At 38.1% G+C, this 576,716-nt stretch overlaps 9 protein-coding genes and 1 long non-coding RNA gene across 22 annotated transcripts; 3 read left to right on the forward strand and 7 right to left on the reverse strand.

Moving 5' to 3' along the window:
• Positions 1-7,670: 7,670 nt before the first annotated feature.
• On the reverse strand, positions 7,671-437,590 carry LOC5576263 (maternal protein pumilio). 6 transcript variants are annotated; one of them, XM_021849990.1, is made up of 15 exons: positions 437,410-437,590; positions 428,506-429,585; positions 420,886-421,106; positions 404,454-404,657; positions 395,047-395,538; positions 376,823-377,055; positions 376,620-376,755; positions 362,195-362,316; positions 361,764-362,130; positions 361,606-361,695; positions 59,109-59,465; positions 39,402-39,621; positions 17,291-18,415; positions 17,045-17,213; positions 7,671-11,612 (listed from the first exon to the last, which is right to left on the reverse strand). In XM_021849990.1, the coding sequence occupies exons 3-15, from the start codon at positions 420,886-420,888 to the stop codon at positions 11,129-11,131; spliced, it is 4,002 nt and encodes a 1,333-aa protein (XP_021705682.1). In that variant the 5' UTR covers positions 420,889-421,106; positions 428,506-429,585; positions 437,410-437,590; the 3' UTR covers positions 7,671-11,128. The 6 variants fall into 6 exon arrangements, with proteins under 6 accessions (XP_021705682.1, XP_021705683.1, XP_021705686.1 ...); XM_021849991.1 differs by lacking the exon at positions 437,410-437,590 and adding an exon at positions 429,685-430,114; XM_021849994.1 differs by lacking the exon at positions 437,410-437,590 and having other exon boundaries at positions 420,911-421,106; positions 428,506-430,114.
• An 8,081-nt stretch (positions 437,591-445,671) lies between these two features.
• Positions 445,672-452,865, forward strand: LOC5576262 (N-alpha-acetyltransferase 30). The gene is made up of 2 exons (XM_001655984.2): positions 445,672-446,850; positions 452,066-452,865. Exons 1-2 carry the CDS (start codon positions 446,011-446,013, stop codon positions 452,228-452,230), a joined length of 1,005 nt encoding a protein of 334 aa, XP_001656034.2. The 5' UTR covers positions 445,672-446,010; the 3' UTR covers positions 452,231-452,865.
• A 4,481-nt stretch (positions 452,866-457,346) lies between these two features.
• LOC110679284 lies at positions 457,347-457,919 on the reverse strand. The gene is made up of 2 exons (XR_002502361.1): positions 457,638-457,919; positions 457,347-457,539 (listed from the first exon to the last, which is right to left on the reverse strand). It is a non-coding gene; the product is annotated as an uncharacterized LOC110679284 (long non-coding RNA).
• A 12,266-nt stretch (positions 457,920-470,185) lies between these two features.
• On the reverse strand, positions 470,186-473,940 carry LOC5576266 (26S proteasome non-ATPase regulatory subunit 11). Its single transcript, XM_011495366.2, has 4 exons — positions 473,786-473,940; positions 472,202-472,809; positions 471,847-472,116; positions 470,186-471,146 (listed from the first exon to the last, which is right to left on the reverse strand). Exons 2-4 carry the CDS (start codon positions 472,736-472,738, stop codon positions 470,703-470,705), a joined length of 1,251 nt encoding a protein of 416 aa, XP_011493668.1. The 5' UTR covers positions 472,739-472,809; positions 473,786-473,940; the 3' UTR covers positions 470,186-470,702.
• A 1,342-nt stretch (positions 473,941-475,282) lies between these two features.
• Positions 475,283-532,437, forward strand: LOC5575364 (protein HGH1 homolog). Of its 7 annotated transcripts, XM_021853862.1 has the most exons (4): positions 475,289-475,408; positions 530,960-531,248; positions 531,534-532,258; positions 532,321-532,437. In XM_021853862.1, the coding sequence occupies exons 2-4, from the start codon at positions 530,994-530,996 to the stop codon at positions 532,418-532,420; spliced, it is 1,080 nt and encodes a 359-aa protein (XP_021709554.1). In that variant the 5' UTR covers positions 475,289-475,408; positions 530,960-530,993; the 3' UTR covers positions 532,421-532,437. The 7 variants fall into 7 exon arrangements, with proteins under 7 accessions (XP_021709558.1, XP_021709554.1, XP_021709556.1 ...); XM_021853866.1 differs by lacking the exons at positions 530,960-531,248; positions 531,534-532,258; positions 532,321-532,437 and adding exons at positions 498,492-498,929; positions 498,988-499,478 and having other exon boundaries at positions 475,283-475,408; XM_021853864.1 differs by lacking the exons at positions 530,960-531,248; positions 531,534-532,258; positions 532,321-532,437 and adding exons at positions 498,446-498,929; positions 498,988-499,478 and having other exon boundaries at positions 475,324-475,408.
• LOC5576260 (transmembrane protein 68) lies at positions 475,326-508,515 on the forward strand. 2 transcript variants are annotated; one of them, XM_021853867.1, is made up of 4 exons: positions 475,326-475,408; positions 506,785-506,923; positions 507,573-507,676; positions 507,736-508,510. In XM_021853867.1, the coding sequence occupies exons 2-4, from the start codon at positions 506,841-506,843 to the stop codon at positions 508,404-508,406; spliced, it is 858 nt and encodes a 285-aa protein (XP_021709559.1). In that variant the 5' UTR covers positions 475,326-475,408; positions 506,785-506,840; the 3' UTR covers positions 508,407-508,510. The 2 variants fall into 2 exon arrangements, with proteins under 2 accessions (XP_021709559.1, XP_001656028.1); XM_001655978.2 differs by lacking the exon at positions 475,326-475,408 and adding an exon at positions 505,023-505,646 and having other exon boundaries at positions 507,736-508,515.
• On the reverse strand, positions 486,358-486,675 carry LOC110679387 (uncharacterized protein K02A2.6-like; the record flags this gene model as incomplete). Its single annotated transcript, XM_021853868.1, has 1 exon — positions 486,358-486,675. A coding segment is annotated over one exon (318 nt), but the record flags the coding sequence as incomplete, so codon positions are not given.
• Positions 499,460-500,845, reverse strand: LOC5576264 (plancitoxin-1). The gene is made up of 2 exons (XM_001655980.2): positions 500,606-500,845; positions 499,460-500,532 (listed from the first exon to the last, which is right to left on the reverse strand). Exons 1-2 carry the CDS (start codon positions 500,719-500,721, stop codon positions 499,566-499,568), a joined length of 1,083 nt encoding a protein of 360 aa, XP_001656030.2. The 5' UTR covers positions 500,722-500,845; the 3' UTR covers positions 499,460-499,565.
• A 6,175-nt stretch (positions 532,438-538,612) lies between the features above and the next one.
• On the reverse strand, positions 538,613-540,447 carry LOC5575358 (cytochrome P450 4C1). Its single transcript, XM_001661845.2, has 2 exons — positions 539,887-540,447; positions 538,613-539,816 (listed from the first exon to the last, which is right to left on the reverse strand). The coding sequence occupies exons 1-2, from the start codon at positions 540,425-540,427 to the stop codon at positions 538,885-538,887; spliced, it is 1,473 nt and encodes a 490-aa protein (XP_001661895.1). The 5' UTR covers positions 540,428-540,447; the 3' UTR covers positions 538,613-538,884.
• A 7,589-nt stretch (positions 540,448-548,036) lies between these two features.
• LOC5575367 (cytochrome P450 4c3) lies at positions 548,037-549,568 on the reverse strand. Its single transcript, XM_021850709.1, has 4 exons — positions 549,379-549,568; positions 549,124-549,309; positions 548,433-549,065; positions 548,037-548,377 (listed from the first exon to the last, which is right to left on the reverse strand). The coding sequence occupies exons 1-4, from the start codon at positions 549,509-549,511 to the stop codon at positions 548,037-548,039; spliced, it is 1,293 nt and encodes a 430-aa protein (XP_021706401.1). The 5' UTR covers positions 549,512-549,568.
• Positions 549,569-576,716: the final 27,148 nt, after the last annotated feature.

Raw genomic sequence — 576,716 nt, forward strand, 5'->3', positions numbered from 1 at the left:
CCCTGTCTTAATTTTAGTACCAAACAATTAAGTTTAGGCCAGAAACACATATTTACTCAATTTTTGAATGATTTTCGGTGGTTTAAGGCCAAAATACAATTTATTTCTGATTTTTTAGATTTTGTCACACCCCTTGGTTTAAACTCAAATTTTGGGTGTATTTTGTTTTCCGTGTCCCTTCCGAAATGTCAAATATGAACAACCCCAGTGTTAAAAAGATGAGCCCCTGTGGCGTTTTTGCCGACTTAGTGAATGTCAAACATGATCTATAAAGTGTCAAGGTACACATTTGAACCTATTTTTAAAATTAAATTTTAAATGTGATATAACCGTTATTTTAACAGGAAAAATTGCTAAAGTGGTTGCAAGAACATGCTCTTTCGTCTCATTAAATAAAAACAAGATTCCATTAAACATTTTAGGACCTTATTGTCACCTCACACCACTCGTAGAAAAAGCCCAATTGGCTTGTTTAGTTTAGTTGTTTAGTATGGAAACCGCGTTTGAATCACCCCTCGGCAAATTTTACTTTGGGACGAGCTGTCATTATGTAAATTGAAATGTCATTGATTCGATGGAATGAAATCTTATTTAATCATTTACTATATCAAAATTAGGATATTAAAACGCAATAAACTCGTGTTACACTTAGAAAAATGCGCTCTTTCGATCAAGCTACAAAAAACTGGGAATTTTTTATCACTAAACAACCCAATTATTTTACTCTTTATTTACAAGATATAAAAATTAGAGATGGTCGTGTTTCACATTATTCAAACCCGAACCCGACCCATACCCGACTTATTTTATTTCTTCAAACCCGGACCCGACCCGAACCCGAGACAATAATTGAAAAGCAAACCCGGACTCGACCCGAACCCGAAAAATTTTCGCTGTTCAAACCCGAACCCGACCCAAAACCCAAAAAGTTTTCCAAGATAAACCCGAATAAAACCCGAGCTCAAAAAGATAATAAATTCATTGTTTCCTATGCATAGAAACGCTTTCAGTTTGTCTGTGCTTTCAGGTTGTTACTCTGTTCACAATTCTCATCGAACCCGACCCAAACCCGACTTTTTTCAAGCCCGGACCCGACCCGTACCCGATTTTTTTGTAGCCTCCAAACCCAACCCGAACCCGAAAATTTTTAAATTTTCAAACCCGGACCCAACCCGAACCCGTCGGGTTCGGGTCGGGTTTCGGGTTTGAAAACCCGTGACCCGACCATCTCTAGTAAAAATAGCTTGATTATTTCTAGGTGCATGGAACAAATTTACACTCAAAATTCTTCACCTGAGTGGAATTAGGATAGTGCAACATGTATTTGACTGAGGCACTCAGACATTTGGGTTTATTCTACGAGTAGCGTGAGGTGAGAATTGTCGGTCTCGTATAGCGAGGTGACAACTCTCGACTCGAGTGAAGTGACTCGCTGTGCAAATCAAATGGAGAGTTGGGTGAATTCTACGAGTGGCGTGAGGTGACAATTGTCGGTGTCGTATAGCTTGGTGACAATTCTCGACTCGAGTGAAGTGACTCTCCATTTGATTTGCACGGCGAGTCACTTCACTCGAGTCGAGAATTGTCACCTCGCTTTACGACACCGACAATTGTCACCTCACGCCACTAGTAGAATTAACCCAAGTAACTTCACTAGAGTCGAGAATTGTTACCTCGCTATCCGAGACCGACAATTCTCTCCTCACGCCACTCGTAGAATAACCTCAATTAATTTGCCAACTCCCAAAACAGAACTGAAAAGTATTACATTTCAGTACCGTTATGGAGCAGTGCTGAAAATTAGCACATTGGAGTACTGCTTGGTACTGTTGGTGGGGCTAATATGCAATGGAATGGAATTCCACTCTAATATAATACATTTCGGTATGCTTTGGTTATGAAAAATTAGTTTCGTTTTTTTTTTAAATAATGAGCGATGTATATGCCATCCTTACGCTAAAACACATTTTGAAATTCACCCTTCAGAATAATTTATTCAGTCAGCCGTTTATAAGGATTTCCCGTAATACAAGCTGCTAGGGGGGTCTGTAGCCTTGAGGTTACGCTTTCGCTTCATAAGCGGTAGGTCATGGGTTCGATTCCCAGCCCCTCCACAAAAAATCCACAAAAAAAAAACCCGTCCAGCCACCAGAAGACGCCTCACGGAGGACCGTGCTTTGGGGAGCATCCATCCTCCGTCAGTATCAGATGGTGACTGAGACAAACTGACCCTCTTCGCAGGCAGCTAGCCTCACTAATAGCAGAGCTCTCTCCTACCTGCTCGGTGTGAGAGTAAAAAAATAGGAGAGAGTGAAACTAGATGTAAATATAGATAAGTTAAAAATAGATCTGTATCGGTAAAGAAGCTACAAGATCAACTGAGTCCGGCACAGTAGTGGCCAAAAGCACGGAGTGCCTTAAAAAAAATACAAGCTGCTACAACTTATCAGGCTAAAGGATATTTCGGATAAGATTGAACTATTACAATATATTATTCATTCAATATTACAGAAAATTTATATTTACTTGAATAGTATAATATTTATAGTTGCTTCATTAGCAATATTAGTTTTCATATATATAATGCATTATTTATAGGGCTTTTCACTTCAAAGTATTTCTCCAAAAATTATACATATAGCATTCGTGTATTTTCATTATCTTCACTTCTGTACTTCATTTTATATACTTTTTTTCAGATACATTGAAAGTGTTCCAACGATAGTTTCGAAACGAAAAAATAAATTAACTAAACAGCTGTATGCAGCTGTCCGTACAAATAGAAGAAACATTATATTTTAATAGTTTTATGAGAATGCAGTTACAACATGAAATGTAATTGAGGAGAACGAATGACAAAATACACAGAAACATACAAAATGAAGAATTGATGAGCAATCCATATGCATGGACGAACGAAGTCTATTTACTCTGTTTGATTTATTGCTATTAGCTATATGTGTTCGCCTAACGGTGCTAAACTCGACTTCTTTGCGAGTCGTTCTGAGGGTAGAAAAATAAACTTAAAGACAAAAATACACAAACTAAATACTACCGGGAAAATCTCAATGTTTTTCCTCACAATGCGTTCTGTTCTTCCGTTATTCTCCTCTTGTTTTTTTTCTAAATGTTTGCTCAAGGATCTAGCCATCGCCTCACTTTGTTCGTGATATATCTATCATTGTGTATATCTTCTTGCTGATGTTTTTCGCATGTTTGGTTCCATCCGTTTAGTAAAAAAAAATCGCACTTCTTTGCTATTTAGTTTAATCCTATAAACGATGATTCTCCGAAGCAAAAATGCAAACTGTTGGAAATTGGAAATTATGCTGCTTCACTGTGGAAACTAAACTGCGGCATATCCTATTGCTGCTAGTTGTTGCTGAGTGCGATAATGCACATTCGATTGGCTAACGTTAATTATCCGGCTTCACTGAAATCCTCTTTTTGCTGTTATACAATTAACTGTTGCAAATGGTGGCAGTTTTTTTACGTGTGTGTACACTAGTTCCATTCTAGAAAACGTTGATGTTATTTTTTTTTTGTTTCGCTATAGTATGTACATCGCTGAATTATTTGCAGTTTTGTTCAGTAGTGTTTGTCACTTTGCATATGCCTAAATAACGAAAAATGGGAAATTCACAAAATTGTACAAGATGAGTATGTGTTTCGGCGGCAAAGCAGGAAGGCGCAAATTTGCCAGCTCGCATTCGACATGTCCGAAGGCGAAATGAAAATCAAAAATATTGTCATTGATTTTGTTCAATTGAATCCTGCAGGTTGGTTGGGTGTTACCTTCAAAGGATTTCGTTTAGTTTTTTGCTAGAGTGTTTCTTTGTACAAGATGATATTTTTTTCACAAAATGTACAGATCTTCTCCCACGCGCTGATTAGATAGGTCTTGGTTTGTTCAGTTCGTTCTGGTTTTTCCGTATAATTACAAATCATTTAAGACTGTAAAACAAAATTTACACGTTTATTGTACAAAGTAAAATTCTCGAGGCCGAACCGTGTGTATGATTTTCCATATAAAAAGTGCTGCCTTCTGTACAAAAATAGTTTCTCTCACACATTTTCGAAAATCTTGTTTTTCGGCTGTTGACCAACGTCGATGTCCATACAAAAAGCATCCATAGTACATGAAGTTTCGTATTAAAATGCGGTTCCATTCTCATTATAGCTCTCAGTTCTCGTTTGACAGAACTTTGAAGGCGGAAATGTTGTCAAGGTTTTTGTACGTCCAAATTTTAAAAATAGCCTATTTATAGAATTGTACACATTTTACAGCGGTCTTTCGGTCGCACTATGTTCAAAGTTAGTATTTCCTCCTTTTTCCTATAAAATACGCAACGCAATATAAAAATGTTCACGAAAGAAAAAGAAGAATGTAATCACAGATCGTTTAGTTTTCCCTCCTTTTAAAAAATCGGTTTACAGCATTTACGACAAAAACTTCTTACTTCTTCAATGTTGATGTGGGTTTGTATTTGTGTTTGTTTAACTATGTTTTACGTCCAAAGCGGGTTTATCTCGGTTAATGTGTGTCGGCTGATGAAACTTGATTCTTTTGTATGTATGGTTGATCGGGTTAGTAAAAAAAGTTTTCTCTGTACATATCACGATTTTGGCTTGTCTTAACACTGGATGATAATTTTTCACTTTTTTTGATGACTTTACAGATTCACGTGGCTTTGTTTCGTTTAAAATATATTTATAGAAAATTCCGATTTACAAACATATTACAATTATTTTCATTACAATTTTTACACATTCGACTATCTCACAGGTTGTTCACGAACTGCGTTTTCTCCATTGAGAATTATTCATCTATCATCAGCTAGGTGATGAAGAGAGAGAGTGCTGTTTTCTTGTTTCAATGACAATATTTAAGTTTTATTTCAGTGTACGGTTTCTATTGATGGTTTCCGACGCGTACAGGTTTTATAGAGAAAAAACAAAATAACAAGTTGCGTTCTACAGTTACACGAGTTTAGGTTTAACAGATTTATATATCTCACAATTAGCAAAAATCCGGGAGAAACATTGGCTCGGTTTCTCCCTTCCAAAAGACACACTTGGGAGAGTTGGTTTGAAATTCTTCAAGATACCACTGGAATTACGTCGTGTTTTGGCTAATACTACTCTGGTTATTTACAGTCATCTCAAACGATCTCACGGACCAAGCACGGTTGGCCCGGAAACCGTTTCCGAAAAAGTACGCGTGTTTTTACATGAAATTTTACAGATCCCCAATGCTCAGTATAACTGCTTTTATTACAAACGGCGGAGGAGGCGATGTTGCGTAACGCTTATTATTTCCAATTTCTACAGATGTTCTAATGTACAATTACCGTTATTTTTAGTTGGGTTTTTGTTTCAGTTTTTGCTGCATTGCTAAAACTTGTTTTTACGTAGTTTGCTTTGTGTCAATATAAAATAACTATATAAATTTTGTACAGCGATATACAACATTTCTTTCTGTCACATTTTGCCATCCAAAGTAACCTTCTCGCTACACGATTCACTGTCTTAGTGTTTCAGCTGTAGTTTTAGTTAAATGTTTAGAAAATTCTACTCCATTATTTTTTTCTACCAAAAATACTCTAACTTTCGAATGAAAAAGTTTTATGATTCAATAGATTACTCATAATTTAATCATTTTAAAACATACTATCCAGAGGAAAATTAATCTAAACTAAATCAATCAATCAATCAAAGGATGAGAACTAATTCCAATAAAATCGCCATTCCTAATTATCGCTCCTACCGAACACACCCAGCACGCCATACGCTCGATGGGTGCTATGTAAAATATTGTCCACCGGAAAGAAACATAGTGCCTGATAAGTTTTTGCTATCCTTAGATTATCCAAATTTACTAACCCTCAAAGCTCAGTTATTGTATGGACTCAGTCAAAAGAGATTCCAATTTTCACGCGCGTGGTTTTTGCCGATTTCTGTTTTTTTTTCGGAGAAGGCACTCATGTCCCATCGAGCGTTTCGTGCACTGAGCCGATCGATTTTGTTTCGTTTCTAACACTAACCTATATGTTATAATAATGAGATATATTTAATTTATGAAAGGAAAATAACTGACCTACTGATTATCCTAATGTTTGACCTACGCAAAATAAACGTTCAGAAGCAATGGTCTTCCGGTGATAACTGGAAAATGTGAAGGCAGGCAATTTGAACTACTAGTATCAGTAAGTAGGAGATACAAATCAATGAGCGATTTGGGTGCTAAGATCAAAGTGAGAGTCACTCCTTTAAAATCTACCGATATCCGATCATAATTAATCGAATGTGAGTTTTTCGATGTTTGAACTTAATTGAAAAAAAAACACTTTAAACGTAATACTCATAGAAATAAAAAAAAATCTGAACTGTTTTTACAATGCAATTGAAAAAATCATTAACCCTCTAATACCCAAATTTTTATTTTCGATTTAAGTATTATTTTTCGTTATCTAAAATCGTTCTAAACACGTTTTGGGCAATTATTTATTTTTATTCGCAAATTTTTAAATTTTGGTTTTTGATTTTTAAAATTTTTATTTTTGAACATCCCTACCTTTTTTCAGTTTTTCTTGAAGCCTTTTCTAGTTGTTGATTTTTGGCAATAATAAAAATTTATTTTTTTTTACGGTACTTTTAAAAACATTAAATTTTTAATTTTTTTTCGGAGCGTATTTTATTTTCCGTGTAATTAACGGAAAAACAGGTTTGAAATTATATTAACACCACCAGGCTCTTCTTTTGTGATAGGTTGATCGTAGAAAAATATAAAAGGTACGATTTTTTATATTACACGTTAAATGAACTCCAGGCATTTGTAGGTTATATAAGAATGTAATTTTTCAAACAATTTCTAAAAATACAAAAAAGTTTCAAAAGTCATAAAAAACTTTTCTAATATACCTGTTACGAGTCAAGGTATAAGCCAAAAATAAAACCATTTTGATTTCCGAGCTACGAATAAATACACAAAATTCCAAAGTGTACCCCGTCTAAAGGCGGGGTTGGGTATTAGAGGGTTAATATCACCAACATATTTCTAACAAAAGAATATTTCAAATCATTAATCGTTTTTATGTTTTATACTACTACCTACCAAAACATGGGTGCTATTCAAAGTGTCTGCCTTCAAACACTTGCAGTTTCCATCAGAACGTTCAAAATGTTAAATTTTAGCTCATCCAGAAAAGTAGGCCTAAAATATTTCCCGCCTCTTCTAACCTTCTATCCTCTTCTAAGTTTGTGTAGATTTTTAGCAGTGTGTTTTATGTGAGTGGCTACGTGGGCATTCATATTGTGTATGTGTGTGTCCATGGTGTAAAACATCCATTCAGTACACCTAAAACAGCAGATTCATGACGTTCGCCCTACCGGCTCCGATTTTCCGGCGGAGTTTTTGTTTCTACACAGTTACATGAAAAATTGACAAGAAATTAATACGCTGCATTAAAAACGGGGGGGGGGGGGGGGGGGGGTGACACGGAATTTCCACCACACTACTACTAGTCTACTTGGGTAGTTGCTACTAACCGCGAAGAAGAGCGTTTCCATTTGCCCATGCTTCTTCTTCTGTTTAGCTTCTATTGTTTCCTTCATTACCGCATAGTTTTTTTTCACAAATGTTTCATTTTTTAGTATTTTTTAGATTTTTCTTCTTTAAACGCTACTTTCGATTATAATTATAAGTATTTAAGAGGAGAACATTTTTATGTTTCTTGTTTACGTGTTTTATAATAAATGCTATCATGTTTTGTTTGTTTAACTATTAAACGTTACACAGTTATCATGATTCCTGTTCGAAGTTGCAGTTTAAGAAACGCAATTACTATTTGCCTCGCGGATTATGTCCTGTTGCTCATTTAAATGCTATAAGTAGTTAGTTGAGGAAAGTGTTTGCTCATAGCTACTACACAACTTTTTGTTTCATTGTTGTTGCGTAGGAACCGAAGTAGTTGATATTCCGTATTCATGACCAACTGTTTGTAGTATGAACGATTTCTAGTATCATTTAGCGTTAAAGGAGTCCATTTTTTAATCGGTAAGTGTAATTCTAGCAATGGTTTACTTTTGTGTCAACTTAACTAAAACGATCCGGTTGCGAAATCACAACCGAGTCAGGAAACGACAGAGAGCTTTTTTCTATTACCGATGGGTGAGGGTGTCAATCGATTGCATGAAGGCGAGCTTATAAACGATTTTGTTCAGAGTGTGTTCGTGCGCCGCCATCTTAAAAATCCAACTGTCTCACCCACACGAAAAGAAAGTAAACCATTCAGAAGTGTTAAACTTAAGAAACAAGACATTGCAACGGAAATGCGTCTTAAGAAGCGATACCATTTAAACTCGTAACGACGAATTGTTCCGTGATACGCTGTCCGAGTGATACATTGACTCGGTTTTACTTTTGCACGCCACATTTATAACGTTCCGTTTTATGCGTGTTTGTGAATGCGTTGTTCCACAGTGTGTGTGTATGTCTGTACTTATTCAAATTCATTGTTTGTTTTCTTCGAAAAAATGATCCCTATGCCAGCTTGTTTCTATTAATAAAATAACTAATTGATACTTGGTTGCCTCATTATTTTGCTTTTTGCTTTCAGTTTTAACATCTTCTATGTTTGCGTCATTGTTTCTTTTTAGAAATGTTAAAATGTTATTTTCCGTTAGTTTCTTTCTCATTTTTTTATTTTAATCAGAGTTTTCTAAATCTTAAAAACGAATGCTCCATTCGATTCGGTTTCATTTACGACGACGATACATTAATGCTCTAGTTTTAGTCAAATTGTTTTAAAACATTTTTTTTTATTAATCACTGGCGCCTACTAACATAAGCGGGTGGATCTCGTAAGAGAACCAACGCGAAAAGAGGAACTCGTACTTCCCGGCGCAGCCTCTCGTACCTACCAACGATGAAAATAAGTTTTACGATAAATTGACAATATTCTCGTATTTCCTGCCCATTACCCGTTGTTTGGTCATGGTGTTAAAGAAATATGAGAACGGTGCCGATTCCATACCACAGTCGATGGAAGTGGTGTTCATTTGAAGAAGGAATTCCATGGTTTCGCCTCCCACGCATAGTCATCGAATGGGCAAACGAAATCATCCAATTTGAATTCACATATCTTGCCAAAATGTCACCAGCTAAATAGCACATTTTTCGACAACCCGTTTCCATGCAATGTAGCTTGACACAAATCTGGCCCGCAGTGGTATAAAAGAATGATATTGGCATCTCTTCTGATTAGGAATTGATAATTATAGGAGAAGAAGTAATTATAAGTTCCGAACATTCTATGACATAATGCGATGCACTAGTGTGCACTTTCTGGACCACTGTGCACCACCCAACCACGGAACAGAAAAACGATGAAGCTGTGTGCGGAAATATCAGCTATGCGTAGGTCTGATGCAGGCCACGAAAAGCCACCAGATGAAAAATCATGATAAATGAACCTTGATTGCTACCCTTTGAGCCGCCGACATATCTCTATCATTTAACGCGATAAAGAGATGCCTGCACGAATTCAGTTGTTATTCATTCGCTTTTGAAAGCTGATAGAAGTATTTGCGTGTGTGTTCGTGTAGATTTCGCGATAGGGAAATAAAATTTTCCAGCAGCTTCCGTTTGTGGTGCGGTTCATATTTTCATTGTTTTCTTCCGGGAAAAAATATTACAAAAAAGAAAAGGATCATATACACATCTCATCTTTAAGCTTATCCTACAGTAATGGGGGTGTCTTAATCGAATTCCTATACATCGCGAGCGCTGCAAACATCGTGTCACATGCTAAAGCTCCACTAACCAACAAAAAAGCTGCGCCTAAAGTCGAGTTCTTCTAGTCATTATCTACTATTTATAAGTGATTTACACACATTCAAAAGTCTTCTGCGTTCTACTACAAATTCATCAACCTACGATAGCGTTAAGACTTTGATTACAATACAAGATACACCTAAAATATTACCAATTTATATATGTATATTTTCTGCTTCCTGCTGTCGTTCGCGATCTCTTTGCTCTTGCTCAATAATTTATATGTATATATTGCAAAAATACTACAACAAAGAGAGTTTCCATTCTGCTTAATCGTACACTTTTCTCAATCTCCACCATCGAGAGTTTCCTGCCATTCAAATCGAAAAGTTTGAAGCGCTTTGTGGTTGCATTCTTCCTCTGCTCATAAAAGATCGACAAAACAATAAAAATTGGACTTCATTATGAGTGAATTGTTGTACTGCCAAAGCTAATCTGAACGCTTTGTTTCCTGAACTTCTGCTTGTTAAACTATGGATTAAAATTTTCTTGTCACGATAATCTCTGATTTGAAGTTGCAAATCCTGTTTTGTATATACCTTTGAGTGATTTCTATGGCGTTTAACGGGTAAATGAGGATACTATTCTGAAAATGCCTCGCAGCTGAAGTTAATCTCTTGGAATGCGCTTCTATCGCGGAGAAGAATATTTTCTTCAATAATTATATATATAAAAACAAATATAATTATCCCCTTAATAAAACATACACGGGAACTGTCTCCGAACAGTTTATATATAGTCTTGCACGTTTTAAACTTATAAATTGGGCTGAGATCCGTGTCTTCTTCTGCATCTTCTTATAAACGAATAACTTATTACAGCTGATGAGGGGAAGATTGTATACATCCGAACTGCGCAGAACAGTTTTTATACTATCACGTCACGTCGTTTCTAGTATTTCTAATCGAAAGTCTTTCTCGGTTTGATCCTGCCACTTTTAAAACAAATCCTACTAACATATGATTCGACAGAGAAAAATCTCCGAATGTAAAAAAAAAACAGGGAAAATATTTACAGATGGTTTCTTTACAAAATAAAAGTTGCGCCACCACACAATTTCCCGCCTGTGTGTGTGTTTGTGGGTGGCCGTTTTTCCTCCGGCGATCGAAGGCACATTCCCGTGCATCTTTTTTGTTCATTTTGCTGTTTGAGTTCGTTCGTATGGTGTTTTTTTGGTGTACATCATCCGGACTATTGACCAAGCGCGCGCATTCTAACTTTTCTCACCTTTCAAGAGAAACTCCCAATACAGTACAATCATTAATCATCGACCGACCGCTGTCTTCGTACAGCTTACATTACCACCCCGTTGGTGGGTGGTGGCCCGATGGGACCCAGATTCGTCACTCCACCGTTCCCGGCGCTATTGACAACGACCACGCTGTTTCCATTACTGGCTGGCCCGTTTCCATTTGAACTCGGCACCAACTGTTGGCCAGCACCGTTAGTTCCATTAGTGCCAACGACGTCCCCGTTGCCACTGCTGTTTCCGCTACTGGACGACCCGGTGCTGCCATTGCCACCGACGACGCCTCCACTTGGCACGCCGCCAGCACCCGTGGGTCCACCGCTGCCGCCACCGATCGAGTTCGGCGTTTTCAACGAGAACTTGTCCAGCTTGGCAATGATGTGCTTGCCGTAGGTGTACTTCTTCAGCGAGTTCATGTGCGGGCGAATCTTGTGCAGCAGCACCTTGCGCTGCGTCGGTTCCGACACGTCGATCATCTTCTGGACCACATAGTTGGCGTACTGGTCCTTCATCATCACGTGGAGACCCCTGAGGAATGCAAAGGGAAGATAAAGGTTTAGGAAATTGTTTCATAACTAAGCAACTTATCCTGAAAGCCCATTTAAGGACTGGTGCTAGAATTTTTATCATATTCTTAGCGGCAATAAATCATAGCCATACTGAAGGTGTCGTGGTTAGACTTTCGGACGGTCCAAATTCTTTTCGTAATGGAATTTAATTGACTTCTCTGAACAAAAATTCATCCAGTAGTAAAAGGTTGAGGAGAATGATCAATATAGGCATATAATAGTGGTCACGGTCGCCATGTAATATACTATCAAGACTTTTTTTTTGATTCTGGTTTATTGTTTACCGAAAAACTAAACATTAAATATACTTTGCAATTGGATTGGTTAAATTGAAGTGAAATTTGCGAAATCGCGTTCTCTGGGTGAGAATTGAGAATCGAGAACTCACGAACCTAATTCGCTAAATCTCGAAAACTTAGTCAAACCGACTCAAGTCAAAAAAGTATACAAACTTACTTTATCGATTCTACGTGTTTCGCAAACGAAATTCTACACATTTCGTTCTAAACCAACTCGATTTTTCACTTTTAGAGCGTTTACTTTCCGGATTTACAAAACGACGAAAGTAAGATTTTAAACTTTCCCTACCTAACCACAACTTTCGCCGCTCCTCTGTATGGAGAGACAAAGTGACTTATCCACGAATCAAAACAAAACACTACTTGAGCCGATTTTACACTGATACAAAAACGTCGAAAGTAACTGAATAATTCGGCTTATCATTTTGTAATAAAATTGTTGTAGGAAATAACAGGAACTCCCTAGTTTTTTTATCGCGAGCTTATTATATGAAAAATTTAAGCAATGTACACGGCGAAAAAATGTTAAAAAGGTGATTCATTTTAAAACAGTTTTAGAAGACAGGTTGTGATTCTTCTGAATTAATTTTCTTAAAACCGTACACGCAAAAAAATTGTGCGGTAAAAACTACCATTTTAGGGGGTTAACTTAAGGACATTATAAAAAGCAGCCAAAAATGGCTACCAGTATGGTGCTTACTGTACCTCCTCTCACTTCTTCCCCCTCTGCCTTGTGTTTGGTTGGAGCAGAATTATACAGGCATATTGATCAAATTTTAGTCACTCTTACCTCTTAGTTGCAATGCAGAACTGCTACTGTTTACTGTTTACTATAAAAGTATTCACCAAAACTCAATTATACCCTCAAATATGTCTCCAAAAGCTCAAATACTGCAACTTTCTCACGCACTTGAAGTGGCATTTCTTCCAGCTTCTTCTTCCAATCTTCTTCAACACATTTTGGAAACTTTCTTTGAACTTCGTTATTTGACATTTTCACACACAAAAATTCTTATAAAAATGTTATCACTGTGATAATTGATCACCATATTATTCACCATCATTAGCAAAATCACGGAAAAGCATCGGAAATCGCGTTTAACTGCAAGAAAAACCCAGATCAGATTTCACTTTTGCGATATGTAAACAACCACGACGGTGACTAAACGCAATCGTGTTGAGAAGTAATATTGGTGACTTTCGTTTCAGTGTTGCCATACAATTTAGTGCGGATAATTCATGTAAATTTATGATTTATAGTGTTTTATGTAATATAGAAAACAACGAATATATGTTTCCATTTTTAAATACTCGTCCGAAATGTTGGTTCATCATTGAAAACGCATTGTACAATAACTTTTCAATTACTAGGAATATTCAATATACAACATCGGCAGCACTGTTGTGTTAGCTGGGACGGATGTTGTTGTAACATGATTTTTGTCACACAAATATTATCATTGTGTGTAAAATGCACATTCGACTAATACCTATGCAGTCATTTTACATGGCTTTGCTTTATAATGTCCTTAAGCGCTCGCACCGGCAATTTTCAGCAGACCAGAAATGCGCTTGATTTTACCGTGTCTTTTGTCGAAATCCGATTGTTGTAAATTATTTCTGTCAATTGTACCAGTAATGCGGTGGAATGTACCGTAAACGTAGTAAATTGGTCTGAAATTCCATGGTAGTTTCAAGAATGGGCGTAGTCAGCTAAAATAGTAACTTTTACCACAGAATTTTTTCCCGTGTATGGAAGTTACTTACGTCGATTTGAAAAAGTAATCGAGAAATATCGCGCGTTACCGTTTCGACACGAGGACCAGGCATTGAAGCCATGAGCGAGCTTGATGAGCATGAACATTGAACAATCAAAGCGACCTTATGCTGTGATCGAACTGTGCTACTCAGTAAGACGGCAGTCAGCGCTCACTGTACGGATAAACAATGAGCTTGGAATTTCACTAGGCAACCCTAAAGTGCATGACTATCACAACTGCTGTGCAGGAATTTGAAATCAAAGCAAACCAAATTGATTTCTAAACGTCAATGGATTTGCAAAGACTGGTTTGGACGAAGATCTAGTTTTGGAGAACTGCAATTATTTCGATTAAATTAAATCTAACGAGCCACAAAACTATACATCAATGCTGTTGAAGTCCATCCGCGCACGAGCGAGCGTATTCCTACATCATAATAAGCTGCAAATTGTAACAGTTATGTTTTAAGGCATCGTCCATTTATTAATTATCGCAAAATAAACCATTTCAAATCCCTGCCCTATAATGTTCCCTATAATGTTATTTGTATGAAATTCTTTAAATTTTTGATTAGCAATAATGCTGAAGCCTACATCTTTTTTTAACCTGAAGCGTTTCGACGGCGGCGCTTGGGCTTCAATTTCAAAACATCAATATTGGGTAAATCTGGAAATGGAATTCGTGCGCTGTTAAACATTTCTACTAAAAACAAATACAAACGAATCTCGAATTATCACGAATTATTGTTAAAACTTCCATGTGGAGAAAAACAAACTCATCAACATGTTGCCTTTATCCCTTATAGAACTGAAAGTGCCCTGCATTCATCAAAAACTTTATAAATATCTTCAATTTGATCGATGGACTTCTATGCTCAGTTGGGTTTTATTGCTGAACTGTGTTGATCAAGCAGAGAGATGTTGACGATCGTCAAAACTCAACAAACTTGATAACTCATGACCTACTCCTTAGCTGAGCATCAAGATACCCTAACATCAACTGATATCTGCTCATGAGCTGAGCATTTTCAATGCCTGACGAGGACACATGGACGCAAAAGTTTATCGGTAGCTGTTAAAACTTCCACTCGTCTGGTTATGGGTTAGTTAAAGAGTATTTATCGAGCTACGGATTCATGTTGTGTAACCATTCGTTTGAAAACGTCGCGACCCATTGGGAGTCACGCACTACACAAATGGAATGCAAATGAAAAAAATATGTTTAATGGATTATTGAAAATTCAAGAATCTTATGTAGGCGATTTTCCAGGATTTATTCTTAATGGTAGTTTCCTTGACATCCCATAGAGCGTCATCGTACACTAAGGATTTTTTACGTCGGTCAACGTCCCGCGTAAAAAACATTTTCAAAAAAAAAAAACAACGTTAAACCGTGTCGTTTCAAAAACAAAGTGTAAAAATCTTTATGTTTCTCGTCGTTTCACGATCATACGAATCATGATGTAGAACATTGTTTTGTATGGAAAAAAAATGCTGATATTTTTACGTCGTTTTCTTCGTCGGTTTTCGAAATAACGCAGTACCGCGTAACAAAACTATAATGTATATGCCATACGATATACGAGTTCAAAAATGGCAACTCTGGCAAAAAAGCTCTGGCTTAATAACCATGAAAGTGCTAATAAAAACACTAATCTGAGAAGCAGTTTCTTTCCCAGTGAGGATGTAATGTCAAGAAGAAGAGTTGAAGTAGATGAAGTTGGTTCGATTCGCGGACGGTCCAGAATCTTCACATAAAAGCAGCCTCTAGACGATTGACGTAACTCTTCAATATATTGATGTCGTAGAGGTTTGACATCAATATATTGAGGTGAAATCAGAAAAGTTTGATATGCGTGCGTTTCAATATTTCCCATCATTTCCCCTCTCAGTTTGATCTTGATAGCCGATAGCAGCCGAAGTGAAGCATGTTTCGTGTTTGTCGGGTGATTTGTTTGAATCGGAATCACGAATAACGAAAGTAATTCTTTTTTTTTTTTGTGCGGAGCAACCCAACATGGCTGACCCGACTTGAACGCGGTGAAAGTATTGAGGAAAAGTATTGAAAATAAAAATATTGTCGATATTTCAGCCTGTTTGGCGCGCGGAGCACCTTTCTAATATATTTTTTGTGCGGAGCATCTGCTCTTCATCACTATTCCGTTTGAAATCTGGATTTTTTAAACGCCTGATATTGACCCTGAAATTCTAACGATAAACGTGAAGTACGATTTGTCTTGGTCAATCTAACATTAATTTTGATGTTTTTTTTTTTATTTTTTGTTGAAAGGATTAGAAGCAAAAAGGTGTAAGTGACAAAAATTTGCTGCTGAAGTTTTTTCAGCAATTTTTGTACCGATACAAACTGTATGGGAACCAAGAAAAAACTCCTACAAATTATACATAAAAAATACTACAAGAAAGCTAGGAAACAGAGATTTGTTCAGTATACTTAACTCAAAACAAAAAAAATGTCGCTTACACCCCTTTCATTTTGGGCCCTAAATTCTTATCTTTAAAAAAATGATCTATTTGATTGAGTCATCTTTTTTAATTCTAGGTTAAACTATGACAATTACAAATTTAAATGAAATTATAATAGTTTTTTTTTTGGTCAAATATTTCAAAATTCATGGCTTGAACACGGCAGAATTGCTTTTGTTAGGAAATTTTCCCCACTTTTGTTATTAGATCGAACAACTGAGCGAATTTGTCTAAAACTTTCACACCCTGAAAGTTGCAAAATTTTCTATCGGGGAAAATTTGATTTTTGCAAGCTTAAGAGTTGTTCTTCATATCAAATTCAAGAAAACTTTATTTTTCAGCTGAGACTGTCACATACAAAATGAATCGGACATTTTCATCGACAAAAATATTTTCAATCTTCCAATTACGAAATTTAAGCCCAAATAAAAGTTCACCAATGATTTAGATTTTGACACCGAGTGTATAAGATTCGTAAAAATTGTATTCCATCATCCAGTGGCGCAACCAAGGGGGGGTTTTGGGAGTCAGTGAGAGTTTGTGTCTTCGGCAAAGTAGTTGAGCAGATCATGTACGATCTAGCAGTAACAAAACTAATTAGGAACTGTGGAAGTGCTCATAGGACACTAAGCTGAGAATTAGACTGAATCAGAAGAAAAAAAACAGAAGAATATGAAGAAGAAATAGAACATGTGAAATGCAAAGTGACTGTTGTCTTGTTCACAATCGTAAAAGTTCCAAATTTATGCTGTGGTTGATTCTCGAATGATCTTTGAGAAACTTATTTTGAAATCTAAAACATCTCACAAATCAACCTTGAATCCCTGAGAGCAAACCCCAAATACTTACGCATCATTGAAGGAGCACACTTCTTCGATCAGCAGTGCACGCTCGGCTCTCGTTGCATGCGTGACGCACTTTTCCACCACATTGGAAGCGAACTTGTGCTGCGACAGAATCAGAACCTTTCCCCGCACAGCGGCAATCAGCACCGATTTGTCCTCCGGTTTACCATGCTCTGTGGATCAGAATAAAAAAAGAAAGCAAACATTATTTCCTGAACTTCCCAGCAGATCCCCGAGTTGTCACACATACCCAATACATGCTGGATGACGTAGTTGCCGTACTGGTCCTGGATTAACTGCTCGGTATTAGCATGGAGCTCGGCCAGAATCGGCGAAGTCTGCTCCGGCGTGCAGTGTTCCAGTATCCGTTGAATGACTCGGCACCCGTACGGGTGGGTGCTCAGCGAGTACACCTGATTGCGGAATGCATCGATGATGAACTGCAGTGCCGTCGGTTCGACGCATTCGATGCACTTTTGCACCACGTGGTTTCCGTTCTGATCCTTGACGCACTTCAACACATGGCCGTCCAGTTCCCGAACGATTTCCTGCTGCTGTTCGGTCGGAATGCTCTCCAAGGCCTTCTGGATGACCCGGCAGCCGTACATCTGTAGGGCGAGCGGCAGTACGTGTCCCTTGACTTGCTGAGCAAGGGCTTGCTTCTGTTCCGGTGATCCATACTCGAAGAACTTTTGAATGACATAGTTACCGAAGACATCAGTCATTAAGCTATATGCCGCTCCGAGAATTTCGTTGAACACCAACTGCTTCTCGGCAGCTGTCGCTCGCTCGAGTTTTTGCTGAATGAACCGCGAACCGTGCTGATCTTGTGAGAATTCTACGATATGATTGGTAAGATCACGCAACTGAAGATTCGGATAGCGTTGGTTTCGGAAGTCTTCCAACAGTCTCGACCGTCCAGGTGGACGATCCAATCCAGGGGCACCTCCGGCAACGGCTGCAACTACGGCAGTTGCTGCCGCTGTGGGTCTCACTGCCGATCCGGATAGTTTGGAGAAGAGGGAGTTACTGGATCCGAACATGGCATTCGCCGAAATACCTGGCGCCAGCTGATTGATTTGTCGGTACTTGGTTTCAGCACCTGGCGCACGGCTTGTGACCAGAGCTCCCAGTCCGGAAACTGGAGGAGGCGTGATCGAGGCACCAAGTGGACTGGCCGACGCGGTAATCGCGCTTAATCCGCCGTAACTGCCGGCCCCGACAGGCCACTTCCGGGCGACGGCCGCAGCCGCAGCATTGTTCACGACGGCATTAGTCGACGCCGAAGAGTAGTCCAACGAAGGACTGAAGGCCGATGTGTTACGGTCGAAGGAGTCCCTACGTGCAGTCAGGGACGATGTGCTTAGCGCCAGACCTGCAAAAGGTTTTGGGATGAAGAAAGTAGATGGATTAGAAGAAGTGTTGCGTAAAGTTGGAGTGAATATTGTTTCGCAGCAAAACACAGAACCGATTAACCATATAAATCAATTTTCACGGTTGGTCGATTCCTAACTGTGTCTCTTACTGTGAACCGATTTTACATAACTCTATACAGTCTTCGAAACATTGGAAAAGCTGCTACAGTTAGGGCGCCGGTTACGCGGGACATCGATCGGATGCAAAAGCTTGACTAATTGATTTGGAAAAACGACAGCGTTAACAAATAGCGGTGGGTAGGTGGTTTGCTATTGAATTGCTTCATTTCACAGTTTGTGGGTGCAGAAATGACGTGCAATTGTAGCTTTACGATACAGTGGTTTCAGAAACGGTAACCTGCTAAGACAATCGAGTGACTGCTTTGGCGATTATGTATTGCAATTGCATAAAGGAGAAAATGGAAAACAGAAAATTTGCAACGGTGCCGTTTTTATGAAGACAATTAAAATTAATGGACACCCACACTGATTTCCTTTAAAGGGTAAAAACTTCATCCAAGGTTCAGTTCATAGTTTGTCTTATTTGAAAAATGAAACAAGTTGTTACAAAAAAATAGGTCTACCCTTCGCGATTTCTAATTATTTTCTATCATAGCTAAAAATTGTGTCTCGCATAAAGCCAGACAGCTTTCTTTTCAGTTCTTGTTCCGCAGAAACAAGTACAGGTGAGCGTTATACCCCGATAGGGACGACGCGACGACCATATTGAATTACTCACTGTCTCATAAATTAGATAGCGCTGTTATCAATCATCTGCAATTTGTGTGTTTGTGTCTGAGCTGGGCTGATAAACTGACTTTCATCTCAATTATAGTCATATGCTTCGCTCGACGGTGCACTGCACAAAGCAGACAACCGGATTTCTGCATTTATGTCCCACTCCAACCAACAAGGGAATGGATACGTACCCAGTCGGATGGCCACCATGCATCTATTCATGTTCAATGTGTGCATTAGGGTGGTTTATATTGAAAAAAAAAAAAAAAATCGAAAATCCCATCTCCCATATCTTTACTGCAAATTTTTATTCTAAAAATTAATGATTTACATGTGGCTCAGAGACAAAATAGGTTTATATAGAAATTACTAAGGAGAAATTTTGAAAAATGTTCCTACCACGTTAGTGCTATAATGTTAGTACAAATTTATCATCTCAAATAGAAAAATTCATTGTTCAAACCATAATAAAGCAAGTTATTAAAAAGAGCAACTAAATTCGACAGATGAAACAAGAGATAAATATCAATTTGTTTGTTATTATTTCGTTTTTTGTTAGATTATAGTCAAACATTTGCAAAATTAGCCCAAAATGAATTTATTTCTTTAGGAACTTTTTTCATCATAGTTTGAGTCATAAGGTTCAATAATTCATACTAGCATCAACATGATTATGATAGTTTTACGTTAAGGTGAATATGCATCGAAGCGAAACCTCAAATTTTCAAGACCACAAATCTAGAGAACCAGATAGCAGTTCGAGCTGAAAACTTAATCGATTGGTCACACGCTGGTTCATACGAACCTTCAACGTTTTTGAGAACCTTTGAAACTTCACCGAGACGGCTGAAAATATCGCTCCATTTTCATCACTAGAATTGTAATGAAGCTATGAGAGATGAGATTTTCAAACGTTATTATACGTTTATAATTTCACCCACCCTAATTAGTGTGCATCTCTCTGACGCGAGGAGAAATCAACGTCACCTTGATTCGTCTGCTGCACGCTGCACCCGTCCTTTCATAGTTCGATTAGAAGGTAATAAGGGCATCAATTACTTGATTACCGGTTTCCTACGTACGGGTAAGGTTGCTCCCTTTCTTTCTCTCGTATGCGTTCTACATTTCTATACTGGATACAATTGGAGCAAACGAAGCACGAAGGAGGTTGACAGCAGTTTTTTCTTACTTCGAGTAGATAGCATCTCGATTTTTGTTGTATGTACACATGAGTCGCTCGCTAGAGCTCTTCCCGGGCTTGGGTTCGTGTTCATGTGTGTTGTGTTAGTCTGACTACTGAATATGAATATGAATCGAAGAAACTGGAGCATTTTAGATACGCTCGAAGTGTAACTAACGAATGGAAAGAATGCAGAAATCAAGATTATTGGATGCTTGCTTGTATGAAGGTATGCTATTTGCAACGGTATCATGTTACACCGATCATTGCGCTCGATGCATACTCTCATGGAGTCAGTTTCAAGCAATGGAAATGGTGACACATTAACTGGCATCATAAATTGCTTGGTTTATATTTTAAGGCTGTTATTAGTGCCAAACACAAAGTAGTTCCTGCAGCAACTGAAGTGTTCCGTATCAAATGGCTGAGATTGTCTTCAGTTTTTAAGTACCTGGAAACATTTATACCAGTGTTGTCGCTCGTTGGACATTTTGAACGACCTGCGTCTTCATTTTGAGCGACCCATTAAGTTTCAAAGCTTTAGTTTTATCTGGCCCGTAAACTGTTCTGTCAATTGTGAATTATTTTTTTCAACTTTTAATTTTAACTTTAACCTTAGTTAGATACTGGGGTCATAATGACCCAAAATCGAATTTCAACCTGCAATATCTCTGTTGATATCAAACGGATCTTTCTGAAATTCCCTGACTTTTAATATTTTGTGGAAACGAAGCGCAAGACCAAAAAATTTTTTTCTTAAGGTGATTCTAAGATGGCGCCACAAAAAAACAACTTAATAAGATACTGGGGTCATTATGACCCAGAAATGTATACCCCTATAAATCAGCGAAATATCAACCGAATAATGAAATTTATGCCGCATTCGAAAGATATACTCCTCAAGATTCTGATCACTACCTGGAATACCAGTTCCGGATCCAGTGGCCACCGGGAATCGGCTACGAAGGGGACCATGTTGGCCACGTGAAATTTCAGTACACTCAGTCCAGAAATCTGCAGTCATCACCAAATTGTATAAGATGCAGGCCATATAGGAATGTACTGTCTTCAGCAAACTTGCTTCGGGGACCAAGAACTTCCACATGGGATACAATTTAGTTCAGAACTTGACCACCGCGTGGCGCTAGCGTCGATATGAACTTCCGGTAGGGGCTAATTATGCGATAACTCGAGATTACGAGCACATAGAAGGATGCTGTCTTCGGCAAAGTTGCTCAGAAGGATTAGGACTTCCACATGAGATACAATTTAGTTTAGAACTCGACCACCGCGTGGCGCTAGCGTCGATACGAACTTCCGGTAAGGGCTAATTATGCGATAACTCGAGATTGCGAGCACATAGAAGGATGCTGTCTTCGGCAAAGTTGCTCAGGAGGATAAGGACTTCCACATAAGATACAATTTAGTTCAGAACTCGACCACCGCGTGGCGCTAGCGTCGATACGAACTTCCGGTAGAGGCTAATTATGCGATAACTCGAGATTGCGAGCACATAGAAGGATGCTGTCTTCGGCAAAGTTGCTCAGGAGGATAAGGACTTCCACATAAGATACAATTTAGTTCAGAACTCGACCACCGCGTGGCGCTAGCGTCGATACGAACTTCCGGTAAGGGCTAATTATGCGATAACTCGAGATTGCGAGCACATAGAAGGATGCTGTCTTCGGCAAAGTTGCTCAGGAGGATAAGGATTTCCACATAAGATACAATTTATTTCAGAACTCGACCACCGCGTGGCGCTAGCGTCGATACGAACTTCCGGTAGAGGCTAATTATGCGATAACTCGAGATTGCGAACACATAGAAGGATGCTGTCTTCGGCAAAGTTACTCAGGAGTATAAGGATTTCCACATAAGATACAATTTAGTTCAGAACTCGACCGCTGCGTGGCGCTAGCGTCGATACGAACTTCCGGTAGAGGCTAATTATGCGATAACTCGAGATTGCGAGCACATAGAAAGATGCAGTCTACGGCATAGTTGTTCAGGAGGATAAGGACTTCCACATGAGATACAATTTAGTTTAGAACTCGACCACCGCGTGGCGCTAGCGTCGATACGAACTTCCGGTAAGGGCTAATTATGCGATAACTCGAGATTGCGAGCACATAGAAGGATGCTGTCTTCGGCAAAGTTGCTCAGGAGGATAAGGACTTCCACATAAGATACAATTTAGTTCAGAACTCGACCACCGCGTGGCGCTAGCGTCGATACGAACTTCCGGTAGAGGCTAATTATGCGATAACTCGAGATTGCGAGCACATAGAAGGATGCTGTCTTCGGCAAAGTTGCTCAGGAGGATAAGGACTTCCACATAAGATACAATTTAGTTCAGAACTCGACCACCGCGTGGCGCTAGCGTCGATACGAACTTTCGGTAGAGGCTAATTATGCGATAACTCGAGATTGCGAGCACATAGAAGGATGCTGTCTTCGGCAAAGTTGCTCAGGAGGATAAGGACTTCCACATAAGATACAATTTAGTTCAGAACTCGACCACCGCGTGGCACTAGCGTCGATACGAACTTCCGGTAGAGGCTAATTATGCGATAACTCGAGATTGCGAACACATAGAAGGATGCTGTCTTCGGCAAAGTTACTCAGGAGTATAAGGATTTCCGCATAAGATACAATTTAGTTCAGAACTCGACCACCGCGTGGCGCTAGCGTCGATACGAACTTCCGGTAGAGGCTAATTATGCGATAACTCGAGATTGCGAGCACATAGAAGGATGCTGTCTTCGGCAAAGTTGCTCAGGAGGATAAGGACTTCCACATAAGATACAATTTAGTTCAGAACTCAACCCCCGCGTGGCGCTAGCGTCGATACGAACTTCCGGTAGGTACTAATTATGCGATAACTCGAGATTGCGAGCACATAGAAGGATGCAGTCTTCGGCAAAGTTGCTCAGGAGGATAAGAACTTCCACATGAGATACAATTTAGTTCAGAACTCGACCGCTGCGTTGCGCTAGCGTCGATATAAACTTCCGGTAGGAGCTAATTATGCGATAACTCGAGATTGCGAACACATAGAAGGATGCTGTCTTCGGCAAAGTTGCTCAGGAGGATAAGGACTTCCACATAAGATACAATTTAGTTCAGAACTCAACCCCCGCGTGGCGCTAGCGTCGATACGAACTTCCGGTAGAGGCTAATCATGCGATAACTCGAGATTGCGAACACATAGAAGGATGCTGTCTTCGGCAAAGTTGCTCAGGAGGATAAGAACTTCTACATGAAATACAATTTAGTTCAGAACTCGACCGCTGCGTGGCGCTAGCGTCGATATAATCTTCCGGTAGGAGCTAATTATGCGATAACTCGAGATTGCGAGCACATAGAAGGATGCTGTCTTCGGCAAAGTTACTCAGAAGGATATTGACTTCCACATAAGATACAATTTAGTTTAGAACTCGACCACCGCGTGGCGCTAGCGTCGATACGAACTTCCGGTAGGTACTAATTATGCGATAACTCGAGATTGCGAGCACATAGAAGGATGCAGTCTTCGGCAAAGTTGCTCAGGAGGATAAGAACTTCCACATGAGATACAATTTAGTTCAGAACTCGACCGCTGCGTTGCGCTAGCGTCGATATAAACTTCCGGTAGGAGCTAATTATGCGAAAACTCGAGATTGCGAACACATAGAAGGATGCTGTCTTCGGCAAAGTTGCTCAGGAGGATAAGGACTTCCACATGAGATACAATTTAGTTCAGAACTCGACCACCGCGTGGCGCTAGCGTCGATACGAACTTCCGGTAGAGGCTAATTATGCGATAACTCGAGATTGCGAGCACATAGAAGGATGCTGTCTTCGGCAAAGTTACTCAGAAGGATATTGACTTCCACATAAGATACAATTTAGTTCAGAACTCGACCACCGCGTGGCGCTAGCGTCGATACGAACTTCCGGTAGAGGCTAATTATGCGAAAACTCGAGATTGCGAACACATAGAAGGATGCTGTCTTCGGCAAAGTTGCTCAGGAGGATAAGGACTTCCACATGAGATACAATTTAGTTCAGAACTCGACCACCGCGTGGCGCTAGCCTCGATACGAAGTTCCGGTAGAGACTAATTATGCGATAACTCGAGATTGCGAACACATAGAAGGATGCTGTCTTCAGCAAAATTGCTCAGGAGGATAAGAACTTCCACATGAAATACAATTTCGTTCAGAACTCGACCACTGCGTGTCGCTAACGTTGATAAGGCCTTCCGGTAGGGGCTAATTGTGCGATAATACAAGAATGCGAACACATAGAAAGATGCAGTCTTCAGCAAAGTTGCTCAGGAGGATAAGGACTTCCACATAAGATACAATTTAGTTCAGAACTCGACCACCGCGTGGCACTAGCGTCGATACGAACTTCCGGTAGAGGCTAATTATGCGATAACTCGAGATTGCGAACACATAGAAGGATGCTGTCTTCGGCAAAGTTGCTCAGGAGGATAAGGACTTCCACATGAGATACAATTTAGTTCAGAACTCGACCACCGCGTGGCGCTAGCCTCGATACGAAGTTCCGGTAGAGACTAATTATGCGATAACTCGAGATTGCGAACACATAGAAGGATGCTGTCTTCAGCAAAATTGCTCAGGAGGATAAGAACTTCCACATGAAATACAATTTCGTTCAGAACTCGACCACTGCGTGTCGCTAACGTTGATAAGGCCTTCCGGTAGGGGCTAATTGTGCGATAATACAAGAATGCGAACACATAGAAAGATGCAGTCTTCAGCAAAGTTGCTCAGGAGGATAAGGACTTCCACATAAGATACAATTTAGTTCAGAACTCGACCACCGCGTGGCGCTAGCTTCGATATGGACTTTCGGTAAGGGCTAATTATGCGATAACATGAGATTGCGAGCACATAGAAGGATGCTGTCGTCGGCAAAGTTGCTCAGAAGGATGAGGACTTCCACATAAGAAACAATTTGGTTTAGAACTCGACTACCACGTGGCTAATTTTAAATGAAAACAAATAAACAAATTGCTGAAAGCAATTCGTTAGAAATTCCAAAAAGACCTAAACAGTAGTTTAAGGAGAAATTTTTAAAATCATTGGATAAATAAATAAATTGACAAACTTACGCCTTGAGGAGTACTAGGGGTGTCTCTCCTAGGAGATAATTTATAAGGATGTCCCTGAAAAAAATTCTGGGCGTATCCCTAGAAGAAATAAGAAATAGAATTCCGAAAGAAACTCTTGAGCACATTTCATAAGAAACTTCCTACATTTTTTTACCCCTACTTAAAAAAGTGCACGTCATAAACTTCAATTTGAACGTAATCCTCTGCTTGAGTTGTGATTATCACCTACACTATTCTTCGCAAGTTAGAGTAAGTAGATTTGCGAGCATGACTTGAAGTATAAAGATGTGAATGTGTTCGGATAGTGATAATTTTCAATATTATTATTAAGATAAATAAAGTTTATAGTACAGTGAAACCTCCATGAGTTGATATTGAAGGGACCATCGACTCATGGAAATATCGAGTCATGGAACAGCATTCCTTTGGATAGCTGCTTCTAGGGACCATGCAAGTTTGTTTTTACTATGATTCCATGAGTCGATATCGAGTCATGGAACATCGACTCATGAAGGTATCACTGTAAAATCAATAGAGTGTGTGAATTTGATTTAACGTAAAATTTAGTGCTGAAGTAGTTGATTTGATTCAGAATCAATTAGTTTTGCGTAAGTAAAAATAATTAACAGTATAGTAACGACAACATAAAACATTCTTCTTCGTTAACTTCTGGACATTTCTTTAGAATCAGCTTCTGCAGAAATTTCAACAAATCTTGCGTACAAGAATTTGCATAAAGGTTTTGTATTAAAACAATAGGAAGAACTCAAAAAACTTCGTCAGATTATCTTGAAAAAAGATTTGTAAAAAAAAAAAATTAAGCGATTTCGCAAACACCAATGAAAAAATCCCAAAAATCCAAATTTCTCGTAGAATTCCATAATAAAGTATTAGAAGAATCAAATTAGACTCATGTAGAACTTCGAGGAGACCTTCAGTAGATTTCTGGAACAATTGAATAAATGACCGTGGAGGAATTCATACATTAACTCGAACGAATGTTGGAAATATTTTATGGACTAAAACTAGAAAGAACAGCTGGAGGAATCCCAGAAATAGCTTCATTGGGACGCATTATCAAAAAGTACTCTGAAGTGTTTTAAAAAAATCCTCTTGAGAAAATTCAAAATTATCCATTAGAAAAAAAAATCAGACTATTATTCCGTCAAATCCAAAAATAATAACTTGAGAAATACCGAAAACAATTTTTATATCAGATCGTAGAAGAATTCAATAAAAAAAAAGACATGTGAGGGAATTGCAAAAACTCTGAAGAATTCACTCCTGATAGATTTTTCTGGGAATCAATCCATCCTCAGGGAACTTTTCCAGGAATTATTGCATAGATTACTTCAAGCACTTCTCCAGCGATTCTTCCAAAAATTCTTCAAGCGATTTCTCCTGACATTCCTCTAATAAAAAATAAGAGATTCCCCTAAGGATTCCTTCAAGAAGATCTCTACAGAGATTTTTGCAGAATGTCAGAGGTTTCTCTAAGGATTACTTAAAATATTTCCACAGTGAATTCTCCAGACATTCCACTGGTAGTCCTCTGAAGATTCCTCTAGGATTTATTCCTAAAATTTCCTCCAGGGATCGCTCCAGGAATTCTATAACGAATTATCCCAGAGATTCTACCATTCAATTGGGGATTTTACAAGAAATTATCGCTGGAGAAATTTTTGCAAGAGCCCAAGAAGAGATTCTCGAGGAAAGCTCTGGAGGAATTCCTTACAAAAATCCCCGAAAAATCATATATGCTTTTCAGTTACGCAGTCTTTATTTTTTTCAACGTTCTATTTATAATGAAGACTGCGTAGACGAAACTCATATTTCATTTATATATACAGTCAAATCTCTACCAGTTCATTCCTGAAACGATATCTACAGCAAACCATGTAGAAATTTTTCTGAAGCGATCCTTGGAGAAATTCCTGAAGAAAAAGCTGGAGAAATCTCTGCAGGAATTCCTGTAAAGATTTGCCTAGAGACATCTCTGTAGGAGTCTTTGAATAGACTCCTGTACTGCCCATAACTGCATATTTGTAACATTCGACAAAAGTAGGCATTGAGTAAATGGAATACCAAGTGTACTTTTCATAGCAGTATGGGGGGAAACTGAAATTTCTAAAAATTACCAAGAACTCAAAAGTGCTTATTTGATGCTGATATTTTGTACGACTCATATCGCATACTAGGTGAATAGTCAGAAAATAATTCTGGTAGAAATTTCATTGCTGTTACTTTACGAGGCTCATTTATAATCTCAATGTTACTGTTATGCGGTATAATTACCAATGTGACAAAACAACTTGGTATTTTTTTTTTCAAATTTTCTAGAACAATCCCACAGATTTCAGTAAGTTGGTCGAAAGTATTTATCATTTGATGACTCTCCATGGTATTAACTCCAATTTGTCAAAAATGTCGAATGTGACTGTTATGCAGTTATGGGCAGTGTAGGCATCCATGAAGGACTCTTGGAGACATCTTTGGAGGAATCACTGATGAATCCTTGGAGGTATCCCAGGAAGAATCGATGTTGAAATTTTGCTGGTGGAATCGCTAGAGAAATCCCTGGAAAAACCTTTGTAGATTTTTTGCTGGAAATTATTATTAAAGCTTTATTAAGGAGATTTTCAGCCCTAGGCTGGTTCATCTGCGTTTTTGCTGGAAAAAAACCTTTGTAGATTTTTGTTGGATAAATCCTTATAGGAATATTTAAATGGAAAAATTCTCGAAACATCTAAGGAGAAATAGCTAAACAAATGCATGAATACATTTTCAAAAAAAAAAAAAAAATTATGGAGATTTTATAAAAGGATATGTAGAGATTTTTTTAATGAAAACCATGGAGAAATTTTAGCATAAGTTCTGATAATATTCTAGCAGGAATTAATGGGAGAATCTCTAGAGAAATTTCAAGAAGAACTCTTGGGGGAATCCATGGAGTATTATTGGAGACCCAGTACGAATCCCTGGAGAAATTCTTGGGGAATCCCTGGAAGATTATCTTGAGAAATTCTTGAGGCGTTTCATGGAATTTCCTTGAGGACTTCGTGAGTTTCAGAACACCTGCAGAAATTCCTTGTGGAATCCTTGTAGAATTTTCTCGTAGATCATCCCTGGAGGAATCCCGGAATAATTTCTGAACGAATCTCGAGAGAACTGCTTGGGGAAATCTTTGTACGTATCGGTGGAGGAATCCTCAAAAGAAATTCTGAAGATATCACTAGAGAAACATCTTTAGTAATCTTTGAAGAAATTGTTTTAAGTGTTTCTCCAAGAGGAATTCCTGGAGATTGCCTTGAGGATATCTGTGCAAGAATCCTTGTAGACACTTTCCTGGAGGAATCCTTGCAAAAGTCTGTGGAAAATTTTATAGAGGAATACCAGAAGAAATAACTTAAAAAATCCCTGGAGAAATTTCGAAGTATTCCTGAAACGAATCCTGGAGGAATCCTTGGAAAAAATCCTGAAAGAATCCCAATAAAGATTTTTCTGGAGGAATCCATGAAGGAATCAGTAATGACATTTCTGCTGGAAACCTTTGCAAAATCTCTAAAGAAATCCTTACACATATTTTTTCTTGTAGGAATCCTTGCAAAAATTCGATGTCAACTCCCTGGAGGAAGATATTCCATGCATGGCGAACAAAAGTTCTTCCTGAAAGAATCTCTGGCAAAAGTCCTAGGGAACCCCAGAGGAAATCATTGTAGACCTTAAGGTAAAGAATAGCTTGGATTATTTTCTGGTAAAATCCTTGGAGGAATCTTCCAAAGATTTCCCGGAGAAATCTCTGAGGGAGTCTCTGGAGATATTTCGAGAGGATGAGGACAGAAGGGCATGGGTTTGTATTCCATCGGATGAGCTCTCGGTAAATAACTGTTGAATCCATCATACACATCATTTAAGGTTACTGGACTTTATCCTTTGAATACCTCCGATGTGAACTACGACTTGAGATCCAGATAACTTTTTGGAGGAAATCCAGAAGGAAATACTGGTATAAAGTCATAAGATTCCTCCGGATCCAATTAAAAACTAAAGTGCACATATACTGCAACAACTTCTAAAAAAACTAGAAGTAATTTTTTTTTTGCATCTTCATGACGTTATCTGTATCTGAACTCTTGTTGGAATTTTAGAAGTGACTACAATATAGTTCATATCATATGATAGAGCTCATTTTATATTATATACAATCGACTCTCCACAACTCGATATTCTATAACCCGATATACTATATAACTAGACGGATTTTCCAGTTCCTTCAAATTTCCATACATTGTGCTTTCCATAAGTCGATACTTCTGTAATTCGATATCTCCACAAGTTGATGTTACGTGAGATGTGAATTTCTCTCTTCTTTTTTTTTATTTTTTGGGGAAACGTGATCTAATTTTTGTTTGAAGGTGAATAAATACTTACAAGTTGTAATAACATGAAAATGATAAAAACTATTGTCAGTAAAAATAACGTGATTTTTTTAGCACTTCGAATAATGTTTTCAAATAATAGTTTGTAAAGAAATATCAACAAAATAATATTGCTTTCTTACAAAAATGATAATAAAAATATTGGAAATACAGAAATTTGTTCCTTCGATTTTGTGATGGTATATTCTATTATTCGATAATTCTATAAGTCGATGATCCCTTGAATATCGAGTTATGGAGAGTCAACTGTAGTTTATATCGTAACATATATTTCATGTCGAGCAATATAATGACGAGTGTCACAAGGAATTTACTACGCAGAATTAAAAAAAACTGAACAACTTTGCCGAAGATAAAACCTTCAAAAAAGAGTTCCTTCTGGAAATACATATAGACGCCAGCACCAAATGCTGGTTAAATTTTGAACGTATGTTCATGACTAATTCCTTATTCTCTCGAAAAATTTTACCGCAGACAGCATCCTTCTATAAGTCGGGTCTCGGGTTTTCAAACCCAAACTCGAATGGTTCGGGTTGGATTTGAAGGCTAGAAATTTTTTTTCGAGTATGTCGGAATCGGGCTTGTAAAAATTCGGATTAAGGTGGACTTTGGTAAGAGTTATGATAAGAGTAACAATCGGAAAGCTTCCTTATGTATCAGAAACGATGAATTTATCTATTTTTAAAACTCGGTCTTTTCTTACAAAAAATGTTTAGGTTTCGAGTCAGATTCGGATTTGAACAGTGGATTTTTTTTTCAGGTTCGGGTCAGGTCTGAGTACGGGTCGGGTCCGGGTTTAAAAAAATTAAGTAAGTTGGGTACGGGTCGTGTTTGAGCTCAAAAAATGTGGAACCGCCCTCTAATAATTAACCTCTATCGGAAATACAAATCGACGTCAAATCCACCGGGTGGTCGAATTCTAAACTGAAATACCTTATTCTTTTGTGAGACGGACCCTAATATTGTGGTTGGTTCACAAACCTCTCACGCTGAAGACCAGGAATCACATACCCTTGATGGTCACTTTTGATCTCAAAGCCGTTGGTCTTGAGATAAACTTGCTATGGGTTAAAAATCTCATTATAAGAGACAAAAAAATATCCTCTTGGGCAACTTTGCCAAAGACAGCATCCTTCTATATGCACGCAATCTCCAGTAATCGCATAACTAGCCCTTACCGGAAGTTCATACTTACGCCAGCGCTACGCGGTAGTCAAGTTCTTAACTAAATTATAACCAATGTGGAAGTCCTTATCCTCCTGAGCAACTTTGTGGAAGACAGCATCCTTCTAAATGACCCATAACGCGGGTACGTCACATTTTCGTGGTGCGTTATGGAGAAAAGATATACCAATGAACCCTAGTCCTGACTGCTTCAAACGAAGAAAACAGGATGTTCGAGTAATGAAAGGAACACTTATTAGTCCTTATTACATTTTAAACCTTGTTGAAAGTGACAAGTCTCGGTTTTCTCAGTTGCCGAGAATGATCTGACAATGATCGAGACAAGGAAACAAATGAAGTCGAATTGAACAATTTGTTTCATAATTCTTCATTCATTTGATTCTCTAGTTTGAAGAAGTAGGGACTATAATTCTGATGCACGGACAATATCTATGTAATTTCTACCGGAAGTTTATATCGACGCTAGCGCCACGCGGTGGTCGAGTTCTGAACTAAATTGTATCTCATAAGGAAGTCCTTATCCTCCTGAGCAACCTTGCCGAAGACAGCATCCTTCTATGTGTTCGCAATCTCGAGTTATCGCATAATCAGCCCCTACCGGAAGTTCATATCGACGCTAGCGCCACGCGGTAGTCGAGTTCTGAACTAAATTGTATCTCATGAGGAAGTCCTTATCCTCCTGAGCAACCTTGCCGAAAACAGCATCCTTCTATGTGTTCTCAATCTCAAGTTATCGCATAATTAGCTCCTACTGGAAGTTCATATCGACGCTAGCGCCACGCAGCGGTCGAGTTCTGAACTAAATTGTATCTCATAAGGAAGTCCTTATCCTCCTGAGCAACCTTGCCGAAGACAGCATCCTTCTATGTGTTCGCAATCTCGAGTTATCGCATAATCAGCCCCTACCGGAAGTTCATATCGACGCTAGCGCCACGCGGTAGTCGAGTTCTGAACTAAATTGTATCTCATGAGGAAGTCCTTATCCTCCTGAGCAACCTTGCCGAAGACAGCATCCTTCTACGTGTTCGCAATCTTGTGTTATCGCATAATTAGCCTCTACCGAAAGTCCCAATCGACGCTAGCGCCACGCGGTGGTCGAGTTCTGAACTAAATTGTATCTTATGTGGAAATGCTTAATCTTCTGAGCAACTTTGCCGAAGACAGCATCCTTCTATGTGCTCGCAATCTCGAGTTATCGCATAATTAGCCCCTACCGGAAGCTCATATCGACGCTAGCGCCACGCAGCGGTCGAGTTCTGAACTAAATTGTATCTCATGTGGAAGTTCTTATCCTCCTGAGCAACTTTGCTGAAGATTGCATCCTTCTATGTGCTCGCAATCTCGAGTTATCGCATAATTAGCTCCTACCGGAAGTTCATATCGATGCTAGCGCCACGCGGTGGTCGAGTTCTGAACTAAATTGTATCTTATGTGGAAGTCCTTATCCTCCTGAGCAACTTTGTCGAAGACAGCATCCTTCTATGTGCTCGCAATCTCGAGTTATCGCATAATTAGCCCCTACCGGAAGTTCATGTCGACGCTAGCGCCACGCGGTGGTCGAGTTCTGAACTAAATTTCATCTTATGTGGAAGTCCTTATCCTCCTGAGCAACTTTGTCGAAGACAGCATCCTTCTATGTGCTCGCAATCTCGAGTTATCGCATAATTAGCCTCTACCGGAAGTTCGTATCGACGCTAGCGCCACGCGGTGGTCGAGTTCTGAACTAAATTGTATCTTATGTGGAAGTCCTTATCCTCCTGAGCAACTTTGTCGAAGACAGCATCCTTCTATGTGCTCGCAATCTCGTGTTATCGCATAATTAGCCTCTACCGAAAGTCCATATCGACGCTAGCGCCACGCAATGGTCGAGTTCTGAACTAAATTGTATCTCATGTGGAAGTCCTTATCCTTCTGAGCAACTTTGCCGAAGACAGCATCCTTCTATGTGCTCGCAATCTCGAGTTATCGCATAATTAGCCTCTACCGGAAGTTCGTATCGACGCTAGCGCCACGCGGTGGTCGAGTTCTGAACTAAATTGTATCTTATGTGGAAGTCCTTATCCTCCTGAGCAACTTTGTCGAAGACAGCATCCTTCTATGTGCTCGCAATCTCGTGTTATCGCATAATTAGCCTCTACCGAAAGTCCATATCGACGCTAGCGCCACGTAATGGTCGAGTTCTAAACTAAATTGTATCTCATGTGGAAGTCCTTATCCTTCTGAGCAACTTTGTCGAAGACAGCATCCTTCTATGTGCTCGCAATCTCGAGTTATTGCATAATTAGCTCCTACCGGAAGTTCATATCGATGCTAGCGCCACGCGGTGGTCGAGTTCTGAACTAAATTGTATCTTATGTGGAAGTCCTTATCCTCCTGAGCAACTTTGTCGAAGACAGCATCCTTCTATGTGCTCGCAATCTCGAGTTATCGCATAATTAGCCTCTACCGGAAGTTCATATCGACGCTAGCGCCACGCGGTGGTCGAGTTCTGAACTAAATTGTATCTTATGTGGAAGTCCTTATCCTCCTGAGCAACTTTGTCGAAGACAGCATCCTTCTATGTGCTCGCAATCTCGAGTTATCGCATAATTAGCTCCTACCGGAAGTTCATATCGATGCTAGCGCCACGCGGTGGTCGAGTTCTGAACTAAATTGTATCTTATGTGGAAGTCCTTATCCTCCTGAGCAACTTTGTCGAAGACAGCATCCTTCTATGTGCTCGCAATCTCGTGTTATCGCATAATTAGCCTCTACCGAAAGTCCATATCGACGCTAGCGCCACGCAATGGTCGAGTTCTAAACTAAATTGTATTTCATGTGGAAGTCCTTATCCTTCTGAGCAACTTTGCCGAAGACAGCATCCTTCAATGTGCTCGCAATCTCGAGTTATCGCATAATTAGCCCCTACCGGAAATTCATATCGACGCTAGCGCCACGCAGCGGTCGAGTTCTGAACTAAATTGTATCTCATGTGGAAGTCCTAATCCTTCTGAGCAACTTTGCCGAAGACAGCATCCTTCTATGTGCTCGTAATCTCGAGTTATCGCATAATTAGCCTCTACCGGAAGTTCGTATCGACGCTAACGCCACGCGGTGGTCGAGTTCTGAACTAAATTGTATCTTATGTGCAAGTCCTTATCCTCCTGAGCAACTTTGCCGAAGACAGCATCCTTCTATGTGCTCGTAATCTCGAGTTATCGCATAATTAGCCTCTACCGGAAGTTCGTATCGACGCTAGCGCCACGCGGTGGTCGAGTTCTGAACTAAATTGTATCTTATGTGCAAGTCCTTATCCTCCTGAGCAACTTTGCCGAAGACAGCATCCTTCTATGTGCTCGCAATCTCGTGTTATCGCATAATTAGCCTCTACCGAAAGTCCATATCGACGCTAGCGCCACGCAATGGTCGAGTTCTAAACTAAATTGTATCTCATGTGGAAGTCCTTATCCTCCTGAGCAACTTTGCCGAAGACAGCATCCTTCAATGTGCTCACAATCTCGAGTTATCGCATAATAAGCCCCTACCGGAAGTTCATATCGACGCTAGCGCCACGCAGCGGTCGAGTTCTGAACTAAATTGTATCTCATGTGGAAGTCCTTATCCTCCTGAGCAACTTTGCCGAAGACAGCATCCTTCAATGTGCTCGCAATCTCAAGTTATCGCATAATTAGCCCCTACCGGAAGTTCATATCGACGCTAGCGCCACGCAGCGGTCGAGTTCTGAACTAAATTGTATCTCATGTGGAAGTCCTAATCCTTCTGAGCAACTTTGCCGAAGACAGCATCCTTCTATGTGCTCGTAATCTCGAGTTATCGCATAATTAGCCTCTACCGGAAGTTCGTATCGACGCTAGCGCCACGCGGTGGTCGAGTTCTGAACTAAATTGTATCTTATGTGCAAGTCCTTATCCTCCTGAGCAACCTTGCCGAAGACAGCATCCTTCTATGTGCTCGCAATCTCGAGTTATCGCATAATTAGACCCTACCGGAAGTTCGTATCGACGCTAGCGCCACGCAGCGGTCGAGAACTGAACTAAATTGTATCTCATGTGGAAGTCCTAATCCTTCTGAGCAACTTTGCCGAAGACAGCATCCTTCAATGTGCTCGCAATCTCGAGTTATCGCATAATTAGACCCTACCGGAAGTTCATATCGACGCTAGCGCCACGCAGCGGTCGAGTTCTGAACTAAATTGTATCTCATGTGGAAGTCCTAATCCTTCTGAGCAACTTTGCCGAAGACAGCATCCTTCTATGTGCTCGTAATCTCGAGTTATCGCATAATTAGCCTCTACCGGATGTTCGTATCGACGCTAGCGCCACGCGGTGGTCGAGTTCTGAACTAAATTGTATCTTATGTGCAAGTCCTTATCCTCCTGAGCAACTTTGCCGAAGACAGCATCCTTCTATGTGCTCGCAATCTCGAGTTATTGCATAATTAGCCCCTACCGGAAGTTCATATCGACGCTAGCGCCACGCGGTGGTCAAGTTCTGAACTAAATTGTATCCCATGTGGAAGTTCTTGGTCCCCGAAGCAAGTTTGCTGAAGACAGTACATTCCTATATGGCCTGCATCTTACACAATTTGGTGATGACTGCAGATTTCTGGACTGAGTGTACTGAAATTTCACGTGGCCAACATGGTCCCCTTCGTAGCCGATTCCCGGTGGCCACTGGATCCGGAACCGGTATTCCAGGTAGTGATCAGAATCTTGAGGAGTATATCTTTCGAATGCGGCATAAATTTCATTATTCGGTTGATATTTCGCTGATTTATAGGGGTATACATTTCTGGGTCATAATGACCCCAGTATCTTATTAAGTTGTTTTTCTTAACATCCGCGGAAGGTTAAGTTAGCTGATTTCTGCATTATACTTATAAATTTACATTAATTCATAATAAATTGAAGAAAGTTTAATTTTTATTTTTCAACACGTGATGCTCAATAGCTATATCTACTCTTTTGGTGTTTGATTTACATGAATCTAACGTAAGATAATCGCCTTGAGTGTATAATAGAAACACAAGGTTATTTAATTCTATTATGATACAAGAACCAACATGACTTTCTCTAACCCAACATAAATTAAATCTTTTCAATTGTTAGGAAAATATGAATAAGCCATTATAGGGATTCTCACAAAACTTTCACATAATCCTAGGTAACATTCGGACAGAATCCCGAGAAGGATTCTCAATTCTCAAAACATTCTGGACAGCATTGTCACAGACTCTATTGTAGTATTTCTACAACTAATTGTATGCGACCTTCTGACGGGATACTAGGCACAATTCTCCTGCAATCTTGCACGGGATTGTTATTTTTCACGTACAGACCACAAAGTGCCCTAGTTCAGCGCATTCGTAAGTAAAATTATTAGTAGCTGAACAACCGATTATTCAATTAAAATATTGTTTATACTATCTCTTTTCAACTAAATAAATGTTATTCAGCTACCAATGTAACCTGAGTTACCTAATTGTGCGCATTTGGTCCAAAATTTTACTTTCAAAATTTGTACATACTGCTATCTGTATATGATAGTAATACATCACAATTACGCAATAGATTTTGTATCAAATTTTAAAGCAATTTTCGAAAATTCGGAGAATAAGGGTCATAGCTGTGGTGAATTACTGCACTTTACGATTATTGTCACAGAATCATTTGCCGCATTTTATGAAAAGCTGGGTTTCATTTTTACAGAGTCCATGGTAGGATATTCTAAAAAGGTCTGGGCTAATTTCTGAAGTTAGCACAATTCGCACAGAATTTTGGACAAGATTATCACAGATTCTTGGGAAGGAATTTACAGAATGCCAAACAGGGTGCCATACCGGATTGCTTTAAAAGTGAATTGGTAAAAGTGGTAAAAATGAATCGGTGCAAGTGTTTTTGAGTAATGGGAATTTATGTTTCTTGTACCACTCAAGCCTTGTAAAAACTCGAAAACTTCAGAAAACTGCTGGGGTACGTCAGGAACTAATCATCAATATTAACCTCCTTTTTCCGACCAGCCTAGATAGCCGCGTAGTTTCGGTAGCGGTTGTTTCAATTGGCTAAGAATTAACACTACGGACTGCCTGTTCCGGTGGTAAAAGTCCACCTCACAGGTGACCCCTAATTTATGGTGTGATGCGTACCGTGCCTAGGAATGAATGATTAGGGGGTCTAACCGCTAACGGAGCCTGTTGAGTATCAGAATTCTGCAGTATTGATCCCTTCCTGTGCTATCCGGAGCAATGGCGCAGGTGACCTTGTGTTTCTCCGAGATAATCGGCTGCCCTTCTTCAGTCTCTAATTCGAGGCTAAATATGTAATGGTGGGATTATGAATATGTTGCTTTTTAATTCAAATTATTACTTATATGCATTCGTATTATGCGTTTTACACAGTGTATTCTGTTCTTTTTTTTGCCTTTGGCGACTTTCAATAGATACCGATCTGGTTTTTTCGCTGCTGGTCTTTTTTGTGCTGAGATTGCAAAAAGCTTAATCCTGCCTAGTTCGGGTAGTGGCTACGGTTAGGATAGCTCAGATCAATCTTCAACATACAAAAACAGCAACGATCAATCTTTGCAGACCAATGCAAAATGGTACAGCCCAAGTGACGCTAGTTTAAGAACCTTACTTTCGTAAGAGAAACTTATATGTAGGTAACCTTGTGGACCCAGTTTTTGCTTGACATTTTTTTTTTCAATAACCTTGTTTCGCTATTCAAATCAAAAGGCGTGAGAGCCATGATTTCGGGGGAGAATGTGGATTTTTATGTTATGAGAATACACCATGACTAAAAGTCATGAAATCATGAATCATTTTACCGTAACGTCAGCAATGCGTTACTTTTTATTTTTTTTAGCGATTAAAAGTGTCAATTTAAATCATGAGATCATGAAGCATGTATGCATGTATTTTTATGCTGAAAAGTGACAAATTGAGTCATGAAGTCATTAAGCAGGATCATGGAATCATGAACTCAGTTCATGAAAACAATCATAATACGTCATATAGGTTCCAGTTTATATTTGTTATAGGTAAACATGAAAGAAGGTTGTAATCGTTTCGGCCTTTGCGTCAGTAGTTTCGGAAAAAAAATCGTGTCGGATTAGTCTTTAGGCCACCGGGTATTACCCGCGTTACTGAAGAAGAATAAAACGTGAAAAACATTTTAAAAATGTCAACCGTAACGAGTTCCACCAAGAATGCCACATATCTAGCAGGAACGCGAACATCCATGCTTAGGTTTGTACGCAAAATGTTCTTTCAAACATCAATTTAAAAAAATGCTGAACGATTGTTTGGTGATGGGACACTTCTTCACTCTACGGAGGTAGAAAGTGGAACTGGAGCATCCTGCTTGTGTGATCCGTTCTATTGTAAAACGTTGGGGAACGTATCATATCCGAACAGTTATAATCTGCGACAAGCTTGTCAAGCAACACATTCGCTTAATGATGAAAGCATCCAAGTAAATTTTGGAACATCCAATAGCACCGATAGATTATTTGGGTTGTGAAACAATTTGGAATCCTTTTCACACAAACAAAAAAGGTTTTTTTTATTTCGCTCGTAAACTTCACCGAACGCAAAAGACGCTTTGACTAAGATGAAAAAAGTGACAGATAGATTTGTGTAACGCCTGGAGCACACAAATTCTTGAAAAATATACATGCTTTCATAACTTGTAATCATGAAATCATAAAACATAAAAATTTTTGTTCATGAATCCGGCAACGGTTTTTTTCCGTGTATGAGCATTTACATGGTGTGTACGTTATTCTTTTCTGAGGAAATATATTCTACAAATATTAATCCATAAAATCCCAAGAATATTCTTCCGTAATGTGTACATTTAGACTAAGGTGCCAAGGCTCAATTTTCGCTTAAGAAAGTCATTTAATGTTCTTGCTCTGTAGTCAATGAGATATTTGCACTACTAGTCACAAGTATAAAATCGCTTCACCGATTATCGCAGCACTCATTTAGTGTTCTATAGGTTGATGGGTTAAATTAAGTTTATCCACAATAAATACAAAATTTCACACAAATTTAGAAATACACATTTTTATACATTATTTGCAGTGCAATGAGTCCATTATGTATGCATCAACATCAAAATTGTATTCACATTGCGTGGGTGTGTTATCGGTCTTCTCAGTTCAATCACCGAACGAGATTGGTCATCGAGTTCACAGACATCCTCGTAGGAGACAAAACTATACAAATTAACTGCTGTAATGAGGGGGTGGGGGATCATAATTAGGGTTCTAATTCATCGTTACCTCCAATGTTGGATCCATTCTGTGCGGCAGCGGCGGCGGAGTACATGCTCTGTTGGGCGGTCTGCGGCGGGTAGATCGCTGGCGGGGCTTGCGGAGCGCGGGGACCGGCCGCACTAGGCGGAACCAGCACCGGGGGTGCCGGACTGACCAGCCGCATCGGCGTTCCGGTGCGAGGTCCCATCACCAGCGAACCGCTCTGATCGTAGAAGGCCGATATCACCTGATGGACGACACCCCAAAACGGCAGCCGATGGCGCGATTGTGATAGAATTTTTACATGGTTTGGTTGATTGATTGGTAACATTGGTTTTTTGGGGGGATGGTTACGTGTTTTGATGTGAATGTGATATGAGTTTGTTTTTTTTTCGGAATAAGAAGAAAAAGAGAAAGAAAATAATATACAAACATACATTAGGAAATAATTGACATTATGTACAGTTCTTATCCTAGAGCTAGAGTAGTAGTATCAAACATATGGTACATCGAGGCAAATGGGTCCCACTCGAATGCGAGTGTTAATTTCAGCTTTACAACATTTAAATTTTGTTATTCAAATCTTAAAATAACATAAAGATTCTTTATTTATAAATATTTTACTGAATAGCATTTTAGGTGATCCCTCTTGCCTCTGGTACTTGTTCCGACTTATTCCGTCGGTCCCTTAAGGTATCATTGTTACCATAATTGTTACATCAGTTTATTATACAACCAAAATTCAGGGAGCTTTTTTTAATTGGAAAGGATAGGAACGGGAAAACACCTGATCTCAGCTGCATCGGATAAGATGAACATGATTTTCAAACAAGGCGTAACAGTCGAAGAGGAGGGCCTATCGCCCAATGGAGCAGACAACATTTTAAACGGCAGCCAAATAAACAGGCATTTGAAGAAGGCAAATATAACGTATTTTATTAACCATTTGAAGCGCATGGTGTTGTAGAGCACCATAAATTTTCGACGAATTCGTTTATGTTGAATTCGTCGAAAATTGATTCAGTTTAAACTGTAAAGTAGTTATTGGAATGATTTTGTAGCTCATTAGAATACTCAAATGGTCTACTTATTGATCCAATTGGTCTAACAAAGCCCTTTGTTGCAAGCTTGGTGGATTATATCACTACAACGTTTGAATAATACCTTTAAAGGCGGAGTTTGATATTAGAGGGTTAAATGCTGATTTCCATTTTCATTGCTGTTTTAGCGATTTTTTACGCAGACATATATTCTTAAGTGATACATCGAAGCTTGAAATTGTAAATTCATACCGAGTTCTTGCTTATTTCAAATTATGTCATTGTCTGCTTTTGGATAAGCTATACTGATGGTTATCCTTTTCCTAGGGCATATAAGTATTTTCCTGTTTTTAACAGCAAACGGAACCATACCGTTCCGCGGTCCCACCAGAACGATTCTCAATGGTGCGTAGGATTTGCCTGGCGGCAGCCAAGTGGCAAGGCGTTGCGGCTCATTACCGGGAAAATAGAACGAGAAATAATTTCTTACTCGTTACTTGAATCGCCGGGCATCAACAGGGCCCTGGGGCTGGGGCACGTTACAGCATTTAATTAGAGTGAGGCGCGCAAGTGCCAACAGTTGGCACGCTTCGCGCAAAAAATATTACAACCATGCAACCCAAAGTGAGAGTGTAGTGCAAGAAGCACTTGAGCCGTAAGCAAATACTGAACGGAGAAACGAACGTGGAGGTGCAATATATTAATAATAATCGCGTATGCCTAGTGGCAGGGGGGTTTGCTGTCCGCTAGCGAAACTGATTTGCTTCGAGCATATGATGGTCGATAGGTTTCTAGCAATTAAAATGTAGACAATTGTACTTGGAGAGAGGAAAGGTTATGGTTTTCGTATATGGTTAAGTGCAACATTCTGTGCCATAATTGGCTGTGCCGCTGCCTGCAGTTGGCATGCGATTCCAGAAAGCAAAATATTCGCGCACTTTTATTTGATGGAAATGCATAATTGACTGAACGTTTGACTGAATGTTTTCTTGGAAAAACAGATAAGAACACGTAACGCACAGCGAAGCGTGAATAGGGTGTTTGTTTTGATAGGAGCAGAAGCGGAAGCGACGAAAGGTTGTAGATTTTTAATCATGAATCTAACTTATATTTGGAATATTTTCCAAATTAGTCTTTCTGTTTATTTATTTATTTTTTTTTTGACAGAATAGATCAATCGTTAAGTCAGTAAGTTTTTAGGTATCAGCTTTAACTATCACTAGGCTATTCGGGTACGTGATTAAACTAAAAATAAAAGCAGAATCAAATGTTGACTACAAAAAAATGTTATAATTTTTTGAAAATTAGTCAACTATTTTTCTGTAATTTTTTAAGAATTTGAAACATTATAAGTCTTTTTTTGGAGAAATTTAGTTCAAATTTTAACCAATAATTAACTCATACGAAATAACTTTTAAAATTTAAGCAATATCAGAGAACAATTTATTGCTGCTTTTTTGTACTTTTTCACACCAGGTTTCATTGTTGCCATCCATCTGAAGCAAACAAGGCAAGGTTGGAAATTCTTAATAAGATTTGTTATGATTTAAGCCTTATTTTTGGCCAAACATTTTGTTGCTAAAAATTGTGACGTGCTGGAACATTTCTGAAAAGCATCAGATTCACAAACCTCAAATCGACTAGAGACACATAAATTGATTCGTGGGACGTTGGAACTAAATAAGGTGGGAGCTCAGGCAACATAACTCCTTGAGGTAAAATATCCTGGGCGTCCATGTAAAACCACCCTCGGCGAGCAGCGGCGCTTGAACCAAGCTATTAAGCACTGTAATTGGAGGAAATGCCAATGCAGAACCCAAAGCTTCCGTAAATGAAAGCAAACCCAGTGGAGCAATGGAGACACGCTCAATGAGGAATAGAAGAATGCGATCGCCCGAGGAGGGAGCCCCTACTGAAGCTGGTCCTGGGACGGGGGAAACAGCGAGCGGCCAGCGGCGGGAAGAAGATAATGTGCAAGAGCGGCCTTCCAGTCAACAGGCACAGACCGTACCGCGAACGCGAAACAGAAACGGCAGCAACAGAAATCACCAAGACCATGCTGCACCTACCGATGTTGCTGTGGCTGATAGACGTCAGTCACTCACGTTGGCAGGCGGCCGACGGCAGCGGATCATGTGGACAAGGAAGATGAATATGTATGTGATTCGCTGCTACTATATCTGCACAAGGATGGAGACGGACATGTCTGGCAGATCAGGGATGCTGGAGATGTTCAACGAGCGATTCCCTTGCTTTGCGCGCCAGGTTGACTTGCTCACCGCTGCAGAAGTGGAGTACATCAAGCTGGAAGTGCAGAGGGAAATAGGAGAGGAGGAGACAAGATCGAGCGAGTACAAGCAGGAGAATCGATCAACGAGGCTAGTTCGTCATGTTGCTGAAATTGTTAGGCCCGCACAGCTCCGAGATCTCAGAGAAGTCGACATTACTGAGATCCTCGACACCCAGTACAGCAGTTGAGTGCTCTTGCGAAACGAGTGCGACGTTATGGAGAATGTTCGAAGCGGAAGGAATAAAATGTTCAACATAAACGGACGGCTGCACCAGGACTTGATTTTGTGCACAATTTTTGGTATAAAAAACTCATAACGATCAATGGGCGAATGGCGAAATGTTTCAATACGGTACTACGGTAGACCCCACGCAGCTACCGGAATTCATCACCAGGGGTGTCACATTTCTTCTGCCAAAGGACCAACTCACAGCTGACCCAGCGAAGTACAGACCAATAACGTGCCTTTCAAGTATCTATAAAGTGCTATCGTCGGTAATAGCGAGGAGGGTGCTAGCCCATTGCGACGCCAACAACGTAATGAGCGAGGAACAGAAAGCGTGTCGCAGAAACATGCAAGGCTGCAAAGATCAAGCCATCATAGATGCAGTCATTGTAGGGCAAGCTACCCAAAAGCAAAGGAATCTGAGTATGGCGTACATCGACTACAAAAAGGCATATGAGTCAGTACCTCACTCGTATCTTCTCAAGGTACTGCAGTTGTATAAGTTAGACGAGAACGTCATCACGCTGATGCTACACGCGATGGGGATGTGGAGCACATCCCTACACATTACCGACGGTACAGTTGTGTTACGGTCTAGGACTCTCAGCATCAGGAGGGGGATTTTTCGACAGTTACGACATTCAGTAACGACATCCGGATGGAGTTTGGTATTGACAAATGCCGGTCAATTCATCTACGTCGGGGTCAAGTTATGGATGCCAGCTGTTTCCGCGTCAACGAGCAGGAGGAGATTCGGAATATGGTTGACGGCGAAACGTATAAATACCTCGGATTCCTGCAACATAGAGGTATTCGCAACACGATGATCAAGAAGGATCTGCAGGAAAAGTTCTTGTCTCGTGTCAACTGTATTTTGAAGAGCTTTCTGTCTGCCGGCAACAAGGTGAAGGCGATCAACACGTTTGCTGTGTCCCTGTTGACGTATAGTTTCGGGGTGGTAAAGTGGACCAAGAATAACTTGGAGGCGATAGAACGAGCAGTACGAGTAGCGTTAACCAAGCACCGAATGCGCCACCCAAAATCGTCCATTGAGAGAGTCACCCTGCCACGTGTAGCAGGAGGAAGAGGCGTCACCAATATCCAGGCACTATGTGTCTCCTAGATCCAGCAGCTGTGGGCATATTTCGTAGAAAGCCAGAACCGCCACGAAATTTACCGCACTGTATGCGAAGCTGACCACGGCTTCAGCGCCCTGCATCTGGCGCAGGAGGATTACCAGCTGAACTGCGACATCAAAACCGTCGATGAGATGATCGCATCGTGGAAGCAGAAGGTGTTGCATGGAACGCACCCCCATCAACTGGAGGTCGAGCACATCGATAAGGTGGCGTCAAACACGTGGCTGGTGCGGGGTGACCTCTTCTCAGAAACAGAAGGTTTCATGGTAGCCATCCAGGACCGGGTAATTGCGACGAAAAACTATTGGCACTACATATTGCACAAAGACGTGGAGGACCGCTGTAGGAAGTGCAATTCAGTAGGGGAAACTATCGAGCATGTCGTTGCCAGCTGTTCAGTACTAGCTGGATCAGCCTACCTCGATCGTCACAACGAAGATGCCAAGATTGTGTACCAACAGCTTGCCCTTAAGGCTAAGTAGCCCGTCATTCGTTTTGCAAATTTTCAAAACCAGTTTTTTTGCTCAAAATTCAAGCAATGCTCATTAAAATCTATCATTACATTACACTTACTATCTGAAATGCGATGATAGATTTTCATAAGGATTGTTATAAATTTGAACGAAAAACTGGTTTTTAAGTTTTGATGATTGCTGATGACTGAATGATGGATTCTTGAGCCTTAAGCACAACTTGGTGGATCGATTTGTGCCCTACTAAAAGTACCTACCTGACAGTGTTCTGGAAAATAGTTAAAGCTGTACTGGGATCGTGAGATCATAACGGACGTACTCATCCGTGCCAACTGCCCCGACATTGTAGTCTACGACAAAAGGATGAAACGAGTTACACTCAATGTCCAATCAACGTTCTCAAACAAGATAGCGAAGTACCACGACTTGGCGAAGGAGTTGAAGCAGATGTGGCACCTAGAGGACGTCCGCATAGTTCCGGTAGTCCTCTCAGCGACCGGAATTGTCCCGAAATCTCTCCTAAGGTCCCTAGACGAGCTGGAATTGAAGAAGGACCTACACAGCATCCAAAAAGCGGTGATTCATGGAACCTGCAGCATAGTCAGACGGTTCCTGAACCACCACAACTGAGAAGCTCATCCAGCAGACTCATTAGGATAAGTAAACCGATAAATGAGATCCACAGAGCCTTATCCCCTTTGGCATACAGATTGCCCGGGGTAGGTGAATGTTTCTAGCCAAGAATCAGTTGGGTTTATTGTACAAGTGCCGTGAGGAGAGAATTGATGGTCTCGTATAGCGAGGTGACAGTACTCGATTCGAGCGACTTTCCATTTGATTTACACGGCTAGTCACTTCATTCGAGTCGAGAATTGTTATCTCGCTATACAAGACCGGTAATTCTCACCTCACGCCACACGTAGAATAAACCCAAGAATCTAGAATCTTCTAAAAATCTTATAAGCAATCTATTTTTTAGTAGTCTCTTAGAAAGAACATTCTAAAATCCAGTCAAATACAGGCTCAATTTCTGTTAGGATTCCAGCAAATATCTCTTTAAAAATTTGCCATGAATATAAATGGAATTCTAACTAGCATCAGCTGTGCACTTCCTGGAAAACAAATCTAGTTTTGCCCATAAAGCTTGAAATGATGTGTTCTTTAAATCCCCGGATAGTTCCCGTATTTTCCCGGTCGTTTGTAGTTCTCGGGTTGTCATGCATTTCCTGGATGGATGGACACCCTGGGAACCGCTAAAGAAGAAATGTTAGAAATAAAGCTTTGCTCGAACAGCATCCGCCACGAGTTGACGAAAACGAATGTACCAGATAAATAATAATCGCTACATCTCCTTTGAACACTTGAATACATATTTTGCGATTTAGGAATCCTTTTTCAACAAAGTGAGAGCTCTATATTCAATTGGTTGCGATCAAACTTCATGGATACTTTGCGTCTATTGAAAATCCAAGAGACTTGGATAATGCCGTTATGGAATGGAAACTTTTGAAACAAAAACTTGTCCTCTGCGGTCTGTCCCTCATACAGTCTTAACAGACCGCCGATGGTTGAACTCTAAACTGGATAGACTCAGGAAACATTGTAGGAGTTGGAACAGACGCAACTAAATAAGAGTCGTTCAAGTCGCAAGACTTACAAGAAAGCCCTACGTCCTACTTTTGAAGAAAAAGTTTCAGAATGTTTATACAATACACACTTCTTCGGTTGTGTGGACATAGTATCTACGCATGAACTAAATGTCTTTTCATGTAGTTACAAGTCTCTGGATTCGACTACTAGTACAGAATCGCTTTTGCTATGTTCAAAGCTCCAGGAGCAGATGGGGTTTATCCTGTTTTGCTCCAGCAAGGTTATCAAACATGTCATAAGAACACTACTTGTAAGCAATTTGCTATCGTGTATACTTTCAGATCCTGGCGTGATATTCCTGTAAAGTTTATCCCAAAAGAAGCACGTTCGTCGTATTGAGAAACAAAGAGTTTCAAACCATCAGTCTGACCGCTTTGCTTCTGAAAAATCTTATCTTCCAAACGGTGTGCCTCTAGAGCCGGACATCTGATTTCTGTATGTCTGACTACCCTCCTCAATTTGTAAAAAAATAATAGTATTTAATAATTAAAACTAGATCCATTTTTTACGCACCAATACGTTCGCACCAAACATATTTTGATGTCATTAAAAATTCAAACAACAGGACAGGACACACACAACATAGTTTTGCGGCGAGTTCGAAAATGAACTGTCTGTGGTTGCAACAGTGCGGTCGGTTAGCAAATCGAAAGCAATTAAACCGTTCGTTTACATTACTGATTAATGTTTATTAAAATTATAATTAGGTCCACTTGAATGTTCAATTCACTCTGTTTGAGTTCGTACACACCTTCGGAAATGGAGTTATTAATTGCAATTTACTATTGGGTGTGGGAAAAAGCAAAACAGATTCAAATAAGTCATAAGCCTCTATATATGATTGTGGTGATAGGAATGTGAATTGAGTTGTATTGCATATTGTAATGGTTCGAACCATAACTCATCAAATACTGCCATATTTCCATAAATAGACCATTTAATGTGTTCACAAATAGAGCTATCAGCATGACCAGACAAATCCCATCCCACCGGGGCCATACATTCTGATTATGATAAATGGAACGTTCAACCTGTTCCTCTGGAAATAGGGTGCGAGAAAATTGGAGAGCACTGGCCGAAGCTAATAATTTCTCTACCGCAACCACTTCATTATGCCTGCGCCAGAGGTCGAGTATGCGATTGCGAACATCTTGAGCGGAGCAAGATTTCACCGGAGATTTGAGCGGATGAAATTATTTTGCAATAATTACCACCATAATAGCTGCCGTGGAGTGACCTGCTGAGCTTTTCCCTAGACAAAGGGTATGCAGTGGAAAACCACCACCGACCGTCTGGCGTTCCTTCGAGGAAACCAAACCATCCCAACTCACCTGGTGGCTCGCCAGACGTTTTCGTATGATGGGGAAGGTTTGCAAAGTGTGCATTAAGCGGTCACTGAGCTACTTGCAGTGTACTGATCCATCGTATACAACACAACCGAGTTCGGGCAGCTCGCAAAGATAATAACTAAATTCGGAGGGTTGGTTGGACTGGTTCAAAAATCAACTTTTAGTTAACTTTCTAATACTGTTATTTTTTTTTCGATCTAATTTTCATTTTCCGTTAGCTAAAATTGATCTTAACACGTTTTGGGCAATAATTTCTTCTTCTTCTTGGTATTACGTCCTTACTGGGACAAATTCTGCTTCTCAGCTGTGTTCAATGAGCAATTCCATTCCAGAAGTGTATTATTCCAGATAAGTATTACTGCTTTTATTACTCCATGTTGTTTTATGACCCTCTCCGAGGATTTAATCAGAAATCAATTGAGGTAGTTGTCCAAAGTTTCTTTCGGATATTACTCTGATTTTTTTTTCAAGTGTTCCCTTGGTTATTTTTCACTGACTTCCAATGATTTCGCTTTTTTCCTAAAGATAATCACAGAAATTACTTTAGACCATAGATTCCATCAAAAATTCCTCTTAGGATTCTTCAAGATGTTTTTCAATAAAATCCTAAAACATCCAGTAATTTATACAGTGATTTTTCCACCGATTTCCTTAGGATTGCTGTTTATAACATCTCCAAAAAATCCACCAGATTTCTTCAGAAGTGCCTCCACGGATTTCTTAATGTTTCCAACAAAAATGCCGTTCAGATTTTTTTTAATATAGCAACCAAAAATCTCTCTAAAATAGCTTCATGAGTTACTCCAGAGTTTACTCCTAAGATTTTTTAACGTATTCTACGGTGACATAACGTTGAAAAACGAAGCGTCGAATTCCAAAAAGGCCAGGAAAGAAAATTTCTTGGAAGAATGATTCTCATCAGAAAGAATTTGATCCTTTCGATGTTTTGACCCTTTCAACGTTTTGGCATTCGACATTTTGCCCCAACACCTTCTTCCATAGATGTCTGCAGGGAAATATGTATGAAGTAAATTCTACAGAAAGTATTCGAAAAAATCTGGGAGGTATTTGCAAAGAAATCCCAAAAGTAACCTCTGATATGTAAGTTCTAAGTAATCCTTGATGAAAAACAACATCAATTCACCAAAATTGTGGATTTGACCATATAAATGAAGCAGTCTACCCGACAACATACCATGCTTACAAGAGAGAGCTAACGCCACGGCTTGAGAGAAGAGATGCACTGTCACGGTCATAACCTTCCCTACCTCGTGTGGAACATATGTGTTATGACCTGTATTATCAACGTAGACATCGTATGTAGCTAGCTGCCTTCCTGCAAGACGACACACAACAGACACCATAGATAGGGCTGGAGTGGTTGGAAGCAATGGAAGTTGTTAATTACCTATGTTTCCACCACCTCTAGGGTCACAACCGGAAAGCTTGGGCTTGCTACCCACGTACTCCTTTCGCAGGCAACTCGCTTGTAAAATGGTCAACGTCCCGTGACCGGGCTGTTGTGTGCGTTATCGGGTTATCGTTCCGGGTACCGACCGGGCATCCCGGCCACACGCGTTCGCGGAACTTGTTGAATTTGGCAAACTGATGCTCGCGAGTTACGACGCACTGTGGGTCAGAATGCTACTTTGGTTGACCATAACCTCTCTAGCGATCTGGGGATGCTTACTAAAGAATTCTCGCGTAACTTTTCGAAAGGACCTATTTAGCGATGAGATATTCCTCTTTCGATTATAACAGTGCATTACTAAAGCTTTTGGGAAGTTTTTCACAATGGATCGAAAGACAATGTCCTTGGTTAGCGTTCCATACAAAAATGTGGCTCACTTATTGATTGAAGAGAAAGTATTCAAAGAGAGCATCTTAATGTTAGTTAGGTCTTTTCGTTACGCGCAAATTTTCTTCTGCAGCGATTTTGGCCAACCAAAGTAGATTTCTGCCCCACAGTGCGACGGTGCGTCAACAAGTGGCTAATTGAGAACAATTTTATGCTAAAAGTTACCTCGCTGCTTCGGTCCGGTGTCGACCAAATGGCCAACAACCGGTCGTCGTGCTGGGGCGATTGGGAAATCCAGTAGCAGCAGTGCAGTTTGAAAATGGCGAAAAAAGGTACGGCATTTGAGCGGAAAATTGCTGCTGTGAATAGGTGACGTTTAATTAGCATGTGATTTGGAAATTTTTTCTCCCTGCCTGGCGGCGCGCGATGGATGAGGAGAGTGTGAAGTGGGTATCGTCGTCTCGTCTGGCTGCTAATTCACGGGATGATGAAAATCAAAAGTTAAACAAGTTGATGAGGTGCTATTTCTGTGGGGAGATGGCACAAAGTTTTGCTGATGCATTTTCGAGGTTTTGTTGAAGTTAACTTGCTGCGGCGAGTGTTTCTCTTCGCCTAGTTTAAAGCCACAATCCCTATTCATTTGTGAGATACGTGCCAGTTAATTTGTATTATTAATATAAGAAAATAATTGTTGGCTCCATTGATGCTGATAATGATGATAATTTCGGAAGCCTCGGTTACAGCCAAAAGCATTCGTTATTAACGAAATAGATGAAGGGAAATTGCTCACTGAAGATATGCTGTTATAGTGCTGAACGTGATACATGTTTTTGTAATTCAGTTTTCACATTGATATTGACGGAGTTAGTGGACTAATGGCTTCCGCTTCTGCTTCCTAAGCAGAATGTCATGGGTTCAATCCCAGGCCCGTCTTTTTTACTCGTACTTTGTTGTTGTATCTTTCACTTGCTTCTATCTTCCGCTCTTAATCTGTCATAGTTGATTTATCACAGTTCATAGCATTTGCTAGAACCCGAGCGGAAAAAAATACAACCGCTTCCCTATGCTTCCATTCTTCTTCATTATAGCACGCCTTTCCTTACGCGGGATACATTGGCAGTCTGCTAATCTAACAGCAAGCCTCTCTGCCATAAAATTTACCACCCCTATACCTTCCCGCATGAACTGGCATAGACGCAGTGGTATATACGGTCTACTGTGGGAGCCAGTATAATGCATCATCAATTCCTCCCCTTCCCCTCATTGGTGTGCATTCTGACGTGGCAGGCGCCATTGTTGCCAAAGAATTAATCCCAAAACATTCATCCAGTTGGTTCCTTGTGTGAGTGCAGCTGATCTGGCGATACTGGAGTAGCAACCACGGGCGGCCAATCAAGCTCAAGCTCAGTTTTTCACATTGATATTATTATAGATTTTTAAATTTTGTACATTTATCAAGCATCATAGGGAAACTGACTGAATTTCACACCTTAGGGACAGCTAATTAATTTGCCTGAGAAACTAATGTTTCTTTAAGTATTGCAGTTTCTGTTTGTTTGTTACATTTTTGTTGATGCCATCAATAATCGTTTTGCTAAGAATATTTGTTGTAGATTTTTCTAAAATTCTCTTTTAAACGTAGGTAAAAGGAAAAAGAAAATTAGTATAAGCGCAATAATTTCAAACGGTTCAACTTCCATAAAAAAACAATCTTCAGTATTGAGTTAAAGTTTTTGAAAATATTAAGCTCTGATTTTATAAACTAAATCATATAAGTAGTTATTTATGCATTATTTTTCGAATTAAGAAAGAAATATCAGTTTTGGCTTCCGAATTTATACATAATGGTATTTCTTCGGTTTCTTTAAATACCGAAAATGCTGGTTAAATTGACCATTAGGATGAATTTGATCACCGTGACACACGATTTTATTTCTTACTAATAGAGCACCAATTATTGCGCGTTATTCTTCAAGTTTAATTATTGAAAATGTTCATAAATATTTTATTGTTAAGAACTAAGACAGCATAATCGTACGGACTCCAAATAAGTTGCATTGACAAGTGTTTAATTTAACCCCGAAACGGGATCTCACGATTTTTCATATTAGACATGATTTTTATAAGCCAATGAGGTTCACTGTCGTACTTGTTTTCCTGCATTCAGTTATTCGGCATAGACAACATTCCTAGAAAACATACCTGAACAACCGAGAATAATGATCAATTTCACCCGAAATTACGGTAAGAAGTAAAACCGAATGCTGTTTTTTTATGGAATTTTCTGAATAATTTTTTTTTGTCCTACACTGAAAACAAAAGATATTCAAAATTTCAAGTCGATTGAAAACAAAAGGCCATTTTTTATTTTAATGAAATTTTGTCTCAAGATAGGCAATTGTTTACTAACAACCATCCACACATCGCGAGATGGGGACTTTAAGGAAAACAAATTTCCAACAAAAACTTTTCTTGTCTCATTTTTTGCGTGTTATTTTCAAACAAAATTAAACAAGTGACAGTCACAATTATCTCAGAATTCATAGAAGGTACTAGACAAAACCATGAATAAATAATATTTTCGATAAGGTCTCATATATTTTTTTTTTAATTCTAAGAGAGTGGTGTCAACTTCGTGGCAAGAAACGCGTCATGAGCCCTTATTACCGTGCACCCCCGCTAATTTGAACGGTACCTCAGGCAAACCATCGGGGTTCATTTTTCATTTGAACTTCTAGTTCTATGTACAACTGAAAAATGTGTGTCTGTTTACCCTTTTGGATGTTTTGTTTTGATTTTACGTTTTGTTCCACAAAGTTCCATTTCGCTTTACTCCGTTCCATAAGGTAAATGACGTTTGAACCAGGGACGAAAATACTCAATCTACCCTCGCCTACATTGATACTATCTGGGTAGAATCTTCGTTGATTTTTATTTGTTTTTATCCTCACCTTGACAACACAACAAAGATTGGCAAAGCGCTTGCGCAAGAATTCAGTTTCCTTTTAACCTGCTGCTACTCAACCGCTTTGTGATAATCGGAAACAAAAAATGATATTCATTCTAACTAGCTTGACTTTTTTAACATTCCGCTTCGGGAAATTGTAATTTTTACCCGAGGCACACTAAAGACGCGTCAATATAATCGATTACGTGCATCGGATCGTTCATTACCCGTACAGCAGCATATTTTTTAATTAATATGAACCTCATTGATAATCAATTTTCTAAAACTGACACTCTTCTGCTTCTGATAATCAAAAACACCAACGACATACGGGTATCGTTGTTTGTTTTGCCAATCTATTTTTGCGCCATCTTCATTGGTACAATCATATTGGTGGTAGTGCGGTTACTTTGATGGCGGCATAAATGTCGATGAATTGAGTGTAGTGAGCATGATTTTTTTCGTCCCTGGTTTGAACCATTTTTAATCTGAACGAAGTGCAGATTAGCGTGGTGCAAATTAAAAAGTGTTCAGATTAAATGTGATCATATCAACAGGGAATTCTCGAAATTTAAAGTACACTGATTAGACAAAATTTACTCGCTTATTGAGCTTTATTGAATTCTGAGATGATTGTGACTTTCACTTGTTTGGTTTTGTTTGAAAATCACTTGCAAAATAAGGGTTAAGACAAGAAAAAGTTTTGAAAAGAGTAAACACAATATCTTGAGAAACAAATTAATCCAAATAAACCATGAACATTTTTTAAAATCAATTTTAAACTTAGAAAATCTTTTTTCTAAATTTCGAAAATTTCAAAATTTTAAGCTACAAATACTACAGTTTTTATATAGAATACTCGATAGTTTAAAGTCAATTGATCAGACCAAATTGATAGGCTTATTAAGCTTCATTGAATTCTGATATAATTGTAACTTGAAAATGATATAATTGTAACTTGAAAATGATACGCAAAAAATATATTTAAGACAAGAAAATGTTTTCGTTATAAAACATGTTTTCCCTAAAAGTGCCTATCTCGCGATGCATGGACTGTTTATAGTTAACATAATTAACCATCATGAGACAAAATTACAGCAAAATAAAAAAATTATCGAAACGACTTTAAATTTTGAAAATATTTTTTTTTCAGTGCGTGTTACATATTAGATTTTTTTCAGTATAGTGCCTGTTCGATTTTGGCAACTTTACCGTTCGGTTTCAGGGCGGTTCGCTTTTGGCAATACGGAAATACATATACAAAACAATGGATCACTGGTCAGTGAGCATTTTTGAGGCTTACCATGTTCAAAACAGGTAAATTTAACTCGTGGTCATTATTATGGTGATAAAAGTTGTAATAAAATCAACCGTTCGATTTTGGCATGTTTCGTTTTAGGCGACATTAAATTTTTTGTCCTGTGCCCAATATCGCCAAATTATTCAGAAATTTAGGCAATTATCTACAAGTCATCCATACGACACTTTTTTGTAGGAGTTTCCATAGCCAATGCCATAAAAAATTTTAGCGCTTCCCGAAAGATAATCCAGATAAATTTTGGAAAAACTAGGTATGCAAAGTGGTTTACTTATTGAAGGTCTACATTTCTAGAAAGTTTCATTGATATCTGAGAGGGTGCTGACAACATCTATTCAAGTTGACATGAAATGCGTCAGCAAAAACAAGCAATAAAAAATATTCAAAATAAAAGACACTCTAATATATGACAATTTGTACATTTTTTAATATTCTCTCTTAGACTGGCAAATCCGAGAACAGTGACTGAAGTGTAGCGTGATTGAGATATAATCTCAACATTTTTTTCCTTAACGGATTTGACCGTTTCACAATAGTAGGACAATTTATCTGAATATATAAAACTTCTTTTGTACAACAAACTTTTACTGAACATCCCCCATGAAGATATATGATTGAGAAACCTGCCTATAATATTTGTATATGTTGAAAGAAACCTGTGCACCTAAAATAAGATCTAATACGAAAATTGTGTACCTAATATCGTATACATATCGCATAAGTACATACAGTCAGAAATAACAAAATAATCACCAAATTACCGTGAATTCGGGTGAAATTGATCATCGTGTCACGCAATTTTATTTCTTCCCAATTATTCGTCGTAATCCAATTGTCCAATTGTATGTTGTTAGGATTTTTTTTTGCGTTAAAGTATGTTTTTTTGTATGAAAATAATGTAAAATACCAGTAAAATCATGTACGGTGTAGTTTTGAAGTAAAACCAGTTAAACTTTTAGTTCTAGACAAGGATTTGAACATGAAAATAACCGGAAAGTTTGTGAGGATGCTCAACATCTGAGTGAGAGAGGAGATAGCTTGCTTAGATTGCGAGGTCCTGAAAGCCAAGGGAAACTGTCACCAACTGTCACTGGAAAGTACTGAAAAAATTAAATTTGCTAGAAAATTACGGCACATGAGCCAATGTAGCTCACCGTTGTATTTGTTTTCCTGAATTAATTTGTTTGGAATTGTCAACATAATAGAAAACAGGCATGAACAATCGTGAAAAGTAAATTTCATCCGAAATTGCGGTACTAAAGTTTATGGTACTAGGTACCCCAACAACCTTGGACCTTTGGACCTAAGTCCCAAATCATCGCCGAATTCGAAAGTTTCAATGCGTTAATAAAATATATAAGGTACCGTGGGGTAAGTGGATACAGAAAAATCAATCATTGACTTCATTGTTATGTACAACTAACGTGAATAATGTAATTCAAACTTTTTTCTGTGGATAACAAATGAGGGACTATTATACTTCAAATCATCATTTATTTTTATTTTTCTGATTGTTATGTATTGAGTATGAGAGACTTAAAAATTTGCACCAAATGATCCACTTGTACCACCATGGTGGGGTAAGTGGATCACCAATTAAAAAAATCTGTTCTCGAAACAAATGTGGTGTGATTATGTATGATAAAAATGATATTACTCTCGTTCTTGTTATTAGTGCTAGTAATGTTACATTATAATACTTTAAAATTAAAAAAAGTTCCTTTATTTAATCAAAATATAATAGAAAGTATGTATATATTAGTTCATACTATATCTAACAAAAAAAAAACATTGACTCTAGAAAAATTTGGAGAAAATTCATCCATTTATACGCATAAGTTATACAGAAGTATTGTTGGATTATTCCTAACGATATTTTCGAAAAACACTCTTAGTTGAAAAATATTAGTTACTTTTACTTTGGAATAACAAACTGAAATACTTCTATTTTATTTATAAACATATGTGTATCATCTGTCTAGAACAATTTCTATGGTCAAATAAGGTACGATACTAAGCGTTCAATTGGAAAATTAGTATATTTTGCTCTTTTACAACTCAACTTAGATAAAACACGAAAAGTTTCGTGTACATTTTGAAATTATTATTCTTTTAATTTTTTATATGCCAGAAAGGTTAAAAAAACTTTTAGGTGGATTAATTCAAATTTTCTATGATCAATTTGACAAATTCAAGCTGGGAATGGAAGAAAATAAAGGAAAACAACATTTGCGGATATTAAAGCTTAATAAAATTCTCGTAAGCAGTCTGCCAATAAATGATAATAATTCTTGATCCACTTACCCCACCCCATTAAAAAGTAGGGGTAAGTGTACCATGTCCAAATCCATGTGATTCATTCAATTAGAACTGAAGTGCTCACCATGTGTCGAAAAAAATAATAGAATTCGATTTAAGACAGAGATACAATGGATTTTTGATTGATGGAAAACAATTTCGAAATTAATTACTTTTTGCAGCTAACAGGTTTGCTTGTGTTGGTGTACGTGTAGTACAAGTTTTGCAATAGTATCAGTGCGGGCATAAGAATATAACCTAAAACTAAGCAATGGTGCGAAAACATTCAACATATTCAAGCATTTATGCTTTATATTGACAAATGATCCACTTACCCCACTGATACACTTCCCCCACTGTACCTTAACTCATTTGTGATTTTTACTGAAAATATCATCGAAATCGACGAACGATTGCGAAGTACCAGAGTTTTGAGATTTCGATGTCGACACCCAGTACTGTAAAGGTTAACTGTGTTTGCTTAGAATGGTGCACAACATTCGGCCTCGGCAAAGGTGAACATTTAAGTGCAAAACGTCGAAGGACATCTTCCCGAACGTATTATGAAATTATAGACACGAGGGCACGCGACGAAGTGAGTGATGTTTTAATCAAATTACCCTGGCAATTAGTATTTAATATTTAATAAATACCAAGCAGTTCTCCTCCTCTGGGTCAATATCATGTTGGTGCGCCTCCTATCACTCTTTCCACATAAGTAAAAGTCATAAAGCAGTCCATAAGTGAAACGTAGTGTCACGCACATGTGGAATGGCCAATAACTCGTTCAAGTCCAACGATGGAAGATTTTTGTCGTTATACAAGGACTGTTCATAGTTTATAGAAGAAAATGATCATTCTTATTTAAAAAGTAATCTATCTAATAGTTCATTGAGGAAAAATGAAAATTGGTTCCGTTTGCCTCAAATGCTTTAATTTAAACTGGATCTGATCTTGCACTCCATTTTCCTCGATTTCTTGAGTTCCACCTCCATATTTGGATAGGAATTCCATTAGAAAAAAATGCACGCAAAATGCATTGGCCTCACCTTACGCGAATTCTCTGACATAGAAACATGTCACACAATCCGAATTGAGCTGCTGCTGAGAGCGGGGTGCCTTACCCTTTGCAGGAGGAAAAAGGAGGTTGGTGAAAACGGGATTAAACTATTCTGTTTTTGCTGCTGCTGCCACTCGCTGTACAACATACACACAGTAGTTGAATAATGTATACTACAAGTTGGGGGGATTGCGCGGGGTCGACAATAGGTATTGCACTGTTCAATTATGCATAAATGAAAACATCACAAAAATGTAAATGCGCATATGACATGACAGAGACAGGTTAGAATCGGTTTGGTGGACAAGGGAGGTAAGGGAGAGTTTTCGGGGCTGAAGTTATAAGTAAACTAAAATAGCGTTGGAAAATGGATTGCCTCGGGTTACATGCTCGGGGACAAGTCTGCATATCACAAATACGATTATTCTATTTAGGTCCGTCCGAGGGACATTTGCAGCGGAAATGGGACGTTTAACAACTGGACCGTAGGGTAGGGCTTATTTCCAGAAAACTTTCGTAGTCAAAATAAGGAAAGTTAAAGTTATTATCAGTCCCAACATCTCCTGCAAAAAATTAAAATTTTTGGTGGAGGTTTACAGGTTTCGCGATTTTAATGAACTCCCCATATTTTCTTTTGAATACCGTAATTTCGGGTGAAATTGATCATTTTTCACTTTTTTTCTAGTCTGTTTTCTATAATGTTAACAAAGCCAAACAACTTAATGCAGGAAAACAAGTACGAAGGTGAGCCTCATCGACTCATGCACCGAAATTTTCTAACAAATGTCATTTTAATGTCAACAAATATCTCGAAAATAAAAAATCAGGGGATCTCATTTCGGGGTGAAATTGATCACTTCTCAATGCCATTATTGTTAGTTTTCAAAACAACTATACATGATAAATTTGAGCTCCCTGAATCCAAATATGCTTGTCAAATTCTGAACAATGCAATATTTATATAAATAACGAATAGTTAAATTTCAAGAATTACGCGGAAAACGCCTAAATGTATGCAATTTCTTAAGGAATTCAATGATATCTAACAGAAATTCAATTATTTCAACCATATGAGCTAATTGGTACGAGTTTTGGTGATGAAATCTGGTTTGGGAATATATCTCAAGCATCCTCACAAACTTTCAGGTTTATACCATGTTCAAATCCTTGCTTAGAAATAGAAATTCATAGGTGTTTATCAATACTGCACCGCGCATGATTTTGAAATTTTACATTATTTTCATAGTAATAAACATTCTTTAACGCAAAAAACTTCACAACACACAATTTGGCAATAGTTACGACAAACAACGTTCATTCACTGCAGCTTACATTGATATTTATGCTCCATTACGAATAAATAAAATCGTGTTATACGATGATCAATTTCACCCTTCTGATCAATTACACCCGATTTTACGGTACCTAATAATGTGCTCTCGCCTAGACATTGCATATACATTAGGAAGCGTTGTGTTTGGACAGGCATCTAATACTTTCGAAAGAGAATCACGTGATTATCGATTTGTAATTGAATCCAGGTTAACTTCTAAGTTCATGGGTCCTCTCGTGGCGTATGGGTAACGTGCCCTATCTAGCGTATTGGGAGTCGTGAGTTCGGCTCTCACCGAGAAGACATGTAACTTTTTTTGCTAATTTCATTTCAATTTGTCCATTTAATCCAAATACAAAGAATATTTAATGTTTAGTTTATGATAGCCGTTAAAACCAAAATTATAAAAAGTTCACTAAAATTCAATAAATGCACCTACAACCTTTGCGACTCTTCAGACCTTCACCAAAAATTCATTTTTTTTTTCACAGTGTGTTATTTTGGGACCGATGATCATTTCCCACTTTGTAAATTTTAATTACGAAAGGCTTCTGGAAATAAGCCCCACCCTACAGGAGAGCTGTAGAGTTCCGGCGAACGTGAACTCGGAGCGAATGTGTGGAGGCAGCAAAATAGAAGGTGACTGAAATTGCTTAATTGGAATAAATGGATAATCGTCGGCCGGTGGTGCCAAAGTGTAACACAGTCGACCCGGCAGGGATTTCAGGATTTTCTGCGGGGATAAGGGGAACGGGGGTACAACCACGTGCTTGGGGTGTCAGAGATTCTCTGGTCGTCCTGGTTGGTACTAACCTGGTAGGGTTGATTTTCGGCACCTTGCTGGGAGGGTGTCAATGGCCTCCGGGGCTGTGACTGCTGCTGGGGGATCAAGGTGGGAGGGTACACTCCCCATGGGGCGGCCACTCCGTAGTACTGAGGTACACCGGCCGTGATGAGGGCCCCCATGTAAGGGGACGGGTCCTGGCCCGGATTGATGACGTAGGGTTGCGCCTGTTGCGCTGCATAGGCTGCATTGTGTTGCGCTAGAAACTGTTGCTGTTGTTGGGCCGCCGATAGCGAGAGGGCTGACTGTGGCAGTGGTTGTCCGTTTGGTGCACCCGGGACCGCCGAATTGGCAGCTGTTAGACCGGGATTTGATCGGAATAGTTGCTGTAACGAGAGATAGAGGGAGACATGAAATTTTAATTAGAAACTGTGATTGTGCTTTATCTAACTATGTGCTTTATCTGACGTTGGATTGATTAGACTGCCATATGCAAACAAAAGAAACTTTTTTGCATTTCGCAATTGAGTTTCAGTTGCATCAGTAGGCGGTTCCACGAAAGACATATTGTTTTTTTTTTCTTATTGCATAGTGAAAAGTCAGCTCGCAGCCGCATCTCAACTGAACTGACCTGCCGTTCCAGTAATAACCACAGAAAGATTGCCATTGCTGGAAATTTCTTCTATACTCAGACAAGTTTTTCTGTCAGTTGAGTTTTCGGTACAAATTTCTAATGTATTCCACCAATACAGGCCGCTTTCTCATCCAGCTCTCCTCATACAAAAATGGACTGTTGTGGATAGCATATCCTCTACGGTTCAAATTCGTAGAATTTTGCACTGAAACAGGACTCAATCGAAAAGTGCATTTGAATCTAATGGAATCGATAGAGAAGGAAACATAGTGCGAAAAGGAAGCTGATACTGTTACTGTTGCTGATTGATATCACATCGATTTACCTCCTTTGTCGTTCGATGCTGCAACTACATTGTTGCCACTTTCCCAAGCGTCATTTGAAGGAGAAACCACAGAATTGCTTATGTCCATTCTATGCTTTTCCTGGACTTTAAAACGACATTTTCCGCATACAAAGTGTTGCAACGGTATGTTGTCACGATACATTGTGTACAATTTATGATGCTTGTTCGAATGTAGATTACCACAAATTGGACATGTTGAAGTAAATTGAAACCATTGAATAATTGGGTAATTGCGGCGAAGAATGAACATCAATAACACAGCGCAACAAAAATCACATTTTTGCGTGTCTCAAGGATCAAATAATGTGTCTCTGGTAGATTTGGGGTGGCTCAATCTAATACCGTTTTCAGAAATATTCCAGCACGTCAGGATTTTTAGCTACAGGTCGTCAAAGTTGTTTAAAACACTGGTTTAATTGATGTGTACATGAAATTTAAAGTATGATTTATCAAAATTTTTCGTAATCTAATCCATCAAGCATGCAAAATAGACCTTTAACTTTCATTTCAGATATAATTTGGTTGAAATCGCATGATTAAATTTCGATTAAATCGATTTTTTCAAAATACTAACAATCTCCAAACAAAACTTTTCGTTTCTCTTATATGGCAATATACAATACTTTTCTAATCCATCAAAAAATAACTTTTAAGCGTCAAAAATATTATAAACTTTGTTAATAAGTATTGTGATACACATGAAGTATGAGTTCTGAGGCAAATTAAGCAATTAAATTACCATACAAGCTGGCAAACTTGCATGCAAGTTGACTGAAATAGACAATTTTAGTATTTTCAACATCCAATATCTCAAAACCTAGACGTGCTATGATGTTTCTGAAAGCGGCAATGAATTCAGCTATCTTTAATTAAGTAAAAAGCGGTATTTTGATGCTTGAGACAAAACCGTGTTCCGCAGTGTAATTTGACCGTATATCTTATCTAATTGGAAAACACAAGTAACCGGCAATTAACAATAGTACATTAAGTTGCATTTCTACCGGCTCTGCGCAACTTTCTATTTTTAAGATTTGTCTTATGTTGGTCTAGAATTTTTAATATACTTATCATCAATGGCTGATGACTGTGCGTGAATCAATTTTTTTTTTCACTGGCAGAAGTAAAGTTCTTTAAGGCCGCACGGGACGTCATTATAATCATCCTATCCATTTGAAGAAGCAGATCTCAAGTACCACTCCATATATGGATGTGAAAAATTTATCACTATATTCTATATATGTGGTGCACAATCGATTAAATTTTCAGCTTCATCGGTTCACTAAAACTCGAGATTTGCTTCGGCAAAGTTTTGATGATAATTGTTAGAGTGAGACAAAAGATAGGGAAAATAACACGGTCTCCCGTGTCCCCTTAAGCGTCTTTTTAAACATGATAAAGTTGGTTCAAAATTTTGAAACATCTCATCAGTATATTTACTCTGAAAAACGTTCTCCTGTAATTTTGCTGTGTTTTGATTTACTTAAAGACATCATCCATTCGCTTGATTCTCCAGTAAATCTTCCAAAATGATCACCTTGTCACCTTAGCGTGAAAAATTGCTGTCCCCTTTCCGTTTCTAATAAATAGAACATGGTGCACTATGGCTTTCCCTTTTTTTCTTCTCCAAAGTACTATCGCCATCCCATCAAATCCAAAGTCCTTCACATCAAAAGCCCGCAACCATTCGTAGAATTCCTGCAACAAAACGAACCTTTGATAGATTATGTCCCACCAGAAACCAACCCGCAGGCCTACCGGAATGCTCCCGTCTACTGACGACGGTCTACAGTAATACACTACCTCTCGTAATGCTACACAAGAGAATCCTTTCCACGTCACCACACAAAAGTACAACTTTCTAGACAAACCATGGAATCAATAGCGTGCTTTGTTCGGTGTCTGCAACAGCCAAGCGCCGTAAGGCTGATAAGAATCGAGCCCATCCTTGCAGCCGCCCTTACTGTTCCATCATCTGAATCTGCAAGCAGCGACTTCTTCTTATTTTTTGGCATTACCTCCTCACTAGGACTGAGCCTGCTTTTCAGCGTTATGTACTAAGAGAGCTTTCCATTTTCGCATTCGTGTATCATATGGCAGTTACTATGATACTCTATGCTCAGGGAAGCCGAAAAAATTTCCATCACGAAAAGATCTTGGACCGGCCGCAAATCGAACCCAGACACCTTCAGCATGGCGTTGCTTTGTAGCTGCGGACTAGACTACGAAAGGCCCAAATCAGAGTGTCTATGGAACGAGAAAATGGCTTCGATCCTTTCCAAACGTGGAAGTCCGAATCCCTGCGGAAGCAAGGAAGCAAGAATCAAATCACATTATCGTTTTGTTCTACGTGACGGTGATAGGATTTTGCCGCACTGACGATGCTTTGCCATACTCCCCACGGTACTAAAGCTCCGTCTTTCACATCGAGTCATCTTCAAGGAAGGATTGCGCCACTTCCGCACCACCATTACCATCCACCAGTCCATTGTGTCTCGCCTTCCCGCAATCGTCACGTCGTCATCGCCATCATCATCGCGTGCATGCTGAAGAGACCGGAAACGGGACTACCTTGTGGTGGCGGAAGACTTGAGAACCACATACAGACAGTGGTGGTATCGAACAGGAGTGCACGCAATTTGTAACTAGCTTTATAAGTACGACGTCTCTAGTAGGGGAACTTGGCCCAATATGCACTGATTGGGTAAAATGGTTCGACTTTTTGAATCATTTCTGGAACGTTTCAATTTGGATTCTTTGTCAAACGGTGTTAAAATATGTTTACCCAAGCCTTGGGGATAAACACATAGATTTTTCTTTAATTTCCCGGTGATGTTCAACAATTGTTGATTTTTTTCCTAAGTCGTAAGCATTTCCGATGATTTTATTAACGAATAAGCGTTCACATGCAACAGAGCAAACTAATGGAGGAGCTTGGTTGCTGGTAGGGTTTCCAATTTCGGGATATACGATTTCTAGAATTTATTGCTGCTCTGGAATTTCTATTTCAATAGAGAATTGACCATCTCTATTCAATGCATTTTGATCTTCATATTATGGTTTCAACTACAGTCAACTTTTTCTTACTCTCAATATCGAGTAAGAAAAAAGCGACCATCGAATTGGGGAGGTCGAGTTATAGAACACAAACCAGTACATATAGGATTCAAGGAAGATCGAGGTAGCCAAGAAACCCTAGAAACTATGGTTCTCTAACTCGATATCGAGACACCGAAAATCGAGTAAGGGAGAGTTGACTGTAATATATTTTAGATGTTATTTGGTTTTATCGCACAGTGTGTTGTGAAATAGAGCAGAGTTGGGAAAAGTAATAAGATTAACACTACAGTAGCCTTAAAAGTAACAATACACCCGTTGCTAAGGGCAATCCAAAACTACTGTAAAAGAATGCTCTATTTCTCGCTGCATTTCCCGCATTTACAGCTATTGACCCAACATAAGCTACATGATGAAATTCATGTTTTTAAACTACTGTAGTGAGGAGAGCCACGTGAGTTTCACGAAATTCAAGGCTACGACTATTACTAGTCCCAGCCCTGAAATAGAGGTCACAACCATAAAATTTTCAACAAAATGTTTAGCTTTGTGAATAATTCTAAAATAAAACTGACAATATCCTTAGAATTTCATTTTGAACCATTTTACCCTACAATACACGGTCAGCTGTGTGAAAGGATTTACGGAAATCGTCGTTGCAATGACTGAAATGACTGACTTTCACTTTGTTGCCGTTATCTCTAGTAATTTGTGGAGCAGATGGTTCTTCCAATCATCTATTCGGTGGCGCACTAGTGTTGGCAGAAAATGGAAGCACTTTGTTCTTGAGTGTCGCATTATCGGATGGTAAATTGAATTTTGCTTTTTTGAATTTGATGTGATTTATTGTAAGTGCGTTGGCTAGTTGATTTTCACACATGAAGAGTGGCAACATGGAGGGTACGATAGTATGCGCTCTCGAACCCCAAAGTGCAGGTCAATGCCCAATTTCAAGCCTGTTTGTATAATATTGGTGACTCTATCATCGACTGCAATGCCGACTAGCTCGACACCCATGTCATCCGGTTTATGTGCAATTGTTTCACCGTCACCGCTTAAAAGTCACAAAAACGACGGAAATATTATCGTGATGTGGCTGTTGTCCTGAAACGCATCTTGTTTCGACGACTGAGCTACTTTTCCTCGAATGTCGTTTCCCAAAACGCGTTTTCCCGAACGCCGAATGACTTTTTTCCCCGGATAACCTGTTTCTCCGGATAGGTGATGCAGATTCCAAAAGTCTTTAGTGGCAGAATGGTCTACAAAGAACAGTAAGCAATCAAAAAAGGAGGTATTTAATCATTCTCGACTATAGATATAGTGCCTTCCCGATTTCGACAATACCTGTTTTTGTCTACCTCGAATTTTAGCAACATCCGTTTTTTGGAAATTTATTCCTGATTTTGGCAACAATTGATTATTAGGTACTGAAACCAAACATATTTGAAAACAACAAAGAGAATATAAATCAAAATTAAAATGGTGGTGAACATTGCTAGCAAATGATATGTGGAAAGTGCTTATAAGTACAAGTCACATCTTTCAAAGTTATTGCTTAACCCTTAACGTATTCTCCTATGATTGGGAAAATCTTATAAAATAGGAAACCTGTATAATTTCCTAAATTAATGCTACACAGTTTGGTAGGCCTCATAAGTTGGTGAGATTACATGATAATAGAGAGTAAAATCAAGTATAGAAAGCATCACAAGCAAAGATAATTAGTTAAACTGTGTTTATCACCAACGTTTTTGATGCGCTTGTGAGAATTTTTTATTGTATCAAAGTATCAAATTAGTTTGACGGTTTGAAAATTTTATTAAATTATTGGATAGTAAATTCTTTTGGGTATTTCAGGAGGAAATTCAGTAAGATTAATTGGAGAAAATATTGAGAAACTCTGTGCATAACTTTAGATGGAAATTTCAACAGAGTGTTTATAAGTAGTCATTGAATGACGTTTATAGAAGAATTCTTTTGTCATTGCAGATTTTTTTTTGGGTCCTCCTTTACGTCGCATTTAACCAATAAATAAAAATAAAAATAAGGAATGTGGGAATAATCTTTAACAATCTTGACCAGATTAACACGTCCCCAACAATTAAGAGTTTTTCTGACCACATCCTTATTACAGCTGGAGAATGGAACAGGAGAATAGTTGAATGCCTACTGAAGATATTAGCAGGGACCTCTACAATCCAATATTTCACCAACAAATTAAACTTTACTCAAAAATAAAAGTTAAATTCCCCACTTTATATAGTAAAAAAAAAGAAAATCATTACTAAAATTTTCACCAGCACCATTCATGTGTTCATCGCAGTGCTGCTTCCACCTTTCGATCACTTTACGATTGTCCTTCAAGATTTCCCATCCTTATCCCTCTACCTCTCGGATCGCGACACTAAGCCTTTGCGGAATGCGTTTGTCACTATATAAGCAAATATCATGACGAAAATTTGTACTGAAGGAAGCGATCTACAGTCAGTCACAAAAGTTAGTAACCAAATGCTGTTTGTTTATACAAAATGCCCAAAGTTCAGGCTCTGTTTTTCAGCTTTTGGTAGTCCGATTTGGCTGAAATTTGATTGACTGGCTAAAAATAACTTATAGTTTTGTCTGTATTGAATTCGTTTTATTTTAGTCATTTTTCAAATACAGGGTGTCTAATCATTTACAGAAATGAAATTCCCTGAAATTTCCAGGTTTTTCCAGGTCATAAAAAAATCCAGGTTAAAAAAATTCACCCAAATATAGAAATGATAGATGATTTTTTTTGTTTTAGATATAACTATAAATTTATTTCCAAAGATATGAGTTCGGCTTTGAAACACTTAAAAAAATGAAATGATAAATTTCGAAGTATTTTTCACTTTTAGTGACTGATCGTCTTGAAAACAACTTTATAGGTCTCTTACCTAAAAAAACAACAAACAAAATGAAAGCTACCAGGAATCACGACATGAAAGTTCAATTCGTCATTTGAACAAACGTTTTTTGAAGAATATTTTCAAGACTTTTATTTGGCATTCCTCGTAACATTACGACAAGTATAACTGATCATTTTGCTGTAGATTTTTTCCACGTATTACTTCAAAGATCTCTTCAGGAGTTTGATTTGTGATTTTTCAAGAACATTCTAAGATATTCTTCCAAGAATTTTAGTCATCTTCTTGAATCCAAACTGGTTTATTTTCAAAGGATCAGGAATTCCTCCGAAGATTGTTCCAATTTTCAAGGAATTTTGAAGTTTGCCAGAAATTTATCCATTGATTCCCCTATGACTTTCTGCAGCATTTCACGAATTTTCAATTATTTAAAATTCCTTTAGAAATTCCTCCTTATTTTTGTAATTTTTCAGGGAAGTCTTCATATAATTTTTTCCTTCATTCATCAATAGATGTCTCCAAGGGAAGTTTTAAGATTTTTTTGAGAAAAAATCGAGAGGAATTTGTGAAGAAAACCTAGTGTAATCCCTGATGAAACTTGTTTGAGTTCTTACTATGAAAGAACTCCTGGATTCTTGATGAAATACATTCTTGGATTTTTTCTAATTAATTGCCAAGATAACTAAAAACATTCAAATATCTGAATAATGTCCTACAAGACTTTTTGAAGAAATTTCTTGAAGAATCCTTGAATGATAACAATGAACAATAACTATAATAATTTCTGTAGTAATAACATGGAGATTTGGAAATCTTGTTTATTTATTCTTAATTATTCGAGAAATGTGTGAACCGCTGCAATAATATTTTGATAAAATGCTGGAGAAATTCCGAAAAAAAAATCTGGAAAACCTCATGAGGAATACCAGGTAGATTTTTTTAAGGAATTCTTGGAGAAAATTATAGATTTCAGCGAATAATGACTGAAAGAATTATTGAAGCAATTCTTGAAAGTAATCGTCGGTATAGTTTTAAAATAATTCTTATGAAAATGTCTGATTTATTGAAAATATACCGGACCGATGTTTTTTTTTTCAAAAACTCTGGAATCAATCTTTGTGGAAGAACTTCTGTAGCATATGTGGGAAATCTTCCAGAAGTAACAACTGGAAAAAAAAACATTTGGAGGATTTCCGCTTGGATTTTTTCAGAGTAATCGTTGTGAAAATTACTGGAGATAGTAGCGTTGATGTGCTTTAGCATTTTCTGGATCAAATTCTGAAGAAATTTCTCTGAGCGTCCCTAAAAGAGTGATCACTAAAATTTTTGAAGCACTCCTCGAAATCTAAGAAAAATATCATTAAGAACTTGTGGAAAGTCGAGTAATAGTCTTTGAAACCTCTAGAATTTTGCACCAGCATTCAAAGCGGAAATGGACAAAGAAGTGACTTTAGAGACCATTTTGATTAAAATAGTGAAATGTACTATTTTTGCTCTTCAAATTTATTATTGTTGTAATATAGACAAAAAAACCAATCGAAATGTTTTCAATCGTGTTTAATATGCTCATGAACCCTAGTGGAACAGAGAACTGTACTTATGTTTTGCTTCTTTGTCTCAACATGTTTTTTGCTGAATAAATAAAAATGACTTTAAAATTGAAGGACTTAACACCGCAAGTAGTGTTAGTTAGTTAGCGTTAGTTACGCAAATTTGCAAAACACACCAATTTCCAAAACTTACGTTTTTGAATTGAATTTAATAGTCTCTTATTTACCAACTTTTGTCTTTGAACAACCCTCTGCAACTCTTTAGAAAATTACTACTATTTAAAAAAATTAAATACAGACACAAGTTATTTTTAGTTCGTTAAACTTCAGCCAAATCGCCAGAAGCTCAAACTTAAGCATTTTGTATGAGAAACCAGCATTTGATTTTTAAATTTTGTCACTGACTGTATATTACATGAACAACATTCTAAATCAAACATCTGGGATTTCGTAACACGAACCCTGCTCATAAATCACACAGGTAACCCAGAATTAGAGAAATTTCGGTCAAATTTCCCTGCAGACCAGCTGCTGTCGACAAACGATGACCGACATTTTTCGATGATACTCGTCCCTTTGCTGACTGACCATTTTATCGAAACTCATTTCGCATTCATGCAAGTTAGAATTTGTCGTTAATCCTAATAGAATTTAGGTAAAATTCCTTTGATTTCCGTTGACCTGACGAGCACAACGACTGAGGCAAATGCTGCTTTTCAGAGAACCACTGGCCAATTCTGCTCTATTGCTACAATGTTGTACGTGTACAAATCTTCGTCAGACGTTAATAAATTGATTGTATCATGATTTTGTTAGTAAAACATTTTTCCCGAAGGTTGTTAATCATTTCACCCCAGATTCGCAAATTTTTAAGTGTTTTCCCTTACCGTCAACATCCCAGGTAAATGAATCCGACACTTGTGCAATCCCAACCTGCTCTACTAGGGACTGCCGAAACTGGCTCAGGAAAAAAACGGAAACTATTCCGAATCGGAGCAATTTCGTTGCATTCTTTTCGATCAGAGACGACGACGGAGACGACGAAGGCGGTGGTCGGTAACTGTCGTTTGACGATAATTAAAATTCCGGCCTTTTCCACTAGGTACCGTCCCATGTCTAGGTTATGTCTACCCTTTTTCCTAGATATATGACCGCTATGGGGTTGTTCAATAACCACGTAACGTTAATTTGAGATCCCTTTCCTGAGTAGATTTGTCCGCGCGAAATTCGTTTGAAACGTAGATTCCGATCAGTCTTGTATCACCCACCAGAGCGAACCCAAAGTCAATTCATGGAAAAGGTTCGGTAATTTGGGGGCTGTGCAGAGATGCCCGAAATCAAAATATAATTACCACAAGCGGACGGACTGCGAAGAAGTAAAATTTTCGGGTGGAACCAAACCAAGAAGGGGGATCCAAATGACGCGAATATGTACAGAATCGAATGTACTCGAATCGTACGTACTTCAAAGTGGTGTACGTGCAATAAAATTTGATTGAATTTAGGACGAATCGAAATGCGCGATTAAATTATTAATGGCATTGGCGCTCAGGGAAGGCTGGAATTTTCCCGTTTTGCCTCAAACGAAACGGGAGGAATGTTGAGCGAGTGCTGAGAATGGGGGTAATATTGAACAACATGCTGAAAACGACCGTAATGACGGCAATTAAATGTTCGTTTACGTGGGATTTACGGCCTGCAGGGAAAGCGATAAAAATTGAGATATTCGTGGAAGGGTTCTGTTTGAGATGGTGGTGGAGGAAGGGTAATGGTGTTTTAAGAGCATAATGATTGAGCTTAAGGTGTTTTGAATAGGTTCGAAGTTTTTAGTATTATAGGATAGGCGACAGGTTAATATATCTTGAATTCAGTGACTTCAGATTAAGGTGAAGTTGAAACGATGAAGCACATCGATATTTCATGAGCACCAATCTGGAGAACCAAACATTCGTTAATGCTGAAACTTTGATAAATTGGTAATCAACAGCGAGTAAGAAATCGATCAGGTTTTCACCGTAAGAGATCGCTGGGATCTTACTTAGGTTGGTTGATGATCCTAGAATTGTTCAATCGAAGTTCAGAGATGAGCTGGCATGACAATTGCCATTGCCGGCAACGGCTAAATTCAATTGATGGAACTTTTACGGATTGTTCAACAACAGCGAGTAACAAATCGATCAGGTTTTCACCCTAAACCAATAACGTATGATTCTTCGGATCTGTGTTATTGAGAATTCGTGACTTCATCGCCATCGTAAATATTGTTAAAGAAGTCAATTGTAGTTTGATGAGATTTTATTTATATTGGTTGGTAATCGTAGAGCTCTACTGATGAAAAGACATGACCACTACCATTGTCGGCCATGGCCAAGTTTAATGAATGATTGATCGGGTTTTCAGCCTAAATGAATGTTTCGTTCTCCAGATTTGTTTGCTTTGAAATTATAGGTGTGGCTTAAGTTGATCTCAACCTTAATTATTGTTAGGTTAGAATTTAATACGAGTTTAGAGATGAACGGCATGACAACTTCCATTGCTGGCTACGCTCAAGTTCAATTAAGACTTTTCTAATTTATTTGATTTTTGTTACAATAAAAACATCCTACTTATTTCAGCATGAGCACTACTGATTCACACAATCTATTTAGACAGTGCCGCCATAGCAGTGAACCATATCAGTCGCAGTCAATCGCAAATAACGTAGTTTGCTGACACCGACCGAAGATAGATATTGATTAGCACTGTTGATGACAGCCACTGATGTTTGATAGCTCCGGTAACTGTTTATACGACGAGAAGCGATCAAATCACCTGAATTGCAGCAAATGCTGACCTGTTTATCTTCTGGGGATGAAAGCCAAACATCGTTTACGTTCACACCTTGCCGGGGACTCGATGGTCCGTGAATTTGCTTCGAATACAATTAACTCGTATCCATGGACTCTGCCATAAAATGCACAGCGACAAATCAATATCCTGGGTAAATTCATTAAAAGCAACATGACGTATCCAGAGCAAGCAACTGTGCCGAGAATGTCCTCGGGCGCAAGGAAGCACTTCGTTATTCTCAATTATGCAACGAAGCTTCCTTCGGGTTTAAAACGGGACTAAATTGATATCCGATCAATCTAAGCAACGTCAATATTATCACCGACGCTGCTATATTTAGTTGAATTAGGTGTAAAATTGCACCTAGGTCTTAGAGAACTGGTGAACTGCCGCACCAAATGCCATATAATGTGTACTAAATAGAGCGTTAGGCGAATAAAATCCAACATCCTTCCAACCAATCAATTAGGATTTGTCTTTCGCTTGAACTCCGTCGAAAGAAAAATTCGATTGACGAAAATAAACAGAAAGTGTCATCTTTTGACGAATCTCCGGAATGATGAAAAGGTGACGACGACGACGACGACGACGACGACGAGACACGTTTGCCATGATTTAATCACCTGTCGGGTTCGATAAACAGGCACAGCAGAGCACACCATCACCAAACAGTGAGGCAACTCACTCCTTAACAACCTTTCCCGATCAAAAATTCATAACAGAATAATAGATCATTTATATCGAAAGTTGCTCTTTATATCCACGTTATATTTAGATAATTTGAAAACAAAATGGTATGAGAACATTTTACTAGTATATCATAATTATAACAAGATTAGTAATAACTATGAGAAATACATGCGATATAATATTGAAATTATAAACAACATTTTTAATCATCTTTGTTATAACGAATCATTTCTATCTCGATTTTTATATCCTATTTAGTTATAATTTAGATACAATTATATCAAAGCCTGTTAAAATTGTGATATAATTTCATGAGTTCGAGATACGTTTTTTGGTTTAATACCTTATCAGCTATAACTCATAGCACACTCTGTTAAAAACATGCCTTAAAGATTATGATAATGGTATTATTCAATTCTAATCGGGTTTCCAGACAGAAGACACAGCCACGAACAATGATTGGCAGAATAGTATGTTGGGCGTGGGTTGAATTCCAATTTGGCAAACTGAAGAACTTTTTCTCACTTTATTTCGCTGGCATCGCGTCGATGATCGCCAGCTCTGTTTACTTTCCCAACAAATCGTTCGATGGGTGGCACAGACCACACCTGACTCCGACTTTGCCTAAAAAACGGACTACGTTTATGAAATGTTAGCCCTTTCGCCCGCGCATAGTTCGAGGAAAGTACAATTTCCAAAATTAAGTCTATCCATTTCCCAATTTCACCGTCACCAGCACTAACGATATGGGCGTGGAACTGTGCCGCGGCTGGCGGAATACTTCCGGTGTGGGTGGTGATAAATAATGGCTTTCCCATCCAGCTATGGGAGGAAATAAAATAGAGCACGAATACCGCCGCTGCTGGGGATTACAATAATGGAGCCCCCAAGTGGTTAACGCGCGCTGTTGGCACCAATTGCCGGTGCCATAAGCCACTCCCGATAGTGGAGGGCTAACGAATCGAATCAATTGCGGTGTAGGTTTATCGGAGGAAATCGCCTAGCTTCCCGAACTAGAATTTGTGTTGTGAGAAGGGTTTTTTCAAGAACGATGCGTATTAAAGGTACAAGGTCATTTTTATGAGGTAAGAAAATGAGTGGAATTGGTCTATAAATCAAAGCCTTATGAGCCGCTTCACTAATGTTAAAAGGGTATTAGACTCTTTCCAAGTGAGACAAGCTGTTCATCAACAACGGCAATAGTCTTATTCAAAATTCAACAACTTCATTTATTTTCACAAATGTACAAAATAGTCATCATATGTTTAGATACACTGCCCGATTTTGCAAACTAACCCTAAATTGACTTCTCTTTTCAGTCCCGAAGAGTAGCAGTGAAGGGCTGGTATGCTCAACATGCCTAAAAACGAAAAAAATAAAAAAATAAATCCATGCACTTTGAAGCACTTTGAAAACATACAAAAAACGTGCAAACTGAGTAACAACATCTGTTGCACTTCTGTTGTAATTCACTGGTCGGGATCAAATTTTCAGCTTGTACAGCGTCTGGTTCTTTAGGTTTGTACTATTGAAAATTATAAAATTCCTTTAGCACAAATCAGATGAAAAAAAGATGATCTTTTCTAAGTATTCCGCTGAAACTGTTAGGCAGTGTTTGTGGCGAGTTCGTGAGCAAATAGTTGAACTTTCTGCATTGGAAATCTTCTGCATGAATATTTGTGCTTAGAAAACAATGCGTCCATTGTTACAATCCTTTATATAAAAACCCAGAGTGGTCTGGCTGTCAGTAACGGGAAATATTTCAAGCAGGAGGAAGAATACAAAAGCCAGCGTTGCCAACCTTCCAGATTTTCTAGAATATTCCAGATTTTTGAGTCTTCATTTTACAAAAATCTGGGAATCCATATTGAAATTTGCAGCGAATTTGTAAAGTTCTTCATATACAAAATAGGAGATACAGACTATTCGTCTCATTTTTTTAAAAATCATCCAGGTTTTCGAAAAAACAACCTGGCATCATTGACAAAAGCAGTTCAAGTTTAAGAACACTACAAAAGCATTATAAAGGCGTCATTTTGTTTAGAATAGAACAGTGCAACAGTATACTCCAAGAAGGCATATGTTTAGGCGATTTTGCAGGCATCGTACGTCGTACGTCGCATTAAATTAACAAAATGATAATGATAGATGAATTTAGCCAACGAATGCATTTTTGTATGCGTTCATCGTGTGGCAAGAACCATTTAAATTCACGCTCAGGGAAGTCAAGGAAATTACCAGAATGAAGAGATCCTGGACTGCACTAGGAATTCAACACATACACCATTCATCTTTGAAAGATCATGGATAGTTTTTCACATCGGAAATTCAGCTGGAACGTGGCTAGCCACGTTGGGTAATCTAGTAAATAAATTTAAAAAAATAAGACAAATACTTGTCGGATTTACAGATAACAACCACAGAACACTTATTTACGTTTGTAACGTTCCCTCTACCACTTGACTAGGAAACACTTTGGGCCCTGCGGGATGACAAGGTTTTATATCAAATATTTGGGCCTAAAATCAAGCCCTTAAATACTTGTATTTTTTTTTTTTAGAATGGAAGGCTTTTAATCTACAGCTTATTCGTCACTGTCTTCATAGCTGACATTTGGTTTGTGATTTTCATCTCCTACAACGCATCTCGATACTGAACCGACCCCTCTGAATTTAACAATTTGATGTTTGGTGTTAAAAAGCATTAAAATGCACAAACATATATTGGCATAAATTAATTAGGTCTTAAATTGATTGCTTACTTTTAGGCGATTTGGCCATGTACTTAAGAATATACTCATCATCAAGCATTGCGGAATACGCTCTCATTTGAATTTGATGCACGATCAAAGCAAGCGAAGAAAAACATCCCATCTGTTGCGGTTCATGATCGGCAATGTATCGCAAGTTGTAACAAGTATCATAAATAGGAGCAGCAAACAAGAGCCCCAAAAATAGAGCGGTGAGAAAATCAATTTTTCTCTCTTGTTTACCGTTGGGGTAGGTGTAGGGTTGTTAAATGTCATGAATTTCACGTGACTTTGACATTTGAATATTGCTAATATCATCGCTCCTAGTGGAAATTGTCATCGGAAAATGCTTTTCCCGGTGACCTTTTCCGAATTACTATTGGTTGCCAATATTTGCTGATGCAATATTGCGCATGCAAGGAAGCTATAAGCATTTTAATTTTTCCACAATTTTGACATTTAACAGCACTGGGTAGGTGTTTTACTTCACTGGCACGATAAACAATCCCCGAACTTCCGATAGCAATAGTGCCCCCCAGGTTTGGAGCTTTTTAGAGGGGTTTTATCATGCACTGCTATCCCCCCGATCTGATCAAAGTTGTAGCAGTATACGATAAACAATCTCTCATAATGTGCTGCATATTATGATAGTACAGAGAGCTCTCAATTTTCTCAGGATTAAATCCCTGCTCATCATTATTGATGACAAATTGCTACATCTCCGCTTAACTTACACCAACAAGAGACAGAGAGTACCAGAGAAAATCCTCGTATTTTTGCACTCTCACTCGAGTCGCTTAAGGATCTGTGTTGAAAATTTTGAGTTCAGCTTTTACTCCTCAGAAAAACGGCAAAATCGCCTCCTCTTTTTATCGTAGAGGAGTTTTCATCAGGCCTGATAAACACTAACCTATTTATAAAAGCGTTATCAACACCTGCGATTTTTTTTTGGGCGCTATGTTACAATAAATAAATAAAATAAATTAGCCCTCTAATACCCAACCCCGCCTTTAGACGGGGTACACTTTGGAATTTTGTGTATTTTTTCGTAGCTCGGAAATCAAAAAGATTTTATTTGTGGCTTGACTCATAAAACGCATATGAGAAAAGTTTTTTATGACTTTTGAAACTTTTTTGTGTATTTGATAATTGTTTGAAAAATTGTATTCTTATATAACCTACAAATGCCTGGGATTTATTCAACGTGTAATATAAAAAAATGTACCTCTTATATTTTTCTACTACCAACCTATAACAGAGGAAGAGCTTAGTGGTATTAACATAATTTCAAACCTGTTTTTCCGTTAATTACACGGAAAATAAAAATATTTCCAGAAAAATATCGAAAATTTATTATTTTTAAAAGTACCGTAAAAACTTGAATTTTTATTATTGCCAAAAATCAGTAACTAGAAGTAACTTCAAGAAAAAATGAAATAGTTCAGGGATGTTCAAAAATAAAAATTATAAAAATCAAAAACCAAAATCCATAGATTTGCGAATAAAAATAAATCATTGCCCAAAAAATTGCGATTTTAGATAACTAAAAATGATATTTAGATCAAAAATAAAAATTTGGGTATTAGAGGGTTAAGACAAATACTTATGATAACCATAGAACACATTTACCTCTTGAGTAGTGAACGTCACTCTTTGAGCCCTACGGGGTGTTTGGGCCATAACATAAAATACTTATGTTTTATTATAATGGGTAGCTTTAGGCCTATAAGTTGTTGCATACAATTTATTTGAAACTGTTGATTTAAGAAAAAAAATGTTCTATGAAGAAGTTGTAGTGAACCATTTGGAAGACAAGAAAAAAATAAACAATGAAATAAAAAATATTTGTTTTCATGAAAAATTCAAATATAAAACTAATATTTTAAATTACACCAAGATCTCATTTTGATTTTTTTTTTTTGATTTTCACCATAGATAGGAAACAGTTGTTTGAAACAATGGGTCATGATAGAAAAATGTTTAATAAAAAAGAGTTTTATAACTTTTTGTCGATTTTGAAAATTAAGATTTTTTTCAAAATAAATGCATTCTGATGATACAATAAAAATCTTGAAATTGAAAATGGTTATCATGATCACTACTCTGGAATTAGCAATTTTCGAATTATATCAAGTTTAATGCAAAAAATATTATTTAAAGAATAAAATATGCCATTTTCATTAGTTATTCGCGATTCTTATAGGCCATTATTCTTGAGGTAAAATGATCGATTTTTCTTTGAAAAAAACTTATTCTACCACACATTCTGGATGGAATTTGACATAAATCAAGTTAAGACCTCAAAACTGATTGCCTACTTTCTCGTGATTTGACCAAGGGCTGTGAAAATATCTCCAGGTTTTTCCATAATTTTCCATAGATAAGTACCTTTTGTGATTTTTAAAAGATTTTGGTAAAATCCTCGTGATGTTATTAACAGATGTCTTGCTACAAATTTTAAGCCAGATTTTCAAGGAGAATTGAGATGTTTGGATAATATTTGTAGTAATGAGTCTCCGTTGATTAATGGATGGATTTTTGGAAGAATTTCAGTATCGGAGAGTCCTTTCTGATATTCGTAAGCCTTGTAACATTATTGGCGAGGTTATATCGAGTTAATTGATGTAGAAACGAAATTGATGCATAACTGGTGACTTGTTGGTAGCTTTTTCCAGGATTTAGGTGGACTTCAGAGAATGGGCGTGTGGGCTTCAAACGTGTCGTTTGTATGTTATCGAAATCTTCATTTCGAACTTTTATGAACCTTGTAGGGTGGCTGATTCAGTGGTAGTGTGTGTCCCTATAATAGTGGTAGTGCCGTTTTAAGCGTGTTATAGGCAATTTATATTTTTATGTGTATTTTTCTAACATGGCCCTTGTTGAAATAATATGAATGTGTATAAAAATATCTTGGATATCAGTAAGGAAAAAGTAGAAAACAATTAAAAACCTTAACTTTTTTGCTCCCTTGCACCAGTAACAGTGGGTCGTTCCTATAATAGTGAGTCTCAATGGGAAATGAATGTAAACCACTATTATAGGAACACAAGTTAGCAAATACCACTATTACTGGAACATGTTCCAGTAATGGAGCAAATGGTTTTTTAGAAGATTCCATGATTTTATCATTCTAAGTTTATTTTTACATGAAATAGAATAGAATAGCTTTTGAATGACGTATTCGAATATGAAAAAACGACCTTCCGTTATTTTCTGACGATTTTTTATTCCTCAGTCATTGGTACAGACGCCCTACATGTTTTAGAAATCTTTTAGCAATTTCACGATTGAAAGGAAAAAAAAGACTGTTGGCTACCACATTTTCCTTACATTTAGAAAGATTTTGCTTCAAAATTGACTTGTCACGAATCTAATATGAAAAAATGCATAAATTTCGCATAAATTAGCATAACGCCCTGAAAGCCATTGGTAGACATATGTGCAACCCTTCGTTTCTGAGTTTATGAATACACCAATGTTGCTGAACAACGATCGGAAACGCGAGGCACGATGAATTTTCGTAGGCATCAAAACAGAATCTGCGAATAAACACAAACAACCGTTCGGGCGCTTCATTCGTTCGTGTTTCATTTTCGGATCGCTGTTTCTACCGACTCTATCATCGGGTGATTTTCCATCGCTCGATAATGTGAACGGTACGATCCACGCTGCCTGGCTCTTCGCGAAGAACAGGAAAATATTCATTTCGAACATCTTCATGCCGTCTTGCAACAATCACGCTAAACTTGCTCCGCTCAAAAATGAGTGCCGAGCGCACAAAATTGGCCTCTTTTCGTGCAGCACAGATTCTGTGCAAAGGGGCTGTACACAGTTTTGTGCAAACGGTGGTAAACAAAACTGAATGAGTGAATTGCGCACAGAGGAGGAACGCTTGGAATGTGGAATTCGTTTCCATTTTTGTTTTGCTTCTGAAAACATTAAAAAAAACATTCCAATTTTAAAGTTTTTTAGAGATTTTTTTCATTTGAATAGCCGAAGCGGAAGCAAATGGGGAAAAAAAAATTGCGACCATCTCCCGGCTTTTCGCTAGAAAACATCTCAGAAAACTCCCCATCTTACCAACGCCCAACTGTTTGCTGCCGCGCGGGATATCATTGATAGTTCCGTATTCATCGATCCCGGACAACCGAAGGCCAAAACGTCGGCAACTCACAGAATAAGTGCGACCTACTCAGAATTTTCACTCAGTCAGCCAGTTCTGCTTTCTGTTTTGGTTGCCTCATTCTGTGTAGTTTTAACACATGCGCTGCGTGGAGCTTGCTTAGCGTGGAGTGTTTGCTTGACTTTACGAGAAGATGCAACCTTGCAATGAATCACGAGAATGAACAGCGCGTGGATAAATGAATCCTACGAGTGGAAAGGCTTCGCGAACCACTTATTGGTGTGTTAATTTTGCTTCTTCGGCGTTGCATCCGTTCGCTTTTTGCGATGCTCTTCGTAACGCAAAAATGAAAAATGAATTTTGGCGAATGTTGGATCGCGAAGATGCGTCGATCATTGTTCACGAAGAAGATCCATCGCAACACTGGAATACACACATAAATTATTCTACAGGAATCCGTGAATTTCACCGTAAGCTCAACAGTAGGCCGTCCCTTATTTTTCGAAAATGCGAAATGTTATAAGTTCGTCATTGTAAAGTGCTCGTTTTGGTAAGAAAAAAATCAGGTAAAAATTTGAAGTCCGTACGTGGACACCAAGTGGTCCCCCAACGGCCCTGAAGGTATTAGGAGTAGATGACCCCGTGCGCAAAATCGAGCTCGCTGCTCTAGTGCACCCAGCATGAGTACGAAAAGCCACCAGTAACAATCAACTTAGTAAGATCATTGGCGCTTCTGTCTAAGATCCTTATTGGATTATTTGGAGAATTTTCACGTATGTCTGGCGAAATAAGTTAGTATTTTCAGTCAATTCAATTCGTTTTTTAAATATGTTTTGAATTTATTCAACTTAATGTTTTAAATTCAGGTGAATTTTTTGTCTCCATGAAAGTTGAATTCAAGAAATTAAATTTCCACGAGTTCGCCTGATTACTGTTACCATAAAATGACCCGCTACCAGCCCTGCTGCAGTGCATTTTCCGCCACCGGATCCGAAAGCACCGAGCTCTGTTCCGATTCCAACCCAATCGTACAACCATAAATCTATCCGACCGTCGCCATCGCGAATCGCCATTGTTTGCCCTTTGTCTTTGTCAATGGATGGGGGGTGAGTCCGGAGGGTGGGGTTTCACCCAGCAGAGCAAACACATGCCCCCCCCAACTCTTATCGCCGCTTTAATCGAATTAATTTTCCCGAATAGATGCGCCGCCAAATGCTCTTTCTATGACGAAGCCATCCAAAGACACGACGGGGAGCATTGATCTTCGACAGCATGAGTTGATGGTTTTTATCAATTTCCGAAGCGGCTGTGGAGCTGCTCTTTTGTTTTTGACGTAAATTCAGACGAACTTTGCTGCTGACGCTGGTCGTCGTCTTCATGATGGGAGCGAGCGCGATAAGGTCGGGAATGGGGAAAATTTCGAAGATCTATTTTAAGGTTCGGAGCTAAGGCCGACACTTTATGCACATTTCGGCTTCCTAACCCCCCCTGGACCAAGGGAGGGAGGGCAAATTTTGTTATCTCATCTGTTTTTCGGTTCTTTATGGGTCACCGCCGCCGTCCTACCAAGTGTGTATGATGCGGAACTAACGAGCAGTCTAGAGAGCTACTAATGAACCAAGTCAGCTAATGAAAATGTCGTGTAAATCAGACGTTTGAAATATGGGTTTTTCATGGCCCAAGCCGGAGCTGGAAATTCATATGATAGCATTTCAATAACGTCATCTTTTTGATCGTGATTTGCCGGAACTGTGTGTTTTTCTAAATTGGAAAAATCGATTACGCAAGTTCCTATCTAACGGCTAGTAAACACGACAACAAGCCTGTCGGATTCAGGGTCGCACATTTTCGACTCTGCTGATAACTGGGTAAAACAGACGCAAAAAAATACGCTGCCGCAAAATGACACCGTACTGATTGCTTTCCTAGTGCCGATAGCTCTAGAGAGATCCACGGTCGTTTCCATCTTAGAGTGTCCAATTTTCTTGCACAGGTCTTGACCGACTCACAGTGGCGCGTTTTCATGCACCAACTTTACTTGATGCTCACAGTAATCTTTGAAGAAATTCAAATTTTGATGTATTTATTGTAAATGACAAGAAAAATATTAACAGGCAATTTTAATACCTTCAAATCTGAGGTTTTCTCCGGTCATGCGCCACTGTGCACCTCGGTAACGATGACCTAGACTGGGACGTACGCAGGGTTGAGGGGTCTTGTAAAGGTTTCATCCGTCGAAAACCTCGACACGGCCATGTTGGAGAAGGAAATGAGGACGGCAAACTCTGGCATGTCCATCAAAGTGCTGTCGATACTGACGAAGAACGATGCGTTGTCGTTCTTACCTTGGTTGGGTACGATTTTTTGCTCGACTTTCCGTCGTCCATCCGTCCATCACCGTCGGATTTCGAATATTTGTGCGTCGTTACCTTCCACCCGGGGGTAGCGTCATCACCTTTTACCGAAGACGTCGTCGACGTCGTGACCGGCAATGGGCGGCCGGATGATGGATAATGTACAAATTTGCTTTACTTAGCATTGGAAATTGAATCATCTGCTTTTTCGGTCGAAAAAATAGCAAAAAATAGCACTGCAAGATGAGGCACCACAGTCGGGCACGTGTATCTCGACTCCAACGAGGTAAATGGCAATGTAATCGCTCCGATAACAAAATAATGGGAGGTGTAGGATTTCTGTAAACAACAACGGACTCAGACGGGAAGATGGGAAGAAGATGGGACGTTTTTCGATTTCGATTCCACTGCTCTGAAGAACGCCTCTCTTTAAGGCTTCTATTGTCAATAAGTACGTATACAGTGTTGAACAATGCATTTTTAACATTTTCAATTTTTCTAAATGGTCGAATTTGGTGTGATAAATCTCAGTTGATTATGAAATAACTTGAATTTTCACATATATTTTTAGTAATTTCTCCAATCAAGAATTCAAAATTAATAACGATTTGACTTAACTGACATTTTTCGTCGGAAAACTATAGAAAATATGAAAACCTCAAACATGAACAAAGGTCTTCAACAATCCCGTTCATCTCATTTAAATGTACTATGAAGATATTTCTTAAATTTTTTAAAGTTATTTTAATTATCAAAATTTGTCTAACAATTCACTTGGGTTAAACCGATGTTACTTTTAAATTCGTGGATGAAAAAAACAGTGAAAAATATATGTTGACAATCAAGTTGAAGTGCTGTGAAAAATTCATTCAAATCGGTTATTCAAACACTTAGATTCAATCCTCCAAAAGTGACCATTTTGTATACAAAATACAAAAAAGTTCCAAATGCGTTGACCAACACTGTAGCTATTGGTGCTATGGTCCAGTTGAATGGAAACAATCCCATCTGTATGTTTAGTCGCATCATCGCTCCATCCTCTTACTTGGGAAACAGCTCCAGCATCATTGTATTTGCTTTCCCCCGATAGGAAACGCCAAAAAGGAAACAGCAGCAGTTCCGGTTCCTTCTTTTTCAATTGCCATTTTGTGGCGATTGGACTGATGGTCGGATAACCGGAATGGCATCCACGTGGAAAACGTGACGGTGTTTCGCTTCGAAAATCTGTAGGAGACAAAAATCGTTTGTCGAAGCGTCAAAGGCCGGATCAAAATGGACCACAGGGGACGAATCAAACACTTTTCCTTCGAATTTTTCTTGTCAGCATCTCTGAGAAAATGTCGCTTTCGAAATAATTCTGCCGAATGTCGTCACATTGTTCAATCGTCGTCAGATACTTTTTTAAAGATTTTAAAGTGAGGAAATAAGCATGAGACTTCTGTTTTGTGAATTTGAAGTGAAATACCTATTTAACTTTTGCCTACAGAAAAGTCAAGATGTTGGCTCTTCTGAACAGTGAGATATCATAGCACTACAGTCAACCGTCTATAAGATGATATTGGAGGGGTCATCGTCTCATGGAAAGAACAAACTATAGAACAGAAATCTTACGGAAAATGGTCTTCATAATATTTCATTTATTAGTCAAAAATTATCAGAACTTGAACAAATCTTGCATAGCTTGTGATCTCGCCCTAAAAGCCATTGGTAACCAAGTGTGTAGCTCATTGTATTTAAGCAAATGAATGGATCAAGCTAAAAACTATTTCAACTGGGAGATAGAGGAGGGTCTTTTCTGTATCGTATCATTGCCAAAAACGTATAAATCCATTCGTTTACTCAATAACAGCTTCGTGGTTACCAATGGCTTATAAGGCGAGATCACAAGTTATGCGAGAAATGTCAATTCCTTATAATTCCCGCTACAATCTCTTTGATAAATGTCTTTAGTAATTGCACTATTGAGAGGATTATTTCTCAGCGCTTTTCAGCTGAGATTGGAGTTTTAACTTCCACCGGTTGAGGATCTGAAGATTGAATTTTGTTTCATAAGTAGTCCAGAAAAATTCTAGGAAGAGTCCTTAAGAATCTCAGAAGGAGTCCGGAAGAATTACAGAGGGAGACCCAAGGCAGGAATCTCAGATGAAGTCCGGAAGAATTCTCCGAACAGTCCAGTAGAATCCCAGAAGGAGTATGGAGAAATTCCAGAGGGAATCCGGAAGAATTTCAGAGGGAGTTCGGAAGAATGAAGTCCGAAAAAAACTTGAAACACCCCGGAAGAATCTCAGGAGTCTGGACGAATTCCATAGGGAAACCGCTGGGACAAAGAATCCCAGAGAAAATCCCGAAGAATCTCAAAAGGACTCCGCTCCGGAAAATTCCAGATTGGTGGAATTCCAGAGGAAGTACGGAACAATCATTAAAAAAGCCCGGAAGAATTCCAGGGAAGTACGCAAGAAGTTCCAGAATGAGTTCTGAAACATCGCAGATGTAGTCCAGAAGAGTCCTTGAAAGAGTCCGGATGAATATCAGAGGGAGTTCGGAAAAATTTCAAAGAGAGTACAAAAGCATTCCAGAGGAAGTTTCGAAGAATCTTATCCTTGAAAGTATTCCAGATGGAGTCCAAAAGTATCCCAGAGGAAGTCCGGTAAGCATTCCAGAGGTTGTACGAAAGAATACTAGAAAAAAAAACAACATCACTTAAGGAGTCCGAAATTATTATAGGGGAGCGCGGAGGAATCCCAGAAGAAGTTCGAAAGAACTACAGAGGGAGATCGGAAGAAATCATAGATGGAGTTCGGAAGAATCCTTGAAAGAGCCTGGAAGTAATCAAATATCCTCGAAGGAGCCCGAAAGAATCCCATAAAAAGCTCGGAATAAGCCAAGAAGAAGTTTGGAAGAATCCAAGATGGAGTATTCCAGATAGAGCCCGAAAAAACCACATAGAGAGAATCCGGAAGTATCCCAGATGGAGTTCAGAAGAGTCATGGGAAGAGTCCGGGAGAATCCCAAAGGGAGCTCGGAATAAGCCCATAAGAGGTCCAGGCGAGTTCCAGGAGGAATCTGAAAGAAACCCAGAGTGAGTCTGAATGAACTCCAGAGGGATATCGGAAGAAATCATAGATGAAGTTCAGAAGAATCCTTGAAAGAGTCCGTAATTATCTCAAATTGAGTTCCGAAGATTCCTTGAAGGAGCCCGGAAGAATCCCATAAAAAGTTCGGAACAAGACCAGAAGGAATTCTGAAGAATCCCAAATGGAGTCCGAAAGAATCCCAAAAGGATTTCGAAAGAATACCAGAAGGAGTTTAAAAGAATCCCAAAAGGAGTTCAAGGGATTTCCAAATCGAGTCCGAAAGAATCACATAAGGAATCCGATAGAATCCTAATGGAGTTCGAAAATATCCCAGATAAAGTCCGGAAGAATTACAGAAAGAGTCCGGAAGTATCCCAGAGGTGGTTCGAAAGAATATCAGAAGAGTAAGGAAGTATCCCAAATGAAGTTCAGAAGAGTCGTTGAGTTTGAAAAAATCCCATAGGGAGCTCGGAATTAGTCCATAAGAAGTCCTGAAGAATCCCAGAGCGAATCCGAAAGAATCTTAGAGTGAGTTCGATACAATTCCAGAGGGAATTCGAAAGTATTCCGGAGGGAATTCGAAAGATTCACAGAGTTCAGAAAAATTCTTGAAAGAGTCCGGAAGAATAGTATAGGGAGCTCGGAATAATTTCAGGGGAAATCCGAAGGCATCCCAGAGGGAGTTCGAAAGTATTCCCGATGAATTCCAAAATAATCCCAGAAGAAGTCCGAAAGTATCCCAGGGGTGATCCGAAAGAATCACAGAAGAATTCCAGGAAGAGGCTGCAAGTATTCCAGATGGGGCTCAGAAGAGTTTTTGAAAGATTCCGGAAGAATCCCATAGCGAGCTCGGAATAAGCCCATAAGGAGTCCGGAAGAATCCTAGAGGGAATTCGAAATAATCCTAAATATTCCAGACTGAGTCCTTAAAAATCTTATAGGAAGTTCGGAAGTATCCCAGAAGTTGTCCGAAAAAATATCCCAAATGAATTCCAGAAAGAGTCCGGAAGTATCCCAGATGAAGTTCAGAAGGGTACTGAAAGAGTCCGGAAGAATCACATAGGGAGCTCGAAATAAGCCCATAAGAAATCCGAAAGTATCCCAGAGGGAATCCAAAAAAATCCCAGCGGGAATACGAAAGAATCACAGAAGGAATCTGAAAGAATCACAAAAGAAGTTCGAAACTATTCCAGAGAGAATACGAAAGAATCACAGAAAGAGTCCGGAAGTATGCCAGAGGTAGTCTGAAAGAATCACAGAAGAATTCTAGAAACAGTCTGGAAGTACATATCCCAGATGGAGTTCAGAAGAGTCGTGCAAAGAGTCCGGAAGAATCCCACAATAAGTTCGGAAGAATCCCATAGGGAATCCGGAAGAATCCCAGAGGGAGTTCGAAAGTATTCCATATAGAGTCCGAAAGATTCACAGAAAGAGTCCGTAAGTATCCCAGAGGCAGTCCGAAGAATTCCAGAAAGAGTCCGGAAGTATCCCAGATGGAGTTCAGAGAAGTCCTTGAACGAGTTCGGAAAGATTCAATAGGGAACCTGGATTAAGTCCATAAGAATTCCGGAAAAATCCCAGGGGTACCCTAAAGAATCTTAGAGGGAGTTCAAAAAATCCCAGGGGGCATCACGGAGAGAGTGCGGAAGAATTCTAAAGGTAGTCCGGAAGAATCCCAGAGGTAGTCCCGAAGAGACAGGAAGGAATTAATAATCCTTGAGGGCACCCGTGAACCGGAAGTAACTCTCTTCACCAAATCAAAAGGACTAACCTCGATATCTACCCAGATTGCATCGATTCGGAAAATCGCCATCGGCGTCGGGCACGTTTATGTATCCACCGGTGATAGGAAGAATCGTCAGACAACCATTGTCATAAGAGAAATCGAGTAAAACTCTGCATTTTCTATACTCACTTTGAACAATGGAGTTCTTAACAAAAAATAAATGCTCACTAGCCCCGCCGAGTGGCAAAATCTCGAAACATTTGGCTCAAATAATGTTAGCCCTTGTGATACTGAACAACTTTGCCGAAGACGTCATTTAAGTGGTCAGGCTACTGAGCTATTCGCAAAACAAAAATTCGATGCTCACTAGCGCCACCTGGTGGCGTCATCCGTATCAGAATGACCACCGCACGTCAGTCCTTGAGTTACTGAACAACTCTTCCGATGACACCAACCTTCCAAAACATCAGGATCTAGAGATATCATATGTTACAAAATGTGCATTCCTATTCCTCAATTTCCAATTCCTTCATATAGTGCAAGTCAGAAAAAGTGCCCCTACCGGTCAAGTTCTCAATTAAAAGGATGATCTTCAACTCTTAAAGGGGCAGGATCTGCCATTGATTTCGGAATTTTCAGAAGCAGTTTTTTCATTCAAATTCAATAAAATTTACAGGAAAATTTGTTCACTGTATCCTATTCTCCAACCGAAACACAGTGAACACATTTTCATCGCATAATTTTTAGTTTTGAACAGAAAAACTGCTTTTGAAGTTGCGATGATGACGATGATTACGATGACAGAGCGTTGAACGTTAAAGGTAGATCGTACTGAGTGCTGAAACTCCGCCAAAGTCAGTACTGTGCTATCTCTTAACGCATACGAGATATTCAACAACACCCTCAAATCATTAGGATGAATGTTTTCTTCATCATGAAGGATGATAGAGAAAAAAGATTACTACAGAAAGTCAAAAAAATAAGAGAAAGGAACGGACCGAGGATTGACTCCATCAGTCTTGCCTCTTGTCTCAAACGGGAACTGCAAACGTTAAAAAATCTGCTTACTCATATTGCAAGGTTGCATTTCTTGTAAGAGAAAGCCCTATGCTATCATTTAGAACTTAAACCCTCAGAACTTCTTACTTATGTTTTTACGACCACAATTCATTCCATAAATCATAATTTCCAAGCGTTCTTCAGTCGGTGCTGCATCAAATCCAGAAAAAAAAGTTGAACTTGACGCTTTCCAGCTGTAGTGACGTTGCTCTCACACTCATCATAAGAAATCCGTGCGCCATATGCTATCAAATTTACGCTAAGAACGCGCTCGCGACCATTATCCAACCAACCATCCAAAATTGGAAAATTTATGTCCATATTTTCAACGACTTTTCGCTAGGAAAGCAATTTACCACCGCAACGATAAATGATAGCTGTGAAAAACTGCTTCACTACCGCCGAGGAGCACTTCTGCTGCTGCTGGATGATGACGCGCGTTGGAAGAAAAATCAATCCGTCCATTATCCCGCAGAATCATGCACAGCAATATGTCATCATCCACCCATCATCATCGACTAACGTGTGACCTAGAGAGCGAACGACGTCTACGTTTCGAGCTAGCTGATGCTAGCTGCTGTCGATGGGCTTCTATTCATTATTCATTTATTCAACCACCAATCAAGAGCGAGAGACGAACGACGCCAACGCCCGCTTAAGCTCGATTAGGCAAAAGAAGCACAGAGAATTAAATGCAGTCATAAATTGACGCGATTTTCTTGTGGGCCACTGGCGTCAGTTAATAGGGGCACCGAAAAACCTAGTTCAGTGTTTCTAAATTTGAAATATTTCTCAGATTGAAATATTTCCTAGAATTTTCTGAAATGAGTTAACGCGTTTTCAAAAGAATTTTGTTTAATTTTGAAATGATTCTTGAATTTTGAACTGTATTCGGATGACTCTAGGAAGGTCATAAGCAAATTTCAGGAATGATACTGAAAAATACCTACTTACAAAAAAAGGTGGATTAAGGTGTATCTTTCAGAAATTTATTAAAGAATATATAGTGGCATTCCTGAAGGAACCTGATTAGATGAATCTATTTAATATGTTGGTCAAAGTATCCTGAATGAAAGTCAAGGAGGAATTCTTTGGAAAATGTGTGGAAGAATCACTTTATGAACTTCTGAAGAAATCTTCTAAAAAACTGAGCTAATACTATATTGAAAATCTGATGAATCGTCTGGAGAAAATTATAAAAAATGGGAGAAATTTTTTTAAATACTACTGAGGGATTTCTCAGCTCCGCAATCACCAAACAGTCAATTATTACTTTTTTTGCTTCTAACGTTTCGGTGTTTATTATATCTTCCTCAGGAAATTAGAACTTATAAAGGCTGTCATCCCCTTTCTCACAGTTTACCCTAGTTACGTCAATGGCGAAAACTGCCCTCTTTATTCCACACCTGCGACACCATCGAGCGAGAGGCGAACGCCATCGTCGAATCAAGATCCTGTCTGGTTTTTCAATGCATTATGTTCGCTTTCACTTAATGATGGCACGCCCTTATGAAAATGTACGGATTTTGATTATATTCATATTTATGCTCAACTTTGCTGCTAGGCGACGCGACGCCTCTAGCTGAAGTTGATAAAGCATTAAGGCACCCAACAAATAAAGTTGGAGCAAATCGAGCCATTCATTTGGAATGGCGCGAGCTGGAATTTGTCGTAAATTTATTAAAACAATGTCTGGTTGAGTAACTAGAAATTAGCATTTTGGTGCTGAGATCACATTCTCTACGCAAAGGTTTTGCATACCTCTTAGTTTATCGGACTCTCAATTAATAAAGATTGTTAACTATATTCCTAGAAGCTGATTATTCGAATTTTCAAGGCAGGGTGAACAACACTACAGTTATGAATTGATAATACTTCTATGTGATAAGAAACTCCCAAACTGATGCTACAACTTTTCCCTACACATCGGAGAAATTCGAAACAAAAGGTTTTGAAAGGATACTTGTACTGGAAATGGATGTTTTTGGGTGGAACTTTGCACTAACCTAGGGTTCATAATTGGATTTATCTGTAATCCGTCAATTGAAATTGAACTATGCCGAGGCACTATGCAATCAATTCTGGGAAAGTACTCAACAACGAGCTTTCATTTAGTGCTGAACCAATTGCAGCGCATCCCTGTCGTAGAACATGCCGTCACAAATCTAGCCCAACAAATCCAACGACCTCCCAACACTCCATATCCATTAGATTAACCAAAGTTGTGACAACAAGAGTTATGGCGCTGCTACTGCTCCGTGACATTTCCACATCGACGCCTAGCGCCACAACAAATCAAGTATTTTCATCACCGCGTATAAATGTATGCACATATTAAATTACTTGAGTGCGGACGAGGCCCTTGAAGGGAACAACACTACACAGGGCATGGGAAGACTGGTGCCTGTCGCTGCTAAGCCACAGCAATTGTTTGACAAAAGGACGCGTTAAGGTCGCCGTCGTCTTAATAATATCGCCATCATCGACAGCGCAAGCAAACCCAAGGCAGATTGATTACAAGTTTGGCCTATGATGGTGGCGTCTGCCTTTATGACTGCCCGGTACACAGTGAAAAATATATATTTTCCAACAATATTTCGCTCTAAATGTAAACCAATTCGGTCGATGGAAATGCTGACAAACTTTTTTCGAAAGACAACACACAACTTGTTTCAAATTTATCGTCCCTACCTCTGTCAAATGGGACGACCGAGAAGTAACGATCGTGGATCTCACTCGCAAGGTCAGGGTTCGAATCCCGCTGGGATTTTTACATATTTTTGTCAATAGGTTAATATTTTTTTCATGAAATTTGGCTTAACTCAACAGCATTTTCTTGCAACTACTTTGACAATGTTTAAAGCTCAAAAAACAGTTTATTCACAATTGAATACTTTGACATTTCGGAAAATACATGGAAAACATAATTTACCCAAAATCTGAGTTAAAATCTGGGGATGTGTCAGAAATTCAAAAAAATAAAAGAATTTGTTTTTTGGACCGATATAAAACTTTACAAAGTTGAATTATCTTGTATTTTGTACGTAAACTGAAGCGTTTGGTACTAACATTCAGATAATGATTTGTGACCCTATTGCTCAACTTGGTTCTAGCGCGATTAATAGAACAATTTTCAGCTGCCATCTGCTGTTTTTTGTATGTTAGAAAAATGTAATTATACACCATACATGCAACGAGCAATTATTATTTTTTTAATGTGTAGTCAGAAACTAAGGTCGCGGCCCGCCAATAATGTGGACTTCAGTTGCCACCCCCATCATCGGAAAGAAATGAGAATGAAAACTTCGGTGGGTTGTGTCGTGTCGTCTAGGGCGGCGCTCGTTAAGGAAGTTATGAAATTCCCACGCGTCTCACACGATACGCAAGCAAAGCTCCGGAGGCGCCGATTGGAATCTATTAAGGATCTATTTGAATATTTCGGCCTGAGAAAGATGGGTAAACCGGAGTGAGGGGTTCCGCAGGAAATCTGAATTTGATTGTATCGAGGATTTAATAGAGTGCTCTTCTGAGTAGAATGGCATGGCGGCGCGCAATGGTGGGCTGCGATTAGGCACTTGGATTTTCGGTATCGGACAATCTAATGGGTCTAATGGTGGTTTATTGTAATAGATTTTCGGAACAAACGAAACAGAATTTTGATTGAGAATGGAAATTTGATGGGAATCAATAAAGGAAACACTAACTTAGAAAATATCTGGCACCACATTGAGGTACTGGTCTTAAAAGCTTCACAAGATTAAACATTGAAATTTTGAAACATTAAAAAGTTTTGATTTACAGAAGATATTATCAAAACTTTTTCTAATGTTCATAAAACTTCTTATGATATATACAGTATCGGACATATAAAATGCACCAATTCCGTTTTCCCATACAAAATGACTTCAGAGAGCTATATCTCCGCCGTTTCTCAACCGATTCTTTTCATTTTTTCTGTGACGAACTACAAATTTCCTCAATTTTCTTAAACTGTTGTAAAAGTTGTGTGAAAACTATCAATTCAAAAGTTACAGTAGGTTGAATTTTGACATAAAAAATGCACCAAGATGAAAAGTGATTTATCAGACAAACTATGCGTCGTATCCTTTTGGTGTCTTCAGCGCATTTGGCCCTAATTACTCAATGAGCAAATGCATTGAAGACACCAGTTGACCATTTTGTATGGGAAAACGGCTTTGGTGCATTTTATATGTACTTAAACGCCCATCGACACCTCGAAAATCTTCATTCAGCAACTTTTGGCAGTCTATCTATTCTACTTACTCAAAGCCAAAATATTCTGGAGCAAATTTTACCTGAAAAGATAAGAAAAGTATATTTAATAAAAATAGTAGTGCACATACAACAAAAAATGATTTAGATAAATATTTGGATTGCGGATGATCTATAAGATAATCAGAATTGTAAATAACCGTTAATGCCTAATAGACGACTTTGTTGCTTTTTTTTTTGCTCATAGACAATAGACAAATTCTCCAAATTTCAAAAGTTCTGTGCAGGGGATGCAGAGACCATAGTGGCTCTCTATTTCGCCAAATGAAAAATTTCGAACATTTTCACATTTTGAAACTTTTTGAATGTCATAACATCAAGATTTAATTGATCTCTTATTTCTTGAACACACAAAGTAATTTAAAATGTTAAAACAATTAAATTATCCCGAATGGCGAAACAAAGAACCACTTTGTCCATATCTGGTACATCTACCCTAGTTGCACCACTTAATGCACCCACGAAGTACTGGACACCGGTGGCCATATTGAAGAAAAAGTTTGGACATTTTGCACGCATTTAAGGTTTTTTCCAGAGCTCCTATATTTGATTCTGGTAAAATTCATTTCAAGGAATAAAAGTCTCATCATAACAAATATGAAATCCTTCTGTTTCGTAAAGGTACAATAATCGGGAGTTAAATTGGCAGTTTTTGGATAGATTGATAATTATGCCGGAACTCTCATTTAGTAACAAAGTTTACTTCTTGCATTCGGAAAATCAATGCATTATTTGTAAAATTCTAATTCTAATCAGAACCCTAGAAAATTTTAATGAAAGTTTTCGATAAATTCTCTCAGAAATCTCTATAATCCACTCTGGATTCGCATCAGCATCTTCTCTAGATCATAATCAGAATCCTCTGTGAATTTTAATTAAAATCTCTCTTCAGAAATCTCATCAGAATCAACTCTGGATTCTCATCAGAATGTTTCAGGATTCTCATCTGAATTTTCTCATGATTGTCCAGTATCTTACCAGAATTCTCATAGAAAGTATCTCAGATTTCAGGGTTATCAGCAGAACTCTTTCAAATTTCTCATCAGAATCGTTCCAGGTTTCTCATCAGATTTGTTCCCGCATTCTCATCAGAATATTCTCAGGATTCTCCGGATTTTCCTAGAATGCTCTCTGACTTCTCTTTAAAAAAAAATCTCAGGATTCTTATCTGAATCTTACTATGATTCAAAACAGAATATCCCCAGGATTCTCATCAGAATCCTCAGCACAATCCTTCCAGAACTCTCATCAGATTGCTTCCAGAATTGTCATCAGAATCCTTCCAGAATTCCTTTCATCCTTTTCAAGATTCTCATCGGATTCCTTCCAGGACTCTCATCAGAGTCTTTCCATGTATCTCATCGAAATCCTCCCAGGATTTTCATCAGAAACTTTCCAGGATACTTATCAAAATTCTTCCACAATTCTAATCAGCAACCGTTCAGGATTCTTGTTGGAATCTCTCTAGAGTTCACATCGAAATCCTTCCAAAATCTCATCAGAAATCGGGATTTTCATCAAAATTCTTCCAAGATTCTCATTAAAGTTCTACCAAGATTACAAACTGAATACTTACAGGATTTTTTTTAAATCGTTCTTGAATATTCATAAGGATTATTGTAGGATTCTCATCGGAAACCTTCTATTAATATTGCCAGGAACGTTCCAGGATTTATATCAGAAACTTTCCAGGAGTCTCATCACGAACTCAGGAATCCTCTCTAAATTATCATCAGAAGCCTCTCTGGATTCTCATCAGAATCCTTTCTGGATTCTCATCAGAATCTCGAATCATAATCAAAACCCTTTGTAGATTTTCATTTCAATCTCTTTTCAGAAGTCTCATCATAATTCTCATTAGATTCATCTCTGGATTCTCATCAGAATTATCTCTGGATTCTCATCAGACAATTCTCAGTATTCTCATCAGAATGTACAATGTCAATCAGATTGCTTCCAGAATTGTCATCAGAATCCTTACAAAATTGTCATCAAAATCCTTTCAAAATTCTTATCAGAATCGTCCCAGAATTCTCATTAGCATCCTTACGGATTTTTTTTTTTAATTCTTGTCATCCCTTTCAGGATGCTCATCAGAATCATACCATGTATCTCATAGAAATCCTTCCAGGGTTTTCATCAAAAACATTCCAGGATACTTATCGAAATCCTTCTAGAATTCTCATCGAAATCCTTCCAAAATCTCATCAGAAACCAGGATTTTCATCAAAATTCTTCCAAGATTCTCATTTAAGTTCCATCAGGATCATCAACTGAATACTTACAGGATTCTCTTCAAAATCGTTCTTGAATTATGAATGGATTATTCTAGGATTCTCAACGATAACCTTCTGGAATTATTGTCAGGAACCTTCCACAATGTTTATCAGAAACTTTCCAGGATTCTAATCAGGAACTCAGGAATTCTCTGTACATTATTATCAGAATCCTCTCTGGATTCTCAACAGAATCTCGAATCATAATCAGAATCCTCCGTAGATTTTCATTTAATTCTCTTTTCAGAAGTCTCATCAGATTCATCTATGGATTCTCATCAGAATTATCTCTGGATTCTCATCAGACAATTCTCAGTATTCTCATCAGAATCTTTCGTGGATAGGAAGTCTCTCAGATTTCTGAATTCTTAACATAATCTTTCCAGGGTTCTCATCAGATTTGTTCCAGAATTCTCATCAGAATATTCTCAGGATTATCAACATAATCATCTCCGGATTTTCCTTGAATGCTGGCTGAACTCTCATCAGAATTTTGTCTGGATCAGAAATCAGAAATCCTTTTAGAATTCTCGTCAGAATCCTTCCAGAATTATTATCAAAATTCTTCCAGAATTCGCATCAGAATCCTTTCAAAATTATTATCAGCTTCGTTCCATACTACTCATCAGAATCCTCCCAGAATTCTTTTCGAAGGTTTATCATAATTATCGACCGTTGAAAAAATTCCAATTTAACCATCGGTAGTTCTACCTTTACGAAACAGTTGGATTTATATTTCCCACAATGAGTATTGCTTTAAAACTGGCATTGAAAAACACGGGATTATTGATCCTAAAACATGTGAGTTTAATTTCACAAGCTACTGAACAAAACCTGAAATGTTTTTTTATTTGCTAAACAGTACTGTAGGGTGATTCTTATAATGGGTGTTTTTTTATAATAAAACTGGGTCTTTTTGCATCAAGACCAGCGTTGTGAAACTGGACTACTAAAAAAATATGCCAAGAATAACTTCATATCTTCGACATTTTTTCTCTCAATAGATCTAGATATCCGTGAGGAACAAGATTCAAATTTTTATCCTACGATAAATGCACAGTAAATATTGGAAATACCGCCGTGCGGGGTGACTTTGGCCGCCCTATTAAATGCATCTCATGGCTAGTACAAAAATCATAAAACTAATCCATGACTTTCCAGTGACTATTTATAACGTATTCTTAAAGCTTGCCACATTGTTTTCGTTACTCTGCTTTTAGATTGCTGTAAAAATCTTGGCCCAAAGTCACCTTATGGCCCAATGTCACCCCGCACGACGGTATTATATAGATGTACAATCTGTCAATTGATTTCAAGATGGTTTACAGCGAAAGAAAGATTCATGACAGATCATAAGAGTACATGGTTTTCCGACGAAAATCATTGGAATAACCCCTTTAACGCACCATTACTTTTCGACGAATCCATCATAAACTGAATCAGTTCGATATTGTAACGTAGATATTGGAATAAGATTATAAGCTTATTAGAACACTCATACATCCTACCTGTTGATCATACAGTGTAACTTTTTTTTTATTATTTCGATAAATTTCGACAATTTCCAGCAACGTTTGTTCAAAATGCTATATATTTTTCATCCAAAACACTAAAAAAATTCTGATTCTGGTAAAATTCATTTCAAGGAATAAAAGTCTCATCATAACAAATATGAAATCCTTCTGTTTCGTAAAGGTACAATAATCGGGAGTTAAATTGGCAGTTTTTGGATAGATTGATAATTATGCCGGAACTCTCATTTAGTAACAAAGTTTACTTCTTGCATTCGGAAAATCAATGCATTATTTGTAAAATTCTAATTCTAATCAGAACCCTAGAAAATTTTAATGAAAGTTTTCGATAAATTCTCTCAGAAATCTCTATAATCCACTCTGGATTCGCATCAGCATCTTCTCTAGATCATAATCAGAATCCTCTGTGAATTTTAATTAAAATCTCTCTTCAGAAATCTCATCAGAATCAACTCTGGATTCTCATCAGAATGTTTCAGGATTCTCATCTGAATTTTCTCATGATTGTCCAGTATCTTACCAGAATTCTCATAGAAAGTATCTCAGATTTCAGGGTTATCAGCAGAACTCTTTCAAATTTCTCATCAGAATCGTTCCAGGTTTCTCATCAGATTTGTTCCCGCATTCTCATCAGAATATTCTCAGGATTCTCCGGATTTTCCTAGAATGCTCTCTGACTTCTCTTTAAAAAAAATCTCAGGATTCTTATCTGAATCTTACTATGATTCAAAACAGAATATCCCCAGGATTCTCATCAGAATCCTCAGCACAATCCTTCCAGAACTCTCATCAGATTGCTTCCAGAATTGTCATCAGAATCCTTCCAGAATTCCTTTCATCCTTTTCAAGATTCTCATCGGATTCCTTCCAGGACTCTCATCAGAGTCTTTCCATGTATCTCATCGAAATCCTCCCAGGATTTTCATCAGAAACTTTCCAGGATACTTATCAAAATTCTTCCACAATTCTAATCAGCAACCGTTCAGGATTCTTGTTGGAATCTCTCTAGAGTTCACATCGAAATCCTTCCAAAATCTCATCAGAAATCGGGATTTTCATCAAAATTCTTCCAAGATTCTCATTAAAGTTCTACCAAGATTACAAACTGAATACTTACAGGATTTTTTTTAAATCGTTCTTGAATATTCATAAGGATTATTGTAGGATTCTCATCGGAAACCTTCTATTAATATTGCCAGGAACGTTCCAGGATTTATATCAGAAACTTTCCAGGAGTCTCATCACGAACTCAGGAATCCTCTCTAAATTATCATCAGAAGCCTCTCTGGATTCTCATCAGAATCCTTTCTGGATTCTCATCAGAATCTCGAATCATAATCAAAACCCTTTGTAGATTTTCATTTAAATCTCTTTTCAGAAGTCTCATCATAATTCTCATTAGATTCATCTCTGGATTCTCATCAGAATTATCTCTGGATTCTCATCAGACAATTCTCAGTATTCTCATCAGAATGTACAATGTCAATCAGATTGCTTCCAGAATTGTCATCAGAATCCTTACAAAATTGTCATCAAAATCCTTTCAAAATTCTTATCAGAATCGTCCCAGAATTCTCATTAGCATCCTTACGGATTTTTTTTTTTAATTCTTGTCATCCCTTTCAGGATGCTCATCAGAATCATACCATGTATCTCATAGAAATCCTTCCAGGGTTTTCATCAAAAACATTCCAGGATACTTATCGAAATCCTTCTAGAATTCTCATCGAAATCCTTCCAAAATCTCATCAGAAACCAGGATTTTCATCAAAATTCTTCCAAGATTCTCATTTAAGTTCCATCAGGATCATCAACTGAATACTTACAGGATTCTCTTCAAAATCGTTCTTGAATTATGAATGGATTATTCTAGGATTCTCAACGATAACCTTCTGGAATTATTGTCAGGAACCTTCCACAATGTTTATCAGAAACTTTCCAGGATTCTAATCAGGAACTCAGGAATTCTCTGTACATTATTATCAGAATCCTCTCTGGATTCTCAACAGAATCTCGAATCATAATCAGAATCCTCCGTAGATTTTCATTTAATTCTCTTTTCAGAAGTCTCATCAGATTCATCTATGGATTCTCATCAGAATTATCTCTGGATTCTCATCAGACAATTCTCAGTATTCTCATCAGAATCTTTCGTGGATAGGAAGTCTCTCAGATTTCTGAATTCTTAACATAATCTTTCCAGGGTTCTCATCAGATTTGTTCCAGAATTCTCATCAGAATATTCTCAGGATTATCAACATAATCATCTCCGGATTTTCCTTGAATGCTGGCTGAACTCTCATCAGAATTTTGTCTGGATCAGAAATCAGAAATCCTTTTAGAATTCTCGTCAGAATCCTTCCAGAATTATTATCAAAATTCTTCCAGAATTCGCATCAGAATCCTTTCAAAATTATTATCAGCTTCGTTCCATACTACTCATCAGAATCCTCCCAGAATTCTTTTCGAAGGTTTATCATAATTATCGACCGTTGAAAAAATTCCAATTTAACCATCGGTAGTTCTACCTTTACGAAACAGTTGGATTTATATTTCCCACAATGAGTATTGCTTTAAAACTGGCATTGAAAAACACGGGATTATTGATCCTAAAACATGTGAGTTTAATTTCACAAGCTACTGAACAAAACCTGAAATGTTTTTTTATTTGCTAAACAGTACTGTAGGGTGATTCTTATAATGGGTGTTTTTTTTATAATAAAACTGGGTCTTTTTGCATCAAGACCAGCGTTGTGAAACTGGACTACTAAAAAAATATGCCAAGAATAACTTCATATCTTCGACATTTTTTCTCTCAATAGATCTAGATATCCGTGAGGAACAAGATTCAAATTTTTATCCTACGATAAATGCACAGTAAATATTGGAAATACCGCCGTGCGGGGTGACATTGGGCCTAGGGGGTGACTTTGGCCGCCCTATTAAATGCATCTCATGGCTAGTACAAAAATCATAAAACTAATCCATGACTTTCCAGTGACTATTTATAACGTATTCTTAAAGCTTGCCACATTGTTTTCGTTACTCTGCTTTTAGATTGCTGTAAAAATCTTGGCCCAAAGTCACCTTATGGCCCAATGTCACCCCGCACGACGGTATTATATAGATGTACAATCTGTCAATTGATTTCAAGATGGTTTACAGCGAAAGAAAGATTCATGACAGATCATAAGAGTACATGGTTTTCCGACGAAAATCATTGGAATAACCCCTTTAACGCACCATTACTTTTCGACGAATCCATCATAAACTGAATCAGTTCGATATTGTAACGTAGATATTGGAATAAGATTATAAGCTTATTAGAACACTCATACATCCTACCTGTTGATCATACAGTGTAACTTTTTTTTTATTATTTCGATAAATTTCGACAATTTCCAGCAACGTTTGTTCAAAATGCTATATATTTTTCATCCAAAACACTAAAAAAAATCGTGGACGAGAAGAGGTTACAACGCTGGGTTGCGAATAAGATTTGGACTTTCTTCGGAACCTAAAATAGAAAAAGCAAACTGTTGCGCTTTTGAAGATTGACTGACAATCAATACCTACAATGGAGTGATTCTGAATGGTCAAGTAATAGTTATAAAAGTTGTACATCGCAACACTTTAGTGATTTGAGATGAAGACGTTAACCCGTTACCCAAGTAGTCAAAAGACGTTTCTGCTGCAAATAGAACTTTTCAAGTTATGTCACAAACTTAACACTCATAGTTTGCATACAGAAAACAATATTCATGAACAAAAAGTCATTAAACCATGGAAGTTTAAGTTTCATGACTTCATGATTACAAGTCATTAATCAAAATAAACAAATTTGGCACTTGACAGTTAACACTTTGAGAACAAACCTAAGCACCGGATAACAGCACAAGTTCAAAGTGGTCATAATTTCAAAACAGATGGATCATGATTTCATAATTCATTTTAATTGCCAAATTCGAAATCATAAATGGCAGGTATCTAAAGTCATGAATAGTACTTACGTTTCATGAACCGATGATGACAAATCATATGCTTCATGAATTCATAACTGATATTTCTACTTGCATGAATGCATGACTGGGTACTGCTTATGAATTAATGAATTTCATGGTTCATGGTTTTAAGAATCAAAGGTGCTTTTTATGACTATAAATTGGAAATTAAATGTAAACTAATGTCATGGTGGAATGATTCATGATTTCATAACTTCTGTTCATAGTGTATTTTTATAACATAAAAACACACGTTCGTTTTGAAATGATGACTCTTTTTGCTTGTGTAGAGTGGTGCATTTTTCCCGATCAGATAAAGTTAGGTGTAAAATTTTCATAGTCATTGTCCATGCTGAAATATTGCTTAACATTTAGCAAACATGATTTGAGTTTTAAATTGAAATTGAACAATTAGATTTCCAGTTAGTGAGTCCAATTTACTTTGGCATTATACTGAAGTACTGCTGTAATGAAAACTATTGATACAGCCAACGCTGGATTACCATCCTAATATTGATTCGCTAGATTCAAACCACTCGATCCACCAATTGAATCACACGTCCATCATCATACCCATCAACAGCTAATTTCCGTCAACAACCGAACCGAGCTTCAGCATCCACTTGGGGCAGTGCAATTGAAACAATCATACCATTCAACCGAATGAGGATACTTATCATTATGTACCACCAAAGCTGGACAACGCGCCGGCCCTCGAGCTGATTCCTCGATGCTCGGCACAGAAAGTTCAATGACTTGCACAATCAACCGTCGACGTCGTCGTGTCCTCACAGCAACATTACAACCATCATCATCATCAGCCAACATCTGGGAAGGAACCGTTAGCTTAACTGCCACCACCGCTGGCGTGCGACCAGTATTTAGTCCACGTTCTGAACCATCCGTACCATTTGAGAACCATAACCTGACTCTGAGAAGACATTTCTCGATTACTTTTTCGAATTGACGTAAGTGATTTTATAAAGAAAAATACCCTTTTGTAATTTTGTTCGTCTTGTACATCGCTTTCACTTTGCATGTAATCAGCTCGCGCTCAAACATAAGGGATTTTCTATAATTATCCCACAAAAACTTGAAGACGAAATGATACACCGTTTTATTCAATTACATACGACGTTTTTGTTCCAGTGTAAAATCGACGCAAGTAGTGTTCTGTTTAACGTCGCTTTGTCTCTTCAAATAAAAGAGGGTGTAAATCTGGAAATTAAACGTTTTAAAAGTGAAAACCGAGTACACTCAGAGTGGAATGTGTATAATTTCGTCTGCGTAACGCGATGAATCCGATAATCCAAGTTTGTTTACTTTTCCGGGATAAGTCTGCCTAAATACTTTGTCGAGATTTATCCTGCGCTCGGCTTCCCATCGTTCGTTACGTCCATCTATTGGTACATTTTCCCGCTCGATTGCATTCAAATTGGCTCATTGGCTTCGATCGTTCGATTGAAACGGGTTTGGTTCGCTGGCTGCCCGCCCATCATCGACCGAAGTCACATCCAGAAGCACCCGTGTTTTGTGCATTGCGGGCACCACGAACAATCTTCATAATGTCATAATGAGAGAGAGAAAGCGAGCGAGCTTGCAACAGTAACGGTGTTCTGCTTCTGGTTCCAGGCTGTTCTTGAAGCTGCAATTTGAAGTCAGGGCGCAGTGGTTCGAGCTAGAATAAGTGTCGTCCTAAACCTCTAACATTCAAACTCTAAACAAAAGTTATCAACGTCATGGCGATGTTATTAAAATAGAAGATTCGTACTTTGAAAATAAATAATAAAAAAAATCATGGCTATTTGTTGTTTTCTGACGTGAAATTTTTCATTTTACGATCTTAATTCTATCACACGGAACGAAATAAATAACAATTTGTTTTGATTTTTATGTAAGGGCGTAATTAGGTCTATCGTATGAGGACGCTTTGAGTTTTTTGGTTTATGCCAATATTATTTGGAAATATATTTTGACCCATAGTATGGCAAAAGATCGAATTGGCGAGGCGTAAGTTCGAGCTTTAAGTTAACTTACGTAGAAGGTTGAAAACTGCCTGAATACATTCAGATGGCCAATATTGATATGGCAAAAATTTACCTGTCAAAATCTTAAGTTACACCCCCTGATTTGTTTATTTGGATCCCCACAAACTTATATGAAAAGCGGAATTATCGGGGCTAAAAGTAGTTGTAGGAGAAAATCAATCATATGAGAAAAATGGTTAGAACTATATTTTCGACTATAGGGTGCGCTATAATCTATGATATTCTTCCGTTAGTGACTGGAAGATTTTCCGATCAATAGAAAACGAATTGCAACTAACTCCGGTTTTCCTCAGGGTAGAACGGGCAGAAAAAAATAGTTTTTGGACCACACAAAAAAATGTTTTAAGTTTTCAATAGTATGTAAAATGAAGGCTGCTAAGCAAATTTGATTGGAAAATACAGGACTGACAATTGAAATTTCCGATTACTTCGATGTAGCATATGTGCAAAAAAAAAAAATAACTTAAATTGCACTTTTTTTTTATTTGTCTTAACCGAAACGAAGGCACCTTTTTGTCAAAATAAAAAAATACGAATCTGATACTTTTGAATAATGATGACGATGATGTGTTCTTAAACGTTACAAGGAAAAAACAACTGCATGTAAATTTCAGGGAAAAATCATGCACATAAAGGGTATGTCAGATATGCCGGAAATTTACACTACACATCATGTAAAATTACATTAACATCGACTATACATCGTAAAATCCACCATGGACTAACCGAACTACACGACATTTGGCATAAATTTACATAATGTTGATATAGTTTAACACTGATTTCCCACTGAAATTTACATGGATTTTATTTCTGTATAAGATTAAGTAAAATATGTATGCTCACTCGAAAACAACCATCAAAATTTCATGTTTTAGTTCAGGTTTGTGAAAAACAGCTATTTTTCGGTATACTACAATGTAGACCATTTCTTATCAACTTTTGATTAATATTAACCGTTGTTTGAGTTTATGGATGTTTTGCCCGTTTATGACCATCGTTTGATTGTTTCTGATCATTTTTTCATCAATTTTGGTAATTTGATTTGATCGAATTTTGGTCATTTCAACCCGTTGTATTGTTTTTGGTCGTTTTTAATCGTTTTCGATTGTTTTTGATCAATCTCGTAACTCAAAGAACTTCACATGAAACATTCTACAACGAATACCTAAAACACTATTTAGTGATTCTAAATCTTTTTCAATCACTTGAACGATGGTTGTAGATGGTTTGTGATGTTTTGAGGACTCCTGGAATCATTATGTGATATTTTTGATTGTTTTAGATCATTTTGGATAGTTTTTGATCGACGTTTGATTGATTTTGGAAGTTTTGGACCATTGTCAGGCAGTTAAGGATCATACATCGATCGTTTTGAGTAGTTTATGATCGTTTTTCGATGCTTTGACCGTTGTTTGATTGATTTTAGTAATTTTGGACAGTTTTCGATTATTTTCGATCGTTTTTAATTGTTTCCGATCATTTTGAATTAATTTATATCCTTTTTTTGTATTTGACCGTAGATTGATATTTTTTGGCAGTTTTCGACCATCGTCAGGCCGTTTATGGTAATATATCGATAATTGTTTATGGCCTTTGATCGTCTTTGAATGTTTGCGATCGTCGTTTGTTCGTTTTTGACCATCGTCAGGCCGTTTATGATCATTTATTGATCGTTTTGAGTACTTTTTATAGTTTTTGGCAGTTTTTGATCATCACTAGGCCGTTTTTGGTCATATTTTGATCGTATTGATTACCGTCGTTTGGATGTTTTGGGGTTAGGTGACAAAATGTTGAAAGACTCTATTCCCGCGGGTTTCGAGCAAGTGTTTCTGCTTACGGGTCCGCCACCCCCTTTTGGCCCTTCATACAGCAGTATGTTGAAATCAGGTTGGTAATGAAATTTGACCTTACTGTTGTGTGGAACCGCAAGCAGAGCAAGACTCAAGCAAGGATGGTGGCTACCTACATAGGTGACAAAATGTTGAAAGACAAAACGTCGAATGCCATAGCTTCGAAGGGACAAAACGTCGAAAAAAAGAATTTGAAGGAAACGAACGTTTTGTGAAAGAATGATTCTCTCACGAAAGAATAAATAATTCACTATGTGAGAAACGTTATGCGTTGCGTATTCAACCGAACGCGATGTGAAAAAAGAAATCTAAAAAACAATATTGAAAATTTATCGCTTTCGACGTTTTGTCCTTTTCGACGTTTTGGAAATCGGCGTTTTGTCTTTCGACATTTTGTCCATAAACAGTTTTTGATCATCACCAGGCCGTTTTTGATCATATATTAAGCGTATTGGTTAGTTTTTTTTACCGTCGATTGGATGTTTTGGATGTTTCAACCAATGTTTGGTGATTATTGAATGTTTTGATCATCGTTTGATAGATTTTGATTATTTCTTCATCGTTTCAGGCAGTTTTATGATTATCGTTAGTCCGATTTTGATCAAATTTCGATAGTTTTGGGCGATTTTTTATTTTGTATCGTCTTTGATCGTTATTGATCATTTTAATCGTTCTCGATCGTTTTTGATCATATTTTTATTGAAGTTAATCGATTTCGATCAGTTTTGCACAGTCTTTGGATCGTTTTTTATGGGTCTTGCCAGTTTTTGACCATCGCCAGGCCGTTTTCGATCATATTATAATCGTTTTGGGCAATTTTTTAACGTTTTTTTGGTCATTTTGTACTTATTAACTTTGATTATGGTCTTTCTTTACTTATCAACTTTGATCCTCTTTTAGTGTCATTTCTGTTTTTGGATGGTTTTTTGACCATCGCACATTATAAAACAGGATCGAAATTTTTTTGACCTTGAAAACACGATTTAGTACCATAGGGTCTTCAGTGAAGTTAGCAAATCTTTTGATTTTCATGTGCATTTGCGGAGTTTTTTCGTGGAATGCCCCTTAGAATCACTTTTTTATCATAACTTGGTTGTATGGTTTCCCAAAATTTTCAATTGTTTGTGTAATTTGTAACTTGCAAAAAACGCATAATTTTCTCGAAGAGAAAAGTCTAAAGTTTAAAACTTCCTTACATGTGATTTAAAACTAATACTATGAAATGTAGGGAAGAGTTGCCCATAGATAGTCGGATCCTTTTCTTAGCACATTTAATTCTCTTCGACAGGGAGGGTTGCTGAAAGCTATTGTGCTCATATTTGGCCACATTATGCGCGATATTGAAGCGCTTCTTATAGCAAAGTTTTAGTTCTTAGTACACAGCGTCAGTAAACGTCGCGCGGATTTGTTTCCTAGTGATACATTAAAGTTAACAGTGAAATAATTCAGCGACATCGTTTTGACGATCAGTTCCAAAATACTACACAAGGACAAAAACGGAGAGATCTTTTCATGATGGATTATTTTATTTTATTATATTTCATATATCATATGTATTGCGGGTTGGATAGCACCATCAGGGCACCCGATTGAAGAGAGAAGGATAGAAAGAGTGAAACCGTCAACTTTCTATCTTGTTAGTGTTCTTGGGAAAAGGGCAGCTCTTCTTCACGTTTATTGAGTCTTTCTGACAAGTCTTTCTGAAAGGCTTGATTGTACGACTGTTTGTGTAAACTTACTTTTGAAAAGAGATTATTTTTCCTTTGCAGATTTCGCGTAAGTTTCTCTGCTTACGGGTCCGCCATTCATTTTTGGCCCTTCAGACAGAAGTATGATTCAACATAGTACCATTCAACAAATTGTTTTGTTAGAACATGCCATTTCTACTGGCGGTAGATACTTTGCTACAATAGAATCATCATCATCATCACGACAATTAATTCAATTTCAGTCAGCGAACTTTAACCACCTATTTGGAACTTTTGCACCACCGGTAGGGTCTAATTTCGTTTTAAACAAAGGAGCTCAAAAAGCGTTATAACCTAAAACGGTTAGATAATCACGAGCTGGTAGTTTGCTAACTTTGAAATTTTGAAGAAATATAAAAAAGCGATCAATTCTACCCCGGATTACGGCATTTTCGTACGACCACCTCCAAAAACTGAGATTATTTCTATTATTGTAATGTATTAATTTAGCTACAATTTAAATTTAACATAAATGTATTATTAATTTTTATGAACTTCCAAAACAACACAAATACTTCATCTTCAATAGAACATAAGAAGAAGCCTTGTGGAGGTTCACGTTCTTACCATGTTGGTAAAATTTCAATTTTATTTTCAACCAAGCTTTCGTAAGCAGAAGAAAATTAATTATTTTCTTTGATTTAAGCTATCTTTAATTTTATAAATAGCGGTAGAAAAATAATTTTTATTAAAAAAAATCATGTCATTGGTTCACTACGAGTTATATAAAAATCAAAATCCAATGAATTTGCTTCGAATTTCGGATTGTGCCCCTACTCACGTTTTCAAAGCCATTAAACTGGAGAAATAGTTGGAAAACGTTTCTGATCTTCTTATTTTAAGCTTTCTGCTAGTGCACAAAGCCAAAATAAAAAGGGTAACATTGTTGGATGCTTTTTTCGCTAGATTTGTGCCTTTGAAGTTTTAGTGCAATCTTAGAAGTTGATTCCAAACTGTTTCATCTTAAACAAGCTGAGAAAAATATTACCGTTCGCAGAAACCTACTTTGACTTTTAAGGTTTTGACCATGGTTCTGACCCTCTTGGAACCACTGTATGCAGCACCTGACGGTGGAAACAAGGAGCAACAATGCGATGAATGATAATGACATGTATCGAGACGAGGGTATTGATTGAATCTGCCTGAGCTTGTGGACGATGCCCGCTGTCCACATCGCCAGTGCAAACTTCGTGTTGGCTCCGATTTCCCACGGTTACGCGCTGATGGTAACGTTAGAATATGCTGCAGCCAATTTTGGGACCTCGATGATAAATTCCAAATTACCACGTAGGGACCGGTCAATCAGCGAAGAAACAGCCCAGAACCGGCCCGTCAAGGCACGCATTTTTGCGGATGACTTTCTCATTAATCTTCCTCCATGTCAACCGATCGATAGTGTCATTGTGGTTACCAGAAGCAGATGATACCGACGAATGTTACGGATGAGCAAGGTTCGAATTCGGCAGATTTCTTCGACCTCTTCTTTCAGGTTATCTTTGATAGATGCTATTTTTGATAGCCTCGTCGTCCTAGAGTCAACTTTCTGGAAAATCGACACGATTCCCCTCTGACACGCAGCCAGCGAATAGGTATGCGAATCCGATAATCGGCAAGAGTGATGACAATGTGAAAAAATGTGCTGTCTCCGCCACACATAAAGTCTCGCTACCGAGGAATGGAATGGGAATAATTGAATCGAAGAAGACGAAAAAAGTGCTCCGTCATCTACTCAATTGGTTTGCCTAGGGAGATGAAGCACTGCATACATGTAGGCGTGATTGGGGTTTCACAAATAGATGGCGTTCAATGATAACGATTATAAGTTCTGATAGAATTATAAGGTTTTGTTAACAGATGAATGCCATAAAAAGCATCCATACCATATATTGAGCTATTGCCGAGAAGCATCTGAGGTCAACGCGATAACACTTTTTTTTTTTTTTTTTTTTTTTTTTTTTTTTTTTTTTTTTTTTTTTTTTTTTTTTTTTTTTTTTTAATTTCTTTATTAGTATTATTCCAAACATTACATTCATTTCTTATATCTAGGTGTTCTGTGTTATTTGACAACACTATCATCCTAATTTGGTAAAACAAATTTAAGATTTAATTAACATTTTGTTAACAACATATTACATTTCATTTGCCGTTGCAGTTCAGTTTTTTTACAGGTGAGTTGATTTCACCTGCTTATAAGAGAAAAAAAACGTTTTTAATATACTTAACCTAACTTAACCTAAACATATAACGCATTAATCGTGGCAATAGAAGATTGTAACGATTTTTGCCTGAAATTATTAATGATTGTATTTGACATTTGTTCCAATGTTTCAACATTGGATATTCTATGTAACTCATTGGTACTATACCAGGGAGGAAGCCTCAGAATCATTTTCAAAATTTTATTTTGAATTCTCTGCAGAGCTTTCTTCCTGGTATTACAACAGCTAGTCCATATTGGTACAGCATACAACATGGCTGGCCTGAAAATTTGTTTGAATATCAACAGCTTGTTCTTAAGACAAAGTTTTGATTTTCTATTAATAAGGGGATAGAGACATTTTACATATTTATTACATTTGCAACGCGATAACACTCATCAATACTACCTTAAAGCCTACGTCTTGCTCGGATTGTAGATCCATCAATTTCATCGCGCTACCGGAATGCTGCATACAAAAAAGAGATCCGGACACGCGAATCAACGGGAAAACTGAACCCCCGACAGCGTGAAACATCGAGGTGACCCTCTGGCATTGGCCAAGCAAAAGTACGAAGAAAGGGATTCCGGGTGCAGATTTGATCGATCTATCACGGGGGCATCCCCGGTGATGCAGATGCTCGGTTTGCTTTTTCTGTTCCGATACGATAGATGAGTTTCATTCAGGAGAAAAAAACTGGAGTTGAAAGAAAAACATTAACCTCTGAACAATCAACAAGGCATTGGGGCTCTGTTAGAGGAATATGGCGACAGTGTGCTGTATCATGATGGATGTCCATCGATATGATAGTACGTTTTTTCAGCAAGTTGTTAATAATAGGATACATTTATTTTGCAGTTGCACCACACGATGGAGAGTCCATTCGAAAATATAAAACTGGAGAATAGATATTTCTGATAGAATTATTAGCAGGATGCTTTGAAGAAAATTCCTGGAGATTTTTTCTGATGATATTGATGTTAGAATCTCTGAAGGCATACCTGAACAAAAAAACAATTAAGGTGAAGATGAATCGAAGCCAAACCTCAATTTTTCAAGAGCACGGTTCTGGAGAACCGAACACCCGTTTGAGCTGAAAACTTAATCGATTGGTCACCACCAGCGAGTGAAACGGATGTTTGGTTCTTCAGATCCGTGCTCTTGAAAATTTGTGGTTTGGCTTCGATTAATCTTCACCTTAAACACAACCAACACAGTTTTTTAAAAGATTTTTTGTGAGAATTTCAAATAAATGACAAATTTTGGCGTAAAAATCTTGGATGATTACTAAGAGATGTTTCATCATTTGAGTCATAGTATAAAACGAGCTCACCAATTTCAACATTATTATCTTCGTCGGCTTCACGGTTATAAAAACTAACACAGTAGACGTGTATTTTTTTAACTAAAAATAATTCGTTGTAAATTTTGGAAATGATTACTGACCTGGATAGTGGGATAAAAGCGACTTAAAACGACCATATTTTATAGAAAACCCATCAAGCAACTAACTCATGATAGTTCAATTAAATTGCAATCGTTTTGAAGTAAATGTCTTGCTCTAAAACTCAAGTTTGTGAATTTTTAAGAACATTCACAACTGATATCGACAGTCCAAATGTTATTTTTTTGATTTATAACCAATCGTATAATACGGTACAATTCAATTGGTGTTTGTGACTAGAAGAATTTTGCCCTATTTTTCCCTCAAAATTCTATTTGTTTTATTTTTAGGGCAAAATGGGTCAAAACTGTCGCTTATACAAGATGTCGGAATTTCAAATTATATGCGTTAATTAGCAGTCTGATCATCCTACTTACGAATTTCGTTAATCACAAACTCTAGGATCATCCAAATCAGTACGTACCTAAAAAGAGAGAAAAAAACAAACATTAATTAAAGCTCTCAATGACAAGCAGGGCAGCCGAAATCATTGTTCACTAATAGCGCACCTCTGGCGCCAATATTTCGACAGATTGAAAGCTTTCCGTTCGCAGAACAGTCACCATTGACGGCAACGCCACGCCGCCGTCATCAAGAGAACAAAACTTGTACAATTAATCAACAGAACCGGTATGAAAGCGAATTTTCCGACAAAGTTGGTTCCAAAAATGTCTGTCCCACCGTCCCAAAACGCCAATTAATCCATGCTCCAGGATTCTGCTCGCAGAGCCCCCGGTAGACGTCTAGGAGAAGATCCAAACGACAATGCTGCTGCCGCTGTTACTAGGGCGCGAAAACTTCTTTCATCTTCTCGGGAATGCAATTCGATAACCGCTCTTTCCGCTCTTGCAGGGCTGGTAAGACCTGACTGTCTAAGGGACTTTAGAGATCACTTGATTGACAAAAGGATTATCTGGAAGAGTTCTTGTGAGAAACTTTGACATAAATGAAGAAATCGATAGCATATTCTTGGAGCAATATCTATAGGAAATCGTTAGAGATACTTTAAAAGAATTTTCGCAAAAACCTGTGGAAATTACTGTAGGAATTGTTGAATGATTTGTAGCTGTTGAATGATTTTTCGATTATTCAGCACTTTTCAAGGAAACTTCCGAGATTTTTTTGTAAGAATCATTTAGAAAATTGCTACCGCAATGTCTTGGATTGTCCATGAATATGTTTTTGGAGGAATCTCTGGTAGAATCACTGAAAAAATTTCATAAGCGAAATATTGAAAAGGGTTTTCCTTAAACAAGACTCTGTAGACCATTGGAAATAGAGACTTTTAGATTCGCTTTAAAATAGAGAATCAGGCTCTAGAAAAAAAATTGCTACCAGCCCTGCTCTAGCGATGCGACTGCCAACGACCAAGCGCGTGGGATACAAAGCTCCGCAGTGGGAGTTTTGGTAACGCGCCAGTCAGACAGCTGGGAGCCAACTTTGCGACCCGAGACAAAACCAAGAAACCCTTTCGGTTTCGGCGCGGCACTGCACTTCTCTTCCCGATCAGGAAAGCATAGCAAAATTAAACATAATTTTAAAATAATAACATAATAATACAGCCATTCCATGAAAAACCAGATCAGATTTTTCAATTTTGTCTGAATAGTTGAAATTTTAAGCTTTCATTCCATAAAAAAAGATTGGAAATCGGTTGAGCTGTTCAAAAGTTATAATTTTTTTTAAACATTACAAATCTAATGCGCTGAGATCTACAGTGTGTGCCGATGAAAAATGACTGATTTTTTATTTTCAAAAAAATATATCTCAAAAACTAAAAAACATACATCGCAGAAAATTTGACAGTTAACGTAAAATTTTCTGAACTTTTAAGAAAAAATGAGAGCATCAATAGCCCCTTTGGTCCCGAGTCCTTCAAAACACGAAAAAACGGAAACTATTGAGTTTTTTTCATGTAAAAAACACAATTTTTGTGAAATTTTATATTTTTCCCGAAAAGTCAAAATCTTTAGCCTTCATTTCGTCTAAAAAGATTAAAAATCGGTCGAACGGTTCAAAAGTTATATTTTTTTTTAAATAAAAATTTTGCAAAATCGCGATTTTTCTAGTCACCCTATTTCGGAAATGGTCACCCTAATCAAAAAATCCAAAAATACGTGTATCCTTATTTCGGATAAGGAACAAAATAGCAAATTTGCACGGAATTCGGAGACCCACTAGATCGGTTTTTCATGGAATGGCTGAATAATAAAACAAATAATAATTTATTTTCATTATAATAAACAGAAAAGCTCCTCCTGTAGCTGAACAGTTTACATAAGATGGATTTAACTCGACTTTGACTCGCCATCGATCCAATAACATCTTTACAGACCCGACGGGTCAGTGACTTTAACCCAATGTCAACCTGACATTGGTTCGACATCGGGTCAATTTAACCCGACTCGGGCCCGACATATGGCAGACATATCAGTTCGGGATCAGCCCATATGTTTTCTTTGATAGCTTATCGACCCCTACCCATCAGCGTACGATTGTTCTAAATCTTAACTAAATGTGTTATAATCTATATAAATGTAAATGAAATGATGTTTGTATGACATGAGTTCGCTTCCGAACGGGTCAACAGATTTGCATATTTCTTTCACTGTTGCGTTCGTCCAGAGCTCCGACGTGTTAATGTAAAGGAAAAGTTTAGGAAAATCTGGATAGTCGAGAAAACAGGAGAATGTGTAATTATTGTGTATCATCTGTTATTTTGTAAGGAAGATTTCATGACATTTTACAACAGCCTACTTGATGGCCGGACGAAGTTCGCCGGGACGACTAGTTTTGAAATATTCGCATCAACATTTGTTTTAATGTAGTTACAGTCAGTCTTTATCTTATTTTATTTTTGTTTCTTCTGATCGGGTTTGCATCCTAGCTCAACACACACAGGAGTTCGGAGGCGCAATCTGAATCCTTCGCTTCCGGGGAAAAGTTTTTCCTGCAATTTCGCGAAAGCAATAAGTTTTTGGTTTCGTGCGATTTGACGTCCAGGAATGGGAAGGGGGCAAATGGCGGAGAGAGGTTTCTGTATCTACTATTTTCGAATCATTGGATTTGGCATTGCTCTGGATAGTTGTCGAAGGTTAGGGTGACCAGCGAGTATTAAAATAGAACTATTAGAATAGCTCTTTAGGGATTCTGACGCACGAAAATCAGAATTTTATTTCAGATATGAAGAGATTTCATTCGTAGATATATCATACTAGGTAGTGTAATTCATTGGTTTTTCTGTTGCTGTTTTTTTTTGTTTCTTCAAATATCACTCCAAAGATTTCCTTTCATTACTAAAATTGTTGTCCATGTACTATCACGGTCGCCATATCTTGAACTTTCATGGTCGCCATGTCGTGCTTCACTACACGCTATGTCTGAGTCAGCAGAATATAAAAGTCAAATGCATGTCGATTTTTTTCTCGCTTGAGTTTAGTATTTGAATTATACTTTTATAATCGGAAAAATTTAAAATATTCCATCGGTAAAATATAGTTTTTTCCACTTTTTAGCTATTCTTCACACTAAAATCCATGAAATTTTGTTTGTTTTTCTCACTTTTAAGCTACCTTCTATACTAAAATCCATGAAAAACAATCAGTAATTCTTACAAATATTCCAAAAAAGTTTTCTTAGGATTTCCTATAAAATTGTCGTTCAAGATATCCTGGAGATTTCCACCATGAATTTTTCAAAGGATAACTCTATGAAATAATTTAGAGATTCGTTGAGATATTTCCGAAGAATTCTTCAGGGATTTCTACAGAAGTATTCTAAGGAAAATCTTATATAAACCTCTAAAGAAACTTAAGAAAGTTCTAAAGTAACCCTTGATGAACTCCTACAAGGTTCTCTGAAATAAAAACTCCAAGAATCTTGATAAAGTTTGAGATTTCTAAAATCGAATCTCTAGATCAAATATAGCAGGATTTTCTAAAGGAAAGGCTGAAAACATCAAAAGATATCCTTGAAGAAACTTTTGTAATCAGAATTATTGCAAAAATTGCTGTAACATTAATTGGTGAGAAATTTTCTAGAATCCTCAGAATTCTTGAGAAAATTACTCGCGAAATGGTTGGAAGAACTACATTAGTTGTAATAGTAATTCTTGGATGAAGTGCTGGGGAAATTTCTAAAGATACTTCAGAATCCCAGATCAAATTTACTGAGAAATGTTTGGGATTTTTAGAGCATTTCCAGAAAGTAACCGTGATTGAATTCTGGGAGGAAAACATATGAAATTGCTTGGAACAAGAATTGAAATTTTAGAAGTTTGTTAGAAAACCCACATTTTTTCAAAAACTTTGCAATAAACTATTGTTGAGCCTATAGCATTTTGAATTAGGTTTACTGCAAGCAGAATAAGGAAAAATGAGCGACTTTAGATCTCAATTTTGGTTGAAATAGAGCCTTTGAAGGCCTTTCAATGAAAAAAAAAGATAATTTTTCGATATTTGCATTAAATATTGACCAAATCACCAAAATAGAAACCCGCTACTAACTCTGTAGCCGATAAAAATCTATTGCTAATGTAAAATTTAGCTGCCAACTAAGTTAATCATCCTATAATACTAGATCTTCTGCTCTAAAAAAACACAATTCAATCAATGTTGTATTAATGCCTGAAATTTTATATGAAGGGCCAAAATGGGTATGTGCACTTACGCGAAATCCGTTCGTTCCGCTTGAAAGACAATGAATCAATATTACGTCTTTCGAAAAACGGAATTAAAATCATTTGAAACAAATACAGATGCACAATTCTGGTCACTCTATCACATCAAATAAAACTTGTAAGACACAACAGAGCTTCGTTCCGTATCGTGTTCATCCAACCGTTCCCGGAAGGTGGCGGAAATGCAATCTCCAACCTGGAAAAAGTTATTTCTGTGAAATATGAAGCAAATCTACGCGAGCTGCACTGGAAAATAAAGCAACGAACGAAGGAATCCCACACCTCGCGCACACTGCCAATCCTTGGAAGATCAAAACAAAGCTTATTTCAAAAATAGTTTCCTCCCGGACACCATCCGAAGGAAGCCAGCCAGCCAGCCATTTAGTAACCAACCCGGAGAGGTGTTGTGCCACCCGCCGTGCCAGCTTTTCCACCCAGACGGGCACGGATAAATCGTAAAAGATACTCCGCCGCCAATTTGATCGAAGATTTCTGCTCCCGAACAATACCCCGCAGAAGAACGCCTACACGGATGAGACGGTGAGGTCATAAATTCCTTCGGTCAGGTTTTCCATGCTCCAGCGGGAGGCACTGACCCAGATTCGGGCTGCTCACCCTTTGTTGGACGGCCCAACGCCAACGACGACGACGACGGAGACCACACCAGGTTTGTGTCTATTTATTTTTATGTGAAAGCTCGGCATTATCCTTGTAAGGTCTCTCTGGTTTCTGCTGTCCGTATCTGTCTTGGATTCCCATTTTTTACCTTGCAAAGTGTTCCCCGACTGCTACAACATCAGGGAACAGCTTGTGTCATAAGAGACAAGACTTGTTTCTTTGTTCAACTGATTAGGTCAACCTGCTGTGTTGACTTGATGGTATCATTTATCACCGGAAATAGCAAACACACACATACAGATACACATCTGTGATCATCACGTTGTGCAAGGACATTCGAAAGGACGAATGAGGATATGTTTCGAAAAAATAGCATTGCGGAAAAGATATGACATCTGGCCAAGCCACTCGTGTTGGCCAATGTGGGACTATCAATCGTAAATTGTTTCTGATAAAAAAGGGGGCACATAAAAGCGGAGAGTATCCGTCTTAAGCTGGTAATGGTTATCGATTCGGTGCTAGGCAATTTGTTACTTTAGGAATAGATTTGGGTACATGGAAGTATATTTTGTTAGGAAATAGACAATGAAGCAATCTATTTCACTCACACACCGAGCGAATATCTTCAGTAAGAATACCTGTAATTTACAAAAAAAAATGTAAGAAGCTTAAAATAGAGTTTTATCAGAGCTGTAATAGAATCTTGAAAGGTCATGCACTATCACGGTCGCCTTGAACTGTCATGGTCGCCATGTTATACGTAATTAGAGTGACTTCAAACAAACCTCAAACCGAATCGAAAACTAATCAAAATCGAATTGAAATAAAATCGAAATCCAATGAAATCGAATCGAAATCGAAATCAAAATTGAAATCGAATCGAAATTGAATCGAAATCAAATCGAAATCGAAATCGAATCGAAATCGAATCGAAATTTAATCGAAATCTAATCGGAATCGAAATCTAATTGAAATCGAATCGAAATCGAAAAGAAACTGAATCGAAATCGAATTAAAATCACGGTCGCCATGTTTTGAGTAGTTATGGTCGTCATGCCATACGTCATTAAAGTGACATCAAACACTAGAGTAAAGTGGGGCAAAAGTTCAAGTGGGGTAAGAGTTTCTTTTCAGGATTTCTAGCTCAATTCTAATCAAATCTTATAAATGTCATGGTGGTTCGAATGCTATTCAAGTAAGAGACTTATTGTTTTTCGACGTGATTATTGTAATTTTTGGTCAAGCTTTCGTTGCATGGAACCAATTTAAGATTAAATATTTTTCAATATTTTATGTAAGGGCGTTTCTTGGCCTATCATAAGGTTGCTTTGAGGTGTATTAGTTTTTGCATAAATGCTTGAAAACAATTATTGGCCCATAGTGGGGCAAAAGTTCGAATCAGCGGGGCAAAAGTTCGACCCATGTATAGAATCACGGAAAAATTTGCAAATTGCCTAAAATCCACATATTATCTTCAAATTTAGTTAAATTTGTCTGATCGTGTGAAAACTGTCACCAAAATTTTACATTTCCATTTAGTTTTGCGAAAAACTGCTATTTTCAAGTATATTCCAATTAACCCGGTTCTGGGTGATTTTTGATGAACATTTAGTGTGTATTTTTCGGCAAACTTATGTTTACGGCTGGTGAAAAGTATGGCTGTCATAAAAGAATCGATATTTTGTGTTTTAGCCAGCGAACTTTTGCCCCACACTAGATTCGAACTCTTGCCCCACCGGTGGTGGGCAAAAGTTCGTTTAAGACAATCAATTTTAAAACTGTTATAACTAAAAGTGGGTAAATATTTTGACACAAGTTTGTTCAACAAAATTATAGCCAATATGTTGAAGGTTCACTGTATGGTATTTGTTTTGTTTTAACTGGTATTGTTTTCGTGGAAACTTTGATTATACCACTAAGGTCGAACTTTTTCCCCACCTTACTCTACCCCAAATCGAATCGAATCGAAACCAAGTCGTATTTCAATCAGGTATTTCCACTTGAAAAGACATTGAAATGCGTCATCCAAAGTTCTACAAAGCCACGTGAATCCTTCTCCATAGCAATTACAACTTATGGTTTGTCTTGAAATAAAAAACCCACCTCTCTCCATCCAGACAAAATCACGCACGGATTCACCGCAGGCATTAAGCTCGTCCACAAGCAGGCACAGAGGTGGATACGAAGCCGCCGATCTCATTTTCTACAGAAGCTCAATTTCATACAACGACAACACGGTGAGCACGTGCCTTCGGCAGAGGTCCACATAATCTCGGCGTCGTAACCTTTTTTCCCGTCGCACTTACACCGTTCGAGTTTCAATTTTGTGCCATCGTGCACAAAGCTGGGTCCGAATCAACCCTTGACTAAAGATAATAATCCCCTAGGACAGGAAGGATGCGCGTCCCCGGGTTGCTTTTCTCCCACCCGGTCAGTTCCCTTCGAAGGCTTAGGTATTCAGAAGCAAACTGTGGCGAACAAGTGGAGCAATGTGATTACTTGTTAATTTGTTTCGAACCATCGTCGCGCCGCATTGTGCCGGTGGTTTTGCTCAGGATCGGGATAGATAGTTACCCCAGCAAAAGGAAGAAACAAGATTATAACAGTTACCCTATATGATTTTTTATATCACTAGTTGTTACCAAAACATGTGCCGTTGACAATAATAAAAAAAATCTAACAAAATTTGCACCAGGTCAAACAAATTCTATTATAATTATAAAAAAATATTACAGAATGCTTTTTCTAACAAAATAACAAACAAAAAATATGACGAAATTATTACAAATTACTGTTAACAAATTCTAATGTTATTTACAACAAAAAAAACAAAAGGAAATGTAAAAAATATAACAAATGTGTAAAAATATGTAACAAGTTAAGAACCGTGATTACAAAATTTATCAACTTCTGTTGAAAGAAATGTGTTATAATCATGTAATGTGATTCTGGTCGGGTTGGATTGTCAGCTGAAATCAATTATGTTGCATGTAGTGAGTGCCAAGAAGGAAACGCAAGGCCCTCTAGGGAGCAGGATCTTCTATTCAGTATATGATTAGAAAATGAGAAAAGATCGTGTGCTTGGATAATTTAGACTACAAATTCTAACCTAAATTTCTATTTTCTACTGAACATTTTTTCACAAAAATGAACATTTTTTCAAGAGAATAAACATTTTAAATAGAAGTTAGTTGAGAATATCTTTATTTTGAAAAAATTGAATCAAAACACCTGATATCAATTAGGGGGAGATCCCCCAGTGCCGGACAGCACCCAATACCGGACAAAGTCGGAACATTGAGAAATCATAGTCCAATCAAGATGGTGTATTAGCAGAAAAGAAAGCTATTATGTAGACTAATGTTTGCGTAGAATAACACATCCTTGAAATATGCATGCCTTTTTAAAAAAGTAGTAAAGTTTGAAAATCTTTAAAAAATTGACGTATTCTCTTAATTTTGAGCCTATTTAGTAATTATTTCGAATATGAAAAAATACTTTGGATCACGCAAGCATGATCGAACATAATCCTAATTTGATAGTATGAATGTATTTTGTACCATAATTGAACTAAATATGGACAAATTACAATTTTCGTTCAGCACCCCCTGTCCCTCAGATTCGGACAGCTTGATTTGTTATATGATATCTTTGTAATTATTGCGTCAGTGTCTCAAAATACTTTCATTTTTCATGGGTTCCGTCGATCATGGTATCAAACATGCAATAAAATAAAAAAGAATGAACATTCAGAACAACATCGTAAAATGTGCTATTTTCCATCATATATGGAAGAGGTTTTTAATAGGCATCTTGCAAACTAAGAAAAACTCAAATTATTCATGTAAATGTTGCAAATGCATTGAATTGGTAATTGTAAACTATTCCTATAGTATTCACATTCAATGATGTTCGAATTTGCAGAATTCGAGGCATTTCCAGATCGTGTCCGGTATTGGGTGCCACCTTTCAAGATCGATCAATTCGGTACTAAAATACATCATCAAAATGCATTGTCAAAATTCATATTTATATTTTCAAATTTATTTTTGTACACTATAAAAATGATAATATACATCATAAATGGGTAACACGAGCCAATAAAATCAATAGTTTTCGAATTATGAATTTAGTGGCTTAAGTGTCCGGTACTGGGGGATCTCCCCCTAATATCGACGTAGTAAAACCGACATCACTTAAACGGAAACCCGAGGTTCAACATGCAGCAGCAGCAGATCTAACCTAGTACGAAATCACGTGCACGGATTTCTCCCCTATATTTTCCAGCAGTGGTCTCACGTAACCGCGAGTGCACGTTTCTGGAATTGATTCCATCGACACAAATTGAACTCGATATCCATCGAAGCAGGAATCCATCCACGTGAGCTTATCAACCGGAGAGTACCTACATTCGAATGAACCCATCCGTGTGACCTCTTTCGGATTTTAAAAACCTATTATCTTTTTTTTCTGTTGCTTTTGGGACAAGAGACTTTCCCATGAGGTAATCGAATGGTGATTACCGAAAGTAAAGCTGACGAGAACACAGATTAAATGTTTGTCCCTCGCTTTTGCTGGCAAAATGACAAGGTGTACCATGTATCACTAGCTTAATTGGCGATTTACTGAAAACCGGGAGGGATTCGTTGTCGTTGAAACAGTCCCCGTTGGATAGTGCTGATAAAATCGGAAATCAGTCAGGTCAGTCGGAAAAACGTGGATCCAACAAGATTACAATGCAAGGCTGTCATTACTAAAATTGTTGTCCATGTTCTATCACGGTCGTCATATCTTGAACTGTCATGGTCGCCATGTCATGTCTTCACTAGAGAGACATCAAACAAGAAATCGAATTGAAATCGAATCGAAAATGAATCGAATTATCACCCTCATTCTTGTTTACTGCGTATTCAACTTTCGATCGAATCCTATTCGTTCGAATCCACGGCCCACTTGAATTTGCTGGCGTAAACGAGAATGCAAAACGGTTTTCGATCGAAAGAGCATTCAAACGTAAACAAGAATAGGGGTGTATTATCGAATCGAAGTCAAAATCGAATCGAAATCAATATCGAATCGAAATCAATATCGAATCGAAATCAAAATTGAATCGAAATCAAAAGCGAATCGAAATCAAATCTAAATCAAATCTAAATCGAATCTAAATCGAATCGAAATCAAATCGAAATCGAATCAAAATCAAATCGAATTGAATCGAAATCGAAATCGAATCGAAATCGAAATCGAAATCGAATCGAAATCGAATCGAAATCGAATCGAAATCGAATCGAAATCGAATCGAAATCGAATCGAAATCGAATCGAAATCGAATCGAAATCGAATCGAAATCGAATCGAAATCGAATCGAAATCGAATCGATATCGAATCGAAATCGAATCGAAATCGAATCGAAATCGAATCGAAATCGAATCGAAATCGAATCGAAATCGAATCGAAATCGAATCGAAATCGAATCGAAATCGAATCGAAATCGAATCGAAATCGAATCGAAATCGAATCGAAATCGAATCGAAATCGAATCGAAATCGAATCAAAATCGAATCGAAATCGAATCGAAATCGAATCGAAATCGAATCGAAATCGAATCAAAATCGAATCGAAATCGAATCAAATTTCTGATGTATGGAATGCACATTGGTATCAACATTCAACCTTGACCTGTATCACTCCTTGCTTCCGAAATTCCCAGAAGCACAGTTGTCGTCATTCCTTGGAAGCGATCTTCTTTCCCTTCAGGTGAAATTAATTCCACCAATCCAATGTTCCATATTGGGTGGACGAAACCTTCTTCGAAACAGAAGGGAACGAACGATTCTTGGGAAAAGTTCCACCTTTCATGCAGCATTTTCAGTGCAAATAAAAACTCGAAGAAAACTTTCCTGTCCCTACTCAAAAACATACTCGAAGCGATTTACCTTTTCCCTTTCGGTGTCGTGACGTCCCGAAAATAGACAGACATGGACCGAGCTACAATGCATCGAATATAGTTCTAAGTTCATCTCCACGGAGAAACTTCTCCGGGAAAAATTGAGAAGAATGTTCCAAATCGATTGCTACACTTTTTTCGCCTTTCGAGTCTAGTAATTTCAAGTATGTCTTGATTATGTTTTTGACGTTGGATAACGTCTTACGGCAACATACTGGGGTACAATTTCGAAAAACGAAAAATCGCTCGCGTCACGAAAAGTGGTTAGATTTTAACTCTTAATAACTTACTAAAGCCCGCATAGATTTTCAAGATTCTTGCACCAATAGATTGGAAATCTTTCTACAAATCTACTCGAATAATGAAAACTATTGATTGCCATGACTAAACTATTGAAAAATTGGTAAATATTGAGGCATGTCTTATTTTCAATAGAAAAGCACATTTTTCTTGCTTTTATAAGGTTTTGACGTTTTGAAGATTACATGTACCGTAATTCGAAATTGATAATTTTTCATAATTTTTTTTGTCTGTTTCAAACTACTCTACATGAGGAATATGAGCTCCCTGAATCCGAATATGCTTGCTAAATTCTTAATAATGCAATTTTTAAAGAAATAATGAATAGTTAATTTCATTTTTGAAAACGCCTAAATGTAGGCAATTTCCTAAGGAAATCCCTGATATCTAACATAAATTTAATTATTTCAACCGTATGAACTAATTGGTACGAGTTAAGAAGATGAAATTGGGCTCGGGGATATATTTTAAGCATCCTTACAAACTTTACTTACTTTGAATAATGCCGTTGTTGTCATCCCCGACCAGGAGCACATAACAAGATTATAACACATTCCTATCAGCAGCAGTTAAAAATAACAGAAGTTGATAAAATGTTGTTATCAAGATGGCTTTGTTCTCAACTTGTTATATTTTAAGTAACACATTTATAACAACATTTGTTATATTTTTGACATTGCATTTAAAAGTTTGTTGCAAATAACATCCGATGTCATAAACAGTAACACAGTTTGCAATAATTTTGTTATTTTGTAACATGCTTGCAACACATTCTGTAATAATTTTGATATAATTGCAACAGGGTTTGTAATATTTTAGTTTAATTTGATGAAATTTTTGTTAGATTTTTTGTTATTTTAACTACTAACGGTACATGTTTTATAACAACTGGTGATATAAAAAAATCCTATCAGGGGAACACATTCTGTTATAATCTTGTTTCTTACATCTGGTCGGATCGCTATCTACACGTAAATGCATGCTAGACCGATCAGAGTATCAACTTGTCAAACAAAGAGCTAAAACTATTCAGCAACAGCCTTCTTGATGTTTTGATTTGGTAAGAAATTGTCGATCGAATCGAAATACGCACACAGAGAAGACTGCAAAAATGCTATCGCCGCCCGACACGAGTAAGGGGAACCTAGAACCAGTAGAACTTTGTTTGCCATATCTCTCCGTTGAAAACTAATCAACCAAAATTATAATTGATAAATAAATAAATTAATTAATAAATTAATAGTAATAGATGAAATGTCTCTGGTTGTAACTCTTTTACGACGAATGCATTGTTGTGGCCCTAAAGAGGGCCGTTTTGTTCGAAATTGTGCTGAACTTGCGCATTCTCCACGGATACGACGAGTCAGCTGGATGTCCTTCGGTATGATGCTGACACGTTTGGCTTGGATCGTGCACAGGTAGGTATCCTCAAACAAACCGATTAGTTAGGCCAATCGCTTCTTCCAGGACCATGACGGCCGAGCTCTGGAATCGCAGGTTTGCCTCTACATTTCCCCGGATACCACGACGAAGCAGAAGAAGTTCTTCAGGATACGGAACTTCTTCGAGTATCAAAAGGAGATCATGCCAATCATCGTGACTGGCAAGTTTAACATCGATTTGAGCAAAGAGGAAAACATGGAGCTCACGGGCTTCATGGAGCAGTACCTCAACCTCAAACTGGCTTCGAAACCCATTAAAGCAACCAATATTAGTGGATCATGCGTGGATCTAATGTTCGACCGGAGCACGAGTTACCGCTTCTACCATCGAACGATTCTATCGGTGTTGAAGTGTTAGCCGAACCAACCAAATAATAACACACAATGTCCATAATAGGTCAGAATTGACATGCTACAAATAGTATGAAAATTGATCGGATTTATATTAGTAGAAATCTTTCATAAGTTCGTGACGGTCTCAAGCTAGGAAATAGAAGAAGCTAACGTTATCGAACGTCAACTTGGCGGTTGTATCTGGGAAACAACCTCTTACTCTTTTTTAATGATAAATCGAAAAGTAGTTAACCCTCTAAACCCATCTTTAGCAGCATCACAAATCGTATTGATATTTAAAAAAAATGGTTTTTATTTTCGATACTCAAAATTTGATAGATTTATAACTCTAAATTGTCTTATTTTTTAAGTAGAACATGAAAGCGTATACTATTTGATATTTTATTATTTCTAACTTAGTTCACTAAACATAACATTTTCACAAAAATGTTTCAATTTATTTCTATTTTATTGCTTAACATTTTTTGTAAAGCCATAGTGCAAGATTTTTGACAAACGATTGTCGAGACAAATAGCTGTACACAAGATCGTAATCGTAAAAATCAGACTCTAGCGATCACAACATTCAAATTTCGCATGGTAATTTAAACCACCCTCACTTCGTTGTTTCATAGCCGTCTAAGTACCTAAAAATTTGCATATAATAAAATGAAGATGTGGGCTCCTCGGTGGCGAAGCCAGCTGATGGACGATGCCAATGACAACATCAACGATACGCCGAAAAGTGAAAATCACAACAATAACAAATCTCTCCGTCGTCGTCGTCGTCATCGTGCTCGTCTTCTCTTATCTTTGCATCATTGCACGATGTTTTCACAACAACAACGAACACATGTGAGTGAGCACAATATGTTTTGAACCTTTCCACCCTCAACGAAACGCACATAACTCGGAAAGCTTTCCACTTTGGCTCTAGCAGTGCTTCGTATTCCAGTTTTTGGTTTCGATTCCCGAACATTGGACTAGAACAATATTGAATCTCGATTATCTCAAAATTTGTTACAATTAACAAATTTTGTTACATTTTTGTTAGAAGCCCTCTGAATTGGTGATAAAAAATACATCACAATTGAAATGAATTCAGTTATTGAAACTAAGTAAACAGGCAATCGATTTTGTTTGTATTAATTGATAATATTATTATAACAAAATTTGTTAAGAATAATCCGAAAAAAATGTGTACACATAAACCGATTTAATTTATGTAAGGATTTTTAATAATGGTAACGAGTCATATTTTTATATATATTGTGACGTTTTCTGTTTCAACTAATATAAACAAAACCTCGGTATAAAACTTTTCAGCTACTAAAAAATTAGAACTATAAAAAAATTTGTTAGAAAAAAAAAATGAAACTTGCAACAAAATTTGTTAAAACATTGTTGTAATCCACTGAACGGGTCAGCATTTCGAGCTGGTCCATGGTAGCCACTTTATGCAGATTAGAACAAATTCGTATTTTTTTCGACCATGGAAGAAATTTGTTGGCAAAACAAAGTTTAGTAGTAGAGGAAGATTTTAGTGTTGCTTTCTCCTCTGCATCTCTCTGTCTCTCCCGCACACACTCAAATGGATGAGTTTAGTTTCGTTTGAAATGCTTTAAACAGAGCTTCGCAGTTTGCATAAATCGGAGAAAGTGTCCGGACTCTAAATTTATGCTTCTGCAGCCCTGGAGCTCGTGTGGAAAGTCATAAATTTGAAATGGCTCTTGAAGTCGTCGGAGTACGATACGAGTTTGTGCTTCGGTTTGTTTCTTTGGTTACTGTATTGCTAATTTGTGTAAGAAACGCATTGTATGCTTCTATGTAAATGCAAAGAACATTACATTAGCTGATTATGGTTGCACATGTCGTTGGATACGATGTTTTGCAATTACATATGAATGAGATTGTCAAGTAAATTAGAAAAAAGATGGAATTTTCGATACAATCTTCTTGGAAATGCTTCAGAAATCAGAGTTAGATTGATGCTGGATTTCATGGTGAATATTATGGAGCGACTCCTTTTTAATAACCTTTGAGAAATCACTGGAAGATTTTTGGACGAATTGCTGCAAGAATCTTTGCAAAAACTTCAGGAGGGGTGTTCCTGAAGATATATTTGGAAGAATTACTGAAAAAATCCGAAACCCTTGAAAATTTATTTGAGAAATTACTCGAGGATCCTTTGGAAAAATCTGCTGGAGTAATGCTGGGGAATCCCCTACAAAAAACTAGAGTAGTCGGTGGAACATTCTTGGAAAATCGGAGAAGAAATCTTTCAAGATTTTCTAGTAAAAATCATCAAGCGAATTATTGATATGTGCTAAGTTATTTCTTCTTAAATTGGTTTACTTCACAGATATTACAAACCATGCCGGTCTGTTTTTTTAAAGGAATTCTTTCAAGGATGTTCTCCAGGATTTCAAAAAGATTTTTCTATAAATTCTCCAAGGAATTACTTCTAGGATCCCATCACATTTTTTACATTTTTGTTTTCTTTTGTAACAAAAATTCCTTCATTAATTACTTCAGAAATTCTTCTTCCTTTCATGCAGCGATGCTTTAATACCTTCCGCGGATTTTTCCAAAAATTTCAAAGTCTTCCAGTGATTTCTCTAGGAAGTTCTTTAAACATTTGTTTCGGCGCTGCAGTCTTGGGTAATCAAAACGACTGTTTTAGATCTTTACCGACGTTTCGGGTTCAAATCGGGTTTATGCATTCCTCTAAGGAGTTTCAAAAAAAAAAACAGGGATTCGACCATGGATTCCTCTTAGGTTTAGGGTATGTCCTTTGAATTGATCTCAGAACTTCTTCAGTTTTCCTGGATCACCAGAAGTTCTTACAAGGAATTCTTTATGAGGCTTCTTCATATTCCTCCATTTTTCTAGGTGATTCTTAAGTTTATACAGAATTATATCGAGAAATTTTTCGAAAATTAGTGTACGGATTCTATTGGGGAGTCCTGCAAACAATTACACAGTGTAACGAAAATAATATGTTTATGCGTCACAAGTGTCAAACCACGTGTCTTCAGTAAATTTCAGGTTGCTGAATCAGACGCTGCTCTCAGATATGTTCCAGCACGTCAAAGTTTTGAGCTACTGATCGCCAAATATTGTATAAAATACTAATTGTATTGATGTTCACAAGAGATTTAAACTGTGATTTTCGAAACTTTTTAATGTGGTAATTCATTAATCATGCAGGTCAACACTTAAACTTTTAGGTGGAATAAAGTAAGTTTTAAAAAACATGATTAAATTTCGATTAAATCGAACTTTGCAACAATCCTGCAGTCTCTACACAAATTTCTTCGCTTCTCTAATATAGTTAGATACAATTCTTTGCTAAAGCATAAAATATTTTACTATTTTTCTTCTCGCCATTACGTATCTCATGGGACAGGGCCTGTATCTCAGCTTAGTGTTCAATTCCACAGTTATTAACTGCGAGCTTTCTTTGCCAAACTTGCCATTCTCGTATTCTTATATCGTGGGGCAGATACGATGATACTCTATGCCCACGGAAGTCAAGGAAATTTCCATTAAGAAAAGATTCTGGGCTGACCGGGAATCGAACCCAGACATATTCAGCATGTCTTCAAATATCTTAGAGATCTTCCATTAACAATCGAGAGTTTTTAGAGACTATTATCTTTAAAGAGACTGCTAACATCCTTTGAAATTCATATAAACGTAGATTTAATTGCACCATCGAAAATTGAAGACATTTCCAGACATTTCAATGAATTCGTATACTTATATACTAGGTATTATTATTATAGAGTTTTGGCACTTCTCAGCAAAAAATGCTGGAAACTTTCACCTACCCCGGGCAATCTGTATGCCAAAGGGGATTAGGCTCTGTGGATCTCATTGGTCGGTTCAACTTATCCTAATGAGTCTGCTGGATGAGCTTCTCAGTTGTGGTGGTTCAGGAACCGTCTAACTATGCTGCAGGTTCCAAGAATCACCGCTTTTTGGATGCTGTGTAGGTCCTTCTTCAATTCCAGCTCGTCTAGGGACCTTAGGAGAGATTTCGGGACAATTCCGCTCGCTGAGAGGACTACCGGAACTATACGGACGTCCTCTAGGTGCCACATCTGCTTCAACTCCTCCGCCAAGTCGTGGTACTTCGCTATCTTGTTAGAGAACGTTGATTGGACATTGTGGTCCAGCGGTACAGCGATGTCGATGAGTGTAACTCGTTTCATCCTTTTGTCGTAGACTACAATGTCGGGGCGGTTGGCACGGATGAGGACGTCCGTTATGATCTCGCGATCCCAGTACAGCTTTATGCAACTATTTTCCAGAACACTGTCAGGCAGGTACCTGTAGGAGGGCACAAATCGATCCACCAAGTTGTGCTTAAGGGCAAGCTGTTGATGCACAATCTTGGCAACTTCGTTGTGACGATCGAGGTAGGCTGATCCAGCTAGTACTGAACAGCTGGCAACGACATGCTCGATAGTCTCCCCTACTGAATTGCACTTCCTACAGCGGTCCTCCACGTCTTCGTGCAATATGTAGTGCCGATAGTTCTTCGTCGCAATTACCCGATCCTGGATGGCTACCATGAAACCTTCTGTTTCTGAGAAGAGGTCACCCCGCACCAGCCACGTGTTTGACGCCACCTTATCGATGTGCTCGAGCTCCAGTTGATGGGGGTGCGTTCCATGCAACTCCTTCTGCTTCCACATTGCGATCATCTCATCGACGGTTTTGATGTCGCAGTTCAGCTGGTAATCCTCCTGCGCCAGATGCAGGGCGCTGAAGCCGTGGTCAGCTTCGCATACAGTGCGGTAAATTTCGTGGCGGTTCTGGCTTTCTACGAAATATGCCCGCAGCTGCTGGATCTGGGAGACACATAGTGCCTGGATATCGGTGACGCCTCTTCCTCCTGCTGCACGTGGTAGGGTGACTCTCTCAATGGACGATTTTGGGTGGCGCATTCGGTGCTTAGTAAACGCCACTCGTACTGCTCGTTCTATCGCCTCCAAGTCAGTCTTGGTCCACTTTACCACCCCGAAACTATACGTCAACAGGGGCACAGCAAACGTATTGATCGCCTTCACCTTGTTGCCGGCAGACAGAAAGCTCTTCAGAATACAGTTGACACGTGACAAAAACTTTTCCTGCAGCTCCTTCTTGATCATCGTGTGGCGAATACCTCTAAGTTGCAGGAATCCAAGGTATTTATACGTTTCGCCTTCAACCATATTCCGAATCTCCTCCTGCTCGTTGACGCGGAAACAGCTGGCATCCATAACTTGACCTCGACGTAGATGAATTGACCTGCATTTGTCAATACCAAACTCCATCCGGATGTCGTTACTGAATGTCGTAACTAGCTGCAACAGCTGATGCAGCCTCTGCACTGATTCCGCAAATAGCTTCAGGTCGTCCATATAGAAGGTGTGGGTAACTCTTGTGCTCCTTTCCCCACTTTTCAGTTGGTAGCCATAGTTGCATTGGTTGAGTGCTTTGCTGAGGGGGTTCATGGCCAGGCAAAACCACAGCGGACTAAAGGTATCGCCTTGAAAAATCCCCCTCCTGATGCTGAGAGTCCTGGACCGTAACACAGCTGTACCGTCGGTAATGTGTAGGGATGTGCTCCACATCCCCATCGCGTGTTGCATCAGCCTGATGACGTTCCCGTCTACCTTATACAACTGCAGTACCTTGAGAAGGTACGAGTGCGGTACTGAGTCGTATGCCTTTTTGTAGTCGATGTACGCCATACTCAGGTTCCTTTGCTTTTGGGTAGCTTGCCCTACAATGACTGCATCTACGATGACCTGATCTTTGCAGCCTTGCGTGTTTCTGCGACACCCTTTCTGTTCCTCGGTCATCACGTTGTTGGCGTCGCAATGGGCTTGCACCCTCCTCGCTATTACCGACGATAGCACTTTATACAGACTTGAAAGGCACGTTATTGGTCTGTACTTCGCTGGGTCAGCTGCGTGTTGGTCCTTTGGCAGAAGAAATGTGACACCCCTGGTGATGAATTCCGGTAGCTGCGTGGGGTCTCCTAGTACCGTATTGAAGCATTCCGCCATCCGCCCATGGATCGTTGTGAGTTTTTTTTATTTATTTATTATTATTATTATTATTATTATTATTATTATTATTATTATTATTATTATTATTATTATTATTATTATTATTATTATTATTATTATTATTATTATTATTATTATTATTATTATTATTATTATTATTATTATTATTATTATTATTATTATTATTATTATTATTATTATTATTATTATTATTATTATTATTATTATTATTATTATTATTATCATTTATCTTTATTAACTTGGCTTTTGGAGATCGTCACTTTTATTGGCAAAGGTATTTGATGACAATAAAAAAAAAACACTCTCAAACAATCCTTAAATGCCTCGAATCCAGTTATTTCCTTTTATGCCACAGCACAAATGAGTACCGAAAGTTTCTCGAGCACATAACTGGTCGTGGAACTCACAGGGCCATAATAGCCCATTTTCTAACACTTTCCGCAAGCAGGCAGGCAGGCGGTCAATGCCTGCCGACAAAAAACGACAACCAGAATCCATAAAAGATGAAATCTTCTTGACAACGGCACGAAAAGCTGTTCCCTCATTATAATCGTTATGTGGTGGTTGATAGTTCATTTTTATATTTCCCCCAACGTTCGTTCGGCTTCCTTGGGATAATCCCGTTCGACGACGACAACAAGAAGCGGAAGCGACGACGCTCCCATTATTTTTGCTTCCACAGTTTTCCGAAGAATGACACCCATTGAGAGAGACACACACAGCGGGACTCGGGACGACTCCTCATTTAAATTAAAGCACCCATTAACCGCACAGAATAACTGTACACTGGGCACGAAGAAGAGCTCTGTCGTGTCGAGTCGAGCTTTTCCCCTTTGTGTTCAACCTGTGCTCCCATTCGTTCGTGCGTCCGGGCCGTGGAACAAACGAACGCGAAAACCGCAAGAAGACGTCGCTCTTGAGGTTCACAAAGTGCCAAGGGAGGAGAAGAGCGGGAGTGGGAAACCGCAGTTCGTCTCACGGTTACGGTAAGATGATGAGGATGCTGTTCGCTATTGAAGTTGTCAATTCCTCCCCATCCACCTATGAAGATGAAGCGCAAAAATCAGCGGTAGTTTTTCCAACCCTCACCCGGTCCACAGCTGAGAGCCGAGAGTTTTTCATTCGATTCTCTTTCCCCTCTCATTCTCACGCCGAATGCAAGAGAATGAGTGACACGATCGCACGCGATCTTTTCGGGTTCGTCATACTTCGGTGGTTCGCTGAGAATCTGTTCTCTGAGATATAACATCTGTTCAGCCGACCGGGCATCGCCGCGATCAGACGCCGGCCGATCTTGGCAATAATGCTCGAAGAAAACCGTTGTTTGTCCAGGGAACTCGTTCTGAATGATTGGAATCGGTCGCGGTTCGGCGGTCGCTGTGCGGCAAGGTAGGAAAGGCTGTACTTGTACATAAGCGCGATCGGTTTGATGGGTCAACAGCTGGGATGAGGATGAAGGGCGGTAATTGTTTGGCAAACGCACACAATCATGGGCCATTAGTGGGCCACGGAAGATCACAGGTTTGATACACGATCAAATTAGGAAGAACGACGAATAACTGGCGGCGGTGAAGCAAGCAAACATTAAATTCGAAGTATACAGAGTTGGTTTGAGATCGTTTGGCAGAACTGGTTTTCGTGCCCGGTTATTTGGCTGATGTAATTGGAAGGGGACCGCTGTAACGGGGATTCGTCATTCCACCAGATACATCCGATACATAGTTAATTTGATGCAAGATTGATAAAGAGAGGAGGCCGATTACCTCTGCGAATCTCTGATGAGAAATTGATGAGATGAACACAAGTAATACCTGAACAATAAGTATTTTGTACGATTATGCTACTTTTCTCTGATATATTTTACTCTGAAGTTTATACCTCTGACTGCAATACTAGTAGTACAGATCATGGATTACATAATACAAGAAATCGTCTAAGCTTCATGGTATCCGCTAGAGAATAAGTGTTAGGCATAACACTGCTCGAACAGAATTATTTTTTGAACATTCGAATGTAACGTTGCAGACTTTGAGTTTCTGGAATCCCGGTCATTAAACTGGTTACTATTAACTATATTGAATTAGGTGCGACCAAATTTCATGGATACTCTCCGTCCATCAAAAATCCAAGTGATTTGGATGACGCCGTTGATACTACAACATCCTACATTATGGAAGTTTTTGAAGAAGCATGTCCTCTGCGGTCTGTGAAGACTACAAGAGGGACCTCATGGTGGAATTCCAATCTGACTAGACTCAGAAAACAAAGTAGAAGGAGTTTCAACAGACGCCGTTCAACTGGATCAGAGTGGTTCAAGTCGACTCGCAAGGCTTACAAGAAGACTCTTCGTTCTGCTGAATGATCCAACTGGGAAAACCTTTGAACAAATGTTTCCGGTTTGAGTGAAGTCAGTAGGTTGAACAAAATCCTTGCAAAATCTAAGCATTTCCAAGTGAAATAAATTCGCTACCCAATGGTGACTGTACATTTTCTGATGAAGAAGTTTTAGAATGTTTATCCAATACAGTGGCCTTCCTTATTTGATTGGCAAACCTGCTGAAGGTGCCTGGGTTCGATTTCCGGTCGGTCCAGGATCTTTTCGTAATGGAAATTTCCTTGACTTCCCTGGGCATAGAGTATCGTCTTACCTGTCACCCGATATACGAATGCGAAACTGGCAACTTTGGCAAAGAAAGCTTTCAGTTAATAACTGTGGAGGTGCTCATAAGAACACTAAGCCGAGAAGCAGGCTTTGTCCCAGTGCCAAGAGAAAAAGAAGATCCAATACACAATTCCCCAGATGTGTGGGCATAGCATGGATGAACCAAATGTTTTTTTTTTTTTTTTTTTTCAAGTAGTTACGAGTCACGGACTTCTACTCGCAGTATCGTAACTACTGTATGGATTCAATGGGCACCTTATAGGTTTGCTCCTTGAAAATCTGCAGGAGCAGATGGGGCTTATCCTGTTCTGCTCCAGAAGGGATTTGAATTTATTAGAAAATATTTTGTAAACGCTACTTGTAAGCAGTTTTTCTACCTGGTATATTCCCAGATCCTGTGAAGTTTGCTCCGAAAGGAGGATGTGCGTCGTATGAAGAAGCGAAGAGTTTTAGACCAATCAGTCTGACCTCTTTTGTTCTGAGAAATGTCTGGAACGCATTATCGATCATCCCATCCGTGATGTTTATTTGACAAGCATGCCTCTTCATGTGAACCAACATGCTTACCAATCTGGAAAGTCCACAGTGTCTGTTTTAAAAAGTTGTATATGATACCGAGAAAACATTTGCTCAGAAGCAATCATGCTTGGGTGTTTTCTTGGATATTGAGCGTGGTGCCTTTGATGACGTGTCTTTCGATGATGACGATGGAAGCTGCACGAAACCATGGGCTACCTACTATGATTACCAATTGGAGTCATCAAATGCTCGAAAACCGACACCTCTTCGCGATATTGCGTTAAGCAGCGATTCGAAAATTGAATGATTGCGGATGACCCCAAGGGGGAGTCTTGTCACCACTTTTGTGGAATCTCGTAGCAGATACGCTATTGAAGCAACTCAGTAATCGCGGTTTTCCAACTTATGGATTTGCCGACGACAATCTAGTTTTGGTAGTTGGTATGTGCATAAGCACCCTGTTCGACCTGATGCAAAGTGCTCTTCAGGTAGTCGAGATTTGGTGTCACCAGGCCATATTGGTTAACCCGAATAAAACATCTACTCTTCTTTTTTACAAAAAGATGAATTCACGATAGAATACAGCCTTTACGCCTTTTCGGCTCTGAGATTAATGTGACTGATCAGGTAAAGTACGTCGGAGTCATTCTAGATTCCAAACTTTCCTGGACACTTCACATTGATTTCAGAGTCAAGAAAGAAGGCATGGCCTTCGGTCAATACCGACGAATCTTTGGTAAAACTTGGCGCCTCAAATCCAAGTAAATCAAATGGATTTACACAACAGTTGTTCGACCAATATTGGTATAAGGATGTCTTGTGTGGTGGCGAAAGGGCGAAGTGAGAACAATCTAATCAAAATTGGGCCATCTCCAAAGGATGTGCTTTATGGCGATGTCTGGTGCGTTCTCTACAACTCCCATAGCAGCGCTCGAGGCTCTTTCCGACGTTGTGCCACTATTGGATCTATTGGAAGAATTGGATCTACTGGAAAAAAAAATCCAGTGAATCGTAGATCTACAAACACTTCGTTGTTTCCACTTTTGGTAAATTGGGACAGAATTGTCATTGCTCCAAGTGATTTCACAATTGCTTGTCACTTCCCTTACAGGACATTTGCCACACAACTCCCTTCACGGGAAGAGTGGACGTCTGGCTATCTGGAGAGAAGTATTTCAAACAAGTGTAACATACTATACACTGATGGCTCCCTTCTTGAAGGTAGAGCTAGTGCAGGTGTATATTCTCGTGAGCTGAATCAGTTTTACTCACTTGATAGACACTGCACCGTTTTTCAGGCGGAAATATTTGCTCTCATGTGTGGAGTGCAATCAGTACTTCAACAGCGCGTAATGTGTAAAGTCATATACCTACTTCTGTGTAGATAGTTAGTCCGCTATAAAGGCTCTTGCTTCGGCCAACTCAAGGTCGAAACTTGTTATCGCATGTCGAACTCAAATTGAGGAACTGAATATAGCCAACTTTGGTACCAACTGGGTACCTGGCCATTCTTCCATCGATGGAAATGAATTGGCTGATGAGCTAGCTCGCAATGGAGCATCACATGACTTCATTGGCCCTAAGCCAGCTGTTCTAATTTCGAAGTGCTGGGTGAAGCTTCAGATAAATTCTTGGGCGGCAACTCAGCACCAGCAATATTGGAATAGTTTGGAGTCGTCTCGCCAACCAAAATTGTACATTACTGAGCCATTTTCAAGGGCGGCGAAGTATTTAACAAATCTGTCAGAGCAGAATTGCAGTCTCAAAGCTCTGACAGGCCACTGCCGACTTAACTATCACATGGGAAATATTCAGCGTACTGACTTATTTGTGTGTGATAGTTGTGACTCCGATTATGGAACTTCGTATCATCTGAACTGTCCAGTTTTTACGCAAATGCGATTCCAATTACAGTGAGAGGCAAAATAAAGTGCCCACCTTACCAGTTTTCGAATTTCTCTCATTGATTTGGTTCAAATTAAAGTTAACACACCTAAATCTTTTGTGATATTTTATTTTTGATGCTCTTTTAAAGTTGCACTTACGAAATTTTGATAAAAAAAAGAATTTTACTTAAAGAAAAAGAAAATCAATTTGTATTGAAAAAAAAGTAGTGACAAAAATAAGTGCCCACTTCCTTCTTGGCCCCAGAAAAGATGATTTAAGAAAAATAAAAAGCAATTTAATAGTTAATGTGTCCTCCTTTGGCCTTAAGGACTTGCTGGAGGCTCTTCGGCATGCTTTTCACCAGGTTTTGTAGGTGTTGTGGATCTAGTTCTTCCCAGGCGCGCTCCAAGGCTTCAAAATAATTATTTTTGTTGGTAACACCAGTTTTTTCAACCCTGGCATCGAGAATCGCCCACAAATTCTCGATGGGGTTGAGGTCTGGCCTTTGTGGAGGCCATTCCAGCGGTTTAATCCGACAAGACCGGAAAAAAGACTTGGTCTTCTTTCCAGTATGCTTCGGGTCGTTGTTCTAGAGAAATATGAATTTCTCTTCAAGGCCCGTCTGGATCAGCGAAACCTCCAGATTTTCCAGCAAGATGTTAATGTAGGAATCTGCCATCATTATTCCGTCGATTTTCACGAGGTTTTCTACTCCACTCCATGAAAAACACCCCCAGACCATCACATTTCCTCCTCCATGCTTCACCGTTCCTTGGATGTGGTGCTCTGCATCACACACGAGCCCGCCGCTCTCGGTTAGACAGCTCGAGCTTCAGGAGCGCCACATCCAAGGAACGGTGACGCATGGAAGTGTGATGTGATGAAATGTGATGGTCTGGGGGTGTTTTTCATGGAGTGGAGTAGGAAGCGTCGTGAAAATCGACGGAATAATGACGGCAGATTCCTACATTAACATCTTGCTGGAAAATCTGGAGGTTTCGCTGATCCAGACGGGCCTTGAAGAGAAATTCATATTTCTCTAGAACAACGACCCGAAGCATACTGGAAAGAAGACCAAGTCTTTCTTCCGGTCTTGTCGGATTAAACCGCTGGAATGGCCTCCACAAAGCCCAGACCTCAACCCCATCGAGAATTTGTGGGCGATTCTCGATGCTAGGGTTGAAAAAACTGGTGTTACCAACAAAAATAATTATTTTGAAGCCTTGGAGCGCGCCTGGGAAGAACTAGATCCACAACACCTACAAAACCTGGTGAAAAGCATGCCGAAGAGCCTCCAGCAAGTCCTTAAGGCCAAAGGAGGACACATTAACTATTAAATTGCTTTTTATTTTTCTTAAATCATCTTTTCTGGGGCCAAGAAGGAAGTGGGCACTTATTTTTGTCACTACTTTTTTTTCAATACAAATTGATTTTCTTTTTCTTTAAGTAAAATTCTTTTTTTAATCAAAATTTCGTAAGTGCAACTTTAAAAGAACATCAAAAATAAAATATCACAAAAGATTTAGGTGTGTTAACTTTAATTTGAACCAAATCAATGAGAGAAATTCGAAAACTGGTAAGGTGGGCACTTTATTTTGCCTCTCACTGTACTACAATTATTAAGTGAAACTTAATTCAGAAGCCTGAATCTTCAGGATATTCTGTTATTCTTAACCCGCTGTGGTAATGAGCTATAGGCTCTCTTTACGCTCATGCGTTTTGTTGCTGTTCGATCCCAATGTGGTGTGGAGCTACATGCTCTTATTTAGCTCATACGATCTTCCCTCTTCAAAGGACCCCTCTCCTATTTCCTCCCATATTTCCCTTCCCTTTCCTCTCCCATCGGGTAGATGATGAAATAGGCCCAAATATGGCGATGGCACAAATCTCACAACTGGTGGGGACGTGGCTTTGGAGCCGGCCTTCTGATACCTGATAACTTCATTGAACCTGAGTCATCTAAAGGTCAAAACTTTGATAGGAAATTTACTGTATGGTGAAACGGGGTATACAAGGAACCGATGTTCGGGGAAACGACATTCGACGAAGGGTGAAGTAATGCATTACGATCGGATTATAGATATTTCGTAGACTAACTTCTGCCAGCAAACATTGAAACATCTGGTTGAAATCGGTAGAAACATTTCTTCCCAATCCTAAGAAAAATGGGATGCTTTGCATTTCAAATTTGGGATACAATCAAATCGAAGCACCGCACGTAGCAAACTCTCCTTCGGAATTAATAATTCATCGAATTTCCTCGCATCCTAAAGCAATTCCGCAACTTGTCTTCGTTTCCCGTTTTCCGAGCAAATCTTAAACGTTCCCAGAAGACTAGACACAAGCACAAAATATCTGTCGAACAGAAAGCACCGGTTTTTCCGTCTGCTCTCCGTCAACTCTTCGCCAGCTAGTGTGGACACGGAAAAACACATTTATCATAATATTTAATTTTAAACATCCGGAACTACCCCTACTCACCGGAGCCGGACGTCGGGGAGCATCCTTTGTGGCAGACCAACAGACCCAATCCAGTCCGAGTTCCCCGGATTACGGTGGGAAATTTCTCCACGACTCCATTCCAACACACAGCCATCAGTTCAGTGTACGTGACTCCAATTTCGGAAAAAAGGGACAACAAAATTTCACGCCACAGCGGAAAACGTGCGGAAAGGACTGCTTCCGGGGCCACAACAGGGACAATAATTGCTTCGCTGTATTCTTTGCTCAAGTATTCGTTTACGTCATGGGAAAAAGTGTCCGGACCGGTGAATTTAGGATTATTTTATCGATTTCCCTATCGTGGGTCGGAAGGGAAATGAGTTAAATATCTTTTTTGAGGGAAGAACGGCAGAGATTAGAGCGACCGCATCAAATGTCACTTCAGATTGTTTATGTAGGGTGTTTATCAAGTAGTCGAGGTCGTTCTACCGGCAGAGCTAACCGCAGCACAACCGAGAACGAAAGTTTTTGGGGTTAAGCCTTAATCTGCCATCATCGGTATGTTGTACCCGGTGTGGTAAGGTTGAGTTGGAGACATATGATTTATGACAAGGTCAATAAGCGTTGGAGAATTTTGTGGTTCCCTTTGTTTGAGGAAGATGAGTAATCGTAAAGATGGAAAATGAGTCATTGAAGGGTAGGCAGATTTCATTGCGATTAGATTCCGATGTTATTTGATATGGATTTCAATATTTCAATCAAGATTTACAGCTCTACAGATCTTTAGTTTATTAGCTTGTAAAACGAATAATATTTTGTTTTAAGTTTTTGTTTGCCTATCTGCACCTTGTATAAAAGTGTGTTCAAACTGAAAGTAATCCTATTGAAAATTCAAGAGACTAACAGGTTAAACTAACTGTCATCAAATTATGAAATTTATAATTTATGTCATGATAGAGATCCACTTTGAAAACGGCCATCCATTACCAGCCAATTAGTATGTATACCATATTAAAATATTATTTCACCAATCTGAACGGAAAACAGCTCCGGCCGAAATCCAATAACGAAAGCTTATTTATGACTCCATCGAAACTAATTATGAATTTTATATCATTCCACCCTCGCTTGTTCCGGCGAGCTGGCCAGTTGCAGCAAAGGCGAGAAATAATCCGCTTAAATCCGTATATTCCGCGACGAACAAGTTTCATAAAAACAGAAACATTAAACTGACTACTACCAAAGATGGTGCAAACGAATTCAATGCATCAACAGCAAAAACCGAACGGGATCATCAACGAGTTTGACCTCGTTTCAGTCTTTCTCTTTGAACGAGTGCTTCCTCAACTCAACTCGTGGTCCCGCGATCACACCTACAAACAGAGTGCGTACCGTTCGGCATTAAGCCAGCAGCGGGCCAGAAGAAATTAGATCAACGCAAGAAAGGAAAAGAAAGTGCACAAAAGCAAAGCGCAGCATGTCGCGGAAAAGCTGAGCCACAGCGGAGCAGCGAGGTGGTAATCCGGAATTTCGGGTAGCGAACGACAACACGCGAACGAACATCGCGGTCAAAAGAGAAAGGCCGATGAGTCCCCGGAGTTCTGCTGCAACTCCGATTCGACGCTGCAATCCAGTGGGACACCAGCACAACCACCACCCAAAGAAGGAAGCATAATTTCTGGTGCAAGAGAAAGAGTTTGTGTACTCTGCGTGTCGTCAGTCAGTACACACTACCGTTATATAATCGGTCAAAGTAACGGTATTCTTGTTCTCAGCCCGACCGAGCGACCGAAGATGAAGGTGAAGCGAACGCTGATCAACCACAAAAAGGCTCACGAGCGTTCTTTCTACACGATGCACAGAGGAGTATTTAAACCAATTTTTGGCAATAAGTCAATATATATATATTTTTTTGATTTTTATGTAACATTTATTTTTTGAGATAGTAAAAAACATGCTACATAACGTTGCGATATTACATCTGAACAGATTGTTTTCCTGGAACAGATGCACAAAAATAAGGTTTTTATAACTATATTTTTTTCAATTTACAATTTACAATACAGTACAAACAAAACAAAACAGAAAATAATAATTGCACAAATATGAATAATGCGGAAATTTGTAAATTTGTATGAGGCTCCATGTCAACATTATTGAAAACAGTCGCGATTTTTACAGGTTTTTCATCATTTTCGGTATTGAAAAAAATTAAGCATTCTGCTACATTGCGCTATCCGATTGGAAGCAGAGTTTGGATTTAGATCCGGATAAGCCGATAGAACTAGATTCAGAGAGTGTAACAGTTCGCGAATCATATCAGTTCGTGGCACATCGTATTTGGAGAGCCCTGTGAATGCTGATATTCGCTCGAGAGAGCGTTCATGAGCAATTACTCTCATATACGACAACAATATCGAGTCATTCTGGCGATTTGTGTTCTGCTTAAACAATACAAGGACTAAATAGATTGGTAACTACAAGAAAACAATTGTAATACAGCCCCAAGCAACTTGAGTTTAATCTATTGGGTAATATAATAACCCTTCGGCCACAAATATGTATGGAAAATACAAATCGGTATTCTCTTTCTTCATCACGAATATTGTCAAAAATAGAGAGAGCTGCAGCTACTTTGGCCCAATAAGCCAGATGTGGGTAACTTTTCTTATGTTTGGGTTGAAAGAACTCAATATTGCGTTAAATCCACCAAAACTTGAGTATATTTTTCTAATGGAATTAAAGGCAAACTACCTAGTGGGGACCTGAGAAATTTAGCCAAAATTGAATAATTGGGCTCAACTACGAAATTGCGATGAAACGACCCAAAATTGAGTTGAATCCTGTCCCTGACTCCATGTGTCATGTCGTTTTTCTTCATCGTGTCTCATCACCTTCCACGAACGTTAAAAGTTATGAGTGTTGTGTTAATGTGGGCGCCTGATTGAAACGATAAGAAACTATATATCATATCAAGCATCGATCCTCTCTTCTGTGAATAAAGTTGACTTGGAACAAGTTTGCTCGCATTTTTTCACTTTAGAAACCTTGTCAACGAGATAGCTGCAAAATTGAACACCTTTTTGTAATGGTGTATTTTCATTTTCCACGTTATTCGTTATTCCACGTTAGTCGTGATTCATTCGCAAGAGCGGGAGAGAGATAGACAAGAGCGGCCGATGCTGTTCAAACATCAGCATCGGCCGCTCTTGTTCTTAATTTCCTCTCAGTTTTCTGTAAATGAGAGAAATTACCACGCTCACTTTCAAGAGCAAACGATGATTTGGAATATCGCTTGGTGAGGTCTCTCGCGAATACGACACTCAGTATCTGTCAGTTCTCATACCGTGGAACTGAAAGCGAATACCGCAGCCGTTCAGTTTCAGCTTGAAATTTGGGTACTGAGATAGAAACTTGTCAGCCCTGGTCAGCGATGCAATCTTGCGTCCGTTTTGAGGTGAAAATGGAGAGCAACCGATCATGTTACTTATTGTAGCATACACTTGATATAATCTTAACCGTCATCCGCACAGTCAATGGACAAAAGTTCAAGATGATACCATTTTGGATGTTTTCGACGGCCTTTGTGACAGCTTTAATGGAATCGTATGGATGTCTTGATTTTTCTCGCATATTTTAGGATAACGCTTTAAAAGTCATTGGTAACCATGAGTGGAGTTGTATTTTTTTCTGTGCAAATAAATGAATTAGAATCCAAACCACCACTACTGGGAGAAAGAGATAGATCTTCTCTTCCTCATAGCGTTACTGAATAGCATCTAAACCCAATCATTTGCTCAGAAACAACAATCTACACATTCCAGAACGTTATCTTAAATTATGCAAGTTTTTCGAAGGTCGAATTTTTGGAAAAGTCTATCGATCCGGAACAATTTCGATGGGTCAGATAGGGTACAAATAACCTAAACTTCTTTTTTCGCAAACATTTACCCAACTAATCAGAGTAAATCTGACTTCGACTTAATGTCATGTAAAACTCAGGGTATCTATTTACAGGGTGGCCATCGAATTTCGATTTTTAAATTCCCGCTTTTTTCCCAGGTTTTCCCGGAATATTTTACTTAATTTTCCAGGTTTTTATTCCATTCTTTCCAACGACTTTAATAGACTTTTTCTATATCGTTTCTATGAAAAGTACTGCAATATTTTTTTAAAACGATTCAAAAATTATTTTTTTTCTTAGTAATTTGATTGTTTATCAATAGTTTCACAATTGGAACAATAAGTTAACTATTAGATTGTTCTAATCTATATAGAATCTTATCCTGAAAACTATTACATGGTATAGTATTCATCTGAATCGATTTGTCTCGTGTTCGTCGAAAATCAATGAAGCCCTGGAGCTATCTATCATGGGAAAGAGATGGTTAATTGTGCTAATAATATAGATCCTACTCTTGACACGACAGGAGTTTAATTTGAATGCTATTTGAACCATATTTACCAACAGCCCTTTAAGCCAAATTTAAAATTTTCAACTTCAAGTTTGAGGATCTAGAGAACCTGACAACCGTTCGCGTTGAATATTTGATGGATTGGTTGCATTCTGGTGATGATAAAACGATCAAAATTTCAGCTCAGAGCTCTGTTGAGAACCAAATAGACTCGTGCTCTTGAAATTTCATGGTTTGGCTTTGGTATATAATCACCTTAAGCGCATCTTAATGCTGAATTTCAGATAATATGGCCGCCAAAAGCCACAGGTGTCTAAGTAAATCATCAAGATGCCCAAGTAGTTCTTTAACGTAATGTAAATTATTTCAATTCTTAAACCTTTGAATTTTCTTCTCTTAAGCAAATAAGTTCAACGTATGGATGAAACAAATCCACACATGCAGAAGCACTTACATAGGGCACACTCACAAATTTAATAACACCGAAAATTATCATTTTTGACATCCATCCACCTTCTCGTAATGCTTTTTGTATGGATATTCTACACATTGTATATGCGCTGTAACAGCTTGATCGTTATTAAAATCGTAAATGCGCCCTTATTCAAAACTTTTGTCGACTAGATAACAAGTGACATATTCAAAAACTTTTATAAATAAAGGCTTGTTTTCAAGATTAGTTGTGGTATCCAACAATTACAAATTCCAGAAGAGTGCTAATCAATCTGCAATAAGTAATTAAACTTTGATTCAAAACGTCAAGTAAAAAAATAGAGAAAAGTTCAAAAACTATTAGCACTGACAGTGCGAAAACAAAAATTCAAAAACATATTTTGAAACGTTGCTTAGAAAAGAGTGAAGCAGTTTTAAGAAATATGATGTAGCATAGTAGAAATTAAATAATTAATGTTTGAAATAATTTCGAAATTGCAGATGCCATGAGAATGTCATTAAACATAACTACTTTCTATTATTTATTTTGGAGGTAATTTTGTAGATTACAGCTTGAAGATGTTCGTTCAAAACGATTTTCCCGGTGAGCTTCTCAAATTCCCGGTTTTTCCCGTCTTTTTCCCGATGGATTCATATTCCCGTCTTTTTCCCGCTTTTCCCGTTTTTCCCGGTTCGGTGGCCACCCTGTCATTTAAAATCAGTTTTTCAATTTCAGAATTTTTCCCGGATGCCTAAACAATTGAAAACGGGTGGCAACATGATTCTACAAGCTGATATTTTCGATTTTTCAATTTGTTTAAATACCTCAAAGACCATTTACCCCCTAGAATTCATAGGAAGTTCAGAGAGAATTTCGAATTATAATAACAAATTTCTGCTCTACGTAGGGTGCCGGTACCAATGGTTGTAATGTACCAGTAGATTGGACTATGGAATAAAACGTAAATTTTTCGATAAAAACGGCATGTGCTTTTTAGGGGGATAGATCGTCTCTACTTTAGTCTGTTTGCCAAATTTCAGCTTTTTATTTTATCAAAATAATTAAGTTTATGCAAAAAATTTGCTCCCTTGCACCAGTAGTTGCCGTCGTGTTCCAGTAGTGGATCAACGGGTAGAAGCAGTTTTTAAAATGGATGTAGAAATCTTTATGCCTCATTCGGAAGATATTAGTTGCTGTTCCGAGGGAAAAATGTTAAATCTATATAAAAATTTACTATTTTGTTTAAAATTCCTTGTATCATTCCCGAACGTCTACTACTGGAGCACTAGCGCAACTACTGGAACGCGTGTACCAATAGTGGCTCAAGCGATTTTGTGTTTAAAAAAATAGTTTTATCACTCTTTTTATATTTCTTCCACATACAGTGAAACCTCCATGAGTCGATATTGAAGGGACCATCGACTCATGGCAATATCGAGTCATGGAACAGCAATCCTTTGGGAAGCTGTTTCAAGGGACCATCATAATAACCATGAAATTTTGTTTCTAGTATGGTTCCATGAGTCGATATCGAGTCAAGGAACATCGACTCATGGAGTTTTAACTGTAGTAGAGGATGAAATCTTTCTGTTGACGCTAACAGATCTCTGTTAAGGCATTTCGTTATTTTGTTAAGATTTTTTAGCTATATAGGTAGTCCACTAATGGCACCGGAACCCTATCTGAATTTAGATTATTTTTTCACCAAAGTTCAAAGTTCCATAGCCTGGTTTTTGGAGAAATTTTTGATATGCTGAAACTCTTGTTGGATTCAAGCAGAGATCTTTTTCACAGAAACGATATCTTCTCAGACAAAGCTTCACCAAGAATAAGTATCATCAGTGACTCCAAAAATCCACCGAAAAGTTGGATAAATTTGTCCTGGAATAGATCTTCTAAGAAGGACTCAAGGACTACTAAAAATCATATTAAAAATCTATTAATTACATTTCCAGTGAAAACAGATCAATTATCATCTCGATTCCTGTTAGTATTTCTGCAAAGATCTCTTAAAAGTAAATCTTTCAAGCATCTCTACAAGAACTTAGCCAGGAATCCCTAATTATATCCTTCTACATAATGACCTCTTTTGAGTTTACAAGTGTTTTTCGTTTAACAGAAAAAATAACACAATTGCAGTACTGCCCATAACTGCAAGATAGTCACATTCGACATTTTTGACAAATTGGAGTTAATACCATGGAGAGTCATTAAATGCTAAATAATTTCGATCAACACAGATTTCATTTGTGATATTGTTCTAGAAAATTCGATAAAAATACCAAGTTGTTTTGTCACATTGGTAGCTATAACCGCATAACAGTCACATTGAGATTATAAATGTGCCTCTTAATGTAATAGCAATGAAATTTCTAGCAGAATTATTTGATGATTATTCACCTAGTATATGATATGAGTTGAACAAAACATCAGCCTCAAATAAGCACTTTTGAGTTCCTGGTAATTTTTTGAAATTTTAGTTTCCTCCCATACTGCAATGAAATGCACACTTGATGTTGCATTTACTCAGTGCCTACTTTTGTCGAATGTTAAAAATATGCAGTTATGGGCAGAGTAGATTGGCTCAATTTTCTGTTATTATACAATTTTAATAAAATGGAACATTGCTTTGAAAACATCAAAATCGATTTTCTAAAAACTAGGTTTTTGTCACTTACACCCCTTTGATTTTTACCTTCTCAAATGTTAAAAAAATTACCGAACAACTTCCAAGGAAACCAACGATTTTTACACGATTTGGAGTAGAAATTGTTAACGATCTTATTAAAAACTCGCCAAAAGTTAATCGTGCCTCCTATCAGGGTTTTGCCCATAGTACTATAATTTGAAACAAACCGATAAACTTAAGTTTAAAATACATATTTTCCCGGTGTGTTCTTTAAATTCCCGGGTATTTCCCGTATTTTTCCCAGTCAATTGTAGTTTTCGGGATTTTTCCGCTTTTCCCGGATGGATGGACCCCCTGGAAAACTATATTAGGCATTTTTACTAACTTTGGTTCTGAGTTATGTTTTTATCGGACTTCTCCTACAACGATTCTAGATAGATCAATTTTTTTTAGTAAACTGGTAGGTTTGGATATCAAACTTTATCGTTTTCAAAAAATCAGCTCAACATGATCGGGTAAAATTATTCCAAGGAAATTGTCCACCCATGAATCGGAAAATAATCGTAAGTATGCTTCCGTTTGGTAATAACGTGATTAACCCTCATTTCGACTAACGTACATATTTTGCAAATACATGAAGTATGATACGTCACAAGATAGGTTTCGTACATTATTGCAAATTGTCCACTCTCCTAAGGGCCCAAAGCGTCCATGGCAGTGACCCATATTGTCAAAAAGTCACCAAATGATGTCCAACATACATATTTCGTAAAAACATAAGGATGGATATATCACTAGATAGGTTTCATACCATGCCCACACAGTTACGGATCACCCACAGTGACGGATCACTTTGACGTTCAACATAACTCGCTCAAAACATAAACGTTGACGTAAAACATATTTTTCCCATGTTATACTATTTGTCTTTTACCATTTGTAATGCTAAGCACAACATTCAACCGCTAAATAACTGTTTATTTGACAAATGTTTAGTTGGTAGCACACAGCTATCATTATATGGTCGTTTTCTGTAAGAAGTGCCGTCAGCATTCTTAAGCTCCCACAGGTGGTAAAATTCAAATGTTATAGCATGTTTTTTGCTCGTTCGCTTCGATTTAGTATGAATTCATCTCTGGAAAACATTTTACTTGATTTTTTATTCAAAATACCGAATAATAGCAGTCCTAACTAGTGATCCATAATATGGACCAGGAAATGATTGTTTACCACGGATATGGATCACTTTAAAAAAATGTAGATTTCTGCTATTTTATGCATTGGATTCAACATTTTCAGACAAAAGCAGTAAGGATAAAACTAATAAAACATCAAGGTTTGTAAATTTCATGTTTTAGCAGACAAAAATGGGTGTAAAACTTGGTGTGGAGTGAAAACAGTTCATGTCTCAGTTACTACAATGCAGTATCACAATCAAAAGGGCATTTTACCCTTGTTTCCAGCTCTAACACTGCTATTTTTTACAGTAATATATGACACATTGTTAACTTTCGCCATACCATGCAATACAGATGCATTGAGTTGAAAATCTCTTGATTTTGCGCACTGATCCGTAATATGTCACAATTTGATCCATAATATGAAAATTGATCCATAATATGTTTTTCAGGAACCGACACAATTTTTAATTTTTATGCAATTCTATGTATATATTACACTCAAAACAGTTTACTAACCGAAGTTCCAATTTGAAACAATTCGATTCGTGCTTTTAAATTACAATTTTACGTTTCCCATGTCGTTTGATTGAATTTTATAGGTTGGACTCCACACTATTTGATCCATAACTGTGGGGTCATGGTATATTCTTGCAAATTGTTCACTTCCTCGAGGGCACTAGGTTCCCGGAGTGTCTTTAATAGTGGCCAATATGATAAAATCTTGAAATGATTCCCAACGTACATATTTCGCAAAAACATGAAGATTGATATTTCACAAGATAGGTTTCATACATTTTTGCAAATGGTCCACTTACTCGAGGGCCCCAGGTTCCCGGAAAATTCATAGTGGTGGCCAATATTGTCAAAAAGTCTTATAACTATCCCAAGATATTTAACTTGCAGATTTATGAAGTTTGATGTGTCAAGTGATGGGATTTTAGATGCGATCAAAAAGTGGCCAACTCATGGGAATGGAGGTTACCACAGTACTCCCCTGAATATATCCACAACTTCGGTCATTATTTGGAATTCGTCCACAATTCCAAAAACTTGAATAGTTTTGTGATCGATCAATGAAAAAAGCTTAAAAATCCGTTGGAAAACGACTGAGAGCAATCCATTTGAATTATAAAATTTTAGTCGGAATGGAGAATGGAAATCTTTCGACAGCAATTTACTTGAAATGATTTTGCAGGACCATAAGCATTACAAAATAACGATTTTTTTGAATAAAAGTTTGACTTATCTGGGACTGGTTCCAATGATATGGAATAAAGAACCAAAAAAGATTACCAAAGATCAATTCTGCGCTCATTGTCTGACATACGTAGTCGAGACTAAGTAAAAGTTGACGAAAATAGAAGCTGGTGTCATGTTTACCCAATCTGACCAAATGTACAGTGGCCTTTTACAAAAATTCCAATGGTTCTCGGAAAAAAAAAACGGATAGCCTGTCGAAATTCACCAAAATTGCAACATTAGGAAATTTTGTCTATTTACGAAAATGTTTGATAGGTTTTACAAGATATGTTTGCATTATTTAGTTTATGATACTTTGAAGATATTTATAATAATTATTTCGACAACTGACGACCAAAGGTAAAATACAGTTGTTATTTACCGAAATTGTTTACTATATTATACTAGAGACCATCTTCAGACAGTTTGTCAAAGTGTTCTATAACACAGAATAGATTTTTTTTAAATAAATAAAACGAAGACAGAGATTTTTGATGAACAAATAAAATAAATTCAGAATGAAAATGTTTCATTTGTGCCAACAAATTGTACTAGAACATTTTTATAGCATTGTAGAAACTCGTACTTTAGTTGGATTATTTTTTAAAGCTGCGATAGGACGTTAATGCCAAGAAGAAGAAGAAGAAGAACCTATAAACAAATTTGAAATGTTTTATCAAAATAATTTAAAAAAATGTATTAGCCACTTGACATTTATGCTACAATGGCGATTTCCTTTGGAAAGAGAATAAAACTGTTGATGAACTAGCCAAGAGCTAAAAATTCTGGATTTCCAATAAAATATGTGTTAAAACTATGAAATCTAAGTGTTTACAGTTTATAAATATCAACATATTTAAGAATTTTGGCCATGAAATTGGTCTTGTTACTCCTACGTGCGACAGCAGCACGGGATGTGGAACGACACCATGACCGACCACGCGAAAGAAACGGGTTTTGCGTTCTTCCATTGCCATCTTCGTCGCCTTTCCAGATGATTGGATCGCTCACGACCTTATCCGTAGGCGGGGGCTGGCTGGCTAGGAAGGGGAGCAGTGGGGGATAAATTGCAGCGGTGACGTCGATTCTTGCACATCTTGACGACGGTGATGTTGCACCAAAGTAGTTCGGTTCGCGATGAAGAACCTTTTGAGGTTTGCTGTTTGTTGCAAAGCGGACAGAGAAATAATGAGGGAGGCAAACAAACCTGATTGCAGAGACTTCTTGGGCTTCAATTGAGGAAATTCACGAGATGGAGAACGGCGGGCAATTGAAGAAGAGGGGAAAAAGTATGTAAGAAAGAACATGCTTGAAAAATCAAAGAGAATCGGGTCGCGATGTAAAGGTACATAGGAAGGCCGATCAAATGGTTTCGAAACTGATCGATCGAAGGGTTTTCTTCGCATTTGAAGATCCCCTTTGGAGTAATGGGAGATCTTACGGGTAATGCACTGAGTTGGTTGAACGCGAATTGCTTTTCTGATCTAGAAATCAAGAAAATAACTTCCTGATTGAATTGTACTTCCTCTCTATCATGATTGATCGGAACAACGTTGAAAACGTACCTGAAATGAGAGAAACAAAAATGGCTCATTAGATATCAATAGTAAGATAAGGTCGATAAAAGTAAGAAGAAATATCTATGCGGTATGGAATAATTACAATTGCACAATAGACAAACACTAATGTTTCTGCTGTAATTCAAAATTAGGGTCTTTATTAGAATTTTGAGCAGTTTATAATGTAGCGATTCTAATTGACAGCTCAAATTTTGTTCGAGCTCATATAACCGTTGAAATTCAATGTCGGGTGAGTGATTTAGTTGAAACAACTCATACGTATAGATCAGATATTCGAGAAAGACAAAGTAGTTGTCCGTAAAGTTTATGGCTCTTAATTAGAAGGTTCTGGGTTTGAATCCCGTTTTTGTTTTAATTTTGTCGGGTTGACGATTAGAACTGTAAATGGTCTTACGTTTTGTCTAACTGTAACTTTCTTGTAAACTGATTGTTGGTAAAATACTTGGATGGTTTCTCTAAACTTATAACGGATTATCGGCAAATGGCCAATTGCTGTGCAAAAAAAAAACTTGTAGAATTCGCATCCGAGTAGAAGCCTTATCTCAATATAAGAAACATATACTAATAGCTGAATTCAAACTTTCCACAATCTTCAATATGTCAATCCTGTAGTAAAATGATCATTTCTTCCGGGAGCAGCATCTCCCGTTAGATTCAACCAAACCTGTCTTTTCTAGTATTACGACCCCGTTTGCGGTTTGCTGACCACCGTCGCCATTCTTCGAGCCCATCCTCGATCGGCCCCCCATAGAAATGACACAAAACAGAGAGCCATTCGGTTCGCATTTTGTTCACCTCAAGCCACAACATAAAGCAGCAAAGGGAACCCATGATGATAAATGATAACCGCAGTCCAAAATAGGGAATTTTCAGCCGAAAACGGAAGTTATTCTGACAAACGAAAGATGAGTAACGTTGGAGAAAAAGGAAAGAAAAAAAAATGTGGGACGCTATAATATGACAACAAAGTAGATATTTTCTCGACGAAAAGACCTCGGATCTCGGAATCGGATACGGTGAAAATGGGATGGGAAAAGTGCAGAAGAAATTGCTGAGCAAAATTCCACCATCGGTGAAGACGTCGACAGATTTAGGTTGTCTGACCCGATCAGAAAGGCGTAACAGGAAAGTAACTTAATTATACCAGAATTTGTTATTCATACAAAGCGTTTGATATAGGTATACATTTCGCTAAGTATCGATCTGAAAACACTTTACCATTATAACTATACTACCATTGAATTTTGTTATAATGTTTGTTATGTTAACCTTCCAGTCGTCGCGTGGTTGGCCACCGTCAAAACCACCACGCTGCTGTTATGAACGAAAAGCGAGGTTTTTTCTCCGGTGTTGTACAAAATACAACAGCGCGACGACTGAAACGTTAACGCCTAACTAGCTATGATTAATACCATATTCTGTTATGAACCCTTTTAAAAGAATATTTCCGGCCGATATAATTTTGATATTCCTTGCAGATCGGAGAGTTGGGAAGGTTCCCGCCTGCACCGCTATCAACACCAGCAGCAACATCAGCAGTTGTTGTGCCATAAAGGTTTCACAGAGCCGATCCACTGTCTTGGGAAAGACCGAAAACCAGTTTTCTCGCGACGACATGCTTTGCCCGTACTCGGGAAAAAGACCTAACGGTTAAGGGCGAATAAAGATTGAGCTCGCGTACTAACGGTGCTCGCTCGGTGGGATGAGCATCTTCCCAGCTGGTCGCCGCCGATCTTGGCTGAGCTGAGCCGAAGCAACCATCATCAGCAGAAGCGAAACAATTTTGTCGAGTCACTCAAGTGTAGGTATGCGTAGCGGAGAGTGAAAAAATAAAGGTTTTACGGTTGTTTTGAATAATACATTCGCGTGACGACGACGATAGACTCTCTTTCACCACCACCACCGCCGCGGCACCGAAGAATGGGGCTGAGAGGGAAATGGAATTACAGAGCATCTTTTTTTCGGGGATCGCTTCTATTGCGAATTTGGAGTTTTTACTGGAGCGTCGACTGTAGAGGAATTGAAGAATCGAATTGGTTTGCATAATGAGAGTGGCGAGGTAACAGTCGAATCCATGTTAGACTATTTCCTGTCGCAGTTTTCAGGTGTTCTTATTCTACCTGTTTGATTATAGAAGACACGCAATTAACTTAAGGTATCGAATAAATTAGACAATATCAAGGCTGATAGCTATTGAGTGTCTCAAAAATAAAACCTTTAGATATTAGACCTATGAAAAAAAAGACCTAAAACAAGACATTAAAAAGAAACCAAAATAATACCAAAAGACGAAAACAAAACCATCAATAATCCAAAGGTTAATAATGAAATTTCTTGGAGAACTTCTTAGTTGACCAGGAATAATAACAATACTTTATTAATGAATTCACAAGGATTTTCTCGCTTCAAAAATATTTAAAGACGTCCTTTGGATAACCTCCAAAATTTTCGTTCGGATTGTTTCAACGTGAACTAGGAAGTTCTCTAACGATACCCTCAGTAGTTATCATAGAGATCCCCTCCTGTCATAAAATGGCTTGAAAATGAGTTAACGGATTTACCTGATTCTTTCACATTTAGGATTTTCAACAGTTCCCACATGTTTGTGTGTACAAACATTCGAAGAACTTCACGGGACTATTAAAAAAACAGGGGAAGAAAACTGACCCTTGTTAGTAGAATTTTGTTTCGCATTTTCTAACAGCCTACTATGGGACAAATCAAGGTTTGGCGTGTTAACTAGTTGTTCATAAAGATTGTCAAGTATGATAGTTTAGTTTTTCCGATTAATGGTTGATCGCATTTCGGGTAATGGTATAGAATTCTGATAAATCTTGAAGCGTTACTTTGATAAATTACTAGTATAATTATTGGAGAAATTACCAAACGGTACCCTGGATGATGTTCTGAAGGAATTCCTTGAATGCTCGGGTACAATCTTGGATGATATTTACAAATGAACTTTTAGAAGATTTCGTGGAAATTTAACATGAAATATATTATACTTTTGGATGAGTCTAATAAATAAAATATCAGCTAATCTCAAAGGTAATCTATGTAAGACATTCCTAAAGGAGCTGCATTCTGAATACTACATGAATCATTTGGAAAAATCTTGGAATGGTTCCTGGAGGATTTCTTGATAAAATTAGTGAATAGTTTTTGAGAGGCCCGTGTGGAAATAGGTTGAACTGCAGAGCGAACTTTCGTAGGATCTTTTGGTGTTTTTTTTTTTTGCGGAAGAATTACTGTCAATTGGAGACGTCGATACCGGAAGAATATCAGGAGAAAATCGTCGGGAAATCCCTGATACAATTTTTGCAACAATACATGCGGAAACTGCTGAATGTATAAGCGTTGGTTAGCTTTATTTGCAATAACCATGTGCCGGAACATTCAGAACGTAAATGAGTAATCGGTTTTAACCATTGATAATTATACCCTTTTCCGATTTCGAAAAAAAAGAACGATCGTTTCAGGAATGTGCAGCAACAATTTATCGCTCGACCAAGAAGCTCCATTCTTGCCCAATAAATTGCAACCCGTTGCTAATAATAATTCCAGCCGAACTGGCATAAACGGCCACCCAAAACCATTCGCCCTTCCACATTTGATGTAACGCCTGGTAATGACCCAGAAATAGATCTCTCGCCCGCTCGAGGCAAAACTCGTACATCAATCATTTGGTTCGTTCGTAATGATCTCTTCAAAATATACAAAATTGCGCGCGAGTAATGTGCCTCCTCTCCGTTCAATCGGAAATAAACTTCGCACGCCAATCCAGACACTGACGACGCTCGGAGATGACCAATGGGGATGAGCCGAAGGAACTGCCATGCCCCAGACGGTCGGGAGCTAGGAAAACAGTCGACCGAGTTGAACTGGATTCATACCCGACTGGCGAATCATGTCAAAATTATACCATAAATGTATCATATTCAGATATAATCATATATCGTTGCTATAAGTTATATCTATCGTTGCTATAATTGCTATAACAAATCTCGCGTAACTTTTCAAAAGGACCTATCGAACATTGTGATGTTTTCTTTGTTTACTTTATCTTCAATCTATAACTGAGCCACGTTAAATTCTTCTGTTGTGTTTTTGTATGAAACGCTAGCAAAGGACACTGTCTTCCGAACTATAGTGAGAATCGTCCCAAAAGCTCTAGTATAGCAGTGTTACAAGCGAAAAAGAGCAAGAGGTTGTTACATAGGTCCTTTTGTAAAGTTCAGCGTAAAATCTTGAATTCGATTGTAATATTGTGTAAAGCGTATAAAGTTTTTTTCCTAATTGATCGTTACCCAAAGCATTATTTGTAACAAATTTTGTTATAAGTCTGATATGCTGTAGTGCAAAATTGTAGTTGTTTTAACAACATCCTGCATCTAATTAGCAACAACCTTAAAAACAATTCTAACCAAATAACTCAAGTTATAATATTGTTCGATTCAACTAGTCAGGTACTTCTCTCCGGATCAACATAGCACAAATGAATTCCAAACACAAGAAAAACACATTCCCGGCATCCCGTCATAAGCCGATTTCCTTGCATCAGCGAAAAAATTTGCTTCCCAGCAGCTGTGCCGTACCAGAAATCCTACAGGCATCATCATCATCAGCGCGTCCGTCCGTCGTCGCCCTCGTCATCGTCAACAGCGTAAACGAGTGTGAAAACTTATTTATTTATTTATAAAAACATAAAATATAGAAAAATTCCCTTGTCAGTTTCTTGCCCGGCATCGATTCATTGCACGGAGGTGCTGCCGAAGCGGATAATGGGCGAACAAATCTTCCATATCGGAAAGAGGGCCAGGGGGCAGGGATTGGAAAAGTGTTGGAAAAGTAGTTCCATAACCATACGCTTATCGGTTCACGTGAGCTCATACATCGGCAGCGTTTTCGCATTCATATCATCTGCACAACTTTTGAATGATTTGTGAATAAGCTGGTTTCTAGACTAACATGTGATAAGAACGTTTTGAAAACCAAAGCATTCCATTTGACTAATTTTCGAGAAAACTCATTCAAATAGTCGTACCTCAGAAAAATAAAAACTTTGTTTATTATTTGATTTCGGAATTAAATAAACGACATATGTGACATGTTCAACTTTCGAAACTAATTACACCGCTCTGTTACATGGAGAGACAAAGCGACGTAGCTACGAATCAAAATGAATCACTACTTGCATATAAAGTTTGCATCCTTAAAACGAAGAAAATTATTTAAATGTGGATTATTTTTAATCGATTTATAAATTCTTCTTAAATTATGTTCACGAAACTGTAGAAAAGTGATTTACGTCGATTTGAAAAATTAATCGACTAATTCAATAGCATGTAGAAAAGAATGAACTCTACTAAATTAATTATGAAATTCTCAAAATGTATCCAATAGTGTACATAAAAAGCTTACATTCGCAAAGGCTAATCCTCCCTTTTCACATATTACTCTAGATTTCTCCATTCCTTTAAAACCCTGAACGATGATGGAAACAGAGCGAGAAACTGATGACGTTTGAAAATTCACAGCAGACCACTATAATGCTAGCAAATTTGGAATCATTCAGCGCAAGTGTGGCGAGGCTCGGGAGAGGAAGGGACCGACCAAAATAAACAAAGTAACCATCCGAGGTCGATGGAGAAAACGAAATGGGAGCAAACATCTTCCGGAAGCTGAACAAGTCCGGTGTTGAATGTATAGGTTGTTCGCAGTTTTCGTTGTTTTGAGTGATTGTTTTTGTTTAGGTGATGCGATGCGCAGTCGATGGGAACAGATTTCTGCGATCATAATGAGCTGGAGGAAGTATCGGTGATAAAAAAAAAGATCATGAAATCCCTTGACCAGGGCCGCATTTACGGGGGGTCCAATCGGGCCATGGCCCCCGGGCCCCTACATTTTTAGTTTTCCACAAATCACAGTTAGAAATATTTCATCGTCGGCTGTGTTTACTGTGTATTTTACAGAAAACGATGAAATGGTAACACATTTTTAAAACCACTTTTATAGTTTTGAAAAAAGTCACTAAGCAAGACTAACACAAATCAAAATACTAAAGCAAAATATTCAAATTTTCATGAATAGGCTTGAGTTGCTTTTACAAGACTGATTAAGATTTAGAAAAACTCAACAACTATGTGAGTCAAACAATTAGAGTGTTATACTTTTGTTTGAAATCTAAAAGATTTTTAGTCATATTTATTGAATCTTTACCATATTTGTTGAACCTTTTCTATGAATTGTAAAACAAAATATTCATCGAATAGTTAAAAGTTATGTAATAACAAATGACGACTATGAACAGAACACTCCAATATTTTTACGTGTTACGAAGATTAACTTTAGTATGCTTGAGGGGCTTAAGTATTTTAGAACACAACTTATTTCAATATCGCTTTAGCGGTCATAAGCAAATAATTACGATGTTTTTTTTTTAATTGAACAAATAGAAAGAACAGCAAACAAAAATATCGAATCAATGTTACTGATGACGAAAAGGCCAAAAAATTTCGATGTTTAATTAAAAAAAATCAACTTTTACATGGAAATTTCCATGAACGTATTACCATACTCGAAAGAATACTTCAAATCAAATTACAAGAGTTGTCCTACTATTTTAACTCCAGTACACGGTAACCCATAATTGAAATTACTTTGTGGTACGTTTATGAGGCTTAAGGTAGTTAGATGTTGATTGGTAGTTAGAACCTAGCCTATCATAAGCTTTTAATGAAATTATCTCGTAGTCCATTCCAAAGATCATATTAAAAAAGTTTTCTGATAAAAAGGCCCCCACAAATCTGTGGCCCCGGGCCTCCACATTTGTAAATCCGGCCCTGCCCTTGACCAACAAACCCTGGGGGTCCATTGGACCTCAGATGTTTTTCAGATGATACTGTCGATTAAATATCATCATTTATAAGACGAAGGTGCAAATCTGTCATCAGACTGAGTCCAGAGAGCGAGCTCATTATATTAACAGCTTCGTCGCAAATTTCGTCAAAAACTGTGAGATTATCTAAATGACTGTATCAGGAGTTCCCTCACCAATTTTGTCAGAAAAGCCTACAACAATTGTTTTTCCTCATTACTTGGCGAAAAATATTTCAGAAAGCTTCACAGAAAATTTGTCCAGTAAATCATCGGTATTTTTCTTAACTACCCATGATTTGTGTTACGGTCGTTGGGCAAAGGAAGAAATATTGTTGATGTCCACTATTATTGACCGGGTATACCTCTGCATTTTCGTGATTTTCACAGGAAAAGCCTTCTGTTAGTAATAAAGGTTCACCATGTATTGGTGAGATCCCATTTATTTGAACCTTCTTTACTTACAGAAGCATTTTCCTGTGATACTCACGAAGATGCAGAGGTATACTCGGTCTAAAATAGTAGATATCACAAACATTTCTTCCTTTGCCCAACGACCTATTTCTGTATTATAGCACAAGAAACTTAATGGTTTAGTGATGAAAAATTTACAGATTTTCGAATCTTTAAGGTGAAGATGAATCGAAGCCAAACCTAAAATTTTCAAGAGCACGAATCTGAAGAACCAGACATTTGTTTGAACAGAAAATTTAATCGATTGGTCACTAGCTGGTGGTGACCGATCGATTAAGTTTTCAGATTTATGCCTATGAAAATTTGAGTTTTGGCTTCTATTCATTTTCACCTAAAGATTGAAGACGAATTCCATCCAGAATGAGTCGAAAAAACTAAAAATCGAGCTCGATAATCTTCGATTTGCATTATATTTTGCACATGTTTTTGGTACAGTAGAATAAGTATTTTCCGTAGAAAAATCGATCATTTTGATTCGAGAATAACTTTCAAAAATGGCCTATACATTTTTGCATGCAACTTATTTGAAAAATTTTAACTCGTTGGTTTTAGAGAAAACTGTTCAATGAAGATGTTGTAGCGACCCGTTTGGACTATAAGAAAAAAATATACACTGAAAAAATATTTTATTTATTTTCATTAAAAATTCGAAAATTAAATTTAAATTTTAAATTACAAAAAAATCCCATTTTAAATTTTTTTAAATGTTCATCATAGAATCTTGATAGTCTACAGATGTTTGTGACAAAGTTTCATGATGGAGAAATTTTAATAAAAAAGTTTTTCTAATATCCACTTTTAGCTGGGTAACTTTTCTAGAAGTAACTATTTTCGAATTATATCAAGTTAATGCAAAAAATATTATTTAAATGTATGGTCTTTACTCTCGAAAACGTAATGTTATTGATGGAAAATCACAATTATTCTTTTATTTTCTTGCAATAAACTTAATAGAATTCGAAAATGGTTACTTTTAGAGAAGTTATCCAGATTATCATTTTAAGATTCTTATTGTATCATAAAAACGTATTTATTTTGATAAAAATCTAAAATTTTGAAAATCGACCACAAGTTGTTTTTAGAAAAACTGTTTTATTACAAATTTATCCGTCGTGAAATTTTGTACCAAACATCAGTTTACTATCAAAATTCTACGGTGTAAATTAAAAAAAAAAAGTTTGATTAAAATTGATTTTTTTATGAAAAAACGTAGGGAGAGGTCCCCCAGTACCGGACACTTAAACCACTATATTCATAATTCGAAAAATATTGATTTTATGGGCCCGTGTTACCCATTCATGATAAATATTATTATTTTTATGGTGTACAAAAATAAATTTGAAAATACAAATATGAATTTTGACATTGCATTTTGATGATGTATTTTAGTACCAAATTGATCGATCTTGAAAGGTGGCACCCAATACCGGACACGATCTGGAAATGCTTCGAATTCTGCAAATTTGAACATCATTGAATGTGTACACTATAGGAATAGTTTATAATTACCAATTCAATGCATTTGCAACATTTACAAGAATAATTTGAGTTTTTCTTAGTTTGCAGTTTGCCTATCAAAAACCTCTTCCATATATGATGAAAAATAGCACATTTTACGATGTTGTGAATGTTCATTTTTCTTAATTTTATTGCATGTTTGATACCATGATCGACAGAACCCATGAAAAATGAAAGTATTTTGAGACACTGACGCAATCATTACAAAGATATTATATAACAAATCAAGCTGTCCGAAACTGAGGGACAGGAGGTGCTTAACGAAAATTGTAATTTGTCCATATTTAGTTCAATTATGGGACAAAATACATTCATACTATCAAATTAGGATTATGTTCGATCATGCTTGCGTGATCCAAAGTATTTTTTCATATTCAAAATAATTACTAAATAGGCTCAAAATTAAGGGGATACGTCAATTTTTTAAAGATTTTCGAACTATTCCACTTTTTTAAAAAAGAATGCATATTTCAAGGATGTGTTATTCTACGCAAACATTAGTCTACATAATAGCTTTCTTTTCTACTAATACACCATCTTGATTGAACCATGAATTCTCAATGTTTCGACTTTGTCCGGTATTGGGTGCTGTCCGGCACTGGGGGATCTCCCCCTAAATTATTTTTTCAGTGTATTTTTCTTTGTAGCCCAAACGGTTATTTTTAACTTCTTCATTGAACATTTTTCTCTTATATCGACAGTTTCGGTGTTAGAATTTTTCAAATAAATTGCATGCAACAAATTATAGGCCATTTTCAAAATTTATTCTCGAGTCAAAATTATCGAATTTTTCTATGGATAACACTTATTGAGCTTTACCAAAAACATGTGCAAAATTCTAGGCATCGCCCAAAGAAGAAAACTGAAAAACTATTGCATTGAATAATAGTACCAAATCATGTTCAACATTCTTCGATATATCAAATCGTAAAACTGTGCTCCATCCCAGATTTCCAGTTCCGTTAGGCGAGAGTCGTTTCATCCATGGGCAGTCACGAACAGACCCAGCTTGGCCAACATAGGAAACATAAACCAAAACGCAAAGGCCACACATTCTCGGCACTAGTTCTGCGCCAGCGGCAATCATTGCCAAATAGTCGGTTTGGCGTGAAGAAGCCAAAGAAGACCAGAACTCAGTCAGTCATCCATCAGTCCATCATTTCTCGCGGGAGTACATTCATCTTTGGATACATCTATCCCCCCCCTTTCGGTAGCAAGTGAACTGTCGAAAGCAGCGAGAATTGAAGGAAAACACTACGCGCCGCAGGCCTGCCACTATGGTCAACCAGAAGGTCAAAAATCGACAAAAAGACTGGTTCTGAGAAGTTCTCGTTCTCAAGCCATTTCGTGACATACAAACACATTTTTATTTGAAAATATAGTTTTGAATTCATAATACCGCTGTTTGAAGGGCCAAATAGGGTTGTGGTTATCAGAGACACTTACGCGAAATTCGCAGAAAAAAGAGAATCTCGTGCCAAATGTATAATTTATAATGCATTATTAATAACAGAACTCATTATTTCGCTATAGACCCTTTTCAAAAGTTTGTCTTGAAAACAAGACAAAAAATTTGTATCGAAAACGTCATAAATGTCGTAAAAATACCTCCAACATTGTTTTGACCGTCAGGCTACATTAAAATTGCCCATAGTGACCTTTGCTACCATACAGTACCAGGCAGGAGGGCAGAAACCCCATTTTCACCTTTTCGCTTCACGCTCGTCGTTCAATCTCCGCCACGTATTTTTTTCCTTTTCGCGAGTGTCTACGTTGTCTTCTCGTGTGATTCGGAACCTTTTTGCGGCCCATATATGCGATCTAGCCTGGGACGGATGTTACTCCATATTTCGACGTTTGCACACATTCATATGCATCCATATAGCTACACGCGGCGTTCAGCAAGGTGGAATATGAGTTTTGGTTCGGGACTCGTTGTTTTAAAAATAAAATACTGCGTCAAATGGAAATCATGTATGTACAGTATTGGACAATAAATTATTTATAAATTATTTAATTCATTACGCGTGGTATAGATGGACAATTTACGAGTGAAATTATTTTAAAAAATATCCACGTGCTCAGGTGGGATTCGAACCCACGACTCTTGTATGCTAGGCGAGTGCTTTGCCAACTATGCTACCGAGACACTTGATGATCTAATAACTCAGAAGGTTACCTAGGTTTCGAATTCAAATCTCTACCCCCAAGTAATTGTGTCATCAAGTGGCTTGGTAGCTTAGTTGGTAAAGCACTTGTCTAGCATACAAGAGTTGTGGGTTCGAATCCCACCCGAGAACGTGATTTTATCTCATAAGTTATCCATATTTACCACGCGTGATGACTTCTTCTAACATTGATCATTATGTATTTAAAAGTTCCAAATATTCTGTCCAATACTGTATGTAGAACAACATACAGCTATACCCACATCGCGGGACCAACAAACTCGGTAATCGTTTCCAAAGAATTTCCCATTGCGACCGAGAATGGAATGGAAACGACGAAATGGATGAATGTCGTGACGGGTTGACTTTCTCTACACGAGCGCCGTTCCATCTGCTTTGCTGTCACCTACCTTATGAATACCTACTTATCTGAGCGGATTACGCGATTAGATTTAATGGTGGGGGTCTCTGTGCCTATTCGGTGGTGCCCTCGGAATTTTTCGCCAAAACCAGAAAGAGGACGATGCCACGCCAAGTGTGGCAGTCAAACGAGCAAAGCACACTTCATTAACTCCAACGAGGCGCCTTATCCGGAAAAACGGTATACCTTGGATGGAATAGGGTGTTCCGAAATTTCCGTTTGTCGGAAAACTTGGTGGCTGTACCTTAAAGCTGGTAGCGATTGAATGTCTTAAAAATAGGGAGATTTTATCAGGAAATTCTCCAAAGATTGTTCAAGAAATTTTTCAAGAAAGTCTTAAGTTCTTCACGTATTTATCCAGTGATTTTTCCATCGATTTCCCTATAAGATTTCCTTCTTTAGAATTTATCCTTTAAGATCAACGTTTCAGAGAATTCATTTATAGATGCTTTTAGGGATTTCTTAGCTTCCCTACAAAATAGTCAATGAAAGTAGTTCTAGTGAAATTTATTCAGCTAGAAATTCCATTATAACTACTTTTTGGAATTAGTACAAAGATTCCTTCAGGAATTCATCCAGATTTTTTTTTCGAAAAAATCTCTGGTTTTCCAGATGTGTATTCAGGGAAATGACAAGTTCCGTAAAATCTTCAAGTTCTGCATTTTCATTTAAAAAAATTAGAAGTGCTATGTTATTTTTGAAAATGACAATGGATTAGGTAAACAGTGATATTTTGGTTTTTGAAACAAAAACGCGTAATGGATGCCACAAAATATTGCCCAACTAGGAATATTTTTATGGTATCAGACACAAATATTGGTCTTTTTATGGATTTGGGACACCCTAACGGGGAAGCTACTGTTCAGGAGGTGAAACGGAACAACAACGGTACCGCCGCAAACACTTGCTTGACACGGAAACTTAACAGGTTGTACCCGCTGCTGCTCTACTACTGGAAGGAACGTAATTTACGGCGATCGTAAAGTTTTAACTTCGAACCGAATTCGATTCGAAGTCAACAGGGAAAACAAATCACACCAATTCGACGAAGATTAGTAAGCCAGTGAGTCAGGCCATCAGTTTCGTAGATTGATGGGCGCCGAGAGGGGGAAATTTGGAGGAATTAGAATGTCGTCGCGACGGTCTGTAATTCTCCGGACGACTTTTCTGATGAGGCGAGCAGACTGAATTTTTTATTGGATAGCGTGGAGAAAATCGTCAGACGAGGATTCCATAAAGGTGCGCACGTGGACGTTTAAAATCGTAACAATATTGTGAATAATTAATTGTTCCATAGAATGTTATTGAGTCTACCCAACGTCCAAAGACGCAAATGTTGTTCTGGAATGTTAATAAATCACGTGTACCGTTTACGGGGAAACATAACACAGGAGAGTCAGCACAAGAAAAATATCTACGAGCTTTTATGCTATCAAAACTTTAGAAAAAAAGGTCTACAAATAAAATGACCTAGTTGGGATTCGAACCCACGATTCTTGTGTGCTAGACGAGCGCTTTATCAACTAAGCTACCGAGCCACTAGGTAACTCTAGTGCAAGTTTCGATCCCAAATCTTTTTTTCTTTTCAAAACGGGTAGGATGTTACGAAATGTCAATCCGAAATATAAATCCATGTTCGTCTAATACATCTACCACAAGAACGCACGCAGAATAGTTGAATATGTCATTTTCTTTCATACACAAAAGTTCCTCAATGTGTTTCATTGAATCTTGAATTCAGTTTTTTTTTCAAAGAAATAATTTCGGACAAAAACTACCAAGAAACCGCCTAGAAACTCGTTGCCAGCACAGCTCAAACATCCGACCATCCGACCATCAAAGTCGATAAAATGACGATCAATCGGGTGAAACTTTTGGAACAAACTTGCCATTGCTCCCCCAGTTTGTCTTCCTATCCCGAAGTCAATCTTCTCGCCGCAATTTTTCCGGCGTCAAGTGCACTTAAAAATGGATCCAATTTCCAACTTTCCTCTCTCGCGAGGCCCTCGCTTTCCTATGCAGTAGGTACAATTTTTACGGCTCCCACATCTTTTGGTACAAGCAAAAGAAACCCGATTTCAATTTTTCCAAGTCAATTCCACACACTTTTGGAAAGTTTTCCGGTACCTAATCCTTGCGCTTGTAACACGGTTGACTCTGGCTACAACTTTTCCATACACATCCCGCCCGAATTTACCCGGCTAATCATTCTCAGGACTCGGCAAAAGTTGTCCGATTAAATATTGTTGCTTATTTTTGGGTGTCCGACTCGTTTTCCTTTCTAAGTGTGATTCAACGAACAGTTTTTCTTCGGTTTTTCACACATTTTAGCGTCTGGTGGTGAAGTGGTTGCCAAGCACGCTGCTTTTGATCCGTCAGACGAGCGGAAAAGGGCGTGATAATGGGGTTTTAGAAAATTTCACTCACGCGATTCTGGAAACGGATTTTTTTTTTTTCGAGAGAGGCTTGATGGAAATGGAAATGCACTTTGGGACGGATGATGGGTTTGATTTTTATGGGAAGGCGTGATGTTCGGAATCAACATCGTTAAGCATAATAATTTTGTTGGAATTAAAGAACAGTTTGTAAACGAGCAACGAGTTAGGCAACGAAGCCTATGCAGCTGAGTGTAACTTGAGGTATGCGGTCTCCTTCTAGGAGAAGTGGAGTGTGAAGAGATGGAGCAGCTATTCCGTTTTCAAGAAACTCGCAACTTCTATCAAAAGCTCAATGCATGCCTCAAATGCTTTGTAGTGTTTGAATGGCGGAAGGAGTAATACGAAGAACACCTGAATGACGCAAAACGAAACTCTTCTAACGGAAAAAGAATTTCTACCGCGTTTCTAGCAGCGTAGCCGGAAGGACATTACAGGATTTTTGTAAACGTAGCTATTAACGATGCAGCTGAGTGTAACTTGAAGTATGCGGTCTCCTTCTGGAAGAAGTGGAGTGTGAAGAGATGGAGCAGCTATTCCGTTTTCAAAAATTCGCAACTTCTATCAGAAGCTCAATCCATTCCATAAATGCTTCGTAATGTTTGAATAGTGGAAGGAGCAATACGACGAACATCTGAATGACGCTGGGAATATATTCAGTGACGATTAAGACAACACAATAAATGAGTACATTTATTCAACGGACAATCGTAACCAGCTAAATTCCACTTTATGGAATACGAAAGTTCAACTACAGTGATGCAGATAGTAAAGATGACTTTAAAAATCGATTCAAGTCTTGCCCACAGTTCAACAAAAAGTTCAATTTACCCCTCAATTGCATCGCAAACCATATCAGAGTAGTCTTCCGCTCCTCGTCATAAACCGCAAACACAGGTATATTGAAAGCAACATCGGTATCCTTTTCCCGGTAGCCAATCTATGTTGGGTATCATGTCACGAACGAGTTCACAGCCGGCATAGGCATCGGCCTAACTTTTCCGAGCAAGTAGCGGATGTTAACAGCACGTGTTTCCCCCGCTCCATCTAAAACCCGGTTTCGTTCGATTTCGACCGAAGTCGACGAAGCTGTTCTTCGTCGTCGTCGTTGTCGTCGTCGTCGTGTAATGGAATGGAAATATAGTTTACCCCGAAGCCACTTGACGCGACGAATATTGCCCCTGGACGAGGGCGTTGGAACTTTTGACGATGATGATGCTGATAAAAAAAGGGTATGAGATATGGTCACGTTCACGTACCCTTACTCCTGGCTTTTCCATCCTTTCGGCAAAAGGACCGAGCGTGTGTGCCGAGCGGCTCAAAGTTATTACGTTTCTAGGATCTGGAACCGAAAATGTCAACGAGTGGAAATGAATTCGATTCTGTGCGATTTGAATTCCGATATCGCAAATCCCACAGCCACAAGGGCTGATGCTGGGAGGGGGGTGCACAAACTCACACAATTCCTATAGGGGGAGGGAAACGGAATATGGTCGGACGACAAAAAATCTGGGTCAAGTAGTGCTTCGAGGAATGGTTACGATCCGATGGATGACAATGGAGGAACGGGTGCCATTGACATGGCTATTGAAGCACTTTTTTTTCCTGAAGAGTGGAATTCATAGATGGGAATGATGTTCGGATGGATGCTATTTTGTTTTTGAGTAGGGAGAGAGTCGAAAAGTCGAAGGTTGATGGCCTTGTGCGAATGCGGTGACGGGACGCGACCAACCAAAGAGTTTCCCTAGACAGGGAAAAGCTCATGAAGATGTCATTGGCATATCCCAGCATCGGGTGGTAGAGACAGACGATGATGGCGACGTTGTTAGAATACAAAAGAGACTGAAGGACACGGTCTTGGTGAGTCTGTTGGCAAATAGTTGGAGCTGGTAGTTATCCATGGCAAACGGTGGCCACGAAGGATTAGGAAGGATGATGGTTTTATCTGGTTTTATGATTTTTCTGCGGTCCGGATCGGATTGAATATAAGCATCGTCATCAGTTCTGTTTGCTTATTCAATATGGCCGGAAAAGTTCTGTCAAGCTTTGAAGAAGAGCGCTACGGATATTGAATATCTGAGTTATGCGGTTCGGTGACAAAACATCGAATCCCAAAACGTCGAAAGGACAAAACGTCGAAAAGAAAAAAAAAACATCGAAAAGAAAAAAAATGTAGAAAAATAAGTTTAGTGGTTCGACACTATAAGTGTAGACTTGCAAATGTTCGAATGGGTGGTGAAGTTGGCTTTATTTTTATTAACACGTGCACTTGTTCTGTGCTGTGTTTAGCCATTTGTGCAACAAACTTTGAATGATTCGTCACTTCCGGTGTCGACCTTGTTTTCTTTCTAGTTATATATAAACTTCTAATCATGGTCTAATCGCTTATCAAAGTGAATCCTGTGACCCAACGAACCTCCCCATTAACAAACATCCCTCACAGTAACCTTTGTGGAGATGCAGAGGCAAACACGGTTTCCAAATAGCAAATCCAACATTCCTTCCCCCAATCCTACCTGACTGCAAGGACGTGGCCGGCGCCGTTATTGACCCTGTATAGATAGAGGCACTGAATTATGCACACTGAAGAAGATTATGGCCAATCCCAGCCTAACTTCTAGTTGATTCTTTGTGCATTTTCACTGACCTCGGTCAATCACGGAATAGCAACCATTGATATGTGTAGTCAGTCTAAGCTAAGCTAAATTTTTAGACTTCACTTATTTCTAGCCCGCATGTCTTGTGATGATTAAGAGTTTAAAATGTAGGAAATTTAAAGACCACAAGCCTGAAAAGAGAGGCCAAAGGACCAAAAATAAACAAAAAAGAGATTAAAAAAGGAACCAAAACAGGGTCAGAAAGGATCCAAAATAGACCAAGCAGAACATAGAAAATAAAGGCACTTCTAAGGATTTGATTGGGAAATTTCGTAAAAGAATCACTGGATCAATTCCTGAACAAATCATGGAAAGTAAAACCGGAAAAACCCTTCAAGATTCTCGTTTAGGGTACCTTTAATCATAAAACCAGGGCCTTCATTTTCAAATGTATTCATTGATTACTCTACAGATTTCACCAAAGATTCACCACGAGGGAATACATCCAATAAACCTTCCAAAGAACGTCCTAGGGATTTCTCAAGAATTTCTTTATGCATTTTTCTGAAACTTCGTTAGCGTTTCCTTCGAAGTTTTTGTTCAACATTTTTCAAAATTTTAGCCGGGAAGTTCTCTAATGATACCCTTAGGAAGTATCTCAGAACATTGTTTAGTACTTCCAGACCTTTTCAAAGGAATTTATCCAGGAATTTTTCAATTGCCGATGAAGTTTGTCGAAATTTATAAAAAAAAGATCAGGAATAATCCTGAAGGAAAACTTCATTCCAGATGAAACTGATTAAACATTGGAATTAATTGGAAGGCATCCATGAAAAGTGAACTTTTGAGATTATTCTAGGAATCTTTGGACAAGACAACTGCATTAGTACAGTTTGAACGAAATGCTGGAAAATATTTAGAATAAGCTCTGTAAAAGATTCCAGGAGGAATATGCGGAGAGCTCAGGAAAATCTCTTGTGATAATTACTATTGGAATCGGCTGAAAAATTAATTAATTAATAGTTTCTTATGTCTTTCTCGATATACGGCAGAGAGGGGAGGGTGGAGGAACCCTTCTGGACATAGTTTGAAAAATTACTGACAAGTCTGCGTAAGAACTCTTGAGAGACTTCTTGTAAGTTGTTTAGGTTTATATGAAAGAATTTCTGTAGGGAAATTGGTTGAAAAATTTCTGGAGGACTCAGTGAACCACGTATCGTATAAGAATGTGCATCCAAAATCACATATTCGTACGTCAATAATCAGAATCGCACAAGATGCCAAATGAAGCGATATCAATGTCAACAAAACTTGTCGTAAATAGTGCAACACAGAATCGTGTCAAGCTGTAAAATTTTCAGTATATATCAATTCAGAAAGCATCTTATGAAATCGCAATAACTTATCAAAAATTTACACCCAAACCTGGTAACTGCTGACGATGCACAGTGGTCCAGATAGCAAGTTTTCGCGGACATGAACTTTTCGACGACATTTTGTGGTTTTAGAGTATAGGTTGCTTCCCAAAAGTGTCTCGAAATTAGTTGTACTACAATTCGTACGAAAGGGATTTTTTTTCTGCACTAATCGCAATAATGTCCTATACGCTAACTTTTTAATGTTAATAGATAGCAAGTTGGTATATTCAGCAAAGTTGTAGCATATTTTAATACAAAAATCTTTGTAGAACAAACTTTTTCTCTATCTCTTATACTTTCTGAGATAATTGACTTTTTATATGAATAAAAAATGAAGAAAATCATTTTTTCACTCATAAGTCATTTATTTACAAATTTTAGCAGCCTACTATGTTCTACAAAGTTTTTGGTACTATTATATTCTACAACTTTGGTGAATATACCACAGTCAGGGATTGAATCCTGAGAAAATTGAGAGAATCTCTCACGTATCGCTCTCTGTAACTATCATAACATGCTGCACATTATGAGAGACTGTTTATCGTATACTGCTACAAGTTTGATCAGATTGGGGGGATAGTAGTGCATGATAAAACCCCTCTAAACATGCTCCAAGCCTGGGGGACACTGTTGTTATTGGAAGTTCGTGGATTGTTTATCGTGCCAGTAAAGAAAAACACCTATCCCCAACGGTAAACTAGCGAGAAAAATGGATTTTATCATCGCTCTCTCGTTGGGGCTCTCGCTCGCTGCTTCCATCTATCAGACTTGTTACACCTTGCGATACAATGACGATCGTGGACCGCAACAGATGGGATGTTTTTCTTTGCTTGCTTTGATCGTGCTTCATTCTCAAATGAGAGCGAATTCTGCAACGCCTGACCACAGTTGTGTTTCATCTGGTTTTCTTACTGTAGGAGATATTAATTCAAAATCATGCCGTATTACAGGCCAAATAACTCGCAAAGATACACTTGAAAATGAACCAACCTGTCACACCGTAGGTTCTACACCCCTTAAATATTATTTGAGTGAAATTTGGTGAATATATTATGTTTATATATATTTTTAAGACTATTTTCAATGACGGGTGATTTGCAATTAAAACACATTAATTAGTCCTCTTTTCTATAAAACACACAAAAGTCATGGCCGCCGCGATTCAGCATGAAATAATCAACACCTGTTTAGATTTTGTAGAGTGTACTATAATTGTTAAAAGCATAATTTTCAAAACTTTTTCAATAATTCTTGCGCTTCTTCGTACAATTTCGAATGCTTCTGTGCGATTCGACCAAAGACAAATTAAAGGCCCCCATGTCTCTTGCAGTTGCCCAAAATTTTATGGCTCATAAAGTAATCTAGAGTGCCGCGAAAAATGTACTGCGATCTGTCAGACTTGGGTACCTTTTGCACTACCGAGGGACCAAATGCATTACTAGAAGTGGTACCCAATCTGAGCCCGAGTGGGACGGACCTGATTCGACGATTTGTCAGTGAGATCACTGGATCTGATGCGAGTAGCAATCGCAATTGTATTTTTATGACATGGTTACTATGACTGATTTCAATACGACTTTAACTACTGTAATAATTACTGCTATACATAAATCAAAGACTCAAGATAAATAAATTGAATACCTCTCAACTCTTGCAACAAATTACCATTTATGACTTTTAATACGGCATGATTTTAAATTAAAATCTTCTTAGAGACGTTACGTCAGGAAGAAGAAGAAGAAGAAGAAGACAATAAGAAAACAAGAAGAAATACAACTGTGGTATATTCACCAAAGTTGTAGAATATACCAGTACCAAAAACTTTGTAGAACATAGTAGGCTGCTAAAATTTGTAAATAAATGACTTATGAGTAAAAAAATGATTTTCTTCATTTTTCATATAAAAAGTCAATTATCTCAGAAAGTATAAGAGATAGAGAAAAAGTTTGTTCTACAAAGATTTTTGTATTAAAAAATGCTACAACTTTGCTGAACATACCAACTTGCTATCTATTAACATAAAAAAGTTGGCGTATAGGACACTATTGCGATTAGTGCAGAAAAAAAACCCTTTCGTACGAATTGTAGTACAACTAATTTCGAGACACTTCTGGGAAGCAACCTATACTCTAAAACCACAAAATGACGTCGAAAAGTTCATGTCCGCCTAAACTTGCTATCTGGACCATTGTGCGATGGGCCCCAAAGAAAAATAAAGTAAGCGTGGCAGTACATGAGACATGCATTAATATTGGCATATTTTCTGCTATGTGTCACTTGGTGGTACAGTGGTAAGATGTCAGATTTATAATCCAGAGATCCCGCGCTCGTGGCTTGGTTGGAACTTTTTTTTTATTTTCCTTCAAATTTTGTGGCATCGAATTTCTGGTCGCAGAAAGTCTGAAAAAGTCATGTGAAGTGCTTATATGGCCTCCACTTTGGTATGCATTTGGTAGCCTTTCCCTGCATTCATCGATTGAATTGATTCATATAGAATGATGTATAACAAAAATTATACCAACCAAAATGTTGACTGCGGAAATTCTGATAGAATCTATGGAAGAAATTTTGCAACACTGCTTATACAATTCTTGCAGGTATCAGCGTTAGACTGCTGAAAGATTTGCTGACTAAAATTCTAGGAGAATTATAGTAAGCCTTCTTTCAGACTTATACACTCCAGTAGACTTCTACACAAATAATCGCGAAACTTTTTAGAATATTTGGTGGGCTCCTGAATGTATTTCTGGAGCAATATCTCAAGTGAGCTCTAAAAAAAATTTGAACCATTTCCTATAGGAATCTGTGCAAGAATTTCTGCAGAATCTATAAAAGGGTTACGTATGTTACACCTAAATTCTTAACAAGGACTCTTACTCGAATTTTAGGAAATTACATTTTGATTAGTCAAAGGTTTTTTTTTAATTCTTTATGTTCTGGAACTTTTGAAATGTTTCATAGCATAAGAAACACTACAACAGCGTTTAAGGTTATAATTTGGTATAAGAACTTAATAACAGCATAAAAACAGTATGCTTATAGAAGCATAGCTAGAGCATTAATTTTAGCCGATTTTTCAGACAGAACATAATGTACACCGGAGCAAATTAAAGCGGGTGAAGAGAGATGAAATGCAAAGATTCGAATTTTAAATTGTTACGTTTGTTCGAATTTTCAAAGTGCAAAGTTGATTTTGGGCTTCCAAATTCTTTTGGAACGTGGCTAGCCACGTAGGGTAAGCTAGTCATATATAGTAACATAGTCCCAGAGTTGTCTGTCTGTCAGTAACGATTTGATATGTTTCATCGAGTTTCACTAAGTGCTACAACAGAAATTTAAAAACAATACGACAGTCAATTTTGATGTTATAACATTACAATTGAACACGTTGGAGCACTACAACAATTGTTTGACAGAATATTCTAGAGTTTTCTGCAACATTGTTGTTTTTGTTTTGAGGAACTTGATTGGTGATCGAAACGTAACGTAATCCAATTGTAAGCTAATTGTGGTATCGGTTTGGGGGTTGAGAACGGGCCAGTTTCAACCTTCAAAAACGAATTCGACATGTAAAAAAGCAAGGTAAAAATGAATGTGCGTCAAATATTTAAATTTACAGTGAAACTTCCATGAGTCGATGTTCCATGAATCGATGTCGACTCATGGAAGCATACTAAAAACAAAATTTCATGGTTACTACTATGGTCTTCTGAAACAGCTTTCCAAAGTCGATGGTCCCTTCATTACAACTGTGATTTCGAAAGATGAAAATAAATTATTGAGCGTCGTAGTGCAGAATATTCGAAAATTTTCTATATTATTTTTCTTCTGTTCATAGAATCTTCAGGATTTACTAAAATGTTTCACAACAAAAGAAGCACTACAACAGCATTTCCGGCTGTAATTATTTCAGATTAGAACATAACAACAGCATTGAGACCGAGTGCTTGATGTATAAATTTAGGCGATTTTAGGATCATGCGCGTTGATGTCGAATCATGTTGATCATTTTATAATCATTATCCTCTACTTCTTGGTGACAATTCAAATATGACGTCCATCGTTCTGACATGCTTTTTCCAATACATAATACATGTACAATCACACTTCGGTAGACACCCCAACCCCTCCCTCAAATGTTAGACGTCATTATTGAATTACTCCTTGACTGGGGCGGAGTCTGCTTCTTGAGCTTGAGCTTGATTGGCCGCCTGTGGTGGCTACTCCAGTATCGCCAGATCAGCTGCACTTACACAAGGAACCAATCGAATGACTGCTTGGGACTAACAGACACCCTCAGTGTATGAGTGCTGGTGATGTTCTATTTCTAGGCAACAATGGCGCCTGCCACGTCAAAATGCAGACCAATTAGGGAAAGGGGGAGGGATTGATGATGCATTAAACTGGCTCCCACGTAGACCGTATATTCCACTACGTCTATGCCAGTTCAAGCGAAAATTAAAATTTCCTATCTTTTTCGTAAATTTAATAAGTTTTGTTTCGCTCGTTTTCTCATTATGCAGATTTTTCGTAGCTCGTTACTTATTCCTAGTTCTCGATGACTGCGTTGTATATGACTGGCATGATGCCAATACGTGATGAGTGCGAGATATAGGAGACATACTTTATAGTGTTACTTTTAATACAAAAATTCATATGAACGCTTCTGGGGTTAAGAAAAGAGGTTGTTTAGAGATTCGTGAAAAAATCCTTTGATGTTATTTAGTCTACTAAAAGAAGTGACCAGAGACCATTTTGCGTAAAACAAACTTTAAAGACCTTCCATTGAAAATAGAGGTTAGTACGAGTAGTACGTTATATCCCGGATACGTTGCATCGAAGATTCACTATATAAGATTACAAGAATATTTGTTTTCCTCTTTCGCTAAGTATTCGATGGAATAAAAAAACTGAATCCCTCTTAAGCTTGTACAAAAGTTGTTGCAAAAAGACAAAATTGGCAAAACAAAAACTGACTGAAACCTGGATATGTTGTGGTGAACCTAGAGAGGATTTTACGCAAAGTTCATACAAAAATCATGTGTATTTCTTACAAGATCTTGAGTGGGATTCTCATAGAATTCTGGACATGGTTGAAACGATAAAAAATGGACATGATTCCAAAAAAAAACGACAGGTTGTCATTACATAGAGCTTTTAGTAGAATTCCATAGTTTTCATGCCAGGATTATCACCAATTTCAGACACAATTTGCATAAATTACTCATATTTTCTATATAATGTATTGCTTGAAGAATTCTGTACATTATTCTTTTAACATCCTGGATAGCTTTTCAACGTATTCTAAAGCAAAATTTAAAATAACAGTAGGACAAGCTTTTGACAGTATATTGCTATTCTTTATACCTTTATTGGACGGGATTCTAGCAAAACTCGTTACATGGTTTTAACAGAAAAACTGGACAAGACTTCTACAATATCTTTAGACGGATTCTCACATAACCGTGGGCCGGATATTTTAATAAAATATGCCTAATGGCTTCATTAGATTTAATCCTGGCAAAACCTCATCCGGATTTCTGGAAGAATTCTGAGTAAGATTATTCTAAAATTCAACACATAACTCTTACAGAATCTAGTGCCAGATTTTTAACCCGCAAAGTGCCGGGACAAACCTAAAATTTTCAAAATGCTCGTTCTCAGTAATGCTCCAACCGATTTTCGAGATTTTTGGCTTTTAGTGAAGGGGAATAGTTGTACTAACTTTCTGCGTTGGTGCCGCCCCGCCAAAACCCTCCCCGTTTTTTGGAGATGCAAATATGTCTGTGTTTTTTTCCGTTTTTCACGCTGAGATGACCAAATAGCTCTGGTTCATAAATGGATTTGTCGCCCAGTTACCTAAATCTTATCAGAGAGGCGCCGTTCAGTGAGGGGATGGTTACACACATCTCGGGAATAACTTGGCTCCGATGGTAAGTAACCTGGTTCTCCGGAAAATCCGGAATATTCGTGAAGATGGTCAATTCGTAAAAGTCGTCCTAAACAGCTGCGATTGTTTGCCAAATCATCAGATTTCATTATCAAAGAATGTAATAGATGATCAGAATTGCTTATCGACATGAGTGGCCACTATAACGGCCTCCGGAAGATCCGGAACATCCGTAAAAATGGTCATTTCGTGAAAACTATCCTAGACCACCGGGATTTTTTCCAATGATATCAGAATTGATAATTATGGAATATAATGGACGATTTGGATTGTTCATGGACATAGGTGGCCAATATAATGGCCTCCGGAAAATCCTGGGAAATACTGGGTTGAATTCTGACATAATGCTGAGGAGAATTCTCACCAAATCGACCAAAGAACACTCTACAGCAATATTATTTTCAATTTCTGTAAAAGAGAAACTTTCTCACTCCAATACTTTTTGACCTTGTTAATCAATTTTCGAAATGTTGGATATGCTTGGGCATTCTAAAAACTTTGGGTCGCTGCTATTATTTCTGAGATTTGGCCCGCAGTTCAATGTTGCAGAGCTTCAAGACATTCTGTAACACTTTAACAGGTTAAAATTTCACTGTCGAATGCGTCAAGCAAAAAATTAAACTGTAAATACTTCAAGACTCAAGAAACTTCGATCAATATCCATTTGTATAAACGGATTATCTTTCCCATCGCCATTTCCTTTCAATATTCATGAACAGCCACTGGCACCGGCGATCAGAAATCTAGGATTGTGCTCTTTTACTCTTGAAAAACCGCACCCTCTTCCCACACTCGGTTTTGAACAGAACTTGCAATACTTTCCTGCTTATACATCACCGAGTAAAAACTTCCGAATGAGAAGGAAATAAATGAACGCTTCCGATAGAGACCAATTCTTCGTTCCGAATCGACTCTCGTTTTTGTACCAAAATAACAACTGGCTTCAGGCAGTTTGCTACACGGTTCGTTTCTTATCGATTCGTCCACAGTCTACACAGTACGTATTTACGGGACAATACGTTTTGTGGAAGATACTTATCAATCGGTCTCGCATAAGCTTGTCCGTTATTGATGATTTCATTGGCCATACAGACCCACTTCAGGGCTGCAATCAAACTGATAACAAAAACCACTAGCCATGCTGCTGTAGTTGGCAATCAAAAGCTGTAAAGGCAATTTCCACGTGACAATCGTTACCGCAGGTGAACAGAAGTGGCAGCAATTTCTTCCAATAAAGCCACCGTAATTAAAATCAAACCAATTCCGACTTCCGACTCATGAACGACACAAAAGGTCAATGGGTGTCCGAATCGATCAATCGTCCACCACCTCTTGCATCATCAACAACAACCTAGCAGAGGCGCATACTTCTTCATCAAAAGTCCTGTGATGAATTTTTACCTTTCTGTTATTCCATTAACCATTCCATTTTTTATTTCGCTCCACTCGATTACTGGTGGGTGGTAGCCACCATTCGACCGCCATTCACAATACCCAAAGGTATGAAAAAAATCCATTTTTTTCCGCAGCACTAGACACTCACTCTCCAGTTGGACACCGAAGTCCTGAGTGCAATCAATAATCCATTACTGAACAGCGACGTGAAGCAAACTGAGCATTTGCAGCAGTATCCTTTTTTCATGATTGTTTCCAACAACTCGACATCGCTAACAACCCCGCCATTGTAAACAGGGAGAAAATAGAACGGCACGTCATTCGTAGGAAATGCTACATCGGCGAGTCATCACTTGCCCGAGTTTTCAATCAACGGAACTTGTTAACATTTATCAAATGGTGATCTGATTTCATATTTGATGCGGGGATCGAAGCACGTGTGGCTACTCAACTCACCCGTTCGTGTGTAATGTAATGTGTGTAATGTAATTTCGATATTCTGGACTTCTATCCAGCGGAAAGGTCGCGTTAATGTTGCGAAGATTCCGCAAACTGGAAGAAGGTCAAACCTCGGCGCGCGCGCGTGTCATAAGTCAGTGACAAATAGCTTCGGCGGTGACCTGCCACGAAATAGCCGCTCCATGGTTTTTGTACATATGCGTCTATTTTGGTATAGTTGTGGGGTTGGGGGTGGCCAAAGGTCAAAGGGCTTGGCATTATGCCGAAAATGGAACACCGACCGATGACGACTACCGCCTACCGGCAACAATAAACTTGGACACGTAGTGACGAATGGTACCGAGAAACGAGAACATGGACACTGCAGCAGTAAAATTGTGCGCGGCTTGGACTCGGAAGGATAGACTCGATGGAAGATTATGGTTGCAGGACGTGAGAAGGGTATTTGTCATTATCGACGAGGAAGAATCATTCGGAGAAGGCAGCGGAAATTGATTCTTCAAATGTTATTTTCTCCAGACGATTCCCACATTCACAAGACTTCCAATGTTTTTTAAACGTTTTGGTTACTATTTACGCCAGGGCTGCCCAACGTACGGCCCGCGGGCCGCATCCGGCCCGCGACCTCATTTTGTGCGGCCCGAGGAGAGTTCGAAGAATTGTCTCATATTTGGCCCAATCCGAAGTTAGAACTTAGCAAGATTATGATGAAGCTTTCAATTTAGTTTTGACCTAATATTTGACCCCGGTAAATATTTTAATTGTTTCATTTTATTAATCTTCTTTTTATTTATGAATGATTTAAATCTACATATCTAATTCTGGGCATTCCAAGAATGATTTGACCATGACTTCCTTCGACATTCGAAACATGAAGTCTGTACAAAACTTATTGACAAAAGGCTAAATTTCCACTGAATCATATGCTAATATTCTCACGGAATCCTGGGAAAATTACATTGGTGTGATCCACGCAGAATCCTTGGCAGAATAGCCAGAATAACTAAAAGACAGGCTTTTCTAGAACACGATTTTTTATGAATTCTGGATACAACTTTCACGGATAACATTGGCAAGAATTTCCACTAGGATACCATAGATTTCTAACCAAGATTTTGAACGAGTTTAGTACGTTATTTTCTAAAATCCTGGGCAAGATTTTCAAACTATTGTGTAAATTTTTTACAGAATCGTAAGCGAATTAGTAATAGAATTTTGAACAGGTTTTTTTTTGAAATACTGGCTAGCATTCTCAAACATATAAAGGTAGCATTTCGAAATGATTATTTGGTGAGATTTTGAAAGAATTGTAGGTAGGCACGATTCTTGTCAGAGCCTGGACATTCTGACCAAGATTTTTGTTAAAACTTTAACAGGATTTCAGACATTCCGAGTCATTCTAATAATACTAGGTTGGATTCTGTTCTGACATAATTCGGAGTAAGTTTTTTATAAATCCTAGGAATTATCCAAAATTTCTGGGATAGAATCTTCAAAATGTTCTGGACTAGATTATCACACCATCAGAATAATTAGCAGCAGTTACCTGTATTTCGATTTCTTCAAAAGAAATTTGCTTCATTCGATGATTTTTCGTCAGATTCCACGAACTTCATTTTCTTCATGCGAATGTTGGTGCATTTAAAAATGTGGCCCGTGGCACAAAATTGTTCCTGCCATTTGGCCCGCGGTTCAAATAGGTTGGGCAGGCCTGATTTACGCAGAGTTTTTACAACATTTGCATAGTATTTCAACATAACTCTCACAGGATTCCTAGAGAATTGAAAGACCATTATTCTCACAGGAATCCTAAGATTTCCCACTGGAATGCCAGAAGCGTCAATGAAATCTCAAAATCCGCACTAGAAATCCATGATTCAAACTGTAATCTCAGGATACACACTGGAATCCAAGAATCCACACTGAAGATTTGAATCCCCAGTGGTAACCCAATATCTATACTGAAATCCTAGAATTCACACTGGAAATCCAGAACCTATACTGTTATCCCTGCATTTACACTGGATCCAAGAATTCAGACCGCAATCGTAGCATCCGTACTGGAATCGAGAGATTCAACTTGGAAATCAACGATTCATGTTCCAAGCCCAGAATCCACACTGAAATATCAGGTTCCACACTGGAATTCCACAACCCACGTTACAATCTTAAGATCCAAACTGGAATACCAGGGTTCACACTGGAACCCTAATAGCCGCACTGCAATCTCAAGATCCACATTGATCAATAACGATCCACGGTACACACCCCACTGGAATCCTAATATCCCAGAATCCTAGATGAGAATGGGAATCCCAGATTCCCAGGTTCTATACTGAATACCGAGGATCCACACTGACATCCGAAGCTTCATACTGGAACCTCATAATTCACACTGGAATCCCAGGAATCACACTGTTATCCCAGGAACTACACCGAAATAACAGGATCTACAATGCTTTCCCAGGATACTCACTGAAATACCTGAATCCACACTGGCAACCCAGGATCCACACTGAAGTCACATGAGTTATACTTAAATTCAAAATTCCATACTGGAATCCCAATATCAATAGCCAGGATGCCAGGATGGAAAGCCAGGATCATTCAAATACCAAAATCCACACTAGAATCCCAGGATCCATACTGAAGTCTCGGGATGCACATCAGAATCATAGGATCCACACTGGAATCCCAAGACAAACACTGGAACCCGAAGTATCTACTCTGAAATCCTACGATCTACTCTACAATCCCAGAGTTTCACTAGAATAACGGGATCCACACTGAAATACCAGAATCCACGTGCGAGTTCTGGGATCCCCATTGGTATCCCATGATCCACATTAAAATCATGCGATCTATACTACACTGGTGTTCCAGGATTTACACTAGAACCCTAGAAACCACATTGAAATACCAAGTTACACATTGAAATTCTGTGATCCACATTAAAACCCTAGGATACACAATGGAATGAAAAGATCCACTCTAGAATAGCAAGATCCTCAATGAAGTTCTAAGATCCACACTGAATTTTCAGGATCAATAATGGAATCCCAGGATCGACACTGAAACTCTGCGATCCAATCCCAGGGTCCACACTGATGTCCTACAATGCACACTACAATTCCAGGATCCCAAATGGAATCTAAAAAAATCACACTGAAATACCAGCATCCTAATTGAAATCCCAGAATCCACACTGGCTGCCAAGATCCATTCTACAATCTATCGAGAATCTCTCATTTGGAAACCACGCTTCTTGTAACATTGGACTAGCGTGTGATGCCGACAAGAGCTGCTAATAAAACTGCTAGACAAAATAAATATTTTATACTTACAGCGCAACCTAGTTGAAAAAATCTGAATTTAAAAAAACCTCTCATTAGATTGTCCTTGGGCACTATCACAACTTTGCCGAACATACCATCCACTCTTTTTTCGTAAAAAATAAATGTATTTATAAAAGTTACTGATCTCAAAATAGATCACTGCGCGTTCGAGGCTTCTGATCTCTAACTAGATCACCGGGCGTTAATGGGTTAAGGTATTCCGTCATGAGTTCCTCTAGGAATACCTTTAAAAGTTCTTCCAGGGATTCCATCTGTAGAACTTCAAAAGTTCCCATCAGATTTCACCAGGAATTGCTTCAGAGATTCCACCAGGAACTCCATCAAAATTTCCTCTAGGGATGCCATCAAGAGTTTCATCAGTAGTTCCCCAGGAGTTATTCTGGTGATTTAAACACGAGTTCGTCCAGGAATTCCATCAGGAGGACTTCTAGAAATTCTATCATTAATTCCACGAAGGATTCCATCAGGAGTCCTTCTAGGGTTTCCATCGGAAGTTCCTCTAGAGATTTCATCGGAAGTTCCTCTAGGGATTTTATTGGAAGTGGGATTTCATCTGAAGTTCCGCTAGGGATTCATGAGAAGTTTCTCTAAGGATTTCATCAGAAGCTCTTCTAGGGATTCCATCGAGAGTTTCTTTAGGGATTTCATATGAAAATTCTCCAGGGATTCCATCAGGAGTTCATACAGGAATTTCACCAGGTACTTCTCTAAGGATTCCATCAGGAGTTCCTTTATAAATTCCATGAAGTTTCTCCAGGGATTCCATCAGGAGTTCTGTCAAAAGTTCCTCTAGAGATCGGGAGTTATTGTGGGGATTTAAATACGAATTCTACCAGAAATTCCATCAGCAGTATTTCTGAAAATTTCATCGGAAGTTCACCTAGGGATTTCATCAGAAGTTTCTCTAGGGTTTCCATCAAGAGTTCTTCTGGGGATTTCATCAGAAGCTCTTCTAGGGATTCCATCAGGAGTTCATTCAGGGATTCCACCTGGAACTCCTCTAGGGATTCCATCAGGAGTTTCTCTAACAAATCCACCAGGTTTGTCCCCAGAGATGTCGACATATTTGTTCAGAAGCATAGAGTAGAAAAAGACGATATTAATAGATAAATTTTTAAATTGAGGTTTAACGAATCGCATCACTTACCAAAATGAATACAGGTTAAGTAGCTTCTGAATCCTCCCCACTAACAAAAAGTCCTTCCTGTGACAACCATGAAAATGCAGAGGTATACTCGGTCTTTAGCTGGGAGTGCGAACTGGATATCACTAAGCAGCCGGACTGTTAAACTTCGTCTCATATGTGTTTTTTTAGCCTTTTGTAAATTATAATTTCTACTAATGTACGATCAAAAATTACTTGAATCAGACGATTTATTGTCCTTATTGCTTGCATTGAACTGCAAAAGATTTGTGTGAAGTATTTTAAATGTGCACCTTGAAAATGGTTCCCTACACGACAAGCAAACAGACAACGGTAAACACTGGTAGAAAACATTGTGTTCAAATTAAATTACTGAAATGTTCGAGTTTGCACTCCCCAGGTTTTTAGAATAACGGATGTCACACTAACATTCCTTCACTTCCGCGATGACCGTAAGGACGTGGCCGGCGCCGTTATAGACTTTATAATTTTTCGGAATTCTCGAAATAATACATTGTAGATGGTAAACTACTCCCAAGCTCCGTCTGTTGGTTCCTTGTCAATTTTTGATTATTATGATCAATCATGGAGCAGCACGAATTGTATGGTCATCAATGGTCATGCTCACAAAATGGGTAAGTGTGGAGCTTTGGATCTCAGCTTTAACTACTCCTATTTACCTGACATTTTTGGGGAAAATTCAGGATACATGGAATCGTTGGAAGAATAAATACAGCCGGAATCTCTTGTTGATTTTCAAATCAATTTCTGGAAACGAAGCTTTGCAATATTCCTTGATACGTTTCTGGACATAGATAACTCCTGCAGAATCTGAATCAGCTCTGAATTTCTTACATAATTTCTGTAGAATTCATAACTGCTGAGGCTCTTAGCTGAATTAACGAAATAATTGCTTGAAATGTTCATTTTTTAATCTAAATTAAGTGAATAAATGAAAGAGTTTCCGTGTTATTTATAAATAAACCCTTCAAAAATGACTAGTTTCTTTGGTATCTGGATTCGAATCTCGGTAAGGTTCAGGTACATTTTCTTGACCTTCCTGAGATAAAAGTACCTAGCATCGTCTTGTCTTACCCACGGTTTTTGATGTGAACATTTTGAACGAATTTATGCCAAGAGGTATGCACACTATATATCAGAAGAGAATCGTGATACATTCCTAGCAAGAGATCCAAAGAATTCGATTTCATGCGAGATATAAATGAAATAATGGCATGACTGCTGATTAAAAAGATCCTTGAATAAAAAATTGAAGGTGATTCATACTTAAGAAACCCACCTTGAAAGATTAGTTTTATCGTCATAAGTTAAAATTCATACCTCTTCTCTTCAAGATGTTTGAGAAGTAGTTCGGATCTTCGAATGGTCCCCTTTCTTTGCGATTTAGAAGGAAACCTTGCTTCCCCTAATGGAGCGCAAGGCCTCCTGCCTAAATACTCCATATTCGGAAATACTCACCATGATTGTCGGTACTCTTAGCTTCTTTCCTCCAATCTGGTCTGGGCTAGAGACTGTTTCGGTTTCCTGCTCGGAAAATTTGTCTAAAGCATCGAACTGATTGCTCATTTTGATACAATTTTCAACAGTATTCAATTTTCCATTGGAATAAAACGCACATTCCGTGGAATTTTTTTTTTTTTTTTCATTTGGCCACGATTAGAAACAGTTTCAAAACCTTTTTCGGAAGGAAACGGGTCTGACGGAAAATTGAAAGCACGGATCCTAAGGATCGATACACTCAGGCAAATGGACTATCGATAAACATAGGAACCCCTTATGAAAATTCGCCACAAGGAATCGGGTTGAAATTCATAAATTTGCCTTATGAAACCGAAATTTGAAAACAAAAATAGTTTTCGTGGCAACCTGGAATCGAACCAAGGATCTTGCGATCGATAGGGTCGTGCGTACACCCCGAGTCTATCTATAATATGCCTATCGACGTCTTGGTGTGGAGTGATGCTAAAACGATACATAAAGCGCTCGTATTGCGATAATCGTTCCATCTTTCATAAGGTAAAATGTATGAATTTCGATAGTCCAGTTCACTGCGTGTATTTATGAAAATACTGCTGCACTGAGAACTACTGTTTTAGGTATTAGGTAGTCTGAGAACTTCTGTTGGCGAAAATATTTTTAGTACGCACAGCACGAGAATATGATCCGTACTGACCTCACATGAATGATTTTCATAATTGTTTTACTACGTACTTCTTCTCTTTTCTGGCGTTACGTCCCAATTGAGAAAGTTTGCTTCTCATCTTAATGAGTAAGCGACGAAGAACTTTCTTTGCCAATTGAGATAGAAATTGTATATCGTATATATGATAATCCCAATGATGCTCTGCATGCCCTAGGAAGTCGAGAAACTTTTTAATACCAAAAAATGCTCGACCGGCGGAATTTGAATTAACCACCTTCAGCATAGTCTTGCTGAATAGAATGCAACGTGTCAAATTAAATTCATGTATGTCGCTTCACTATCCAATCCGGTTATGCCATTAGACGGTAACCGTGTGACATCTCTTTCTTTTGTTTTTATTATCAACGTCATGATGTGACATTTTAGATACGGTGGTGGACCTGCATATGCTGATGATCTGCGAAGTTATGCTTCGTCTAGGTTAGACAATATACTGAAGAGAGCCAAACCTCAATCGTTAAAAACGACTGTCGTAAAACAGTCAGTAGGCTGTTCTTCGTCGCACTCACTAAAGTAGATTGCATCAATCTAGAACCATTACCAGTCCTATTCTTAGATTGATTCTAGTCGACACCATTGTATGATTGCGTGCGAATTCTCAAATGCCAACCAACGGTGATTAAACTTCATTTTTTTAGCGTTGATTAAACTTACAACATTAGCAAAAATACAAAAAAAAAACTCGCAAGTTTTTGGGGTAATTATGAGGAGGTTGATTTTATAATTACAAAGAATATGCTAATAAAAGACCAAATCGCATCGCCAAAGTGCTTTAAGGTGAAGGTAAATTAAATCTACATCTGTTAATTTCAAAAGCCAAGAGGATTAAATAGCCTATCTCATTAAAAATTTTGATCTAGGGTAAGTGTACCAGTTATGGCTATAGTGGTTCCCTACTTCACCATACGTGATAACTTGAATGTCCAAACATTTTGAAAAGTTTTGTGTGTTTTAGCAATAAGATATAGGATATATCTTAATGTTAAAACATGCAAAAAGATTAAAAATGTGAAAGTCACTGAAATTTCACATATGGTCAAATAGGGAACCACTATGGCCATAACTGGTACACTTTCCCTATTCGTCACTTATCAACTAATCAATACAATTTTCAGCGTGACCGTTTGCTTTTGAAACCTTGAATTTCCAAAAAAAATTTACAATATCAGAACAAGTCTAGCCACAAAACTTAACCGACATATCAAGTCTTACCTTTCTATCTATTGTATCATTCCATACCGCACGAAACAACAAAGTGGGCCCAATTTTGACGCAACACTTACCTAGAAAGAGAAAAAGAAAACAGAAAACACATTAACAACAATATTCTCCTGGTTAATTAGAACAACAATAGCTTGTTAGGTCGTCCATAACCCACAGAGCCCAGCACAACCAGCAGTAATCAAAGTTTATGATATCGCAGGGTTCACCACCACAACTGACCAACCACCACCTACCCAACTAGGGGGCCCTCCGATAAAGGTTTTGCGGTATTGTGGTCGGTTCTCTACCATTGAACTAACGAATGGACTTATTTTTTTTGCTCTGATTGTGTGTTGAAATATTACACCCTTTTTCGCCATCGCTGTCCACTAGGGCGGTTCAGATCATAGAAACGTTTGATTCACAGCTTTCCAGATTCACAGATTTAGAGGTGGCCCAAATACGGTTTATGTTTATATGGAAATTACTACGGAGAAATTTAGAAAAATGTACTTAACATGGCATGACTTTTATGTAAGTACATCGGTTCCATATAGTTATAGTATAGTAAAGTTCACCGAAAACATGATTCGAAACGATTATGTTTTTTCAGCAACATGTTTCATAAAAACATGAATAATAAGGTTGTTATATGTGTTTTAACCCTTTAAAACCTTTGAATTCTTGCCGAAACGGCTGAAAATTTTAAAGAACTCAATTTGTATCATGAAGATTGTAAGAAGATTTTTGGTTTTCGGACCACCTTACTGTCCACAGTGGCAAACACGAAAAATCAGAGGTTAACGAGTGCCACATTCGGAATCGGACTTTCGCGAAATCGGTTCGGTGATTATTGTTGAAGTTACGGAAAAATACGGGATGCCAGTTCGGTGGCCAGCGAAAAGTTGAGCGCGCGCAAATATGGTGTTATTGGGGAAAAACACACACAGGAAGAGTAAAAAGCTTTCCGTCGGTAAAATGCTGATGGGAAATTTGCGCTTTCATGTGAAAAGGAAACTCTTCTCTTGAATGAAGCGCGCGGTTGAAGTAACTATGTACATCGTTGATTCGGGCTGGAAACTGATTGAGTGTGCAGAAAAATAAATTTTCGCTCCATGAAGCGATGACGACGACGGTGGAATTTGTCGGAAATCCTTCATTGGATAGGATTGTTTCCAAAGGGAAAAACAATTCCGTTCGATAAACAAAGTTTATTTTGATACTCCAAGAGCCGGTTTTAGGTGGCGGATACACGTGTTTGAGAAAGGTGCGAATCCTATGAAGTAGAGTTGAAATCTACCATCATGATGGTGTCGATACAAGGGATTGAATCCAGACGTTGGAGGTAAGAGAAAGAGAGAGAGAGTGTGTATCAAACAAACAACATATGGAAATCAATAATAAAAATAGCCATAAAATTCATATCGACATGCATATGTGAAAAGTTTGGAGACACACATGTGGAAAGCACGCAAGCTTTCTTCGGCAGAAATGGTTCATCAACAAAATATACAGTAATAGACAAAACATTTGCAACCTTTTTTTCTCACAAATATGATACCTTTTATTTCGTGTTATTTATCGAGCAATCTGAGTGAAACTTTTATTGCACTACAGATTTCTCAAGTTTTTCGAGAATTCATCCAGGGAATTGTTCCAGGAATTTTTCAGATATTATTGACAAAAAATCTTGAAACCAGGAGGTATTTTTCAAGAAATACTAAAGTAATCTAATGGTAACTAATGGCACTCTCTGAAGGATAGCAATCTAAACGGGTAGGATTTCTTGGACAATATTGGAAGATTTTCTTGATAAATTGCAAGAATAATTATTGACAAAAATAGCAGATGAAATTTTACAAATATTCTGGCAAATGGACTAAGAAATTTCACTAAAAGAGTTGAAATCATAATCTATGGAATCATTTACTAGATGAAATTGTCAGGAGATCTCCATCAAAATCTGTGACGGAAAATCCTCAATCTATGAAGATGTACATGATTTTCGAGATGTTCATTGTGAATGAGCATGAGTATGAGCATGATTGACCGCCCGCAGTTGCTACTCCGTTATTGCAAGAACAGCTGTACTTACACAGGGAACCAACAGATGCTATTCAGGATCAGTAGCATCTTCAATGTGTAAGTACTGGTGCTCTTATTATTATAACAAACAATACCGGCGCTGGCTGCATCTGAATGCAGGTCAATTTGGGAATGGGAATGAATGTTGACGTATTACTTGCTTTATGGAAGCCGAGGAGTCCTCTGCACTTCCACAAGAAAACACTGACAGTTTGGATATGGGAAAGGATTCGTTTTGGTAAAAGATAAAGATATAATATTAAATGTATACGTGAAATTATACACGGATGATCGATACCCATAGATCGGTTACTATGCGAACCGGACACGATCCGAATTCCGTCGCTCGCCCACAAAGAAGTAGCATGCAACAGATTCAACGGATCAAACACTAGTGACGCGTCGTTGCTTTTTTTTCACACGCACACTTGTTTTCGTTTTTTTTTTTCGGGATGTTCATTCTGAATTCGAAAAAGTAGAATAAATTGATGTTAAATTCATAAATCAGTTTAACAAGAGTCAGTGAATATGACATTTGCAATTGCATAACACTTGTTTCTATTGTTATCACCTGCGTCACATTAGGTCAAAAAGCTTAACAAGCAGAAACCTTCAAATATACCCCCCCATTCCTTCCACTTCAACTCACAGCAATCAATGTAACACATCATGAATAAATGTCACAAAATGACATTAAACTCCGAGCGCATGTCTTTGTCAGCTGGTTCCTTTCGTTTCGGCCTGTGGAAGAAGCCACATTTCAATAACATGTCGATCACAGCCATTCTTCCCACCTTAGTGTGCAAATTTTATGCACAGGGATTGACTGTGGTTGTCACGACCAATGGATGGCTGGGAAGAAAAAAAAACCGAACGACTGAAGCGACACCTACTCCTATTTCGCTTATCTATCAAAACATTTGGAGCTGTTGTTGGCTGGTACTGGCAGGCACCGGAACCCGAGCAGGAATGTATGACTAGTACATGTCTATGGCATAGCATATTTTGGCATTATACCAAAATTTTTGTTCGTAGCCATGGTATTGTTCATACCTAAACTTGGTACTATTATGGTTGTAAAATAATTATGTAAAACAATCAAATATGCTTCAGAGATTTATTGAAAAATTGTTGAGGACTGCTTGAGGTATTAAACAACTATTGAAAAATTTAAATTTCATATGAAAATTCATCATTAGGATATTGCAATACCCAACCCAATTGTCAATTTGGTGTTTCTACAATATGTAAGGGATATTTTTAGAACTAATTTAACTCTTATGCAGAGCCCTTCAATAGCTGATATAGGTGTGAAGTATAAGAAGTTATCTGCGTTTGATATCAACAATTATCCTCTGCTCGGGAACCTCTTCACAATTCAGTATACCATCGAGCACATCAACGACGGGCTCAGGTTTGAAAACCGATATCGTTAGACTTCCTTCGACGACAACAACGACTACTACGACAATAGAGAGGTGTCATCAAAACCGAGTGCGATGCTTGCGTCGTCTCTTCCAAAAAGAAGTACACCACATGTGTGCTAGCTCATCAACGTCTCGGTACCTACTTCATGGTAATGTCGTCCGGAGATAGTGCGCATTCGAACGGGGAGACATTTTTCGCTGATGCAAGAATAACACCTCACCAGGCTAATAATAACAAAATACATATCGGATGGATGGGTTTTGAGTGGCCTGCAGGGAGCAGCACCTTCGCAGCGCGATTCAGCCCTTCTTCGACTTTGGCAGGTAGATTCCCTAGTTTGTTATGGCGCAAAACGATCGAACGGGACGCCCATCATTGCGGTAACGGTGGCACATCTTCGATTCGATGGTGTTTCTCGTGCTTACGGTTATGTTGTTTGCAGTTTTGACGTCAAACTGGGGTGTGAGAAGTGCAATGTCGATGTCTTCTTAGGCAGCGATAATTTGTAAACGAATTGTGTTTTAAAGTAATTTGTCTCTTCTCGTCTACCGGAGTTTATCTGTCTTGTCAACTGGACTTAATCATTATCAATTACTTATTTACTTGGTATTACTTCAATTAACTTGGTAAATCTGCGGTAACGATATTTCTCCTATTTGCTCGATACATAATTGTGTATATTCAACGTTTGACCAAGATCTCCAATACTAGATTCGCCGTAGATTCAAGCGAGCTCATGGTTGATTCTGCGTTATCACACATCATTCTCATGCACACCGCCATAGATGATCTTGAGCATAAGTTGCTCGAACACTCAAAGTGCATGCAAGTTTTCTTCCAGCATGGTCTATGCTTCATGTCCATAGAGAACCACAGGCCTTTGAACGTGTTGTGCAAAGATGCATCTTTTTAGACCGCAGTTTCCCAGAGTAGACTGACAATGTGCCACTGTCATCCGCGAAGCAAACAATTTGACTGGATCTTTGATAATAATATCTATGCATGAAACCTTCTAAGTCAGTGGTTCCCAACCTTTTCAAAGTTACGACCCCATTTGAAACTTGACACATATCCAGAGCTAAGAGAGAGAGAAGACAGCTAACTATGACTGCGAGACACCAAAAGTCATCGCGAACCTGTCATCAACTGTCATTGAAAACCGCACATTGATTGGGCAGAGTGTAAAAACTTGGCCAACCTAAAAGTAGATCTTATTGAAAATTCCGATTGTTTTCCTATGCTCTTGCATATAAAATATTAGAATAATCAATAATTGTTGAATAGACTCAAATTGCTATTGGAATGTTTCAAGTTTATGATCTTTTTAAAAACAAATGGTATGTGAAAATGGTTTTGATCTAGTTTGGGTTTTCCAAACCATTGTGCACAACCCAAGAAACCAAGCCAGCTGTCTGTGAACTGTCTCCTCTCTCTCAGATTCCGAGGACCCCTAAAGATGCATGTCCTAGGAATGAACATTTATGGAAGCCTTCTGAAGATCTCATTATAATAAAAACAACTGATATTTTTGGCAGACATACTCTTATGTCACGTATCCCGAACAGGCTTATCTTGATTGACATAAGAAAAAACAGATCTGAAGATAATATCAAAATTTTATTCTTGGCACTTTTTAACCATAGCAAAATTTGAAGTTCAAATGATATATAATTTGAAGCAAAAATGATATCTAAAATTTACTCCTATTCCATTAGCATATCATATTTTGTGATAAACAAACAAAAGCAACAAGCTATTCATCAGATCTGCTTTTGTTTAGATATTACAAAGTAAAATATGATATGCTAATGGTATTCCAGGAGTAAATTTTAGATGTCATTTTCAGATCTTTTATTTCTTATTTAAGTTAATATCATATATGCTCACATCAAGATTTGCTATTACTAAGCTTTTTTCGCCTTCTCGGGATGTGATCCACGACAAATAAAGCAAGAATTCTGTTAAGACCACATGGAGTTCACTAAATACACTAAGAATCTTATCAGGAGTCCAACCAGCATTCTTTAAAGAGTACGATATGACTAAATAAAACCTAACCGCAAACGGAGCCTGTGGGGTACCAGGGCGCCCTCCACAGTATTGAGTCCTTCCTGTGCTACCCGGAGCAATGGTGCAGGTGACCTTGTGTTTCTCCGAGATAATCGGCTGCCCTTCTTCAGTCTCTATCTTGAGGCTTAATAAGGGTGGGATTATGAATATGTTGACATTTAATTTAAATTATCACCTATATGGATTCGCATTATGCGTTTTACACAGTGTATTCTGTGCTCTTTCGCCTTTGGCGACTTTAAATAGATACCGATCTGGTTTTTTTCGTTGCTGGTCTTTTTCGTGCTGAGATTGCAAAAAGCTTAATCCTGCCTAGTTTGGGTAGTGGCTACGGTTAGGTTAGCTCAGATCAATCTTCAGCATAAAAGAACAGCAACGATCAATCTTTGCAGACTCATGCAAAATGGTGCAGCCCAAGTGGCGCTAGTTCAAGAACCCTACTTTCGTAGAGGGAACTTCTATCTAGGTAACCTTGTGGACCCAGTTTTTGCTACTTTTAGCAAGCTTGAAATGGCAAACTCGCGCTCCATGCCCCGCGCATGCGTGCTCGTTAATAAAGCAATCGTTGCTACACTCATTTCTGAGTTAACTACCAGAGATGTATGTGCTGTCACAATCGATGTTTCTGTTGGTGACCTCAACAGGAAATACGTCTATTGTTCGGTATATTTACCACATGATGAACCATCCCCAACGGATGACTTCAAACGAGTTGTCGTACACTGCGTAACAAAAGGCCTTCCGCTGATTGTGGGCAGTGATGCCAATGCTCATCACATCATCTGGGGCAGCTCGGATATCAATTTGAGAGGCTCCAGTCTGATGGAATACTTAAGTAGTACAGACCTTGGATTACTTAACATAGGCAATCGCCCAACCTTCATGGTTTCTAATAGAGAAGAAGTGTTAGACATAACGCTCTGCTCGAATAGAATCAGTCACGAGTTGACGAATTGGCATGTATCAGATGAGGAATCATTATCTGATCATCGCTACATCTTCTTTGAACATTCAAATGTAACTGCGCAGACTTTGCGTTTTAGGAATCCCCGGTCAACAAACTGGGAACTCTACATTGAATTGGTTGCGACCAAATTTCATGGATATTCTCCGTCCATTGAAAATCCAAGTGATCTGGATGATGCCGTTGATACTACAACATCCTACATTATGGAAGCTTTTGAAGAAGCATGTCCTCTGCGGTCTGTAAAGACTACAAGAGGGACCCCATGGTGGAATTCCGATCTGACTAGACTCAGGAAACAATGTAGAAGGAGTTGGAACAGACGCCGTTCAGCTGGATCAGAGTCGTTCAAGTCAGCTCGCAAGGCTTACAAGAAGGCTCTTCGTTCTGCTGAACGATCCGGCTGGAAAAACCTTTGTACAAATGTTTCCAGTTTGAGTGAAGTCAGTCGGTTGAACAAAATTCTTGCAAAATCTAAGGATTTCCAAGTGAACGAAATTCGCTTACCTAATGGTGACTTTACTTCTTCCGATGAAGAAGTTTTAGAATGTTTATTCAATACACACTTCCCCGGATGTGTGGACATAGCATCTACGGATGAATCAAATGTCTTTTCATGTAGTTACGAGTCTCTGGCCTCGGCTCGCAGTATCGTAACTACTGAATCGATTCAATGGGCACTTAATAGTTTTGCTCCTTTCAAATCTCCAGGAGCGGATGGGATTTATCCTGTTCTGCTCCAAAAGGGATTTGAGTTTATCAAACATGTTTTGAAAAAGCTACTTGTAAGCAGTTTTGCTACCGGGTACATTCCCAAATCCTGGCGTGATATTACTGTAAAGTTTATCCCAAAAGGAGGACGTGCGTCGTATGAGGAAGCGAAGAGTTTTAGACCAATCAGTCTGACCTCTTTTCTTCTGAAATGTCTGGAACGGATTATCGATCATCACATCCGTGATGTTTATTTGGCAAACATGCCTCTTCATGTGAATCAACATGCTTACCAATCTGGAAAGTCCACTGTGACTCTTTTACACAAAGTTGTATACGATATCGAGAAAGCATTCGCTCAGAAGCAATCGTGCTTGGGTGTTTTCTTGGATATTGAGGGTGCCTTTGATAACGTGTCTTTCGATGCCATATTGGAAGCCGCACGAAACCATGGGCTACCTACAATGATTACCAATTGGATTCATCAAATGCTCAAAAACCGACATCTCTTCTCGACATTGCGTCAATCAGCGATTCGAAAATTGAGTGTTTGCGGATGCCCCCAAGGGGGAGTCTTGTCACCACTTTTGTGGAATCTCGTAGCAGATACGCTATTGAGGCAACTCAATAATTGCGGTTTTCCAACTTATGGATTTGCCGACGACTATCTAGCTCTGATAGTTGGTATGTGCATAAGCACCCTATTCGACCTGATGCAAAGTGCTCTTCAGGTAGTCGAGAGTTGGTGTCGCCAATATGGCCTTTCGGTTAACCCGAATAAAACATCTATTGTTCTTTTTACGGAAAGACGAAACCGCGATGGAATTCGACCTTTACGTCTTTTTGGCACTGAGATTAATGTGACTGATCAAGTAAAGTATGTCGGAGTCATTCTAGATTCCAAACTTTCATGGACACCTCACATTGATTTCAGAGTCAAAAAAGCTTGCATGGCCTTCGGTCAATGCCGGCGAACCTTTGGTAAAACTTGGGGCCTCAAACCCAAATATATCAAATGGATTTACACAACAGTTGTTCGACCAATATTGGCATATGGATGTCTTGTGTGGTGGCAAAAGGGCGAAGTGAGAACAATCCAATCAAAATTGGGCCATCTCCAAAGGATGTGCTTGATGGCGATGTCTGGTGCGTTCTCTACAACTCCCACAGCAGCGCTCGAGGCCCTTTTCGACGTTGCGCCACTACACATATATCTTAAACAAGAAGCACTTTCTTGCTCTTACCGTTTATGGGTACTGGATCTACTGGAGAAAAATCCAGTGAATCGTAGATCTACACACACTTCGTTGTTTCCACTTTTGGTGAATTGGGACAAAATTGTCCTTGCTCCAAGTGATCTCACAATTGCTTGTAACTTTCCTTACAGGACATTTACCACACAATTCCCTTCACGGGAAGAGTGGACGTCTGGCTATTTGGAAAGAAGTATATCAAACAATATAGTATGTTACACTGATGGCTCCCTTCTTGAAGGTAGAGCTGGTGCAGGAGTATATTCTCGTGAGCTAAGGCTGAATCAGTTTTACTCACTTGGTAGAAACTGCACCGTTTTTCAGGCGGAAATATTTGCTCTTATGTGTGGAGTGCAATCAGCACTTCAACAGCGCGTAATGGGTAAAGTCATATACTTCTGTTCAGATAGTCAGGCTGCTATAAAAGCTCTCGCTTCGGCCAACTCAAGGTCGAAGCTTGTTATCGCATGTCGAACTCAAATTGAGGAACTGAATTCAGTCAACTCTGTAAACCTTGTATGGGTACCTGGCCATTCTTCCATCGCTGGAAATGAATTGGCTGATGAGCTAGCTCGCGATGGAGCATCGCATGACTTCATTGGCCCTGAGCCGGCTATTCCAATTTCGAAGTGCTGGGTGAAGCTTCAGATAAACTCTTGGGCGGCAACTCAGCACAAGCAATATTGGAATAGTTTGGAGTCGTGTCGTCAAACAAAATTGTATATTACTGAGCCATCTCCAAAGGTGGCGAAGTATTTAACAAATCTGTCAAAGCAGAATTGCAGTCTCTTGGTCAGAGCGTTGACAGGCCACTGCCGACTCAACTATCACATGGCAAATATTCAGCGTGCTGACTCATTTGTGTGTGATAGTTGTGACTCCGATTATGGAACTTCGTATCACCTGATATGTAACTGTCCAGTTTTTGCGCAAATGCGATTCCAATTACTTGGTAAACACTTATTAAGTGAAACTGAATACAGAAGCCTGAATCTTCAGGACATCCTGTTATTCTTAACCCGCTGTGGTAATGAGCTATAGGCTCTCTTTACGCTCACGCGTTTTGCAGTGCCCTTTTTAGGGCGCTGTTCGAACCCATTGTGGTACGGAGCTACATGCTCTCATTTCGCTTATGCGATCTTCCCTCTTCAAGGGACCCACTCCTATTTCCTCCCATCTTTCCCTTCCCTTTCCTCTCCCATCGGGTAGATGATGAAATAGGCTCAAATATGGCGATGGCACAAATCTCCCAACTGGTGGGGAACGTGCCTTTGGAGCCGGCCTTCTGATACCTGATACAACCCAAGAAACCAAGCCAGCTGTCTGTGAACTGTCTCCTCTCTCTCAGATTCCGAGGACCCCTAAAGATGCATGTCCTAGGAATGAACATTTATGGAAGCCTTCTGAAGATCTCATTATAATAAAAACAACTGATATTTTTGGCAGACATACTCTTATGTCACGTATCCCGAACAGGCTTATCTTGATTGACATAAGAAAAAACAGATCTGAAGATAATATCAAAATTTTATTCTTGGCACTTTTTAACCATAGCAAAATTTGAAGTTCAAATGATATATAATTTGAAGCAAAAATGATATCTAAAATTTACTCCTATTCCATTAGCATATCATATTTTGTGATAAACAAACAAAAGCAACAAGCTATTCATCAGATCTGCTTTTGTTTAGATATTACAAAGTAAAATATGATATGCTAATGGTATTCCAGGAGTAAATTTTAGATGTCATTTTCAGATCTTTTATTTCTTATTTAAGTTAATATCATATATGCTCACATCAAGATTTGCTATTACTAAGCTTTTTTCGCCTTCTCGGGATGTGATCCACGACAAATAAAGCAAGAATTCTGTTAAGACCACATGGAGTTCACTAAATACACTAAGAATCTTATCAGGAGTCCAACCAGCATTCTTTAAAGAGTACGATATGGAATTTCTAAAAAGGATCGTGCTAAAATCCTCCAAAAAAATGAGGTTATTGTGAGGATTTCTACAATATTTTTTGCAAGCGATTTATCAACAGTATCCTCAAAAGTTTGTTCGAGAACTTGAGCTTGAGCTTGATTGGCCGTCCGTGGTTGCTACTCCAGTATCGCCAGATCAGCTGCACTTACACAAGGAACCAACCAGATGACTGCTAGGGATTAACAGACACCCTCACGCATACCGATGATCTTCTATTTTTAGGCAACAATGGTGCCTGCCACTTCAGAATGCAGACCAATGAGGGGATGAGGAAGGAGTTGATGATACATTCAACTGGCTCCCACGGTAGACCGTATATACCACTGCGTCTACGCCAGTTCATGCGGGAAGAGTGAATGGGTGGGGTAATTTTTATGGCAGAGAGGCTTGCTGGTTTGGTTAGCAGACTACCTATGTATCAGGCGTAAGGAAAGGCGTGCTATAATGATGAAAGAATGGAAGCGTAGGGGAACGGTTTATTTCTGTCCGTCTCGGGTTCTAGCAAATGCTTTTAACTGTGATAGATCAACTGTGATATATTAAGAGTGGTAGATAGAAGTTGAAGTTGCAAATGAAAGATGCAACTACAAAGTACGAGGAAAGGGACGAGGCTTTCGTACCTTTCAAGAGATATACAGCGAGGATAGGTCTGGCCATTAGTTCTACCAAAACGAAGAACATGCTTGTAGGTAGAGATAGAGGTAGGCCTAGTAGTGTTAGATGAGAATGTGTTTGAAGTTTTTGAAGAGTTTGTTTAACTTGGAACACTTGTGACATGTGACAATGACGTTTCCCGCGAAATGAAATAACGTGTTGCTGCTACGAATTGGACATTTTACGGATAACGTAACCAGATTAGGGCCCGCAACTTGCAAACGGAAACAAAATTCGCCCTGTATAAAACATTGAATCTTCTGGTGGCTCTCTACGGGCATGAAGCGTGGACGTTGAAAGAAGCAGAACCTTCGATATTTTCGAGCGTGAAGTGCTGCAGATAATAGTCGGAGGGAAACTAGAAAATGGTGGGTTGCTCAAACACACGAATCAAGAGTTGTATCATGTGTACAACGATGCGAATATTGTTAAGCGTGTGAAGTACGGCAGCTTTCAGTGGGCTGGTCACTTAGTGCGAATGTCGGAAGAAAGAATTGCGAAAATGATATTTAGCAGGGATGCAGGTAGAGGCCGGCGACTTCGTGGAAGACCACGAATACGCTGACTGTACACAGTGGAGGAGGACATGGCGATCCGTTCGGGGCAACTGGAAAAGTATCGCCTAAGACCGACAAAATGGAGCTCTGCAATACGTCCAGCAATGGCATGACGCTACGTTCTAGCCGTCAAACTATAAGTTAAGGTAGGTATAAATGTCCTGGTACCAGTGAAGACATAACGCCAGAAAGAAGAAAACATGCCAGTGTCTTGTATAACTATGGTCAATCGGGATATATTGGAGTAGCAACTATGACCCTTATTTTTTTTTCGGTGTTAATGTGGTTTCGTAGATAAATCTTCGTTTTTAAGTCGCTTCTAAAACCGTGGCAAAACCTGTGGTAGGACAGAACCGTAGATTGTATGCCAATAGGTTTGATAGTTGTAGCATAACTATGGCAATTCTGGGGATATTAGATTAGCAACTATGACTGTAGACCAAACAATAGATTTGGTTCTAACGTGGTTTTGGTAATGTAACTTTTGGTGTTCAGTCGATTTTAAAACCGTGACAAATCCTATAGTATGACATAACTTTAAATTGTGTTCCTATTAGTGTTGTAGTGCTGGAAAATTACAAACTGCTAGAGAATATGCAAGCAAGTTCGAGAAAGGTTTTACAAATCTTCAAAATGATACTGAAGAAATATGCTTTACCATTATTCAGTCATAATTTAGAAATATGAATAACGACAAGCCAAGTCATCCAACACTTCGTTCCCACCACCTGCAAACTGTGCGCTGTGTGCCTTATAGCAAGTCGCGAAGTCTTCGAATCGATATCTCTCTCTCGGAACTCAAACATTACGACAAGTGCCGGTTTCATGGTCCGCTCTACACTATACAATATTTCAAGTCAACCATCTTCTAACGTCTAACGATAGTAGCGCTGCTCCCTTATTGCCGGTGTGTATGCCAGTTTGGCTCCTAAGTTGTTTGCACAATACCTAATGGATGGCCTGGCCAAGCCACGCCACGCCACATCCGAACCGAAACGGCGACCGACGACGAGGCGATATAACCCATGATGGCGTTGGTACTGATCATGATAGTACCGTAAAACGGGGTAGATTTGACAATGTGGGATGCACAACATCCTAAACGAAATAACATAATTTATGTTAATAAGTCAAGCAAAACGTATACTTGAGCTTGAGCTTGATTGGCCGTCCGTGGTTACTACTCCAGTATCGCCAGATCTGCTACACTTACTAAAGGAACTAACCAGATGACTGCTTGGGACTAACATACACAATCAGTGTGTATAGGTGCGGGTGATCTTTTATTTTATGGCAACAATGGCGCCTGCCACGTCAGAATACTGACCAATGAGGGGAAGGAGGAGGAATTGATGATTCATTTAAACCTGGCCCATGGTAGACCGGATATACCCCTGCATCTACGCCAGTTCATGCGTTATGAATATTGGAGGTAAGGTCATTTTTATGGCAGAGAAGCTTGCTTTTGATTAGCAGACTGCAAGTATTAGGCGTAAGGAAAAGCGTGCATGATGGAAGAATTGAAGCGTAGGGTAACGGTTGTTCTGTCCGTCTTTGGTTCTAGCAAATGCTATGAACTGTAATGGATTAAGAGTGGAAGATAGGAGCAAGTGAAAGATACAACTACAAAGTACGAGAAAAGGAACGTGCCTGGGATTATGAAGCAAAAGCCCGTCTGCTTATGAAGCAAAAGCAATAGCTATTAGACCACCAACCCCGACTTCAAAATTGGTTATACCAGAATACAGAAAAAAAAAAGTTTTCTTCAAAAAGGAAAACTTTAAAAGTTACTCCCGTTTCACGGTACAATAGTTTGTTCTGTACGGGGACGACGGCCGGGGACGGTGTACTTAGGTCGACAGGGTGGCTGTTTGCAGCAGAAACGATACGATGATGTGACGAAACTCTTTCAAGTAAACACCCCGCGTTCGCGTCGCGTCTTAGCAGGCAGCTTATTGATGGCGGTACACTTAGCGGCCACAGGGCCGTAGAATCGACACGAAATCCATTATTGTGGGGCTCTGCTAAGTATTGTTGCTGGTGTGGTGTGATTGCGGTCCGACCCGGGGCAGAGTGAAAATTGGGTGTTCCATTTATCACTTACAAGCTGTTTGCCGGCACGGCGCAGCAGAGGACAGATAAGACCATAACTTGCTTGTTTGCTGCTGCTGATGATGTGGCCCATTTCGATGTGATTCGATCATTTCTCATGTTCTGATTTTGATACACAGACGAATGAAGTATCAGTACTCTCTGTATCGAATCTTGAACAATTTTCATTCTTCAATTAACGATCGCTTGATTAAGAATCAATTTAAGGTAACATGTATGCCTCGGATTTTGATTTCTTAACCGAACAATTGCAACAACACAGAACACCTAGATATAAGAAATTAATGTAATGTTTGAAATTAATCAATACTCTCTGTAAAAACACGAACCATGAGGCGACATCATTAGCTTTGGCGGCACGGCTCTAATGACACCTTCCCACATTAAGTGAAAGCTTCCTCCTATCATGGCTGCAAAGTATGCATCGCAGCACTACACCTTATCTAGAAATCGATGAAGCACTCTCGAAGCGGCAGACGGGAGCAGCGCCAGCACCAGCTATAAAAAGGATGCCAACATCCTGATTCTTTCCAACTTCCTTCGGCGCTGGGTGCCACCCCTCCTCCTCCTAGCTCCCAGTACCGTTCTTGAACATAACCTCAATTATACGACCACGTCGCCAACCGCGTACAAAGTGAGACATTTAAGCGCGGATTTCGGTTTCAGGGTGCCATACAGTTTGACGACAACGACGACAGCCTCTGAGCGAAATGGTTGCTGGAGCTTACCACCGATCAACAGTGGTCCAGATTTTAAGAACCATGGGAAAAAATTACGCATTCTTCATATCTCCACGGAGAGCGACGTCGAGCGATTTGAACGATATGCAGAAGCTGTTCTATCATTATATGATATTCCTACAATAACAGTGTGTAGCGGCTTATAAAAATAAATGTTTATCCCGAAATGCTGATTCTAGGTAAAAATGAGTAACCCACCAGAAAACATAGGCTGTAAACTTCATTGTCACGAGTTTTGAAGGTGAGCACTTCTTCCCATCTATTGGGTCTTTCTGATAAGCAAGGGCTTGATTGATTTACAAACAGTCGTTGTATGAACTTTAGAACTTCTGGAAGGAGATACTTTTTCTTTTGCGAGTTTCGCGTAAGTATATTTGCTCACGGATCCGCCATTCATTTTTGGCCCTTCATATAGGAGGTATGATTGCATACAAATAGTCATGCAGTCTCGGAGAATTTGTTTTCTTAGAACTGACCAGTTGGATACCTTGCTACATTAGAAGTCACCATCAAATTTAGTTTTGAAGCAAAAAATAGGTTTGTGGACATGAGCATATATTTAGGGTCGAAACAGAAATATCGACAATTTTAATTTGATATTTTTGTATGCTTTCCTAATCATCTGATATTGTAGATGAATGTTTGATTTTGTCTTTTAACTAAAAAATCATGTTTGGAAATTGAGTTTTTATCAGCTTTCTAGAAAACTGGACCTCTGTGACGACCGCAGTTTATGATCGCGCAAACTGCAGCTCACGGAAGGCGGGTAACTGGCAGTGCCATTGCCAAAGCGTTCGATGGCGTTGAGGAGGCGTCATTAGAGATAAGGTTTATACACGCTTTTCCACGCTGAGCAGCACAAGAAAGTATCGCACCAGAGCGCTTCGTCGATGTCACCCCATATAGTCTCGATATCTAACTTTAGGTTGGGATTCGTTTTGGAATGGGAGGAGGGAAAAGAGATGTGAAATTCGTTATTTTTTATGTCCGGAAAAGTTCTTTCGGAAGAGAAGCTAAGGGTTGGATCCTTCCTTCCTTTAAATGAGCTACTGCACGGGTTACGGCTCTCGGTTGAAGGGATGTCACCAGAAAGCTTACTGGGGTGCTGAAGATGATGGATGGTTTCGTCGCCACCAAAACAACTTGAGCTAATGATTCCTTTGTATGGTGTCAACACTAAGTCCACTCTTCACGAGCTGTGTAAAATTGGAAAACGTTATAGGTCATTGGAATCGTGGCAAGACTTAGTGTTTTTTTTTTTTCATATTGAGCAGTTGAACGGTTGATGGTAACTACGGAGAATCGACTGAATTTGTCAGTTCAAAAGTTTGTCTGAGCTCCCCTTTTTTGAGTTTTTCTCAAACCAACTAGTCGACATCTCTCCGGATAGGCTTTTGAAGCGTATTTTTCCAGTTCAGAAGGCCTCAGAACATCATCCTAGCTTAAAAGATACAATATTTGATCCAGTGTTTTTTTTTTGTGGAAGTGCAGAGGACTCCTCGGCTTCCATAAAGCAAGTAACACATCAACATTGCCCTCTCGTCCCCAAATTGACCTGCATTCGGACGCAGCTGGCGCTGTTCTTGTTTGTTAATAATGAGAGTATCAGTACTTACACATTGAGCATGCTACTGATCCTAAGTAGCGTTAGAATTCATAAGCTTCTGTTTACAAATCAAACGCAATATCCATTAGACTACCAATCCTATTCAAATGCTTCCTGTTAAAGGCGGTATTCAAGCTCAAGAGATCCTACTATAAACTGTAGTCATTTTCCTAAAACAAAACATCAATTTGTTTCATACGTTCCACATGATCCACAACGAATTTCAATTTCTTCACCTTCTCATCAAGCATACACTTTGTATTCCAATAAAAAATAGCCCGACGTCATACATACCAAATCGAAGGAAGCACTTTTCTAACTCAATTACGTGTCGACTTTCCCGGCGCTGACCATGTCCAGGGTGCTGCCACCAAACGAGCAAAAAAGCTTTCATTAATTTATGCATATGCATTCTCGGAGATGACTTTGTATCATCATTTCGTGTGCAACACACACTACCATCTGTAGTAGAACATCATAATGCAATCACCGCGCGTTTCATGCACACACCTTCTTTTGTCAAGGAGATCCCCCTGGGTTTTTCAACAGCCTGCCTGCCAGAAGACTCCCGACGATAACGAATGCCACCACGGTCCAAGTAGTTTCCGTTTGGTTTTTGCTTCCGACATCGTCAGCGATGATGTCACATCAAAGGTCAAGCAGGACTTTTGAATAAAATGTCAATAAAAATGATTTTGCTACAGATGGATGTGGCTGTGTGCCGGCCTTCATAGAAATGTCGGTTTCTGTCAGGGGATCTTCACTTTTATCGTGGCGGGAAAAAGCTTCCGCCTTTCGGTTTGCTGTTTAAAGCGTTGGGCACATTTATGTGAATATGACGCAATTTTGAAGTTTGATCATCAATTATTATTTCAGATTTGCGAATTATTTTCAAAATTGTGATACGCTAAATAGAATCACTCTTAAGCTGAGTAGTGAGTATCCTCGGAGACTGTTCTAGATTTCTTCCCAAAGAAAAGTCCATTTCACTGCTTCCTAATTCCACCCACGAAATCATCAACTGGAATTAATTCCCTGACCAACAAAAAAAAAATGAGAGCTCGTGTCGTTTATCAAGGGTCAAACAGACAGCGAAACAAACAAAAAGTGAAATTAGTAGAAGTGTAGATGAACCCGCCGAGGACGTAATGTAGTCCAAACTCATCCTCGAAACTGGGCGCAAGTCCTCTCCCCATGCTGGGATTCGTTTCCTACGCCAAGCACTGGCGGGGCGAGAATCCATTTCCATCAAAAATCCAGCACATTAGTAACGCAAACATTAAACAATCATAAACGTCAACAAAGAAATGCAAAAAGAATCAAAGTGCGAAACGGGCGCGGAGGGTCCAAAGTGTGGCGTATGAGCAGTGCGGAAGGATGCGAGTATTCCGTCGTTCCGTCATTCATAAAGTTTGACTTTAGTGGGATTGTTTCTATAGCAAGGGATTGTTACCCTACTTTTTTTTACGGTGTTGACTATCACATTGAAGTAAACTGTTCTATACAATGGAGCTAGAATGCTTTTTTTTTCTCTTGCGTCGGTGCAAGTTTGTGTATACAGTTTTACGGGGAAAACTAGCGATGACGACTATCACGGTGAGTAAAACGGCGGAAGTTGGTGTAATTCGAAGGGGGGTATTTAGCCCAAAGTACTATCAGACATGGGACGTAACAATCCTTTCGTGAATTATAAGTTTTTCTAAGTTGTGACCTTTTATATATTTCAGTGAATTTTTGCTTCGCAAGATTTGATAGATAGTATGGAGTCGACAGGTACAATATGAGCCACTTGTCTTGAAGTCTTGAAAAGCAGAGAGAAACAACACAAATCAATCGTCCTATTAGTTTAATGCATAGTTTGATATGTTGTAAGCTGTGTTTGTAAAAGGTGATTTCGACTAAATGTTGGAAATTCTAAATTGAAATAATAGTAACTTTACTCTAAAATGAGATTCTAACCAGACATTCATAGCGTAACATTTGAAAAGGACCTAACTGCAATATAGCTTAGCTTGCACTGACTACACATATCAATGGTTGCTATTCCGTGATTGGCCGAAGTCAGTGAAGATGCACAAAGAATCAACTAGAAGTTCGGCTGGGATTGGCCATAATCTTCTTCAGTGTGAATAATTCAGTGCCTCTATTCATACATGGTCAATAACAGCGCCGGCCACGTCCTTGCAGTCAGATGGGATTGGGGGAAGGAATGTTAGTGTCCGCAAAGGTTACTGGGAGGGATGTTTGTTAGTGGGGAGGATCGTTGGGTCACAGGATTCACTTTGATAAGCGATTAGACCATGTATTTGAAAAGGGCCTAACTGCAAGGTAAACAAATTAGATTTTTAATATTCTTATTAATTTCCATGTATATTAACCCTACATACTTTCACGAGCATCAAAACGTATTCTAAGAAATGATTTTATTTCAATTTTCAAAGCGTCTATCTGATGATGATACATCTAAATTGCAAAATTCCCTAACTGGAACTATGTTTAATCAAAAAGCCAAACTAGAGGGGCCTCTGAAACCATGTTCAATTAATGAGCTAAACTGAATGGACTTAACTGGTTTGAAGACTCGTTAAAGGACCAATATGCAGATGATGTTTGATTTCAACCAATGCACAGTGGCGGGCCATTTTCATCCATTCGAATAAAAAGGCTATTACAAAAAAAAATGTTGTAATGCAGAAACTTGTGCATAATCCTGAACTAGAGATACATATTTATGTTCCTTTTAGTAAATTCAGTAAATTTTTAAACGGGTTATGGCTTATACTCATTTGAATGATGAAATAGATAAATTATTATGAAACAGGAAAATGGAATTTTTACCTCTAGGGGCAAGGAGGGGCAAGAAAAACTGTTGCAGCTCAGAAAGTGTGGATGATTTGCTGCTTCGTAGGGAGTGACTAATTTTTCCGAAACACTTCACATAAAACGAACAAAGCTTGAAAATTTATCAAATTTTTGGAAAAAAGATTGCGATAACCATGTTTTGCTACAAATAACAACGAAATGTGTTGAATATTATGTAATTATAGTCAAATCAAAAGTTTAAGACTACGCTTTCAAATAAAACCTATTGAGCTTAAATCGGTTATAATTTCGTTGAGATACAGCTGTTTGATTTCTAATAGGTAAACCATAGTTGTTGAATTTTAAGCAGACAAATTTTGCTGACTTTCCCGAACTTACGATGCTTCCAAACATCGAAAACGAAACAGATCATTCTCAAATTTTGCAAAACTGTCACTGAATGATATAGAAGTCTATGAAAATATTAACAAGTGATTTTAAGAAAATGATTTTTTGAGGTTTTGTAAGGACATGCGCCACTGTGCAGTGCTGTAAACATTCGACACTTTGCGTCGCGCGTTTCGTTGCCATGGTCAGCAGCACGAGCTGTAGAATGAACATCGAGAAACACAAAAAACCGTGAATTTTATGTCGTCTGACACGATGACATTTGCATAAATCATAAGTTTTGCATAGAATTCAGACATGTTGGAACATGAAAAACAAGAATAGTTTGATCTTGCTTGTTATGTCGAATGTGACACACATACAGTGAAAGCAGCGCCTATTACAAAAAAAAATGACAGAAACAAACAAAATCGTAACGTTTCCTAGTGAAGTTATCGTGGTCAGAGGCATTCAATTGACATTTTTCTTTCCGACATTCGTTTGATCGCTTGTGCTGTGAATGTTTGAGGGAAGCGCTGCCGAATATTAGCGAAAATGCTTTATCTACCGTGATTGCTTACATCTCTTATTTCAACCATTTTCTCGAGTTCTTGTGTTATTTGAGATCTTAAACGTTATTTATTTATTTATTTATTTATATAGATTACATGTCTTCGAACAAGTCGCACAGACTGATACTTATGAACTAATACTTCTTTTGAATGTTAACTTAGACATATTAAAATCAAATCTGTCAGATACTTCGTTAAAACGACGACAACAAACATAGCACGGATTGTTCTGTCCAAACAAAGTACGATGCACAGGGAATTGGAGAAAATCAGCTTGTCGAGTAGTTCTAGCGGGCACATTTAAATTGATGTTGGTCAACAGCACTGAGCAGTCTACGTTGTTACTTAAGATGTCAAACACGAACAAGCGTTGAAGCAAAACCCTCCTGCAAGCCAAAGTTTCTAGATGAACCAAGGCGCATCGATGCTCGTACGGTGGAAGTCGAACTGGATCAGTCCATGGTAGCCGACGGAGCGCGTAACGAATAAAGTTGCCACGCAATAGACTATAATTAGTGTCAAGCAAAAGTATCAAACTAGTAAAAAGTGAATGAGTTTGAAATAGAGATAATCAATATGATACTGAATCTTCAATATAGAATTTCTCATTTTAACGTTTTACAGATCAGCCTTTTTCCAATGTTTCGCTTGATTTCTCAGAAATCTCTTCAAATATTTTTTCGAGAATCCACTTGACCATAGCTGCAAAATGCAATTATCTTGACCATAGCTAGTCAAATTCAAAAGACTTACAGATTGCACTGTAATAACCGGAAGAGAGCAACAAGAGAGGAGAGAATGTTTCAATGTGTGGTCACTCACGAATACGGCACTCAATTTCTGTCAGTTCTAACACTGTAGAACTGTATTGCAGAATGTCGTAATCGTTCATCTTGACATTGTGCCATATTGTATTCTAGCTATTAAAGTACTTTTTTTTTTCAAATTTTCGGTAAAAATTGGTTCAGGCATTTGACAAAAGTTTTCGTCGGATATTAGTCTAAAAAATATTTCGTAGATTCATTTTCTTAGAATATCCTCCAAAACTTCTTGAAAAATTTCTAGAGGATACCCCGAATTCATCTCTGATTTTTCTAGGGAATCAATGTGATGTATGTCAATCACTGTACAAATATCTAGAGGAATCAGCGTTAGGAAGACTGCTGAAGGATTTTCTGAAGGAAATCCAGAAGCATTTCTCTTTACAATCCCTTGAGGAATCACTGAAAAGATCCTTGATAATGATTCGGAAAAGTTCCTGGTGAATTCCTGAAAAATTGCCTAAGAAATCACTGGAAGAATTCCTGAAGGTCTTCGTCGCGAAATCTGTGGAGGAGTTCTAGAAGAATCTGAAGAGCAGGAATCTCTGAATCCTCTAGGATTTATACAATCATTTTCCGCAAAAAAAAATCATTTCTTGCATAAATTCCATCTTGATTACTCGAAGATTTTTTCTACCAATTTAATAAACAAAAAAAACTACAGTGATGTTTCCAGTTACCAGAAATGATGAAAGATATTCCACATTCCTTCAATGATATTAGCAGAGTTTGGAACATTTTATTCTCCGATTTTTTTAATGCTTATTCTTAAACTAATAGCAGTAAGTTTGCTAGTTCTTCACATTAGAATTCTGTTGATGTTAGACTGACCAGAAGTTTCTCCTAGAATTCCACGAATACGAGTGATGATCTCAGATAAATTTCCACAAATTCTGCTTCGTATATTCGTTCAGGTTTATGAATTGTAAGAATATTCGTTCGTGAATTTTAAGAATATCCTCCAGAAAATCGGTGATAATTTGTACAAGAGCTTCTAAAGGGTTTTTTTGTATAAAAAAATAGCTCAAATTTTTGTACACGTGAGTAATTCCAATTAAAGTCTTTCACTCCAAAAAACTCTAAATATAATGCTTTCTAGCTTCTTAAATGTCATTGTTAGGAATGAGAGTAATGCTTCGAAATTTTGTGAAACGGTATTTTCTCTACCAAATATCAGACGACAAATAAATTGCTTTGCTGAAATTTTAGTATGGTTTGCTAAAAATTTCAGCTCTTTTTTTGCATTTGTATATCGTGCGGCAAGTCCTGTACAATTTTTTTTTCACCGATATCTGATTTTTTTCTGAACTTTTCCAGGCTGATTTTTTTTAGGATTTTTTGCTGAAACTCTTAGTAAATTTTGCTGACCAGCACCAGCAACGTTTTGCTGAAATTCAGCAAACCGTGCTGAAATTGGATATGGAAAACCGTGCTGGAATTGAATAAGGAAAAAAAATTGGACATAAATTCTAAAGACATTTGTGGAATAATCGGAGGAATTATTGTAAAAATTGCTGTAGTATGAAGTGGTGTGAAGACTTATATGAACTTTTGTAGATTGCATTGGGATTTTTTTAGAAACTTTTTTATGAAATGTTTGGTAAACTAAGGAGTAATACCGTTTTGATTCGAATCCCGGACAGCTTCAAATTTCGGACACTCTACTTTGTATGAGAAAGATTTCAGTCGAAATGTTTCATAATTTGCCGTTGAAAAGATCCCAATTTGAAAGATGATTTTAATAAACATTCTATATAGCAATCAATGGAAATTTACAATGCTCAAATAGTTTTGACGTCTTTCTAACAGCTTAGTTCGTTTATATAATAATTTAACTATTCTAATTGTGTTTTTCAAGAGCTGTCCGGAATTCGAATCAAAGTGTCCGGAATATGAAGCAAAAGTGTAGTTGTGCCCAGAATTAAAATCACGAAGACACCGAACATTTCTATTTATAAAAGTGAATTCAAGATGTGGAATCCGAATCTTCGCCCACCGTTCGAAATTTATGTGTTTGCAATGCCAAATTACGCTAAAGTTTCGTACAGAACGATTCAATTTATATGTGTTTTGATTAGTTGTATTTCACTGAAGCCTTAAGGTGAAACAGCTTTGAATCAACTTCTAAGATTGCACTAAAACTTTAAAGGCACAAATCTCGCGAATAAAGCATCCAACAACAGTGAACTTTTTATTTTGGCTTTGTACACTAGCAGAAAGCTTAAAATAAGAAGATCAGAAACGTTCTTCAACTATTTCTCTGGTTTAGTGCCTTTGAAAACGTGAGTAGGGGCACAAGTCGGCCATTGTGCCAGCCATCTTTGGATTCTGAGATGTTTCACCTTAAGTGTCCGTAATATGAATCAAAACGGTACTTGGATGAAATGCTGGAAAAATTCCTAGAAATAAAATAGATTTGTTCGAAGAACCTCTCAAGGAATTTTGTATTTCAGGAAGGAAACATGGATAAATTCTTGAAGGAATCCACATGAACAGGTGGAGATATTCTTCAGGATGTCTTAAAGACTAGCAAGTGGATAATTTGGTTGAAGGATTAATAAAAAATGTCTGGAGGAAATTCTAGGATAGTTTTAGAAAAAAATCTAAGGAATATCTGAGAAAATTACTGGAGGTGGTAGCTTTGGAGTTCTCAAGAATTTCCTGGAACAAATTATGGAGAAATTCTTCTAAGCATCCTTTGAAAAATCGCTGAAAGAATTTTTGGGAGAAATGATAGAGAAATCTCTAGAAAATCTTCTGGAAACAACCACGTGAAAGACCCTGACATAATTTTAAATAAAAGCATTATGATAATTCCTGAAACTTTTCCTCGGGAAATCTGAGACGAAATTCTTGAAGAGCCTGTTGAACCCATTATAGTATCTGAACGTTTATTTGGAGATTTACAGTTCTGCATCAGGATTCGATGCAAGCAACCATTTTGGTTGAAATATTTACTCTAAAATCCTTCCGTTAAAAGAAGAGACTTCTTGCCTTTACTACCAGTGTGGTTGTTCTAATTTTCTCATTTATTTCTGAACAGCAGAAATTGTGTACATCCGAGCAGTTTTTTTTTTTTGCACCAAAGAGACCCGGCTATTTGCAAAAGATATCAGGAGAAACTGAAGATGCTTGAAAAATGTTTCATCGCGCAGAAACTCCAACAAATATTTCGCCGGAATTTCTTAAACAATTCTGCAAAACAAAAATCTTTCAAAAAATCGTCATAATCTGCTTTGAATATTTCTATGAACGATGTTACAAAATACCAGTAGGAATTCGATCAAATATTTTTTAATGAATGAACAAGAATTACTTCCAGAAATTTATACGGCAATTCTGAATCAATCAAGAACTTCTAGACAGTGTGCTGCGGGAATTCATTAGGAATTGCTCTGAAAATTGACAAAAGATTCAGATTACATCAAGAGAGATGACACTTTAAGAAATCGCTAGCACTACCACACTCGTGCTGTTTATAACACGATGCGACTGGTATTAGAACAATCCATTATTTCATCCGAAGATTCTTCAATAATCTTCTTCTAGTTATCTATGGATGTTCCAGAAATTTCTCAGGAATGCTCATGGCAATTTGTCCCAGAACATATTCAGGGTTGGCCGTAAATATATTTAAGAAACCATTTATTGATTCAGAAAAGCCATAGAGGATTGCTCCATTTGTTTTTCTAATGGTTAAACAAGTTTCTTGTAGCAATTATTACAGTTAGTTTCCCATGATTTTCATTACAAATATTCTCAATTATTCTTCTCAAGAGCCAGATCTTTTTGGGGTCATGTACAAACCACGTCATACTTTACTGGGCATGAGAATACAGTGAAAAACCTAACGACGTTGATCGTGTTTCTTCTGGTCTAATGTTTTGTTTAGTTTAATCGTGGGTAGGACAATCCTTAGACTGTCCTACCCAGGTGTTTTCGTGTATCCTTTGACAGATACGCGTATTTCAACCTCAACTGTAAGGCCGTCTTCAGTGTCGTTTACTAGACTTGACTGAAGACTCGACACTGAAGAAAGCCTTACAGTTGAGGTCGAAATACGCATATCTGTCTAAGGATACAAACTCTAGTGGCATTAAATGTTATAGTACTAAATTCGGTTTTTCATTTACTTGTATGTATTTTACTAATCAGCTCGAAGATTTTTTATCATTCTATTGAGATGTTTAACTATTCTTCTATAGGATTCTTTCCTCAGATAAAATCTGAGAATAAATATAGTAGAACTCAGATCACATCAACTAAAACTGCCTCTACATAGAACGAAACATCAAAATATAATCAAAAAAGCACAATCTTACCCAAGCATTGACGAGTTCCTTCATGTCCTTGCCGGCGCACATCGGACTGAGCCACTGGTGCAGCCCGACGAACCGTTTTGGCATCACTTTGAGGGCCGGAGCCCCCTGCGCGTAAGGGCCACCCAGTAGAGCGGTCGTCATTGCGGTCGGTTCCAGCACTACCATCGTATCACGAGGAGACGAGAACAAGTGCGCTGCCGCTAGCTACTGCCTTTCACAGTAGGGCACGGAAGTGTTTCAGCTGTTGTAGTGTAGATTCCCGCTTCTCCGTCCCGCAAATCGTCGGAATCACTGCCCAAACCGAAAACAACAACACCACCGCACTTGGAAATGATTTTTCGGCACGGATGCCTTTATTACACTCTTGTTGTGGAAAACAGGTTTCTCCCGTTATTTGCTCTCAAACACACTACTGCCCGAAACCCCGAAAAGTGCAACAGCAGGAAACGAACCGAGTGGGTCGTCGGGATTATAATTGAATTTTACTAGCACTTATTTCTTCATTTATTTTATGCGATTTTTATTATCGACCTGCTCCGCACAGGAACTATCCACTATCACACGACCACACAACTGAACACAGCTGATCCTTTTCGCTCTTTTGTTGAATTTTCCACCGATAAAACTAAAATATCAAATTTTCCGCCCGTCGTTTTCTTTTGTTTTACGATGCGCTCTGATTGCAGCACCTTTTACCGTAGTAGTACACTAAACATCATCATCACCATCGGCAAGCAGCAACGTTCGCCGTTTTCCATTCACCGTGCGCTCAAGTGAGGATGGGTGAAACTTGGAAGAAAGTGTGTTTCGTCAACCGTGACAAAATTTCACGCTTGTTACTATTCTGGTGCGCCCGCTTCTTCTTCGGGCTGATGGGCGGCAGCAGTGACGACCCTGAAGTCTCTTCTGGTTGTCAAAAACACAGCCCAACACACAAAGAGGCGAAGCCTTGCCTGCTCACTGGGAGTGCCGTCAGGCTCTTCTGAAGTGAGGGGGTCACCGAGGCGGCGTCTAGGCTCTGGTAGAGGCACGTGGTTTGAGGGGGGAGGGACCGTACACTCCCCTATAGCACACTTATTATTTTGATTATTTCTCCGTTCATTATCTTTTATTAGTTTCGTCACAGGGCGCGCATCATTCTGGCGTCCCGAAGTCGTCGTCGATGCCCTTCAATGCCTGATGGCAGATGGATACAATTCCCGCCCACTCTCTGTCGCACAATCACTGCTATCAACGGTTCAGTCGCCGGTGGGTGGGGGTTGTACAAACGCAAAAAATATGCTTTTCGCTCTTCCCTTTCCGGTTGTTAGGTTGGTCCTCTGGTGATATCTGTGCGCGCCTTTCGTCGTCGCTCGTTATCGTAAATTATACATACTTTGCATAGAGAGCAGATATCTCCCAATAACACTCATAACAACAAACACCATGAATATGTATTATACCCGTTCTGCTTTCACTCCGTATGCTCGCGCTGCCGATTCCAAACTACTCCACCACCGAATCGTGGCGATCGCTGTTGGCTCTGTTGTGGATGGCGTTGCGCGCTGCCTCCTCTTCTCTCTAACTCTCTCTCAATCGCTCACGCTCGCTGTTCTGATAGCGCCGAAGTACATATCGGAGTAATGATATCACTTCAATTACCGTCAGAGCCGTATCCTGGCTAACTGGCTGAGTCTCGCTTGCCGTCGAGAGTTCGTGCGATTCGGCCCACTCTACTAAGGCTTCCGGATAAATACAAGCTCTTCTGCTAGTTAGACTATGTAATATAATATCTCGCTCCGCTATGGTCCGGATACATCTATGGTCGCATTATGCTGCTATCTCTCTGCTAAGAAGTTATCTACTAGAAGGAGGCCACTGGTGTTTTGTTTTCGTCCGTTTTTTAACAATTATCCACATGCATGAACGTCAATACTTCTTTCTCTAAAACTAGACAAAACGATTAAAGCCTCAAGGTTGTATGTTTGTGTACGTGTGTGACTGGTCCAAACGCGAAAGCTCGCTTTCCGTGTAGTAAATTGATGCGTTATTGCTGTTAGACGATAACGGTTGTCGCCGCCATTGACGTGTTTTACCTATATTCGATACCTTTTTAATTGGCTAGCAGTATGTGGGGGTTATCGATGCAGCAGCGAACGCCTCTTATCGTCCTCGTCGATTGCCTCACACTTTTGTTGATGTAGAATCGACCTGGATTTTCTCTTTCCCCCAAAGTGCTCGTGTAATTTGTTTTGATTGATAAGATGGCTACTTGAAGCGGTGCTTCGTCTTGTGCTGACACGTGTGGACACCTGATTAGGAAGGGGGGAATAGTAAAAACGATGGGTTTTGATTAGGAATGAACGATATGGGGGGAGGATTCCGGAGCCTTGGGGTGAGGGGCAGCCGTGTTTTATACCTTCCAAATCATATACCACTTCTCGCGTTTTGTTTGGTGAATGCTTGACGAATTTCGGATGGCGTAGGGACGGATTTTTGACATTCTTTGAAGATTTCCTTTCATTACTGTTATTTGAGGATATTGCTTAGCTAAAGGAGATGTGACACCTCAAGTGAAATCTTGGGTAATAAATTGTTTTGACATTCATTTCATTTCATAGCATAGCCTTCGACATTCATTTCATTTCATACATTAAAAATTGAAATATTTATTATCAGTGTTCCAGCTATGGCTATAGTGGTTCTCTATATGACCAAATAATGTAAATTTTTAGACATTTTCAATTTTTGAATATGTAATTTTGAATGGAGCAACGAGTAGTAACGAGATCTACAGTAGTTACAGTATCATGGGTTACCCACTATTATGGGTCATCTGCATTTGAATCACATGTGGAATAGAGTAACTAATGATCGTGCCTAGGTGAGTAGTGTACTTGATATCTTGATAATAAAATAAACAAAACTATCAAATTATCACGCATGGGGCATTCAAGAAATGATGGATGGAGTAAATGTTATACCTTGTACACCTACTCTATTTGTCTGTTGTTGTAACTAACAGAACCACTAGTTTTTACTGTATTAACGATGTTGAGAAAGAGCAGAATCCGTCATCATTTTCATAATTTTCAAAAGCAGTTTTCTCATTAAAAATGAATAAATGAAAATGTTTTCACTGTATACCGTCAGCATGCTTTTAGCGAATTAATTTTAGTTTTGAGCAGAAAAGCTGCTTTTGAAGTTTTGATGATTGCGATGACGAACTCCTTAAGAACGTTAAGTTGCAAGTGAGTTTCAAAATCTCACACACACATAGCACTCGGTTTATCTGTGTGTTCACAGCAATAGATCTATTGACGTTTACAAAACAAAGGAAAAAGAACGTGTAGAAACAACATCAATATCGACATTGTAATTGCGCATTTCTTGCACCACTTGACTATCGCAGAAGTTTTTACAACGATGCGGAAACGCTAATAAAAGTGCGCAATCGCGTACGTGTCTTCGAGGGACTTATTCTTCTCAAATCAAAGAATAAATGCTTCGCAGAGACCAACATGATTGCTATTGCTGTGAACACAAGCACACTTTGAAAACTTCAATTGGAGCTACAATGGTCAGGGTCTTACTTTTTTGTAGTTTTAATTTTTTCTAGAATTCATGTTCTTCTTTAAACCAGGCCTACCCAGTGAATCAGATTGTCATCGAAACAGACGCAAAACAAAGCAAACGTGCTCACAATCGTTTGTCCTATTTTTTACGGATTGGGATACAATCTCAAGAAAAATTATCATGACAAATACAGGTTGTCAAACTTGTTGCAACCTTTTCAACTAATGGTTAATCAGTCATATTAAACACAAAACCCAATATTCGTATGGTTGTTATAATAATGTTGTAATACATACAAACACGGAGAAAGTTCTCGAAAATTGTAATGCAAGCCTAGAAAATCGCTACGCATGCGGTGAGCAATCATTGTCATATTCTGATCAAGTTGTGATAAACTGTTGTTGCGGAATAAATTTATTGCAAAAAAAAACAACACAGTAAAATATCTTTGTTGTTTTGTTGTGTGTTGGTTAGCAATTGATTCACAGGGCCTGCCCAATCTTCTTGAGTCGTAGGTCGATTCTCAGTAATAGTATTGTGCGGCAGACCAAATTTTTAAAGAAGCGCAGGTAATTGCAATATTATTGTGAAATCTACACAAGCCAGCCGGTATGAAAAGTTTCTGTTTGAGATGATTGTTGCTCAGTATCCTACTCGGTGTTCTGTTGAAATGAAGATAGACAAGATCCGTGTTGTCAGCAATCTGGTGAGCTCGATGAAAATGGCAAAGGGGAGTGACTTCATAATGGAAGAACAGTCAACAGGCCAAATATGAGTAAAGTCTACAAACTCTATGCGAGTCGCACGCAATGAAGTTGCGGGTCGAAAGTTACACAGCCTAGCTGTGATCTTTTGAGATTCACAATGATCCAATCAAAAATTTCCACTTACAAATTGATATGTCTCCCAAAGCACTGAGCATGTCAAAAGGAACAGGAAATCGAATATGAGTCGTAAATCAATTCTTGCGTAACTTTTTAAAAGAACCTATGTTACAATCAAAGACTCTCTCCTCTGTCGCTATCTTTCGATCTTGGGAAGTTTTACACTATAGATCGAAAGACAAATTGTATTTTTCAATTACCTTGGCAAAAATTTCATACAAACAAAAACGCAAAAGAAGGATAATGTGGCTTAGTGATTGATTAAAGAGAAAGTAAACAAAGAAAGCCTTTCAATGTTAGATAGGTCCTTATGAAAAGTTACACGAGAATCAGTTTGAGAGCAGGCTTCTTCCTTACTCTTGACTTAACCTCTTTCTCCCTCTTTTAACGATCAACTACGGAAAAGAAGCGATTTTCCCTGCCCACAAACTGAGCGTACGTGCTCTGCGGGATGAAAAGTTTACACGTCTATTTTTGCTAATTATCATTCGCACAGTTATAAAGATTTTGGATCTGACACCCTAAGCGCTTCAAAGAGATAGAGACATTTTTTTCTCTCTTTCAGTTCTGCGGAGAATATTTCCAGACAGCTTCGTTGCCTCTTTGCAGCTGTTTGTCCCAAAGGATTTATGGACAAAAGGTCGAAAGACAAAAGGTCGAAAGGACAAAAGGTCGAAAGACAAAAGATCGAAAGGACAAAAGGTCGAAAACAATTTGCATGGTGGGAAATTTTTCCTTTGAAAAAAGATTTTCGACCTTTTGTCCCTTCCTTTTTGTTCTTCGACCTTTTGTCCTTTCGACCTTTTGTCTTTCGACCTTTTGTCATATATTCCGCTTCTCGCCACTCTCTTAGCCAGGGATTATCGAATGATCATCAATTCATAATTGTTGTGTGTGTAAGAGTTTACTCTCTCTATCAGATTGAGATGAGTAAAATAAAGCCTGTTTGAGAGTGAATCGAGACTCTGGAAAATCCAATGTCAACTCTATACTTGTCATATGTTTTAAATAGTTTGAAGCAATAGGTATTGATCAGGCAAATCCAATGTGATAATTTTTACAACATCATACAAAAAAAGCTCGAACCATTAGCGTTAGCGTTAGCGTAGCTACGGTATACTTCGTAGATTGGATACTAGCAACATTCATGTCATACAAAAAAAAAAGAAAAAAAAAAAAGCTCGAACCATTGATCAGAAACTCGTTATGAATCATGAATTGAATCTCCAACTCTATCACACGTAAACAATACTGCTTGTACCAAATAGTTACAACCCCACTTCAGCTCCATCGGAATGGTGTCACCATTCCTCAACCAGTAGTATGTGTGCAGGTGTGCTAGTGACGAACCTTACGCCCGAAGGCTGTTCTTCCTGAACATCCTCGACCTATTCCACTACACCAGGGATCATCAAACTGCGGTCCACGAACAATCCGTTCAATATAACATGTTATAATTTGTGTACAGGGTGTCCGCAAATTATCCGAACAGCAAAATATTGGAATGATGATCTCGTATTGAAAACAATAAAAATCAATGTTGACTGGACATTTCTATTCCGTCATAAAGCTCGAAAAACAGCTCCCTTTAAGACATCTCAATACATTTGGGTTGGTTTTGCAATTATATGAAATCGGAAATGTATCAAACTTACTTCTTAAGAATATGATAAGCCAATGTTTAAAACCATGCAAGAATATTGAATTTATTATGCTTGATTGTACAGAGCCATGTCTTCAAAGTTTGTACGGATAATTTGCGGACACCCTGTATAACAGGGTTCTCTTGAACCATGTTCATGAAAAGTCGATCATTGAAATCATGTCTGTGTTTCTTCAAGTTGGACAATGAAAATAGAGTTACGATTGCAATATCTCAGAATAGAAAACAAAAAGAAATAGAGACGCAAAATCTCTTTGGATAGGATAATTTGTTTATTTGTATAGGCTTTAAATCAAATTCCCTAATTTAGTTAACCCGTATAGGCCTGAGTGAAGGCAAAAATACTAAAACCCTCACCGCTCAGCAAATTCTTGACGGATTCAAACAATTTTTTGTCAGTTCACTGGCCCACATATTTAGTTTCTAGAAGTGGTCAGAGAAACTCGAAAATATTCCTGTGGCCAGAGTTATTCCGGTAGGTCACTGGGTCAAGCCGGGGAAAAAACGGCTATTTTTAGGGGACATGCCAAGTTACCTTTATTTATTTGCAATGACAATAATTTTAATTTGCATAAATCATTAAGATTTGATATTCAACATTATAAATTAAGAGTTTTGCATCGTTTAACATATACCGGATGAGGAAATTCGGACGAAATGCCCGGAAGAACCGGCTATAGATTTGTTGGATACTAAACCGTTTCAATTCCCGAAAAGTAGAAATCAAACATAAATGTGCACTAAAATACGTTCCCATAAGCTTGGCACAGATGTTCAGATACAAATTGGCCACTTTATCGTTAGTTTGAGGTGCCATGGACCCGAAAATGGTCATTTGTAGGTTCAATCAAATGCATAACTCATAGTTATCCAACTCAATACTTTCTCAAAAGGTTTACAATGATGCAATTTTCTTAAAATTCCGTCATATCCGGAAATTATCTGTGCCTTGAAATTTGCCTACATCCAGGGGCACAAACGCACAGCGACCTTTTCACCCGATCTGACCCACTGACCCACCGGAATAACTCCGGACACTGGAATAATTCGGCGTTTCTCTGTTCACTTCTAGAAACTAGATATGTGTGCCAGTATACTGACAAAAAATCATTTGAATCCATTAAGAATTCGCTGAGCGGTGAGGGTTTTAGTATTTCTGCTTTCACTCAGGCCTATACGGGTTAATGAGTCCGAAAACCTCAGGAATTTTCCCAATGCTCACTATTTATTTTCTTCTAATTTTGATTTTTTTAATTATATTGAATGTTTCTCCAAGTTCAAGTACCCTACAAAACTTATATTGATCCATAGATTAACGAATCCTTGATCTTGTTAACCCCTTGATGGGTTGTTCTAATCATAATGTTCTTCAGCTTTAAACTTGGCCTCGAAGGACTACGAGATCTCGTCTTCGTGTTCAAAGAAAAGCGAAGCTGACATGACCCGCATAATTAACAAGGTTGAGGACCACTGCACAACTCAACCATCGGAATGCGTGACTAGGGCAGCGGCGTTAGAGACGGTAGCTAGAAGCTTGAAAATAAATGATTTTCTGCAACAACTTTGCCTCCCATCAGGAAAGGTAGTCCTCAACGAACGGGAGGGTTTGTTTGCATGACGATGAGGTGAATCCTGAAGGCGCGCGGCAGAAATATTATATATGGGTTTGTTACCTACTTAAGCGAGACAGCACGCCCCCTCCCATCCGGACGACGTGTAAGGACGAGAGTCCACCCAAAGTGGAGCCTTGTCTATTCATAATGCGACACCGAGTGGGTCGAAAGGGGGGAGGCGGGAGGTAACCAACCCTTCAGGGAAGTTAGTCAGAATATGATGGATCCTTCTGTTATGCTTGGCGCAACTTTGCGGCTTTGTGTGACTGACTATGCCATCATCAGCGCCACACCGAAATAGAGCGCGTATTAAAAATAAACATTCTGATGACGATATAATGATGATGTGACAGGTACATCACGTCTTTGTAGCACCGCGGCACAGACGTTCAGATGTCTGAAAAGTTGGCGAAAAACAATGTTCCAAACATGTTATTGTCAAAAAGACAAAGTCAAACAATCATCTTCAATATCAGATAGTTAATAACTGTGGAATTACTCTAAGGATACTTAGCTGAGAAGCAGACTCTGTCCCAGTGGAGATGCAATGTCAAGAACTAGTTATAATATATTTTACATTTCTTACTGATCTCAAAATAGTACAGCCTTAAATGACGTTGTTGTACTTCTTGTGCTATGAAACCTTCAAAAGTTTCAGAACATTCTACGAATTAGAGAGTAGAATGTTACCGAACTTTCTCGAATATTCTAGTGATCTATTTTGATTTTCGTCTTTCAAAATCACACTTGTAATACCCGACATTTTGTTAAACTGTTGTAGTGTTCTAAAATTCATGTCAATTGTTGCAAAAAAAAAATAAATCTGGACTACTACGCGCGCCGAAAAACACACGGAAAGAGAGAAAGCGCAAGCAAAGAATCGCAAGGAAGTACGGCACATGACAAGATACGGCACGGGAAGACTGATTGGTGGACAGCAAATAGTTTAAATGGCAGTGTTTCGGGGGGCAGGGGTGTACAGAGACGGAAGAGAACTTTGTGACAGAGCAGTTCCAAATTGTTGACAACGGCGGCGTCGTCCCGTAAATATTTTGAATGTCTCCACATCGGTGCGAGGGGCTGTGATGGTGGTGGGGAACCGTAGCGGTTTTCGAATCCATATGTTGGGCGATTTTTATTTACGCTGACAATGTACGTCAGAGACAGAGAGCCCTCGCGCGCGCACCACCAATTCGGTGAGTTTATGTTTACGGGAAAAGCAAAACCCGTATCCGTATGCGAATTTGCCGTCACCAAGCGGACGGGAACGCTACATTTTAGAATTATTATTCTTTCATATGTGAAAAGCTGCCTTCGGGATACCGGCCGGCATCATGCAAGCAAACAGTTTGATTTGTTTGCTTTGGTAACGCATGAAATAAAGCTTGCATTAGCATTTGACATTGTATCATGAAACTCCATTCTGGTAAGGATCTTCTTACATCATTTTTTGAACTCAAGTTATTGCAACGAATATCACAATTCCGCAGATTGTCTAGCATAGCTTATCTAGAATACCCTTAAAAACAGGGTTGGTGGGCTAATGGTTACCGGTTCTGCTTCAAAAGCGGAAGGTCATGGGTGCAATCCCAGGCCCATTCCTTTTCGCGTACTTTTTTAATTGTACCTACCATATGTTTCTATCTTTCACACTTAATCTATCACACTTGCTTTATTCGTTCAAAGCATTTGCTAGAACAAGAGATAAAAAACCCGTTACCCTATGCTTCCATTCCCTATGCAGTCTGCTAACCAAGAAGCTCTAGCTTAAAATTACCTTACCCCTATACCTCTCGCATAACTGGCGTAGATGCAGGAGTATATCCGGTCTACTTGTGGGTCAGTTTTAAATGCAACATCAATTCCTCCTCCTTCCACTCATTGGTTTGAATTCTGGCGTGACAATTTTGTTTGTAAAATAAAACAACTTCACTAGTCCATCAAGAATTTGTAATGAGATTGTTAATTCAGAAATGTTTGCATTGTTTCATTTAAGCAATCCTTCAGCAGTGATTAAGAGTGTCGAACATGTCTGCTGAATCGGAACAAACACAAAACAAAATACTCGCGAGTATCAAAGTGCTGATTTACTCGCAGCTCGCGAGTAAACGAAGCTCAAGTGATTCGTGAACGTGTTCGGAACTGTTCAGAGTTATTACGCTTTTGAAAAATAAAGCTATTTCCCGTCCGAGACTTCTGGTTTTCGTAGATTTTCGACTAAAAACAGAAAATTTGCTATCGATTTGATGGATATACAATTGATTTGTCTATCAAAATCGTAATCACACCTTGATTGGTTACTCGCGAGTAATAGTTCGTGAAATTTTTGATATTTCTTTTGGTATGTTCTCCCGAGCAGGCGGGTGCGAACTTAATCACACAAAGCCTGTTCGCGAATCTGTCATGCTGGTTTTGAGTTGGTTTACACTCGTAATGTGCTTCGTGATGCGAACATTTCCACCACTGTCCTACAGGGAACTCATAAGTGATATAGACAATCAATCAAGGAATTCGTCCAGGAACGATTTCAAAGAAATCATGTTAACCATTATCAATTTAAAAGAGGACATCCCAGACCAACCCCTAAGTAATTCATAGAGGCAGTTTCTAGCCATACAGTTGAGGTCGAAAAATGCCTAACTGTCAATAGATACACACTCTAGTGGAATTAATTGATATAGTATAGAACTCGGATTTCATTTATTTATAAAATATAGGTATCAAATGCCAAGGTTTTTCAAGACGATGTATCCAAAGATACATGTACGATTCATTGAGGGAATACAGGCAATACGGAGCAGGCTTGCAACAGGTCCTAGACAGGATTTCAAGAAACAATGGCCACCTTCTAGCAGGTTCAGCGTGCTTCAAAGAATATGGCCAATTTCGAACCATATTAATATGAAGATCAACACATACATATAGATTTTTTGAGGTTATAACCCCAAATTAGAAAAGGTTTATTCAATCTATTTAGCAATGCAAACCATAATGTTAGGAGTATTGTCTTTATTTTTTATTTTTATTTTTTTTTGTAATTTAATCTACTCTCATTCAACACTAGAGTAGAACACGTTTGACGTATTCTGTTTAGCTAAAACTTCGAAAGTAAACTGTTTTCCGACATCTTTTGTTCGAATAAAAGCGATTTCCTTCCATTTCTCACCTCGCACTATCATCAATCCGCCCCAAACAGAAAGAACCAATAATTTGCATTCCCAAGTCGAAATGTTTCCTCAAAACTTCCCGTGTTGATTAAATCTCCCCCGTCGATGTTCAATAATTTACGCTAATCCACCAATAAATGCGCTTCCGTTTATCTTCAGTTAGCCTCGAAGCGTAGCGCACCAATCGCTTCGATCTGGCTGAGAGTGTTCCCTTGTAGGTACCTCGGGAGAAATTCCCCACCCGAGACGGACAAAGTTCTTCCGTAATGGGGCCAATGTGCCCTTTGGGAGCCCCGTTTGGAAATCGCCTCATCCATCTAGCTACTGCTACGCCATCTGTGCGTAGCTGCTGTTGCCCATCATCAATAAATCCACCTTTGCCGTGTTATTTTCCTAACGTTGCACTGAACTAAGTAGTCATGTCAGATTTATTTGAAATCACGTATAGTTTTTCCCATGCAATTTTACGCATAGCGTTTATCTGTTTATGAAATGAACATATGCAAATCAATTTTGATTAGATTCATCGGAAAAAACACATACATTCGTTGAGAAAAACATGGGAGTTATTGAATTTTGTCTATGAAATCTATGAAAAATTCGAATAACATTTATGGCCTTTGTAGTGCAATTGATACGAGAGGGTCAGGTAATGAGTTTTATGTACTTTTTACTTCAATGGACACACAAATTTTGGATGGGAATTCTATTATTCTAAATCTGTATCACATTTTTAATACTTTCTATGACATTTCTTAGTTCAGTGTACAGCTCAACCTGATTTCGATTTGGTTCGTCTATTAAGCTTTTATTGTACCTTCGGCACCAGGCTGATGCTGACTGACTGACTGACTCACTCACTGTGGGGATATGCGTGAAACCTTGATTCAAGCTCCGACCAAAAGTATACCGCGAAATGAGAAGTTCAATGGACTCTCCGCCAGCTCGGTGGCATGGTAGCAAAGTGGAGGGCGAAGAGGTGGACTAACTTTGCGCTTTCTTGACCACAAGGCTCGCATGGAGCGAAGCGCGGTCGCAAGCAGTCTTCCACGGATCGGGCACACGGCTGCTCGCTCGCTTGAGAATGTATAATTGCCATAGATTTTCGATGATACTGGAGGAGCTCTTCCATCAGGTATCTGACTAGCCACGAAGTTGGACCAGAAAGCGGAATGTGGAACAATTCGCTACCGTGGGCAATTCAAAATTGCTCTGTTGAGAGATGCTTGCTTAGATAGTGTGCGGTTCGGAGCGATCCATCTTTCTTGATAGTGCGGAGTTTACGATGCGCGTCTCATGCTGGATGTTCAGTAATTGGACGAGCAAAAGTTAAGGTTCCTGAATGTATTCGGTAGTCTACGGGTGGACAACGGCGCAAATTATGTCATCGCGAACAAGTCGTTGATCGACGAGGGAGCAACAAACACATCAATCACGTCCAATTTCTCGCAATTTGCTTAGTTATCCGAGGGGCCATTCAGTTTAACCGTTAACCGAGGAGCAGTGCACGATGAAAACAAACAGATGAAATATGCCGGTCCTAGGTCGGAACTGACCTCAAAGACATACTACTCGTGGAGGCGACGGTGGTTTCCGCGGACGAAACAGGTTTCTATTTATCCATGTTGTCCGATGTTGCGCGCGAGAGGTTATTAGCCGCATGACCCAATTGTGGAGTTGTGGAATTAGAAACCTGTCCCTCGGTTTGTGGCGAATTATGCAAAGTTGGAAGAAAAAATGTAGGTCGGATGAGCTCATCCAGGCAGCCTGTACAGCATCACCGGTTGTGGTTATCATTATCTGCTCGTCACGAAGACTGTCGTCCGCAAGGGACATTACACTAGGCGAAAAAAAAACTTTCTGGAACTTTGACCATCTACCATTATAGGTTCAATAGAGTTTGGACCACTGATTTAGAATTTGTCCTCAGAACTTTCGTGCAACTTAGTGTAGAAGCACCGGTTTTGGCGGAAAGGCCTGTGTCATCCGCAAATAAAGATTTTTGATATCCCTGAGGTAACTAAGGTAGGGATCCAGATAGCCGTAGCGGTAAACGCGCAGCTATGCAGCAAGACCAAGCTGAGGGTCGTGGGTTCGAGTCCCACTGGTCGAGGATCTTTTCGGGTTGGAAATTTTCTCGACTTCCCAGGGCATAGAGTATCTTCGTACCTGCCGCACGATATACGGCATTACCCCGAATGGGTCATTAACCCGAACGCCACTACCCCGAATGAGCCATTACCCCGAATAGTATGAGATACAGTACAGTATCTTTTTTGCGTGCAAAAATGCGTCTCTAATGAAGGCTGGTAATTAATGGCACGTAAAATTCGTCGGTAAAATGTTCATCATATATTTTCCCTTCTTTTATATGCCAGCTATTCTTTCGAAATATCTTGATGGCAACTATATTCTTCTCATTCTTTCTGAGACAGTGCCTGTTTATCAGCTCAGTGGGCACCTTCGCAATTCAAGGGTTCATTCACAAATTTCATTTCGCTAAAAATTGCCATTTTTAACACCTACCCACCCCCTCGTACTTTTTTTGTATGGAAATTCTACATATTGTGAATGGGCTGTAACATTTTGAGGACAACCACCCACAACATTTTTTGCTCCCTTTAGCGTTACGAAATTTGTGAATGGGCTTTGATAAAATAAGCCTTTTATTGACTGAAAGGAATTCGAATCCATAACCCTCAATATGGTGTTGCCTCATAGATGCGTAATCACCGGTATTTGGACTTGTTGGTTTTGAACAAATATTTTTCTTTCTTATAGGTTATGTCATAGCATCACGTTGTTACAGTGATCATTCACGTCATAGCTGCAAACATTTCACCAGAAATTTGCCCTTCTTTTTTAAATAGGCTGTTCTTTCACTAATATTTCCATATAGAACAGCTTTTTATAAAGCAATATATCTTGAAGGCATTCACTAAAGTGATTCCTGCTATAATTCTAATCGGAAATTTTCCCTTTCTTTTATCTTCTTGTATTAAAACAGACAGGTCTCTTATGGGTTTACTCACCACTTTTCTGCCTTCATCATTTCTTCATTATCTTGAATCAAAAAAAAAAAAAAATTTTTTTTGTGGTTATCTCACAGAAATTCAAATTAATTATTCCACAAATCAACAAAAGTTCTTACTGTAGCGTCAATCAGAGGCCGCCGATTTTTCTAACATGTACAAGTGTACAAGTGCGATAGCGGAACGGTCGTCTATTAGGTTGGTTTTTAGGCGGGTTCCATAGAACAACACTTGCAGCGACTATCTCAGGGTGAACATCGTTTACGAAACAAAATCTTTAAGAAGATCATAATCTTAATGCCCGACACCTATAAAAATGAGTAAAGGAAGTGGCTTTTGAATGGTTCGACATTATGGATGTTGACGTATATTTTAAAACTCCTATCAAAAACTGTTCATCTCGAGACAATAATGTATAGCGTTACTCTTCTGTAATTTTCAAACAAACTATGTTTGGTTCGTCACTAAAAGTGTCGGCATCGTTCCTTTTTCATATTATTTAAAATATATACATCTATATTTTTCTTTTTGCCATTACTAAAAACATCTTTTGAATGGTTCGACATAATGGATGTTGACGTATATTTTATATCTTCTACCGAAAACATCTCGAGACAAAATGCAAAACTAGCTTTAACTTTAAGTTGTATTTTCCCTCCTTATCCATGGATCGCATCACTGACCAATGGTGACTCCCAGATCTTTTCCTCCCTCACTAATAAACACCCTCCCCGTGGTGATTGTGGAGATGCAGAGGTATTCTCGGTCTCTAGAAGCAACAATCATTACACCCTAACATTCCTTCCCCATCCCAACTGACTGTAAGGACCTGGCCGGCGCCGTTATTGATCAATAATATTAGATCTGCTAAAATTGTACTTCGAAAATAAGCGGAAACTCCCATCCCTTATTCATTTGGATCGTAGTGCAATTCTTACCAGTTCCGATCAATCACGGAGTAGCAACCATTGACATGTACAGTCAGTCTATGCTATGCTATGCTATGCTATGCAAACTCGTGAAATACTCAAAAGGAATCGTACATATCTCCCCACTCTCTAACTAGAATATGTTTCAAAATGTTATCCATTCGGGGTAATGGCGTTCGGGGTAGTGACTCATTCGGGGTAGTGGCGTTCGGGGTAATGACCCATTCGGGGTAATGGCTTTCGGGGTAATGGCGTTCGGGGTAGTGGCATTCGGGGTAGTGGCGTTCGGGGTAGTGTCATAGAATCCGATATACACATGCAAAAATGGTCAATTGGCATAGGAAGCTCTCAGTTAATAATTGTGGAAGTGCTCATAAGAACACTAAGCTGAGAAGCAGGCTCTGTCCCAGTGGGGACGTAATGCCAGAAAGAAGAAGAAGAGGTAACTAAGGTAAGTCAGACGTGAAAATGTTGTACGTAATTTGGCTCAGATTGATTGATTGAGGAACACCAGCTTTTACATGGAGTATTTCACATTTGTAGTTATGATTATCAACCTAAAGTGTACGATTAGACAGATAACTTTGAATCATTCTTACAAGGTAAGTTGAAAAACTTTCATTTTTTAATTTTAAAATCATACAATCATACAAAACACTGTCGAATGCTTTTTCTATATCTAGAAGAGCAAGGCCAGTAGAACATCCTTCAGATTTATTGGAACGAATAAAATTCGTTGCATGCCTATCTAGGAATACGAACTGTTCAAACAGACTTTTTCAAAAAGTTAGCTGGCAGAAAAAAAGCAAACTAATTGGACGATAGCTAGAAGCAAAGATTTCACAGGGAAGAATTGAATTTCAAACTTGTTGAACGCTCGTTCAATAGGTTTAAAATTCAACTTTGAATGACTTTGAAAATATTGTTTTTTTTTTTTTGATAAAATCATGCCGTACAGGGACCAAGAAAACAAGAATTATCTAAACAGGATTCTGGAGATTAGTTTTCACAGGAAATTTTTGAATAATTCAGCCAGACATTTTACTTTGAACATATTCTTTTTTGGTTGCAAGTATCACCTTTTCCAGTTGCTTTCTCTAGGAATTTCTTCACAAACTAATTCAGAGAACTACAAATATAAGGTACCGTGGGGTAAGTGGATACAGAAAAATCAATAGTTAACTTCATTGTTATGCACAGCTAACGTGAATAATGTAATTCAAACTTTTTTATGTGGATAACAAATGAGGGACTATTGTACTTCAAATTGTCATTTATTTCGATTTTTCTGATGGTTATGTATTGAGAATGAGGGACTTTTAAATTTGCGCCAAATGATCCACTTGTCCCACCATGGTGGGGTAAGTGGATCACCATTAAAATAAATCTGTTCTCGAAACAAATGTGGTGTAATTATGTATAAAAAGAATGATATTACTCTCGTTATTGTTGTAAGTGCTAGTAATGTTACATTTCAATACTTTAAAATTAAAAAGTATCTTTATTTAATCAAAACATAATACAAAATATTTATATATTAATTCACACTAATTCAAACAAAAAAAAAACATTGTAACTAGAATAATTTGAGGAAAATTCATCCATTTATACACATAAGGTATACAGAAGTATTGTAGGATTATTCCTTACGATGTTTTCGAAAAACACTCGTAGTTTAAAAATTTTAGTTACATTTACTTTTGAATAACAAACTGAAATCCTTCTATTCTATTTATGAATATATGTGTATCATCTGTCTAGAATAATTTATATGGTCAAATAAGGTACGATACTATGCTTTCAATTGGAAAATTAGTATATTTTGCTCTTTTGCAACTCAGCTTAGAAAAACCACGAAAAGTTTCGTGTGAATTTTGAAATTATTATTCTTTTATACATTTTTATACCAGAAAGGTTAAGACAACTTTCAGATGGATTAATTCAAATTTTCTATGGTCAATTTGACAAATTCAAGCTGGGAATGGAAAAAATAAAGGAAAACAACATTTGCGGATATTAAAGCTTATTCAAATTCTGGTAAGCAGTCTGCCAATAAATGATAATAATACTTGATCCACTTACCCCACCCCTATCAAAAGTAGGGGTAAGTGTACCATGTCCATTATATTTGTAGTTATTTATAAAACTCACATATTTTTCATTGTAATTCATGAAATGCTCACCATGTGTTGAAAAAAACAATAGAATTCGATTTTAGACAGAGATTCAATCGATTTTTGATTGATGGAAAACAATTTTCAAATTAATTATTTTTTGCAGCTAACAAGTTTGCTTGTGTTAGTGCACGTGTAGTACAAGCTTTGCAACAGTTTCAGTGTGGGCGTAACAATATAACCTAAAAAGAGGCAATGATGTGAAAACATTCAACATATTCAAGTATTTATTCTTAATATTGACGAATGATACACTTACCCCACTGTACCTTACAGAATTTCATTATCACAAATTTTTTTTTTTTGCAGTACCGATTAAAAAGTTAATAACCAAGTGAAATCGCTCAAAATAATAGTAGTTTTTCTTTTGTAAATGTTTGTTCAACAACAATTTTGCCAAAGATTGGCTTGTTCATACATTTATAGCTTGAGTGAAAATTTTTGAAACGATGAGTGAAGGAAGCTCAAAAACTCAAAACACAGCAGATATTTAAATTATCAAAACTACTACTATTTTGAGTGATTTCACCTAGTGCTTAATTTCTTAACCGATGGTGTGAAAGATTTCATATTTTTGGGATATTTGTAGTTCTCTGTCAAAATTTCTTGCCGATTGCTTATAGGAAAACAAAGTTATTGCATGCAAAAGTTGAGCATTTTGTATGAAAATCGGCATCCACTACTATTATTCTGAACACAACTATAGCTTTATAAATTCGACGTTTATTTTTTTTTTCAGGATAATTCCTGAAACTACTCCAGAAGCTCCACCATAAATTTCTTTAGGAATTCTTCGTTCACAAATTTCCAAAGAAGAGTCATCCAAACATTCATCCAATGATTATTCTATAGGTTTTGATAGCAATTGGTTCAAGATTTACATTTAGGACATCGATAGATATCTTCAGAAATTACTCCAGTGTGATGTGTCAAACTTTTGTATGATCTAATCGATTCTACCCCATTACCCAGAATGTCATCACCCCGAATGCCATTAACCCGCATGCCATAACCCCGAAATCCAAAACCCCGAACGACCCATAACCCCGAATGACATTACCCCGAACTCCAATATCATTTGGAAATGTCATCAATATCATCATGTCAACATTTTGTAAATTCGGGGAAATAGCATTCAGGGTGATGGAATTTGGGGTAACGGTACATTCGGGGTAATGGAATCCGGGGAGATGGCATTCGGGAAAATGGGATTCGGGGTTATGGGGTAGAATCGATCTAATCCACCAAGCATGCAATATATGACTTTAACTTTCATTTCTGGTATAATTTGGTTGAAATTGCACAATTAAATTTATATTAAATTGATTTTTACGACATTCTTGCAGTCTCCATAAAAAATTCTTCATTATATGGCAAAATACAATACTTTTCGAACCCATAAAAAAAACTTCTGCGCATCAAAAGTATCATGATCTTTGTTTATAATAATTTTTATATACATGAAGATTGAATTCTGTGGCAAATTAAGCGAATAAATCACCGTATAAGTTGTCAAACTTGCATGCATGTTGGTTGAAATAGCCAAATGGATTCAGCAACCTTTAATATAGTAAACAGCGGTATTTTGGTGCTTGAGACAAAAACGTAATTGTTCTTCTTCTTTCTGGCGTTACGTCCCAACTGGGACAGAGCCTGCTTCTCAGCTTAGTGTTCTTATGAGCACTTCCACAGTTATTAACTGAGAGCTTACTGTGCCAATGACCATTTTTGCATGCGTATATCGTGTGGCAGGTACGAAGATACTCTATGCCCTGGGAATCGAGAAAATTTCCTTTTTACGAAAAGATCCTCGACCAGTGGGATTCAAACCCACGACCCTCAGCATGGTCATGCTGAATAGCTGCGCGTTTACCGCTACGGCTATCTGGGCCCCGTACAAAAACGTAATCCGCAGTGTAATTTATCCAGGAATGATTCCAAAGATGCCTCCAGGGCATTGAAAATGTTGTTTTAGAAAATTCCAGAAAAAAAAAATCGGAAAGCAATGATATTACAAACCATATAGAAGGCCTGCCAAACATTTTTTTAACCGCAGGCAAAACCCCAGAAGCGGCGGGCCAAATTTTTTGAATGACGAGATTTTTTTTTTTGTGATATCGTACGAAAGGTCCTCAGTGAAGATTTTTGTCAAGGTTTTTTAGAATCGCGTATTTGCAAAAACGAAAAAAGCAGTTTTCTTCCAAATGGACAACAAATTCAGAAAAAAAGCATCCATTTCTTCATTTTGTCAATTACGATGAATGGACGTTCTTATTTTTCGTGATTTGTTGACCTATCATAAGAAAACTGCTTTGAACATATTGACCAACACTTCATTCTTACTAGTGTCTTATAGCAACCAAAGACAGTTGATTTCTCTTGTGAATACAGCGCAGGATTATGACCTCACCTAAGATTTTGTAAGGATTGTGCTCACCATTACGTTAGTATCCTGCTCAGGATTTAATGAATATTCACTGAGTTCAAAGTGAGATTGATACTCAGGACACAAAAAAAAAATCTTTTCAAAATTCTATGAAAAATCCTCATACGTATTATTTAGAAACTTCTCCAGGGGTTTCTAGCAATCATATCCTGGACCTTGTGAGAATCTTGCGTAGGATTTTCGAGAGTGAGAATTGTCTGAATCTAGAAAAGATTACATACGAATCTTGTCCATTTTTTAAAATTCTCTTTCAAAGTCTGAAAAATGCAAAGTTCGATCGAAATCCTATTTTATATTCAATCAGAAACCCATCTACCTCTGTGAAAACCCACTGAACTCATATGAGATTTTATGTCTCTTACTCGGTGGCATTCTTGACTAGATTTCTAGGCTTTCCAAATTTTTCGAGAAAAATCGTGACCAGGATTCTATTATAATGTTTTCCGAATAATTCCCAAGAAAAAACCCTCCCAAAAATGTTTTAAATTTATATCCAGGAATCCAGTTTATAAATCGGTTTCATTTTTTTGGGTGGTAGGTCATTTGGCATAATGATCGTTTGGCATAATAAGTCTAAATCCAAGATTTTTCTAAGATGACATTCATTTTTACGTTTCTATTGAATCCCTCTAACGACATCAGGCTTATTTTGGAGTCAATTGATACAAAATCGATCTATTTTCAACAATCATATGCTCTTGAATAAACTAAAGCATATTAGAAAAGTTGTTGCCAATACATTTTTTTTATTTATCCAGAAATTACCCGTATTTCAAATATTAATAATAGATGATGTGGACTTCAGCAATAATAGATGATGTGGAGTATCAGCACTCTGATACTCGCGAGCATTTTGTTCTGTTTTTTTCGGCTCAGAAGACATGTTCCCTACTTTCCATCACTGCTTTACTGCCCATAACTGCAAAACAGTCACATTCGACATTTTTGACAAAATAGAGTTAATACCATGGAGAGTCATCAAATGATAAATACTTTCGATCAACTTACTGAAATCTGTGATATTGTTCTAGAAAATTCGAAAAAAAATACCAAGTTGTTTTGTCACATTGGTAATTATAACCGCATAACAGTCACATTGAGATTATAATTGAGCCTCGTAGTGTAATGGCAATGGAATTTATATCAGAATTATTTTCTGACTATTCAACTAGTATGCGATATGAGTTGTACAAAATATCAGCCACTTTTGAGTTCTTGGTAATTTTTAGAAATTTTAGTTTCCTCCCATACTGCCATAAAATGCACACTTGGTATTCTATTTACTCAATGCCTACTTTTGTCGAATGTTACAAATATGCAATTATGGGCAGTTTAGAGACCATTTATGTTGAAAGAGATACTTTAGAGACCTTCCTTAAAAAATAAATACTTTTTGGAAGCTTGCATTAGAATAGAGCTAAATGAAGTCTAATAAGTACATCCTAAGTATTACTTTCATATGTAATCAATTTTTGTGGACGAAAAACTAAATTTACATGAAAATAAAAAAGTCTGTGAATAAAAAACTATTTTTCTCCTCAAAAACTGTACATGTTACGAAAACTCTGAAAGTAGACTCGAAGTCAGCGGATAAAAATCGTCAGGATCAATCGCAAATGGTCAACTTGCGTGAACCACTGTCGCCTAGTGCTATTGGTGTTGTCACGACACAACTCACTGCGGTTTCTTATCATGTCCTGACTTCGGGTGGAAAATTGCAGAACGTTCCTACGGTGGAAAATTCCAGTAGACGTGGAATTATCTACCGCACACAATTATGCACCTCATGGAACCGTCCTAGTGCTGCTCTGTAGCCACCAATCCCTAACGACGCTGCACGATATTTTCCATTAAATTGAGCATGGATATATTGGGATAGCAACTGGAAAAAAAGTACTCCACCAGACCGTAAGTAGGTACCGAAGACGCTGTGTTTGAACTGGCAAAGCTTGGTCTATGTACTTACCGGCAACACATTGAACGTAACCATTCTTGAATTTTCTTCTTTCTGGTCCGATTTCCACCGCGCCAGAAGGCTCCAACTATATAATGTTGGGTACCCGACTATTGGATTACAACAAAATTGTAGCACAATTATATCAAGCTTTGTTACAAATAACAAATTTTGTTTCTTTTTTGTTAGAAGCATTTTGAGATGATGGAGGAAATTATAACATAATTGAAACAAAATGAGTTATAATAACAAAGACTGTTTAAAATTTGTTTCAATTTTGAGCATAATTATAACACAATTTGTTATAAAAACTTGGAAAGCAATTGTTTATAACAAATTTAGTTATGGAAAATAACAAAATGAATTATATTTGTGTTTGGTTTGAAACATAATGAATTACATTTTTGTTTAAATTTTGTTTAGTCTGAAGGATATTGTTATAATTTCTGTTATTTTAAATACTACCAGCCAACATTATATTATATTTTGCTAGAAAAAACGCGCTTACTGAGTAACGAAATCGTTTACAACTCTATTGTAATCCACTGGTCATGTACCCGACCAATTACAATAGGATTTGTAATGTTTTTGTTTTACTAAGGCCAGTTTTGTTAGAATTCTTGTTCTTGTTATAAACTTGTTTCTTCCTCCTGGTCGGGTATGCTTCGTGCTAGAGTCAAAATCCATGGAGGATGGTGGCGATGGCAAGAGGCATCTTCAATAATTCAGACTCTTTTTAGTTTCGTGTTCAAAGTTATTTTACTCGCTGTGCCTCTTTCAAGATTTCTAAAGCTGTGATTACACAGTGCGTGCAATGCACGAACATTTGTGCAAATTGCACGAATGTTCGCGCGAACTGTGTAATATGAGCACGAACTACTAGCGAACATCTTTTAGAAACATATTCGTGCATTCAATCGTGTTGGTTCGTCGAACTTGTGTTGCATAGCAACCATAGAAAGTTGTTTAGTGGGAATTATTCTTTCGCCATAAATTGATAAATAATCACATTGGTGTCGGAAAGCAGACTTCAAGGATTTCTCCAGGATTTGTTTCGAAGATTTCTCCAGGGATTCTACCAGAAATTCCTCCAAGATAATATCGACAGACATACAGCGGTTTTTTCCAGGGAATTTTGCAGAGATTAATCCAAGAAGACCTTTCATTTGCAGCCCGATTTATTCAGACCGGCTCAGATGTGGCTCCAGGAGTACGTTAAACAATTGCTCCAGGAATTCTATTAGGAGTTCCTCCAGGATTTCACCAAGAATTATTCCAAAGGTACTCTAGAGAGGAGGAGCTCTTGCAGGAATTAATCCAGTGATTCCGCTATAGATTGTTCCGACAATATTTTTATTGAGATTCATCCAAGAATTTCTTCAGCAGCTGGTACAGAGATTCCCCTATAGATTATTCCAAGGATTTTTCAGATATCTCTAGTTTTTTTTTTCTGGAGATTACTCGAAAGATTTCTTTTGAAAAATCTCTGTAGAGATTCTTGCAAAGTTGCCACCACAAATTTCTCCTGCAATTCCTACAGCTTCTTAGGATTATTAAAGATATTTCTCTAGAAATTCCTCCAGGGTTCCTAGGTAGTACTCTCGAAATTACTCCATGAATAATTCCGTAAATTTCTTCATGAATTCATGCAGGGATTGTTCCATACATTGTTCCAGAAATTTATGCCAAGATTTCTCCAACGATTATGCAGTAATTACTTAACGAATTTCTCAAATTTTTTCTTCATGAATTGTCACAGAAGAATTACTCCAAGGATTTTCGAAGTACCTAATTCTTTAGGGATTCACCCATAAATCTTTCAAGAGAATTGTTCTGAATATCCATTTTTCCGAGGATTCCTCCAAGAATTCCTCTAGAAATTCCTCCGGAGGTTTCCCCATGAATTCCTCCATTTATTGCATCAGAAATAATCTCAAGAATTTATCTAGGGATTTCTCCCAGATATTTGATATTTTTGAAAGATTGTTTGGAGACAAATCTGGATAATATCCTTAAAAAATACCTGGATGGATTCTTGAGGCAATTCCCGTCTAGAGGAACCTCTAGAAAAAAATATGCGAAAATCCCTGTTGGATTTCATGGATGAATCTCCAAAACAAATCCTTAGTGGAACTTCTGTGAGAATCTCTGGTTTAATATCTGAAAGAAGCACTAAAAAAAAATGGAGTCTTTAAAAGTATACCCGAGGAAATCTCTTTATGAATTCCTGAAAACAAAATCTGGAACTACTTTTGGTGAAACCCATGAAGAGAGTTTTGTTGAATAATCCCTGAATAAAATCCCGAAAAAAACATGTTTAAAAAATTCTCAAAAGGAATCCTTGCAGAAATTTTTTGATTTGGATCCCTACAGAAGTCTCTGCAGGTATCTCTGATTACCTGAGTAAATTCTTGACGGAATCTTCGGTGGCATCTGTGAATTCCAGAAGAATTTCTTGACTGTATAGACCAGTGTTTCCCAAACTTTTTTGACTTTCGCCCCCTTGAGGCCAACAAATTTTTGAAATCGCCCCCCTGATGTGGTTTTGAAATTTTTAATTTGGTTTCAACCGTGGTTTTCTGTTGAATTACGGTCAACCACAGATAACAGACGTTGAAGTCCGACTGTAAAACTGTGTAAGACAATTAATGGTCATTTTGAATGGCAACACAAGTAGCTACATCGTGGTGGCGCTGTCATCGCTAAGTTCCCATGACGATGTCAGTGGTGAATATGAAATATTTCAAGATACTGATATTCACCACTGATTGACGCAATTCGCTATGTGGCGGCGCTAGTGATTGCAAGGAGTTTCAATTTGAATATTTACACAGGTTTTCAGAACATTTTTGTTCTAGCATAAACATCTGTTATCTGTGGGTCAACTCTCCATATCTCGATATAAAAGAGACCATCGAGTTAGGGAGGTATCGACTTACATGACATAAAATCAGATTATTTGCAAACCAAGAGACCATTGAGTAAGCCATGAGAACCAACTTTTACTATCGATATCGAGTAATTAATTTTTTTACGACTTCAAAATGTCCAAACCTTAGAAAAAACATTGGAAAATCCTGAAAGTTGTTTGTATCTTTCTCACTCCAACGTAATTTGAAAAGTTTTTTTTTTGTTAAAAAATCCAGATTGCTTTCTGCAGCTTTCGAGGTTTCAATCCGATATTTCTTCAAACCTTTTTTTAGTAACATGATTTACGTCTTTGGTAATTGATGGCTTTAATGTTGGCACTTAATTTTCGCTGGTTAAATTTTCTGAAATTAGTTCATAAAAAGTGTGTACTATAAGTAGTGATTAAAATGTTCGTAACAAAATACCAAAACAAATTGTATTGAAAACTTTGCCTCAGTGGAAACTAATATCAAATATCGTAAAATAAGCTGTCCAAATCTAAAGTTCTTTTATAAATAGAACATCAAAAGCAATCAGAATTAGCATGAAAAGGAAAAAAAATAAATGGATAATCAACTAATCTTTACATTATTAGAGTATAAATCCTCTATTAACTTGGGTGTCTTCTACTCTGTTAAGTATCGTTACTCTCAGTCTCTCACACTTTCGCCCCCTTTCTAGTTTTTTCGCCCCCCAAAATCCATTTTAGTCCTTTTTCTATGCTGCATATAATAAACATTGGTTTCACTCGATAAAAAGAATCAAACTCTGATCCTCAAGATCGGTAGTCGAGAAGCTTGACTTCGGGGCTATATCACATATGAAATTGCTTGGCATCAAATGCGAATGTTGTTTGAAACACGACTGCGTTGATGACATTTGCTAGATGTTTTCTTCAATCATCATCCATCATTGAAAAAGCAAAGCTACTATGTTCAATTTTGTAACATGTCAGCAATTGCGCCATTTGGCAGCAGCTCTCAATGCAGGGGAACGAGGAATGACGTATTTCCGACGATTTTTTACAATTTATCTGTAATTCGGAGACAAAAATGATGTACTACAATAATGTTCAGAAATGACAAACGAATGATACTACGATTGAACTTTTACGATTAGGCATGAGGTTAAGAATCTCGTAGAACAAAAACTGTAGAGAAATGTATGTTTTACAGGTACTTTAATGAACAGAAATCAATTTTATGAGATCAAAACCATCTCTAATCGGCATACAGTGTTCTCAAAAGTTGTAAAGTACTAATAATACGTTCAACCAGTGGTATTTATTTTGATTTTCGTTTTTCCAAATTCTCGATAGAATTTTTTGAATGTAAAAAATAGCCAAAAAACACAAATTCGACTTGAGGCACCTCCTAATCTTCTCCAAATTGGATGAAAATTTGTCTGGTAGTTTGTTTTAGTATTGTAACTAGGACTTGGGGGTGACTGGTTGAATCCCAGAAATTTTGATTTTTGTGAAACTGTCTAATACGCAGTTAGCATTTTTTTTTATTTTCATGGACCTTATTTTACCAACATATTAATCAACCTCTTGCGTTTTTGATGTGTCATGCTGCTTTTTCATCCAGGATTGTTCTGCGAGTCGAGATAAGCTGATTTTAAATGGAAGCAAGCCGACTTTCGTCACCTCAGTCAACTCGACTTCCCTTACCCGGTACATAGAATAAGTACAATTTTCTTGTTTATTTATTTTTTTATCAAACTACCTCATCGTATATATTCAAAGAACCTACCACATCGTATATATTCAAAGATTCTACCACATCGTGGATCTTTCCGAGAAGTCCTCTAGAAATTCTTCCAGAAATTCCAACGTGAATTCCTTCAGGAATTTCTTCGGAAATCATCCCAACATTTTTTCCAGGGTTTCCTTCAAGCATTTTTCCAGAAAATACTTCCATGAAGATTGGAGAAATCCGTAGATAAATTCCTACAGAAATACTTGGAAAAATTCCAGGAGTAGACCCAATAGGAACATGTAGCAAAAATATTAAGAAATCCCTGTAGAATTTTATGGAGGAATTCCTAGAGGAAATTCTTTGAGAATATTTGGTTAAATCTGTGGAAAAATCCTTGGAGGAATTATTGCCGAAGTTTTTGGAGGAATACCAGGGAAAATCTCTGGAGAAATTCTAGAAAGAAAAAAACCCTTAGAACAACTTGTGGAGAAACCATAAAAAGAGGTTTTCTGCAGTAATCTCTGGAGGAATTCCTGAATATCGGAAAATCTCGGAAGCATTGCCTGGATAAATTGCTGAAGAAGTCCTTGGAGACATACCTAGACTCATCTTTGTAGAAATCCCTGGGGAAATTGCCTGCAGTATCCTTGAATAAATTTCTGGATGAATTACTGTAGATGTTTTGCTGAAGAATGCTGTGTCTATATTTTTCTGCAAAAATCCCTTAACTTAAACTATTAACGATTTATCGCATAATCGTATTGATTGAATGGAGCAAATCCCTGTAAGTTTTCATTGAAGAAGTCAATTGCAGGATTCTCTGGAGGGATTCCTAAAATATCCTTTGAACATTTTTTGGAGGATCCTATGTAGAGATTTTTGTGAAGTAATCTCTGGAGAAATTTATAAAGAGGAATCTCTGGAAATATTGCTGTTGAAATTTCGATAAATTGCTGAAGGAATCCATGCAGACATCTCTGGAGTAAACGAATAGGGCCCTATCGAAACTGATATTGAAATACGGTTGCGATCGAAAGTTTTTTTTAGAAGAATCGCTAGAGAAATTGTTGTAGAAATTCCTGATGATAGTCTGGGAGGAATCCCTGGTTATATCCATGAATAAATCTCTGAAGGAATTTGTGGAGTAATCGTTTGACACATCTCTGCAGAAAGCTCTGAGCAATTAAAAAAAAATCACAAAGAAATCCTTGAAGGCATTCTTGAAGGGATCCCTGAAGGTTTTCTTTGAGCCCTAGCTGACCCAATCCCAAAACTGCAGTTGCGGTTGAGTTTTTGAAAAAAGTAGAGTTAAAATATCTTTTAACTTTAAGTAAAATTTATGAATTATGATTTTATAATCAAAATTAAATAATTTGGCTGTTTTGAAAACAATTCCCGGTATCCTGATATAAAAAATGAATGTGTGATATTTGCCATGGCGTCTATTTAAATATGTATAAAATATAATGAATTTTGAGCTATCGTTTTATTTCAGTATAAGACGGTTTGAAAACGGTCACACCTTATAGAAACCGATTGCGGAGTATTCCGGCTAAATCTAACTGTTGTAAGAGGACCACTCTTGATCCTTTTGTACATTTGAATAAATAATCAACAACCACAACTACCAGTTCCCTCTAAAATAAATTTCAGGTACCAGTGCGCCCATTAAAAAAAATATAAACAATCTCTGAAAGAATTTCGTCGTTTTATTTTTTGTTGAAGTACCCTAATGAAAATTTGTAGGTATTTGTAGAGGAAACCATTAGGAAATTTCTGGAAACAATTCTGGAAGAAAATCTAAAGCAATGTCTGAAATAGTTTTTGAAAAAAAACCTGTAGACATTTTTAACGAAAACATTCAATAAAAAAACTAAGAACTTCAAATTGTTCAGATATGAAATTATTTGGGGATTTGCTTGATAATTATAAACTGTTTTAGTAGTTGATTGTATAATTCGTTTACATAAAACTATGAAAATTACTGGCGTCCTCCAAACATACTTTTTAATATTCCTTCTTAAGCAGATTTTTAAGGAAAAGATTTTTAAGGAAATTTCTCAAAATTCCAATGATTTTTTTTTCCGGTATTACTGCAAGAAGCCATTCAGCATATTTTTCTCAGATTTCATTAGTAATTAACTCAAAATTAAAAACAATCAAGGAAAATAAAATATAAAAACAATCTTGATGATTGCTGGTGGTTTTCAGGTAATTGAAAACGAATCCCACCAGGACATTCTCTTTTAATTTCTTATAGTATTCATCTACGAGTTTCAGGAGTTCTAACAGATTTTCTCCTTGTTATTTCTCAAAAAAAAAATCTAGAAGGATAACTCCAGAAATTTATTATGAATCCTTCCTAAAAGACTTCTAGTGAATAGTTTCTCCAACTCTGATTTATTCATCTAGGAATTTAAAACAAAAAAACATCTAATAATTATTAGGATTGGAAAAATTCATCTTATATGTGCCAGGAAACATTGCTTGAGGAATCTCGAGAAACTGTTTAAAAATCTTCAAAGATTGTATAGAATTATTTGTTGAGAAAGTGGTGAAAGAATTCCTGGAAGTACTAATGAAACGAAGAATTCCCCATAGGTTTCCAGGAAAAAATTATAGATTTATTCGGGAAATATATATTGAAAAATTTATAGAGAATTATTTTTGAATCATAACAAATACTTTTTCAAACTTATTTATTTATTCTATTTATTTATTCTACGTCTTCAATTTCAATGTAATTGTACAGACTGAAACTTATTTTAATGCCTTATCCTATTTTTAAACGTCATCTTAGTAATATTAAAATCGAATTTATCATAAACGTCATTAAAGTATCGACAACAAGAGTGTAGAGGGTTATGATGCCCGTAAAGAGTGCGATGTGTCGGAATATACAAAAAAGTTAGATGGCGTAGGCGACGGTTCGGGACATGAATGTTCAGTTGTTGAAGCAAATCTCCGCAATCGATATTCCCCGTCAGAAGATCAAAACAGAACACCCTCTGTAGCAGTATCCTTCTCGACGCTAGCGTGTCCAGTCCAATCAACATGCATCGGTGTTCATATGGCGGCAACCTTATCGAGTCGTTCCACGGCAGGCGCCGTAAAGCATATCGCAAGAATGATTTTTGGACTCTTTCAACTCTATTGCTTTGGACTTGATGGTATGGTGACCACACTTGAACGGCGTACTCCAAAACACTGCGGACTACCGTACAGTAGATTGATTTGAGTGCGTACACATCTTGGAACGATTTCGTTATTCTTCGCAGAAACCCAAGGAGAGAAAAAGCTTTCGCAGTAGTTGTAGCAATGTGTTCATTGAATTTAACCTTGTTATCAACGACAACTCCCAAATCCTTTACGGAAGTGACACGGTCCAGCTCATGAACTCCGATTGAGTAACTTTGTTGAATCGGCGCTCGGGATCGAGTGAATGATATTACCTTACATTTCTCAGCATTGGTATCCATTCCGTTAGTACTGCACCAATTCCTTATTGTATCCAAATCGCGTTGAATTACGCAACAGTCCATTTGAGAGAGAATCGTTTTAAAAATTTTCAAATCGTCGGCATAAAATAACTTTTCTGATTGAATCAGATCGCATAGGTCTGCAATAAACAACACGAATAGCAGTGGTCCGAGGTGACTGCCTTGAGGAACCCCAGACGGTATTGTAAACCGAGCAGACTCATACCCATGTACTTTAACGAAAGCAAATCGTTCGGTTAGATAGGATTCTAGCCACGCAATTATCCATTCCGGAAGTCCCATTTTCCGTAGTTTTGCAATTGTTAGGGTATGCGGTACTTTATCGAACGCCTTGGCGAAGTCAATGTATATAGCGTCGACTTGATGTTTCTTCTCTATCCTGTTTTTCACACATGTAACAAAAGACATGAGGTTCGTTGCAGTAGATCTACCTTTGACAAAGCCATGCTGAAATTCCGGAATCACTGAACGTACAGTTCTATACAATGCCTCGTGAACGAAACTCTCTAGAACTTTTGAAATGCAGTTGAGGATAGAAATGCCACGGTAGTTTTCTGCGTTGTTCAGGTTTCCTGCCTTATGGATAGGAGTGATGGACGCAATCCTCCATAAAGCTGGGAAAACTCCGCTTGAAAGCGATCGATTGAAAATTATTGTTGCAGGAAGAGAGAGCGCTTCCGCACATTGTTTAACAAACAATGGCGGAATTCCATCCGGTCCTGGACCTTTTGAAGCATCGATATCAGAGAAGCGCCTGAAAACTTCTTCGACGGTTACATTGAGGAGTGGCATATGCAGATCATAGGTCACAACAAGTGCTTCAAGGAAGTTTTCTTCATAATTTCGTAAAAAAATCTATATCAGCAATATTGATTCTCTATTCCAAATACAAATTACATTTTTGAAAAGAAGCCTGATAGAAGTATTAAAATAATCGTAGAACAAAATCTTAAAGTAAAAGCTAGAAAAATAAAAAAAATATACGAAAAACGTTTAATGAGTAATTTCTGAAAAAACGATTCCTACATTCCTGAAAGATTGTCATAAAATATGTAAATTCCCCAGTAAAACCTGGAAACGCTGATAAAATTGAGCAAGCAATCTTTATACGGTAATGGGAGGATATGTTGCAACATTGACGATGTCCTCAAGGAATTTCTATGAATCGTGAAGCTCTTGAGTTTCCGATGAAGTCTTATCCTTGAAATTTCCATTGGGTGATTCCTAAAAACAATCCAGTACATTCTTGCATGGATCTCTGGAAGGATTTGTATTCATCTTATGATGGGAGAATTCCTCGAAAACACTCCTGGAAAGATGACTTATAGGTATATTCTTGAGAAATATTTTCAATTCATATCTGAAAACAAAGAAAGTTTAGTTGAAGGAAATCGTTTATAATAATATACTTTGATAACAGCAACATCAGCAGTGACATTTTGACGATCAATAAGTAAATCACACATTGGTTGCTACGACCATCAGATATGGAACCACAGATTTGTTTGTTCGAACCGTGTAATATATGGGCGAACAGTTCGTTCATACAGAACCTCGAACAGTTCGCGCGAATATTGAACGAATTTTTTGGGCGAACGTTCGTGCATTGCGCGCACTGTGTAATCAAGGCTTAAGGTGATGGTATCATTTCCTATGTACAGCCTACGGCTTTGGGGGGATCTTTAGCCAGAGCAGCCAGCCAAGTAGGCAATGCACGGTTGTGCGGGTAATAGATTTCCACTCTCTGGTTAATCTTGGTTACCGACACATCTGCAGGGATTTGTATAAACTTGCACCGCAAAGTACACGCCGTGTGGCGAGGAAAAGGTAGCTCTGGTGGCTGCTGGAAGCAATCTCTCTGTTTGCCCTTTTAAACTGCAATCTGTGTGCCCTTGTAACGACGACGGACTATCTACATCTCTCATCAGGATCCCCTGAATTCTGGAACACGGAGCGCCTCAAGATGGAAATCATCGAAGCACAAGAGCATCCAGATCCTTCTCGACTAGCTGCAAATATGAAATTTGCTCCAGAATTTCGACTAACTGAAGGAACATAGCTCCGGGATGCGTCGCGGGTGTTGAGATGCAGAAGAACTTTGAATGGTTGGTTGATTATCCTGGAGTTGCCATTCGGCTGCCTTTCCGCACTGCAAATACCGCGACGGATTATTTTGCTTTTGGCAACATGAATAATGTAGCGAAATTGCTCCCGGAAGTGATTAATTACGGGCGGGGGGATTAGTGGCAGCTTGGTTGCCGTGGGGCGTGTGGGAGTGTTTCAATATTGATACTACTACGCTAAGTAAATTTATCGTCACAAGTCAGGCAAGCGAAGTTTGATAAATTAGTTTTAGAACGGCATAAATTAGAAGGCTGATTCTTCATTTGACGAGCTCGTGTCAAGATTGTTGAAAGTCTTAGAGAAGCTGCAATGTGATGTAGGGGCAAATATTTGCGTCATAGTTAGAGAAAGGAAATCTTTGCAGATATTTGCAACACAAAAATTTTGGGCAAGTTTAGATAAACCCTATTCTGTATATTTTTTTGTACATTTTTAGTAGACTATAGCTTGAGTAAGCCTTGCTTCCCAGGTAACCATAAGCAGCTTATCAAGAAAAACTATACGGCTGAAAGCTCTACTTGACAGCTTATTAGAAGAAATCGATCATTGTCGATAAGCCTGTATTTTACTAAATGCGAGGATTAAATCTGACAAATAGAGAAGAATTGTGCATAAATTTGTTTTTTTTTTTGTACGTGGGGGCTCTAAATTGATTCGTTGTTCAGCAACTTTAATAAATGCTTCAGTAATAAGGTTTACAGATGAGCTATGTAATTTCGATCTGTTGCTCCTGATGTTGAAAGAATTTTTAAATTGAAAACAAAATTTCTAAGTAAAATGCATCAGCAATAGAGATACAATTTCATAATTAGCCTGCTAACAGTATTCTCTCAAATGAATTGCTCACACTTCGCATTTGAACATTTTTTCTATCTCTAACTTGTTTGACCGATACTTTTCCCGAAAGGGCTTAGGCGGCGTCCATTTATTACGTAACGCTAAAATTGGAAATTTTTGACCCCCTCCCCCCCCCCTCCGCAACGCTTTTTGTATGAAAATTTTAAATTTTGGTATGAGCCGTAACGCTTGTGCCTACTCCCCCCTTCCCCCTAGAGCGTTACGTAATTTGTGGATGCTGCCTTATCGTGCTTCCTGGAAGACCATTGCGTGCAGATATCAACTTTAGAGACATTGAATACAGAGTTCCCATCACTCGTCTCTCCCTCCCTAGAAAATAGATAAAAAACAACCTCGATGACACCCGACCACAACCCCTATCCGGAGAGGGCTTTCAAGTTAATTAAATATCATTTTACTGTTGAGTACCCATCCGTCCTGTGTTCTGTTTCGCGTGTCGCCACGAAAACAGCACAATCCGGCTCATTTTTTCTTCATTCAATATGGCGGCCAGCGAAGGCCGGATGGTTTTCCCGGAATACATTCCCAGCCACGGAACGGAACTCGATTCCTACGTGTCATAATTTAGAGTCTATTTGAAGGAAAATATCCGACGCCTGGGCCCCAAGAAGTTCGTTTTGAGGGGGTGACGAGTTTGGGGACAAGTATTGATTAGATTTTGTACGCATTCGGGGTTCGATGGAGCGGCGCTGTTCGGATGTCGCAATGTCGGAACCGGGCCTGTCTGCGTGTCAATTTGAAATGTAGACACTTTTGGAACGACATTATGTGCTGCAATTGAGACGTTGATTGCCCGATCGGGCAATTTGATTTTATCTAGGAAAAAATACTTCCACAGATATTTTGCTCTTGGTCAAGCTATTCAAAGTCAAGAGTCAAAAGTATGAGAAATAATATGAAACATAAAGACATCATATGAAGAGATGATATAAAATATAAAAATAATCGAAGGCAAACTAAAACGGCAAACAAAGAAACAAGGCACATAACAATTAGGCGGTACAAGATTACATTCTTTGTTCCATCGGTTTTGGAAAACAAATTAGTTTGGTCTTGCAACCATCACACATCAAGGCTTTCGATGTTTCTAATGATCCAGACCATGAGTTAATTCGCAGCAGATTAATTGCACTTGCAAATCAATTTGCCTGTTCACCAAGTGGATACAAATGCCGACCTGGAGGACACGGTTCGGTGCCCGTAGACGCGAGAGCTTACGTTTTACTTAGTTTCACTTGAATGGCAGGAGGCAGGCGCAGAGAATATTGCTGGTTACGGGCAATTGTTGCAAAACTCTAGAAATTCTCGCACAACTGGCCGAGGCTCTGCCTAGTGAACCGTGCCTCCCCCCAGTGGCACGCGATGGTTCGTGCTGCTCTTAGTGGTGGATTTCTGCAGAACTTTCCACCTGGCTAGGCAAAGTAGAAACTACCTACTTGGTGCAGTTCAACAAGCAGCACAGTGAACAAGTGAAGTTGCTATTAATTAGTCTGCAGCAGGTGCACGCACCTGGCTCATCCACCCCCAATCGAGCGCATCTCTTTTTTTTCTGTAATGGTTTGCGGCCGGAGGGAGGTCGGAAGTGAAACTTCGACGCGGACGAATAACCCAACCAACAGTAGCTCAGTGAGTGCTTCTTCATCATACGAATTTCCCGCAGCCACAGAGGGAAAACCGCGTGAAAAGGTTGCTCGGTGATCATGCACCTTGTCTCTCCATAAAATATGGGGGCGCTAAGATACTGCCGCCCACAATGTCGTAATATGTGTATTGTTTCCTGCAAGTTTTTCACATTCTTTTTCCAATGTATGTTTTCAAGCAAAACCTACTGGTTGGTAGAGAAGCTGAGCGAACTTCACCATTCGATCGGGAACCGGAACGAAATCTGGTTGCACGCTTTCAATCATCTTTTTTATATCGGTTGAAAAAATCACCCACCTAAGAGCATGTATTCAATTATAAAATTAATGCATTTCTACCGCACATGAACGAGACTCTTGCGGCAAAAGCAGGAAGCAAACTTTGTAATCGACTGAGATTTACCATAGTGTCGAATGATTCAGAGAAAACGATATTCCAATAGTTGTGATGTGGAAATTTCGTTTGTGATGTACATGTAGGAGAACATGTCTGCGGGAGCGGAATAAAATCTAAACAAAATGTTCGCGAGCATCAGAATGCTGATTAACTCGTACCTGTCGTGCTCGCGAGTAAATGAAGCTAAAGTGGTTCATGAATGTGCTCGGAGCTGTTCAGAGCCAATCGCGTTTGTGAGAAAAAACTATTTTCCCTCCAAGGTTTCGTGTTTGCAAAGAGTTTTTAACTACAAACTGATTTGTTTGTCAAAACCATAATAAATCACACCTTGTTCGGTTACTCGCGATTAAATGTTCGCGAACTTGTTTCTGTTTATTTTGGTATTTTCTCCCGAGCAGGCCGATGAGAACTTACTCAGACCAAGCCTGTTCGCGAGTCTGTCATGTTTGTTTTGCGGTTTACACACGTGAGGTGCATCGTGATGCGAATATTTCCAGCACTGATTGGTACTGAAGTGGCTTGTTACTGGTGCTTAATACTATGTAAATGCATCTAGCCATCTTCTTAGTTCGTTCTCTCAATCTACTTCTAATGCATATTCATAACAAAAGCTATGGACAGAAACGAAAATGAAAACATGTTCTTTGGACTGCTACATTGGCAACTAACTAACCAAAGCAAATCCGAGTCATAAGCAATCTTTTTCTTTATCCCATTTCAATTTGGACCTCTAAACCACCAAAACATGAAAACATCCTAGGAGCCTAAATTTCTGATAATTTCTGATGGCTTGCCCTTTTATGTTATTTATTTAAAATGAAATCTTGCTTTTAAGCAAATCCAGAATTTGGTGTAGCAATACTTTTTGAAAAACTTTTAGGAATATCTTCAGGAACGCTTGGAGGATGTTTTAAAGGAAAACAGCTTTGCAAGAATTCATGGTTAAGGGGAACCTCACAGTATTTTCTACAGGTTTCTTCAACCAATCATTAGGATTTTTCGAAGATATTTATGAGCTTCTTCCACAAAATGTATTCAGCAATTCCTCCAGGAGCTCGCCTACATTTTATTCAGATTGTATCGTGAGCTAGGTAGATAGCGAGCCGGATCCCATTCTTGGCTCTAATGATTCACTTCAGCTGGCGGGGTTTTCAAAGTCTGCTAAACTCATATGTGGTCACAATTTGAAGTACTTCGAATTGCAATATTTCAGAGAATTCGGACGATAAGTGCCCAAATTGTTCTTTACCATATTGCAAATATTTTCCCAGAAACTCTAGGAATATTTCCAAAGATTCATTTTTTCGGGAAATAAATGTTTTTTTCTTTCAGAATTTTCCATTAATTCTTTTATGATTTCTTGGTGGAATCCCTAGAAGGAATGCTAGAGAAATTTTATGAATGAATGCATAGACGAATTCTTGGAGGTATTCTTATAGGCACGTCTATAGGCACGGAATTCAAATAGATATTCCTGAAGAAATACCTAGAAGAAATCTCGGAGAAAGCGCTACAGGAATTTCTTGGCGAATCTCAGGAGGAAATACTTCTGGAGGAATCTCTAATCCTTGGAGAAATCCCCGTATGCAGTCCTGAACAAATCCCTGTAGGAATTTTTGGACGAATGCATGGAGGAATTCGTATCATGTATTCATGGAGGTACCCAAGTTATTCTTTACCATATTGCAGATATTACTCCAGAAAATGCTAAAAATACGTAGAATTGCTTCAGATTTATTTAGTGAGTACTCCGAAGTTCCTTCTAAATTTTTCGTTATTTATATTCCTAAGAATAATTTCAAAGATTATATTTTTTCGGTTACTCAAGGTTATTTTCAGACTTTCTCCATTGATTGCTCAAGGATTCGCTCTAGGAGGAAACGCTTTAGGAATTCCTAGAGGAATTCATGAAGAATACATAGACGAATTCTTGGTGGAATTCTTAAATGCATTTATGAAGGAATATGTAGGCAAAACTTGATGCTTCTCGGAAGGAACCCCTGAAGGTAGTCCTGGAGGAAACCTTGTAGAAATCCCTGAAAAAAATCCAGAAAGAAATTCCAGGAAGAATTCCTGGAGGGAACCTTGTAGAAAAGCCTGGACGGATTTCTTAGACGAATCTCTGGAGGAATCCGTGGAAGTACTTTCATGGAAAAGTCCCTAGAGGAGTTACTTGAGGAATCTTAAAGAAATTCCTGGAGAAATCTGAAGAAAATCTGGGGAATCTGAAGAAATCGAAGTTTTCGAGAATTCATATATGGCCAAATAGGGAATCACTATAGCCATACTTGGTACCTACACTTTCCTAAATTAATATTTAAAATACAAGTTATATAAAGCTTCTTTTCTCAAAATTAGACGGAAAAAATATTGAACACAAATCACTCTTCAGTTAGGGCACCATCAAACCTTCAACACGGAACTCCAAAGCGTCGTTTTCATCGATTCACCACCCAAAGGAAACTATTCTTGTGGTGCGAGAAAAGATTCAATTAGCTACAGATAAAGGGGCAAACCAGTCAGCTCCCATCGAGGAGAGAGTGGTATGGAAAGTTAAAATCCGTGCGGAAAGCGGACTACGGTAAGGTTTCCAGAGCTAGTGCCTGACAGGCAGAGTCTGAAGCACAAAGCTAATTAATTGACGAAATAGACGATGGCGTCATTTCTGGGCTGTTTTTGGTTTTCCAAGAATTACACGGCGAGGGATTAGTTGAAAAATGTCTCGTGGAAATTAAATTGATATTTAGCACAATTTATTGAAATTTAAAAATAGAATGACGTAATTTTGATGTGCTACAAAAACGAACATTCACTATTCGTGAACTCAAGCAACGCTTATCATCAAACTAAATTACAGATTGCATATCTTGCAAGCCACAGAAAACGGTCACATCCTAAACTGCCCATTTCCACACGGAACGTCCAAGGGAAGCCAAGATAACGACGTCATCCTATTTGCGATAAAAGCATAAACAACCTCCCACACGAACTGCTCTCCGCAGCATACAGCAGGACTCTGACCTCCTGTCGTCGCCACCAAAGGGTACGGGGATACGAAGCGAAAGTCCTTGATGCTTTGTTTTTGTTATCGTCGTCGAAGACCGGTTAAAATTATTCGCTTCTTCATTTCTCGCTCGAAACATAAAAAAGCGAATGGGCTAGTCCGTTATTCTGCGGAGGGATCTCTCGGACCCGGAGAGTGACTAGGCAGTCCATTTCAACCTCCTCGACGTTGTGTCGGAACACAACCCTACCGATAAAGGGATATCATCGTCCAGCACGGACATACAATACACGGACGGACCGAGAGGGGAGTGGTCAGGCCCACGATTAAGTTTGCTGGGAGTGTCACTCTGCTGGAAGAAAAACGCTTTTAGTGTGATTATATTTATCCGGGGTTGGCGCGGTTGACCTCAATACCACAGCGTACCACTACCTACTCGCTTCAACACGGACCTTCTAATGGTGTTTCCGATGTCCGGTTGAACACGGTGTGTGGATGGAAACGGTATGTAAAGAACAGGTCGAACCAGAAGTCACAAATTTGACAGGTTTGCATCAGGAAAATCCACTTTCCTGCCATAACGCCTGCAAGATATGCAATTTCAGCGCTTAACAAAAGATTTTAAACGAAAATTTGTCGTTTTTACTCGGTAATCTCATTTTTCAACCATCGCAGGGTTGGTAGCAGGTCTCTTTTTAGAAACATAGTCACTATTTTGAAGCAAGTCTTTTAAAAGACTCTATATTTTAAATGAAAGGTCTCTACGTAGAATAATCTCGAAGAAATTATTCTCTGATGCTGTTAGACAAAATAACTTTGAAAGCATTTTTTCCAAATTTAAAACAAATCTACCATTTTTGACACTTTTCACCTTTCTCCAAGATAATTTTCATGATTATGTTGAATAATTGTACACATCGGAATAATAATGCTATGAATGATGTGTCCTACATTCTTTCTTGCACCTTGAACAAAATTAAGTCCAACACGGTACAACTTCTCGGCAAGGAAAGCTATCGGTTTGAATCTCTCGATTGAAAGTCCAGATATCACCAGCGGAATACTCAAAGATCTCCAGATCTTCCATACTATATAACTGGGTATTTCGAACAAATCCTCCTGGATTTGCTGCAAAGACTTATGTATAAATTACTATAGGATTTTCGTTGCAAATTTCTACATGGGGTTTTGGAAGAATTCTCAAAGAATTTCATAGAAGTTTTCTAAAGGTTCATTGGTAAATCCTTCACAGACTCCTCGAGAAAGAGCTTCGGGATTTTATTCAGTTATTTCTCCATAAATTCCTTGAGAAATCTAGGGATCCCTCCAGGAATTCTTCAAAAAAATCCTACGGCGATTCACCTTGTGATTCGTAGAGAAATTTCTTTGGCATGCTTCATGAAATTCCTCCAGATATGCTTTCAGGAAATCCATCACCGATAACTCCAGAAACTTACACTTACAACAATTCTTTCAGGGAGTCTCCAATGATTTCATCCAAAAATACTTTCAGAGATGATAATAAATCTTCGAGCTGTTTAGTGGAATACGTATTTCGACCTCAACTGTAAGGCCGTCTAGTCTAGTACACGACACTGAAGACGGCCTTACGCGTATCTGTCAAAAGATACAAACTCTAGTGGTATTAAATGGTATAGTACTAAATTCGGTTTTCATCTACTTCTTCCAGAGATGAGAGATTTTTACAGACTATATATAGAAAGTCGTACGAGGATTTCTACGCGAATTGGTCAAATGATTCTTCAAGAATTTTTCAGAGTTTTTTTTTCCTATGCTTATTTCAACAATGTATCTAGAGAACCTTCCAAGATTTTCTGAATGGTCAAGTTCATCAGGTATTTCATTAGAGATTACTTCAGAAATTATCTTCCTCGGGAATACGACTGTGATGATTAATGTCCTAGGTTATTACTTCCAGTTCGGTTTGCTCAAAAACGGACTATACGTTTCCATCCTGATGAAGTATAATAAAATATTTTCATTTATTGGATTTTTTCTTAGAGCACAAATTTCTTGAGGACTTCCTTGGGTGATTGTTGTAAGAATCTCGAAATGAATTTCTGAATAAATCTCAAAATGAAGCCCAAAAGAAATTTCTGAAATCATTTTTGAAGGTACATGTCCTTAAAGAACTTCTTATTTAAAAACTTGAAGAAATTATCAACAATGAAACCATAAAAATCTGCAGTAGATCATTGAGCGAATTTATAGAACAATCCCAGGAAGATAGCATGGAAAAAATTGTAGAATTTCTGCGGAAATATCTAAAACAAATCCAGGATGAATAAATTGATATCTAGAAATATCGCTAACAACTCCATGGAAGCATTACAAAAAAATTAAGAATTGCCCTGAGAAATCTCTGAATTTTTCTTTGGAGTATTTCCTAAAATTATTCTCAGAGAAATTCTAGGAAATTCCAAAAATATTGAAGTCGAGTTGAAATGTGAAAGCCAAAACATTTTGGTAATGTGTACTCGATTTGATTTTTCATACTACATTTCTTTTTCTTCCCTTGCTTATAATCCATATGTATTAACTTTCGCACACAGATATACCACTTATCTTCAACTTGTATGAAAACTTGCTTACTACCTTCCATGCGAAGCATATACAGACATGACGAAAATAAATTGCAAAAAAATAAACAATTAGGAAGCACATTCGTAAATCCTCTGTGGGTGAGCCAAGAACACCACCGTGAGCTTCAAGGAATGTAAAAATGAACACGTTAGCTGCTTTTTCACAGTCGATGATAATGATTGTTTTTAAATCGTTCTGAATAGTCAGTGAAATAAGATCAAAACAATCATTACTCAGAAAGAAAAAGCAATGCTAACAATTCATTCATTCGACGGTACATGTGTCATGCACGATTTAACTATCATCAGGTTGGGATGGGTTGTTCGATCTATTAGCATTTTTTGTAATTTATTTCCTAAAGCAACACGTAAGCTGTTAATGGTTGACGATTTCATAGATTTAATATGTTTGTTTCCCGTTGACTAGGGCCTGGAAAAATAATGCCAATGTGTGTTTTTTAGAGCATACATATTCAGAAAACCGTGAGATCTGAGTACTGTGGAGAACAAATCTCGATCAAACGATGTTTAAACTTAATTTAATCTTATAGGCGTGTTCGAAAAATTTTAACAATATAGAATTTTTCGTTAAGACACCGACACGTCAATGCTCCCAGTGGACGATTTGCCCTTTGAAAGAAGGACCACACTAGACAACAGACTAGCATGCAACGCCCAGTGGCACAATCGAAATACATTTCTGACGAAAAGTTTTCCAAGCTGAAGCGGGATTCGAACCCACACCCCTTGACTCGATGCGGCTAAATGCTTGGTAACACTAACCGCACGGCCACGAAGCCCACAGAATTAGCTTTCAATAGGTGGTAATAGCAAGTGATTTTGATTTATGAGTATTGAGTTATGATTTTTCAAACCCTCAAATAAGCCTAAAAACACATTTTCAACTTGAAGCATAGTGAAATCTGTATCAAATGAGCTGTAAATTTGACCAGACATTGTTCTTAGCATGAGAATTCAGAATACTGCTTGACCAGAAGATTTCCGGACATTTTTTCAAATATGAACAGGTCTAATATACAGTAATAATCTAATGACTGCACGAAGCCCACAGAATTAGCTTTCAATAGATGGTAATAGCAAGTGATTTTGATTTATTAGTATTGAGTTATGATTTTTCAAACCCTCAAATATGCCTAAAAACACATTTTCAACTTGAAGCATAGTGAAATCTCTATCAAATGAGCTGTAAATTTGACCAGACATTGTTCTTAGCATGAGAAATCAGAATACTGCTTGACCGGAAGATTTCCAGACATTTTTTCAAATATGAACAGGTCTAATATACAGTAATAATCTAATGACTGCATTCAGAAATTTCATGAATAATCTTGGAAAAATCTCTGGAGTAAGTAATCACTGGAGATATCTTTAGAAATACAGTCAAATTTTGTTTGTCGAATACGTTTAATTCCACTTTTTAATTTCAGTTTCGTTATGTGGACTACAGCCCATCTAAAACGAAGAGAAACGTCGCTCTCAGGCATAAAAAATAAATTTTTCAATGTCGGTAGTTCTGAGTTTCTTCCGTTTCAAATTATTTGACAGCTCAAAACTCAGTCCGATTAGTGAAAGTCTTTCACTTTGGGTGGTCTACAGCTTTCATGCAATGAACGAAAGTTGACTGTATTCCTGGTGAAAATGTTGATAGCTTAGCTTAGACTGACTACACATATCAATGGTTGCTATTCCGTGATTGACCGAAGTCAGTGAAAATGCACAAAGAATCAACTAGAAGTTCGGCTGGGATTGGCCATAATCTTCTTCAGTGTGCATAATTCAGTGCCTCTATTTATATAGGGTCAATAACGGCGCCGGCCACGTCCTTGCAGTCAGGTGGGATTGGGGGAAGGAATGTTAGTGTGTAACCTTTGCTATTTGGAGACCGTGTTTGCCTCTACATCTCCACAAAGGTTACTGGGAAGGATGTTTGTTAATGGGGAGGATCGTTGGGTCAAAGGATTCACTTTGATAAGTGATTAGACCATGATAAATAGTTTTTTGTCAAATATAAATATGCTTTTATGAAAATATAATATTTTCATTTGATATGAATAATTTCTATGTAAAGGAAAATTATGCCGACACTTGAGGTGACGAACCATTCAAAGTTTGTTGAACAAATATCTAAATGTAACATTCCTACAGCTGTCAGGACGAAAGCATGTGTTATTATATTTCACTTATTTGAAAAGATACAAAAACTCGATTGGCTGGAACATCATAGAACACTCTTATTCTTATGCCGACACTTACAGTGGCGAACCATCCAAAGTTTGTTGAATAAAGTGAACCTTTCGCAAGTCTACACTTGTAGTGTCGAACCATTCAAAGTTTTTTTTTATAATTACAAAAATAAAGATAAAAAGAAAGGGGTTTTTTGAAAACAAAAAATGTTAAACATAAATAATTCATGAATTAGAGTTTATGTCGACACTCACAGTGACGAACCATTCATAGTTTGTTGAAAAATCATATTTACGTCCTACCGTTGTATCGATTAAATGTGCAGTCATACATATTTTATAGATTAGAAATAGTAGCATGAAACGAGCTCACCAATTGATCCGTCATCTTTGACTGAGCAGCAACAATCAGCTTAACTCGTTTGCTCGGCTATATAAAAGCACTCAGAGAAAATAGGCGCACGACCCGAGAGGGAAAACAACTGACGACTGCTCGGGCTTTCTTGACGCATTGCCAAGGAGCAATCGTCAAGGTCGAAGATCAAACAGAACTAACCGATCGCGGAACTTTTTCACTTCACTCGACCGACGCGCGACATGTTTGATCCTGCCCTCGTCACCCGCTCCCGCAGAAGCAAGCGTCAAGGTCGGAAGATCAAACAGAACTCTGTATTCCTGGTGAAAATTTTGATAGTACAAAAAGTTTAGGGAAATCTGTGAATCACTGAAAAAATTTATGCCAAATCCTCGTAGTATGTTCTGAAAATTTCGAACAAAACCCGAAATTAATTCCAAAATATTATTACGAAATGTTAAGAGTAATATGTGGCAAAATGGTACGAAGAATCTTCAAAGAAATTTCTAGATGTGTCCTGTGAGAACAGTCGGGTTTGATTCTCTGAGAAATCTTAAAAAAAAAACCCTTATGAAATTACTCTTGATTTTTTTTTTTCCGTTACCAATGCTTTCTTTTTGTTATTTTTTTTTCAGGAATTAAGTCTCTAAATTTCTTATATTTTAGACCATCAGTCTCTACCAGCCCTTTCACAGCGAAAAAAAAAAACCGTATCACGCGACCTGACCCGAACGAAAGCTGATGATGGTGGCGATAATGCTCGGGAAATGATGTTTAATTTAATACATTTTTTCTGGTTCGGCGGTGCCCTGAGTAGGGGGGCTGGGAGCTACATTGAGGACACTTTGGTCTGGTGGCTCAAGAGACCGCATTGTCACTCGGTCGGCTCGGGAACACAGTACGAACGGAGTCCCCACCAGAAAACGAAGCCAATAGGGGTTGCCAGAAACCTGTGTTTGAACAAACGATGATTGATGTGTACTTTCGGCTTCCCGAGAGTGCGGTATTAGGGTGGCCCAAGATAGTCGAAGCACAATCTCGAGTTAAGCATTTTTGGCCATAGGTGACGCTGTAGTTGAAGGCATCTCGTCAAGTAAGTGCTAAACAGCATGTCCTCTCCTTTCCCAAGTTGCGGTAAAGATGTGGGCGGCCGGGAATAGCGATATTCATGATTTTTGTATTCTTGTTAAGATTAAGAAAGCAGTCAGGATGAGATTATAAAAGGAACACAAATATTGCTAGTATCCAATCTACGCTTTATCCCGAGGAACCGGTATTTTAGTTTTCATATGTATAACTTTTTTGTTTCATAACGAAAAGGTTTTCGATCTAAAGTAGCATCTTCTCCATTGATTGGAGAATCTTCAAGTTAGTAACGAAAAAAAATCATCGACCACAGCGCCACATTGGTATAATCTTGTCAATATATATGATCGATTTTCTTTATACAAACTTCCAGCTCATTGAGCCATGAATATTTATTGTATTCCACTCAAAGTTCACAGTAGCTTCTAGGAGTCCAACTAAACAAATTTGGGATGTTATTCAAAATTTCTACAGATGGATTTGCTATTTCATATAAAAATGGACCACCTTAGTGCAGTATCCATCCACCATCGGAAAAGGAGGGCGGCACTGGGCAAGCTGCACCAGAAAAAAAGTAAACACAAAATGATGAACTCCGAGTTGTCGCCGTGTCGTGACTATATATGTACAGGACCAAATGGTGATTTCCATTCTCGACAGTTCTAGCTCGGAACAATTTGGCTAACAACCATCGCTGTGCTGGTGATAACACCGGACCAACCCAGTCCAAGTGAGAGTACTACCGTAGTGTGCAATAATGGGATTCAGTCTGGCCTGGCGAAGGAGAGTTGGGAATAAGAGCTTATTGTTTAAAATTGCAATCGCTTGGCTGTAAGTACTGTGTAGTACTACTAGCTACCCGTTCGTTTGGACGACACAGCGATGCAGCAGGCAGGCAGTTGGACAAAATGGAATAAACCGACGAGAATGGCGGTGATAATCCGGCAGAGTCATCTCTCGGATTACAAGCATAGTTTCGATTTTCTCGGCATCACCGTTTCGACGAATCGTGGCGTTTTACTCCTGTGCAGTTTAATGTGATTAAAATTTTGAACGATGCTACACTACAGGAAGTAGAGATTTTTCCGACGAAATAAGGACAATTTTGATTGGATTCAGAGTGGCAATTATCTAGACATCTGTCCAGTCGATGTCTTATCAGTTTGAGTAGAAGTGGTAAGTATGCAAACGAAATCGATTATGGATCTAAAATTTAATCTGCGATAAAACTTTTATGAAACTCAAAGCAGAACTACTAAGAATTTTTCAAAGGTTACATCTTCAAGGATGCCTTTACACATTTCCCGGTAAATCTTTCGAGAATTACATAAGGGACTCTTCCAGGAAGTTCTTCGAATTACTCCAGTGAGGTGCAAATCATTAATCTAAAGTTTCCTTAAAAAATCATCAAGGAAATTCTTCTATTAATTTTTGCTCGGAGTAAAAACTCATTAGCTTCAATCACAGTTTAATCATAAACCGATAATATCAACGATTAAACATATTACCTACTTTGTAACACAAAAAAGCACACTCTACCACGATGAAGCGATGCAAAACCCGATCCCATTTCAACATGTAATCAAACTTTTCGAATGGTTTCATCGCCCAACCAACCAAGACATGAAGCCCCTTCCAGGGAGTACTCTCATCGAGTACACACCCTTCCTCAGCTGATCGATATCGGTGGTTGTGCTGCATTTCGGCGCTTCCAACAGCGGCAAACATCATATCATCGCATTCACACAGCTTCCCATTGTGTGATGCGTAAATTGGAAAACTTATTCCCCTCTTCCTTCTTCGGGTGTTTGCGAGAAACAATGGAAAGTGTGGTCGTCGTCGTCGTCGTCGCCGCGCCGAACTCGAACCCAATGATACGCGCGTGTGTGTGTCTGTATTTGCGTTCGTAAAAGTTACACGTGTCCTTCCGTAACTTCTTCGTGCATTTGTTTTCCTTCTATTTTAATAGAGTGTGAAAAAAGTTGCTCCTTGTGACGACTTTGCCACTTGCAAGGCAGCATAGAACGTATGGTTCAACTACTTTGTCGGTAGTGTTGGAGCCACTTGCAAAGCCTGGTTGTTTGCCATTACCTAGGAGGTGCACAGCGAAAAATAAAATGTAATATTACGTTGTTTTAGCTGCACATCAGTCCCGTCACAAATATGGTGTAAAATTACATATTTTAAATGTATAAAACCAGTCGACGACTCCTGAGAATCGGGAATTTATCCATCGATAGAACCGTTTTGAGTAATTAACTAAAAAAGTTTTGAAAGTTTGAGTGAGATTCAAACTCTAGTCCAGCGAGTGACAGTCGCATCTGAAGTTTTGTGTTGCTTTTGTTAAGAGAGGTTTCTTGGCATTTTCATCAGTCAAATCTGTGATCGCAGTCACTTATGTTACATGACAACAAATAACGTCGGCAGATATCAATTTATTTTTTGCTGTGCAGTAAACACGGTAACCGCAACTTGACAATAGGGCATATTTGTCATTCCTACGAGCGAGCTTTTCCGCCGAAGTGGGGTGAAGGGACCACCCACCAACTTTGCGAGAGCACTTCCATTGTTGGCAGGTAGCTAGCTACCTGTTCAGAAAGTCATCAGTCTTCTTCCTGTTTGCTTGATTACCTTTGGCATTTATCTACTACCGGGTGGCATAGTTTGAGTTCACGTGAGCATTAAAAATTACCAACGTGTTCGCCTTTTACTATACGGTCGGTCGGTGTCCTAAATGTCGCCACTGCTCCACGGAAAGCAAGGGGGCACTTGGCTCGACCTCGTGCTCTGGGGTACAGCGGTTGAAGGAGGAGGAAGAAGAAATGAAAAGGACTTGCTTCGGGGAAGGAAGTTACGCTTACATGGCTACCACCTCCTTGGATGGAAAACTTCTATGAAAGTGTTGACTTTGTCCATTCAAATCGAAACCATCTAAAATGATTGTTTTGTCTTTGGACTCCATGGTCGTGCGGTTAGCAGCGACAGTCGATTAGGAGTATTGGGTGAGGGTTCAATCGTAGCTCTTGTCGTTTTTTTCTATTTCGTCAAATGAAAAAAAAATAGCTGATCACTTCAAGTAAGCACGATAATATGGCTTTAGAAAAACAATATGCGCATATAGGGTAGCCATTTGATACCTGAGAGATTTGCATACGTATATCCCTCTAATACCCAACCCCGCCTTTAGACGGGGTACACTTTGGAATTTTGTGTATTTTTTCGTAGCTCGCAAATCAAAATGATTTTATTTTTGGCTTATACCTTGACTCATAACACGCATATAAGAGAAGTTTTTTATGACTTTTAAAACTTTTTTGTATTTTTAGAAATTGTTTGAAAAATTGCATTCTTATATAACCTACAAATGCCTGGGCTTCATTTAACGTGTAATATAAAAAATCGTACCTTTTATATTTTTCTACGATTAACCTATCACAAACGAAGAGCATGGTGGTATTAAAATCATTACAAACCTGTTTTTCCGTTAGTTACACGGAAAATAAAATACGCTCCGAAAAAAAAATAAAAATTTAATATTTTTACAAATACCGTAACAATTTAAATTTTTATTATTGCCAAAAATCAACAACTAGAAAAGGCTTCAAGAAAAAATGAAAAAAGCTAGGGATGTTCAAAATAAAAATTTTAAAAATCAAAAACCAAAATTTAAAAATTTGCGAATAAAAATAAATAAATGCCCAAAACGTGTTTAAAACGATTTTAGATAACGAAAAATAATACTTAAATCGAAAATAAAAATTTGGGTATTAGAGGGATATAATGTCAGAAAACGCGAAATAGTGTATTATAATGCTATAATATAACCGTTTTTCGCTGACATAGCAGGAAAAGTATCAGCATACTTTATGCATGTTAGCACGTACAGTGATACTTTTTCAAGTCAATACAAACTATCAAGACTGAGTTTTATTACTTTGAAATTGCAAGCTGAAAAGTCATCATTGTTGTAAAAACGAATGACGGGCTACTTAGCCTTAAGGGGGCAGGATCCGTAATTGATTTCGGAGTTTTACAAAACAGTTTTTTCGTACAAAATCAAGAAAATTTACACGAAAATGTGTTCACTGTATTCTATTCTCCAACCGAAACACAGTATACACATTTAAAATCATTTAATTTTCATCGAATATTTTTTAGTTTTGAACAGAAGAACTGTTTTGAAGATTCAATGATAACGATGATTGCGATGATGGATCGTTGAACGTTAACTTTTATCGTCTTTCTTACGATGATTTCCATATTCTGATCCTTGTTATATTGTGATGAAAATTCCTCATTTGCGACACCCGGAATGTTGGATTTGCGAAGCCCTGCTCCTTCGGTCAATATGAATAATGTTGTGGAGAAATGAGACCAATTGAAACCATATTTTTTCTTCGTCTGAAATCGGAGATAGTGGTAGTGAGATATTTAGCTCTCTCTTACCACTACATGCGAACACTAAGCACATGGTGTATCTGTCAAAACACTGGATAGCATTGAAACATGCCTTACATGCGAGTATAGAGCCAATATAGTGCCTATTTAAGAGGAAACTATCATCGTTTCCCAAATTTTTAAAACCAGTTTTTTTGCTCAAAATTTAACCAATGCTCAATAAAATCTATCATTGTACTTGCTATATATATTGCATTGATAGATTTTCATTAGGATTTATACAAATTTGAATGAAAAAACTGTTTTTTAATTTTTGATGATTGCTGATGATTGAATGATGGATTCTTGAGCCTTAATCCATGTATATATCAGACTTGGAAACATTAAAAATGCAGTAATAGGTTTTCTATGTGTTCTACCTGTTCACTTTTTCTAAGGTACCCTTGCCACAAAAAAATCCGAACTTATTTATGAAAACAAGTTATCTGTCCAAATATAAGCCAATTTGCGAAAATTTTAGAGGTGTGTCAAATCGATTTTGTTGTTCTTTGGACCTTTTCATCAAAATACGTACCTGAAACCCAAAAATATAAGTGATTCGAAAATATCACTAGCCTTTTGCCAACACAAGGGCCTATCACTTTGCCGAAGACACTAGGGTGTCTTGACCGCTTCTTCACTATGCTTTTAACGTAATTAGTCCAAAAATCTCGGAAAAAGCAATATACACTACCCACCATAAGTATGGAATCGCGTATTGCAACACTCATACTGAATATTGCAGCACATTGAAAAGTTTAGCATCACCTAAAATTAATATTATCTCGTGTTTCAAGTGCTAGATCAATGTATTTTTGAGGTTATCTTTAAAAATACGTCTTTGACCCCCTGAGATTTTTCATTTTTGGTAAAAAAAACTTTTATCACTGGATTATGGGTGGTGCTAAACTTAAAAGTGCTGCAATACTCAATATTGCAACGACTCCATACTTATGATGGGTAGTGTATATGTCCAGTTTGCCATAGAAATTCCGATAAAAATCTTAATATATGGTGTATCTAATTAAACTATCTACTTCATTTAAGTGTAACGTACATATCGTTCGTACATCATTTTCATGTGGGAACGATTTTAACTGCGAAATAATTGAAAGTGTATCACACTTACCCTAAAATCTCATAGGGTTGCCAACACGAATGCACTCTATGAAAACTACAGTTATCCATGATTTAGTTATCATATCTTTGGACCATACAGTCCATAACGTCATATCTTTGGACCCAACAGTTCATGGTCTTAAAGTAGAGTAAGGTTTGGGCATAAGGATCAGAAGATCCACGGTTCAAGTACAGTTATCTTTTTTTTTACATAATCAACAGTAATGGTAGCATATCAGTACTAATTAGTGAAGGAACATTACCAGTGGTATTTTGAGTAATACAAAAAGGTTTTTGAACGGTTTGAACAATGCTCATTAAGCGTAATAAAATTTATGAATAGGCCCGTGCAATTCGGTGATTGATGATAAGTGCGATGGTTTATAGATTATAACTATTAGCTTCATTTAGGTTTTCAGTACGAAGTACGATGCTGGTTTACTCATTATATAATTAGTACGCAATAAATGCTTCGTCGTTGCTAGGCGTCTTGGGGTGGGCTCTAGTTTTCAAGGCTATTGCTACGCTGCTTAACTTGAGTAATCACTTACGGTTGGCTTTACATATTACAATGTAATTCTTGCTGTAGCGTCCAAGAAACAAAAGATTTCATTCCATGTGAATGAAGTTAAAAAAAACTCTTTAAAAATGTTTCGAATTAGGTCAAATTATTACAAACGTTAGCTTGATTGGTATGAAGAAAAAGAAAAAAAAAAAGATTAGCTCTTGCTTTAGATCCGTGGATCTTTTGATCCTCAGGCCCAAACCTTACCATCCAATCAATTTTGAGCCGATGGTGATTGATTGTCTGTAGGGTTCAAAGGTATGATGTCTAAATCATCATAGACTGCATTCGTGTTGGCAACCTATGAAAATTTAGGGTATAGAGTGATACATTTTCAATTATTTCACATTGAAAATCGATTTCTACATAAAAATGATGTATATTACGAACATAATATTCAGAAGAAATAGATAGTTGAATTGGATACACCATATAATAAGATTTTTATCGGAATTCATATGGCAAACAGGAAAAATATTTTTGGTAAAGCGATAGGCCATTGTGTTAGCAAAAGGCTAGTGATATTTTCAAATCATTTTCAAAGTAATTTTGGGGTTTCATGATGGCATTCCGATAGAACGGTCCAAAACAACACAAAATCGATTTGATACACCTCTAAAACTTTATCGAATTGGCTCATTTTTAGACAGATTTCTTGTTTTGATAAATTAGTTCAAAATTTCATGTAGCACGGAGAATCGGAGAACTGTTTTCAAAAAGTGAACATGTTTAATCTATAGTTATGATTTAGGGCTTATTATTAGTGTTTATGGTGATAAGACCGGATCAAATTTTAAAAATGTTTGAAAACCCAATCTCGCATATCCTCTTCCTTACCATTCTTGCCATAAACATAGTGTTCTGTTAACTTTTCAGCTTTCTAGGTGATGATTGGCGACGATGTTGGTATTTAGTTGGTTAGTAGTGGAGTGTCAGTCACACTTATCATCCCATAGAGAAAACTCATTCTTCAAACCATCATGAAGAAATTTGCAGAAAAGAGCAATTCCATCCGACATGAATGAGTTTTCACTATGGGTTGATATGTTTGCACTTATCTTCCAGTACTAACGTGTTTGGAAATTTTTCATTTGTTTAGAAAAGTTAATAAGTTTTATGTAATAATGCGACCGAAAGCAACGATGAAAAATATTTATCGATGCAGCTTTTCCCTAACGAGAACTCAATGTTGCAATTTTTGTCATTTCTAGACATATTTTCAGGCTATATAAAACTCCTCAACGTCACCTGAGTTTGGGAGCATGGTCAAGAGCAGCGTGCTGACTTTGCCTCTTTGCGAGGGAGTGAAAAATACTACATGAGCGAGGAAGATGCGACACAAAATAGAACGGAGGAAAATTCCATCAAACAAGAGTGCCATCACAACTCCGCGAGGCCCGTTTTGTTCGGACGGGTCATTGAAAAGTTCTTTCTAACATTTTAGTAAGGGTGAGCATAGAAGCCAGAAGGAAAAACCAGCAAAAATCCTCGCATTTCGATGCACTCTCACACGAATCGTTTGAGTTATATTTTTACTCCTTAGAAAAACCTCAAAATTGCCTTATTTTTGCATCTGTCAAGCCTAGTTATTTTACGTTTTTGGAAGGCATAGCTTGGAATGGAAAACGGATTTTAATGAAATGAATGTGACGAGTGCCGAAAATGAGCAAACCAAATATATGAGTCGAGTCGCGAAAGTCTTTTTTGAGTTAGTCGATATTGAATCGAAAGTAAGCCAAAGGTACTCTTGAGTGAAGTGGATCAAATGCAAGTCGAGAATGAATAGAAAAGAAGAGAGAAGAAGTGAGAAGCACTGCCCAAATTTGATCATTCAGCTCCTGTGAAAGATTGAGCGGAATCCTTGAAGTATAAGGGGGTGTTGATCCAGTTTTTATGAAGAAAAACGACCAAAGGTATGGATAAAAAAGCTCCAATTACATTTTGGAACTCATATGGCGCTATTGTCAATGAATTTCTTTCATTAGTAATTTTAAGATTTTTCTTAAACCTAAATTTCTGTAAAGTTTGCCATTTCACCCCGGGGAAACCTGAATTACAATTCCCTTAAGTAAACTTCGTTAATAATAAACGAAAAGATTTTGTTGAATATCATACCATGAACCAATACACATAAGATTCTGGTTAGAATCTTGGTACTGACCTCTAATGGAAATTTTTGGAATCTCATAGACAGGCATTGTGCGAGACAGCTCAAAATGCATGAAACGAATATCCTGACGTTGTTTCCGCTACGGCCTACAATTTTGATGCAGCTGTAATGTCTGCAAAATTATTGCAATTATTCAATTTTGCGTCTACTGTTACTAGTGCGAGTTTCTCACTGTTATCCAGCAGCTGTTTCCGAGAAGCTAATGGCATAACTAAGATTTTCCATCTTCAGCAACCGTTTGTTTTGTGTTAACGTTTGTTATCATTCCAGCACTGACCCTTTCACCGATCGATACCGTCATCGTCTAACCGACCGTTGAATATTAGAATCCTGCACCAGGATTAACTGGCGATGGAAGCCAGTGTTGACGAGCCCGAGGACGATTTTCCATTCAATTTTTCCCTAACACTGTGTGCGCCCATATAACTAAGAGATGTGACTAGCCCTGAAGTGTGCTTGCCGTCCTGTGGTGGTGGCAGACAAGATATCAAGCGCAACATCCACCAGCGCCAGGATTGCCTGGAATGGACCGGAAGGATGCACGGAGGGAAAAAAAAGCTGAGGAGGTGTGGCGAAATGAGCACATGAATAAAAGTCGCTCCCCGGCCTCTAGCCATCCAGTTTCAATTTTGCTTGCTTTTATACGCCATTCAACTAGCTGCTCCTGTCGTAGACTACACAGCTCTAGAGCAACCCATTCTCCGGAGATACGTGTCCTTTTCATCGGTGAACGAGCGCGCAGGCATTCCTGCCCGTAGGCCGGAATTCGTCCAAAGTTTGCAAAACGTTGGAGCTGCAGGGTTAGAAGGGGAGAAGCAGGAGCTGCCGACTGAGCTGTTGAATTGTTTACATTCTGTTACTATCGATTTTTTTTACAGGGCCTTTTGCTTCTGGAAACATTCAACTCCTCGGTCTCTGGTCGGAACATGCTGTTGAATGGATTCACGCTTGCCCGAGAGCAACGCTATTTTATTTTCCAGTCACGGACACTCTCGTGCCGAGAAAGCTCACCTTTTACGGACGTTTTTCTTTTGCAAACAGTTTGGAAGTTAAGGGCATGGAAGAAGTTTTTGGCGACGCTGCTTGCTACTTATCGCCTTCGAAACTAAACGAGATGGGTTTCAACCAACACGGGGGGTAGTGGGTCATAGGGGTATCGTAACACTAATTGTACCACTGGACCGCCGATAAATCTATCGCAAGGGCCAGCAGCTGCCGTTTTCGTGAGGAGCGTACTTTTTTTCATTTCAAAGATTTATACGAAGACAGCACGCACCTATGGGGATTTTCCTCCGATCGAGGAACTTTTTAGGCGGAATTTTGATACAGGTAAGTGCCCCCCTTTTCTCGATTCGATTCGCTACGTCCGAAAGGGAAGACATCAAAGAGAGTATCTCCTCGTTGTGAACGTTTGCAAAAAAAACTTCCAGGAAACACGTCAATCTTCCGCCCGCCTGCCGGAGGCGTATATCGTCTTAATGTTATGTCGCAAGTTTTATTGCTTTATCCTTGAAGTTTGCATGACGAATTTTCCTTGAAGGGCTTGGCAAAGGCTCTCCGCTGGAGTACGATATTGGCCCCAGGATGCGAAAAGCGACACTTTGGTAATCTATTTTTGGATGGTTGCTGTTCGATTGGCACTTCAAGGGATCCTAGAATCTGTACTCAGCCGACTAAACTTTGGCAACAGTAGAAGTAATGTTCATTTGCGAATAGCAGAAGATAATTAAACGGAAGCGAGGAATCGCCCTCGCGTTTCCAGTATCAGCGGGCACGCGTCCAACAGCACGGCTATTATTCATTTTTTTTCTGGGGAGGTTTTGGAACTGCTCTGTGAAGGCTGAGAGTCCAGGAATTTCCAAATGGGAATGATAAATTAGTGCTCAAATGCAGTGGGGGTTTCGCCAATTTTTTGACAGGACTAACTGGTGCCAGTTGCATTTTACTGGGTCATAAATTTCGAGCGTCAAGAGTCGAAGACGAGAACCGAATTGTTTCGTATATGACATCTATGAGCGTTTCTAATTGATTGCTGTAATTAAAATGACAAATTTTTCACAGAGCATCACTGAGTTCAAGAATGACATTGTTTTTTAAAAGTAATCAATCATATTCAACAGGGCTATCGAATTCATTTAGCTGCACGGCGCTTCATCATGACATCATCGGGTTTGAATCGTGATTGAAATAGGGGTAGAATTCTATATCTAGCAAATCAGCTTTTGTCAGTAATTTCGAAATTTTATTCCATCCATTTATCTTTCTAACACACTTTCGCGGAAATTTACTAACAGAGCTAAGAAGATTCTTGGTAACAAATTAACCCAAAATCTTACTGTTTTGTCTATGATTTGGTTTTAGAAATCTTGATAAATTGCTTATAGAAATCTCACAAATACGTTTTTCCATGAAACAGTTCTTCACCCTATAGGACCATAAGTAATCGTATCTAACAATACTGGATCGACTTTTGCGAAAAGATGTACTTTCCTAATATTTTAACAAGTTTATTCAAAGCTATCGGTAACATTGCATCAACTTAATCAATGAAATAAAATGCTCATTTGTCAGCATGATATTTTTCACGCTTGAGTTGTAGTACACGCAACTCAACAGCTATGCATGAGTTGACTCATCGGCTTATATTTCCACAGTTTTTTCACGAAAAGCACTTATTCTTTACTCTTCTGCTAGAAATATAACAAATCAACAAAAAAAAAAAAACAATTAGCAACTACCGAAAAGCTAAACATTGCATATACTTTGCAATTGGATTAAATGGACAAATTGATGTGAAGTTTTGCGAAAAAGTTACACGTCTTCTCAGTGAGAATCGAACTCACGACTACCTGATCTCTAGTTAGGCCGCGTTACCGAAACTCACAATATTTGGCCGATTTCCCCTACCCGAACCAAAAGGAAGGAGTAAAATGTGCTTTGCCATTCAAGTGAGCACTTTTGCTCTCTTTACTCTGCCTGCAGGCTCCGATAATACTCCTCAACATCATCAGACATACTCTAGAGCAGCGTGCAGCCTTTGCCTCTTTGCGAGGGAGCGAAAACAATATTAAGGCAGAGAGGCAACGAAAAATGGGCGAGGAAGATGCAGCACAAAACAGAACAGAGTAAAATTCGATCAAATAAGAGTGCCATCACAACTCTCCGAGGTCTGTGTTGTTTGGGCGGTACACTCAAGAGTTCTTTTGAAGCGTGAGTAACGGTGAGCATAGCAACAAAAGTGTGAGAGAGAGAGAGTACCAGAAAAAATCCTCGCATTTTATTGGACTCTCCCTCGAATTGCGACGGCGAAGTAAACGATCAAAAGTGTCAAGCTTCAAACTTAGACCCATTTTTTATATTTAAGTTCAAATATGATAGAGGCGGTATTTGAGCGGGATATTTTGCCAAAGTAGTAGCAAGAGCACGCTCTGTCGTTTTATTTCATAAAAACAAGATTTTATCAAAAATTTTAGGACCTTATTGAAGGCGATTTGATGGTCTTCTTCTTCTTCTTTCTGGCGTTACGTCCCCACTGGGACAGAGCCTGCTTCTCAGCTTAGTGTTTTTATGAGCACTTCCACAGTTATTAACTGAGAGCTTACTATGCCAATGACCATTTTTGCATGCGTATATCGTGTGGCAGGTACGAAGATACTCTATGCCCTGGGAAGTCGAGAAAATTTCCAACCCGAAAAGATCCTCGACCGGTGGGATTCGAACCCACGACCCTCAGCTTGGTCTTGCTGAATAGCTGCGCGTTTACCGCTACGGCTATCTGGGCCCCCATCTGGGCGATTTGATGGTCATAAATCATAATATTGTCTTTCATAGCGCCCTACCTTAAGGCTAAGTAGTCCGACATTCGTTTTGGCAGCCATTGCAGCTCACAATTTCAAAGTGATGAAACTCAGTCCACATAGTTCATATCAGTGAACCAAATTGTCATTTATTTTAAACACAAAACCAAATTTGTTTTATTGATGCTGTTCGATAATGTGTCAATGTTTACCAACACGGAGAAAGTTCTCAAAAATTCCAATACGAAGCCCAGAAAACCGCTGCGCACGTTATGATCGATCATTGTCATATTCTGTTCAAGTGATGATAAACTGATGTTGCGGAACAAAATTGTTGCAACAAGAATAGGAGATGACAATGTCCTTGTTGTTGCGTGTTGGGTGACAATTGATTCACTGGTTCATATTGATCCGGAAAAGTATCACTGTATTCGCTGACGTACAGAAAGTATGCTGATACTTTTTTTCGGCAGTGCAATAGCAACCCATTTTCATTAACTCAATAGTGACTTGATTTAGCAACAATCATCAACGACGCATACAAATTTCAATGACTACGCCGTAACGAGTTTTTTTTTCTTGGCATTACGTCCTCAATGGGACAGAGCCTGCTTCTCAGCTTAGTGTTCTTATGAGCACTTCTACAGTTATTAACTGAGAACTTTCTTTGCCAAAGTTGCCATTTTCGCATTCGTATATCGTGTGGCAGGTACAATGATACTCTATGCCCAGGGAAATCAAAGAAATTTCCATTACGAAAATATCTTGGACCGACCGGGAATCGAACCCAGACACTTTCAGCATGGCTTTACTTTGCAGCTGCGGACTCTAACCACTCGGTTAAGGAAGGCCCTTAACGAGTTAGTCCGCTTTATTATTACCCGGAATCAAGCAATGTGAAGGTATCCAAACCAAAATGATAGGGTAATTCACTCAAGGAAGATCATATTCCGCAAAAAAAGAGAAGCTATTCAGTCGTTTACGTCAAATTACTACTAAAAAATATTCCAAAACGCTTTTTTGAGCGAACAACGCATTTTCATTATTATTTGAGCTATAAAAATGTACACGCCTCTGCATTTTGTTGGAAACCCTAATCATTCTATTTTAGTTAATGCGAAGTGTGATTATATAACCTGATTCTCATTACAGCATTTATTATTCAAATTTAATTCTAACAGATTATCTTGCCTTCGTTGGCGTTCTCTGGCTCCAACAAGGCTTCGAAAAAAGCTCCAGTCATTTTCGGTCGAGCCAGCGCAAAAAAGCTGTAGAGAAAAAGTACCCCGTTCCCTGATTAACATCTGGCCTCGGTGTGTCCTAGCGAGATTACCTTATCCTGTGTCTAATAATTTCCCGCACGGTAGCAGTGCCTATCTCTTTCTGGTATTGAGGCGAAGGCAAGTGACGAACCCTTGTTTTTTTTTTCTCTTAGTCTTAGAACGAGCAGTCGCACCTTTCCCCACATATACAAAAACGTCTCACAGAACCGCACAATATTTCATCTGTGAATAAATTAGCCGCTTCCCATCTCGTTCATCGTAATGAGTGAACGAGCAAGAAGCTCTCATTTCTGGGGCTTGGTTGTTTCCGGTTGGCTGGTGTGATTTCGGTCAGTCCCTTGACCTTAATTTGATAACCTTTCACTTGATCTGCGGAAAAAGTTTAGCTAAGATGATTAACTAGAAATGTTGGTCGCTTTAAGGGTAAGAAAAAATCGAAGCCTAACCTCAAATTTTCAAGAGCACAAACCTGGAGAACCAAACAACCGTTTAAGCTGAAAACTTAATCGATTGGTCACTAGCTGGTGGTGACCAATCGATTGAGTTTTCAGTTCAAACGGGTGTTCGGTTCTCCCGATTTGTGCTCTTGAAAATGCGAGGTTTGGCTTCGATTCATATTCCCCTTAAACTAGAAGTGGTAATAAGTGGAAAAAATGGGTCAGACTTGTTTGCCCAAAATTAAAACCCTTTCCAAAGCTAGAGAATGTGCTTTGGTGAAATACGATTAGAATACATTTTGTTGAAAAGTGACGTCCATTTATTACGATACTCCTTCAATGAATATTCAGTCATAAGGTGACTGAAAAAACATTAGGGATTTCAACCAAATTATGTTCAATGTGAGACCTGTAAATTTACGTAATGAATATGGCTACGTGAATGATGTGAATTTCCATGACTTTTACAAAGATTGTATCTTTAACAATTTCTGCATGATAAATTTCAAATAATTCTATGAGTCATAACACTTGAGTCTCACCCTTCTTTTTCCATGAAGCGTTAGGTAATTTATGGACGGCATCCCAATGCGATTTTCCCGCACATCTCTCGCATTGTTTTCCCTCGCATCCCTCCCCGCTATTTCGGGGAAAATCACAGGAATTTCCAAAAACAGCCACACACAATAAACTTACCCAATCCACGCACACTCACTGGCTGGTAGCGCCACAAAACTTAAGCTTCTATTGCCATTCTGATAGCCAGAAATCCAAATTAAGCACCCTCTTTGCGAAATGTGCTTTTGCATAAATTATAAAGTTCATTTCCACAGCAGTTCCGTGCCATTGAGCGGCGGCGACGGCGCACAGAGGTCCAGTTTTCTGAAAAGCTAACAAAAACCCTATTTTTAAAGGACGACTTCTTCGTATCTTACAAATTGTTCCACGCCAATCCCCGCGGATATATCTTGCTTATATGTACTTTTAAATCTAAGGAATCGATTAGAGAACTCTTGCCGTAGTTTTCCTTAACTTTCGTTCTTTAAAATAGATGAAAGCCTCAAAATGTATGAAACAACAATTTAAAAAACAACAACAATTTAAACACAATATACGAGGACGAAATATAAAAAAATCGTTTGTGACTTGCAGTCTTTTAAAACACTTCCGAATTTACTTTCTTGGCTTCAACGTTTCGATCCCAATTTGGATCTTTTTCAGGGAAAAAGAATTATTTGCGACTGTCCCTGAAAAAGATTAAAATCGGAATCGAAACGTTGAAGCCAAGAAAATAAATTCGTGAGCCCTTTAAAAGACTGTGAATGCATGATCAAAACTTGTGAATTACTTGGATTACGATTTTTTCACATTATTTGTTAGATCTGAACCGCTGAGCAAGCTTGGTCCAAATTCCAGCTGGCATCGCCACCATCGCCATCCAGGTGAAGGCACAAAATGACTTTTGAATGTATCTGGGTGGGGACACATCCCTTCAGTTCCCGAAACGCGTGTTTGATCCTTTCCCGTCGTTCGTCGAACTTGAAAATTCATGAGAGTGCTGCTCCGTTGGTTGCCATTGAATTGCGTAATCGACCGTAAAAGTGTGTGGAAAATCATCACGCAACCATGGGACTGCCGGGAGCCATCCAGAAATACAAAAAGAGAATCCTTTCCCCTCCGTATTCACACGATGATCCTCTATTGCGAAAACATGATTCGCGTTCAGAGCAGGATACCGAACGGATGTGTTGGGAAAATTTGCGACAATTTTGGAACATTGATTAGCCAAAATATTATATTCATACATTTCTCAGAAATACAATAGTGATTCATTATAAGATTGCATGATCTTCATAAGAGCTCCCTTTTGATGCATTTCTTACGTATCTTTAATTGTAGGTATGATGACAGTTGTCGTTTTCATATCAACAATTTTGTTTTTATTGCGGTTTTTCACAAGTTTTGGTTTTAAGACAATTATAAAACCACGACAAAACCTAAAATGTTACATGCAATTTCACATAAACAGTAATTTGGAAATCTCAGACGATGTATTTTCAGTATATGTATGATGCTCGAAAATTGTCGCTTTCCTATAGACAATTTTTGTTTTATTGCGCTTTTAGAGACTCGTTTTTTTTTTCATTAAGTCAGTTATAAGACCACTACAAAACCTAGTCAACTGAGTCAAGCTGCGCATTAATTAAGGTACCGTGGGGGAAGTGTAGCAGTGGGGTAAGTGGATCATTCGTCTGCAATAAGAATAAATACTTTAATATTCCGAATGTTTTCACACCTTTGCTTCATTTCAGGTTATATTCTCACGTACACACTGATACTACTGCAAAACTGATACTACACGTGCACTAACACAAGCAAACTTGCTGACTGCAAAAATCAATTCATTTTTAAGTTGTTTTCTGTCGATAAAAAATCCATTGTATCTCTACCTAAAATCGAATACTATTAGTTTTTTCAACACATGGTGAACATTTCAGTTCTAATTGTATGAATCACAATGAAAAATATTTAATTTTTGTAAATAAATACAGATAAATTGATCATGGTACACTTACCCGCACTTTTTAATGGGATGGGGTAAGTGGATCAACTATTGTTATCAAATATTGGCAGACTACTTACGCGGATTTGAATAAGCTTTAGTGTCATCAAGTGTTGTTTTCCTTTTACATTTTTCATTCCTAGCTTTAATTTGCCAAATTGACCTGAGAAAATTTCAATTAATCCACCTAAAAGTGTTGTACAGTCTTTCTAGTACAAAAAATTGAAAATTGAAAAATTCAAACCAAATTTTTCTTGGTTTTTCTAAGCTGAAATGCAAAAGAGCAAAATATACAAATTCTCCACCTAAATACATATTATCGTACGTTTTTTGACCATATCGATTGTTCTAGACAGATGATATAAATATTTACAAAAATATAATAAAAAGATTTCAGTATGTTAAACAAAAGAATATGTAATTAATATTTTTAAACTACGAGTGTCTTTCGAAAACATCGTAAGGAATAATCCTCAATTCTTTTGTATAACTCTGGTGTATAAAATGAATGAATTTTCTCCAAAATATTCTAGTTACAGTATTTGTTTTTGTTCGAATGAGTGTAAACTAATGTACAAATATTTTTCATAATATTTTGATAAAATATAGATTTTTTTAATTTTAAATATATAAAAAATATACAACATAGCACATATAACAAGAATATTACTGTCATTCTTGTTATATGTGCTATGTTTACATTCTTACTTTACACGATTACATCACATTTGTTTTGAGAATAGAGTTTTTTTATATGTGATCCACTTACCCCACCATAGTAGGGCAAGTGGATCATTTGGCGCAAATTTTCAAGTCCTTCATGATCAATAGATAACAATCATAAAAATCAAAATAATTGACGATTTGAAGTATAATAGTCCCTCATTTGTCATGCACAGAAAAAAGTTTGAATTACATTATTAATGTTAGCTGTACATAACAATGAAGTTGTTTGTTGATTTTTCTGTATCCACTTACCCCACGGTACCTTACATCTTTTTGTGACCAAGATTAAAATTCTAATTTTCCGCTGTCCCATCCTGCATCCGATTGAGATTTTCCGGGAAAGTTTCGAGCCCACACGACGCTGATTTTGTTGTTGAAACGCAACCGTGGGCGGGAAGTTGATTGCAGCAAAAAAAAAACCTGGAACGTGGATTATTGGAAAACTGACGAAGCCAGTGCAATAAACCAGTTAAATCGGAAAAACTTTGTGTGAGAGGAGCATGCGGAAGGGTGGCATAACATCACCGTGTCAAAATACGGAATCCGGCTGAAGCGGATAGAGCACCCAGAGGGAGAACTAACCAAAGTGGTTCCGGTGTGAGTCATCACCTGTCATGAGGGCGCCGGAATGTGGCAATAAATCAATTTTATGTACACGCCGCCCCCTCAGGGGTGCATCTTTCTGGCCACGTCAGAGACCACATTTTCGAGGACGCGTGTCGTACGGTTCCAGGGCAATGGAGTTTTGGCGTGATTGAAATACCAAAACATAGTTTTCAGGATGGCCCATGTTATGGGAATGTGGGAAACAATCGTCAGAGATGGCGCCATCCCATTCTCCAGGTGTCAGAAGCGGAGAATTGTGGAGCCATCATTTGGTGGATTGATTCATTTCAAGGTCATGATATAGATATGGAAAACTTTCAGATACGTACATCGGTTTAGAAAATCTGAATGTCAAACCCAGCACCTTTGGATTGCTGGCCGTACGCCAGGTGCTCACTGAGCTCGGAGGAATCCCTCTGACGAAGCGCTCTAAATCTTCCGAATTGGATAAATTTTCGCAAATTGCTTGTTGAATCATGTGTGTAGCTTCATATGTGTGTAGTGGATGTTTTGCCAGAATGATAACTCTACCGCCGCCGTCATCCTGTTGCATCTACGGCGATAGCTATCGCTGCCGGGTAGCGTGTTTCCGAACTGATCTGTTAAACTCGTTACGGAAATACGCTGCCGGTGTGCACAAGCAGTTGGTTTTCAACCGTGTGGCTTTAGCAATTGGGTCATAGCCAGCTTGCATGCGTTCTTCGGTGACCAATCGCACCTGGGGGGATATAGATGTGTTTAGATTTTTTTGATCTGATGAAAGTGGTTCCGATTAGAGGATGATATGTTCTGTGTGACACGGGAACTACGTTTTCAAGCTGAATCAACTGAAAACAGGAAGTGAGGCACCTAGATAACATTTTAGGTTTAATCGTGGTTTTATAACTGCTCCAAGACTCAAATCGATGATATAGTGCTACTACAGAGCAAGCAAGCCTTTAAATAGTTGTATATTGACAATACATGCTCAAATGGCTGAAATGTAGGACTTGGCGGGCTTATTGCCTATCTAGGTGACTTAAAACCAAGGATAACTCTATAAAGCCGCAATAAAACCAAAATTGTTACAAGTTATGCACCGTTCAAACTGAACCTGATAGTATTATGTAAATTATGATCAGTAAGAGTACTCTCTGACCACCTCCAATTCCATTCAGAACCATTCATCATGAAACAATTTCACCAAAGCCAAACACTCCTAGCATCACAAAAACCATCTTTCCAAACCATTCTCGCAGAACTTCCCCAACGCAAATCCCTTTTCGCAACTTATTACCCAATTATTCAAATCGCCCGCACCTGATTCAATTCAAACACGCCGAAATCGACACACTTTTCCGCTAATCCAACATCCTAAATTTCCTCATTAAATTAGAAGTGGTGTACAAGCTTCGCTCTTCGTGGAATCCAGCAAGAAAAAACCTTGCCACGATTTCCTCCCAACCAATCTGTTACCATGTTTATTGTTGTTGTTGTTGCTGCTGTGTTATCTCGTTCAACCACAACAAAACGCGATGCCATGGCGGCCGCGATTCTTCTTGGCTTCGGCCAACAACAAATGGAATCTATATCCGTCAATGTACTCCCCCCCTTCTTCTCTTCCTCCGACAAGATGAAAATATTCGAGAGCTGGACGCACGGTAAGAAAATCGAGAAAAATAAATTTGCATAAATTGCAGACTACGTTGGCGATGGAGCCGGCAGGTGACGCCATCTTTTCCCCGTCCCATCGACGAAGTTTGTCTTATGGCTTGCTCCTAGGAGGAAAAAATCGGAAAAATCGATTAATCGCTGGAACACGTTGGGCGTTTACTAAACTTTTCCCTCTCGGTTGCGAGAGGGAACAAGGGATTTGGGTAAGGGCTGAATCAATCTGATTTAGGTAGGTTAGGTAGGTAGGTGACTGGGGTCAAATCCCGGTTGATTGTATTAGGAATTTTGAAACATTCGATATGAATACGAATACTATTTACATTTGAAAAGCTCGCCCTGCTGAGATCAGACAAATTTGAAGCAGAACGTTGACGGATGAATGGGAGAAGTTCAACGAACGAGCTCGTTTTATTGATAACGGCTGACCTTGAATATTTTTAGCATTACGAAAGATTATGGCATAGTTTTCCAGAGGCTCATATTACTTGACATATATTATTAACCTTCATCCAGCCAACATACTTTTCACATGCAAAAAACACACTAAAATGTGCATAACTTTTTTGTTTCTCGATGGATTTTGTTGGAATTTTCAGAACTTCCCGAAAAACTCTTCTAGTTTATGGTCCAGGAAACTATTCCGGATTGTCTTGGGGTACCAACATTGGCCACATCATCCATTCAACGGATATCTCAAGACCCAGATGAACTAGAAGGTTGGAGTCTTCTGCAAAGTTGTTCAGCAGATCAAGGGCTATCTGGCAGTAAGAAATCTAATTTAGAATTTATTCGCTAGGTGGCGCTAGTGACAAATTTTCTTCAATCTTCTCAAGATCTTGATGAGCTAGAAGATTGATATCTTCGGCAAAGTTGTTAAGCAGACCAAGAGCTATCCGACAGTAACAAATCTAATTGGGAGCTTACCCGCTAAGTGGCGTTAGTAACTATTTTTTTTTTCAATCATCTGTATCAAGATCCTGATGAGCTAGAGGTGGTGTTTTCGACAAAGTTGTAGCAGATCAAGGGCACCAATCTTCAAGCTTAACAGAATTTTGAGATGTAGAAGATTGAAACAAAAATTGTTGCTAACGCTGCCTAGCAGATAAATTCTCAACTAGTTTTGGGTTTGCCAGATAGCACTTAGTCTGCTGAACAACTTTGCCGAAGACATCAACTATCTAGCTCATCAGGATCTTGAGATATAGAAGATTGAAGAAAATTTGCCACTAGCACAACCTAGCGGATAAATTCTGAATTATATTTCTTACTGCCGGATAGCCCTTGATGTGCTGAACAACTTTGCCGAAAACACCAACCTTCAAGTTATTGTTTTTTTAAAGACACCTACACGTTAATGTTTCCAGTGGACGATTATGTCCTTTCAAGGAAGCACCACATCAGACAACGGACTAGCATGCAACGCCTAGCGGCACAATCGAAATACGTTACTTACGAAAAGTTTTCCGGACTGAAGCGGGAATCGAACCCACACTCCTTGAATCGATGCGGCTAAATGCTTGGTAACACTGACCGCACGGCCACGAAGCCCACAAGTTCATCTGGGACTTGAGATATTCTTTAAATGGATGCTGTGGCCAATTTTGGTACCCCAAGACAATCCATGATAACTTCGGAACCACTTGAACTATATTCCCATATATTTCGTCTAGATAGGCCACAGATTCTGAAAGCCCTAGCAACTTTGCCAAAGGATGAACGATTCCTCTGCTGCTTCAGAAGCATATCATCCTAAGTAATATTTCAGGTATTCTCATGACCTTGTCACTGAGTTAAAACCAGAATTTGGTCTATAAAACCGTAATAAAACAAAAATTATATTTATCGATGTGACGTGACGAATCTAGTCGGGAGAACGTTCCAGGTGGTTGATGAACAGTATTCCAGGCTGAAACGTGAAGCAGAACGGGTTGGATTGAAGGTAAATATGTTGAAGACGAAATATCTACTCCAGCAGAGAAATCCGAAGACGTATTATTGCCGGAAGTCGTGGTTACTACGGACTTCACCAGACCTTGCGGTCTGGTAAACTTCACATCCGTACTAAGTGTACCATATACAAGACGCTGATAAGACCGGTAGTCCTCTATGGGCATGAGATATGGACAATGCTCGAAGACCGGCAAGCGCTAGGAGTTTTTCAACGACGTGTGCTTAGGACGATATTTGGCGGAGTATGCGAGAATGGCGTTTAGAGGAGAAAACTGAATCATGAGCTTGCGCAACTCTACGGTTAGGTTACGATGGGCGGGGCACGTTGTGAAAGCATTGCGTAATGAATCATTACAGTACTGGTTTCAGTTGCGTAATGACTATTCCCGCACTGCATACTTCAGTGCAGGAAAGTAGGCCGGTTTGTGACAGATTAGCGTGATGAAGAACAGCCTATTACGATTAGAAATTGCAAAAAATAAGCTTATCGATAACTTCTGGTAACAGGTCTTGTTTTTGAGATGCTGACTCTTAAAAATGCAATATTTATCGAGTTCAGTCAACTTGCATACAAACTTACCACCTTGCATGCTTAATTTGCCACAGGAATTAGTTTTTAGATGCTAAAGAAACACATACATGTTACTTGAAACACATAATTTAATCGTTGGGGCAAGCAAAAGGGTTTTTTTTGATTCACTGAAAAAAAATCATGAGATCGTGTCAAATATTCCGCCAGAAATTTCCAGAAAATTTAAAGAAAAATTCTTGAGACAAAGTAACGGATTTCTATAAAGATATTTTTGGAGAAATTTTGTTAAAATTTCTGTCTGAAACCGTCACAAATTTTGAAAATGGTTTTATGATTTTTGGGGGCCTTCCTTAGTATTGTGATCATGTCCGCGACTACAAAGCAAAGCCATGCTAAAGGTCTGTCTATCACTCTGTCTGTAATGCTTCGCAAGCAAGCTTGCATACAACTTTAAGGCCTGTAGGTGAAACAACAAAAAATGGAATGGTGTTTGTATGTCACGAGTTGGTTTGAGAACGGGTCAATGGATTAGAATAATTATTTCACTGTTGCATGTGGAGATTTCATGGCGGTTTTCTTGATGGCAAGACGAAGTTTGTCGGGACCACTAGTATAGTAATGTTAGTCTCACATGCGACGAAAGTTACATGACAATCATATTACCCAAAATGCGATTCAAATTGATCGTTTTATACGAGTGACAAACAGCTGCAAAATCATGCACCATTCGTCGACAATCATTCCTTCCGACATTTCTTATGAAGTTATCCTATTTACTCACCTTCAGGTCTATTCAACCTCATCTCGCACTTTCCATCATACCAACACACATCAACATACAGTATTGGACAATACATTTGCAATTTTTTTTCCATTTTCCCTACAAAATAGTCAAATTTGGTGGGTTAGATCTGAGTTTATTATGGACCGATTTGAATGAGATAATTCCAGCACCTCAGACAAAACTTGAATTTTAACATACATTTTTTACTAAGTTTCCCTTTAACGAATTCAAAAACAAGAACGGTTTAACAAAAGTGATGTCTTGACAAATTTTGATAATATATATAACTAAAAAAATTGAAGAAATAGCTTGAAAGTATCTTCACATATTTAGACATACATATTTATTTGGACAAATGAACAAATTAGCTGGAGACACTTTCTAGGATAAGTGTACCAGTTATGGACATAGTGATTCCCTATTTCGTCATACGTGATTACTTGAATATCTTCAAATTTTGAAATGTTTTGTGTGTTGTAGTAGTGAGGTTTAAGATATATCTTGATGTTAAAACATTCAAAAATATTAAAAAAGTGAAAGTTATCGAAATTTCGCTTATGGCCAAATAGGGAACCACTATGGCCATAAGTGGTACACCTTCCCTATATAAATATTTAAAACACAGACAATTTTTGTCATTATAATTTTTCGAACAAAATTTCACTTTAGTCAAATCGTTATAACTTTTGAAATTTTAAATAAAAAAAAGTCAAAAATATATGAAAAAATACTGAAAGGTATACGCAAGCTATGTCCAACGTGCGTTTTATTCAAAACGGTTCATAAATAACTGAGATCTAGTCGACCAAAAATGATGATTTTGTATGTAACATAGCATAACGTAACATAGACAGACTGTACATGCCAATTGCACTTCGATCCAAATTAATAAGGGATGGCACTAAATCTCAAAGTGCACATATTAGTAGCTCTCTTATTGTTGATCAATAACGGTGCCGGCTAAGTCCTTACAGTTAGTTAGCATGGGACAGAAATATTATCGTGTAGCGATTGTTGCTTCTAGAAACCGAGAATACCTCTGTATCTCCACAATCACCAAGAGAAGAGTGTTGATTAGTGATGAAGGAAAAACAAATGGGGAATCACCTTTGTTCAGTGATGCGATCCATGGATAAGTAGTAAAAACACGACTCTTACTTAATACTACTTTGCATTTTTGTGTCTTGGTAAAAATATATTGCAGGAAGATTAAAAAAGTTTGACGTAAGTAATGACGAAAAAATAAAAGTATGTGTATATTAAAATTATATTAAACAGGAATAATAATTAATGTTGACACTTGTAGTGGCGAAACATCCATTTGTTTATGAAAATTACATAAACGAAACGTTGTCACGAAAAAATGTGTTATTATAAGCATGAAACGTGCTCACCAGTTGACAATGTATTCACGACTGAACACAGAATATTTTTCCGCACTCCATTGCGAACCGAACACGATTGATCTTGATTCCGTGGCTCATCCAACGGAATCAAAGACCACTACATACTCATAAAGTTGAACATTTTGTATAGAAAAACCAAAAAAAAAAAAAAGTTGCGAATCTATCATCCAACACTGTACCACTCTGTCTATCTAGAATCTAAATTCTAGAGAGTGAGGAAGATCTGTTCCGCGGCCTTCGCTCGTCTTCTTCGCACTCTCGTAGGTAGACGCGGGGCGGCCGGCTTTATATTGAATTACGCGGCACGAATCGTACGAGCGCGAATATGTGTACACTCGCGGCGCGCACTTGCCGTTTGAACTTATTGGATTTGTGATTGGGTTGATTGGACTTGATCGGCGGAACGCGCGTCCAAAGCGCGGGGTTTGGGGGCGGCAGGGGCTACACTCCATGCCAGATGGTTGAAATTATCGGGCCCCGATAGAGGTATAAGCTTTTGGGTAATTTTTAAATTGCTGCTGGCAATTTTCGGTAGATTTTTGGAATGATTGTGGTTTTATCTATGTTGGTGGATTGTTCCTCGGTTAACTCAGAAGATGTTGAGCTTTCAGACTGCGGGAGCTGAATGAAATAACCGATATAAGTGCCTCAGTGAGATTAGACGATAGAAGTCATTATTTTGAAAATGGTTTAAGAACAAAGTTTTGTCTAAATTTACTTCTTCGGAACGATGACCCTTCCTAAAAACACCAAAAATGAGAATTTCACATGAATTCTAACAAGCGCCTATTGGATGGTATGAATGAAAGGTTGTAAAGTTGAGGATGGCCAGATAGCTGTAGCGGTAAACGCGCAGCAAGACCAAATTAAGGTTCGTGGGTTCGAATCTTACCGGTCCAGGATTTTTTCGTAAAGGAAATTTTCTCGACTCAGTGGATCATGTTTCTCAGTGCTACATGTAGTAAAGTTCGCTTTTTATAACACCCACTGATTTTCGCATTTAACTCCAACTGCCGAGTTCTTCTCACTACCCGTGTAAATGGCGGTCAACGTCATCGTGACAATCCCAAGTGGGTGATCTACCAACCGTTATTTCTTGGGTAATAGCTGGTTGGCTCAGTCACTGACCTCATGAATTATAAATAAGGCTCATTTTCCGAAGAATTTCCTTCTTTATTCTTTCACTCCGCTCTAACCAACGGTCACATTGTATAAAAGAATAAAAGCAGAGCTTTTATGTACTTATTCAGAAGCATTCAAGATGTCAATTTTCGATATGACTGGACTCGCTCCAAGCCCCGTCGAAGCACAAAATAATGCATGGTAAATTTGAATAGCAAAGCTGCTCTGATAGTTCTTGGAAGATAAGGCGAAACCCACCTCAGGCAACCGCAGACACACTAAAATCAGATGGTCGAGTCTTAATCCTTTTGTTGCCATCTATTGGCCACGTGACCAGTTCCAAACTTCTGCTTGTTTCTAAAAACATCAACGTAATACACAGCCCCCTTTTAGGCTAAGGCAGACGTCCCCCTTCACGTCGCGACTATCTCGCCTCGGAAGAAATTTTATTTTCAGTTATGTACACGAATGGAGAGATACCGCGCCGGGTTTCGGTTATTTTGGGGTGTTGATTCTTGTACTTTCTCTTTCCGAGATAAGAAAGTTGACACTCTACCCGACGACGACGACGCCCCTTTTCCATCATCTCCTTCGGATGTGCGAGCTTTTGGGATGGGAGGGCCGTCGTCGATGGACAACATTTGTAGAATCAAATATTTGCGCCTATATTATTCATGTATAAACACAGTGCTTCCCCCGGGGTGTTTGTTTTAAGCATGGAAGATTGTGTTTTTTTCTTCGGTTGAGATTGCCGCCAGAATTGCCTTCCAACACGTGGACTCTCACGTTCAGCTGTACAGGTGTGGTGACACATTTTCGGTGGTTTGTACGTGGAACCGGCTTGCGTAACTCGTTGCGACGTAATATGGTTTGAATGTTTGAGTTGTTGTTGTTCATGTTAAAACGAATAATCAAAGCTATTTGTCTGGTAATTATGATAAGTGTTTATTTGAATACAATCATCAATAGTGATCAATATTCTTCAAAAAGGTTTCGACATCCAAAACAAAACAGCTAAAAATCTTAATTAAGTCCTTGCATATACAGAAAATGTAAAGCTAAATTTTGTGTATTACAACCTGTCATTGATTGTATGAGAACATCACAATTTTTATTTGTTTATTGATACTATAACATAACATTTGTAAGGTTTTGTGGATAACTGTATTAAAACCTCGAGGTCGTTGATTGGGTGCATAGAAGAGTTAAACTTCAAAAAGAAATCTCGGTAATTAGCAAATTATCATTTATTTAATTAATTTAATTAACGTGGAATTTCACTAAAACCCCAAATCAAAAAATCAAAACACGATTTAGATCCGGTCGTTGATGCGTGAAATTGAATTATGCTAATCCGGCACAAATTGAACCGGGAGAACAAAGTTCTATCTCGGAACTCAAAAACCAAATTCGAGGGAATTAGATCAAGTGGAAACGTGACCAAAAAAAAAAATTGCTCGACGGTGCCATAAATTTCATACTCGGCGTCGATGACCGCATAGAGGTACCCGCGCGGTGATGCGGAGGTAATCCAACGGTTAAATATGAATCGGTAAACTATTCATGGCATGGCAGATTTCGGGGTCCATATCGCACAACAGTGCCAACAACGTGCCAGAAGCAAAATGGGAAATTTTGGTTTGCGTTGCTGACGGAGAGTCCTCCTGATTTCCGGTGTATTTGATTTGATGTGGGTATTGAATTTATGTTTTTAGCAATGCAACAAACTGCTTTTGAGTCAATAGCAATGGTTTCAATAGAAATTGATACTGAAAAAAGTTTGTTTTGTGAATGAAGGTGTGAACTGTATTTAAACTGTGTGGCTGCACAGTAAAGAAGGGATTAGCAATTGGTGAGCATGTTTCTTGTTATTTTTTTTTCGAATGAGTAAAATATAATAACACATGCTTTAGAGGAAAACACTAGTTAAACTTTAACACTTCACTTCACTTTTGCAAAAGCAAATACTAAAAATCAATAGTAATGCGAGCTAATACCTTTGAACTTTAATATTTTGCTTCTCTTGACAGATAGGCCTATTTCGTCTGCGACTTACAGACTTCTTCAGTGTCGAATGCTAGGCTTTTGTCCTGACAACAATAAGAATGTTGAGTTTAATCTGAAGTAAATCCTGGGAAATATTTGGAGGAATTACTCGAAAAATATATGGGAATTGTCTTGATTCGATTCTAGATTAATCTGGAGGAATTTCTGAAAAGATCCCTGTAAAAATTACTAGTAGAATTCCAGGAGTACAACTCCTGGAAGTCCTTGTAAAAATTGCATAAATAAACCATCAGAACTTCATTTAGGAAGACATTAAAAAAAAAGTTGGATACAATCCCTAGATTTGGAAAAAAAATGTTTATAACTAACATAGAGGCGCCCACATTCCAAACTATAAGGTGGCATTGGCAAACACGTTATGCCCAGGGAAGTAAAGATAACCTATAGAAATTTCAAATCGTTCCAAGAATCGAACCTAGCCACCTTCAACATGGTTGTTATTCATAGATGAGAGCAGACTAAGACTATGAAAGCCTATAGTTTTAAAAATCTTGATTATATTAATTCCATTGGTGCTTATTTTTTGGGTCAACATTTATATCTTAATTCGACTAGTTCAGAGGTTGAATTATGAGAAAATTGAGAGTATTTCTCCCTTATCGCTTTCAGTAACGATCATGCTCCGCAACACATCATGAGATTCTTTTTAGGCAGCGTCCATTTATTACGTAAAGTTAAAATTGAAAATTTTTCCCCTTCCGTAACGTTTTTTTGTATGAAAAATTTCCAATTTATGTATGAGCCGTAACGCTTGAGCCTACTCCCCCTCCCCCTAGAGCGTTACGTAATTTGTGGAGTGCGCCTTATCGGTTACTGCTACAGCTTTGATTATATAGGGTGGATAACGATGGATGATAAAACCCATCTAAAAAAAACTCCGTACCTGAGGGACACTATTGCTATTAGATGATTATTAATTATGCCAGGATTGTACAGCTTTTTCCTGAAGTTCTTCCGGAGACTGCTCGAAGGATTCCTAAAGAAAAATTTCTATAGGGATTCTTGCAGCGTTGCCACCAAGGATTTCTCCAGCAATTCCTACAACTTCTTCTAGGGTTATGAAAGACATTTTGCCAGAAACTCCACCATGAATTCCTCCAAAGATACATGCAGAGTCTTCCCCAGGTAGTACACTCAAATAAATTCGGAGTTTTCTTTAGGGATTTCTGCAGGGATTGCTCCATGCATTCTACCAGGAATTCCTGCAGGGATTTCTTTTAGGATTATACAAGTAATTATTTCAGGAAATCCGCAAGAGTTTCCTTCGTGAATTCTCCCAGAGATACCTTCAGCAAAATCGCTAAAGAAACTACTCCAAGGATTTTCCAGGTAATCCTCTAGGTAATCACACAGAAATTTTTCTAAAAAATTGTTCTGAATATCCAAATTTTTCCGAGGATTTTTTGTGGAAATTTCTCCAGAGATTTCCACATGAATTTCTTCATTATCCATACCCGAAATAACCGCAAGAATTCATCCAGGGATTCCTCCAAGATTTTTTTCCAGACACTCCTTTTCTGAACATTTTTTCGGAGAGATACCTGGAAAAATTCCTGAAGAAATACCTGAATGGATTTCTGTAAAAGTACCTGGATGAATTTTCATTTTCATTTTCATTTTGCAGCGTTTGGTGGGGCAATGAGAGCGCAAGTCAGTCCAAAGCCGGGGTAAGGGATAGGTAATGGCCGTAATAGTCTATGCGGACCACTTGAACACCATCGGAAAGGATAAGAAGGGTTGGGGTAGGGTATAGGGAATGGAGAAGACTTGACACAGTAATGCGATTAATGCTGCAAAATGTAAATGTGCTGAAAGCAATTTAATTTGAGTTTTGAAGTTTGATTTGACTTATTAACATTCCAAATAGATCGGCCATTGTACAAGTAAGAAAGAATATGCTGATCGCTTTCTAGAAATTTTATAAACAACAAAATAATAACAATATGAGAGTGATGCTAAGGGCTGCTGATGGCACAATGCGACGCTTTAGGAGATTTTGATACTGATTGAACATTACTATACAGAGCGCAATTTAATCGATGGTGATAACTTTACAAACTTTATCTGTTTTTACACTGATTGACGATGCTGATTTATATAAAAATATTTTAAAAATATTTGATATTAGTTCATTTGTTTGTGTGATCTGGAATAATAATTGTTAATAATGGAAAAATTTTACATACCCTTGATGAAATACTTCCCTGACCAGAAATATTATATTTTGAGCGCCCTTTTCGAAGCTATTCTATCCAGATGTCCATGTACTGCTTTCAATCCTGAAATTATTCTTATTGTGCATGCTCATGCATTATATTAGTGATGCTCATAATCATGCAACAGATAAGAAGGAAAGAAAAAGAGAATATAAGAACAGTGATTAGTAATGAGTTAATTATGTAGTTTTGTTAGAATTATAAACAATTAAACAGCAGTAATGAATAACTTATAAAATTACTTTGCAGCATAGCTGAGCCTTTCGGAACGTAAGACCGATGTATAAAAATAATTTGTTTCGAAATTGTCCGCGTGGTCTTCTAGTGCCCCTATTAGATCAGAATCAGTCATAGACATACATATCGAATGCTCGCCATGACCCTATGACCAACATTTGTATATGTATAGACTTAGCTGATGTGGCTTTTCTAATAGGTAGTTCTTTCACTCATTGATTGTCTTCAAAACCTTGTCAAGTATAGAAAATTGATTTTATTTCATTTATTACTACATTGAAGCTACATTGTTTTTATTAAGTATTAGGTATTATTTTGTTTTTATCACTATTGATATTATCAAGGCCAGAATTCCCAGTGAGTGAAGAATTTTATAGTACTAGAACACCATAGAAGATCGCTTAACATTACCTAATCATGGAACGGCTTTTTGCTCTATTATTTTAGGTAGATGCTATTGATCTCCCTTTGCTCCTATCCGCAACCCGGTACACGCGCCCTGTTGGTTTTCGAAAACCTCGTAGAAGATTACAAACCGTCAATGGCATTCCCAATTACTACCCCACATTGCACATTCAAGGGTCTGATTGTGCTCCTAACCCACCCTCAGTTCGTAATCTTCTCGCCATCTTGAAATTATATTTTCCCGAAGTGAAAGTAATTTTGATGAGTGATAGCCTAGTCCAACCCAACTGCATAGTACAGTAGTTTAACCAGAATCTTAAGGTCAGAAGATAAAATCTAAATTTTGTAATAAAAAGGTTGCCATTGCTTTGAAATTTACCCAACATCTAATCAAAACTACTAACAACAGCGAACAATTATCAAAATTCATCGCTCCCTGGAAAATATAATCCCAAGCCCAGGGTGTAAAAGTACCTGGATGAATTTTGGGGATAATCCCTGCATAGAGAAACCCCTAAGCAAAAATATCTGTAGGATTTCATAGAGGAATCCCTAGAAAGAAGCACTGCACAAAAAAACTAAATGTTTGGAAGAATAACCAGGGAAATCTCTTTAGAAATTCCTGAAAACCAATTAACTTCGGAGGAACCTATGAAGAGAGTTTTCTGGAGAAATTCCTGAAAATTTTGTTTACGAAATCTCAGGAGGAATCCTTGTAGAGATTTTCTCAGATAAATTCCTAGAGGAATCTCTAAAAAAATGTATGTATTGTATGAATAATTTCCTGGGTAAATTGTTGAAAATAATCCTCGCAGGAAGTAGTGGAGGCATCTTAAGAAGAATTCCTGATGAATTTATTCACTGTCAATAGTCTCTGCTGGGGGCATCCCTAGAGAAATCTCTCGAATAATCGTTGGAGAAATTGTCAATTTCCTGCAAAAATTTCTGGAAGAATCCCTGTAGAAAGTATTCTGAAAGAATATCCGGAGGAGCCTCTGGAAAAATTCCTGGAGAAATCGTTGAATTACTGGAATGGAGTTTTATCGGAACCACTCTAAAAATACGGTTGTGATCGAAAATGCTTCCTAAAGAAATTTTTGAAGAAACTATGAGATAATTCTTTAAGGAATCCCTGAGCTATCGCTACTGAAGATACTTGGAGGAATTTATGGAAAAAATCCTGAAGGAATCTGTGAATGAATCCCTGGAGACATTATTCGACAAATTCCTGAGAAATTTAAGAATAAATCCTTGGAGGAATTCTTGGTGGAATCCCTGAAGTAATTTACGAAGGAATCTTTGGAGATATTTCTCATCTCATCAATCTCATGACTTTTTAAATCATTTGGGTAAAAGAAGTGTTCAAAGTGTATGGTGGAATGGAGTACTTGAGGAAAACCCTGATGGTATTCTGAATGATTTTTTTTTTAAGAATTTCAGAGTTTCCGCAATAATCTGGATAAAAGCCTTGAAGAATTCTCGAAGGAAAATTTGGAAACATTCCTTTAAAAGCATTGGGCCAATTTAGGAAGAAATATTTGATATAATTTTTGAAAATACCATCAAACAAATAACTTGTTACGGCGGGGTGACTAGTAGCACATGGTAATTGATCATCATATTTCACACAAATATCAATATAAAATTTGCCATAAATCGGTCCTAAAATACCTGTGACCCAGAATTCAAGTAGTGAGTGCAATTAAAGCTGTTATTGTAATTATTTGGATCATTACTCTCGAAAATTACATAAAAACTGATTTTTGATGGAGGTTCAAAACGTGGCCTAACAACATGAGATTGTTTCGATTTACAAAATAAAATGGTGTTTCTATACATAATAAGTAATAATAACCCGTATTTTATTTTACGAAATTGTAGCCAAAACATAAAATCGTGCTTCGTTGCAAAGCAACCGGACAATTTGTTGGCTGAGTCTCGCTTAAAATCGGGAAACCGAGATTCGCACAGCCGAGCTCGTGAAAAAAATCTGAGTGTGTACTCAAGTTACCGGAGGAAATCAGGAGCGACCGGAGAAAGCTGAAAATTTAGTAAGTCCGGACCAATCAAGAGATTCACAGAAAAAGTTGGTTGTTATTGGAAAAGTTCATCAATAAATCACGCAGATTCACTGAAATTTAACTGCAATTCTGGAAATTAATTTGGTGATAATGTCAAGGATTGTTTGGGAAAATCTTCATTTTATTTCAGAATTTGAAAAATGAGTCACGCCACAAGAGTTCTGTATAATTTACTTAAAAATCGTCCAAAGATTCCTTCAGGAATGCTTTGGGAGATTATTCCAATAATTTCTCAATGTTTCTTTAGATATCAGAAGTCTCTTTGTATCCTTTCATGATTGTAATAAAATTTAACAAGAAATAGAGCTTTACGAAGTTTGTTACAGAATGTCAGACATTTTTGGTGTTCCTTTAAACATTCCTACAGTAAATCTCCATGTTCATTGAGGAATGAAGGATGAGTCATTAACTATTGTGACACTTTCAATGAGCATCCTGAGCTGCCTTACAGAAATATAACTATAACTTTATGGAACCTCTTCTAACATTTTCATTTACATTTTTGCTTAGAAAGGAGCCGGCATGCGATTATTTTCTAATCCGACCAGTAAGCCAACGATAAACACATTGTACTGGCAAATAACTGGCAAAATTGCAATTTTATCGCCTCGGAAAAGAAAGCGTTCACAATACGCGCGCAGCTATAACAGAAAACCGCACCCATTCATAGTGGATGGATGCATATTTGCAACGCTTCGAACAACAGCCACTATAACGAACCTCACCCAAAGAGCGATCATCGAGCGCCACTTCAATCAATCCGTTCGGCTTAGTTTGGATTAATGCTGCGAGAATTGCTTTGTTCGCGCTCGAAAGTCTCTCAATTAGCGCATTGTTGCGCGGTTGTGCCCGGTTTCCCCGAATGTCGTTTCACCGAATGTCAGTTCTCCGAAAAGCCCGTTTCCCCGAAATGTTTTAAGGTGAAACAGTTTGGAATCTTGCTTATCGTTCTTTCTAGTTAACTAACTTGTCATTATAGGCTTGTACATTTTTGAACGTTATCACTTTTCTTGGAAACGGGTCATTCGGAGAAATTACATGTTGGGAAAAGAGTCATTCGGGGAAATGACTTTCGGAGAAATGACATTCGACGAAACGGCATTCGGGGAAAAGTAGCACAATCTTGTTGTGCAAAGCACCTGCAAACGGTCGTCATCGTCGTCGGCTCGGAAATTGTCCGCTCCGCGGCGAAAGTTTCTAATCACATTTTCGTGCATTATCCGCAATACCGATTCCCGGCGTATGTGAGCATCGGAGCTCGGTACTGAAGGCGGTAAATCAGTGTGAAGTGAAATTGTTTCAAATCTCTCCGGTCACGGCAAAAATTGGAAGCTTAAGAGTCATTTTCCTGCCGATGGATGCTCGGTCTGTAATTCGGATTTGCAAAGCGCCGAGCTGTTGAAAAAGTTGCTCCACGGACGAACATGGAAGGCTCCATCCGAAGTCGGTACGACTGAGGAGCATCCTTCAAATCCCGTTTTAATTGGGCATTTGAAAAAGGTTGATGGCCCTTAATGGTGGGCCGAATTGAAAATTGGTCGGTGGACCAGCTGGACGAATGAGCGGTGCATAGTTCTTGAGATGATGACGGCCGCGAGACGAAATACTCAAATCGGATCCCAATTAAGGTGTTTTCCTCGTGGAAGAAAAAGCATATTTTTTCCAATTTCGGGAGTGGGTCGCTGTTTACTGGCCTAATGATGCCACTTTTTTCCTTTTCTGCCCGGAGCTGCCAAATGAATTCGATACCCTTCCGTCAGCAAACACAGCCATTGTCGATCAGCGCTCTCGAATAGTGTCGAGTTACCGCTAATGGATTCTGTTTGGCTGTGCGTCAGGAGGAACGAATAGAGATAGCGACGCAAATACGCTGTCGTAAGATACTGACTTGGAAAACTGCCCCCCAAAATGCCACTGTGATGATTATAAAACGAGGTGTTTGAGCAGAGCAACGCAAAACGAAATGATTTGTTCTTATTTGGACAACCTCGGCTTTAAAATCGATCGAATAATTTGTATTTTTCAAATCGATTTGTGAGCTGCTCATAAAACCATAAATGTCTTATGTTATGGATGTTTCTTTTTTTTACTAAATATTTTACCTTGCATTCAAAACTTTGTATTTTGTTAGAAAATGTTGTGGAAAAATATGAAGCAGGTGTTGCCCCATATTGAAAAATAAAGCCATATCAGTCTCTATCTCGCGTTCAGTATCATAAGGGCGTAACTGCAGTGATAGTGATAGTGGTACACTTGCCCTACCTTCATTCTGTTACAATTTCCAGCACGGAGAAGACAAATACGAAAACAACATGCCCAATTCATCCATATTCCAACTCTCCATCAACAATTTTTGGTAATTGAACCATTCCGTCCCGAAAAGTGCCTACATACATACATCAACAGCACAATCTTGTACACAACCTGCGGCCGGACCAAGCCGGCGAACAAACAGCCAATCCGGGTGGATCAATTTGTCTTGTCGCACATCGCCGGCACGGAGCTGAGGTAATGCCACCCAAACGATGATGTCAGTCAGACAGCACCACCACACCACATCAGAACGCACACCAACTCCGTGACAGTTTCACAGTCCCAGAGCAGCCCCAGTCTCTTGGGAGCCATTCCTCAAACTGCTGCTTAGGGTGGGCCATAATGATCAAACTGGAAAAATCTTACGTTACTATCCCCAAATTTGATTACTAGGACCCCTGGAAGTTATTGTGAAAATTTGAGCGTGATCCGTCAACTCTAAGAGAGGCTTAACGAGACTGAATGGGAAAATTACAAATTTCATTTTTAACCATAGATGGCGCTGTAGTCAATGAACCCCGGAGGAAGACCGAGTTTCATTTTCCCTGGGTATAACTTGTTTGTTTCTAAATGAAATGACTTCCATTTTGATGCAGTCTCTTCTCTATTGATTTAAACATCTTCAAGTTAATAAAAGAAAAAGTAATGAAAATCGTTTTTAACATACATTTGGTTGAATTTCCTCATACAAATTTCAAGCTTGGTGTTGGTGGTGGAGAATATAACTCCAAATTTTAACAAGTCGATTTTTTTCCACATAAAAAATGGGCCACCTTACTGCCGCTGTTCGATCCAAATCCCTTTCGTGCCATGATGACGAACATCATCATCGGTGTAAATTTCATCCATCAAATGCGATCGCATGGGGGGACCAACTGCACCGACGACGTTTCTTTGTACGAGTTCTGTTTGGTCATCAAACAGAAGAACGCGCGCGGCTCCTCTTCAGCATAGAATGTGTCGAATAATCAATTCATTAATCCACTTGTCGACGCACAGCGCCGTCCCAAACTCGAGCAAATTAACGAATTGAGAACGGGAGACAAATTCTTGCACGTTGTGTGCCGGTGAATACGCACGCATGTTGAGCGGGGACACTTGTTTGCTGGTACAAGTTCACACAAATACTGGAAACAGTCGTCTTTCCCGAGCATTGCACCACAGGCGTTTTGGAGCTACATATAGTGTATCCAACTGTGCTGCTCGAATTCGAGCTGAACATTGATCCCCGTCACCATGTGGGTAGCACGAACGGATGATACTTTGTTCGGCCAGTTGACGAATCTCCATGGGATCCATGTAATAGTTTGCATGAATTGCTGGTTATTTTTGGGACTTCCGGGAAAGGAACTATTGGCAAACTAAAGAGCTCATTTTTTGTGGCGTACATTTGCAATTTGTTTTAGGATATTCGGTTCAATTGGATAGGGGAATTCGTAGCCTAGCCGTAACGTCCGTAGCTACAAAGCGAAGTCATGCTTGGTTCAATTCCCGGATGGTTCAGGATCTTTTTGTAATGGAAATTCCTTAGATTTTTCTCAACCTTAACCAGTTAATAATTATAAACGAGCTCAGAAGTTTTCTCTGTCCCAATGGGGAAGTAATGTCAATACAATACGAAGAATAATCAGTATGCGTTTATCAGTTGCACAGTAATTGATCCTAAAAAAAAACATATTTTCATATACCCAAATGGTAATCACTTTTCATTCAATTATTAATGACTGAAAATGGGTAGTCAAACTGATTTGATATTTTCACTTGCTTAAGTAAATATTAAAAGAAAATAAACATTGATGTGTTCACCCGTCAACAACCCGTCTTGTTGAACACATAGAAACGGATTACCTTTCTGCTATATTTTGGCAACAAGCGGCTAGCGGAAGGTTGGCCGAGTGCCGGCGTTTTGGTCAATTGCGATAATGGACCAAGTCAGCAAACCTAGTTCGTTAACCTTTGTGTGAATGGTACACGCGCCCTTAAATTTTGGTGGTTTCCTTTCATGGGATCGTCACAACAATGTGCGAACTTTTTTTTTTTTGCTTGATTGCACCAGAAATATCAAACACCAAATGGCATACTCAAAGTTACCAAATATCATTGAGTAACGTTGACTAGATTTGCTGAAAATGCTGTACTAGAGTAACACAGACTTATAGGGGAAATTTGAATTGTTCAGAATTCAAACCTCCCATCTTTCAATGACAGTAAGGGTGCCAAGTATACTGTCTGTATGTTTCATCTCATTTGGTTCACAGAAAGTGCCTCCGCAGATGGTTCAAAGTTTGTAGAAAAAACGAAGATCGAATACAAAGTAACTAGCCAATACAATTGCATCTTTTACGATTTTCCATAATAAGTCAATTTTAGATAACTAGATCACGGTTATTAGTTTAAACGAAATTTTCACAGCTCTTAATATAGAGATCTCACAATAAATTCTTCCAGGGATTCACAGAAGATGTATAAATATCACCAGCTATCAGTCAAGTATCTCAGGGAATTTGTTCTTGTTCTTGTGGAATGGTGTCTACTAGGGTGCGGCTTATTTTTCGAAATGTATAAAATCAGGAATTCTTGTACTCTTCGGAATTAAAATTACATAAAAAGGGAAACCCCCAAATTTGAGCCAAAAATATTAAGATTTAGAGGTGGCGCAAGCGACTTGAAGTCGTCATAACTTTGTTATTTTCCAATGGATTTTGAAGCTCTTAGAATTATTATTTTAAAAATTAAAATCATGAAAAGTTTGTAAAGGAAACCTGTCACCATTTTTCACTGGAAAACCGCACATTCAAAGGGCTGAGCGTGAAAAACCGTCAGAATTCAAGTAAACGTAGAGTAAGGTGGGGCAAAAGTTCGACCTTAGTGGTATAATCAAAGTTTCCAGGAAAACAATAGCAGTTGAAACAAAACAAATACTATACATTAAATCTTCAACGTATTGGCTATAATTTTGCTGAACAAACTTGTGTCAAAATATTTACCCATTTTTAGTTATAACAGTTTCAAAATCAATTGTCTTATTCGAACTTCTGCCCCACCGGTGGGGCAAGAGTTCGAATCTAGTGTGGGGCAAAAGTTCGCTGGCTAAAACACAAAATATCGATCCTTTTATGATAGGCATACTTTACACCAGCCGTAAACTTAAGTTTGACGAAAAATACACACTAAATTTTCATCAAAAAATTGCCCAAAACCGGGTTAATTGTAATATACTCAAAAATAGCAGTTTTTCACAAACTACAGTTGTGTTCAGAATAATAGTAGTGAAAGCCGATTTTCATACAAAATGCTCAACTTTGGCATGCTGTAACTTTGTTTCCATATGAGCAATCGGCTTGAAATTTTGGCAGTGAACTACAAATATGCTCAATTTCATTATCACAAAATTTGAAAATTTTCACACTACCGGCTAAAAATTTAAGCACCAGGTGAAATCGCTCAAAATAATAGTAGTTTTTCTTTTGCAAATTTTTGTTCAGCAACAATTTTGTAAAAAATTGTATTGTTTATACATTTGAAGCTTGGGTGGAAATGGTTGAAACAATGAGTAAAGAAAAATTCAAAAACTCAAAATACAGCAGATATTGAAATTATTAAAACTACTATTATTTTGAGCGATTTCACCTGGTGCTTAAATTTTTAGCCGGTAGTGTGAAAATTTTCAAATTTTGTGATAATGAAATTGAGCATATTTGTAGTTCACTGACAAAATTTCATGCCGATTGCTCATATGGAAACAAAGTAACAGCATGCCAAAGTTGAGCATTTTGTATGAAAATCGGCTTTCACTACTATTATTCTGAACACAACTGTATGTGGAAATGAAAAAAATTGGTGACAATTTTCACACGATCAGACAAATTTAACTAAATTTGAAGATAATATGTGGATTTTAGGCAATTTGCAAATTTTTCCGTGATTTTATACATGAGTCGAACTTTTGCCCCGCTGATTCGAACTTTTGCCCCACTATGGGTCAAACATTGTTTTCAAGCATCTATGCAAAAACTAATACACCTCAAAGCAACCTTATGATAGGCCTAGAAACGCCCTTACATAAAATATTGAAAAAGATTTTATCTTCAATTGGTTCCATGCAACGAAAGTTTGATTAAAAATTACAATATTCACGTCGAAAAACAACAAATAGCCATAACTTTTCCAAATCTCAATCGATTTTAATGATATTTGGATTGAAAGTCTCTTACTTGAATAGCATTCGAACCACCATGACATTAATAAGATTTGTTTTGAATTGAGCTGGAAATCTTAAAAAGAAACTCTTACCCCACTCGAACTTTGGCCCCACTTTACTCTAATTGAAATTTCTAGGTGATTTTCGATGATTTCACATTTGAAAAAGTTGAATACCTAAATAACGTTGTGTGTTTGCAAACTGATTTTCCTTTTTTATATTCATATCCTTTTTCATAGTGAACCACAAAAAGTGAATATGATTTTGACCCTATTCATGTGATTTTAATTCAGTAGAGCACACGAATTCTTGGTTTTGAGACATTTCGAAAAATAAGCCGCACCCTAGTGTCTACTAGTTTACCTAAATTAAATTCTCTGATATTTCCAGGTTTTTGCAAAGTTCTATGAAATAATTTCAGGTTCAAGAAATACTCTAATTTTATATGACCAAACTAATGACAATTTATAAAGTGTATTCACTCTTCTAAACATTTTGAATCAATCTTTCATTTCGTTTGTGAGAGCTCTGTCCATCATCGTATTCAGAAGATTATGAAGCTTCCGGGCAATCGAATCCGACCTGTATAGCATTTATATGCGGTACTTTGGTTAAAATAATGAATTGTTTGCATTACATTACAAAACGTTCTGAAGCTCTAAATGAATCGTGATTGTTACGAAATTTTAAATTGAAAGTTGTTCAAATTCCAGATTACTTTTTCGGATTTCTTTTTATTTCCGACTTTTTTATTTTTTTTAAATTAAATATTTCCCAATATTTTTTTTTATTTAATTTTATTTTTTTATTTCAAGAAACAAAACGAAACCTAACAGGAACCAGAAGAAAATAGTTTGATTCTTTTTCGAATCAGACCAGACATTAATCTGAGAATTTTCCTCAAACTTTTTTAATTCTGTTTGCATTACTTACTATATTTGCCAAAAGATCTAGGTATAACTCCGAAGATTTCTTCAAGTTAGATGGATGGATAGATATTTTAATTTTAGAGGTTTGCATTTTTTTTTTTCAGGAAATAATTTTGTAATTATTTCCCATAAAATAACTTCAAAGTTTTTTCTAAGGAGTTCTTCCAATAATTTTGACTTGGATATCTCAAAATACAACCTGATTTTTTCCAAAACTGACCACAGAAATTACCTCGAAAATTCCATCAGGAATTACTTCATACAGTCAGTAACATAAGTTAGTAACCAAATGCTGTTTTTCCATACAAAATGCCCAAGTTTGGGGTGCTGTATCTCAGCTTATGGTAGTCCGAATTGGTTGAAATTTGGATGACGAACTATTAATAACTTGAAATTTTGCCTGTAAGGGAATTATTACATTGCAGTCATTTTACACAGAGTTTCAAAGGGTTGTTCAAAGACAAACGTAAGTAACCGAGAGACTTCTTATTTTAATTCGAAAACGCACGCTATGTCTGAACCAGACGATTATAAAAATCGAATGTACATCGGATTTTTTCTCGCTAGAGTTTAGTATTTGGGTTATATATTAATAATCGGAAAGTTTTAAAATATTCCATCGGTGAAATTTTGATTTTATCCACTTTTTAGCCATTTTTCATACTAAACCCCTTGAAAATCTCGTTTTCGACGCATTTCAGCCCATACAAAATGTATGGAAAAAATTTCACCGATAGAATATTTTAAAACCTTCCGATTATGAAAATATAGATTAAATACTGATCTCCAGCGAGAAAAAATCCGATGTACATTCGATTTTTATAATCGTCTGGTTCAGACATAGCGTGAAACGGTAAGTCGTGGAAAGTTGGTCTGTTCCACAAAATTGTTCAATTTCAGAAGTCACACAAATTTGCAGAACACACCAACTTTCCACAACTAACCTTCAGTCCTCAAGGGTTTTTTTTCGATGATTCTCCCACCGATTTTCCTAGAACATCCTCCAAAGCTCCCGTTTTGAATATATGTTTGAATATTCAACCGGAAACTTCTCCAGAGATGTCCCCAGGGATTTTTCAGGATTTCCTACAAAATTGTCCTTCAAAATTCAAAATCAGGAATTACTCCAGAGATAGCTCCTAAGTTTTTTTTTTGGAAATTCCTCCAGTAACTCTAAGAGATTCCTAAGGAAGTCTTCAGAGACTTGTCCAAGCATTCTTCCAGGAGGTTTTCGTGACGAAATTCTAAAGCAAATGATAGAACTTATGTGAGTTCTTCATTCTTAATAATTAAAAATTTCTAGAAGAACTCTTGACAAAACAGATTTTTTTGATTGATTGAATTAAAAAAAAGATTGATAAAAAAAAGAAAAATAAATCAATATGGAATCTCTGTGAAGGAACTCCTTCAAGAACGAAATCTCTAAGAAATTGTGTAGGAATGATTGGAGGGTTTCTTGGAAAAATAACAGTAGTAGTAACTGGTGTGGAACCTCAAATGAACTTTTGAAAATTCCATGGACTTTTTTATAAATTCATTGAGAAATATTTGGAAGAAATGCTAGGGAAATTCCAAGATAACAATCTAGAGAAACTGAATCACGAAACACAGGTCGAATACAGGTCCTAATAGATTTTTAACTCGAATAATCATTCGAGGAATTTTTGTAACAATTCTTTGGAGTGAATGTGGATTGCCATTATGCATAGAAATTCTTGTCGGGTTTCTTGGAAGGAAAAAAATCCCCGAACGAATTTCATTAAAAATTGTATGGGATTCTTTGGAAGATCTATTAGAGTAACAGCTGGAGAATTCGATTGGAGAGTTAGTAAAAAAAATATCTCAAGGAAGTTTGAGAATAGCATTTGGAAATTTTTTCAAAGTAATCCATGAGAAAATTAATGGAGGTAGTAACGTTGAAGATGTCAAAAATTTCATGAAGCAAATTCTGGAGATATTCCTTCAAGCATTCTTTGAAAAATTTCTGAAAAAATTGGTAGAGTAATCTTTTGAATTGGTCCCTGAAAGTATTCCAGATAAAATATCTGGAGAAATCACTAGGATAATTCTTGAAACTGCTTCTCTAGCAGGCATTTATGAAGAACAGTCAGGGCCTTCAAATGTCAGTGAATTTTATTTCAAATGACATTTGAAATTTGTGAATTTCATCGCCTTCTGAAAAAATATAATTGGTGAGCCTGACCATATCATACTGATGTTCAATCATAGTAGTTGGCAATGATTTCCAAAGTAAAAATGCTTTCCAAATCAATTTTCTTCTTTGACATTTTTCGACTCTGAGAACAGTACCAGGAATCTCAACCGAATCGCAAAATAAGTCAACTATAGTTCTCGCAAGGAACATGCCAGGAAATTGATTAGACATTCATTTAGAATATATCTATGAAACTGCCAGAAATATAAGAAAAAATCTTCCTTTTTTTTGCGTTTTGTCACAACTGGATTAGAACCTGCTCACATTAGTCAGGTACATATATGTACTGAATAATGAATACTGAATAACCAGTTTACTTATGGTTACTATTTAATTAGATTACTCCATAAGTACTACATTCGGAGAAATATGACTGTGCTCTGATTTTGACTGGAATACCCAACTAGTCTTGAACCTCAGAAAATTCAACAAATTATCCAAGACAATTGGCGTGTAACGTAAATGGCAAGAATATTATCACAATACCCTGGTCCTCCAACCTCCTCTATTACTTCAAGTGCAAAATCACGGCGCAATCAAATTCCATAAATGGAACCCGACACAACATTCTCCGTGCGAACAATATTTCATTCTTTTTATCAGAACCACATGCACAAGCACTACAAATTCTGGGAAGTCTTTGTTCTCTTCGTCTCCGACGTCGCGCAGACATTTCCTGCCCCGGAGAGTTTATCGCAGTAAACATTTTATAAATTTGCTCCCTTCTCTGGCAGCGGCCGACAACACATCGTCTCTGCTGCATAGTACAAAAGCTGATGATAAAGCTATGGTTCATAATTCTCCGATAAAAATTCATAGTGCGCCTCCCTCTTCGTCTTCTGATGCCCTACCGCTTCTCCGTTCTTCCAGAAGCATGCTATTAGAACTCGAGCAGAGATGCGGAGCAAAAAGAACACGTTCCACCCGACTGATGATAACAACGTTGATTATGTTAGACACCATCATCCATACACACATGCACATCGGTCGATCCCATTCTTACTACTTTCGCTCTGCATCTTCTCTCTATCCTAGAAATTCCCGGCAAATCACGGGCCTCTTACTGGAGCTGGCATTTATGTATGAAATACCTCCTACCTCCCACCATTCCACATACTGACCAATTGCTTCCTTGCTTACTTCCTCCTGAGCAGCAGCAGCACCATATCAGAGATAAATATTCATGCTTTTCTTCCCGAGCTGGAACGGATAACTCGCACGTATCTATGCATACCATACTTTAGGCGTTGTTCAGTAACTCAGGTATTGTCCACACCTCAATTTCGTATTACTATGGTATTGAAAATGTTGTTTGAAACTATTCAAAACACCTCGTTGCGGCATTCGAATCCCATTAAGGTCTGCTTGTGCTAATATCGTAAAATTTCACTTCATCATGCATTATTTAGGTATTGCAATACCTGATCTAATTATCTGTTTTGTGTTTATAGAATATGCATGAGATATACTTTGAAGTATTTTAATACCTCTTATGCAGCTCTCTTTCATACCTTTTTCAAGTGGTAAGTATTCGAAACTATCTGGTATGGAATACCCTAACTCGTCATACCGCAGCAATTTTCTTCTGCTCGGGTTGCTTGTTCTTCATCTTACCGGGGCTTCTGCCGGGCACATTTACGGCACATTATTTCGCGGGACTCTTCCCGTTCCGCCATTCCACAGTGGTCCAGGAATCAGTTTTAAGCGGAAAGATGCATTTTGAGCTTTAGAATGAAACATTAGACAAAAACGGTCTTCTACAAAGTTGTTTGTATTAGTTGAGCCCTTTGTTTGGTGTTATTGAAAATTAGGGTGGACCACATTTTCATAGAAATTGTGTAATTAACTTTCTTATTTGTAGAAATTATATTATACATGCTTCAGCAAAGTTATAGACCATTTAATTTCAAGCAACTTTGCCAAAAAAAGTTTTTTTGTATCTCTTAAATTGACCGATTTAGAGCTTTTTTCCTGCAGTGACATAGGGTGGTCCGAACAAAACTGGTTTTCTGGCTCTAGAGTTCGCAATTCAAATTTCTCATCAAAGTAGTCTATGAAACACTTTTAGAGCTTTAAAAAATGCGTAATTTGGTGAGTGAAGAAACTCGCTATTTCCTTCCGTTTAGGAGTTATTGTTGTTTTTCTCTCAAAAACATGCCTACTTTGATTGTGGATATCTCTGATTGGGGCAAACATAAAAAATATCTTTTGACGGCATTCTAAAGACAAAATAAAATTGTATATTATATCAAAAAATTACAGATGTGTTATTTTTGTAACTCTAATAAAATGCCTTGAAAAACAAAGGATTTTAAGCAGAAAAACTTCAATAACTTTTGAACTAAAATAGATATCATCAATATTTTTGCATGAAAATTTGCGTTTTATTAAATTCTAAAAGTCGTTCATAGACCGCTTTGACGAGAAATCTGAAATAAGAAAGATAGGGCTCTAAAACTATTTTTAAGATTTTCTTAGTATGTATTTCTTTATTATTTTGCATTTTGAGCATTAAAATAAAATTTTAGACAAAAATGATCTTCTACAAAATTGTTTCTAAAAATGTAAGCTTTCATACTGTGCCATTTGAAACTAGGGTGGTCCACAATATCACACATATCATATAATCATCTTTTTTATTTGCAAAAATACTGGTATATGCTCTTATGCAAAGCGGTAGAACTTGAAATTTTGATCAACTTTGCCAAAAAAAGTTTTTCTGTAGCTCAAAATTTGACCAATCTAGAGCATTTTTTCCTAATCATCGCAGGGTGGTCCAACAAAAATAAGTTTTTTAACTCTAGTTTTTTTAATATTATTTTCTCGTCAAAAACGTCTATGAACGACTTTTAGAACTTAACAAAACGCAAATTTTCATGCAAAAAGATTGTAAATATCTATTTTAGTTCAAAAGTTATTAAAGTTTTTGTGATAAAAAATGTTTGACTTTCAAGACGTTTTATTAGAGTTACAAAAATAACACATCTGTAATTTTTTGATATAATATACAATTTTATTTTGTCTTTTGAATGCCGTCAAAAGATATTTTTTATGTTTGCCCCAATCAGAGAAATCCACAATCAAAGTAGGCATGTTTTTGAGAGAAAAACAACAATAACTCCTAAACGGAAGAAGATAGCGAGTTTCTTCACTCACCAAACTACGCATTTTTCAAAGCTCTAAAAGTGTTTCATAGACTACTTTGATGAGAAACTTGAATTGAAAACTCTAGAGCCAGAAAACCAGTTTTGTTCGGACCACCCTATGTCACTGCAGGAAAAAAGCTCTAAATCGGTCAATTTAAGAGATACAAAAAAACTTTTTTTGGCAAAGTTGCTTGAAATTGAATGGTCTACAACTTTGCTGAAGCATGTATAATATAATTTCTACAAATAAGAAAGTTAGTTTAATCATTTCTATGAAAATGTGGTCCACCCTAATTTTCAATAACACCAAACAAAGGGCTCAACTAATACAAACAACTTTGTAGAAGACCGTTTTTGTCTAATGTTTCATTCTAAAGCTCAACATGCATCTTTCCGCGTAAAACTGATTCCTGGACCATAGTGCATTCGTAGGTACTTAGCCCGTAGAGTGCGTCACACATACACAGTACGTCGGTCGTCAGCAGCCAGCCAGCCAGCCAGCGGACGAAGGTTCTTGACGTCTTGTGTGAACATTGGACCTTATGTAGCGCAAAAGGTACGTTTACCCTCATATACGGGTGTGCAAAGTCGATGGCGCTCGAAAAAGCTCGTTGCTTACGCGCGTCGGCAAAGAACGAAACGAATCTCGGCAACAACAACACCATCATCATCATCAAACTTCATGTTGCAACATTGCGCGCAGGAGGAAAACGAAGAAGAATACCTACATTATTGTACCTTCCCTTGTTCCTTCCTTATGCACACTGAAGGGCGTTTGGCGTATCTAGCTGGTCAAAAGCCATGTTTGAAATTTGCTAAAATTGCTAAATATGTTTTGCATATGATTCACAAACATATGAATGCCTTAAACACAGTTCTCAATTATTCAAGTGTATGTTAACGCTGTATAACATCAAAGTCACGGATTGAAAAAATGCTCATTTAAGCTGATTTTTTTTCAGATTATTTATAATTGTTTTCAGTTTTATGACTATAACAGGCCATTAACGGCAGAAAACAATTTTGCCCATTGGTAACCCTAATAAATCCTGTGTGCGGCGCTAAGTTTTCTCTTGTTCTTCCCAGTCGGATGTGGTGCCTTATGAGCTATACACCAGGTCGTCGTGCTTTAGCCCCAGCTAACCCCTCTTCCGGATCGTGTGTGTGCTTTGCTTTGGCGGGCGGAGATCGCAGACGGACCGAACCAACTAGTTGCATAATTTTAATTTCTTAGATAGGTTTCTTCCCTTTTTCGGTTCGCTCGGGGGCTTCTGGGAAGCACATATCATTTCACTTCCTGATGGGTTTTTTTTCTAGAATTTTTAGCAGTTGAACCTGTCTGTTCGCTAACCAGAACATCTGCTGGGTGGTTTAGCAGTCAGTTGCAGTCAGCTGCACTGTTTGGGAAAACTTCTAAACAAAGGGTAAGGGAAGAAAGAGAGTCGAATGATGTAACTTTCTTCATTTGGAGGCGGGGTTGCTTACAGTTTTCTGGAAACGAACGCGAACGATGAAGATTGGGATTTGTTGCTGAATCTCTTGGACGGAAAGACACTCGAATGTGTTTCGTGTAATGCATTTTTTATTGAGCTTGCTTACCTTTGGATGTGTCAGAGAGTCAGCTCATGTATGCTGGAAATTTTTCAACTTTTTGTGTAGCTAAGTTGAATTTAGGTTGTGAGAGTTGTTATCTAAATTGCGATAGAATTAAATGCAAAGCTTTTTCATAAATGTATTGAATTTCTGAAAGGGAATTTGAATGATATTAGGTTTCAAAACCATAACCAGAGAGAAACTTAAATGTTTGATGATGATCTTTTAGAACCTATCAATTGAAAAACCTAATCATGTTAGGTTTAGTCCATCAATGCAAATCTAGCAAAACTGCAAACAAACAATACAAATCAGGTTACCTCTTCAAAAGTTCGAACAAGAATATATTTTTCCTTGACTCAATTTTGAGTCTTCTTTCCATTCTACTCATTGAAGGATTACTTTGCAACTTAAATTTGTGAAACTTATAAACATGCTCAAATTAATGGCCAACAAACTGGATTTATTCAATCACAACTTGAATAATCTCTTAAAGGTATAATTTTCTACGTCTCGCCAAGAAAACCTACTTCAATAGATACTACCTTTCCCAAACCTAGACTAACTGAATCAACTTGCACGAACACGTCGAACCAGTCGGAAAACCTTCCTGAAGCGTGTACTCGAAAGAAACACATCCTTCAACTTGAATATGTTAAATAGACAACAGCCTCTGGCGCACGAAATGCCTTTCCTATCACATTGGCTGTGTGTGTGTGAAAAACAATACCCGAAGGCTCCGGCTTAAAGCACCTACGCACGCAGTCGACTTTCGTCGAACGAAAATTGAATTTAACTTTTTTTTCCTCCTTCTCTATCGAATACCGAGGCAAACCGAGACGAACTTTGTCCGCGAAAATGAAACCGACACGTCGCCGTCCTGTCAGTTTCCCGCTAGGCCACGGAGAAAGACAAATTTCCCAAAACTCCGACATTTATCAGTTTTGTGGAATTTTTCCACTCGAGTTAGCTTTTTTGAATTCGTGCTTGTTTTAGGTGCTAGAAATTACCACCAGCACGACATGAAGGGAGGATGTGCGTGTGATGGGCTTTTTGGTAGAGGTTTCATTTAGTATTGTAGTGGCGTAGAATTTTCCTTTCTGGCAGCTGAGAGGCTCAATTTTCGGAACCTTTATATAACTAAGTTAGAATTTATTATCCAATTGAGCTTGGTGGAAAAATTCTATTCTATATTATAATCCTTAGAAGATCTATTGGAAGCTTTCCTGGAAGAGTTCCTACAGGATTTCCCAGAATAATTCTTAGCAGAATTTCTTGAGCAATTTCTGTTGAATCTGTTGTGAAATTTTAAAAGAAATATCAGTGGTAATGAGTTGTTATGTCTTGGATGATTACTAGGAAAATCGGAGCAGAAATTCCTGGAGTATTGCTTATAGTAGTACTGTAGAATTCCCTAGAAAAATTTCTTTAAAATGCTTGGAATAACTGGGAAAATCGCTGAAAGAACTAATGGAAAATATCTGAAAAAACCTTGCGAGAAAACTCATTGACTTTTTCGGAGCAATCCCAGATACTGAAGGAATCAGCTTTATGTTATTACAGGATTTACTGCAAATTGCAAATAACTTTGAAAGAATTCAGATGGCAATTTTGTGAAAAAGTGTCGGAGGCATATCTGGACTCTTAGATGAATCTTAGTGGAATTTCTGAAGGAATACGTTAAAAAAGCCCCTGAATGTAATCCTAAAGAATTATTTAAAGGAATCACTGAATGATTTTGGGACGCATTTTCGAGGATCATAGCAGAAACTCCTGGAACAACGATTTTCTGGGCTTCGCATTGCAATTTTCTCCGTATTGGTAAACATTGACACATTATCGAACAGCATCCATAAAACAAATTTGATTTTGTGTTTAACATGACTGATTAATCGCGAGTTGAAAAGGTTGCAACAATGTTGCGCCTTGTGATTGTCATGACAATTTTTGCTTTTGATTGTATCCCTATCCACAAAAATTGGGACAAACGGTTGTGAGCGAGCTTGCTTTGATGTGTGTCTATCGTCTGTTTTGATGACAATTCGATTCACTGGGTGCAAAAGTTACCGGAAGGATCTCTGGGGGAAATTTTGCCAGAATTCCCAGCGACATTGTGCGAGCAATTTTTGTGGAAAATTATGAAGGAACAAGCTTTGGGCTGTTGAAGAATAAACTGGAAGAAACTTACAGTTTCCAGGCATATTTTTTTTTAGAAGACGGTGGAACAATTTCTGGACAAATTACTATAGGGATCCCTGACGCCTTTTCTCGAAAAATCTGTGAAATAAATTCTGAAAATTCGGTTGAGAAGAGGCGTTGGATTCTTTTTGGAGGCCCTAAAGTTTACTGAAAGAATCTCTGGAAGAACTGTTATACAACATCTAGTCGAAATTTGATATTCACTACTCAAAAGATGTTTCCATTATTTTTTATTGAAAAACATTTTACAGATATTTCCGTAGGAGTCTCTACAATAAGCTCTGGAAGCTGCCTTGAAACTAAACCTGTTTTTTTTTTTTCTCCAAAAGCTACTTAAGAAAAAATTAAGAATCTCTGCATTTTGTCATTCAAATATCGAAATCAATGATATTTGAACTTAGTCGCGAAGATCAGGAAATTTAACGAAATACCGCGAAATAGGCAAAACTGGAACTGTTTGAAAACCACACAGCACATACAACCAAAAAATATGCGTCGTAAATTGCTAGTCATAGACAGAGTAGAGAAGATGATGTAGATCACAATAAGTAAAGCCTTTTTGGAAAGTCCAATTCCATGAACCTCATAAAAACAAATTTCTTTCCAACGAATTTCGAAATGCATACTTTTTATGTCTTTATGATCTCGAAACGATTTTTTTGTTGTAAAAATTTTATTCATCAAAGATCTTGCCATGAATTTAAGCATTATCTTAAAAAAATTGTTGGGAAACATTGGAAGAATTCGCTGTAAATCTGCAGAATGTCATATAAAATCTCGTCAGGAGCCTCATATGAACTGGCTGAACCAAAAATGAAGATTATAACGAAATTTTTAATGAATCTGTCCAGGATTTCAGTAGAACTCCCAATAAATTTACCAATATATTGTTTTGCTCAGGTTTTCGCCAACCTCTACAAATCTACTAAGATTTTAAGCAAAAGCCAATGATCTTTTCTAGAATCCTCTAAAAACTTTATCAGCAAACTACTAGTAACCTATTAAGTAATCTCTCATAAACAAAAACTTTCAATAAATTAGTCAATTATTGGCTCGATTTTCGTTAGAATTCCAGCAAAGATCTCATTGAAAAATCGCCATGAATCAAAAGAGAAATATAACAACCATCTCACCAAGAATCTTGCTAGAAATCTCTAAGTACCCTTCTCGAAATGTTTCAAGGATGTTAATCTTTAACCTCTCTACCAACAAATGGTTATGATGCGAAGTTCGAGTCGACATACAGTCGTGCACCTCCTGGAAAAAATCTAGTTACCCATATTGCGTGAAATTGAAACAAACTAGAATTCTGATGATTGAAATACATATTTTCCCGGTGTGTTCTTCAAATTCCCGAATATTTCCTGGTCCTTTGTAATTCCCGGGTTTTTCCAGAATCTTTCATAGAATCCACAGACATTCTACTAATTACTTTTCAAGTGATAATTCAAAGAACTTTCAAGTAATGGAAATCTATCAAATATCTTACAATGAACCTTACCAGGAATTCTATAGTACCCTTCTATAACCACTACAACTAACAACCATTACCCACAAAAAAATCGGTAAAAATTGTGAGGAAAATTTTCAAAACTGTCTTTCTACCAACTAATAAGAAGTAAGTCATGATCCTAAGTTAAAGCTATTAGGCAGACGTTTACCTCTTGGCCAAATTTTCTAGTTTCTTCTTTAGGGCTTAAAATTGAAGCAAACCATTATTTCATATTTTCGCGGTGTGTTAACCAATTTCCCGTATTTTTCCTGGTCATTTGTGATTCGGTCATTTGTGCCGGATGGATGGACACCCTGTAAGTGGCGTCTGTTGGTTTCCTGTGTAAATACAGCTGTTCTTGCAATAACGGAGTGAAAACAGCGGGCGGTCAATCATGATCATGCTCATGGCCAATGAACAAATTCACGAAACTGATTTACATTTGTGTTCTGGTAATAGCACTATTCGCGATAAACCTTATTAATCACTTCATTATGAGAGTTTGGCATAGTATTATTGACAGCACAACAAATTTGCTATCGATAGATGTAAGAAAAAAAACCGAACAGACTAGTGAATTAATTTCATATGTTTTGTTTATGCTATAGCAATTATTCAATTGCAACCATTTTTCTTTTGTAAATTAATTAATTAGGAGTGTTTCTTAACTCTAATTCATCATAAATATGACATTAAATGAGCAAATTTTGCTTATAGACCATTGCAATTTCCCAGATGACCCCAACACCAGCGAATAGTTTTACGCCATGGCGTTCCGGATTCCACCAACTTGATCAGCATTCTCCGGTGGGACCTGTTCGCTTCAAATGTCTGTTGACTCCACTCCACACACCATGGCGCAGAGTACTGTTAGATTCAATGAACTTCACACTTTAATTCACCGGACGTACAGAGCGAGCGAACCTCATTGCCACGCTACGTCTTCTCCATCTTCGTATCGTAAACCCCCCTGTAGCAATCCGTCTTTTACACCCATCCGTGGCTTCTTCTAACGCTCTACGCCGCTGATTCGCTCACACGCGAGAAGTGTAGTCGGTATATGATTTGGAAGTGGAATTAAATTAATGCCAGAAACGGGTAAGAGTCTGACAGAGCAGCAAAAAAAAAAGAAGACGAATAGGCATGAGAAATAATCACCTTTTCCGCAGCTATCTCCGTCGACGGCTTCCACGCTTGGGGAACAGCTCCAGTTGATCCGGGATAGAGCAGTCGTTTCACACTTAACTACTCCCGAAGATGCGCTCGATCAATGAGCCCCAATCACTTGAATCGGGAGAGATTTCTAGCACTTGGTGATTTCTTCGTTCGCCCCTCTTAGTTCATCGACAACAACAACAACAGCAGCAACTTCGGCACTAAGCACTTGAATTTCCATAAAAACTCGAGAAATCTTCTTTGTTTACTTTTCACCACCGCCGCCGCTCTCGTTTACTGCTGGCGGAATTGCTTCGCACACTTCGGCAAGGAAGCTTGTTTAGAAGACCACGATCATCAATCACACACGCTCTAATGGGGGGTGGCGAGAGCTACCTGTATGCGCGGCGGAACACCGGTATGAAAAATGCGTTCGTAGTGATGACCGCCAAGTACGAATTCACTAAAATTAAGGTAGATTCTTCTATGATTTGATTCGCCGTAGACTAAGAGTGAAATTCAGTTGAACTTCACACGAAATATTGATTGTAGTGGGTGGTTCTGGTTGTTGATTTCCTACGCACTGGAAGGTATTTCGATGGTGGTACTAGGTAAGACCGGTGGGTTAGAAGTTATTCACTAGCAAAATACGATAAGTTCAACTGTAGGGATTCTTAAGGGCAACTCGTATAACAACTTCTCGAAATATAGAAGGAGATTCACTAAAGTGTTTCACACAATTCTTAACGAATAAATACTCTGGACACTAATCATTTCATGTCATTCTTATAGTTTCTCTCAATTACATACAAGGCAACAAACGAGAAAAGCACGATACGGCATTTCCAAAGGAAATCCGAAAAAATCAACACTTCACTCGTATGGAGAACGCAACGCAGTTCTCGTATTCTGAATCCCGGTTGTTTTGTACGCTCGCTCCGTGGGAGGAAGTTAATCCATTTCAAGTCAGATATCGACTAACGGCCACTAGTGCCAGACGGGAGACCGCAGACCTGCGGGTACAGCACACATATTCTCCTCTAAGACTCGGGGCCGCGTTTGGTTCGTTCATCAACAGTTTTTCAAAGCTCGGAGCCGACCCGTTTACTTTGGGGAAACGCTGCGCTACACATAGATTTTTCGAGCGCGGTTCAGCGAACTCTCACTCTCCCTTATGTGCTGGACCGTACACTCACTCTCATGCCACTCGGGTATTTTTCGTAGTTCTGTGATGCCAAACATTCGTGGGCACAAATCATTCAGTTCATACCGGAATGCTATGAATCATAAGTGGATTTATACTTAGTATGTAATAATTGTTATTGTTCAATTCTGATTTTATACTTATGAAGAAGAAATGGTTGAGTTGAAATCTTAACTCTTCCCTATTTTTTTATTTGCTCGAAAAAACGAATGCAGCTGCCAATCTATGTTCCATCAAAATTGATTGAGTGAATCTGACATCAATGTGCAGAGGGTTGGAAAAGTGTTCGTCAATTTCCATTCCATCCCACCGTAATAACACAGAGAGCGAGAGAGTAAGAATTAGAGAAAGAGAGATGGAAGCGAGCGGAAAATCCAAACTAACAATGAGATCTAGCATGGACCACTATTGAAGGCACGCTAAAATGTTTTATAACATTGGTTTTCGCTGAAAACATTATTATGGTGTTCTGTAGCCTGTGTTGGGGTAGTCGGGGCGGTTTGGCCAATGGGGTGGAATGAGCACCCCTTGATAACTGCATAAATTCTTGAAATTTCATCTGAAATAACATGCAACCCTAAAGCTGTTGAGGAAATGAAGCAATAGGCATATTATAAGTCAGTGTTCAAAACTCAAAGAAAAAGAAATAAATGATGTTCGAAAAAACTTCCCATATTACCCCGAATGGCTCTTTAAAATTTCATCATTTCAGGCTGTTAGAATGTTTTTAAAAAAATATGTCTTCTTGCACGGAGTGTTCATAAATACAAATAACTTTTAAGTGTAGTAACAAAAAAATTAATTTTAAGATTTTATGAGTTTATTTTGCAATAAAAAATGGGGTGCTCATATCACCCCATCAGTAAAAAATCGACACGAAAAATGACCCTTTTTGTAAAATCAATCATTTATCCGTCAACTTTATAAGAAAAAGGAAGTCATGTGGATCTAGTGTATTCATCTAAAAATTGTTAGAAATCATGCAAACATTCGAAAAATTCATATTATTTTCAGCACTTTTATCGACTTTTCCTTAAGGTGGCCAAACTGCCCCACTTTCCCCTAAGTTTTACACAGCGGAGAACTACGGTAGTTTTGCATACTACAAAGAGTATGTAATATTGATCTACTTTTACTATGGAAATGTGAGAATATACATGAGTATTGAATAGCAACTATGCTACAATATTCAAAAGTACAATTGAAAAGAATTTATCCTATTGCTGCTTGAGAACTTTTCGCCACGTGGACTTTCAACCTCTTCGTACGAGAAGCAGCGGTCGTTGTCCTAATACAGAAAATAAATCTTGAAATGGAAATACAGTCATCTCTCCCTTACTCGATATTGAAGGGACCATCGAGTTAGGGAGGTATCGAGTTACAGAACACAAAACCAATGCAACTGCGATCCAAGGGACCATCGAGTTAGCCATGAAAACCAACTTTTACTATGGTTCTCTAACTCGATATCGAGATACGGAATATCGAGTAAGGGAGAGTTAACTGTAGTTTCATAACGACGTGGTCTGTTTTGAAGCAGCTAGGCGTTTTTTTTAAGACTTAGCTCAAAATATTATTGGAAATTTAAGGACTTGTCTTGAGTTTTCATGTAAACCAAATTTATTAGGAGGACTTTCATTGTAACTGCTCGTATAACTATGAAAATTTTCCAGGAATTTATCTAGTAAATTCCATTATATAATATTCTGAAGATTTCTGAAGTTCTTCCAGAATTGATCTAGTGATTCTTCCATCGATTCCTAGACATTTCTCTGAGGATACCATAGGAGTTACTTCAGAGATTCCTTCAGAAAATCTAGTCGAACTTTTCTTTACAACCAAAGTAAAAAACTAGTGGTAAATTCCTGGAAAAAAGACCTAAAGTAATCTCTGATGAGAACTCGTCTTCTTCTTCTTCTTTCTGGCATTACTTCCCCACTGGGACAGAGCCTGCTTCTCAGCTTAGTGTTCTTATGAGCACTTCCACAGTTATTAACTGAGAGCTTACTATGCCAATGACCATTTTTGCATTTGTATATCGTGTGGCAGGGTACGAAGATACTCTATGCCCTGGGAAGTCGAGAAAATTTCCAACCCGAAAAGATCCTCGACCGGTGGGATTCGAACCCACGACCCTCAGCTTGGTCTTGCTGAATAGCTGCGCGTTTACCGCTACGGCTATCTGGGCCCCCAGATAAGAACTCGTAACGCGGGTGAATCACCCTTCTGAACCCTTGTTTGTTGGGCTAGAGTAAAATATTCTGATAAATAAAGGATTCATGGTACAAAATATTTGTCACTGACAATAGTTCCTAAAATTGGATATAATTTGCCTAACAGATGGTTAAAAACTCGGAGTTTGTCAGTCCCGAGACTACACTTGAAGCCAGGACAAAAATCATGAGTACTAACTCAACATTCGGTACTACTATCTTACATCACATTACATCTCTGAGGAAACAAAACAAAAATTGTACAAGAATCGATACTGTCTGAATAATTTGGGAGCACTTGGTGCGTTTTAGCTGTTCAGAAAATGACGTTTTCGCCATCAAGCCTCTTGGATGAGAGTAGGCATAAGTTGTTTCGAGTTTTTCACCTCAATTAAACAGTTCGAAATGACTGAAAGGTAGCTCGCCAAATCACCACTCAAAGGACACGAGTTCGAATCCCAATTAATATTTTTTTACATTGTTCCTAACAGATTGTCATAAAAAATCAATCAACTTTCAGCTTATGTGACTATATGTGAGCACGAGCAATTACATGTACAGCGGAAATGATGCATTTCATGCCATTCCTGGAATCCACTTCACATAAAGAATCATAAACTTATTCAGCCAAAATGAGCTAAATGCGAGTAACTTGGTGCGCTCTGGCAGAACAAATTCATGGTTTTGTTCGATCGTTACATTTTTTTAACTACATCATTATTGTCTCTTTCGAATCTTTGAATGCATGAGGGCTTTGATTCAACATATTTTCTGTTTAAATAGATAATCCGTTAAGAGAAAGACAGATAGAATACGTTTAGGAAGGCTTGTACCAATTCATTGTTCACATAGGCCCTCAACATTACATTGTGGCCAATTCAAGGGAAAATTACAGATCATTCCCATTCGTAGTGCATAAGCATTTGTGACATGAATTTCAACATATGATATTGCATTTAACATATAAGATGATATGAACCATTCGTCTTCTTTTTTTTCTTGAATTGCTGGAAATCATGAAACACGTTCAACCATACCGCACTGAAACCCATTTTCTTCAATTTTCTGAGTGCCCCTTAATCTGAAATCAAATCTAATTATTCGGAAAATATATGATGATTTTCTTGAATATTCTATCTTGATTTACTTATTGGACGCTGTTAGTCATTTGTGAGCGGTAAAATTTAAAAAAGAGGCATTCGCGATCTACTCGTAGACGAGTGGACTTTAAAGTTAAATATCTCGAAATAATGGTTTTGGCACTTGGTACGGTTTAGCAGAACCCCGACCACATAAACATTTTACAATATTTTCTTATTGTTAGTATTACAACTATAAATGAATCAACCAAAATTGTGTTCAAATCTGATTCAGTGTGCAACACCACCGAACAAAACAAGAGAGTGAGTGAGCTGTAGCTGGGAGCACGAGCGACTGCTCGCGCATGATCGCGATCAACCAAAACAGAGAAGGTAAATAAGAAGGACCACACCGCAAGAGAGTCCAACAAAGCAAACGCGGAAAAACGTAATCAAAACTTTTATGTAGCTCGACATAAACTACTCGACATCACAACACCTCTGTCGGAGAGAAACCGTTAGATTCGAGAAGCGAGGACTCAATTACAAGAGAGCGGTGATGTGTCTCGCGAGAGAGTGTGCGCGTGGCGAAATGTCATTCCAAAACTCAATCGTATGGAACCAGCATAACATGCAATACAGCACAAAAGCAACTGTGTATATTTTCGCTTCTTCCAGCCACAGACGGTTGGTGTAAATTGAAGCAATGAATTTTAATTTATTTTGATGAGGACGCCGCCATCATCGTCCCATCTCGGTCGGCTTTGCGGTGCTCCGTTGCCTCAATGGATGAGCTTAGCGGTCGTCGTTACAATCCCGTCATCCATTCTCACGACCATCGGAAGCCGGCGAACGCAACCGTCATCTAAAAGCGGGGGATAACACCCATATGTCACACACCACAACAAAACACAGATGGAGCCGACAATGTTTCAGCTGTGTGTTATCATAGTCAGTTGCTCACACCACCCACCAACTAGTGCAAGCACATAGATTTTGGGCGGCAGTGAGTGCCCCACCCAACGCGCAGCTGAACAAGAGTGCAAGAGCGGACGCTCGCCAGGCATTACATAAATCTGAAGGCTTTCCAAGTCCTTCGGCGTCGACCGCCACTTTTGTTGGCTCAAGTGTACATAAAAACAAAAGTCAGCTTTCGATCTTTCGAACGCCAGCCAAGCACAGCAAACACAAACATATTGTAGCATAATTTTGGAATCCAAATGTCAAGAATCGCTCGGGAAAATTTGAAAGGCAAACTATACACTCTAGAGCTGCCTTGGGTATTTTACTGCCTCCCACCACGCGCCGCAGGATTTACGTCGCCCTCCTTTCGGAAGGATAATGAACGACGTTTTTTTTCCTTTTTCTTTGCAATGCGAGAGAGCGCTGACAAACCACGTTACGTAAACTGCAGGAATTCGAGTGGAATACGAGGTGAGAAGGGTCCACGCTGTAATATGGGAACTAATTTTGATGATCATTATAGGATTTACAAAGGTTATGCTAGGGATGGAACATTGTCAACATGGTTCAAACAAGTACCATGTGGATTATACTTCTCCATACGTACTTTAACAAATATGTGTAATTGCTTTTTGGTTGAATTTTCCATAATCACTTAAAAAAGCTAATCAATTTATTTGATTGTTTAGCAATTGTATCACTTTTGAAACAAATAATTAAATTTAAAATGAATATAATATGCATATACGTAATTATTTTACATAATCATTTAACAACACTCATCTCACTCGGTTTGCCTCGAGTTCGTTTATGAGTGATCGTAATGAAGCTTGGCTACCCACCCTAGGATAAGTATTAGAGTGGTTCAAAAAATCGTTTTTGCTCCACACCGCTCATTCGATCCTAAATCAAATTCTGAGAGTCCTCCCAAAATTTGAGCTCATTCGGATGAAAACTGAGACTGCACAAGCCATTCGAAGTTTACATGGGAATTACTATGGGAAAAGCAATCAACTCATTCAATCGGTCATAGGGGGAGATCCCCCAGTACCGGACACTTAAGCCACTAAATTCATAATTCGAAAAATATTGGTTTTATGTGCTCGTGTTACCCATTTATGATAAATATTATCATTTTTATAGTGTACAAAAATAAATTTGAAAATATAAATATGAATTTTGACATTGCATTTGGATGATGTATTTTAGTATCAATTTGATCGATCTTGAAAGGTGGCACCCAATACCGGACACGATCTGAAAATGTGTCGAATTCTGTAAATTTGAACATCATTGAATGTGTTTACTATAGGAATAGTATACAATTGCCAATTCAATGCATTTGCAACATTTACAAGAATAATTTGAGTTTTTCTTAGTTTACAAGATGTCCATCAAAAACCTCTTTCTTATATGATGAAAAATAGCACATTTTACGATGTTGTTCTGAATGTTCATTTTTATTAATTTTATAGCATGTTTGATACCATGATCGACGGAATCTATGAAAAATGAATGTATTTTGAGACACTCGTGCAATAATTACAAAGATATCATATAACAAATCAGGCTGTCCGAAACTGGGGGACAGGAGGTGCTTAAACAAAATTGTAATGTTTCCATATTTAGTCCAATTATTGTACAAAATACATTCATACTATCAAATTAGGATTATATTCGAATATGCTTGCGTGATCCAAAGTATTTTTTCATATTTAAAATAATTACTAAATGGGCTCAAAATTAAGGCAATACGTCAATTTTTTTGAAATTTTCAATCTTTTGTACTTTTCTAAAAAGGCATGCATATTTCAAGGATGTGTTATTCTACGCCAACATTAGTCTCCAGAATAGCTTCCTTTATTACTAATACACCATCTTGATTGGACCATGATTTCTCAATGTTTCGACTTTGTCCGGTATTGGGTGCTGTCCGGTACTGGGGGATCTCCCCCTAGTGTTTGCCCATGTGCTCTTTGGGATTAGTGATCCTGTGAGATACATTCATCAGCTTCAACTTTGCCGAAGACCGTTTTCAAATCGGACATCTCAGTAATTAGTTATTGATTTATATCCAATCGCAAATTCTTCAACAGTGCTCTTTTATCTTCTTCTATTTAGGTAAGTCAATTTTCAGGTTCTAGGCTTCAAGATAGGTTAGATATGAAAAACAAATGTACGGTTAAAATTTTGCGAGTTCGAAGGACATTTGCCTTCTGTCATAAAACTCGAAAAACCGTGTTTGCTAAGGCCGCTCAACACATTTGGTCTAGCTTTACAAATAGGGTATCCGTCCTATTATGGAGGACTTAAGCACGGTGTTCAAATTAAAATCGTTTTGCAGTGTCCAAAATCTAAATATTATAGTATTTTGCAATGTTAAGTGTTAAAACTATCCTTTATCTGGATTATAGTGAAGTAAAAAAGTAATTTTTGGAATCATACATACATTTTTTGACATAAATCTGAAGCTCTTCCTATGTCCTATTATTGCGGTATTTTGTCCTATTATTGCGGTAGTGCCGTCCTATTATTGCGGTATACCATAAATCAAAGATTTCATTACATTCAATACTACACAATGTTCGATCATTGAAATTATGCTCCCTCCATGTTAATGACACTGCACGGTACTGTCAGTTTGTGTGACTTTGGATATATCTATGAGGAAAACTAATTCATTACTTTATGTCACGATTCGAAAACAAATCAACAGAATCGAATGATTTTCTGCTGGTTTCGTCTCCTCTTTCGTCGTAGGAGGACAATGTTAAAGTGAATAGACAAGGTTCTTCCATGTGAGACCACTAGTCGCTATAAGAAATGAATTTGTTGACTTAAGTATAACCTACAATTTTGATGCTTTTAAAAATATGTTCCACTACCAACACAATTTAAAAGAATTGCTTCCTTGCGATCATCTTGTCCCTAGTAGCACACATGTTATAATTGAGGCAGAATAACTCTTATATAACCAGATCTGGTCATATAAGAGATATTCTGCCTCAATTATAACTTGGGTGTTACTCGGGGTATCTTAGTTTTTCAACGTATTTTTGACATGTGTTCCGATTTTCAGTCAGTTTACGTGATTTTTTGGTAAAACATTGTGTTTATTTGCAAAATATTTGTAAATAGGTGGAACTACAGGTAAACATAAATCTTTTGTTTGACTAAATAAATGTATGAATAACTCAAAATTATGTCCCAAATTAGTATCCTAATAATAAAATTAATGTTTCTAGCAATTACATTTAAAATTACTATTGAAATATCGAATTTTTGAATGAGATTTACAGATACCGCAATAATAGGCAAAAAGCTTTTTCCATGGTCCTATTATTGCGGTATATGCTTTTTCTCAAAAATATAGAACTTTTATTCTAAATTCAATATCTATCATGTAACTACATCCATACTGAACTGATATACCCGCTACATATAATTGTTTTGGTTCTAAATTTAAAAATTCAAGCTTATGAAAACCCGCCCGTAGATAGGGAGACTGGTTAAAAATATAGGCTTTTCTTGTTGCATCATTTAAAACTGTTCTTCCAACGATCAAAATCGTTTAATTCTTAAAGCATTCATCTGGTACAGCTTGGGAATACTATAAGCTTTCATCATCATCAATAATATCCATAGAAAATAGAGTTTTCGATTAATAATGAAGGTTCAATTATATAATAGGGAATACCGCAATAATGGGCAAATTACCCTACTTGAAATCAGAAATGCGTTAAACTCACTGCCAGAGTTGCTCGCTGTCACTATCAAGGCTGAAAATTGGCTGTTTTCGACTGGCCGACTGCGATACAACTCAGATCATTCTGTATACCATCAACATCATGCTGGTTATGCCATCACCAGTGCAGTGATGGTGATAGAATATGGATATCACTGAAAGGTTAAGTTGGATCTTAAATTAAGGTCATTAAACGGCAACTTCTTCTTCTTCTTTCTGGCGTTACGTCCCAACTGGCCTGCTTCTCAGATTAGTGTTCTTATGAGCACTTCCACAGTTATTAACTGAGAGCTTTCTTTGCCGATTGATCATTTTTGCATGTGTATATCGTGTGGCAGGTACGAAGATACTCTATGCCCTGGGAATCGAGAAAATTTCCTTTACGAAAAGATCCTCGACCAGCGGGATTCGAACCCACGACCCTCAGCATGGTCATGCTGAATAGCTGCGCGTTTACCGCTACGACTATCTGGACCCCTTATCAGTACGATATTTTTGACAGTACTATAGATGAATGGTAACTATTTGTTGGTTACCAAAAAATATTAATAGCTTGTATAATTATCACGTGATCACTCATTCTGCAGTGATTATGATCTAGAGGGCGGTATCGCTTCACTGCTGTTGGTTGTCAAATCAAAATGATATTGATAGTTCAAGAGTGATATTGATAGTTTTAGTTCATCAGCCATCAGTTGATCTGACTGATATTGTGCAACTCTGTGAGTCACTGCTTAAGAATATAATATAACCATGTAGGAATGCTCAATTTGTTCATCTTGGTTACATAGATGTATACTTTCAAAGTTTGTACGGATAACATGCGGAAAACCTATAGTTATCATTCAATCTTTTAATTGCATTAATTTATTGTAAAAGTTGCTGAGGTACTTCGAAGTCACTAATTACCATTGATCAGGTTGTTTTTATGATGAACAATGAGGTGATCGGAAGAAGACGCACACAGAATTCCATCGATTGTAAAAATAACAGCCGAAAGGGTCAAATAACCATAATCGACTGTTCATTAGGGTGTCCCATTTTTCCGCGACCACCGTGACTCAAGACTCAAGACTGACTCCCTCATATTATGCAATGCATTTCTGCAAAAAATCAAGTCAATCCATCAAAATCTCGAATACCGCAATGAGATTTTCGAAATGTGAAATGTTTGATACATCGGACATTAAATTGTATTCGAGCAACTTGCATACAATAAAAAATCATTATAGTATGCGGTGAAATTTGAAAAGAAAGCAAACACCAACCTAATCTGACAGTAGAACTTCTTGGTATAAGGCACGGTGTACTACATTGAGAAGGTGATATATTCCGAAAACTGACAGCTACTTGACGACGTCATTCCTATCCACCTCGAACAAATTTGCGAAAAAAACAATCTAGTGGTCTGGAAGATATATGGTACGATAGGAGTGACGTCACATGTTTACAATCAAACTTGATATTTACATCAGTAAAGAGCCTGCCTTGTTAATTTTTATGCCGTGGGTATAAGGCATTCCTTATGGCATTCCATTTTTCGAACGGCAAATTATATTTATTATAATATCTAGTTTTTTATCTTCATATTCTTTATTTTTTCAGCAAATGTAGTCAAGACCAGGAGTTGGAACGTTAGGCTAGAAATCGATCAGGAGATTTGGATACTCCTTTACACAATGGACAATTTATTTCTACAACTTGCTGATTGGATGAAACCTGAGACGAGACTCGCGAAGACGGTCTTCTTTTTCTGTGATTGCTGAGTTTTTTCTTATTCCACTTTGTGTTTATACCAATTATGCGCATGCTGTTCAAATCCTCACATGAACCTCTCAACAAAACATGATTGAGTTTACATCACATCGAATCATAAATAGCCGTTTGAGTGAAATTTCATGCCAGCAAACGTAGCAGACATTAGAAATCATTAATTTTCTGCTTAGATTTATCAGCAACTTTGGAAAAAACTACTCCGCCGACTGAGGTTTTCAATAACAGTTTACTTTGAACACAATACTTTTCACTTTTTCAGCCATAAAAACGGTGGGCTGCATTTGACGTTTCGTGAGACGGAATCTGGGCTGAATATGACGTTGATATTTTTCCACTTCGCGAGTCTCTCTCAGGATGAAACATATTCACGATTGATTATTATCATGATCCAGACAAAACATATCGGAGGAATTAGTATTGGTTCACATTTAGATGCATTCTGACTGGAAGTTACAATTCACTTAAAAAAAACGTGTGTACTGTACCGTCAGTTAAGTTTTGAGCCATGTAATTAAGTCGATTCAAACATGACAATACGTGCATTATGATATTGCAACTTAATAAAACTCGTAGCTAAATCTGGAGTCATCGTCCATTAATCTTGTATGTGAGTTTTGTACCTTATGAGATTCGCAGTTATAAGCCATCCAATCAGTAGTTTTAATCGGTGTCTTATTAATTTTAGTTAGTAAATTAGTTTTGAATTGAGCATCAAATCATTTAACGTAAAATATATCAATCCACTTGTAGTTGATTTTAGCCGTTATCTGTGTTACTCTTATGTAAGAATCGATGCAAGATGTTCAAATGATGCGGACCATGCACATCAAGACACGTTTCCAAGCTTATGGAAAACGAACTACCTAGAACCTAATATAGCTTACTGCTGGTCTATGTAATTTCAATATTTTGAGCATATCATTGTCAATATTTTCAGCATATCATGTCCATCATTGCTTTGCGGTTATATATCAGGAAGCTGGAAAATGATAAATATATGTTATAATATTTGTAAATGAGGATACGTTGTCACAAGTAGGTTTGTTGTCACATACGATCGCTGTTTGTTTTCAATGAAAAAAAATAATCACCGCATACCGTGATGCATCATTACCCGGACACTTAAGCAATGCCGAAACTTTAAACATTGTTTTGAATATGTTTCTGCAACTTCTGGTATCACTGTTATTGTTATTCGGAGAGATGCACATTAAAACTTTGAATCTTGAACAAAAATTTTGGGGGGAAACGCAATTATAACATGTAAAATGTTAAATTGATGAAGCATATCGTGTTTTTAAATCCGGACACATGCATCAGAATGCCGGACGCTTTTGAATCGAAATCCTGACAGGTGCGTTTGGGTTGAAAATACAAATGAAAAACTAGTAAAAGGCACTTCACTTGAACTGAAAATCTTCAATATAATAAAATTAGATGCATGTATTGGCATACATGAATCAAAATATTGGGTAAAATTATTTTTGTTTTACCTTCACCCCTGTCAACATCCTGCACTTGAGGTTCACTGAAATGATCCTCAATATTAACGCTTTTCTTCCGTAAATCCATTCACAAGAGATTGATAACACTTTTTGTAATGTTATTATACAATTTTTCGTCAATGCACATTATGTTTGTTTCTCTAAACGCACTAATTATAAGTTTTCCATGAAACGTCCGGGTTAATAATCACTTGCCTATAAAGCCGGACAGCATTTGAGGCAGCCTTTCTACACACTAAAAATGCTTATTTTCACAGATTTTTCCACTCTTTTGTGCGCACACTTGAAAATTATTATACCATATACTTCTTAGAGACGTACAGTTCCAAAATTATGTAGTTTAGTAAATTAATCGTAAGTCAGAAGTGGCTGATTTTGATACCGAAATTTTTACTATAGAATTTGGTTCTTTGCAAGAATGACGCCGAACTGGTGCAACCAAATTGTTTTTATTTTTAATATTTTGTTGCAAAGGATTACTAGATGAAACAATGAATTAAAATGAACAGCAATATTAAAAGTTGAGAATATTAATTACAAACCAATATTTATTGTTCGATTTCATATTTAATTTATTAAATACAACCAGAGTGTCCGGATATTGGTACCGTCTGGATTTTGATTCACCACGGTACTATGAAAATTTTTCTTGCATGCAAATTGCTCGCATGCAAAATGTATCAATTATGCTCGAAATCGAAAAGTTCATTGCGATGCTCGAGATTTTGACGGATTGACTTGAAATGTTGCAGAAAGTCTTCGTATATTAGGAGCAATCCATCAATCTAGGGGGAGGCGAAATCCACGATGGTCGGTGAAAAATGGGACACCCTACTGTTCATTATGATGCACCTGATAATGATGGTTGTTGAACCAATTGCATCTGCGATATACACACATTGTAGCTACTTACTGGTTGGCTGTGATTTTCAAATGTTGTATTTATTGCACTAACCTGAAAAGAAAAAAATAAAGAATACTATTAGCAATTGGTTACAAAGAACATGATTCACTTTTGAAAATATGCGGATAAAAGCGAACAAACTTCAAGGTCAAGAATAAAAACTACCGTCGATGGGGGTGACAATGGGTCTGGGGGGTGAGATTGGGTCAAAACGGAAAAATATGATTTATGAAATATTTCAGCTAATAACGGTGATATTACTAAAATTAATAATTCATATGTTAGGGAACACATTATTACACATAATTCATCACAATATACATTTTTAGAAATAGTAGTTTTTGTTTACTATATCAATAAACTTGTATGTTGGAATTAGATAAAATTTACAACATTAAATTTCTCCTGTGCAAAGTATCACGCATGTACTTTAACCTCTACCGTTATATTAGTAGAAGGTTTAAAGTCTTTTCATTACACTTCACACGTATTTTTCGGAATCTATTTGATTTTTCAACAAAAATTTTATTTTTTTCGGTACGGTGTCTAAAACATCAAAAATGGGGGTGAGATTGGGTCAAACAAGAAAAACAGTAAATGAAATTGCAAGTCCACTTTTTTGACATTTTACGGTGCCGGTAGTTCTCTTTTTCATTAAGATGTGTTTATTCTTTCTAAATACAGCATCTCTGTAACATCAAACTAGTCTACTTGAGGATTCCGTACATTGAATAACAATGCAACGGATTTTGACAACTTCTCAATCCAGCAACTGTGTTTCGTGCGCAGCGTAAAATTCGTAAAATTTTATCAAATGGATTGTTTTTTTTTTAATTATTTATTAATCAGTGTTTTCATATTATAGAAACATCTCCTGGAAGTACAAATGAGTTGGAACACTGAAATATCGTGATTATGACGTCAACATCTGCCTGAAATGTATTGATCGTGGAATGTCGCTCCGAAATTTAACTATTTGCGAAGAATTAAAATAATCACTGTTTCAGTACACCTTTGGGAAAACTGAATAGGCTTCATGGCAATGGGGATGAGACTTTGAAGACAATTCGAGGGAAACAAAATAGAAAATTTATGTAAACATGACGATGAAAGTTGTGTTTACATATTTTTCTCATAGCTCTTCAATATTTTGGTATGATCGTTCTTTAAAGTGGGTTTATCATACTTGTGAAACATCTTAGATATTTTTTCATCTTGTTTCCATCGTATTTCATCAATATTCTTCAGCTGTGAATGGTTTTGCAACCATATTATCAAAAACAAGTTATTTAAATTACAGTGACCCAATGTCACCCCCTCTATGGGGTGAGATTGGGTCATTTTTCATTCACTTGTGGTGCCGCTGTGAATAAATATTTTTCTTTAATGTTTTGAACAGTTGTTAATGTACCATCAAAGTACATACACACCAAATTTTAAGTTTATTGGAGTTAAATTGCGATAGTTATTCAATAAATAATTCGTACACATCCCTTTTTGACCCATTGTCACCCCCAACGACAGTACCAAATGTTTAACCAAAATATTAGAAGAGAAGATAGAGCATTGTCAAATCAAAATGCAATGAAAAACGGCAGCTACAGACCGACTCTTTACAATGTAAATGAAGCATATATTAATAGCGATCCAATAAGACATTTCCCATTAAAGAGTCCTAGATTATGTTTCACGCCAATCATTGTCCATTATAAAAAAGACAAAGAAAAACGAAGAATAATATCCGTCAATTTTTCTGTGGAAAAATTTCATCAAAACGTTTCAAAAATTTTGCGCTGGGTTCTTGAAACATATTTGAGAATTTTCGCGCAAGAGTTTTTGAAAGAACAGTTGAACGTATTCCCTATTCCGGAATGTTTGAATTATTTAAAATTTGCTGCAGGTCTGCAGATAACTTCTCTGAAAAATCGCAAAGAATAATTCCCCAATTTAATCCTATTTAATTGCTTATGAAAATCATGTCCAAACAAATGCCTTGTGGAAGAAACATTTAATGTTTTTCCTGGATAGTTTTTGCTGCGAATTCTTCAAACAATCCTTGAACAATTACCGAGAGATGTTTTGAAAAATTTGTTGAAGGAATCAGAAAGAAAACTTTAATGAGAACCTCAAAGGCGAAATTAAAAAAAGAAACTGTTGGTGAACTGTCTGAATAATTTATGGTAATAATCTTTGCTTGGTGACGAAGCAAATTGTGGTGAGACTACTAGAATTTCTTGTACTTTTTCTCGGAAAAATCCTCAGTCATTCCAGGGAATCCAAAACAAATTAATGATGAACAAATGAATGATATTCTAAACTAGTAATTGGAATAATTGTAATAAGTACGTGGGGGATCTTTCAAGAGAAATGTTTAAAACAATTTCTTGAGCATTCGCTGGCGGAATTCTTCAAGAGGTTTTCAAGGCAGTTTTGCAATTTTTTGTTTTGGAAATCTCCGAGAAATTTTCTGGTATGATTAGAAAGCGGAAAAATTCTCTTGAATAATAACTACTCATCCCGGAAAGAGAACACCCCAAGATGAACTCAGTGAAATTGTGAAAGCACTGGGAAAAAATAATGAAGAAATCCCCGTGGGGATTCCCAACGCAATCTCTTGAAAGTACATGGATCAATATCTGAAGAGTTCGTGAACTACAAGGGATATTTTTTTACTTGATCAGAGAAAGAATGAATATTTTCCGTAGTGAAAACTAAATTAACAAATATCAAAGATGTGCAGTGATGTGAGACAAAATCATAAACAAATAAAATCAATACAAATCTATGCAAAATACAAAATTTGCGAAAATCGTAATCATTGCGACCGAAATTCCTTCTGCAAACCAAGAATTTGCTAAGCCCCCTCCGGAGAAAAATCCTAGCTACGCTAATGCCGCTAACAATATTAGACGATCTCTCACAAAATCTTGGACTAATTTTCCACAAATTTTAATCAGGATTCCACAGAAACGTAGCCGGAATTACCACCGTGTTCGAAACATAATTTTAAAAGAATCCTGGGCAAGTTTTTCGTATAACCTTAGAAGAAATTCGACAGAATTCAGAGCATATGACTTCCTGGAAGCAGTCTAACAAATTTCAGCTCAGGATTTAAACATCAATCTTAGGTGAGATTCTTTGAAATCTTCAATTCTCATACAATCCTATGTAGGATTCTCAATTTATCCAAGACAGGAATCTCATAAAATCTCGAGAATTAATCTTGAAACATCTTGGGCAGAATTTTTAAAGAACACTAAGTGGGATGTTGACAGGGTCCTATGAGAATTTTTAGTATAATTCTTAAAGAATCCTGAAAGTCTTCTCACAGATTTCAGGGCAGGATTTTGACGAACGTTGGGCTCGATTCTGTAGTAATCATTTTTAGTGGAAACCATCACCAAAGGGTAGTGTTGTGAAAAACTCAATTTCTCATAACTCACGCTTGAGATTTTTCATGCGTGAGTTGTCAATCACGCAACTCAGCGGTAAAAAACTCATGGATGAGTTGGCTCACTTTTTTAACTCATTGTCTCGTATTTCCACAGTTTACTCACACACGGCAATAATTTCTTGTTAGTCTGATAAAATTTCCTAACGTAAACAACAACATTAGAGTTTCACGAGTTTTTGACAGATTTGCGACTGAAACATTTTTTTACGGTTTGAGTTGATTGATTGATGTTGCATCAAAATCTCAAGCGTGATATTTGCGAAGCAGATCTCTAATGAGTTTGCTCTCACGGGTGTGCGTATTGATCAACACTGCCAGAGGGAATAATTTTCCATTGTTTAATTTTAGTTGAGGGCAGTGAATCAAATTGTCATCAAAGGAGACGAAAAACAAACAACAAAGCAAGTCGCTCACAACCCATTTGTCCATACTTATGCGGATTGGGATACAATCAGAAGCAAAATTGTCATGACAGTCACAGGGCACAATATTGTTGCAATCTTTTCAACTCGCGATTAATCAGTTATTTTGAACACAAAATCAAATTTGTTTTATGCATGTTGTTTGATAATGTGCCAATGTTTACCAACACAGATAAAGTTCTCGAAAATTGCAATGCGAAGCCCAGAAAATCGCTGCGCACGTGGTGATCGATCTTTGTCATATTCTGTTCAAGTGGTGATAAACTGATGTTGCGGAAATAAATTGTTGTAACAAGAATAGAAATAGACAATGTCTTTGTTGCTGCGTTTTGGGTGACAATTTATTCACTGGTCGAGGGCTAAAAATAAAACTGTACTTCATATTTAGATTACATTGTTTTGGAACATACTCGAATTTCTCAGCTGAACGGACACTCTTTATCAAAAATCATCTTAACATGGAATGCAATCGTTACAATAGTGATATGTGTTCCCAAAATGTTCAATTCATTTCAACTTGAATGTGAAAATTTTTGGTTCGAATTTGGTACCAAAGATCACACGGTGTTTTACAAACAATTTAGCCAAAAAAAAAAATGACTACAACAAAGTGAATAATGAGGCTATTCAATAAAAGCTTTATTTTATTTAGAAAAGTCTGTGAAACGAGTTTAGTTGATGTCGATAGCTTAGGAAGTGAATACAGTGAACTGTTTCATGGTTACTTTTGAATAGTCCATGCTAATCACATTCCATGCATTGCAAATTTTCTTTCCTTATAGCACAGTATGTCACAATCGATGCTTATGAATTAACTTCCATTTCAATTAGCATTCGACGAGAAATAACGTAAGGAACCGTAGTTGCAGTTTACAGAATATTGAAAATAAAAATGAAAATAAATTCTGATTCGATGTATCTGAATCTTCTAAAGAGCGCGTCCTTAGAGAATATTCAGACAACTTCATGTCAGCCGATCCTATCACTCATGCCTACAATCACATCGTGTACAAAATTTATATAAACTTAACTTATGGATTTTACACCACCACCCAGAAGTGTCCCACGAAGTGGTGGCATAAGCAAGGTGCAAGCGGAAGAGCAAGAAGCAAGCGAAAGCAAGGCCAAAAGGATATGACCCAATTTTGCTGGAGCAGTTCTTCCGCCTACACAAACCACTGCAACGTTACACGACAACAACGGGTAAGGATGCACAGCGAAGCGAATTGAAATAATTTTCATATTTTTAGCAATCCAATTGCACCCCCCTCCTTTTTGCTGAAGTATGAACTTCCCGAACGAATGTGACATGGGATTGGTACCGCAAAAAAGGCTCCTTTCTTCATTCGTACTTTACTTGTGTTGTGGCTCAGGAATGCTTTGAAAATGGAAAGTTTCAAATGTGTTCTAGATTCCGGCCTAACCGTTCTGAACCGTGCGCCCGATGGGGGGGAGCAATGGATACTCAAATGGTTGCAAGGGCCATTGAGCATAATAATGTGTGTTACAAAAACGACGTCAGCATGATGGAGAATAACACAAAGAAAGTGACTTAATCGTTTTCGCTTTCAAAAGGAATGGAACTGGAAAAGGTCTGAATAATCTACCGAAAGGTGATTTTCGGGCTAACAGCTTGCATAGAATAGGTTTACCGTGCAAGTACTTTATTCTGTTAGGAAAATCCTATTTGATTATGGTTGTGAACTACAAGGGTATTGGCTTTTCTTGTTGCTGTATCTGTCTAATATCTAAAAATCGCTTCAACGGTATAAATAACCTCATACGGATGAATTAGATACAAAGACAAAATATTAGGGAACAGCAGAACCAACCTGGTAATTCTTAAAAACGATACTTTTCCATTTAAAGAAAAGTAAAGAATTAGAGAAATGGACCCTAACTCGATGTTATTAACAAACAATGCATAAATTAAAAGGTGTGCCTCTGTCGGGAGCTACTCGGAAATAGAAGGTCGCGCCATGACTCTGAAGGGAAATGGAAGGATACGGCGGGTGTAATTGTAAATCCTTCACAAGAAACAAAAAGAAGGCCATCAAAACCCGTCAAAGGACAAAAAGGACTAACCTACTTGAAACAAGTACCTACCAGCATAGCAGCACTATCAAAAGCAGCACAGCACATTTTCATGGAAATAAGAAGCGATTTTATTACGTCTCCTACCCAGCAGTAGCCCCATCACAGCAAGTTCCGTTGTTGTACAGTACCCCCTCCGTCCATACACTTAAAACACCCCACGGTTGCCTACATTTAGGCAGCCGTGTTTCCCTGGAAAGTCTAAGCCCCATCACAGCTCGAGTGTACAGCCTGGTACCGATGCCGTGACACGACGAGTATGTGATGCTCTCTCTTCATATGCCGTCACCCAGCGCAAATGTGACTCGTCATGCACGAAGGAGAAGGTAGGTATTCTTCGCTGGAGGAGATGGTAGTTATTTGGTTTAAGGGGGTAAGCTTAAATCACGACGCCGACGTCACCGTCACCACAAAACCGGGATTCATTCGTTTGTTCACGTACGACATGCATCGTGCCACATTTTATTTCCCACCACCCCACCGTCAAGCCCGTACGGCCAATGATAATGATATTTTGTGGTGTCTACAAAACAATGTTTGGATACACATTGCGGCAGTTTAGAGGAGGAGAGCTGTATTGCACAATATCGAGTTGAATAATGATCTTTGTTGGTGATGGTGTCGGAATGTGATACGATCTTACGGGACCGAGGAATTTGTGACAGGTTGATTCTGGTTGAGGTGGCCAGAAAAATAATTGTCTAAATTCAGTTTCCTGTATGGTCCAGGATCTTGTATAACTTTTTTTTTAATTCCTTGAGCCAGAAGTGCCATTTGTTTACTAAAGACATAAAATTACCATATAAATCGTATGAAGCCTATATGCTGTTGTAGTGTTCTATTCAAAAGCTTTTTTAGAAGGTTATACTGCTTCAAAAAGGCTTTTGTAGATTCTTCATTTTCAAATAGCTGTTGTAGTGTTTCTTCTCACACAAGCGATTTTATATACTATAAAATGTTTGAAAAGACTATAGGTTTTACTTAGATGTTAGTTTAGCGAAATTGTTTGCTGCAGATGTAGAAAATTGTTTCAAATCTTAGTGTGAATTGGGTGCTAATCTGTCGTAGCATTCCATCGAATCATATCCAGGTATTTTAAAAGTCAAAATCGATTCTGACCAACGAGGATTCTATTCCAATCCCTTCATGATTCTGCTGCTATTGGTAACACCATAAAGGATACAGTCTACGCCTCACTCCCCCTCCTTTCGCCCCGAATGGATGTGCCGGATTGCTATCAAACAGCTTACTAAAGGCGGAGGCAACGTCCCTACAGCAGGACGAATGGGGCGTCGTGTTGATAAATAACTTCCAACCATTTCATCCATACAGTGAGCCATTATTGCTGACGGTTGATTGCTATCGCACCGAACCCATCTTGATTCTCAGCCGAAAACCTGCTGCCGCCGTCGTCGGTGTTACAACGGTTGCCGCCAGGTAAGGCCAACTTTGGCGCGTGAGACAGAAACTATAAACACGAACACTCCATATTTTCATTGTTTCCAGATGTATTTACGCTCTCACTTTCGCCGCCCTGATTTGAATATTTCTCGATTACTAATGTATCATGAATATTTCGACTTTTGTTCCATTTCGGAGGAAAGAAAATAAAAATTGAATATTTATTCAGGCATTCCCGGCACTTGCTGCAGCACTCGTTGTTGTTAGGCACCGTCGATTTGAGTGCAACTGTTCTTTGACGAAGCTAAAACAATATCCTCATATTGATTAGTCTGCAGCTGAAATACGGTGGATAGGGCCTACCCTGCCTACATAAGGCCGTAGCCGGTTGATATATCACACTGAGTGGTTGATGTGATCACACTGAGAATGGCGGTTTCAAATTCTGGTTCTACGAGGATATTTTCAGGTTGGAAATTTTATCGATTTGCACAACGGCCTTGTAGATCTACGGCTCTTTTATTTGCCTCCTTGACCTCATCTGTTATCGAAGCTTCAACTTGCACAGCCTGTCCTACGTCGTCTCTTCTGATTCTGCTCAAAGATCCATTATCTTTGTCTCCGTTCAACAGTCTCTCAAAGTGCTCTTTTCATCTGCCAACTACCGTTATTAAATTTTAATCTGTTAAGAAAATTTTTTTGCGGTCATTGCATGACGCGAGGCGGCGATGTTTTTCTCCAAACACCATTTAAGGTTTCGTAGAACCTTCGCATGTCATTCTATTTCAAAGCTTCTTCCTGTGCTTGGGAGATTCTTACGGGTACCGGACACTAACATCTGGCTTTTGATCATATTCTTAACATCCATCACCCTCTGCTACTCCTCGTCTAACCAACCGGTTATTGGTTTTCGTTGAGCAGCACCTATCTGCTGACCTCTCCATGAATAAACTCTGACAGGTTGTTAAGGGTGTCGTTCTCGTTGATTTCACTTATCCACTCGTCAAGCTTATGATGATGATTAGTTTCTAGAATTCGAAACAGTTAATAATTATAAATTCCTCCACGGGTTGTTTCGATATTGTATTAATGGATTGTTCTAGAGGAACTTTCAGGATTTCCGTCAGGAAAATCGATTCTAAGTAATCCAAAATTTGACCACATTTTTTCCAAAACTTATGATACTTATTCTGAAACCAAATAAATATGTCTACTAAAAACGCCATCAAAAGCTTTGTGATAAATTTCTTCCGGAATTCTATCCAAACACTCTCAAAAATTCTTCTAGTAATACCCGAATTCCAAAAGATGTCTGTGACGGTGTTACTTTGAGTTTATCCAGGAATTCCAACCGTAAATTAACTGATTTTTTTGTTTTCCAGTCATGTGATTAGATTTTGTAGCAATGGTAGCAAATGTAGTATGTTTGCAAGAATTTCACCGAATCGGAACAACCTAAAACATACTTCAAAATACAACTGAAAAACTTCAACAACTGTATCAAAAAATACCATACATCACATTTCTTGTGGATTTTAAACAAGTTTAAAAACTGTCAAAAAATCAGTAAAAAAAACTAAAACACATAATTATTTGAAACCGTTTTACGGTACCGCAAAGTTTTCAAGTGTTCGATTTCACTGAACTTCCACAACAATTTTTTTGTTCAATTCCATTCCAACGCTGGGTTCACGAGTTGGAGCATCGCTTGGAGCAGCAGCAATATCATTCCGGGGCCATGAACGAGTTCGAATTCGATTGGCTGCTGACTTTACTTTGTTATTTGACTGCTACCGCGTGGTGGCACCATCGTGTCGGGAGCAATAGGCTAAAAAGGGAAAACCTAGCGCCCCCGTTCGGTTCAAGTGGTGTTAATTTCAAGGCCAATTACATTTCCCTGGCCCTGTGGCATCGGTTCGGTATAAGTCTGAAAGGGAGAAAAAGGACGAACAACCACCACTTATTGAGGATTTCGGGATCTACTCCTGGCGGCGTTGGGAGTGATTCCCTATTTTATGAGCTTAATAAGTATGTTTATTGAATTGCGTACTTTTCTGTGCTAAAGTTTCGGCAATTAAGAGCATCGAGAAACTTGCTTTCTCAAGGCGATGTAGGTTAAAGCTGTTATCCTACATTTGTGGTTTATGGCCCCCACAGGGCACCAGCGAAGTGAGTTTAATCGAGTGTAATTCGATCGGTTGCATAATTCATGAGTCCAGCCGAGGTCGATGGTATAATTTTCTAAATAATTTATGATGAAACAGGATAATTTGTGTCATGTTCTAAGCAGTGGTATGTTAGACACTCAGGATATAATTAGAGGAAGGAGACGCGATGAATTCGAATTCAGATATGTTGGAATCTGTACTGAAAATAGCTACAATAACATGTCTCTTTTTTTAGTTAGTGTCATTCCATTCATGAACATGAACAGATTTGTTTTCTATACATTGTCGAAAGCATCCACCATCATCGATTCAAATGCACAAAGAGAGGCGCAGGGCTGGTAGCGACTGAGGTACCTAAAAAAGGAACTTTAGAAACCTAATGCTTGAAAGAGGAGATCAAAAATATACTAAACGAGTATCAAGGAAATATAAAGAAACTTAACAGGGGATTCCTAAGACTTTTTTTTATTGCTCGTATTACTGTATGTAATTTTTCTATTATCCGGAAAATTTATAACAAAAAAAAAATCAAGTATGCATCCAAAGTATTTTTACAAAAGGTTCACAAAACAGTTTCGTTCAAGATACCTTCAAGGATTCAACATAAAATGTTCTAAGGATAACCCCATAAATTACTAAAAAGATTCCACCAGAGTTGTTTCATGAATTCCTCTGAATATTGTTTCAGAAATTTTTCAAGTAAGTCCTATGTCCTTCTGGAATTCATCCAGTCATGCTTCCATCAATCGGAAAGATATACCATCGAAGATTTTCGTTAAGGGCATGTTCAAGAGTTCAAGCAGTAGTTTCTCCAGAGATGCCTCTACTGTTTGTTAGGATTACCTCCAACATTGTTGTTCAGGATACTTCCAGAGATCCCCCTATCCCAGAATTCCTCTAGAAATTCTATGGAAAATTACTTAAGGAAGTCCTCAACAATATATGCAGGTAGTCTTCTAGGGATGTCCCCAAGAAGGGATTTTTTTCCGGACATTGTTGGATTAATTTCTTGAAAAAAAAATTGGGAAGTACTTCAAAGAGAAATCCTAATATGATCTCTGATGAACTCCTGAAAGAATCTCTGAAAGAACACTTGATGAAATTTTGGAGTTTATAGATCACCTTGATGAAATTTTGAAGTTTATAGATCACCTATTATTGAAAAAATATTCATTCGAATACCTAGATAATATCCAGCTGTATTTTTTGTGGAACGCCTTGTAAACATGGGATAAAATCCACAAAAAATATATGGAAATGATCGCAGGAATCACTGGAATAATTTATGAAAGCGATGCGAAATCTTAAATGAAATTTTCAAATATTCATGAAGATCTCCTATAAATATCGCGGGACATCGGGGGGTAGGAATGGGTCAAAACAGCATATGTCCGAGCTGATTGTTGAATTAGTCTCGTAATTTGACGTGGAATATTTATTTCAATATGGCAATATGTTCATGACAGAGCTGGTAGCGACCAGACAGCAAAATAATAATGACTTCAGTGACTAAAATGATCAAATGATTTGTTTTTATACTAACGGATAATAACGCAATATATAAAATGTAGTAATTTGAAATAAATCTCAAAAAAAAATTATATTAAAACAGCGTCATCTTCGAAAAGTAAACGAACTTACATGATCGATCCATCGTATTGCGCAGACAAAATACTACAGGTTCCACTTTGAACCTGCTCGGTTTTTACCTTTGAAACATTTAATTTCTGGATTTACTGAACGACTTAAGTAGGATTTTCAAAACCTTACCACTATTTTCACCGATCTGTTATATGGAGAGAAAAGGCGACCTAACCACGAATCAAAACAAAATACTACTCGTGTCAAACTTACACTGGTACAAAAACGTCATAAGTAATTGAATGAAACGTCAAATGTGTCAAATTTGTCGTCAAATTTTTAACGCGAGTTGATTGCATGCAAAATTTAGGCGATGTATAAGGCGAAAAAAATGTTTGAAAGAGGTTTAATTTGAAAACAGCTCTAGAAGAAATGTTTTGATTCTGCTCAATTAATTTTTCGCAAACCATTATGAAAGTTACTTACGTCGATTTTAAAAAGTAGTCGAGATTTCTCCACAATCATTCGTCTGTGGCAAGACTTTATTGCTTGGAATAGTTCAGTTTTATAAATAGGGTAACCAAAAAACAAGAGACATGAATCAGCATCAATGATAAGTGTGTAACAAAAAAAAATAAACGGAAGCGTAGAAGTGCAAAATCAATTTCGCGAAAAATACCTTTTGGCATGTCGGGACACATTCTGGAAGGAGTAACATTCTGAATGAAAAAAATGTATAGATTTCATTTCAACTGAAGTCTAGAGATTCTATGATCGTTCACAAAAATTTGCAATAGTTGTAAAAATATTCCAAATTCATTAACTTTTTCCTGATCTAAAAGTAATTGAAAATTGGCCCATTCTCACCTCATAGAGGGGGTTACTGGAGGTTATTACTGGAAGTATTTCGTTGAAATCTCTACAGAGATCACTACAAGAGTTTCTGAGGCTTTTCCCTTAAAAATCTGAGAAGAAATTACTGAAGAACCTGTGAAATAGTCGAATAAGAGAAACTAACGTTTTCTTGGGGTCTTCTTGAATTTTCCACCAGGAGTTACTTGAACAAGGGACTTCAGAGATCATTTTGGTTGAAAAAAAAAGACTATGAAAACCTTTCATTAACATTAACAGAGAATTTTAAGAGTCTTGCATTCAAATAGTGACCAAGCTCTCACGCCGAGGACCTGGGATCGAATCCCATCCCCGAGATAGTCACTAAAAATTTCAGTGACGACTTCCTTCGAAAGGGAAGTAAAGCCGTTGGTCCCGAGATGAATTAGCCCAGGGCTAAAAATCTCGTTAACCTTCATCCAGTCCAGTTACCAAGTCTCAAAAAAGAGACCTTCTACCAGCCCTGGAAGCGGATACTACCATTTGATAGCCGTGCAACTGCATCAACAACACCACACCACTCTCAGGACAACCAAAGCAAACGAATATTTTTCAGTTTCATTCAATTAAACGTTTATTAAATGAAAATATAAAATGAACACTTTGTCGGTTGTTGCTGTTGCACCAGTAGCAACTTTAGCGTCAATAACGAGGCATAGCATCACTTCTCACCACTCACCAATCTGGTGAATGTGGTAGTAAAAGTTTTCCATTCAGCAGAGCGTACAGAAACCATGTACAATACACAGCCAGCCAGCTTCAGCTTTAGCTAGTTATGGCGGTTTAGCCTCAATTGCGGATAAATGGAAAACATGGAAGCAGATGGTGACAGTAATTGTCACAAATGCACCACACCCCAACAGCTACTGATAATTTGACGACGACGACTAGGATGCTGCTTTTGCCATAAAGAAAATATCGAGCATGCGACTCGGCTAGTTAAACTAGGTTCAACTCTTCTTCGAGCAGCAATATAAATCATATTTATCGATGCCACCGGAGGATGATGCTGCTGCTGATGATGACAATGATGATTGATGAAAAAGTTCAGATAAGCCATGTCGTAAATTACGTACCTTTATAAATGTGATGGGCTCATACGAATATTGCAAAAAATGTAGAAAAAAAAGTCGATTTTACTGTACGTAATTTGAGAATGAATCCAAAATTTATTGTACACTGAACGGATATTCCTGAATCTAATTGAATGATTTATTGTGTATTTCTTTCACTACTGGACTGCGAAGTGCGGCCTCATAAGTGCGAAAGTGTGAATAAAAGTGCGGGATTGCATTGAATCCTGTTGGTGTCCTCAGAACACTTATTTTTTGCTTTACGAAGAATAAGTCCCTGAAAGACACCTACCCGATTTGATGTAAATGCGCACTTTTATTAGCGTTTCCGCACTTGTAAAAACTTCTGCGATAGTCCAGTGGTGAAAGAAATGCGCAATATAATTCACTGGTTTGTAAATCATTACATTACATTACATCTACCATGTCCCAAATCGAAAATCATTCAATTATCGTCTTATTTTCATTTGTCGCGATTCGTAAACAGATGATTTCAAAGGTGGAAATCATCTTGAATGTGTCCGAGAATAGGAATGGGGCTCGGATGAGGCAAAAATCGTTCCATTCAAGGCGGGAGATTTCGTACAGTGTAGCGTTCTAGAACCTAACTTCGTCCCTCTACCCACCCTATAGCTTATAGTCCAGCTCCCAAACGTTCCTTAACGAAGCCAAAACGCCAACACTAGCACCACCAGCCAGCCAGCCACCCAACCGAAAGAATGCTCTCGGGTTACAAAATATTGCTTGCCGGGCATATTATGCGGCGATGCGATGGCTGCGACTACTGCTGGTAGAGCAATTGCAAATAGCTTTCGAAAATGAAACACTTAGACATTGCTTCGTCGCTCTTCCGCCACTTCGCCTGGGCTATGGGGAGAACTTGGTCGTCATCGGATGCTCGATGTTGTTCTTGTTGGTCCAATAGATACTTGATGTGGAGCGTTTGGTGCATTCCTTTCCTTCTTAGGGACTGTACATGAATTACCAGACCAAATGACAGTTTTCTCAGACTCCTTCCTTCATACTTCTGTTCATAGAAACATTTGAGTTTTCGAATTCATCGTAGACTTTGTTTAGAACCCCCCAGCCCTACCCGCAAAAAGACTACATAGTTCATGTACGGCCCCCTATTTCTGGTCGAATGGTTTACGGGTTCAAGTCGTTATTGTTGGTCTGACCATCGAAATGTCGATGAAACCATTCGAGCGAAAACATTCTTCTTGTTCTTTCAGCTTCTTTCCAGCTTCATTTTCAGACCTAGCTAAAATTCTCGGTGGAAATGATTGGGGAGACGTAGAACCGAATACATCCTCTACCTGTGAGAAATATATCCATACTCAATTTTATTAATACATGGGCAGCTGAATATGTACAGGGTTCGATTCAGGGAACGGAGTTTCGTTGTAACGACGGTTATGCATCAAAGTGCTTATTCTTTCGAATTCGACAGGTGGAACGTGTCGATGGGTGGACATTTATTTGGCTTAATGCGATATCGTTGGAATTATTTATCCCTTTCAGAGAAGCTATGATTTGAGAACGTCCATAAATTTCCTAACATATTTAGGTATAGGGGAATAAGGGTACTTCAAAATCTATATGTATTTTAACTCCCTCTAACGCTAACTTTTTTACCATGAACAATATTTGAACCGCTATAACTTTCAAAATTTTATTTGTTTTCTTATCACTTGATATTATACATAGGGTAACCAATATATTTTGGACCCCTATATATTTTGGACTCCCTGGGCCTTTTTCCAGCAAATTTCCCAGTTTAAGTCAAAAGACCAACTCAACTCGCATGCCATTTGGAAAGATAGGACTATTCCACACTTGCATCAATTTGTTTGTTCATGAAAAATATTTTTATTTTATCTGAAATGAATTTAATTTAATCGGTTCATCCATGCAACCGTTACAACACGTTACACACAGAAATTGAAGCCGTCAGAAATTTTTCAAATGTAAACAAAAACTTTTTTTAAATTTCTGAACTAAAAGCGTAGAATTTCTTCGGTTTACCATTGTCAATCGATTTATCAGACTATGGGCAAGCATATTATACAACCAGTGCTGTGGACTTTGTCGCCAAACGATAAAAAATGCCGGGGGTCCAAAATATATACTTTGAGGGTCCAAAATGTATCGGTGTGTCCAAAATAATGAAAAACAGTGCTTCACAATTCAATTATTTTCGACGTTTTCTGGATCCTACATGACCGTATGGGCATTTTTATCTCGTAGGGGAAGTTTTTCTCTACATTTTGGCATGTGCTTTGACTTGGTAACGTTGTGCAATAAATTAATTGGGGTAAAAAACTAAAATCACTTCCTTAAGGGGTCCAAAATACGACCGTTACCCTATTTAGATATACCTTGAGCAACCTTTTTTTTAGATGACCCTGGAGGGATCTATTCTGCTTTTACTCGGTAAATAGCAGATCGTTAATACCGTTGAACGCGTAATCGACTATTTTTACGCGAAACAATATTCTTCATTCTGTAAATCAAACATCCTTCCTCTTTTGAATGCCGGCATTCAAGAGATTAAATTGAAAACAATTAAACAACAAATGCTCTGGGTCCATCGCTAGCTTTTCAGGCGAATCCTGATGACCTAATACCCCTCCCAACCCTCAACTCCGTAGCACTTATGAGGGTGTCGTTGAGTCGGAGGCCTCTCGTTAATTAAGTGCTACATCAACATTTACTTCCCCAATCCCAAGTTACGGTAAAGATGGGCGTGGCCAGGAATAGCAATATTCAAGATTTTGGTATTCTTGTTTAAGATTGGATCAAGGTTTATTCCCTAGCCTTGCTTCTGAAGGCATTCTAGATGAGATTATCAAAAGAAAAAACATGAATATTGTTAGTATCCAATCTACGAAATATACCGTAACTACGCTAACGCTAACGCTAAAATTCCCAAGGAACTCTACCATGATTATTCATAAAATCCTGAAAAAAATCAGGCGAAGATTCCTAATTGAAATCCTAGAGGAATCTCTAATGAAACTCTTGGAGAAATAACACGTGGATGTCATCTGCTAGGATATCGTAAGAAACTTATGGATCTTTGGTTTCTCAAACAAGCTTTAAAACGTGAACTTTATTACAAGACTGTGGAAAGCCCTACCGAAAGATTTATCATATTACTGACTGTATCAATCTAAACAGATTGAGGCCCAGATAGCCGTAGCGGTAAACGCGCAGCTATTCAGCAAGACCAAGCTGAGGGTCGTGGGTTCGAATCCCACCGGTCGAGGATCTTTTCGGTTGGAAATTTTCTCGACTTCCCAGGGCATAGAGTATCTTCGTACCTGCCACACGATATACGCATGCAAAAATGGTCATTGGCAGAGTAAGCTCTCAGTTAATAACTGTGGAAGTGCTCATAAGAACACTATGCTCAGGAGCAGGCTCTGTCCCAGTGGGGACGTAATGCCAGAAAGAAGAAGAAGATCAATCTAAACATCTCTTGACAGCATCTGACATCTATTAGAAGGACCTCATCTAAATCAGTTGCAGTTTTAAATTATGCACCATTGAATAAACAATTTCAGTTTACTTCGGAACCGCCGCCGCCATTCTCCTAATCCTTGGAATCGATACACTGTTGCAAGTCCCAATGCGGGATTGTTACCCACAAATGCTACATAATGAATTCCAGCAATGAATAACTAAAAAGCTGCTCATCCAAACGCAAACCTGTCACTGTCACCGGCAGATAATAGTGGTTCGTGCAGTAAAGTGTGGATTCTATAGCTTACGTACATCAGCGCGCCCACCACGAGTAGCTTCATCAGCAGTAATATGTGCTGCTTGTATCTGCTATAACAAGTAGGATTCCTATTGCAAAATGCAAACGTAACCCGAAGGTTCTATTACGCTGGGTAGAAATTAATATCGAACCTAGATGAGTACGGGGAGCAACCACAAAAAAATAGCGGGCTCCGCTCTTCTCAACCTTAGGAAATTGATATCCCAGCAGAAGCATCGATATTCTTTTATAGCGCAGGGCTGGTTAGGGGCAGAGAGTATAATAATAGTGACGACTAAAATCTCAGAGTTTTCTGTCTGTCAGTACGCTTAGGAATGTTTCACCTAAATGTTTAATTGAGCACTACGACAAAAATGTTAGAGCACTACAACAGTTTATTTGAATGTTAGAATGACATGACAGTAGGGCCTTCCTTAGCCGAGTGGTTAGAGTCCGCGGCTACAAAGCAAAGCCATGCTGAAGGTGTCTTTTCGTAATGGAAATTTCCTTGGATTTCCTATGCATCGTACTTGCCATCGCTATACGAATGTGAAAAAGGCAACTTTGGCCAAGAGAGCTCTAAGTTAAAAACTGTAAAAGTGCTAATTGAACACTAAGCTGAGAAGCAGGCTCTGTCCCAGTAATGATGTAATGCCAAGAAGAAAAAGAAGACGGCGGATATTACAATGAATCATAGAACACTAGAAAAAATAAACAACAGAAAACTCGAGATTTTTTTTAACATTCTACTTTCTAATTCGAAAAGTTCAGGATCATTTAAAATGTTTGAGTTTGATCATAAGAAACACTATAACAGCACACCTTTTTTTTTTAGGCTTAAGATATTTAAGGCTTTAACCCTCTAATACCCAACCCCGCCTTTAGACGGGGTACACTTTGGAATTTTGTGTATTTTTTCGTAGCTCGGAAATCAAAATGATTTTATTTTTGGCTTATACCTTGACTCATAACACGCACATAAGAACACAATTTTATGACTTTTGAAACTTTTTTGTATTTTTAGAAATTGTTTGAAAAATTGCATTCTTATATAACCTACAAATGCCTGGGCTTCATTTAACGTGTACAATAAAAAATCGTACCTTTTATATTTTTCTACGATTAATCTATCACAAACGAAGAGCCTGGTGGTATTAAAATCATTTCAAACCTGTTTTTCCGTTAGTTACACGGAAAATAAAATACGCTCCGAAAAAAAATTAAAAATTTAATATTTTTAAAAATACCGTAACAATTTAAATTTTTATTATTGCCAAAAATCAACAACTAGAAAAGGCTTCAAGAAAAAATGTAAAAAGCTAGGGGTGTTCAAAAATAAAAATTATAAAAATCAAAAACCAAAATTTAAAAATTTGTGAATAAAAATAAATAAATGCCCAAATCGTGTTTAGAACGATTTTAGATACCGTCGTTGGGGGTGACAATGGGTCAAAAAGGGATATGTGCGAATTATTTTTTGAATAACTATCGCAATTTAACTCCAATAAACTTCAAATTTGGTGTGTATGTACTTTGATGGTACATTAACAACTGTTCAAAAAATTGAAGAAAAATATTTATTCACAGCGGCACCACAAGTGAATGAAAAATGACCCAATCTCACCCCATAGAGGGGGTGACATTGGGTTACTGTAATTAAAATAACTTGTTTTTGAGAATATGATTTCAAAACCATTCACAACTGAAAAATATTGATGAAAAACGATGCAAACAAGACAAACAAATATCTAAGATGTTTCACAAGTATGGTAAACCCACTTAAGAGAAAGATTATACAGAAAATTGAAGAGCTATGAGAAAAAATATGTAAACCCAACATCGTCAAGTTTATATAAATTTTCTTGGTTTTTCCCTCAAATTGTCTTCAAAGTCTCATCCCCATTGCTATAAAGCCCATTCAGTTTCCCCAAAGGTGTTCTGAAACAGTGATTATTTTAAACCTTCGCAAATAGTTAAATTTCGGTGCGACATTCCACGATCAATAAATTTCAGGCAGAAGTTGACGTCATAATCCCAGTATTTCAGCGATCCAACTCATTTGTACTTCCGTGAGATGTTTTTATAATATGAAAACACTGATAAATAATCAAATTTAGGAAAAAACACCCTTTTGATAAAAATTTACGATGTTGCTGCGCACGAAACACAGTTGCTGGTTTGAGAAGTTGTCAAAATGCGTTATATTGTTATTCAATGCACGGAATACTCAAGTAGACTTGTTTGATGTTTCAGAGATGCTGTATATAGAAAGAATAACACATCTTAATGAAAAAAGATAGCACCCGGCACCGTAAAATGTCAAAAAGTGGACTTGGAATTTCATTTGCTATCGTTCTTTCTTGACCCAATCTCACCCCCATTTTCAATGTTTTAGACATCGTACCGAAAAAAATGTTTTTTTTTGTGGGAAAATCAAACAGATTCCGGAAAATACCAATGATGTGTAATGAAAAGACTTTCAACATTCTACTTATACAACGATACAGGCTAGAGTACATGCGTGATACTTTGTACAGGAGAAATATTATGTTGTAAATTTTATCTAGTTTCAACATGCAAGTTTATTGATGTAGTAAACAAAAACTACTATTTCTAAAAATGTATATTGTTATTATTTATGGGCAATAATATGTTCCCTATCATATGAATTATTAATTTTAATGATATCAGCGTTATTAGCTGAAATATTTCACAAAACATATTTTTCCGTTTTGACCCAATCTCACCCCCTAGACCCATTGTCACCCCCATCGACGGTAACGAAAAATAATACTTGAATCGAAAATTGAAATTTGGGTATTAGATGGTTAATTATTAGAGATTAGAACATTACAACAACATTTTGGCACCTTTCTCGATTAGGTATTGTTAGAGCATAATTTGTGACTCGCAAAAGTGACTCGCTACCAGCCCTAATATTGGATACCACAGAACCAGCAGGAATTACAAACCCTTCCAACTCGTGTACCCGAGGAGTGCAATCATTATTGGCAGGTGAAGACCGCACACTGTTGGTTTGGCCCTAGGCAAGCTGTGTGTATTGGGAAAACGAATTGCTGTCATGTCCTGACTGACAGCTCTCATAACGGGAGACACATTGTGCTGCGTCAGGCTTTGATTGCGTACCCACCCATCTATCTAAATGGCTGAGGCAACGTGGGAGCTGGAGTGATTTAACAATCGCAATGAATTCTGCTCCAGTCATTTATCCCAAGCGCAATGCTGCACACGTTTTTTGAAAAGCTGGCAAAAACACAATTCACACAGTTTTAACATTCATCCTCAATATCAGGTAGCTGAGAAAAGATAATATAATTGAAAAAATAAAATGTTTTTCATCGTATTTGAACACTAAATAGCTGCACATATCCAAAAAACCCTAATTAATTAAGAAGAGACTGTTTACACCATACATTTAAGGCTCATTAATCGGATAGAAAAAAAATCTCTAGGCTAAACATTGAAAATAGCAATTTAGCTAGAATTTTGTTCCATGGACACCGACAAATGGTGACTACATTAAAATATAGGGGTCTTCAAACCTAAATTATGTTCCGAAAACACTTGTATTTACTAAAATACTAAAATATTGAGAATACGGAGTTTTTGCTATGATTTTTCAAAATCTGGGCCACTGTGTGCTGATGCGTTGCGTACATGTCATAAACCGGGCGTCGTAGGCACCTATCCGCCTAGAATGGTGGTAGCAACAAAATCACGGCACAAGCAATAAAAAGGATAATGTTGGCGGCGCATAGACACACAGCACACGGTTAAAATCAAAAGGACCTGAATGCACAGGAAAGGTAACTAACGTTGGATTGTCCCACCACCAGAGCTGTGTGTACTAGCCATAGAACGCTGCTTTATGGGTTTTGCGAAACGATTATCATAAACCACATCACACCGTAAGCGCAAACAGAGCGCGGGATCCAGAATCCACCCTTTTGGTAGTTGTACCATCATGCAGTAGTGCTTTAGAGAACTGCAAACCCGCATTGCACTGCACAGACCAGCAAATGAACAAAAATGGGAATTGTGCTCGCAGAAGCAGACAAAACACTTGAAACTGAAAACCACGTGAAAAGAAGCTGTTTGCAATGTTTGATAAAGGTGTCTTAGCAAACAATTAGGCCGTGGTGTGATGGAAAGAAACAAAATACCTACGATGTTCTTTTTGGGGCTGATCTAAAATGAGCATAAGCCTACCCAGAACGACATTTGGTGAGAGTTTCGGCGGAACTACGAGCGATTTTTAGAAAAAATCAAGAATTGAATCAAGGATTCTTTTAGAAAGTTAGACAGAAATGTCTTCAGATATTCTTCCGATATTATTTTCAGAATTACTAAATTCATCGGAATAAGTTACATAAACATGTTCCATGGTTCATCTACTAATAATTCCATAATAAATTCACTACACCCCAAACTATAGAAATTTTTGGAAATATTTGAAGGAAAAAGAAACACGAAGAAATTTCGTCTAAAATTCTTCTAAAAATTCCCGATAAAAAAATGCCTTTATAAGTTCTGTCAGTAATACGTCTAGGAATTTCTTACGAAAATACTATTCAAATTTATAGCTTTTCTTAGAGGGTTTTTATGGAATAATGTCAAGAATTGCATGGACCTTGAAAAATTCAAGGCCAGGGACAGATGAAAAAACTACCAGAACTTGGAACGCTCTCTCGCTCTCTCTCTCTCTCTCTCTGCAAACCTTAGTGTCATAAGACTTGCGCTACGACAAACTTAAAAATCGATTCGCAGGCCACACTAATCCTTCCTGAGGTTTGCATTTTGATAACTTCTGCGCTGGGTCGTAGATACGAGTTTTGATGATGATGATCATGAGGAAATCATGAAGGAAGTAAAAATGGAATGATCTGAGAAAAGGAACCACTTCTGATTACAGCGATTGATAGGCAAATGATTAACTGACAGTGTGTGAAAGTGGACAAGATATCGTAAATACATATTGCGCAACTACGGGTTTTGAATAGTCTACTTTCTAAAAACGAGGTTGGGTTTGAGAAAATGTTTTTCTTATTACTAAGCAGTAGCAGAGAAACGTCTAAAACTTTTGGTGGTTGTTATAAACCCGGTTAGCGACTCCTTTCATGTTGTAAGGTTTCGAAGTTTACATTTGCGAGCCGAACACTTGTCAAATATACAAATTGAAATTGAAACTGCGAAAAGAAACCAAGTGCTCCGGTGGTATTCGAACCCACGACTTCCTATTCGCTAGATGGGCGCTTCAATCTACATCAAGGGGCTCTGCAGTTTGTAGGTTGAAACGCCCATCTAGGGAATAGGGAGTCGTGGGTTCGATCATAATCGGAGCCATGGTTTCTTTTCGCAGTTTCATTTTCAATTTGGTCGATGTGCAGACAGACCGGACTAGATGATTTTTTAGAGTTCTAAAGATACGTTAAGAACTACATCAGTTCTTATTTTTCCGATGCTATTTTAATACAGATGTATCATCTAACAAATAAGTTCCATTACTACAGCGTATAAAGTAAATGTTTTGAAATTTCGAATGCCTGGGGTACATATTTCGGAAACTATAAAAAAACAGTTGGTCCAGTTTGTCTGAACACCGACCATTTGTACATTTGACACATGTTCGTTGTGTATATGTAAATTTTAAAACCTCACAATATTGTATAATTCCTTAGGCTGGAATAGCCTAGAACTGAACAATTCGAATGAGCAACTCCTTTCAGTTTGAAAATGATCATTATAGCAGTTGGAGATAAGCTATATGATGAAAATCATCGCATTCAGTTGTGTGTGCGATACGAATGTCAATTTACAATTCGTCCCCTTGATGCTACAACTATATAACTCGAAATTTGAAATTTTTGACTTCAATATGTCAAATAAATATTCTTAAGGCTAAGTAGCCCGTCATTCGTTTTGGCAACAATGATGACTTTTCAGCTTGGATTTCAAAGTGATAGAACTCAGCCTTGATAGCTGATATTGACTTGAAAAAGTATCACTTTACGCGCTAACATGCATTAAATATGCTGATACTTTCTCAGGTGTGTCAGTGCAAAACCAACTGATTTTCTCTGATTCGAAATCGTGAGATGAATTAGCAACAATCATCAACGACGCGTACAAATTTCAATGACGGCCTACTTCGCCTTAATTAGATCTTTAAAATATCCACGGCTTTATTATCTGCGATTAACCATCTCCTTGTAAAACGGTCATATTTTCAATGTTGTACATCACAAATTTTTGATTTTCGAGTTATCTAGTTGTAGCATTAAGGGGACGAATTGTTCACTCGTGCTAAACATTGAACCTATTAAGGATTGTAGTTGCATGTATATTTTGCTCAGGCGACAATCAATTTCGAGTTGTCGTTTGTGTTATTATGCCGTTGAGTTAAAATATTCGGACAGTTGGTTCGACAGATAAGTTACATACTATCAAGTTATCATGTATTTTCACGTGTTCTTTTGTATTGCATGGATTGCATGTGATATAGAGTACACCATATGCAATCTATGCAATGCAAAAGAACACGTGAAAATACATGATAACATGATAGTATCCTGATAGCCTTTCAATACGATACAAAATGTAGAATAAGGATCAATCAACTCGTCACTCTTTCGTTATAGGTATCTATTTTCCGTGCATATATTGAGATTGTCACGTGCCTCGTGGACCACCTCTAATCATAACATATATTCGATCGATAGAATCGTCAATTTATTGCTAGCCAACAGCGCCAGGAACCGGCAAAGTTGGCACACAAAAAAAGTGGATGATAAACTCGCCAAGTTTCAATATTGGGAACACTACCCAATCGAATGGAAGGGGCCGCAAGGATGAAAAACTTTCTTCCGGTTTACATGGTGCCGAAACACCGTCCTGAGATCCACTTGACCTGAAACTTGAATCCACCGCCGTTAGCCCGATGCTTTCTGCTTCCTACTGTCTCGTGATTGGCTCAATAGTTTGACTGGATATTGAGGGTGAAAGAGAAGCGCGATGACGGATGGACACTGAAGGAGAAAAAAAGGGTCAACTAACATGGGAGCTTGGGGCCATTGATTATCTCCTCCATCCAGATTGTTGATGCTGTCGTCCAGTCGAACACAAACCCCAATCAGCAGGAAGCGAATTGGCGGATAAAATTAATTAGTGCTCCGCGGTAACCGCCTTGCCGCCTGCTGTCAAATTTACGAAGCGTAAAATACCTTCCGTCCGCTTTTATTCACCATTCTCTGAAAGTTTTCGGTTCCTAAGACAGCATAGTGGAATAGGGTTGATGTACCGATAGAACAAATATTTGTATAAAATCGAATAATAAAGATAACGGTATATATTTTATGTCATCTAACAGATTGCAAAACATTTATTTTTTTCCTATGACGAACTGATCAAAAGCTGTTGAAAAAAAGTTCTTAATACTTCTTTTATTAAGTTTGTTAAAAAAAAGTTTCTTTTAGTAGTGCTACTATAGGCACAATAGTGCTATTTGTTGTGCAAGGGAGCTTAAATTTTCATTACAACTATTTATTTCGATCAATTTTTGGACAAAAACAAGCAGTGAATCAATGGTACTTAGAAAAATAACTACCGGTCCGAATGGCAAAAAATATTTTGTAATGATTCATAGCACAACGACCGTAAAAAGCTACAAGTACGATTATAGGGAACTGTCTACTAAAGGAACACCCACCCTACCTTTATTGCGAGCTACAGATTAGAAAGAAGGAATTAACAAAAGCCGAGCCACTATCAAAATTTAATTTCCACAAAAAAACGTAATCGATCCAAGATCAACAACGATTCGCTGGCTAATTATGCTGCGGACAAGCAGACGAGGATGGGTGTGCTAATTAGGGCAAACAAAAGTTGGGACGCCGATGAAAGACCGTTTATTTTGGCACATTGTCACCACCAGCAGCAACAGCACCGACAACTTCCGCTTCGGCACTTCCTACCATTTCAGCGGCAGGACGATGGTCATTGTTCAACACAACGAACAACGGGGCGATGTTGTCATAGATGGAAAAAGTTTTCAATCTGTTGCGCCTCGTTGTCAACGGACATGTACTTTTATAGGCTTTCGTTGTTTTCGATCATCGAGACACATCGGAGCGTGTGTTCAACTCGATGATATCGGCAGTTTATAGACGCGAAGAAAAATTGGGCTGTATTATTGGAAATGAGCCAAATTAAGCTGGGGTGATTTTTCATGTTTGTGCAAAAGGGACTGGGCAAAAAGCAACAGTCAGACACAGTGATACTAGAAGGGATAGAACAAAAATCTAATAAATATTGGCTATAGTGATCGTTTAGTGATTTATTTACAGGAATTTGAGGAAACCTTTGCATGACCATAAGCATTGATGACCGTACAATTCGTAGCTGCTACTCCGTGATTGCCAGAATAATCGAAATTGTAGCAATCTCAATGATAATGGTCGAAAATAGTGGCCAAGTCATCAAGAAAAGGTTCGCTACCAACTGTATAAAAGTGTATAAATAGTATTATAAGAACATAAAAAATTCCTTCACGCATTTTTTTTTGTATTTTAGGCAGTCTCTACAGCCAAATTGTTTAACAAGTTTAAAATACTTTATAAGTACAACATCAGAAGTTTACAATAATACACTGATTTACAAACTACATAACCCACATAATCAGGGGATGAAGCATAAGTCGTTTGTTTTCACCGCAATTGAGTTGCTTTTTTGTACAGACAGACTCAAATCAACGCTCCAAAAGCATCGAAACCCCCCTCAATTTGACTAACCTCAATTTCGTACAAAAATAGTCAAACAAATCCAAGCATAAGGCGGGTTATTACCATTGCTATTTGCGCGCCGAATTGATGGCTATGTGGAAGCAGGTGCCCAGTAGTTGTGCTGAATTGTATTTGCGCCAACATTGGCTCCTATGGTGGCGTGTTGCAGGTGGGATTGTAATGTTCGTTGATGGCTTAGAGACCAAGCTGCATTTACATATCGGCACTACCGGCATGATAGTGTAGTCTAGTTTTACCAAGCACACACGATGTCAGGCTGGAATTCATATCCCGAACACCACTAGTTAAGGAGGAGTCAGGATTTTGCATCGCCGCCACATCAAAAACATTACGCAGAGCGTGGGGGCGGGAATGTAATCCACTTCAAGTAGGCAAAAACTCGTACATATGTGGGTCGTCATGTGTGGGTATCGTAATGGGTAAACAACGGAATGTATTCAAGTTGGAAAAAGTCTTTTCTCCCTCGATGACACGACCGCAAGAAGACGAAGAAAAAGCAGCTTTGCATGAGTAACATTGACACGCAGGCATAATACAAGGATCAACTAGGAGAAGAGACAGTTGAAACAACAACTATCGTACTCAAACTCAAGTGCGAAGACAGTAAGCGCGGCCGGTGGTGGTCCTCAGAGAAAGCAAGCTGGGGGACAAAACCATTAAAATCACGCTTAGTCCATACGGTGAAGCCGCATGGTACTTTGTAGTTAGGTTCCTCGTCGAACAAACGACTGACGGCAATTCATTTTCCGAGGCGATTGCATCCATGCAATGTGGTGTTGTTGCGTTAGTAGCCCATCAAGCCTATCCTTCACTGGGGCTGGTAGGCGGGTAGGAACAAGATGGGATTGTTAATAGCGAAGGACACGCCCGAGTTGAGCAATAATCATTAGTCGTCGGTTGGACCGCCATATTTCACTGAACGCGACGGCAGAGTGAGGGATATCCGCAAAGGAGACACTCGACTGCGCCGCCGGTTGACTGATAGATGTTCCACATAGATACCAGAAGACCGGGTACCACCAATCATTCGGCCCTGTCAGACCGAGGCGGTAAACTATTATACCACTTCCAATAGTGGCGTCATTATCATTGCCATTATCATCCGGAGTTACACATTTGTTATTGTCGTCATCATCGTCGTCGGCACCGTCATTGTAATAATCATCGCGGTCGTTGATGAACTTACCCCACCTTCAACATTGCCACGATTTCTGACAATGATGTACGGAAGTCAAGAGGATGAGAGCTGATTACAGGGTACAGATTGTAGAGCAGTCGTAATGGCATATTCATAAATATATAGCGATAGATAACTTATTCTGGTCAGACTATGCATTATCTGCTGAAGAGCTTCCCGTATCTATTTCAAAGCGCAGTCAGTATTGGTAGTTGAAATAACGACTATTTATTTGTTCGGGTGAAAAATGTTGGGATCATAGTCAAAAGGAAAGAAGATTGATGATATGATAATTTCATTAGACAGAAAAGGTTATTTATGCAACACTTTGTACAAAGAAGATTGCACATTCTCAAAGTATTACCGATGGTGTCTAGATTCGAGTCTCGGTCCGGTCGTGAATCTTGTCAAGTTGAATTTTTTTCAACTTTTCTGGACATCAATTATTAGGGTTACTGAATTTGGCATAACGATGTTTGGCATTGTAAAGGTTTCCCTTTCAAAACAAATCACGAATATATTTCGGACATTTTTTTGTATTTAGGATTTACATGCAGTACTGGACATAATAAAGGATGCATTATCTGTTTTTTTATATAGAATGGTAAAGTTTAAAGGTTTGGATCTCGGCTTCTAGTGCTCTGCTTGACCTGTAATTATTACCGCAGCTTGAAAATACATTGGAATTACTTGACAGTTTGTGTTTGGAATACTGTGAGTTCTTTACTGAGTAATTCAACACAAACTGCAGTACAAATGTAGAATCAATCGGTGCTCTTGAAATCAAGATTCAGGCCTCCAAACTTGACCATTTTGTATGAAAACGGCCAAAACGTAGCGCTCTGTCCCGTACAAACTTTGTCTTCCTCTTTAATTCTCCATGGTCAATAAGTTATATTTAGTTAGTTGATCATTAAGGCAAAAAATCGTACGTCATGAAAGGGATATAATTCTCTTTATGCCAAACGTCCTTATGCGAAACGTCTTTATGAAAATGGGCCACCCCCTCAAGTATCATCATGACTGTCACACAATGCACGAAAGAAAAAACTAAAATTTTGATAACAGCTGGAAGAGGAAGTAAATAAGAGCATCAGTGTGGTTGCATGGGCACGTCAGGAGTTAACCATCAATAATGTTAACTCTTTTTTCCCGATCAGCCCAGTCAGCAGAAGTTGTTTCAATTGGGTAAGAATAAGCACTACGAACTGCCTGTTCCGGTGGTAAAAGTCCACCTCACAGGTGATCCTTAATTCATGCGGCTTCAACTACAAACAAAGCCTATGGAATACCAGGGCACCCTCCATGGTATTGTGCCCTTTCTGCGCTACCCGGAGCAATTGTGCAGGTGATCTTGTGCTACTCCGAAATAATCAACTGTTCTGCTGCAGTCTTAACCCTTAAGTGGCAGGACGGACCTTAGTGCACAAAAATGCTTCAATCTCAGTCAATACTCATCCAAATCCAATTCTTTAAAAAGTTATGGAAAGGGGATTAGTATACCTACATTTTGGGGGGTGACCCATCCCTCCATACCCCTCCCCGCTTTTGTTTGACTCGAAAAACCTTGGCTCTTTAGTGTTTTTCTATAGCAATTTTACTAAGCAAAGAGGACACCGGTGAATCCGGATTTATATAGGAGTGTTGATGTGAAAATGGCTGTATCTCAGTCATATACGAATCAAATCACATTCTGTAGCCAGCTTATGTTTTTGGTGGCGCTGGAAGTTGACGCATTCCCCCTAGCCTATCCCCCTCAATGTTTAGTTTGAAATTTTTATGATTTTTTATGCAAAACTATAGAAATTTTGCTTACTACCGCAAAGAGGCTGTTTTCAAAGCAGTTTATATCTTACACATATATCACAATGATGGCAGAATTCCTTCCTGGCTTACAATGACCTTTCTGGCCCTTCTGAAACTGATCTGGACAGCAGTGAGTACGAATTTTTTGGAAGGACTTTTATAGATGGCAAAATATTGGCCATACGTCAGTCCAAAAAGCATTCGATAGGTGCATCGTAAGTCTACTTTTTGAAGATCGCGATTCAATAGGAAGTATCACATCCGTTGGCGAATCTATGATTTCAAATTAGTTGAGTCCTGATATGTTGAAGAGATTACCAAGAATCCGGTAGAAGCTTTTATAGTTACTATACGAATTTCTGGAAATTCTTGGAATACGAAATCCTGGGATTTCAGTAGCAATATTTCTTGCATGCAAGAAATTCTGGTAAGAAATATTACAATCAAAAGGAATTTTGCACTTTCGATAGGAGTTTGTTTTAGTGGGAGTTAGGGATTCTAGTGGTTTATGGTTCATGTTCTATATTTTGGAATTTTGGATCCCAATTGGTGTTCAGAAATCTTGGAGGATGCTTCAAGACACCGGTATGAGTTTTGAGATTGCAATGGAAGTTCTAAGTTATCAAAACTTCTTTGTTCTGAGATTTCAGTTGAAATTGTTGGTATTCTAAGATTTAGGCTAGAATTCCGAAGATTTATAGAGTTTTCTGGGATTCCAATAAGAATTCTAAAATACCTATGGGAACTCTGAAATTCCAATGAACCCTAAGATATATTGAAGATAATCTACGATTCCGGAAGAAATTATGAGGGGCAGCATTGAGTTCCGATTGAAATCCATGATTTCAATGACAATTCCCCTGAGATTTCATGTAAGGTTTTCTGGGACTCCAATGGGAATTCTGTGCTTCTGGTAGGAGTTCTTAGGCCCTGAAAGCAATTCTGAGATTTCTATGGGTGAGAATTTTTAAATTTTGCAAGGATTTCTGCAAATCCTGTGGGAACTCTCAGGATTCTTATATGAAATCTGGGTTTTCGATGAAAGTTATGGGTTTTTAGTAAGAAATCCGGGATTTATAGGAACCTACAGAAACCGTGCAGGTTTTATGGGAGGTTTTACAAATTTTTGGTGCGAATGCTGGATTTCAATGGGCGATCAGAAATTTCGGCGCGAGTTCTGGGCATCTAGTTGAAATCTTTGGATTCCTGTAAGAATTCTGAGATTTTGATGGGAGTTCTGGGATTTATGTAGAAATTGAGAGTTCTGATTTATTAAGATTTAGGAGGTTACTAGTTTTAGAAAATTCGTAGATTTCGGTAAGAAATCGGGTGTTTATGTGGTAATTCTAGAATTCCGAAGATCATCCTGGAACATTGGAGAGAATCTTGTGATTTCGAAGAGAATCCTGTCTGGAAATTTTGGAAGGAATAATGGAATTTGAAAACAAGTCTTTCGATTTGTGAAGTATTGGTATTTCGATGTAAATTTTTGGATTTCGGTAGGAAATTCCACGATTTCAGTATCATTTCTTACATTTCGGTATAATTTCTTGCAATTTATGGTGGAGCTCTTGGGAGTCTTTATTCACTACCAATGAAAGCTCTTAGATTCTGAAAGAAATTTTGAGATGTCAATAGAGATTCTGGGATTCCCGTATGACGTCAAGGGATTCAGTTGAACTACACTGAAATTTAGAGTTTTAGTGTAGGTTTTCAAGAATTTCGGTGAGAATACTATAATGTCTATAGAATGTTTAAAAATTTTAGAAGAATCCGAGGTTTTTAATACGAATTTTCAGATTCCGAAAGCGTTAATGTTAGTTTTATGGTATAGTTTCTGTAAAAATGGCAATCTGGATTTTTTTTAGGGTATTTTATTATCCTGATCAGCATCTAGGGATTATGGGGGGATTACTAAAATTACAAGGAGAATTCAGCTGTTTCAATAGGAATCCTGGTATTATGGGAGAAATCCTGGGTTTTCAATGTGTGATTTCAATCTTCAATTTCGGTGGAAATGAATGCAAGTTTTATAATGGGTATTGTGACATAAGCTGGAATACTGGAACTCTGATTATTACTGGAATTTGGAAATAATATATATGATGGAATTCAGATAAATAGTGAATATGATATAATATCTGGTGTTGTGGCAGGAATCCTAGGATTTTGATAGTGATAGATAGGGAGAACTATAGTTGTGAGATTTCGATGAGAAGGCGATTGAAACTGCGTTGGAAGTTCAGGTTTATATTGTGTGTACAAAAATTTCGGCTAAAGAGTAGTGTTTGATCCTTCGACCTTGACGCTTGCTCCTGCGGGGGCGAGCGATGAGGGCAGGATCAAACATGTCGCGCGTCGGTAGTGAAGCAGTGAAAAAGTGATCGGTTCGTTAGTAGTGTTTGATCCTTCGACCTTGACGCTTGCTCCTGCGGGGGTGAGTGATGAGGGCAGGATCAAACATGTCGCGCGTTGGTTGCTAGGAGTGAAAAAGTGCGCGGTCCGTTAGTAGTGTTTGATCCTTCGACCTTGACGCTTGCTCCTGCGGGGGCGAGCGATGAGGGCAGGATCAAACATGTCGCGCGTCGGTAGTGAAGCAGTGAAAAAGTGATCGGTTCGTTAGTAGTGTTTGATCCTTCGACCTTGACGCTTGCTCCTGCGGGGGTGAGTGATGAGGGCAGGATCAAACATGTCGCGCGTTGGTTGCTAGGAGTGAAAAAGTGATCGGTTCGTTAGTAGTGTTTGATCCTTCGACCTTGACGCTTGCTCCTGCGGGGGCGAGCGATGAGGGCAGGATCAAACATGTCGCGCGTCGGTAGTGAAGCAGTGAAAAAGTGATCGGTTCGTTAGTAGTGTTTGATCCTTCGACCTTGACGCTTGCTCCTGCGGGGGCGAGCGATGAGGGCAGGATCAAACATGTCGCGCGTTGGTTGCTAGGAGTGAAAAAGTGCGCGGTCCGTTAGTAGTGTTTGATCCTTCGACCTTGACGCTTGCTCCTGCGGGGGCGAGCGATGAGGGCAGGATCAAACATGTCGCGCGTCGGTAGTGAAGCAGTGAAAAAGTGATCGGTTCGTTAGTAGTGTTTGATCCTTCGACCTTGACGCTTGCTCCTGCGGGGGCGAGCGATGAGGGCAGGATCAAACATGTCGCGCGTTGGTTGCTAGGAGTGAAAAAGTGCGCGGTCCGTTAGTAGTGTTTGATCCTTCGACCTTGACGCTTGCTCCTGCGGGGGCGAGCGATGAGGGCAGGATCAAACATGTCGCGCGTCGGTAGTGAAGCAGTGAAAAAGTGATCGGTTCGTTAGTAGTGTTTGATCCTTCGACCTTGACGCTTGCTCCTGCGGGGGCGAGCGATGAGGGCAGGATCAAACATGTCGCGCGTTGGTTGCTAGGAGTGAAAAAGTGCGCGGTCCGTTAGTAGTGTTTGATCCTTCGACCTTGACGCTTGCTCCTGCGGGGGCGAGCGATGAGGGCAGGATCAAACATGTCGCGCGTCGGTAGTGAAGCAGTGAAAAAGTGATCGGTTCGTTAGTAGTGTTTGATCCTTCGACCTTGACGCTTGCTCCTGCGGGGGCGAGCGATGAGGGCAGGATCAAACATGTCGCGCGTTGGTTGCTAGGAGTGAAAAAGTGCGCGGTCCGTTAGTAGTGTTTGATCCTTCGACCTTGACGCTTGCTCCTGCGGGGGCGAGCGATGAGGGCAGGATCAAACATGTCGCGCGTCGGTAGTGAAGCAGTGAAAAAGTGATCGGTTCGTTAGTAGTGTTTGATCCTTCGACCTTGACGCTTGCTCCTGCGGGGGTGAGCAATGAGGGCAGGATCAAACATGTCGCGCGTCGGTTGCTAGGAGTGAAAAAGTGATTGGTTCGTTAGAAGTGTTTGATCCTTCGACCTTGACGCTTGCTCCTGCGGGGGCGAGCGATGAGGACAGGATCAAATATGTGGCGCGTCGGACGAGTAAAGTGAAAAAGTGCCGCGTTCGATTAGTCCTTATATGTATATATGATTTTTCAACAAACTATGAATGGTTCGTCACTGTGAGTGTCGACATAAACTCTGATTCATGAATTATTAATATTTAACTTTTTTTTTTTCAAAACACCCCTTTCTTTTTACCTTTATTTTTGTAATTAAAAAAAACTTTGAATGGTTCGACACTACAAGTGTAGACTTCCGAAAGGTTCACTTTATTCAACAAACTTTGGATGGTTCGTCACTGTAAGTGTCGGCATAAGAATAGGAGTGTTAGGAATGTAACATTTAGGTATTTGTTCAACAAACTTTGAATGGTTCGTCACCTCAAGTGTCGGCATAATCATGTTTATATCTCACAAATAATTATTTATCATGGTCTAATCGCTTATCAAAGTGAATCCTGTGACCCAACGACCCTCCCCATTAACAAATATCCCTCCCAGTAACCTTTGTGGAGATGCAGAGGCAAACACGGTCTCCAAATAGCAAAGGTTACACACTAACATTCCTTCCCTCAATCCCACCTGACTGCAAGGACGTGGCCGGCGCCGTTATTGACCCTGTATAAATAGAGGCACTGAATTATGCACACTGAAGAAGATTATGGCCAATCCCAGTCAAACTTCTAGTTGATTCTTTGTGCATTTTCACTGACTTCGGTCAATCACGGAATAGCAACCATTGATATGTGTAGTCAGTCTAAGCTAAGCTAAGCTAAGCTAAGCTGTGTACAAAAATTTCGGCTAAATTTTCTGAAGAAATTAAAAAAAAGATAATTGTTGTAGGATTTCAATACAGAAATTTAGAGATACATGGATTCAAGAAAAATCTCGTGGATTGGATTTTTGTATTCCGAACAATAACGGTTATTGGAGAATTCAAAGGCATCCGCTTGAGATTTTGGTGGAAATTCTTGGATTCCTGAAGATCTTTTCTAAATTCCAAAATTCCAATCGGAATTCCAGAATTTCAACCTACTTTCTCCTACTTTAGTCATAAGCCAAATTTCATATGCCATTCGACATCTAAAATATACCTGCCAATGCATTCAAAATTCAAATGAGTTTCAAGTGTTTCTTTCGGAATACTAGAACATTTGAGGTATTTCATATATTTTTCTTGACATTTTTTATATATCCAAGACTTCTCCATATTCCTATTTTATAAATTCGAGTTTTTCATCGGATACCTGCACCATATATTGGAATTCCTGAAATTACACAAAAAAAATCCCTGACAGAATCCAAGAATTTTATCTATATTCAAATATTACAATCGTGAATTTGGGAGTTCAGAATCCTCCCTTGAAAATCTCATTAAATCTATAGAGAACTCAGAGAATGTCTATCCAAATGAAATGATTTCATCCTCAATCACATAATGCTTATAGGATTTCCTCAAGAAGAATACCCACTATCTCATCAAAATCTCAGCATTACTTTCGAATTCCAAGAATTCTTCAGAACACTCATCATGTATCAAGAACTTCTATCAGGATTTCCATAAAAATATCACAACTACTTTCGGAATCAAAGATTCTCTGCCAAAATCCCAGTTGAACCAAAGTATTGGATAGATACATTTTTAAATATAGGTACCAAGCATGCAATCGATTTCTCCAAAATTCCACAATTCCCATTGAAATGCATAGACGTAATAAACAAAATCCAGAATGTCTATACCATTACCAGCACTTTCTTGGAATTCCAGAAGAATGTTCATAAAACCTAACTCCCACTGCAGTTCAACCAAACTCCAAAAATTTCTATCAAAAATCCAGATCCTCAAGATATTGATTCCTTTTTTTTAATTTCCCGAATTTTTGGCAAAAAAAAAACATTTGCCAAGGGTGCCTGTTTTTGATGTCTATTTTCTGATGACATTCCGATTCTTGGATTTTGTTAGAGGTTATGAGATTTCGGTTGGTGGCAATTTCAAGGTTGAGGAAAGTTTTCTGAGAATCGGGTAGAAGCTCTTAGCAGTCTCGTATGATTCCTGAGATTCCGAAACGAGTTCTGGAATTGCGATGTATGTTCTGGGATTGCAATAGGAATTCATAAACAAAGATTGACTGGACTTTGATGATGATAATTGGATTTCGGCTTTCAGTCACGAATTAAGCGTTGATTATTTTAAATCATTGCCAACGTTTCGATCCAACAACTGGATCGAAACGTTGGCAATGATTTAAAATAATCAACGCTTAATTCGTGACTGAAAGCCGAAATCCAATTATCGGAATTCATAAAGTTCTTCTGGTTTTATTATGGGTATTCTGAGATTTAGGTGAGAATGTTGGGATCTTGAAGTAAATTCGTGGATATTCACTCTGGGATATTGGAGCAATTCTTGAGTATTGGGATATTGGAGAAAATTCTGAAATTTCACAATTCTGGGTTTGTGGAAATAATTCTGGAATCTTGATGGGAATTCTTGGACAGGTTACTCAATATTCTTACTGTTGAAATTTTCTTAGGAATTTAGTTGTAACTGTTTGGACAGCAGTTGTTGTTCTGGGATTTTGGTAGAATTTTTGCTATTTCGGTGGAAGTAACTGAACCTGGAAGGAATTGTCGGTATTTCTTCTGAGATTCAATGAACAATTCAATTCAAATATTCATTTTGAGATTATGGAAAGAGTTCTTTGATTTTAGTAGGAGTTGTGAGATTTCAATAGGATTCCGATAGCACTCTGGTATTTTGAATGTAGGTTCTGATGAGAATTCTGCGATTTCAATCTGAATCCTGAGATTTTGTAGATCTGTAAAAAAAAATCTAGGAATTCGATGGAAAATTGGCTTGATATCAGTAGAAATTTTAAAATTTTCATAAGAGTTGTGAGAGATTGATCAATCTGGAATAAATTGCAGTCAAATCAGCTGAGTTTATTTCATTTGATAGTTGGTTTAAGTTCACTCCAGGCGTCATCCAAATATGACGTCTATGTTTTGGGGGAGCGGTGAGGCTTTGAAAGTGTGACAGTGCATGTATTAGGTATTGGAAAAAGCGCAACATCCCCCTCTGTCTAGGTATCCCGAAAAACGATGGACGTCATTTTTTAATATTCCCCAATTTATGCGAGTAGAACGAGATGGTTTACATGTTCATTTCGCGTTCAATACAAATAAGTTCAAGTGACTTACTCATAGCTTATCCCAAGTAAATCCCTCATTATGTGAGGATGCGGGAATTCCTGAGATTTTGGATTTCTGAGGTTCCGGTAGGTGGCCAAAAGGAATTTCCGTGGAAGTCGTTGGAGCCCACAAAAGAATTAAGATTTAGACGAGAGTTTTAGTTTCTTTTTTTTCGGGAATTTCAATACGAACCTTCCCGAATTTTCAATTGGAAATTCTGAAATTTCAGTTGAAATTCTTAGATTCAGGTAGGAAATCTGTGCTTCAAGTGGGTATTCTCCGAAACTGAAATTCTAAGATTCCGATAGGATGTTCTGGGAGTTTTGTGTGAATTCTTGAGGGAGTTTTGGTAAGGATGCTGTAATTCTAACAAGCATTTAATTATTTTCATGTTACCCAACATTTCAAGCAAAATTTCAAAACGTTTGTCGAAATTACAGCATTCGAAAAAAATCATGTAGTATAGAATGCCTGATTATACTTTTTAGAATCTGATTGTATTTTGATATTTCATTGCATAACATCGAATTCTGGTTGGGATTTCAGAAATTCGATGGAATATCTTAGATTGTGGTAGAAGTTCAGTAAGTTTGATTTGTTACATATAATATTTATTCAGTTCAATGTTATTCATTTCTTATGAATTGCATGCTTACAGTTAGCACACAAAATTATAGATTTTTCTATAGAACAATTACGGCAAACAAATAGACTGCAGAAACAACATTTTATGTTCGTTTTGAATACTCTCCGCTTCGAACACTTTTGGCATCTCCTGCTCACTTCTTGAGTATTTTCGAAATTCTGGACTTTATCCTTTTCCCCTCAACTACGACAACACACCATGTTGTGAATATCTATATCTCTTTCCCAGCTGAAATCCATGCATTGCACGCATCTGATGCCGGACATGTTGCCACAGGTATAACAGATACCCTCCGTATCGAATTTTCCAATAAATTCTTGTATTTCATTTCTCAAATCTTTGCTTAGGTGGCCTTTAGCGATCCTATCGTACATATTGTCGACGGCAAGCTGTTCGGAAAGAATTCTTAAAAATTCCGATCTACGAGTACTTTTTTTCGCCAACCAGTTTGGAAAATTTTTCAAAATTATATAATAAGAATTCAAGCAGGCTATATCGGGCTCTTCACAAAAAATCTTTTTCGATCATACTCGGCTCCTGCGAGACACCGTGGTACTTCTAGTCCGCTGGTCGCCAACATCTACGCCACCTTTTGTTTTATTGTAGTACTCTATCACGGCTGGCCTACCGGAGTCGTTTGCAATATGGAATTTCTTCGACGTTATGACGTTGGCACATTTTTTTTCCTTTTCTTTCATAATGAGAAGTCAGTATCAAATTTCCGTTATAACCAACAATGGATGATTTCGACTCTCGTCCTTTACCCTGCAGGAACTCAGGTGGTATTTGGGGTTTATTGGCTCGCATTGTACCTGTATACACCGTGCGATCCTGCCAAAGATCTTCAACCAGTTGGACGGAAGAGAAAAGGTTATCAGCAGTTATTTCCCTGCTCGATCCAATAAATGGAGCCACCAGGTCTTTGACTACCCGCATCGCCTGACCTTTCTCTGATGTATTGCTTTTTTTCCGGAATGTATCTGCAAATTACATATATACCCGTCAACCGCAAAACACACCCATCCCGTATTTGCCAGGCTTCCTTGGAATGTACACTTTGAAGGAACACCTCCCTGTTCATGGGAATAAAATACTGTCAATATTGTATAACTCATAACAACTATAATTACCTCTGAATAAGCAAAGCCTTTCGTCGACGGTGAAAATTTTGGGTGCGATATAATTTCTCAGGCAATTTGAAGTAAATTGGTTGGATATTGTTTTTATTGGTTCGAGCATTTTGTCAGCGGGATGAAATATAAAATACCTCAAATGTTCTACCAATCCGAAAGAAACACTTGAAACTCACTTGAAACTTTGGTGGGAATTTCGAATGCATTGGCAGGTATATTTTAGATGTCGAATGGCATATGAAATTTAGCTTATGACTAAAGAAGGAGAATCGGTTGAAATTCTGGAATTCCGATTGGAATTTTGGAATTTAGAAAAGATCTTCAGGAGTCCAAGAATTTCCACCAAAATCTCAAGCGGATGCCGTTTGAATTCTCCAATAACCGTTATTGTTCGGAATACAAAAATCCAATCCACGAGATTTTACTTGAATCCCTGTATCTCTAAATTTCTGTACTGAAATCCTACAACAATTATCTTTTTTTTTAATTTCTTCAGAAAATTTAGCCGAAATGTTTGTACACACTATATAAACCTGAACTTCCAATGCAGTTTCAATCGCCTTCTCATCGAAATCTCACAACTATAGTTCTCCCTATCTATCACTATCAAAATCCTAGGATTCCTGCCACAACACCAGATATTATATCATATTCACTATTTATCTGAATTCCATCATATATATTATTTCCAAATTCCAGTAATAATCGGAGTTCCAGTATTCCAGCTTATGTCACAATACCCATTATAAAACTTCCATTTATTTCCACCGAAATTGAATATTGAAATCACACATTGAAAACCTAGGATTTCTCCCATAATACCAGGATTCCTATTGAAACAGCTGAATTCTCCTTGTAATTTTAGTAATCCCCCCATAATCCCTAGATGCTGATCAGGATAATAAAATACCCTAAAAAAAATCCAGATTGCCATTTTTACAGAAACTATACCATAAAACTAACATTAACGCTTTCGGAATCTGAAAATTCGTATTGAAAACCTCGGATTCTTCTAAAATTTTTAAACATTCTATAGACATTATAGTATTCTCACCGAAATTCTTGAAAACCTACACTAAAACTCTAAATTTCAGTGTAGTTCAACTGAATCCCTTGACGTCATACGGGAATCCCAGAATCTCTATTGACATCTCAAAATTTCTTTCAGAATCTAAGAGCTTTCATTGGTAGTGAATAAAGACTCCCAAGAGCTCCACCATAAATTGCAAGAAATTATACCGAAATGTAAGAAATGATACTGAAATCGTGGAATTTCCTACCGAAATCCAAAAATTTACATCGAAATACCAATACTTCACAAATCGAAAGACTTGTTTTCAAATTCCATTATTCCTTCCAAAATTTCCAGACAGGATTCTCTTCGAAATCACAAGATTCTCTCCAATGTTCCAGGATGATCTTCGGAATTCTAGAATTACCACATAAACACCCGATTTCTTACCGAAATCTACGAATTTTCTAAAACTCTAGTAACCTCCTAAATCTTAATACATCAGAACTCTCAATTTCTACATAAATCCCAGAACTCCCATCAAAATCTCAGAATTCTTACAGGAATCCAAAGATTTCAACTAGATGCCCAGAACTCGCGCCGAAATTTCTGATCGCCCATTAAAATCCAGCATTCGCACCAAAAATTTGTAAAACCTCCCATAAAACCTGCACGGTTTCTGTAGGTTCCTATAAATCCCGGATTTCTTACTAAAAACCCATAACTTTAATCGAAAACCCAGATTTTATATAAGAATCCTGAGAGTTCCTACAGGATTTGCAGAAATCCTTGCAAAATTTAAAAATTCTCACCCATAGAAATCTCAGAATTGCTTTCAGGGCCTAAGAACTCCTACCAGAAGCACAGAATTCCAATTGGAGTCCCAGAAAACCTTACATGAAATCTCAGGGGAATTGTCATTGAAATCATGGATTTCAATCGGAACTCAATGCTGCCCCTCATAATTTCTTCCGGAATCGTAGATTATCTTCAATATATCTTAGGGTTCATTGGAATTTCAGAGTTCCCATAGGTATTTTAGAATTCTTATTGGAATCCCAGAAAACTCTATAAATCTTCGGAATTCTAGCCTAAATCTTAGAATACCAACAATTTCAACTGAAATCTCAGAACAAAGAAGTTTTGATAACTTAGAACTTCCATTGCAATCTCAAAACTCATACCGGTGTCTTGAAGCATCCTCCAAGATTTCTGAACATCAATTGGGATCCAAAATTCCAAAATATAGAACATGAACCATAAACCACTAGAATCCCTAACTCCCACTAAAACAAACTCCTATCGAAAGTGCAAAATTCCTTTTGATTGTAATATTTCTTACCAGAATTTCTTGCATGCAAGAAATATTGCTACTGAAATTTCAGGATTTCGTATTCCAAGAATTTCCAGAAATTCGTATAGTAACTATAAAAGCTTCTACCGGATTCTTGGTAATCTCTTCAACATATCAGGACTCAACTAATTTGAAATCATAGATTCGCCAACGGATGTGATACTTCCTATTGAATCGCGATCTTCAAAAAGTAGACTTACGATGCACCTATCGAATGCTTTTTGGACTGACGTATGGCCAATATTTTGCCATCTATAAAAGTCCTTCCAAAAAAAGACGGGGTTGGTGGTCTGATGGCTACCGCTTCTGCTTCATATGCAGAAGGTCATGGGTTCAATCCCAGGCCCGTCCCTTTCCTCGTACTTTGTAGTTGTATATCTCTCACTTGCTTCTATCTTCCATTCTAAATATATCACACTCAAACTATTCGTTCATAGCAACCGCTAGAACCAGAGACGGACAAGAAACCGTTTCCCTAACGCTTCCTACTTCCACGCGCACGCCTTTCTTACGCCTGATACATAGGCAGTCTGCTAACCACAAAAGCAAACCTCTCTGCCATGCCTTTCCTCCAATCCATACACTCCCGCATGAACTGACGTGGATGCAGTGGAATATACGGTCTACGTGGGAGTCAGTTCAATGCATCATCAATTCCTCCCCCTTCCCCTCATTGGTCTGCATTCTGACGTGGCAGGTGCCATTGTTGCCTAAAAATAGAAGACCACCAGCACTTATACACTGAGGATGCCTGTTAGTCCCAAGCAGTCATTCGGTTGGTTCCTTGTGTAAGTGCAGCTGATCTGGCGATACTGGAGTGCATCCACGGGCGGCCAATCAAGCTCAAGCTCAAGCTCAAGCTCTATAAAAGTCCTTCCAAAAAATTCGTACTTACTACTGTCCAGATCAGTTTCAGAAGGGCCAGAAAGGTCATTGTAAGCCAGGAAGGAATTCTGCCATCATTGTGATATATGTGTAAGATATAAACTGCTTTGAAAACAGCCTCTTTGCGGTAGTAAGCAAAATTTCTATAGTTTTGCATAAAAAATCATAAAAATTTCAAACTAAACATTGAGGGGGATGGGCTAGGGGGGATGCGTCAACTTCCAGCGCCACCAAAAACATAAGCTGGCTACAGAATGTGATTTGATTCGTATATGACTGAGATACAGCCATTTACACATCAACACTCCTATATAAATCCGGATTCACCGGTGTCCTCTTCCGAGAGGACCATAATGGTCCAAAATGCCAACGTTGGTCTGAATTCATCATTTTGACCAGTTTTGAGAACGAAAATCTGCATGGCATTTTTGTTTTCATGATGCTTAGTAAAATTGCTATAGAAAAACACTAAAGAGCCAAGGTTTTTCGAGTCAAACAAAAGCGGGGAGGGGTATGAAGGGATGGGTCACCCCCCAAAATGTAGGTATACTAATCCCCTTTCCATAACTTTTTAAAGAATTGGATTCGGATGACTATTGACTGAGATTGAAGCATTTTTGTGCACTAAGGTCCGTCCTGCCACTTTAAGGGTTAAGCCTGAGGCTAAATAAAGATGTTGTAATTTTGTTTGAATGTTCACCTTTATGATTTCGCATTATATGTTTCACACAGTGTAATCTGTGCTTTTCGCTTTTGGCGACTTTTAAGAGATACCGATCTAATTTATTTCGCTGTTGGTCTTTTTAGTGCTGAAATTGCAAAAAGCTGAATCCTGCTTAGTTTGAGTAGTGGCTACGGTTAGAATAGCTAAGATCATTTTTTAGCAAAAAAGAACAGCAATAATCAATCTTTGCACCAGTGTTGCATTTGAACGCGTTCAGTTTGCGTTCCAGTTCAAACTTTTGAACGGGGGATCAAGTAGGCTTGAACATTGAGCAGTTCAAAAATTTGAACCCATGCGAGCTGAAAATTGAACGCGGAATGAAAACTGTCGTCTTGGCAGACACACGACTTATTTCAATGTTGCAAAGTTTTGCAAAGATGTTGGGAAACATTTAAGGTGCCATATATTTGTAACGATTGGAATTCAATATGTTATGATGTAGTGTTTTTCGTGTTTTCAGCTTTATTGTGCATTTTGAAGTGAACGGGCCGTTCTTGAGCAGGTGCAGAATCTTGCACGAGAGTTCAATGCTTACTAGGTTCTCGTGAAAAATTAGAACGCGTTCAGTTCACTTTTGGCTTGCGTTCAGTTCAAAATGCATCACTGCTTTGCACACCCATGCAAAATGGTACAAGAACGTTACTTTCGTAAGGGGAACTTCTATCTCGGTAACCTTGTGGACCCAGTTTTTGCTACCTTCAGTTAACATTATATGGCAAACATGCGTGTCGTGCCTCATGCATGCGTGCTCGTAAATAGCGCGATTGTTGCTACACTCATTTCTAGTTAACTAACAGAGGAAATGTATGTACTGGCACAATTCATGTTTCTGTTGGTGACCTCAATGGGAAATACGTCTATCGTTCGGTGAATTCACCACATGATGAGCCATCCCCAACGGATAATTTCAAACGAGTTGTCGCACACTGCATACCGAAAGGTCTTCTGCTGATTGTGGGCAATGGTAATACTAATCACATCATCTGAAGCAGCTCAGATATTTTGAGAAACTCCAGTCTGATGGCTTACTTAAGTAGTACAGAACTTGGATAAGTTATTATAGGCAAATGCCCATGATATCTGCTAGAGAAGAAGTGTTGGACATAATGCTCTACTCAAACAGAATCAGTCACGAGTTTACGAATTGGCATGTATCAAATGATTAACCATTATCTAACCATCACTACTGCCCATACTCGCATAAGAGTCCCATACGAATTTTCACTACTTTTGAGTTAGCTTCATGAATGATGTTAATTTTTAGTGTACTTTATTAAATCATGATCAAATTTGTGTCTTTGTATGGACAAAATGCGAAAAAAATACCAAACCATGCGCGTCCCATATTGAAAGTACCCACATAACAGTCCCATTCGTTAATTACGGGAAAATTGAAGGGAATCTATTTCTATTATAATTTATGTTGTCTGTCACCGTGATTTTTAATTAACTAAAAAGACAGTAATACAAATTACAGTGTACAGTGTAACCATGTTTATTCAAGTAAAATTCTTATTCTTACTCGGCATGAAACTTTTCCCATCTGTTGCAATAAGTGGTAATCGTAGAACCACATATTGAAGTTTGTTCTTGTAAGCCTGTAAACTATAATTAGCAAAATAACTTACCCAGAATCAATGTTACGGCTATCATTAATATCGTGCTCTGGTCAATTGCCAACGAATTCTCCGACAGGCTCATATTTCAACAGCATGACGATTGAGGGTGCTCATAGCCGATAGGGTCGATAGGGTTTCCATTGTCAAAGTTAACCTTAGTATTTGCGAATCGCAAATTGCGACATCTAATGCAAAGAAATCAGATGATTCTGGGCATAGCAGGATCATACACATATAAAGAATCGCCAACAGCATTGCCGTCATCAGTCTAATCAACACTTGCTTCATTGTTACCTATAGTATGGTTCAAATCCAATATTTTCGTGCTGCATGAACTGTAAAATCAAATCCTGGGACGTATTCAAAACTATCACTTTCACCATTATATAGTTTGATAATTTCAAATGCCATTTGAATTCAAAAGATGTGAGTACTAACATTTACAAAAAGAAAAATGCCTTGGGAAATATTGTAAACCTAAACGTAAATGTGTCAAGGTACGCTATAACAAAGTAAGCGGATCCCAAGTAATGGGACTGGTATGCGGGTATATTTGTGTTTGGCAAGTGAAATACTCGGATACCGAGTCCCATTGGTTTGTATCTTATATTTTGACATGAAAAATAACCATCCCAATTGTATTTTCGTTGTTAAAGGTATTATAATTCTTCCAAGATATTGTGTTGAGTGATGCCACCACGATTTACTACTTTCAGAAGCGGCAAAACGAGAATATTTGAAAATATGTTTGGAAGCGTTTTTCTCGAAATGCTAAATTTCCTAATGGGACTGTTTTGCGAGTATGGGCAGACTACTTCTTTGAACATTTGAATGCAAATTCAAAGACTTTGCATTTTTCTTACCCCGCAAACTGGGTAGGGTGCCGGTACCAATGGTTGTAATGTAACAGTAGATTGGACTATGGAGTAAAACGAACATTTTTCGATAAAAACGATATGTGCTATTTTTGGTGGATAGATCGTCTCTAGTTTAGTCGATTTGCCAAATTTCAGCTTTTTATTTTATTAAAAAGTCATATAAATAATTAAATTTACGCAAAAAATTTGCTCCCTTGCACCAGTAGTTGCCGTCGTGTTCCAGTAGTGGATCAACGAATGGAAGCACTTTTTAAAATGGATGTATAAAAATGAAGAAAAGTCCTAGAGATGATCTTTATGCTTCATTCGAAAGATATTAGTTGCTGTTCCGAGGGAAAAATCTAAAACCTGTGTAAAAAATTACCATTTTGTTTAAAATTCCTCGTATCATTCCCGAACGTCTACTACTGGAGCACTAGCGCAACTACTGGAACACGTGTACCAATAGTGGCTCAAGCGATTTTATGTTAAAAAATTAGTTTTATCACTCTTTTTATATTTTTCCCATATAGTAGAGGGTGAAATCTTCCTGTTGACGCCAAAAGATCTCTGTTAAGGCTTTTCGTTATTTTGTTATGATTTTTTATAGCTTAGATAGTCCACTAATGGCACCGGCACCCTATCGGTTTTTATAATAATTAAAGAGTGATCAATGTTTGTTGTTTCACGTCAAAGAACACATTTTGGTGTAGTGTACCTTCAAGCTATATTTTAGCTGCGGTAGAATTCAGGACCAATCGACTTTAGAAGCCAAAATCTTGGAGGTCTTAACTATTTTGTATGGAAAACGGACAATGCGTACTTTATTCTGTCCAGTAGTGTGATATCTGAGGAGATTCATAATAGACTTCCTGAGAGACGCCGAGAATTGCTTTGGAATAGTAATCTACATACAGTCAGCTCTGATTAACTCGATATTGAAGGGACGGTCGAGGTAGGGAGATATCGAGTTACAGAAAACAAAACCAGTGCAACAGAGGTCCAAGGAATTGCCGAGTGAACCATGAAAACCAAGTTTTACTATATTTCTCTATCTCGACATTAAGATACGGAATATCAAGTAAGGGAGAGTTGTCTTATTATCTTTGCGGATGTATACGATTTTTTAACGCTATGATCAAAGTGCTCTTGCTATGTAGTAACGCTCCAGAATGAAAATGTATTCTTCGTGAGGTATTAGTGTCATGGCAAAGAGAATTGATGACGGCCAAAAAATATACCTTTTTCACTCCAAACGTGAATGAGTTGTTTATAAAATATGTCCAACACAAGGGTGCTGCTTCGTCCCGAAAGGGTTATCTTGAAACAGGTTTTGGTGTAATATTTTCTGGAACAACTAGCGAAACTCATAATGAAATAACCTATCAATTCAGCTTACCAATACATGTCCGAATAAAAAAAAATAACATATCTGGTAAAATTTCTGCGAGTTTTTGGAAAAATTTAGACTTTTTCGGAACGATGCACAGTGCGTTGCTCCATAGACAAAAACCAAATTTTAAGTTATTTTATCCGGCGATAATGAGTATCCACAAGTGTTTATAGATAGTATCTGTTAGTGAAACAAGTATTTATAAACTTTACAAAGCACTAAAACATCTACAACAAGCGTCGAAAGTGACAGTTGTCGGAGTAGCAGAAAAACTAAATTCTGTCGCATGTTTTCAGCAATCCTTTCAACTATCACGGAGAGCGTTAAAACCAATCTATTCAATCAAAATCTAAAAGAGAACATGACTGAAGGTTGTTAAAGTATATTTGATGTGATGAGAACACCAAATTTTTACTTTGAATATGAGAAATCGGCACGTTGAGGTGGCTACGAAATCAAACTTATGAAATACTAACTCGCAACTTTGATTATCGATTCAAAAAAAGTTCCACCGTGTTCCATCCTAAATCACGCACAGACATATTACTTAGAGTGTCCTCTAAAAGGTCTGAAAGATACAGCTGCAACTCCCAGCAACTCTTCGAGAATTTTGGCTATTGTTAAGTATACTCCTTAACCAGCACAATTATGAAAATTAGTTGTTTGTGATAGAAAATACAAACATTTTGCAACGCTATGTGGTCTCGGCTCAACCAGACATTACATCAAAGCAAACTAATACTTAAAAATATATTTTAAATGTGCTTTCCAAGATTTTATTTAAATTTTATATAAAAAACTGTCAAATAGAAAAAAAAAATCTATTTTTTTTTGCATGAAGGCGTATAAGTCACTTTTGCAGCTATGAGTGAGAAGAGATATATTTGCAAATAACTTCTTACATCATTATGAGCAATAAAAGTACAAATTGCAAGGTTTTACTTGGAAAATAATTAAATTGGCGCTTAGGACAGTTTAGTGATTATGCGTATGTTATGTGTCATTTATGCAACTTAAAGCTCTTTTGACCAGAAACAACTTTCCCTTCCATACCAAGGTGCTCAAATGGCTTGATCTTCCAGATTTGATTTTTGTCCCGCACCTCCATACATTCAACGCACTGTGCGATGCCTGAAGTAATGATATTTTAGTAGTTTCCACTTCCAGAGATCACTGCGGCTCCCGTAAGATTTGTGCGACTAGTTAATATTGAAAATATGTGTGATGTGTCGTTGGAATCATAGAACAGTTTCAAACATTGTTCCATGTTGATCCATCAATTGGCTATTAGGAAATCATCAGTTGCGTGCCATTATCGAGATATTGATGGCAGACGATAGCAAACTGTCTCATTTTCAAGTCACACAAAATCATTTGAAATGTTTAACAGAATTTTGACATGTTTCAAAGTTTTCAAGCAAAACAAACACAATTTAACATTTTTTCCAATATTATTTCAAACATAACTATAAACTAATCATTAGAACCATAATGATCAAGCCCTTCTTATAGAGCCATAAGAAAATAAGTCGATTTTGCGTCGTCAGATAGGTTTTGCTCACGGTTTCGCGCGTGTTTTCGTCGCCGGAGAATTTGTTTTTCCTGTTTTGGAGCGTCTTGCTGGGTAGGTATTTGGGAAGGCCCAAGCAAGACGGTTTGTTTTCGAGACGCCAAGAAGTTTTGCTGTCAGTGTCAGTTTTGTGTTCAGTCCAGGATGGACTACCAACTGGTGAGTTCGTTTCATGCTTATGATAACACATTTTTTCTTTAAAGCGTAACTTTTGTGTAATATTAAAACAAACTTTGTATGGTTCGTCACTATAAATGTCGGCATTATGCTTTTTTTATACAATTTCAATAAACATAAATTTTTCTCATTTTGACATTATTAAAAATTATCTTTTGAATTGTTCGACATTGTGAATGTTGACGTATTTTTTAAAACTTCTACCATATCGAGACAAAATGCACAGTAATACTCATATGTAATTTTCAAACAAACTATGTATGGTTCGTCACTACAAGTGTCGGCATTATTCCTGTTTCATATAATTTAAAATATGTACATGTAATTTTCAGTTTTCGCCATTAATAAAAACGTCTTTTGAATTGTTCGACATTATAGATGTTGACGTATTTTTTAAATCTTCTACCAAAAACTTCTCGAGACAAAAATACAAAACTAGCTTTAACTATAAGTCGTATATTACCCCCTTATCCTTGGATCGCATCACTGTCCAGAGGTGACTCCCAGATCTTTTCCGCCCTCACTAATAAACACCCTTCCCGTGGTGATTGTGGAGATGCAGAGGTATTCTCGGTCTCTAGAAGCAACAATCATTACACCCTAACATTTCTTCCCCATCCCAACTGACTGTAAGGACTTGGCCGGCGCCGTTATTGATCAATAATCTTAGATCTGCTAAAATTGCACTTCGAGAGTAAGCGGAAACTCCCATCCCTTATTCATTTGGATCGTAGCGCAATTCTTACCAGTTCCGATCAATCACGGAGTAGCAACCATTGAAATGTACAGTCAGTCTATGCTATGCTATGCTATTTTGTCTAAGGATGAAAAACCAGGTAAACATGTCGACACAGATTTTGTATCCGATATTTCCAGATGCGCGTTCTGATAAGTGATAAAATTGAGTCTAATTTGTAATGCACCTTGTATGAAACTTACAGTATTAAGAGTTACAGAGCTTGGAAACGATCCAATGCTTTCAAACGTGCCATAGCTTCAAAAGGAATCGTGGTTGCATTGCAAAGTGGTGCCATCTGCTTGTCAGACTCCATTCCTCCTGAAGAATCTGTCATGCGCAGTTCGAAGCCATCATCAACCATTTGTTTCCCAAGACACACATCCCAAAATCACAGATGCACGAATGACACACATCTCGTTTAGAACAAGATTCTTGCCTCTAGTCGTTATGGTTCGCTTTTATATTACAGATGTACGAAAAGGAAATTTCATTCTTAGTCCACTTACCTGTACATCGAAGTTATGAGGTTGCTGCAGCAAATTAGCGGGTGACTCAATCTGATTAGGACCCTGGCCGGGTTGACTAACCATTTGACTCTGAAAAGTGGAAACCGGATTTAACATTGTTTGACCATCCTTCCGATCGGTAGCAACTGTGTACTAACCTGTGTAATCTGCGGGATCCCGCCTACACCGTTCATCACGTGGCTCTGCATCTGGTTGAGCTGACTCATCTGGTTCATCTGGTTAAGCTGATTCATTTGATTCATCTGATTGATCATCTGAGGATGGTGGTAGGACCCCAGAGCGGCAGCGGCCGCCTGCTGGGCAATGTCATTTGCCCCGGCACCGGTCCCAACCCCAGCCGCAGCGGCAGCGGCGGCAGCAGCAGCAGCAGAACCAAGCATGTGGTGCAACGAGTGGTGGTGCTGTGGAAAGCCAGAATTATGGTGCGACGGAGCATCCAGCAGATTGGAAGCACGCGGTAATTGTTCCTCTGCCGGAGATGGCTGGCGAGAACCGGGCGTGCGACTGGAAGAAAATGGAAACCGGTTAAATAATTTCATATGCGTGTGTTTGAAAATGTGTCACTTACTTAAATCCTTTGTCGTCATCAATTCCATTTACGATCACTACTCCGTTGGTCGAGTTCACTTCCTCCTTTTTCAAACCGTTCGATTCGAATGGCGAGTTAGCTTTATCTTTATCGTCAGATGTCTGCAATGAAAGAATGTAGAGTTAGACATTGATTTGAACTCTTACTTGAAACTTTGATTCATTCCGAAAATCAAGTAAGCTTAAACCACCAAAGGACCCTAGCCCAAACTTATAAGAGTGCCATTCGGCACATCAAGATTGATGCCAGCAAGATCCTGATTATGGTCGCGATACAAACGGACAAGGCATGGAACTACGAGTAGGAGTGCTTCGAGCACATTGGGAGCAACGCCAGTACGGCCCCAATTATGTATACTGGCAGCGCACGACTAAGGGCAACTAACGGTATATGTACTGGATAATATGCTTTGAGGCAGACAGCGGCGACATTCTACTCCCTTAGTAGGGTCGGGTGACACTGGCCCGAAACGGCGAGTGGGTTAATGGTGCAGGCTGCCCCCGTTGCGAAAAACCGTGGCGGGCCTTAGAGTACGTTCCAAATCCGTCGCCTGGTTGGTCCAACTAGGCGGGAGTAGGCTCAGATGCCATTACCTGACTTGCGCCGATCCGGCTCTGAACATAGTAAATAGGACTATGTCAACCCTAGCATGGCCTCCCTGCTTGAATAGATAACCATGGGATCACAAAGGCGACTATTCTAGCGGAGATGGATAGCGGCTCTTAGGGGGGTCTACCCCGTTTGGCATAATGCCGTTTGGCATACAGTCGTTTGGCATTAAGTCGTTTGGCATAATAGTCGTTTGGCATAACATTCGTTTGGCATAATAGTCATTTGGCATAATGGTCGTTTGGCATAATTTGAAAAAGGAAGATACTGCAGTGGTACAGTAATATGCCGTACCATAAGATGCGTCATCAAATTTCATGTTCCTTTTTTTTCAAATGACATAGAATAACTTAGGCGTTGGATATATTTTTGTTAAGGTGAAGATGAATCAAAGCCAAACTTCAAATTTTTAAGAGCACGGATCTAGAGAACCGAACACTCATTTGAGCTGAAAACTTAATCAATTGGTCACCACCAGCTAGTGATCAATCGATTGAGTTTTCAGCCTGAACGGATGTTCGGTTCTTCAGATCCGTGCTCTTGAAAATTTGAGGTTTGGCTTCGATTCATCTTCACCTTAAAAATGCGCCATAATATCCCGGACTTAATGACCCCGGAAGTCATGTATGATGCAATTCCAAAAGAGCTTTATTGGATATTGGTTTCCTTGAAAAATGGTGATTACAAGTATGTCCTATCACTAACTGACAACGGAATTTACGATCGTGAGCAGTTTATACACACCCCTTTGCTTAATGGAAGGAATTTGATCAAATTAAGTGTTTTTCACAATTATGCCAAACGGCTATTATGCCAAATGGCGATTATGCCAAACGACCGTTATGCCATACGGCATTATGCCATACGGCATTATGCCAAACGGGGTAGACCCCTCTTAGGGGGACCCATAAGAGATGATCCATCAAAACAAACAATTAGCGGAATGTGAAGGAGAGGCTTCTGGACCTATCAGTAATCGGCTAAGGTTTCCGCCAAGGAAGGAGGCGACCAACATCAACTTTAGTGAAAACAGTGTGGGCAAAAGCCTAGATACTGTGACGACGGCAGGCACTGGCCGCTCCAGTGCAACATGTGAGGTGACCGATGGCCCGGGACTAATCGAGACCATGGATCGCAATAGGGAGTACCTCCCTAAAATGCAAATAGCTGCTGAGCAGCTTGATGTCATCATCAAGTTTGTTAATAGCTAAAGCAATATCAGCAAAGATTTGAAAAAAAGTCTACTGAAATTGCGACAATCAGTCCTAGCTGCAAAGCAGGCCTACGAGAAAGCCAAGGCACAACTTGGAAAGGTAGAAGGCAAAAAAGACACTAAGTCGTGTCAAACCGAAGTGTTTTCCTTCACAGGCAACGCGAATATATCTGATGATATTATTCGATACGCGATGCGAAAGAGGGGACCTTCCGAGGATGCATATGTGGCGAAAAGACGTATGGTTGCTAAGGCAAAAGTGACCTACGCGACCGTCCTCCAGAGCGGAAAAGCTGGCCAGGCCAACACCAAGCCTAAGCCCAAGAAAGCCAAGAGCCACGGGATAACCCGAACCAGGCAGTGCATCCACAGGAACCACGGGCACAAGGCAACAGTAACCCGTGGATACGAGTTGGAAATAAGAAAAAACAGAGGAAACTGAAAACAGAGCCCAAGGAGAGCGCTAAACCGAAAATAGCGAAATGTAGGAATTTAGGCGAAGCCCTCGTTATCAAAACGGAGGAAGCGAAATACGACGAGGTTCTGAAGGCGATGCAAAGCAGGGAGAAGCTATCGCCATTGGGCGCAGATGTGCGGAGCATAAGGCGGACTAAGAAGGATTGGTGAAATGATCCTTTTTTTTTTGTATGGTATTCAGTTGGAGCTGCCTGACAGCTTAACTTGTCAAGGCTGAACCCTCGGTCTGGCTCGGAGGGCTGAACCCTCGGACTAGGCAATGGCGCCCACATGAACACTGTTTTTATTAGTATTGTGACGTGGTAGTTTTTGAAAAGTACCCATATTCCCTTGCTTCTGAGAAAAGGAAGCATTATGAAAATCAGCAGCTCCATTAGAATTTGTTTGAAATAGTAGTGTAGAATTTGTTTGAAATAGTAGTGCATTACTAATACTGTCTAGTCGAAATGGTTTTGAATAATTTGTCATTCAAGTGCTATTCTGATTACTATTGTCTTTTACGTAAGATTAGAGTCTTAAATGTCAAGTGTCGTCAAGTCTTAACAAAATTAAGCTGTTTAGTAGTAGTTCTAGTTAATTTCATTTTTTGTTGTTAAAAGTATTTATTGGTCAATACGTTCATATATCCTTAAAGAAAAAAGTCGCTTTCCTTGTCTGTTCAACAATTTTTCGAAACTAGCAAGTGTACCCTAATGATCGATCTCAGCGTCTTACTTTCCATAGTCATTTTTATAGTGAATATTGAAGAGTAAAGTTTCCTTAGGCTTCTATTACAGTCTCCTACAAGATTCACTTTTCGGTGGCAAATGCAATGCTTCACAACGCCTACTTTCTACTTGTAAATTTTGCGAAAATGAAGCTGGAATTAGATTATTTATACCGCTGTTACAAAAGAGGTATTTCTTATTATGGCAATGTAAAAACCATATTAAAATAAGATTGTCGCCACTTATTTCTACTCAGTGAATCTACTAGTAATTTTCCTAAGAGTTCCTACGTCGTATATGATAACGATGTATCTAGCTAGCTAATAGTAAGAGTGGCTACGGATCATTCTGGTTAGCAAAAGGCAAACTGAACGTCACCAATAGTATTAATGTCCACTTCGAATAGATTAATTATTTGAAATGGGCATCAATTCTATCAATGACGCAGAATGTCCGTTGGATCACATCCGAGATATTATTGCGTCTATGCCATATGAATTATGACGCGGCTTTAAGCAAAAAATGCCAAAATGTGATACCACCACTACAGGTTACGCCTTTGGTTTCCATCATATGGGCTAATGGATTATGCCCTCCCATCGCGGCAAGGTCGCATAACCAAGGGGAGGGTGAGGATTGGTGAAATGATCCTAGTATTAAAAAAAAATGCCAAGCAAAAGGGTGCAGTCTATAAGAAACTGGCACAAGAAGTATTTGGCGACGAGGTTGATGTAAGATCTTTGACTGCAGAAGCGACTCTCCAGTGTAAAAATCTGGATGCGGTCACCGATGCAGCGGAGGTCTCGGCTGCCCTCAAAGAGCAGTGTGACATCGACGTAGCCAGTAAGCCCATCCACCTTAGAAAGGACCCGCAGAGCACCCAGGTGGCGGCGATCAGGCAACCGGTTGCAGAGGCCCTTCAAATAAGCCAACAACGGGAACTGGGTGGCGGATAGGTCTCAACAGCTAGCAGCTATAGGGGCGACCGGACGATGCCCAATCCAAGAAGTAGTCTCTAGCTCAAATGACGGTTTGCAATAGCAAAAATCAACGGCGTGTTCTATTGCAGCTGTTACGCGTGGTCGATTGAGAAATTTTCCCACATGGTCGACAAGATGATAGCCGAACTAGCTAATTGGCAGCCAGTAGTGATAGCTGGTGACTTTAATGCATGGGCAGTGAGTGGGGTAGCCGCTGCTCCCACCAAAGAGGCCAGCTATTGTTGGAATCCCTGGCCGCATTAAATGTAGAGCTGGCAAATGTGGGTACATTGAGTACCTTCCCCAGAAATGGTGCAGAATCGATTATCGACATGACGTTTTGTAGTTCTAACCTTTTAGGTATCATGAACTGACGCGTTGATGACGGTTATACTCCTACCGATCATCATCGATTGGCTATAGTATGATACCAGTCGGGCGAAGGGCAGTGCGATGTAACTCGACCCAAGCCCGAGGTTGGAAAACAACGCGCTTCGACGGCGAAGTATTCAGCCCTGAGGCGCGAACGGAACACTGGACCTAAACGGCGAGAAGCTAGTTGCTGTGATATCACGAGCATGTGATGCTTCCATGCCGAGAAAGGCCCCTCCTAGAGAGAACAAGCGAATCAATTGTAAATCTTCGAGCAATCTGCCTTCGGGCTAGCCGAGGATGGCAAGGTGCACGCAAAGAAGCACAGAGAGAAGAACGCAGTGAAGCATTCAGAGAGGCAAAGCTAGCTCTCAAAAAAGAAATCAGGAAATGGCGATGGTATCCCGAATGTTGCCTTAAAAACGGCAGTGAATGCGGATCCGGACTTGTTCAGAACCACGATGCAACGCTGCATAGATCAAGGACTTTGCCAGGATGTATGGAAGCGACAGAAATTGTTGCTACTACCAAAGGCGGGGAAACCACCAGGTAATCCGTCGGCGTATAGACCTATCTGTCTACTAGATAACACGGGCAAGTTATTGGAGCGGCTTATTCTCAACAGGCTAGTACCGTATACGGAAGGAGCGGACGGCCTGTCCAACAACCAGTTTAGATTCAGGAAAGGTAAATGGACGCCATCAAGTCGGTCGTTCAGATCATTGAGGTGACAACCGAGCGTAAAAGGAACGGCATCCGTTACTGCGCGGTTGTCACTCTGAATGTGAACAATGCGTTCAACAGCGCAAGCTGGGAAGCAATAGCACACGCAATTCACCGCCTCAAGGTACCGGTACAGTTGTGTAAGCTTCTAGAAAGTCATTTTGATGGTAGGATTCTACTGTATGACACAGAGGAGGTGCAGAAAAGCGTTCGAATTATTGCGGGAGTACCTCAAGGTTCAATCCAGGGTCCGATGTTATGGAATGCGATGTACAATGACGTGCTGAGGCTGCCCCTTCCGACGTGTGTTAAAATTGTTGGCTTTGCCGACGATATCACCCTAGTGGTCTATGGCGAATCGATGGAGGAAGTAGAGTTGACAGCAGCGCACTCTATTTCCATAGTTGAGGAATGGATGAAGTCTAGGAAACTAGGACTTGCCCGTCACAAGACTGAGGTGGTGGTGGCCAACAACCGCAAGTACGAGCAACGGGCACTCATCTCGGTAGGTGGTGGCACCACAGAGTCCACGCGATCCCTTAGCCATCTTGGGGTAATGATCGATGACAAGCTCAGCTTCGCTAGCCAAGTTGAATATGCCTGTTAAACGGCATCTACGGCTATAACGGTGCTATCGAGGATGATGTCTAAACAGCTCTGCTGTAATTGCCAGCAAATGCAAGCTCCTGGCAGACCTGGCGCTATCCATACTAAGATATGGAGGACCAATCTGGTGAAAAGCGCTTAGAACGAGCAGAAACCTAAAGCGATTGGAAAGCACTATAGGATCATGTGCTTAAGAGTAGCAAGCGCATACCGAACGGTATCTAAAGAGCCCGTGTGCATCATAGCCGGGATGACGCCCATCGGGCTCATCATCAAGGAAGATGTTCAATGCTTCAACCAAAGAGGCACCAGAGGAGTCCGCAACACGCGTAAGGAGGCAGCCAAATGTGTCAGATTGGTATAAAAGAAACCATGGGGAAGTGAACTTCCACCACAAATCTCCCAACTGGTGGGGAACGTGCCTTTGGAGCCGGCCTTCTGATACCACATTATGTTATAATTGCAGCGCCTATGGGGCGCCGACCAAGAGTTGGCTGCAGAGGATTAACCCTGCCGAGGCCAATCCCTTGTAACATTGTTTAAGTCGGCTATGAGAAGCAGTTTGCCTAGGCTACTTCTGCTGCATGTTTTGTGCTATATGCACAGGCCCCTCCCCGAAGAAATGCCGTAAGGAGGTTCCGGGGAGATGAGGTTCTGAGGCCAAGGGTAATGTCGGTGCACTCTGTACACAACTTGAGCAATTCAACACGAGTGCGACAACCCTACACTCCCTGAGTTACCGTCTCAGGCGTCTGTTTGCAGATTTCCCCTTGTAAAAAAGCTCCCTGATACCTTGGGGTCTGGTTTTAAATTCCACCCCTGTAAGAAGGAGGATTTGCGGGAACAGCGAGTGCTGGAATGCAGTAAGGCGCCGTCCACAAATTAAGTAGCTCTCGAAGGGGTTGGGGTCAAACGTTACGACTCGCACAAAATTTTGAAAATTTCCATACAAAGAGCGTTATTGAGGGCACAGTGGTTATAGAATTTTTTAATTTTAGCGTTAAGAGGCGAATGAACCATACGGTTTAAAACCTCCATAATAAAAAAAAAATAGCGTTACGTAATGAGTGCGTGCTGCCTGACTTCGGCTGTCACTGAGATTATGCTGGAATTACAGCGCATAGCGTACCTACTAAGATTCAGTTGAACGGGATTATCCTGCCCACACTGATCCCCAGTAGGGGTAGTCGGGGCGGTTTGGCCAATGGGGTGAAATGAGCACCCTTTGAAAATTGCATAAATTCTCGAAATTTCATCTGAAATAACATGCAACCCCAAAGCTGACAAGGAAATGAAGCAGTAGACATACTACAAGTCAGTGTTTTAAACTCAAAGAAAAATAAATAAGGTACCGTGGGGCAAGTGGGTAATGAATTTCGCATAGTTCTAGAGACCTTAAATTAAAACAAATGAGGTCGTGTATATTTTTTAGCTTGACTCCCACCAAATATAAGCAGTATACTGAAATTGATATTTATGTAAAATTGAAGAAAAAAGTACAGAAAAAGTTTTTGAAAAACGTCTCCTTTAAGTTTATCATTTAGAACAATAAATTCAAAAACTAACAGTTACATTCAAGATTTCTATTACCTTTAACATTTGGTTAGGCGTCCCAATGAACAATAACATAAGTAACATGTGAACAAAGAAAATTTTATTATTGTTACTTGGATTTTCTTCTGTTCAGTTATGTTTGTTGAAATGATTCGACAACATTAAACTGCAACATTTCCAATGTTAGTTCTTACATCATGGGACAGCAATTGCATTTCTGCTCTGTAAAATTTCTACCGCTCGTTATTTGTTTTTAAGAAAATCGGATAACTATTCAAAAGAAATCAAACAGAATCCCTCAATAAAGTATTTAGAAACTTTTTTATGTGGATACACCTATACCCCATTTTTTATGTTTTGAACTAGCTTTACATAGACATCCCACAAGATTTCCGTGCGTTCTCTTATATTGGAACTTTTCAATCAACGTCTTCTTTTTAATCGGCTGTCCGAAGTAAACATATTAATATCGTAATATTTGGTAACCTTTTTTTTAAAGAAGTTCCATGATTTGGCCGTGATAATAGCATTTAACGCTTTGAGTGTTTCTTGAATTATCAGCACGTTCTGATGTTCTAGGATACTTGTGAACCTTGTATAAGTATAGCTACCTAAATAGAAAACACAAATTTAATCTCTAATGAGAAACTTTTCACTTGCTCCACGTAATTAGAAAATTGACAGTGTTTCAATTTAATTATTTTTAGGTCTATGTAGAATTAATTCTAAAACTTTTTTTATAGCGGTTCAAAACTATCAGAGAGGACAACTTCGAAATGGTACAGACAATTATTTTCCTCAACTTTTTCCCACTGAAAATATTAAAATAAGATTGCACGCCGCCAACTTGTTACGGAGTGATAGTTGGCAGGTTAACTATATTTCGCTCTATTATGCAACAAAGGCTGAAAATTCTCAGAAATTTCTTAACTATCGTAATGGTCTCAATGGCCTCAAAGATTTACGCATGAATTTTAAACGTTAATTCACATATTCAGTAAAATATACTAATTATTTTCACTTACCCCACTTACCCACTTGCTCCGCGGTACCTTAAATGAAGTTAGAAAAACTTGCCCATATTGCCCCGAATGGCTCTTTCAAATTTCATTATTTTAGAGTGATAAAATTTGACTGTTAGAATGTTTTTTTAAAATTCATTTGTTTTGCACGGAGTGGTTATAAATACTAATAATTTTCAAGTGTAGTGAAAAAAATAATTTATTTTTTAGATTATATGATATAATTTTACAACCAAATCAAGCATGATTTTTCAAATAAACTGGTAAAATTATCGAATAAACCCTTTTGCTTTCTGCTGCTCACATACACCATGATGGTTCGTCGATATCATACCTTGATTGATACATACACCTTGTTTGTTGCAGTCGGTTTGACAGTTCGTTTTTCACATGCGTCACGTCATGTACACCAGTATTGTTTTGAAGTTGCACATACACCGGTTTGAAAATTCCCATCAAACTTGATAAAGTTAGTCAATTCGTCAGTTTTTACGTTCAACTACAACGAATATTAGTTTCCCAATGTTTCCAATTTCAACTTAACTAGCAGGAGCACCGGACGGAGCCGTGAGTACCAAAAGTAGATGGAGAATAGTTCTTGTGAGAAATTTGGTAGGAAATATTTTCTATAACCGAATACTGATCATGTTCCACATCCGTTTGCCAACGCGTCTCTAGCTGCAGCTGTGTAAATCCGAATTTTTCGATTTCCAACATGTTTAGTGATTCGGAAACAGTATGACGTATCTGCTGATTAAAATTTTGTCAGTTGAGTCGTTTACAAACGTAGGGTGTATGTAGCCAAATTAAAAACACTGAGTAAAGTGCACATAGGGCAGAATTGAAATTTATTTTAAAAAATCCAAAAATGGTTTCAGGAATATTTTTGTAGGCTCAATATGTAGATTACGCGTTTGTCAAGCCCATGCAAAGCAAATCTCGATTTGTTTATTTTTGCAGTTACGTCGGATTGAAGAATTATGATTGAAATATAGGGTGCTCATTTCACCCCATCGGTAAAAAAAATCAACTCCAAAAATTACAAATTTTGAAAAATCTCCCATTCATTCGAGAATTTTATAGGATAACGGAAATCATATAGATCTAGTGTATTGATCTAAGAATTGTTGGAAATCACGCAAAAATTTTAAGTTTCCAATATATTTTCAGCACTTTTATTGACTTTTTCTTAAGGTGGCCAAACTGCCCCACTTTCCCCTAACGATAATAACTGTAAACGGTCGCACACTGGGGCAGAATTGAAAAAACGCGGAAACAACCTGTAGTTCTTTGGAATTAAGAGATAGACGTTTGGTGTCTTTAACGAAAATGATCCTTTCAATGAGGCCGATGTTTCGAGATAAAGTCATATTTTTTAGTGTTATTCGCATAAATGACTGAAATGCCATTTCGGTCAAATGGCAGTTTAGGTGTATGGTCTCTTCAGCAAAGTTGATCATTATTTGATGCTGAAAATAATTGCTGAAGACGTCAAATTTCCAAGGCCTACTGTTTTTGAAATATAGACATTTCTTTAAAAAATGTGCTAAAACCGAAATATTTGAGTTTTGCTTGCAATTGTTCAATTAAAATTCCATATATCGCCTATGACTATGTCGTTAATTAACATAAAGCAGATCTGGTGAAAATTTGATGGTAAAAATAAAATTTTGTTCGATTTTTTGAGTAAAGTATAGGCCATTCTAGCGATCGGGCAAGTTTGAGCAGGTTTTTTCATCGCCATCCACTTACGAAAGGTCAGAGCATTCATATCTAATTTTTCCAAGGATATGATATTTAATATATTTTTTATATGTGATCTGAAAGTATGCTAAGCTTATAAAAAGGTTCAAAATTATTTTACATGACGATGTAGTAGTTTTACAATATAAACAAAAGTTCAACATAGTCATAAATATTGTTCTGGTTTATTGGTACCCAAATGCACTTAACTATTTGCTTGTTACATTGCTTGTATATTCCATATTCGCAAAAACGCCCTAAGCGCCAGACTTATTATGTCAAATGGCTTTGGAAATTTGTCATCATTAGCAATTGTTTTCAGCTTGAAATAACGATCGACTTTGCCGAAGGAATCATATACCTACATTTCCATTCGACCGAAATGGTTTGACATAATAAGTCTGGCGCTTAGGGCGTTTTAGCGAATAGCAAATATACAAGCGATGTAAAAAGCAAATAGTTAAGTGCATTTGGGTACCAATAAATCGTAAGAATATTTATGACTATGTTGATCTTTTGTTTATATTGTTAAACTATTACATCGTCATGTAAAATAATTTTGAACCTTTTTATAAGCTAAGCATACTTTCAGATCACAGGGTGTCCATTCAAAATCTGTTTTCCAATTCCCGGATTTTTCCCGGATGCCTACAATTTTTAAACCGGGCTATATCAAGATCCTTCGACTTGATATTTTCAAGACTCTTATCAGTAAATGCTGATATTTGAATTACTTAACTTTCAAAATATTCGTTTTCAAATTCAAAGGATTTTTACATCGTTAAAAATATTTATACTTTTTGATAACATTAGAACATAATTTATTTTTTATATTGAGATTGTCAAATATTGAAAAAAATATTAGCAATACCATTGCAGTTACATATAAGATTCAATAGAGTAGAGGATTTAATAGGTATTTAAATCTAATAACTGATTTTGTAAATTCCGCAACTGTTTGCTCTAGGATGATGAGTAGTACAGAATTAGACAAAGCATTTGCCACTTTTTCATTTTGTTTGTATACCATAAGCTATGTATGCTGTTCCGCTCATAGCAACTAGCACCATAGTTAAATCCTAATAGTTGAACAAAAGAGAAAAGTTTAATAGCTAATCCAAACTTTTCTAAGAACGCCTTACAAATTATTCGTGACATGGCCCATAGCCCCTGAAAAAAAATCTAGTAAAATTCTCAGTCAAATGGTTCCAAGGAAATATATTTTCAGCAGAAACGATATCTCGCCAAAAGAACATTTCGTCATAAATTTTTCATAAGGGCTTATCTGCATTTATCAATGTCTCTTCATCTTTGCTCAATTTGCACTGTTGAAGAAAACTGATTTTTTTTTTCGTAACATGTTTTCGTGCTACAGGAGAAACAATCACTTTATCTAGCTTCATGAACAAGGAGTATTACAGAATTGTTTAATTTGGCGAAGTTATTAGTGAAAGAGAGGATCGATGACGAGAGCCCTTATGAAGGAACAGTAAGTGGACACTTTTTTTCTCTTTGAAGCTTACCAAAAAATTGACATAAATCCATAACAGCATCTTTCAAATCGGTCCAGACTTTCAGCAGTAAAACCACCTAGATCTCCCTAGAAAATTGAACGAAAATATTTTTAGATTAACTTTCCACCAACCACTCAGAATCTGCTAAGAATAAAAAAATAGAAAGGATTCTTTTATAAACCCAACTTGAAGTTTTATTAGTTATCCACTACTTGACTTTCGGGTGATTTTCCAAAACCTTCAATTGGGTCCTAAAATGTTTAATGAATTCTTGTTTTTATTCAATAATACGAAAGAGCGTGTTCTGGCAAATACTTTAGCAATTTTCCCAACTCGAATAAAGGCTATAACATATTTAAACTTTAATTTTAAAAATGGTTCCAAATATGAACTTTGACACTTTTGATCATGTTCACTTCAATTTGTCGTCAGGGGTTTCAGTTTGAATACTGTAGTTGTTCCTATCTAAAATTTCGGAAGGGACACGGAAATTTAAGTTTAAACCAAGGGGTTTGACAAAATCTCAAAACCCGCAAAAAATGTTTTTTGGACTTAAAGCAACGAAAATCGTTTAAAAATTGAGTAAACATGTGTTTCTGGCCTTAACTTAAGCGTTTAGTACTGAAATCAGGACAGGGCTTTAGGATCTTATTGCCTAGTCAATTATCTACTGGATTCCCTTTACAATTACAGTAATAATCTCATCAAGAATTTGTTATCTTAATAGAAATCTGTCAAGCATCTCACCAAGAACCTTGCCGGAATCCTCAATTACGCTTCTAGAAATTTTTCAAAGATAACAATGATGTTTTATAAGATCCGCTTTGAATTGGTTCAATATCTTGCCGCCAGAAATCTTTAAGTCATCTCACAAGAAATCAGCATAATTTGCTACAAAAGTTTGCCAAAAATCTCTGCAAGAAACCAACGATTTTTACTAGAAACCGTTAACAATTTCTTCAGCATCTTACCAAAAGTTAATAATAATGCGAAGTTTGAGTTGTCAAACAATCGTGTATCTTGTGTCATTTTTTTTTCAGTTTTGTCCACAGTATCTACTTAAAATTTAAACAAATTGATACTCTTATATTCGGAATACGTATTTTTCCCGGTGTGTTCTACAATTTCCCGGGTATTTCCCGTATTTTTCCCGGCCAAATGGAATTCCCGTGTTTTTCCCGCTTTTCCCGGATTTCCCGGATGGATGGACACCCTGAGATCACATAGAAAAAATATATTAAATATCATATCCTTGGAAAAATTAGATATGAATGCTCTGACCTTTCGTAAGTGGATGGCGATGAAAACACCTGCCCGAACTTGCCCGATCGCAAGAATGGCCTATACGCAATATCCCTGTTTTTTGAAAATTTTACTTAAAAAATCAAAATTATAATTTTACCATCAAATTGTCACCAGACCTGCTTTATGTTAATTAACTAGGGAGACTTACGGCTTCGGCACCATTCGACTATTATCGGCAATCAAATTTCAAACCCCAAATATACACTATTTTTCTATCAAAACACTTCAGTGGAAACATTCAGATGATTCTTTGTTCTGCCCGCTTCCCGCTGACGAGATTTCCGAGACTAAACAAACGATATCGCCAGAGATGTCATCAATTCAAATGAGCACGCCTCAAAATGCGACTGATTTGGAGCTGCCGAAGTGATTCACCAGCAGTTGTTATGGGAAAGTTGCCGAAGAGATTGAGGCTGCCGACAATAGTCACACTGACAAGGGATGTTCGCAGCGTCGTAAAAACGTTTCCAAAAGCATTTTGACAAGTCTGTCGGTGTGAATCGATAGAGGATTGAAAACGCATAAATGTAAATAGACAAACACGGAATTTGTCTGCTGATGTCCGAGAAAATTACAAAAGAAGCACGGCATCGGCTTAAGCTGCCGAGAATACGTAAGATCCCCTACATAGTCATAGGCGATATATGGAATTTTAATTGAAAAATTGCAAGCAAAACTCAAATATTTCGGTTTTTAACACATTTTTTAAATAAATGCCTATATTTCAAAAATAGTAGGCCTTGGAAATTTGACGTCTTCAGCAATTATTTTCAGCATCAAATAATGATCAACTTTGCCGAAGAAACCATACACCTAAACTGCCATTTGACCGAAATGGCATTTCAGTCATTTATGCGATTAACACTAAAAAATATGACTTTATCTCGAAACATCGGCCTCATTGAAAGGATCATTTTCGCTGAAGGCACCAAACGTCTATCTCTTAATTTCAAAGAACTACAGGTTGTTTCCGCGTATTTTCAATTCTGCCCCAGTGTGGGTCGGTTAGAAGAAGCAGCTTGCTGAACCTAATTCTGTTCAAGTTCAAGTTCCCCGAATTAATACCGTGTTCGTGATTCCGGGGAGGAAAGGGTCTGAAGCCATGGGTAATGTCTATTCTCTGTACACCTCATTGGACAGATTTTGTGAGTCGGCGAAGGTGCGTCAACCCCACCACTTCGTATTTTTGCTGATGCCCCTTTTATAACAAAAACGTATTTTTGTAGTCAAAATTTACAAAAGTTTCCTATTAAAAGTTTTGTGTTAAGAAAGAATGCAATCAAAATAACAAAAAGATTGCTTTTGAATTGACTGAAGCCGTTATCTCTCAGTGATCCCCAATGTTCTTTTTTTTTGTCTCGTGAGAAATAAGTTTCTTAACCTCAATAGAACAATCAAAAGCTAAATTCAAATGCTATGTATGTTCTAATTTTGTGGTTATAAAATAACAGTCAAATATTTCCAATCTTTTCATAACGATTATATCAGAGTTACATAAAAATTCAATATTAGATTTGAACACAGTGAATCGCAATAAAATTTTCTAAAAATAAGTCAGTTGAATTGTTATGCAACTTACCTTGTCATTATCATCAAATTTCAATCCCTTAAATCGAGGTTCTAAACTAGCAAGCGGGCTTTCCTTGTTCGTCGGCGATCCACCGAGGACATATTCTACCATTTTTACACCGAGCCCTCCAGTGGAATCCCGTGGGCTAAAAAAAAACACAGAAAATATTATCCATTTTTCGAATTAACTCGGAAACCTCATGGAAGCCATACCTCAAAATTCCTGTCGATCCAGTCGGATTCGTGTCTGGCGCGTGGGGGAAGATGCGTCTCGAGGCCAGTATCGCATCGCCCTGAGATGACCAGGTGGAATCGCGCCACACCTGATGGTCAGTGGTGGCGTGCAGGTGAAGCGGAGCCAAGGAACCAGCCGCACCTCCGGTGGCCACCTTGACATCATTGCTGCCGCCCTTTTCCCAGAGTTTCTTCGTTGCCGATGTGGTGATCTGAAAGAATACAAACATAGCAATTATGAATAACTGTGTACCCATGGCTCGGGAAATTTTGCGTGCTGAACTCCTGAACTCGTTGAGGGGAAATTTCGCCAAAATGGTCTGACCTCATCTATCGGCGCGGTTGCAGAGATCTGTGTAATGAATAGCGTTCGAAAGTCAATTCCGGTAATGACCGTGTAACAGGGGCTCTAATTCGGCTGACGTCATTGAGATGTGCGTAGCCGTGGGGAGGAGTAGAAGCGAAAAAAAAATAACAACCACTAACCGGAAAAAAAGATGAATCGAAGAAAGACCAATTTTGCCACTCCTCACAGCGGCACACCGGAACATGCTTTCGATGACCCACAAAAATTATGCGGGATTCGACCTGTAGATCTGCCGCGGTAACAGACGTAGGTACGTTCATATATCAACGCAGAACTATGGAGAACCAAATTCGGATGATCCATGTCAATTTTGATCAATGAGTTCTTCTTGGATCATTCATAGAAAACGTGAACTTTTTGGTTCAATTATATAAATTTTGTATGGACGAAAGTTGAGGGGGCTGCAAATGGGAGTTTTCGTGGTTCAGATTAACCTCAATCGAAACGTTAGATATCGTGACACCGAGAGTTTATCCAAGATACCAGTAGACAGAAGTGATACAGCACAGTTTTTGTAATGATCCGGCAACCGTTTACCCTCTCGACTGAACGCACTTTCCACTCATAAATTTCTCATACAACAATTGAAACAAGGTAACATCATGCCGGCGAATTACCCGCCGCCATCGTCGTCGTAATCGCCGCCGCATTTAAGTGAGTGTACCAATCGCTGCCGTCTGCTGCGGGGCCAACGATGATTCAAGAGCTGTTCCGTGCTCGCAGTTCAAGTTCAATCATAATGGTGCGAACTGAAAAGCAGCGAATGGGGCGACCTGCCAGCCGGGGGAAGAAACCAAAACGAAAACTACACACACTGCGAGAGACGGAAAACAGAATTACTACAAACGATGAAAATAATCCCCTCCCACGGGGCAGACGCTAAGCAGACCCCCTTCCCACAGTGTGGGTTGTGCAGGGCTGGTAGCGACTAAGTGTCTTAAAAATAACTCTAGAGACCTCATTCCTGAGAAAATATATCAAACAGGAACAAAAAAAAACAAAACAGGAACCAAACTACCAAAACATAAATGAAACCAGGAGGATTTCGTAAGGATATATCAAATTAGGGAATCAGGCCAGGTATTTCACTAAAGATATAACCGACAGTTTTTTTTTTCTTGAATTCCTTGTCACATTACAAGAATCACTATATATTTTTATGATTTTCTTCAAGAATTCTAGTTGTTTGCCCAAAATTTTCTTGTAATTGTAATTGTAATTGTAATTGTATTGTAATTGCTCGATCCACACCCTGGCAGACATCCGTCCGCCTATCTAGACACGGGCTAGGTGAGGACCTACCAAGCCTCCCCCGTTAACATGTCCTATACCGTTTAGCACACCGGGATCTTCCACAAGCAGGCGCCGGTATTTAAAGCGGTCCCACAAGTTTCAGATACATTAAATAGATATAGTCCCTCTGGCACTAAACCGAATAGCGCCCTCCACATCATCACCAGCACTGCCCATCCCGCGCGCCATCAAAATGCCGGAAGTAGCGTGCCGTGTAGCACATCAGATGTTTTACACAGCACACCACCTCCGACACCATGCTCAACGTACAGCAAAGACAGCGCTGATAAAAAGCGGAATGCGTCATTCGATTCAGTACCAGAGGGACTATAAATGTAACGAAGAGGAAATGAAAAAGATAGTAGAGATGGTTTTTCTGTTGGATTGCTGAAACGAGAAGAAATAAATAAAGTTATTACGTTAAAACGTGGTTTTTATAGTTAAATAAATGTATCGATAGTTTCTCATCTGTTTCTTTTCCGTATCGTAGTTGCGTCGATTATATCCAACTCGAGTTTTATCGTCTCCGCTCGGGCAATGAGGACCGCGATGAAATGAAAATATAAAAATATGAGCATTAGTGTTTATCTATTATTTAATGTGGTTCTCATTTGCTTTCCAATACCTAAGTAACATGTGAACTCTGCCTCTATCAGAAAATTCTAATAAATTATAATTTATCCTCCTACACTTCCCTAACACAAAGTATCTCTATTAAATAAAACATTTACTAGTGCAAAAGCGCAAATAATAACCAAACAAATACCCCAAAATTCTTTCTCATTGTACGACAAACATTTCAAAACAATTACGAAATGCTAAAATTCAACAATAACTACCCTCAACAAAACTTTCATTCAATCACCCTTAAAATACCTACACAGTCATCAGTAGACCCTGCACTATAATAACCTCCTAATATAACGCAGAGCTAAAAATGCTCTCTTGCGTTACACAATCTAAACAAGAAGCCATTTTCAAATACTTCCCATAATTTGTGCGCGGCAAAACAGATTCCACTTTCTACATAATGTAACCCAGCATGAACAGCTGCCCAACTCTCCAGATCTGCGCCCTCCAAGTTCCAAGGTGCTGCTGCCTTACGTTGAAAACTTCTTTCCTCAAAGTCTGTCTATCAATTCCGAACTCTATTGCATTCTACCATACCAATCAGACCCTATTCTTGACTAGACACAAAGTCATAACCCCAATGTGATGGATTTACCCAGTAAATCCACAACCTTGTCATAGCCCCTTTTACGTTAAGCAATCCTCGAGAGTCATCCATATTGATGCTTGGCAAAACAAAAATATAGGTGTCAGTATTCAATCCACAAATTCCAAATTACACCACATTACGTTGGTCCGTTTGGCGTCGCCGGTGGATACCTGTTCTGGCATTCGTTTCTTTCAAATTTTACTTCTGTCCTCCCACTTTATCAATACGAATGTTGACGAATCACGATAATCTGAAGATCGTGACCAGAACGGAGGTAGGATTTATCACTAGGGACCAACCACCACCTAGTTGTTTGCCCAAAATTTTCTTCAGATATTATTCCGAAATTATTTTCAGTGGGTAATTCCTGTGGAAATTGCTGAAGGCGACAGCGTTAAAAAGCTCCAGAATTGCAGGGGAATTTTCGTACAAATTGGAGAAGGAATGTCTAGATGAATTTCTGGAGTGATTCCTGTAGAAGTTCCTAAAAACATTACAGAAGCTTTGCACCGAGGAACCTAAGAGAAATTCCGGAAGAACTTGTTGAAAAGTCGCGTAAGAGTCTCTGATGTTTTTCTCTTGCCTCTAGAATTTGCACAAAGATTCACTGCAAACAGAAAAAGCAAGAAAGTTTAGAGACTTGCCTTACAAAAAGGACCAAGTCTTCAAAAAGAGACCTGCTATCAGCCCTGGTTGTGCGACTACACATATCTGTCGAGCCCCGACTAGATCAGCGGTATGCCCTGCTCCGGTGGCACAAAAAGTACCAACACACAAACGTAACCCGAGCTTAGCCGCGTTAGTTTTGGAGTCGGAATTCGCACTAAAAGTAAAGCGCTGCAGACTAGTTAGCTCAGACTGACGAAGCTAGACGTTGTCAACACGCGGAAAGCTTAATGCGACAATGATTTAGGATCAATTCAGCCAATCGTAAAGTGGTGGACAGTGTCCACTGGACACAAAACGGTTAGAATTGTTGTCACGGAGCGTTCTACTGTAATTCACTTTACCAAAGCAACTTCCAACGCTGGGCTGGTGATGGATATCGTTAGGTTTCACGTTGATCTGCCTGCCGTCGGCGAGGCTGCATTTTCGCAAGTTCCTACCGCAAACGATCGTCTACTGGCAGCTTTTTTTTTTCAAATAAATTAATTTCGCATACCGGTGTAATTAACCAAGGTAAACACAGAAGATTGCAATGCAATTATCGTTCGTTGTGTATTGATGGGTTAAATGGACGAAACATTGGTATAAGCATGGTAGATTCAAATGGTAACTTGATGACATTGAAACATCGAATATTTGTTGAACGGAAAGAGTCAGTCAAAATGCGTCAGATGTGTTTGCTGGTTCCACAAATGTAAGTGTGATCACTCCATAGTGGTATTGTAGTTCAGTGTTGCGTCGAATCATGAGAAAAACTACCGGGGAGAGATTGAAAATTTAATTGCATCCTGATATTGGATGTGGCATTTTGGTTGATTCCTGGATAAATTATTGCCAAATTTTGTATGAGACTATTGTTAAACCTACAGAAAGGATATCTTTGTTGAACAAGTCAATAATTTCACATTATAAACATTATCCTTCAATGAAAATTTTGACGGCAATCTAATAAGCATGTTTCTATGAATCTATCAAAAACGTTGCCTAAAATTTCATGACGGTTTATCCAAAAATCCTCCCACTTGAAGCATGTATTTCCGTCAGAATAACGCTCATTAGAAAAATCACAAAGAATCTAGCAACAAATCCGAGAATGTCAGGAAGACCGCACTGTAAATCAACTCAGAATCACCCAAATATCAGTTAGTTTTTGGCGAATTTCGAGATACATGAACAGATTACTGATAAGGTCTTTGATTGATCTAGTAACCAACTATTTGCTGCGGAATGATTCGACCAACAAAGTTCATTCAAGAATCTGCCATAATTTTCCCCAGAAATCTGAAAACATATCGCCAGCAATTCACTTATGATTTTCACCGACATCTGCTTAGAGTTTTCTGAAGATCTACTAAGAATGTCACATATACATTGAATTTTTGTAAGGAATCTATTTTTTTTTTTTCAGATATTCCTGATAAAATTTTTAATCTGAAGAAACTCATGTTGGATCCAAGGAAAGATCTTTTTAACAGAAACTATGCGTCGGGTTCCTCGACGTCTGCGGTCCTTCCATTCTTCATAGTCCAAAATCTCTACAATTTGTCTACAACTCAAAAACGTTATTGTGCACGGAAAATCCAAAAAATCAACTCGACATCCCTCGAATCGATACCCACTTTCTAGTTATGCTGGTAATAATGAGTGCAGCTAGAGCGTCTTCGATCGTAACCGTTTTTAATTGAATCAAATTAATTCCATTGCCACTTTCCGGAGTCAATCTACGTGCACTCCTCTCCGCTCGTGCTCGTATTTTCCAAATCCCACCCCACCCACACCCGCCAGCTGGTGGAAGTAGCTGCAAAATTGGGACGCTATTCCTGGGCTCTTCTCGTTCCTCCCGTCGTTCAACCTAGCACATCGAACAATTTCACACACACAGCATGCATATTCTCTACTAACGTACAGTGTTGGGCAATGCGATTGTAACTTTTTTGGATTTCCGTACAAGATGATTGTCTTTGGTAGCCTACATCTCAGTAATTTAAACCAATTTGAATTAAATTTTCACAGCACGTCAGACATAAGTTGAATGTTACCATACATTTCTAATTATTCTTTAAAACGATTTGACAGAAGTGATTTTTTTTTGACGAAAATGTATAAACAGTTTGTCTGAAAATAGAAAACCCTTGCACAAAAACTGTCTTAGGCAAACTTATTCAAAATCACTCAAGAATGTATCATGAATTCATGTTATGTCTGAACTGCAAAAATTCCGTTCAAATCAATCAACGAATAGCTCAGATCATACCCTTGCACAATTAGCCATTTTGCATGGAAAATCGAAAAAGTTTCAAATGTATCGTCCAATACTGTACGGTTGCCGCTTCACAAAATTCGAACGTGCTTCGATCGAGATGCTAGAAGGAGCCACACACTACAATCCAAGTCAGTGGAGCACAACGAAAATTCGCACATAATTTGTTGCATTTGTCGGGCGTCGGGAGAGGTTTTCCCGCTTCGCTGTCGAGCGCGCCAAAGATTTACAGCTAGAGACGATTGGATGGTCTCTTGCATGTATAGTGTAGTGCCACTCATTTAGGAGGCTTACCGGATACGGGACTTTTTGGACTCAACCTCAAAATTTGATTTATGATTTCCTGGGATTTGTTATTGAATATGATTGAAATTTTTTTTTTTTTTTGTCGGTAGCGATAGGGGTAGTACTGGCACTCTTAATCTGCCCTAAGCTCCTTCCCAGCATTTGCTTTTATAAGCCTCTATTGCGTTCATCACACAGACGTTCCTAAGCAATGTTGCTCAAATGGTCACTGTGTACGCTAGCAGCAATCAGCCCTTGCCGTAGTTTTGCAGTCTAGTAGTTCAGACTACTATCGAACTATGATAAGGCCCGAAATGCTACTAGAGTGGTTAAAGTGAAGAACGAAATAGTTTTATTAAAAGGTCCTCATTCCCCATTTCATTTCATCACTCACTATTGACACTTTTATTTTCGACACTATCACGTATATCACCGATTATCACTCATCAACTTTTGTAATACACTTCAGATATACTTTCCATTATATCACTTTTCACAGCACACCATTTTCATATAAATTCATTGTTATTATTTACCATTTACCATCTGTTACTATCTGTTGCATTACTAACTGTTACTACTGATAATTAAAAGATAATCAATTGAAATTTTTCATTATTTTTGTTGCTGTTGAGTCATTACTATTCAAACTACGATTTAGCACTACGATCAAGAAAGTTACAGTAAAAAAAATCACTTCGATCCATTCTTCTGCACTCGCTGTCATTATTAACGTTTTTATCATGCACATTTGAAGAACTAGGCACAACTAGGCAATAAGTTTATATTCAGAGAAATGATTGCACAATGTATTATGGCCTTTATTAAATTAGTAGAGTTCACATCATTATTATTATATTTATACAAAACTATCAGAATCACTTCCACTTTCATTTTCAAATTTTCATCACCATAGATTTTATTATAAAATCACTATTAGCACCTTCACAATCACTAAATTTAATAACGACGAGTGTAACGCACAGTTCCATCAAATACCCATTCTTATGTTGCATTATAAAACGATTGATCACACGTTAGCTTCGAAACTTAACCACCATTGCTGATTAGTACAAAGGATGCTACAGCTCGTGTAAACGAATTGAAACATCAACAACCAGCACTGGTTTATAAGTAACTAATGAGCCCTGGCGGTCCCTCCGTTCGAAGAGGACCTGATAATATGCCGAAACGTATTAACAGATCCTCCGCCTGAATGCAGCCGTTTCATGATAAATCATGAACCGTTGGAGGTGTGCCAAAGTATTGGGAAGGTGATATGTTTCACAGACGGGTATTATTATGGTGCACCTTCTACTTTGGCACCGTCAAACCCTGTGATCGTGGCCAGGGTTATTGAATATGATTGAAAATGTTCGAAAAAGACAAAGGTGTTGTCTGATATGGATATTATGGAAGGCCAATTATCAAACTGCAAAAAAAATACAATCCCCATATTTGATCTGTGGCGAGCACCTTAACGAGCATGAAAGGCGTGGCCCGGAATAGTGATATTCATGCTTCTGGGTTTCTTGTTTATGATTGGATCATGGTTTACTCCTCAAACTTGTTCCTGGAAGTAATCTGGGTGAAAATGCCAAAAAGAAACATGAATATTGCCAGTATCCAAATTAACGAATTTACCGTAACTACACTATCGCTAACGCTATGAAAGGGTCAATAAAGGTCGATCGGTAAAAAATCGCATAAAAAATTAAGATCTCTTAAAACTTCTAAAAATAAATAAAAACTAATAAAAATAAATTTCAAATTTAACCGTATAGTTGTGTTCAGAAAACAGTAGTGAAGACCTTCGGTATACTATAATCTTATTGTATGAATAATCGGCATGACATTTTGGCAGAGAACTTCAAATATTCTCAATATATAATAGAGATAATATAATAGATATTTTATAGAGTAGAAGAGTATTCAACTGAATCTCAGCAGTAGCTGGTAGCGGCAGAGTGTCTTAAAATGAGAACTTTACTGTCGTTCTACGCATATTTGTCCCACTTTTCATACAGTTTACATAGAACATGGGACAAGTAGGCGTAGAAGAGCAGTTTAGATACTCCATGTCCCAAAAGAAATCTCCCAAAAAACAAAATGAAAACAGAAACCGGGAGATAAAAGTTCTCCATATAATCTGACCACACATTTCTCTAATGATATTTTTAACAGTTTTTGAGAATTTATTTTGACATAATGACAAGAGTTACTGCTTGTATCTGAATGCACGTTTACATTATTTTCTCCAAGAATTTCGTCAGAAATTAAATCTGATGTTTGTTACGCGCCAGGTATAAAGAGGAAATCTTTAAACCAGGAAGTGTGAATGTATTGCCATTATCCTTTTGATAAAGACAATATATACAGCACGTAGTATGAAAGTGACTTCTGAATGGACGTGTCTCTCCAGCCATTCTGAAATGGGTCATGGGATCTACAATAGAGCTATCGCCATCTAACTCCCGGACTAAAACTTTTTGCAAACAAAGAATGTTCTGAAGTGCAGAAAGTTTTCTATGTTCTACTGCCGGACAGTGGGGGTTAGAAGGATTACACACACACAAATTAAATCTGATGTTTGTTTGCAGTATCCTTCAGATTTTACTCTGGAGTTCATATAATGAATCTTTTGCGATCTTCCTAGGGAATTTCTTCAAGAAAATTGTTCAATATACATTTTAGAAGTCAACTTGAGTTTTTGCTAAGGATAATCCCAGAAAACCTTCGAAATTATTTAAGGAAATACACCAGGAAAGCCTTAAGGTGAAGATGAATCGAAGCCACACCTCTAATTTTCAAGAGCACAAATCTGTAGAACCGAACATCCGTTATAGCTGAAAACTTAATCGATTGGTCACATGGTGGTGATGACCAATCGATTAAGTTTTCAGCTCAAACGGATGTTCGGTTCTCCAGATTTGTGCTCTTGAAAATTAGAGGTGTGGCTTCGATTCATCTTCACCTTAAGGAATTTCTAGAAACAATCTTTCACAAATTTCTTAAGAAAATCATAAGCCCTCCAGGATTTCTGCATCGGATTCTGTCCGAGATTTCCGTTCAGGACATTTTCCTAAATTCCAATAGTAATTTCTGCAGAGATGCCTCCAAATATTGCTTGAACTCTGGAATTAACTCACGATCTTCTACTTAGTCTCTGATAAAAGTTCTGTAGATATGATGAACTCCTACTCGAATGTATTTATGAATTTTGTAGAATTGATAAGATAATAATTGAAAAAATAATCAATCCAATATAAAAAAAATATCCAATCGGGGGTGTCCGGCCATTTGGCCGAACGGGTCGCCGAATTACGCCATTTGGCCGAATTACGAACAAAAAATATCAAATTACTACAACACTTATGTATAAGATTCTTAGAAGTTACCCAATAATTAATCAGCTAATTAATTGACTTTAATTTTGTGATGGGCCGTCATGTTTGTCACTATATAAGTGCTCCAAGAGAATGATGAAATTGCCTCGTTAATTTAGGACTAAGTTGTGAACTCCACTCATTGAATTAAGACTCAAAGCTCATGGTTGTTTCATCCGGGGCTACCAACGATATGATAGGGTTCCAGTTTTTTAATTATTTCATTAGAAGTTTTTGCTTCTTTTAAGCATAGGCTATTCTTTCGAGTTATACTTATTTTGTAACTATTGGCAATATTTCAGCTTATATTTTAATTGGGAATTTTACCTTCTTTAAATCATCAGCAGTTCTTTGTTGTCATACTAATATAAAACTTGTTTGCATCGCAATTGGTTGAATTTTCATAAGAGATTTTTCCTTCTTTAGATCATAGGCTGTTCTTTCTGTTTCTCCTCCAATATTAGGATTGCAACGTGTGAACAGAGCTTGCGTATAGCAGTAAACCGATTGACTCGGTGAACAATTATGTGAAAAAAGCTCACAGTTTATCCGTTGTGAAAAGAAGAAGCCTACATTTGCGGTTACTAGAATCATGAAATAATTTACTTCATACGATTCGAGGGATCGAAGCAATCGAGTAATGCATCAGGACTAATAAGTCGTGAACCATTTTAGTTACTTTCAAAAGCTGACTAAAAAAAACAAGGCAAACACTTCTGCTGGCAGCTATTACCGCTAGCAGAAAAGTGAATATTTGCTTACATATAGGATTTTCTTCTTTCAGCACTGACTGTTTGTTGAACTAACATCAAAGAGCCAATTATGTGTATATCAATGATGATTAACCTTCCCTCTTTAAAAATAAGTTGCATAAGTTCTTTGAAATTCAGCTTCGAAACTCACAAAAATAACATGCTAACTGTAATTCACTATTGTTTCATATTTAGGCCAAACGGAATTCGGCCAAATGACCCTTTCTGCCAAATTGGTGTTCGGCCAAATGACCCGGAACACCAATCGGGTGATCCAAAAATTTTTTTTTACAAGAAATTGGCCGAAATCCCTGAATTTTTTTTTGTAGGAATGATCGAAGTTACTCGAGAAATGTTCGAACATTTCCCATTTTCCCAGATCCTAAATTCCATTTCCATGTTTATGGATGAAAATATTTTGTTATCCCATTTGATACCTAGATATTATACGACCCGCTCCACATTTTGCAAGTATAATGGTTACCCGCATGACCACTGTCATAGATGAATTCTTGAAGGAATCTATCATGGTAAAACATCAGCACGTTTTCGATTGAATGGATTGATCTCTTGACACAGTTTAAAACACCTATCAACATGGTTTGAAGAGTTCTAACTTTCGATTAGCACTGTCTCAAGCATTTAACGCTGAAGAAAAAAGTCGTTGATTTTGAACATCTCGTTGTAGAATGTCTTTGAGATTAAGTAAAGATTCTAAGGTGTCGAGGTAAGATACAAAACTTGCACTCAGAAGATTGAAGGTTTAACCCTCTCTTTCCCATGGTAGCTTCAGAACTCCACTGGTTTTCGACGAACTTGAGACAAGCCGAATTAAATGCATATTTAGCAATATTTACTAGAACATGATTATATACTCGGCAGATTAATCCAAAAGTCAACTTACTGTTTCAATAGTAAAACTATTGATAAACAATCAATTTACTATTGATAAACAATCAATTTACTACTGAAAAACAATCAAAAAAATTTAAAGAACGGAGCTATTGATATCATCGTGCTTATTTTTACCGTGATACCGGGTACCCCCGTTGGTTTGACCACATTTAATCTGAACACTTTTTAATCTGTACCTCGCTAATTTGCACATCGTTCAGATTAAAAATGGTTCAAACGTCATTTAGCTCATGGAACGGAGTAAAGTGAAACGGAACACTGTGGAACAGAACGCAGAATCAAAACAAAACAGCCAAAGGGGCAACCAGAAGTACGATTTTGTGTTGTTCGTAGGGTAACCAGATGTTCAAATTAAAAATGAACCTCGATGGTTTGCATGAGCTACCGTTCAAATTAGCGGGGGTGCACGGTATAAAAATTGCTTGAAGAATAGCTGGAAAAATAATCGGAGACATTTTTGGAGGGTGCGAATTTCTTCAAAAACTGGGGAATAACTTTTGGAAAATTTACTTGAGATGAATGTTTGAAAAATCTTTTAGAATTACTGCGGGATTAATCTGTGGAAGAATTAGTTGATTTGGAGGAAAACTTAGGGTAGTCTCGGAGAACATTTTTCAGAGGAATCCCTGTGAACATTCCTCGTTAAGGAATCTCCGAGAAATTACAAATTATTGAAGGGATTACACGTAACAATTGTGATGCGACTAATATGCAACGAAAACGACGTGATAACTTTAACCAATGCAAGGGAGGACATAACATACCTAAGAAACTGTCATTATACTTGGGGCTTAGAGTATATTGAATGTCAAATAAATTCAATATAATCTGTCAAGGTAATCGTGAAAAGAAAATTCACCATCCATATGACTCTCCGGAAGATTTACGCTGTCTTTGCCATGGCAGTTCTGGTAATGAAATTCCGGAAAATGTATATTTCTCCTGCCCCTGGAGCGAAGTATAAGGCTACGGCGCGGCATCACCTTTAAACGAGAGTCACATGGCCGTACCAGAAGCAGTAGCTTGAAAACAATCCAAAACTCAACACACAGTCAACTCCAACACAGAAAATAAGTGAAAAACAAATCTGATGGAAACGACGAAGCTCTCGGTCGGATATGTGAAAGTTACGACAACACCGGCGCGCGTTGCCGGACGATGGAGAACACATCTATCCCCGGTGTGTTGTTCTTGGTTTGCCATTCGCAAAATGAAACGAGAATAATTTGTTGCACGTTTGTTCGGCTTCTGGTGGTCGGCGGCCGGCTCCAACACGTACGATGAAGAGGCAATTCGTTCTGGGAGAGTTGACCGCGAATTAATTAGAATTGAAATTCAGCTCTCCATACACAGATTTTTTTTTGACCGGACTGGTAAAGGAAAGGGATTTTTTTGTATTGGGTCGTACGCACTGCAATGTCACCGGAGAGGTAAAGGACCGCTCGGGAATGATGGATTGGGAAATACATGACACCCAAATGTGATTAACATTCTGGAACAATCCGGAGGTGTAACTGCAATACAACCAGTAAGACTACAAATATCCATTTTCAGCAGACTACGATTCATACACGGGTTCTTGTGTGTCGAATGGTGTTAAACAATTACCACATAAGATAGTAACGAAAGCGAAAAAAAATGCAGCACTCGAATAAATCCCTGCAGCGCTGCGGTAGCATAACTCTAGAACACCTTCCTTGCGCGCATGTATTTGTGTAGTACATACTCTGCCGCATAAACTCCACCGAAACGAAACTGCTTCTCGGTTATCCACCACAGAACTCCCTCAGCATCTGATAAGTACAATAATATAGTCAGGTATACTCTCTTTCTCTATCCTCTGGTATTCTGTATGCTCCGTCGGATTCAGTCTACTATACAACTGAAGCCGGTCAATCCTGGCGAGCGCACTTCGGATCCACCATTAGACTTGTGCGCCGAAACAAATATTTGATTTGATTGGCGACGGCGTCATCTTTGGAGAAATCCTATGAGATATTCCAAAAGAAACTTTGTTAGATATCTGTAGCAACGCATGGTGAAAATCTTCGAAAATTCCTTCAGAAATTTCAAAAAAATTATAACAGAATATCTAAGGAGAATACAGTTAACTCTCCCTTACTCGATATTCCGTATCTCTATATCGAGTTAGAGAACCATAGTAAAAGATGGTTTTCATGGCTAACTCGATGGTCCCTTGGAACGCAGTTGCACTGCTTTTGTGTTCTGTAACTCGATACCTCGGGAAACTGGCTAGGTGTGAGTAAGCCCGCAGCCGTCTGCTCGGGAGAACATGTCAAAAGAAGTAGCGACAAGTTCGCGAGCGTTTACTCGCGAGTAACCGAGCAAGGTGTGATTTATTATGGTTTTGACAGACAAATTAATTGTATAACCATCATATCGATAGTAAACTACTAGTTTGTAATCAAAAGCCCTTGAAAACCATAAATCTCGGAGGGTAAGCAGCTTTTTTTCCCAAAAGCACAATATGACTCTGAGCAGCTCCGAACACGTTCGCGAATCACTTTTAGCTTCAGTTACTCGGGAGTCGACAGATGCGAGTAAGCCAGCGCTCTGACGCTCGGGAGCGTTTGGTTTTGTTTTTGTTCCAGTTCAGATGAAGCGTTCGCCACTTTCCATCACTGCTCGATAGTCCCTTCAATATCGAGTAAGGGAGAGATGATTGTATATCAATATAACTATTATAACAGAATATCTAAAAGAATTATAACAGAAAATCTCAAAAGAATTATAACAGAAAATCTCAAAAGAATTATAACAGAATCTCCGAAATCTCAAAAGAATTATAACAGAAAATCAGCGGCGTGGATTTGATCGGTATCGACGTGACGTAGAAATAATCAGCGTCGCGACACGGCGGCGCACAGGTCTACCACCATGTAGTGTACCACACCAAGAGACTGACCTACAGACTGGGCATCCAAGGGGCAGGGACAGGGGCAGCAAAAAGGGTGGCGGGTTCACCCGCTTCGAAAGAGCAGAAGCACAAAAAAGGAAGCGCCACAAAACGGAGAGGAAAAACGCTTTACTAGCACTGCCTAGCTAGGCAATGTGCTTTGACAAAAGGTGTTTGGCTTCTAGGCGATACAGTCAAGGCCGGACAAAAATCGCCACACCATCATCGTTGGGGCTGTAGCCTAGGCTGTAGGTTGTGGGGGTTGGTATCCAAGAGTCATCAAGCAGCCCAGTCAGTTAGCAAGCACGGGGCGCAGCGCGGTAGAGTGCAGACAACAGCCGGGGGAACTTGTTTGCTATATTGCGAGGCGATTCCCATACCTGTCACGATGCACTGTCTCTCTCTCTCGCGCATTCGGAAAGCGTCGTCGTCGTTGCTTCTTTTCGTAAATTATGTCACGGACACAAGAGACCGCAACCGGCTTCCCCGTGAGCGGCAAGAGTTCAATGGCTTTTGCAAACCGGGCGAGATGGTGGCGGGACGAGAGGGAGAGCGGTGATCTTCCACGCTGTTCAAGAAAACTAGAAGATGTGCAATTTTGCGCTGATCTAGGAACTACTACAGACTTCGTCACTCAACATGTTCCCACATGCGAACACTATTTACTCATTTTTCTGAAGTTTGATGGTGTGACCTGGGTGGTCATGGTGAAAAGGTCAATTTGAGATTTAACTCGTTAAATCCTAGTTTTCACAAGTAATTTTGTTTATTCCTATCGAAAGGGAAGAAATGTTCAAAAAAGCACAAGCATGCAATTTTAGCTTTTTTATACACACATTGTAAGGGACGTTTTATTTTAAGTGTTTGAGAATCTCCGGTCAATGAATTGAGAATTCTACATTGAGTTGATTGTGACCAAATTTTCGTCCAACGAAACTCCAAGTTACTTGGAAGATGCTATTATCCTTAATTATACAAACTGCTGAAGAAGCTTGTAATGTCCGGTATGTGTAGACAAAAGAGACCTCATGGCGTGATTCCGATCTCAGGAAACAATGTAGAAGGAGATTTAATATACGCCTTTCAACTGGATCAGAGTTGAATCGTAAAGCTTATTTTGTGTGATTCAATGGGAGCAAATACCTGTTCTACTCTAGAAAGGATTTTAGGATCTAGTATATCAGACATGTTTTGAAGACACTACTTGTAAATAATCAGTTTTGCTACTAAGTATATTCCCAGATACTGGCATGATATCACTGTGTAGCTGCCGAACGTGCATCGTATGAAGAAACAAAGAGTTTTAGATCATTCACTCCTTTTTTTATTATCTAGAACGCATTATCGATCACCACATCCTTCATGTCAATTTGGCAAACAAGTTTCTTCATTGAATCAATATGCTTATAAATTTAGAAAGCCTAATGTGAATTTTCTACAGCAGCAGACTCTGCCTACACTTACAGTCAGTGACAAAAGTTAGTAACCAACCAAACCCATATACAATGCCCAACTCTGGGCTTTACATATCAGGTTTCTGGCAGTCCGAATTGGCAGAAATTTGAATAACGAACTACATATTACCTGAAATTTTGTCTGTAATGAGTTCATAACATTGCAGTCATTTTACAAAAAGTTTCAGATGGTTGCACAAAAACAAAAGTAAGTAAACGATAGATATTTTGAAATGTGATCTTCACGTCTTATTGGATATGGGACCTAATATACTCCAAATCAACGGCTTCTATCATTCATAAGGCTACAACTCATAAGGATATCAGTAGCCTGTGGATTACCATCACGAGTGGATATATGTACCATTGGTACCCATAAAATCATTAATAGGTGAGGCCCCTTTCATTATGAAAATATGCTATACTGGTATGGGACGAGTGACCCCCATATACTTGAGCATAAAACACTCCTTTGAAAGTTAGAAACTCCATGTCCACTCATATACACACAATAACCCTTCCGAGAGCACAAACTCCAATTCCAAAAACAATAGCGATTTCACACATAACTCTACTGAAACCAAGGTTCTGCACGATGCGGGTACCCATTTTCCGGGGATACACAACACATATCTCTCCAACTAGTGCCGGTCGCCGCATATTGTGCTTGTTCCAAGTCCAACTCGCAACGTTCGTTTGGAACCGACAACTAGAATATGCAAACTCAATCAAACATTAATCTTCCTATTGAAATTGGCAGGCTTTGTTGAAAGCCATGTGCTCGGGTGACATGTCCCCGTTGCGAGCAGGCTTGTTCCAACCAACCAAATTCCCGTTTGTTGACCTTCGCCCTGCTACCGAAGCTGCTGCTGCTGCATTGCGATTAGTGAACGGTTTAGAAAACTGTGCTGTGCAAATATCGATTGCACCTTTTTCAATAATTTGCACGCTGACCAAGGACCCGGAACACTAAGGCGAAAGCGACAGCACTTGAACAGCGTATTTTAACACAGGAATTCGCAAGTATTATCTCATTCGCAACAAAACTCTAACTATCGCGTCATAATTCACGTCGACTAAACCGAAACGTTTCTCACTTTCATAATTATTACTATTATAACGTCCAATTTCGGCATGCTTTTGTGGATGCGACTTGTGATTACGGCATCAATCCTCCGATTCCCCGCCATGAATTTCTCGCGCGAGAAGTGAGCGAAAGAAGCGCGCAAACACAAAGAAATAAAAACGCACAATGAAGGTAAAAGAAGAGGCGCCTCCAATTTAAAAGTGGACAAGGGTAGCCACCGAAACGCTCACGCATCAAACACAACCGGCATGTGTACCGAACAGACAGGTAAATCAACATTAGGGGCAGGCGGGGCAATATGGGCCACGTTTAAACAGATTTTAACCTTGATAAGCTGAGCACCTCATAAAAGACGTTTCAACTAACTTCTGATTTTATACTTTATATATTCACGAAAATATAAAAAAATGCCGTTGCTACGAAAATCTTGTATTAATGTATTATATCTGTATTAAGATTTTTTCACAGCAGTTCGTTTTTCCAATTATGCACGAAATTATAATGATTCTGGGGCCTTCCTTAGCCGAGTGGTGTGAGATTCCGGCTACAAAGCAAAGCCATGCTGAAGGCGTCTGGGTTCGATTCCCGGTCGGTCCAGGATCTTTTCGTAATGGAAATTTCCTTGACTTCTCTGGATATAGAGTATCATCATACTTGCCACACGATATACGAATGTGAAAATCGCAACTTTGGCAAAGACAGCTCTCAGTTAATAACTGTGGAAGTGCTCATTGAACACTAAGCTGAGAAGCAGATTCTGTCCCAGTGAGGACGTAATGCCAAGAAGAAGAAGAATGATTCTGAAATAAATTTTCTTTGAGAACATACCTTATATAAAACATCTAAAACAAAACAATATGATCATAGTTAGTCAAAGCTACCTTATCAGTTTAATTTCAATATCGTCGCCACGCATGATTCTGAGCGGAACTAGAATTTTAAAACGGGTCAGAGTCAATGTTTGAAAAGTGAAACTCTGGGAATCAACTGTTAGCAAATCATGAAATTTTAGGATTTAAATCGGACTTAACCCAGAGTGGCCACCAAACTACTTACAAATTACAACCGTACTATGAAAAAATACACCTCAAACTACAAATCAACCAAATCTTATCACACGATTCTTTCGTATTGCGAACAGAGGCAGATCGTAACCTCACTTCCTGTTCTGCGACACTAGAAATTGATATTTTGGCTAATTTACGGTCAAATGTAGAAGATAAATGAGTAAAATCAACTATTCATATAACAGGTAGATTTGAGGTTAGGGGAATCGCCACTGATTGTAAGCAAAAGTGTATACTTTTCAAGACCTTTTCCTTAGGTGGCCCATACTGCCCCTACCGACCCTATTTGAAGGGGAAAGCAAGAGACGGGAAAAGAAGGGACCGGTGGAATCATTCAGCATGAAATGAATGAATGAGACATGAAGTACTTCTTCGACGGGAATCACACACAATGCAAAAAGGTGATAATCACCTCGGATACGGTCGTTTGAACCCCTCATCCCACTAAGTGACAATGCAATGAAGTCAGACAACGTTTATGGAGTTTACTTAGGACTCAGCAAAATAAGCGATCGTCGAGGCATCATTTACTTACCGCTGCATTGTTCCGGGCAATATACTGGTTCTGTGGCGCTAGGACTCCATACTGTTGACCACCACCCAGAAAGACCAACTGCTCCTGGCCGGGCGGAGGCTTCGGTACCACTCCGTTGACGTTCACATTCGGCGGGTGCAAGTGATCGTACATGCCGGCACCCTGCATGGGCATCTGCATCGTCGGAAGGCCACTGGCAGCGGCAGCAGCGGCCGCCGCATTACCCATGGCCGTGTGGTTGAGCATTGTCTGGTTGAGATGGTTCTGGTGGTTCAAGTGGTTCGCCAGTTGCGACGGATGGTGATTGATCATGGGCAGTTGCTGTTGCTGTTGTTGCTGCTGTTGGTGCTGTTGCTGCTGGGCTTGTGGCTGTGCTTGATGGTGCTTGTTGACCGAGGCCATCGTCGGAGGCGGAAGCAGTCCGCCGGTGCTGTTATTCGTCAGCGTCGGGTTGTACTTCCATTTGTCTTGGTTCTGCAAGAAGGAGAAATGCTACCAATGAAACGAAGATTTTCAACAGTCAAGGCAATTGGCAAAGAAGAAAATCCGGAGATATTATGACTAACCCTCCATAATCTTGTCATCTTTTCAAAAAATAAGTATGTTTACCATAAATCAATGGAAATAGAAATTTGAGATTCCTAAAAAGCTGTAGCGGTAATAGCGCAGCCATTTAGTAAGACCAAGCCAAGCTAAGCTGAAGTTAAGAGACCACGTGCCTGAAAAAGGGACCAAAAAGAACTAAAAAATACCAAACAGAAACTAGGAAATACTAGTGATCCTTTATATGAGAGATAAGCGGAAGTAAAATGGAATGATTTGGCAACGGATCAGCAGTGCTGTCCAACAAACTAATAAACAGCAGAAAAAAATAACAACTAAATACCTCATTGACAAACATTCAAAAAAGAGAAATACTTCATACATTGTGCTCTGTGCAAAACAACTTTCACCGAAATGATTTCAAGCGGATTACATTAGGGTCAGTGTTCTCTTAGTGGACAGTCCCCTATAGTCGCACTAGTGGCTTTTTACGGCTGTTTTGCTGTAAATCTTTTCACAATATATTGTATGACATGAAGGTCAGGAGCTATTTATGTAAGTACCATTGATACACAGCTTGATTTTGTTCAAAAAATGATCGAAAAAATTAGTTTTGCTTAAAACTTGAGCTCCCTTGCGCCTATAGTAAACCTATTGTTCCTATAGTAGCACTACAGAGAGAAACTATTTTTTATTATACGAAATAATTGATGAATTAAGGACTTTTTTTTACATCAAACGAAAGCTTTTGATCCACACTTTGTAGGAAAAATAGAAAAGCTTTGTAAAAATACGGTTTTGATTAGTATTTTGCCAACGCTATGCTACTATAGGAACAGAAATTAGAAATAGTGCTACTATAGGCACATGTATTCCTATAGTGGCACAAGCGATAATAAATACAAACATATAAGTTTTCGTAGTTTTCATATTTTTACCACACAACCAAGATAAAAAGCTTTCAGATAATGTAAAAATAATGACGCTAGCGTTATTTTTCGATTTTATACGAATATTTGTTCTTAGCTATGCGGCTATTGGTACATCGACCCTACTCCTCAAGAAAAGTTCAAAACAAACATAACGCATGTTCGTTTGGCTCACGCTTTGACACCTCTCGCTGCTCGATTGACTCACACTTTGACAGAAATGTCAGCTTCCGCGTATCTCTCTTATAAAGGATCACTAGGAAATACCTACTCTTGGAGATTTGATAATGATTCCTCAAAGGATCCAATTAGACATGTCTCAAAGAGCGCTTCTAAAAACATTTTCGAAGATTCCCCGTGACAGTAAGCTGGATATTAAAATTGTGTTTAATGATTTACTCCAGAAATAATTCAGGCATTTGCTCCAAAGCTTCTGTCTCATATTACTACCAAAGTTTCTTTAGGAACTCATCCATTCTTATATGAATTTTCTAACACATTTCTCCGAGGTTCTCGTTTAGGATGCCGCCACAAATTCTAAGAATATCTCTAGAATAAACTACAAAGATTTCTTTAAAATTTCATTAGGAAATTGTTCAAGGAAGTTCTCAGTCCTCCAAGAATCTATCCAAAGATTCTACAATGACTTTCTCTAGGTTTTTCACTCTCTACATATCAGGCGTAAGGAATAGCGTGCTATAATGATGGAAGGATGGAAGCGTAGGGAAACGGCTTCTTGTCCATCTCTGTAAATATTATTAGTAAGTACAGTTGACTCTCCACAACTCGATGTTCTATAAGTCGATATATTCTATAACTCGATGGATTTTGCGGTCCCTTCAAATTCCCATACATCATGCTCTCCATAAGTCGATATTTCTATAACTCGATGTCTCCACTAGTCGATGCCACGTGGGAGGAAACTTTCCCTCTATAACTCGATATCCATCTAAAAACCATTTTTAATACAGAGAGACATGGACCATTTCTGGTTTGGCAGTGAATAAAGGACTTGCAAGATGTAATAAAAGTTAAAAACATAAAAATAAAAAAATAAATTTTTAGTAAAAACAAGGGATTTTGTGTCAAGTGTCCAAAGACATTTTTTCAAAATGCTATCAACAAAATGATTTTGTTTGCTTGCAGAAGTGATCATAAAAGTATTGGAAATATAGAAATTTGAACCTTTGATTATAAAATTTTTGGTATCCGTATGTTCTATAACTCGATAATTCTATAAGTCGATGGTCCCTTGAATATCGAGTTATGGAGAGTCGACTGTATATTAGAATTTCCTCCAAAACATTTCTTTAGAATTTCAACCAGGAATTTATCTGACGATACCCTAGGAGTTACTCCAGCAAGTTCTCCAAGGCTCTCTTTATGAAATACTTTCAGAAATGTTCCAAGTACCATCAGTGCACCAGTATCCGCTCATGCCCCTATTTCCGCTCACTAGTGTAAAAACTGATTTTTCGTGTCAAAATCAACATTTTTCGCACGGATAAATTCTAGCAATACAAACAACTTTCAAATGAAGTCGTCTGACATTATTTTCATTTGATAAAATAATTCTTTATATTGAAAACATAAGACCTCGTGAGCGGTTATTGGGCCACTAGGAATTTGTGTGTGTTCCAATAACCGCTCATGCGGAAAATTGAACAAAATTTTGAAGAAATGTCGATTTTAGTGTACAGCCTTCTTTATTACAGTAGTAGATATGGTTTGACCACAGAAAATATCAGGATAAATAACAAAATGTCAAAATTATGCATTTTTAGTAAGTTCGTCACGTAATCTGTTTACCGTGAGCGGAAATAGGAACACTTAGTTGCAATAACAAATGCAATTAAATAGTTTTTTATAAAAGTTTTTCAAATTCTTTTTATTTTGCCGCTGATTACCTATACTTGGAGCTACACTGTGACATAAAAATAGTATTGATCGACACAATAGTTATTTTAAAATAAACATTTGAACACATAACTTCCCTTAAATGAGCGGAATCTGGTGCACTGATGGTAATTTACCCGGAAATCTTTCCAATGAATTTTTAAAACATTTTTTCTAAAATTATTAGAGGGATTAATAAAAATCGGAGTGTTATGGAAAATTCTAAAGTAATCTCAAAAGTGTCATGCAAGCATCTCTGAAAAAATGTCTGAACCTCTTGGGAAGGTTCTGTAGATAAATTGATACAATTATTATTGGACAAATCTCGCGTAACAATTCGAAAGGGCCAATGATTATGAATTGATAACAAATCGGGTGTTGATACCATTCGATAGCATCTCCCAGCACCCGCAAACTATGCTAACATTGTCAACATAATCATAAAACTTAACGTTATATATTATAACGTTAAATAAACGGCCAATAATCGTTTTTTTTTTCATGACATGAAAAATCTTGAATTTGTATAGGGCTTTTCGGAGGAATATCTCCAGACAAATTTGGAAAAACTGTTCAATGAAATACTTCGGAAATTCCTAGAGACATTGCTGAAAGAGAACCTTGGATTTTCGAAACCCTGGAATAAACCTTGACGAGTTTTCCTGGAAGAATTCCCGAACGAACCTTTGGCAGGTCTTTTAGAGCCATCGGTGGCCGAGAATTACCAGAAAAATCTCTAGATAATAGTCTGGGAGAATCCCTGAATTAATTTTAATAGCAATTACTGGAGGAATCAGCGTTAGACATCAGAAAAATTTCCTTGAACAAATCCTTGAACCTTAGTAAGGACCTTGGGTCTTTTTCGACCTATTTCAAAATTGAAATCAATGTAACTTTTGAGTGAAATAAAAAAAAGTTACAAATTTTGATTTAGGGTCGTTTTCGACCCGAAAATTCAAACAGATCGTAAAAATCAGTGTGTTGACCGAATTTAGTTCTGATGGGCTTAAATGAAAAGCTCACATGTCTAGTTCCAGAAACCCTCCCGGAGATCCGGATTTGGTCACTGTGGACACCGGGAACCTGCTACATCTGAAAAACACAACTTACTTTGACAACCTGTAGTTTCGTAACTAAACAAGTAATCTGAACCAACCTCATATTGTTGAATAGGTATTGACATGGACTGTGAATAGAGTTTCTCAAATCACTTAGTTATTCATAAACGGTTCCGGAAACCCGGAACATCCAAAAAAAAAAAGTTTCACAGTTTTGTATATGTAATTCACATCGGTACAATTTGGTTGATGGATATTTTATCGTTGGTAGTACGACTATAGTTCTTTGTTGATGAAATATTTTGGCATAAAATTTATATGTAATAAGGAATCAATTACCGGCGCACATCCCCTAAAAAAATCGGTCCAGTATGGTTCATGCGGAACCGGTTCCTGGAGTCCCGGAAGGTGGCCAATTCGATGAATCTACTTGGATTTATGACCCAAAATCAAATGAATTCTGTCTAATTCTTTACGATTTTTCATGTTTAAATGTATATTGCCAAAAGGATGGATGGATGGTTATTCTGGTCCATTAGGAGCACCGGAATGGCCACAGGGAAACCCCTAATATGGGATCACTAAGTTTTAGCATCAAAAGTAGGCATGCGACGGCTCAATCTTTATGATTTTGAATCCCTGTGACTCTGCTAGTTTCATTATAGATGAATGATCACTTTGGTTCTTCTGAACCATCGAAATAACCCAAGAATGACCACCGGAGATACCCGTATTGCGGTACATTATAGTTTTTGTATCAAAACTAGGCATGCGACAGCTCAATTTTCATGATTTTGAATATCTAGATAATTTAACTAGAAGAGGCACAGGGATTCAAAATCATAAAGATTGAGCCGTCGCATGCCTAGTTTTGGTGCTAAAACTTAGTGGTCCCATATTACAGGTTTCCCGGTGGCCATTGCGGTGCTCCAAAAGGACCAGAATAACCAAACATTCATTTTTTTTGGCAAAATACACTCAAACATAAAATATTGTAAGGAATTGGACCCAATGCATTTGGTTTTGCGGCATAACTTTGAGTAATTTCATCGAATTGTCCAGAATGACCACCTTCCGAAACTCCAGGAACCGGTTCCGCATGGACTATACTGGATAGAATTTTTCAGGGAATGTGCTCCGGTAATTGGTTTCTTATAACATATAAATTTTATGCCAAAATATCCATCAACAGAATAGTACCGATGTGAAATACATATACAAAACTGCGATGCAAACTTATTTTTCGGATGTTCCGGGTTTCCGGAACCGGATATGAATAACTAAGTGATTTGAGAATCTCTATTCACAGTCCACGTGAATACCTATTCAACAATATGAGGACGGTTCAGATTACTTGTTTATTTACGAAACTACAGGCGGTCAAAGTAAGGGTCTCTAAAAGGCCTTTTTCAGATGTAGCAATTTCCCGGTGGCCACAGTGACCAAATCCGGATCTCTGGGAGGGTTTCTGAAACTAGACATTTGCGCCTAACAGAACTAAATGCGGTCAACACACTGATTTTTGCGAGCTGTTTGAATTTTCGGGTCGAAAATGACCCTAAATCACAATTTGTAACTTTTTGTTAGGAAGGTTAAAGGATTATTTTTAAACGCTAGAATCAAAGCTAGAGAACTTTTAAGAATAATTTCTGGAGGAGATTTTGAATGTATTGCCATAAAAATCTCTGAGAGAACTCCGGATGCCCTTTCTCGAGCAATATGGGTAGAAATTCCTGAAGAACCTGTAAAGGAGACGCGTAGAAATCTCTGGAACATCAGAAAGTCCATCTTGCTTACTCAAGGAATGGAATACTTGGCACAGAATGTTGAGCTGAACTTTTACACGATTCCACAACTTCCTAGCCAAGATTATCACCGAAGATGATAGTTATGAACTGAAATCTTGGATACTATTTTCAGAAAATCCAGTACATGATTTTAAAATGAATCTTGAATGCGGTCCTGTTGTAATGGTAAGCACAATTATCACATAATCCTAGGCAGGATTCTCGCAAAATCTACACTCTTATAAAAATTCAGGTAAATTTGCGTCTTCTTTGATGCACATAAAAGAAGCGAACCATTCGACATAAATTTACATCTGTTCTTAAAATTACATGACAACAAAAAACCAAAAAAAAAATTACACGCCGGGACGTAAAAGCCATAACAACTGACTTTTACATCACGACGTGTAATTCTGTGCTTATCTTTTTGTCGTTTCCTCAAGAATACGATGACCAATTCTCATGCACTAAGTCGGGAATTTTTTGAAAAAACTTCAAAACTCTTACCTTTTGCTACTATAAACTATGAATACACATAGGACTGGTAAAAACTTGGAAGAGCTAATGGTCGTTGCAACGCGTTGTCTGCTGCACACGTTTTCGTAGACTCCTTCATTCTCGCGGGAGTGAGAATTAGAAAACACTTTTTATTGCTTCTTTTTCGACAAACACACACTTTATTATGGGACGAACAATCTTCAACGTATAACAAGTAATGATGTTTTCATCAGATTACATTGCTCTGATAATCTAACGAAACACTACTGGAACCGGTGTAAATCTCTTCTTCCAAATTATCGGTCGCAATCAGCCGTCGCGAGCCAAATTTTCACACCTGCGGAGCGTCACGCTCAATAATGCACTAAGTATCGCTCAACCACACTTTCCCGATTGAAGATAACTATTAACAGATTCACTGCAAAATGATATTTGCATAAATCGAGTTCTAAATAATAAATTTTCAATTAATTCGCACATAAACACTCCAGAGAAAAGTCACGACGTGTTACACCGGCCATGTTGAAAACAAACTCAATGACTGATATGCTGCCGGCACAAAGTCGAAGATCATGTAAATTTAGGTTTTTTAAAACTGAAATTCCAGTCTCATAATTATATTCTACGGCATGCAACATGTGCGATTAGAAAATTGACGCAAACGTTACATGTGCTTGGAAAGTTAAATTAGTGAACGTGATTTTCAATCTAGTTTTATTGGAAATCTTATTTTGTTTTTCGGTTTTGAACTTTAAATCATAAGAAACATAAAATTGTGCTGTAAATGCATTTGCGTCACAAATTAAAACAGTGCAGATTGGATTAAGTCGCATGTAAATTTCATATTTTTTAAGAGTGTAGGGCAGCGTTCTTAAGTACTAGAAAAGGGTTATGACAGAATACTTTGCGAATTGGTGGCAGAACTCTGAAACTGTTTCTTAATGCATAAATATCAGTCTCATTAAATCCAGGGCTGTAGTTTTGTGGAAATCCAAAACTGATGTAATCCCGAGTTAAACTTACACGGAATGCAGGCAAGGATATTACAGAATGTTGGGATAGGTCTCACAAAACAACACAGCGATTTTTTTTTTTCAATTTCTTTAGAGGAAACTTTCGTCACTGACTAGCATTTGTGCGATTCCACGGAAATGTTGAAATTGTTTGAAGTGATGTATGGAATGCGCATTATGCAATGAAGTAAACATATTGTTTCATTGCACAATATTCCTTCTGAGATTTGGCCCGCCATCCAGAAGAGCTGGACAAACGTGATCTAGGCATTCTAATTCAAGAAAATAAATATCTTCCAGGTAATGGCAAAAGAAAAAACAACTCTTCACCCAAATGAAAAAAAAAAACTGAAGAAAAGGTCAACATACAAGTTCTTGCAGCCCCAAGTCCACCATTCACTAGAGCACACCTACTTATCTACGAAACGACCCAGTGATAATCCGAGCCCTTTCTGGTAAGATGAAAAAGTGACTCATCTTCTGTGTCGCCTGGTAAGCATCTAGTTACGGAGAATGTTTTTCCTATACATATACACACGCACGAGACAACCCACTCTCTCAGACGTCGTCAATCGGCTCGGTGTTGTTGGCCCTGTGAAACCAGTGTCTGCATGTTCAACTTTTCCACCAGAAAGCCAGCCAACAACAATGGCAGCGACAACCAACGCAAAGGAACGTTGCCCTATTTATGCTACGTATAAAAATACACTTTTCAGCCCTTTTCTCGCCCACTTTATGTTCGAACCGCATGGCACATGCAAAGCACCACCACCGGTCTTAACTATCCTTACCAACCGCGACATCGATGGTGGGATGGGATGTGGTACGGGTTTTCAAGGATATTTCGTGTCTAGCCTCGATGTCAGAGCATCAGCAGGCGAAGAGCAAGTGCTGGAAGCCGCAATCATGGACACACGTATACGTAGTTGAATCCTGATTGGTACATTCGGATGTAAGGCACGAGTAGTTGATGGAGAGACACAGCAAGGTTCTCAAACATTTTTTATGAGCCCATATGCAATCAAACACCTTTTTCAACTGTTGAAATAAATCTTATCGAAGTAATTTCAAAAAAATATTTCATTATACCATGTCAAATGTATGATGGCCCAAAAAGACATTTTTTTATTGCTAAATCGATTCGGTCCATTGTAGAATACTTTTATCTATAAAGGCCCAAATGCAACGATAGCGGAACGGCAAAGGAAGCATAACCGGTTCGGCCAGAATGGATCACACCATCTCGACTAAGCTGTCAACGAATGAAAATTAACCAACACTAAGTCAACGAGTATTTTATTGTTTATACTGGCGAACCGGTTCTGCTTTCCGTAGCCGTTCCGCTTTCATTGCGTTTGGGCCTTAAAAAAGAGGCTCTCTTAAGATATGCTCTCGTTTGGTCATTACTTGCTTGTTTCTATGATCTCAAACGTTTTTTTAGTATGAAGTAATAGTTATACCATCATATTTTTCGATTTGTATTGCCAGAAATGTTATTGTAAGAGAGTATTTCTTTTGCTGATAGGACCTTTTGACATATTCTCATTGACTTGTTGGGTCAAGTTTAGAACCCCTGGGACGAATAATTCGAATGGATTTTGCCTCCAGGCGAAAACTTCCATTCCAAAGCTGCAACAAAGGAAAAGAAACAAAAGCCCAATGCACATTCACCAGCATACTTACATCGATAATGGCATCATCCCCGGAAGCCCACCGGGACTGCTTCTGAGCGAACTGGTTGAATTCGGTCTCGTTGGGATGCCGCTGAAAGACGTAACCGACTGCGGCGTCGTCCTGTGACCGGATGGGCGCCCCTCGTCCACCACCATCGTCATGTCCACCGAGCAGTTTCATAGCGGCCGCCTCTGGCTCGAGTGGATGCTGCAGCTGTTCGTAGATTGTTGCAATTGTATGTAGTAGTGATGAGACGCAGGTGAGCGCAGCGTTATCAATGTCCACCACGAGAACGAAGGTACCCAGAAAGGAAGAAGAAACATAAGAGAAACATGAAATTTAATGGTGAGAAATATGCTACCTTTGGTAGCGCCCAGTACAGTTTGGCCCATAAAAAATGCGATGGCCGGTATAGTTGCTGTAGAATTTGCTGTTGGGAAATCTTAAGGGGGCAGGATCCGTCATTGATTTCGGAATTTTCAAAAGCAGATTTTTCGTTCAAAATACATAAAATGTCCAGAAAAATGTGTTCATTATATTGTATTCTCCAACCAAAACACAGTGAACACATTTTCATCGAATAATTTTTAGTTTTGAACAGAAAAACTGCTTTTGAAGTTTCGATGATGACGATGGTTACGATGACGGAGCGTGGAACGTTAAATGAAATGTTGAATAATCTACGGAGATCTTTCAAAATTTGAAGTTAAAAAAATAAAATAAAATAAAATAATCTATGGAGATGTTAAAAAAAATATACTTGGGAATTGTTTGGAAGAACTAAATGAATGATTTGTAGATGAAAAGGTTAAAATTAACAAGAAAAGAGACTTACTACCAGCCCTGAGAAGGTATGCTTTCAAATCCTCTCTCGTAAGAGGAAAGTTATTAAAGATTAGTAAAAATCATATTCAAAGCAAAAAACAGAGCCTAGATAGATGAAACAACTCGACTAATAAATGAAATGTATGTTTTTTTTTTTCATTTAAAAACTACTATAAAACATGAAAGAAGTTGTTTTCGTATTTTTCGTGGACCACACTGTATAAACTAGGATAGAGGTATTTTCCAAAGCAGACACGCACACGCCTTTCGCACGCAAAGCACAAGTTATATTCCCCGGATAAGTGCTTGCCGTCCTTCCTGGTTGTATTTGCGCCAGGGTCAAAAGTTTGCTTCGAGGGCACAAAATCGCACGAGAAAGGTCTCTCCTCCTGGATATTGTTATTCTCTTTTTTACGAGCATACAAACCGAGCTTTACGCTGTCTTTGCATATTTATATTATTACATACAACGACCGCAGCGTGCAAACGACAGCTGCTACCGGGGCCATGCATAAAACCATCAATTAAGAGCTACCACGTTCTCTTCGTTCAACCTGCCATGGTCGAGCATCTTTTTGAAATGGGATCTATGCAAGGATGCATAAAACTACCAATACCTGCCCGTTTGCAGCTTAACAGGCGGATATGAAATTAATATAACGTCGTTTAGTTGAGAATTCTCAGTTTATTAATTTATGCTAGTAAATTATGCTCTCTATTCTGAGACCCGGATGAAGCAGTGTGAAGGGAACTGGAATAGGGAACACAGTTAATGAACTTCGGTATTATTTACCGAATTTCTGCAGAATTTTACTGAACTATCACAAAAAAATAACGTAAATCAGTAGCACTTGATATAAATTCGGTAACATTTCATATACTTATACATCAGCTCCAGGCGAAGTAGCAGGAAGAGAGCTAATGAATTGTAAAATGCTACTAGCTAATAAATAATGTAGTACAGCTACTAGCTTAGCAAATAATGTGTTCTATGGTTATATCCCGTTAAATAAAACTTTAAAATCATCGTGAACATTAAAATCAATGGAATTATCTGATTTCAGACCAACAATGAAAAACTATCTGTCGTTGCTGAAGGTCCGAATAAATGTGCAAGCAATCATTTGAGATATAAACCAGAAAAGAATAGCCATAGTAGTCGGGTTCAAAATATGTACCACTTCTGGTACTGCATTTGGTCCTTCAGTACTGCGAAATGTTCCCAAGTGTGTCATATCGCAGTACACTTTTCACGGAATTCTAAATTTTTCTGTATTACCTTATGGCCTTATGGGCCATAAAATTTTGGCCGACTGTAGGGAATATAGAGGTCTTTTTTCGCTTTTGTATAAACTGTACGCCCAAATAATCCGATTTTCTATTAATATTCTGTTCAAATCCCGGGACGAGACTTGTGTGTTTGAAATGGCTCGTTCTCAGATACTAGTCAACCGAATTGCGAATGGCCCTTGACACAAAATTCAGCACATTGTGATTCCACGACCTAAGGTATTAAATTTCAGTTTAAAATGAGATGTTCGGTCTCAAAGAGAGGTCTTAATGCATTTAATGGGGTTTAAGTGACATTTTGGTTGATTATGAGCTATATATGTATGTACTAGAGATGGTCGGGTCTCGGGTTTTCAAACCCAAAACCCGACCCGAACCCATAATTTGAAATTTTTCGGGTTTGGGTTCGGGTCGGGTTTGAAGGCTACAAAATTATCGGGTACGGGTCGGGTTCGGGCTTACAAAAAATCGGGTTTGATGAAAATTGTGAACAGAGTAACAGCCTCAAAGCTTCTTTATGTATCAGAAACGATGAATTTACTATCTTTTCAAACTCGGGTTTTATTCGGGTTTTTCTTACAAAAAATTGACCGGTTTCGGGTCGGGTTCGGGTTCACACAGCGAAAAATTTTCGGATTCGGGTCGGGTCCGGGTTTGCTTTTCAATTATTGTCTCGAGCTCGGGTCGGGTCCGGGTTCGAAGAAATGAAATAAGTCGGATTCGGGTTCGAAAAATGTGAAACCCGACCATCTCTAATATGTACATTAAAAATTCTGTTGTTTTAAAGCTTTCCAAAGGTATTTTTAGGTGATTTTTGCGTCAGATGGGAAAAAATATAATAATTCGTGAAAGGTCAGTTCGTTTTTTGACTTCTATATAATTTGTATGGAATGAAGAATCGCTGAAAGGCTTCCAAGCCATTTTTCTCTAAAGCTTTCAAACCCCTCATAAAGAAAATTGCATCTTTCACTCTTCTAACTGTTCTCAATCTAGCCAAAAAGAAAAAAAGACACTAGTTGATGTGATGGCGAACATATTTTCTTAAATTGTCTATGGAATGGCTATTTTCATTGAAAATTTAAATTAGGAGAAAAAAAGTTGTATCAAGAATTCAACAATTTGGCCAGAGAATGCTACTTTTCCCTGAGTGCCCCTTCCAAAAAACGCCGTTTTCTTCTTCGGACAACCAATATCCAGGGAAGTGTCTGGAGTTTATCGTTATCGCATCATCAACCGCAAGATGCTAAACGAGTAGGGCTAGAGCCATTTGTCCCCTTGGCAGCCCCCTCCCCCCAAATCAGGCCCTGGCTGAAACATAATATGCCCGGGATGGTTGCTTGATCCTTCCTATTTTTCTGGGGCGGATGTAGCTGTGGCATAAGGCATAATTTCAACTAACCTTAATTATATTAACAGGGCAACAACAAAAGATAATAGTTTTCCAGAAGCAAATACTGGTAACGCTTTACTTATGTTTTCGAAATAAACATATTTTGGTCGTCCAGAGGCCCCAGAACAGATTCTGGAAAATTTGAACGATTCTCATACAGAATGTCCGCACATGATCCGTACAAACTTTGAAGGCATGCCTTTATGTAACTAAAATAAACAAATTGTTCGAATATTTTGCGGACACCCTGTGCAGCTGTACAAACCGAGGATGGTATGTTTCGCATAATGGACCTTTTGACATAATGAGAGTTCTTTTATTACACTGCTTTATGCGAAACGTCCTTATGCGAAATGGGTCACCCCCGTACAAGCCTATTGTGTGACACACATAGTTTTGTTTCATTTTTTCTGGCTAAAATTGGTGACATTGGCCACTTATTTCCATATTCCGGGGATGTAATGCCCAAAGGGAAAAGGTCACTCTTAGAATAATTCTGTAACCTTCCTTGCGACACACCAAATGTCAGGGTTTCGCAAAACAAGTTCAATAGAAGACATTTCAACTACTTCTGGCAACATTGACCACCTTCTGACATATTTCGGGGATGTGGTGCTCTCAGGGACGTGGCCAATTTCAAAATAATTCTCTGATACATTCTTTGCGACACAGTTTTGCAAAATAAGTTCAATAGAAGACATTTCAATGTCTTCTGGTGACATTGTCAACTAACTGCTATGTTTTCTTTGAAAAAAGGAAACAAATTTCTTCTCTTAGAAGAATATGTTCGCCGGAATTCGTCTACAGATCTGAAGATATTCTTAGGCTTGAACATGTTTTCTGTAGCTTGGGTACCGGTGCCATTAGTGGACTACCTAAGCTATAAAAAATCACTGTATGGGAAAAATATAAAATAAATCTACTATATGGGAAAAACATAAAAAGAGTGATAAAACTATTTTTCTTAACATAAAATAGCCACTATTGGTACACGTGTTCCAGTAGCTGCGCTAGTGCTCCAGTAGTAGACGTTCGGGAATGATACAAGGAATTTTAAACAAAATGGTAAATTTTTAAGGTAGGTTTAACATTTTTCCCTCAGAACAGCAACTACTATCTTTAAAGTGTTGTGAGTCATAAACAAATTATGTAATGTAAGATTAATTGTGTATATCTGAGATTCCAGCCGTACGTTTACGTGTTCAAGATACACGCGCTCCAGTTCAGGTAATTAAATCACTAATGATAATTACGTATTGCTCTTTGTGACAGTATAGGGAAAAACGTATGTCGAATTGATTAAAAAATAATATTTCAACGAGTTTGTATGATTTTCTTCTAAAGATATGCAAAAATATCATATAAAAACACAGGTGTCCGGATTTTGAACCAAAAATATCCGGATTCAAAAACATCATTTGATCAGGTGTCAAGATTTGAAGAAAAGACACGCTCCAATATTTTATTGATTTACTTGTAAAAATCATGAATAATATCGAAAATGTTGTCGCTTTCATGAAGATCTAAAGTGTAAAAATATGTTGAGTAATAACACTACAAGTATATCCAAATCAAACATACCTAAATCTAAGTTTGAGCATTTCTGTCGGCTTAAGCGTCCGGGTATTGCACGGTATGACTTTTTGATAAAATAAAAAGCTGAAATTTGGCAAATCGACTAAACTAGAGGCGATCTATCCACCAAAAATAACAACACATGTCGTTTTTATCGAAAAATGTACGTTATATTCCATAGTCCAATCTACTGGTACATTACAACCATTGATACCGGCACCCTACGTTCTACTGACAGATGAAACTCGTTTTACGCATAGCGTAAACAAGGGTAGGGAGCCAGATCCTATTATAGGCCCTTTAAATTCATTTCGGCAGTGGGGTTTTTTTGAAAGCTACAAAGCTCATATTTGGCCACAATATTCGCCAAACTGAAGTGCTTCTTATTGCAAAGTTTCAGAGAATTCGGTCGAAAACACCCCATGCCATAGTGAATCATGGAAGTGCCCAAGTAGTTCTGCACCCTACATGAAGGTTGTCCACGTACAAATTGCAATTCTCGTCATTATAACTTTTTTTAGTTTTCAGCGAATATGATTAAAATTTAGTGTTTAGATCCTACAAATTCCATTGAAAAGTATTGATAATTTTTTAAAATAAATTCAGAAAACTAGTACGCGAACGAAATTTTGTACATGGTTTTTAAAAATCTCTATCTTTCGTGATTTTTACTGTTTTTAGAGTACATTACGGGGTAAAGTGCTTACGCAAATTCTGACAAAAACATCCTGATGAATGATAAAACCTACACAAAGAAAGACAATTTACATCGTCTTCAGCCAAAGGCAGCACAGATGGAACGATCACAAGCATCAGGCAACGCCAAACACCCAGTAGCCCAAGGATGATTTTTTCATTTGACGAAAAGTTTCCACCGACTGGAGCGGAAATGAAACCCACATCGCGTGGCACAATATTCCTAAAAGACGGGCGCCGCACGTCTACGAAGCCCACCATGGAGCGGATTTTCAGCAAACCTTAATCCTCCTAAAAAATAAATCCTCCTAAATCCTAAAGTTGAGAACGTTCGAAAAAAAATTGAGTTATTTTAAAGCAGGAATTACGCAAACATCCCTAGATAGTCAAAACAGACCAACAATTGGAGAAGTCAGGCATCAATGGGCAACAAATTGTCGGTCCTAATGTTGTACAAAATCTCACGAAAAGAAAACTAAGAACATTTGAATTTGGAGTACAATTTGAATAAATTGAACACGCTAAAACTTAGCAACGAAGATTTGCTTGATACTCCGAATATTTGCAGACAATTGATTAAGAGGCGGATTTTTTGGCGATTCATTGTGTGTGTCGCAATTTTAACGTGGACAACCTTCATTTTACTGTTCTGCCCAGAACCCGGATTGCGGTCCGCTAAGCAAACCGACGTCATTCCACCGAGATGTGCATCAATCCAACGGCAACAATATTCATCAATTATGTGCTTCGCATACCAACACTCCAACCCACGACAGGCGAAGCGGACATTGCCGCCCGAGCAATTTGTTCCGGAACCGCCGCGCCACCCATAGCTCATGGTTAGTCAGTGGAGCTGCTCAGCAAACCGGAAATTGGAAGCAAAATCAATTATCTTCTCACCCGCAGTAAGTACCAACCAGTACGAACGAGAGCGGAACAAGCTTCCACTTGCTTTCCTTTGCCGGGTTCTAACCCTTTCGCTTATTATACCACCAATGCCGAAGAAGATCGCTGTGGATCAACGGCAGAACAAAACTTGTCTTGTCGTACTATCGGTTATAGCTTCAAAGTGGATCGATGGCGGCAAGTTTGGTCGTTCTATAGCTCTCGTCGAGTATGTAGAATGGGTTTTTCTGGAGCTTCTTCCGTTGGATGTTCGTGCACAGTGTCGTCTCCTGATTTCTGGCACGGAAGGTTTTTGACATGCAGAGTCCGAAACCATCAACGAGTAAAACAAAACAAACACCATAACAATCCGACAGACGGCGGAGCTGCTCTCAGTCTTTTTCTTGCTGTAGTTTGATCGCATTCAGTTCAGTCATTCAATACCAATGCCATTTGTGCACAAGAGCACTACGGCTGCGGTGAGAACCCACCAATACAGGCAAAGTAAATTGAGACCATGAAGCAGGAGTAAGAACACGGTCGAAATACAGTCAGGTCTCCTATTATACTTATGACACACTTGTGGTGTACGTACATGGTACAATTATCTTGAAATGAGTTCCATACTAATAATTGTCTTCATTCAAGATAGCTTTAGAATAATTTTCTTGACAACTTGTACATTGGTATATGTAGCAGGTCCAAGGTTCATGGTATTAGACGCTGTCGACCAATTTATGTCCACCGAAATTTAGTAGTCATCGTTCAATCAATTCGAACGAAAATTGAAAGGTAATAAGTTCATATCGAGCGTGTGCTTGAAAAAGGGCGTAAGTTGCATGATCGATTTCTCTTCATCGATCCTCTCTTCTATGAATAAAGGCGACAAGATGCAAGTTCGTAAATATTTTTCCACTTCAAACCACTTAACAGCGATGCAATCTTGCGTCCAGAGAAGAAAAACTGCGGACAAACTTCCAGCTTGTCACCTTTATTCACAGAAGAGAGGATCGACGAAGAGAAATCGATCATGCGACTCACGCTCTTATTATAGCACACGCTTGATATTATGTTTCAGTCACAAAGAAAAAAACAGTTTCATCCTTTCAAAAATTGCTTAAAAAATGAGGTGAGGGGAAAGTAAGTGGCAGCGTCATATAGGAGACCCGAGTGTACAAATATTTTTTAGTAAAAAATGATTAATACCTTACCTAATCAACATCATCCTCATAATCATCATCATGGGAAAAGTTATTCCTATACAGAGCACAAGAAAATTGCTACCGAATACCAAGCTAGGGTATTCCATTTTTTATACTTAAAATCTGAATAGGATATGAAAGAACCCGGCATAAGAAATAAAATACCTCAAATAACATAATAGATAACTGGATCAGGTATAGCAATACCTACATAATATATTCAAAACTGAATCTAAGAGTCTATATAAGAACTACAAACTTGTTCATGTCGAAATCTACAACTTTACTCAAGATACCATAAAGCTATTCCGTCAATGTGTTTAGTTAGCATTAGCATTAAGCGATTCGCACAAATTCGTAGGTGGTACAGTCCTAGACCAATGTGTGAGGATTGCCTTCTTCCCGTCCGTTACCAAAGTCAAAGATTTGGGACTAGCCATTGACTCGTTAGACAAGATTGACGGATTCTCCAACAGTTGAGAGCAGTCCTGACCACGTCTTTGAGAATGCTGAGGAATAGGAAGGATTGATTATTTGAATACCTACTTAAGATGCAGGGAACTCTACGACCTTTCATAGGTGTTACGGGATATTGTGGAATTTCCCCTAGATTGATTTGGATTTGATTAACCAAAACAAATTGTATTGGTCAGGTTTGCTTTAAGTGAATATCTACTCAAAAGTCTGATTTAGAAATGGTTTTTTTACTGATCTAAAATTGTAATGGTGAATGATCATGAAATACGCAAAAGAAACATTGATTCTTGTACAACTTTTCAAACCATTGGTAATTCTGGGAACACTGCAAGAATTGAGTGTGGGTTCCCTACACATCGCATGCTGAGCTAATCGGAAAGGTTCTCACCGAGAGGGTGCAGGCACGTTGACGAAAGAGAATCAGACTGAACCCACCACAACGCACACCATACAACAAGCCGAATCCAGAAGCAACCCACATAAACAACCATGGGAAGCTACAATACAATACGAAAACAACATTCTCGTTTCTTGAGCTAGATTGACAGCTACGGTGGCGGCGGGCGAGAATGGATGGTAATGCGTGGAGGTTGTTTGGGTGGTTCAAAAATCGTTTTTGCTCCACATAGCTCATTTTATTTTATTTAAGATTCTACGCGCCCGCTCAAAATTTAAGCTCCTTATAGGGACATTTAATATTAAAACGATCTTCAACAAAGTTGTAACTGATAAATGAATCTAACAATATCAGCACTGTACTAACCTAGAAGGGCACATAATTTGATTTCTCATAGTGATTCTTTATTCTTATTATACAAACATTGAGAGATTTGTGTAGGCTCAGTGCTTATCCAAACAAGCTAAAATTTTGGGAGGATACTCAAAATCTGACCTACAATCGAATGCGATTTTGCAAAGTAAAACGATGTTTTGAACCACCCCAATGGATATGGGAAGATGGGAAAATTGAAACGAACTGTGAGAGACACACGTTCGAACTGCACAACAACGATGAAGTTATAGGATTTCCTCCTAGACGACAAACAACACAGAAAAGGCATCTTAATTTACGCGTACAGAACCCTATATGATCTGCATGGCGGCATAGCATAGTTTTAAATATACAATTACTGGAAAAAAGTAGCTGCACTTTTCCCCTATCGAATGAATGCTTTCTGAACAGTGCGCATGATGGATGTAATGTATTGTTGTGATAGGATCAATTGATTGTGGACAACAATTGTCGTAATATTCGAAAATGTTTTGTTGATTGATGAACACAATCGAACTAGCAGATCAAGTCCAATTCCAAAGAAATAATCTTCCTTACGGCCAAATAGTCCGTATACGATACAGATTCGATACAGTTTGTCAAAATTTACTTAGAGGATTATAAAATGTACATCCTCAGGGGGTTTCAGGCTTTTTGGCTTGCGGAGCACTTTTCAGAATTAAATTGTTGCGCGGAGCACCTTCCTGTTATTGCGACTTCTTTTGAAATCTGATATTTTAGTACGCATAAATCGATGCTGATTCTATAAAAAGGTGTGGTGTTTCTATGTCACGAAATAGCTTGAGAACGGATGAACGGATTGACGTAAGTTTTTCACAGTGGCACTTGACAAGAGTTGCGACGTGATAGTAAGGAAAAAGTTTGGGAAAGTATACGCAATAACCAGGAAAACGGAAGAATTGTATGACATTTTACAACAGCATACTTGATGGCAAGACAAAGTTGACTGGGGCTACTAGTTCCCAATTAAAACACGAAGAAGTTGATTAAATTTAAGATTTCTGATCGATGCTAATCGGGAGGTGCGTAAAGCTTTATTTGATTCAACGATCTGCTTTATATCAGATACAAATTGTGGTAATTTGGCATTGACATGGAATTATACTTGGATTTCCACCAAATAATTTAAAATGAATAGTTGTAAACGGCAAAATATATTAGGGGTATTCACTTAAAGTTGCGTAAAATAAGAAATTACTGATGAAACGTTTCAAATGAAATATTCCTAGTCTTGTTTAGAACAACAATCTAGTTACCCAATAACAAAGGTTGACAATAGCATTTTTGTCGCGGTACCCAGAGTTTTCTCCACTACATAACCAAGGGTCGAAATTTTGTTCTGAAGCTAAAAGAGCTGCTAAATCTGCATGGTGGAGTTAATTGGAAGTGTCTGTGCGCCTCGTGTTTGTTGGCGGCGACCGAAAGATTTTCAGATTAAGGTGTTTTACTCGTTTAGTATATGAATGGAAAAAGTGCGGTCGTGAACACTCAAATGGCCAAATGACTGACTAAACCAAATTCGATAGCATTCAATCGGTTTCGAAGTTTATTGCATTTAATCTGATCATGGATAAATACACTTTATTTGCACACATATGTACAGATATTTAGACGAATAATTTTGTCACCAAATGGATTCTTTCTTTCCTCACTGTCAGTTGAATAGGACCATCAATATCCGGAATGTACAGTACATCTTGTCTGTAAGAAAATAAACTGGATGAGGATTCCAAACTTCTCGTTCTTGAAGAACTACCACTTTCTATAATGTTGTAAAAGTTACCATTCTGATGCCGCTTTCCACAACGCACTTTCGAATCTGTGAAAAATCCTACTTTCATGATCGCTTTTAGGTTGATAATAAGATAATAAGATCACAACTTTGAAATCCTTGTAACGAGGTTTCTAATAAGTTTTCGTTTTCTAAGTTGGAAGTTTGTTTATTTATAATGTTTTTATAACAGTTGCTACAACGACCAAAGGGATCATGGATTGATCGACTGTCATATCTCAACAATTTGAAATCTTTCCTTCGAAGCTTACGCAATTTTATGAAATATTTTAAATAATCAGTTTACCGCGATATACACGATGAGTTACGCCGGTTAGTGAATACCCCTATTGTAATTTCGAAATTTTCTAACTCTTGTTCTCAGGTATTACAACTGAGCGAGTGATGCATTCCAAATTTGTTTGTTTCTTATCATCAATCAATTGAAATCCACCCTCAAATTTTGAAGAGATTATCATTATTATAAGCTTTATTTACGAGATTTTCAGCCCGTGGCTGGTTCGTCTCGGATTTTGAAGAGTACAAAACAGTGCTCCGTTGGAAATTTGATCGGTTGATCACAGCCAACGAGGAAACAATTGAAAAAAAAAAATCAGCGGAGACGATTATTTTATTCTCTTGAAAATTTGGTTTAGTGCCCATTATTGGCATAATGTGTAGTGTGTTTTGAAAAAGAGTAGATATTTAAGCATCGGTAGATATGTTAGAAGTGAGCCAGGTGAGCACCTGGGAATGCTTCTGAAGCACGATTTGAAAACCGCTGTCTATATCATATTTGTGAAATTATGTATCTGGGCTTTCTTTTGGACTCCGATAAATGGATATTGTTAACTAGCAACATAATCATATTGTGAATTTTCTCCGAGTCTAGGTTCCCCGGATATCACTTCTTGGAATACGCCGTTTCCCCGAAAAGCCAAATTTCCGAAAAGTAGTGCAGACAACTTTATAGGTAATTTACTTATAGATTTATAGATTCAGGGTGGTCACCAAATATCCATTTTGAAATTCCCGCTTTCCCGGTAATTTTCCCGTTTTGTAATTGAGGGGCCCAAAACGTAAAGAAGTGACATTTTGGTCGAACACTGAGTTGATTATACTGAAAATTTTACTGTTTTCAAGCTTTGCAACGGTATTTTTAAGTAATTTTTCCGTCGAATAAAAAAAATGATATAGTTCGTATAAAATTGACTTGTTTTTCGGCTCCTATAAAATTTGTATGGAATGAGAATTTTCTGAAAAAATATAATAATAAATGATAAATGAATAAATGTCGGATTGCTCAAAACTAGGTATTTGTCACTTAAGTTTGCTTCTAACCCCCTCATTGTTCTACTAGGACGGTTCATATTCTTGACACTTTTGATTCACTTTCACAAGGTTTTGTTTCAAAAGCTACCAATAGGCTTACAAATCCTATGCCTTTTTGGGCATTTTACAATCCCAATTAAAAGTAATTCAATTAAATAAAAATCTTTCGAATTTTTTCTTCTTAAAAAATGATGTTTTGCTTGAGCAAATAAGATTAAGGTAAGGACGAATCAAAGCCGCAAAGTTTAAGCTTGTATCTCATCTTTCTTATCCAACTCTAAGTCGATTAGATAGTAGCATAGTAGACTTTTTTAAAAGAAATTGAATCATTGATGTTTGAATGTTATTTTTCCAAAATTACAGTTGCTTAATGGCAATATATGGTAATATCATCAACCATAACAACTTTCTACAACTTATGTTTGATGGTTTGTAGATTTAGAGCTTGAAGATGTTTGTTTAAAATTATTTTCCCGGTGAGCATCTCAAATTCCTGTTTTTCTCGTCTTTTTCCCGATGGGTTCGAATTCCCGTCTTTTTCCGGTTCGATGGCCACCCTGTAGATTATTTATAGATTTTAACCAAATCTGATATGCACCCTTTTTATTCGATTAGCGTTTATTTCACGTTAGAGTAGCTGGTCCAGCGATAATGTGTATACAGTAAAATTGGTAATACACTTTTAGCGTATTTTAACCAATTTTCATTTATGTGTGTATTTCATAGCATGGCCGTTGTCAACATGTAATGAATGTGTAAAAACCATGGTAAAGCCTCAGACAACAGATGTTTATGTTAGAACAAAAATCTTCTGAAAACTTGTGTAAATATTCAAACTAAAACACGTTGAAAACACTAGCGCCGCCACACAACGTATTGCTGCAATCAGTGGTGAATATAAATATCTTGAAATGTTTCATATTCACCACAGACATTACCATGGAAAATTAGCGATAACAGCGCCACCACGATGTTGCTACTTGTGTTGCCACTTAAAATCACCATTTATTGTCTTACACAGTTTTACAATCGGACATAAACATCTGTTATCTGTGGTAAAGCATAGCATGACATAGAAAAGCATAGACATGTTAAAGGTTGCTACTCCGTACTGGTAAGAATTGCACTTCGACCCAAGTGAATAAGGGATGGGACTTTCCGCTTATTCTCGAAGGAAGTGCACATTTTAGCAAATATCATATTATTGAACAATAACGGCGCCGGCCAAGTTTTTACAGTCAGTTGGGATGGGGAAGGAATGTTAGACAGATTGTTGCATCTAGAGACCGAAAAAAACCGACCTCTGCATATCCACAATCATCACGGGAAGGTTTTTGATTAATGAGGGAGGGAACAGATCCTTACTTAAAACTAGTTTTGCATTTTTGTCTCTCGGTGAAGTACGTCGACATTCAAAATGTCGAACTGAAGACTGGGAAAACCAGAGCAACATTTCTACTTAAACTCTTTGATAAATTTGTTAAGAAGTTCATGTAGAAGATCGTGGACAATTCTCTTCTAGTAATTCAGACTACTATCAAACTATGATAAGGCCTGAAATGCTACTAGAGTGGTTAAAGTGAAGCACGAAATAGTTTTATTAAAATGTCCTCATTCCCCATTTAATTTCATCACTCACTATCGACACTATCATGTATATCACCGATTATCACTCATCAACTTTCGTAATATACTTCAGATATACTTTCCATTATATCAATTTTCACATCACAGCTACAAATTTTCATCAAAAATACATCACACCATTTTCATATAAATTCACTGTTATTAACATTTACCAGCTGTTAGCATTACTAAGTAATTAAAAGATATTCAACTTAAGTAGATGAAAAAACCGAATTTTATATTTCATCTACTTATAGGTATTCTACTAAACAGCTCGAAGATTTATTATATTCAACTTAAATTTTTCATTATTTTGTTGCTGTAGAGTCGTTACTATTCAAACTACGATTTAGCACTATGATCACGAAAGTTACAATAAAAAAATCACTTCGATCCATTCCTCTGCACTGTGCATGTGTGAAGAACTAGGCAATAGTGTTTATCTTCAGAGAAATTATTGCAAAATGTATTGTGTACGATAATACTCTATGCCCAGGGAAGTCAAGGAAATTTCCATTACGAAAAGATCCTGGTCCGACCGGGAATCGAACCAAGACACCATCAGCATGGCTTTGCTTTGTAGTAAGTAAGGCTCTAATTAAGAAGAAGAGTAAGAAAAAGAAGAAGAAGATAGTCGGTTGTATTTAGAAGACATGATTATCGGATTAGTCAAGATTATGACCACTAATTACCGTAACAATCCGTCACTGTTTGAACCAAAATGCACGTATTCCAAGCACGCCGCATCACTCACACAATTCACCTAGCAGTATAAACAAGAATCCCGGAGTTAAACGTTCGCACGCAATCACAAACACACACACCCACAAGACCTCAATCTGGTAAGCATAAAAAGAGAAAGAACACTTTGCCATACATTCCCCTTGTCAGTCTAGATAGCCGTACCGCGGGAGAGTAATTCGTCCGACTGACAATCGACTACCGCTGCTGACTGATCGGTCGATGGACTAATACCGACCAACACATTCAAGTAAGACACTCTTGTCGGAACCAACAGAAGCTAAGAACACAGCTCAGAACGACTGGCTCTGGGCCCTGGACTGGGAAGTTGTTATTGCCGATGACGATGATGATGGAACCGTGTGTGAACCGTCAAAAATATACACAGGGTAGGTGTGCCAATTATGGATGCAATGAGGGAACATTTTGGTGAAAAATCAGATTTGAAGTTGAAATGAATCGGAGCCAAACCTTAAACAATCAGGAGCACAAACTTTGTAGTTATAACTTTCACTTGCTTCTATCTTCTTTTGTTAATCTATCACATATGATCTATTCGTTCATATCATTTGCTAGAACTAGAGACGGACAAATAACCGTTTCCTTACACTTCCATTCTTCCCACATTATAGCACGCCTTTCTTTACGCCTGATACATATGCAATCTGCTAACTAAAAGAGCAAACCTTCTTCATATTGGCATTGCGTCCCTCACAATGACAAAGCCTGCTTCTCAGCTTAGTGTTCGATGAGCACTTCCACAGTTATTAACTCAGAGCATTCTTTGCCAAAGTTGCCATTTTTGCATTCGTATATCGTGTGACAGGTACGAAGATACTTTATGCCCAGGAAAGTCAAGGAAATTCCCATTGCGAAAAGATCCAGGGACCGACCGGGAATCGAACCAAGACATCTTCAGCATGGCTTTGCTTTATAGCGGCGGACTCTAACCACTCTACTAAGGAAGGCCCCAAGCAAACCTATCTGCCGTAAAATTACCTACCCGTAATGGTAGGCCCATTAACGTGGTAGGCGCCATTGTTGCCTAAAAATAGAAGATCACCAGCACTTGTACACTGAGAACGTCTGTTAGACCCAAGCAGTCATCTGGTTTGTTCCTTGTATAGATGTACCTAGCTGATCTGGCGATACTGGAGTAGCAACCACGGGCGGCCAACCAAGCTTAACTATTGTTTGATCATACTACTAGTTGATGTCATATTCTTCCTGTTATGTGCTATTAGCATTTATTTTTTCCTAAAACTGCTAAATTTCAAAGCACAAACCACAGCTCTGCCAAAAACAAATAGTTTTATAATTTTAGCCATTAGATTCTAGTTGAACAATAAATCAAAAGCCTTTTTGTCCCCACTATTACTACTATAAATGTAATTGGTACATCTACCCTACAACAGACTGATTCCAGAGAACGAATCCAAAGCGAACGACCGCTCGGCTGAAGGAACGTTGTTCGTTTTGGTGCTTCTGCTGCTTCTCGATACGCCAGCTCGTTCTCGCTCCTCATTTTTGCTGTGTGTGGTACAAGAGCAGAGCGCATTACACATAGTTTCACCCTTTACTTTGGGGTTTTCATCGTAAACGACAAAACGAAAGACGCATAGCAAAGCAAAGGCCGCACGGTGTTACGAGTCTTCAAACCAATCCCCGAGACGACTTGCGATAATGGCGCATATATTAACCTTGCTGCGTTTTTAGTCGAACCGTCAAGTGCACGAAACCAGAGGAAGAATAAGACCCTGATCAAGTACGTTCCGCGAACTGTGAGTGAGCGTGTCTGCTTCGCATTTAAAACAAAATAAGCAATGCTTAGAGCTCACCATTCTGGTTCGATACGATACTCACCACTTCCAAATGAATTTTGGGAGCTTTTCAAACAGGAACAATATTTCAGATGCAATGGGCAAGCCCACGCCTTGGTAGGTCTTCTTCCGGGCCGGAAAAACTACCTCCACTACTGAGGGCACAACAATCGACTCTTCGTTTCAAATATTCACTTGCGCGCACTAAAACACTTGCGTTGGCCGGAATTTCGATGATCCTGTGTCGTGATGGGTGAAAACTTTATTGGTTACATGGTTTGGATACCGTTTTTAAAGTAGATTTACTGATGTTTTTATAACTTCCATTATTATAGAAGTTTGGAGTTCATGATGGAATTTATTTGTAAAATTATAAGTTGTTGTACCTTTTCAGCAGATGCAAAATTATACCTATAATAGCCATGAAGTCAATTCTTCTACGAACAATCATATAACCTTTCAAAATTGGATGTCTTAGAAGATTTTTTCGAAATGAAAATTTCCTTGACTTCCCTGGGCATAGAGTACCATCGTACATGCCATACCATACACTTATGCAAAGAAAGGTCTTGGTTGCGAAAGTTCTCATAAGAAACATTAAACTGAGAAACAGACACTGTCCCAGTGGGGACGTAATGCCAATACTTTAGAGACCACATGCCTGTAACATTCTTAGCCGAATAATAAAATTCAATGCAAAGCCATGCTGAAATTTACCAAGAAAGTCCTAATATCTATAAGATTTTATCCGGTTAATCTTACACCGATTTCCCCTGGACTTTTCTTCAAAGCATCTTCATTAGAATGTCTTAAAAAATCAACCTTCTTTAGAAATTACAAAATTGTTGTTCAAGATCAAGAATATAACAAGCAAATTCTCTTACGATAGGATAACTTCAGGAACAACTCTCTAACTAGAGCTGTCAGAGTGTGAATCAAACGAATATGCGTGATGTTAACTTTAAACTATTTCTTGTGGAGTAATCAATGTACTCAGGGTCGGATTTTCAAATATGGATACGACTCTTAAAATGACTATTTCGAAAAATTTAGATTATGAATCAAAAAGTTAACTATTGAAATCGTCCTTTCTAACAAATCTCTACTCATTACATGCAAATTTGTTGCTGAAGTTCAAGAATTTCTATTCATGGAACAGGTAGATTTGAGGTTAGGGAATCGCCACTGGTTCTGAGCAAGATTCTAATTACCATAAGTTTGTTTGTTTGTTTCGAACTGCTTTGAAATGAATAAAATTTAAAACCTTGCGAATGATCAGTGGTTCAAAGTTTCAGAAACTATTGTTTTTGCTATTTTATATATTTTTGTAAATTTTATATGTTTTACACGTTATTTTCGTGTATTTTTTGGGCCCATACAACATTGATTCGGGCGATGGTTTTGTTTTTAATTTAAGTTGTAGTATAATTATTCCACCAAAACTGAACAAGCTCAAAAATCGTTTAGATTAGTACAAATAGTTTTTGAACCTTTTTAAACCTTTTTAAATGCCTAGTCTATGCTATGCTATGCTTTTTAAACCTTTTTAAATGCCTAAATTGATGACTGGACTATTATAACAGAAAAATGCTCGCAAGGCCGCGGTCTGGAGTATGAAGGTAAATAGGTACTTGTAATCATTGTTGATTACAGCAAAATCTACACTGTAAATGGATATTTACATTTTTTTCCACTTCACCTACGACTCTTTATTAACGTATTCTAAAGTGGAGTCCAATAAATCCCATCTATGATTTTTTTTTTTATATTTTGCTGTAAATTTGTTTTGTATAAAGCTTACCAAGCAAGTTCTCTTCGAATCGTTACGATTTTTTTATTGAATGTTTGGAATCACCTTGAATCATCAAAACTTTTTAATGTGATCTCAGAGTCCTAAGTACGTTTTTCATAAGCTAGATTTTGACTTAATCCTTAGCAAATAATCCTCACATAGTACTGAGTAAGATCTTTGTAGTATTGTGTGAGAGATTATAGCATATTTCTTAGCTGGGGATGATCATTTCTCAGGACCAATCATATTTGTTTTCAATTTCACCATAAGGCAAGCCAGACTTTATTTTATGCAGCTCGCAAAGAATTGAAAGATTCTTCTAAATAGTGGCCCGTTGGCTGTTGTACTAACTTAAAGTTATAATATACTAAAGCGGGTGTTATTTCATTTTTTGAATCAATCTAAGGCTTTATGTGAGGTTGATAAATTTCGGCATTGTTCATTCATTTTTTCAAATTTATTTCATCTAAATAATTATTTAAACATAGAAATTTAATAATACGCGAATAACGAGAGATGATTATTTTGAGATTCATAATTTATAAACATGTTGTACAACGGCCAAACTGATCAAACATAATCCCACTGAAACATTCTCATACAACATAACAATAGGCTGAATTTTTACTAAAAAGACTCACACATTCTTAGGACAGAGTGCTCACAAAGTGCTGAGATTAACTTCAACAAAACTCTCTCTGGATATTTTTTAGATTTAACAGTGAAACCTCCATGAGTCGATGTTCCGTGACTCGATATTGACCCATGGAACCATACTAAAAACAAAACTTAATGGTTAATATGATGGTCCCCTCAAATAGCTTTCCAAGACATTAGTTACCATAACTCGATTTGTCCATGAGTCGATGTTCCCCCTTCAGATATCGACTCATATAGGTTTATAGAGATGTATAACCAGACATACTGCTGAATTCGGGACAATATTCTCACAAAGACTGATTTTTACATAACCCTACCTAGGATGTTGACAGAATCCAAATGGAATTTCCAACTGATTTTTCAGGAGTCTTTGCAAATCATGGATAACATTCTCACACTATCCCTGACGAAGTCTTACTCAGACGAAATTCTAGGCACAATTCTCTGATAGAATTCTAGATAGGATTCTGACCATTCTGGCACAATGATATGAAAACATTGACAGAATTCGGAGCAGAACTCTTATGAAATAATGGACACCTTTCTCACAGAGTCCACAGCAGGATTATTTTAAAGGAATTCACGTTTCAATTGCTGATCACAACATACACATAATCTTAGACAAGATTTGTTACAAAAGAATAAAGGACAAATCACAAAAATGAACAGATAAAGTAATCCCAAACAAATATCGACATTTGTAACGCTCCCTCTGTCTCTGGTGTATGGAACGTCACTGTTTGTAGCGAGGTTTTGTCAAATGTTATAGGCCAGGGGAATTGGTTCACCTAGAGTGAATTTTTAGCAGAGAAAAAATAGATTTTGTATGAAAAGTGACAGGAGAATGAATACAGGGTGTCCATTCGAAATCAGTTTTCGAATTTCCGGATTCTTCCCGGATGCCTGAAAGTTTAGAACCGGGTGACATCATGGTTCTGCGACTTCATAGAGTTCAAATATTTTTAATAGAAAGTTTTCCTATCATATACAGTATTGGACAAAACATATGCAACTTTTTCAATTTTCCATACAAAATGACCAACTTTGGTAAGCTATATCTCAGTTATTTATGGACCGATTTGAATGAAATTTTGGCAGAACATCAGACATAACTTGAATTTTAACATATATTTTTGAGTGATTTTTCCAATCACAAGTTCAAAAGCAGTAACGGTTTAACTAAAGTGTATTTTTTGACGAGTTTTTTTATAAATGTCATAACTAAACATATTGAAGGAATAGCTTCGTGATGTCTTCATCAAAGTTGGAGATTTTAACGAGATGAACAAGTTTGCTGAAGACAGTTTTTGTGTAGGGCTATCAGATTTTGAGATAAATAGTATTGAATTTTTCGTCGAAAATTACACTTTAGTTAAACCATTATAACTTATAAACTCGTGGTTGGAAAAATTATTCAAAAACATATGTTAAAATTCAAGTTATATCTGTTGTTTTGTGAAAATTTCATTCAAATCTAAAAGGTATATTTTAAAATGATAAAACACATAAAAATCTCAAAAAAGTTTTAGGTAGTTTTGGCCGCCTCTTTATATGGAGCCCGACCATTGTGCATTGACTACTTATCTAACAAAATGTCTAGCCGTGCATCCATTGGAAAAAAATTATGATGCTTTTCCCGGTGAGTTCTGCAATTTCCCGGATTTTTCCCTTTTTTTCCCGGCCATTCATAATTGCCGGGTTTTTCCCGCTTATCCCGGATTTCCCAGATGGATGGACACCCTGTGAATGACAAGTTCATCTACTTCTCCTGCCAGGATCCATCCATCCAAGTCAATCCCGTAAATATTTCTGGACAAACACTTGAAAAGCGCCCAAGAGGTCTATGCTACCACATGAAAAATTACCCAAAAACGACATTATGCATTAGGAGGATTAAAGTTCTGCAGGGGAACACCCTGGACGGACGCTCTCACAGTATTCTTTTCATGTGCCTTCATTTTGAACTTTACATTCATTAATGTCAAACAATTAATTCAAAGCAATTTATATTTTGTGTCCATTAGTGGACCAGCCTTTTGATTTAAAAAAAAGCTTTACTAATAAGAAACACGAGCTGTATTATGATACTTCAAGGTTGATAACTACCCGAGCAAAGTTGAATAGCATAATGAAAACACGTTGAGTTATCAGATAACTAGCATTTGATAACTTCCATTTTCATTGAATAATCAAGCATTATACAAACATGATCATAAGAATATCTCATTGCAATATCATTTGATTTATAGGTTGATAACAAATTATGTTATAGAGTGTTTTATGTATTTTGGACAGAACATTACGCGTATATCATTTGGCCAACTCCATTTGTTTTTGCCGTAAATGGTAAAATTATATAAGCTTAACAGTCTGTCCAAAATACTTTGATCACCCTACATTCAATTTCTCCCATTGATAACTCATTATGTTCCCAAGGTCGAAAAATAATCATTTATCACGTTATCGATGGCATCCTCGATCTGACAGCTCCGAATTCGATAGTCTGATCGAGCAATGATAATACAATATAGCAAAATAAGCTCATGATAACAAAACTCATTGCTACGTTGCAATTGCCATTCGATTTTACTCGGGTGATTCGAATTCGAATTATGATCTTAATTTGGCAAATATTATTGTTAGTAATATATTTATAAAACTTCTGCTAAATATAGGAATTGGCAAAGAATAATATTACACATAGAAGGGCTTTAAATAAAAGCGGAGCTAATGTCAAAATTGGAACACCGGCAAATTGTCTGTTCCATATTGTATGTTCGCCCAATCATTACAAAATGCAATTCACCGAAAATGTTTTTTCTCGGGACCCATGCGAAATATCTTACTTCGGAAGCATGACGCAATAGAGCGCATCAGGAAGCGAGTCAAATGCACTACTTCCGAACCGAATATAGGTATCTCGCAAAGATTTTTAAAAATAATACAACTTTAGTGAGAACCGTTTCTAACATTTTACCGCACTGAAACTACAAATCCGTGTTCTAATAGTCCATTTTAGGAACGGCAACACTGATGATATTGCTGTTAGTTTCACTCGTCACGACACCGCCTTCTGTCAAAATTTAATTCATAAAATAAGCGAACAGCTGTACAAAAACGTCTCGTCGTCTCACTCTTGTTTATAGGCACCGTATAATTAAACTGTGTTAATATATTCTGATACTTTTTCCTTTCTGTGTTTCTGTTAAGCTGCTCACGAGCGCTGTTTTTGAAAATTTGAAAAGCCTAGGGATGGTGTTTGTCTTATTATGGCCAAATATTTGCTCTTTCGTTTAAAAAAAAACTCCACTACCGAATTGAACCATAGCTGCCAAGAAAAAAAATCCGGCTCCGAACATGACGTATCAGAACCTTCGAAGAAAAAAAAAAGGATAGAAAAAGCCATATTCATTCTTTCCCGGTACGCTGAAGAGATGGTATTTCCAATGAAAAGTTATTTGTTTCACAACAATTCCATAATCCCAATCCAAAACGACATAGGCCATCTCGTCGAGAAATGTGTCGAATAGAGACAGGAACATTCAACGGTTCCAGAGCGCCGCTTTAGTAATAGTTTGGAAAGGTATTTGCAAGCGCGATAAGGTAATTTATCTATCGAAAAAGGTTTTGAACTCAATGCCATGTATTATAAAACGGAAGTTTTGGAAAAAGTTGTGAAACCAAATATTCAACAAATGTTTGAGAGAGACCATTATGTCAACAGAATGGAGCACCCTCTCACACAGCAAATCTCGTTCAGAGTTGGGGCAGAGAAAATTTAACTTTCTGACGAAATATGAATGGCCTCTCAATCCAGTTCACCAGATCTTAATCCTGTTGATCACTTTCTTGCATTTCAGCATGTTTCTTTTAGAAATTTTTAAATACCTTAATAGGTCAAAATGGACATTTTTTTTAATTAACTCCACAATATTCTTAATGTTTAGCTTACATGAAGACATCAGTCATAACAAAATGTGAAGTAACTACGACGAGATGAGCCAGCCTCGGGCTGCAAGACACTCACATGTAGGCTTTCCAGATGATATCATTTGGGAGAACATGTTCTCGTTTTTGATCATATGTTCTACCGTCCTGCTTTGGTCGGAAAATGTCCTCCTTTTCCAAAATAAACAAATAGTCAATTTCATTTCCTGTTTTTAGAAAGGAGCTGTAAAAATAGGAGTCTCTACGCAATATTAGGTTTGGCGAGATTCACCACTTTTTGCTACACGTTTGTGATTTTTTTAGATATTTGAAAGGGTGCAAAGCTACTTGGGCACTTCCATGATTCACTTTGGCATGGAGGGTTTTTCTCGACAGAATTGTCTCAAACTTTACAATAAATAAGAAGCAGTTCAATATGGCGCATATTGTGGCTAAATATGAGCCCAGCACCTTTCAAAAGAACCCACTGCCGAAGTGAATCAAAAGTGTCAAGAATAGGATCCGGCTTCCTATGTTCATTTATTAAGATTTCCGTATCGAACATGATACAGTATTACTGATTTCCTTTATAGACAATGTTTGATTTGCCTTAAAAATACTCTCGTGAACTTGTAAAAAAAAATACCGGCGTTAATGTATTTTTCCGGTGTGATGTGTCGTTATTACTCTAAAAATGTACAAAAAAAACCGTTGTCGCCTTGCTGAGCACTTGCAGGCAATTGCACTTCTAAGAGCAACAATAAATTACGTTGACCTCAAGCATCTAAGGTCACTCTGAATTTAAGTTGTATGCCAAAAATAGTAGAAAATTTAGATTTTTTGTTTATTTTCATTAATATCTTTATTGAAAAGGCTTTTCGCTCTTAGTAAATTCATTCTTAGGGTTTGTTTCGTGCAGTAACCCTTTTTTTGCTTTTCGAAACTTTTCAATTGACTCAATAATAAAAAGCGTTTTTTTTGTTTAATCAAAAATTCAAATTTGTTCTATTATGGCAAAACTTTGAAATGTCCTTCTTTTTCAAAACCAGTAATGTACTCGAAACGCCTACTCAAATGGAAGTATAGCTTCCTAAATTCAAGTAAATCCCATCATTACAACTCCAGACTGTACTCAATTATGGTACAAAATTTAGTCCAATTGTAATTCGTTTTTGAGAAGTCGTTAATCAAGATCACAAACCAAAAAAATCAGAATAACTCCAATATCCCGATCCTAATAGGTAATCCAAACCACTCACCTTGCCGTACAAGAAACAAACTCCTCCTCAATGATTCAGTAAGCACGCACCACTGCGAATCAGCAATGTAGGCTAGGTAGTAGGTAGCTTGCCGGCTTCTTCTCTCCTCTGAGGGGGAACCGATAACAACTGTATTGCGTTCGGCTTTTGTTGTGATTACTGCCAAGTGAATGTTTGAAAACAAATCCACACACAAATTGTTGTCGCCTCTTGGGGGGTTTCCCTTCTCCTCGCACTCCTTACTTTTCCGGCCACCGTCACAACCGGGTTAGATCTATTTTCTTCTTCTACGACTTCTTATCTACAACAATCATGCACTTAACCGAGAATCGACACCCAAGAGGGTCACTATCTTCTGGCTCTTTTCGTTCAGCGTAACACCACACTCTTTCTTGCCCAAACCTGGGTGCCCTCTTCTCCTTAGCCCGGGACTTGCCGTATTTTCCCCGGATGCTTCTTCAACCGCACACTATCATAAACTGCTTCCGTGCTTCCTCTCCAAAACGGATAATCTTCTCTCTAGCTCCGAAAATTCTTCCAAAATCACTGTACTTCCCCCTAATGCTTGATTGCCACCCAACCCAATTCGGATCGCTTCCGTCACGCCCGTCTACGATGGATGTCCTTCGGATTGCCTCGTCAAAGGGATCCGGAAGCGCCAACAAAAAACCAGGTCTCACACTGTACACTTCTGGACTTGCTTGCTTGGTGCTTGCGGAGAACCAACCAACAGGCACGCACACACTTCTGCCAACTACAGGGGGCTAAGACCGGGGAGTCTCGCGCTTATTGCCTTCACCAGCACCACAAAATCTTCTTCGCCCTCTCTGCGGCAGAGGGTTTTTTCTTCTTCGCACGCCGCGGAATCGGACAAACTGGATATTCCAGAAGCAGCTTGGATCGGTTTACACACACGCACGCACCCCAAAAACTGTGTTCTCCTCCGCGGATCTCGTATGGATATGGGTATGGAATCGCGAAAATGCCGAAATAAAAAAGAACTGTGTGTCTATCACTAACTGTACAGAACTGCTGGGAACTGGGAGTTTTTCCTCCCGGAGAAAATGCCGTAGAACTGAACTGCAAAATTGGATGGAGATTCTTTAGAGCGGATCGTCACACACTCCGGAAGCAAGAATATTTACAGTCACCAGAAAAATTACTTTTTGCCGAACGAACCTTTTTCTGCTTGCTGGGCTGCTGGATGTCCGCTACGGATGTTCCACCGAAAAATTCTACACTTTCAGGAGCTTCTTTACACACTGAAGAGTGCTGTGCTCTTCTAGCCTTTTTACAAACACGCCGGAGGATATACACAACTAGGTATTATACTAAAAAGTGAGTAGTCTAAAACTTTTTACACGAAACTGGGGTTGAATGGCGGCTACTTTCCGCTTCCGGATTCTAATTGTTACTGTTAGAAGAGAGTAAGATAGAATGCACTAAAACTTTCTGCTGATGTGAAGCTTCCAAAGAGCTCGTCTCGTCCCGTTTCGAATAATAATGTAAGGTAAGTGATGTTACGCCATTTGTTTTTTCTCGACTTCTCTGTCCTGATGTCTGTCTGCTCTGCTCAGCTCTGAACGACTCGGAACAAGCTGCTGAAGTGAGTTCTCGCTGCTTGTGCCGATAGTAGTTGCTCACTCTCCGGATTATTCTACTGCTGGTTCACCGTTGGTGGTCATTGAACGGGCAGTGTTGGCAACATTAGGCCAACACTCGGAAAGATTATTTCAGAACATACAATATTTTTTGGAAAAATATTAATTACATTTGGTCGGTGTTCAAACAGACCGGACTATAGAGCGCTGCATATGACGAGCCTAACCTCACTTATTTGACAGCTGCTGGTCCTGTTGTTTACGTTTCGGACTTAGTCGTTTTTTCCATCATTTTTTCATCTTCGCATTTCTATCACCAGCATGCTGATGGTGACGATTTTCCACGGTAGGAAGATAGAATAATACGATCCGTGGGTATCTGCAGTGGATTTGACCTCTCCTCGCAGCAAACTTTCACGAAATTAAGAATGATTCGAAAAAAGTACTAAGTCCAAACTGTAAACAACAGGACCAGTACCTGTCAAAATTGATGCGTGACGTCACAGTGCAGTGGAGTATACATATTTTTTGTGCGTTATAAGTAAGTATGAAGGACTCCAATTCTAAGACTATAGTGTTGTGCATAAATATTTAGAAAATGATTCCACACGGGAAAAAATCTGATCCCCAAATCATGATTTACAAATCATGAAATTCATTAATTGGTTAGGTCATAATATCAGGATCACAAATCATGATTCCTGGAGTCATAATCATGATTCGCCATAAGCGTAACATCCAGGGCGAAAACACTAAGCGGTGCGTTTTGCTTCAACTCATTCGCATCGATTACCCATTTTTTAAGATGACGAAGTGGCTGAGTGGTAGAGTGCGTGGCTTACAATCGGAACGTTCTTGGTTCGAATCTGAGTGAAGTGTTTTTTTTTATTTTGTCGATCATAAACGGATGCGCGACTCAGCATTTTTGGTATTCAAATCATGGTTCCGAGCAATTAGCTACAAAAACGTAACGCGTGTGTTGCGGTACGGCCATCTGACTCATGATATCATGAGTCCAAATCATGGTGTATTTTCATTAGATGAAAACACACTAGAATCATGATATCATGAGTCATAATCTTCTTTTTGGATTCGGCCATTGTGCCGGCCATCTTCGGATTCCGAGATGTTTCACCTTAAAGAAACGTGATTTTGTATTTAAATAGTTGACCAAAGTCGTGTAAAAAACAGTGTCAAGAGTTAATGAATGGAAAAATGTAGGTATAGTTTATTTGTTGGAATTACAAATTACAATAATTTGTGGGATGATTTGTAGCAAAATTAGTACTCGCTTTTGAAGTCTTGGACGAACTTCTGGCAAACTCTTTGAACTTTTTTTGGTTGTTATTCCTAAACGTCTCTGATTTATCTTCCGGAGGAGCTTTGATGATGTTTTTTTTTTCAGAAGGCAGGTTTAGGATTCCTTCTGAAGCCGTAGATTACTGCAGAAAGTTCACTAGTAATTTATTTAGAAGGTCTGGTCCTGTTTTATTTTCCAAAATTTATATCTTTTTTATTTTCATTTTGCAGCGTTTGGTGGGGCAATAAAAGCGCAAGTCAATCCAAAGCCGATGATATGAGGGGTAATGGCACAATAATGCTAATAATGCTGCAAAATGTAGGCCAAACAATTCTATTGATTATTTTGGAGCCTACGAGCAAAGTGATTCAATATTGAAAAAATATTTTTAACATATAAAAATATATATGTAAGGAAAAATAATTTGGAATAAAAATATATGAAAACTACTGATCAAATCTAATAAATTTGAAAAATAAACTTAGAACAGCAACATGAGAGATGTTAAATTAAAAACATCAACTTATGTAGCGAAACAAGAACTAAAGCAGTCAATCAATCATTGCGTAACTATTCATCGAAACTAAGTGTATAGAAGTTTTGTTGAATGTCGTTGTACTTTGTCATGTCATTTGTATGATAATCCCACATTAAAAATTTATTTGTCAGATTATGTATATCTTATTTGTTATTTGTCGTTACAGAAATTAGAATCCTCAATGTCTTCCAAATGCCTAAAAAATCAAGTAAACTATCTGTATAACTATTATTGAACCCCAGAAATGATTTGTGTCTCCCAAGGTCTTTGAAGTCAATTTAAGGTGAAGATGAACCGAGGTAAAATCTCAATCCTACAAGAGCACAACCTAAAAAACCAAACAACCACTCACGTTGAAATCCTGATGGACTGTTATAGTCTATAGTCTGAGTGACTGTTCGACTCTCCCGATCTGTGCTACCACAGAACTGAAACCCGGCCTCGGTTTATCTTGACCTTAATGTCCCCATTGTCAAACGCGAACAATGAATGTAACGCAGAGCCCAACCACACCCACTCTTGCGTTACGTTTGTGACATAACGGTACTAATGAGTATTTCCTAAGTAATGGTAGCTGAGCCTTTCGATTAATAAGACCGATGTATAGAAATAATTTGTTTCAAAACTGTCCGCGTGGTCTTGTAATACCCCCATTATATAAGAATCAACTATTACCATATATACCAAAAGTTCGCCATGACCCCATGCCTAACATTTGTATAACTATGTATGAAATTTTTACATTTTCGTTTGGAAATCTCGCGAAACATTACTAAAGGACCTATGTACAAATGAGAGATTCTCTCCTCTCTCGCTCTCTCTCGATTATAACAGTGGAATAGTAAAGCTTTTGGGAAGTACAGATCGAAAGGCAATTTCCTTGACTAGCGTTTCATACAAAAACGCAACAGATGAGGTTAATGTGACTCAGTTATTGATCAAAGAGAAAGTAAACAAAGAGAGCCTCATTTGTACATAGGTCCTTCAGTAATGTTTCGCGAGAAATGTAACTCTCGTGACATGTGACACTTTGATTTGAAAATCACGCTATGGACCAAAATCACGCTAAGAACTCGTGCATTGGTCCATAGTTGTCTTTATAATCACAAATATCGATTTTTTTCTGCTTGTGTTTGGAAAGCTAACCCAGCCTTAAATTTCGTTTTCCTCAGATCACGAAAAAAGTGACTAGTGACCATTTTTCTGAGAAACAAAAATGTCTTTAATGACTTTTTGTTGGAAATAGTGACTTTTTAGTGACCAGGTCGAAAACAGTAACCAAGTCACTAAAAAAGGGCTGGCCCTGTATTGTAAATTCATGCATTGAAACTATCGAGTACGGTGTTAGTTCCGGATTGAGTTCCAAATTTGTTGGGGTATCTAGGGATTTTCAAATTGAAAATTATATGAAAAATGAAACCTTATCAAACAAAATAAATTAGTTCCAGTTTAGAGACTATTGCGGTCGTTCCGGGAACATCGTCATCGAAAATTGGTTCCGGCAGGTACCGTAAAGGGACATTTCCAGAACACCATACACTGATTCCTTTCGACAGTTCAAAATCCATAGTAATCTATCCAGAAGTGAATTAATGCCATATCATAAATAATAGAGTGATTCTACACTCGATGACATTACGATGCTCTATTAGAGTGGTTCAAAAAATCGTTTTTGCTCCACACCGCTCATTCGATTCTGGATCAAATTCTGAGTGTCCTCCCAAAATTTGAGCTCATTTGGATGAAAACTAAGACTGCACAAGCCCTTCAAAGTTTATATGGGAATTACTATGAGAAAAGCAACCAATTCATTCAATCGGTCATAGTGTTTGCCCATGTGCTCTTGGAGGATAGAGCTTCGTTGATACTGTGACATACGTTCATCAGCTACAACTTTGCCGAAGACCGTTTTCAAATCGGACGCCTCAGTTATAAATTATTGATTTATATCTAGTCACAAATTCTTCAGCAGTGCTCATTTAACTTCTGAACAGGCAACATTGCTGCACTTGGCGCGAAAGATAGCACGCACGAATCATGGCTACTATGTTTTACTGCATATATCCAGTGATGCCTGCAAATCAGCCGAATTATTATAGCCAAAGTTTTACAAGTCACACAAAAATCAATAACTAATTACTGAGGCGTCCGATTTGAAAACGGTCTTCGGCAAAGTTGTAGCTGATGAATGTATCTTACATTATCAACGAAGCTCTAATCCCAAAGAGCACATGGGCAAACACTATGACCGATTGAACGATTTTCTTGCTTTTCCCATAGTAATTCCCATATAAACTTTGAAGGGCTTGTGCAGTCTCAATTTTCATCCGAATGAGCTCAAATTTTGGGAGGACAGTCAAAATTTGATCTTGAATCTAATGAGCGGTGTGGAGCAAAAACGATTTTTTGAACCACTCTAATGCTCTATATTTGCAACTGGCTTTTCATTGACATGCCATACATTTTCTTAGATTGAAATTTTAGAATTCACGTCTTACTTTAAATCAGCTGCTGTTTGCAGTAAACTCCTATAAGTAAACCTCAAAAGATGTCATTAGGTTACAGTGTTGGTCAACGTATAGGGAAACGCGTAACTTGTTCGATTAGTGCTAGTTTACTCTTGGTAATTATGACTATTCGGTGGTTTTATTCCATTGATCGATAAGGAGCACCAGTAATAAGCTTTCCCCAGCAACATTATGTTCTCAAGATCTCATAGGTTGATTACTTTTTTTTTGCAATTTCTCATCGTAATAGGCTGTTTTTCATCACGCCAATCTGTCATGAAACGGCCTACTTTCCTGCACTGAAGTATGCAGTGCGGGAATAGTCATTACGCAACTGAAACCAGTGCTGTAATGTTTCATTAAGCAACGCTTTTTCATTACGTAAATGTTGAGTTGCGTAATGAATCATAACACAACATTTTTTCAGAAATTTTAAAATAATGGTGAATGCATTCCGATATAATTTCTGATACCCTCAAGTGGTCTTCTACGAAATTGCAAAAAAATGTACGTAACTCGTTGCAAAACTTGATTTTTACAGCACTCGTCGAAATTATCTTACTCAGCAAGCCTCGTAGGATAAATTTACGACTCGTGCTGTAAAAATGATCATTCTGCCACTTGTTCCGTAAACTACTATTTTTAAATCAACATTCAACACAACGGTTTTTTTTTTCATTTCCCCGTAATAAAAAAAAACACAATGTGACATAAGACGCACACGTTTCTTTTTTTTTTGCGGTTTCTGCAATATCGAAGCTTTTTTATACGACGTAGTTAAGGTTATCGTAAAAAAGAGGCTGAAGTATACGCACCTCTTCATTTAATGAGAAAAAGTAATTTGCTACAAATACCTATGTTTGAAATAAGGATTTTTGTTAAAATATCAATTTAGATTTCACTCTTGGATGACACTTTTTGGGTACCGTCGTCGGGGTGAGAATGGGTCAAAAGCGCATACAGTTCCAACATCCATGACTCGATATTTGAAGCCATCGACTCATGGAAATATCAGGTCATGTAACATAAATGCCATGAAATTTTGTTTTTAGTATGGACCAATGCACGAGTTCACTACTTGACGTTTTAGCGGTGCCGTGTTATTTATGTGGCCATGGTAACGAATGAATTCGGCACCGCTCAGATGTCAAGTTAGTGAACTCGTGCATCGGTCTCTAATTCCATGAGTCGATATCGAGTCATGGAGGTTTCACTGTATGTCAGTGTTGATTGTTAGATGACTCTCGTAATCTGACTTGAAATATTCTTTCCAGTTTGGGAATACGTTCACGGGTAATAGATTTGCATTTGTTGAAAATATATTCGAAATTCGTTTATTTTTCACTGTATTTAGCCCTACTAAAAGTTTTATGACATTTAAAAATGAGCGTTATTCTAAACATTTTTTGGTAATTTCCTAAAAATGAATTATTTTTCCCAGAGATCTAAGTTTTTGACAGTAGCTTTTAAAATCCAGAAAGAAAAATACATACTTAAAATTGTACAATATTTCAAATAGTTGCTTTAAGATGGAATCAACTTCTAAGATTGCACTAAAACTTCAAAGGCACAAAATAAGAAGATCAGGAACGTTTGCAACTATTTCTCCAGTTTTGTGCCTATGAAAACGTGAGTGGGTGGAAAAGTCGGCCATTGTGCCGGCCATCTTCGGATTTCGAGATGTTTCACCTTAAGGGGACACGGGAGACCGTGTTATTTTCCCTATCTTTCGTCTCACTCTAACAATAATCATCAAAACTTTGTGGAAGCAAATCTCGAGTTTTAGTGAACCGATGAAGCTGAAAATTTATCGGGTTGTGCACTACATATATAGAATCATAGTGATACATTTTCGCATCGATATATGGAGTGGTTCTTGAGATTTGCTTCTTGAAATGGATAGGGTGATTATGATGACGTCCCGTGCGGCCTTAAAATTATGTGTTGACCCATTCTAACACCCTAGTAACACAGTAGACGTATAAATGGGGCTCTTCACTGTTTTGATTTTGCATAGGATTTTGACGTTTACTGGCCTTGTTGTTTACTTATTTCAAGGGGGAGTGAAAGAGAGAGAATGATTGTGGTGCAGAGCCCCATATATGGAACATTTGCAAACAGTCATCAATTTGTTTCAACCAAGATTTATGACACTACCTTTTATTCCTGAAAGAAGTGCAAAGCTGTATGGCAACCAGGACGTTAAAATTATATTGTTATCAGTTGTTTATCTGCATAAAAAATTAAATTCCTCTAATTTATCGCATAAATTTTTAGGATGATATGTCCATTTTTTAAGAAATGTTCCAAATAGATCGATGTGACTTTCACCGTCCTCCATTTGTCCTAAAGAATCCTTGCTCTTAGTTTTAAGGGAACTTATACAACGTTATAAACTAGTAGGTTATCAACACAAAACGATGTTTCCTTTACCTTCGCTGTAAGATCAACAATGCGTACTAGCAGGATATCGCAATTTATATATATATATATATATATATATATATATATATATATATATATATATATATATATATATATATATATATATATATATATATATATCTTAATTAAAGATATAGTAGTGTTTACACTTCTATTTTAAGACTTGCAATTGTGCAAAATTCAAATAACCGATTTAAGGGTCCAATGTTCTCTCAATCATGAGACGTTGCCTCACCTTAATCTCACGCAAAATCAGCGTTATTTTTTCGTATGAATAATTCTTATCGTGCACTAAACGCTGCAACCAAATTCACCCGCACTCATTTTACCCGACACTCACCGCGGCGGCATCAGACAGACCACTCACTCTCTCAGAACGCAACAAAAAAAAAAGGTCGTCCGGCAAAATCGTGTTTTCTGGGGGCCCCCATAAGAGCAGACAAAGCAATTTCACAGAATTTGTAGTCCACTTTTGTTTCACCTCCCCGATCGATTCCGAACGGATTCACTTACATTTGGGCTATTTTCACTATGTACAACACTTTCAAGCGATAATTTACGGATATCCGAGCAATAATGAACGCTAATTACACCAATCAATTTACATTTTCCGTGTCTTCTGCTTGCCAAGAGCTAGAAGCCAGAGTTGCTTGAGAAAACTGCTGCTTGCTTGCTTCGCGCACGAACACACACTAACGAAACTGTTCAGTGACTTGCTTTCCATGGCTTGCTTTGCTTCAGCAACTAAAAAAGAGCACCCCAGCCAAAGAGAAGAGAACCTTCCTGTCTGAGTCAGTGTTGCCGAGTTTTATTCTGAAAACTCATTCAAATCCTTCAGGTTTAAAATAAGGTTCATTTAAACATTTGAAGGTATACATTGAAAATTTGAAGGTATACATGAAAATTGCTCAACTAAATGTATGAAGACAGAAGTAAGAATAATAGGGTGCCGGTGCCATTAGTGGACTACCTAAGCTATAAAAAATCATAACAAAATAACGAAAAGCCTTAGCAGAGATCTTTTGGCGTCAACAGAAAGATTTCAACCTCTACTATATGGGAAAAATATAAAAAGAGTGATAAAACAAATTTTTTAACATAAAATCGCTTGAGCCACTATTGGTACACGTGTTCCAGTAGTTGCGCTAGTGCTCCAGTAGTAGACGTTTGGGAATTATACAAGGAATTTTAAACAAAAAGGCAAATTTTTACACAGGTTTAACATTTTTCCCTTCGAACAGCAGCTAATATCTTTCGAATGAAGCATTAAGAACATCTCTGGGACATTTCTTCATTTTTATACATCCATTTTAAAATCTGCTTCCATCCGTTGATCCACTACTGGAACACGACGGCAACTATTGGTGCAAGGGAGCCAATTTTTTGGGTAAACTTAATTATTTATATGACTTTTTGATGAAATAAAAAGCTGAAATTTGGCAAATCGACTAAACTAGAGGCGATCTATCCACCAAAAATAGCACATGTCGTTTTTATCGAAAAATGTACGTTTTATTCCATAGTCCAATCTACTGGTACATTACAACCATTGGTACCGACACCCTAAATAATAATCCGGACAAAATTATCACAGGCTTCATTCACAACTTTCATAACGCTGAACATGGCCATTTTTGTTACCCACCCACCCCCTCGTAACGCTTTTTGTATAAATATTCAACAAGATTTTGTATGAGCCGTAACACCAGCAGGACATCCTCCCACCCCCTAAGCGTTATAATATTTTTGAATAAGCCCACACGTCAGTTCTCTGCGATGTCCATTGAGAGAACATACGTGTGAAGGTTTTGTTCAGATTATTATTTTACAACATTGAGGAACCGAAAGACAAAACTTTATGCCAGTCGAAAAGAAAAAGTCACCACACACAGCACTGAACAGTTTCACATAAACAGACAAAAATATCCTTAAAAGAATGATATCATGTTACATGATAAAAGGTATAATTAATATAACAATGAGCAGATACTTGCTTTGAAACCTAGATAATCAAACTAGTAGCAAACTATATACAGTAGTCAATTTCTAACTGTAGAAGTAAATGCTTCAATAAAACAAGTTGAAGTTAGACTGAAATATTTTGATGAGCAATATACAAATAATAATTGTTAATATGTTTTTTTACAAACGTTTATGTTATTCGGAATCTTCGGAATTGTTATACAGTGCTGAAAATGTTGCCGAAGCATTATTCTAAACGCTAATTTGTGCAAGGGGCAACACTGTTTTCTGTCCTGTCTCCTGTCCAGACCTGACCGGTTAAGTTTTGATGAGTGGTTCATTTAGTTCATCGCACTCTAAGACCACTCACTCTCCCATTTTTCACGAAAGAGAGAACAGCATGGCTTCCCGCACCCAGAGTTGCCGATCTGTCATTGAAAATGCACAGGGGTCTGAATAAGGTGACAGATAAAACGTCAAAACGAGGGGTCGTTCCGGAATGGTTTATTAAGGTGAAACCAGGCTATAGTGGTTTTCACGCCCGATGGTATGGGTGCCCTAGTGTAGATGTAGTTGTGAACCTTAGAGGAAAACAATATGCACTCTGTCTCGAAAAACACCCAGAATCCGTGTATAAATTTTTCAAATTGGGTAATATTCCCATATGCATTTTGATGAGTCTGGAAAGCGTGTGCAAGTTTCTTTGAGGAAAACATAAACAAACTGTGTACACTGAGCTGAATCTCCAGCTAGATTATATGTGCAGCGCACATATATTTTTGCAATCAAGCTTCGCATTTGAACTGTATTAATTCTGCACATAAAAGTAAATGTTACGTAACCGTTAGCTCTTAATTGCATCACTTTTATAAATTAAATGCGATTGCATGTGATTTCAATAAATCACGCCAATATATTTAACTTGCGACAAAATGTTTATTTTCCCTCATTTCTCCAAATAAAAAATAATTTGAAAACTAAATAGACACTTTATATAGTTTATTAAACTCAAACGCATGTTTATTTACACTCCAAGGAAAACATTTGGGTGGATTTCAAAGGTTTTCAGCAGCAAGTTCGTGGCCTGTGAGTAAAATGAGCAGCTTTAGCAAAGACGAAATTTGTCTCTGGCTGTAAAGTTGATGGGATAGCCTTAATTTCTGCCGGAGTACGGGTAGCGCTACATAATGCTAGAACTTGCGCTAGCATTCATTCGGAATCGGCTCAAACTTCCTTTAAGCGTGGCACTGATTTCACTGTAATCCATGTCGTCCACCGTCTCAGAATTTGGATCTGGTGCAGTCAGATTCAGAATCTCTGGAATAAAAGAAATGGCTAATTCGTCAATGAGTTTTTTTTTTAACATTTTCACTTATAGAAACATACCTTACAGTCTAACCACAGACAAATTTTAACGAAGGTCCACAATCCGTCGCGTCAATCGTTTGAAGAGAACATTTGAGAAACTTTCGCAAATCATGGTAAGATGATGCAGAAGACGACATGTTTTCTTCCCGTGACTCTACGAGTTTGTTTTCTAGAATTCAATTTGCACCCTACTAGGTTGTAACAATCTCGCCTTTAAAAAGTATTAGAACACAAGTGAAGAATATGTGCATTGACATTTTATTTTATTGTTATCTAGTAAGATATATATGCGGCACATAAAATCAAATTCGAAGCAAAAAATCAGCATCTATCTGGTTTCTGCACATAAAATATAATGGAGATTTGATTTCAGTGTATGACGAGCTTATGCTAGTCTACGTGTGTTCAAATGTCACTAAGCTCTATCGACATGATGGAGACACCATCTTCTATGGTGACAGAGGGCTCGATTGGCTTGTCAGATAGATCGGGCCCGGGACATCCTGTCTACTGCAAATCACTGCAGTTGATATAGGGCATGTCCATTGCCTGGGTGAAACGGTTCTGCACAGCAAACAGAGTTGTTGAATATTACATCGAAACCGCTGCAACTTTCCTTACGCCAACGAAGAGTTGCGACGATTCTTTGCTGATGAAGGTATAAAGGCACAGTATACGACTGCGTATACGCCTAAGCAAAATGAAGTGGCGAAAAGGAAGAACAGATCGCTTCAGGAGATGGCTACAACGATGCTGTTCGATGCTGGTTTGAACAAGCGTTACTGGGGAGAAGCTTGCGTTGCTGCTGCATACTTGTAGAACAGGCTTCCGTCCCGGTCAGTAGATACAACACCGTACGAGAAGTGGTGTGGTCGAAAGCCTGAGCTGGGGCATCTGAAGGCATACGGATGTCCGGCATATGTTCTTGTTCCAGGAGTGCAACGTGGCAAGTTTGAGAGCAAAGCGAAGAAGTTGACGTTCATCGGTTATTCGGAGGAGCATAAGGGCTAGGGCCAAGGGGTGGATCACTCCTGATGCATAGAAATATTTGCATGCATTCAAATGCATTTAAATGCACACTCGATAGATTTACAATTCATGGCTTGCTCAAACGTTTGATTGTTGTTTTTGTCGAAGTGTCAAACTCAGTTTTTGCATAAACTTTCGAAGAGTTGCGCTACCTCACCTAAAAACGGTCAACCCGGTACCAAAAGGGACTGGAAACATTCTTCATTGAAGTGCCGGGTATCGATATTTAAATAACGGCTTAACAAAAAAGCGTTAAATCTATACGTGGTCGTTAAACTGATAACAAGATGCATATGGAGATGCTACGGAAAAGCGTGAAATTAGTGACATTGTAAATGTTGGCATATTCAAAGAATAAAATCTATCCGATATGATTAATGATTGTTTTGTCTGTCATAGCTGCTATTTCACTGACATCAGGTCTAGGAAGGAGTATATCTGGAAGTAGATATGCGTTTTATGACCTAAAGATTCTATAAAGTTGTCTCTCACGGATCTGATGATAGGCTGTCCAATTGCTGTCATTTATGAACAGTTTCAGCAACATATTAGGGTTCATTCACAAATTTCATAACGCCGAAAATGGCCATTTTTGATACCCACCCACCCCCTCATAACGCTTTTTGTATGAACATCTTACAAATTTTGTATGAGCTGTAACATCTTAAGGACACCCACCCACTCCCTTCAGCGTTATGAAATTTGTGAATAAGCCCTTAAATACCTACGTGAACATTTTCGTATGAATAATCCAAAGGAATATTTGTGGTATGTCCAAGACAAAACATCCGGAAGCAATTTGGAAATAGGAAAGACCAAACGTCGATGTATCAAGTATTGAGTTAATTGTATTGTACCTGTCCGTAAGGGACATTGAACGAAATAAATAAGTAATTTAGACCAATAATTTTCAAGGGTTTTGTTGTTCCTTCCGCCTAGATTTGTATTTAAGAATGGGAAGCGCCTGTAAGTTACAGAATGTGGGATTCCTGGGGAGAAGGTTCCTACTATTCCTGATTACAAACATCACTGAATCTGCAGGGGCATGGGACGATGGATTTTTGTTAAGAAATCAAACCTAGATGATTTTTGCCTCAAGGATCCATAAGCAGCATTTCAAATGAAATTTAATATATTTCTGCTCTAAAGCAACAGCTTGGTAATCTGAAACGTATAAAATATGTTGTTAATTTTAGAATATCAGCCAATATAAACTACGAAAAGTTTAGTTGAACTCTCAGCGTTGCGCCTTTCACAATAAACAATGACACGTTGCTATAGCACGGCACGATAGTACGGGCCAGTGCTAAGCTGATGTAAATGTAGAAAAAAATGCATTTGATGCAAATCGATGTACATTCGATGCACATTGAAGAAGTGATCCACCCCTTGGCTAGGGCCCATTCACAAATTTCATAACGCTGAAGGGGGTGGGTGGGTGTCCTCGTTATGTTACGGCTCATACAAAATTTGGATAATATTCATACAAAACGCGTTACGAGGGGGTGGGTGGGTGTCATTAGTGATCCTTTATACAGAGATCAAAAACTAAATATCGCATTGACAAAAATTGAAAAAAGTAAAATATTTCATTTTTTTGCTTCATGCAAAATTACTTTTACCGAAATAATTTCAAGCGGATTACATTACTCCTCAAGAAAAGTGCAAAACAAACATAACGCATGTTCGTTTGGCTCACACATTGACAGCTCTCGCTGCTCGATTGGCTCACACTTTGACAGAAATGTCAGCTTCCGCGAATCTCTCTTATAAAGGATTTCTAGGTGTCATAATTGGCCATTTTTGGCGTTATGAAATTTGTGAACAAACCCCTACCGTTTCGTGGATAGGGGAAAGGATATGGTGACGATAAGGGTTTATTCACAAATTTCATAACGCCAAAAATGACTATTTTGGACACCCACCCACCCCCTCGTAACGCTTTTTATATGAGTTTTTAACAAATTTTGTATGAGCTGTAACACGCCAAGGACACCCACCTACCCCCTTCAGCGTTATGAAATTTGTGAATGGGCCCTAAGCCGAGATGCGAAGTTCTTGGAAAAGCAGGATCTGAAGTGTTCATCACGAGAGAAAGTGAATGAAGGTAGTGAAGTTGAGTGGTGTTCGGGGCAGAGACAATTTCGATGGATCTGAGTTGGACAGAAGTGAACAAGAAGCCTATTTTGATTTAGACGATACGGGAGAAGAACAAGATCCGTTGCAAGTGAAGGAAGAGGTTAAAGCGTCTACTAAAAACGAAAATCAGGAGGAGTAATCGGGGTGTCCCACCCGGTCATCTGTCGGAATACGTTGTTGGCATAGCAAGAGCCGACGGCAGGAGTGCAAGAAGGCAGAAGAGCAAGAAATCAGGAGGAGATATTCCGAGGAATGCAGCGAGGAGTGATGGAATATGCAATGCTGTTTTTCCTCTCCGTACAGTATTCGGTGAGTGGTAACCAAGGTGGCAACCATGAATGCTACCCACTGCACCGTCGAGCGAGCGCGCCAAAAGCGCATCAATGAGAAAGAGAAGACGAGGCAACCAGATAGCCGTAGCGGTAAACGCGCAGCTATTCAGCATGACCATGCTGAGGGTCGTGGGTTCGAATCCCGCTGGTCGAGGATCTTTTCGTAAAGGAACTATCTGACTATCTATCAGTCCGATCGTAGTTTGACGTTTGGACATTTTCAGACGTCAAACGTCTGAACGTGTCCGTTCGATGTGCAGCGGTGACTGGCGTTAGGTCGTATCGATTAGGTCGAATGAATAAAAAACAATCTCAGATACACTCAAAAATAAAAATAGTCACAGAATTACTAAAGTTTATGCATTAATGACTATTTTCTATCTGCCTCTCTTTCATTCCGCTGTGAATTTCTACACTAAATGTTATTTCACCTGGGTTGAAGCTTAGCGATGCTTTGACCCAGGCGAATTGACAAATAGGAATAGAATTCCCTGCAGAATGAAAGAGAGGCGGATAGAAAATAGCCATAAATTACTGAAATTTAGTCTTTCTGTGACTAGCCGTGTTTCTGAGTGTAGACGGAAAACTTGTTTATGCCCGTAAAGCGAAGTATGCACTTCAACAGAAAAGTAATCGCCTATCTCAATGGTTGCATTAATTCTTGCAAGAAATGGTCAAGAAAAGCTTTTTTCTTTGATCGCAGTACGCAGTTGAAAAGAAATTATTATTATTATTTATTAAGGAGGTTTTAACTTCAAAGTCATTTCAAATGGAGCTCACTGTAGGAAATTTCTTGACCATTACTTGGGCAGAAATGTTTACTTTTCTTGAGCTGAACAGCATAGGGTTCATTCACATATTTCATAACGCCAAAAATGACCATTTTCGACACCCACCCACCCCCTAGTAACGCTTTTTGTATGGATGTTCTACAAATTTTGTATGAGCCATAACATCATGGGGACACCCACCCACCCCTTTCAGCGTTAGGGTTCATTCAAATATTACGTAACGCAAAATTTGCCAATTTTGGACCCCCTCCCTCCCCCACGTAACAGCTTTTGTATGGGGAATTTTAAATTTTTGTATGGATCGTAACACTAGGTAAGACCCCCTCCCTCCCCCTGTTGCGTTACGTAATATTTGAACAATCCCTTATGAAATTTGTGAATGAGCCCATACCTAGCTTAAAAAAAAAATTGAGTGTATTCTTATGCTCTCGTTCAAAGGTTTACTGAGAAGGATTTCGTTTTGTGTCTTTATATGTATTGCGCAGTTCCCACCTTATTGGACCCCGCACTTCAGAAGTGCGGGCGGGTTCATAAGTGCGGAAACGTCAAACCCTTTGTTTTCGCCGTTGGCGGGCAAGAAAAGGCAGTGAAGTGGTTTCGCGCCAACGAAAATTGTTTACGTTTTATCAAAAGCATGTGCTCTCAGCAGGGTTGCTAGTTTGTTTGTTTCATTTGTTTCACGAAAACTTGCTTGTAAAACATTTGTAAAAGTATGTCAGCCATTTGAAATAGGCTTGTTCGATTATAATTAATTGTGACAATGATGCAGTCAAGTGCAAATCTGAATTTGGATAGAAAAACCAGTGTAATTTGTCGCGTAAATGTATATTTGAAGAACTTTCCATTTGCTTAGAAACATATTGGAACCACTGCTTGGTGACCTTCGAAGTGCGATACACAACTTTCCCAATAATCCATTTATCAAAGCAAAGCCCAATATATTGAGTGCTATTTAGCTGTTTGCTTGAATTAGGAATTGAATTTCGTTTGAGAAACTTCAAGGAGAGTCAGTCAAAAATGTCACATTCGACCTTTTTATATCGAGCTCCAGAAATGTTAAATGGGGTTGTCTCGAATACGGCCCTGGAAAATACTATGACAGTTTGCGTGTTATTTGTCAAACACATGTTCGCTTTTGATGTGATGAAGCTGTCAAACGATGAAACGGGGAGAGAGAGAAAAGAGTGGAAAAGGAGCAAAATTCACACAAAATTTGTCCAAAGAACCGTGAAAAACGGATTTAAATGCTGATTCCATTGGAAACTGACGTAAATTTCTAGCTAAAACGTACACAAAAGTTTCACGAATAATAGTAGTGTTTGCACAAACGGAAATTACATAATGTGTTGTTGAGAATTTTGTCATTAGTTTGCGTTGGAAATCCGGATTGTGTTTGCCAGTGATAAATCAATCAGATACATACTGAAGGGACATTACTGGTTCGGTAAGGTGGAAAATACGTGCCAGCGTAAATTGGACAGTATCTTGGTCGGATGGAAGTGAAGACGGAGGAAAATGTTGCTCCGCAGGCGAATGGACTCGAAGCAGTTGTTGGGAAAAGTGGAAAGAAGAAAGCCAAAAGGAAAAATCGGTCTAAAAATATCGCCACAAATGCATGTCAGGAAGAGCATCATACCCCGCAGGAGGAGGAGGAGGGGGATAATGGAATTACGTCCGGGAAGCAAAACGGAATCACCCAGGATGAACAGGAACGCTCAGTTGAAAATGTGTGTCAGAAGCTAGAACAGAGCTTGAAGCTGGGCAAAAATGGATTGACCAATGGTACCCTTTCGGAAGCAGAACACCATCATCAAGTGGCCAAACCGGAACCAACGGCGACCACCGGGAAGAAGAAACACAAGCGACACAAGAACAAGAGTCAGTCGTCGACTGCTATTAGTGGGAGTGAACCGGTAAACTGCGAACCTCCTTCAAAGAGTGAAAACAGCAAACCTGAAAACCCGCCCAAGAAAGAAGATACAACCGTCGTACTTCCGGCTAACGAATCACCGCCAGCAGCGCCAGAAGAGCCACCAAAGCCCACGATTACGTACCAGGTGTACGAATCGGAACTGCAGATGCCCTGCATAATGTCACTCATCCAGAAGGACCTATCGGAACCGTACTCAATCTACACGTATCGATATTTCATCCACAACTGGCCGCGGCTTTGTTTCCTGGCGTGGCACGAAGAGCGCTGCGTGGGGGCCATCGTTTGCAAGCTGGACATTCACCGGCAGAACGTGCGCCGGGGCTACATTGCGATGCTGGCCGTCGACAAGGACTACCGGAAGCTCAAAATCGGAACGACGCTGGTGCAGAAAGCGATTCAGGTTTGTTTTGGGATACAGCTGGGAAATAAATTGATAATTTCAATCCAATTAGTTGATATTTACCAATCCAAATCAATTTCCAGGACAAGTTAAATCCAAATTAAATATAATCTAATCCAAGCTGAAATCAGAACTTCTAGGGTGTTTTATGTATTTTGGACAGAGCGTTACGTGTATATAATTTGGCCACCTCAATTTGATTTTGCCGTAAATGGCCAAGTCATATACACGTAACGGTCTGTCCAAATTAATTTGATCACCCTATCCAAAACAAATTAAAATCCAATACGGGTTAAATTCAAATCCGCAAAAATAAGTGTAGAACTAGCCCTCGTGCGTTAAAATACACTCAAATAAAGATTTAAAAAAAAAAAAAAAAATCCGCAAAAAATAGCTAATTCAATCTTAAATCCAATTCAACTCAAATTCGATTCAATTCAAATCTATGTTTATCCAATACAAATACATGCCAATTTAAATAATCAAATACAATTTATCGAAAATTCGATACTCCAATCCAAACCAAATCTACATACAATCAAAATCCAATATAAATAATATTTAACTCCAATGGATCATTCAAATAACCAAAACGGCCACCATGAAAAGCATAGATAGCGTCACTGTAGTCTTACGTGTTTGATAGAACAGCGACGCTGTCATATTTATTAAATCACATACATATACGATGGTATTGAGTCGAATGACTCTGCAGTTAAAATCTCTCTAATAAATAATAATAACATATGATGGTGCCTTCAAATTCAATCCAAATCCAGTCCCATAAAAATTAAATCCATATCCATATGGATTACAATTCAATAATATAAATACAATTCAAATCGAATCCAAATTCAATTCAAATCTAATCCAAATCCAAATTTAATCCATTTCAAAGTCAATCGACAACCAATCCAATCAAAATCCAGTACAATCCAAACGCAATCTAGCCTAAATCCATTCCAAATAATAGAAAATTCACCAAAATAATAAATTTCACACAAATTAAGCAACGTTTAGCACGATTGAAAGAGGGTTTGTTCTTAAAGGTAACACGGAAGACCGTGTTATTTTCCCTATCATTTGTCTCGCTCTAATAATTTTCATCAGCACTTTGCAGAAGCAAATCTCGAGTTTTAGTAAACCGATGAAGCTGAAAATTTGATGGGTTGTGCACTACATATATAGAATTATATAATAAATTTATTACATCGTCATAAGGAGTGGTAGTTTAAATTTACTTCTTCAAATGAATAGGGTGATTATATTGACGTCCAGTGAGGCTCTTATAGCTTAATCAATAAGAAGCATTACAAAAATCAAGTTTCTATTGAAGCAACAATTTTCTTGATATCATAAAAACAACTTTCACCATTTTTTTTAGAGAAAAATATTTAAAATTTAAAAGAAACTGAAATTAGTAGAATTTTTAGGTTTAAAGTACATCCAGGCGGAAATACTTAAATAGTCTTTAATTGGCATCACTGCTGTAACGAAATGAAATTTATTATCCATGTATTATCTTCGTTAGGGTAAAAATCTAGTCTTCGCCCCCAAGAAATTGGCACTAATCTTCACCCTTCATACAAAAACGTTTGAATTTGTATGAAGGGGGCGAAAACTAAAGCAGGGCGAAGACTAATACATCTATATAATATTTGGAGAAAACGTTTACAAATTGCTGCACATTTACCTATAATGTGCGTAAATGTTTTTAAAATTATGAGATTTTTCTATAAAACAACAATACAGAGTAAAATTTATTCTTTAGAATGTTTTTAAACTTACGATTTAGCTCTGTATTATACAAATATAGTTTCTTTAGTGATCTAAATCAATTTTGAACATGCTTCTTACTTCACATTTTTGCTGGGAGTAAATGGATGGTATCTCAGCAAAATTGGGCATAAATGGATAAATCTCTAGAGTGAACTAGTGTCAGATATTGGTGGAATATTTTCGGCTATTTTAAAGCTCTGCCTTCAGTAGAATAATAAAGGATACCAACAGACAGTTTATTCATTAAAATTAAGATTTTTGTTATTCGAAAATGTTTGATTTTGATGAACAGATTTTCTTATAAGTTATTGGAAAAAAAAAACTATTTGATTCTTCATCCAAAAGCATCTTAGATCGAATATTTTTATTACATCTTAGAATAGCAGTTAAGCAGAATGCTGCACAGGAAACTGATTAGGATTTCATTAATAAATAAAAAGGTTACATGTAGCACAACCAAGCTGTCCATTTACAGTGTGTCCATCCATCCGGAAGGTCCGGAAAAGATGGAAAATCCGGGAATTATAAATGATCGTGAAAAATACGAAAAATACAAGGGAATTTGTAGAACAACAACAAGCGATCGAACAGCAAGATAATAATAACTTTAGTGACTAAAATTATAAAAAAAAAAAAAATGATTGAATAATGACTAAAATTTACTTCAAACCTACACACATTATGAACAACAATATTAACAAGCCAACAGCCAACATTGTATTTTGAATCGTTATCTTGTACGGGGCGCTAAAAGCTAGGCTTACACTACAACTTCAAATCTCGAATTCCAGTCAGTAGAGAGCATATCGATATTACTCAGAACTCTAAGTATCCAAGAGTATTATAGACTAACCATTAACACTTATTTTCAACTGATTTCGAAACATTTAGCCAATTCGCCCATGTGTGTTTAATCGATATTCATTGAAACGCGTATTTGGAATTGAACAAGTTGATCGAAATTGTAGGTTGAGAGGGGTTTGGCGTAATCTGTGAATGAATTTCTAAAACATGTTGAAATTTTTAGTAAACTCCTTGAATCCATTTCCTAATAAATTTCTGAGCTAATAATGGTGAACTACTATATGCATAAATCCTAAACAAGTTTATTTCTGAGTTTCATGGTGAACTACTATATGCATAATTCCTAAACAAGTTTATGACAAATTCAATTGATATTTTTCTGGTTAAAATATAAGAGAAGCTTTAGGCTTTTTTTTTCTTGATTGTTGAGCTTTCTTCAAAAGGTAGATCAATGATCCTTTCAGGCACTCAGCAGGTGTGTCAGAAATTATTTCGACATTTAAATTTCAAAACTGTACCAGAACTTTTATTAAAACCCAGGGTATCAGTTATTCTGTCACAAATGTCTGTGCAATATTCACGTGAATTCTTCCAGAAAGTTAGCAAACAATAACTTGCTTTCAAACACTTTGATTTTTTTTATATCGATAAAATTATATTCTCATTAGAATAATAAAAGCCAGTAAAACATTCCTGTCCTGATATTTGAGTTAAAGAAGCTGATCAAGATTATCGTTGATTTATCATCGGATTACGAAGTGGCTTTAGTGGCCTTTTTTTAAATAGTGAATTTTTGTTGCAAATAGCGAGTGACGTGAGACGACTAATGTTAATCAAATGGGAGCGAGTCGACATTCCTCATTTGACTCGTGTCACCTCACACGCCGCGCAAAATAAGCACAAGTAACTTTTTAGTGATCAGGTCGAAAAAAGTGACCCAGTAACTAAAAAGTGACTCGCTACCAGGCCTAGAGCACCCGGGAAATATATATTTCAATCAAAGGCTAGTCACTTAAAATTAAGATTTTTGAAACATTTCTAGAAGAGTACTTAGGGATTCTTGGCAAAATTCCAGGAATATCTCCCTATCTCAATGTGATTTTCATTCCTCCGTATGTCGATTCGATATACCTACCCATTATTAAAGGTTCTAGGCTAGGTTTAAAACCATTTGCAAACATGAAGTGACGTTTGTTTTTGATTTTCCTGATAGCTGAGTTTCAATCTAATATGATTTAAACATTTGTTTCTTGTCTCGATCTCTCCCTAACTTGATGGTCCCTTTCGATATCGATATGTGGAGAGTCGACTGTAATATTTATCATAAATAGGTAACAAGATCGCATAAAACTAATAGTCTTTGAATTATAAATTTAACAGTTTAGGTGTTCTGTACTGGAGTGGGGGAACTTTAGAATAAGAATTCGTAAAAAGAGACTAAACAGAGAACGAACAAGAACCAGGAAATGGCTTAGTTTTGAAAAAGATTCTTCTGAGAATCTTGTCAAAAATCCCTCAGAGGGTATTTCAAGGAAAGTACGCAAAGTATTAGTGATCTTACTGTGTGTAATTTTTCACGATTATCTCTACAGATTTCTACAAAACATGTTTAAGGTAGCTTGAAGCTTCAATGTATTACTTCATAGAGTTCTTTAAAAGTTTCTCCAGAAATTCTTTCACGGACTCCCTGAAAACATCTCGTAGATTTTTCGTTTGCTATCAAGAAGTACGTACTTGCAGAAACCATTTCTTCAGAGATTCATTCAGGAATATCTCGTAGATATTTCATAAGTCTTCAACATTTCTGAATTCATTTGTTGATTCTTCAATTCCAAGATTTTTGTTTATCAAATTTTTAAGAATTCAATCAGTAATTTCTCTAAAGATATCCCCAGAAATTAATCCAGAAATTCCTCCTGTTAGTTTTTTCAGGGTTGCCTCTACAATTTTCATTTGGAATTTTCAAAGATTTCAACTAAAAATATCGAATATTTAAGTAACCACTGTTTTTTTTTACGTATTGCAATGCTAAGAATTTTTGATTTCCTTGAGTCCTTAACAATTCCCTGGACAACATCCTGAATTTCCGAAAACATCTCCGAAGAAATCTCAAGAGTCTTCCTTAGATAATGTTGGATCAATTTCTTTAAAAAAAATCTGAAAGAAATATCTAGAGCTAGAGCTTCTTGGAAAATCAAAGATACTGATTGCAATCTTAAACGACAATCTTGGTGGAAAATCGAAGGAAAATTATTAGATAAACTCCTGAATGGCCGATGATTTTCTTGATAATTTTCATGAAGCATCTATGGAGGAATCTTTAGAAAATTTCATAGTTGAATTGTTGAAGGGATCTTGAACGATAATTTCATAGAAACTTCTGGCGAAACCCGTGAAGGAATCACTGAAGGAATAAATCATGAAAAAATACTTAATACTAGTTGGCGTAACGTCACGAGAAATTCCCAAAGTGCTCTCAAAGTAATGTTCGGTTCTGTTTGGTCTCTTCGTAGTTCTTGTCTTGACTCTTTTTTCATACATGTGGTATCTAATTTGCACTACGTTTTGTAGCTTTTTGTTTCATATCAAGCCGATTTTCTCTAATCGACATCGTCCTTTCTCTTTCCAACAGGCTATGCTCGAGGACAACGCCGATGAAGTGGTCCTGGAGACGGAAATCACCAACCGGCCAGCCCTGAGACTGTACGAAAACCTCGGTTTCGTGCGGGACAAACGCCTGTTCCATTACTATCTGAACGGGGTGGACGCATTGCGGCTGAAGCTATGGTTCCGATGAATAGCGCCATAAACTGTAGGCTAATGAGTGAACAGGCATTTTTTTGTATAATGGCGGTGTTGTAGAATATATTGTGTGTGGTGTTTTCGGTTCAATGGCAGTAGAAGATTGTGGTTTGGCGCAACGGTATTGTCCAATCTTCACTCAATTCGAAGTCGATGAGAAAAAAAAATCAACTTGGACATTCGCTTGGGAAGCAATTTCATGTTTAGGAACCTAGGGCCCAATCCGAGCTCGTGGCGAGGTTTTAGGCTAAAATCTAGGCAGTCGTTTTTAGCGCAGGTGATACTGTAGTAAGGTTTGTAATTTATATAACCGAATCTTTCATAGCAGCAAGTATAAATATTAATTGATATGTGTCAACCCGGAATGGATGGTAGATTCAAAGTAATAAATTAACAATTTTACACTTATTTAAAATCAACTTATATATTAATAAAAATGCGCAATTCTGAGTCCAACACGTACAGCCCAAGGACCGCGAGGGCGAAATAATCGCAGGTGTAAGTGAGTCTGACTTACGACTAGTAAACCACAGAAAAACCAATCAGCAAACTATTAATTTATAACATAACACACGCGTATATCATTCTGTAAATAAAGTTGATCGTCGAGAAAGACTGACGTTCTTCTAATTTATTTGATTTTTTTTTTTGGGATGCTCCTCTGTCGGGTGTTTGAGATCGTAAAAACACAAACACGTTTATTTAGGGAACGTCTATGAAAATTTCATAATGAAATGCGTGAAACAAAAATTCACCTCTCTCACTTGTTAAGGTACACCGGGGAAAGTTGAAATGGAAAAATATAGTGAAATGTAAAGTAAACAAAACTACTTCCGAAACATTAAGTTAACAAAGCAAAAAAATAAGCATAAGCATTGATGACCGTACTCGTGCGTTAAAATACACTCTAATAAAGATTTAAAAAAAAAAAATATATTGATGACCGTAAAATCCGTAGTTGCTACTTCGTGATCGACCAGAACTATCGAAGTTGCACAAGGAACCAAGAGATGTAACTTGGGAGTAGTTTTTCTTCTTCGAAAAGTCAATAACGGCGGGGAAAGGGAAGGAATGTTAGTGTGACATCCATTGTTACTAGATATCGAGATCACCTTTGCATCTCCATGGTTGTCATTAAGTTAACAAAGCAAATATAATGAAATTAAACTAGCTAACATTGATTGACAACACATTTAAAATTTTGCATTTCTTCTTCCTCTTCCATGTAACGTGAATCGTTACTCTTGAAGATCGCTTACGAGACCATTCAAAACGTTTTAAAAATTGTGAATTTAGAGTAAAGTTACCAGACGTCCCTGTCACTGGACAGCTATTAACCGACCCCACTGATTAGCTAAAACACTGGTTTGAGCACTTCGAGAAACTTTTTCAGTATTAAAAATGGAATCTAACTTTTTTAATTCCTTTATTAGTATCATTCAAACATTACATTCATTTATTATATCTAGGCGTTCTGTGTTAGAAAACACTATCATCCTAATTTGGTATAACAACATAAAGCTTTTATTAACATTTTGTTAACAACATATTACATTTCATTTGCCCTAGCAATGCAGATTTTTTTACAGGTGATTTGATTTTACCTGCTCATAAGACAAAAAAAAACGCTTTCACTTTACTTAACCTAACGTATTAATCGTGGCAATAGAAGATTGTAACGAATTTTGCCTGAAATTATATTTTTTTTTTATTTGACATTTGTTCCAGTGTTTCAACATTGGATATTATATGTAACTCATAGGTACTATACCAGGGAGGAAGCTTCAGAATCATTTTCAAAATTTTATTTTGAATCCACTGCAGAGCTTTCTTCCTGCTATTATAATGGCTAGTCCATATTGGTACAGCATACAACATGGCTGGCCTGAAATTTGGTTGAATATCAAAAGCTTGTTCTTAAGACAAAGTTTTGGTTTTCTATTAATAAGGGGATGGAGACATTTTACATATTTGTTTCATTTGGCTTGAATGCCCTCGATGTGATTTTTTAAAGCTAAATTCTTACCTAGCATGAACCCTAGATACTTAACTTCATCTGACCAATTTATTGGAACCCCTCTCATCGTGACAACATGTCTACTCGAAGGTTTCAAATATAGAGCATTTGATTTATGTGGGAATATTATTAGTTGAATTTTGGAAGCATTAGGAGAAATCTTCCATTTTTGCAGGTATAAAGAAAAATATCCAAACTCTTTTGCAATCTATTACAGATGACACGCAGGCATGACCGCCTAACATCTCGCAATCCACATCATAGCAAACCACTTTCCGGAGAAATCTCGCGTAACTTTTAAAAAGACTATCTAACATTGAGAGGCTCTCAATGTTTATTTAACAATAACTGAACCACATTAGTCCCATCTGTTACGTTTTTTTTGTATGAAATGCTATGCAAGGACATTGTCTTTCGATCTATAGTGAAAAACTTTAAAAGCTTTAGTATTGCACTGTTATAATCGAAGGAGAGAATCTCTTATTACTACATAGGTCCTTTTGAAAAATTGCGCTTGAAATCTTCAATCATATTTAATGATTTTAATAAAAACATTACGAAAACTTCTCTATGAAAATCCCTGGCCACGATCACAGGGTTTGACGGTGCCAAAGTAGAAGGTGCACCATAATAATACCCGTCTGTGAAACATATCACCTTCCCAATACTTTGGCACACCTCCAACGGTTCATGATTTATCATGAAACGGCTGCATTCAGGCGGAGGATCTGTTAATATGTTTCGGCATATTATCAGGTCCTCTTCGAACGGAGGGACCGCCAGGGCTCATTAGTTACTTATAAACCAGTGCTGGTTGTTTGATGTTTCAATTCGTTTACACGAGCTGTAGCATCCTTTGTACTAATCAGCAATGGTGGTTAAGTTTCGAAGCCAACGTGTGATCAATCGTTTTATAATGCAACATAAGAATGGGTGTTTGGTAGAACTGTGCGTTACACTCGTCGTTATTAAATTTAGTGATTGTGAAGGTGCTAATAGTGATTTTATAATTAAATCTATAGTGATGAAAATTTGAAAATTAAGGTGAAGTGATTCTGATAGTTTTGTTAAAAATATAATAATAATGATGTGAACTCTACTAATTTAATAATGGCCATAATACATTGTGCAATCATTTTTCTGAATATAAACTTAATTGCCTAGTTCTTCAAACGTACATGATAAAAGTATTAATACATAATGACAGCGAGTGCAGAAGAATGGATCGAATTGATTTTTTTTTAATGTAACTTTCTTGATCATAGTGCTAAATCGTTGTTTGAATAGTAATGACTCTACAGCAACAAAAATAATGATACATTTAAATTGAATATTTTTAAATTACTTAGTAATGCTAACAGATGGTAATGCTAACAGATGGTAATGCTAACAGATTTATATGAAAATGGTGTGATGTGAAAAGTGATATAATAGAAAGTATATCTGAAGTGTATTACGAAAGTTGATGAGTGATATACGTGATAGTGTCGAAAATAAAAGTGACGATAGTGAGTGATGAAATGAAATGAGGAATGAGGACCTTTTAATAAAACTATTTCGTTCTTCACTTTAACCACTCTAGTAGCATTTCAGGCCTTATCATAGTTTGATAGTATTTTGAACTACTAGACTGCAAAACTACGGCAAGGGCTGATTGCTGCTAGCGTACACAGTGACCATTTGAGCAACATTGCTTAGGAACGTCTGTGTGATGAACTCAATAGAGGCTTATAAAAGCAAATGCTGGGAAGGAGCTTAGGGCAGATTAAGAGTGCCAGTACTACCCCTATCGCTACCGACAAAAAAAAAAAAAAAAACTTCTCTATGAAAATCTTAAAAAGAATTATTGCAGATTATATGATGATGCCATGATTCTAAACAATCCTTAGATAGAATTCTTAAAGTTTATGTATTGGTGGATTCCTGCCGAGATGTTTGATGAAATGTTAAGCGACAATTTAGCAAACAGGATTCCTATTGTGGTTTTTAGCAAATGGGCAAATTTCTTGTTAGAAACCCAGCAAAACCATTGATGAACTTCTGGCGTGCGTCTTCGAAAGTGATAGATTATTGTATTAACAAAAGGCTAGTTATACTTAAGTATCTAACATATACTCGCTAATTAGAAGTTCCTCGAGATCTTCCGAGAAGCACGACAAATAACTTAAATATTTAGAATGGCATAGGATGGTTTATAGAATCCACTAAAAATTTGATTAGCAATTCACAAATCAAGCAATTTGAAAAGCTATTAAGCATCTCACAAAGAACCTTGACGGAATCCTAAGGTACACTTCTATTTTTTTTTCAAGGATCTCAATGGTATTTTATAAGATCTCCCTTGAATCGACAAGATATTGACGTTGAAAGAAATCTACATAGCAATTCACAATAAATCATTGTAAATTGTAAGACCATCAGAAATCTCTCAAAGAAATCAACGATATGTTTGAAAGATAAAAAAAAACTAAAACCCGATAACTATCACTCAAGAAACTCACCGAAACTTGTTCAAAAGGCGCAATTTTCTAGTTTCGTCCATAATAACTTAATATTGAAACAAACCGGTATTATCGTAAATGAATTTTTTTCATATTTTACCGGTGTCTTCTAAAATTTCCCGGTTGTTTCCCGTATTTTTCACGAACATTTGAAATTCCCGTGTTATTCCCGCTTTTTTTGGAACGATAGATACTGTTAACAAATCTCGAAAACTTATTCAGACAGACTCAAGTCAGAAAAGTAAACAAACTTATTTTACCAATTCTACGTGTTTCGCAAGCAATTCTATACGATCCGCTCTGAATCAACTCGATTTTTCACGTTTAGAACGTTTTTTTCACACTTAATTTGTATCGCCGAGGCCGGCAAAAATAATTGCCGAGAACCCAACAGCTGAGATTTCGGCAAAAATCTCGGTAAAAGTTCGAAGTGCCGATTGTGCCGTAAAATGCTTAATCAACCCAACTGTCAAAATTTAACGAAAAGATCGGTAATCTATTGCCGAAAATCTCGGCACAGTATTACCGAAATCCGGCAAATGATTATTTTTTCTTGATTGGAAGAAGAATAAGAAGAAAACACTACACATAAATTTTAATAACATAAACAAATGTATTTGAAGTTAATGTATTATTGCATCACAAATATATGAGCCATCATTACATTTCACTTTTCGCTCACTTTAGGGAATGTTGCGCTTTTCCGTTAGAAGTAAATATGTAATAGCCGCACGACCATTTTCGCTGCAATTCCATTTCGAGGGTGAGACGTCCCAAGGAAAATTCCTAGAAATGTAATAAAAAAAAAGGCTTCAACTATTGCTGACTTTACTGAACGATTAATTTATAGGCACAATTATGAAATAAATTATGTGAATACTTACATACGCTGTTCACAAGAACGTTTCAAAACATTCCGAACACATGTTGGCTTCTGCAGCTCTGATTTTAAGATTTTGACAGATTCGTTTTGCCGAAATTCAGTAAAAGTATTTGTTTGCTGATTGTTGTGGCAAAATCGATTACCGAGTCTCAGTTATTTATGTAAACTACCGATTTTCGTCAATTTTCATCTGTCAATATCGCTCATCTGTCAAAGTTGAACGATATATTAGTAAAAATATGTTTTACCGACTCATTTCGTCATTTAAGTTTACCGAAATGAAATTCTACGATTAAGTGTGTTTAGGATTTAAAAAACGGCGTAAGATTTTTAACTTTCGCAACCTAACCATTACTTTCACCGCTCCGCTGTATCGAGAGATAAAGTGACTTAAAGTGAAGATTAATCGAAGCCAAATCTCAAATTTTCAAGAGCACAAATCTACTAAACCAGGCAACCATTCAAGCTGAATATTTGATCAATTGGTCACTCTAGAAAATTTTAGATTTGGCTTCGATTCATCTTCACCTTAACCACGAATCAAAACAAAACACTACTTAAGTCGATTTTACACTGGTACAAAAACGTCGTAAGTAATTAAATGAAACGGCTTATCATTTTGTCATACAATTATTGTGGGAAACGATAGAAACTATATAGTATTTTGACGCGAGTACATCGGCGAAAATATGTTATGAAGGAGATTCATTTTAAAACAGTTTTAGAAGACATGTTGTGATTCTACGAAATGTAAGAAAAAGTGTCGCTCAAGACCGATATAATAACCTATTTTCCCGGAAAACTCTAGATGAATTTTCACTATTTTCCTATATAAGGTACCGCGGGGTAAGTGAAAATAATTGGTATATTTAACTTAATATGTGAATTAACGCTTCAAACTTATGTGTAAACCTTTGAGGCCATTGAGAACATTACGATAGGTAAGAGATTTCTGAAAATTTTCGGCCATTATCGCATACTAGAGTGAAAAATCGTTATCCTGTCAACTATCACTCCGTAACAAGTTGGCGGCGTGCAATCTTATTTTAATATTTTCAGCGGAAAAAAATTGCGGAAAATAATTTTCGGTACCACTTTTAAGTTCTCCTTTCTGACAGTTTTAAACTGCAATACAAAAAGTTTTAGAATTCATTCGACGTAGAACTAAAAATAACTAAATTGAAACACCGTCAATTTTCCAATCACGTGGGGCAAGTGAAAAGTTTCTCTTTAGAGATTGAATTTGTGTTTTCTCTTTAGGTAGCTTTAAGTATACAAGGTTCGCAATTATCATAGAACAACAGAACGTGCTGATAATTCAAGAAACGCTATACTCAAAGCGTTAAAATCTATTATCATGGCCAAATCTTGGAACTTCTCTAAAAAAAGGTTGCCAAATATTACGATAGTAATATGTTTACTTCGGACAGTCGATTTAAACGAAGACGTTGATTGAAAAGTTTTAATATAAAAGAACGCATGGAAATCTCATGGAATGTCTATGTAAAGCTAGTTCAAAACATAAAAAATGGGGTATAGGTGTATCCACATAAAAAAGTTTCTAAACATTTTATTGAAGCATTCCGTTTTAATTCTCCCGATGAGTTATCCGACGTCATATCCGATTTTCTTAACAAATAACGAGCGGTGTAAATTCTATAGAGTAGAAATGCAATTGCTGTCCCATGAACTAACATTGGAAATGTTGCAGTTATAATGTTGTCGAATTATTTCAACAAACATAACTGAGCAGAAGAAAATTCAAGTAACAAGAATAAAATTTTCTTTGTTTACATGTTACTGATGTTATTTTCATTGGGACGCCTTAACAAATGTCAAAGGTAATGAAAATCGTGAGTATAACTGTTAGTTTTTGAATTTATTGTTTAAACGATAACCCACAAGTGGGGCAAGTGAAAAGTTAGGAGATGTTTTTCAAAAACTTTTTCTGAACTTTTTTCTTTTATTCTACATAAAAATAAGTTTCAGCATACTGCTTATATTTGGTGAGAGTCAAACTAAAAAATATACACGACCCCATTTGTTTTAATTTAAAGTCTCTAGGATTTGAAGAATACCAACTATGCGAAATCCATTACCCACTTGCCCCACGGTACCTTACCTCAAACTTTGAAAATTCATATCTCCTGAACTATGCATCGTAGAAGAAGAAGAAGAAAGTTTTTTAGTGAAATCGAAAGGAAATTTTCTCAGAAATCTAATAAAAACATAAAAAAAAAACATTTCTCGGAAAACTTTTTACCATGGAGAAAATTGTCGGAAAAATAGCGAAAAACTATCGTCTGTATCATGAAAAATTTTCAAAAAATTATTTATTGTTTCATCAATCCATACTCTAACTTTCGTCCATAGACGCCAAAGTGGTATCTTTTACCGTTTAGGCGACAGAACTGAAGAACCGATGACCACCCGCACGCTTCCCATAGAAAAAATGTGTTCTATTGTGGTCCTCATGACCGTGCGCTAACGGCGGCAGTAATTTACACGAATTGTAAGTGTAACGCAGTAAACCATCCTTTCCTTTCTAGTCAGAAGAAGCTTTTTGTCAATCGGAGCACTTTTCTTTGGTCTGTTGGGTGTTTTGTATGTCCTTTATTCGTAACCTTTACTATTGAGACCAACAGTCTGTAATTGAAAACGATCCTAACATTTAATAATATAGGTAATAGGAACTGACCCTCAGCAAGCATGGGAAAATTCACTCACTCACCCGGACGCCACTGATGAAAAATAGCAAAAAATCTGCTGCTATCGAACATTCAGTGATAGCTGAACCGTCCTAGGTGGAGTGTAGCATGAAAGCGTCGAAACCGATTGTGTAAAAGCGACAATCGGAAGGAACGCGAAGAGAAGTGAATACTAGAAATCCTTTATAAGAGAGATTCGCGGAAGCTGACATTTCTGTCAAAGTGTGAGCCAATCGAGCAGCGAGAGCTGTCAAAGTGTGAGCCAAACGAACATGCGTTATGTTTGTTTTGAACTTTTCTTGAGGAGTAATGTAATCCGCTTGAAATTATTTCAGTAAACGTAATTTTGCATGAAGCAAAAAAAATGGAATATTTCACTTTTTTGAATTTTTGTCAATGCGACTTTTAGTTTTTGATTTTTTTGGCTGTTTATTAGTTTTGATATGTAGCTCAAAGATCTATAACGAAACAAAATACACTTTATAGCAATGAGGAAGTCATGTCCGTGTTACAATATTATTCTCGACGCCGAGCAAAATCAGCACTGCTGGTCTGTTGCCAAATCATTCCATTTTACTTCCGCCCATCTCTCTATAAAGGATCACTAGTGAATACCAATACACTTGTATCTGCGTGGCACGAGTTAATGCACTTAGCATCCATTCGCTGAATGCATTGAACTGACTGAGAGGATTCCTACTCACTGAATCATTCCGTGATGTGCACTGCCAGTCAGTAAACGCTCATTAGCACTCAAACCCGAATGCCATTCGAACGGAATCAGAATGTAAACAATCATTCCTGGACAAACATTTCAAAAGGGCACATCGACATTGGTAAACATTGGCTTTGCAAGCCGCTGTTGAACCCAATTCAACACGATCACGCTCACCAATACCACTATCAGGAAGAGCTAACACCAATCTTTCTGATAGTGGGGTTAGTTTGCGTGGGCGGGCTAAAAAGGGCTCAACAGCAACGTTTCTAAAAATGGCTCAAGACTTCTTGGGCCCTTTTGAATTGCTGTCCTTTGTGCGAATTTTGGTATTGCATTCGACTGATCAGATGCCGTTTTTTGTTTCGCTTAGTGCTTGCCGAAGAAGCAGAATAAGCACTGAAAATTGAAATGTTCGGCTTGATTAAAAAAACGGCTTTCTCGCTCCCAACTGCGTGATAGCGAGTGAGGGAAACACAATAACTGAGTGAGTGTTTCCTATGCTTGACCCTCAGTATCATATAGTTGCCAAGCAAAAAGGATATTTATGCATACATAAAGTGCTATTTGTAATTTTCTTGCTTTTTTCAAATTTTGTTCAATTTATCACATAATTAGATAATTAACTAAAAGCGCGCGAATAAATTTTCAGTTTTGTTTTCTATACAAAGTGATATATTTGATATAAATTCTGATTGTTCCTTGGAAGAATATAGTATAGTATTTGCATGTATATAATATCAATCAACTGCATAACACTCAGGGACGCTATCTATTGTTCCATTGATGGCTGCTGTGGAATATTCCACTGCCAGTCAGCGTGCAGCCTCTACAGTTGGCGCCAACCCAACAGCGCGCCAAACTGTATTGAGAAGCGTACGCGCGTAATAAATAACTATTGTATGTTTTGTCTGGCCGTATCGTGCGCCTATATAAGGCGCAACCATTGAATTTGTAAGAATGTAGTTTCTTTCGTTTCTCCACCGAGTAGGCATGCTGCCTCTCAGTGATAATAAATCTGTTAAAGTGAAGCCGTTTGCTTGATTTGCCGTCCGTTGTATCGTAAAAGACACAACGTAGGAAAAACGTCCTGGCCGAAACAACATATTAACAATATATTCATAAGTTTTCAAAGAAAGTGGATCTTGAGATTTGATCCTTCAAACGTTACCATAATGATTGATTGTAACAAGAACTTCCCGTGCGGCTTTCATAGAGGCTGTTAGTTTTAATACTAAATAACGTTGCTGATGAAGGGCACACAAAACACCCAACTGACCACTGGAGAGTGGTCCGATTGACGAAAATCTTCTTCTGACTGGAAAGGAAAGGATGGTTTACTGTGTTACACTTACAATGCGTGTAAATTACTGCCACCGTTAGCGCACGGTTATGAGGCCCACAATAGAACACATTTTCCTATGGGAAGCGTGCGGGTGGTCATCGGTTTTTCAGTTCTGTCGCCTAAACGGTAAAAGATACCACTTTGGCGTCTATGGACGAAAGTTAGAGTATGGATTGATGAAACAAAAAATATTTTTTTGAAAATTTGTCATGATACAGACAATAGTTTTTTCGCTATTTTTCCGACAATTTCCTCCATGATAAAAAGTTTTCCGTAAAATGTTTTTCTTGTTATATTTTTAATAGATTGCTGAGAAAATTTCCTTTCGATTTCACTAAAAAACTTTTGTTCTACGATGCATAGTTCAGGAGATATGAATTTTCAAAGTTTGACGTATATAGAGAAATCGTGAAAATTCATCTAAAGTTTTCCGGGAAAATAGGCCACTATATTTTTTTTGAATTTCACTTTTGGTCATGTATCCACGAGCTCTACCTCTGGTGAAAATTTCATGCAAATCGGAGAACCTCCGGCCCAAACCTGTCCGATAATTAAAAAAAATACCCTTTATGCACCCAATATTGCCAGTATAGACGTGTTTAGTCTAATAAAAATAAATATAAATTTTAGGCTGACAAAATCGGGAACAAAGGGTGCTAAAATCTGGGGTGGACAAAATCAGGGGCTGACAAAATCGGGTCATTACTGTAATATAGAAACTTGGGGTCTAGAGTAAAGTTGTTCTAGAGATGAAGCGCTATCTGATGGTACCTCATTTAATTCGGAAATTGACCGCTAGGTGACACTAGTGGGCATGGAAGTTTTACTTTTGTTTTGCAAATATTTCAGGATCCTGACCATTTAGAAGGATGTCGTCTTCGACAAAGTTGTTTAGTAAGTTAAGGACTATCATTGTTAGAGCTTGTTGATTCAAAATTTTGCCACGAGGCGGCGCTAGTGAGTATGTAAGTTTTGTTTGCTGATATCTCACGAGTCAGACCACTTAGAAAGATAGTGTCTTCGGCAAAGTAGTTCAGTAGCTCAAGGACTATCATTGTTTGAGCCAAGAAATAGGATATTTTGCCACTAGGCGGCGCTAGTAAGCACGAATTTTTTGTTCTGCGGATGCTGCACAATCTTGACTTTTTAGACAGACACCTTCGGCAAAGTTGTTCAGAAGCTCAGGGACTATTATTATTTTTCAAAATCTCGAACTTTAAGGATTAGACAAAGAAATAATGTTAGCTACTGAACAACTCTGCCGAAGACGCCATCTTTCTAAGTGATCAGGCTCCTGAGATATTTGCGAAACAAATGTTTTATGCTCACTAGCGCCGCCTGGTGGCAAAATGTCGAATCAACTAGCTCGAACAATGATAGTCCATGAGTTACCGAACAACTTTGCCGAAGACGCCATCTTTCTAAGTGGTCAGGATCCTGAGATCTGCGAAACAAAAGTTTTATGCTCACTAGCACCGCCTAGTGACCTGGGTTGGGAAAAAATCTGAAATTCATTGGGCCCATTCACAAATTTCATAACGCTTAAGGGGGTGGGTGGGTGTCCAAAATGGCCAATTTAAGCGTTATGAAATATATGAACCAACCAAGGGGTGGATCACTTTATCGATGCACATTTGATGTGCATCAAATGCAAGAAATGCATTTTTTATCATCAAAACATCAACTTAGCACTGATAAATGAGATCACAATCAAATTGTCAAGCTAAGCGAGTTGTTGATTGTTATTGGTTTAATTTTCTCTGCAATCCTGAATAATATATTTTTTTCTTCCAGGTTTTTTTAGTTAACCGGAGTAGGTAAACGGCGGAAAGTATTACAAACCTATTTAGAACAGTAGAAGACATCACAAAGGGAACTCTTGGCCATTCTAATGGAATGAAGTAGAATAAAAGCTAGGAATAAATGTATGAATAAACATGTTAAACTAGTGAAAGGGAGTTGCTTTGAAGAAACTTTTCAACCACCCGAGTTCCAACAAAACACATTGCAAGCGTTAAAAGAATACAAATTTGCTACTTAATTACGGATTAGAGCACGAAACGCAAAAGTAATAGTTTTACTGGTGCGTCCATGACACGTTGGTTTTCGAGCAACAAGCGCATCGAATATTGACTAGTAGTTGGACATTAATATTTCCTCCAACATATCCATTGTATCTAACACATTTTTAAAATCCCGTCCCCAAATCTCAGATACAGTATTGTGTCGCGGGTCATATTTTTTCAATACAGAAATGGTATAAGTTAGTAGAACAGCGAAAGGGCCAGATATGGGAAGGGTCTTCGAGCTCTCCACGAATCGCACAAAACGAGGCCGCAAACCGTACATTGGGCAGACCTGATTTTAGCTTTAGGTTAACTATACAGTAAATCAATAGTACACGATTATTTTATTTATATATTTGGGATGCCAGTTTGAAATTTTTGTTTGCTTTTGTATGAAGAACCAGTATCCACAGTCCCTTCTTTCCTCTTATATTGTATTTCGTCTTCTCGCACGGAAGTTGCACTGAAGCCAAGATATATGGTCTCTCAGTTCCAAAGTATGCTTGTCTTTTTCTCTGAGGTTTTGTCAGCTAACAGCAATAGGATTTTGCTCCTCCGAAACTGCGACGAAACTATTGGCATCTACTGAGATTGAATCCTGAGAATAATCCTTACATAATTTCTTCTGGCTAGTGAAAACAGGACGTACCGGAAATCAGACGTCGCGGTAAGCGGATGCCGTTATCCTTTCTTGACCCTTAACGACTGTGGTCACTTTATCGAAGGATTCTATGGGTCGTAATATCCGAGCATGAATTTAAAAATAACTTCCGCAAAATGGACAACGTCTTTGAAAATGTTTTATCTACCTCAATAGTTATGTTCAGTAGCTGAAAAAAAAACGTTTTGGATTATTGCTGTCATTAGAATAGTGATTACCCTTCTATTTCCGGAAATCCGTGAGAAGAGTCACAACAAATTATATCGAACTATGTATTTTTTTGTATTTTAGATTTTCAATTTCTCGATACATAGTCAAATTTGACATATTTTGTTTTCGCTAGAGAAACGATCTAAAGTAAGCCATGAGCTTCGTACGAAAAAAATGCATTTGAATGCAGATAATTTTTCCGATGCATCGAATGCATCAAGAGTGATCCACCCCTTGGAACCAACCCATTCTACAGTAGCCAAACAAAGCCAATCGCAGTGAAACTCACGCCTATCTTTGCTGTAGGCAAAGAGCCTTGAAAATTGCAAAAAACCCGTTGCTAAGGGCAATCGAAAATTACTATAGAAAAATGTTCTATTTCCCGCTGCATTTCCTGCATTTAGAGCCTTCAATGACACTAACGATTTAGAAAATTCATGTACCCAACATAGGCTACTTGATGCGATTCACGTTTTCGAACTGCTGTACTGGGAAAGCCACGTGATTTTCGCGAAATTCAAGCCTACTACTATTACCATTCCCAGCACTGCTAGTGACAAAATCTCGAATTTCTTGGCTAAAATAGTTATAGCCCTTGAGCTACTGAACCATTTTGCCGAAGACGTCATCTTTCTAAGTGGTCAGACTCCTGGGATATTCGCAAAACCAAGGGTGTTGTACAAAGTACAACGCGCGACTACTCGCGTTACAAAAATTCGCGCGACGACCGAAAGGATAAAAACATCTATCCGTGTAGCGAAACAAGTAGTAAAGAAGTTGTTGAATGTCGTTTTTTTTCTATTGGCATTAACGTCCTCACTGGGATAGAGCCTGCATCTCAGCTTAGTGTTCTTATGAGCACTTCCACAGTTATTAGCTGAGAGCTTTCTTTGCCAAAGTTGCCATTTTTGCATTCGTATATCGTGTGGCAGGTTCGATTATACTCTATGCCCAGGGAAGTCAAGGGAATTTCCATTACGAAAAGATACTGGACCGATCGGGAATCGAATCCAGACACCTTCAGCATGGCTTTGCTTTGTAGCCGCGGACTCTAACCACTCGGCTAAGGAAGGCCCCTTCCTTCCTTAGCCCCTTGAATGTCGTTGTTGAACTCTATAATGTCGTTTGTGTGATATTCCTAAAACAAAATTTTACTTGTCAGATTGATTTTTTTTATATCCTAATTGTTATTTGTCGCTACACAAATCGAAATCGACCCTATCGTCCAAATGCCTACAAAAAAAAAAATCAAGTAAACTACCTGTGTACCGTCAAACGGGGTGACTTGCAACACTTTTCAACTTCATTCAACCAAAACCATGATCTAAACGTAATCTAAAAATCTAAATTCCTTGTAGAATTTTGAAAGGCCGGCTCGCCTACAGAATGAGACAATAGAAAATTGAATCGAATTATTTTGTCATATCAAAAGTCATCAAAAAGGTGAAATTTTTTAAATGTCCTTGTGCGGGGTGACTTGCAACACTCACTGCTAATTTAGTTTTTCCCAACAAAATGTTGATATTTTTTATTAGTCACACTTGTTAAGTATTGTTATTCATGTATTCAAAGCATTCGAACCAGTACAAGAACATTTAGAATACATTTTTGTAAGAAAATAATTGAGCTATTTTTGTATGGGAAAAAAGGCGTTAAATCATCAAGGTCCAATATCTTAACTGAACAATATTTTTAACGAGTGTTTGTAGTTGATTGATGAATTATTACTCTTTTGATTATAAAGTAGACCTAAGTAGAGTTTTCAACTTTTATAAAACTCTAAATTGCTTAGAAATAAAGTGTTGCAAGTCACCCCGCATAGGTACATGTGTATAAAAAATATGTTTATTAAAAAGTTGTTGCTACAATTTCGTAAAATAAAGTTCGTCATATTATCACTTATTAGTTATAGAAACAACATGTAGAGTATTACTTTTGTACATTAAATCTATCTCATGTTTTCAGGTCACGATTTTGAACCTCCATCAAGTATCAGTTTTCTAGACATTTAAAAGAATTATGTTTATTGTATGAACATATTTATAATAATCGTGGCCCCTACTTGAATTATGAGTCATACGTATTGAAGCACCGATTTAAAACGAATTTTCTATTGAAAATTGTGTTTTAAGGTACCGTGGGGCAAGTGGGTAATGGATTTTGCATAGCTGGCATTCTTCAAATTCTAGAGACCTTAAATTAAAACATATGAGGTCGTGTATATTTTTTAGCTTGACTCCCACCAAATATAAGCAGTATACTGAAATTGACCCCACAAGTGGGGCAAGTGAAAAGTTTATCGTTCTGAACAATAAATCCAAAAACTAACAGTTACATTCACGATTTCTATTACCTTTAACATTTGTTAAGGCGTCTCAATGAACAATAACATAAGTAACATATATACAAAGAAAATTTTATTCTTGTTACTTGAATTTTCTTCTGTTCAGTTATGTTTGTTGAAATGATTCGACAACATTATAACTGCAACATTCCCAATGTTAGTTTTTACATCATGGGACAGCAATTGCATTTCTGCTCTGTAGATTTTCCACCGCTCGTTATTTGTTTTTAAGAAAGTCGGATATGACGTCGGATAACTGTTCAAAAGAAATCAAACGGAATCCTTCAATAAAGTATTTAGAAACTTTTTTATGTGGATACACCTATACCCCATTTTTATGTTTTGAACTAGCTTTACATAGACATTCCACGAGATTTCCGTGCGTTGTCTTATATTGGAACTTTCCAATCAACGTCTTCCTTTTAATCGGCTGTCCGAAGTAAACATATTAATATCGTAATATTTGGCAACCTTTTTTCAGAGAAGTTCAATGAGTTAACCAAATTAATAGCTTTTAACGCTTTGAGTAAAGTGTTTCTTGAAATGTCAGCACGTTCTGTTGTTCTATGATAACTGCGAACCTTGTGTACTTATAGCTACCTAGAGAGAACACACAAATTCAATCTCTAATGAGAAACTTTTCACTTGCCCCACGTGTTTGGAAAATTGACGGTGTTTCAATTTAGTTATTTTTAGGTCTATGTCGAATTAATTCTAAAACTTTTTTTATTGCAGTTTTAAACTGTCAGAGGGGACAACTTAGAAGTGGTACAGAATATTTTTTTCCGCAACTTTTTTCTACTGAAAATATTAAAATAAGATTGCACGCCGCCAACTTGTTACGAAGTACCAGTTAACAGGTTAACAATCTTTTGCTCTATTATGCAATAATGATTGAAAAATCTCAGGAATCTCTTACCTACCGTAATGTTCTGAATGGCTTCAACGGTTTACGCATGATTTTGAAACGTTAATTCACATATTCAGTAAAATATACACATTATTTTCACTTACCCCATTTACCCACTTGCCCCGCGGTACCTTATAGTGAAATTTAGTTGTAAATTACAATGTGTTGCAAGTCACCCCGTTTGACGGTAACTAATTATTGAACCCCAGAAATGATTTGTTGTCTCCCAAGGTATTTGAAGTCAATTGAAGGTGATAATGAACCGAAGCCAAATCTCAACCCTTCATGAGCACAAACCCAAAGAACCAACCAACCACTCACGTCGAAACCCTGACGGATTGGTCATCAGCGAAAGACAAATCGATCAGATGTCCAGCTCTCCAGATCTGTGCTACCATAGAACTGAAGCACGGCATCAATTCATCTTCTCTTCAATACCCCCATGGTCAAATGCAAAAAACAACTAGTGTAACGCAGAGCCCAACCACACCAACTATTGCGTAACATTTGTTACATGATAATACTAATGCGTATTTGCTAAGAAATGGTTTTACAGCATAGCTGAGCCTTTCGGTTAATAAAACCGAAATATAGAAATAATTTGTTTCGACATTGTCTACGTGGTCTTGTAATACCCCCATTAGATAAGAATCAACTATTACCATACATACCAAATGCTCACCATGACCCTATGACGTAACTTTTGTATATGTATAGACTTAGTTGATGTGGGTCAAGTAGTTCTTTCACTCATTGATTTTCTTCAAAACCTTGTCAAATATAGAAAATTGATGGTATCAGATTTATTATTGCAGTGAAGGTGCTTTCTGTTTATTGAGTATGATTATTTCATTCTATTTATTAAGTGAAAAATTAATATCAAGGCCAGAGTTCCCAGAGAGTGAAATACTTTGTAGTACTACAACACCATAGGACATCACATAACATCACCTAGTCAAAGAACGGCTTTTTGTCTTATTATTTAAGTGGATGCTACTGATCGCCTTTTGCTCCTATCCGCAACCCGGTACACGCGCCCTGTTGGGTCTCGAAAACCTCTTAGAAGATTACAAACCGTCAATGGCATTTCCCATATACTAAACCACATTGCACATTCAAGGGTCTGATTGTGCCCCTAACCCACCCTCAGTTTGTAATCTCGTCACCAGCTTGAAATTATATTTTCCTGGAGTATAAATGATTTCGATGAATCATAACCATATTATGCAGTAGTTTGAATAAGATCACTAAATCAGAATACAAAAAAAAAAATGATTGCAACAAAAACATTGCCATTGTTTAAATATTCATGAAGCCTTTAATCAACACTACAAAATATACAACGGTCAAATATCTAAAAATATCGCTCCCTGGAAAACATAATTCTATGCCCAGAGAGGTTTGTTCTAGAGGATAATAATGTTAGTCATTTAGTACTAATTAAAAACTTAAAAAAGCTCAGAAAAAATAATTGTCGGTTTTTATCCGCTTTCGGTGTCGTAGGAGGAAATAATGGAATTGTTTCACAGATAAAGGAAAATCAAGGAAGGTCATCACGGCCAAATCCAGTGAACCAAACAGCGCAGAAGGTAGATTTTTACGAAATAATTTACTTGATAATGGTTTGAAGGTCCTTGCTAAATCATGTTGCAGCGAATTACACTTCCTGGTGGTCTTAGTTAGGAGTGTGGAGTTTCATATTTCCTATTGATTTTCCCCTTAATCATCTTCTTAGTTTCTTCCTATATTTTTTTGTTTGTTTGCAGACAGCGTAAATTGTAGATTAATAGTTTAACGCTATAAGTATCATAGTTTCCGGTCTATACTCAAAGTCTTAGTCATTAGAGTTGCATTCAAGTTGTTTAGTGGTTGTGGCGAATATTGTTGATTATTACGTTACGTTCCAGTTGTGTGATTTATCAAACAGTTTCTGCAGCTAATGGACTTGTTTTTTTTTGCTATATCTTTTCGAAAATGAACCAACCAACGATAACGGTAAATAGAGACGACAAAATGATTGACAAATTGAATAGTTCTTTTCATACGAATCAAAAAACAAAAAGCCTAAATAGAAGGGAACCTACAGCCCCGCGTCCCGCAGGAGTACTTACGTCAATTTCTTCGCCTTTTGGTACAATGTGTCTACCACCTTACCCATGTGCTGTATCGTCTCCAGAGCCGTCTCGTAAGTCTTATCTACCGGAGCTTCCTCGAACACGATCAACACGCCCACTCCCTGGTCGAGAATTCCGCTGAACTTCTTGTCCAGGATCATTTGCGACAGTTTCTTCTCGACTTGGGCGATGGGCAGGGCGATTTGCTCAGCGATGAAACTGACCTCGACGCGGGCATACGGCTCGATTATGCGGCACAGATTCTGCTCCAGCATCGTATCGTACAGCGTTCCCAAGTGAGCCTTTACGATGACGTCATCCTCCAGCTCGTGCTTGTACTGTTTGAGCCCGTCCTGGAAGTCGGCTAACGAACGTTTGTGCGAGGCCTGCGCAACGGATTTCATCGCGTCGATGTCCCTGCCGGAGTAGGTGATTGCCTACGAAAAAGAACAACCCAATAGTTAAAGGATGTGAAGTGATGGCGAAATCAAAACAATTCTGATAAATAATTATAAAACGTATAGGTACAGGTACCGAAACTTTTAAAATCAAAAATTATTTCCAGTGGGATGTTTGTTGCAGTGTTGTTCAGACTCATTTCCCCGAAAATAACATTTTCCGAACTACGAAGCCACGAACTACTACAACCATGCTCTATCCCCCTAAGATAGAAAAGCAGATGGTTAAGCTTGAGTACTGCACACAACATCGATCAATTTTGTTCCCAGAGAGCCACAATTCAAGTTTCGGTGAAATGAAATGAGTGAGTGCGAATCATTTCACCGAAACTTGAATTGCGGCCCACCGAGATCGAAACTATCGGATCCCATGTGCAACACTCAAGCCCAACCACCTCCCTCTCCATCTCAGGAATACAACGCACAGTTATAACAGTTCATGGCTTCACAATTCGAATTTCGGGGAAATGAGTCTGGTCAACACTGGTTTGTTGTTGCAAGTGTTACAAAATTATTTGATTGCTCAATTGCTTCGGAACTATTTTTGGATTCTAGGGTCGAAATGTCAAGAAAAGTCAGAATCAATATTTCGAAATTGGAGGCTACATGCTACCACACCAGGGAACTTCCTGTGAAGGTCCTAACGAGGATTAAAATTGTATCAATTTATCATACTCACCAATTTGCCGCTGACAATCTGGTTCACGTCATCGCTCTGGCCCAACATGATCTTACACAGCAGCATATATTTGAGGGCGGTCAGCGCCTTCGGGCTCTGGACACTGTCGAAGCCCTCGAACGCCTCGTAGAAGTACGAGAACGCGGTCTTAAAATCTCTCTCGTCGGCAGCATGCAGGATTCCGGACTGTAAATCGAGCGTGGCCTGCACCTTTGGGGCACAGTAGATCGCATTGGCCGTCGTACGGGCCGAGGTCAAAGCGGCACGGGCCTGAGGGAGAAAGAATCGAAAGTTGCATATATCACATATACATATATGAAACCATAATAGAGAACGTAATCAAAATCGTCCTTACCTTGGGTAAATTGCTCAACGCGTGGTAGGTCTTGCTTTCTAACAGTTGCACTTCCACCAGCAGATTCTTATCGTCCAGCTTCTTCAGCTCCCGCAGCAGCTGACTGCCGAGGGCCAGAGCTTCCGTGTACATGGCCGTGTCGAAATACAACGCAATCAGTCGGGCCTCCAGGGACTGCCGCAAAAAGGTACGCTTTTCCTGCTTGGCCCATTCGATGCACTCTTTGCACAGCTGAACTTCGATGCCAGTTTCCGCCTCCAAATCGAGGAACAAGTCCACCAGCGAGCGAACCAACTTGGCGGCCTTGGCCTTACTCAGGAAGCTCAGGAACGGTCGGGTCACCTTGATCAAATCGGCTAGTTCCTTGGCCTTGCCTTCCTTTTTGTACGCTTCGCCCAGCTCAAGGATTTTCTGCTCCTTTTGGCGAATCTGTTCCTCATCGTTTTCGTCCACCTCGAGATCCGCCGCAATCGTGGACAAGTCCTGGCGATTCAGCTGAAGCGACTGTGCGCGATCAAACATCATTGCACCAGCCATTGTGTGCGGGATTTAAAACCTGGTTCTGCTGCTCACGAAATGCTCAGCTAGTTTCTTTGTTCGACACAAACCTAGAATGGAACAATAGCAAACTCTTTATTTTGCTGTATGATTAAGCAAACTTGAGGCACTTTTATGAACAGGGGAAGGAACTGACAGCTGAGTGCAGTGGGGTGGAGAAACGGGATGTCGCGGAAAGATACTGAAGGATGGCATACAGGGCTGGTAGCGGTCAGAGCAAAAAAGAGTAATGGCTTCCATTGGCTAAAATGATGGCCAACATAGGAACTTCAAAACTACAACAATAATTCAAAAATAGGTATAAAAATAAGTTCCTTACTAAAAAAGAGGGACGAATGACCTTCGGGTTAAAGTCCCTCTCAAATACAACAACAACAACTAAAGGATGATAAATTATAAGCAAAATATATAAAATGTTATAAACTGTAGTGATTTGAAATATACATCCATTCCCACAGGGTGTCCATTTCAAATCTTTCCAATTCCTAGACTTTTCCCGGATACCTCACAATCTTAAAACAGATGGAACATCATGGTTGTTCAACTTTTTCCGGGCATTTTTTAATTTGATTTGACTTTCAAAATTTATTTCCTAACTATTGGTTTTTGGTTTCCATCACAAAATTATCTTAGATCTACGAAAATATTACATAGTCAATCTGGAATTTGGACACAATATTTTCTAGATATTTCAACATCACTTTTTCGGTATTTTGAACTTTCAGATTTTCTTCTTTGTTTGTTACCTATATAGTTCCTATTGGAACCATTTTGCTGAAATAAGAAACTTCTGTGGCTTTTTGTTGCAAATGTGACCAAGATATTTAAAAAGTGCCTCTCGCTACCAGCCCTGTGGTGACCCAGCTCTGAAGGCGAGTTTCGAATCACACAAGTCATCGAAACGCTACCAAATTTCCCCCTGATGCGGGATGTCAACAAGCGCACAATTTCGCTTAATTCCCGTGCAAAATCGATTCCCATTCCGTTGCACTTAATCGAAATCTGTTCCCAACTGTGAAAACTTACTTTTGGTGGTAATTTCAGCTACTTTGAATGTTTTTCACTAGCCGAATTTTACGTTTTATTGCGGCTTTAAATTTGCTTGCACAACTCCCGTGTCTTTATGCTTCTTTTGAATGATGACGGGCAGACGTCGTCTTCGTGACAGCTCCAAGCGGGTTGCCTGGTTAGGTTGGCAGCATTGAAATTTGGTAACCGCCAGCAGTGTTGGCAGAGCTTTGGTATCCGAACAGGTGTTAGGCCTTTTCATGTGACAGGTCCGTTTATGCATTTGTTTACATCGGTAGAGGACCGGTGCATACACGAAGCTGTCATTTTCATAGAAGAACTGTCAAAGAGCTTCCCAATTAGCTGTTTTGGAACGTCATGTGAATAGGTCTATTGGCCTTTTCATGTGACAGGTCCGTCTATTTGTTTACATCGGTGGAGAAACTTAGAAACAAGGAGCTACACACTCGGTTACGAATGGCTTTTAGGGCGAGATCACAAGTTATGCGAGATTTTGTTATTTATGCAACAAGATGCAAAATGAAAATTTTATCACACGGGATTTCCGGTTGAACCAATACGAAGAGTGTTGAAAAAAAAAACAAGCTCTCGCGTTGGTGGCGTATCTGCAGAATTCGATTTCTCGACTAGCAGTTTTGTTTCAGTAGAAAGTAGTCGTTCGTCATGCAGCATCGTAAAATCAATTTCATTTCGTATACTAATCCAAAAAGAAAATCGACGAAGAGAGATTGGTCACTGCAGATAGGCGTAGTATGATACTAAACCCGAGAGTTTTGCAAAAAGCTGCACACAAATTTTTTTTTAATTACGAAAAATGCAAACACTGTTATTTCTGGATGTATCTATTTTCACTTAGAATCTCTCACCGGAGTCAAATTAGGATCGTACATCATATACAATTATGAAGAAATAAAAATCATTTTCAGGCAATTTTAAGATACCTACCGGAACAAAATAAAATTGTGACCCAGACGCAAAGAGAAGTTACATGTTGATCAGTTGTGAGTTAAGGATATTTATCCAAAAAAATCTACTGTTCCCAAGCTTCCCAACAGTTTATTAGGTGATTTTTGCGAAAAAAAATATTGTGTGTTTCACGGGCATCAAAACGCGCTGCCAACTTTCAAATACGCCAACCAAATCGTCGCCAGCAAACAAATCAAAGCAGGTGATGTGCCGTTATGTTGGTAAGACTGGTGAAACGTCAAATTCGCATCGGCTGGTTGGCTGGCGACGATTTTGGCGACGGTTTCATCAGCGACGATTACAAATCGTCGCGTTCGATAAGGTGCAAAATTTACAATATATGATTCGTAAAAATTGGCTTATTTTATTGGCCCTTGTACGGAAAGAGAAATATTCGCCATTATTCTAACTCTGTATTGAAGTCTATTCGGTTGTTCTTGCTACACCCTTTTCATATGTTATGCTAGAAATAAAAAGGACGTCATTTATTGGTAACCAAATCGTCAAATCAAAAAATCACGCAAAGGCCGCAAAGGGAGCTGAAAATTTTATATTCTTCTAAAATTTGTCCTAAAACTGTTTTATTAGTGCACAAAAAAGCAAAAAAAGTGATATTGAAGTCACTGTGATCCATCATCTATAGACGGTAAACCTGTAAGTAGAATCAATCATTTTTGTAGAATTTGAAATTCACGTTGGAGTAGACATTGAAAAAGTTAAAACTAATACCGTTTTGACTCAAAATCCGGACTGTTGAGCAGCGGATAAACTAAGTTTTCTAACATTATTTTGATAAGAAATATGACGGACTGTCTCATCTTTTTGTTGAAAATTCTAAAATATATCTGAAAGAATAACGTTGTTTTTAAATGATGTTCTATAGTTTTTATAACTGTATATTCCTTGTTCTTGACGTGTAATCCTGAGTACATTAAAGAATTATTGTGGCGCCAGCACTAAATTGAAGTCTAATTTAAACAAATAATTTTATTCCGCTGTTGTTACTATGCGTTAATCATATTGTCGGAAGTAGTGCGCTGCACCAGATGAACGTTCAACGCACTACATACTTCCGATGTTATGTTTAACGTATAAAAACAGCAGCGGTAGTAGTCAACGAACGGAAATCGGAATGCAATTTAGTGCAAGATCCACAATATAATACCAAACGCAGTTATCACGCTTTTTACTAATCCAATCAAAATTTTAAAATATGCACAGAAACTTTGAAAAATAAGCTTGTTTTGAGCTTTTACAAAATCATCCAAAAACGAATTTAGTACTCAAACCTACATTTCTTCTTCTTGGTATTATTAACAATTACAATTATTAACTTAATGAGCTTTTATTGGCTTTTATCGGTGAAAGCGATACTACTCAAAGTGGAAGGGAGTAATGAAAGAATATGATGGATAGAATCGCAAGCAAGCGACGAGAGATCACTTGGGCAAATTAGGGGCATATGAGACGAGGGGCGAAAAAATCCAATGAGTAACGCAACTTTCATATGAAACCCCGAAAATATGCCACCGATCGATAGAACTGAAACATCCGCCGAACAATATACAGTCGTCTCTCCATAAGGGGCCGTCCATAAATGACGTAGCATTTTTTCACTGATTTTTTACACCCCCTCCCCCCTCGTAGCATTTCGTCACAAATGCTGGTACTCCCCCCCTGGAAAATACGTAGCATATCAAGCATCCCCCCCCCCCTATATATTTTTTATTTGTTTTCCTTAGTGACTGGGTTGAAACAAAAAATTGGAATTGAGAAGTTCAATACAAAGTTTGATATTAATTACTGACTGAAATGTTAGGATAATCTTATCTAACAGTTTGATATACAGTAGCGCTCAAAAGTAATTTGAAAAAGTTTTAATAAACATTTTCCTTGGTTTTGGTTTCCAGTTTCATATAGGCTAAATTATATTACTTTTGCTGTTCTTACTATGAAAAACAAGTTTACTATAAAAAATGTGAAAAAAGCTCGTTACTGTTGAGTTAGGGTCCAATATATTTTATTATATATTGAACAAAAATTTCGTTATATTAGAGGATTGTTTTTTTAATTATTCGTTGTTAGGAAATAGATTTTAATGAAGATGATCAAGAAAATATATTAATTTGAACAGAATCATCGTTAATATTATCCAATTTCAAATCATTTTAGCAAACAGTGGCCAGATACATAAAAGATTACACTTGAAATATTTGGAATGTTTAGAAAATTTTGTCGATTATTATACAAAAACAATAATCTCTATTTATACTTCAGTTGAATTTCATTATCGTTTCCATACTGAAATAATCTTACACAAACTATAATTAAACAGTTAAATAATAAAAATTCTTCAAATTACCGAGTTATTAAGAATATTTAATGATAGGGCAATTTTGATAACATTCGAATCTATTATCCTCATCAATATTCAGGCTATAACATCAAGAGCATTGATATATCTAAACAAATGATGAGTTGATTTGGTAGAGATCTCCTGCAACAATGAAGGCATAATTCACGGAATAAATATCTTTGTAATATTTGCCAAGAATAGCATGTGTTTTTTTCTTGAAGAAATAAAGCCCCAACAGAAAATATGAATAATACTAAAACGGCTGACTTTATGTCATGTTAACAAATGGCAAAAAAAATGTACTCCAAGTAGTTAGAGCATTGATTTTTAATCAATTTAATTAACTTTTATTTTGTTAATTTATAAATTTATTAATCATAATTTTATAACCTACACTCAAAAAAATCCAAACGTCATTGGTACGTGAAAAATCACGTAGATCATTCCAAATTCATTTTACCTCCACTTCACCTGACTAAGATAAAGATCACTAAACCATTCATAATCACCAAATAGTGACTCGGTAATGTTTACTGAGGTTACCTATCGCGCTTACATGGAATTCACGTAGGTGCCTGGATTCATTTTGACATCTGCATAGTGTACGTACATTCGGTGTTGAGCTCAAATCCTAAGATGGCGCCCGCTTGATTTTTGAAGAACTTCAGAAGCTGCTGCTGCTTTAAACACTGTGTAGGATTGATTTCAAGGTAAATATGCTTTGAATACCGAAGAATCCCTGCATTACTTCATATTTTATACGTGATTTATAACCTCTATCAATTATAGCACGCGAAGGCTACAACAAGACAGACCAAACTCACAAAATTGGGGAAACAGGATTCAAAATGCTCAGATTGACAATAAAAATATCACAATCTTTTAAGTTTGTTTACATTTTCTAATTGGGAATTAGTTTTCTTCCAAAGCCTATTAGAAATAAGATTGGTCTTTATTACAGTTAAATTTAATGCAAAACCATCTAGGTCCTATTGAAACGCTTCGTAAAGGCTACCGGAAAATCCACGTAGCTCTTACGTTGAGCGACGATGGAATGGACGAACTTCCAAAGTTCATGCGTTCATTCTGGGCTACCTATGATTTGCGTAGGAGCTACGTGAAAAGTGCGATGGAAAAAAATCACGTATGTTTTCACGTAACAATGACGTTTGGATTATTTTGAGTGTAAGTTTATAAGTAAAAAAAAGAAGTTTTATAAAAAATAATTGTTTGCATTTTTTTTCAGCGCCTTTCTTTTTACGGACTTGATTCAAAATGCTACGTCCACTAGCTAGGACCTCTCCCTCCCCCTTAAAAAGCTACGTCATTTATGGACGACCCCTAACTCGAAATTCTATAAATTCTATAACTCAAAGGATCTTTCGGGCCCTTCAAATTTTTATACATCGTGCTCTCCATAAGTCGATATTTCTATAACTCGATATCTCCACTAGTCGATGTCACGCGAGAGGAAAATTTCTCTCCATAACTCGATATCTATTTTAAAATCCTTCTTATTTAGATAAAGCGGTGTAATTCTTGTTTGGAGGTGACTAAATACTTGCAAGTTGTAATAAAAGTTGAAAAAATATCAAAGTAAAAAACATATTGTCAGTAAAAATAACGTAATTTTTCGAGTATTCCGATAAATGTTTTCAAATAATAGTTTGTAAAACACTATCAACAAAATAATTTTGCTTTATTACTGAAGTGATCATATACAGTGCTGTTCTGAATAATAGCAGCGCATGTCGATTTTCATACAAAATGCTCAACTTTGAGAAGCTGTAGTTTTGTTCCCTTTCAAGCAATCGAGCTGAAATTTTCTCCACAGAACTACAAATATGATCAATTTTGTAACTACACTAGGTGAAATTTTTCAAAAAAATAGCAGTTTTTCATTTTAAAATTTTTCTTCTACAAAGATTTTAAACATTTTCGTTATAGGTGTAGGTTTGATAAGTAGGAGGAGATTGTTCCAATGGTAAGTGATATACAATTTAAAACTATAATGTCAAGCAGAAATTCAAATTTTTAAAACTGCTATTTTTTCGAACAATTTCACCTAGTATCTCACTTTCCGGCAGGGGCTTAGAAAATTTTGAAATATTGTGTTTACAAAATTGGGCATATTTGTAGTTCTGTGGAGAAAATTTCAACTCGATTGCTTGAAAGGGAACCAAACTACAGCATGTCAAAGTTGAGCTTTTTGTATGAAAATCGACATGCGCTGCTATTATTCAGAACAGCACTGTATGTACTGGAAACAAAGAAATTCGTTCCTTCGAATGTATGTTTTTTGTGGGTCTGGGTCATTTGGCATAAAGCCATTTGGCATAAGGTCATTTGGCATAACGCCATTTGGCATAAAGGACATTTGGCATAACAGCCATTTGGCATAACGGTCATTTGGCATAATTTTGAACATTGTGAAAATAAAGGGTCATTTGGCATAATATCAAGCCATATGTAAAGTAAGAATCAATTGGCATAATATCAAACCATATGGGAAGTAAAGGTCATTTGGCATGTCGGACATTTGGCATAACATCAAACCATCTGAAAAGTAAGGGTTATTTAGTATTTATGATTTATTGGTATTTTATATTTTATTCAGATACTCCTTCTTCTATGTGAAAAAACTGTTGTAATAAATATTACGCAAAAGAAAAAGTCATGTTAGAAAGAAGGGCAAATTCCTATATAATAAAATAACGCGTCGAATCGCTATAGCAAAAACCCTCGAAAGAATACCTTATGTTTAAAAGAAGGGTAAATCTCTAGATAAATATCATGACTAAACAGGATAACAGAAGATGAACTAGGGTGTCAATCAGTGACGCAATATTTCTTAATTTGAAATTAAAAACGAACCCGATCAAGCACTGCACACTGGTTCAGGAAGCTAGTTTAGGCGGACATGAGGTTTTCGTCTCGATTTATTGATTTTACAGCCATAGTTGCTTCTGATAATATGTTCAGCATTTTCGGTTCCGGGTCATTTGGCCGAATGCCGTTCGGCCGAAATTGAACTACTGTTAGCATGGATTTATAATGAATTTCAATGAACTTATTCAGCTTATTCATGAAGAAAGTTACACCATCATTGATATACACATAATTAGCTTTTGAGTAGTAGCTCAAGAAACAGTTCGTGCTGAAAAAAGTACATCCTAAATGTAAGCACTTATTCACTTCTCTGCTAGCGGTGATAGCCACCTACAGATGTTTGTAGTTAGATTTTGACAGTAACCAAAAAGGTTTAACACTTTTTCGTCCTTCTGCTAGATCGGGTTGCTTTGATCCCTCGGATCGTACTAAGTAATATATGTCATAGCTCTTGGTTTCTTTGACTTAAATATTCCCCGAGTAGTTTATTGCTATACGCAAGCAACGATGCAGAGTTCAGTTCACAAGTTGCAATCTTAAACTTGGAGGAGAATGACATCTCACCCAAGTTAAGGAAAAAAAAATTGAATAAGACGTAAGGCATTCTGGGGTAATATGCACTCTTGAGGCAAAACAACCCCACGGTGCCTTTTATGAGTATTTGTAAAACAATTGGAAAAGATTCGTCAAGGGCGGATAGGAGTGACCCACAACCAGTGCCGTAGCGTGCGGTTGGCCAGGTTGGCACCCGCCAAGGGCGCCAGCCTTAAGGGGGCGCCAACACGCGTGACACAAATGATAAAGTTTGAAAATACATATTGAATTCAAACACAATCTCTATGAATCACAATATGGATCCTGAAAGAAATTTTCATGAAATACTGAGCATGAATCTAACATAGTATTTGACTGGATTCAACCAAAAAATTGTCGAGATTCTCAAATAATCATGGTCTTCTATATAAACTATGTGTGGTTATGATAGAACGCTTTGCGGTTCACCGACACTTTTGAACTTTTTAAACCATCTTGATGACATATTCAATCCAGGGTGTGGTTTTCTAAGAATTTAACTCCGGCCAAATCCGCACAGCATTCTGCGAATTATTCTTCCCAAATCAGTGGTACATTTTTAATAACACTTAAAAATATTGTACGCTAGCTGATAGCCATTTGATTTTACAAAAAAATGGAATCAGTAGGATTGATATACTCATTTTTGGTTTTCAGAAAGCTATAGATGACGTATCCCATTCCTTGAAAATTCATTTAAAATTACTTTTTTAAATGATACTTTATGAAAATGTCTTGGCCAAGACAACGTGAATTGAAAAAAAATTTTTTTAGCACTAATTTTTTTTTTATGAAAAATGATTTTTTTTATTTACGTTTTTAACACTTCAGTAGTCGTGCTGTTGTATTTTGTACAACACTGTTAAGAAAAGCTCGCAAGCCTTATACGGCAGCAGTGTGGTGAAAAGTGTAACACATAAGCGTATGGCTTTGGTTTTTTTTCAAGGTTGTACTATTAGTGTCATATGATATAAATATCGGATAAAGAAGCTTTTATTTTTTTTAATCAATATTTTTAAAATGTTTAGAAGAATTTTTCTTCAAATAAACATTTTACTAAAATTGGCACCAAAAAATTGTTAGAACACCGATTTTTCATATTTGTTTTTTATTATATAAATTGTAATATTCTTGGGAATTTTTCAAATAACATTTAGGATAAATAGCAAAATATAGCATAGACTAAAAACACTCCAATTATTGCACATCCATAAGGAATACACGGGTTGTTCAATAATTGGCACGTTTTTAGTCTGTGCAATAGTTGGCAATCTGCCCTAATAGATAAAAGAATTTGCGTTTTGTCCTGCAGGAATTAACTCAATAATCAAATATGTTCTAAATTTCTAGCATCCTACGATTCTTTTCTAATGAATTCTAATGATATAGTTCACGTTAACTCTCACCATGTTAAATGGATGTGTACAGTTTTGATTGAGAGGCGCTTAAATGGAAGTTCGCCAAGGGCGCCATGAACCCACGCTACGGCTCTGCCCACAACATGCGATTTTACAAATTCAACTTTCAGGAAAATGTCTAAATTTTTCTAAAATATTCATAGAATCCCCAAAAAGTAGTTTTACTCCTGGGGTGCATATTACCCCTGATGCCCTTATTATAAGCTTTAACATCAATAACTATGAGAAATACTTCACTCTTGAAAGAACAGCCTATGATCAAAAGAAGGAAAAATCTCTTATGAAAATTTAGGCAAGTTTAATGCATATAATAGTTTTATCAGGACAACTACAAAGAACTTCCGATTATTTAAAGAAGGTAAAATTCCCAATTAAAATATAAGCTGAACTATTTTCAATAGTAATGAAACCAGTATAACTCGAATGAATAGTCTATGTGCAAAAGAAGGAAAAAATCTGATGAGATCAATAAAACACTTGAAACCTTATTATACCTTTGGTAATCCAGAGGCGAATTAACCGTCACCTCAGAGTCTTGACGCGATGTAAAGAGTTCACAACTTCGTCCTGAATTAACGGGTTGATTTTATCATTCTCTTAGAGCTCTTACAGAGCATATAAAATCAAATATAAAACGTGTATTTATATAGAAAGAAAAAGTGCATCGTTTTTTAGTTGTTTTTGATTAACTTGGAAGCTTCTGAAAGAAATTCACCATCTTTTTCTTTATCGGTATTTCGTCTATTAGTAAGCGATATCACCGGATTGGAAGTCAACATAAGTCGTATAAAATACATCTACAAAGTTTACAGTCCGATTGAATTCGGTGGTATGATTTAACCGGATTCTTCTGATGGATTCATATCGCACTTATTGTCTTCTTCGGCGGCTTGCCAGAGAAGAGAATAAATAAATTATTATAGAACAGATTCAGCTGTTACTAAAATAAAACAGTAATAAAATGCTAAAATCTTCAATTTAAGTATGTACAGAAAATATATTGAAATTATGCCAAATGTCCGTTATGCCAAATGACCCTCATCTTTCACTTAGTTAAAAATTATGCCAAATGTCCGTTATGCCAAATGACCGTTATGCCAAATGTCCTTTATGCCAAATGGCGTTATGCCAAATGACCTTATGCCAAATGGCTTTATGCCAAATGGCCCGCTCCCGTTTTTTGTGTCGGTATATTCTATAACTCGATAATTCTATAAGTCGATGGTCCCTTGGATATCGAGTTATGGAGAGTTGACTGTAGTTAGCTGGTCGAGGCGACAAATTTTTGCCTGTCTAGTGTTAGTAGTGACCAACGCTACAACATCTAGCCGTTCAAGATCAGGACGTTAGGCAACGATTTGTCGCTTCGATGGTGTTGTTCATATATGGCCCTCTGTTAGTTTTCAACTTCTATTCATTTCTCTCGTCGCTCGCTTGCGATTCTATCCATCATATTCTTTCATTACTTTCCTTGCTCCCTTCCATTTTGAGTAGTATCGCTTTCACCGATAAAAGCCAATAAAAGCGCATTCTGATAAAGTCATGCGGTGATTAAACTTTGCAAAAAAAAGGAAATACAATTATTAACTGAAAGCTTTCTTTGCCAAAGTTGCCATTTTTGCATTCGTATATCTCTTGGCAGGTTCGATGATACTCTATGCCCAGGGAAGTCAAGGAAATTTCCAATGGACCGACCGGCAATGAAACCCTTCAGCATGGCTTTGCTTTGTAGCCGTGAACTCTAACCACTCGTGAGTGAACAGGTGAAAGTGTTTAACATTGTCTTTAAATAATATGCTAGCCAATTTGGAAATAGAATCATTCGAACAAATGGAACTGTGTGAAGATGACTGCAAATGCTCGGATTTTTGGTAATGAAAATCACTTTCAAAATCATATTTGTATCAAGAAATAATTTCTGACTGGTATGTAAAATCTATTGATGATTGCAGAAGACTGAAGACTTTTGAGATTTTTAAAAAACTTTGAGATTACCTCTGAATAAATGATGGACTCCGCTATTCACAAATTTTTACAATTCCTTTTAAAAAATCAGATATTTTTCTGAGGTTGGCATAACAAGGAAAATTCTAAAATTATTAGAGGGTATTTGTGAATTCTAAGGACTTCTGAAAACATTTAGATAAAATTAAGATTGTTGAGGGAATATGGGATCTTCAAGATCATCTATCAATTCATTATGTTTGGTCAGGATTTATTGAAGAAAATTTGAACAAAAAGGTCAGGTGACGGATCAGAGCTCATGAATACTCAACCCATAACACTGCAAAAATAACACTTTCTTGAATCCGATAAAACCACGTGGTTGACCTTGCTAAGCGTGGCTTTTCTTGGTCATTTGGCAGGCACCGCCTTTTCTCCCTCAGTGATCACTACATGGTTTATGGATGCTCTCCCATACATCAAAATATTAATATTAGATCATGTATTTCAATGTCTATTTAAATAATACATGGTTAAGTTTCATACAAAAGTTAAATTTGTTAATAGTAGTTCAAAGCTTTTTGATTATTTTAAACAATAATTCCAATACCACAATATTACCAAATTCAGGTATAGACAATACCTGGATTACTGTACTGAACAATACCTAATTATGTTGTAATACCGAAATGTGCTATACATTGGTTGGTGTCAATAGGGTAACGACTGTTTATTTCGTTCTTAAACGCTAACAGTTGGCGCCGGCGGCAAAAGTTACAGACAACAACCTTTCGAACATTCATTTTCTCTTACTGGCCGCCGAGCGGCGACACTGATGTTTGTATTCCACTCACTGATCTCGCTACGCTGGATTCTCAAATTTCTCAAACTTCCAACTCAAGCGCATGGAAGAATGGTAGTCGAAAGCTGTCAAAACGTATGGAAAATAATGAAAATCGTTAAATATTCGCAATTTGGAAACTGGATCGAAAAAGTGGTGATTAGAAATCATGCGTAAATTTTTGTGTTTAGTTCATCTTCCGTGGTGCGATCTTTGCTTCATAATTTCGTTTTTACTACAACTGAAAAAGAGCCACATATATCCTTTTCAGTTTTGAATATCGCCCTATTATGCGTTCCTGCTCGGATAAATACCTCTATTATTTTCTTTCTTTCTTCAATATTGAGATTTTCAACCCTAAGCTTTTTTTTTATTTTTTATTAGTACCATTCCAAACATTACATTAATTTCTTATAACTATGTGTTCTGTGTTAGAAAACTTGCAACTTGGCAAAACTAAATTATGCATTTATTAACATTTTGTTAACAACATATTACATTTCGTTTGTTTTGTACCGTGGAAATACCCCGATGGTCGTTCTCTATACTCGTCCCTACATCAGGGAATTAAACGCGCACGTAACTAATAAAACATAATTTATTGCGACACGTTAAAAGTACAAAACGATATACGGGACGTAAACAAACTAACTGAAGTACACAGATACAATACGATGACAACCACATTAAAATCATTCATTGATGCGCTTCTCCAGCATCACACATTAGCAGTTATGCTGCCGAGTGCGAGCCCAGCGGCGTGCGTAGTACTTCATAGTACACCGCGATAGGGTTGTACTCAACATCTCCCCTCTTAATATAGGTGGTAGGGGTCGAACCTGATTGGCGGTCTTCGAGTCCGTGAAGATCGCCTAGGAAGATCTACCACCGGTTCAACTTCGATTGCGGATTCGAATTCGGGTGATGTTGATGTCGTTGATGATGAAGAGGTGGACGCGACAGCCGGAACCTCGTGTCGTGGCGTAGACGATGCACGGGCCGGCGTGGAACCTAGCAAGGTAGGCTCGGGACTGGAGACAGGCGCTAACGTAGGTGACGATAACGAGGCGCTCGGAACAAGCGAAGGAGTTGGCGTGCCGGCCGGTTGGCTGGGAAGATTCCAGGCACTCAACAGGATGTCCAGCGGCAACAAATGCTGGTTAGAGGTGGCTTGACCGATGGAAGGCTTCGGTGTCGTGTCAGCAGCATGACGACTCCGGAGCTGGTTGATGTGAGAGCGCAACATTCGGCGATCGTCGATCCACACATTATACATCACGTCTCCGATCTTTTCGACGACTGTACCGGGAACCCATTTCCAACCGTTACGACTGTGGAGCTTGGCGTAAACAGGGTCGTTTCGGCTGAAGGATCTCGATTTCTTGAGGTCGTCGGACGTTGGCACTGGTGTACGTATCGGCGGAGGACGCAGAAGCTCGAGACACGTGCGGATTTTGCGCCCGAACATGATCTCTGATGGCGACTTCTGGTCTGGCAAAGCCCGGTTGGGTGTGCTGCGGTACGTGAGCAGGAAAATGTCCAGTGCGTGCTGTATCGATCCTCTCCCCTCTCGAATCTTCTTCACGGCCCTCTTGAAAGTGTCCACGAATCGTTCTGCTTGGCCATTCGATTGTGGATGGAATGGGGCTGTCGTGAGGTGTTCGATGCCGTTGGAGGCGCAGAAATCGGCAAATTCGGCGCTTGTGAACTGGGTACCGTTGTCGCTGACCAGTGTAACGGGCATACCCAGCCGAGCAAACAAACCACGGAGAATGGAAATGGTCACCGCCGAGGTGATACGATTTGTTTGGACGATCTCCGGCCATTTGGAGAAGGAATCGACGGCGATGAGGTAATAGTCGCCTTCGATTGGACCGGCGTAGTCGACGTGGACGCGCTGCCATGGAGCGGCTGGTTTGGGCCACGGCACCGGTGGAGAGTGAGGAGGCGATCTGGCTACGGACGCACATTGTCGACATGCCTTGACGAAGTCGACGATATCGGCATCCAAACTGGGCCAATACACGTAGCTTCTGGCGAGGGCCTTCATACGCTGCATGCCGGGGTGGCCACGATGAAGCTGTTCGAGGCACTGCTTGCGGAGCAGCGACGGGATGACGAGCCGTTCGGCAAACATGACGCACCCATCTACCACGGAGAGCGATTCCTGCCTGACTTGGAACCGTTGAATGTCGGACCCCGAAAGCTTTGACTGGGGCCAGCCATGTTGAACGTGGTGGTAGACTTGGCGGAGCAGTGGGTCTCCTTGGGTGCTTTGCGCGACGGCTCTGAAATTGAGAGGTAAAACCTTTACCGTATTAGAAACAACTGACCTGAGATCCTCTTCCAGGTTGAGGCTCGCGATGACATAGTCCTCTTCGGGCCTGACGTGCTGGTTGATCAACCGGGAAAGCAGGTCTGCGTTGCCAAACTTGTGGGTGGGCACGTACTCGATGTCGAAATCGTAGAGCAGCAGATGGAGAGCGAAACGTTGGAGCCGGTTGGCAGTGTAGACCGGTATTCCTTTTTTCGAGCCGAAGATACGGAGCAGAGGCTGGTGGTCGGTTTGCAACCGAAAGTGCCGTCTGAAGAGCATTTTGTGGAATTTCGTGACGGCAAATATGATGGCCAAACCTTCACGGTCCGGTTGGCTGTAGCCTTGCTCGGCCTTCGTGAGTGCCCTGGAAGCGTGCTGGACGATCTTGATGCTACCGTCGGGGAACTTGTGGCTGATTGTTGCCCCAAGCCCAACGGAAGAAGCGTCGGCAGAAACGATGATCTCCCGCTTCGGATCGTAATGTGTGAGTAGCAGATCCGAGGAGAGAATTGCCTTGAACTGCTCGAACGCTTTCTGGCACTCTGGAGTCCACTGGAATTTTGCATCGTCTTTCAGGAGATTGTCGAGCGGGTATCGGAGCTTACGCATGTTGGGAACAAACTTGCCGTAGTAGTTGATGGCCCCCAGGAAGGATCGTAGTCCGGACACATCTGTAGGCGGCGGCAGCTTCGTAATCGCCTCGATTTTGGCCGGATCCGGACGTAACCCGCGACTGTCGACGATGTGACCCACGTATTGCACCTGCTGCTTGCGAAACGTGCACTTTTCGGGTCGGATGGTGAAGCCGAAATCCTGTATTCGCTTCAAAACAGCCCGTAAATTGCGGTCGTGCTCCTCTTCAGTTCGGCCGCCAACGATAACATCATCGAGATAGCCGGAAGTGCATTCCAGACCGGCTAACATTGTATCGGTGATCTGCTGAAACGCACCAGGCGCAACTTTCACACCCGGCGGGAGGCGGTTGTAGGAGTAAAGACCACGATGAGTGTTGATGGTTAGCAACTTACGGCACTGCTCGTCAACTTCCACCTGCAAGAAGGCGTCGGACAAATCGATCTGGCTGAAGACCTTGCAGTTAGCCAGCTTGGCGAAGATGTCGTCGGGCAGGGGAAGTGGATACTGGTTTGGTTGGAGCGCAGCGTTCAAACCCGTGGAATAGTCTCCGCAAATTCGAATGGAACCATTGGCTTTGCGGACGACGACGATCGGAGCGGCCCATTCCGAATATTCGACCGGGGTGATGATATTTAGCTTTTCCAGCCGATCGAGTTCCTGGTCGACGGCATCGTACATCGCGTACGCAACCGGACGCTTCGGACAGAAAACGGGTCGAACACTTTCTTTCAACTCCAATTTAACTTTCGTTTTGCTGCACAAGCCGAGCTGCTCGCTGAAAACGTTGGGGAAAGACGACTTGAGTGCAGCGGGTGACGCAGGAGAGCCTGACACGTGGCAACAGAAACTGTCCATGGGCACGGACCAGAGATTAAAGCTGTCCACCAAGTCGGAACCGAGTAGCTGAAGTTGTTTCCCGGTGACACGGATGAGCTCTCGCCGTGTGCTTTCTCCGATGGTGACGTCGCACTCGAATTCCCCATCGAGCGACAAGATGTTGCCGGATGCTGTCTTCGCTTTCACCGTTGCAGGCAATAATGCAGGGCTGCCGAGTTTCTGCCAACTTTCCCTGCTGATGACGGTGATATCTGAGGCGGTGTCGAGCTGCAGTCTGATATTCGTTCCAGAAAGGCCGACGGAAACGAATCTGCGTCGCTGCTGCACGCTGCACACGTCGACAACCACCACCTTCGTCGAGACTACTCGCTTCTTGCGTTTGCTTCCCGGTTTCCGGGATTTGGCACTTTCGCAGTAACCTTCACGGTGTCCGAATTGGCCGCAATCGGAGCACTTATGGTTCTTGTAGCTGCAATCACGGGCGTAGTGTAATGCACCGCAGAGCCAACACGGGTAGGTTGGCTTCTTGACGGCGTCACTGGAAAAATGTGTTTGTGCCTCGCGATCACGCTTGTCGAACCTCTTCCCACCAAACTTCCTCACCACTTGCACTTGGTTGTACGGAGATGGAGCTTCGATCATCGCACTGTCATGCTTGAGATTGAACAGGCGTTGACACTCCTCGGAGAGCTGCTCCAACGTGACGTCGTTGTTGTCCTCAATTTTCGTGAGGAGACGAGTGCGGATCTCGACGTCATTCTCCGATTTCAGGCCACAAACGTACACCAAGCACTTGAACTGCTCTTCTGTGAGCTTTCCTAGTTCAAATTCTACGCAAGCCTTATTTACCCTGCATGCGAACGCCACATGATCCTCCGTGGGATTTTTCGCAATCTGCAGGGATCGGTATCGGCGGCTAATCACCGATTCTTTCGCTCCAAACAGGCTTTTGAGTTTGGCAACTGTCTGTGCGAAGCTATTGTGCTCTGCAAGAGAAATCCACGTAATGCGATTATCTGAAAATGTCGATATACGGTCGCAGTAGTAATGAAAATCACCAAATGTTTTAGATTTAGCAAATTTGAAACATTTGTGTCCTTGAACGACGAAAAAATCCAAGCCTACTTGAATTTTGACGTTGCGTTTGAATTGCGCGCATATATTCTGCGCGTTACCGCCGCCGCTGGATGTGGATTTAATATAAGCGCCGCAATAAACTCCTTCGGAAATTTAGGCAAGATATAGCTAACATACCTCTCATGCTCAGATAAACCCAATTTGCGCATAAGTAGGCGAACTTTCGCCTCATCGTCCGTTCGAAGAGGTCATCGTAGCGAGAGTACCACGCCGCGAAAGTGGCATTACTTTCGGCCTCGTACCGGAATTTCTTGATATTACTGGCCAAGGAGTCAAGGATTTGTTCCGGATTGGGTGGCACTTGAACATTTATTGACGACGCGACGCTACTTAGGAACTGCTGCTGCTGCGCAATAATTTGCCCCATAAGATGTTGGTGCTGCTGCTGACTCTGGGTCATCGATTGCTGCATCATATGCATAATTTGCATGAGCATATCGGCACTTACTTGGGCTTGCGGTGTTTGGTGGGATTGGAAGGTTGAGAACTGCTGTTGTGGAGCTGAAGAAACCGGAACGAATGGCTGCTGCTGCTGGTGTGTAGTCACAACGGGGACGAAAATTTGCTGCTGCTGCTGCTGCTGGTGAGCCGCCGGCGCGGGGATAATCGGCTGGTTTAATTGCTGCCGATTTATCACTCCCGGGGGGTCAACACCATTTTGCCCGTTTCGATCACTATCACCGTCAGCCATCGCACTCCACTTTCTTTTCTTCCGCGCGGGTGACGAAATGTTGGGTGAGTTTTTATCGACGGAAAAACTACCCTCACTCGCGAATTCTCGTCGCCACTTTTGTACCGTGGAAATACCCCGATGGTCGTTCTCTATACTCGTCCCTACATCAGGGAATTAAACGCGCACGTAACTAATAAAACATAATTTATTGCGACACGCTAAAAGTACAAAACGATATACGGGACGTAAACAAACTAACTGAAGTACACAGATACAATACGATGACAACCACATTAAAATCATTCATTGATGCGCTTCTCCAGCATCACACATTAGCAGTTATGCTGCCGAGTGCGAGCCCAGCGGCGTGCGTAGTACTTCATAGTACACCGCGATAGGGTTGTCCTCAACAGTTTGCCGTAGCAGTTCAGTATTTTTACAGGTGAGTTGATTTCACTTGCTTTAAGAGAACACAAATTGAATTAAACGCTTTCAATCAACTTAGCCTAGATCAGTGGTCCTCAGATTATATGCTTATGCGGGCCACTTAGGTGTTTTCAAAACATAGCGCGGGCCACAACGTGTTTGAGATTTTTTTTAAATTTTCAATGAGAATGTAAAAAATATGAATCTTTTTCTATTAACACGGAGATGATTTTTGTGGTCCTTCGGTTATCTGTTGTTGAAGAAGGTCTTGACCGAAACAATACCGAAAATATCGTCCCATAAAAACAAAATCAGACTGCTAATTAATACGGGTTGGAGCTGAGCTCCCTGAAATCCTTCCTTAAATTTGGATGCTGATAAATCTTGAAGATTACACTGCTTCAAAGGAATTATAATTTTATCAATAAACCGATGCGAAGATTTTTCGTGAAGCGAAGAAATTTATAGGCACTCGAAGCTAATTGTAAACCCTTGTCTTATTTAGGATTTTTGATTCAAGATATATTCAAGAGATACAGTCTCAGACAGAATTCCAGTTATCCCCAGGCTTCATAACACTCCGCAGCATCACCAGAGTTCGAAATCTTGCTGTCTTTGCCTTTTTGTAAGGTAGCGAAAATATACTGAGCAGAGAGGCAATAAAAAATGAGCGAGGAAGACGCGACATAAAACACTACGGAGGAAAATTCCATCAAAAAAGAGTGCAATCACAACTCCGCGAGGCTTTGTTTGGACGAGTCACTAAAGAGTTATTTTAAAGTGCCAGTAAGAGTCAGCATAGAAGCAAGAGAGAAAAAGTATCAGTAAAAATCCTTACATTTCGATACACTCTCATCATTTGAGGATTCGTGTTGTGAATTTTCGCACAAAAAAATTTTCATATAATAATGATCTACTTTCGAAAACATAGTTTCAAAGACAAAAGAATATAAGCCTCGTTATTTCTTTTATGTAACACGCGAGCCACTTCACATTAACATTCAAAATGTGTTCGCGGGCCGCACAAAACCTTTACGAGGGCCGCATGCGGCCCGCGGGCCGCAGTTTGGTGACCACTGGCCTAGATATGTAACGCATTTATCATGGCAATAGAAGATCGCAACGATTTTTGTCTAAAATTATTAGTTATTTTATTTGACATTCGTTCCAATGTTTCAACATTGAATATTCTATGTAACTCATTAGAACTATACCAGGGAGGGAGCTTAAGAATGATTTTAAAATTTTTATTTAATTCTCTGCAGAGCTTTGTTCCTGGTATTACAACAGCTAGTCTATATTGGAACAGCACACAACAAGGCTGGTCCGAAATTTTTTGACGTTGGATAACGTCTTACGGCAACATATGGGGGTACAATTCAGAAAAACGAAAAATTGAGCATGTAACGAAAAATGGTCAGGTTTTGACCGCTAATAACTCAGTCATTTATCGATAGATTTTCAATATTTATCCATGAATCGATTGGAAATTTATCTACGCGTTGATTCAAATGGAGGACACTATTGATTATTAGCAACAAACTATTGAAAAATCGTAAAACGTTGACCCCTTTCTTATCTAACCAATCACGTTCAAGCACATTTTTCGGTTCCGCTTCCCACTATAAAAGCGCACCGCACCCTGCTTCTTTACTCATTCTTCTTTTTGCGGTCGGACTGTGAACACGGTCGGGCGAGTCATTTTCGCTTTGCCTTTGCACCCGCCTCACAGTTCAATTTGTTTCGTCGGAAGAGGAAGATGCAAGATTGATTTGCGGCGGCGATGACGATCGCTTTGGAACTTCTCCGAGCGGCAAACTACTGCCGCTCGGAAAAGCGCTCAAGCCATCGTCATTGCCACCGCAAATTTATCCGCGCTTGCAGATTTCGACTCGTGATAAATTCAGCTTCGGTGGTCAAGAAGTAAGCCCGCTAGGAACGAAATACCGCAGGCCCTCTGAGTTGCTGATCCAAGGAGCTGCTGCTAATCGAGCGTCGGATTGGTGAAATCGCACAAGATTTCAAGAGTGAGCATCGTTTCCAGATTTCGACTTATGCCCGGTGATCCACAACCCGCTGGTCTTGTGCGCCATCCACGTCTTGAAACATTTAGCTGATTCGTCGTATAAGCAAATCGGCGCTTTTCAGGGCCATCAAATGTGTTGAAAAGAGTTAAAAGGATAATATTCCCGACCTTATTACATCTTATATTTCTCAATCAATCTCACAGCTTCAAACTTTAATTTGTCATGAATAATTGATGGCACGACAATTTGATACTGTATTCGCGGATGCAGCTGCAGTGCCGTCGGGGTGAGTGCTCTACATTTAACAACGATTGTAAAATAGAGTGTCATTTCCAACAGCTTCTTAGACTTGCCATATTTTATGAGAACATATGTAACAAAATTGCGACATATTTAGAATGCTTCTGAAAAGAAATTCTCATAGAACAATTTTCATCATTTTGGCACCAGAAATTTTCCTACATACTAAATAAACTATTGATTATCAATAGCTAACCATTGAATATTGGAAATCTTTCTACGAATCGGCTCCTATAATTAAAACTATTGATTTTCATAAATAAACTTTTGAAAAATTGATAAATATCAAGGCATGTCTTATTTTCCATAGAAAAGCACATTTTTCTTGTGTAGTCCTAGCACAGACATCATTGCTCGATATCTTAGCCACTTTCGTCATGCAAAGGGAAACGCCCCTTTCGGTCTTCTTCTTACTCCTCTTTATTCTATCGTTTTCAGTCAAAGCCAACCAAGCTTCAATGAGCCCCGCGCACATCAGTCAATCGTCGACCAGCAATTGGAGAAGGACTCCTATCGGAATAAATTTTACACATTCGTCGCTTCCGCTGCTTCTGCTCTTGTTTATTCCCAATCAAGCTAAATGCTGCGGGTTCCGCGAAATCGCTCATCATGGCCATGGGCATCCAGCTAGACCATTAAATTCGTGGAGAACGCGTCTAGAAACCTTGAAAATTGCCGTCGGAGGAGTGAGAAAACCAACGAAAACAAGGAAGCACAAAATTACCGACCGCATTTCGATTTAATCGTCTTTGGTAATCTTTTGGTGTGTTTCTGTCTAACAATGGATTGACAACCCAGTTTGATCGACGGTGACTAGCCCCAACCGTCCTTTTCAGGACGACCATTTCATTTTGAAAGAGTAGTGAGAATTTTCCACCGTGAAGAGCGACATTACTGGTGACTGGATGTGATTGATTCAGATTTTGGTCAGTAATTTGCATGCAATCATTTATCACGGCTAAATAATGCTTCGCGAGAATCACAGTGTTAAGAAATAATATTCCCATTGTGCGCGCGCTGACAATCGTCGACAGTGTGTGCATGAGTCGGATAAATCACGAACGGCACTTGAATGAAGAATCCATTACCTCGCATTTAGTGATGACTGTCGTCGCATGCTAGAGCGATCAGTATCAACTTGGCGAACAAAGAGCTAAAACCTATCAGCAACAGCTTTGTTGACGTTTTGATTTGGTAAGAAATTGTCGAATCGAAATACACACACAGAGAAGACTGCAAAAATGCTACCGCCGCCCGACCTGTGCGACGGGAACCTAGATAAAACTTTGTTTGCCATTTATCTCCGTTGAAAACTTATCATTCGAAATTACAATTGATAACTAAATTATTTAATTAATCAATTGTGGCCCTGTAAAGGGTTGTTGTTTGAAATTGTGCTTCAATGCAATTTAAGCGCGTTCGCCACGGATACGACGAGCCAGCTGGATGTACTTCGGCACGATGGTGACATGCTTGGCGTGGATCGCGTACAGGTTGGTGTCCTCAAACAAACCGACCAGTTAGGCCACGCTCGCTTTCTGCAGGGCCATGATGGCCGAGCTCTGGAATCGCAGATCGGTCTTGATCAAGAAGTCCTGCGCGATTTCACGGCCAGATGCTGGAATGGCAACTTGCGGATCAGCTGTGCCGCACACGATCCGCAAACTCTGCACCAGTTATAATGTAGAGCTGGGCTTGTCAGATGATTATGGTGACATCTACGCTGCCGAGATCACTACAATGAATTGTCGGGCACTACTGGTTTATCTTTACATTTCCCCGGATAGAACGAAGAAGCAGAAGAAGTTCTTCATGGCGCGGAATTTGTTCAAATACCTAAAGGAGACCATGCCAATCATCGTGACAGGAAACTTCAACATCGATTTGAGCAAAGAGGAGAACATGGAGTTAGCGGACTTCATGGACAAGTACTTAAACCTCAAACTGGCTTCGGAACGCACTAAAGCAACCAATCTTAATGGATCATGCGTGGAACTAACGTTCAACCGGAATATTTGTCTGGAGAGCAAAAGTTACCGCTCATGCTTCTTCTTCCATCGACCGGTTCACACAATGTCCATAATAGGTCAGATTTGACATGCAACAAATAGTGTGAAAAATGATTAGATGTTTATCAGTATCAGCACTAATTTTGACCTACAAGAATTCTGTGACCATTTTCGGATTTTGATACAAAGTAGGCCAAAATCGTATGAAAAGGTCGAAAAGCAGTGTTGGGTCGAAAATTGGTGCTCTTCCCCTAGAAATCTTTCATAAGTTCGTGACGGTCTCAAGCCACGAATTAGAAGAAGCTAACGTTATCCAACGTCAACTTGGCGGTCGTATCTTGGAAACAACCTCTTACTTTTTTTTTGAAGATCAAATGCTTGTTCTTAAGACAATGTTTAGATTTTATGTTAATAAGTGGATACAGACATTTTATATATTTGTTACATTTGGCCTGAATGCCCTCAATGTGATTTTTGAAAGTTAAATTTGTGTCTAGCATGAGCCCTAGATACTTAACTTCATCTGACCAATTTATTGGGACTCCTGTCATCGTAAAAATATGTCTACTTGAAGGTTTCAAATAAAGAGCTTTTGGTTTATATGGGAATACTATAGTATGTAGTTAAGTTTTGGAAGCATTAGGAGGATTTAATCTTCCATTTTTGCAAGTATGAAGAAAAATATCTAAACTTCGTTGCAATCTACTACAGATGACACACAGGCTTCGTTCTTCCTTTGGCGGAGAGGCCTGTGTTATTCACAAAAAAAAAGATTTTTGACATCCCTGAGGTAACTCAGGTAAGTCAGTTGTAAAAATATTGTATAATATTGGCCTTAGAATGCGCCTTGAGGAACACCCCTGTCCTTTGGTTCAGAACGGGGTATGGCGTATGGGCGCGTTCTGCTAACTCGATCGAGGCAGATTTCTTGTGTGAACAAGTTACAACATGGACGTTCTAAAGTGCCAGAATGAAGTGTTGTGCTTGTGGGAGCACTGGGATGGAAGGTCATTACTTCGCGTTCGTGCTTTACTTCTGCTTATCTAAAAAGTTATATACAATAACCAACCCTTAACTTGGCTTAACTATCTAAATTAACAGTTGCAAATACAATAATCGTTTTGAGCTTACTAACATGTCGGCGCCGTCGAACCATTATGAATGGCCGTTGTGAGAATATCATCAAGAACTTTTCACATGCAATAAAGCTGAATTGAAACCTCAATGTTTTTTTGCTCTTTTGGATTCATTTTTTTATGTTCGTCATCAGTATTGTTGAGATGTCCTGAATGCTGCACATGGCGTACAGTGATCATTGCCATGGAGTTTCTCGGAAGCTGCATGGGAATTGTTGCCGTTGGAATCCGAAGAGCGAATTTTGTATGATTTCATTGTAGGCCAATACAGCAATAAAGCATGTAACAATCACTAACATTTCTTCTCTTTGTATCCTTGTTTTCATACCCAAGTAACCACTAGCACGCTAATTCGCCTTTTTGGGCTTATAGGGTTGTTATGCGGCTAATTCAGGGCTTGTCAGCTCTATAATAGCTCTATATTAGCATGGAGGGCGAAATAAAGTGCCAATTGGTTACTTGGGTATCTAACCCGCCATTACAACGAGGAAAAATTCATCGGAGAGGAAAGACATGGCAGCGTATTGGCCGAGTAAAGATAAATACCATCAGTGTACCAGTATCCGCTCATGCCCCTATTTCCGCTTACTAGTTTAAAAATTGATTTTTCGTGTCAAAAACCAACATTTTTCGCACGGTTATATTCTAGCAATACTAACAACTTTTAAATGAAGTCGTCTGACATTATTTTCATTTGATAATATATTTCTTTATATTGAAAACACAAGACCTCGTGAGCGGTTATTGGACCACTAGGTATTTTTGAGTGTTCCAATAACCGCTCATGCAAAAAATTAAACAAAATTTTAAAGAAATGTCGATTTTAGTATACAGCCTTCTTTATTGCAGTAGTAGCTATGGTTTGATCATAAAAAATATCAGGATAAATAATGAAATTCGAAGTAATGCATTTTTTAGTAAGTTCGTCCCGAAATCTGTTTAACGTGAGCGGAAATAGGAACACTTAGATGCAGTAACAAATGCAATTCAATATTTTTTATGAAAGTTTTTCAAATTCTTTTTATTTTGCCGCTGATTACCTATACTTGGAGCTACATTGTGACATGAAAATAGTTTTGATTGATACAATAGTTATTTTATAATAAACATTTGGACACATAGCGGAATCTCGTGCACTGATGGTATTATGTTTCTGTAAATATTCTTATTACAGATTGCAAGGTGAATCAGATTAACTAAATTTTTAACTAATAACAAACTTGTTCCACAGAGCTATTTACAAAACACCATACAAAATCCTTCCTTTCCAATATCATTAGGCAAAACACTTCACTACCGCTATATGTATGACTGATTCATTTCTTTTGGCCTTGCACCATTCATACGTGTATTGGAAGCCAAGAGAAGAAGCAAAACTTAAAGAACCTTCTGATCAAAGATGTTGCGTTGCCTACTTCCCAAACTCCAAAACCCCCTCGGTGTATTATGGACGGTGTGAGTTTTCAAACTTATGCTGAAGACTTGGCCCCTAATCCCCGTGTACATCACTAAAAAAAAAAAAATAAAAAAAATGCGCCTTGAGGAACACCAGTTTTTACAGGAAGTCTTTCAGACTTGGAGCTCTGATAATTAATCTGAATAATTGTACGATTTGATAGAAACTTGGATTATTCTAACAATGTATGTTGGAAAATTTAAGTTTTTTTTTAAATTTTACAATCAAGCCTTCATGCCAAACACTGTCGAATGCTTTTTCTTGGTCTAGAAGAGCAAAACCAGTAGAATAGCCTTCAGATTCGTTGGAACGAATCAAATTTGTTACACGTAAAAGTTGATGAATGTCCATGTCGGAATCCGAACTGTTCATTGTCAGCGCTAGCTTATCATCTCAAACTTCTATCACTGGTACAGACACCCTACCCACTGTGTGAGCAAAATATGCACCTTTATTGCAAGTGAGTTGCTTGTGTTGGTGTGTATTTTAAGCATTTTCAGGGTTTGTTGTTGTTTATCATTAATCAAGTGTTGAGTAGAAGCATTTAAAGAATATAAGTTAGTAACTTAAATCTATTCAAGTACCATCATTTAAGTATAACTTCAAGATTTGCTTAGAAATTTTTTACCTCTGTAAGTGTACCTACTCTACCGATAGAAGCCAATCGAATACTGACACAGTTTTATGCTAATCTAACGGTACATCCGGCACCGTAGCGGATATCGCATTTGGAACTTACTTCTTCAACCGGAAATATTTTAGAACCAACCAAGTCCCCCAACCATGGAGTTCATTGTTGAGGCCCTCCAGGAATCACAATCAGGCCTAGAGGATGACATGGAGTTCGAAGAAGAAAAGATACAAGCCACGTTCAATGGCGAATCGGATTTCGATATAGTGAATCAAACAGTGGGACCGGAGAACGGAGCCATTCAGCTACTCATCAAAGTGGCGAAGCGTGAGTTTGTTGGACAACGTATCCTTTTGGAAGGATTAAACAATTGGTTGATCAGAGCTCACAGCATCGAAGCATTTCGATACTCTTTATGGCAGCTGGCCGAACCACACATAAAAAGAGCCATAGATGTCCAAACGAATAAAGAAGGATTGGTGGTGAATGTTGGTTGGAACAGTTCAGAAAGGCCTACAATAGAGGAAGCAGATAAATTCATAACATTCGTGGATAAGAAAAATCGAAGGGTGAGTTTTTATATTGGTTGACTTGTATACTATCTCATATGAAAAAAATCCCTTGTAGATGTATCCATGGAATCATCTAAACAACGCAGCCGTTGAAAGATGGAAGAAATCTTCTACGACTGTTGTTTGCATTTATATGTACTCGACGGCAGTATCTTCCAGACCGATTTTTGAACTGGTTTCAGAGAAGCTGCTCAAAGCGAAAACGCCCAAACCCAAACCGAAGGTTAAGCCGGTGTTACCTCCGGCAGCCGATGGCTACAGTTTTCGAGATGAGGTGAGGGCCATTCGAGAGACGTTTCTGCAAATGCGAGATTTGATGCACATTCTGGACAATCGGATTGCCCTGTTGGAGACAAAGTGTGACCAAACGTTCCAACCGGAACCAATGATACCGGTGAGATTCGAACAGCAGGGAGTGGGAGCAGTTGGAAAGTCATCTAGCGCAGATCCATTGCAATACGCGGAAATAAAGGAAGAAGACGATGACGAAGGCGAGGAATTTGATTAACATACTTGCCAAATAAAGGTTTTAATTAAAATGTAAAAGTATTTTATTATAATTCAAAATTTAATTTCAAAATGAGATCATACAAATTTTTAGTTCACCTGGTATCTATAATTTGATTCAATTATTCATTTCTTCGGACAACTTTCAATGTTCTCCACCATCACGCGATAGGTTTGGACAATCCCATCTATCTGACTGCAGACACTTCCGCCACCTCGTGCTTTCTGATGCTCCTGTCGATTGATGTCCCCAACACAGATGAAGTCTCGGTCTCCTGGCACTGAAACCGCCCACTTCGAGTGATCCTTCAGGGTGGTAAATTGATACTTTTCGGTCACCTTGACTCCCTTCACATTCATCACCTTCCACTGTGAGGTCGTACAGTCGCTTGGCAGATTTCCGGCCCCATGCTGCCAAGTTTCGACCAGCAAATCTACTTGCAACGATGGCGCTATAAAGTCCGAGTACAGCTCTTTCTTGAACTGACGACTTTTGGCGAAGGAATGGAAGTTTATTCCACCAACGGATTTCAAATTGACTGCACTCCAGTATGGCGGCTTCTTGATTGGTTTCATTTCCGTTGCCTGGACTAATTTGGGGAATCGTTCCTTCAAAGCTTCCGGAACATGGAACGAATAAACGTGCGGTTCGTTCATGATCAACTGTTGTCCAACGGTTTCCATCTGGTCTGCTCGAACACTCACGCATAGAAAGCTTTGGCCGTAGATTTTACCTGTATCAGGATAATGATACGACTCATTCAACATTGGTGGGAATTTTGGAACGGAATGAATCAACCAAAATCCAGTGCTTCCATCGGTAGCAACGACTCCTTTGGTGTGCCCCCTGAAACCATCCGTTTCGCCTCTCGGAGGTTCATCGTTGTAAAGAATTTTCAACAAATCTTCGTCACCATTCAGCAAGGGCTTCAAAGTTCTCCCAGGAATGCTCTCGGTTTGGTTAACATTTTTTTCGGACACTCGCCAACCATATGGACCGTGCGATGTAATAAACGCGTAATGTAATCCTGATGTTACGTCCTTCGGCGAATGCTGATCTGCAGCTGCTTCTGGCAATTTATATAGATAGTACCTATACGAACATGGCGAATAAGGGAACGTTAGAAACGATCGTTGATATGGCTGCTGCAAAGAATGTGACTTACCAATCCACTAACTGGTTGTTCTCATCGCGACATCCAATTTCGGAGAAACAGGTTTGAAACGTACAAATTAGTACAGAAAACACTATCAGAATAAACATTTTTTGTGTAGTTACCATAAAATAGTTATCACTTGAAGAACCTTCTACTTAAAACATCCTGCAAGCAACTATGGTTTTCTATCAACAAGCTGCAGTATAAAACGACTCGTTGTGATCGCGTCGATTTTGAATGCTCAAAAGTGCACTGGTGTATAGGTAGATACAGTACGATCCATAAAAATGCGAAAATGACACGAACTTGAATCAAAGATATTTTTTGTTATCTTTGCTTGAATTTAACACCTACAAGCATGATTTTTTATTGTTTTCATAGGTAAATGTAATTTCTGATTACTGTAGTATATTTTGTTCGAAATTATTTTTTTCTAAGAATTAGGAAAGGCGTTTGACCGTTACTTATTCTGACGATAAACTTGTTTGTTTGGTCTCAGAGCATGGAGGAGGTCTTAGAAGAGAACGTGTTTTTCAATGTCACAATAACATATTTTACCGGGTTCGTTGTTTTGGGAGCGTTTGCGTATTACGGTTTAATGTACGATTCTATAACATTCCCCAGAAAACCATTCCCCCGAAAACCATTCCCCAGAATTCCGTTCCCCAGAATGAACCATTCCCCAGAAAATCGTTCCCCAGAATGTAACATTCCCAAGAATTCCATTCCCCAGAATGCACCATTCCCCAGAAAGCTATATGAATATCCATTTTTTTCTTTTTTTTTAATTATTGCTTTGCGTGAGTCACTTATGGCTATTCAGCAAGACCAAGATGAGGGTCGTGGGTTCGAATCCCACCGGTCGAGGATCTTTTCGGGTTGGAAATTTTCTCGACTTCCCAGGGCATAGAGTATCTTCGTACCTGCCCCACGATATACGCATGCAAAAATGGTCATTAGCATAGTAAGCTCTCAGTTAATAACTGTGGAAGTGCTCATAAGAACACTAAGCTGAGAAGCAGGCTCTGTCCCAGTAGGGACGTAATGCCAGAAAAGAGGAAGAAGAGTCACTTATGTGACAGGCTAAGGTCTGATGTGACAAAACAAATATGTAGGTAGGAGGGTTAGGGACATAATGAACACACGGGGCGAAATGGACACCCCCTTACTCTCTGGGAATATGCATATTTCAGCAAAACTTTATAAACTGTACGAAATCTGTATTGTATATGAACGTTTTGACGGTATAAAAGTTTACGCTTTGCTTCATTTGTCCTCTGAAATTCTACTATATTTTTTTTTCTCAGTTTCAAATTAGTTTATAAGCAAAGCGGAGGAAGCGGTGGATTTAATTTTAGAGCAAAGAAACATATTTCGATTCTATGTAAAATAAGCATTTACCTAATGTGTCCAATATGCCCCTAATCCCCCTATTCATGAGTATTTTGCATATTATAATAATACACCCTTCTTTTAATACATTCCCATAAAATATACAGACTATATGTATATTTTTGCATATATAGTGATGCACCCTTCTTTCAGTATTATCTCATTAATGATATAGACAAAATATATCGATGGAGAGCCCATATAGCATAAGGTCACTTGGCATAAAATGATTTGGTATAAAGCCATTTGCGATCCAACCATACTTAAGCTCCTTCTTTTCAAAAAGGATGTTCTTCATGTCATGCCAAATGGTCATTGGCCAAATGACCATTATATCAAATATTCCTTGATCATTTAATCAATCATGCCAAATGCCTTCTTGCCATTTGGTATCCTTACGGAAAAATTTGTCTATATCGTCAACAGGATAAGACTGAAAGAAGGGTGTATCACTATTTTGTGCAAAATTAAACAAGTCATTTGTAATTTAGACTTGACGCAAAGAAGGGCGTATCATTTTGATGTGCAGAATAGTAAGTTTTTGTTCTGCCGAGTTTACGTCATCATTATATCGGAAACGTATAATATGATACTACGAACATCTTTGGAAACTACTATACCGAAAGAAGGGTGTAGCTCTATTTTGTGCAGAGTAGTGATGAGTTGTATATTCTTTTAAATAAATATTGGATATTGTGTTTCCCCATAGACTGATCTATCAGTCTTCATAAGTGCCAATAAAAGTGAAACTACTGTGATAGTTCATTTGCAAATGAAATTTGAATTATGCGTAAAGTGTTCATAATTAGCAGCACCAATGAAGATTAGCATTGGTGCTGCTAATCATGTACTTGTAAACAACTTTGTATAGCGAAGTATGCACTTCAACAGAAAAGAAACGGCTTATCTCGATGCGTGGGAAATTTTTTGCAAGAAATGCTCAAAAAAAGCATTATTCTTTGATCGCAGTACGCAGTTGAAAAGAAATGTCAATTTGAATGGAGCTCACTGTAGGAAATTTCTTGACCATTTCTTGGGGAGAAATTTTTACTTTTCTTGGGCGGAACAGCATACTTAGCTTATGGAGTTTAATTTTCAAGTTTTTTAAATAGATTATTTCAAAACTTTAAAGTAGGTATATAATTTTCTGGGGAATGGTCCATTCTGGGGATTGGTTTTCTGGGGAATGGTTCATTCTGGGGAGTGAAATTCTGGGGAATGGTACATTCTGGGGAATGAGATTCTGGGGAATGGAATTCTGGGGAATGGGTTTCGGGGGAATGGTTTTCTGGGGAATGTTATAGAATCTAATGTACCTTTATTGTTTGTCAAAGTTTACTCAAAAGTAAATATTAGGTTCTAGGGAAAGTGTACCAGTTATGGCCATAGTGGTTCCCTATTTGGCTATATGTGAAATTTCTATAATTATCACATTTTTAATCTGTTTTAATGTTTTAACATCAAGATATATCCTTTATCTTACTGCTAAAAGACACAAAAACTTTTAAAATTCGGAGTGATTCAAATTATCGCGTATGGCGTAATAGGTTACCACTATGTCCATAACTGGTACGCCTACTCTACATGAACATTTTGAAGAAAAAAATATGTTCCTCATAAAGACAGAGCCGCATATCACACTATTACGGTCCATTCAGCCAAAATATGTTTAAGACTTTAGCGCCCGAGATTTACATCCCTTCTGGCCGAATGATCGAGACGAGATCTGTGAAGAATTTTAACGCGTGGTTCACATTTCGAAAGCTTTCCTCACTAAGATATTGAACTCAATGACTGTAAGATACATTTAGAAAAACACCTTCTAAATCCTTTATTGCAAGGGATAAAAATCATGTCTAAAAAACGAAGTCTCAATAGATTGAACAAATCAATTTATGTATAAAATTATCATTTCATTACGCACTTTTTATGGGTCATACAGAATTTCTAACTCAAAACTGCTTCATATATTCACTATAGTGTGCATCGTTGAAGATGAATAAAAAGGAATTCCTACCTGCAGTGTTTGCTCAACAGAATAACAGTTGGCTCTCGACTATGCAAAGTGATAGCAGACAGCTTCTTCTTCTTTCTGGCGTTACGTCCCAACTGGAACAAAGCCTACTTCTCAGATAGTGCAAGTGATAGCAGGCCGCTGTTCGTTTGAAATGATGCATTGCTCAGACGGTTTGTTAAAAATGACAAAGTAGGTACAGGGCCTTCCTTAGCCGAGTGGTTAGAGTCCGCAGCTACAAAGCAAAGCCATGATGAAGGTGTCTGGGTTCGATTCTCGGTCGGTTCAGGATCTTTTCTTAAAGGAAATTTCCTTGACTTCCCTGGGCTGGGCATAGAGTATCATCGTACCTGCCACACGATATACGAATGCGAAAATGGCAACTTTGGCAAAGAAAGCTCTCAGTTAATAACTGTGGAAGTGCTCATAAGAACACTAATCTGAGAAGCAGGCTCTGTCCCAGTGGGGACGTTAATGCCAAGAAGAAGAAGAAGAAGAAGTGGTTTCATTGAGATGAGTAAACCTTAGAAACAAATGTTTAACAGAAAAAGACTGAAAAATTTGACTTATTCTGCTATATCTTCCAATTTTCCATAAGTTTAATACAAATAATTAAATAAACAAACAACCTGAATATAAATTATATAATAAACAGCTAGATTTCTTTCTGTTTTTTAATGTGAATAAAGAATTAGTTAACAGGGTGCAGAGCTACTTGAGAACTTCCATGACTCACTTTGGCATGAGGGGTTTTTTTTCGGCCGACTTATTTATTTGAAACTTGGCAATAAGAATAAAGTGCTTATTTACGTCTTATTCAAACGTTATAAACTTACTGCAACGATCTTGTATTTGAATTATGACAGCGTTAATGTCAAATGTGCCTCTCACCTTTCTTGAATCTTCTCTCTGTTTACGTTTTATATTCGGAACATTCTCACGCATTTACTCTTTTATTGATGCAAAAATGTAAATACACTGATGAATGATGAACAGCGAGAGATCTCTCTCTATGTGGCTTCAATGCCTCCGATTTGCAATCAGTTGATTCGGTGCTATTCGCCACTCTGCTTTGTAGACGGTGAAACTCCAAGAACATCATCAACTCATCATCACCAACCACAGCAGAAGAAGCTCTTAAGCCACAAGTAACGAATGTTTAGTTTTGTTTGTAATCATTGAAGGACGCATTTGAGATTTTTTTTTGCGTTTGGAATTCGAAGTGAAAGTGCTAATAAATCGAGAAGTTCCCATTGATATGTTACTGTTTGTTGTGTTCGGCAGCAGGTTCATTTCACTACGAAGGCAATGACCCACATTAGGGTGCCTTCAAGCACAACAAAGCGAAACTGCGGGAAGTAGGACTTATCAATACGTCACAAAAGCAAGAAATATTTTATCGATATTGAGTCAGACGTGACAACGAAGTGAAAAAACCGATGGGACATGAGTGATGCTGCCCTGTCTGGATTGTCGATTAGCTGGGCTGGAAAACGTCAGCCTTTAAGGCTGAGAAAAAACAACATAAATTTGCATCACGTATTTCAAACATTAGGTGCTCGCTGACAATGGGTACCGTGGCAGAGGAATTAATCGCACTTACTAATGACACCGTGATGAACTCAACTATCTTCAGCTACATAGGTGGGTATTATCCCACGTTCGTGATAAGGGTCATACCATGCCCACACAGTTACGGATCACCCACAGTGACGGATCACTTTGGCGTTCAACATCGGATAACTCGCTCAAAACATAAACGTTGACGTAAAACATATTTTTCCCATGTTATACTATTTGTCTTCTACCATTTGTAATGTTAAGCACAACATTCAACCGCTAAATAACGGTGTATTTGACAAATGTTTAGTTGGTAGCACACAGCTATCATTATATGGTCGTTTCCTGTAAGAAGTGCCGTCAGCATTCATAAGCTCCCACAGGTGGTAAAATTCAAATGTTATAGCATGTTTTATGCTCGTTCGCTTCGATTTAGTATGAATTCATCTTTGGAATACATTTTACTTGAATTTTTATTCTAAATACCGAATATTAGCACTTCTAACTAGTGATCCATAATATGGACCAGGTAATGATTGTATACCACGGTTATGGATCACTTCCAAAGAATGTAGATTTCTGCTATTTTATGCACTGAATTCGACATTTTCAGATAATAGCACTAAGGATTAAACTAATAAAACATCAAGGTTTGTAAATTTCATATTTTAGCAGACAAAAATGGGTGGAAAACTTGGTGTGGAGCGCAAACAGTTCATGTCTCAGTTACTACAATGCAGTATCGCAATAAAAAGGGCATTTTACCCTTGTTTCCAGCTCTTACACTACTATTTTTGGCAGTAATATATGACACATTGTTAACATTCGCCATACCATGCAATACAGATGCATTGAGTTGAAAATCTCTTGATTTTGCGCACTGATCCGTAATATGTGACAATTTGATCCATAATATGAAAATTGATCCATAATATGGTTTTCAGGAACCGATACAATGTTTACTTTTTATGCAATCCTATGTAAATATTACACTCAAAACACTTTACTAACCGAAGTTCCAATTTGAAACGATTCGATTCGTGCTTTTAAATTACAATTTAACGTTTTCCATGTGGTTTTATTGAATTTTATAGGTTGGACTCCACACTATTTGATCCATAACTGTGGGGTCATGGTATGTCAACGATTGTGTTGCTGTAGATTTCAATTGCAGTGTCGGTCATTTGGTTTGCTAAATATCTCAGAGTTTCTTTCATTTCAGGTCAATACGTAGATCTGGATTACTCGATATGGCTCTACCGGTTACTGACCCCTTTGATGTTGACCTTTGTGTTGCCCACATTATTTGTATTGCTGATATACTTATCAATTTCGTTTCTCTACGTTTACAAACTACACAGGTTAGTTATTAGTTTTAATAGATATATACTGGCAGAAAATGTATGGAATCAAAAAACAAAACCTTGCACCTTTTGCAAATGAGTATTGAATTGCATGCTTTGTTTCAATTGGAATGTAATGTTATGCAAAAGCAAGAACTAACAGAAAGTCCTCAATGTACTGAACAACTTTGCTAAATACATCTTCATAACGGAGATGATTGTGAGATATTAACATAAATCCCACAGCGAATCAACTATGCGTTTATACGTATCTGAGTATATCTAAATATAATCAATTGTGTCGTTTGCACTCTGCAATCGATCACCTCTAAGATTCTCAATCTTGACTGAGGCATTTCTGAGCCTCAATTTTTCATTGTTTTCTTTCAATTTTTTACATATAGATTCTTTTTTTCACGAATGAGACAAATTCATCAACTACAGTGCCACTTAGAGGTAAAAACATGAATCCGGTGATTTCCCTCTCACATAGAAACTGCTAGCAATTTGCAAAGACATATGTACTCAAGTAGATGAAATTTCAATGGAGTAATATTAGATACCAAACTGTCCATTAAAGGTGTAAGGTTTGAAATTTCAGAATTGCACAAATTTCAATGTAAAATTGAGTCATTTCATTTAAAGAATTTTCTAATATGAATTTCAGTCGTTTTATCTTACAAGTGTACAATGACGGTGATTTCGATTTTTGGGACGTAGCACGCACTTTAGTCGCAGTTGTATGGGATGCCCATGGTTGGATTTTTCATGGTAAGTAAGAGCAGAATTATCTGATCGATAGCCATCATTTTTTAAATTTTCTATTGCAGGCTACGAAGTGTGTGGTTTAGACAATTTGCCGGAAACTGGACCTGCGTTGATCATATACTACCATGGTGCTATTCCTATCGATATGTACTATCTTGTGGCCCGTGTGTATTTGAAGAAATCCCGTTTGGTCTATACCGTTGGCGATCGATTCCTAGAAATGTTACCCGGTTGGTCGTGTCTGGCTCGGGTAATGAAAGTAAGCCCTGGCACGGTACAATCCTGCTCTAACGTGTTGAAGGAAGGCAATATGTTATCAATTGCACCGGGTGGAGTTTATGAAGCTCAGTTCGGTGATAGCAACTATGAGTTGCTGTGGAGACGGCGGGTCGGATTCGCCAAAGTGGCCATTGAATCCAAAGCACCTATTATTCCAATGTTCACCGAAAACCTGCGGGAAGGGTTCCGTTCGATTGGCTTTGCCAAGCGATTATTTATTCGATTGTACAATGCCGTAAGGTTTCCGGTGAGACCGGTATATGGAGGGTTTCCGGTTAAATTTAGGACCCATTTGGGAAAACCGATCGAGTACGATCCATCGTTAACGCCGGAGCAACTGCAGGAAAAAGTGGCGTTTGCTATCGAGGAACTGATCAATAAGAACCAACGAATACCTGGCAGTATTCTGCACGGGTTGATAGATAGATTTGTGGCGAAAAAGAAGAATGAATGAAATGACTGTTTTGTACAGGGACTGATGTAAAGCGAACAACCTTATCCGTACTACTGTATCCGTACTTATGCATGTGGCTTGCAAATATAGTTATACTGGTCAAAGTGTTCATCTTGCGTTTCATTTGACTTGTGACTACCGGAACGAGGATTTTGGTCTTTTGAGTCTAATAAGACTAAGATAATAATCTGCATAGGTATCGTTATGACTTCCAAGATTAGATAATTTTAGGCGTTCTTCAGCTATTACCCAGTTGGACAAGCTCCAGTCAAGAAGTTCCGATTGGTGAGCTCTTTCCATGCTATTATTTTGAATATGTAAAATATGATAGTATAATTACGGTAAGAAATTTGAATTTCTGTTAATCACTTCATGTGATTGATGTTTTTATCCATAAAATCGGGGATATGCTGAATTTTCATTGCCTTTTCTGTTCTACACACTTAGAATAAAACACAGAATTCGGTGAAATAATCCACGGAGTCTGAACTGTAAAATACGCTTTTACGGATTTTTCTGTGAAACACTAATGTTTTGAACAGAACTGTCAAATATTTACAGAATATTCTGTAAAGGCAGAAAAAGTACAAAATTCTGTAAAATTTGCACATGCTGTTCGGTGAAAATGACATATTTCATTGTTTGCACCGAAAATCTGTGAAATCAATTGTCAATTGCCAACCGCGGCTTGAACCAAAATTGGTGCTGTTTTAAGTGAAAAAGTTAAATAGAATAAGAACCAAGTGACTATTTTAAAATAGAAAATGGGCATCCAAAATAAGTGAGGCTAATTAATATTTGTATAATAATTGTGAGGAATGTTTAAGAATCCCAATAATATTGAAGTGCGTGTAAAAAAGGGAATAAAAATGTTTTATTTCGCAATCATCGTTAAGTGTTTTGTTTCGTTCGCGCCATTCATTGTGTAGGTATATTTAGAGTGCAGCAAGCGCTTCGAAATTATTGCAATAATAGCATGTCATCAAAAATCCGAAAGGAAACTTTTTCCCTTTTCACAGAAGTTCTGTAAAATTACACAGATTCAATCGGTAAAATGCCAATAGAATAACAAAAAAAAATCACAGTAGATCTGTAAAAAATCACCGAACTGCTCAGTAGAACCTCCAAAAGCAATCAACAATTCCACAGAAAATTTGTACAAAATCACCGAACTATTCGGTGCTTTTGACAGATGAAATTTTTCAAGATTTACAGATCGTTCGGTGAAGTAAAAAATCACCGAACGGATTTCACAGATATCTGTGATTAATTCTAAGTGTGTAATGTTTGAAGCAAATTCTCGATTACTTTTTCAAACCGACGTAAGTAACTTCCATACGGTTTTGAGAAAATTAATTCAGAAGAATCACAACCTGTCTTCTAAAACCGTTTTAAAATGAATCATCTTTTAGACATTTTTTCGCCGTGTACATTGCTTAAATTTTGCATACAATAAGCTCGCATTCAAAAACTAGGGAGATCCTGTTATTTCCCACAAAAATTTTATTACAAAATGATAAGCCGATTTATTCGATTACTTTCGACGTTTTTCTACCAGTGTAAAATCGACTCAAGTAATGTTTTGTTTTGATTCGTGGTTAAGTCACTTTGTCTCTCCATACAGCGGAGCGGCGAAAGTAGTGGTTAGGTAGCAAAAGTTGAAAATCTTACTTTCGTCGTTTTGTAAATCCGGAAAGTAAACGTTCTAAAAGTGAAAAATCGAGTTGGTTTAGAGCAAAATGTGTAGAATTTCGTCTGCGAAACACGTAGAATCGATAAAGCAATTTTATATACTTTTTTGACTTGAGTCTGTTTGAATAAGTTTTCGAGAATTGCTTTAAAATTATGACCTAAGTTTTTATCATACTTCCATTCATAAGTTGTTGCGTTGCTGAGTAACCACTCAAGCAAATTAAAACTCTTCAAAAAACATTATTTTGTAGTTTCTTGGAGACAAATCAACCGATTCATATGATCCAGAAGAGCCTGGCATTATATAGCCTATGTTATTTCTCGATAAACTGACTAAAAATAAAATGATGGCCGAAGAAATTTTATACAATACCGACTTAGATTCCAAAAATGGAAGAATTTTTTGAGAACTTGTGAAAAAATGGCGTAAAATATCGGAAAATACAAAAAGTTATCGCGATTGGAATACTGTATGTAGTAAAAAATGATGTTGACGGTAGAGGGATTAAAAATATTCCTAGCAAAATTCTCCCGGAGGAATCTCAAGAAAGGTATTTTTAATATAATCTCTGGAGAATTTGCCAAAAAAAAACAAAGTAGAAACTTTGGAGTAATTCTTTGCGAAATGCATGATTTTCATTCGAATTCCTACTTATAAAATTCCAAGACTAGCATGATGCATTAGGGTGGGGCTTATTTCCAAAAATCTTCCGTAGTCAGGATTTACAAAGTGGAAAATGATCATCGGTCCCAAAATAACATCCTGTGAAAAAATGAGAATTTTCGGTGAAGGTTTAGAGGTGGCGCAAAGGGCGTAAGTGCAATTTCCCCATTTTAATGAACTCTGAAAAAATTAGGTATGCTTTTCAGCTTGTTTTGGTGATTTTAGGACCCTTAAGGGCAAAAAATCACCTCAAAATTGCGATATCTCTACTCCTTTAGATGATATTTGACGAAATATATTTATGCATGCGATTTTTGGCCCTTGTATAGGTTACGCTGACTGATTACTATGAACCCGAATAAGCACATTAATAGCTGGGGAAGATTCCTATGCTTGTAGAATGAAACAAAGTGCAAAGAAGAATGAGAGAAAGAACAAAGAGCACAGAAGAATGTAAGGTGGGGTAGGTTAAACAGGTGGGAGGGTGTTACTGATGATATTATATTAGACCAGTGGTCACCAAACTGCGGCCCGCGGGCCGCATGCGGCCCTCGTAAAGGTTTTGTGCGGCCCGCGAACACATTTTGAATGTTAATGTGAAGTGGCTCGCGTGTTACATAAAAGAAATAACGAGGCTTATATTCTTTTGTCTTTGAAACTATGTTTTCGAAAGTAGATCATTATTATATGAAAATTTTTTTGTGCGAAAATTCACAACACGAATCCTCAAATGATGAGAGTGTATCGAAATGTAAGGATTTTTACTGATACTTTTTCTCTCTTGCTTCTATGCTGACTCTTACTGGCACTTTAAAATAACTCTTTAGTGACTCGTCCAAACAAAGCCTCGCGGAGTTGTGATTGCACTCTTTTTTGATGGAATTTTCCTCCGTAGTGTTTTATGTCGCGTCTTCCTCGCTCATTTTTTATTGCCTCTCTGCTCAGTATATTTTCGCTACCTTACAAAAAGGCAAAGACAGCAAGATTTCGAACTCTGGTGATGCTGCGGAGTGTTATGAAGCCTGGGGATAACTGGAATTCTGTCTGAGACTGTATCTCTTGAATATATCTTGAATCAAAAATCCTAAATAAGACAAGGGTTTACAATTAGCTTCGAGTGCCTATAAATTTCTTCGCTTCACGAAAAATCTTCGCATCGGTTTATTGATAAAATTATAATTCCTTTGAAGCAGTGTAATCTTCAAGATTTATCAGCATCCAAATTTAAGGAAGGATTTCAGGGAGCTCAGCTCCAACCCGTATTAATTAGCAGTCTGATTTTGTTTTTATGGGACGATATTTTCGGTATTGTTTCGGTCAAGACCTTCTTCAACAACAGATAACCGAAGGACCACAAAAATCATCTCCGTGTTAATAGAAAAAGATTCATATTTTTTACATTCTCATTGAAAATTTAAAAAAAATCTCAAACACGTTGTGGCCCGCGCTATGTTTTGAAAACACCTAAGTGGCCCGCATAAGCATATAATCTGAGGACCACTGTATTAGACTCAACTACGGAACCGAGAAAATATCTCGGTTGGATGTATGAGATGTGATTATATGCAAGTTTAACACTAATTTAGTATTTTAATAAGTCCGTGTGATATAACTCCAGCAATTGCTTTTATAATCTGAAAGAAATAACAGAGGGGGCCTAAATCCATAAGGTTCAAAATCCGTACACTTCATACAAATAGAAGGAGTTTTTTTTATGAAGTGGAAGGGTTTAGACTCATTTCTTAGGTGTTCGGATTTTGATCCCGCACAATATATCCTTATTAGGTAAATCCATAAACGATTTCTGCTTTCTAGCAATAACACTTCTTCTTAGATTTTCCACACAGGAATATCTGAATTAGGATGCCATTTCAGCAATTAATTGCGTTTGGGCTTCCAATACTTCACTTTTGCCGCAACACCTTCAACACAACTTCGGACAAACGAAAATGCAGTTGAAGTTGAATACATCGTTCTATTTGAAATCGATGTATATAAACAACAGCAGAAGGAAAAAATCGGTAGTCAAAATTCAAATTAGTGCACGAACTTCTATAAGGTACAAGAGATAAAGCACTTCAGTTTGAAATCCTCTCGAATAAAACAAAAAATAAATCTTCACAGTTCTGAAACATATTTTTTTTAGGAATTGCGACAGAGCTACATTAAGAAATTTTTACAATTTGTCCAATGTATATATTGATAATTATATAAATTGATTTTGAACTTAATAGATACTACGTGAGGCTGAATTTCCAGGATGTATATTTCTCAACGGTCCCTTTCGATAAATTGCCATCATCATTCAGGAAAATAAACACAACCAAACGATCATTGAACTAAAGCAGTAACGTGGACATGGATTAATCTATATCTACCAAGAGAATAATGATGAAACTTCGCATGGAGTTGAGGACATTTTAGCCGTTACTGCAATTTTTCCATAAGGAGTAATCTAAAATCGTATGCATGGGTCGAATACTAGAGATTGTTCAAAAATTGGAGCTCTTCCCCTACTTGAAGAAATATTGTTCGAAATATTTCTGAACTAGATAATATTAAATAGAAGTCAATATAATCATCGTTTTCTACTGGAACTTTTCTCCATTGCGTAAAACTGAGATTTTTCAAGATTCCTCAGTTACACTCAAGATATCTTCTTGACCTTACATTCTTCTGTGTTCTTTGTTCTTTCTCTCATTCTTCTTTGCTCTTTATTCCATTCTACTAGCATAGGAATTCTCCTCAGCTATTCATATGCTTATTCGGGCTCATAGTAATCAGTCAGCGTAACCCATTTAAGGGCCAAAAATCGCATGCATAAAATATATTTCGTCAAATATCATCTAAAGGAGTGGAGATATCGCAATTTTGAGGTGATTTTTTGCCCTTAAGGGTCCTAAAATCACCAAAACAAGCTGAAAAGCATACCAAAATTTTTCAGAGTTCACTAAAATAGGAAAACTGCACATACGCCCTTTGCGCCACCTCTAAACCTTCACAAAAATTCTCATTTTTTCACAGGATGTTATTTTGGGACCGATGATCATTTTCCACTTTGTAAATCCTGACTACGGAAGATTTTTGGAAATAAGCCCCACCCTAATGATGCATTAGACAGAGATTACCCAAAAAAATTCTCCCGAGATTCTTCAAAGTAATTTGCCCAAGAAATATCTTTGTTAAGAACTATTAATTAACATTTGTTTGGGAAAATCCCGTGTATATTTTTTTTTGATTCATTGGAGAAAATATTTTTACAGTCATCTCTCCCTTGACTCGATGTTGTTTGACTTGATATCGACTCATCGAAGCACTCTAAAATCAAAATTTCATTATTACTGTGATGGTCCCTTGGAACAACTTTGCTAAGAATTTGGTGCATGACTCGGTATTTGGAGGTTTGAGTATAGATGCCTGGAGGTATTCGCGAGTTATTCCTGGAAGATATACTATCTTAAGGAATTCTTTGAAGAGCTGTGTGAAATTTTTATATCCCGTTCAAATATCTGACTAGGCTGAAATATCCGGTCAATAGGAACTCTTCCGATCGAATGTTCAAAATTTCACGAATTTTCAAAGGCGTTAAATGGATGCGTTGCTCAGCCAACAAATTAAATTAACCCCTCTATCGGCAGCTTTTTTTATTACCGCAATAAAAATATTCAAACCTTGATAACATTTATGTTTCTCGATATTTTGGCATCATTTTTTCGAAAGTTCTAGTTTAAGAATCAATGTCGATATCTGTCATTAGTGATCTAGTTTTAAAGATATTTAAATGTCCCTTAGAGGACCGACATTCTCCATATAAAATGTCTTTGGTGGCCATTTTGTTTTACGTTAATTTATCAAAAAGATAAAATGTGGGCTATACAAAGCTAGGTAATAAGCTATTTTTTTTACTCTGAAAATAAATCATACAAATCGGTGAAGTATTTTAGGAGATATCTGAAAATTACGATATAACGCATTTCGAAGTTTTAAGATCTTTGTTTGGCCAGCGTGGTACCTGACACATGAATGCTCATTACTCAAAGACGGCTGCACCAAATTGCTTCATTTTTCACATCTTACACTCACGAATGTATTGTTTCGAAGAGTGAATATCCGAATACGATAAAAAGATCTGTAGCCTGAGATATTTACGGTCACTTTTGTCATTGGTTGGCAATCTTTCGAAACATTTATTATTTTTTTCTCTAACTATCAGGACTTGAATTTTTCTCTAACTTTCAGACTCAAAATTTTAAATCAGAGTTACAAAATTTCTTGCAGAAGGTTTAATCACTCAAACATATTGAATTCATTTTTTTTTTAGTGATGAACAATAAATCAATAAACCCAAATATTCTTGATAACAATGCTTTATTGCTTATGAGAGCTTCTAGTGTATCATTAACTATCTAATCGCCTAGAAATATAATAAGTAAGATGAGATACATGCTTTAACATGTGTGGCTTTGTTTCATTCATACCTTAAACTTATTTGGTTTTGTGAACTCTTCCTTTTTATGTAGAAAAAAAACGAAAGTTTAGGAATTGAAATACTTTTGAATAGGACAGTGAGATGAGATGCGCAAAAGGGACATATCTACTGTATTGGACACAACTTTTTCGATTTTCCATACAAAATGATCAACAGAGGATTCGATCTGAGTAATTTATGGACCGATTTGAATGAAATATTCAAAATTCTTCAGAAATAACTTGAATTTTAACATATATTTTAAGTGATTTTTCCAACCACAAGTTTAAGAGCAGTAATGGTTTATCTAAAGTGAATTTTTTGACGATTTTTTATAATTTACATAACAAAACAAATTGAAGGAACAGCTTTATGGAATCTTCAGCGAAGTTGTAGTTTTTGACGAAACAAACAGTTTCTCTGAAAACAGTGTTTCTATGGGGGCATTAGATTTTCAGATACCGTAATTTCGGGTGAAATTGATCATTTTTCACTGTTTTCTTGGTATGCTTTCTAAAATGTTATCAATATCATACAACTAAATGCAGAAAAACAAGTACGACGGTGAACCTCATTGGCTCATGCACCGAAATTTTTTAACAAATGTGATGTTAGTGCCAAAAATCTGGTCTAAAATTAAAAAATCGGGGAATCCCATTTCGGGGTGAAATTGATCACTTATCATTTTTATTATTGTTAGTTTCGAAATCAACTTTACATACTTAATTTGGGCCTCCTGAATCCAAATATGCTTGCCAAATTCTTAACGAGACAATATTTATGGAAATAATCAATAATTAAATTTCAAGAATACCGCGAAAAACGCCTAAATGTAGGCAATTTCCAAAGGATTTCCCTACTTTGTTGCAGAAAATTTAATTTTTCAACAAAACGAGCAAATCGGTAAAAGTTTTGATAGTAAAATCTGTTTTGGAGATATATTGTTAGCATCCTCACAAAATTTCAGGTTTACACTATGTCCAAATCCTTGTTTAGAACTAGAAGTTTATAGATGATGATCAATTGCACACTAAACTTGATTCTAGAATTCTCGAAGACTTATTCAAACAGACTCAAGTCGGAAAAGTTAAAAAAACTTACTTTATCATTCCTACGTGTTTCGCAGATGAAATTCTACACGTTCCGCTCTAAACCAACTCGATTTTTCACTTTTGAAACGTTTAATTTCCGGATTTACAAAACGACGAAAGTAAGATTCTCCACTTTCGTAACCTAACCGCTACTTTCGCCGCTCTGGTGTATGGGAGACAAAGTGACTTAACCACGAATCAAAACAAAACACTACTTGAGCCTATTTTACACTGGTAGAAAAACGTCGAAAGTAACTGAATGAAACGGCTTATCATTTTGTTATAATTTTGTTTGTGGGAAATAATAAAAACTACCTAGTTTTTGAACGCGAGCTGATTGTATGCTAAATTTAAGTGATGTACACGGCAAAAAAAATGTTAAAAAGGTGGTTCATTTTAAAACAGTTTTAGAAGACAGGTTGTGATTCTTGTTAATTAATTTTCTTAAAACCGTATGAAAGTTACTTACGTCGATTTGAAAAAGTAATCGAGAATTTTACATTATTTTCATAGAAATAAACAGTCTGTGGCACAAAAAACTTCACTATACACAAATAGTCATTATTTAAGACAAACAACGTTCTTTTACTATAAGTGGCAATGAGCTTGGTGCACTATTAGTAAGAAATAAAATCGCGTGACACAATGATCAATTTCACACTACTGATCAATTACACCCGAATTTACGGTAAATAGTTTTGAATTTTTCGAAGAAAATTATAATTTAATGACATCGTTGTCAGAAGTAACTCCTGATTGGAAAAATCATTCGAAAATATATGTTAAAATTCAAGTTATGTCTTATGTTCTGTGAAAATCTAGCTTACCAAAGTTGACCATTTTGTATGGAAAATTGAAAAAGTTGCAATTGTTCTGTCCAATACTGTATATAAATGAAAATGGAATGGTGTTTGTATGTCACGAGTTGACTTGACAACAGTTCAACCGATTTGAACAATTCTTTTAATTTAGTTTTCATCATGGGCTCCGAAATTTTTGTATGGATAAATATTTTTGAAAATCTTCCGAAAAAGTTGAGAAAACGGGAAATGCAAATTGGACATAGACCTGTATATTTTTTTTCGAAGCCTCCACGGCCTACTGGGCAATACAGCGTTTGCCGGGACAGCTAGTTGTTGATAAATATGGGTTTGAAGTTTTAAAACAAATCCCTGTCGAAGTGAATCAAAATTATCATGAATAGAAACCGTCGTTTTGCCTTAATTAAGGGGGGTTAAAAGTTAAAACCAAAGGGATGTAAATGACTAAAACCTAGTTTTGAAATAATCATTTTTCAAGTTTCTTTTTCAGTAATTCTTCATTCCACTTTTATTGTATGGTAGTCATAAAACTAGCCAATCTTCTACGAATAATATTAAAAATCCTATATTTTCATGCAGGTATGTTTTTCAGAGAGAACACTCCCAAACAATAGTGATTTTCAAGAACTTTGAAGCACAAACCTTATCCAAACTATGTCAAAACTTGCTCCAATAATAAAATTGTGTTCGACAAAACTTCGTAGAAATAAATCAAATACTATGTAGCGGTATTTCCGACAATTTTTGGCATTCCGTCCAATAGCTATGAATTGTTAAAGCTCGATATTAGCCTAAAAACACATAATTGATTTTTTTCTGTTCGGGATGAACAACTGCGATAAGTTTCCTTTGTTATTTTGTGGTATACCCGGGCCCTTTGTTTAATCCATGTCGTTCTACTACACTACTATTGAGAAATAATGCCCAAGTAACCACAAGCATTATACTATTGCATTAATTTGGTCGAAAGTGAACATTTTTTGCATTAATAATGTTATTGTCGCACCACCACCAAACCGGATCGCGCCAGTGAGACTTGCGACGCGCCTCAACTCGCGCGATTTTGAAATCAGTTTTTTAGTGTGGCGCTGCATTCTTACGATTTTTATGAACACAGCGCACTATTCACATATTAGCTGCGACCCACGGGGCCCGAGAAAACAATAATTATAAATAAATGTTGGTCTTGATTTCTACCCGATACATAATATCATGCATTTATTCAAAAACTGTCAAGCAATGATGCATTTGATTAACATTGTAAATGCTTTGTAGCATTATTTTAATATAGCATTATGCTAAGCGTTTAGAGTGAATATACAGTTATGCTATCATACAAGATTACATAACCTCATTACACGCACTCGAATCTGTAAAAAATATGTAAGACAAACGAGCACGTTCGCACTCGCTCATTACGTTTTGTGGGATATGGAAGAATAATGAAATGACTTTCTTTCATCTCGAACCCCCATTTCATTATCTAGGGATATATGTATTCATTCAAAATTGTTGTATTTTATCTATGAGACTCTTTTATTCATAAGGAGCGAGAGGAAATGTCGATCAATTTCTCTCCCCTGAAATCTGTTTAATGCGCTAGGGCTTTGTTTTGTGGGTTATGTTCTGTTATTTCCTCTACGAGAAAGAATGGTGATTATATTCTTTCTATTGATGTTTCATTTGGTGAGGAAAGGAAATCAATCTCCGAAGAGAATTCTTTCTATTCGTAATAACTGGGCGAATAGTAATGTTAACACACACAGTGGCTTCGTTAATAAGGAAATTTTATTGTGTATTTCTTTCACTACTGGACTGCGAAGTGAGACCAAGGGCGAAAGTGCGAATAAAAGTGCGGGATTGCAATGAATCTTGTTGGTGTCTTCAGAGCACTTATTCTTTGATTTACGAAGAATAAGTCCCCTGAAAGACACCTACCTGATTTGACGCAATAACGCACTTTTATTAGTGTTTCCGCACTTGTAAAAACTTCTGCGATTTTTTTTTTTTTTTTCTGTTCGGAACATAAACCACTGCGACCAATATTTGATCTATTGTAGTATATCCCGTGTCCTTTGTATAGTGCATGTCGTGTTACTTTGTCACTATCGAGAAGTGATAAAGTATTCGGCTTTTTTACAGTTGTCATTCCTAACTTGATCACAGGAAAGGATTCTAATTGAACGGTTCCGCTTTTTAAACCCTTCGAAGGGTGTGGTGGGTACACTCTCCGCAGGCGCGCCCCTTTATCAGTCAAAATCGGATCCCTTGATAAAGTCGGGAAGTGACACCGATATTGTCCATGCATCAGAATCCTAGTCCTTACTTCTTCAAACTAGAGAACAATAAATAAAAGATTAGAAAACAACTTGTTGATTTCGACTCATTTTTATCCTTGTCTCAAGGTCATTCTCGGCTACTGGAAAACCGAGACTTGTCACTTTTAACAAGGTTTAAAATGTAACAAGGACTAATAGTGTTCCTTTGATTACTATAGCATCCTGTTCTCTTCGTTTGAAGCAGTCAGGACTAGGGTTCATTGGTAGATCTTTACCCCATAACGCACCACGAAAAGGTGATCTACCCGCGTTATGGGTAAACTTCTGCGATAGTCCAGTGGTGAAAGAAATGCGCAATATCTTACCTTATCACTAGGGACAATGAAAATTCGCGATTTCGCGGAAGCCGCGAAAATGGGTAATTTATTATCAATTCGAGGTTCCATCAGAAATCTTCTAATCGTTTGGTTTCAAGTTGGATGGTTCTCTTGTTGTGTTTGAAATTTTACATTGGCTATATAATGTTAAACTTATAATCTAAATTTGAAAAATGAAAAAAACATGTAATGAAGTTCCGGTAAATTTACACATATAAAATAGTAGTTTACGGAACAAGTTGCAGAATGATGATTTTTACAGCACGAGTCGCATGAGGAAATCAAGAGTCGGAAACGGGCATGCTTTGAAAGCCTATGCGAGAGTGCCAATTCTAGTCCATGGGGTGACGCCTACAGAGTGGTAATGGCTAAGACCAAAGGAGCCATAGCGCCCCAAGAGAAATCGCCCGAGTTGCTGCGATCGATAATCGATGTACTTTTCCCGCACCATCCCATAAGCCCATGGCCCCCAGCGCCGTACGCGGCAGATGAAGAAGAAGAAGTGGCGAGAGTGACGAACGAAGAGCTGGCAGAAGTCGTGAAATCATTCGCGTCAAACAAGGCACCGGGACCCGATGGTATCCCGAATGTTGCCTTAAAAGCGGCAGTGAACACGGATCCGGACATGTTCAGAACCACGATGCAACGCTGCATTGATCAAGGAATCTTCCCGGATGTATGGAAGCGACAGAAATTGGTGCTACTACCAAAGGCGGGGAAACCACCAGGTGACCCGTCGGCGTATAGACCTATCTGTCTACTAGATACGACGGGCAAGTTATTGGAGAGGTTGATTCTCAACAGACTAGTACCGTATACGGAGAGTGCGGACGGCCTGTCCAACAACCAGTTTGGATTCAGAAAAGGTAAATCTACTCTGGACGCCATCCAGTCGGTCGTTCAAACAGCTGAGGTGGCAATCGAGCATAAAAGGAGCGGCATCCGTTACTGCGCGGTTGTCACTCTGGATGTGAAGAATGCGTTCAACAGCGCAAGCTGGGAAGCAATAGCACACGCGCTTCACCGCCTCAAGGTACCGGTGCAGTTGTGTAAGCTTCTAGAAAGCTATTTTGATGGTAGGATTCTACTGTATGAAACAGAGGAGGGGCAGAAAAGCGTTCGAATTACCGCGGGAGTACCTCAAGGTTCAATCCTGGGCCCGCTGTTATGGAATGCGATGTACGATGACGTACTGAGGCTGCCCCTTCCGACGGGTGTTAAGATTGTTGGCTTCGCCGACGATATCACCCTAGTGGTTTATGGTGAATCGATGGAGGAAGTAGAGTTGACAGCAGCGCACTCTATTTCCCTGGTTGAGGAATGGATGAAGTCTAGGAAACTAGGACTGGCCCGTCACAAGACTGAGGTGGTGGTGGTCAACAACCGCAAGTCCGAGCAACGGGCGCTTATCTCGGTAGGTGATTGCACCATAGAGTCCAAACGATCCCTTAGGCATCTTGGGGTAATGATTGATGACAAGCTGAGCTTCGCTAGCCACGTTGAATATGCCTGTAAAAGGGCATCTACGGCTATAGCGGCGCTTTCGAAGATGATGTCTAACAGCTCTGCTGTAATTGCCAGCAAACGCAAGCTGCTGGCAAGCGTGGCGCTATCCATACTAAGGTATGGAGGACCAATCTGGTCAAAAGCGCTTATAACGAGAAGAAACCTAAAGCGGTTGGAAAGCACGTACAGGATAATGTGCTTAAGAGTAGCAAGTGCATACCGGACGGTATCTAAAGAGGCCGTGTGCATCATAGCCGGGATGACGCCCATCGGGCTCATCATCAAGGAAGATGCTCAATGCTTCAACCAAAGGGGTACCAGAGGAGTCCGCGACACGTGTAAAGAGGAAACGCTTAGAAGCTGGCAGCAGGAATGGGATAACTCCACTAAGGGTAGATGGACCCATCGGCTAATACCAAATGTGTCAGATTGGTATGGTAGAAGCCATGGGGAAGTGAACTTCCACCTGACGCAGTTTCTGTCAGGACATGGTTGCTATAGACAGTACCTGCATAGGTTCGGGCACTCAGAATCTCCTGCGTGCCCCAATTGTGCTGGTGTAGAGGAAACAGCGGAGCATGTCGTGTTCGATTGCCCCCGTTTCATTGTTGTGAGAGGTCGCATGCTCACTACATGCGGAGGGGACACGTCCCCCGACAATATTATAGAGAGAATGTGTGCGGATGCCGAGTGCTGGAATGCAGTAACTACGGCTGTCACTCACATTATGTTAGAATTGCAGCGTCTATGGCGCGCCGACCAAGAGTTGGCTGCAGAGGATTAGCCCTGCCGAGGCTGGTCCCTTGTAACATTGTTTAAGTCGGCTAGGAGAAGCAGTTTGCCTAGGCTATTTCTGCTACACGTGTTGTGCTATATGCACTGGTCCCTTCCCGAAGAAATACCGTAAGGTGGTTCCGGGGAGATGAGGGTCTGAGTCCAAGGGTCATGTCGATGCACTGTTCACCACTTGAGCAATTCTAAATGAATTGCTCAAGCACAGTGCATAGGCTGGTTTTAGCGGGTCGTCGTTGGTGCGTCATCCCCGCATTCCCTGAGTTATCTTCTCAGGGGATCTTATCGTGGTTTTGCCTAATGGTGGAGAAGGACTACGAATGGATACCGGTGATGCATCACTTTGTAATTATAACACTTTGCTTTAGTTCTAAAGATGGTCACGGAAGGTGAACCTTCTTCATCAATGTCCGAAGTTGGAATCGTCTTTATTCAATCATATACTTCAAACGTAAACATAACAATCAAGAAAAGACCGAAAGTTCCTGGTTCATAGTTTACCAAAACTAGGTTAAACAACATCGGCACCAAATTCCAATGTGTCAAATATTTATTAACTTTCGCGTGGTGTTGTTCCACACATGCTACGTTTGAGTAACATGTTATTGAACAAAACGCACTTCAGCGACTTCCTATGAATTTGATCAATTCATCTACTAATATTGAATACATTACTCAACACCTTCCCCTTTTAGGAGAATGATGTTATATCATTCTATGACCAAGTACTTTTTGTCTTAAATTTTTATTAGTCGATTTTTGTGTACAATTTGGTTTTGATTTGTAAGCATATTTTCTATAGTAACATTTGGGTCTATAATATTTTTAACAATGTATGGTCCTGAATATAAAGCATCTAATTTTTTTCTATTTTCGACTGTCAACCCTACTTTATCTCCTACTATTATTTCAATCGGTTTTACATTTTTTTGATTTTGTATCGTTTTCAATTTTGTTTGTTCCAAATAGTCTTTAGCTCTGTTGTAAGCAATTTTTCATCTGTGTTGAAATTCTTGATTGTAATCATCTACGTTATAAATTGGATTTATTTTTGTTGATAATAGTTCCTTATTATTTTTTTCTGATCTGCCAAATACTAGTTCAAAAGGTGTATAATTTGTTGAGAAATTTGGCGTTGTATTATAAGAGAAACAATAATAATTTGTCCATTCATCCCAATCATTTCTGTGTTCATTGGAAAAGATTCTTAAATATTCGTTTAAACATTTATGATTCCTTTCCAGTGAGCCAATTGTTTGGGGATGATATGCTGTTGAGGTGATATGATTAATTTCAAAAAATTTGTTTATTTTTGTAAATAATTCGTTTTTATATTCTGTCCCTAAATCTGTTCTTATTGCCTTTATTGTAGTTCCATATATCAACATAAAATGTTCAACTATTGCTTTTGCGATTGTATGTGCTTCTTTATTTGGTGTTGGAATAATGACTATGTATTTACTAAGATCACATTGTATTGTGACTGCGTATCTATTGTTGTTTATTGTTTTGACAAATGGTCCAACGGTATCTATACTTATAATTTCAAATGGTTTAAGTGGTGTAGTTGTTTTAACAAATTTTTCACAAGTTTTTTGCTGGTTTTTATTCATTTTACACGCGTTACATTTTCTTACGAACTCTGCGATTGTTCGTTTCATTTGCTTCCATTCATATTCTTTCCTAAGTTTTTTATATAATTTGTTCTGTCCTATATGACCTCCGGTTGGTGTGTTATGGTTTTTCTCGAGAATCTCGGATATCATATGGGAATCAATAATTATTTTTGGTCGTTCAAATAGTACGATGTTTAGTTTTTTGAGTATTTTGCTTTCTTCAATATATCGACGTCTAATAATTTCATAAACGTTGTGTTAACATCAAGACCTATTTTGTGCATGCTTTTATTTTCAGCAGCTATTTCAATATCTCGAACCATGTACTCTAATGCGACAGGTTCTTGGAGACAAATTCTGTACTCTCCTACTAATAGAAGAGACTTCTTGTAGTTTTTATTCATAATATATACTACACATTGTACGACTTTCTTGTTTCTTTTTATAACTTCGATTTCAAGCTTTGGAATACCTCTAACCTCCTCATTTGACAACGAGTCATACATCTTGAGTTGATCAGGCTGCAAGGTGACTGTTTGATTTGGGTTTGGGTTGTCTTGTTCTTTGACCATGCTTCTAGTTAAAACGAACATGGATTTTAAATCATCTGAATTCAACTTTATTCGTGATAAAGCATCAGTGACTATGTTTTCTTTTCCTGCCATATATTCAATTGTAAAATCGAATTCTTCAAGATCCAATCGGATTCTGGTTAGTTTAGAAGTTGGATTTTTCATTCCAAACAAATAAACGAATGGTCTGTGGTCTGTTCTAATTTTGAATTTACGTCCATATAAATATGATTTAAAGTAATTTATAGACCAGTGTATAGCAGCTAATTCTTTTTCAATTACAGCTTTGTTCTCTTCACCTTTTGTAAAAGTTCTACTAGCAAATGCTATAGGTAGATCTTTTCCATTGTGGTTTTGAGACAAAACTGCACCACATGCGAAGGATGAAGCATCAGTGGTTAAAGTAAAATCTTTCGAAAAGTCGGGAAATTGTAAAATTTGAGTTTTTTCTTCAAATTTTCAAATGACTCCTGGCATTCTGATGTCCATAAAAATTTTACATCTTTTCGTAATAATTTATTTAACGGTCGTGCTATTAAAGCAAAATTTTGAATGAATTTCCTATAATAGTTACAAAACGCGACGAATCTTCTAACTTCATCAGCATTTTGTGGTGCTGGATATTTTTCGATGATTGAAAATTATGCGTCATCAGGTGTTATACCTTTATCTGAAATTTTGTGACCTAAATATGTGACTTCACTTTTGAAAAAATCACATTTTTCAGGATTTAATTTTAAATTGTACATTCTTAAACGTTCGAAGACATTTTCTAGATTTCTAAGATGATGATTTTCTGAACAGCCTATCACAACAATATCATCTACGTAAATAAATGCACATTCCGGTGATAGTCCAGCCATTGCGATAGTCATCATCCTTTGAAAACTATTAGGAGAAATATTTAGTCCAAAGGGTAATCTTGTATATTGATAATGACCATCGCTAGTGGAAAAAGCAGTATACTTTTTTGAATTATTTTCCAAAGGTATCTGGTGAAATCCAGACATTAAATCTAATGTAGTAAAATAGCGTGCTCTACCCAGTTGATCAAGAATGGTTTCAATCCTTGGCAGTGGAAATTTATCGGGTAAGATTTTTCTATTCAATTGACGAAAATCTATAACTAGACGCCATTTTTTACCAGAGTCAGATTTCTTTGGTACTAATAATATGGGTGAGTTAAAATGCGAAACAGATGGTTCAATGATACCATCATCGAGCATTTTCTTAACTTGGCTATTTATTTCAGTTTGTTGGGAATGAATCTGTTTGTAGTTAGGAATGTAAACGGAGGTATTGTCAATTAATTCTATTGATTGTTCGTAAAAATTATTTGCTGTTAGCCTATCCTCTGATATATGAAATACATCATTATAGTTCATCATCAATTTGTAAAGATTTTTCTGAGTTTTGTGTGAAATATTCCCAATTTTCACTTTAGTAATTAATTCTTCAATCCTATTACTATGCTAAATGTTCGAATTTGAGACGTTCATTATTTTATAACAACTTAGTTGTTCTAAAGTAGGTTTGAAGGGTTTTACTACTACATGCTCATTTAATGTATTAATAAATTTTACGTAAGGATTTTTCTTATTTATAATGGAGTTTCCTATAAAAATCAGTTCATCTTCTTCATTATCTGGAACGTCAATTCTTTTCACCATTTCACATCTTCCAGGTATAATAAATTTTCCATCTACGTTATCTTCTATGGGAATGGTAAAAACTTCGTTACTTATACTGATATTAAGCAACCATAAATCATAATCTATTGTACAACGATTATTTACAAAAAAATCTCTTCCTATTATACCATCTGTCGGTATTGGAAAGTCGTTTTCGACTATGTGAAAAATTTGATCTATCATATGTTCACTAATATTTATTGTACTTTTGGTACTACCTAGAGAGGCTATTGTACCTTCACCTATACCTACTATATTACAATTTTGGTTTGGGAAGTATGTTTTGGTGGGCTTAACACATTTCGCTTTGATCACTGATATATCAGAACCACAGTCTACAATAAATGTACACTGAGTGTCTGACAGATCAGTTTTGAGCAAGACAAAATTTGATGCTGAAACTCTTATTGAGTACGCCCGTACTGTACCTCTAAAAAAGGATTGTTTGTCACTTGTTGTTGGTTTGATTGGTTTGTTGATTGTTGTTGACTAGAATTTTCCTGTGCAACATACACACGAGAATTCGTACCTCTTCTACCTCGGTTATTTGATTGATGACTGTGGTTTCTATCAGGGAAACTGTTTGTTTGCGGTCGTGGCTGATACTGGAAACGATTTGCAGTATTTGTGTTTCGTCCCCTATAAGTTGATCTTCTACCTCGATAAGTAGAAGTTATCATCCTAGGCTGGTGATTTGAAAAGGTTGGACGTGGTTGATAACGTGGTTGGTGGCCATTGGTCCAGAAAACTTGTTTCTGTTGACTTTGATCAGCCTCCAATTCAGTTACCTTGGTGATTGCAGAAGTAAGGTTTTCAAATTGTCCGGCTTTAAGTATTAGTTGGATTTCGGAGTTCTTTACTCCATTGGTCAACGCTTTTACGGCAGCTTTAGATGCTAACCTGGTTGCGGATGCTAATGGAACGTTTTCTGTTAAATAAGTTTTTTCCAACTCCAAAGCGAGTTTTTCAATTTTGTCAGTAAAATCTACGATAGTGGAAGTCTGTCTAGTTGCGTTCAATTTTGCAACTACAGCTTCAGGAGACTGCGTAATTCTGCATCTCTGTTCCAAACTTGTAATGATTTCGTTGACAGTTGCAGGAGCAGCATTAACAGCTGATCGTGCTTTGCCTTCCAATCTTGAGAGTATCACCTGAATGGCGATAGCTCTATTATTATCGTTTACCATCGTATCAATAGCTCTCAAGGCGGCGGTCGTACCTTCAAGCTTATCTGCATTGCCATTGAATTGAGGCAAAAGCGTAGCAATAAGCTTCACAATTTCCATATTATTTGCCATGGTAACTTTTCGACTCCCTTTTTTAAGAATTTCAATTGCAAGTACTACTTGTGCTACTTGTTTGAACTTCAACAGATGAATACCTGTATCAAGCCTGGTATCAATAAAAATTTTAATCTGGCTGTAAATATCACGTACAGCTTTGGTTAAAAATCTTTGTCTTGTTTCATCAATTAATTGAAATAATTCTATAAGATTGTCATAAATTTGTCGACTTTCACTTGCTTTAGCTTGCAAAGTACTCTTTAGATATTTTCGGTTTGGACACTTTTTTAGATTTCTCAAAATATTGGAAAGTTTTTTAATTAATGGATCGATATCTTCATCCATTGAATTTTAAAACACGAAAAACCATTACACACTTTGTTCAAAGATTACCGGTTTTACACATTTACAATTTAACACCTTTAACACAATGATTTATACTACGTCAAACGCATTTTACAAATTTACAACATATTACTTAACACTATCTATTTCTACTAACCTTTGATTATAATTATCCACTCCATTACTTTGTATGTGTAGTTTGATGCGCTCAATCCTGGATCAACAACAGCCGTATCAGCAACAGTAGCGGGTTTACAGTTAATCATTCTACCACTCAACGGCTCTACCGTGGGTTGTGCGGGGGACTCTGCTTTGTTGATGCCGTTGGTTCGCAATGATGTGACGCTATCCATAAGCGCAGTGTGGTAGAATTTGACGATATTGTTAACTTTCGCGCACTTCGCGATGACATTACGATTTTCACACTCTACCACATTCGCTATAGCGATTGCAACAGCTAATTTAAATGATTCAGTTCAATGTTCAAACGTTTTGCACTTTATTTGCGGTGCTTAATGCTTTAAGAGTTTGCTTCTTACAGCATTTCCACATCATTCTCACTAATTTTAATGTTAATAAGGCACTCGTTATAAATAAAATTATCCACAGTTTTATATCGTGCTGGTTATGAAGCTGTGTGCTAATTTGCTGATTTTCAATAATAGTGACTTGCTGGTCACCTAACTGTTTAACGTGTGTGTTTTGGTCGTTACTTTCCGTATTTCCCATTTCGTTCGTTTAGGTGGCACTTTTTTCGAACGAGGCCGGGCAATGGAATCGCACTTTAACTGTGTCGGTTACAGGTTGTGGAAGGTAATGTTTTCTCTGGCAATGTTCTTCGCTTCACTTTCTTACGCGAACGTAATTCTTCTTGCTTACCAATGAGCAAACAGATGGGCGAATTTAGCCTTATCGGTCACTTCTTTCTGCTCGATTATTAATTGCATTACTATTTTACACATTAATGCCATTAGTACAAGTCCAATAATCAGTACCACACACGGCACTTTGCCTGAAGGCCGCCAATTATCGGTCATGACGAATATATTTTTTGGTTACCGATTAATGGCACATTTTTGCTCACTGTTACACCAACTTCACTTTTTCGATAACTACGAAGACTGTAGGCTTAGGGCACGTGTCGCCATATCGTGGTTTTGCCTAATGGTGGAGAAGGACTACGAATGGATACCGGTGATGCATCACTTTGTAATTATAACACTTTGCTTTAGTTCTAAAGATGGTCACGGAAGGTGAACCTTCTTCATCAATGTCCGAAGTTGGAATCGTCTTTATTCAATCATATACTTCAAACGTAAACATAACAATCAAGAAAAGACCGAAAGTTCCTGGTTCATAGTTTACCAAAACTAGGTTAAACAACATCGGCACCAAATTCCAATGTGTCAAATATTTATAAACTTTCGCGTGGTGTTGTTCCACACATGCTACGTTTGAGTAACATGTTATTGAACAAAACGCACTTCAGCGACTTCCTATGAATTTGATCAATTCATCTACTAATATTGAATACATTACTCAACAATCTGTTTGCAGATTTCCCCCTTGTAAAAAACAAAAAAAAAACAAAAAAACAGCACGAGTCGTAAATTTTTCTTACGAGGCTTTGCCGAATAAAATAATTACGACGAGTGCTGTAAAAATCGAGTTCACCTTCATTTTGCAATTTCTGAAAAATTGTTGTGAAATGATTCATTACGCAACTCGAAACAGTTGCGTAATGAGAAAGCGTTGCGTAATGAATCAGTACAGCACTGGTTTCAGTTGCGTAATGACTATTGCCGCACTGTATACTTCAGTGTAGAAAAGTTCATGACATGATTCATGGCCGTTTCATGACAGATTGGCGTGATGAAAAACAGCCTATTACAATGAGAAATGGCAAAAGTATTTTAACTGTAAACATGCGTTTTAAATATTAAATATGATCATATTGATGGAACCGCGACAAAGCCGCGAAATATTGGTTTTATCGCCTGGGTCACCCGCGAAATTTCAAAAATTTTGCCGCGAATTTCCATTGTCTCTACTTATCACATCAGCAGTTTTAGCACAGGACATCAACGCGCCAGGCATCCAGTACACCATCATCCTAGTTGTGGATTCGAATCCTGATTCCAACATAAAACATCATTGATATGGTAAAGAAATCCAAACGTAGCCAATGGATTCATTGTTTTGTTTATTTTTAACGCAAGCCCTAAACATACATTATTTTAAGCTAATATACATCATGAACCCTAAATATACAAACATAAATGCTTTAGTATGGACTTGTGCATTAAAACTGCTATTGCACTAATTTGGTTGTTGTGGGGCACTTTCCCACTTTAATTATGCTTTATAAAGCTCTTAAAGGTTATGTCACTTTAAAACAAAATCTGATAGCACACTATAGAGCAAACATAAAGTATTCATATACAGCTTCGTGGTTACTTGGGTTATTATTATGTATCCGGTAGAAATCAAGACCAACATTTATTTATAATTATTGTTTTCTCGGGTCCCGTGCGTCGCAACTAATATATGAATAGTGCGCTGTGCATAAAAATCGTAAGAATGCAGCGCCACACTAAAAAACTGATTTCAAAATCGCGCGAGTTGAGGCGCGTCGCGAGTCTCACTGGCGCGATCCGGTTTGGTGGCGGTGCGACAATACTCCACTGCACTGTGACGTCACGCATCAATTTTGACAGGTACTGGTCCTGTTGTTTACAGTTTGGACTTAGTACTTTTTTCGAATCATTCTTAATTTCGTGAAAGTTTGCTGCGAGAAGAGGTCAAATCCACTGCAGATACCCACGGATCGTATTATTCTATCTTCCTACCGTGGAAAATCGTCACCATCAGCATGCTGGTGATAGAAATGCGAAGATGAAAAAATGATGGAAAAAACGACTAAGTCCGAAACGTAAACAACAGGACCAGCAGCTGTCAAATAAGTGAGGTTAGGCTCGTCATATGCAGCGCTCTATACTTTGAAATTGCGAACTGCAATGTCAACATGGCTGCCAAAACGAATGATGGGCTAACAATTAAAATTGTGACCATTTTCGAACAACATTTTGTTACTATGAGCCTCTGTACGTGCCATAAATTATTTTGTTCTCCTGACTTTTACTGTGCGCCGTGTGTAGGTGCTGTCTCGCTCTCTCTCACGGGCAAATTGAAAACAGGGCGCACAGTAAAAGTCAAACGTTTTATAGCATGCATAGGCTTATTCAAACCATAGCCTTTTTCATCGATAACATGTGCTTTTGACATTCACGCTTCGAGCAGATGAGAAACCAAATAAAAACAAACAGTCCAACAGTGTTGTTTCTTTCGTTCGCTAGCGTGGTCCAACGATCTGAATTACATCGCCAAGATATGGAAGCCCTTCGGGAAATAACGCAGTTCCTGAGTAAATCCGCCCGGCTGGATTTGAAAGCAGTTTCACTCACACATGTGCTCGGCCTTACTGGTTCAAAGGATGGAATTTCATTGATCAGCCAGTGCCCGGAGCTGTTGGCAAATGTTGTTGATTTGTGCGCCGATGAAGCCGACACCATACGGAAAGATGCCGTTCTTTCGTTGGTCAATCTTTCCGCAGAACAGGACGGCGCAGAGGCTTTGGTCAAACAGGTAGGTCTAGATAGAAGATTGCTTTACTATATAAGTTATTTTATTTCAGGTTCCACAATTCCGTTGGACAAACACATCACTCAAAGGGATTTTTCCTTCTTTCAAAATTCCAAGTTATGTATTTTGGACTCTTGTCGCAAAATTGTACTCACGACGATTCGAGACTTGTTTCTAAGTTTTGACTTGAAACATAGAAACTCCATTTAAATACAAAACAAAAAATAGTGCCCAAACATACTTTAAAATTTAGAGATATGTAGTACATAAAATACTTTTGAATTGCAGTTCGCATCTAAACTAGTACCCATGGCGTATGATGCCATTATGGACGAGAACTGCAAACTTGCCGATCCGTGGAGTATGGTTTTGTGCAACATTAGCCGCCCGGAAGCTCTGGTGGAAGCAGTTTTAGACGAGCTCTTCAAAATCGAACATGCCATGGAACGGTTGACTACTTGCTTCACCCGCGTCAACTACAACAAGCAAAAAGGCCATCTGAACTACTTGGGACCCCTGTTCAGTAATCTGTCGCAGAGCAAACGGGGCCGTGAAATTATCTGCAACGAAAATACGGATCTACTCTCACGGATTCTTCCATTTGTCCATCACGATGGGAGCATAGTTCGTCGAGGTGGAGCCGTAGGCCTGCTCAAAAATATTTGTTTCGACTCTTCGGTGCATGACTGGTTGCTTGGTGGGGCGGTGGACGTGTTGCCTTTCATTCTGTTACCTGTGGCGGGACCGGAAGAGTTCGACGACGACACGAATGACAAACTGCCGGTTGAGCTGCAATACTTGGGACCAGATAAGAAACGCGAAGAGGATCCGGACATAAGAAAGATGTTGCTGGAATCTTTGGCCCAACTATGCGCTACCCGTAAAGGGCGCGAGTACTTGAGGCAACGGGGAACGTACGAAGTGCTGAGAGAGCTGCACAAGTTCGAATGCAGTCCGGAAGGGGAAAAGCGAGTGCTGGTTACTTGCGAAAATGTGGTGGACATTTTGATCAGGTAAATTAGGGTGGATTGAAAGTAAATGAATTTGTATTGAGACAAGCTTATTTTATTTGCAGGACGGAAGATGAAATTGGGGAAGACAATCTGAAAGCCTTGGATATTCCCGAGGACGTGATATCAAAAATCGAGAAGATGGATGGAGAAAATGAACAATAAAGTTATCAAAACGCCAACTCTTGTTTTTTTTTTTTTTTGTGAACGAAGCCACAACTCAAATTTTCAAGAGCACAAGACTTGAGAACCAAACAGCGCTCCGCGTTAAAGATCTATCCCATTAGTCACCGCCAGCAAGAGCAAGCAATTTGATTGATTTTCAACGCGAACTGTTGTCAGATACTCTCGTCTTGTGCACTTGAGAATTCAAAGTTTGGCTTTGTTTTATAATCCCCTTATCTCAATGTTTGATGTCCTCTGTTTTCTTAAATACAGCGCAAGTTTGATTTATATGCAAAATTACTTTATTTTAGAGATGTTTAAAACAGTTCAAAACGAACTGCATATTTAATGTAGGTCATTAATATCAAATACTCTTAAGTAAATTGGGTTTATTCTACCAGTGGCGTGATGTGAGAATTGTCGGTCTCCTATAGGTGGCAATACTCGACTCGAGTGAAGTGACTCTCCATTTAACTTACACGGCGAGTCACTTTACTCGAGTCGAGAGACTCCTATACGAGACCGACAGTTCTCACCTCACACCACTCGGTTTTTTTTCGGTTTCTAGATTTCAACCGTTTCAGCTATGACAGACTAGCCTTGTTATGCGATCTGTCATCGTCAATTTCGCTTGTCACTATATCTAGGGAGACCTACGGCTTCAGAACCATTTGACTCTTATCGGCAACCAGATTTCAAACGCCAAATTCACAGTATTACAGTCAACTTTCGTTCGTTGCACTAAACCAGTAGCCCACTTAGTGAAAGACTTTCACTAATCGGGCTGAGTTTCGAGCTGTCAAATAACATAGAACAAAAGAAAAACAGAGCTACCAACATTGATAAATTGCTTCTTATGTTAGAAAATGAGGTTTGTCTTCGTTTTAGGTGGGCTATATCCCAACTAACGAGAGCCCAATTAAAACGTAGACAATTTAAAGATAGTGCAACGAACAAAATTCGACTGTATTCTATTAAAACACGTCAATGAAAACATTCAGATGATTCTTTGTTCTGTCCGCTTCCCACTGACGAGAATTCCTAGACTGTTTGAACAATAACGCTAGAGATGTCATCAATTCAAATGAACACGCCTCAAAATGCGACTGACTTAAAGCTGCCGAAGAGATTCACCAGCAGTTCTTATGGGAAAATTGCCGAACAGAATGAGGCTGCCGACAATAGTCACACTGACAAGAGATGTTCGCAGCGTTGTAAAAACGTTTCCAAAAGCATTTTGACTTGTCTGTCGGTGTGAATCGATAGAGGATTGAGCAACGCATACCGTGCACCCCCACTAATTTGAACGGTACCTTATGCAAACCATCGGGATTCATTTTTAATTTGAACATCTAGGGCAGGTGTACCAGTTATGGCCATAGTGGTTCCCTATTTCGCCATACGTGATATCTTGAATGCCTTCACATTTTGAAAAATCTTTTGTGTTTTAGCAGTCAGGATAAATCTTGATGTTAAAACATTCAGAAAGATTAAAAATGTAAAAGTTATCCATATTTTGCATATGGCCAAATAGGGAACCACTATGGCCATAACTGGTACACTTTCCCTTGTCACCCTAGAAACGTGCTTCTGGTTACCTCTTTCGCTGTTTTGTTTTGATTCTGCATTCCGTTCCTCAGCGTTCCATCTCACTTCACTGTGTTCCATGAGCTAAATGACGTTTGAGCCATTTTTAATCTGAACGATGTGCAAATTAGCGGGGTACAGATTGAAAAGTGTTCAGATTAAATGTGGTCAAACCAACGGGGGTACCCGGTAAATGTAAACAGACAAATACGGAATTTATCTGCTGATTTCCAAGAATATTAGTAAAGAAGCACGGCATCGGCTGCCAAGAATACGTAAGTTCCCATATATCATACTTCACAAAACACGTCAAAACTTGAATTCCTGATATTTAGTTTCTTGAATTTTTAAATGGCCTTGTAAGTGTTAAAATATATTAAAAATTAAATATGAATAGTTTACAATGTCACACTTATCTACTTGTTACACGAAGACGAATTGTAAACGAAGAAAACTAGTTAATGTAAGTAACCTAAACATATGAATCCATGAACTAAAAACTAAACAAATAATGAAATATACAGCTTAAAGCTTACTTCGAACTAAAAACACGAGTTTGACTTTGAGTGGTCCGAACGACTTCGCCGTCTCCTTAACATATATGGAAAGTTCAAACATGTTTATTGTTATGTATCGAACTTATTAAAAATACGTCTGGTTCGTTTGATGGGAAAATACAGAATGAATGTTTTATTACATCAATAAGGTGAGTAACTAATCAATGGTCGTTGCTATATGGCCGCTAAGACTGCCTGGATCAAACGTGCTACAGCACATTTATAAAAATTGTTTAATTGATTTTTCGATTTTGCTGAAATGAGGTAATATTGATCAACCATGTATAAAGAATGGGATTATATTACTTTCGCTTGATGACAGGACACTTTCACTTAATCTTTCACCATGACAGGACACAGGATTTCTTTGAAAATCCGGAAATCTGGCATACTCATGTTTACCTGAACAGAGTTTTCAAGTATCTCATAAGTTGTTCTGATTGAACAGGGCGATATTCAAAACTGGAAAGGCAATAGATGACTCTTTTTAAGTGGTAGTAAAAACGAAATTATGAAGCAAAGAACCACGGAAGATGAACTAAACACAAAAAGTTATATATTAACATTACGCACGATTTCCAATCACTACTTTTTCGATCCAGTTTCCAAATTGCGAATAATTTACGTTTTTCATTATGTTCCATACGCTTTGACAGTTCTCGACTACCATTCTTCCATGTGCTTGTGTTGGAAGTTTGAGAAATTTGAGAACCGTGTGTAGGCCTATTCGTAAGACGTTTCAAATCAGCTGATCGTGAAGCTCTTTGACAGTTCTTCTATGGAAACGACAGCCTCGTGTTTGCACTGGTCCTCCACCGATGTAAACAAATGCATAGACGGAGCTGTCATATGAAAAAGCCTCTAGCGCGATCAGGAATACAAACATCAGTGTCACCGCTCAGCGGCTAGTGAAAGAAACTCAATGTTTGAAAGGTTGTTGCCTGTACTTTTTGTCGCTGGCGCCAACTGTTAGCATTTAAGAACGAAGTATACAGTCGTTACCCTATTGACTGTTTAACGAGAAACTTGCGACGATCGACTCGCCACCATAATTCATAAAACGGAGAGTATTAGAACTAACTTGGAGGTGATGATTTCGCAATTTGGAGGGTAAAATCACCTCCAAACACTAGCGATTTTGTGGTGGGATGTTGACGTTTGATAACAAATTCTCGATTGTACAATTATGATATGGTTTCTTTCGGAAACCTGAGAAGGAATCTCAAAGAATTTTAGAACAGTTTTTGCCTTTTATTTCTTCAAAATTATGTTTTGCACAGAATGACAATCATTTGACTTGGCGATAATTATAGAATAGGGTAGAAGCACCGGTTTTGGCCAGCCTAAGAGAAAATATTTTTTAAAGATATATGGAAAGTCCTACATGTACTACATACATTAAATGAAAGCTTACAATTCATATTATGTATGAAAAATATCGGAACTGAACATAAAACTTATTTTCGCATTGAAAATCGCGTTGATCAATATAGGCCACCAGAACCTGTTCGGGTCACATTCTGAACTTCGGTTCCTAAATTGGCCAATCACATTAATTTCTTATGAGAGTAGCCAAATTAGGAATACACTGGCCATATGAGGTATTTAGATGCTGAAATTGGAGGGATACATCACAGACAAACAGACGTCACACTCTCAATGCTGTCCATCGACCAACTTTTTAACGATCGATTCGAATACATTGTAGGTGGTCAATCGACCACCCGCAGCGCTCGCGTCGTTTTTGTTCGTGTTTGACGTTTACGCACTACCGCCACCTGTTGGTCCATCGGCTACCTACTGTGTTTTAAACATTGGGCGTACATGTTTTCGCGACTATGATTTTGATCGCGATTTGTTCTAAGTGTTACGTCTGTTTCTCTGTGGATACATGCTTTCTTCACTTGAGTTTTCTACTAAACACGAAATGTTTCATGGCCATTTTCTGTGTTGAACGGTGTATAATCCGCTATGGCTACTATTGGCGATACTGTTGGCGCTATGATCAAAACCGTTGCTTCTATCCTACTAATGAGTGAAAAGCAATAACAAAATTAAGTTTTATTTTGAAAATCTTTTTTGTCCGTGGTAATTTATTTCTAAATGTATAGAACAATTTGTTTAGGAATATCTGGAATAGTTGCTGAACGTTTGAACAAACGTTTATTTTATATTTGTACAATGCGCTGAACTGAAATTTGTAACAACATATTTTACCAGTTTCTTAAGATCTGTTTCTACCTGAAGTCGTTCGACATGGGCGCCATGGCTACTGCTCTAATATAATATTGAATAATATAAATAATAATTAAGCAATAATCATATTTGGATGATAGTGTTGTCTAATACAGAAAACCTAAATAAAATAATTTACAATTAGGGGAAATCAGGGTAAAACCGAGACTGTGGGTAAGCTCGACACCCTTTGATTTTTCATGTTTTGAGCAGATTTTCATGTGATTTTCCATATGCTCTATCTTAACTTGTGTAATGTTGTGTTTTGAATGACATTACAACTACCAATAAACTGCCAAAATAAACAACAAAATCATATTGGATAACATAAAAGCAGTTGCAGTATTTCGCTGTTATTCTTTAAATTTTTCGCATGTGAAATTTTTAAAATGTCATTATTTGTTCTGCGTCTACATCATCATTTACTATTATTACGTTCATACAACATGAAGGAGAATTTAATTTTTGGTTTTTCGACAGCTGAGAACGCTATTGAAAAATAAATGTCCACTTGGGGTGAGATCGACACTTTCATTTGGGGTAAAATCGACACCTTTCTTTGCTTCATAATCTAACTTCAGAAAATCTTTCTAATCGGAAGACTATTTCTGTAGTTCATATGAGTCTTTATTTTCGAATTCCAGTAAAGTTTACGAATGGCGAACTTTTTAAGATGTAAAATATGACACTATATGACTTGCCACAAGCTATCATTAAGTATTAAAAACATTATTTCTATGTTATCACGTTTCAACTTATTTGATGAAACTTGAAGAAATTGTTCTCATTTAAAATTGAAGAATTTATAGAACTTGAAATTTTTTCACATAAATTTATCTTATTGTTTATTTACAAACCATGAGGTTCGACAGTTTTTATTATCTGAAAATAATTACACTTTTCTGTTTTGTTAAAATAAAACACTATTTATTTTCACAACCAATCATTCGCTACAACTTCATCTCGTAAGCCTTCTATAAACACAAATAAATAATATCCATGTGTTTTCACCCCAACTTCATAATCTTACCATGGGACATTTGAAATTTTCACATATATTTAGTGGATCTTTGGCCTCTCCTCAATAATTTACGTAATATGTGAATAATCCTTTAGAGGAAGGGGTCATGAATGTGTAAAGTTATGTTTAAAGCATTCTTTTAAATATGCAATGTGATGGTGATATTCACAACGTATACATTCTACTCAAAGTAGATGTGTCGGTTTTACCCCAAAAGGGTGTCGATTTTACCCGCACTCTCAATTGTCTCACCTAAAAATGATGGAATATCTATTTGATTTAAATCACTATGAGCAATTCTCGCTGAAACCAGGTCGCCAAAGGTTGAAAACTTGTTTCTTTGTTGTACGAAAAATGATGTTTGTATTGATTGCACTCGTCATGAACGTCAAAATCGTATAACATGATTTAGAAAATCGTTCATTTGATATGGTAAATACCATTGCTCACCTTTTTTCTGTAGCCTATCTTACGCAATTTTTCCTCAGCTTCCTGATGGTGATATCAGAATTCAAAACTAGCGGTGCGCTAATGGTGAAAAAACGATTTTTCTAACAAAATTCAATATGGCCGCCAAAATTTTTTCAAGTTTAAATGAAAGCTATATCCTTTCTCTATACGATGCCACTAAGTTTGCTATGTGTTCCAAGCGAAATATGAGACTTATTTCGTGAAGAAATACCCTATATTTATCAAAAAATGGGCTTTTTCGCAAACTGCTTAACTAGCTGGCGTACGAGGGGTCCACCAATTTGAGAAAACAGAAAGGACCACCCTTAAGTTTTATCGAAAACTAGCGATCAGTGACATAAAATTGGAATTCTAACGATGGGTGCTGATGGCGGCCTGGTTTCAGCGAGAATTGCTCTATATAACCTGAATATATCATCAGGCGATCACAAGGATTGATGGATTTATAACCAATATATGATTCTACAACAATTTTAGGTTCGTTTAACAAGCGAAAGTACACAAATTTTATCAATAAGCTTAGGGTGTCGGTTTTACCCCGAATTCCCCTAAATGTTTCAAATATGGTGATCACGAAATAAAAAATAGGTACATTACTTTCGCCTATCACTTAGCGTAATCATATGTTTGTTCTCGACCTTCAAAGTCATAGCCACTTTTAAACGAATGTCTTCCATCCGCAAAGGCGTTCGCAATTCAAAATTATACAAAATAGCTGTCAACATCACCTTCATCGACAGCCATGCATATCGCGTCCCGATGCAATTCCTGGGTCCGGCACTGAACCCCAAGAACGCATACGGATACTGCTCACGATCGAAAAATCTCTCCGGAACGAAACGATTCGCGTCAGCACCCCAATATCTGGCGTTCCGATGAATACTGTAGACGTCTATTACCAAATTAACCTCAGCCGGTATTAGGAATTCGTCCAGACGCACCTCGGTGCTGGTCGTTCGTCCGAGGATTGTTGTGATGGGCCACAGCCGCATAACTTCCTTCAAAACGGCTTCCATGTAGACTAACCGTTGTAGATTTGCGACGGTCATGTTTTCCAAGTTGCCTTCAAAAACCACATTGAACTCTTCCAGTAACTTGAGTTGAACATCGGGATGCATTGCAATCAGCAGTAAAGCGTTGGACATTGTAACGGCGGTAGTTTCGTTTCCACCGAAAATCATTGTGTTCAGTTCTTTCTCGATAGTTTCTTTGGTGAAATGAGGATCTTTGACGGCGATACGGTAAAGTTGATCGATGAAGATTTGCGGTTGGGTAAGGTCGTCGGATTCCGTTGCGTTGGATACGAGGATCGGTTTTTGCCGGAGCACTTGCTGGGCTGGAGATTGGAAAATCTTCCTGGCTTTGCATTCTCGTCGATAGTAGCTTGTCCATCGATAGATCCAATCGTAGTGGAGCAGAACGTTCGTTACACGATTTGTCACCAATTCGAATAATTCTTCGAGTATCTCCAGATACTCACAAGATGATTGTTGCTGGATGTTCATTTCTATGCCGAGGGTGGTAGCTTTCAAATGGAAGATGAAGTTGTTTTAGAGATCAATATGAACGCATCATACAGATTATGTTTAGCTTACCATACACCATATCCAATGTGCAAGCTGCTACGAATCCATAGACATCGAAGGGTTCATGACCCGAGGTTCGCTGCTTTAGCTTACGTATCAGTAAATCTACTTTACTTTTAAAAATTGGTAGGAAGCTCTTCAAAATCGACCAATTGAAGCTTGGCTGGATTGCTTTCCTGTGGATTCGCCATTTCTGTGTTGGTAGTGAAAATATTCCCTCGAGTGGCGTGTACTGATAGATCCATGGTTTGTCCAGGCAGCTCGTAGAATTTAGAATCGTTTGAGCATGATCGGGGTGATTTATGATTATGAAAGGCTTCGTGCCGAGGAAGAACCGTACAGGGTTTCCGTTGCGTCCATAGGTAGAAGAAATCCGATGAAAAGCGTCCAATATTTCGGAATAAGATTTGCCCAAAAAGATGTAGCTTGATCCTAGTAACGGCAAGCTGAATGGTCCTGGAAGGCATCCCAATTGCTGGTGAATTAGACGGTTGTGCCACCAGTACGTAAGAGAAATAATGAAACAGATAAGAACGATTTGAGTGATCATGTTATAAATCTCTGACTGGTATTATCAAAGCTTAGCAACATTGTTTTATTCATTCCTTTTGAAAGCACATGGGAATTGATACTTCTAAAATTTGAAAGTCATTCGTATACATGAATAATAATGGGTTACCATGTTGATATGCATGGCGTATGCATCTAGTATCTTTTGTCAAGTCTTACAGTACTCAAACAACATTACTCTCGGCTACCTACTCAGTAGCAGTTAGGTACGCCAGAATCACGCGATGATGTTGGGAGGTAGGTACGATAATAATGGAAATTAGTTCATTAAATACTGTTGCATCACTATTTGGGGTATTCATCCTATTATGGTGGACCTCTGCACAGTGTTGAAATTTAAATCGTATTTATCTTGAGTGAAGTAAAAATAGTAGATTACGCAACAAGTTGCAGAATGATTATTACTAGTAGTGCTGTAATAATTGAGTTATGCAACGTGTTGCACTCAACATTTTTTCATTTCGTAGAAGACCGCTTGAGAAATGATATCGGGATGTATTTAACACAGTTTTACATTTTCTGAAAAAAATGATTCATTACGCAACTCAAAACAGCTGCGTAATGAAAAAGCGTAGCGTAGTAGTCATCACGCAACTGAATCCAGTTACGTAATGACTATTATTGACAGTGCAAGGAAGTAGACCGTTTCATAACAGATTGTCGTGATGAAAAAACAGCCTATTACGATAAGAAATTGCAAAAAGAAAATTTTCAAATCAAAGTTACATTTTTTTTTACGAACGGACTGAAGATGAGCAGATATTTTGAGACGGCTTACTATGTATAAATTACACCTTTATCTGTTTAGTATGCTGATTAATTATGATGTGAATTTAGCGCACAATCGAAACTTGTAAATCAGTTCAAAGTTGGCTTGTCGGCAGATTCATCAATTTCAAAGGAACAATTAAGAGTCATTAATAAACATGTCAATTTAGCAAGCATCTTGTACACAAAAGCGCTGACAATCGAGCAAACGTGTATTGTGTATACCCAGGAATGATTCATCAGTGTTGAGATACTAATTGCTCAGGAAACAAATTGTTTACCTCTCTAGCTACGGTGATAATGTCTCGTTAGCGTCTTGGTTCATTAATGCAATTTTATTTGTGGATATCATTGAAACAATTATTGCTAGGCTACCCATGTTTGCATAGGCGACGTAATCACAAGCACGATAATCGCTGGGAAAATGCTGTTTCTTTTTTTCGGTCATGCTGTTGAATCTGTTTACTGTTTAAATTCTTCATCGAAATTTTGGGCAACGTGAAAACAAGAAAAAAGGTGTTCTGATTATATCCGATTCGCTCGGATTTGATTCAGTAAATTTCTAACCAACATCTTAGAAACACCCACAATTTTGGGATTGAGGTATCGAGATTTCGTACCTGAAATTCTGAACTCTCCAGAATATTAAATACGAAGTCCTATAGAAACGCTGTCAAAGAATTCCGAAAAACTTCTTCTAAGTGTAGCTAAAATAAATGTTTATGAATTTTTAGTATTCGAAAAGAATGTATTTACAAATTAATTTAGGAATTTCATTTGAAATATAGCTTTTTCAATTATTGTTGAAGTTTTCTTCATGTACTTCACGGTTCATAATTTTTAAAGTACAAATATTTCAGGGATTATAAAAAACGCCAGTTTTGCGTTTAGTTAAATTTTGCCGTTTTTATAAATTTTGAAAGCTACTTCAAATTTGCTAAGCTAGACATTTAGAGCTTTCCATTAACACATTTTGAAGTCATTAAAAATCTACAATTTCGACAAAAAATATAAAATTGAAAAATAAAAATAATTTTAAAATTGATATACTGAGAGCAATATGAACTTTTGCAAAAATATTTAATTGGATAAGACAGACAGGTTTATAGAGTAATATTCTTCAGCAAAACAGATTGCATTAAAAATAATTCCAAAATTTATGTCGTTTTCCGCAAAATGGAAAACATTTCATAACTCAAAAGTTTGTAGTTCAAATATTATTATTCTTCACTGGAATGATATTCGTACTATTTCTGAGCTGCGGTCAAAATTTAAAGTCAATCGAAGCACTAGAAGCCGAGATCCAGACCTTCAAACTTGACCATTTTGTATAAAAAATGGCTAATGCGTACTTTATTCTGTCCAGTTTTGTTTTGTCAGACAAGTTAGTGACTTCAGCGAAGTGATATTCTTCTACATGAGCATAGATGTCCGTACAATTCGCAATTGTTACTCTGCGATTGACCAGCACAATCAAAATTGCACAAGAAACCAACAGACGGAGCTTGGGAGTAGCTTACTATCTTCAGTGCAGAATTTAGAAAATTCCAAACATTACAGAGTCAATAACGGCTCTGACCATGTCCTTACGGTCATCGATGAAGGGAAGGAATGTTAGTGTGACATCTATTGTTACTAAGAGCAACTTCACCGGTGGTCCATTTTTTGGTCCAAATTTTTACCAAAAATGGACCTATCAAAAATAAATAGACTAGTAAAAATAAACCAAAGCGCACGCGCATGCACCGGTTTTTGTATTTTTTCTATCCATTTCGAAAGTGATCAACAAAAACAAACAAATAGTGAATGGGGTACGACTGTTTATACCGTTCTAAAATGCTAAAAGTTGGCACCAGCGGTAAAAAGTACAAACATCAACCTTTCGAACTTGCAGTTTCACTCACTGAACGCCAAGTGGCGACACTGATGTTTGCATTCCACTCGCTGATGTAGCGCGATCAGCTTGTTTCTCAAATTTCTCAAACTTCCATCAAAGCGCATTGGAGAATGGTAGTCGAGAACTGTCAAAACGTATGGAAAATAATGGAAAACGTAAATTACTTCCAAGAAACTGGATCGAAAAAGTAGTGATTGGAAATCAAGCGTAATGTGAATAGGGTGACGACTGTTTATTTCGTTCTTAAACGCTAACAGTTGGCGCTAGCGGCAAAAAGTACAGACAATAACCTTTCGAATATTCAGTTTCTTCCACTGGCCGCCGAGCAACGACACTGTTGTTTGTATTCCACTCACTGATCGTGCTACGCTGGATTCTCAAATTTCTCAAACTTTCAACACAAGCGCATGGAAGAATGGTAGTCGGAGAACTGTCAAAACGTATGGAAAATAATGAAAAACGTAAATTACTTGCAATTAGGAAACTGGATCAAAAAAGTAGTGATTAGACATCAAGCGTAACGTGAATACATAACTTTTTGTATTTAGTTCACCTTCCATGGTGCTTTCTTTGCTTCAAGATTTCGTTTTGACTACCACTGAATATCGCCCTATTGATAACTATTTGTGTTTAGTTCATCTTCCGTTTCAATTCTTCAATTTTTTGCTTCAGGAGTTCGTTCTTACTACCACCGAAAAAGAGTCATCTACCACCTTTTCAGTTTTGAATATCGCCCTATGGACCAGTGCAAGAGTTCATTATTTGGCGTTTGAGCGGTGCCGTGTTATTTATGTGGCCATGGCAACGAGTGAATTCGGCACCGCGCAAACGTCAAATTAGTGAACTCGTGCATTGGTCCATTGAACCAGCAGAATAAGGCAATCCATGAGACAGCTGCGATCAGCTGGTTTTCTGTTTACCATGAGCTTGTGACGTTTCGCGATCGGAGTGACCGTTCGATTTCAAAGGAAAATGTGAAGCTCCGATAACACTAGCATGACTTGTTTACCCTGCCGTTTCAGTTGCATGCACACTTTTAGCTGTCAGTCCTATCACGGAAAGTCCTCATGGATAGCCTTATTGATTGAACCAGCATAATTTTTTGAACCAGCAGAACCCCAAAGGGACTCCGAAGGAGTACTTGGATGAACTTCAAAGCAATTCCCGGAGGAATTCCAATAGAATTTACGGTGGAGCTCCGAAGGAATTCCCCGGTGGAGCTTCAGAGGAGCTTTGGAGGAATAGTTAGAGGTTCTCCAAAGGAATGTATAGATACATTTCTGGATGAAGTCTGAAGGAATTCTCAGAGAAGATCCAGGGATTGTCTGGGGGAACCATAAAGAAATCTGAGGGAATTACCGCTGGAGCTCCGAAGGAACTTTGAAGTAATTCCTGGAAGATATCTGAAAAAAAATATCCTAGAGAAACTCCGGAGGCGTTCCTGTAAGAACTTCAAGGTAATTGCTTAAGTACCCAAGTAACATTGGTAACTGAGGCTGAAATGTACATGAGAGAAATTTGTTCAACTTTCATTCAGTAAAAATGCTTGTTGGGGAACTCCGGTGAAATTCCTGGAAAAACTATGGAGGGAAAGAACAACCGTGAAATTGCTGGATCAAATCCATAGGAATTTCTGAAGGATCCATGAAGGAATTGTCGGCAAAAATATTAAAAGAATTTTTAGTGAAATTTCTAGAGAAACTACGAAGGAATTCCTTGAAAAAACTTCAAAAGAATTCCTGGAGAAACTCGGAAGCTAATTCTGGAGGAGCTCTGAAGAAATTTTTGGAGGAACGTACGGAAAACGAAGTTACTCTGATGGAATTCCCGGCGGAGCTCTGGAGGATTTCCTGGAGCAAGTCTGGAGGAATGCCCGAAGCAATTCTGAAGGAATTTCTGGAGGAACTCTGAAATAATTCTTGGAGGAACTCTTAAATAATGGATTATTAAAATAACCAAAACGGCCACTATGGAAAGCATAGATAGCGCCACCGTAGCCTTGTGGGGCCCAGATAGCCGTAGCGGAAAACGCGCAGCTATTCAGCATGACCATGCTGAGGGTCGTGGGTTCGAATCCCGCTGGTCGAGGATCTTTTCGTAAAGGAAATTTTCTCGATTCCCAGGGCATAGAGTATCTTCGTACCTGCCACACGATATACACATGCAAAAATGATTAATCGGCAAAGAAAGCTCTCAGTTAATAACTGTGGAAGTGCTCATAAGAACATCTGAGAAGCAGGCTTTGTCCCAGTTGGGACGTAACGCCAGAAAGAAGAAGAAGAAGCATTGTGTGTTTGACAGAACAGCAATGCTGTCGCAATGTTAAATCCCATATACGCCTATGTTTTGATGCGGTGAGCACTTGCTACCTATAAACTACTATAGGAGGAATCCTTGAAATCTCCGGCAGAATACCCAGTGGAATTCCTGAACAATTTTGGATGTAATTTCTGGAGGAAATTCTCTGACAAAATCCTCGAAAATTGAGAAAATCTTCAGAGGAATTTCTTAATGAATTTTTAAATGAAATCCCAAGAAGAATCCCTAGACGAAATCCCTGTAAGAAGTGCTATTGGAAATTCTCGTGGGATTTCCTGGAGAAAATTACCCCAGGGATGTTCTTGGTCAACATCCCTGGAGGAATTCTTTAAAAAAAATTCAAGCAAATCTTTAGCAAAATTCCTGGAGGAGATCCCCGGATAAATTCACCTAAAAAATCCTCGAAGGAATTCCTGTTTGAAATCCATTTAGGAATTCCTAGAGGAAATCCCCGGAGAATTTCCTGGAGCATATTTTTAAAAATTCTCCTCTTACCTTAGGAAATCCAAACTGCTTTACTTCGTTTCTTTCTTTCGGCATTCTTTGCTTTCCCTCCTTCCTTCTTAAATCACTTCAACTTTTGCACCTTCAACTGTTTCAGAGAGAAAAATCCGAATTGGTAAACAAACATGTGTCAAACCAGATTTGGAACAGCTGAAATCTTGGTCCAAATCCGACCAAAAATGGACCAGGCAATTAGCCTGTTGAAAAAAATAGTATAAAATAAAATTGGAACATCATTTGCAACACCTGTGCAAGCTAAAATTTTTAATATAGTCCAAAAATTTGGACCAAAGCTGTGATTTGGACCACCGGTGAAGTAGCCCTAAAAATCGTGTATACCTCTGCATTTTCACGGTTGTCACGGGAAGGAATTTTTGTTTGTTGGAAAAAATCACTGTACAAAAGTCACTGCACAAAAATCATACTCTCTCTTTTACTTTCACATAAAATTTGTAAACAACAAGGCCAGTAAACGTCATAATCTCATACAAAATCAAAACAGTGCAGAGCCCCATGGGGGTTTTGATTTTGTATTGGCTTTTGACGTTTACTGGCCTTGCTGTTTACTAATTTCATGAAAGAGCGAAAGAGAGATCATGATTTTTGTGCAGAGCCCCTTACGTCTTCACTGGGACAAAGCCTGCTAGGGTAGAAGCACCGGTTTTGGCCATTCGCCAGTTGTAGCCATAGTGGGTTATACACCGTTTTACATAACCAATCAGCATGAAACCTTTTGTATTCAGTAGATCACATTCATATGATAGAGCTACATTCAAATTGATTCAAAACATAAGAAAAACACTTCATTTTCCTTATAATGTGAACTCACATACACCTAATTTGGCTAAGGCACTCCTAATTTGGCCACTCTAATGAGAAATCAATGCAATTGGCCAATTTAGGAACCGAAGTTAAATCTCTGGCCGAAACTTGTTCCGTTGGCCTATATTGACCAACGGGAAACTTGCATTCGACATATTTGTAGTATATACGGCTTCCCATTTATTTTTTGTTGACATTTTCTCTTAGGCTGGCCAAAACCGGTGCTTTTACCCTACTCAGTTATTAACTGATGGTGGTAAGCTCCATCGAAGTTACGACGCCAATCGCGTATCACGTGATACGCTTCTTCTTCTTTCTGGCGTTACGTCCCCACTGGGACAGAGCCTGCTTCTCAGCTTAGTGTTCTTATGAGCACTTCCACAGTTATTAACTGAGAGCTTACTATGCCAATGACCATTTAGCATGTGTATATCGTGTGGCAGATACGAAGATACTCTATGCCCTGGGAAGTCGAGAAAATTTCCAACCCGAAAAGATCCTTGACCGGTGGGATTCGAACCCACGACCCTCAGCTTGGTCTTGCTGAATAGCTGCGCTTTTACCGCTACGGCTATCTGGGCCCCCATGGATGATACGCGATTGGCGTATTAACTTCGATAGAGCTTACCACTATGAGAGTTTTCTTTGCCAAAGTTGCCATTTTAGCATTCGTATTGACAATTCGATTGACAATTAGAAGTTCGGCAGTCAACACTTCGGCGTCGGCATTCTGGTTCTTTGCCGACGCATAAGGATTGCCTTTGTCGGCGTAGCACTTCGGTAGAATGCCGACGCCGAACTTCGGCGAACTTTTTGTCGGTGATATTTCATTTTTCTTATGAACTTCGGTCTAAAGCTAATCTGAATGCACAATAAATATCGTGTGGCAGGTACGATGATACTTTATGCCCAGGGACTCAAGGAAATTTCCATTACCAAAAGATCCTGGACTGACCGGGAATCGATCCCGCTCACCTTCAGCATGGCTTTTCTTTTTAGCCACTCGACCCTGTTACATGTATTCCAACAGAATGAAAAAAAAACACACACACACTACTCTGGACCTGGACTATGCAACAAGCAGCTGCCCAGCAAAACTCGGAAACCGAAAAAAAAATCAGTTACCGGTGAAAAAACGAAACTGTTTGCTTATGCTTCGGAAGCATATTTTGCGAAGTGCTCTTCTTGTACAATAATAAAAACTACAACAAGTTAACTTTTATTGAAACATCGATTCTTAGAGATTTCTTATTTTATACGACTAATATCTACTATTGTACTATCGTTTTTCAAGCGTCAGCAAGCAACCATTGGCTATGTTCAATATTATACCGTACTTGATCCTAATTTGATCCATTGTGAGGGAAGTGCTGAGCCGATACTTTCTCAACATGTGGACGACTAAAACTTTAAGCGAAAGCCACGCATACCGCATACCAACGCAATTTCGTGGACCTCCACTGAACGGGAGGAACGAATACGGATGGCGCTTTTCGGCTCTCTCCGGAAGGAAGTTGTTCGGATCGAACTCGTCCGCTTTGGGACCCCATATTTTCGGATCCCGGTGGATTTGATAGATCCCCATTATGATGGTGCTGTCTGCGGGAATGGTATGTTCATCTGTAAAATTTAAGATTACTAGAACGTTCCTTGAAATATGTTATGAATTGCTTACCATTCAGTTTTATATCCGCAGTCGTTACTCTGGCCAGTACGGAACCAACGGGGAAGAGTCTCATCGTCTCCTTGCATGCCATCTCCAGATATATCAACTCTGCGGCATCTTCGGCAGTTACGATTTGATTTTCTCCCGGGCAAACTGCCATAATTTCCTGATAGCAACGTTCCTGCACTTCCGGGTGCATGGCCAGCATAAGTAAAATGAAACTCGTTGTTTTCGCCGTTGTGTCATTGCCAGCAAATAAGATCATATCGATTTGTTGGAAAATGTCTTCCTTCGCGATTTCATCTCCATCGCGCATAAGTTTCAATAGACGATCGATGAAAATATTGGGTTTTTTAGAGCCAGTGTCTTCGTTCATAGCTTCATTGTTGTTCTCGTCCGATAGCTTTAATTTTTCTTCGAAATCAATCGCTCGCAACAGTTTTGAAATTATCGTTTCATGATAGGTTTTAAGGATTTCCTGCTCTCGTTTGTACCCACTAGTCATACGGTAGATAAATTCCGGATATTTCCACACAGTGAAGATTCTGGCTACCATAACTTTTATGTACGATTCAATCAAATCCAGAGAACGCTCTCCATCCGGTGATCGCTGCATATCGAAGTCACATCCCAACGCGGTAGCTGCAAAGAACGAATGGTTTTCGATACAGTGCATCTTACTTAATTCATCAAACAATACCGTAGATTTGATCCAGCGTAAACTTGCAAAGATCGCGAGTGTAGTTACGCTCCGGTTGTCCCACGTATTTTCCCAACAGTCCTGTCAGGATGGCGCATTTCTCGTTGAATATCGGTACAAAGTTGTTCAGAATAGCAGGAGCAAACGATGGATTCAGAGCTTTCCGTTGATTTTTCCAGAGATGTGCTGATTTTTGAAAAAAATATCGTTATTGGAACAATTTTGCTGCTCAAACGGATTATGTATATAGCTTACTGGGTGCACTTATCATCGTGCGGGAAACCCGCAGGAATGAGTACTGTATGGATTTGTCTAGGCAGTTCTGCGAATTCAGAATCACCTGAAGCTGCTCCGGATCGAAAATGGCAACGTGTGGCAAGGGTCCCATGTATATGCACACCGGGGAAGGGAAGCTACCGAAGTATTTGAGGGTGTTGGCAATTTTTCCTGGAAGTGAAATTTACGAATTATTAGCTGATTTCTAAATATGGAATACGACTAAAAATATGACATAGATGCATACAGGCAGGGCCCAGATAGCCGTAGCGGTAAACGCGCAGCTATTCAGCAAGACCAAGCTGAGGGTCGTGGGTTCGAATCCCACCGGTCGAGGATCTTTTCGGGTTGGGAATTTTCTCGACTTCCCAGGGCATAGAGTATCTTCGTACCTGCCACACGATATACACATGCAAAAATGGTCATTGGCATAGTAAGCTCTCAGTTAATAACTGTGGAAGTGCTCATAAGAACACTAAGCTGAGAAGCAGGCTCTGTCCCAGTGGGGACGTTAATGCCAGGAAGAAGAAGAAGAAGAAGCATACAGGCATTATGATAGCACTACAAACGCTTACACGTCTAAGAACAGCACCGCATAGAAACCCTCTTACCGCATCATGAATGCTTCTAAGGCTAATGCATATAGGCGTTAAGAAAGCATTATATTGGCTCTACATTTACACATATGGCATGCTTCAATGCTATCCAGTGTTTTGACAGATATTACATACTAATTAGTTGGGAAGCACGATAATGCGCATGTAGAGCAGTTATTTGATGTCTGACAGCTTTATGTACGTATCAACTGTGCAACTGTTCCACTGGGCGTTGCATATTAGTCCGTAGTCTAGTGTGGTGCTTTCTTCAAAGGAAATAACCGTCCACTGGAAGCATTGACGTGTAGGTGTCCTTGAATGAAGCTATATAAACTTAAAAATTCTCATAATATAGTCGGAGATAATGCGGGATTTTTGCTAAAAATTCCTCCATAATTTCTCCGATCAACACGATATTGTAAACAAATGCAAAGAATCAGGTTACAAATGAAGGATTAATAGTTAGAAAATGACTCCCAAACTCGAGTTTTAAAGCATCCCTGTTAGCAGTAGACACGCTTGAAAATGAATCTTCTTTCCAACAATTTGGGGCATTATTATCTCCAAGGTTATACCAAGGATGTCATCAGAAAACACTAGTAGAGTAAGGTGGGATTAAAGTTCAACTTTTGTGGAATATTTAACATTTCCAAAATTACAACTTAGTCATTTCCGAAATTTTACTAGAATTTTAAGCATAACGTTTTCTAATAAATTCGAAAATAGTTTTCAGACAATCCACCCAATACTCACTTGAAAGATACTAGCAGTTATAGTAAAAATTCGTTCCTTTTTTACGCTTTGAATTTAAAGATCAAAACTAATGTGCGTCTTTAAAATTAAAAAACCATCTACAAAATAACAATCTCTTGCTGTTTTAGGTAAAATCCAGATTGTCGTTTTTTATCATCAGTTCCCGAAAATAAAAAACATTAACGAACATTTCCGTGAAAAAGTGACTTCAGTGACTTTTTGTTGCAAAAAGTGACTATTTAGTGACCAAGTCGCTACCAGCCCTGCCTTCCTCGATGGTCCCTTGGATCACATTTATAATGGTTTTATGTTCTACAACTCGATACCTCTCTAACGCGGTGATCAATATCGAGTTAAGGATGGTTAACTATATCTAGTTAATTCTGACTGAACAATTTCTTGGATAGTATGGATAATTCAACTAGACCCAAATTTGAGAAACTCAAAAAAAAAAACAAACCAAGCATCAATGTTTTTGTAGGAAAACTCCTTATCACATTTTTGTATATATTTTTCAAAAAAACTTGTAGGAATAACTTTATATAGATGATCTCTCGTATAATTTTTGGACACATAATTGAAAATTTGTTTGGATGAAAAAGGAAAAGTAGGGACGAAAGCACGAAAGGAAGACATCTTCCTTCTAGCTTATCCGAATCTCGAGATATAGAATGTTCGAGAAAATTTGATATTATCCCCACCTAGGGGATGAATTTTTAATAAGATTGGCAAACTGCCCAAAAATCTTTGATCTGCTGAACAACTTCGTCGAAGACACCAACCCTCTAGCTTATCATTATCTCGTGATATAGGAGATTGAAGACAATTTGTTACTAGCGCAAGCTAGCGAATATTTTCCCAATCATTACCAGATAGCTCTTGGTCTACTAAACATCTTTGCCCAAGACGCCAAACTTCTAGCTCATCAGGTCATCTTTTTTTTTTTTTTTTATTAACGAGATTTTTAGCCCTGGGCTAGTTCAACTCGGACATAAGGATCTTGAGCAATAGAAGATTGAAGAAAATTTGTAACTGGCGCCACCTAGCGAACAAATTCCCAATCAGGTTTGTTACTGCCGGATAGCTCTTGGTCTGCTGAACAACTTTGCCAAAGACACCAACCCTCTAGCTCATCAGGATCTTGAGATATATAAGATTGAAGAAGATTTGTAACTGGCGCCACCTTGCGGATAAATTCCCAGTTAAAATTTTTACTGCCAGATAGCTCTGGGTCTGCTTAACAACTTTGCTGAAGACACCAACCTTCTAGCTCATCAGGATCTTGAGATATAGAAGATTGAAGTAAAATGCTACTAGCGCCACCTAGCGGATAAATTCCCAACTAAGATTGTTACTGTCGGATAGCTCTTGGTCTGCTGAACAACTTTGCCGAAGACACCAACCTTCTAGCTCTTCAGGATCTTGAGATATAGTAGATTGAAGAAAAATGTTACTAGCGCCACCTAGCGGATAAATTCCCAATTAAGATTGTTACTGACAGATAGCTCTTGGTCTGCTGAACAACTTTGCCGAAGACACCAACTTTCTAGCTCATCAGGATCTTGAGCTATAGAAGATTGAAGAAAAATTGTAACTAGCGCCACCTAGCGGATAAATTCCCAATTAAAATTTTTACTGCCAGATAGTTCTGGGTCTGCTGAACAACTTTGCTGAAGACACCAACCTTCTAGCTCATCAGGATCTTGAGATATAGAACATTGAAGTAAAATGCTACTAGCGCCACCTAGCGGATAAATTCCCAACTAAGATTGTTACTGACGGATAGCTCTTGGTCTGCTGAACAACTTTGCCGAAGACACCAACCTTCTAGCTCATCTGGGTTTTGAGATATCCGTTGAATGGACGATGTGGCCAATTTTGGTACCCCAAGACAATCCGGAATAACTCCGGAACCACGTGGACCATATTCCCAAGTTTCCTGGGCCATAAACTAGAAGAGTTTTTCGGGAAGTTCTGAAAATTTCAGCAAAATCCATCGAGAAACAAAAAAGTTATGCACATTTTAGTGTGTTTTTTTCATGTGAAAAGTATGTTGGCTGGATGAAGGTTAAATCACGGAACTAATTTTCACAGCAGACACAAATCCGTTTTCTGTCGATCAGCTTAAATTTAAAATTATTTTATATATCTTATGTGTGTGTGTGATACAATCCACCTCCCACTGGCCGGCAGTGCTTTTATGGAAGAAAATTGTATGCATGTATTTAATGATACCCTTCGATATCTTTATATCTGCAGACAATTTTAGCCCAGGAGAATTATTTTATATATCTTATGTCTACTTAAATAATATCATAATTACTCACAATTTACTTCCGCAATAATTTTTAGACTTCAAGCTCTTACAAGAAGCTAAATCTGTCCTAATTCGCGGACAGAATATTTTTGGATTTTCAAATTATGATTGTTTAGCTCAAATGCTTTTCCCAAAATATCCGGGGTGCATTGAAGATCGATAAAAATTCAGATTTTAGCACCACAGATTCTTGGTAGAATCTCTCGTGTGTTTTCGAGCAGGATTCTAAACCAAGGTTTTCTCTATTCACCTATAGAGTAGAACTAGTATAATAATGCTTCTACATCATATTTTTCCCGGACGAAGCTATTGATCTTCCAACATTTCTTCTAAGGACAACTGTTTAAATTGCCGATACTTTTTTGGACATTTTTAACGGAAGAATGTTTGAAGGAATCTGTAAATGCTTTCATAAAAAAAAACACTGGAGAAATTCTTGGCAGAGTCTAGGGTGTCCATTCATCCGGAGAAACCAGGAAAGCGAGAAAACCCCGGTAAATTTGAAATGCCCGGGAAAAATTACGGAAAATACCCGGCAATTATAGAGTACACCGGGAAAACATGCATTTCAAGAATAAGAATACTGGTTTGTTTCAATTCAAGCATTAAGGGCGAAACTAGAGAATCTTTTCAGGAGGTGAACGACTGTCTGTCAACTTGTACTTTGCATCATCCCTAACTTTCGGTAAGTTGGTAGAGAGATAGTTTAAGATTAAGGGCTTTGCAACATTTTTAGAAGAGTACTTTGTGATCCCTGGTAAGATTTTCAATAAGCTCTTTGTTGGAATTCTCACAAGAATCGAGCATTGACCAGTTTCTTGACTATTCTTTCTCAAGATCACTGAAAAGTTATAAGTAGATTTCTAATAAGGTTTTTATTAAATTCTATAAAGATCCTTTCCGATTTTAATTGAAATTCTTAGGAGGTAGTACAGGTTGGCGGAAAACTGGGCTTAAAATATATTTGATAAATTTCTTTGTCTCTTCTACTGAAATCAGACAGATTAGTTAAGAATTCCGTTTGGCAGATTTCTGAAATTATTGTTGATATTGATTCTTGATCTATGACAAAGAATGAGCTCCCTGACAAGTTTCTGTATGGATTTGTGCAGATTTACAGCGAATTCGTCCAATCATTCTCATCAAATTTCTTATAACGGGAATCATAAATTCATGATACGATCATTGCTGAATGAATAAATAGCAAGGTCCTTGACAATACTTGGCTAGCTTTAAGTTCTTGACGAGATTCTTGGCCAAAATTATGATAGATTGCTAGAAAGAAGCAATTTTGGATTTATATCATAAAATTTAGCCAATTTTTGAAAAGATCAAGAGTTTCTCCAGCCATGAATTATATCTGCTGCTTCCTGGCGTTACGTCCCAACTGGGACAGAGCCTGCTTCTCAGCTTAGTGTTGTTATGAGCACTTCCACAGTTATTAACAGTTTGCCAATTGATATATTTTTTGCATGCGTATATCGTGTGGCAGGTACGAAGATACTCTTTGCCCTGGGAATCGAAAAAAATTCCTTTCACCAAAAGATCTTCGACCGGTGGGATTCGAACCCACGACCCTCAGCATGGTCATGCTGAATAGCTGCGCGTTTACCGCTACGGCTATCTGGGCCCCATGAATTATATATTAGAATATAGTTGATTGGCTTTTAAACCTTCCATGTTTGTAAAAAATAGTCTAAATTTAGAGGCACAGAGTAAAAATGTGTTCATATAATTTCAAAATCTCTCTGAACTTTGGATCTTTTTGTCCAAAACTCTTTAGAAATTTAAACCGTTTGTAGCTCACAGTATTATTGAAAAAATTGCTACTGCTAGGTACTCGCCAGAACGTGGAATGCTATAGACAGAAGTGAAACCAGCAAACTCGTCTATTCAAAGAGAAAAAGCGTCGTCTGGAGGAAATGCTGTAGGAAGAAATGTAGCTGTTATGTCGGATGGACGTAAGGTGATCGATAGATGGAAGCAGCACTACGATCAACAGCTGAATGGAGCTGAGGGTTTAGGCACGGAGTATCAAGACAGCGCGAGACAGGACTCCTTCGGATTGTTGGGCAAGATCAACTAACCAACTTTCTCTACGAAGGAAATTAAGGATGCCATTCATCAGCTCAAGAATAACAAGGTAGCTGGAAAGGATGGTGTTGGAGCGGAACTTATCAAAATGGGACAGAAGAAGTTGGTCACTTGCCTGTATCGGCTGTTAAAATCTGGAAGACAAAATTGCTACCGGAGGAGGAGTAAGATGTTTTATGCCCAATCTATAAAAATGTGAGAACTATCAAGCAGTCACGACGCGGTCTGTGATGAGCCTCGACTGGGCAATGTCTGGTAAATACGATGATAACGACGATGGCGACTTACAGTTGAGGTTGGCACACGCGTATCTGTCGAAGAATACAAATCTCAATTGTAAATTAATGGTATAATTCTGAACTATTTTTTTTTTTCATTTACTTGTTTGACCCAAATTAACCCAGAATCTTGAACTTTTCACAGGTCACTTTGTATGGAATGTCCCACATTCAACATGCTTCCGTTTTATGGATGTGGTTTGTGCTAAAATCGCCCTAATAAGAAAGGTCTACATAAGTATGCTTAATGAAAAATGTGTCATCATCGAAAATACTGCTATACTCGGTCCTTACTCTATCTATACAAGTAGTTTGGTTTCAATTAACTTGATACGCGTAGTTCCTCCGAGGATTGTTCGTTTACCTGGCGTAGCTCTGAAAAATTTATGAGCATGTCCTATCAGCGGCAGCCTCCGAGGGCCTGACATTTTGGCAAATTTGGCATTCGTTTTTCGACGGGACCATTGCAGAAAAATCATCACCATGCAGACACTTGCGCACAGATACGTCAACCAGGAATACCACCACATCGCGCTTCTAATTATCTTGCGTTGATATCGCTTGAACAGAAGAAATTCCAACGGAACCGATCACCTTCACTTTTCCACTTGAATTAAAACTAAGAACTAGCTCAGAACGGAAGCACAGCCCAAACGAGAGTAATGCGATCAAACGGTATAATAGTGCTCCACCAGGTGTGGTGCGTTCAATGTTTGTTAATCAGTTAGGAATTTGGATTGATTTTTCGCCCATGAAGGGGCTCGTCTTTTGACCCTTTCAATACCCCACGCTGGAAAATTCACTTTTGCATAGCAAATCAACACTCAGCAATGTCTCAATTCTCTCTTTATTAATATTTTATTATTCTATATAATTAAAAATGGAATAGTGTTTGTATGTCACGAAATGGCTTGAGAACTAGTCAACAGATTTACCTGATTATTTCACATTTAGGTTCTTGAAGTGTTCCGACGTATTTGTGTGTACAAAATGTCGAAGAACTAGATGGAAAAAAGTAAGGAAAACAAGGGGAGCACTCTGACACTTTTTTATTTGAAATTTGTTTCGCATTATCATACAGCCTACTGCGTGTCAAGACGAAGTTTGTCGGGTCAACTAGTAAATAATATTTTGTAATGTTTTTGAAAAGATAAGGAGGTTTAGTGCCTTTTTGAGAACCATTTCGATAGGAAATTACTCAAAGGGACTTTTCCCTCTTTCTAAATTTGGAATTGAAAAAAAAAAAAACAATGTATCAATTCCTGGCGATCTCTAGATTGTGATAAGCTTATTCTTCTTGGCATTGCGTCCCAAGTAGGCCAGAGCCTGATTCTTGCAGCTTAGTGATCTAAGGGCACTTCCATGGTTATTAACTGTGAGCTTTCATTACCGAAGTTGCCATTTTCGCATCCAAATATTAAGTGGCAGGTATGATGGTATTCTATGTTTAGGGATACCAAGTAAATTTCCATTACAAAAAGATCAGATAGGGTGCAGAGCTACTTAGGCACTTCCATGATTAACTTTGGCATGGGGTGTTTTTCTCCGCCGAATTGTCTGAAACTTTGTAGTAAGAAGCACTTCAATACGACGCATATTGTGGCCGAGTATGAGCTCAGTAGCTTTCAAAAAACCCCACTGCCGAAATGAATCAAAAGTGACAAGAATAGGATCCGGCTCCCTACCGTCCGGGTATCGAACCCGGACACCTTAAGCATGTCTTTACTTTGAATCCGTGGAATTTTTCACTGGGCTAAGGAAGGCTCTTGTGGTTTGCAGTTTTATTAATCAAACTCCAAGAGATTCAGCAATTGTGCTTACCTAGGCATGAAAGGGTCTATTTCTGCACGCGCCTAGATTAGTAAGTTGGATGCACCACTGTTTAACAGCATTGGTTAATGAAGAAGCGTGTGTAATTATTACCTTGTCCTCCATATCGATTGGTCGAGTCAGCCCAGTCAGCCGATGAGCTGTGCTTTCATCGAAAGTAAGTTTGAACAAAGCAAACAAAATCGCTGAAGAGGAAAGTGGATCAAAATGCCATGCTAGGCTTTTGATCGTTCACTTTTTTATTACAGTCATCTCTCCCTTACTCGATATTGAAGGGACCATCGAGTTAGGGAGGTATCGAGTTACAGAACAAAAAAGCAGTGCAACTGCGTTCCAAGGGACCATCGAGTTAGCCATGAAAACCAACTTTTACTATGGTTCTCTAACTCGATATCGACATACGGAATATTGAGTAAGGGAGAGTTAACTGTATATTGGATTAAAACTGTTTGAATGTGTTACAATATTTATTTGAAACGACTATATTCTAACTTGTTCAAACATTCTCAAGTAACCATGCTAATCAGCTGCAATTTATGTATATAAACTGTGTACATAAAGCTAGCACTACTATATACAGTTGACTCTCCACTCTTTTTTAACTCGATGGATTTGTTGGTCTTCTTAAATTTACATACCACGTGCTCTCCATAAGTTTTTTTTTCTATACCCCTACACAGTTAAGAATAATGAAGATTACACGTCAAGTAAACTTCATTTATGCGATGTAAACATTACGTCATGTAAATTTAAGTCTGGAATCATGTAAATTTGTGTTATATGTCATGTAATCAAACAGAATCCTGCTGGATTACATGACATATAATTGAAGTTTACATGACGTGTCATGTAAATATCCATTATATCCACGCTCCAATGATGTGCATTATATGTTATCTGAAATTTACACGTTTCGTTCGAACTGTGTATGTGTCGTCTAATCGATGTCGCGTGTAAGGTAAAACTCTATCCATAGCTGGATATTCTTTTCAAATTTCAACTTATTCATCGATTTTTTGTGTGGATATGTTCTACAGTCGACTCTCCACATCTCGATGTTCTATATCTCGATATCTCTCCCTATGTCGATGATTTCTTGGGTCCCTTCATGCTGCATACAATTTATCTCTCCACATCTCGATATCCTCCTTATCTTGATATCTCCGTATCTCGATGTATTCCAGTTAATTTTTCGTTCCCAATTTTCTCTCTGTATGTCGATATGACCAATATCAAAGGTTACTAGACCAAATTTTTGGGGTTCAAAACAAATTAGGAACGTGCAATGACATCTGATAGTTTATTATTTTCTTGGTAACGGAGTGTTTTCCAATCTAGTATTCACTAAAATTTGTTCTTAGTCTCGATCTCTCGATAGTCCCTTCGATATCAAGATGTGGAGAGGCAACTGTATTTGTAGTGGTGGAGCTAGCAGATTACCGTACCTTAAGCAGTGAACGTTGTGTATATGATACCTGAAAATATAAAGAGACTTTGCAAGAGAAAGTGGGATTATTATCGGAGCGACGAAGAGTGACGGTTGACATCGGGACACTACAATTGGCGAGAGGATTGGCGGAAAAAAAACTAATTGGAGGTAGGAAACATAATCTTATTCTAATTTCTTTTTTAGCTTACTCGGACAAAATAACTATTAAAAAGGTGACTGATGTTAATTTCGAAGAAAATTAAAACGTGATTCAGTTGTGGAACATGAAAAAGAAAAAAAAAAGTTCTCTGACGTGAAGAGTGGTGAAACGATTTTGAGGTTAAAAAAAAAACCGCAACCGGGAGGTTGGAATTTAGAAAACAGTCCACAACCGGGAGGTTAAGTTCCACAATCGGGAGATTGAAATCCGCGACCGGGAGGTTGGTTCGATTAGATTGATTTATATAAGCTGAAGTCCACAACCGGGAGGTTGAGATCCACAATCGGGAGATTGAAATCCGCGACCGGGAGGTTGGTATTTTGATCTGATAGCAAACGTAAACAAAAGCAATGGTTTGAAACTGCATCCGGGAGGATGAGATTTTCAATGTATGAGCCATTTTACGAAGCAGGTCAAATGACAGGAGACCTGGGATTTTTCAATCATCGTCGTCAGTTATGGCGATGATGATGGTTGATGACTGTGCGCATTTCAAGCGTAGCTTTTCATACAGGCAAAAACTTAAATGGAGAAAAAATATTAAAATATTTCTGATCACAAAAATGCTTTTTTATGTGAAATATAGGTGAAAAAGAGGTAGCTGATACAATAACTAGGTGTAAAGTTGCAGTAACAAACATTTTTTGATCTCTTTTTTTCATTTTCTTCATGTCCTCGTTTGGTAAGATGAGGCGTTGTTAAAAAATCACGCTGGATTTAATCCCAGGTCTCCTGTCAATTGACGCCGTTTCGGCGATCAGCTGTTCCGAAACGTCTCGTAAAATGGCTTATACAGCGCATGCTGAGGTGGAATAAGGGTGTGTATCATTCGGTGAAGTTTCCACGCAGTGAGATTTTTTTTTACTTTTCGAAAAAAAAAAAGCCAATCTGGCTAACCGGATTGAGTTTGTACATGGTTTAATTGGAAGCAAGCGAGTTCTGAAAAGAGTTGTTGAAAAGGAAAAATTTCTGCATACACACTTATATGTGTACTATTTTCTGTTCTGTTACAGATGGAAATGAACGGACGACCGATTCCGCAGTTTTGTTGCGAATAGATAGAACGCACGAAATTGGCTCTGGAATGGAAGTCGTGGAAAACCTCGCTCGAATTTTATTTCGAGGCGCATGAAATCCATGACCAGAAGATGAAGAGAGCGAAGATGTTATATCTTGGAGGTACTCAGCTGCAGCGTGTTTTCACAAACCTACCGGACACAGATAAAGTTCCATTGGTGGCATGGGAGAAAAGATGGTACGACACAGCAATCGAAAAGTTGGACGAATTCTTTCAACCTGTTCGCCAGGATACGCTTGAACGACATCGGTTAAGAGAGATGAAGCAGAAACACGATGAACGGTTTGCGCAATTTATTTTGAGGCTGAGGCAACAAGTTGCAGATTGCGGTTTTGAGAAGCATCCACCGGAAATTGCTAAGGTGTTGACAGAAATAACACTAATTGATGTGATCGTCGAAGGTTGCTCCTCATCCGAACTGCGACGTCGAATCCTGAAGGAAGATCAAACTTTGGAACAAATTGAGGCTCTTGGTGCCATGCTTGAAGGGGTTGAAGAGCAAGTCAAAGGATTCAGTGCTGATCAAAAGATGGATGACAAGGTATTCAAAGTGACGGACAACAGACCTTGGAATGCACGCCCTATTCGTCAAGATAGAGGAGCTTGTTTCAATTGTGAGAACATGGGACATTGGTCAAAGTCGGCACAATGTCCAGCTACGAACCAGATATGCCGAAATTGCAAACAAAAAGGCCACTTCAAATCAGTTTGTCGGGCTAAAAAGCGTATGCCACCAAAAGTATTCAACGACCACCCAGATAAGCGAGTTCGTTTAATTCAGACGAACGAGAATACTGTACCCGATTCAACCAACGATGTACAGGAGAAACAGTATTATGCGTTCTATTCAGGAAATCAGTCCAACATGATCGACTGCAAAATCGGAGGCGTAAAATGGGAAATTCTCATTGATTCTGGGGCCGACTGCAACCTGATATCATCGCGTGCCTGGGCAATGTTGAAAGATGCAAAGATCCAAGTACACTCATCGACGAAAGGCTGTGTTAGAACATTGCGGGCTTACGGAAGTCAGAACCCTTTGAGCGTATTGGGAAGTTTCGTTGCCGATATCGAGATTGGTCAGAAGCGCACTACCGCGGAATTTTTCGTGGTAGATGGAGGTCAACAATGCCTGTTAGGAGACACCACTTCTAAAGAACTTGGTGTGCTTAAAGTTGGACTGAATATTCAAAATGTGAATGAGCACCCTAAACCGTTTGCGAAAATCTCTGGTATTCAAGTCCATATTCATATGGATCCAGAAGTGAAGCCGGTATTCCAACCACTACGGAAGGTGCCTATTCCTTTAGAAGCAGCTGTGAACCGGAAATTGGATGAACTTCTTGTGCGAGATATCATCGAAGTTAAGGTCGGACCAACTACATGGGTATCGCCACTTGTGGTGGTCGGTAAATCTAACGGCGATCCGAGACTGTGTCTGGACTTTCGCCGTGTCAATGAAGCAGTCCTTCGAGAACGTTACCCGATGCCCGTGGTAGATGAATATCTTGCTCGCTTGGGGAAAAATATGATTCGGAGCAAGTTGGACATCAGAGAAGCATTCCTACAGGTGGAACTTGCGCCGGAATCAAGGGATTGCACAACGTTTATAACAAGTAAAGGACTTTATCGATTCAAACGCCTTCCGTTCGGCCTTGTCACAGCACCTGAAGCGTTCCAGAGGACGATGGACGAAATACTGACCGGCTGCGAAGGTACTCACTGGTACTTGGACGACGTGGTTATCGAGGGAGCTACTATCGAGGAGCACGATCATCGATTGCAAAAGGTAGCATGACTCGATTGATTTGAAGCTTGTTTTTTTGTTATGCGGACAATAAATCAAATTGAAATAAATGTTTTTTTTTATTTCATCTAAAAAACAATCATCATAGGTGCTAAAACGATTCGAAGACCGTGGAGTGGAGCTAAATTGGCAGAAATGTGTATTCAAAGCGACAGAGCTTGATTTCTTGGGACATAACATCACGTCGGATGGTATATTTCCAATGCAAACAAAATCGGATGCCATAATATCGTTCCGTAGACCCACGAATGAAACGGAAGTGAAGAGTTTCTTAGGCTTGGCGAATTATATGAATAAGTTCATACCTAATTTAGCCACGATCGACGAACCATTAAGACAATTAACACAGAAGGGTGTGCGATTCCTGTGGACTGAGCGACACACCAATGCATTCGAGGCGATAAAACAAGCGATGAGTCAGGCAGTTAGACTAGGATATTTCGATGTTAATGACCGTACCCTTGTACTAGCAGACGCGAGTCCAGTCGGACTGGGTGCTATTCTAGCGCAAACGGATGAGAATAATGAAACACGTATTGTAAGCTACGCTTCGAAATCTCTCACGGATACAGAAGCTAGGTATTGTCAAACGGAGAAGGAGGCGCTTTCTCTAGTTTGGGCCGTGGAACGTTTTCAAGTGTACTTGATTGGTAGGGCATTTGATCTCGTTACGGATTGCAAGGCCTTACACTTTTTGTTTGCCCCTCGTTCAAGGCCTTGCGCACGCATTGAACGTTGGGTATTACGTATTCAAGCATTCGATTATAACGTAATCCACATTCCTGGGGAGAAGAATGCAGCAGATGCCCTATCTCGGTTGGCAACGATGAGATCACGACCTTTCGACGCCTCTGAAGAGTTGATTATCCGAGAAGTTGCTTCTTTAGCTGCTGGAGCCGTAGCATTGTCGTGGGTAGAAATCCAGAACGCGTACAAAGAGGATGAAGAGTTGAAGGAGGTCATCAACTTTATAGAAGCGGATCGCGCACTCGAGTTGCCTTTATCTTATCGTTTAGTAGCTAATGAGTTATGCGTAGTTGATGGAGTTCTGATACGAATAGACAGAGTTGTGATTCCGAGCAAACTGCGAAATACAGTACTTCGCTTGGCACACGATGGGCACCCGGGCAGTAATATGATGAAATCTTTTTTGCGATCTAGTGTATGGTGGCCCAAAATGGACCGTAACGTAGAAGAGTTCGTTAGAGAATGTCGTGGGTGTAATTTGGTTTCAGCTCCTGAGGCTCCAGAACCACTTGTGAGACGCGAAATGCCAAACGGTCCCTGGCAAGACGTGGCTGTGGATTTTTTAGGTCCTCTACCAGATGGACAACATTTGCTGGTTGTCGTTGACTACTACAGTCGCTATGTAGAGATTCGTGAAATGGCATCTACGAGCGCAACTGCTACCGTACATGAGTTGAGTGCTATCTTTGCGCTATTCGGCCTACCTATTACGTTGAGAGCAGACAACGGACCACAGTTTAGCAGAGAATGCGAGGAATTTAGTTCTTTTTGTCAAGAAAATGGCGTTAGATTAATCAACACGGTTCCATATTGGCCGCAGCACAACGGCGAGGTCGAAAGACAAAATAGGTCGATCCTAAAGCGTCTTAGGATTGCTCAACAACTGGGGAAGGATTGGAAGATGGAACTCACAAAATACTTGTTGGTGTACCATTCTACCAACCATCCAACGACAGGAAAATCACCAGCAGAATTAATGTTTGGCCGACGTATTCGTACCAAATTACCACAGGTCCCATTATTTAAGACTGATGATGAAGAGGTTCGCGATAAAGATCGAGAGCAAAAGCAAAAAGGGAAGGAATATACAGATGTGAAACGGAAAGCTCGTTTTAGTGAAATATCGGTGGGAGATTGTGTGCTTATGAAACGTATGAAGAAGTCTAACAAATTAGACTCGGAGTATTTAAATGAAGAATTTATTGTAACACGAAAAGTGGGAATGGACTGTACGATCAAGTCAAAGTTGTCGGGAAGAGAGTTCCGTCGAAGTGTTGCTCATTTGAAACGATTGGAGCCAACAAATGATGGCAACGATAAACGCAGCGATAGTACTTCTACCTCCTACTCAGATACATCTCCATTGCCGAAGGCTGATAAACCCTCTATGTCTAATGTGGGTGCCGAACCGTTTCGAAAGAGAGTCTGCCGAGAACCTCGTCGTTTTCAGGATTACGTATCGCATTAAATATTAAAGTTAAGGTGGATTGTAGTGGTGGAGCTAGCAGATTACCGTACCTTAAGCAGTGAACGTTGTGTATATGATACCTGAAAATATAAAGAGACTTTGCAAGAGAAAGTGGGATTATTATCGGAGCGACGAAGAGTGACGGTTGACATCGGGACACTACAGTATTACTCAATATTCTATAAGTCAATGGTCTCTTGAATATCGAGTTATGGAGTGTAGACTTTATAGGTATAGAGTAGTTTGCAGAAATCGAGTTCAGCTCATTGCAAATATTAAGCGTGTACATGATTTAGAGCTGATTTTAGGCCGTTTCAAGCCTTTTGAAGCCGTTTTAAGCTCTTTAAGGCTATTTTAAGCCATTTTAAGCCGTTTAAAGCCATATTAATTCATTTTAAGGTATTTTAAGCAATGTTTAGCAATTTTCGGCCGTTTTAAGCTGTTTTAGCTCTTTATCGTTTTACGTTTTTTTAAAGCCATTTTAAGTCGTTTTAAACCGTTTTAAGCTATTTTAAGCCATTTTATGCCACTTTAAACCATTTCAAACCGTTTGAAGCCGTTTTATGCTGTTCTAAGCGTTTTTTTTTAAGATTTTATGCTGTTTGAGGGGGCAGGATTCATCATTGATTTCTAAATTTTCAAAAGCAGTTTTTTCGTTCAAAATCGAGGAAATTTACAAGAAAATGTGTTCAATGTATTCTATTCTCCAACCGAAACGCAGTGAACACATTTTCATCGAATTCTTTTCAGTTTTGAACAGAAAAACTGCTTTTGCAGATTCGATGATGACGATGATCACGATGACGGAGCGTTGAACGTTAAGTCTTTTGAAACTGTTTAAGCCATTTTAAGCCGTTTTAGCCGTTGGAGCCGTTAAGCTGCTTTGAGCGTTTTTGGACCGGTTAAGCCTTTTAAAGCCGTTTTAAGCTCGATTAGGCTCTTTTAAGCCTTTTAGGCCTTTTAAAGCCATTTTAGGCCATTTGAGCCATTTTTATGCCGTTTTAAGCCGTTTAATCCTGAGTGAAAGCAAAAATACTAAACCCCTCACCGCTTATCGAATTCTTAACGGATTCAAATGATATTTTTTTAGTATACTGGCACACATATCTTGTTCCTAGAAGTGGACGGAGGAATTCGCGAATATTTTTGTGGCCGGAGTTATTCCGGTGGGTTACTGGGTCAAGTCAGGTGAAAAACGGCTATTTTTTGGGACATGCCAAGTTATCTTTATACATTTGCATTGGCATCCATTAAAATTTGCATAAATTATTAAAATCTGCTATTCAACATTATAAATGAAGAGTTTTGGAACGTTTAGAATGTACCGGATGCGGACATTTGGACTTTGTTGAATACTAAACCGCTTCAATTCTCGAAAAGTAGAAATCAAACATAATTGTTCACTAAAATGGATTTCCATAAGCTTGGCACAGATGTTTCGATACAAGCGTCCCGGGGACCCGTAAATGTTCATTTGTAGATCAATCAAATGCAAGACTCATAGTTATCCAATTCAATAGTTTCTCAAAAGTTTTACACTGATGCAATTTTCTTAAAATTCCTTGATATAGTGGCCACATTATAGCCAACTCCGGAAATTATCTGTGACTTGAAATTTGCCTACCTCCAGGGGAACACACACAACACTCTTCTCACCCGACCTGACCCAGTGACCCACCGGAATAACTCCGGCCACAGGAATATTTCCGCGTTCCTCTGGTCACTTCTAGAAACTAGATATGTTGGCCAGTATACTGACAATACAAAAAAACATTTGAATCCATTAAGATGTTCGCCGAGCGGTGAGGGTTTAAGTATTTTTGCTTTCACTCAGGCCTATACGCGTTAAACAATTTTAAGCCAATTTTGTCCGTTTCAATTCTTTTAAAGCCTATTTAAGTCGTTTTAAGCCATTTTAGGCCGATTTAAGCCATTTCGAACCATTTTAAGCCATTTGAAGCCATCTTAAACCATTTGTATCCAGTTTTAAACCATTTTAGCATAGCTTTAAATTACAATTATGTGCTTCGTTTAGAATAGATTACGAGAAATTTTCAGGATAATATGTTGATGGGAATTCTGGAGAATTTGAAATGTATATGTACAGGGCATTGTACACTTTGACATTCAAGTTGTCTTGAAGTGCTGGGAAATGCTCGTTGAAATCAATCCATAAATAATTGAAAGCAACCCTTTCAGTTTTGACCATTTTGTATTGAAAATCAAAAAAGTTGTAAATGTATTGTCCAATTTTGTACGATATAAAGATAGAAATTCCTGTTCCAGATTTTTTTAAGCGATATCAAAAACAATTGCTTGAGCTGTCTATTAGGGTACGTTTTGAGCAACTTTCCCCTGTTTGTCGTCTGGGCCGTGATTGGGGGCAGCTCACAAAATTCCGATCAAAGCAGCGTCTCGTCGCAACTTCCTAAATTGCACCGGCTAGATACATAAGGAAGGTACATAGGATACGTTTATGAATTATGAAAAGAATTGAAAAGACGATAAAAGTGATTAGAGTGCTCTACTTTGCATTGATCGAGTAGGTGAGTTGACGCGGAGCGTTATGTTGCATGCATATAATGTTGGAAAAAATGAATCGTCCGTATCATAATAAACATGTTATTTATGAGTTACAACAGTAGAGTCGTTCTAAATAAATCAATTACAGATTTTATCATTTGGTTAATGAAGCTTCAGTTCAGTACAACTTTTTCTCTTCTTCTTGGAATTAACGTCTTCACTGGGACAGAGCCTGCTTCGCCGCTTAGTGTTGTTATGAGCATTTCCACACCCAAATAATCACAAGCATTATATCAATGCATTAATTTGGTCGAAAGTCAACATTTTTTGCATCAATAATGTTATTATGCATTTATTCAATAACTGTCAAGCAATAATTCAATTGATTAACATTCCAAATGCTTTGTAGCATTATTTTAATATAGCATTATGCTAAGCGTTCAGAGTGAATATACAGTTATAGGGGGAGATCCCCCAGTGCCGGACAGCACCCAATACCGGACAAAGTTGAAACATTGAGAAATCATGGTCCAATTAAGATGGTGTATTAGTAGAAAAGAAAGCTATTATGGAGACTAATGTTTGCGTAGAATAACACATCCTTGAAATATGCATCCCTTTTTAAAAAAGTAGAAAAGTTTGAAAATCTTTAAAAAATTGACGTATCTTCTTAATTTTGAGCCTATTTAGTAATTATTTTGAATATGAAAAAATACTTTGGATCCCGCAAGCATGATCGAACATAATCCTAATTTGATAGTATGAATGTATTTTGTACCGTAATTGAAGTAAATATGGACAAATCACAATTTTGGTCAAGCACCTCCTGTCCCTCAGTTTCGGACAGCTTGATTTGTTATATGATATCTTTGTAATTATTGCATCAGTGTCTCATAATACTTTCATTTTTCATGGGTTCCGTCGACCATGGTATCAAACATGCAATAAAATTAAGAAGAATGAACATTCATAACAACATCGTAAAATGTGCTATTTTTCATCATATATGAAAGAGGTTTTTGATAGGCATCTTGCAAACTAAGAAAAACTCAAATTATTTTTGTAAATGTTGCAATTGCATTGAATTGGTAATTATAAACTATTTCTAAAGTGTACACATTCAATGATGTTCAAATTTACAGAATTCGAGGCATTTCCAGATCGTGTCCGGTATTGGGTGCCACCTTTCAAGATCGATCAATTTGGTACTAAAAAACATCATCAGAACACCATGTCAAAACTCATATTTATATTTTCAAATTTATTTTTGTACACTATAAAAATGATAATATTTATCATAAATGGGTAACACGAGCCCATAAAATCAATATTTTTCGAATTATGAATTTAGTGGCTTAAGTGTCCGGTACTGGGGGATCTCCCCCTACTGTCCATCGAGATCACATAAGACGATCGAGCACGTTCGAGCTCGCTCATTACGTTTTGTGGGATATGGAAGAAGAATGAAATTTCTTTCTTTTATTTCGATCCCCCATTTAATGATCTAAGGATATATGTATTCATTCAGAATTGTTGTATTTTATCTATGAGACTCTTTTATTCATAAGGAGCGAGAAGAAATGTCGATCAAAATCTCTCTCCTGAAATCGTTTTATTGCGCTAGGGCTTTGTTTTGTGGGTTAAGTTATGTTATTTCCTCTACAAGAAAGAATGGTGATCAAATTCTTTCTACCGTTGTTTCATTTGGTGAGGAAAGGGAATCACTGTTGTTCAATCGCCGAAGAGATTTTTTTCTATTCGTAATAACTGGGCGAATAGTACACAGTGGCTTCGTTTATAAGGAACTTTTATCCTACCTTATTACATCAGCAGCTTTAGCACAGGACACCAACGCGCCAGGCATCCAGCACACCATCATCCTAGTTGTGGGTTCGAACCTTGATTCCAACAAAAATAAAATCATTGAGCTGGTAAAGAAAACCATTGAAATGTAGTCAATGGATTCATTGTTTTGTTTATTTTTAACGCAAACCCTAAGTATACATTATGTTAAGCTAATATACATCATGAACCCTAAAACAAACATAAATGCTTTAGTAGGGCTTGTGCATTAAAACTGTTTTACCAAGTATTGCATTAATTTGGTTAAGGTGGGGCCCTTTCCAACTTTAATTATGCTTTATATTGCTCTTAAAGGTTACCGTAAGGCGGGGTGACATTGGTCCATAAGGGTAACTTTGGGCCAATATTTTTACAGCAAGCTAATGCCAGAACAATAAAAACAATGTGTCAAATTAAAAGAATACTTTATAAATAGCCAATAGATGGCCATAGATTAGTTTTTTGACGTTCCTACTAATCATGAGATGCATCGAAAGAGGCGGTCAATGTTACCCCCTAGGTCCAATGTCACTCCGCACGGCGGTATGTCACTCTAAAACACAATCTGATAGCACACTGTTGAGGATTGAACGCTTCACAGTTAATAAATGTATTTATAACCCCAAACACACTATCTCTATGTACCGGACACTTAAGCCATTAAATTCATAATTCGAAAAATATTGGTTTTATGTGTTCCTGTTACTCATTTATGATAAATATTATCATTTTTATAGTGTACAAAAATAAATTTGAAAATATAAATATTAAATTCGACATTGCATTTTGATGATGTATTTTAGTACCAAATTGATCAATCTTGAAAGGTGGCACCCAATACCGGACACAATCTGGGAAGGCCTCGAATTCTGTAAATTTGAACATTATTGAATGTTTTTACTATTGACTGTTTAACAAGAAACTTGCAATGATCGACGCGCCACCATAATTCTTATAGCGGAGGGTATTAGAACTAACTTGGAGGTGATGATTTCACAATTTGGAGGTTAAAATCACCTCCAAACACTAGCGATTTTGCGGTGGGATGTTGACGTTTGATGACGAATAGGAATAGTATATAATTACCAATTCAATGCATTTTAAACATTTACAAGAACAATTTGAGTTTTCCTTATTTTGCAAGATGCCCTTCAAAAACCTCTTTCATATATGATGAAAAATAGCACATTTTACGATGTTGTTCTGAATGTTCATTCTTCTTAATTTTGTTGTATGTTTAATACCATGATCGACGGAATCCATGAAAAATGAAAGTATTTTGAGACACTGGTGCAATAATTACAAAGATATCATATAAAAAATCAAGCTGTCCGAAACTGGGGGACAGGAGACGCTTAACCAAAATTGTAATTTGTCCACGTTTATTTCAATTATGGTACAAAACACATTCATACTATCAAATTAGGATTTTGTTCGATCATGCTCGTGTGATCCAAAGTATTTTATCATATTCAAAATAACTACTAAATAGGCTCAGAATCAAGGCGATACGTCAATTTTTTCAAGATTTTCAAACATTTCTACTTTTTTAAAAAGGCATGCTTATTTCAAGGATGTGTTATTCTACGCAAATATTAGTCTCCATAATAGCTTTCTTTTCTACTAATACACCATCTTAATTGGACCATGATTTCTCAATTTTTCGACTTTGTCCGGTACTGGGGGATCTCCCCCTATACTACTCTTATTAGCCATGGTCAGATCAATATTGCAGAACAGCATAAACACACTCGCGACAGTGGCACTCTATGTACAATGATTCTACCATCAAACACAAGCCAGGTAATGTGATCTAGTAGGTGGGGATAATTCAAATCTTATCTTCACTCTCAGTAAATCTTAATGGTATCAAATATTCGGTGACATTGAACTGAAAATACGGAAATAGAGTAAAAAGAAACAAGACACATTTCTAGCGAGAATCTTTTATTATATTTCAACTACTTTCTTAACAGATCATGGATACTGACGAAAATCCGCAGGTAATTGAAGCCAAGGAGCGTGAGGAGGAGATTCCTCAGGATAAACCAGTATATGCCATATTACAGTCAGATCTTGATAGGGCAGTAGTTCAGCGAAATTATGCAGTCACGCGCATCTCTCAGATCATTGAGACAGCTGCAGTGTTTGAAAAGGAAGCTTCCCTTTTGGAAATCAGAAAAGACATGCTTAAAGATTGCTACAAAACATACGACCAGATGCAGAGTACTCTTAAGCAATGGATTCCAGATGAAGCCGAAAATCGAACAGAAGTCGAGGTGAAGTATTTAACGGGCTTGACGGTGTTTGAAAAAATGCATTTTTAGTATACTCTTCCAACCATCCAGAAATTCGAATACCTCAAACCGTCTTTACGAGGAGTAGCTCTCGGACTCATCGACTCATTGCCAACCACTGAAACAAACTACGCGATTCGTCATCAAACGTCAACATCTCACCGCAAAATCGCTAGTGTTTGGAGGGGATTTTAACCTCCAAATTGCCAAATAACCTCCAAATCATCACCTCCAAGTTAGTTCTAATACCCTCCGTTATATGAAATATGGTGGCGCGTCGATCGTCGCAAGTTTATCGTTATACAGTCAATACAGAAGCACACCCGCGAACTATTTGAGCTGAAGGCAGTTGAGATGGAGTCAGCAACAGCCTTGCGAGATTTATTCGATTCGGCTCGCAAACATCTACGGTGCCTGCAAATTTTGGAGCAGCCTGTGGAATCTTGGGACGCCATTAGGTGTATAACGGCAAATAAACTGGATTCAGAAACTCGTAAAAACTCGAATGGGAGTCATCAGCCTCAGGAACAACGCAACCAAGTTACAAGCAACTGGAGAAATTCGTGAACGAGAGATGCCATGTTTTGGACGCAATACCATCAAAATCCAGACAAGTTTTTGAAGGATTCAAATGGTTCACCCATTTCTTGTCGAGCATTATTGGACCCAGGGTCGCAGTCCAATTTTATTACAAAAGCTTTTGTAACAAGGTTGGGAGGTCATATTGGTTCAGTCCATGTAAATGTAGTCGGGTTTGGCTAATAAGTGCAACCAGTAATGGGTAAGACGTCCATCTTCTTCAAAGCCAGAACCTCATCCTACTGCAAAACTATATTATATTTGGTACCTAACCGAGACAATAACTGGGCCAATACCCGAACAAGATTTGAACTTAAATGGTTGGGACTTGAGTGACATAACATTGGCTGATCCGGAATTTCACTTGAGTCGTCCTGTGGATATGCTTCTGGGAGTATCGGTAATGTTTGACATACTGCGAAATGGAAACATGGATATCGGTAATTATAAAAATAATGCTCATATATTTTGTGCAATAACGAAATTATATCTACCTACCGGTTGGGTGACAAAACGTCGAAAGACAAAATGTCGAATGCCAAAACGTCGAATGCCAAAACGTCGAAAGGACAAAACGTCGAAGGGACGAAATGTCGAAAGGACAAAACGTCGAAAGACAAAATGTCGAATGCCAAAACGTCGAATGCCAAAATGTCGAAAAGATAAAACGTCGGAAGGAAGAAACTTCTAAAACAAAAATAATTACGAATGTTAGCGAAAATAGGTAAAAATGTAAAGTAGAATTCATATACTTAACCAGATATTGAATAGTAAAGGCAGTAAAAATATATTTTTTCCAATGTTATTACCGTGATAACGTAATATTTAGCTGGTTTTGGAAAGGATTGTAAAAGGATCAAATTAAACTAGCCAAAACTTGCATAAAATGTTGAAGATTATTTTTAATCATCAGGTTATAAGATATTTGTTTTAGTCTCTCAGTAAAGTGCTTATTCTAGTTAAACATTGAAAGGACTCGTATCGTTTTTGTTCGAGTTTGACGTTTGCGCAGTATCGCCACCTAGTCGCTGGTTAGCCAAACCAAGTGTTTTAAGCTTTGAGTGTTAATGTTTGGTTAGGGCTCATGCACAATTTATGATACGCTCCAAGAGGGGGGGAGAAGATCAAGCCAATCGTGACAAGCCTTACACAAATTTTTGATGCCTCGTTCAAAAAGCGTGACAAAATCCCCCCTTGGTTTAAAAAAATTAAATTGAGCGTGACATAATTTGTGTACCATCCCATTGACTATGTTTTAAATTGATAGTTCTCTAGTTGTTATGTCAATTTGTCTGTGAAAATAATCTACAGAAACAATAAATCAATGTATAGAAGTTAATTCAATAGTTAACATTGAATACTTGCTGGATTTCCTGATTTCTATACATGTGATCGTGAATATCTGTTTCCGAAAAGACGATCAATCAATCCATTCATTTTGTCAATTCCATTGACAAAAGAATGAGCACATTTTTGAAGAATAAGGAATTCACTAATAGGGTAATGACTAATGACTTTTTACATCGCTCTGAAATTCTAGCAGTTGGCGCTAGCAATGAAAAATACAGAAAACAACCTTTTGAACAGTCAATTCCTAGCACCAACCATCGACGACACAGTTGTTTGTATTCCTCTCATTCAACATGCTAATCCGGTTCTCAAGATTCTTTAACTCAGGTTTTAATTTCGATTTGCTTCAAGTGATGCACTACGTTCTTCTTTTCTCGACAGAAATGAATGGTTGATTGACTTTTTTCTGGGAAATCCGTTCCATGCTTACTGTGATGAAAATTGTAAATTTTTCTGTTTCCAACGCTATCCGCATCGCAACCATTTTTTCCTTAGCAACGCCAGTTATCCAAGAACCTTCGATAGAAAAACTAATGCTTTCGACGTTTTGTCTCTTCGACGTTTTGTCCCTTTCGACGTTTTGGGATTCGACGTTTTGGCATTCGACGTTTTGGGTTTCGACGTTTTGTCTTTCGACATTTTGTCCCTAAACCCTACCTACCAACCAGGTGAACAATTAACTCTTGTACAGAATACGGCGTTGGGATGGATTGTTGGAGGTAACATAACCAGAATGGACTTAGGTGATAGTCTGAACCATTTTATGCATGAAAGAACTGTCAACCTGACAGTAAAAGAATGGTCAGAGGAAGAAACCATCTGTGAACAACTGTTTGTGGATACGACCAGACGAAATGGAGATGGTAGATTTGTGGTGAGACTACCCATAAAAATATGTGTTGGACAGCTGGGGGAATCCAACACTCAGGCAAATGGACAATCGATAAACATAGGAACCCCTTATGAAAATTCGTCACAAGAATTCGGATTGAAATTCATAAATTTGCCTTATGAAAACAGAATTTGAAAACAAAAAACGTTTTCGCGGCAACCTGGAATCGAACTAAGAACCTTGCGATTGATAGGCCGGAGCATACACCACGCGCCTATCGACGCCTTGATGTGGAGTGATGCTAAAACGATACATAAAGCGTTCGTATTGCAATAATTGTTTCACCTTTCATAAGGCAAAATGTATGAAATTCGATAGTCCAATAGGCGAATTCCGGTGCGTTTTTTCTTCGAAGAAAAGAAAATTTTCTTGCTGGTGTGTAATGGAAGAAAATTTCTTCTCTTCGAAGAAATTGTTAGCCGGAATTCACCTACAGTTCGCTGCGTGTAGCTCAGACTCTCTTTGTCTGCAAATGTGCGTCTGCACCCCCGCTAATTTGAACGGTACCTCATGCAAACCATCGGGGTTCATTTTTAATTTGAACATCTAGCCACCCTAGAAACGTGTTTCTGGTTACCTCTTTCACTGTTTTGTTTTGATTCTGCGTTCCGTTCCACAGCAGTCCATCTTACTTCACTCCGTTCCATGAACTAAATGACGTTTGAACCATTTTTAATCTGAACGATGTGCAAATTAGCGGGGTACAGATTAAAAAGTGTTCAGATTAAAAGTGGTCAAACCAACGGGGGTACCCGGTATAAATATTAGTAGTAGAACGCTAGTGGCGCTGTTGTCACAAAACTGATTTCAATTATTATTACCTTAAATTATGGTTTTTCATTGTTTGTTCAATACTATGTTGTTGTTTTGGTTTTCATAATTAATTTGATACTTTGATGCCCGGTACTCAAGCTGTCAGTTCGTGACAAACTAGATGTTGGTAACACGAACAGCAGCGACATTAGCATTCTTAGGTTAATGCTTCTACTGTTCGGGGACGATTAGAAGCTTATGTTGGTTCAGTGCGGAGGGGTGACGGGAAGAGGGACGAAAAATATTACTCGTGGACTTTTTGCGGCTTTGTTTCGTCGTGGTCTTCTTGTCAGTCATTGAAGACAAAGAATATGACGATCTTTTACGCACTGAATATTTTTTTCAATTTTTCGTCATTGGTCAATGACGGAACCGATGGTTACCAACAATAGAAATAATAAACCATAGAAGAATAATGTCGCTGGTGTTCCCTTTGTTCTCGCTCAGAAACATGTTGGGTACATAAGTGTCAAACTGCATACATTTTCGCGTTGCATTTATAGCCCCGCCTATCTCCACCAGCAAAAGATGTTCCTACTGCGACGCAAGCGACATTCTTCTTCTATGGTTTATTACTTCTATTTTACCAACCATGCTTGGGACGATCCAACTTGGAGTCAAATCGACAATATTTACCACTGACAACGAAATAGCGCTGCTTGAAGTTGCACAATTTTCCCGGCCAAGACATGCATCATTCATGGTCCGACGAGTCATCGAAAACATCTCTCAATTAATTTAGGTTCGAATCCCGGCGAAGGAATTAAGCAAAATACACAGATGAATCATAATCAGAACAAAGACAAACAAAAGCAATGCAGACACCCGTTTGGGCCGTTTAAGCCACTTTAAGCCATTTAAGCCATTTTGAGCCTTTTCAAGCCGTTTGAAGCCATTCAAGTCATTTTAGGCCATTTTTAACCGTGTTAAGCTGTTTTAAGACGTTTTAAACCGTTTCAAGCCGTTTAAGCTGTTTTTGGCCCTCTTATGTCGTTTAAGCCTATTCAAGTTATTTTGAGCGTTTTAAGTCGTTTTAAGCCATTTTAATCCACATAAGTAGTCGAAATTTAGTGACAAACTCAACTATTTTAAGCAACCAAATTTTACCAACACTACCTACGTTGGTAAAATTCGGTTTGGTTCCGAACAAGAGGCAAATTCATCTGCATCATTAAGTTTGCTTCTTGTATGCAAACCAAACAAATAATAATGATTTTGTCACACTTTTTTCGAATACTTCCACTGAGATATGAGCATACCGTAGATGTTTATTCTCACGAAAAATGCTTAATTAGGGACATGTCCATGTCGATTGGGTTTTTATTTGTATTGATTTTTGAAGAAAAAAAAAAACAGAATTCTGAGGAGCAAAGCGTGAAGCATGAGAAACAGGAAAGCCAGTCAAAATGATCAACATTTTTACTGACAAAGTCAGAAATTTCCATCAATCAAAACATATTTTGGTTTACTGGTTTTTTCGGTAATCGTAAAAATTACCGAAAAATCCGTAGTTTCAAAATCCAGTAAAATTTTACTGGGGTCGGTAATCTGAATTGGGTTTGTAGTGCTGAAAGAATTACAGCTTCTTGTAGCTAGAGAGCTAGAGCACATATTTATAAATATAACACGATTTTATTGCGCTTCAAAATCATAATTTTGATATAGTAAATGATTAAAACAGATTTCAATCCGTCGACTCAATGACATTTCAATTTACTTAATAACAGTTCATCCGAAGTAAAATTAGCCGAGGGGTGATTCAAACGCGATATTCATACTAAATTCAAATGTGTTTTAAAAATAGTTTCAGTGCATGGAAAATTATGAAAATTTAGATTCTGGCTTATTTTTTAACGTAGAATCAGAATACACTAAGGTTTTTTACACGGTTCCCCGTGCCATGCAAAAAAAATCCGCGCAAAGAAAAAAGTGTGTTAATTTCTGAATTTGTGAAAAAATAAACCGTGTTCATTCTGGAATCCGTGAAAAAAGTACCGCGTTAATTCTGAAATCCGTGTAAATAAGAAAAAAATGTCGTGTTAATTCCGAAATCCTTGTAAATAAGTAAAAAAACCGAGTTAATTCCGAATTCCGTGCAAAAAAGTACCATGTAAATTCCGAAAGGCGTGTAAAATAAGCCGTGTAAAAAAAAACTTTAGTGTATGTGAAAAACAGGATACCCCTAAACAAGCCAATTGGCTGTGTTCCAAATAGGCTGACAAAATCGGGTCAAAAAAGCTGACAAAAAAAAAAAAAAAATCAGTGCGCATCGTACCTTCGTGCTGTGCGTACACGAATTCTCTCTGCTCTTGGAAGTTTTCTTAAAAACTACCTAAAGCAATAAAACAGTACTTTTCAGTGCTACAAAAACAGTACTTTTCAGTGCTAGAATTAAAAACGGTAC

Source organism: Aedes aegypti, chromosome 3, assembly GCF_002204515.2.
Source record: "Aedes aegypti strain LVP_AGWG chromosome 3, AaegL5.0 Primary Assembly, whole genome shotgun sequence".
Classification (NCBI taxonomy): Eukaryota; Metazoa; Arthropoda; class Insecta; order Diptera; family Culicidae; genus Aedes; species Aedes aegypti.

Bases quoted from the DNA above. Each gene is read 5' to 3' on its own strand.
- LOC5576263 (XM_021849990.1), bottom strand. The intron at 395,539-404,453 runs GTAAGTATGCTG...TTTCATTGGTAG, and splicing joins GGGATGATGCCATTATCGAT to CATTTCTCCTTCTTGCAGAA. The intron at 361,696-361,763 runs GTTAGTACACAG...TCCACTTTTCAG, and splicing joins GGATCCCGCAGATTACACAG to AGTCAAATGGTTAGTCAACC.
- LOC5576266 (XM_011495366.2), bottom strand. From the start codon at position 472,738: ATGGCTGGTGCAATGATGTTTGATCGCGCACAGTCGCTTCAGCTGAAT. The intron at 472,117-472,201 runs GTAAGGACGATT...TTTCTCCCTCAG, and splicing joins CGTTGAGCAATTTACCCAAG to GCCCGTGCCGCTTTGACCTC. The intron at 471,147-471,846 runs GTGAGTATGATA...TCTTTTTCGTAG, and splicing joins AGATTGTCAGCGGCAAATTG to GCAATCACCTACTCCGGCAG.
- LOC5576260 (XM_001655978.2), top strand. From the start codon at position 505,571: ATGGGTACCGTGGCAGAGGAATTAATCGCACTTACTAATGACACCGTG. The intron at 506,924-507,572 runs GTTAGTTATTAG...TATGAATTTCAG, and splicing joins TACGTTTACAAACTACACAG to TCGTTTTATCTTACAAGTGT. The intron at 507,677-507,735 runs GTAAGTAAGAGC...TTTCTATTGCAG, and splicing joins CCATGGTTGGATTTTTCATG to GCTACGAAGTGTGTGGTTTA.
- LOC5575364 (XM_001661844.2), top strand. From the start codon at position 530,904: ATGAGAAACCAAATAAAAACAAACAGTCCAACAGTGTTGTTTCTTTCG. The intron at 531,249-531,533 runs GTAGGTCTAGAT...TTTGAATTGCAG, and splicing joins CAGAGGCTTTGGTCAAACAG to TTCGCATCTAAACTAGTACC. The intron at 532,259-532,320 runs GTAAATTAGGGT...TTTTATTTGCAG, and splicing joins GTGGTGGACATTTTGATCAG to GACGGAAGATGAAATTGGGG.
- LOC5575367 (XM_021850709.1), bottom strand. From the start codon at position 549,511: ATGGGACCCTTGCCACACGTTGCCATTTTCGATCCGGAGCAGCTTCAG. The intron at 549,310-549,378 runs GTAAGCTATATA...TTCAAAAATCAG, and splicing joins CACGATGATAAGTGCACCCA to CACATCTCTGGAAAAATCAA. The intron at 548,378-548,432 runs GTAAGCAATTCA...TAAATTTTACAG, and splicing joins TGCGGATATAAAACTGAATG to ATGAACATACCATTCCCGCA.
- LOC5575358 (XM_001661845.2), bottom strand. From the start codon at position 540,427: ATGATCACTCAAATCGTTCTTATCTGTTTCATTATTTCTCTTACGTAC. The intron at 539,817-539,886 runs GTAAGCTAAACA...TCCATTTGAAAG, and splicing joins CACATTGGATATGGTGTATG to CTACCACCCTCGGCATAGAA.
- LOC5576264 (XM_001655980.2), bottom strand. From the start codon at position 500,721: ATGGTAACTACACAAAAAATGTTTATTCTGATAGTGTTTTCTGTACTA. The intron at 500,533-500,605 runs GTAAGTCACATT...ATGTTCGTATAG, and splicing joins AACAACCAGTTAGTGGATTG to GTACTATCTATATAAATTGC.
- LOC5576262 (XM_001655984.2), top strand. From the start codon at position 446,011: ATGGAAGTGAAGACGGAGGAAAATGTTGCTCCGCAGGCGAATGGACTC. The intron at 446,851-452,065 runs GTTTGTTTTGGG...TCTTTCCAACAG, and splicing joins TGGTGCAGAAAGCGATTCAG to GCTATGCTCGAGGACAACGC.